The sequence below is a fragment of the Heterocephalus glaber genome, unplaced genomic scaffold, assembly GCF_053883595.1.
Source record: "Heterocephalus glaber isolate CG9 unplaced genomic scaffold, H.glaber_assembly_v1.0 deba00001451, whole genome shotgun sequence".
NCBI classification, from domain to species: domain Eukaryota; kingdom Metazoa; phylum Chordata; class Mammalia; order Rodentia; family Bathyergidae; genus Heterocephalus; species Heterocephalus glaber.
In genome coordinates, this window is record NW_028258301.1 from 4,573,318 (window position 1) to 5,107,404 (window position 534,087).

General features: G+C 46.0%; 3 protein-coding genes, 1 long non-coding RNA gene, 1 other non-coding gene and 1 pseudogene across 16 annotated transcripts; 3 read left to right on the forward strand and 3 right to left on the reverse strand.

Annotated features, from left to right (window-relative positions):
- Nucleotides 1-1,836: 1,836 nt before the first annotated feature.
- Nucleotides 1,837-60,174, reverse strand: Slc5a9 (solute carrier family 5 member 9). The gene is made up of 21 exons (XM_087214868.1): nt 59,978-60,174; nt 59,588-59,720; nt 56,470-56,604; nt 53,736-53,838; nt 40,436-40,522; nt 29,026-29,155; nt 23,014-23,234; nt 21,151-21,222; nt 17,756-17,860; nt 17,601-17,625; nt 17,302-17,525; nt 16,733-16,838; nt 15,821-15,901; nt 15,320-15,525; nt 14,993-15,128; nt 14,410-14,526; nt 13,478-13,628; nt 11,114-11,282; nt 9,517-9,732; nt 6,633-6,810; nt 1,837-3,176 (listed from the first exon to the last, which is right to left on the reverse strand). Exons 7-21 carry the CDS (start codon nt 23,173-23,175, stop codon nt 2,962-2,964), a joined length of 2,163 nt encoding a protein of 720 aa, XP_087070994.1. The 5' UTR covers nt 23,176-23,234; nt 29,026-29,155; nt 40,436-40,522; nt 53,736-53,838; nt 56,470-56,604; nt 59,588-59,720; nt 59,978-60,174; the 3' UTR covers nt 1,837-2,961.
- Nucleotides 51,593-52,842, forward strand: LOC101701490 (inositol polyphosphate multikinase pseudogene; annotated as a pseudogene).
- Nucleotides 60,175-63,458: 3,284 nt separating the features above from the next.
- Nucleotides 63,459-70,700, forward strand: LOC110346612 (NUT family member 2G-like). Its single transcript, XM_087214869.1, has 7 exons — nt 63,459-63,631; nt 65,438-66,146; nt 67,090-67,218; nt 68,146-68,285; nt 68,725-69,005; nt 69,427-69,546; nt 70,136-70,700. Exons 1-7 carry the CDS (start codon nt 63,610-63,612, stop codon nt 70,535-70,537), a joined length of 1,803 nt encoding a protein of 600 aa, XP_087070995.1. The 5' UTR covers nt 63,459-63,609; the 3' UTR covers nt 70,538-70,700.
- A 137,254-nt stretch (nt 70,701-207,954) lies between these two features.
- Trabd2b (TraB domain containing 2B) lies at nt 207,955-481,148 on the forward strand. Of its 10 annotated transcripts, none has more exons than XR_015452646.1 (10): nt 207,957-208,620; nt 210,659-211,219; nt 383,225-383,371; nt 393,530-393,595; nt 396,572-396,746; nt 411,298-411,388; nt 414,179-414,448; nt 479,502-480,233; nt 480,516-480,835; nt 481,017-481,148. XR_015452646.1 is itself a non-coding variant. In XM_021247941.2 (9 exons), exons 3-9 carry the CDS (start codon nt 210,947-210,949, stop codon nt 421,763-421,765), a joined length of 1,257 nt encoding a protein of 418 aa, XP_021103600.1. In that variant the 5' UTR covers nt 207,956-208,620; nt 210,033-210,123; nt 210,659-210,946; the 3' UTR covers nt 421,766-422,443. The 10 variants fall into 10 exon arrangements, 6 of the variants coding, with proteins under 6 accessions (XP_021103597.1, XP_021103600.1, XP_021103599.1 ...); XR_015452647.1 differs by having other exon boundaries at nt 481,020-481,148; XM_021247941.2 differs by lacking the exons at nt 479,502-480,233; nt 480,516-480,835; nt 481,017-481,148 and adding exons at nt 210,033-210,123; nt 421,531-422,443 and having other exon boundaries at nt 207,956-208,620.
- On the reverse strand, nt 361,421-370,207 carry LOC106008106 (uncharacterized). Of its 3 annotated transcripts, XR_015452649.1 has the most exons (4): nt 370,002-370,207; nt 368,057-368,206; nt 364,694-364,811; nt 361,421-362,490 (listed from the first exon to the last, which is right to left on the reverse strand). It is a non-coding gene; the product is annotated as an uncharacterized LOC106008106 (long non-coding RNA). The 3 variants fall into 3 exon arrangements; XR_015452650.1 differs by lacking the exon at nt 364,694-364,811 and having other exon boundaries at nt 370,002-370,201; XR_002390735.2 differs by lacking the exons at nt 368,057-368,206; nt 370,002-370,207 and adding an exon at nt 364,904-367,355 and having other exon boundaries at nt 361,422-362,490.
- Nucleotides 403,025-403,129, reverse strand: LOC147827308 (small nucleolar RNA U13). Its single transcript, XR_015452679.1, has one exon. It is a non-coding gene; the product is annotated as a small nucleolar RNA U13 (small nucleolar RNA).
- Nucleotides 481,149-534,087: the final 52,939 nt, after the last annotated feature.

The window sequence follows — 534,087 nt, forward strand, 5'->3', positions numbered from 1 at the left end:
CTCCATTTTGTGGGTGAGAAAACTGGGTCTGAGAAGCATCTTCCCCAAAGTCACGTATTTAGCAAATGTCAGAGCTAGAATTTGGCTCCTGAAGTTTAGTCTTAAGCCTCTGTTCTTAACTCCTGGATAGCCTCTCTTTGGCTGGAATGGAAAAAGTGGCCCAAGGCCTAAACACTGGAGATATTTCCTGCAGTTATTTATAGCAGTAGGGGTTCATGCCAAGCCAGAAAACATCGTCTGTAGAGAATCTTAAAGACAAGATTTGTATTTTAGAAAGAACACTCCTGCTATAGTGCATAGGTTGAAGTAGAAAAGGAGAGAATGGGAGCAGAGATCAGAGTCAAAGGGCTGCTACAATGATCAGGTAAGAGATGAGAAGCCCAAGTTTAGGAGAGAACTTTCTCCCTGAGCCAACACCTGCCTGCCTCATAGCCACTGCACCAGCCATTCCTCTCCGCACTGGGCTACCACTCCCACACCTGGCAGGGGGATGCGGGGGCTGCAGTGAGCCTGAGCTGGGCTGCCATCTACAGCCCTACAGCGGGAGGCCATATCTGCCAAGGAGGAAAAAGGCCTTTTGCTCACTTGTGTGAAGAAGCCATCAGGATGATCAGTGGCCCCAGCCATGTGTACTGGCCATGCTGGACATTTTAAACTATTCTCACTTCTGGTCATACTGTCACTTTTTTTACCCTTGTTTTTGAATATTTTGTTTTCTCTGGTGAAGATGCTCCTCTTTTTCTTTCTTTCCTTCTTTCCTTCTTTCTTATTTATTCATATAATATATTTTTCTAGCACCCATCGTGTGCCAGGCATCTTTCTAAGTGACGGGAGTTCAGCACGGAGCACTCAATCTAGGGAAGGAGATGCACATAAATGAAAGAGTTATATGAACACTCGGACACACATACTGGATGTAGTCAGGTGGCCATGTGTTGGGGACTCATCTATTCTGGGATACAGGAGACAGTAGTCATGGTGACTGGGACAGTATGGCTTCTCTTGGGATGTAAATTTTGAGCTGAGATGGGAGGAGCAAGTAGAAATTAACCAGGAAGGGAGGATTCTTCCCATAGCACTACTGTATTTAACAGGGTGATGTGAAGTTGGGAAAGATGGGATAAGTATGGAGCCCAGCAGAAACTCAGCATAATAAAGACGGGGAGGAGAGCCAAAGGTGATGAAGCAAGAGAAGTGAATGTAACTGCAAGGAGGGAGGAGACTCAGAGCTGCTGTAGGAGCCTGGGGTTGGAGACTGAGCCTGTGAGGAATTCTTGTACCTATCAGGGTGTTGGGGAATGTTTAAGTTTGAATGATTAAAGATGGTCACCATTCAACTTTAGATGGTACTTGTCTGGTTTAAAATTCTTCCCGTTCTAAACCTTCATTACCATCTGTTGTCTACAAATGACTTGTGTGAATGGTTTAGGGGGAAGTTCAGCTCTCAGTCTAAGTCAGTGGGGAACAAAGGAGGAACCAGGCAACTGAGATGACACTTAGTCAGGTCAAAAGGCCAGTGGTAACAAAAATCTGGAGGCAGCAGCAATGGGAGGTATTCATAGGCTCAGAGGCATCCGCACCTCAAAGAAATAGAATTTTATTTGCATCCAGTTTATGATTACACATTAGTGTAAAATGATGATCAAAGGCAGCATTAGAGAGGATCAGAGGAGAGTAGGGATGGCCCAGGCAGGGAGCCAGGGGAAGGGAAGGGAAGGATATTCTCATCTGCATCTGCCAGTGGACCAGGGTATTGGTAGTGGTCTAGACATCCAGCACTCAGGGGTTTCTTCTTCCTCAGAGACTCCTCCTCAGCAGCTGACTCTCCAGGTCTGCCCTGCCAGCCACACCACAAAGCACACCAGGACACTGAAGAATTTATTAATTCCACAAGCATTTATTGGTGCCTATCATTTTGGGGAAAAAGTCAAGTTGGACAGAGTAGTTGGTGCCCGTCCCTTGGGGTACACCATCTAAGGGGAGACAACGTCACTGGATGCTGTGAGCAGTGCCTTGACAGAAGCAGGTCCATGGGGCAGTGGGAGCAAGAGTGGGACCCTGACCCAGTTCGGGACATTGGGCAGCTTCCTGGCAGGGGATACTTAAATGAGTTATGGTGTATTCCAGGGTGGCAAATGCTTGGAAGACAAAGGGAGTGACAAAGGGCCCTGTGCTGTGGCTCCCAAGCTGTCCTTGCTGCCCCTGCCAGGCTGACCTTTAAGGCCTTGATTTCTTTTGCTTGCAGCAAGTCATGGCTCTCCAACTGGACTCTTAAGGTCCTCAAGGCCTTGGAGACTTGGTGCAGGTTTGGTTTTGAGGGTAGGAAGAAGCAGAATATGAATAGTGCCCAGGAGAGTTCCTTGTCCAAGAGCGCTCTGCCCTGAATACCATCTGCCATCATACTCGAGTTCCACTCTTGGCCCCTCCCTCTTTTTGTTCTGACAGCCACAGCTGTAGAACTGCCAATGGAAATGTAAGCCCCTCCTTGGCAGATTCACCCTACAGATAGAATGCTGGGGGTTGAAGAACAGAGAAAGACAAAGGAGGATATGAAGGAGCAAAGGTGCACTTGGAGTTTTGCAAATTTTTTCTCTTCCTTTCCTTGTCTCCTTCATTTTTCTAACCTCAAGACACATGTACAGTAAAGATTGCTAAATAAACTCAGGAAGAGGTAGAAACTGTCTCGGAAGTAGGAATGGAAGGCAGTGCCAGGGAACAGGAGCTGCAGTTGGGAGATCCGGAATGAGTGCTGCTCTGTGGCCCGGGGCAAGCCCAGCACTCTCTCCAGGCCTTGTATTCTCCACTCACCAAGTGTGTTGCATTCGATGCCCCTTAGGACCTCGTCCATGCTCAGCCTCTGTGCTTTCCAGTTTGGAGCAGGGTAGGAAGAGAGCCTGTCTCTGCACCTGGCCAGGCTTGGGCTACGTTGAATTTGTCTCGGCAGAAACCAAGTCTGTGGAGTCATGCAAAATAGCCCCACAGAAAAATGCTGATAGCCAGCAAGAGGATGGCGTTGATGTTGCAGATGCTTCTCCAGAGTGGTTCTTCCTCCATGCTGGTCAGCTTCTGCTCCAGAGCAGCCTTCTCTATTGGGCTCAGGACCTGTCCTGGGGCTCCAGACAGCCCACAGAGCCGTCCCCAGAGCAGCCTTCCCCAGGACCTGCACAGAGCTGGGGCTACAGAGCCAGAAGTGGAAGAGCAGCAGGAGAGAGGAGGCAAGGAAAGGGTGGGGAAAGAGAAGGGATGAGAGAGCCGGGAGGGAGATGGTCAGAAGCTGAAGAAAGTGGGGAGAGTGGGGGGCCCTTTGCATAAACCGCAGGCCCAGCTGAGCTCTGGCCTTGGCCAAGGCCTCTGAAGGGTCACCACACAGGAGCACCTCCTTGTTGCACAGGGTGGGGTGGGGTGTCGAGGAGAGAGGATAATGTAATTCATCTCCATTCAGAGCCTAAGTCCAGAATGGGAAGGGAGGGAAGGAGCACTCACTCAGGAAGGAGGGGCGCCTTTGAGCCAGACGGACAGTAGCCCTGCTGTAGGGCGGGGCACTTCACTAGAGACCAGGAACTTGGCTCCAGGGCCAGCTCTGCCCTTGGCTGACTGTGAGACCATCTGCAAATCTCACCAGTCCTCTGAGCAACAGGTTCTTTCTCCCTCAAGCGCTTCAGTAGCATGTGCCATGCTCTTCTCTCAAGCATCAAATGAGAATGGAGATTTGCCAGCACTTTAACAGTTGCCAGTGCTGGAGCAGAGCGGAGAGGCGCCAGCGAATGTGGTGTCAAGAAGGTGCATGAGGCTGAAAGGCTCCCCAGTGTACAGAGAGCCCACAATGAGGCTAAAGGCGGTGCGGTGCCTAAAACTTAGTTTAAAAGAAGTAATAAAGAAAGTAAATCTTTTTAAAGATTTTAAAGGGAGATAGTGTATTAAAAATAAAATTATATAAAGCATCTTCCACGGAGATGGAAAAGAATGCCCAGGTGCTTTATGTGAATAGCTTTGGGACATGGTACTTGGTGAGTTCAATGCAACCTCAGAATGTCAGAGACGCGGGAAGCCTGGGTGCCATCAGCCTGGACTTCCTCACTGTGGAGAACAAGAAAGGCTCACAAAAGAGGGCAGAGCTATTCTAGGTCAATTGGCTGCAGAGCCACACTGAGAGCCATATTCTGTGACGTCTGTGCTGGGATTTATCATTTTATATATAAGCTGGTCCAAGCCTCCTCTCTAGATTCTCACGGTGGCCCTCTGAAGTGGGCACATGTCCAGTGAGCCCATGGCACCAAGTGAGTATGAGGTGGGATCCAACAACTCAATAAACCTGAGCCTAAGACTGGGGATGTGTGTACTTCTTTCAGCTTTTAATGTTTTTAAGACTCAGAATTAGACTGCATGACCTTCATCACCCTGCAGGCCTCTTCAAGGAAGTGCTTCTTCTTCCCAGTTCCTGAATGCTACTTCCTTTGGTGAAGGGAAGAGCCTTTTCACACAGCAGGCAGCCTACCCTGCCCTTTCTTCCCTCTGCCTTGGGGGGGTTTTGATAAAAGGGAATGCAGAGTGGGTGTGGATCTCCCTCTTTGGGCTTTGTCACTGACTCAATGCCTCCTTCTTCCTTGGGAGCAGCCACCCCCAGGGAGCAGCCATCCCACTGCTCCTCTAGGGATGCTCTGCCCTAGAGTGGGGCCAGCCAGGGAGTAGACTTGTCCTGCGAGTCCTCATGAGTCTGTCTAGCTCTGGCTTCAAAGGTGGGCAGTACAAACTGTTTCCTTCTCTTTGCCTTTGGGAGACAGGTTGAAGGTCTTTCCTCCGTCTCCTGGCTGCTTCATCTATATGGAGCTCAGGGTCACAGGCTGGTCTTCCTACAATGAGCTTTAGATGGGGCCAGCACCAGGTCCTTGCAATGATGGGGGAAGGTAGTTTTGAGACTCCTCACATCTGGTGCATGGGCCACAAAGCTTGTCAAAGAGACAAAGATTTTTTTTTTGCCAAGGAAAATATGCCTGAACTATTTGGTGCCTTGATAAGACTGGGCAGGGTGAGCTGATCACTGGTGGTGCTTTGGGAAGTTAGTCTAAGTGTGTTTTAGTCACAAAAGTTTATAAGAGGTCACACTTACTATATATGGCTTTTTTTTTTTTTTTTTTTGGTACGAGGGATCAAACTCGGGTCCTTGCGCTTATGAGGCAGGTGCCTGAACCACTGAGCTAAATCCCCAGCCCTATGTACGGCTTTTTATAGTGGACCATTGGCTCTTCACTGCTGCAGTTTGGGCAAGAAGCTTTCAGCCTCAGACCCTGGTGAGGTACTGGTGCTTAAGATTTCATTAACTCTGGCCATGTGGCTGTTTCTCTAGAGTGAGGGCCCCCAAGAAGGGTGGTACCCCTTCAGGCCTTGAGGACAGCACAGGGCCCAGAATCTAGCAAAAGCATAAGAACAGAGTGGCAGAGTGCTGCCAGTGGTGCAGGCCCAGCAATGATGCTTTGACAATTCTATCTATGCTCTTAACCCACTGGAATTATGGAAAGTTGTGCACTCCAGAATAGAGCTCAGACATTTCGCCCGGTCTGATGGGAAAAAGCAGCTGCCAACAGAACCCCAATCCCACCCAGCATTGAGACACCCTCTAACTGAAGCAGGAAATAAATTTAGGGCTTAAAAATTTTTAATTCATCAGGACAAGATAAATTGATTTTGGACTTTAACCTGCAAACTATATAACTTCTTGGATTTTAAAACTTTCCTTGGGAATATTGCAAGTGAAAAATCTCTATGATGCTGTTCTATCTTTAGAGTGTCTTAATATTATCATTTAATCTCCCTACAGGAAGGTCATGGCTTCATTATGTCCAAAATAGGTACGTTACATCTTATAGTATAGTACTTCAGTTAATGTGCTGTTCTAACACACCTCTGACCCTCTGGGAGACACTGTTTATATGAACATCAGCATTTCAGGCAGACACACAGAAAAGTGGGGGCTGTCCTGGGACAGCCCCCTAAGGGCAGGCATGCTAGATGGACACATGGCTGCTCCCCTACCACAAGGGACAGCCATGCTTCTATGTGACGATAGCCAGGAGTGTTCAGCCCAATGAGAAAGAAACAAATACGTAAGTGGTGGTGGTGATGGGGTGTTTCTTTGCCATGCTGATGTTTTGTTGCACGTGAAGGAGACTCAACAGGCAAACTGCTTGTCTCAGTCCCATCCTTCCACACAGGAGGTCGACTGTGCCCTTGATCAGGTCTGCCGGTGACTGGACAGGCGCTTCTGTCTAGTGTTAGTTGACATGAAACAAATCTTCCTATTTACATTTTATCTGGCATGAGGGCAATCTGTTGGCTCGCATCCACCATCCTCATCTGTCTTAGTTTGTAAACTTTTTTTTTGTTTTGGTATAGGGATCAAACTCAGGACCTTGTGCTTGCCAGGCAGGCACAGTATCACTGAGCTAAATCCCCGGCCAGTTTGTAAATATTTCAGTAGTCACGTGGGAAAGGAGGAAAGGTGATGTTCTGGGGACTCTCTGAGACTCCTATCTCCAGTGACCTCCAAGTGGGGCCTTGGGAGACCGAGGACATGATATCCACCCCTATTGCTCCTCTGTGGCACCTGCCCCCCCCCCAGCAGCCCCTCAGCCTACCTCCAGGCTGATCCGGGCCCTGGCTGCCATTCCCTGCGGTAACTCCTCCTGAGGAGCACTCCCAGGCTGGCCTCTCTGACCTCTCTGGCACACTCTCCCTCTCCCTCTGGCTCTCCCAGGCCTCCTTCTCCAGCTCAGAGGTGAGACAGTTCCGTGTCCACCAGGTCAGGCAAGTGAGCTAGAGAGAGAGAGGAAACACCATCTGGAACCAGTGCATTTGGAGAAAGTCCTACTGTAGAAAAAGGTCCCATACATGGGAGGCTTCAGAGCCACAGCAAATAGTACGAAAAACAAGGCTAGATCTGGGGGTCAGGAACCATGTCTTAGCCCTGGCTGCCCCTTTCTTCAAGTATGAGCCCTCACTGAATGTTCACTCTCCACTGGCTGAGATATAAACACAGGCCCTGCCCTCACGAAGCTCTTGGACTGAGAGAAACGGCTGGACAGGGAGGCAGGCACCAGATCACAGGCTTTGAAGGTCAGGCTGGGGAGCTGACACTTAGAAAACCCCAGACTCCTTACAGGCCCTGGAGACACTGCAGACTTCAGACGAAGAGAAGGGAATATAAATTCTGGGATTTTTAAAGCTCTCTCCAGGCAAACTGAAGGAATCTAGGCTGGAGATTGTTGTAAAAGTGATGTGAGAATGACTGAGAGAGGAAATGAGTGGGAGGAAGAAGTCTTAAGGGATCTTAGAGCAAATCTACAGAGCTTGGTGACTGATTGAATGAACTGAGAGATGGGGAGAGGATACTATGGCTCTTGGGTTCCAGCCTTGCATGATCAGAGCATAGTAGTGTCCCTTCCAGGGACAGAGGACACAAGACAGAAGTGGGTTCTGGTGCTCATCAAAGAGGCTGAGAAGAGAGAGAACATGTACACACGGAAATGTGATGTGACAATGAGCTTGAAGAGTTTGTAGCACCTGCAGGTGGAGACATCCAGTGGGGAGAAACAAATCTGTGTCCCCCAGGTTGCCCTTTTCCCCCTTTTTGGTGACCCCAAAGACTAAAACACGCAAGGTCTCTGGCTGATATCAGTGCTGCCAGAGTCAGCCATGACCACCTGTGCTCTGAAACACCTCCCTACCTCAGGAGGCTGGGAAAGGAGGCTCTTCCCCTGGCCAGGCCTTCTTCGTTACAGGTTGAGTCAAGTTTCCCCTGTCCTGTCCCAACTTCCACCTTGCAACTGTGAGCCCAGAGGGCCCAGGGCGAAGTGTATCTCTCTGTGAGGGCCCGGGCAGCCTCCTCGTTACACACATCTCCCAATAAACCCTGCTTCATTGTCATACTGTCTCATCACTCTCACATGGACCTTGTCTCTTTGTGTCACTAAAAAGCAGATGGATTTGGGGATTGAATCTTGGGGGAGGGAATTGGGCTAGAGAGAGAGAATTGAGTGTAGCCTGATATAGAAAGTTGTTGGATTCATGGCCCAGGGACACTGGGAAGTGAGAAGGTTCATAGGCCAGGTATGGGCTCCTAAGGAAAAATAATGTTTGAGGAAGCAGAAAGAAAAGCCCATGAAGTCAGAAGAGTGATCAAAAGAGTCAGCAAAAGCAAATAGGAAGGAAATATATCATAGACTTAACTACATGAGAGGTCTTCCAGGTTCACAAGGTGGTCGGTGGTGGGTAGTTCTCTTTGGAATTCAAGGAGATAGAGGCAGGGAAGTGATCATTGATTTACCAACCCAAAGTCATGAGTGGCCTCAGTGAGGGAATTTTCAGTGGCATGCCAGGAACAACAGCCAGAGTGCAGTGGGTTGACAAGTAGGCAAGTGATGGGAAGTGGAGGCTAAGGATGGAGGCTGCTCTTCACAAAAGTTTACAGTTGATGGGAGAAGAAGGGGGGGAGCAGTAATAGAAGACAGAATCCTGGGAAGAACCCTAACCAGGAGAAGCCTCAGTGGAATGTGTGAGAAGGCAGACAGTGGAGAACCTGAGGACTCAGCAACAGGGGATCAGTTCTGAAGGCAGCTACTGTGGGAGTTTGCAAGCTTTAAGGCCTGGAAATTCATATTGAAGACTTAGCCCCTATTACTCCAGGATACAACTGCAGTTGGAGATAGAATCCTTATAAATGTACTTAAGGTAAAATGGGAAGTTATGGATGGGCACTAATCCAGTATCACTGGTGTCCTTAAAAAAGACACTAAGTCACAGACAGACACAGCAAAGACCATGTGAAGACACAAGGAGAAGACAGTCATCTAAAAGCCACCCAGAGGGGCTCCTGGAGAAGCCTGCTGGCACCCTGGACTCAGATTTACAGCCTCCAGAGCTGAAAGACAACGAATTTGTGTTACTTAAGCCACAATCTGTGGTCCTTAGTTATGGCAGCCCTAGAAAATTAGTACAGACTCTGCAGCAAAAACTTTAAAAGACTGGGTATCAGTGCTCAAAGATGGGTACATCAATCGGCTCTTAAGAGCCAGGTTGAGCTCTTAATCTAGCACACTGTTTCTTCTCTCATGTTCTTGCTTCTTGACCCTTAAAATCTCTACTCTTCCCTCCCATGGACCCCAAGTGAAGACCACCTCCCTTCTGAGTTTGGCCCCTCCCCTTGAGCCTGGGCCCCCTGCACCTTCCTTTTGTGTAGTAGCATTGGGTGTTACCATCCGTTCCTTGTGGGCAGCTGCTGGCAGAGACCATCATTTTTGTAAGCCTAGCACAGTGCCTGGCACACAGTGGGTATCCATTGAGTAATTTCTGAATTGAATGAGTTTCCTTTCACTTGGAAATTCATATCACAAAGAGCTGCTCTCAAGGATGTCTATATGGCAGCAAGAGAAAAAACCATTTTCAGGGGTAAAAGCCAGTGATGGAACTGCAGGCTCTGAGCTCGCTGGGTGGGTAGGTGCTCAGCATGAGAGCACCACTTGCCTCTTCCTCAGGGATGGGTGTAGTACAGAGGCTGATGGCGACAATGATGATAGCAGTGAGCCCAAAGAGGAGGAGGGCAAAGTACAGGTAGTGGAAGTCCTTCAGCACGGCTGGCCTCCGGTCCACCTCACCACAGGCTGGGCCCGGGTATGAGAACTCCAGGATCATATGCAGAAGGCCTACGCCCAGGCCCAACAGGAGGCCCCAGAAGGCTCCCTGTGGAGAGACAGTCACATGGCAGGGGTGAGGTTGGGGGGAGGGAACACCAGGAAGCTGAAAGCTCTCTGGCCCTGTCTCCATCCACTGGTTTATCACAGTGTTGGGCAAGTCTATCTTGGTCAGTTTCCTGTTTGTGCTGAGGCTCTGTCTTGACTTAAAAGGCTGGCAAAGCAGGGCACCGAAAAGGCTATTGGCTTCAGAGACCACGTGGGATCTGAATCTGATTCCATTCCAAATGACTCTGAACCAATGGACTGGCCTTGCTGGGTCAGAATTTTCTTTTGTGCAATGAAAAGAGAAATGGATAAGTACTAAGTAATAGATGTTCCATATTCAAATAGAATGGGATGTTTTTGTGATAAGAAAACCAGAATCCCCTTCATAGCTCTCTGTTACGATAAATCAGAAATCAGAATAGAGATTCCCTTTTTTAAAAAGAAAATCTCTGGTACCTCACATTTGTTACAGTTTCATTTGTCTCCAAACTGGGCCTGTTCCCGGTGTGCATAAGATGACCTGTATTTTGAAAATGAGGTGTTGATTCTGACTTCAGAAATCTAAAATGAGCAGAAACACCCAGGAGCAACTAGGTCCCGCCATCAGCAAGATTAGATTCTTGCCGTAGACACCTCACATTCTCAGGCTATCCAGGGTGGGGTCTCTCAGATCTCCTTTGGGAAGACCTTGAACTCTCACATTGGTTCACAGAGTACTTTGATGTCGCAAGGTGCAGCCAGCAGATTTGGTCCTGTCTTCCCTGGACTATCCTGAGGTTAGCAAGTCTCTGGTCTTCTAGCTTCCTCCCAGACTTGCCAGATTCAGTGCAGTTACATGAATGGCGAGTGTGTGGGCAACCCCTGTGAGTTCGCACTTCGTCATGAATGTTCTCATTCTGTTATTCAGCTTATGTATAGAACACTACAGTGTCAGAGACCTTCAGTGTGCCTTGCACTTTCACACGCATGCTCCTCTTGTCTGGAACATTCGCCCTCCTCCCATTAATCCTTTAGGTCTCAGCTCAGATGCCACTTCCTCCAGGAAGCCTTCCCTGATCTCATCGCAGGAAACCCCTAAGTTAGAATTTGTGCTTATCAGTCTCCCAGAAGCCGTTGTACTTTATCATTATTAATCATCTCTCCTTTCTGAGGGCCCAGCAAGACAGACCTATGTGAACATTGTAAATGTTCTCTGGAGCTGCCATAATCCAATTTTTAAGTATTTTCTGTGTGAATAAATGAATCTAGGCCTGATGCTATGGTCAGGAGGATGGCATCCTAGAGCAGGCTGTGGATTTGTCCCAGCGTCCCAGAGACCAGGTGATTGACAGAGCAGGACTCCAGACTCTCCGCTGAGGGAGAGAGGGGAAGGCTTCACTCACAGGCTCTGTGATCCTCTTGCAGAAGGTGGCCAGCAGGAAGAGGGCAGTGATGGGTGGGGCCAGGTAGCTGGTGACAGACTGGATGTAGTCGAAGAGCTGCCCACTGTTGGAGCTCTGGGTGATGGGGATCCAGAGGATGCTGATGACAACCAGAAACACCACAAACACTCTGCGAGAGAGCACAGGGTGCTGTAGGGTGCATGCATGTAGGCGTGGCAGGGGTGTCCTGAAGGTAATGCACGGGGACCAGGAAGAGAGAAGAGGGTTGCACGTTGCACGTTCTCAGGGTCATAGGTTAGAATGTCATAATGCCAAATACTAAGATGCAGAAATTTAGACTTAGCATGCCAGAAATCAGAATTTCGAATCTGAGAAATTCAGAATTCTAAAACCTTGGTATTTGCACATTGAACTCCTTGGAGATCATGTTGTCCACCCGCCCACAGTTGAAAAAATAATCCATACCTTCACCCCACCCAACCTAGGAAAAGGCCTTTGGCCTCTTCTTGCAACGTATTTCCTCCTCTCTGCCTCCAGGCTGTGCGCAGGACACAGCTGCCTGGTGGTTCCAGTCCCTTCTCCAGACTCCTTCAGCTCGAATTTTTCCTCCCTTACACTGGAACCAAGCTTATGGCGCCACCTTTCGCTCTTGAATCCACTTACACTGATCCTCACTCAGGCTTAAATCACCAAAGCACGCTGGAGGTGTGTGACTTTTGTAGATGAGCAAGTTGATAAAAAAAAAAAAACACAACAAACCTTTTCTTGGATGTGCTGGATGTAATAATGCATATGAACAGGAGATGGCGCCAAAATTCCATTGATTGATGAAGTTAAGTGGCAGCAAACCTTTTGAAGGTCTCTGCACACTTGTCCTCATCCCTTTTCTCCCATATTCCCTCTCTCTGACTGCACTAGAGCAGCAGTTACCCACGGGGCCCCACTATTGCTCTCCCTTTCCTTTTGTCCTACTCTCAGATCCCAGGAGCTCACTTCCTGTGATTAAGCAATAACGCACAACAAGGTAGCCCCACCACCACCCCCGTGTTTTTCCATCAAGTGTTCTGTTCAAGAAATGTAACCGTTTGTGCTGTAGGATGTTTCTGCCCAATGTATCAGTGTTCTATTCAAACAATCTAACTGTTTGTACCATGTTTCTACCTAAGGTTTCAAGAATGTTCTGTTAATTCTGCCCCAAGAGGTTCCTGCTCCTAGCTATGTTTAAGTCTTAAAAGGTTCCTCTCCACTTCCTTTCCTCAACAGTATATAAAATCGTAACCCAGGGTTCAGAATTGAGAGTACTTAAACTCCTGAGCCAGCTGGTCTAATACATCTCAGTTTTTCTTCACCTCTTCAAGTGGCTTTCAGATTCTTGTGTCTTCAAATGCCTATAGCTATAATGCAGAGCTGTAACACTTGGCTGTAACACCGAGCTGTCTCACTTTCCCCCAACATGGTGCCTAGGGCTGGGCTGCAGAGATGAACAGGCAGCAGGGGGCACCCAGATGGTAGGAGCTTCAAGTGCAGAGGTAGGGAGGCTTCAAGAGCAAGATAGCTAAACTCACATTCCTACCCACCAAAGGGAGAATGTATGCCCTTTAGGATAGAGGCCTGAGTTAGGGAGACTTAACTATGAAGCAGCAATTTCAGAAAGGCCCTCTTAGCTCTATGCAAACTGTAAATCCCCAGTCTATGGAGAACAAGATAAATTAACTGCCCAGTTATGATTTTAAAACCATAACTGATGCCTACAAGGTACAGTTCAAGTTCTATAGAACAATTTCAAAGCTATGCATCATTTGGGGACAACTTTTCTGTGAACTATTCCCTGAGGCAGGTGCCCTGCTAATGCAGTGTAATACACCTGTTTCTGCCCTTCTCACCAGACTGTGAACCTCCCCTGTTCTCCTGGTTGCCAGCTCAAGGGTGTGGCCCACAGTGGCTATTTGGAGTAAGCCTGACGGATTGGATTAAACACTACTATCATTCTGGGGTAGCAGGCAGGGTAGCAGGCAGAGTTGACCCGAAAGGCCTTGTGGTGAGCTGCCTGCTGCCTTTCCTCCTACTCACGTGCTTCACCTCTCATTCTCAAGTGCTTTGTCATCTCCCAGTTACCCCACTGATCCATTCCAAGGGAAAGTCCAAAGGCAGGGAAGAGATTCTTCTCCCCATTATTCTGGAGAGTGAGGAGTGGTCCAGAGGTGCAGGGACTTGCCTGAGGTCACTCCGCAGGTCTGCCCTGGCACCCAGTGCTCTGAGGGCTGGCCCAGGCCCAGCCCCAGCTGTCTCCTCAGGGTAACCTGGGGAGGGGTGGGGAAGGGAGAAGAGAGGGGGCTCTGAAAGCATGGAAGATCTGGCAGGCACCTGCCCACCACCATCAGCTCCTGCTCTGTGGCCCTCCTGCGGAAGCGCTGCCACACATCAATAGCAAACAGGGTGCTGCTGCTGTTGAAGATGGAGGTGAGTGAGCTCATGAGGGCCGCCATGATCACAGCAATCATCAGGCCCCGCAGACCTGGGGAGAGATGGGGTGTGAGAGACAGCTTGTCCCCTTGCTGAGTCCTCCAGGCAGAGTGGTTCTTCTGAAGCACAAACCTATCACCCTCGCTCTGCCTCCCTCCCCCAGTGCCCTCCATTGCTCCTGGAGGAAAGGCTCCCTTCTAGAACCAGGCTGGGCCATGGCAACCCCTCAGGAAGGTCATCTTCATTGCTCCTTGCCACTGGTTTCATACTGCGCTCCTTTCATTTAGCGCTCTCTCTCCTCAGTGTTTGCACACACAACTTCTCTTTTGAACAACATTTTCTTTTCTTTTCTTTTCTTTTTTTTTTTTGGTACCGGGGATCGAACTTGGGTCCTTGCACTTGTGCAGCAGGCTGAGAAACCACTGAGCTAAATCCCCGGCCCAGAACAACATTTTCTCTGCCCCATCAGCTCTGCCTAAAGTGTTCTTTGAGACTCTGCTCTGCTTCCTTCCTCTGCTGCCCTTTACCACCAGGTCACCTTGTACTGTATCCTTGCTGAGCCCAGGTGCCCTGGAGACTGCATAAAGCCTGAGAGCTGGGACCTGCCCTTATCTCCACATTTCCAACACCAGGCTCAGAATAGGCACCTTACAAATGCTTGGGGGAGTGTGGTTGTGTGTGTGCATGTATTAGGCAGGGGTACAGAACCGAGTCTGTACCGAGTCTGTATCTTCCCTCTTCCCACCCACTCATAGCACAATCCCTCCTCATCAGTGGGGACTGGAAGGCTGGCAGGTGGGAGTGGGAGGGTGAGTGGGCAAGATGGGACTCACTGACGGGCATGAGAGCCATGACCAGCTTGGGGTAGGCAATGTTGGAACATCCCACTCGGGCCCCACCGACTCTTTGGCAGACCTCGGGGTCCATGCAGCCCACGCAGCCCACCTCATCTGCAGAAGAAGGCATGGCAGTTGAAGCTGCGTGATCCTGTGCCTCCTCAGGATGGCCCAGGATTTGCTTTCTGGCACTGTAGGAAAATGTTCACTGGAGACTCTGAGCTTGTCTAGAAGGTCAAGGAGTGAGTAGCATTGGATTTTGGATGAATTTCTTGTCCATGATGCATACTACTCAGCAATGAGGGATAGATTCCTCTAGGATTTATGTCTTATATCTTGATAAAGGCAAATATTCTTGGAAAGAAGAAAGCCTTGCTTTTTTTAAAAAAGAGGAAGCAGAATTTTAAAACAGCATTGAGATACATATTTATTCTACTGAAATGCTTAAGTGCTTTGGCCTTTAAATTCTGAACTGCTTACAATGAGATCTTAATAGAGAAAGCTTGCCACCCTTCTCTGGTCCACCTTGCCCAGGAACAAGTCCTGAGGCCCAAGGCCCAGTAAGAAGGCTCATTCTTACCTGGGTACAGGGCCCTGCTGATCATGCCGGGCATGACGATGAAGAACATGGGGAGGATCTTCAGGTAGCCCCCCAGCACTGAGCCTCCCTTAGCATGGCACAGACTCTTGGCTGACAGAGACCTCTGCACGATGACCTGGAATGGCAATAACAATGGAGGTGTGCTGATCAGACTGGTGGGACTCAGCTCAGCCACAGGTGAGCCCTGACCCTGCTCTCTGACTGGGCCCCTACTCCAATCCTAGAATGAAGTCCAACCTTCGATGCATCCAAATGCCCAGTTTGTCTGCAGGAAGCCACCCTACTTCCAGGTGGGCCAGGCCTTACCTGGTCTGTGCACCAACACCAGGTGGCCAGTACTGTGAGTCCGAAAATGAGCCCTGGCCGTGGGATGTCCCTGCTCACAGGGTCCCGAAGCATGTGGAAGGCATCTGCTCGTGGGAGGTGACAAGTGGTGTTGGGGACTGTGGCATTAGGGAGGGCCTGGCTGTACAGCTGCTGCAGGCCTGGGTACCAGCCCACCTCCTGAAAACCTGTGAGAAGAGATGCAGTGAGAGAAAATCCCTGGGACACACCCAGCCTGTGCTCCCGGCCCCAAGTGAGGCTCTGGGTTGGAGCCGCTTGAGGGATGGGAATGGGAAGGGAGATGAGGCTCAGGTTCCAGACCCTGGGTTTGGAGTAGAGAGAATTCTGCCTGTTGGGAGCCCTGACTTGGACACAGGGCATGATTGTGATCAGGAAAGTCCTAGGTAACCCATGGAGGTGTCAAAAATAGAACAGAGGAAGAATTTAGGGGTGACAGCGAGGGCACGTAGGCCTCTTTCTTACCTAGAAACATGAGGACCAGGGCTCCCCCTACCATGATCACTGTCTGCAGAGCATCTGTGTAGATCACAGCCATGAGACCACCTGGGGACCCAAGGAGAGGGCACATCAATCAGCACCAACAGGGGTTCTTCTCTGGCCACACTGAGGAGACCAGAGGAGACACAGGCCTCTTAGCAGTGGGCTCGAGTCACCTGCCTTTCCCCACATCTAGCCTTTCCCTCTACCCCAGCCCGAGAGGACAGAGCCTGGTCATACTTGAGTGTATTCATGTGGCCCTTTCTGTCTCTGATAGCATCTTACCAAGGCCGTCACGCCATGGCTTTTTGTTGTCCTTGTCAGTGACCCAAGTCCTGACCTTTACTTGTGCTCTTAGCTCCACCAGGAATGCTCTCTCTTTTCCCTCCCAATCAGTGTCTATCTAAATGTCTCCATCTTTCAAGGCCAACATAGTCATAAGTGAGTATGTCCTGTGCTGGTGGCCCAAGGTGGCTGGCCCTGTATGAGACATTTTGGAGGAAACAGGAGAGAGTGTGTCTGTGGCATTTGCTGGGGCAGCTCACCATGATGCTGGTGCAGACAGCAGCTTCCTAATCTCTACTTGATGCAGACGATCTTTTCCAGTGCCTCTGTGTCTCTCCTGTCTGATCTCTGTCTGGTACGGTTTCTTCATTTCTGGCCCTTTCATCTCCCTTTTCCTGTCCTACTGTGTCCCACAGTTTGTCTCTCTGTGTTTTTCTATTATCATGTGTCATCGCCTTGGCCCTCTTGGACTCTGTTCCTGTCTTTCTCTTCTCTCTCTCAGGACCAATCGTCTGTTCCTCTCTCTGGTTGTCTCTGTCCTTCAGTCTTGTTCTCTGCCTCTGCCCAAAGCCTCCCTCTCCACCTCTCTCTGGGGCTCAGCCTCAGCCCTACCTGTGATGGTGTAGACGGCTGTCACCACCAGGAGGATCACTGTGGAGAGGTAGAGGTTCCAGCCCAAAGCCATCTGGATGAAGAGGGCTCCAGAGAAGATGTCAGTCTGCAGAGGGAAGGACCCAGAAGCTTTTTCTAACTCTAACACTTAACCAACAGTTGCTGATGAAGAAGCAACTAATATAAAGGCAGTTGAAAGAATGAACTCTAGATTGTGAGTTTTTTGAATAAGAGCTGTCATTCAGTTAAAACATTTATCATTCTTCTCTGATTGTCCCAGTGCTGAAGGGGGGCATACAATGAAAAGTGTGTAGATGGAGCCTTCTTTTCTTTTATCTTTCCATCTATCCAGCCATCCTTCCTTCCTCTTCTCTTCCGCTGTTCCTTCTTATTTCCCTCCCTTCCTCCCTCTTCCTTCCTTCCTGCCTTCCATTTTTCCTCCCTTTCTGCCTTCTTCCAAACTGTGAATGTGAGCTTCCTGTCAGCCTCAAGCCCCTGGCAATGCATTCAGCAGTTCCCTAATCAGCATTTGCAGAGAGACAACCCCGCCACTTTGGAGTGATACCCACCGATATCTTGGTGAAGATGTAGAGGATGAGAGACGGGACAGACATGTACACCTGGTTCCTCTGCCCCCCAAGCCGCTTCTTCAGGTACTGTGGCATAGTGACCACACCAGCTGCGATGTACACAGGGACAAAGACCCAGCCAAGGGCCAGAAGCAGGAAGACTGCCTGGGAATATAAGGAGAAGAAGTTACCAAGATCACGGACAGAGTTGAAGGGGAAGCCTCCTATCCAGAGGCAGTGTGTACTGTGGGAAATCCTTGAGCAGGGAAGTAGGCGACCCAGGACTGATCCCAACCCACCTCCTCCAGGTCTTGTTTTCCTCATCTGTATAATGAGTTCTCCATTCACCAGGCAGCCTCCCAAACTCCTCTAAGGTTTCTCTCAGCACTAAGGCTGGCAAGAGGGTGTGCCCGGTACCCTTGTTCCCCGACAGCAGCCACGTCGGCTTCCTTACATTCCACTCGAAGCCACCCACGGCAAGGCCCCCAGCAGCCCCTGTGCCAGCCAGGCCAATGAACAAGCCACTGCCCACATTGCTGGACATCAGAGATGCGCCAATCTGCAAGGCAAAAATAGGGTCAAAGGTCAGGGTTAATCTGAATTGATCTGGAGTCAGGACCATTACCATGGGAGATGGCATGGGACTCACATTTATTTGGCACTGCACCAGGCACTTTATATGCCCTAATGCATTTAATCTCCATAAATAGCCAGAGGGAGGAGCACTGGTCTTCCACATTTACAGAGGAAAAAACTAACGTTAGGACGAGTGAAGCCACAGGTCACCCAGTGAGGAAGTGGCAAAGTGGGCCAGAAAAGAAGCCAGGAGCAGCAGGTCTGGGTAGGCAGGATAGAGCCCTGCACTGGGTCATCAATCTCAGGCCCTCCAGAGAGAAGGACGCTGGAGGGGCTGGGGGCGGAGCTTGAACAGGAAGCCCTGCCTGCCCTTTTCCTGCAGGCTCCGGGGCAAGGCTGGGCAGAGGGAGGGGTCAGAGGCTGAGCACAGGCCAGGCCAGCCTCTGAGTATACTTTCTTTTTCTCCAGAGGGAGGCCAACTCTTGTAAGGTGATGGAAGGGAATGATGATGGTAATTATAATGCCAACAATCACAGCAGGTAGTACTCACACAGCACTGTCAAGCACTGTATATATAAAATCAGTTAATCCTCAAAACAATCCAATAAAAGTAGGTACTGTTATTGCTGTGTTTCAGCAGTGGGAAGTCATAGGTCCTTGGGAGTATGTCCTTGAAGGGAATTATAGGACCTGGAATCTTCTTTTTTCTTTTACTCCCTAGCCAAGAGATGAGTGGAAAGAAACCTTTTCTCTTAATGGGTTGGTCATCCTAGGAATTTGTTACAATAGCAGAAAACTAACACAATTCCTCCTGTATAGTATTTATGGAGAAACTGAGGCATAGATAAGAAACTTTCAGAAGTGAACAAATGAGGATTAAAGTCTTGGCTGTTTGGCTCCCACATCCATGATGAAAAGGTGCTTGGAACCCACTAAGCACTTACACCATGCTGTCGCTTATTATTGGATGGGATCCAACACGGGCGGGCAGGGGGCCCAGAGGGTGGGACTCAGAGCCTGGGAGGAGGCTGAGGAGACCTTGGGGACAGGTCGGGGTCAGAGGGAAGAGTTGTGCTCCAGCTTTGTACCTCGAGTCCCCGTCAGAGAGTCATTTCCTCTCACAAAGCCTCACTCTCCTCACCTACAAAGCCCGGGGACTCCCATTCTCCCAACTTCTCGTTCTTCTTAAGGATATTGGGAGATGGAAAGTGGTAAAAAGGGAAAAAGACTGAGAAATTCAGAGAAGGGCAGCAGAGCAGTGCAAAGGCACGGAAGTGAGTGACCCCACCTTACCGAGTCCCTCGTGCTGCGCGTATGCAGTTGGGCGTGCACACACACGCACACTCACTCACATGTATACTCACACTTGCACATTCAAACCCACACACATGCACACACATCCACACATACTCTCACGTATACACTCACATGCACTTCCATATTTACACACGCACTCACACACATGTTTACATGCACGTGCTCACACACGAACACCCACACGTGCATGTGCACTCACACACTCATGTACACTCTCTGACATGCTCTTACACACATAGCTTGCACTCATGCACATTCCCTATAGGAACATACACGTGCACACTCATAGGCATACATTCACACACAGGCACCTACATACGCTCACACATATACTCTTCCACACACATGCACTTATACATGCACTCTCCTGGGCGGCCCAAGCGCACTGGCAGGGATGGACTGTAGCGCTAGGCCAGAAGAGAGAGCACAGCCCCCCACTGCACGAGAAGTTTTCCCCAGGAATGAGGCGCGCCTGAGAGACATGGATGGGGCAAGGTAAGACGAGGAAGACCACGCAGGCCTCTCTCAGCAGGGATGGCTGCTGTCCTGCTGACAGCCCTGCAGGCACACATCTCCCTTGGGCACAGTGTCAGGACTGGAAGGGCACCTGGGCACACAGCTCCAGCAGCTCTGCCCTGAGCGTGGAGTTGATCATCTCAGGCGTTTGTTACAGTAACAGAAACAATCTGAGGCTGGATCTGCACCCAGCCTCAAGCTGGATCAGGTCTCGGGTGCAGAAGGCACAGCTCACAGCCCAGTCACCTGAGGAGGGTGGCAACAGCACACCGCACAGTGTGAGGCTCAGGGGAACCTGGCCTTGTCCGTCAGGACATCTTCTGCTGGAGCCCTGGCTTTCCTCGGGCCCTTAGTGGGTGGGGCCAGCACTCTGCCCTCTTCAGACCAAGTGCACAGTCAGCAGGGCCTGGGCTTTCTACACAACAGAACAGCCTGCCCAGACCAGCTTCTTCCTCCTTATCTGACTCAGCTTCAGGGCTACGCTTCTGGAGCCACCGGCTAAGCAGAACTATTTCCGTGGGTTTCCTTCTCCTGTGAGGGTGTGCTCCTAAGGGTGCGTGAGACCGGGCTCACCAGCATGGGAGTGTGAGTGTGAGTGAGAAGTGCACGAGCGACTGTGAATGGGAGTGAGAGAGGGCATGAGTGTGCGGAGTGTGAGAAAGTGTGCGAGAGTGCGTGTGAGTGTGAATGAGGGTATGAGTGGCAGAGTGTGAGTGAGAGAGTAGGCGAGTGTGCATACGGGTGAGTGTGGGCCCGTGGGAGGGTTGGTGCCTAAGCGTGTGAGTGAGTGTGCAGGGTTGGCATGCCTGGGAGCGAGCACAGCGTCAGTTCCCACGGGAATGGTGACTCCATTACTAGTTTTCCACGCAGGGCCACCCTCCCCCATCCCGTGGAGGAGGAAGTTAGTTTTGAGGACCAATAGAAATATGGGACGGTCTGATGGAAGAGATGGAGGGTCACAAAGATTTGGGGATTGATTTCTTGTGCTGGTTGGGGATTTTGCTTCTGGATCTCCTCACCTGACTGCTCTTCAGGATTCAGCTCACTCAGTGTCCTTTCCCCAAGGAAGTCTTTCTTCCCCTAAACCCCGCCCCACTGCCGGGCGCAAGGGCATCCTTGACGCTCTCGAGACTCCCAGGCTTCCCTCTAGCTCAGCTTTGACTCATGAGCAACATGAGTCTCTCCATCCAACTAAACTCTGAGCTACTCTAGGGTAGGGACACTCTAGATCTACTTCTGTAGGTCCAGAGCCGGCCTAGGACCCATGCCCAAGAGGTTCGGACCAGGCTTGTCAAGCTGTGTTAGCAAGGCCACTTCGGGTGTGTGGTGGATTGGGGTAGGAGAGCAGTCTAGACCTGGGAACCCCAATGGGAGACTGGTGCCTTGGCCCAGGCAAGAGAAGATGACAGGAGGATGTGGATGGGGGGGGGGGACACTCACCGGCCACCAGCTCATGGACCTCCCTGCCAGGAAATAGCCACCAATGGTGCCTCGGCTTGCACGGATTGATGACTGGAAAGAAAATGGCAAAAGATGAGAACTTCCGGAGGTTCTCTCCAGTCTCTGCCTTCCACCCCAGATTCCCTGTCCCTGGGTGCAGGCACTGTGGGGACACAGAGGGTGAGAATGGAGGCAGGACAGAGGAGCCCATCTGCTGCCTGCTTCACCATTTTTAATTTACAAGTCCTTGGGAGAGTTACTTCATTTTTGTGATTCTCAACATTCATCTCCCGGGGCTGAGGTGAAGAGCACAGAAGGAAAGGATGGCCAAGGTCTTTGTGAATGGCGAAGTGCTATGCAAGGGTCCCAGGTGGTCGCTGGTGTGCCCTTCCTTGTCCTTCCCTCCCTCACAGTGGCTCTCAGGAGATGATGTGGTATCTGGGCCTCAGGCACATAGTGGATGCTGCTCCTGAGCTGGCCTCTCCCCTCCTCCCAGCCAGGGTCCCACACTGCAGATGGTAGCCTTTCTGACCAGTCTGACTATGGGCCTCTGCGCCCTGGGCAGGACAAGGGGAGCTGTTTGGAGGCTTCACTTTGCCTGGCTTGAGGGTAAACCACACTACCGAGCTCTGTCCAGTATCCTGAAAGTAGCCACTAGGTGGACAGTCTGTGGCCTGTTAGGTTTATGCTCTAAAAAATGAAGGATTTGAGGAGCACAAGAGATTTCTCGGGACATGGATGAGGGCTGGCCCTGACCAGGGAAGGAGGAACTCGAAGTAGTTATCCTGGTGGGAAAGGCAGTAGGTATCTGCCTGGCTCTGAGACAGGAGAAGCCCTGGGGTGTGAGGAAGGAAAAGGAGTGATAACTCCTGCAGGGCCTGCTGCTTGTTAAGCTTGTGCTTCAACTGTCCTGGCTCACCTCTGATCTTCTTGGAGGCCACAGGAGTAGCACAAACTCATTTCACAGATGAGGAAATTCCCTCGGGCAGGAAGTGACTTGTCTAGTTCATGGCAGAGTTGGCTTTTTTCACCCAGGCTGCCTCCTGGGAGCTACTGAGCACCTGTCTGTCCACTTCTTCCAGCAGATGTGCTGGGAGGTGGGACTATGACTTCTTACTGAGGGCGGAGGGTGGAGGCTCAGAGAGGGCTCCTGGCCTCCTCACAGCTCAGGAATCAGGTTACAGTCTGCTCCGAAGCAGTCTAAAGGTGCTGGCAGCTCTGCAGAGCACTGGTGAAGATAGCAGCCCTTTATTGTCTACCACTTGTGTGCCAGGTTCTAAGCACAAGATTACATGCGTCCTGTCCTTTCCACAGCTTCAGCCTATTCCTCATGTCCATGAGAGAAAACCGAGACTCAGAAAGGAGACTTTGACTGCTGGACTTGGGACCTGTGCTCAGCTCCCTGGTTCCTGTGAACAACAGAGAGCAGTGGGACCTTGGAATGTGCCTGGCACCCTTCCTTCCCTGAGAATGCAGAGCCCCAGCTTCCTGGTCATGACACAAAGAAGACTAGGGGAAGGTCAAGGTATTTTTCTAAGTTGCAGGTCTTGAGATGGGGAAGAAGGCAGCAGTAGGGCTCAGGGATGGCTGGGGCCAAAGGCAGCAGATGTGTATACAGGGAGGCAGGAGCTGGGGCTCCTTGCTTAGTGACCTCGGACAAGCCACAGCCTTCTTTGAGTCTCAGTCTGCCCTTCTATGGAGAGAAGGGCATGGCGTGGGGAGGGGTGATTCCGGAAGTTTTTATCCTCTCTGCTCTTTTAGTTATGTGATCTGCTTTCTTTTTCCCAATCCTGCCCTCAGCTCCAGATGAGAGGCTGCTTCTGCTTTCCCTGCTCTACAGACCTGGCCTCAGGCCCCGCTCACCCAGATCCCCACAGCAATGACGAAGACAAAGTAGACAACCACCACCAAGATGTCGTAGGTGTGCAGGCTGACTTCAGAGCCCAGGGCTGAGTGCAGAGCTGCCTCTGTCTTCATCTCATCCACTGAAGCTCCAGGGCCCATTGCTGCCAGCTCCTTGCTCATCTGTTGGTGTCGGTCCTTAGCAGGCTGGACTTTGAGGTTCTCCTGGCTTCATTCTTTTCCTTTAATGATTAAACAGCCCCAAGCACTGTGAGCCCTTGACAGAGCTCAGAGCCCTGCTGGCACACGGCAGTGTCCTGCCCACTTTTCTCCTCACCACCACCCCACCAACAGCAGGACTGCCTCATACACACACGAGTGCACTCACCTGTACACACAAGTGTCCGCAGACAACATGCATGCACACACGTGTACACACACATGCAACGTGTCTTCTTCCTACCTCAGAAGTGCAGGAACAAGAGGAAGAAAAGGAAGCAAAAAGGAGAAGAGTGATAGAGCCCCAGAGCTGGGAGGGACTTCAGAAATCACTGTTCAAGCTCCTGCTGTGCAAAAGGGAAAGTGAGGCCCAGGGAAGCACAGGGGGAGCGGGGATGGAGTTCAGGTTTCTTAAACATCTGTTCAATGCCATTTTTCTTTACCCAGTAAGGAGACAAAGGAAGTGAGGAGAAGAGTGTGCCAGTATCCTTACTAAGCAGCCACCACCTCCTACACTCCCACCTCTGCTCTCCAGCTGTCATGTTCCCTTTTTACAGTGTAGGAAACCAAGGCCCAGAAAGAGACAAATGTTTATTCCAAGGAAGAGGCAGGGGCATATGTGACAAGGCAAGGCCAGAGTTCACGTCTTCTGATATTCAGCCCACACTTCCACTCCCCTTCTGTGACAGATGAAAGAGGTGGAGTCAGGAGGCCTTCCCGGAAAAGGGCAGAAATCCATGGGCTAAGGGCCTAGGGCTCAGGCAGCCTGGCTTCTATTTCCAGCTGCACCTCCACCGAAATGCAGATGGCCTTGGGCAAGTTGCTGAATATCTCTAAGACCAGGTGTCCTCATTGATGTCTTGCCTGCCTCACAGCACTAGTGAGGTTAAGGTGGCTTCTAAGACCTTTGAAAATCCTGAGTTACTACACGCTCTTGAGGTTAGCACAGAGAAACCAACACCAGCACCATGTAGCCAAGGAGCCCAGACACCTGGCATAAAGCATGCTTCTTCATGTGGTCCTCCTGAAACTGCTGCATTTGGGACATTTCAGTCTTCTGACTGACAGTCTGCAGCCACCTCTGCCACATGAGCCAGGACCTAGGATGGAGGAATAAAAGGGTTCCACTGACCCTGCACTTCCAACCACAGCATCCTATGGAAGCCCATGGCTGGATGTGGGAGCCAGATGCTTTTCTCTTCCCTTTTTGAGATAAGGGAAGTGAGAGGCAGAGTCCTGGACCTCCTCTTTGCTGCTTTCCTAGCCCAGAACATCAAGCACAGGCCATGTGATGCCCCAGCAAGTAGAGCACTGACCTGAGAGGAAGGTCAGGGTAGTTTTGGATGGACTCAGAAAGATCTTCCACTCATTAGCATTAGATGTCAGAGGGGCAGAGAGGTAGGTTTGCAAAGGCAGTGTCTTTCACATATATTTAACGGAGAATAAGAGTTCATCGGATAAATGAGAAGGGCAGGGCCAACAGGGCCAGTGTTAGCCACATCAGAAAATGTGGTTTGAACTACTTAGAAAATTACAGAACTAAATCAGGCTGATAAAATTCAAGTTTCTACCAAGGCATGCCATATATGATACAACTAAGAAAAACAAAGTTGGAGGTTTCACATCTCCTGATTTCAAAACTTACTACAAGCTGCAGTGATCAATACTGTGTAGTATTAGCATAAGATGACCTTGTAAACCAATGGAATAGAATAGAGAACCCAGAATGAAACCCTTACATGTATGGTGAAGTGATTTTTGCCAAAGGTGTCAAGAGCGTTCAATGCGGAAAGGACAATCTTTTCAACAAATGGTGCTAGGGAAACTGGATATCCACACACAAAAGAAAGAAGTTACATACTTCTTTCTAACCACATACAAAAAGTAGCTCAAAATGGATAGAGGACCTAAGTGGAAGAGTAAGATAAAACTCTTAGCAGAAGAAAGCATAGGTGAAAATCTTCATGACATTGGATTTGGTAATGATGACACCAAAAACAGTAACAAAAGAAAAAAATAGATAAATTGGACTTCATCAAAATTAAAGCCATCTGTGCATCAAAGGACACTAGCAATAGAAAGAAAAGGTAGCCCAGAAAATATATTTGTAAAATCATGTATCTAATAAGGGATTACTATCCAGAATATATAAATAATTCTGCTAAATCAACTCAAGCAAAGAAACAAGTGTATTCTAAAATGGGCAAAGGACATGAATAGACAATTTTCCAAAGAAGTTACATGAATAGCCTGTGAGCATATGAAAAGATATTCAACATCACTAATCATTAGTGCAATAAAAATCAAATCCTTAAATGGAATAACACTTGACACACAATAGATTGGTTATTATTAAAAAAACAACAACAAGAAATTAGTGTTGGCAAGGAATGTGGAGATTAGAACCCATATGTATCACTGACAGTAATATAAAATGGTGAAGTCACTATGGAAAACAGTATGGAAGTTTCTCAAAATATTAATAACAGGATTATTTTGATCAGAAGATCCACTGCTGGATATATGGGTATATACCCTCATAAAACTGAAAGCAGGGTCTTAAAGAGATATCTGTATTCTTATGTTTATACCAGCACTATTACAATAGCCAAAAATTAGAAGCAACTCAAGTGTCTATGTATGAATGAATAAACAAAATATATGCATACAAAGGAATATTATTCAGCTTTAAAAAGAAAAAAGATTCTAATATGTGCTACAGCATGGGTGGCTCTGAAGGCTATTTGCTAACCATAGTCACAAAAAGATAAATACTGTATGACTCTACTTACACAAGTTACCTAGAGTAATCAGGGACATAGAGACAAAAAGAAGAATGGTGGTTGCCAAGGGCTGGCGGAGGGAGAATTAGTGTGTTTAGTGGTTTCAGAGTTTCAGTTTGGGAAGATAAAGAAAGTTATGGAGACAGATGGTTGTAACTGTTGTGCAGTATAATCGATATTTTCAATTCCATTGAACCATATTCTTAAAAACAGTAAATTTTATATTACGTGAATTTTATTACAATAAAATAGGTAGGAAAAGAATGCAAAATTACACATAAATAAGGGGAAGATCTGTAAAGCAAATACTAAGAACTGGATATAAAATATTTCTTTGGATACATACTTGTTGTTTTCTCAATAAGAAAGAGAAGTATGTGGGGCTATTTGCCCCTTCTCAGGTGTAGTTTCAGCTCCAGAAGATTCAGCAGGGACCCATGGGAGTGTAGTAGTGTCCCTTCACTTGGGGCCACCATAGACCAGTGTCTGCCTCGATCTCCAGACATACAGCCTGTGGCTGACTAAGCGCCAGCTGTGGGGTGGTTGGGAGTTGTTGGTTTGGGGCTCGCCTGCAAAATCAGGCCAGGGTTTTTCATGTGCCTGTATATGTGGACTCGATGTGACTGCATGCATGAAAAAAGGACACCATAGATCCTGTCTAGAAGACCACTTTGAGTGGGGCTGGGCCTCATCTGCCAGAATCTGGTGGTGAACAGACTGAATTCTGGAGGCTATGAAAGATCTGAGTGGTTGAGGGATTAGGGATACAGTGCTGAGTCTGGGGTGCACGTGGCAGATCTCCCAGACTAGGTTCAGCCTTCTGCTGCTCCAAGCCAAGAGGATTTTTGAGAGATTCCTCCTCCAATCAGAACTTTACTCCTCCCTGGAACTTCTCCTCCTCACACTGCAGCTTCGATGGTCAGAAATACTGCTTCTCATGAAGGGAAGAGGAGAGGGAGAAATGTAGTAGCTGACAATGACCTCTTCACCAAGGCAGATGGGCTTTGAAGCCAGCCCTTGCTGGACGCAGGACATGCAGAGAGAAGTCTTGCCTTTGAATGCAGAAGTGTTGGATCATCTAAGGCACTTGACCTTATGATTTTCTGAATCATATCTGAATTGAGACAGTGTGTTTCAGACCTAATGTGATAGTAGAATTTCTATGTCTTAATTCTATCTAAAACACTCAGAGAACTCCCTGAGCTTGAGGGATAAAGGAAGTATAATCCATCAAACAAGTTGCTTAAGAAAATTGCTTTTAGGTTCACTCCTTGAGCCTGCTTTATTCCACTGACAGGTCACTGTACATGGAAGGCCAGGTCTCTATTTCTGGAGTCTACAGCCTGGATATCCCTTAGGCTTTCTTCTCTGCCCTCACTGAAGATTCTGAAAAACAGAGATCTTACAATCCTGGGGCCAGTGAATCCCACCAGCCTCATAGCATGTCCTCAAGGTCAGCACCTAAAATGCCAGTCCCCTGGGAGAGATCATGTCCCCCATCTTCCTACCCTCATGGTGCTGTGTGTCTCCTGCCCTCTCCCCCATGCCCATTCTCCAGGGCCCAGGAGAACAAACGCCTCTCTATGTCAAGCAATCCAGCTGTCTCTGCCAGCTGGCACAGGGGCCACTGTCCTGTGGGAACATTGCAGCTGTTATGGTTTGTGTCTAGATGTCCCCCCAAAGCCTCATGTGGTCATAGGTGGGGCTTTTTCAGAGGAAGCTGGATCTAGAATGTGTGACACTAGGATTTATTCTTGGTGCAATGCTAGGTTCAAAAACAGTAGGATTAAGGGTATGAATACTACCTGCCCTAAGTAGTCTGAATAGGATAAAAGGCACAGAAAGACACTTTTAAGAGCCTTTGCTTGCTTTGATCAGAGTCTCTCTGCAGAACGTGCATGTCTGCCACCATACGGGGATGTAAATAACCCTTTTTACACAGAACCCTGCTCAGCAGCCCTGGAATATGTAGAGAACTTTTCAGTAATTTTACTGATATGTGTCTGTGTTTGGTGATGAGGTGTTTCTCTGGCATTGCTATCTCCATAGGGTAACAGGAAGGAAAATCTTAGATGCAGAATGAAAACATTCTGGGATAATGGGGACTGAGCATTTTTACTTTTATTCTCCAAATTTCTGTCTTTGTTTCTGTCCTTAAAATTTTGTTCAATCATTTCACGTTACTATATAATTTTCTTCTAGGCAATATTTCTTTTTAGCCCAATTAGCTTTTCAAAGTTACAGATATATTGTATACTGTAACGTGGAGTCCTCAGATCTATGAAGATTTCCTATAGCTCCATAATCATCCAATTATGATACATAAATTTTCCAATATTTCAATATATTTTTTCTAATATGTTAATACAATTTTATGGAAAATGTTTCCGTGAATATAGAACTATAGATTGAAATTATACCTGGCAAATTTTTGACATTTAGTATTAAATTTGAGTGTCTAAAATTTAGAAGTATCAAAATTACAGATTTTTCTCTATTTTTTCATTACTGAATGTGATGTGTCTTTGTACCAGTTAGATCGCATTAGTAACATTGTCATGAAACATAGCCCAAGGTTTTCATCTGGGAGAAATGCAGTATCTGTTTGGTGAAGACAATAAATAAATAATCAGCCATTTAGTAGTCTAGAGATAGAGCCGTGGGCATTTATGGCCGTTTCAAGGGTTTACAGAGTAGTTATAATCATTAACTCTAAATTCTCAGAGAGTTCAAGACAGATGATTCTTTTACATGGACTATCTTTCCTCTTCTTTCCTTCTTTATGGCATTTACCTGCAAGTTCCGGACTAGTTCTTTATGCATTCTTCTTAGAAACACTCCTAGTCAACATGATCTTTCTCAAACAAGGGATTTAATTATCCATAACCTTATTAACTAAATACTGGACTTTCACCTCTAAGTTTCTCCAGCACAGAACCTGTATTCAATATTAATTAAGTTTTTCACAGCATGAAACACAAACTTAGACACACCATATATACCTGCTGATATGTTCCCTGAGGACACTCACCAGCAGCTCCCAGGAAAGCCAGAAAGATGAAGATCTTCATGGTAACTCTCTTTGTATGGACTGCACAATACGATGATGGCTTTCCATCCACAGGTATTTATATGCACAGGTTTGTTGGTGACACCCATGGCTATAGGTGCCAAAAGTGATTTCAATGGAAAAGGAAAAAAATCTAAATTTAGAATTCAATTCTGGACACATGCAACATGATTCAGCGTGAATTGTAAATATCAGCCTTATTCCATTTTTTCAGAATTTTATGTAGAAAACCCACCTGGTGGAAATTGTTCTGTATAATAGGAAAATAAATGGGATGAAGGTTGCAAGATGGGAGCGACAGGTTTCCTGATTCCCAAGCAAAAATATCAGGGACTTGGTTGACTCAACTGTAATCTTTTGCTCTTGTGAACCCTGCACCCTTAGTATTTAATTTACATTGGTGCATTCACAGTTCTCTACCTGGTCTTAGGGCAGTTCTGACCTTACATGTCCATGTTAACTTGCATTATGAGTATCAAGTTGTGCTCTTGAGTAAAGGAAATTTGTTCTCCTTTGAAATGATACAGATAGGAAGTAGAAAATAAAATAATGATATTAAATTGCATTTTTAATGTTTAGTACATTGCAGGGTATAATCTTTCTTCCTTTATATGTATTAACTTTTCACCACTTCAGTTATAGTGAAACATATACCAAAGATACTAAATGCCACATTCCAGAAATAGATAATCCATAAGTTTTCAATAATTTTTATTCTAGTTGTTCGTTTTATTTTATTTTACAGATAGTTGTTGGTTTTTCACTTGCTTAATTTACATGTCGTATTTTATGATATAAACATTAGAAAATCTGGGTATATAGGATCTGATAACACATCTAGCGTCTGGCATGATCTGGGTGTCTTGGAATGTATCTCCCATGGCTAAGGTGGGACTATCATATTCTATCTTGTTTGCTTATATTAATGTAGTAATCCTTATAAAGCCATATGAGGTACATAATACAATCTAAACTTTATAAATCCAAAAACTAAGGCACTAAATGAGGAATGGCACAGAAAGAAGCAGCAGCTGCTCATGGCAAGCCGAACTGCAGTTGGCACTGTAGGGACTTCCCAGGGGCTGTCCAGAGGGCATCTGCCTTCTTTCCTTTCTCTCCATTATCAGCAGCCTCTAAAGGCTTTGTTGGTGGAAGGAGTCTTTCTTTGGTCTTTGTGAGACTGTGACTTCACCTGGGTGTGCTTCACCAGGGTGCACACTGAAGTTCTTTTGTTTCTTACATTTGGGATTTTAATAGCAATTTGGATCTTCCTTGGGAAATTTTGCCCTACCAGTGTCTGTGAAATAAGATTCAGAGTGCTTATATTCCCAGGAAATCTGTTGGTGTGGAGAGCACTCAACTTTGTTGGTTTACCTTTTTCTTTTTCTCTTATAAGTGCTTTTATTTCTAGAATAGATAACTTGATTTCAATGTCATCTATGTCCTCTGAGTCCTTTGGTTGAAAAAGGAAGGATCCTACGGTGAAAACACATGGCCTGAGTGTGCTAGATTTGGGGGGAAAGTGGCTGGTCACCTGATCTTTACAATTGGAACTGGTTTGTCAAGGATCTGCTGAATGGGGTGAAATCACATACTGTAGACATTTATGCTTTGACACAACAAAGCTTCTAAGGAGAAGGGAATGAGGTTGACAGTTTCAAGAAGAAGGAAAGACATTATTTCTCTTCCGGTGGGGTAAAACTAGGAGGAAATAAAAATGAAGTAATTGGTCTTTTAAATGCTTTAAATCTGCTCCAGTTGCTATAGGGACTTCGGCACCAGCAGGTCCCACTAGCAGGTCCTACTCTTACTGTTTCAGGACACCTGTCTCAATTTTGGTTTGCTAACATTTGATTTTTATCCACCCCGTCACTCCTGTATTATCTAAATTTTCATTTCTCCTTTTCATCGCTTTCTCCTGATCATTGAAATTTTGAGCATAGAAGCTTTCAATTTTCAGCAGAAAGGGCAACATCTGTTATAATGAGGGAAAAAAATTAAAGAGAGTAGGAATTGTTTAGGGAGAAATTGACATTTGTTATTCCAGCTGGATTTATGTTTGATAGTTAGATGCCTTGGCTTCAAACACTTGGAAAAACAGGGACATTTAACTAAGGAGAAAGGGGATTTATATTTCCTTCAGTGGGAACATATGTCATTCCTAAATTGGTTCCTTGTATGCTAAACTAGAAGTGTAGGATAGTCTACAGGAGGATAAAAAGTTTACATATCTGTATATCTGTAATTTTGGATATGGATCTATAAAAAATATTGTATGACTTGATGGGTACAAATTGTCATGCAATGAAGACTTTTAACGTCTGGAATATTCTCTTTGCAAGATGTCAGAAGCCTCTGTTCTTCAGTTGAATGAGTATAAAAAGATTGTTCTTCGCCTCTCTTATTAAAATACTACATCTAATTCAGAAACAAATTAGGGTAGGAAGAGTTATTGATGAGCTAAACCTCTGGTAAATGAATTTCTGTCCCTCTATACGAACGTTTTAATACATTTTACAAAACAAATTTTCACTTGTATCACCATTTACTTCTGGTAATATTTAAACTTATATCTCAATGACAACTTCACTTCTTAATCTTTCTTGCCTTGACCTGGCCTTTTGTTATGACTTTGTTTTAATGATGTTTAGGTTACAATATGTATTGTTTGAAATTAACTTTATCAGTATGATTTAGATATACATAATGCACACATTCATCATAGGGAATTTGTACTTGGATTATATCTTGGATATAATATCTGGATATAATTTGTACATATTATATCTTCATTCTTCTTTTTTTCCCAATCCCCTCCCCTCTATTCAACTCCCCTTCTTCCTCATTTGCAAAAGCTTTTTTTCCAGTTTTCCTTTTCTCATTTTTTGCTTTTCCTTTCTTTCTTTTTCCCCTTCCTCCTTCCCAGTTCCCCCTTTCCTTTTGTTCAATTTCTATTTCATATTATCTATTATACATTTTGATCCTTATTTACCCTTTCAGTTTCTCACACCAGAGAGCTCATGTGTGCCCAGTTGATTTCACTTAAGAGTATAGTCTCAAGTTGCACCCATTTAGCTATAAATGTCTCAAGTTTATTTTCATTATGGCTGAGTAGTCCTCCATTGCATGAAAGAAAACCACATCTTGTTTATCCATTTATCAATTGATGGGCACTTGGGTTGTTTCCAAGATTTAGCTGTTACAAACTATGTCACTATAAACATGGATGTCCATATACCATTGTGGTATAATGGTTTTAATTCTTTTGGGAAGATACTCAGAATGGCAATAGCTGGGTCAAATGGGATCCCTAATCTTATTTTATTGAGGGTATCTCCAGACTGATTTCCTAAGTGGTTGCACCACTCTGCACTCCCACCTACAGTGGGGCAGGGTTCCTTTTCCCCCATGTCCCCACGAGCATTTGTTGTTGATTGATTTCTTGTTATTAGCCATTCTTTCTGAAGTGAGATGGAATCTTAGTGTTGTTTTCATTTGCATCTCTCGAATTACCAGTAGTGATGAACATTTTTTCATATATTTATTTTGTTGTTTGTATTTCACTGAGAAGTGTCTATTCATTTCACATGCCCAGTTTTGGATTGGGTCTCTAAATTTGAGGGGGGGGGGTCTGAGCTTTTTCAATTCTTTGCATGTTCTAGATATTAGTCCTTCATTTGAGGGATGACTGGATAAAATGTTTCCCACTCTGTGGATTGTCTCTTCACTCTGTTGGTAATTTCTTGTATTTTTGATATATATTTTCTACTCTGTTTTAGCTAAAAGTGAAGCCTTTGAAAATACAAACTGAAGACTAAAGACTGCATAGGAAGGGATTAAAGCAATATTCTGAAGGAAAAATCTTTTTTAAAAAAGCCTTGGCCAATGTCCATCCCAAATCATAGCTATAGAATCATTATTTTCTGTATCTTATTTATGGATGGTTGGGTACATGTGTGTATTGTATGATTTTCTGTGTGAATGCTGTACCTGTAAATTGGTTACATGGTACTAAAGTGATTTGAAAAGAAGTGAGTGCTCATAAAATAAAAATGTGAACCCAAGTAATAATCAAATTGTACATATCTTGAAACCCTGGAAAAAAGATAACTACTTTTTAAGATTGTTGGTTTAATAAAAAGCAACTGTATTCTGATCCACAAATATTTAACTTTATAGAACTCTAGCTTGGAAAATGGCCTCAACTTAAAAATAGTTTATGATGACCTCCTCCTTTAAGGCCTCAAAATTTCCACAGACAGTTGACACAGTTATTAAGAATGGATAAATTAGGTAAATATAAACTGCATAAGCATTCATAAATATATTTCCCCTTGCTTAAAAATGTTTCTACTGAAACATAAAATTTTAGGTTTATGTTACACTAAATTAAATAATATTCTTTATGTGTTCAGCTTATTTGTAAATAAGACAAAATACTAAATCTAGTGATTGAGCAAAAGTTTAGGGCAGTTGCTTTACATTTAGGTTATTATATGATATAATGGGAAATAATTCTTTATGTAAGAAAAATGACAATGATTTATAAAGAAAACTATAAAATGTGAAAATGTGTTCATGAACAAAGAAGGTACATTTTCTTATCCTGAGAATGACAGTGATTGCCAACTAGGGAAGTAAAATAGGATAGCAAAGTAAGAAATGGTGTGGACAAACTGTGAAAAGTTTAACAGTGTTGTAAAAGTTTTATGGAGGAATGAGAGTAGAAGATCCTATGTGTGATTGAGTGACCAAAATTATTCATGAGATTTATTGGGGCAGAGTGGATACCAAAAGTACATTGCTGCAAAATTAAATTTTGATAATTCTGTTTAAATGACAAAATTTAACATTGATATGTAAGAAAACTGTGAGACTTCATTTTCACTTTTATATATCTAATGTAATAACAAACCCTCTATTTCTTATGGTTCCAGAAAATAAGCAGAAAAAAGACGTTCTCTTTCCTTGGTTTTTTTAAAAAAACCTCATTCTGTATAACTAACGGTTTTAAATTTTTGATACACATCACAAACTCTAAAACCTAATCCATTTTAGTGTGGAACTAACTTTGGTATTTCTAGTGAGCTCTAGGGTGGTGTGGGTGAACCTTTTAGAGACTGAGTACCCAAACTGCAACCGAAACTCATTTACTGCAAAGTGCCAACGCTGCAATTAAACCTGAATACTGAGGGTTTAGTTTAGAAATAAAACTCCTAACATATTTCGTCTTAAAAGAAAAACACAATAACATGCCTGGCATTGTTTTGCCACCAGTGCCATAACTTTAAAAAGAAATCTGAAGTTTCCGCAGGTTTTCCAGGCTTATTCTGCATCTTTTTCCACCTGGAGTCATTTTCTTCTCTTAAATGTAGTCTTTCATAAAACTAGACTCATTTTACTAACATACTGTTATCTTTTTGAATACCTTTTGTGGTTTTAGTATTATAAAAAATGTGGGCTTTGCATCAAATCTACTATATAAGCTATCAGTTTGGCTTTCTCTATTCTGGTTTTGTATTTTCCTTGCAAGACTTGTAACTATTGCCTGTCAACATTGTGCAGCTCCTAACAACATAATCTGGCCCAGCACTGTGAGATGCTAACCATCACTTGTAGAACAGAGCAAAGCCTTAGTGAGAAACTCCTCCCAGAAAACTGAGCCTGGCATCTACTCATTCTAATCATCCTTGTTGCTCAGATGTGTCTAAAAGGCTTTAGATGCTAACTTCTCCTCATCTATCACAACACTTTCAGTGTGGCATCAGATCAGACCAACCATCAGGACAAGTCATTGCAGTAAAGACGGAATCTCAAAACCAAACCACAGAATGGATGACCAATGAGACTTCAGAAAAAATCATGCAAATACAAGAAGGAAATGTTGACAGAATCAAAATGGAGCCAGTCATGTCACCCTCCTAAGAAGTAAAAAGATCTGGGTGGTAGTGAAGAAAGGTTATTATGTATGGCTGCTGGACCACAGAAGTAAAAGGCCTTGTGCCAGGTATCTCCACATGGAGGCTGGAACACATAGCTTTGAAAGGGGCCCTCTGTTTCTGCAGAGACAAGACAATGTTTGTTCTCACTTACCTAAATGTGTTTTGTTCAGTAGTCTGTGGGCATGAAGCCATTTACAAAAAGAGAGGTCCCACTACATAATTTATAACTGTGTCCTCCTTTATAGTTTACAATGGTATTTCTATTTAGGCTTAAACACATGGGTCTTTTTACTTAGAGGCTTCAACCATTGTTTAAAGAACCAGTTTGTGCCCTTCTTTTGTACTAGCTTCCCATGCAGTCAGGGAACTTGCAAATAAAATGGGCCCTAAGTAGTTTCTTTCCTCTAAGCCTGCCCTATTTCTCCAGGCAGTCACACTAAGCTACATCCCCAGATCTTTTAAAACAATTTTATTGTGAAATACAGCCTCACTGAGTCACCCAGTCTGGACAGGAACATGCAATCCTCTGTTGCAGCCACACAGGGTACTGAGATTACAGGTGTTTACCACCACACCCTGCTTTTGCTTGAGCTCTAATATCTATTTCTTCTTCCCAAGGTTGCTATTGTGTCACACTTTCCTTAGCCAAAGGTTAGTGCCTTTTGGAATCCAACCAACCTCTGCTCCAAGATATCAAAAATAAGTGCATGTGTAACGAACAGGGGCCGATTTACCTTTATCGTCACATTTTCATAAAACCACACAGATTATAACAACTATTTAGATAGTTTAGTATCACATGTAATCTAGAGATGTTTAGTGTTTACACTAAATACACAGGATATATGCAAATAGTATTCTAATATATAAAAATAACTTGAATAGCTGGAGATTTTCCAAAACAATTACCCATGATAATCAAGTGATGGCACTACCAAGTACGTCATGTTTACCGCAGGATGAAAATCTACTTCTTGCTCTAATGATATGCCATGTAACTGAATCATAGACCAATTAGCCCAATTCCATTTCATTCCCAGGTGAGGGATGTGGAAGTGACTGATGTAGAAGTGACTGCACTCTGACAAAGAGACAGTAGAAGATATCTACTGGGGCACTCAGGATGGTAGATTTCCGATACATTTTCTGGAAATAAATTTCTCTCTCCCCCTACATGTGCAGAATTAGGACAGCCTATCTCCTAGATCTATCTTGCCATCTCTGTGTTAAGGCTGACAACAGTGAGAGCTGAGGGCAGAGACAGAAAGAAATTGATTACATTTTAGTGAATCTCACCATCCTTGAAAACTGCCTAGGCTCCCATTTGTGCATTTTACTGACCATGTGAGATGGTCTTTTCTCCTAAATGATATTTTCATGTTATATATTTTCCCTTTGTCTCTGTGTGCTTATTTTATTCTATCATTTATTTAGTAAAGTTTTACATATAAAGTTAAAGCAGAAGTTAATCTGGAATCTAATCATTTCCAATTACACATTTCTGATCTAATAGTATCCCCAAGAAAAAAAACCTCTAAATAGAAGTATATTCAAGTGCTGAATAAGGGACAAAGGCTCTAGCCCTTTATCGCTTCACACTAGATGGCAAACTCTGGCCACAGTCTGTTATTTTCTCATTGCAAAATCCTCAAGCACACTCACTGATGGTTCTGCCATTACCATGTCCAGCATAACCCAGACCACCTGTCCAAAGACTGACATGCTGTTCTCTGTGCACACATACAAATAAAAGGCCCTGCTGCTAAAAGACAGCACTTCAGGAAAATAATCTCTACTGTATATGTTTATAAATTGGCACAGGAGTTTTACTTAAAATGTTAAAAAAAGAAAACATACCCTTAATCACAAAATCGAACCCAGGTTAGAAACTTCTTATGGAGCTGAAAAACGCTTTTCAGAATCTATTTGCAGCAGTGGCCACTGACCACCTGTAGGCTGCTCACATGCACAAGCAGCACAGCTCAGAGCAGCCTTAGAGCAAATAGATAGTTTTCCCAGTCACTGTTAAGAAGTTGTCATCAGCCAAGGCACACAGGGCTTCTTCAAACATATCTTTGGTAATTGCTATGCCAGATTGTCCCCGAATATCTTCAAAAAGTTGCTGGTATTTTAGAGCTGGTGTTTTGCCCTTAGATAAAATAAGTTTCTTCAATGCTTCAGCTAATTCTTGTTTCCGTTTCCGAGAGGTGGCACTCATTCCTGTAATAAGAATAGATATGTCCACAATGCCAGTCCGGGGGTCAGTTGCAGATTGCTTCAGAGCCTCCCTGTGGAGGCATTTTGCCTGTTCCACATCAATTGCTTCAACTTTGTTTGAAAATCATACTTGAGCATGGGCTTCTGCTAAACGAATTAATGACTCCAGCTGTCGAGGGTACGCAGAACCATTCCTCCGCTACTACCAATCTTCCTCATGTCCACATAAGCCTCAATAAGAGCCTGGCTTGCCTGCTTGCTGAGCCTGGGCATGATGGTGCTGTGAGCGTAAGCGATGTAGTCCTTTAGCACCGCCATGTCCAAGAACTCCTCCTCCACCTGCTCCTCACTCTGGTAGTAAGCGAGACTGTGTGCTTATTTTAGAAAGATAAATTTCTAAGACATAAGTTACTATGAAAAAGAGAAAAAACAATTTCCAGTTTAATAGCTACTTACAAAATTTGATGAGGAAGAGACTGAAAATGACTAGAAGATGTATCGAAAAGAGGCTAAAGGACAACATTAAGTGCAAATGAAGTTTCCTCTTTTTTTTTTTTGGACCTGCCCTAACTTCTCATCTATTAGAAATCTCACCTTGTTCTTAGAACTTTCATTTGGGGCTGGGATTTAGCTCAGTGGCACTGTGCCTGCCTGGCAAATACAAGGTCCTGAGTTTGAGTCTTAGTACCAAAAAACACCTTTCATTTGGCAATTGTGGATTGGTGGTGGGGATGGAGTAAAGTAGGAAGAAAATAGTTTAGGGTGAAGGTGTGAAGGTAAAATCTTAAACTCATTTGTTTCTTGAGGGGATCCTCATATGTTTAGATGAATTCGTTGCAAAACTACTTATTTAAAAAGAAAATTTACGCATTAATACACATAAAAAATAAATTTTACTAGGAAATGACAGAAAAACTGGGTGTGTAAACATTTAAAGGGTTGAATGCAAGGCTAAGGACTTCTGGTTTAACCCTAAGGGGTGTGATAAAACAATATTAGGTCCTCATAGTTTCTGTCTTCTACTATGTCTCCCACAGATTCCTAATGAGGAAATTGGCTGTCAGTACGTGGATTTCTTATCATCTCTTCTCCTGAGGTACCAATCATGAACTGTATGTTTGTGTCCCCCTGCCATTCACACATTAAAACCTTAATATTAGCTGAAACATAGCAGGGAAAACGGATTTAAGGGAGGTAATAAGACTTTGAAATGATAGGGCAGAATCTCTAGCATGGTATCAGTGAAGTTTTGAGAAAAGGAGCGGACTAGAACTAAATTTTTTTGGCCATATTAGATAAACGATATGAGGCGTGAGGGTACCTCAGCCAGCCAGGACGATGACTTGCCCCACACCTAACCTGCTGGTGCCTTCACCTGAACCATGGCAGCCTCCAGAAGTATAGGAAATAAATGTGTGTTGCTTAGGCCACCGTGTCTATGGCGTCTCTGTCACAGCAGTGTGAGCTAAGTAATACAGTATCCTTTCATTCCATCACTGAGGTGGCATTTCTCCCTTTCCAACCTGCTCCAGTTATGCCAATGTGCCTGTGCCCAGAGGCTACTATTGGTCTTTCTGTGTTTTATACCACATATACACACTTAACATGGGTAAGAACTTCTACAAACAGGGCAATGAAGGGCAATGCAGGGCAATGAAGACATGAGGTGGGCCTGGTGAAAACCTCAGACAGCAGGTGTGTGTAACACTCTACCAGAAAGGCTAAAGAGGACAGATAACATATCTGGAGCTAAGACCATTACAGCCTTAGGGTAATATATCTCTGTTCTGCAAACTAATTTGCATTTGTATTGGGGGAACTGCAGTTTAAATTATTATCTCATTTGGGCTGGGAATTGAGTACCTGGAGTAGGGCACAGGTTGTCTGCAGAGCCTTTGTCTCCCCTTCCTATTTCAACTAGAAAAAAGAAACTTTGGAAAATTGAAAGTTATAGGGAGGTGAAAATTTGGGAAATGTAGGAAACGTCTGATCTTTTAAACAATTTCTAAATATAGATTTTTCTCTCACCTAGCATCACAGACCTTCAGAAGATTGATGAACAAAGGGAAAAGAGAGCAATCTGTCACAGAAGAAGCAATGCAGTGTGGATAAGGACAGCTTGGATATAACATAGATTTATGGCGATCTGTATAAGTGATGTTTGGGCAAATGATTTTAACTGTGCATTTCAGTATCATTATTTGTTATAAACTGTGACTATATGTTCTACTGCAAAAATTGTGAAAAATGAATTGTGCTCGAATCATACAACAAAATTTATCTGATACATTGTTTGAGTATCTATTATTTTGCAAATAAAAATGCTATTTAACAGTGAGCTTATTCATATTTATGTCCTTCATGCATCAGAATCTACAGTAGGCAATCACTAAGATTATGTTCATTAGAAAAATAGCATTTCAGATTCTCTCAATAATCTAGTTCTCAATAGTCAATTCCTTGTCTACCTTCTCATTTAGCACTGACATTCAAGAGAAAACATATAATTAAGAAGTAAAGATCATTCTTGTTCAGATGTGATGCAGAAAAAGTTATTTTATTTAGGTACAGATTTCAGGCACAGAGGAAGGTAAATTTGACTACTAGGGGATGGATCGTGCATGATGAGAGTATTCAGTTGGCAGCAATGGTTTCCTGAAAATTGTAAAGATTATATTAGTTTTGAGTAGAGGTCCTGTGCTTAGAACCCACTAGGATTTTGAAGAGCACTTGGAATGCTTACTCTGTCACCCCTGGGGGCTTCTAATTTACAGTCTGTTGCATAGTGACCTTTACCAAATCTGTAAGTAAATGGCTACTAAGTCTTGATAAACACCTGGTCATTTTCTTATCCACTGTATTTTTAATACAGCCTTCCTGTCTTGCATGGTGGATAGGATTTCTATTGAGAAGATGCCACAGCAGTGTTTATGAGCTTTCATTAGTGAGGAAAACTACTCAAAGAATGTGGTAAAGGAATTAATATAAATGTTCTTTGGAGGATTCCATTTGTAGGATGCTACACCAAGCATTCTTTTGTTTCCCCTTCTCCACATCTTAGTAACAGAAGAAAATAAGTTCTACAATTGTGAAAGATGTCAGTCAAAAGTAGTTTCCCCTGAAAAGTGAGATTTAAACACATACCCTCTGTTTTGCTCTACTAATTGGGAAAATGGTGATTGATTCTCATGTAAAGAAAACTTATCACTTACCTTCATGTCCTGTCTCAAATATGTGGCCTTGCTGGGTCACATGGTGACTGAAGTTTCTCAGATTTGCTCTAAATTCAAGGTAGTAGCCTAAATAAATTGGAGTCAAAGAGATGGGGTCAAGAATAGCAGCACAGTTTGTAATAGCTAAAGTTGGAAACAGCCCAATTGCCCATCAATTGGAGATTGGATAAAGAAAATCTGTTTTTTTTTTTATAAAATGGAGTACTACTTAGCCATAAAGAATGAGAAATTAGAGACATTTATAGCTAAATGAATGCACATTGAGGTCATACTGTTAAGTGAAATAAATAGGACATACATGTGTGAATACAGAATGGTTTCTCTCATGTGAGAAACTAAAAGTGTAAATAAGGATCAAAAGGCATAATAGATAATGTGAAATAGGAAGAAAAGGTCCAAAGGGGAAGGGGAAATGGGAGAGGTTGGGAAAGGAAAGAAGGGAATGGAATTCATATGAGAAAATGAAAAAATGGACACAAAGTCTTTGCAAATAGGGAGGGGTGGAGGGGGTGAAGGGAGGGCAGGGGAAGGGGGAAAATATAAGAACCAAGATATATCTTGTAAAGGTGCAAATTTCCAATGATGAATGTCATTACATTGTATACCTAAAATGTACCAAGAAAATTAATTTTAAAAGAATAAAAATCTGTTGAGATTTGTTTTCACGAACAACTTAGTCTTCTGTCTTCTTGAAGTCTCTTTTACTTTTGTAGTCCTTTGGATGGGCATCAATTGTGATTTTTGCACCCTCACAGATAAGGTTTAAAACCTTCATTTTCAGGCAATGTATGGGACTTGGGTTAGATCCTCTCCTCATTTCAACAATTCAGGTAATTACTTTTTACCTTTTTCTTTTCCTTCTACTCTAGGGCAGAAGGAGAGTTCTATCTCTACTGCATTAAACAAAGTACCAAGTCATTGAAGAGTTGAGTATAGGACATAATGTTTTCCAGGTGAGAGATGCTACAGGATGGCAATGTAAGTGATGATACTATTTTACAGCTTGATTTTCTCTGAAAAAAATCACAGAAAGTGGAGTGAAATCCCTATGATCAGACTTTGATGACTCTTCATCTCTAGCAAAGCCTAGAAACTCTGGTACATACTGTGGTCTCAAAGGAAGAAGAGGATGATATCACTGATGATCCTGCCCTCAGATTTGCATATGTCTCTTAGGGGGATATATGTCTCTCCCAACTGTTTAATAAAAATAACCACATTGTGGAGAGTCTTCAACCTTATCTTTATAATGCTCAGACTGTAAATACTAAGGACCTCCACCAGAGGTTAGCAACCCAATATTTTCAAAAGATCCTGGTAGGTTTCCAGATTGGCCCATGTCTTAGTTACTTTTCTCTTTGCTGAGACAAAATACCTGGCACCAAAAGTTCATAGAGGTTTCAGTCCATAATTGGCTGACTCTAAGGCAGGGATGACAGACAGACATGGCAGAGCAGAAACAACATGGCACACAAAAGACAGCTAAAGCAACAAGAGAGAGTTTAATAGCATCAATCCGTCCCTTCTATATTATTCAGACTACAGGATTAGGGTGGTGCCAAACTAATCACTCAGATGTAGTGGTTTAGTAATCACACAGCCTTAACCCCAGCATCATATATTCCAGGTTCAACTACTTCTGAAAAAGAAAGTTCCCACCTTATACACATGAAGCTTTTGGGGGACATCTAAACACAAACCATAACAGCCTGCAAACCTCTATGATTCAATTGATGAACATGGCCTTTTCTATGCTCAGCATTCAGAATCTAGAAGAACAGAAAATGAGAGGGGCTGAGGAAAAAAAGACAACCCAAGCTGTCATGATTGCTGAAGCTTTAAAACACCCAGGTGATATAGTGGAAAACACAAGGTCAATAGAGGAAATATTTCTTTTTAAATGCAAGAACACTTGGTACTGGGCATGCAGCTGTACCAAGTCACTGCCTGGGCCTTGTTCCATGTGTTATGTGGTTAATTTTCCTGACACAAGTCACAGGAAGTATGACTGTCTCCACTCCCAGTGAGGGACAGGCCAGCCCAAGTCCTTACCTTCTGCTTTTATATAAAGGGCTGAAGGTGTCCAGGACAACCTACAATGCCTCTGTCTACAGTCATCTAGGAACTCTGGGTAACTCTGCATCCCATGGGTAAATAAATTCAATTATTCTATTTTGGCTCTTTCAAAAATCCCTCTTCTAGAGCTCTAGTCATAGTAGGGACTGAGGGGGACAATGCTCAGGGCTTCTTTTCTCCTCCTCTGACATGTCACTTCAAAGATGTAGTGCTACATGCCAACACAACAATCTGGAAAGAAGGGCTTTTGTGATACAAGAGCAAAAGTAGTCTATCTTCCCAGACAGACTGCTGTCATTCATTGGAAGGGACACATAAGGGACATGATTAAATCAACAAATGGACTTAATATATATATACAAAGTGTTCCACCCAACCACAGAATATACATTCTTTTCAGGTGCATGAGGTACTTACTTGCTCCAAAATAGATCACATGCTAGTGAATGAAGCATGCCTAAGCAAATGTAAAACAAAATTTTACCTCCTATATCATCAGATCACACTACAATAAAACTAGAAATCAACAGCAAAAGAACTCATGCGAACATATGAAATTAAATAACAAACTCTTGAACAATCAATAGATAACAGAGGAAATTAAGGAAGAAATACATAGCTCCTAGAATTTGATGATAATGCCAGTACAACATACCAGAATTTATGGCACACAATGAAAGCCATCTTATGTGGAAAGTTTATAGCAGTGAATGCCCACATCAGAAAAATAGAATGAGCTCAAATAAATTACCTAATTGTCTTAAGTTATTTTTTCTCATTACTGGGACAAATTACCCAATACGTAAAGTTTAAAAAGGAAAGATTTGTTTTGGCTCACAGTTTGTAGAGGTTTCAGTCCATGTGGCAGACAGGCATCACAGAGAAGAAACAGTTCACAGCAGGCAGAAGGTAGCAAAGCAACAAAATAGTGAAGAAGCAAGTCTAAGCATCAAGACAAGCAACAATAGCAGCTTCTTTCTTCCCCTTTTATATTCTACCTAGGTTCTCCTGCTTAGGGCAGGTGTCAAACCAATCAGTGGACTATATTAGTGATCCTTAATCCCAAAACCCTTAATCCTAGCATCCCACCATGAATCAATCACACATTCTAGATCCAGCCACCTCTGAAAAATCCCCATTTATGACCACATGAGGCTTTGAGGAAACATTTTAACACAAGCCATAACATTAACAACGCATATCAAGGTCTTAGAAAAAGAAGAACAATCCAAACCCAAACCTTGTACAAGGAAGTTAATTATCTGATCAGAGCAGAAATTAATGAAATGGAGACTGAAAAAATCAAAAAAAAATCAATACAAAGGATCAGTGAATCAGAGATTCAACATAGCTGAACAGAGGAGAAGTCATGTTGGAGTACTCAGAGAAAATCAACTAAAAACACAGGTAATTGGAAGAAAAGGAGGGACTTACATCCGGATGTCAAAATCAATCTGAAACAAGAGACCTGTAGATCAAAGAAAAATACAGGGATGGGGCATTATAGAATAATTATCCAGGGTCTACTTCCTGTGGGTCTAGTGCACAGGCAGAATAGGAACTACAGCAGGAACTGCCATTCTCCTGGAAGTTCCCCCCCCCAAATGGAGAGACTGAAAATGTGTGGCAAACTCAGTCCAAACAGGATAGATCTGGAATAGAAGGCCCCTCATCTCTTCTGCAAACAGAGAACACTACAGCCTGGCCACAAATTTCACAAGGGCAAGAGACCAGGAAGCTGCTCCCTCCATGATGGGCTGCCAGGTTTTTTTTCTTTCTTGTGTGCCATAATGGCTAAATGGAAACTCTATTGACAACAAAGTCAGGGATAACAAGTAGCAGCTTTGATGATCGCTAGTGGAACAACACAACCCCTCCTGCTTTAAGACAGACACAAGAGAAGGAATTGGATGGCAGACTTGGCTGGAACCAACAGAGCAAGAGGCCTTGGGCAGTGGTAACAAGGAGTGGGAAGTTAGCACTCTCCTGCCCTGCAACCAGCAGGCCAAGCACCCATGGGCCAGGAAGTCACCACTCCATCTGACTTGTGACCAGCAGCACAAGCAGCCTTGGGCCACCACCAGGGGAAAGGAAGGCAGTGCATGAGAGGAGCCAGTGGTGTGGAACAGAGAAGGCTGTACAAGGCTGTACAGTTGGGAGGGGCCAACTGTACATGGGACTGGGAGCAGCCTCAGCCTCCCTCTGTCTGAAGGCACCACAGACACAGCAGAGATTAGAGTTCAGACTTGGACACTACCACAGAACTCTGGGCAGCAGAGAAATTTTTTTTCTTCTTTCTTTGTTCCTGTTTTGCTCTTTCTCAACCGTCTTTCCTGATTTTCTGCTATTTTCATGTGAATGAATATTGTCACTTGTCTTTCTGGTTTGCTTCAATATTCTTTTGCTTTCTCCTTCATCCTTTCTCTTCTGTCCTCTTCTCCAGTTTCCCAAAGCTTGAGTGATCATCCTCTGTCCTTCAGCACTGCTTCTACTATATTTCTCTTCAGTCATCATTCTATTTTGTCACCTATCCTGCTTAAATCCCCCCTCCCAGGGTAAAATCACTCTACCAAGAGGACATTAACTAATTACAAGTTCCTGGTTTATGTTGGATGTTCTTACATGACTATACATCTTGCTCTTATGGTTTAAAGTACCAAATTAGCTGTTACCACAGTTTGTCAGTTTCTAGGTTATGCTTGAAGATATTATTATTGCTAATTGTACGACTTTAGCCAGGATGCCATACCTATTGTGATCAGCCGTTTACCCTTGTCTGAAAACACTATGGTTTTCTGGGCTCATAATTATCACCATAGTCCAGTACCAAAAGACTGGGAGCTGAGCCAAATAGTAACTTCACACCCCTAACAAATTGGGAAGTTAGAATCTTGGAACAGACACAAAGACCAACAGCTAGCTACACCTAGAAGAAGACATGATGAGGAATAGACATTTCTTAGGTGAGCCTTGATGCTAGTAATAGCATAAGAAAGTTAAAAGCATCAAGATGGAAAATAAATTAAAACTTAAAAACAGAAAAGGACAAGACACAGAAGAAAAATGCAACCCCAGACATCCAGCCAACCCAGGACAAATCCAAAGAACAATGAGATAGAGGGAATCATAAGCCACCTGCTGGAATTCTATGAAATGATAGCAGCAGAAGTAAATAAACAGGCAAATGAGGCAATAGAGAAAATCAGAGAATAATCTCTGAGGAAAAAAAGAGATGATAATCATATCAAAGGACCTGCTCAGGAAATCTAGAGTAGACATAAATTTAAAAATAGAGGAGATTAGGAAAATAATGGAAGCCATGAATGCTCAACACAGGAAAGAAACGGAATACATAAAACAGACTCAAACAGATATCCAGGAAATTAAAAATTCCATTCAAAGTTTGCAAAGCGGAATGAAGTGAAGACAAAATATCAGACGTAGACATTAAGACCTAGAAGACAGGATTGTGGTTATCAATTATGAAAAGAAAGATCACTTGAAAATAGCAAGAGACCATGGAAACACAATCCAACAGCACCACAATGATGCAAACAGGAATAACATAAGATTGATTGGAGTCAAGGCAAAAGGAGGAGTCAGTGCAAAGATCAAAAAAGCCTGTCCACAGAAGTAATGACAAAACTTGTCAAGCATGGAAAAAGAAATGGACATACAGATAAGTGAACCATATAGAACTCTAATCAGCGAGGACCAAAATAAATCTACACCAAGGCATATTATACTCCAAATCTCAGAAATTCAGCACAAGAACATAATGCTAAAAGCTATTAGAGAAAAGAAACAAATCACCTATAAAGGAAAGCCCATCAGAATCAAAGGAGACTTCTCAACACAAACCCTGAAGTCAAGGAGAGCTTGGAGTGAAGTATTTCAAGTCCTGAAAGAAAACAACCTCCAACCCAGGTTGATGTACCCCACAAATCTATCCTTCAAAATTGATGGAGAAATAAGATACTTCCATGATATAGAACCACTGAAGAAATTCATGACCACCAAACCAGCTCTACAAAATGTTCTGAAAGATATTTTAGAAAGAGATAACGAAGACCAAAATTCTAAGAACACCAATAGAAAGAAGCTACCAGGCAAGGCAAGCAATTAAGCAGAGTGGAAAGACAGGGAACCAACAAAAGGAAAATAATATGACAAGGATAAACCAATACATACTAGTAATAACTATAATGTAAATGGTCTCAATTCACCAATCAAAAGAAACAGACTGCAGAATGGATCAAGAAGCAAGATCCCAAATTTGCTGCATATGGGAAACACAATTGATTCGAAAATAAATGAGACTGAAATTATACTGAAAGTCAAAGGATGGAAAACAATATCTCATGTGCCAAGAACCCACAAAAAATCAGGGGTAACTATTCTATTTGCCAATAAAGTGAACTTCAAGCCAACACTGATCAAAAGAGACAAAGAAGTTCACTACATACTTGTTAAGGGAAAACACCAAGAAGAAGTGGTAAAAATCATAAATATATATGCACCAAATATGGCATACCCAACTCTATAAAAAATATTAATGGACATGGAAAATCAAATACATGCACTCTACAATTAAATAATAATGCTTATACAATATACTGGAATTTATGGGATGCAGTGAAAGCAGTCCTACAGGGAAATTTCTAGTGGTGAATGCTCACATCAGAAAAACAGAGTAAGCTCAAATAAACAACCTAATATTGAACCTCCAACTTTCAGAAAAGGAACAAGTTAAGCCCAAACCTTGTAAAAGGGAAGAAATCATAAAGATTGTAGCAAAAATTAATGCAATCAAGACTTAGAAAACAATACAAAGAATCAATGAATGGAAGAGTTGGTTCTTTGAAAGATTACATAAAATTGATAAACTCCTAGCCAAACTTATCAAAAGAAGGAAAGAAAATACTCAAATCTTTATAATTAGCAATGAAAAGGGTGAAATCACAATGGATCCTGCAAAAATGCAGATCTTCAGCACTTATTTTAAGAACCTTTATTCTAATTAAGATAGAAAACAGAGGAAATGGATAGATTCCTAGATACCTATGAATTACCAAAGCTGAGTCAAAAAGATATAAAAATTCTAAGTAAACCAGTAACAGTTAATGAAACTGAAGAGGTAATTAAAAACCTACCAACAAAGAAAAGCTCAGGGGCTGGGGATTTAGCTCAGTGGCACTGTGCCTGCCTGAGAGCAAGGTCCTGAGATCGATCCTCAGTACAAAAAAAAAAAAACAAAGCCCAGGTCCCATGGATGAACTGCTGAATTTTACAAGAAATTTAGAGAAGATATTATGCTAATGCTTCTCAAACTATTTAATGAATTGAAAGGGAAACAATACTTCCAAAGTCATTTCTAGAAGCCAGTATTGCCCTCTACCAAAACCAGTGAAGGATCAAACCAAAAAAGAGAATTACAGGCCAATCTCCCTAATGAACATGGATGCAAAAATCCTCAATAAGATAGTGGCAAACAGAATTCAGTAAATCATTAAGAAGATTATACACCACAATTCATCCCAGGAATGCAAGGATGTTTCAACATATACAAATCAATAAATGTAATACACTATATTAACAGAGCCAAGGACAAAAAACACACAATCATCTCAATAGATGCAGGAAAAGGATTTGACAAAGCCCAACACCGATTCACGTTGAAAACCCCTACAAAAAACTGGAATAGATGGTCTTTATCTCAATCTGATAAAAGCCATCTATGACAAACCAACAGCCAACATCACACTAAATAGACAAGATCTGAAAGCTTTCACTTTAAAATCAGGAACATGACAAGGATTCCACTTTCACAACTTTATTCAATGTAGTTCTGGAAACATTAGCCAGAGCAATTAAAGAAGAGAAAGAAATAAAAGAAGCAACCATAGGAAAGGAAGAGGTTAGCTATCATTATTTGTGGATGACATGATACTCTACATAGAAGACCCCAATAACGCCATCAAAAGACTTCTAGACTTAATAATTCAGTGGTGTAGCTGGATAAAAAGTTAACACTCAAAAATCAATAGCCTTCCTGTACACAAATAACAAACTCAGAGAGAAATTAGGGAAACAACCCCTTTCACAATAGCATCCAGATAAATGAAATATCTAGGAATCAATCTACTGAAGGAAGCAAAAGACCTCTTGTTCCTAGATAGTAAGAACTAATACAGTGAAAATGGCCATACTTCCAAAATTGTTATATGCATTTAATGCAATCTCAATGAAATTCCAAAGGATATCTCACAGAATTAGAGAAAATGTTCCAAAAATTCATTTGGAACCAGAAGAGACCTAGAATAGAAAAACCAATACTGGGAAACAAAGGCAAGGCTGGATGCATCACAATCCTTGAACTGAATTACAAATCTACTGTGATAAAAACAGTGTGGTACTGGCAACACACACACACACACACACACACACACACACACACAGAAACAGACCCAAGTATCAATTAAACAGGTTGGAAGATACAGAAACAACCCCACACATACTCACTCACCTTATATTCAACAAAAGGGCCAAACAATTTCACTGGAAGAAAGATAGCCTCTTTAGTAAATGGTACAGGAATAATTGGCTTTATATATGCTGAAGTTTAAAACTAGACTCGTATTTCACCATGTACTAAACTAAAATCAAAATGGATCAAAGATCTAAATATTAAAACAGAAACAATCTGCTGGAAGATAGAATAGGTAGAACTCTCAAAGACACTGGTGTAGGTAAAAACTTTATGAACAAAACCCTAACTGCACAGGAAATATCACAAAGAATCAACAACTGGGACCTCATCTTATTAAAAAGAATTTGCACAGCAAAAGAAATCACCAATAGAGTGAAGAGACAATCAAAAGTGTAGGGAAAAATTTTTGCCAGCTGTTCCTCAAACAAAGAACTATTATCTAGAATGCTATTATCTAGAATATATAAAGGACTCAAGGGCCAAGGATTTAGCTCAGTGATGCTGTGCCTGTCTTGCAAGTGTTCAATCCCCAGTTACCACCCCCCCCAAAAAAGAACTCAAAAAAATCAGATCACCCATATTTAAAGACCCAATCCAAAAATGGGAATCTGAAATGGAAAGACATTTCTCAGAGGAAGAAGTACAAATAGCAAATAAATACATGAACAAATGTTCAACATCAGTGGTCATTCAAGAGATGCAAATTAAAACAAAGCTGAGATTCCACCTCACTCCAGAAAGAATGGTTGTTATCAAGAAATCAACTAAAAACAAATACTGATGGGGTTTTTTGGGGAAAGAAACCTTACTCCACTGTTAGTGGGAGTGTAGACTGATGCAACCACCATGGAAGTCAGTGTGGAGACTCCTCAAAAAACTAAAACTAGAAGTGCCATTTGACCCAGCCATTTCCCTTCTTGGCATCTTCCCAAAAGAATTAAAAGCATCCTATCACAGTGATATATCTGCACCCATGTTTATATTGGCATAGTTTGCAATAGCTAACTCTTGGAAACAGCCCAAATGCCCATTAACTGGTGAATGGAGAAAGTTTTTTTTTTTAATAAAATGGAGTATCACTCAGCCATAAAGAAAGATAAACTAGAGACATTTAAAGTTAAATGGATGCACCTTGAGGCCATAATCTTAAGTGAAATAAATAGGAAGCACATATGTAAATACCGACTTGTTTCTCTGGAGTGAGAAACTGAAAGTGTAAATAAGCACCAAAATGTATAATAGATATTGTGAAATGGGAAAAAAAATGATCAAGGGGAAGGGGAACTGGGAGAGGGTGGGGGAAAGAAAAAAAATAAAAAAGGAGAAAAATACGCAAACAACCTTTTGTATATTGGAGGGGATGGAGAGGGTGAAGGGAGGGAAGGGGAATGGGAAAAAATAAGAACCAAGACATATCATGTACAGGTACAATGATGAATGTGATCATAATGTATACCTGAAATGTACCAATAAACTTAATGAATAAAAAAGAGAAGTAAACACCACTCACCCTAAACATTCCCGTATGACTCCTACAACTCTATGAAGATAACATTATCACCTAAATACAGTTGTGTACAATGAATATACACAAGTGTTTGCCCCTATATACACAATGAAAACTCTATAGACACAGACTCTAGGACAGTGATGGAAAATCTTTTTGAGACCAAGTGCCTAAAGTGCAACCCAAAGCCCATTTATTTATTCCAAAGTACCAACACTGCAATTAAACCTGAACAGGAGATTTTAGTTTAGAAAAAACAACTGTTACTTCATGCCTGGTGTTTGGGGCAACTTGGCTCATGTGCCAACAGAGAGGGCTGTGTGTACTCCCTGCAGCACATGTGCCAAGGCTTCCACAACTGCTCTAAGATTACAAACTATTGTCTCACGCGCCATTCAAAAATGACCCATACGAAATACACCCACTCTAAAATGCATATACTGCACACTTCTTGACTGCACACACAATCTGCAAAACCTTTGTTTTTGAACACACATGATGAACCTCCCATACTTCCAGAATACACACTCCCTAGACCCCATAAACTCAAATACACAAATGGCTACAAAATCCCCACACTGAGCAGATCATAGACAGGAGGACCACACACAGAAGGAACATCATAAAACTCAAGGTTTACACTGCAAAATAAACAGAAAGAGGACCCCCGAGTCACTTGTATACTCACAAAAGTCCCAAATACACCTGCAGAAGTCATAAATGTGCACCAAAACATTCTGATAAATACAGACAAAGCACTAATAATGCCTGTATGCTTATTAATATTTACACACTACTGGGGAGCGCGGGGAGCCGCTGCAGGCTGGGCTTGGTCTCCTGGGCAGCACCGAGGGGGAGCTGGGAGCCACGCTCCGCCGAGAGTTGGGCAGGGAGCGCCCGCGCTTTCGAGGCGTCATGGGACCCCATCCCGGGCCCCAGAGGGTACCGGCTGAGGCAAACCCTGGGCCTCCTCGCGGCCGAGCCTGAGCGACCCTTGGCTTCCCCTCCCTTTGCCCTGTTTTTACCTGCTGTCGCCGCCGCTGCTACCCCTTTGCTCTCCGTTATGGCCACGGAGCCATCCCCGCTCCAGCGCTCAAGGCGCCCAGCACTCCAGAAATGCGGACCCCGCTGGCGAGCGGTGCCGCCCCCGAAGGCACCGCGAAGTCGGCGGGCGGCGGGCTGCATTTCCTTAACGGCTGCGTGCCCCTGTCGCATCAGGTGGCCGGCCGGGCACATGTACGGGAAGGGCAGAGTGGGAATGCTGCAACATCCAGACGGCACAGTTTTGAAACAGTTACAGCCACCTCCGAGGGGCCCCAGAGAGCTGGAATTTTATAATACGGTTCATGCTGCTGATTGTAGTGATGGTGTTCTTCTAGAGCTATGAAAATATTTGCCAAAATATTATGGTATCTGGTCACCTCCCACTGCACCAAATGATTCATATCTAAAACTGGAGGATGTGACTGATAAATTTAATAAGCCTTGTATAATGGATGTAAAGATAGGTTGAAAAAGCTATGATCCTTTTGCCTTATCTGAGAAGATTCAGCAACAGGTCAGCAACACCCATTAATGGAAGACATTGGATTCTTCGTGCTTGGCATGAGGATTTATCATGTTCATTCTGATAACTATGAGACACAAAACCAGCACTTTGGAAGAAGCTTAACCAAAGAAACTATAAGGGATGGAGTCTCTAAGTTTTTTCATAATGGGTTCAGCTTAAGAAAAGATGCAATTGCTGCCAGTATTCAGAAGATTGAGAAAATTCTGTAGTGGTTTGAAAGCCAGAAGCACCTTAGCTTTTATGCAAGTTTACTACTATTTGTTTATGAAGGTTTGTCTCAGCCAGCCACTACAGATCCAAATCACAGAACTTTGGCAGAAAAGCTCTTGTCCAAAGGACAACTGTCAGACATGGAACTACTAGAGTACAATAACTTTCATAGGTTAAATTCCACAATGAATGGAAAACTAGAGTCTTCAGTAGGCAAGAACTTATCCAAGATGTAGGCTCATCACAGAAAAATGTATTCAAGAAAGCATCACAGTCAGACTTCACTGGAAGTTAAAAATATGGAGCAAGACAATGGATGGAAAAACATGTCACAAGAACATTTAAATGGAAGTGTACTTTCCCAGCTGGAAAAAGGTTTCTACCACCTTCCCACTGGTTGCTAAGAGAGTGCAGAAGTAGAAGTGTGAATGACAGATTTTGCTCATGTATTCCCTAGCAACACAATAGATGAGGGATATGTTTATGGTTTAAAGAATTTAGTTACTATACTTCAGAGTATTTTAGACAACTGAATCTTTTTGCTGTAGTCTTTTTAAGGAGCGGGCCAGTTATACTGAAGAGCAGCAGTCTCTATCTCTGCATCTGTAATGCTATGTAAAAAATTTGTATTTTGAGTTGACACTGTATTTGTCTTTATACTTTTGGTAGAAAGGCTATCTTCTTTCTACTCTTACTTAGGAATACTAATTTGTTCATTAGAAAGCTATGAAGAATAAAGAAACAGGAATGTTAAGCAGGGACTGCGGTGGTACATGGCTTCAGCATGTTTGCTCAAGCAAAACACAAAACATTATTCAGTCATAAGAGTTTATTTAGTTTTCTGTAGCCAATTTATCATGAAATCTCTGTCCACCCAACCTTGACAATGAGCCATATCCAACCTACTACATTATTAAACACCTTCAAAAATCTAGGGGCCAGGGATTTAGCTCAGTGGTTTCACCGCCTGCTGCGCAAGCACAAGGACCCAACTTCGATCCCTGGTACCAAAAAAAAAAATCTAGAAAGCACAGGTGGATGTCATCAATATTGGCGTGTAGGAAGTTAGTAAACCTGGAGAAAATCCTACTTCAGAAATCAGTAGTTTAGATTTTATATTTAAAAGTTCAGACCAGCATATCAAAGGTGCTTCTTAGTGAAATGATTTAGAATCACTGTATTCCTAAAGCAGATTCCCCTTTAATTTCCATTTATCTATTTATTTCAAAATACTATGTGAAAAATATAATTGAAATCTACAACAACAACAAATACCCTGATATTAAGGGCACTATATGCTTAGCAGGGTCAGAAGAAGGAAGGAAATTATTTTCAAGGAACAAAATATTTTTCTTTTAAATTCTTTATTGCAGAATCAGAATTTATATTTACTATGTTGTGAAAAGTGTCATAAACCATGTAATACCTTTTTCTCAGAGGCTTCAAAAAGGTGGATGGTGGGCCGGGATGTAGCTCAGTGGCGCAGCACCTGCCTGGTAAGTGCAAGGTCCTAAATTTGATTCCTGGTACTGGGAAAGAAAAAAAAAGATGGATGGTTGTTGCTTTATTTTGCCTTTAAATAATTTTGGAGAACTTTTTCCGTTTAAAATTTGTATATCTATATGTCTCTTGTTAAGCAGTAGTATAAATGTCTGTTGTTAAGAATAGTGTTTTTCCAAATTTGGTAAATAATGAAAGATGACATCCAGTTGTGTAAATGTCAGCATGACTACGAAGGTAGTGCATCACAGAGTGTTTGGAGCATTACCTATATCCATACTTGTATTTAACACTTATTTTATATCTTATTCAACAGAGAAATTGTAACTTATTTCAGGAGGAGTAGAAGCAATAACATTTTTCCTGGAAAAATTAGAGTTGTAAGTGTTTTCTTTGTTTCACATTCATCAACTTTTAAAAAATAGTTATTTTGGGCCAGGGATTTAGCTCAGTGGTTTCGTCGCCTGCTGCGTAAGCACAAGGACTCGACTTCGATCCCCGAGACCAAAAAAAGACAAAATTATTTCTCATTGAAAAATGTTAAAAACTTTGAAACTGAATTTGCAAATGCATTTGATGTTAATGCTGTCATTACTTCCATTTTGATTTACTACTAACCACATGATTAAATAGTTGAACAATTTTGCCAGGTTCGTGTTTTAGAGTTAGGAATTGTTAAGACTTTTTTCATCTCTTTTGTGGTCTAGAGGAAATTTAAAATTTATTTTCCCTTCCCAGTCCTCTCTGAAGGTACTTTCCAAATATGAGTCCAAACAAAAACACCAAATAAATGCTCTACAAATTCTATGTTTAATAAATCTATTAAGTCAGAATAATTGTAAAATCCATAATGCATTTTCTTATTTGGAGTTAGTGTAAAGCATTTTTCATATTAACTTCATGTTTTTTCTCTGCAACCTAAGTGGGTATTGGCTATAGGGTTTTTGTTCACTTTTTGGGGTCGGAATCAAGTTTCAAGTCATAATTGACAGAAAAAATTTAAAGTTTTACTTGTTTTTTCTTAAAATATAGACCTTTGTTGTTGTTATTATTGTTGTTACTTCAATAATGGTTCAATAAATAGTAAGCTCAAAAAATAAGCACTATGTTGAATCTTAAGGCTTTTTCCTGATAAAGTTGAGTATTATCAGATCCTTTGCATATGTTAGCTCCGTAAAGTTTGCATCAGCTGTTCCAGATTTCCTTCATCTGTATTTGGAAATATAGTTTTGTAAAATCTGTGTCTTACCTTTTTGATACAATAGATCATGTTTTGTTTTAATAAAACAAGAAGTGCTTTTATCTTTTGTTTTTTAGGGAAAAAAATATTTATACACTACTCCCACACATCTATGGACACACATATACAAATGGTACCAATTCTTGAATGTATACATTTCCCCAAACACCATACAGTTTTTGTACCTCCAAAATACCACCTCCTAACCACAATACTCAAATAGTCCTAAACATACCTATAATATGTCTAAAAATCCAATACCCTATGAGCAAATTGGTGTAATTCATTCCTCCAGATGGATATACATAGAAACTACATACATGCCCAAGAAACGTAGAATAACTACCACATACCATTTATAAATGTGCATAAAACCTCTTACAAGTCCCAAATAATTCCTAATCAAAGCCTGCTTGTACATCCCCCAAATACTGACAACCATAGTTTAATACAAATAGAATTCCCATTCTCCCTTGTAAAAACATGTAACTTCAACCTTTGATTAAATAAACACATCTTTACTCCCCAAATACATGTTAAGACTAATGCTTGAGCATATGACCTTCTTTTTACTAAAATGAGACATTACATTTTATCCTGCAACCTGCTTTTTCCAGGCAAACAGCTCTACTTTTCTTTTTTTTATTTGTTTTTGTTTTTGGTTTTTTTTTGGTACCAGGGATCAAACTCAGATCCTTGCACTTGCACTAGCACAGCAGGTGGTGAAACTGCTGAGCTAAATCCCCGGCCCATCTCTACTTTTCTATGACAGTAATTATCTCATCTAATACATTCAAACAATATTCAAATTTCTCCAGTTGACCCCAAAGTCTCTTTATAACTGCTTTGTCCAGAATAGCACCAAATCTAGGATTCTCTTTTACATCTGATTACCATGGTCCTTGTGCTTCTTTTTTTTTTTTTTTTTTTTTTTTTTGCAGTGCTGGGGATTGAGCCTAGGGCCTTGTACATACTAAGCAAATGCTCTAACACTAAGCTACATCTCCAGCTGTGCCTCTGTTAGCCTAGCAAGGAAGTCATTTTTGAAGATATAATACTTGTGAGAAGGCACTACTGGCCTCTAGTTTCATTCCCAATAAAGTGCTTATTTACAGCTGAAACCTAATGAGCACAGTGTTTACTCTTCACATTGCTATCAGCATTCTGGTCTTCTGAGCTCTCACCAAGATCATCTACTCAGCCCTACTTCCTGCTTTCTAGGGTTTTTCTAGCCTAAATTTCCAAACACTTTCAAACTCTTCCTATAAACCAATTCCAAAGGTTTCTGAACCACATAAGTAGATATAGCAGCAATGATCTCATTCTCTGTACCAATTTTCTGAGCTACTTGGCCTTCTGTCATTGTGACAAAATATCTGATCAAAACAACTTTAAAGGAGAAAATTTTACTTTAGCATACCATGGCAGAGGTTGTTGTCCATAGTTACTTCCCTGTGATGGGTAAGATTCCTACAAAAGGGAATACTTGTCAGGCTTTGGCCGAGCTGTACTTCATGGCAGAGAACACATGAAAACTACTAAAACTCATAGCATCCTAGAAACAAGGAGAAATAAATCAAAGTGTTAAGGCCACAATGTTTACTTCAAGAAAATGGCCCCGAACCCTAATTCCCTTCCATTAGGCCTCATCTCCTCAAATGTTCCATCATCTGACAACAGCGCTGTGAAACAGAGACTATGTCTTTAATAGATGAATCTTCGAGTTTAAAATCCAAACCACAACATGGTATTCATAGCCCCTGACTTGTTCTCTTGACCTCTTCCTGCAAAGGCCACTCTTCCTCAGGTTTTATCCCTGAGTCCCAGTAAGCAAGATACACAGAGCCAGGGACAAAGATCTTGAGCTAGGTCTGAGGGAGGCATGAGGACCTGTGGAGTCAGTTGGTGACCACCTTGATTACATAGCTCCCTCTCATGTATCAACCAGAATAGGATAAATAAAGTAGGCAAAGGATACTTATCAGAAAATAAAATCTGAAATGAGCTTCTCAGAGGTAGAGGTATCCCGAGCCTCCAGAGGAGAGAGGAGAAAGGAGAAAAGGAGAACTTTTCCTCAAAACATAATCCATTGAAACATTACTCCCAAGCCAGAAATCAAAACATTTCATCTGTAGTGAGGGTTCAGGGAGGGTCTGTCTAGCACCAACCCTTCAGGTTTTCATGGGGATAAGTGGGCTTAGAGCTAGTGACTTGGCTGACCTGCCTGATAACCAGGGGGAAGACAGTACCAGGTACAGAAGTTCTGTAGGCTTTCAAAACTGGACCCCATGAAGGATGTCTTCACCCATCTGGTGCATCCCAGAGCAACCAGCAGTACCTGTGGCTGCCCAGCTGCTTCTCAGGGGGATTTGCATGGGAGAGGTCCTTGGGCTATCAGACCTCCTGCCCAGGAAATTACACAGTTTATGACTGCTGTCCACCACTGAGACAGAACCTATGAAAGTTCTGCTCTCCATGGCCATCTGTCCAACTAGTCAGATACATCCAGCAACCTAAATGCTAGGAGCACACATGAAGAAGGAGCAACTACCTGCCTACATATCACTCAACTCATATTCCTAAGGAGGAGCCAGAAATCAGCATTTATAAGGTTTTGGGGGGCTAAAGAATGAACTAACCTAGTTAGGACCAATGTGATGACTCAGAATTACCAGCGCACATACAAGCATCCAGAGCCACTAATGCCCAACTCAATTCCCAGAAAGTGTCAGGTACATGTACTTCCTGTTATGGAACATTCTCACTACACAATCATCTTGTCACAATACTAAACACACACACACACACACACACACACACACACACACACAAAGGTGTGCTAGTAAATACTTATTAAAGAATCCTCCAAGGAGAGGGAAGAAATTCTTAACTTTTAGGTCATGGGGTGTAACTATCCCAGCATGATTAAGTTCACCTACAAACTTGACACAAATGGACAAAAAAAACCCAAAACAAACAAACAACAAAAAACAGGAAGAAATGACCACCATTGGCAAAAAAGCCACCTGCATCCCAAGCACACAGACAGAGCCTGGTTACCACCCATACTTTTACAGAATTTAAAAATCTGAGTCACCTGTAACTTGAGGGTCCACTGTATCTTTTAAAACATGACCATAGTCCATGTCTCCAGGATAGAATCCCCCACCTCCATTCTTGAAACATTCCCATAGACTCTTACAAATACCCACAGCATTCTCCAAACAAATACACTTTGAATACTCCTAACAACCTCATTCCCTAAGAATAAATCACGTAACTCATCTGCCCACAGATGGACATGAGTAAACCAGGGCATGTTCCCAAGACTCAGAAAAGTATCTCCAGTGCACCATTTAAAAACACTCAGAAAACCTCTTACATATCCCTAATCACTCTTAGCTGGTAGAAAAAATTCATGTACCCTAAAATACTAAGAAATGGCTGTGTCACATACATACAGTACCCATAAATACCATTCCCATACTCTTCTGTGTTACTATAGACTAATAACATTTCAATTTGAAATACAGACAGCCCCAGAAAATACTTATCCAAACCTCCATACCTCTGAATACATGTACTCATTGTCACCCAAATAGATTTACTTCACATAACTCTGTGGTCATTGCTAAAAAACACAAGCACACACACACACACACACACACACACATATGGGCACACATCAGAGAGATGTACTATGCACAAATTCAATACACATGGACCTCTCCTAAGCATCAAATATCTACACAATTGACCAGCTCACTTCAAATTGCAAATATCTCCAAATACACAATCTCCTGCTACCTGCACATCCAAGACCATATATTCCAAAATAAAAATATTCCTCCATCTTGTAAAATGCAGAATCATACTAAATTTACAACACAATTGCACACATTTGTTTTACTAGTCCAAAAAATAATCATAGACCTGTCATCACACACTGAAGGACATACACACAGATCTTGGAGGTCAGAAAAAGAAGTATATAACCACACACCCCGTCCTGTACACAAAAATAATCGTCTTAGGTTTCCCAATAAAACAGAGGTATGCTAAACCTTCAGAAAAAAACACTTCTTTGAAAGATGCACACACAGACAAATATTACCACTTTCCCTAACACCACGCATCGGCCTATGCACATATGCACCCACAATTTTTATGACTCCCAAAACAAGAACTAAAATTCCTTCCCATCCTCAAGTACACACAAGGTCTCCCCAGCAAAACACACACACACACACACACACACACACACGCACAAAACAGCATTTAATGAAGTTTCTGGACATAACACATGCATACCGTAATTTAAAAATACAATAGATGAATCTGTTTAGTGCAAATTCTTTTGAGTCAACTGCTTCTCACACAACGCCATTGTTGACTTTTGCCAGCCTCCTGCACCCACAGGAACCTATATTTGCAACTCAATCACCGCATGACGTCACACTGAGCAAAAAGGCATGTTATACAATTTGGGCAGTCACTACTGAGTGTAGTTGGCACATGAATGGAGGCTGACACTTTACCTGCCTTAACAAGTTTCATACGTGAAAACAAGGAAGGTGTCGCACAGCGGGCCACTGACTTTTCAGTGACAGGAGCTACTTCTCTGAGGCGCTGGACGACGCTTTTCAGACATGAGAAGTGTTCCTCGGGCTTCTGCATCACGGCACATGGAAGGGACACAGACGTGACGCGCTGTCAAGCTCCACCACATCCCTGGGTGTCCCGCTCCCGCCCAGCCTCGGACCACAGAACAGGGACTGGAGCCCGGCCTGGGGCTTCACCCACGCCCTTGGGAAAAGACGAGGGCCAGCTAGAGAGGGGCCCGGGGCACAGGAAGGAGTGTTGCCCCCCTGGACACACACATGCCAGTACCTCAAGGGCAGGCACAAGGGGAAAGGGCAGGAACATACTGCGGAAGTGGTGGGTCAGAATACCCATCATCTCTGGTTTGAGTAAGGAACTCTGCAACCGCCCTGTTGGCCCCAACCGTCAACCAGGCCTCTGCGCTTGCGCATGCGTCTTCCCTGAGTAAATCCTCAAGAGCGGTTGAAGCTGGAGACCTGGACGGAGCGCTGAGGAGCTCCATGGACTCCTGGAGCAGTTAGAGCGCCAGGCAGGGAGCCCGGGGGTGGGCGGGCAAGGCAACTTCAGCCTAGGACAAGCGCATGCGCGGGGCGCACCAGAGAAAGCCGTGCAAGAAGCAAAGAACCTTTTTTCATGTATTTATTTGCTGTTTCTACTTCTTTGTCTGAGAAATGTCTGATCATTTCAGATGCCCATTTTCTGTTTGGGTGTTTAAATTTGGGAGGTCTGATCTTTTTTAAATTCTTTATAGATTCGAGATAGCCGACCTTTGTCTGAGGGACAGCAGGTGAAGATTTTTTCCCACATCGTGGATTGTCTCTTCACACTGCTGGTGGTTTCTCTTGCTGTGCAGAAGCTTTTTAATAAGAAGAGATCCCACTTGTTGATTGTTTGTGCTACTTCACGGGCAACTGAGGTTTTGTTCATAAAATCTTTTCCTACACCGATGTCTTCAAGAGTTCTACCTAACCTCTGTTCCAACTGGTTCAGCGTTTCTATTTTAATATTTAGATCTTTAATCCATTTTTATTTTAGTTTAGTGCATGGCGAGAGATATAGGTCTAGTCTTAATCTTTGGCAAGTTGAAACCCAGTTTTTCCAGCACCATTTATTAAAGAGGCTATCTTTCCTCCAGTGAGGGTGTTTGGCTCCTTTATTGAAGATGAGATGGCTGAGTGTGTCTGGTGTTGTTTCTGCATCTTCTAATCAGATCCACTGGTCCTCAGCACTGGTCATTCGAGAGATGCAAATGAAAACAATGCTGACATTCCATCTCACTCCAGAAAGAATGGCTGCTATTATGAAATCAACCAATGACAAATGCTGTCAGGGCTGTGGGGAAAGAGGAACCCTGCTCCACTGCTGGTGGGAGTGTAGACAGGTGCAACCACTGTGGAAATCAGTATGGAGATACCTCAAAGAACTAGGACTGGAAGTCACATTTGACCCCGCTATTCCGCTGCTGGGGTTTTTCCCCAAAGAATTAAAAGAATCATACCACAGTGATATATGTGCCCCCATGTTCATAGCAGCACAGTTTGTGATAGCTAAAACTTGGAAACACCCCAAATGCCCATCAACTGGAGACTGGATAAAGAAAATGTGGGTTTTTTTAATAAAATGGAGTACTACTCAGCCATAAAAAATGAGAAATTAGAGAAATTTATAGCTAAATGGATGCACATTGAGGCGATACTCTTAAGTGAAATAAATAGGCCCCACATGTGTAAATACCGAATAGTTTCTCTAGTGTGAGAAACTGAAAGTGTAAATAAGGACTAAAACCTATAATAGGTAATGTGACATAGGAAGAAAAGGGGCAAAGGGAAAGGAAATGGGAGGACTAGGGGAAAGGATAGAAGGGAATGGAATTAATATGAGAAAATGGAAAAATAGGAACAAAATCTTTGTAAATAGGGAGGAATGGAGGGGTTGAAGGGAGGGCTGGGCAAGGGTGAAAAGTAAGAACCAAGAGAGATTATGTAAAGGTGCAAATTTCCCATGAATAATGGCATTATATTGTATACCTAAAATGTACCAATGATTAGAATGAATAATCAATAATGCAAAATAGGAAGAAAAGGTCCAAAGGGGTAGGGGTAGAGGGAGGGGCAGGAGAAAGGAAAGAAGGGAAAGGAAAAATGATGAGAAATGGAAACAATGGAAATAAAGTCTTTGTAACTAGGGAAGGGTGGAGGGGGTGAAGGGAGGGCTAGGAATGGGGAAAAAATAGGAACCAAGATGCATCATGTAAAGGTGCAAGTTCCCAATGAGAAATGTAAATGTGTTGTATACCTAAAATGTGCCAATAAAAGAATTTAAGGAAAAAAAAAAGAAGCAAAGAACCAGCCCCAGGCCTTCCTCGGAGGCTTCTCTGCTGGTGAATCCCTTTTAAGGAAACATTGTGGTGGCCTCCAAACAACCACGCATGATTTTCAGAACTGCAAACCTGCTATCCATGCACTTTGAACCATTTTTCTCCTAAAGCAAACTGCTTATATGGGGCCCAGCGCTTTTACCTCTTTTGGAATGAATTTCTTTCCAAAAAACGAGTGTGTCCTTCTCTCCTAGCTCTTTGAAAGTTTCTATTAAAAAATAGTTCGGGCAAAGAACTTCGTACCTGGGAAGCTCTCTTAAGACAGACATGATTTGTCCTGACTGCATTCCTAGTTTTGTCTGCATTTACTGTACTGTATATTTATTTCATGTGCACAGCTCTCTCAATAAATGTTAAGTCACAAATATTTTCTTTGCAAAGCTTTTCCTTTAACCAGGAATTGACAATCATGGTCAATTTCAGCCAACATAGCAGGTAAAATGGGAATAATTTTAGTTTCTCCTGCTTGACATATATTGAAGAATTGCAGTTGCTAATGAAAAAATTTAAAACTCTCTGACTTGAATGTACAAGTTTCAGAAATCTATCAGCAGATCCTCTTTCTGTTAATTTGCAAGCTTAATAGCAAGATAACTTCAAACAGCCTTCCAATCAAACATTGCCAATTACCTCCCAGTGTACCAACTCTAGAGACACAGATAAGGGTTCTCCCCATTCCTCTAATGTTGCAGTACTGGATGAAACTGCTTAAGTCTTTAGCCAGTGATCTCACATCAGAGACGTTTTCTACCCAGCACTCAGTGATGGTCCTGGGCCTTTCTGCAGGAAGGGTCAGAGGGAGGGGTCCAAAGGGCCATGAGCTCCCCATTTCCAAGAAGGGATTTCTGTGTTGGGTCCTGTAGGCTACCTTGCATGGTTGCTTGGTGAACAAGGCTTCATAGAAAAGGAGATCCTAAGTAAGACTATTATCCCGGGTAAGACATAGGTCCCAGCAATGGACACTTGAGGAACACACAAGAACTGCTTCCTAAGGAATGATATGCATAGGGCAACCGCTGGATCCTCCTACACAATCTCAATTCAAATTATTCATCTTCTCCCTAACCTGCCGCATAGTTGCCTAAATATATGGTCTGAATTTTGTTGAGAAAGTACAATGATTTTTTTTAAATTAGTGGAGCCTATTTCAAAACAAGTTTTACTGATGAGAAATTGAAGTCAGGAGACCAATAAAACCGTACCACTGAGAGTGATAAGAAATAATTCAAAAGTTGGCTAGAGTCACACAGCAGTGATGTTTTCACAAGTTATTTGACGGGATCTTGAGGGGCTCCTCTACCCACCAGAGCTCTTCAGGGGATGTCTCTCTCCCCTCCCCCCCTCCCCCCCTCCCAGCCCCGCTCCCTCTGCCCCTCCCCCCTCCCAGCCCGGCTCCCTCTGCCCCTCCCCCACTGCAGGGCAGAATGTCAGTTCGTCAACACTCCAGTGCTGCCTATTTTCAAATTTTACCCGCTGCAGTTGGACCTGAGTGAGCCTCTGGTCACAGGTCGCTCTCTGGGTCCTGCCCTTCACTCTTCCCTTGGTGGTAGCTACTAGAAGTTGATATTTGTGCCCACGTCTATGAGGATGGCTTTAGAAGGAGGTAAGCCTGGAAGCTCAGGGACTCCCTGACCTCTCTTAAGCTGTTAGAAATTTGAATTTGTCACTTCCCTGGGTACAGGTGGTTGAGCTGATGTAAAGAAAAGATTGTCTGGGACTTCAGGAAGGACATCTCCGCTGGGATGCAGGGAAAGTCCATGTCAGGCTGTGAGCTCTCAGGGGAGGGGACTCCTTATGACACCGAGAAGGACATATTTCAAGACACCTCAGGAGACACACTGCGTTGTAGAAAGGATGGGAGGAAATCCTCTCTAGAAAGGGAGAGCTGTTACTTCAACAGGGTTGATAGACTATGGTGGGATAGTATCAAGGTGGAAACAAGGATATTTTCAAGGGGAACCGTTAGTCCTGTGTCCTTTCTTCAGGAACCTGGGACTTGTGTGTCTTACTGCTCTGAGGGGTTTGATTGGAGTTTCCTGGATCTTAGGAGGACAGTGGAGAGAATGATCTTAGATAGAAAACTGCTCAGAAAACTCCTTGGCCCAAGTGTGCAGTGAAATATCCTCTGTGTGAACAAGGATAGGTAGGGCTTACTCAACTGCCACAGCCCAGAGCCCCCAAGTACCTTCTCGCTCAGAGAGGGCTTTTCTCTCAGTCCAAGTTGCACTTGTCTTCCATCACAGCACAGAAACTTCAACCAACTTAGGGCTTGGGCCTCCCTGAGTTGTTCCGAAATGTCATCTTTTTCATCAAAACAGGTCTTCAGGGGGTTCTTAGTCTTGTCCACTGTCATTGTGGACCCTCAGCCCTTCATTTCACTGTTGGCAGGAACGCAGCCCATGTTCCTGTCTGGTGCTTCATGCACAGGGAGCACATGTGGAGTGGTGTTGGTTTTCTATAGCAGTGAAAGCTGGTTTCCATGCTAAAAGAGGATGGTGAGTAGCTCACAGGAAGATCCTTTGCTGTCTTGTTAGTACTAGGGTAGGACAGGGGTGCTGGTTACTGGGTGCAGGTGTCATGGATCTTGCTCTCTTTGACCAGGGTCTGCATAAGGTCCCACTGACCAAGGATGGGCTCCAAGTAACTTTGTCTCATGTGGCACCTGGCTCATGGAGGACCATGGGGCTCTTTCCTTTCCATTATTGAGACCCCAAGGGAAAAACTCCACAGATAGGTTCCACTTCCACAACCTAATCTGACAGCCAGTAGCTGTGACAATTTCTTGGAAACTCCACAGTCACTATCACTTGGCTCTTTCTGGTCCTCTGCAGAAACTCCTATTTCTGCAAGGACAAGTACTCAGGGAAGCCAATGTCTATCTTCCAGATCTGTTCCATAGGAACAGAGCCTCCAGTGTCATGACAGGAACCACACATTTCCAGTGACAGGACTGGTTAGGATCAGTCCCCAAATTAGTGTTTGTTGTGGGAACTGGGTGGGATCCCTCCCGGGGTCATCTCCAGGGTTCCTCAGGTGTTAGAGTGGGGAAAGATTTCATTTGGGGGCTGTGTCGTATTGCACTTGCAAGGCAAGAAAGACAGGGGTTTTGAAGGACCATCAGGAAAAGGAAGTATCCCTTAGAGGGAGGGAAAAACAGAGGAGTTGCTTTGATCAAGCAGGGGTTGGGAATCTTAGGGACCTGGAAACAAGCTCCATGCTAGAGAAATTCTGAATAGGAGGAAGAGAGCATGAAACCTCACTTGGGGGGGTTTGCTAACTGCAAAATATTCCTGTCCACACAACCCTGAACTGGAGTGATTTGTCCTCTGATTCGCAGTGACTGGGGAAGAAGAGAGCCTCCCTCCTGCCCTCTCCCCCTCTCCAATTACTCCTTTCCTTCTCTTCCCAGCATCATCAGTGCTGCAGCCAGCTACGACCCTGAAGTCTGGTGTCATCCCATCTCCTTCTGCGGTCCTGCGCCCTCTTCCACCTGCCTCAGTCCCAACACAGCAGCTATACTGGGAGCCGCCCCCACCACCCTTTGGGAATGCCCCACCTCCTCGGGGTAACCCCCTGGTGCTGTCCCCTTTCCCCATGACACCTGTGGTGGCAGGACACGGTGGCTATGGCAAGCCTGGGGCTGGGCCTTTCAACATCATGGCCCAAGCCGGGAGAGCAAGGAGGCCAGCAGGGTCCCTGCCCACTCAGAGCACTCTCCTCACTCAGGCCCCACGCATGAGGGGTGCCCCAGGGGTCCAGCATTGGGCTGTGCAGAATCCTGCTCCCCTGCAGCTGAGAGCTCCACCCATGCCCACCTTCATGCCTGCCCCAATTCGGGTGAGCAACAAAGTTGATGACAGGATGAGGCCCTGGGGCCCCTGTCCCTCAGCCGTACCACCAGTGGCCCGTGCCATGTCCAGGGTGAACACAGGGCCACCACCACACTGTAACTACACAGAGTGTGGGCTGGCCGCCTCGCAGGCCAATACCTCAACAGATCGCACCTGCAAGTCTCCAAGTGCCTATGAGAACTTCCGGCGCTGGCAGTATTTGAAGACTCTGCTCCAGGAACACTTTCCCCAAACTCCTGACATGGAAGCACTGTCCTGCTTCCTGGTGTGAGTGCCCTTGCAGGGACCCAGGAGCTCAACCTTTGGCTCCAATGAGAGGAAGGAGGAGGGGAGTCAAGGAATTTGGGATGTAGAGGAACTCACAGGAAGGGCTGAGGGTGATATAGTAAGTTTAGGAAGAGTGCCTGATCTATGGACACCATTGCCCCTCTCTGAGTGCAGCCAATGGTTCTTTTACAATAGTCCTCACCATGCTGCTCAAGACTCAAGGTCAGAGAAGATTCCTGGTGTAACACGAGCCACCATTTGAGTTTAGGTCTCTGACTTGTCATGGTCACTCCCCTTCCATTTTCACCTTCCTTCATAGACCTGTGGATTCATGGCCCTGAGGTCACCACAACCACTGGTGGTAGGAGGTACAGAAACTGAGAGGGAAAATGACACTTGTTCCCACCCCTGTTGTGGGGATCGATGGTTAGGAGAACGAGGTGGTGCAGCAGTCACATGAGTGCACACCAGGGGCCCTCATTCCGTTTGATCCGCAGTCACCATTTAAATCTTCACCCCAGGCTTTATCCCTGGCTTCAGATCACTGGTCCTGTCGCCTCAGGCTGCCAGACAGAATACCCTAGACTGGCAAGTGGAAGCCACCCACATTCATTCCTCAAAGTTCTAAGGCAGGACTCATCTGACTCTTTCTAAATACCATCACATTGAGGGTCAGTACTTCAACACATGGACTGTGGGAGACAAAACCCTCCTGTCCATAACAGACAACACCAACAACGAGGACATGAAGGAAAATCAGTCTCCAGTGCAGTACTGATGTTGATGTCTGGTGTCTGCTAGGGCATCCTGGAGGCTGTCAGACCACAAGGGAAGAGTGTTGTGCCAAGGGCAGAAGTGACAGAACCATGGGGTGTGCAAGGCTGGATCACCTGGGTATACAGGGTGAGGGTAGTGGATGGTAACTGATCCTGAGCAATTACAGGCCAGTGCTTCGGTCCCTGTCCCGCTGGCAGCCGACCATGAGTGTGGAGAAGAGCCTGCAGATAGGCATTCAGGAATGGGATCGCACCAGCAACTACAACCGCATGACATTCTACGAGGTGGCTGAAAAGTGAGTCAGGGACCCTGGGCCTGGGCCTGAGTTGCAAGAGCACATGGGCTGTGCAGCTGTGTCCAGCGGTGCTTGTCATCCACACAGTGTCAGCAGGGGTTCACAGACCCCAGCCCTGGACACCTTGGTCCTCAAGGGGCAGCTCCTTCTACCTGGAGGGCTGGCAAAGAAGACTTTGCCCAGAAGCTCGGGCCTCACTGTTCATGGGGCTTCTTCCGGCAGTGGGGGCTGTGTAAAGTGCCATTTAGTCACATGCTAGTCCCAAGTTGACAAAGAAGGGACCATCTCTGTCCATGAAAGGGACAAGAGGTTATAACCCAAGGTCCCAGAAGAGAATGGGAGAGGGGACAGCATGATTAGGGGAAGACAGCCTCTCAGGCACCCCGAGGACATGTCCTTGCCATTACTGCTTTTGCTCCATCTCATCTGTTCTATTCAAACAAACACATGAACAAACAAACAAACAGAGAAACGGGTCACAGAGGAAAGTGACCTAATCTTCCCTCCTTGGCTCCCTCTTTCTCCCAACTTCTCCAGGGCCCTTGTTTCCCAGGGCATCATTCCAGGACTCACAGTCCCAGCTCAGGATCCCTGGATGGGACGAGGACTCCCAGTGTTTTCTGCCTTAACTCACTTCCTGACCAGCTTCTGATGGTCAGTTCCTGTTTGTGGCTCTGTGCAAGGCCATGGCAGGCCTGAAAAGGCTGGAAAAGGCTCTGTGGGTCACCTAGGGCTAACGAGATTCCCTGCAGACGATGAAGGGTGTGCCCAGAACTGTGATTGTGCCCTGGGATCTGCACCCTCTGACGATGAGACCAGTCCACCCAGGGCACTGCTCCCCACACCTGACACTGGTCCAGCCCAGGGTCCTTATGGCCTGGGGCCTGGATTCCCTACCAGCTCAGCCTGTGCCTCTCCACACCCCAGGTTCATGGAGTTTGAGGCTGCTGAAAAGATGGAACATCCTGGGTTGCAGTTGACTGGAGGACTTCCAGGCCAGCCAATCCCAGCCCCACCAAGGCCCAAACCTCCAAGGCCCCCAATGCCTAAGGTTGTCCAACAACCAGGTAGGTCTTCCCATGTTCCACAGGCAGTCATGGCAGAGGCCAAAGAGGGCAGAGGGAAGCTGATGTCCCACATCTGTTGGGTTTTCAATTGGGATGAGGCATTTGGTTTTGACAGCAGAAAATACTCCAGCGCCTGGGATTCCTCAGCCCTTGGTTTTGAGCAGGGTATTGATTGGCTGGGAAATATCTGAACCCACCATCTGCCCAGGACTTGGGGGCAGGGTGGGGAGAGTATCTGGCATTTTGGTAGCTCCACATGTCCTCCCATGTGACTGTCTCCACATTCCACCTCATGCAGAGTCTCTCCTCACAGGTTCTGAGGTCAGGTTGTCCTGGACTACTCTGGATGACATTAGGTCCCCTGATCACTGCTCTCCCCACTGGGATTGGGGTGTAGCCGGAGGCCCCATCCATACACCACTCCCTCCTCCCATTCTAGTGTGCGTCCCCAGGCAGGCAGACTCGAAGGCACAGGCTGCCTGCCCCCCGGCACCCGAAAGCCAGCAGCCACCTGAGAGCAAGGCACCTGATGAGATCCCTCCTGAAGCCGTGAAGGAATACATGGAGATCATGGACTGGCTGGAAGAACATCATCTCTTGGTCACTGAGGAGCCTGAAGAAAACCAGGAAGAAAAGCAGGATCAGGAAGAGGATGACCTATACCCGGATCTCCTGAGTTACTGTGATGAGCTATGCTCCCAAGAAGACTTTGTGGACAAGGTGTGCTGGGGCTAGAGCCCTGGGGGTTCTTAAGATTCTAGGAACAGCATCCCAAGCCTTTGGAGTTCAGCCTGATTTCTTAACTACCCAGTTTCTCCCTGTCTCCCTCCCTCCCTCTCTCTCTCCCTCCCTCCCTCCCTCCCTCCCTCTCTCCCTCTCTCCCTCTCTCTCTCTCTCTCTCTCTCTCTCTCTCTCTCTCTCTCTCTCTCTCTCTCTCTCTTTCTCTCTCTCGGTGTGGGTGAGTTTTTGTCTCATTGTGAGTGTGTGTGTCTGGGTAAGTGAGTGTAGCTGGTGGTCATGATTAACAACTCCAAAGTGTGGACCAGAATGGGCTGGGCATTGATCCTGCTTCTCTTGGGCTTCCCCTTGGCTTAGAGTTGCTCCTTACCAAGGACACTCACGGTTTCTTCTTCTGATCCAGGTGGAAGCCATTATCAACCCCAAGTTCCTGGAACAAGTAGAATCTACAGATGTAGAGACAGATATCGTCTTGGCTGGAAGTGAGGTGCTAGAAGAGGAACATGCACTCACTCTTGACCAGGTAGGCCAGGTGCATGAGGGACACCAGATGGACAAGGGATGGAGGGGCACCAGAAAGACAAGGGCAGGGGCACTAGATTAACAAGACAAGGGGAGGGATCAACAGGCACAGGAGGGAGAGAGGGGCACCAAGTAGGACAGGGGAGTATGAGGGGAGAGGGAGACAAGTGATGGAAGGACACCAGGTAGATTTGAAGGAGGGACATCAGGTAGACAGGGGAGGGAAGGATACCAGGTAGATCTTCATCAAGATGAAGGGGGGACCCTGCACACCAGGTCCCTGTGACTTTGTCCAGCCCTAATCTAGCCAAGAATTGCTGTCTTCTAGAGAGAGGCTGCACCCAGAGGGTCATGAGCATGGGGACAAGGAGGGAGGAGACCCGAGAGTGAGGAGGGCTGAGGGTGGAGGGCCGAGGGTGCAGGGCTGGAAGGAGGCTCAGCAGGGTGGTCCCAGGGACTCAGCCTCAGTCTCGGAAACTAAGACAGGTGAACCTCCAGAGCCCGCCTCCTGTCCAAATGCCCTCATTCGCATGCTGTCAGCCCTCCTCATGCCTGGTGCAGACCCAGTGAGTGCCCATTTCCTCCTGCAGCTGGTGGACAAGCGCCTCCTGGACTCCAAGACCAAGGGAGGTGTGTGCAGGCCCCAGAGCCAAGGTCCATCCCAATCTGCTGTCCACCGAGGTGCAGAGCAAGATGACTGTGACCTCAAGCGAAGGGTCAACCAGGAGACCTGCCCCGCTCCAAAAGCTCCCCGGTTCTGTAAGAGACGCAGGGCCACCAATGAAGAGCTGCCCGGGCCTGAGGTCCCTGCTGTCCTGCGCAGGCAATGCTGCCTCACGGGGGATGCGGCTCCTGTGGGAAAGGTGTCCCGCCCAGGGCCTTCCTGCCAGGTCTCTGGAGGGCAAGATTTGGCTCAGGGGCTGGTTCCACGCCCGCGGCCTAAGAAGCGAAGGCGTAACAAACTAGGCTCCCAGAGGAGGAGGAAGACCTGACTCCCATAAGGCTGCTCAGCAGACTCTGGGGTGCCCGTCCCTCAGGTGGCCCTTGGCAAGATTTCACCCTGGCTGCATCTTGCACCCCACAAGCCAGAGGTCCCTCCTCCCTGAGTTCTGATCCAGCTGCTCTGGGGCATGGAGAGGTGATGGGAGGGAGGAGCTGCTGGAGTGGGGGTGGGGTGGGGCTGTTCTTTGGGGGTGTTGTTTCACAATGTAAATAAAGATGATTGGAAAATACTCTCAGGGTTGCTGCTCCGGTCTCAGCCTTTGTCTCCTCTGGGGCATGAGGACAGCAAGCAGGGAAGGACCTGATGTGCGAAGGTCCAGGGTGCACAGGAGCCTGGCCCAGGTCTTCCCTGCACAATGGGGCTGTTCTTCCCACTGCTCCTGGGTGCAGACAGGCTGAATGCTCCCTGGAGTCCCCTTCACCACCCCACTCACAAGGCCTCATTTTGTTTAGGGGGCCTTCTGTGCCCATCCGGACCTGAACTACACCCCTTTAAAGTCCCCTTCACCCCTCTGTACCATTAGCCAGTGTGCTAGCATGCAGCCTGCAGCTGGCACTTTTCTTAGGGACCTTCTTTCTCCTTCTTGGAAGAGCCCAGAAGGGAAGGCTGGACCGACGCTCAGCTCTGGCAGGGCCTTCCTGAGTGGGTGATTTGACCAGAGGACAAAGCCTGGTTACTATGGGAAGAAGCCACTGCATCTTGGGGAAACTTCAACTGATAGCACCAGCAAGGCCTAATGAAAATGCCTTCTTTTCTGACACCAGGGAGGCCTAGCTCCTGGGGACCACCTTTTGGAGGTGCGCTTTTATTCTACCTCAGAGATGCGGGAAGTCCTCCGGGTCTCTGTGCACTCAGCCGGGTTGGTGAGAGTTCCTGATCTGTGGGACCCTGGTCAGGCTGCCTTATCAAGGTGCGCAGGCAGCTGAGACACAGCCTGACCTTAAGACCTTAAATGTTTTGGCTTCAGGATATTTTTAAAGAACACTTTATAAATGTATGCACATAACATACATTCCCTTCTTTAAACATTTTAAGGGTAGTTATTTGTACAACTTGCAATCATAAGTGCAGTGAGTGTATTCATAGAATTTTCAGCTATTGGAGTATTTGTATCACCTCCCAATACAAGCATACCCAAGCTTTAACCGTTTTTTCTTTCTTTCTCTTTCCTTCCCTCTTCCTGTCTGCCTTCCTTCCCTCCTTCCTTCCCTCCTTCCCTCCTTCCCTCCTTCCCTCCTTCCCTCCTTCCCTCCTTCCCTCCTTCCTTCCTGCCTGCCTGCTGCCTGCTGCCTGCCTGCGGCCTGCTGCCTGCCTTCCAACTTCTTCCTTCCCTCCCTCCTTCTCCCTTTTGCTCTCTCACCCTTTTGGTTCTGGGGATTGACCCCAGGACCTTTGTACTGCTCCATATACCCCAGCCCCCTTTTTTTTTCTTTTTGGTACTGAGGATTGAACTTGGGACCTTCTGCTTGCAAGGCAGGCCAGTGGCACCACTGAGCTAAATCGCTGGCCCTGTTTTTCATTTTTGAAACAGAGTCTCATTAAGTTGCTAAGTGGCCCAGGCTAGGGTCAAACTTTCAAACCCCTGCTTCAACCTCCCAGAGGGCTAGGATTGTAGGTGTGAACCCCCGCACCTAGCTCACAAGCTCCATTTTGAAAAACTGAAACACCCTGTTAATACTCTCTGCTTATATATACACAACTCACAACCCCCAAATGTAGACTTTGTCACCCCATATAGGCACCTGGCCACCTCACTTTTCTCAAATTTTTCCACACCAAACAATGCATACCCACAGTCTAATGTTAGCACCTTGGGCACATGTAAAACTCAACTGTGAATACACACATGTTCCCTAGGTCACCCTATCTTCTCAAATGCATGCACAAAATTCACAGCACTTCACAATGCCCTAAAAGTACAAAGAACCACCCCCTAAATACATATGTACCATGCATATATGCACACGTAACTACTCAGCACAATGAAGTTCACAATCCCAGAATACTCCAGAATAAGCCCCAGAATACACTATACTGTAATAGAGTAAAAACTCACTTCACCGCTTCACCCCCAAAACAGACATGGAGGCAAGACACAGCCTGGAAGCAGGAGGAACTCTCTCTGAAGCCTCCCTAGGATATCTCTGACCTTAGAGCAGACAGGAGGAATGTGGTGAAGCATAACTCAAGATCTACCAGACTGTCCCAGACGTTAAACCCTCTCCCTCCACCAGGGTACCCAGCTCCTCAGCACACAGGACCCCACACTGGCACACTGGGGGCTGGCATACGGGGAAGAGTCCCGTAGCGCTAATCAGCCAAGGTCGTCCCTGTGCCCTAAAGCAAAACTCTCCAAGCCTCTGCACACCATCACCACATGCTCCACACAGCGGACTTTCTTATTTAGAAGAAGGAATCTTCTGTTTATCACTGGAGAAAAGGTAAATCAATCTCAATCACATAATCTTTTAATCCTAAATATGACCAAAGGTCAGCAATCACAAAGTATGAGTGAGAAAGAAAAAAATGAGCAGCACCACTACTCCCCAAATGATCTGAAAACCAAAATGATTATAAAGAAGCAGTGCCTTGCCTTAGTCACTTTTCCCTCACTGAGTCACAATACCTGACACCTGCAACTTAAAGTAGGAGAGGTTTATTTTGGCTTCAGTCCATTGCTGGGTGGCTCCAAGGTAGGGTGCATGGCACAGGGGCAGACAGAGGAAAAGCTGCTGACTTCATGGCAGACAGAAAGCAGAGAGTTAAGGGAGAAAGAACCTTTCGGATCAGCCCCCCCCCCCCAAATGTCCAGCATCTTCTGATCAGGCCCCATCTCCTAACAACAAGTCAGCTCTCAGGCCTCGTAATCAATTCACCTCTAAAAGCCCTGCCTATGAGCACATGAGGCTCTTGGGAGCATGTGCAGATATAAAACTTAACACATTCTTAAGGAAGTAGAAGATACCATCATCACGAGATAGAAACAAGAGGCTATGGAAAAGGCAAACAACAAGCTCTTGAAAATTAAAAACTGAATAAAGAGAATTGGCAGTTTCTGGTCTGGCATATCAAGAGCTTGAAAGTTGCTAGTCTGTCGTAATAGGCAGCAAAAAGCTGAACTAGCTAAAAAAAAAGAGAGAGAGAGAGAGAAAGGGGGAAAGAAAACACACATACAATTGTACTTAGATTGGTCAGGGAATCAAAGTCACAGGGAGAACTGCTCTCCCCAAAATTGGAGAGAAAGACAGCAAATACAGACAGTTACAACTTATTTAATCACAATTCTCCATGGGGACCAAGGCTCATTTTATCCTATTGCTTTGTTGTTGCATCTACTTTAAGATTTTTGCACCTATTTTAAGAAGTATAGTGCCCATAGGTTTGAATTTAGGCTGCCATCTCCACCTACTTTAGGTAGTCAAGTTAACTTGGCCTCATAGAACAGTGAACTTGGAATTTTCCCTCTTTGTGTAGATAATTCAGAAGAATCAGAAACCAACAGTAAAATCACCTGGACTGAATTCTTTTTTTAAAAAGCAGACTTTTAACATGACTTTCCTCTTTTTAGTTTTTCAATTTTAATAATGTTCTCTCACCTTCTGTATTTCATCAACTGATGTTATCAATTTAACTATTTTAAAGAAATAATCCATTTCATTTGAGTCTTCAAATCTCTTCACAAAAAGCTGGATATCCTTCATAGACTCCATCAATTTAATAAAATCTAAGTTGCTACTGACTGACAGTCACACCATTTTTATACAAATCATGAAGAAATAATCTAAGTTGATGGCTGACAGTTTATCTGTAGCAAATGTGCTTTCAAGTGTTCATTTTTTAAATAGCTGAAGACTTTTGTTTAAGCTTCTTGAGATATTTGTGCAATGACATGTTCACACACACATGAAACAGAAAACATACTGGCTGAGAAGTTCCTAAGATGAGTTCCCATCAGGGGCTGCTGCTCTGAGTCACTTCTGGAAACAGATCTCTTATCTCTGTGGCACTTCTCTTGGCTCCATTCCTCTTCTCCTCTGCAAATGCTCTCAGCTACTGGATTTTTCTCAGAAAGACATCTGGTCTTGGAGTCCAGAATCCCACAGGTACCATGCTCCAACACAGATATGCCGAACAACAGAAGGAAAACTCAAGCTCTTTTACTGAGTTGTCCTCCTAATGCCCAGCTTGTCTGCCAGCATTACCCCACCACATATGCCTGCTGAAGAGAGCTGTCTGTCTGTCTCACAGTGTCTTTCCAGGTTTGCTGTTTGCCAAGGGAGAGGGAGCCAGGAGTCCAGCTAGTTCACAGACACGTCACAAAGGCTCTGTTATGAGAACTTTATGTTTGATAAAAGTGACTCTAGGCCCAGGGCTCTAGTTCAGTGGCATGGAGCCTGCCTTGCAAGTGCAAGGTCCTGAGTTCGATCCTCAGTATCCCCTGAAAAGTGACTCTGAATTACAAAATGGCAGTGCTAAAATGACCAGTCACTTTAAAAGAAAATAAAATCCCCAGAAGATACCCTTAATGGAGTAGTGGGACCTAATTTCTAGGGCTACTTCTGAAGAGTTATTTTGCTCTTAACAGATGGCAACCAGGCAGCATAAGCCTTTCTTCATGTACAGGGATTTGAGTTTATTGCTAAAAAAAAAAAAAAAAAGCAACATCTGGAACACTGATGTAAAGTGTCTTATCTTACAGGGTGGAGGTCTTTGTGTTCTAGGGATCCTGTTTTATATGTAACTGCTGATGTAGCTCGAGGGGATAATGGGACTACCCTACATAAGGAGGACAGAGGCATGAGTGGAACACTTGAAAGGTCTCATACACAAGGGAGCAGCTGCTTTCTTAGAGCCCTTGCCTTGGTGGCCAGAAAAAAGGAGTTGGCAGGGATGAGCACTAATGTGAGCCATGGCAGGGATAAAAATCTGATGTCTGGCTGCTCCATGGAGATAATGGTAGTGCCAATTTTAGATGACAGAATTGAGCAATGAATTAGGTTGATGTAAAATTAGTCAGTATGCTGAATACTGATATGCTTTTCTCGTGTTTTATTTTGGTTTAATATTTTCGTGCTCTTATGGTTTGCTTTATCTTGGCCTGTGCACTGATGCCCTGGCCCAGGGTAGGGGTTAGCAGGCATACACTACCATTAGGTAATAAAGATGAAAGAAAGTCAGACCCAACCCTGCCAGCCCAATGAAACTCAAGGCTTAAGGGTTTGGGATGATGGTGCTTACAGTGGAGAGTCCCAGGCATCAGGAAACCACAGCTAATCCCTTCTCACAGTACTGTAAAGCACTTAGCTATGGATGAGACATGGGGGACCCACCTCATACACATGAGCTACTGTACTGCTGCTCTACACCTCTTGTGTTACAGCGCCTATTAAGCCTACAATCACTCAACAAGTACTCACCTGTAACTTTGGGAATAATAGTCACCACTTGGTACCAGTGTACCAAATAATATGTTTGTCGTTGGAGTCTTTATAGTCAAAGATGATCAATTTCTGGAAATTTCGTGTCCTGCAAAGTAAACTCCTTAAGCTTTCTTAATGCTAATGAGTCAAGGGCACAGTTTCATAGGGGTTTAGAAACTTGGATTTTATCTTTGCTTTTCATTAATAAGCAAAATACTTGGAAGAAATTAGTTCAGTTCTATGCCATAATAGGGTAAGTATACACTGCAATAATCTATGTTATCTTTCAAAATAACCCCAAAAGAAGAGTACATGCATACTCAACGTGTAGAAACGATTGAAGTTCGAGTAGATGGGAATGTTCATTATCCTGATATGACCATTACACACTGGCTACATGTATTGGATTATCATACTGTGACTGGTAAATATGTACAAATATTTATTAATAAAATTATACATAAAGATGAAAAATTCACCAGAGACGAAAGTAGCATAGGATGAAGTGCCAGGGAATTTTATCTAAAACATGGATGCACATAAATTAATATTCAAATCATAAAAATAAGCTTAGTCTAATAAGGTGTAGTTTATTTTAATAGTACTCTTTAGTTATGCAATTTAATTTTCTGTATGAATACATTTAAAAGCAAGAAAATTACCATACAGGTTAAATGAAGAATTTTCTTTTTCACTGGTAGCACTTATGACAATTTACATTGAAGCGGGAAACTCATGATTGCCGCAATGAGAACCTGATACAGGCTTCCCACTTACTAGGGCAGAGCACTACAGGGCTTTAGTGACCAGTATGGCTCATATCTGGGATTTGGTGGCATTTCCCAGTGAACTAGGTTCCTAGGTATGCTGTGCCAAGTTACCACAAATGGGGTGGCTTACAGCAACAGAAATGCATTGTTTCACAATTCTGGAGACATAAGGTGTTAGCAGGTCCATCCTCTCTCAAGAAAGAGACTCTGTCCTTTGCCTCTCCTATGTGTATGGTGTTTGTCAGCTTTCCTGGTTTGTGGTCATATCACTCCAATCTTTACCTCCACAGTCACATTGCCTGCTCATTTGTGGGTCTTCACATGTACCACTTACAAGAGCACCTGACATTGAAAATCAGTGTGATCTCATCTTATGATCTGAATCTTAATTATATGGGCAAAGAGCCTTTTTCCTAATAAGATCATGTTCATAGCTTTCAAGGGTTAAGAAACAGACTGATACTTTTGGAGACTACTACTCAACCCTACCCTCTACTCTGCCCACTACCCTCCCCATGAGCATCTATCCCATATGCAAAATACATTTGACTCATCCCAATATACTCACAAGTCACAATCCATTGTAGCATCAACTCTAAATCTAAGATCTCATCTAAATATCATTAGCTCAAAGGTCCCAAATCTCATATCTAAACATGTAAATTATATATGAGTGAGACTGTAAGATCCAACTTGGGGTAAATTTCACCATTCATGGACATATTAAGCTAGAAAACAAGATACAGTATTGACTTCCAAAACAATGGTGGATGACTCACAAAATAATAGTTATAGATACACCTATTCTAAAAAGATAAAATGGAAACTTGAAAGGAGTCACTGGTGCCAAGGAATATCAAATTCAGCAGTAAATGTTCCTTAGGTTTTAAGGCCTTAGGATAATCCTTTGTTGTTTGGTACTCTGTACACATAGCTCTACCCGCTGAGCCCAGGGCTCTGCCCTCAGAGTGTCACATGTTTGAAGGGTACCATGCAGATCCCAACAGAAAATTAAAAGCACATGAAGTAACAGGGAAACATGAACAAAGAAACCATATAAATCTCCAGAAGTAAATGAACTCTAAAGAAATGAAGACTTATAACTTAGTATGGTGACACACGCCTCTAATCCCAGCACTCTGGGAGAATGAGACAAGAGGATTGCAGGTTTTATAGCCCAGCTTGGGCAATTTAGCAATATAGCAAGGCCCTGTCTCAAAATGAAAAAGAGCTAGGAATGTAATGCATTTGTAGGTAAGTGTGAAGGCCATGGGTTCACTGGGTTCCCTAGGACCATGAGAAAGAAGAAGAAAAAGAAGGGGAAGGAGGAGGAGGAGTAGGAAGAGGAAGATACAAAATTGGGACACAAAAGTCAATCGTATTCCTATGCACTAAAAATTAACACACTGAGAAAGAAATCAGGAGCAATCCCATTAACAGTAGCTTCAAAACACATTAACTACCTAGGAGTTAATCTAACCAAAGAAGTAAACAATCTCTAGAATGAAAACTATGGTACTCTGAATCTACAGGGGAATAAAAACTATATGACATCAGAAAATGGAAACACCTCTCTTCTTTCTGGATAGGCAAGACAAATATTGTCAAAATGGCCATGTTACCAAAACTGATATACAGATCGAATGCAATCCCAATCAAAATGCTAACATTCTACACAGAACTGGAAAAAACAATCCTAAAATGAATATGGAAGCAGAAAACACCAGGAATGGCAAAAGCAATCTTGGACAGCAAGAGCAAAGCAGTCAGCATCACAACCCTGGATTTCAGGTTATATTGCAAAGCTACAGTAATTTTTAAAAATCACTATACATAAAACAGACACATCAATCAATGGAACAATATTGAGGATGCAGAAACAACCCCAGGTACTTTCAGCCATCTGATCTTTGACACAGAGGCAAAAAACATATGCTAGAGAAAAGACAGTCTCTTCAACAAATAATGCTGGAAAACTGGTGATCCATGCAGACAAATGAATCTAGATCTATCTCTAACCTGTGCTAAAATAAAAATCAAAATGGATCAAGAACATATACTAAAAGGAAGAAAAAAATGATAAAAGTCTTGAAGAAATAGGCATAAGGAAAGACTTTCTGAACAGAATCCCAATTACACAGGAAATAACATAATCAACAAATGGTACTATATCAAGTTAAAAAGATTCTCCACAGCAAAGGAAATAACCAACAGACTGAAGAGACAGCCTACAGAATGCAAAACAAAAACAAAAAAAGCATGCCAGCTTGTCTTCAGACAGAAGACTAATATCTAGAATATATAAAGAACTAAAAAAATTAGACCCTGCCCAAAATAAAAGACCTAATTTTAAAAAATAATCTATTGAAATGAATAGACACTTCTAAGGAGTACAAATGTCTAGTGGGTATATGAAAAATTCCTCAGCATCTTTTTTTTCCTTTAAGAAATGCAAATCAAACCACTGAGATTCCATCTTACTGCAGAAAGAATGGTTATCATCACAAACTCAAAAAAGTGCCAGTAAGGTTATAGGGGAAAAGGAAAATTTCTATACTGTTGGTAGGAATGTGTAGTACAAGGACTATGGAAATCAATATGGAGATTCCTCAGAAAACTAAAAGTGGAGATTCCATTTGATCCAGCTATACCTCTCCTGGGTATCCTTTTAAAACAGTTAAATACATATTACAGTGATACAAACATACTCATATCCATGTTTATAGCAGCACAATTTGTAATAGCTAAGTCTTTGAAGCAATCTATAAAGAAAAGGTGGTAAATATACACAGTGGAGTACTACTCAGCCATAAAGAAAGATAAATTTGAATTTTCTATAGGAAAATAGATGCACCTTGAGACTACAAAACTAAGTGAAATAAAATAGATGCAGAAGATTAAATACCACATGGTTTCTCTTATATAAGAAACCCAAAATATAAAGAAAAATATAAAATAAATTGTAGGAAATATGGAGATAAATTTTGTGTAAATAGGAAGGGGATCTGGGGATAGGAGAAGATGAGTGAGATGGGAGGGGAAGAGGAAGTAAAAACGATCAAGATCCAATATATATATACACATATATCTGTATATATACACCAATATCCCATGATGAATGTATTTCTTATTATTGCAACCATATACTAATAAAATTGGAAGGAAAAACTAAACATACATCTATGATGTTATATAGTCAATCCACTCCTAAGTTTCCAACCTGGGAAAAGAAATGTATGACAAAGACTTACATAACAAGTATTTATATTGGTTTTATTTGTTATAGTCATAAAGTGGAAATAAGAAAAATGTTCATCAATGGATGAATGGACAACCAAACTGTGGCATATCCATCCAATGTTATACTACTCAGTAATAAAAAGAAATGAACTTATGGTACAGAAAACAACTTGAATGAATTTCAAAATAAATATGCTGAGTGAAAGAAGCCAAATAAAAAAGAGTACATACTGTACAATCCTATTTACAGTACATAAAGTTTTGGAAAACTGTCATCCATTATCTGTTCACGTGATTGCTGTCCTGTAAATATAATTAGAGTATATTAGATCCTTTTCCACCAACCTTATATCTTTTACACTCTATTATGTAGCTGCAGTCTTTATCACTCTCAATCAGTTTGGAAGGTTTCCATTTGCTTGTCTTTCTGGTGTTCTCTTGAGTTCATTTGAGTGTTTTGCAAGTTTTATTTCTTTTTATTGATTCAAAATGGCGAAAAAATAAATCACACTAAAAAAGATGAAAAATGATATGTCAACAAGAAAGTTACAGAGCTGAATAATAAATATGCCTCCAATTTTGTTTGTTTCACTTTATTTTAATTGACATATAATAACTACATATATACGGAGTACAGTGTGATAATTTGATACATGTATACAATGTGTGTTGATTAAATCAGGGTGATTAACATTTCTACCTTTAAAACTAAATTATTTATCATCTCTTTAGGGATTTCAAACTTCTCTCTTCTATTTCTTTATAAAATATATAAGTTGTTGTAAACTGTAGTCACCTACTATGCTGTGGAACATATAAACTTATTCCTCTTATTTAAATATATTTTAGTACTCATTCAAACTTCCCTCTATACTTTCTCCCACTACCCATCTTAGCCTCTAACAATCACTATATTCTACTCTCTTCTATGAGATTGACTTTTTGGCCTTCATATATGTGTACACAACAATGTGAAGTATCTGTCTTTCTGTGTCTGGCTAATTTCACTTAACATCATGTCCTCCAGTTCCACTCTTGTTTCTGCAAATTACAGTATTTTATTCTTTTACAGAGGTGAATTATATCTCATTGTGCGTATGTACACTTTCTTTTTCCATTCTTCTATTGGTGGACACTTCAGTTGATTCCATAGGTTGGCTATTGTGAATAGTGCTGTAATAAACATAGGAGTACAGGTATCTCTTTGATATGATTTACTTTCCTTTGGATAGTCCTAAGTAGATTAGGGGAATCATATTGTAGTTTGTTTTTAGTGTTTTGAGGGACTTCTAAACAATTTTCCCTACTGGCTACCCTAATTTACAATGCCATCAACAGTTTATAAGAATTCTCTTTTCTCAGCATCCTCAGCAGCATTCATTATTTTTTTTTCTTTTGGTGATAGCTATCCTGATTGGAATGAGGTATTTGTAGTTTTGACTTGTATTTCCTTCATGATCGGTGAAGCTGAGTATATGTTCATGTATCTGTTGGCCATTTTTAAGTTCTTTTGAGAAATGTTTATTCACATTCTAATTCTCTTCATTTTTCCATCAACTCGTCGGTCTTAGTCTGAACTGTCATAAAAAATACCATAGACTGGGTTAATCACAAACAACAAACATTTATTTCTCAAAGTTCTGAAGGGTAGAAGTCCCAGATCAGGGAGCCATTGTAGTCAGATTCTGGCGGGGGTTCCCTTCTGACCACCTTCTTATGGTGCAGAGCACACGTTTTGATTCTTCACATTTTCCTATTAAATTTTTGATAATCCAAATTTTAATTTCCAATAATTTGTTCTAATTCTTTAATCTTTATTAGTGTTTTGCCTTTCGTGAAATTATTGGTAGAGAAAGAGGGGTTCTTTTTTGCTTTTTTTCTATTTAATTTTGGATTCATCTAATTTTATCTGTTTCTGGTTTCTGTCTTCTACTTTTGGGTTTTCTCCTTTATATTGCAGGTTTCCCCTAAGCATCTTATAATCATTTTGGCCAATATATACTTAAGACTGAAGAAAACAGTGAAATCTGATCTTTGTTAGCTGAGTGACACTTATGGGCAATCAGACCTTATCAGTGACCAAGAAACTAATCCTTTTTCTGGAGCATCCCTCCCCAAAAGATTTCCAGGATATGGAAATCTTTATGAAGCTAGACAATAGTTTCATTTGTGCTATGTTTATATCCCCAAAGCCTCATGTGTTTAAAGCGGGGCTTTCGGGAAGTGATTGGATCATAAGAATACTGTATTAATGGATAGATTAGTTCACTGATAAATTCATAGCTAAATGTGCTGTTATAAGGTGAGACTTGGTCTGAAGAAATGGATCACATGGGGGCATGGCCTGGAAGATTACATGTCCTTCCCTGGCTCCTCTCTTCTCTCGCTCTCTCTCTGCTTCCTGGCTACCATGAGGTGAGCAGCTTTTCCTCCACCAGGCCTCTCTGCCATGCTGTTTCTTCTTTGGAGCTGGCTGCCCCTGGGCTGAAACATGAGCTGAAATAAAAGATTCCTCCTTTAATATGTGGGTATTGGCTATGATGTCTAAGCAACAAGAAAGTGACTAAGACAATTTACTACCCTAGAATTCCACATATGGCTCTTGCAATGACTCTTAAAAGAAATTTTTATTTTATTTTATTTATCTGTAGTCCACCTAGTTGGTTGGTTTTTACCAAGATATATACTGGCTAAAGGCCATTTTGTTTATATAAGGATAGGGATACAAATCAATTCTTGCATGTTCAAAGCTTCAACTCATCCCTTTGTTTTTTCTCCTGCTTTAAATCTCCATTCCTAATTATGAATACAGTCTCGAGTCTTCCAGGATTTTATCAGGGAAGTCAATTGCCTTTACTTGCACTTTATTATATTAAGAAGACTAGTATTTCTCATTGTTCCAGTTTTAACTTCAGTGTTACCCCTAGAAAAGCCTATCGTGACCACCCCATCAAAAACTCAATCTCACACATGCCCTATCATTTTCCCAGGTTGTCATTCTCATAGTATTTGTCATTATCTGAAATGATTTTTATTATTATTATTATTATTATTATTTATTTCCTCTACTATAATAGAAGTTCATGGGCAGGAATCTTGTCTTATTCTAGCTATATCCTCAGCCAGTGCCTCTACCAATACCTGCAACATGAGAGGCTCTCAGATATGTGTTCAATAAAGACACAATCATAAGAGACAGAGCATGATGGGGAGGAGAGATGCTTCTGATCCAGCTCAAAACTCAACCATCTTAGGCTCAGTCCCATTCCCTTACCCAGAGCTCAAAGTTGACTCAGCAATTGACTGGCACAGCCCTGCTCTACCCAAACCTATCCAAACCTAGAAAACCCAAGATGATGTTTATCTCTCTTTCACCAAACTTGCCTCGCTTCCTATGTTCCTAGGTTGTTGATTGTGACATGTCTTTGGCATATTTCAGGTTCAGTATTGCTCAAGACCTCCCCAAACATGATGTTGATGGCTCTGACTGTGACCCTTGCCTTACCTTCATTGTGTCCACCAATCTGTGTGTCTGAAGAATACAGTAAGTAAGGGCACAAAGGAATAAATACAGAATTGAAGAAACCGGTTGTCATTTAAGACAAAACTAGTAGTTTACCCAAGGCAGGGCTGTGCCAGGATCTTGTCTATTCCAAAGCCTACCCCTCTGTGCAGGATCCAGAAAGGAGGGGCATTACTGCCTTTGCAGGACTGCTTCGAGGCTGCCTCAGGTATTCGTAATACAGGACACCAGACTGGGAGTGCAGCCTCAAATCCCTTTTAGGCTGAGAGAAGGTATACACGAATTAATTAACAGTGAAGGAGAATGTGTTTGCTCTCTGGTATTTTATTAAGCATAAGTGGACACCCTGACCTTGGGAAACAATGGAGGCAAGTTGGAGGTTGAGCAGAACCACCAGCTGTGTTCCTTTGAAATTTAAGTACTTGGGTGCCATCTAGAGGTAAAACTGGTACTGCAGCAATTTTAAAGGCCGCTCGCACAAAACAGTGGGATGAATTTTCCTACTTTGTGGGACGGAAACCTTATCATCGCAGACTGATGGATCTTGAAGTCTTAGAGTCAAGAGCTAGTAAGAAGCAAGTTGTTCTTATCCTGAGTCAAAATCTGCCTCCGCCTTCCCTGACCTCTGCAAACCGTAGAAATTGCCCTTTCTCTGATAGTGTATTGTTTTTTTTAACATTTTCTCAGTATCAAGGCAGAGAACTTTCTTTAACAAATGTTTCTCTTGATATATTCTTCATGCCAGAATCTGTGGTCAGCAGTGTGACTCTGATGCTTCACACCTTGGTCCTTGGGCTGGAAGGGTATCTCCCAGTGTCTCCCTCCCCGTGAGAGAAGCACCCTGGACATCTCCAGAATGTTTCCACTGCCCTTTTCAGATCCAGATCCTATGGAACAGCATATCTCACCCTCTTTAGAACATGTTAGCATGTGTGGGCATGGGTATGTATACTTTTAAAATATAGTTTATTAGTACATGTGTGTAGTACACGATGTTTGCATTCCTTTGAGGAAGTTGGTACATGTACATAATACACCTTAATCCCTTTTTCAATACTTTTCCCTTCCCTCCTCTCTTCAGCCCAGGGTATGTAAATGTATGCAGTGGAAATCACTTTGGAAATCAACAAGATGTGCTATTGAATCTACTGAAATTTGAGCAAATTACTTAACTTCTTTTAGTTGACTTCCCAGTTTGTTAAATGGAATGATAAAACCTACCTTATAGTCTCATGGTAAGAATTATTAATAGTGTATTATTTACTTATATGCAACCTAGTGCGATTCTTAACTGCTAAGAAAATGTTAATTTGTACTACTATCACACTATTAATAAAATCCTAGCTATGAGATTAACTTATCTACTTTGCAAGATTGTTATGAGCATTGAATTACATACACGTATATGATACACTGCCAAATGAGACCTATTTTTTTCCAAGAGAATCTGCCAGAGTCTTCTATATGGCAACCATTGTAAGTTTTATCACCTTGAAATTGATGCCTGACTTTTCACTGAACACTTTAGTTATACCTCCTAGTCATTGCAAACAAAAGGCCACAAAGTGCACTCAGATGTGCAATAACAGGATTCTTTGAAACCTGTCCCAAGATCTGACTACTCAGGAGAAGGGGCTGAACTTGCACAGGGTCAATCCAATCCCTCCCTTGTGATAACCATGAAGATCAGACTCCTTTGGACAGATTGGGTAGATTTGGGAACATTATCAAACCGCTCATGCTACACAATGTTCTTGGAAAAGTCAGGGAAGGTAGGTATCCTATGGAGGTAGGCCTTGAGCAATGAAATGAAAAGTAAAGTGATGTGACCTATTTTTATGCCCCAGGTGTATGCGGCATCACATCTGGTATATGGTAGCACTCAATCAACGGTGGTTCTTTTTACTGATGTTATTGTTCCTTGTGGTTTCTTGCTAATCCAACCCAGAACTTCTGTCATCTGGCAGCAATCTCCTCTAGGCCTGGTTAGCAGCCTTCCTGTGAATGCTCAGTGGCCAGGCCGGAGAATGGAGGGAGAGAGTGTCCAGGGCAAAGTGGTCAGTCCAGGTTGCCAGCACAACTCTAAATTCTAAAATGTCCGTCACATAAATGCTCTGCAAGAAAAAGGTTTTCCTAGTACAGAGACATTAGAAAAGCCCCTCAGAAAAATGCCTGGCCTTTGGACATTTCTAATAGGAATAACTTCCTGTGAGCGGTGTGTCCAAAGAGTAGCTGCCCAATCTAAAGAGTACATTATTTTTCCTTTTTCTTCTCCTTCACCAGTGTTACATTTCATGGACAGAAGACTGAATGAACAGAGAAGGGAATGAAGTAATCATGCTTGTGGATGTGAAAAAGTCCAGAAGCCTCGAATCATCTCCTGAGTGGGTCGCACTTTCTCTCCCAATGGATTCCCCATGTTTGTCCCATGAACAATGCACTCTTCAGCACTGAAACAACACGAGGGTCACCCCAACCAAATGGCAACTGGGAGGTAAACTGCCATCACTAATTTTCGTCTCCCTAGTACAGCTTTCTTTATAATATGTGCTTAATTACACTAGAGGCAGGGGAAATAAATCTGACTCCCTTGGCCTATTGTTTGGATCTCCTTCTGGATGCAAACATCAAGATCCATCTTTTGGTTTGTTGGTGACAAATATCAGCCCATTGTCCTAATGGTAAAATAACATCATCTACTGCCACAGGATGCACATTAAATGTAGTGAAATTCCATAAAAAGAACCTCTGAATTATAGGCAATAAGAGCAGAAAGTTTCAGAAAAATAGCCCACATCTTTCTCACCCTCAAGAATCCCACTGAAATCAACTGGGGAGTTTTTAAAATATACCATACACAAGCCCCACCTCAGACCTACTAAGTTAGAATCTCTAGAGCCCTAAGCTAGTTATCAGTATTTTTAAAAACTTCTTGGGTGATTAATAAGTGCAGCTTAGAATGAGCACAGCTGATATAAATCGGCCTTAAGATGACACAAGCAGAGGCTTTGACGCCTGCAGCATAAGATTCCCAGGTACGGCCAGGAGTGGTGGTTTAGTTCACACCCATTCTCTCTGGTTCCTTCTTCCCCCAAGAGCCACCCGTGCCTCCAGTTCTCTCCATCTACTACTCATCAAAGGTGTAAGGAGGACATTCTATGTGCCAGAAACCCCTTTCCCGGAATGCTCTCCAGACTTCTTCCATAGCAGGAATTTCCTTAGCACTCCAAAAAGGCATTGCAAGTAGAAAGCGAGAATAAGTGCTAGTATGTAAGTGCACAGAAGGGCAACTATTGTTAACAGTAATGTATTATGTATTCTAAGATGGCTGGGAGAGGCTCTTCAGTGTTCTCACCGTGTAGCAATTATAAATACATGAGTTGATGGATATGTTAATTACTCAGATTTGTACACATGTATCAAATCATCACATTGTACCACATAACTATGTACAATTATCATGTATCAATTGATTTTTTTAATTTTTAAAAGGCATTACCTCCCACAAGCCCTAGCTTCTGACCAATCTGACCACCAGAGGGAGCCAAACACACACACACACACACACACACACACACACACACACACACACCCTCTTTTTTTAACAAACCCCACAGGTTGGACAAATCAGAGGGTGACCTTTTCTTCCTATAAGCCCGAGGGGTAGGGGAAAGGAAAGAAGGGAAAGGAAAAATGCTGAGAAATGGAAACAATGGAAACAAAGTCTTTGTAAATAGGGAGGGGTGGAGGGGGTGAAGGGAGGGCAGGGGAATGGGGAAAAAATAAGAACCAAGAGAGATTATGTAAAGGTGCAAATTTCCAATGATGAATGTCAGCATATTGTATACCTAAAATGTATCAATAAACTTAATGAATTAAAAAAAAGAGGGTGAGCAGAAAGCTGAAGGCAGGCATAGGTGAGGGCCATGAGAAATGACCTCTGCCCACCCTAAAGAAGGTTGTGAAATGCTCCAAATAGAACAGGCTTGGTGGGCAGCCACACTTGGGCCTCGCTGGCTGCTAGTTCACCTCTGACCATCACTCATAGAGCACCCCAGAAAGGCTTGTGAGGGTCAAATGTGACCAAGTACGTAAGTGCCCCTGCCATAGAGCAAGGTCAGGTCAGTGGTAGGTGCCATCTTCCAATGTTCCCTCCCCTTCCTCCTCCCCCTGCTTTCTTGTATCCTCATCCTTTCTGTTTCCTTTTCCCGATTAGCTGCATAATGCAGGGCAAGTCTGAGCCCAGAGCACCCTCATCCCTACCTGGGGCAGCAATGCATATGTAGGCTCCCAGTCAGGATCGCCCTACAGACTCAACTGTTCACATGACAAGCTCCAAGGATGAGATGACAGATGCTCCAGTGGTCTTGTTGGACCCCTGCACTCCACCTCAGTGAGGGAACTGAGTTGGGAGCTCAGGCCAGCCTAGTGTCATCACTCTGCCTTCTCCACTCCTCCCTGACTGCCAGCCCTTGCTCTGCTGAACACTCCTGGGTAAGAAACTCCCTGACCCACCTGGCAGCTATTCATCTGAAAGGCGGTGCCTATGTTATGCTAAAACTTGGTTCCACATCATGCTTCTCCCTTGTCTCAGCAAAGGTGTGAAATCTTCTCAGCTTTGGACTTTAACTAACAGATCCCTCCCCATCCTGAAAAGATGTCCTCAACTTGTGACCTGAAGATAACTGGCTCAGTGTGGCATCCAGGGCTAAGGCAAGGGCTGCTCATGTGCCGAGGTCGGAAATTGCGTTCTTACCTTCAGCACACACCACAGCAGCAGGGCAGCCTGCTCTTTCCTGTGCATCCACTTGGTGGCTACCTCCAGTTGCCAGATCTTTTTCCCGGGAATGGTACAAAAGATTGAGCTCTGTAACACCAGGTATTTATAGTGGGGTGTTGGATCCACAGCCAGACCACCTCCACCAGCCTCTTCATCACCACCCCTCTCCGCATACACAGGCTGGGGCCTATCTGATGGTCCCCACCCACAGAGCTCAGCACTTTGTTGCAAAACAACAACAACAAAACAATATTCACTAAGATTCCAATAGCTAGCCTGATGTGGTAGCTCACACCTATAATCCTTGAAAAGCTGAGGCAGAAAGATCTAACTTCAAGCCCAGCCTGGGCAACTTAGCAACTTAACCAGACCTCAAAATAAAAGTGCTGGGGATGTAATTCAGTGCAGAAGTCCTGGGTTCAATCCCCGGTAATGAAACCCTAAAAATCCACCTCCTAGAGTCCTTTCCAGGAAAGTACAAACCCATTCCCACATGGACAGTCACACTCCCAATCTCAGCCCAGCACTACCAGAACCAGTCTTAACCAGCTGGGGGGACTGCTTCCTCCCCAGGCTGACAGTGAGACTCCATTCACCGGGCCATCTGTCCTTTTTTCCTTTGTGCTTCCCAGTATACACTGACAGACACACACATACACACTGAGAAATACACATGCAGACATATATGGAGGTGCAAAATATGTATGCACAGAACACAGAAAAACACAGAGATACATGCAGGCACAAACACATGAAGACACACCCAAGGAGACACAGAGATGCATGTGCAGAGACACAGACATGCAGAGAAACACAGCAGGCATACACGGAAATACACAGACACATACACAAAGACACATACATACAAAGAGACACACACAGAAACACACACAGGGGCGTGTGCAGGCACGCGCGTGCACACACACACACACTCTTCTGTACCACCCAGCTTCAAGAGCTAACAACCTCCACAGGCACGGGCACTGTCCCTGTTTCCTACCTAAGTCCCTAGCAAAGTGCATGACAGCCAGTACGTGCTCAGTAAACATTTTTGAACAGAGCTGAGGGGAGTCAGTCCAGGCAGCTGCTTGAGCATCAATGAGAAAAATGAGTCGTGTCTATATTTCCTGCTGATTAAGTCCCGCATATAATGTTCTAACTGGAAGACTTCACATTGTGGAAACATTTCTGAGACCCTCCTCCCTTTATCATCAAGACCAGACGCCATCTTGAGCCCCAGTGATGTGGCTGTGGCCCAGTGGACTTGGCAACAGGGAAGTCTCTGGAGGGTTTCTGACTCTTGCTTTGTCCTACCTGTGTGCCCCCAAGAAACTTGCGGCTCTGGAAAACCCCATCATCAGACAGTACCTGCTTCCCACAATGCTGCCATCCAGGAGTTCCCAGGCAATGCTGGAACCAAGTGTGTCCGACTCCAGAGCCTGTGCTGAAAACCACTGTGCTGGCCTACCTCAGGCACTATCAGGAGAAAGAGGCCCAGGCAGGAAAAGCACAGTGTCCCCAGCCAGGGAGGCAGCAGGGACAGGGGTTGCAGCAGGAAGGGTGCAGGAGGAACCAAGCCCACTTTCCAAAGCAGCAGGAACCAAGAACTCTGATGGGTGTTAGAAGCACCTCACAAACTAGGTGACTACGTAAGGACTTCATTCATTCCCGGAAAAGAAGCATCATGGAATACGCTGAAAGCACAATAATCAGACTGAACTGAGTTTCAGTGAACTCAGTGGCTCTGCCACCAAGAAGCTACATTACCTTGGACAAATCACCTGATAGTCTCAGTCTCACTCCACTGTAAATTTGAGAATAATTATATCCTCATTTCAAAGGTTGTTGTGAGGATTTAATGAGATAATGCATACAATATAGTTATCCAGTGCTCACAGAAGTCTTATAAGCTAGATCCCTGTTTGACAGATGAGGAAACTGAAGTAGCAGGAAGAGAAGGAAGTTTTCCAAGTTTGCAGAGCTTGTCACTGGCAGAGGTGGGACTCAGGATACAACTGTGTCTGACTTGTTAGCCTCTGACGTTTCTCAGGATGTGCTATCCCCTGCATCTTGAGGCTCACTTTTGTCGGACCCTGATCCTTTGACCCTGTGGGGTCAAACGAGCCTCCATGCCCTCAGAATCTCTGGTTCTTCCCTCTCCCAGGCCCTTTGAAGCACTAAAACCTGACTGTGTGGGCCTCTGGTCCTCTGAAACATTTGGGAGGACAAAAGCCCCACAGCCTGCTAGCAACTTGTACTTCAGTAGAGATTGCTTTGCTCCTCATCTGGCAGAAGGCGGTGTCTCCCACGCTGAGGCTCTGTGCTGGTCCAAGATATGACCTGAGGCTGGGCATGGTGATGATGCGTACTTGTTATCCCAGCAATCTGAAAGGCTGAGGCAGGAGGACTGTGAGTTCAAGTCCTGCACAAGCAACTTGGCCACTTATCAAGACTTTGTTTTAAAATACAAGAAATAGAAAGTACTGGTGATGTAGTACTTCCATGCAAAGGTATAGTACTGCAAGAAAGAAAGAAAGAAAGAAAGAAAGAAAGAAAGAAAGAAAGAAAGAAAGAAAGAAAGAAAGAAAGAAAGAAAGAGGAAGGGACCTGAGCAGGCCTCCACTGCTGCTCCAGACCTGAGTATAGGGAGTGCCCTATGCTCAGAACATAGAGCACCATTGCTCTGCCTCTAGACAGCCCAGAGTGAGCCCTTTAGGCCCCTCTCAGAGGCCTCAGCCCAAGGCATGGGCCTCCTTGGTTTCATGACCATTATTTCCCCTTATCCAGAGGGCAAGCTTTCCCTTCCCTACCTCAGGGGAAGGAGCCATCTCAGCACCAAGAGCCAAGGTTTTTATGACTCGAACAGATGGTGGGAACCCAAGAATCAGCTTCGGTAGTTGTTTAAAAGTATCTCCTTGCAAGAGATCTTGATTCGGAAGAGCCAGAGGTGAGGCCCAAGACGCTGCGATGTTAGCCCTGGGGCTGTGCTGCTCTAATGACTTTGGCTCTGGATCTTGGGGTAGAACACCAGCCATTAAACCGATCCAGATCCAGAGGTGAAATTGACAAGGCACAGGCTTCTGCCTCAGATGAACCTGGTTCCTGTCTCAACGGAATTGTCCTCTAGCCATGCACTGGTTTCTAATGACTCACCATCTGTGAGTCCTATTACATTGCTGCAGGGTCCCTTCCCTGGGGCCTATTCTTAGGCTTATCATGAGGATTAAGTGAGGTATTATTCATCCCCAGACTGATCCAGAGCATAAGAAATCAGGCTCCCTCCAGGCTCCACTTGCATCTCTACCAGGGGATCTCACACCAGTGTCTCCGATTTAGCATTCATTCCATTGTTGTAACACATAGAGAACATCCCCCACCTCCTCCCTCCTTCCTTCCTTCCCTAGTAGGCATGTGCTCCATGAACATAAGGGTCATGATTAATCTCTTTTTAACCTCTTTTTTATTTTCAGAGACTCTTACAGAGCCTGACATGGATTAGGGTCTCCATGAATTGCTAGTCTGGCAAAATAGACGACAGACCTTCACTGTGTGCCTCCACCCCGGTCCCTCAGTCAGTTCATGGGAGACTAACAAAACCTACCAGTGTTCACTGACTAACCACTCAGTACCAGGCCCTGCACCAGGGGCTTGGAATACCTCACTTCCATCCTTATTTCATTCCTGCAGATATGGATTACTAACTCTGACCCTCCACCCTGTTTTGTTGCTTTACTGGGCTGTTTGTTTTTGTTTTTATTTTGTTTATTTTAGGAGGTAACTGTGATTCAGAAAGATAAGATATTTTGTCCAGAGTCAAGCAACTAGAAAACGTCAGTGTCAGAACTGGAACTCAAGTCTATAACCTCCAAGGCTTGTGCCCTTCTCACTACAATAGCCTTTCCTCCATAGCCAAGAACCACTCCCTCCTTGTGGATCCTTTCCCCATGCCTAGGACTCCTGGAGGTCAAGGAAAAAGGCACAGGCGAAGTCAAGTGCATCTCTGGGTCCACAGCGTCCCTTCATGCCCATCTGATACATATTCAACCCAAATTCTCCAGACTAAAGACATAAAACCATAGCCTTATTTAGTGTTGCTCTCAGTCTAGCGTGGAGGCAGCTCCACTACTTTTGGCTAAGAATATTACTTCAAATAACTCATGCAGACAGCTGGGTAACCAAGAGGAGAGATAAATGCGCCCCCGAATGCCCCTTTGCTGTAGATCACAACCCCCCACTCCCTTACCCTCCCCCAAGCTGCCCTGCCAGAAAGAGGTCAATGATTAATTATGCTAAGATAAACAGAGTTAATTTTCTTCCTGGATAAAACTAATTACAACTGTGTTTGTTTTGGTAGGACCCGGAATTACTGTCCCTGGTGACAAATCTTCCTTATTAAAAAGAGTGTTTATTCTAAAGGTGTGGGGGCTGGGGTCACTAAACAATGGTTAGCTAGTGCTTCTCTCATTTTTCATTTGAAGAGAGACAGTGATTGGATGTTGCCCTCAAAGGAACACACAAAATCTCCTCAGAGTTTCCCTCCCTCAGCCTGCTGGACAACCTGGGTAACAGCGTGGGAGAGACGTGGTTGGCAGAATCTGTGCCCTGTGGCTGATCAGCCCTTAATGGCTGGTGAAGTCAGGGCAGAACCCGCTTTGATAACCCAGTGAGGAGAAAGGAGGGAGAGTTTTGAGGCCCACCACCCACAAACATCATAAACTATGGGAGAACATGTGATCAAACTCAAATAAATTCTTTCAGCATTATGCTGTGTCAGCTTTAGTGCTAAGCACTGGGGATAAAGAAAATAAGCAGAGTGCCTGCTTTCAAGGAGGCCATGGTCAAATGGCAGAGACAACTAACAGTTGTTCACTTGAAAGATTCTAGAGGAGCAGAAGGAAGAAGCTGTGGATAGAGGTGGGCAGGTGGAGAAGGGAATGAGAAACCAATGTGAACATAGGTGTTCAGAGCCTAGAATCCAGCATGGCTACTCTAGGACAGCAGGGAAACTGAATGTCTTCATTTAAAGACAAATGAAATTGGAAAGATAGTTGGTATTTATATCATGATAGGTAGTATTAATTTATTAATGTTGTCATAAAAATTACCACAAACTACCATAATAAATTACCAAATTTATTGCCCCAATTTCATTAGTACACCTTTTTGCAGGGGGGTGGGGGAGCGGTACCGGGGATTGAACTCCGAACCTTGTGTTTTTGAGGCAGGCAGAGGAACCACTGAGCTAAATCCCTGGCCCCCATTGCCCCAGTTTCTAGAGGCTGAAGTCCAAAATCAAAGTATAGGCAAGGATATGCTCTCTCCAAAGCTAGGGGGAGATTCTTCCTTGCCTTCTCTAGCTCCTGTAGCAGCCCCAGGCCTTCCTTGGATTCTGGCAACTTATCTCCAATCTGATTCCACTTCCTATGGCCAACCTCCCTCAAGGCCTATGTATGTCTGTGTCTAAATTTCTCTCTTCTTATACAGATACCTGTTATATTAGACCAAGAATCCGTCCTACTCCAGAATGGCTTCCTCTTAATTAAGTTTCAACAACTCCATTCCCAAAAATAATATCACAGTCTGATACCAGGGGTTAGAACTTCAGCATACCTTTTTTGGTATGGAGGGACATGATTGCAGAGCCCACCTTCAGGAGTATGAAGTTTACTCTATGAACAGAGGGAAGGGTTTGTTTTCTTTCATTCTTTGTTTTCTTTCATTTCATTTGTTTAAGGAGACGTATCACTTGGTCTAAAGTGGAGGGCTCATTGTTGGACATGACCCATACTAGAAAGGCCAGCTAGGTAAAATATTATTATGATAGCCCACCTGAGCCTTCTTAATACCTAAAGCTTGACAGTAGTAGAAAATGCAGGTTGGAGAGAGAGAAATCTGTGATAGTGATATTTCAAGTTCCAAAATTCTTTGATTCAAAAAACATAGCAATGACTGGCATGTTGGGGGAATAGGAAGTAGAAGGAGTTGAAAGTGACTTCCACACTTTCCAGACTTCTGACTGAGCAATTGAGCTCAAGGAGGAAAAGCAGACAGGAAGAGAAATAAGCTGGATTTGAAACAGCAACATCTGAGCTATCTGATCAGAGAGGTTCAGTAGCCAGGTAGATATAAAGGTCTAAAATTCATGAAAATCCTTCTTTCTGGACAAACAGATTCAGAACACATCAAAAAATAGATGATCATGAAAGTAGGAAAATGACTACACAAAGAGTGAGAAGGAAAGGTTTAACACAAAAGCCTGAGGGGTCTGTCATATAAAGCATCAAAAGAGAAGGCTTCTAAGCCTAAACCAAATCATTCTCCTGCCACCAATGGTACACACAGCACTGCTGTCCTCCACAGTGCCTTCTCCTGGATTCCTGGATGCTAATTATCCACTATGAGGGGTGTGTGTGTGTGTGTGTGTGTGTGTGTGTGTGCTTGCACTCTCCCCATCCCCATGCCCAATCTCAGCCAACGCCTGGAGAACACTGTTTCATGTCCCTGTCTGCTTCTCTTGAGTTCCTGGTGGGCTCCTTGAAAAGGGCTTCACACAAACCAGCTGCTTATTGCTAAATATGCGAATAAGTAAATTACCAAACATTTACTAAGTAACTATGATGGATAAGGTTTTGTAACAGCAAACTGACATCAGGCCAAAATGAAATGGGTGCTCGCTAAATGTTGGTGAAAGAAAAGGAGGAAGAGAGAAGACAGCCAGCTGGCAGTCAGGAATGTTTAAAATGACTCCAGTGAGACACAGGGTCAGCACCCTGCCTCTCCTCTCACACTCACTGTCTGTGGACATGGGTTAGCTTTCTGGGTCCAGCTTGCTCGTCTGTAAAGTTAGGGGTTTAGGCTGTAAGATTTTCTGAAGTCCTTGGCCTCTGTGAGACTAGAGCCCAGCTTTCAAGTGTGAAAGATAGAGAAGGTACACAGAACCATAAGGTCTAAGTCTTTCCACCATTATGCACAAACATGCTGTGCATTTTCTCCTGCGATTGTTATCCCTGTCTTACTGACAAAGATTCTTTGCCTGGCTAAACTTGGCCTGTGGAGACGGTCGACTTGAGTGTGAATCTTGATCAGGCAAAAACCCAGTCCACAAAGAGTGGGATTATTTGAGGTTCTAACTTGGTCTAAAATCCCTCACTGAAGTCCAGGAGCCCAGCGCAGTAATCTGTACTGCACTTGCACACCTCATGCTTCTCTGTGGCTACAGCTCTCTAGACTGCTCTAAGCAGGAATGTTCCCATGAGCAAGTTCCTGCAACAAACTGAATCATAGTTTGCTGAGGAAGACCTTAACTCTCTAGCCCCTCAGCCTCAGGGGGAGTGGCCCCAATAGTTACTGTAGAGATTTTTGGAAACCCGTATGCCTGGGGCCTACACCCGAACCAGTGGCAATAGAACCTCAGGGAATAGGCTGCACGTTTGTGCTGGGAGCCAGTGCTCAGAGCCACCGTAGAGCCTGCTGCGCCACTGCCTCACCTCATTTCAGAAGCAGCACCTGCCGCCTGGTGCACATGTAAGGTACTGCAGGAAACCTGCAGGTCCACACTACTCCCTGCAAAGGGTGGCAGAGGACTAGGGATTTCTCCAGCAGACAGGTTCAGCTGGGCTTAAATCCTCACCTCAATACCCTGCACCACTGGAACTTAGGTGCTCTTAGGAAAGCTGGGCAAAAATGCAATGCTAAATGTGGTTCTTTCCAGGAAGAGCAAAAGAAGCTTCCTGTTTTCTCTTGTGACTTGGGAAGTGGTTTTGCTCTAAGAAGATATAGTGCTTGGGGAGGTAATGGAGAGGGCAATGAAAGAGGAGCAATAAAGATATGGAGGAGAAATGAAACATGTACATTTTGGTTCATTTTGGGCTATTTCCTTCGGTCATGGTAGTAACGTAATAAAGGCTAGATGATAACATTGGCTAATTCTCAGAGTAGGTAATATGCCTAAGACCTAGCAAAAGCATTGTCTATATTAACACTTTGTTCCTCACATTGACTAATGAAATAAGCACTGCTTTTATGCCCATTTTACATGCACAAAGACCAAAATACAAATACATCAGTGGCTTATTTGATGCCTTTCACCTGGACACGGTTCTGTGCATTCCATTCTAACATTTCACCTGTATATTCAGCATTTTCCCACAGCATTCCTCCTTCTCTACTACTTCCTTACCCGCAGTTAAATTGTTCTTCTCTTACTAGGAGATGGACCCACTGCAAATACCTTAGGGAAATGAAAAGTTCTCTGAACATAAGCAAAAAACGTTGGAAAAACATGAGGAGTAAGATCAAAGGAGTTAAGGAGCATATTTTCCATGGGTTGGAGAGAAAAATGAAATTTCTATACCCCATATTTAGTCAACTCAGCTGTGCCTCAGTTTTACGCATCTGTAAAATGGGGAAAGATTAGCAAATGTTTTGTAGCTTGTAAAGCATAAATAAGTATAGCACCCAGAACAGCTCCTGTCTCTATATTTATCAACTGTTGTTAACATCACTAGTTTATTGAGAAAGCTTCATTCATTGAGGTATAAGGATACGTATCTCAGTTTATTTTTTATTTATCCACATTGGTTAACCATGATCTATCTGATTTCTTGGTTGCATCTTTACCTCCAGGAAGATACCATCATTTCTCTATCAATATCAGTTACTAAACCTCAAGTCCAGTCCAGTTTTCAACTCTAATCTTATATTTTAATTTCAATAGCATTTCCTCTCCTCTCCTCAGTTTGCCATACTTGTAATTCAAGTTGCAAGAATGGGAAAGGGCCGTGGTCTTATCTTTTACTCTTTCTTATCTGGATCTAGTTCTTTTCATGTTGGGCTAAGAAAGGAAAATAAGTAGAGGTGACTTTAAATAAAAGACTGCTTGTCATTGGTGGAAAGAGGTCCGTGCTCCACACTTTGCTTCTGTTTCTGTGGCCTCTGCCAACTTGTTGACCTTCTATTAGATACAGAGTTGTTTTTGGAGGCAGAGGTTTATCTTCATGCCAGCTCCCTTTACCATTGAGGACCCCACAGAATAGTCATGTCTCCCTTAATCTTATCAGCAGCCTGTGTCCCCAGCTTCCTCCCTGGCTGGATGTCACCTTATCTGGCCCAAAACAATCAGGGCTTTCACTTTCTCTGATTTCTGTTGTCTTCTGTCAGAGCTCTGACAGACATGGAGCTTGTTTTCTATACTCTTCAAGGGCCGAAGGAGGTTGGTGAAGTAGGCTCAGAGCAGAGCAGTTTCTTCTTCTTGGGAAAACTTCAGTAGAGTGTTTTCTCACTCGGCAGAAGTAGATTAGTCCACCAAGCTCTCAGATAGCAGAGATTTAGGATAAGAAGTGATGCCAGGAGTTTTGTACTTGTGCCCAACATGAACTGGATTTACCTGCCTGCCAGAAACAAACCGTAAACACACCAAATACCAGAAATGGTAGTTTTTAAGACATCAGACATCATACAGCAAAGGATGATGATCCTTGAAAGATAAGAAACAAACCAGGTAAGCCCTAGGATTGCCCCCAGCTTGCTGCATTCAGAGTTTCTAGGCCATGGGGCAGTGAAAAGAAATCTGAGTGGAGCCCAGCAGGCTCCTTGAATTGAGAAGAAGCTGAGAGTTGGGGGAGATCAACTAAGCTGGAGGTTGCAGGATAGAGTAATAAAGAGGGAGAGCTGCCCGGAGGAAGGTCTGTGGAGAGCCCCACCCCACACTCAGCATAGGGCCGACGGGCACATTTCTGTGTAGAGGCCCTGGAGGATGGAAAAAAGATCTGAGATTAGAAGAGGCTGTCTGATACTCACAAGGCTGGGAAAATTGCATCTTGTCCCCAGTGGGCCAGAAAGAACCATAATTCATGGGCATCGGTTAGAGTACTCAAAAGTCTTGTGCAATAGTAGGAAATAATTTCCCTTAGACTGCTCAGATATGCCAAACAAATCATAAAAGTAGGGCCCCAAAAGATCAAACTGTTTCCAAGTAACTTAATACATCTCAGAACAAAGCTCAAGAAGATTTATAGGAATTAAAAAGATCCACTACCCAATAAGGTAACTATCACAATTTCGGGCACCTAGCCAAAGATTACCGGGCAGGCAAAGAAATCAGAAAACACAGGGAAAATAATCAGTGAAAACAGTTCAGGAACTGAGGCAGATTTTAAATTAACAGGCTAGGATGTCAAATAATTGTTATAACTATAATCTATGTATTTAAAACATAAGTAGAAACATAAAAGATATCAAAAAGACTCAAGTAGAACCTAGAAATGAAAAATATGTTTGAGAAGAAAAAGACTCTGGATAGGGATTAGGGGTATATTAAACATGGCAGAAGAAAAGATTAACTAATTTAACTTGAAGGCATTATAATGAAAAGAGTAAGTTAAATACAATGTAAGGAATAAAGCTCAGTGCAGAAATCAATAAAATAGTAAAATTACTTAACATTTTTGAACTGTACACTTAAAAACTGTTCAAGAGGCAAATCTTATGTGTTTATATTATAATTTATTAAAAAATTAATACAACGGAAACAATTTAGCAACAGAAAAATCAATGAAAGCAAGAGTTGATTCCTAAGAAGATTAATAAAATTAATCAAGCAGTGGGCAAGTTGATTAGGAACAAAAGAGGAAGACACAAGTTACAATACTAGGAATAAAACAGGTAACATCACTATGAATTCCACAGAGATTAAAAATCATGAGAAATTATTATGAGCAAATTTGTACCTATGACTTTGGCACCATAACTGAAATAGACCAATTCCTGAAACAAAAAGGGCTATAAAACCACACAAAAAGAAATGAATTTACTCTCTGTGCATCTATCAAAGAAATAAAATTTGCAGTTTAATAACTTCTGCACAAAGAAAACTATAGTTTCTTTACTGAATTCTATCAAACATTAAAAAAAGAAACAATACTTTTTCTCCACAAACTCTTTCTGAAAGTTGGAGAAAGTCTTCTCAACTCATTATTTGAAGCAAGCATTACCCTGCTGCTGAACTAGATAACATTACCAGAAAACTACAAACCATTATCTTTCAAAAACAGATGCAAAATTCTAAACAAAATGTTAGCAAGTCAAATGCCTATTAAAATTTAGCAAATCACATCCAAGACATAAAAAGTATGTCAGGGCCAAGTGGAATTTTTCCAAAGAACACCAGGATGAGTTAAAAAAAAATCAATGCAAGTTCTGGAGATTTGCTGCACAATAATGTGAATATACTTAACATTTTTGAGCTGTACACTTAAAAATTATTCAAATGGCAAATCTTATGTGTTTTATACCATAATTATTTTTTCAAAAAGAAATCAATACAATTCACCATATTAACAAGCCAAAAAGTAAGAACCATATGATCATCTCAATAGATGCCAGGAAAATATTTAACAAAATCCAACATCCTTGTAAAATTCAATTACACCAGAAAAAACAAAAACAAAACAAAAAATGGGAATTGGAGAGAATAAACTCTACTAAACAAGGAACAGAACAGAACTTCTTCATGTTGAAAAGAGGTATATACAAAAAAGTGTATAGCTAACATTTTACTTAAAGGTAAAGACTAAAATGAATCTCAGAATATTTCTGCTGAGTGAAAAAGTCACGTAGAAATAGTATTTAGCACGTGATTCTATTTACATAAAACTCTAGAAAATGCAAACTAATCTATAGTAACAGAAAGCAGATAAATGGATACCTAGGAAGAATGGGTAGGGGACAGATTGGGAGAGAAATTACCAAGGCGTAAATTTCTACAAAAGAAACTTGGGGTGATGGTTCCACTCATTCTCCTCACTGTGGTGATGGCTTCAGGGGTGCAAGCAAACATCAATATTTGCAAAACTGCCAGTACTTATACACTTCACTTCTGTGTAATATGCCAATCATACTTCAATAAAGTGGATTTTTAAAAAATCAGCAAAAGTGCCAATCTCTGGTTCAGGTGTGCCTTCAAGTTCCAGGGAACAGAGGCCCAGCTCTTCCTAGAACTTCCCCTCAAGTTCAGACACGTTTTCCAGAGCCCAACAGCAGATCTGCAATGGACCAGCAGATTCAGCACATCAGCAGCATCTGGCAGGAACAGAACCTCTCCTGCCCCTCTTCTTCTTCATGTTCTTAATCTCTAAAGGGCCCTCTCTCACTCAGATCAGTAGGGGAGACCTAGAAGGGTGAGTTCCTCTGTAGGAACACTGCACTTTCCACCAAGAGGATAGCACATTTCCCTCTCTCCTGACCTGTCTTCTTATGCAGATTGGGGGTGTTGGGGATTTGGAAGCTGCAGTGAAGATTAGGTATGACTAGGGGTTTATTTCCTTCCAAAGAAAACTGACCCCAATTGCAAGAAGTTGCAGGGTAACCTCTAGCTCAGAGAGAAGAGTCAAGAGGACCAGGGAAGGGAATCTTGCTGATGGACTTAGACCTTGCAGGGAGGAGAAGGCTTCATACATGTGGAGTAGGTAGGAGCAGACGTGGACTGGGAAAGCTTCAAGCTTCATATTGAGCTAAGTCAACAAATGTTTAATGACTTCTCTCCTGGGAGAATGAGGAGTTGAGTCAGCCAGATCTTGAAGTCAAGCAGAGTTTCATCTCAGGCTCTTCCCCTATGTTCTTCCTTCCTCTTTTGTTCCTCCTTTCCACATTCAATGTTGCCAACCAAAGAGATACAGGCAACTTATCTATATTGAATATTTTTCCACTCTGAACATATTTTTTAGCACACAATTGCTTATCCTTGACTAAAACCAATTTAAATGTTTAATTCACATGCACATCATGCTAACTCAAGCAGGTTCTAACAATGCGTCCTGGATGTTGAGTTCAGTTCTGGATGTTCTGAGGGAAATGGAAGAAAGAGGAAATAATCTCAGTAAGGATTCCACAGGAAGCACTAGAAGGTCCTCTCTCTGAACCATCCAGAGTCTGTTCTTTACTTTCCATCCCCATAGACTGACCTCTCACTTCTCACCTGGAGGGAAATTCTTGGCTTTGGCTTAGAAACTCTTGAGCAAACCCCTCAAGGATATCTGAAACCCTGGCTCCCAGCCAGGCTGGGGTTGATGTGAATCTTTACAAGCAGACCTGCCAGTGAGCATTCTTCTGGGCTCCCATCGCTGCCCAAATGGGCCACATCAATCACTGCTCAGACTTCCTTCGGAGGAAGTGAGAAAAAGGGCCTACTTATATGCAACAACCTCCTGAGGGTTGTGCTCTGCCAACTGAGTTCCCGGAGGGGAGATGGTCATTAAACCAACCACCTCCACTGTACCCTCTCTTTACACACAAGACCCCATTCTTTAGGTTGATGCTAATGCCAAAAGAAGGGGTTAGCTCGGAGCAAGTGAGGGGCCAAGAGAGGGAAATAAAGCAACAGATAAGCTTGCATTGACTCTTAGAGCTAGAAGAAAAGTCACCTTGCCTGCTTTGTAACAAAGGCTCTAAGATCCAGCGAGGGAATGTTTCCAAGACTGCATGTAGCCATTGAGAGGCAGCACTGAAACTTGATGTTGAGGACCCCACCTCTCAATCAAGTCCTTTTCTGCAACCATTTTCATTTTCAGAGGAAATTTCTGAGTCACTGAAAGAGTTCTCAGACTACTGCTTACAAAGTTCTTCCTTTTCCTCTCTTAAAGAATTGAGCTCTATGATGAGGACGAAATTTCCTTTTTTTATTCTGGTTGGAAAAAGAAGGGTCACTTTTTGGAATGTAGGTAAAAGTAGAGCAGGAGAAACCTTTTCAGCTCCTGTGAGATCAACATTATTAACTCTGTATTGTACAACAGCAGAGGAACGAAAGTTAATATAGTTTGCCATATTTTGTATTTGAGTCCATGACTGATTAAACCTGAAGGATTTAAGAAACAAAAGAAAATATAGAGGCCCAGTGATTCCTTTATAGGTTCAAGCTGGAGGCAAATGGGTCTTATGGCAGAAACCGGATAGATGTTCAGCAAACCTGCTTCCTCTGTATTGCCCAGCCTCAGGCTGTGACTTAGTTCTTGCTAGGGGGATGTGGACCCAAGTACACACATCACTTCTCTGAAGACCCATAATATCCTCCCACATACAGTTCTTTATTGCCCCTCTTTTTCTTTTTTGCTTGTTGAATTACCCCCAAAAGATCCCAGAATGCAATTTTTCAATTTCAGTACAATTGACATTAGGGGACAAGTAATTCACGTTGGAGGATGTTCTGTGCATTGTAGAACATTGAGCAGCATCTCTGGTCAGTACCAAAAGCATCCTCACTTCTGACAGTAGTGATAACTAAAATGTCCTCAGGGAGACATAATGGTAGAGACTTGGGTCCTAACTGACTCTATAGAGCATAGCATCCTTCCCACATTTGCCAGCAACATTAGCAAATCAACTGTTACTGCAATTTAACTTGTACTACAACTTCCACTGGTTCTGTTTGATCAAAAGTTAAGTCTATGCTGACATAGTATGGCTAAGTCACCTAGTTAAGTAGACAGTCTTACCCAACCAGGGAGAGCAGCTGTATACTCAGAGTCATTCTTGCCTAAAAGGACAAAACCGAGGAGTGACAACAGAAAGTTTGCTTTCTGTGGACAAACAGCTCTTACGATGAAGAAGGAGGCTGTGTGTGGTTGTGTGTGTGGATTACATGTCTGTAATCACAGCACTCTGGGAGCCCAAGGCAGAAAGATCACAACTTTGAGCCCAGTCTGGCAACTTAGTTCCTTAGTGAGGCCCTATCTCAAAATAAAAAAATAAACAAGGGCTGGATACATAGCTCAGTGTGAAGACCTTGAGTTCAGTGATCAAAACCTAAAATGAAAAAGGAAAAGGAGGAGGAGGAGAAAAGGATGGAAGAAGAAAGTAGTAGAGATGAGCTCTATATGCCAAAACAGTCACCCAAATTTACCAATAAGATAAATCACCCCTAACCTACAGTGGCAGAGAAATCTTAAATGAACTGCTTCTTGAAAACAAAACCAGAAGGCTCTATGCTGGAGGTCTCCAGAGCCCATTGTCCTTTTCTGACATCAGAAGACTTAGCTCAGTACAGAAAATAGCCTGTATTCTGCTCAATACAAAGCCTGGACTATATTCTTCTTTTCTAATTAGCTGCTTTATCTTATTTCGTTACTGAAGTCTCAGATTTAGCCAAGGTCAAGGATTGATCTGCGGCTACACTGAGGTCATGCTTTGCAACCAAGGTCCAAGTTCAGACAGAAAAACAAAATTGAGCTATACATGGGTAAAACTCCTGGCTCATCATGAATTTTGTATGGAACTCTCTTCACACAATCCATTTCTTTTCCCCATTGTCTTTTATATTCCCCCTTAGTGACATACTAACTGCTTCCCATAAGGATGCCAAGAGAATGAAATGAAAGGCCTCAGTCCAGGAGAGGCAAACCAGGGAAAGGGAAACAACTGACTGGAAGTCAAGGAACATGTATCCATGTCCAGATCTGATATGATCTGTCACTAACTGATCTTTCCAAACTGGACAAATCACTTTCCTTCTGCAGACTTCCGTTTCCTCAACAAAATAATGTGCTATGGCTTCAATGTGTCTCCCAAAGTTCACGTATTGAGAACTTAATCCCCAAGGCATCAGTGTGGGAGGTGAGGCCTAATGAGAGGTTGTTAGGTCACAAAGACTCTGCCTTCCTGGGTGGATAAATGCCATTATCATGAGAGTGGGTTACGATCCTGATCCTGAGAGTGGGCTTGTTATAGAAGTGAGTGCAGCTCACGTGCCTTCTCGCTTTCACCCTCTGTGCCTTGTAGCATAGGGTGATGCAACACAAAGACCTTGGCAAAGGTCAGCACCATGTTCTTGGACTTCTCCACTTTCAGAGCTGTGAGCTAAATAAATTTTTGTTCTTTATAAATTGCACAATCTCAGGTATTCTGTTATAGCAGCAGAAAGCAGACTGAGACAACTAGGAACACTAAGCTGGGCATCTCTTTTAATATTATGTTATATTTTAACATTTCAGATTAAATTCTGAAGCCAGAGTACTGAAGTGAGGTTACATAATAGTAGTAACTCAAAATTTTACTGGCTTCTGCTGTAATGGTCTCAAATTCCTAATAAGTCTCGTTATACCCTCATGTACACACTTGGTCAGCATCTTCTCTTCCTCTCTGCTCCTCTTCCCCACCCCACTCTCCTGCTAGGTCTATCTACTGCCTGGAACTATTTGTTTTTTCTTTTTATTTTATGAAAATATAAAACAAAATTTCATAACCAAATAATAAGGGAATAACAATAGTGATTATGCTGTGCATCATTAGGTTCAAAGTAGTTACTCAGTACAAGACATAAACCAAAAAGAATCTTACAAAAAAGAAATACAGTAACACAAACTTTCTTTTCAACAAACTAAAACTATTAGTATAAATGAATTACTATTAGTATAAACAAATTAGCATATATATTGAAGATAGTTTTTCAACTATGGAATATATAATTTGGGAAAGTATTTTAATTTCTCCCTACTTTCTATTTTTCTCTCTAGGTTGTTCTTTATTTGTATATATCTATATCCATATATCTACATATTGTTTCTCTTATGAGAGGAACCTTATGATATTTGAGCTTGTGTGGGTCTAACTTCTTTCACTTAACATGTTCACAGGTTGCATCCATTTACCCATGAATACTTCAAGTTTATCTTCCTTTATGGCAGGATAGTATTCTGTTGTGTACAAATGCCATGTTTTCCTTATCCATTCATGTGTTGATGGACATACATGCTGTGTCCAAGTTCTAGCTATTATAAATTGTGGTGCTATAAACAAAGGTGTACATGTATCCCAGTAATATGATGATTTTAACTCCTTTGGGAAGATACCTATAAGGGGAATCACAAGGTCAAGTGGAATTTCTATTTTTAGTTTTTTGAGGAATCTCCACGCTGATTTCCATAGTGGTTATACTAGTTTATATTCACCAACAATATAGTAGAGTTCCTTTTTGCCACATTTTTTCATGTATTTATTGGCCATTTGCACTGGTATATTCATTTCAGTTTCTCATTTTTAATTGGGTTTTTTCATTGGGGAGATCTAATTTTTTGAATTCTTTACACTTTAAGCCCTTCTCCTGGGCATCAGTCTCTTCTTCGATCAGGTCAGTCTGTTGGTTGTCAACTTTGTTGCCCTGTTGCATGGAGAACCCAGGGACTGGAGGAGGAGTATGCTCCTCCTGGGTCATCCTGAGTGTGGTACAGGCCTCTGGCAAGTGGTAGCTGGGGGTAGGGTGTGTGTTTCTCAATCTCATGGCACCAGAATAGGGCCCAGCCTGGGTCAGCAATGGCTTACTAGGCATCATGTAGCCTTTCCCTACCTTCACACCATTTAGCTAGGTGTGTTCAGCCTTGTTTGAACCTCAGGGGCAGATGAGGCCTAGCCTCACACTGAGCTCCTCATTTCTTAATATTCTTACCATTCACTATTTTAGTAGTCCTTATTACTAAATTTCAGGTCGTTTAGGGTTCTGAGCTCCTCACTAATTTATGATATGGATATTATAATTAATAATCTAAGCTAGTAAGATATTTAAATTCTGAAATACTATGATTCCAAGACAGTGGAAGATGCCAGAGTATCTGTTACCCTTTTCAGAGGCTCTTGGACGAAGGAAGGCAGGGAGCCGAGTTATGAGTAAGCTTGCAAGAGGGAGAACAGGTCTCAGGTGTGGCTAAAACTCCATGGAAAGAGTGGTGTCCATTCAGGATAGAAAGAGGACCACCAGGCGTCCGTATAGTATGCCTGACACAGTACATCTCAGTGGGCTTCCCAGGCCCTTGGCAAGCAGTGAAGACCACTTTAACAGCTTTCAATCAAGGGTATTACTTATTTTGGGACTATAAATAGCAAAACAAAACTGAAAGTTTATGTCCATGAACACGTCCCAGCATTTTTAGGGCTGTTCGTGGCTACATATTTGAGCAGTTTTCCTCAAAGCTGAAGGGGGACCCCAGGCTCTTGCAAGGCAGGCCCTAGCCCCACATCTCCCAGGTTTAGGGTTTTAGATTTAGTCCTTCTCTTTGCTACATGCTGCTCCAGCTCTGGCTAGCAGAGAGGAGGCAGAGTAGGCTCCAGAGCAGCGGAAGTGATTTAGGCATGTGTAAGAAAACTGGGGCTTGGTCCAAATCTCAGATTTCATAAAAAGCCTAGGGGATTGGCCGAAATTTTTGGCTCAACACATCCTAGAGGCAGGAGCACCACCTGCAGCTAGAGGCAGTGAGGCTAGAGGAAATTGGGGGCAGAGAGAGAGTTTTCTCTGTTAAGTAGGGCTGTACCTTCAATGGAAAGAACTGCAGTAAACTCCTTGGTGCTATGGCAAAGTTTGAACCAAGTCCTTTGTCAGCCAATAAGATGGCTTTACTAAGCACCTACTATGCATCATTCAACATGGAGGACAGCAAGGTGTCTTCATCATGAAGACCTGACCCAGAATGGTGCTTCAAGATAAAGCCAATCATCAGCCTGATCTTCAAATATTTTACAGTTTGATCCCAAATTATTTTCCAGTCTCACACCACGTGCCTTTCATTTGTGAACTCCACCCCACCCCCCGCCAATATTCCATGTCACATCAGCACATCCTAGTCTATCTGCTCTGTTCTCTCAACTAGTATGTGTTCTCCTACTTCTGGTGGTCACTTCTGGGTGCAGCTCAAATGTGACTTGGTCCTCCAGGAATCTTGCTCCACCAACCTGAATGCTGAAGTCACATTTCTCTTTTATACTTACTACACCATCTTATAGAGTTCCATTTAAATGACAGTCTCCTCTCTAGACTGCACCTTTTCTCTTATCTGTATCCCCAGGGACAGAATTTTGTTTAGGGTATCTACAGACATGGAAGAATAGGAAGTATGTCTGACTAAAGTAGAAGGATATGTTTAGGTTGGCAAAAGCAAGGTGACATGTAAAAGAATATATTGCATGGTTTCTTTTATGTGAGAAGCCCAAAATATCAATGAAGAGAGATCTTTTTCAAATGGAAAGGGTGATAAGAGATGGAGGCAGGAGGGAAGGAAGGGGAAAGCATGAAAAAAGAGAGTGAATTGAAGAAAAATGAAAATAGAGATTTTACAAATGGGAAGGAGGAAGCAAGGAGGGATGGGTAGGAGGAGAAAGAGACAAAAAAATTGAGATGTGTTAAGTGCAAATTCCCCACAATAAATATAATCATTATGTACTGCAAACATATACTAATAAAAATACATAATTTTAAAACATTTAAAAGAATAGTGGTGCGTACCTCTTATCCAAACAGTCTGGGAGGCGGAGGCAGGGGGCTCTAAAGTTTGAGCCCAGCTTGGGCAACTTAGCAACTTACAAAGACCCTGTCTCCGATTAAAAATAAAAGCCCTGGGGGATTTAGCTCCTTGGGAACCTGTGAATTCAGTCCCTGGTACTGCAAACAAAAAAGAGTAGTGAGATATGAGAGTGGATGAGGCTGGGCTCTGGCCTCACAAACCCACAAGGCATTTTCACTTTGAACTGCTGGTTCTTCCCATCACTTGTGGGGTGATGTAATGCCCATAGGCAAATTAATTGACCTCACTTTCCTTATCTGTGAAATGAGGGCGATATTCATATATGTGCAATACTTAGCCTGGCACATTACACACATTCAGTGCATAGTAACTCTTGTAGCAGTCACAGAGATATCAGAAAGAGTAGAGGGGCTCATAGTGGCTTCACTCTGTATGTTATGAAGAAAGCAAAGTCTTGATATTCAGGTTGAGGTAGGCAACATGTGTTGGCTTTGAGTGGAGCTCAAGACTTCCTAATTCCTGCTGATGTTACTGAGACCCACACAGATACAAATCAAGTGCACTGCTGGGCCCCAGAATCAGATTAAAGTTCTTAGAATGCTGGAGTCTGTTTGGGATTGAATTCCTTGTAGGCTCCAGTCCCAAGACTCTGTCTCGACTATGTCTTTCTACCCATCTTTTTTCTATCTCTGGACTTGGACAGAAATGCTGTCATTCTTTGAGCTTTCCTCTTCTTACGTTTGTCTTTGTCTTAATTCTCCATCTCTCTCTTCTGCCTTAAAGATATGACTACCAGCATCATCCAGTATATAGACTAATGGAACATCAGAAAGCCTGGATCTAGCCTTGGCTCTGTCTATAACTTCTGGTGTAATCCCAGCTAAATTGCTTCCTCTCCTTGAATTTAAGCATCCTACTTTTAGCAATGAAGACATCAGAAGAATGTAGGAGTAGAAATACCCCTTTTGAGAAACTATTCATGTGAAAATAGAGCAGCAAAAACAAACCCACCAAAAACAAAAAACCCCACTATATTCTGAGTACAGAAAGCAAGGAAGAGCTCTAGGAATCAAGAATGTGGTGACAGGCAAACTAAAAAGCATAAAGAAGCCTAAAGGTAACACACAGAAAAAACCACAGAAAAGTTCCAACCCCAGGTCTCTGGTTGGATAGCAGGAACTGACACTGCAAGCAAAGATAAGCCGGAGAGTACAGCCACCCCAGTGCTAAGCAGAATAGTGCTGACCACAAGAATAATCCAAGATTTTTACAAGCCTAAATGCAGTATGGGGATTTGGCCTGCAAGTGATTTCTGCTGCATAACAAGTCCGCTTTAGTGAAGAAATCCATTATATTGACCACCATCGCTCAAAGTGCTATCTTGAAAAGAAATCAAGAGCTATCTTGAAAAGGAGACCATTGCTAATTGTTCAGGACTAGACTGACCTAGGGATTAGAATACACCTTGGGGATTAGAAAACACTGAATATCCCATGGCATATCATGCCAGAGTGACTGAATGGGCGACAGACATGGGAGACAGTTGAGGAAAGAGGGATGCTCAGTCACAAACCTGTTGAGAAGTTTAAGCCGCAGGAAGCACAGGCTGTGGAGAGCACATTGGTCAGTGGCCCCACCCTCTGTGGTGAAGAACCAGACTAGTCACATGTGATTTAGTGCAGGGGCTGGGTCTGATAGTGTCAACAAATGCCAGTGGATCACTTGGTTCCTGAAGCTTTCCCTCTTCAGTGCAGAGCTCAGTATGGTCTGTTTGCTTCTACCACTCTCTGACATTTGGGGGTACATTGCAGCTTAGCCACTTGCCACACTCGCTCCATATGCACAAACACATGGCTGCTGAAACAAGTGAATGCCCATCTGGCCTCCATCCTACCAAAGCTCTTTATGGTTAGCAGCTCTGAGTGCACATACAAAAAGTCTCTGGAGTGGATATAGCTATGCTGTATACAACATACCCCAAGCACTATATTTGTCATTTCCGCATTGCTGAACACATACCCCACACTGCAACTTACTGGAGGAGAGGTTTATTTTGGCTCACAGTTTACATGAGTTTGGTCCATGGTCATACAGCACCAAGATAGAACTGGCATGGTAGAATAGCATGGCAGAGAAATGCTGTTTATTTCATGGCATCCAGGAAGCAGAAAGAAAAGGGATGAGTCAGGGATGAAAATACACCTTTCCAAGTCATTTCCCCCTGATCCACCCCTTCTGACCAGGCCTTACCTCCAGACATGAGTCTTTTGGGGGACATTTTAGATTTAAACCATACCTGCCCTGGCAGGAAATGGTGGTACAGCTCAGCCTATATACTTCACCAACCTGTTCAGTGGGAAGCAGGAGGAATTATAACAGGCCTCAGCTGTAACCTATCGCCCCGCCATACCATCACTGCAGTTGACAAGTATCAATATTAGAGGACCAAGGAAAAAGCATCACCAATCCAAATACCTCAGCTTGGAAGAATTTTTACTTTTTTTTCTATTTTTTTCTTAATTTTATCTAATTTATTTACTTTTTATTTTCTAATTGAACTTTTATCTCTCTTCCTTTTCTTCTTTTGTAATCTTCCATCTTTCTGCCTTTCTCCACCTCTTTTTATTATTTTGTTATTATTAATTTTACCTGTATAGTTTTCAAACTTTTTAGTGTATTCTATATTATTTTCCCCCTTCTTTTCTATTGTTATTGGTGGTATAGTCGTTCTTTTTTTTTTTCCTTTTTTTTTGTTAAATTCTTTTATTGGTACATTGTAGGTATACAACACAATTACATTTCTCATTGGGAATTGTACCTTTACATGATGCATCTTGGTTCTTATTTTTTCCCCATTCCTAGCCCTCCCTTCACCCCCTCCACCCTTCCCTAGTTACAAAGACTTTATTTCCATTGTTTCCATTTCTCAGCATTTTTCCTTTCCCTTTTTTCCTTTCCCCTGCCCCTCCCACTACCCCTACCCCTTTGGACCTTTTCTTCCTATTTTACATCATCAATTATTCATTCTAATCATTGGTACATTTTAGGTATACAGTATAATGACATTCATCATTGGAAATTTGCACCTTTACATAATCTCTCTTGGTTCTTATTTTTCACCCTTGCCCAGCCCTCCCTTCAACCCCTCCATTCCTCCCTATTTACAAAGATTTTGTTCCTATTTTTCCATTTTCTCATATTAATCCCATTCCCTTCTATCCTTTCACCAGCCCTCCCACTTCCTTCCCCTTTGCCCCTTTTCTTCCTATTTCACATTACCTATTATACATTTTAGTCCTTATTTACACTTTCAGTTTCTCACACCAGAGAAACTATTCGGTATTTATACATGTATGTCCTATTTATTTCACTTAAGAGTTTCGCCTCAATGTACATCCACTTAGCTATAAGTGTCTCTAATTTCTCATTTTTTATGGCTGAGTAGTATTCCATTTTATTAAAAAACCACATTTTCTTTATCCACTCTCCAGTTGATGGGCATTTGGGCTGTATCCAAGTTTTAGCTATTACAAACTGTGCTGCTATGAACATGGGTGCACATATATCACTGTGTTATGATTCTTTGAATCCTTTGGGGAAGATTCCCAGCAGTGGAATAGCAGGGTCAAATGGGACTTCCAGTCCTAGTTCTTTGAGGTATCTCCATACTGATTTCCACAGCGGTTGCACCAGTTGACACTCCCTCCAGCAATGGAGCAGGGTTCCTCTTTCCCCACAGCCCCGCCAGCACTTGTTATTGGTTGATTTCATGGTAGCAGCCATTCTTTCTGGAGTGAGGTGGAATCTCAGTGTTGTTTTCATTTGCATCTCTCAAATGACCAGTGATGTTGAACATTTTTTCATGTATTTATTTGTTATTTCTACTTCTTTGTCTGAGAAATGTCTGTTCATTTCAGATGCCCATTTTTGCATTGGGTCTTTAAATTTGGAACATCTGATTTTTTTAAGTTCTTTATAAATTCTAGATAGCAGACCTTTGTCTGAAGGACAGCAGGTGAAAATTTTTTCCCACATTGTGGGTTGTCTCTTCACACTGCTGGTGGTTTCTCTTGCTGTGCAGAAGCTTTTTAATAAGAAGAGATCCCACTTGTTGACTGTTTGTGCTAGTTCATGGGCAACTGAGGTTTTGTTCATAAAATCTTTTCCTACACCGATGTCTTCAAGAGTTCTACCTAACCTCTGTTGCAACTGGTTCAGAGTTTCTATTTTAACATTTAGATCTTTAATCCATTTTGATTTTAGTTTAGTGCATGGCGAGAGATATAGGTCTAGTCTTAATCTTTGGCAAGTTGAAGCCCAATTATTCCAGCACCATTTATTAAAGAGGCTATCTTTCCTCCAGTGAGGGTGTTTGGCTCCTTTATCGAAGATGAGATGGCTGAGTGTGTCTGGCATGGTTTCTGCATCTTCCAATCTGTTCCACTGGTCCTCAAGTCTGTTTCTTTGCCAGTACCATGCTGTTTTTATCACAGTAGCTTTGTAGTAGAGTTGCAGGTTGGAGATTGTGATAGCCCCTGCCATGTCTCTGTTACCTAGAATTGCTTTTGCTATTCTGGGTCTCTTCTTGTTCCAAATGAATTTTTGGATTGTTTTCTCAAGGTCCATGAAGTATGCTGCTGGGATCTCAATTGGAATTGCATTGAATCTATATAGCAGTTTTGGAAGTATGGCCATTTTCACGATATTAATCCTTCCTACCCAGGAGCAGGGGATGTCTGTCCATTTTCTGATATCATCTTCAATCTCTCTTTTCAGAGTGCTATAGTTTTCAGAGAAGAGATCTTTGATTTCTTTCGTTGGGTTGATTCCTAGGTATTTCAGTTTTTTGGATGCTATTGTGAAAGGAATTATTTGCCCTATTTCTCTCTCAGTGACTCTGTGTTTGTGTAGACCCAAGCTATTGATTTTTGTGTGTTGACCTTGTAACCAGCTACTTGACTGAATTAGGTTATTAAGTCTAGAAGACTTTTGGTGGAGTTCTTGGGGTCTTCTATATAGAGTATCATGTCATCTGCAAATAATGACAATTTGACTTCTTCATTTCCTATCTTTATTCCTTTTATTTCTTTCTCTTGTCTAATTGCCATGGCTAATGTTTCCAGAACTATATTGAACAAGAGTGGTGAGAGTGGACATCCTTGTCTTGTTCCTGATTTGAGTGTGAAGGATTTCAGTTTTTGACCATTTAGTATGATACTGGCTATTGGTTTTTCATAGATGGTTTTTATCAGTTTGATGTAGAGACCAACTATTCCAATTTTTTGTAGGGTTTTTATTATAAATGCATGTTGGATTTTGTCAAATGCTTTTTCTGTGTCTATGGAGATAATCATATGGCTTTTGTCCTTGGCTCTATTGATATAGTGTATTACATTGATTGATTTGCGTATGTTGAACCATCCCTGCATCCCTGGGATGAATCCCACTTGATCAGGGTGTATGATCTTCTTGATGATCTTCTGCATTCTGTTTGCCATTATCTTATTAAGGATTTTTGCATCTGTGTTCAGTAATGAGATTGGACTATAGTTCTCCTTTTCAGTTGGGTCTTTCTCTGCTTTGGGGATCAAGGTGATACTTGCTTCCAGGAATGAATTTGGGAGTATTGCTTCCCTTTCAATTTCATTCAAGAGTTTAAACAGTAGTGGCAGTAGTTCCTCTCTAAATGTCTTGTAGAATTCAGCAGTGAAGCCATCAGGGCCCGGGCTTTTCTTAGTTGATAAATTTTTAATTACATTTTCAATTTCATTGGTTGATATTGGGTTGTTCAGAATTTTTAGGTCTTCTTCATTCAACTTTGGTAATTCATATGTATCTAGGATTTGTCCATTTCTTCTGTGTTTTCCATCTTATTGGCATATAGATTCTGGAAGTAGGTTCTGATGATCCTCTGGATTTCTGCTGAGTCTGTTGTAATTTCACCCTTTTCATTCTTAATTGCATGGATTTGGGCCTTTTTTTTCCTTTTTCTGATAAGGTTGGCTAAGGGTTTGTCAATTCTGTTGATTCTTTCAAAGAACCAACTCTTGGCTTCATTGATGTTTTGTATCATTCTCTTAGTCTCCATTGCATTGATTTCTCCTCTGATCTTTATAATTTTCTCCCTTGTATGAGTTCTGGGGTTGTCCTGTTCTTCTTTTTCTAGAAGCTTGAGGTGCAGCATCAGGTTGTTTAATTGGACTCGTTCTGTTTTCCTAATATGCATATTCAGTGCTATGAATTTCCCTCATAAGATTGCTTTCATTGTGTCCCATAGATTCTGATACGTTGTATTGTCATTGTCATTAATTGAAGGAACTGTCTGATTTCTTCTTTAATTTCCTCTGTGACCCATTGGTTATTCAGAAGTGTGTTGTTCAATTTCCACGTGTTTATGAAATTTTTCGAGTTTCTTTTGTTATGGATCTCCAATTTCGTTGCACTGTGGTCTGATAATATACAGGGGATAACTTCAATTCCTTTGCACTTACTTAAACATGTTCTCTGTGCGAATATGTGGTCTATTTTGGAGAATGACCCGTGTGCAGCTGAAAAGAATGTGTATTCTGATTTTGTGGGGTGGAACACTCTGTAAACATGTTAAGTTCATTTGTTCAAGAGTTTGATCAAGTTCTAGTATTTCATTGCTTATATTTTGTCTAGTTGATCTATCTATCTGTGACAGTGGGGTGTTGAGGTCCCCCACTACAATTGTATTAGTGCATATATGACTTCTCATGTCTGTTAGTATTTGTTTTATATAGTTGGGTGCACTAGTGTTTTGTGCATAGATATTCATGATTGTCATCTCTTCCTCTTGGATTGTTCCCTTTACAAGGATGTAGTGTCCTTCTTTGTCTCTCTTAATCAGTGTTGGTTTGAAATCTACTTGATCTGCAAAGAGGATAGCTACTCCTGCTTTTTTTTGGGGTTCCCATAGCATGGAGTATTGTTTTCCACCCTTTAACTTTCAATCTATGATTTTCCTTTTGAATTAAGTGTGTTTCTTGTATGCAGCATATTGTTGTATTTTGCTTCTTGCCCCATTCTGCCAGTCTATTTCTTTTGATTGGTGAATTGAGACCTTTAACATTGATGGTTATAACTGAAACGTATTGACTTGTCATTGCCATGACTTTTTCTTTTTGTTGGGTTCTGACCCTTTACATTTAATTTCTCGTCATGCCCAATGGGTTCATTCTGCTTTGCTTCCTGGGGTTGTGATCCTCAATGTCTGTTCCTAAGATATTGTGTAAAATTCTTTGGAGTGCTGGTTTGGTATTCATGAAGTTCCTAAGGTGCTCTTTGTCATGAAAGTATCTTATTTCTCCATCCATTTTGGAAGATAGTTTTGCAGGGTACATCAATCTGGGTTGGAGGCTGTTTTCTTTTAGGGTTTGGAATATGTCACTCCAAGCTCTTCTTGCCTTGATGGTTTGTGTTGAGAAGTCTGCTGTGATTCTGATGGGCTTTCCTTTGTATGTGATTTGTTTCTTTTCTTTCACTGCTTGTAGAACTTTGTTCTTCTGTTGAGTTTCTGGAACCTTAACAGTTATATGCCTATGTGTAGATTTTTTTTGATCAAGGCTATTTGGAGTCCTATATGCCTCACTTGTCTGTATGTCAAGGTCTTTTCCCCTGCTTGGGAAGTTTTCTGCCATTAGTTCTGTGAAGAGTTTTTTATGTCGACTGCACTCTCTCCTGTTTCTTCATTGACTCCAATCAGTCTTTTGTTATTCTTCTTTGCATTGTCTAGCAGCTGCTGGATTGATTTCTCGTGGTCCCATGCAATTTTGAAACAATTTTTCTTTTCCTGGTCATTAATTGCAATCTTATCTTCTATATCTGAAATTCTGTCTTCACATTGGCTCATTCTGCTGTGTAGACTTTCAATGGAGTTTTTTATCTCCTGGAATTCTATTTGCATCTGTTTTATGGATTCCATTTGTTTCCTATATTGGGATGCCATCATGTTCCTCAGCTCCTCTCTAGATTTATTAATCATGTCTTGCACTAGGAGCACAATTTCTCCTGTTATCTGAGAAATTATTTCTGATTTCTTTTTTTCCAGATCCCCTTTTCTTGCCAGTTCAGTGGGTCCAGTTGATTGAGTATCAGAATGTTCCATCTCATTTCCCTTTGGGGTTGCTGTAGGTGATCTGGAAGTCTGTTTTTGAGACTTATTTATGTGTTTTCTCATTTGACTGTGTGTGGGGGGGTGCTGTTGGCACCTGCACGGATTACCTCCTCTGAGCTGGGAGAAGTGGGACAGGGGCCAGGAGCAGCGGTAGGGATAGTGGCCCAAAAGCCCTTTCCTCTGGGCTGGGAGCAATGGGAGGGATGGTGGCTGGGAAGCCCCTTCTTCTGGGCCATTAGCAGTGGGACAGAAGGTGGCCCAAAGGCCCTTTCCTCTGGGCTGGGAGCAGCGGGAGGGATGGTGGCCAGGAAGCCCCTTCCTCTGGACCAGGAGCAGTGGGACAGTGGCTCAGCAGTCCCTACCTCTGGGCTGGGAGTGGCAGGACTCAGTACCATGGTCTGGTGGTCCGGTGTCCTCTGTGTCTTTGTAGTGTGGAACCAGGTGGCTGTATAGAGAAGCGGGGGTGGGGGGGGGTGGGGGGGGTGTCCAGTGGATTGTTGCCAAAGCACGGGCTGATTCGGCATGTTCCATGTGACTCACGACCTCACAGTGTAGTCATTCTTAATTGATTTTCATTGTATATTTATATCTGATTTGTTTTGGGGCTGTTTCTGTGGTTTGTTTCTCCTTTATGAACAGTATTGGGAACTGAGCCTTTAAAAGAAGGCTGCTTATAGAGAAGATTCTCAGTGAAAGTGGAAAAGATTTCCATCCCAACAGATTTATTTGTCTCAATATAGAAACATAAGCAATATAGAAAATAAGGAAACATGACTTTTCCAAAAATTTGTAACTCTCCAGTAACTGAATACAAATACATCAAAGAGAATGAAATATCAGACAGGGTATTCAAAAGATTAATTTTTTAAATGATCAATGAATGCAAAGAGGGTACAAGTGAACAGCTCAATGAATTAAGGAGAACAATACAGGACATGAGAGAATAATTCAATTAAGAGAGATTTTGAAAAAGAACCTAATAGAAATCTTGGAAATGAAAAGTATAATAAGTCAAATCAAAAATTTAATTTAAAGCTTTACCAATATATTACACCAAGTAAAAGAAAAATCATCAGAGCTTGAATGATGATGAATTATCATATTCAGATAATAATGAAGAAAAAAACCATAAACAGAACATATAAAACCTATAGGACACAATTAAGAGAACAAATCTATGAATAAGTAGTATAAACAAAGCAGCAGAGGTACAGGCTAAAGTTATAAGCAATCTAGTCATTAAAATAATAAAAACTTACCTAGTAATGGAAAAATTATGGAACCAATGTAAAAGAAGTATTTAGTATTTATCCCAAATAAACATTAGTGGAAAAAATGCTATACATGCCATACTAAAACTTCCCAAAGTACAGAAAAATATTGACAACTTCAAAAGAGAAGTCACTTATAAAGGCAAACCCATCAGAATAACAGATTTTTCTGTAAAAACTCTAAAACCAGAATGATGTATTTCAAGCTGTAAAAGAAAATAACTGTTAGTCTAGATTATTATATCCACCAAACTTATTCTTCAAATTGAAGATGAAATAAAGGCCTTCAGAGATTAGCAAAATCTAAGGAGCCCATGACCACTAAATCTCCATTACAGAAGATACTTAAAGAAATGGTACACAGAGAAGAGGAAGACAGATAAACACAATTATGAGAGAATGGGAAAGAAAATATTTGACCAAAAGAATAGATAAGAAAATGAGAATTAGGAAAGAATCCAACATGATCAATTCACTAAACTATCAAAACTCTTAAGATGAATGATGGAGAAAGAAACATAGATCATTCAAAAAGATCTTAAGAAAAACAATAAAATGACAGGAAGTGGTATATATCTTTCAATAGTAACCTGGAATGTAAATGGTTTTAATTTGCTAATTAAAGGTGCAGACTGTCTTATTGGATTATTAAAAGGTCCAACAGTTTGCTGCCCATAAGAAGTTCACCTCACCAGCAAACAGATACACAGACTAAAAGTAAAAGGATGGAAAATGATATTCTAAGTAAATGGAATCTGAATGCAAGCAGGAATATCTGTACTCAAATCCAACAAAACAGACTTCAGTCAAAATCAGAAGAGAGACTACATATTGATAAAGGAAACAATCAAGAAGATATAACAATTATAAATATATGTGCATGTACTATCAAAGCAACCCTTTTTATAAAACAAATATTACACGACATAAAAGGAAAGATTATACTCAATGTAGTGGGAGGCCTCAATACTCCACTCAAACCAGTAGATAGGTCATACAGACAAAATGTCAGTAAAGAAACATCACAATTCAATTACATATGAACTTGACAGACATCTACAGAATATTCCATAAAGCATCTAGAGAATAAGCATTCTTTTCATGAGCACATGGATTTTCATCATGGCTAACTAGAGGCAGAAGTATGTGAAGGAAGCTTGGGAAATGCAGGTACTCAGTAACAGGAAAGATAAGTAAATCCAGACACAGGAAAGTAACCTGAAAGAGAAACCCACCAGATAGAGCCCAATATCAATCTGGGATGCTCTGGATCATGGCATTTCTTACACTCCAGGTCTAGCAAATGCCATCTTGGAGGAGGATCTAAAGCCCCAAGAGAAGGGTCCAGCAACACATCAGCAGGCAGGTGCACAGGGATAGGTTCCTAACATTTTCACACTCCCTACTAGGGAAAGGAATCAGCAAATGAGGTATTCACAGTTCAGAGCACCAGAAAAAATAAAGCTCTGCAAGCCATAATTGAGATAACTGTGGGTAAGCTGAAAACAATGGCACAGTCCTGATTAGGGACTTGGATTTGAGCACTGAGAGAGCTGCAACCCATGGAGTTACAGGAGCAGGCAGCAGCTGCAAATGTTGAGACCCTGAGAAGGAAAGTAATTGAAGCAGCCCCCAAATAGACAATCACTTACTGTTCCTCCAAACACTGAGAGTGTTGTGCCTGTAGGATATCTTGCCCACTACCCACTTTTTGATGCCCACAAGGAAACTCAACCTCTGTTCAAAGTCTGCTGAGTACTGTGAGCTCTAAGGCATCACTGAGTTTGTGGGCTGGATAGCAATGCTTTGTGGAAAGCAGAGAAAAACACCTCAGGCTAAGAGGTGGAAAGCAATGGCTTAGCCACAGGGTGTTCCATGGCACACTTATCCTGAACTTCATAGAATAAGATCACAAAAGCAGATGCAGCTTCATGCAGGGAAGGGAGTGGAGATTGAGAAGATCCTTACCGAAATCAGCAAAAGTCTGAGTACTCCCCCAACAGAGCACACTCACCGCTCAGACTTACAGAAGGTATCTGATCATAAAGGCAAAAACCTCAAGCTAGCCACACCTACAGAAGTGAAAGTGAAATTAAGCAGAACACAACCCACAGTGAGGAGGCCAGCTTAATGGTCGAATCCAGATCCCCAATCCCTTCAATGGCAGGCAGCTGAACAAATCATAGGAGGGGGCCAACTCAGAGACCTGCAGGAGTGGACTGTGCACTGAAAATGGTAAGGAGAAAAAGCATTTTGTGGACACTGTGATGCTCAGAGGAGAGGAGAGATATAGGAAAAAGCTGCATCCAGAAATCCATCCAAGTATCCCCTAAAACTCACAACTTGTCCGTTTGTTAACATAGGGAAAAGAGCTCACTGGTTGAATTGAGACTGCAGTATAAATAAGACTGTAAGAACACTTTAATTTTGTGTTCTTGTAAGTGTTGGGGGTTTTTGACTGGTCTTTATTTTTTATTTATCTTCCTTCTTTTTCTTTCCTTCTTTCACCTAGCATATATGGAAGGCTTGAAAAGGAGAAATAAGATTTAATCAATGCTTTCATCTAAATAGTGCCTTTCAAGTAAGGGTAACTCTCACCAAAATTGCTTATAGAGAATTCAAATACAAGTTAATTATCACCATTTTAACAGGTTCCAACCTTCTCACAGTTTCTTTCAATCTCCAAATACACATCATTCTCTTTGCATCCCTTGTCCCACTCCCGTAAATATTTACTCAAACATCCTTTCTACACCGTCTACTCCAGTTATTAAAAAAAAAAATCAATGAAGTTTATCTCTTCTCTTTCATTAGTTGTTATCTCTCTTCTCCTTCTCTTCTTTCCAATATAACCCTTTCTTTTTTCTTTCCTCATCCACCATATCCCAGCCTGTCAGTAATAATATATCATAGTCTTCATGGGTCATTTTAAAAGGGTAAATTTGTTAAAACAGTTTTAATGTACACAATTGATATATATTTGGATCTGGTGATGTTTATATGAACAGTAGGGATTCTCACAGCAACAACACAGCAACCAGGTCTTATCCTAGCAAGCTGAGTGGTTTGAAGAGATATATACATACCAAAACACAACCAAAGCTAAGATTGCACAACTAGGAATCAGACACTAACTAAAGAGATCTCCATATTGTCAAAACACTCTAGAAAAAAGACTCTTTTCACTCTAATTGATCCTCAACCCTCAGCATAAAAATAATAATAATAATAATAATAGAAACATGAGAAAACAAGGGAAAAAGATGCCTCTAAAAGTTCTTAGCTCTTCCAAAGGTGATCCATGTGCATTATAAGGAAGATGTAAAAATTAAATGGCTAAAATATATGAAGGGGTAAAAGAAGAAACAATCAAACAAACAAACAAAAAAATCAATAAAATTTTCAGTGAACTCAAAGATGATGTAACTAAACAGATAAAGGGTTTAATTGATAAAAGTCATTGGCAAGCTTAAAGAAGAAACAAATTAAAAGCTGGGTTAACTAACCAATGATACAAAACATGAATGACCACTTTAGTAAAGAATTAGAGTCCATATAAAGGTACCAAATATAAATCCAGGATATAAATAATTGTACTGAAATTATGGGCAGCAAGAATGACCAATGTGAGGAGAGAGTGACAAAACTAGAAGATAGAGCTGATGCAAGAGACCATATACTCACTGCTGCCTTAAAAATAACAAGATACCATGGAAATTGGATCCAACAGCTGCTAAATAACTCAAAGAGAACTAACATAAAAATAATATGAGTTAAAGAGAAATAAGAGGATGAAGAGCCTAAAGTATTGAATACATCAAGCAGGATGAGCAGTTAATCAAAAGGGAAAAATAAATGAATCAGCAACAGAAAAGTAATGAAATGACAGAAACCAGTCAATACCTTTCAGTAATAAATCTCAATATAAATGGTATTAACTCCCCAATCAAAAGATGTAGATTAGAAAAAAGCTTGAACTAAAAACCAAAATCGAATTGTATGCTGCATACAAGAGACATTCCTAATCCATAAACTCAAACTAAAAATCAGATATAATACAATATGTCATGCAACAGGAACCCAAAAGCAAGCAGGAGTAACTATCCTATTTTCAGACAAAATGGACATTAAGCCAAAACTGAACTGGTAAAGGTAACAATTCAACAGGAAGAAATAATAATTGTAAATATATGTGAACCAAATACTGACACTCAACTTTTATAAAATAAATACTATGAACATAAAAGATTCGATAAACATCAACACAATCATAGTGGGGTACATTAATATCACATTATCACAAATATACAGGTCAACCATACAAAAAATCAAAAAGAAATATCAGAGTTAAATCACACCTTTGAACAAATGGACTTAACAGACATTTACATAGTGTCCCACCCACATTTTTCCCACATGGAACTCTCTACAAAATAGACCACATATTAGGCCATAAAGAATGCTTAAATAGGGCCGGGGATTTAGCTCAGTGGCACTGTGGCTGCCTGACAAGCTCAAGGTCCCTAGTTTGATTCCTGGTACCAAAATAAAGGATGCTTAAATGAATACAAAGGCCAAAATAATCTCACGCATATTGTCAGATCATACTGCAATGAAACTAGAAAGCAGTATCAAAAGAAATCACAGAAATTACAAAAACAAATGGATTTTAATTAATACATTCTTGAATAATCAATGGTCACAGAAGAAATCAATGAAAACATAAAAAATATTCTAGAATCAATGATAAAAGAAGTACAACATACCAGAACCTATACAACACAGTGAAAACAGTCTGAGAGGGAAGTTTATAGAAAAACACAGTGATCCCAAATAAATAGCCTAACTATGTACTTCAAAAACAAGAATAATCCAAATACAAAACAGGTATAAAGAGCAGAGCAGAAGTAATGAAATTAGGACTTCAAAGACAATACAAAGAATCAATGAATAGAAGAATTGGATCTTTGAAAGGACAAATAAAATAGAAAAATTCTTAGCCAAACTTATCATAAGAAGAAAAGAAAAGATCCAATGCAAATAGAAATGAAAAAGATGGGCCGGGGATTTAGCTCAGTGGTTCTGCTGCCTGCCTTGCAAGCACAAAGACCCGAGTTTGATCTCCAGTACCAAAAAACAAACAAACAAAAAGAAATGAAAAAGGTGTAATCACAATAGACATCAGCAGAATTCAGAGAATTACAAGTGATTACTTTGAAAATCTTTATTCCAATAAATTGGAGAATCTAGAAGGAATTGATAGATTCCTAGATACATAGGAATTACCAAAATTGAACTAAGAAAATATAAAAACCACAAAGAATCCAATAAAAAGCAACTAAACTGAGGCAGCAATAACAATAATTTTTTTAAAACTATAGCAACCAAGAATGAAAACTATAAGAATTTTCAAGAATGTCAGGGAAGAATTAATGCCAATACTGCACAAACTCTTCCACAAAAATTGAAAAGGAACACTATCAAACTCATTCCTGGAAAATAGTATTACCCTGACACCAAAAGTGGACAAGGAATGAATAAAAACAGAAAGCTACAGACCAATTTTCTTAATGAATATAGATGTCAAAATCTTCAACAGGATATTTACAAACAGACTACAACAAATCATTAAAAAGATCATACATCATGACCAAGTTGATTTCATCTCAGGGATGAAAGGATGGCTCAATACATGTAAACTGATAAATGTAATACATAATATATAAACAAAAGTAAGGATAAAAATCAAGTGATCAGGTCAATATATGCAGAAGACTGACAAAATTCAACATTCATTCATGATAAAAAGAAACCTTGACCAAAATAGAGGAATTCACCTTGAAATGATAAAAGACATTTGTGACAAACTCACTGCCAACATCATACTAAATGGGGAAAAACTTAAAGCATTCCCACTAACATTAGGAACAAGGCAAAGGTATTCACTTTAACCACTTTTGTTCAATATAGTACTTGAAACGTTAGCCAGAGCAATTGGGCATGAAAACGAAACAAAACAAAAAGGAAGAAGTCAAAATATCCTTATTTCCAGATGACGTGAGTCTTTACATAGAGGATGTGAAAAACTCCATCAGAAGTCTCTTAAAACTAATAAACTCAGCAAAGTGGCAAAATACAAAATAAACCCACAAAAATCAGTATCATTTCTATACACCAGGAATGAACCCACTGAGGAAGAAATCAGGAAAATAAACCAATTCAAAATAGCTTCAAACAGGGGCCGGGGATTTAGCTCAGTGTTTCTGTCACCTGCCTCACAAGCACAAAGTCCTGAGTTTGATCCCTGGTACCAACAACAAACAAACAAACAAAAAAATAGCTTCAAAAAGTTAAATACATTGTAATTAACCTAACCAAAAAAGTGAAAGACTTCTATAACAAAAAACTACATTTCTCTGAAAAAAGAAACTGAAATGAACATTAGAAGATGGAAAGATATCACTTGTTCTAGGCAGAACTAACATCTTCAAAATGACCCACATTACCAGAAATGACTATAGATTTAATGAAATTCTTATTAGAATACCATCAGTTCTTTTCACAGAACTAGAAAAAAAATTCAAAAATTTATATGGGACCAGAAGAGACATAAAACAACTAAAGCAATCCCGACCAAAAAGAGCAAGCAGGAAGCATTACAATCCTGGACTCTAAGTTATCCTACACAGCTACAGTAGTAAACATCTTCCTACTAGCATGAAAACAGACATATTGACCAATGGAATAGAATGTAGGATACAGAAATAACCCCAAGCACGTTCCAATATCTGACATTTTACAAAGGGTCTGATAATATATGCTCAAGAAAAAAGTAGCCTGTTTAACTAGTGGTGCTTGTAAAACTGGGTATACACATGCAGAAGAATGAATATTGATCTATATTACTCCCTACACTAAAATCAAATCAAAATGGATAAAAGACCCTGTCCATACCCTATATAAAAACCAGCTCACAATGTATCTTGTGTAAGAGTTGAAACTTTGAAAGTACTAGAGAAAAACACAGGGGAAACACTTAAGATGTTGGCACAGAAATAATTTCCTGAATAGGACTCCAATAACTCAATAAGTGAAAGAAAAAATTAACAAATGAGATTACATGATATTAAATAACTTTTGCCTAGCAAAGTAAATAACAGAATGAAGAGACAGCCTACAAAATAGGAGAGAATCTTTTGCCAAGCATTTGTCTCATAGAAGACTAATATCCAGAATATATAAAAGACTTAAAAATTTCAATTACAGAACAAATAATCCAATCAATTCCATCTCACCTCAGTATAAATGGCTATTACTGAAACAAACAAATAAACAAAAACATTCAATCTGCCAAGGTTGTGGGGAAAAGAATCTTTACAAAATATTGGTCCAAATGTAAATTAGTACAGCCATTATGGAAAACAATATAAATGCCCTCGAAAAACTAAACATAGAACTACCATATGACACAGCTATACCACTGTTTGGTATAAACCTGAGGGAATCAAGTCTGCATACTATGGAGATACCTACAAACTGTGTCTATCACGACACTATTCACAATAAACAAGGTATAGAATCAGCCTAGGTTCCCAACAACAGACAAATGGATAAGGAAATATGGCATATATGCACAATGGAGTATTAATCAGCCACAAATAAAAAACAGAATCAAATCATTTGCAGGAAAATGAATGGAATTAGAAGTTTTCATGTTGGTGAAATAAGCCAGACAAAATATTCAAGTATGGCATGTTTTCTCCACATGCAGAAACTAGAATTTTTAAAAAATGACCTGAAAGTAACAGAAGTACTAATAGGGAAGTGTAAGGGGATTGTCAGCAGCAGGGAGAAAGGGAGGGGTAAGAGAATGAAACCCATTAACATGTATAATTAATATGCATTGGTAATTATAATAAAAGGAAAGAAATAAAGAAGACATTGGGTGCACTTTGCTCTACAACCCAATTCTGTCTCTGTGTCTCTGACTATATTCTCTGATATGAAAATTCCTCTGTCTGCAGAGAACTTGGTTTCATTCATCCTGCAACCAATATTCATTGAACACAGATCATATGTCAAATATTGTATTAGTGCTGAGGATCCTGGGATGAACAAGTCATAATCCCTGCCCTCAAGGAGCTCACATCTGAGAGGGTCTTAAGGAATATTAGTGACAAATTCATGACTTCCCAATCAGGAAAGTTGAAGAGAGAAGGAAATTGTGTGCCAAAAGCCACAAAGGAGTGAGGCAGTGTGCTGAACACACTGGCCTACATTATCTTGGTTGACCCTTATAATCACTTTATGAAGTAGTTATTGTTCTCATTAAGAAGAACAACATGAAGCTAAAAGCTATTTGGCAGCCTGATCAATGTAACCCAGCTATAGGTAATGGAAATAAGTCTAATGCCAACCCTGACATGCTACTTTTTGGTCTTTCTTGATCCTGAACTCAGAGGCCAAGGCACACCAGGAAAGTAAATCCTAGGTCCCACCTTCTAGAAAGGGCCTCCTAGGAATTTCTGTAGCCCTGGCTCAGACTTTTGGGGGCATCTATGCTTCAGGCCACTGCAGCTCACTCCCTCTGTCGTACAATCTCAGTAGAGAGAGCTATGAGATTTGTAGCTGAATTCTGTCCTCTTGACCCACAGTCCTATAAAATAACAGGCAGGAAAGAAAGGGGGTTCAAAACTAAAACGTAAACACTGATGAAGATTAGAAATGACTTGGGAATCTTGGGGATTTACATCTCTTGAAATGAGATGACCACAAAGGTCAGACAAGGAGCAACAGCCCTGACGCCTCTGCCTTGTTGGATAATTTATCCCAGAAAGGAGAGGCCTCTATTTTCAACTCACACAGGGACCAGAGTGATTTTCTGGGTCCTCCCAGCCCACTGTGTAAGGATACCAGGCTGAGTCACAGACTGTTTTCTCAGACCAAACCCACACATGTGATACTTTTTCATTTCTTTCCACATCTCTGATCTCTTGGAGGCTCATTTTACACTCCCCATGAGGCTGGCAGGACGGGGACCCTTGTCCTCATTGGCCAGATGAGAAAATTGAAGCTGACAACGGGTGACTCATCCAGGATCAAGCAGAGAATTGGGAAGTATGAGGCATTGTTGCCTGATGTTACAGCCCCCACAGGTTTACATTCCCTCCTTCTTATTACTCTCCTGCAGTTCCTAACTCACCCTCACATTAACTTTGTTCAGTCAATGAATTAATTCTACTATTCTCTACTGAGTAACAATGTTTACTAAGAACTGTTACAAACAGAGAGATGAACAAGATAAAGGTAAATGCTAAAATCAAATTAACACTTTTTGAATATGTGTTGTTAGTGATAACAAAGGTCATGTTAATTGATGATCTCTATCCAATAGAATAACCAGTAGAACTTTTAAAAAGGAGACAAAAATTAAATAAAAGATTTGGAGAGCAGCTGGGAAAGGTAGTCAATGTTGAGGTTAAGCATGTGAGAAACTATTGGTTAGATTCTTTGAAAGCAATTCACTGGGTGTCAGCAAAGCTCTTGCCCCGGATGATGTACATCAAATAGGTTCCTGGATAGAAACGTGTCTTAAGATCGATAAATAGCTGATGGTCACACTGGACTTTGATATTGATACCCAGGCTCTCTCTGTGACAGGCCCTCAACTGTTATGTTATCTACCAACTTCAGAGGTAAAGTCTTAGTCTTTCTGGTAGGATGAAAAGCGTTTGGGTTATGGAATCTAATTAATCTGGTTTTCAATTCCAGCTAGCTGTATACTTAGAGTTCATTTCTTAGCCTCCCTGTACACCTCAAAGTTTTGCCTTGAAAAACAACATAAAGAGATTTTAAAATTTAACTACATTAGTCCACATTTTATGTGAGGCCTCAAGATAATGGATAACACATCTCCAACTGTAATGCAAGACCACCATGCAAAGGCTGAAAAAGGTGATGTTGCCTTTGTGGTTCTTTGTTGACCATCCACCTCTGGCATATGAAAGAGGTGGGAGAGGCCGAGAACTAAGTGGAAGATTAGATAGAGGATTGTTGGAAAGAGCTGCAAATACATTGTTCACTTCTGTCCAGTCCTTCCCTTAACTCAAGCCTGGGAAAAGTGGCTGTAATGGGGTCGCTGGAGAGCTTGATGCTTTTCCTATATTTGGGAGATACAGTGGACTGGAATCTGACTCCCACTGCTAAATATAAAGGATTAGAGGGCAACTGGCCAGCTGTTCTGAAGGAGAGAAAAGGTTGCTGCACCAGGAAACCTGCATTCTCAGGGTTTATCAAAGCAGAGAATGCAGATGTGTTTTCTCCAAATCAGATCTGGACCACACAGAGAGGGAGATGGTCTAAGTCATAGTAGACCCTATCAGAGGACCATCGGGAATGAAATTCCTCAGCACTCAATAACAAGAGGCTGGTGGTGCTGGGAGATGCCGAGGGGCTGGAAAGGAGCCTGAAGCAGCCAGCTAGAACTGAAATGCATTTACCCATCAAAGGATCACTCACATGGGATGGGGGGCCAGAGGATGCAATTCTAAAAGAAACCAAACGACTGCCAGACTCAGAAGGACCCTGGATCTTGCTAGTCTAATAAGAATGCTCCTGTTCCTCTTTTCTTCTCCTTCTCTCCCCATGTCTGACAGTGCAGAGATATTTTTAAAAATCCATAGTGGTTAGGAAATCTAAGAGAAATAGGTGCTCTTGGTAGGAAAAAAAACGGATCCCCTTTCTCACTGCAGGAGACTGGCCAGAGGAAATTCCCGGTCCAAGCAAGTACGAAAAATGCTGCTTTTAAATGAAGTTTGATTTATATTTTGGGTTTCTCATATAAAAGAAACCATGTGACATTTGGATATTTTGTCTCAGCAACAAGAAAAGTAACTAAGACAATTATGTACTGCAAACATACTAATAAATTAATTAATTAAAAATACATAAATTTTGAAGTCTACTATTACTATTATTGCTAATAGTGGTGCTATACTTTGACTGTAGCCCCCCAAAAGCACATATTGGGAACTCAATTTGCAGTGCAACGGTACTGGCAGGTGGGAGCTTAGCCATAAGGGGTCCACCTCATGAATGGATTAGTGACAATTATAAAAGCACTTGATGCTGTGCATTCAGTCTCTGGCCCTCTCTTCGCTCTTCTGCCATAGGGAGGTGTAGAAAGAAGGCCCTCATCAGAGCCATCCCCTCAGTCATGAACTTCCCAGCCACTATAACCGTAAGCAATACATTTTTGTTCTTTATAAATTACCCGATGGCAGATATTATTATATCAAGAGGAAACAAACTAAGACAAACAGCAATAGTAGTATGCTGAACCAGACATACTAATTACTGAGCAGAAATAATGTTTTATGATTTTAAATGAGTGGGGAATTTTGTTACCTAAAAAAAAGCAGAATTGTAGATTTATCAAAGAGAACAAAAGAGACCGCACCCTGAAGAATGATTGACGGAAGTTGTTTCTTGAGTACACTCTGATGTGTCTTGCTCATTCAATGTAATAGTTACACGAAATCTCATGCCATCCCTTGCATACATCTGGCTTTGAGTTCATCTGAATTAGCTTTCACCATTTTTCTGGACCTGGTTGACCAACAGTGGGAAAGACAAACCACCTAAGGTATCTTTGAGTAGCTACTGCATACCTGACCAGTCCAGGGGCAGGGACAGGAGGAGAACAGTCTTAACCATTGGCCGAAACACAGTGTAAATGGTTGGAAAGTCCCTTAGATGTATCCAGTGGTTGACAAAGGGCAAGAATTTTCTAAATCTATGTAGAGCCAGATATGGAAACTGCTTCTCTTCTTTCCCTCTCCTGTACCTATCTCATCAATCTACACAGCCTCCTCCTAGAAATCTAAGAAAGGGTAGAATCAAGTGCTAGGTTGGCTAATCTGATGGTATCTACCATTTATTGAGCCCCTACTATATTCCAGGTTCCTTGTGTATGCTATTCCTAATTCTAATGATAACTTGCCACAGTTAGGACAGAAACAGCTTTTTATCAAGTAAGAAATCTGACACCCATGAGGTTAAGTGACCTGCCTGTAGTAGTATGGCCGTCATGCGACAGAGATTCAAACCAGCCAGCCTGACTCCAAAGTCAGTGTCCTGTCTCTACTGTGCCGCCTCCCCCAGGAGCTGCAAGAGTCAGAGAGGTGCTATCAGGTCCTCAGAGCCCTGAGGGGAGCCCTCAACCTCCCACAGTGCTGTCTTTATGGAAAAGAACCAACCCAGACTGACCCACATGCTCACTAGCCATTCTAAAGTGGAGACAACCAGAATGGGCTTGCATGTTACCAGTTCCTTGCAAGGAGCAAAACATTACACAACTCTTTAAAAAAATCATAAAATAGTGTGAAAAATTTTTAATTAGTTGGTAAATTATACGGCCAGAGGGGCCTTGCTCTGTTGTCTGAAGTAGATATTAACTTTATTAACTTTTATTTTTTTCCTTTTGCAAGCTGTTAGTTCTTTGTGAAGGTGGGTGTGTGAGAGTGTGGTAAGTTCTCATTTCATTTGGCAGGAATGTCGGCTGGGGTTTACAAGGAAAAGTTACTTTTAGATTTTCCTTCTGATGGTGAACTTGGCCTCCTTCACTCCCTCCTGAAACCCTACTCTTTACAGGCGGAAACAGGGGATGAAAAAATAAGATAAAGAAAGAAATAAATTAAGGGACGAAAACAACTGAAGAATAAATAATCCTCCTAAAACAGTCACTGGGAGAAGAGATACAGAGAGTGGGGAGGGTAGACAGGGGAGGGTGGATTCTGGCTGGGTTCTTTCCTGGCTTTCTGACCTGGGCAGATGGCCTCAGCTCTCCAGATCTGTTTTTTTGGCTACAACATGGAGAGGAAAATGGCTGCTCAGAGGCGCCACTCATGTCCATTGAAAGGAGCAATTAGGGCATCATCTGGAAAGTGACTTGGTTTTTACAGAACACCGTCCAAATTCAAGGCTGTGGAATTACCCCTGACACTTGGACCAAAGTCCTTGGGTGTTTTGGAGCCAGACCTGACAACAAGAGAGCCTTCAGGATGGCACTGAGGAAAGGGCTTCCCTTTCCTCAGCTTCAGGAAAGAGACAGGAAATGTGAGGATGTGGGTAGGAAGGAGTGGCTGGGTGTATCTAATGTGTGGCAGCATGCACTCCCACCTTGAGTGTGCACACCTGTTAGCTCTATAGACTGGTATGACGTGTGTGAATGCTTGAGTCAAACTGGGGGGAGTATTCATTTATTCACTTATTCCACACATGAGTTTTGAGTTACTCTGAGCCCCAGATGCTGGAAATTCAGTGGCGAATAAAGAATAAAGTCTAGTATTTGCATATGTGAAGGCATTTATTAGAAAGCATGAGTCTTTAAGTATACGAAGCAGTATTTATTAACATGTGTACATCAGGATGTATGTGTAAAAATCCATGTCCACATATATGAGGAACTGTGTACTTGTATAAAAGTTTGCATGTGAGTGCTTGGGTGTCTCTGTGTTTGTGTATATATGTACATGTGGTAGAAGAGAAAAGGGGAGAGAGAAAGAGAGAGAGGAGGGAGGGAGGGAGGAAGGAAGGGAGGGAGGGAGGAAGGAAGGAAGGAAGGAAGGAAGGAAGGAAGGAAGGATGGAAGGAAGGAAAAGAGAGAGAGGAGAGGAGGGAGAGAGAGGAGAGGAGGGAGAGAGAGGAGAGGAGGGAGAGAGAGGAGAGGAGGGAGAGAGAGGAGAGACTCCTGGTCATCCTAGAAGACATCAAATGCTGTTAAAATGCCTTAGAGCTAGAAAGCCCTACTTAGGTCCATTCATTTGTGCAGCTGTAACACAACGCCATGGACTAGGTAATTTATAAAGAAAAGAAATGTATTTCTTACAGTTCTGGAAGCTGGGGAGTCAAACATTAAAGGACTAACATTGCTCTGCTTCCAGAATGGCTTCTTGTTGCCATGTCCTTCCATGGAGAAGAGAGTGCTCCCTTCAACCTCAAGCCCTTCTCGAAAGTTGCTAATCCATTCATGAGGACAGAGCCCTTATTACTTAATCACTTTCTTTCTCTTTTGTGACACCTCTCAGTACAGTTGCACTGGGGAGTACATCCAGTGTGAATTTTGGAGGGGTTGCCATCATTCAAGCAATAGCAGGCCCTGAAATATTATGTATTTCAACCCTTAACATCCCTGATAGAAAATATGAGGCCCAGAGAAAGATCCATAGATGAGCCAACAGACAAACAAGGGGCAGCACAATCTACACAGCAGCTGCTCTGGAGCCCAAACACCGTTTCCTAATAAAGATGTATAAGAATGTAAATTAAGGGGCTGTGGAGAAGAATCTGGGAGGCAGAGTGGAATGGTGAGCCTGGCTGAAGTATGGAGGGTTCTGGAAGCCAGGACAGCAAGAGGACTGAAGCTGGTGAGCAGAGTAGTCAGGTTTCCATTCTCCATGTGTCCTTCTGCTGTGGGGAAAATCAGCTACCAAAGGAGAAACTGAAGAGTAAAGAACGAGAAACTAGAGTCATTTATAGCTACATGGATGCATATCGAGGCCATACTCTTAAGTGAAATAAATAGGACATGCATGTGTAAATACCGAATAGTTTCTCTACTGTGAGAAACTGAAAGTGTAAATAAGGATTAAAATGATTAAAATGAATAATTGATAATTTGAAAGAGGAAGAAAGGTCCAAAGGGGTAGGGGTGGTAGGAGGGGAAGGGGAAAGGAAAGAAGGGAAAGGAAAAATTATGAGAAAAGAAAAAAAATGGAAATGAAGTCTACGTAAGTAGTGAAGGGTGGAGGGGGTGAAGGGCGCACAGGTAATGGGGAAAAAAACAAGAACCAAGATACATCATGTACAGGTACAAGCACCCAATGGTAAATGTAAATGTATTATTTACCTAAAATGTATCAATAAAAGAATGTAAGAATTTTAAAAAAGAGAGAAGCTGAAGAGGAGAGATTTGTGAGGCAGCTGAGAGAGGATGAGCCCCAAATTAGGGAGGAGTGAAGAAAGAAGGGAATGGGAGGGAATGGAGAGGGGAACGCTTAGAATCAGAGCTGTTCGCATCCATTAAGACAGGAAAGGTGAGCTCACAGTTTCATAATCTTTTACACTATGAGGCAGTTTCCCCTAAACCTGAGAGCTAGCAGAAAGCTGAGAGTTTGTAGAGAATCTCATTAGAACCTCTCAATATCCCCAAAGCAGGGATTATCTTCCCAGTGTTACTGATGAGATGGCTGTGGCTCAGCTTGGGAGGTAACTTCCCAAAGACATACAACCTGACACTGACAGGTCTAAGGCCAGATGCAGACCCCTTTTGCTTCAAACTTAATATTAAATAAGTCAATAATAGTTTGGCAGCTAGTTTTTGCCAAGAACTGTGCTTAGAATTTCATGCATGTTAGTTCATTTCAGCCTTTCAAGGACCATTTCTCCATTTGTCACATGAGGAAAAGGAGATTCAGAGGTGCTAAGTAATTGAGTCAAGGATACACAACTAGTTCAACCTATACATGAATCTGATTTCAATGACCATAGTCTTTCAACAATCTTTCATGCCCTTCCAAAATTGGGAGAAACATGCTTGCAACAGTTTAGGATTAAGTGAATTTAGATACTCCCAACCCTAGAGAATGTGTAAAGCTTAGATTATAGACTGGTTCAAAAATAAGTTTTGCAAAATACCTGAGTGACAGGCTCATGATGGGGATTAAACCAAGTAGAGTATCAAGAACCTGACTACTAGGGCTGCCATATACATCTCTAAGATTCCCGCACAGAGGCTCTGGGTGAGGTGTCATAGTGGATGGGAACTGAACACCACCTCTTCCTGAATTTTGAGCTCTAAAATTCATAACTGTGATTGCCTGAGGCCATGCCAGCTCCAATACTATTCCTCCCTCCCCCACCAGCTTATCTGCCAAGACCTCAACATGCCTTTGGTCAAGCTTACTGAATTTACCACACTTGAGCTGATTTCCTCTGATTTTTTGGTCCCAGAGTCTCTAACCTCACTCCACCCTAATCCCTGAAACTAATTCCTGGCCCCACTTGAAAGATCTTTTGGACTAAGTAAAAGTAATCTTGTGCCCCAAGTGCATTGACATCAAGACTCCATGGGTACTTCCTTCCTGACCAGAAATTGCCATCAGAGAGTCCAGTAAGGGCTTGGCTCACTGCCCTCATCAAGATCTCCCCCAAAGGCAACTCCAAAAAACACAGCAGTTAGAAAACACACCCAAGAAAGTCGTCAGGAAGCAACCAATCATTTGAATTATTTACTATCCCATGGAAGCTAGCCAGCAGATGCTGGCCATCCAGACATTGGGAAAATATTTACGTGGGTCCTGTTGGATGCTTGTCCAGGAAAGACTGCCCACTGTCATCTTTTCTTCCTGCTGATAAGGCAATTCTACACATGTCTGACAGCTCTTAGAAGAGCCCTGTGGCCAAGGCCTGGCATCTGATCAGAGTAGGCTGTGTGGCTGCAGCATTCCATTTAGTTTTGTCTCTGCTGCCAGCTGGTTAAACCCCTCCTAGGGTCTCAGCTCCTCCATTTGTACCACCACGAATAGACTACCTAACTTCCAGGTCTCTGTGATCCTATGAGGCTGTGACTCAGACAGAGTCAAATGTATTTTCCAGATCTGCCATCATGTTGCCATTGGTTCATCACAGAGCTATTTTTCTTGGCATCCTGAAAACGTTCCTGAAATTCCAGCATCCTAGGATTTCTCTTTCTACTGATCCAATTTCTATAACCAGATGGGAGGACTCCATCTGGGAGAGGAAGATTTGAGCTTAAAATAAAAGGGTGAAAGAGAAGAGGGAAAATTGAGTTCAAACAGTGTTTATTGTGCAGCCAATGTTTGCAAAGCTTGATGCTGACCCCAGGAGTTTGGGGTGAGGTGCCCATGTCCTGACCTCTAAGCCACATTGAGGCCCAGTACTGTTTTCTAATAGCCTACAATAAGGCAATGGTTGGGATGCCCACAAGGCCCATCTTATTCCCAATCACTTGTCATGTTTCTTCCTTCCTGCAAACCCAGGCACTCTGCCTACCACCTTCTCAGCTCTGGAATTCTGTCCTTAATAATCATCCCAGTCTCCTCTTTTCAGTCTCCCCAGCTTCCCATCCCCTATCAGCAAGCTGACCTCACAGGAGTTTATAGCTAGTTCCTTCAGGATTCACCTGAACAGCCACAGGTACAGGACAAAGAGAAACCCGGAGTTCCCTCAGACATTGCTCTACTCAGGAGCTTCTGATGTTTTCTCTGAAATTCTCATCATTACCTCAGAACTGCCTATCTCAGTTTTCCTGAGCAGGGAATTCCCTCAGCCTTCTTCTCTCCTCAGATCCACACTTCTCTAGGAAGTTTCCATATCCCAATCTGAAGGTGTGACCTGGTGACTATGGTGGCTACTGAGAAAATGGAATGTGGGAATCTTCTCAGCTAGATGGGTGTGCTCACTGTGCATTTCCCTAACAAAGTAAGTGGGACAGGCCTGGCTTGAGCCTGGACCCAGCTCCATTTTTCTGGTCTGAAGAACTGTTCTCCAGACGATCCTTTCTTCCGTTCAATAGATACTCAGCCCTATTCTGTGCTAAACACTGCGCAAACCATCAGTAAGGAAAAATGCAAAAATGCACAAGGTCTATCCCTCTCTACCTTCCCTGGGTCCTGGGATCCACAAACTGCAACCTAGGCCAGGCTCTCAGTGTCATCCACCTTGGCCTCTCATCACAACTCTCTCCCAGTCACCTGTCTCATCATGGAATTATCACTTCATAGGAGATGAGAGCCAGAAGAGTCCTTAGAAACAGACAAAGTATGAAACGAGTAAGAATGGATCTGTGTGATGTAGATAAAGAATGAACTCTACCAGCAGGCCTCCACCTGGAAGGCCATGCCCAGTATGGTAAAGCCCTGTGACCAAGGGTCACAGCTGGGGAACTCTAAGAGTAGAATCATGCTATCTTACAGCCAAGGGTACAGACAGGCAGCGAGGAAAGGCTAGGCACGGAGAGTAACAGTCCTGAGCCTCAGAGCAAACATTCTACCATTCAGGATAGGTCCTTCTTATAGTCCTCTTGAGAACCCCAAGAGATGAGCTTTGTTAAACTATCTATTGTTCAAATAAGGAAAAAAACTGAGAAAGACAAAATAACATGTAAGTTCTCACAGCTTTGAAATGGTTGAGTACAATTTCGTACTCAGATCATTTTGATTCTAGGGCTTTTTGCCAAAAACCCAGGTACTCTGCTTTAAAAAAAAAAGCATGCCAAAGAACAAATGACTCATTGTTGTCTTTGTGATTAGCCATGATAAGGATGTCAGTCTCCTAATGGAAATTGCAATTTAATATTCTTTATTCATTCAAGAATAAAAATAGCTAAAACCCAAACAATATGCCATGGTACCGTGGTGGTAATAACTACAGTATGACATGCCCTGAGAAGCCAGGGGAAGCAACAACTAACTTCACTGAGGTTTGTAATAGAAAATAGGGATGACTTCTGACAAGGAAGGACGTGTGAGCAGGACCTTGAAGGCAGATGGAAATTTACTTGGAGAAAAGGGGAGAAGCACCCTGATGAGTCAAGCTAACAGGCCATATAAAAGGTTTATTTGCTGTGTCTGGGAGACAGTCGATGAGTGAGGAGAAGCAGGAGATGTAGCTGAAGAAGAAAGTTACAGAGCCTTCCTTATGTGCAAGGAAGGGATTTTTACACTGTGTCTAAGGCCCAGGGATCATAAAATTTTCAACCAGAAACACAACACCTTACCAGTCAAATGGAGTACTACTCTGCCACAAAGATGGATAGTCTTGAGTCATTTGTAGGAAAATGGATGCACTATACTAAGTGAAACAAGCTGGGAATTTAGCTCAGTGGCACTGCACTTGTCTCACAAGAGTACAGTCCTGAGTTTGATCCCCATACAAAAAAAAAGTGAAACAAATCACACACACACACACACACACACACACACACACAGACCTAAATATGACATGGTTTCTCTTGTATGAGAAACCTAAAATATAAATAAAGAGCAAAATAAAAGACAGATAACAGGAATTAGGGAGATAGATCTTTTGTAAATGGGAAGGGGCCCAAGACATGTAGGGAGGGAAAAGAGAAGAGAAGGAAAGGGGATGAAAAAAGAATTAAGATGTGTTATGCGGTGTAACAGCTCTGCATGAGGAATGCGACCATTATGTACTATAAATATGTACAAATACAAAATAAAAATTAACAAAAGCAATATAAGTCTGGAATAAAGAAATTAATATATTCCAAGGTTAGAAGCTTGTAATGTTAAGAATGATAATAGCTACTCACTGGTAAGCATTGTTCTTATAAATCTCAAAATAAAAAGCATTCGAGCAAATTAATTTATTCCTAACACAGCCCTGTAAGTTAGATAACCTTATCCCACTTTTACAAAAAGGCAGGCAATGCCCAAGTCACACAGATGTGTCCCTCTAAGCCCAGGGCCACTCCTCAACTTTCCAGATACTAAGGCCTGGGCCAACACCAAGTGGATAAACCTAGCCTGGATTTCCACCCTGAGTGGGAGTCTGGACCAGCAGCTCTCTGAGACTCATCTAATTTTGAGGTTGTAAAATTCTGGGACTCAGCAGCTTTGCTGGCTTCCCGGTGGGGTTGATGGTATGAGCCATGGGTGGTCTCAGGAATGTTTGGAGACTCCCTGGGCCCAGTGTTCCAGGTCAGAGTATTTGGATTAGTGATACATCCTCATTCAGAGAGCTGTTGAGCATTGATTAGACTTTATACTCTGAGGCTGCTTTCATCTGAGACACTCCAGGTGGGCTGGGGCCTAGTAATTAACATTTTCTGAGCCCCACAACATCAGTGAGCTAGAAGAGAGGTGATAGTCTGAGCAGGACCCATTGGCGTGGGAGAGAAGCCCCCAAAGCCTCAGCATGGACACTTGACGGATGGCCATGCCCACTCAGCTAACAGCTAAAATGCCAATCCTGCCTGAAGTTTGGACAGTGAGTGCTTCTTGTGTCATCTTTGAGCTTCACAGCATTTCTAGGGGAAAGTATCACATCTTCATAAAATAGATGGAAAAAACTAGCATCTAGAGCACAGTAGATTTCCCCAGGGCAGAGGAGTCAGAATTAGAACTTAGCCTCCTGCATCTTCTCCATGCAGATGGCTGTCTCTTTCAGGAGGGTCTAGACCCTCCTTTAGGGAGAGCAGGCACGCATGTGATATGATTTTTATTTTTTGAGAGAGATCTTTACTGAGGTTCCCTGTTACACATTGGTTTAACAAATAATTCCCGAGCATGTACCAGTGTGTTCCATCTGTTGTACCAGGTGCTGGAGACAGCAAAACATCATGAGTCAGGAAGGAGGGGGAGTGGGCAGTGTGGTGGGGAGAAGTGGATATGCAAATGCTCTGTTAGGGGAGCTGTCCTGGGGCTTTAGATCAGTGGTCTCCAACCTTTTTGGCACCAAGGATGTGCTTTATGGAAGATAATTTTTCCACAGAGGAAGAAGGGGCTGGTTCTGGAATGATTCAAAGGAGTGCGTAACCTAGATTCTTTGCTTTTGCAATTCACAGTAGGTTTCCACCCCCTTTGAGAATCCAATGCCCAGCTGATCTGACAGGAGATGGAGCTCAGGTGGTAATTTGAACAATGAGCAATGGCTGTAAATACAGGTGAAGCTTTGCTGGCTTTCCCACTGCTGCTCACCTCTTGTTGTATTGCCAGGTTCTAGTCCATGCCTGGGAGTTGGGGACCTCTGCTGCTATGGCTTATATTTAGATGTCCCCCTAGAGCCTCCTTGGTTATAGGCAAGGCTTTGGGAAGGTGATTGGCATATGGCAGTTTATAGGTGACTATCTATTAGGGGTTAGAGGTCTGGTTGGAAACGACCAGTCACTGGGGGCATGGCCTGGAAGGTTTATCTCCCTTCCTGTCTCCTCCCTTGATTCTCTCTGCTTCCTGTCCACCACACTTTGAGCAGCTCTCTTCAGCCATGCTTCTCTGCTATGCCTTCCTACCTTAGAGTCAGCTGTCTAGAGGCTAAAATATGGACCAAAATAAACCTCTCCTTTCTTAAATTGTGGGTGTTGGGTATTTTGTCCCAGCAAAAAGGGAAATAACTAAGACACCTGCAGCTGGTGAACACTTTGGATGTATCTAGTAGTGAGTATATTTAATAGTACAGAGGACTTTGGGCCCAGGGTCTCAAGGAAGGAATGAGTAAGTCTACCCGGGGGAGTGAGGATATAGGGATGTGGCCAGAAAAAGGTTCAAAGGGAAGATGACCAAAAGATGGAGACTTAAAGAAGAATGGGCGTTAATCAGGCAAATGTGCAATGGAGAGCATGAGGATGGGATATTCTGTGGAGAAGGAAAGGGCTGATCTAGGCAAAGAGTCAGAGGCATGAAGCTACTGAGTAAACTGAGGGCTGTGGAGGTGGCTGCAGAGTAGGATGTGACTAAGAAGTCATGAGCTGAGGCTGGGAAAATGAGCAAGGAGCAGAACAAAAAAGTCCTCCTAGGGCCGGCGATTTAGCTCAGTGATTTCACCACCTGCTGCTCAAGCTCAAGGATCCGAGTTCAATCACTGGTACCAAAAGAAAGTCCTCCTAATCTGGGGTAGGGGACTGAACTTAATCTCGAGGGATTCAATAATAAAGGAGGAGACATGGTCAGAATTGCACTTCAGGAAGCTCCTGCTGCAGTGTTGAGGATGTATTGAAGGAAGGAAGAGAATGACGTAGAAACCATGTGGGAGGCAAAAACTTACCGTGACCTGCTTTGGTCAATTTTTAGCCACAGAACACATCAAAATTTTTCATCTAGTTTGGAAAAGCTTATGTTGTGGGAATTTCCTCATTATAAAACGTGAGTCCCTTGGTTATCAACTTACATCAAAGCCTCTGCATCTTGATCCATTCCACCCTCCTCTAGTCTGAAAAGGAACTACAATATTCTTGTCTCTCTTTATATTATGGAATTTCCCATCCTACTTTATCTACTTCTGCAGGAATGTGTTTTCCCACAGTGGATTCTCCTTGCCACCAGCACATAGTGACAAACCCTCACACCTTCAAACCCTCTACTTCTAACCTTAAATGACTCCATGCTGTGACTTCTTATTTTCATTCAAAATTAGGTACAGATTAACTGATCATCTACTACATGCCAGGCATTGCTAGGCTCTGTGGATCTGGTCTCTGCCCTCACCTTCTCAGGCCCCTATGGTTCAAGTCCAAACTCAGCCCAGAAGTTAGAAACTTACATGAACTCCATAGCTTCATATTCTCCTCTCCTGCCAATGCCCTGTACCACTTGTCAATGAGACACTTGCTGTTTCTTAAATATCCTGTATCCAAAATAGAAATATCTGTTTATCTGGGCACAATGATACATGCCTGTAATCCAGTACTCTGGGAGTCTGAGGCAGGGGTATTGCCAAATTTGAACCCAGCCTAAGCAACTTAGTGAAGCTCTGTCTTAAAAAAAAAATTTTTTTAAGCTGACAGTGAAGCTTAGTACACAGCCCTGTGTTCAATCCACAGTACCAAAAGAAAAAAACAGAAAGATCTTTTCATTAAAATGCTACACTCTAATTCAACCAATACCAAAGGTAGAAATTAGGAAGTAAACTTTCTCCTTCATCCCCTCCCTCCCACTACCCTGCAAACCCTATTCCCCAGAGATAAACACTGTTAACATTTGGGTAAACCTTCTTCCAGATTTTGTAAACCCTTTCTCTGCCTTCACATAGCTCCTTGTAAAAACTCTTACTTGTCCTTCAAAACTCATTTCAATGCCAAATCCCCTGCTTTGTGAAGTTCACTGTGATCCTGCAGAGGCTGTGCTGTGGTTTGGGTATAAAATGTTGAAGACGTGGTCCCCAGTGCAGCACTGTCCAGAGGTGATTGGCTCCTGAGGCCTCTGACCTCACCGGTGGATTAATTCATTGATGGTTTTATAATTGAATGGACTACTGGAAGGTGCTAGAAAAGGTAGGGGGTGGCTCCTAGTTGGAAGTAGGTCACTAGAGGTTTACCCTGGGAAAGGATATCATGTTTCTCATTGCCTTTTTCTTTCTCTATGTTTCCTGGGTGCCATAAGGTGAAGAGCTTTCCTGTGCCATCCCTTTCGATCATGATGCCTCTGCCTGGCTACAGCCCAAAGCAGTGCATGCAATCATGGGCTGTAACCTTGGAAACCATGAGCCAGAATACACCCTTAAGTTATTTTTCTCAGTTATTGTTATGGCTTGTGTCTAGATGTCCCCTCAAAGCCTAATGCACTCACAGGTGGGGCTTTTCAGAGGTGGCTGGATCTAGGCTGTGTGATGCTGGGACTAAGGCCCCCGCCCTGGGTGTGAGTTGGGCAGGTAACCTGGAGCAATGGAAGGGGTAGAAAGAAGGCCTGCTGCTGCCGCTCCATCTGCTGCTGTTGCTGCTGCTGCCTTCTGCCTGCCTTCCCTGGACTCCATCTCCTCTGTGACGGCCCTCTGCCATGCTACCCTGCTATGGAGCCAGCCAATTATAAACTGAACCCTCTACAAATTGTGGGCCAAAATAAACCTTTCCTCATTTAATCTTGAGTGTCAGATATTTTGTCCCAGCAACAAGAAAAGTAACCTAACACAGATATTTTATCACAGCAATGAGAAGCTAACACATTCCTGATGCTTACCTCTAACATAGGACTTGCAGTCTTATATTGAAATTATCTATTTACATGCTGCACCTCCACCAGGTTCTATGTGAGACTGTAATCTGAGATGATAATCTGCAAGAACAGAGCTGCAAGAGTCTCAGCTACTGCTATATTCATAGGGCCTAGCATGTAGTAGAGTTTCAATAAGCATCCTGGAATACATGGATGGATGGATCGATGGATGGATAGTTGGCAGACTACTATGGAATGCTCAGTAGGATACACATATGGGGATAGGATTGACCTTGATTGGTAGAAAGGATCTCAGCTGGGGGTTAAGAACCTAGACTCTTGTCCTGGGTCTCCCTTCTACTTGCCATTATGTGAGTTCCTCATTCTCTCCAACTGTCCATTTCCTTACCTGAAACTGAATAGTGGGGCTGGGTGGTTTTCCAAACCCTCCCCCAGTGGATGTTCCAGAATACTCAGCTGGCCTTGGCCCAGCAGCCCTATTTCACACCTCTGTAATTACTCACCATGCCTTTTATTGTAGAGATTGGGGTGGGGGTGGGGCTCATTAAATAAAGGGTAAAAGGAAATTGCGAGCTTGCCAAATGACATTGCTGGCATTAACTAGATTAACTTCTGAAATGAAAAGCCCACAAAAGCAAAACCAAAACAGAAAAGGAGCCATAGCTTCCGCCAGGGGCTTCATGCTCCCCTGCTTCCTCCTGCCTGACTTCTAAGCCAATCTGTTCTCACAAGAGAGGTCACAGAAGTCAGTTGCCACTGCCTTCCCAGAACTCTGGGTAGGTAGGTGGTCCCAAGAAAATGGTTCTGGACTTGGGAACCCTTCATGGAGTCCATAGTCTCTAAGAAAACAGGCAGGTAAATAAATAACATGCAGAGAGATGAATGCTGGGATGACAAAGGCAAGGGCTGAGATCTCTCCACATCTTAGCATTCAGGGCAGCAGTCCCTGAATGATAAGCTGTTCTCCACACAAAAGTCCTAGGAAGGACATTCCAAGCAGAAGGAAAAAGAAAGGGGAAGATGTGGAGACATGAAATGTGCTGGCACATCCTGACAGTTTTGGGCAACCTCACATGGCTGGAACACTATTCCATTTGGTGTTGCAGGTATAGCACGGCATCAGCTTGGACAGGGAGCTGAAACGCCACAACTCTGCACCATGCCAGATGCCAGTTGTCTAGAGCATCCATTAGCCAGCAGTTGGAGGGCATTGCTACCAGACCTACTGCTGGTGCCAGTGAAGGCCAAGACACAAAACAAGCAAGAGACTGTGACAACTTGCTCAGTTCACAATGTTTACAATCATTAGAAGAGGCAGAAAGATACTGAGGGAGATGTATCAACCTTGCTCAAGGATTCCAGCTGCCACCAGGGCCAGAAAAGAAGGGAATCCTGAGGTCTCTCACTCTGGTCTCACAGACAGAGAACCCATTCTTATAAGAATCTCAGAGTAAGGGAGAAAAATTCTTCTACCCGGATAAACCAGAAGCCTTCTCCACTTCCCTACAAAGAGTCACGTAAGGCCAATTTGAGAAGGAAGAAATGGGAGATGGGGCGCCCCACAGTTTATGTAGAGATCAGATGTTTTACATAACTTTCACTTCATCCTCAGAAGAATACAGATAGAGGTGTTAGATTCTCCATTTGATAGGCTAAGACACAAGCCCTTGTACCTAGTGATCATCAGAACTAAGTTTTATATTAAGGTCTCCAAATCTCCAAAGCTCTGTGAACTCGGCCAACACATCCCTGCCATCCAGACACTGTCTTAGCCCACAGGACACAAACCATCTGGTGGTGCCATAGATCCAATCACCAGCTTGCTAAACTTTGGCTAACAATCACGACTCCTGTAATCCCTTTGAGCTGCTTCACACCAGAGTTGTCAAATCAAGACCCCAGGAGTATTCTAAACACTACCTACATTACTAGCTCCTATGATCAGAGCTATTTATCATGTCCTCCTTCTAAAGAGTGACAAGCTAATGGTACAATTACAGGTGCAGGACAGAAGAGGTGCTTTGAGGAGGAACATCTGCCATTCCCGCACCCCTTGAGTCTGCACTTGAGCTGCACCTAGGCCTGGGAAGTCACCAACACTCTCATGGGTCAGTCCTGGTCAGGATCACTGGCATATTAATCATTGCCAAAAGAGCAGTTAAACTGAAAGCCAGTTCATTAAAGATTAAGCTTCATCTCCATAGCCCTCGGGGAAAGGGAGGTTTGTGTGGAGAACCAGGCCAGGTCCTGTTCCAGGAGATTGCCAGGTGTGAAAGTCTTCTCGGAAGCCTATGATGATGGGTTCGAGTCCTAGCTCCATTCTCAACCTTCTGGGGGAGCTTGGGCAGGGCAGTGTCCCATTCTGAGCATCCATTTCCTTCTTAGATAGGTGGAGAAACTGGCACTGGGTTTGTTGCAGTGCTCCAGCGCATGTTGCCCTGAGGATGATCTGTACACCTTTGCCATTCCCCGTTGAGATTTGCTATGAATCCCCAGGTTGTCCGGCACAAGTTTCACTTGCTGTTCACAATGTTTGGGGCCGTGGAATTTTGACAGTAAATCCCAACCCCACCCAGAGACCTAGAGTAAAGGGCCTCATATCTCTTCTCTTTCTCCCCAGTGCAGTAGTGCTTGGAGATGATTGCATCACTTACCCCAGATCATACCTTCTTTACCCTCTGGGAACTAGCCAAAGACAAATATGGAGCAAGAGCCTCTGAGCTCATTCATCCAGAAGAATAAAAATTCCCCATTTGGTCAATTCCTGGTACTATACCTTCCTTTGGATTATCCCATCCCAGTGGGATCTGTTAAACCAAAGCTTTGAAAACTCAACAGCAACGCCAGACCTTCACAAATCTCAACCAACCCAATATTAAAGCAGTGATTAAATATACAATGAACCAGTTAGTGAATGGACACCACATCATCTTGTACCCTAAGAAAAGCATTGTAGTAATGCTCCAGTGCTGGTCCCAAATGGCACCACATATGTGCTATTTGGCAACCATAAACTTCTAAGGTGGAATTTCTGAAGATAATAGTGGTAAACATGATAGACTTTTAAATATTAAGGAGGTAAGGTGAGGGAGATATTTGGGATTAGCAACTGAATCTTTTTTTTTCTGTTCCTCTTTATCCAGCTCTTCATAAAATTGCTCTAATCATTCTTTCTAAAAATAATTAATTTTATTGGTACATTTTAGATGCACATAATGATCACCTTCATTGTAGGGAATTTGTACCTGTACATGACATACCTTATTTCTTCCTTTTTTTCCCATTCCCCTCCTCTCCCTTCTAATCACTCTTTTGTCTGTAGGTGGCAGCACTGGTCCCTTTTACTCCCCAAGGGGGCTCTTGATTTTTCACTTGACAATAAGTGCTTCTCTCAAGAGGTAATGCCTTGATAGAATAAGATAAACTACCTTCAAAATACATGTCCTCACACATTCAAGACACATCTGATGAATTCACAAAACTTCTAAAGCCTCACTCCACCTGCAAAATAGCCCTTTCAAGGATTTAGCAAGATACTATAAATCACCCAATGTTTTCCAAGGAACTATTGCAAAGTGTCTATGAAACATTCAAGGTCAACAGAACCTAGTGTGGAAACACTCGAGTGGAAAAACAGACAGATAACCCTGAAGACAACAGACTTCTCCCTCAGCCTGTTATACATCAGCCTGGCACATCCCACCTTGGCATCTGCTTCTCCCAGAAACAGCCCACGACTTGTTTTTGTTAGAGCCCACTCTGTGCCAGCCATGTTGCTAAGCTGGCTAACTGCACCGTGTGATCTACTTCTCAAGATGGGTGCTCCTGCTGCCCACTTTACCAAGAGGAAACAGTGAGTGTGAAAGGTCAGCTTCTCAGAATAGGCAACCATTAATTTGTACATGAGGAGACTGAAGGAGTGAAGACTCTTGTTCAAGCGCACCTGGCAAATCACTGACAGAACATGGCGAAGAGCCTGGCCTCCTGGTGTCCACTGAATGAAGTTTGCAGAAGCAGGATAACAGTGCAAGACAGGGGAGAGGAGGACAAGAATGGGGCTCCAGGTTCACATCCAGTAGCACCCTTGAACCGTGTCCCCTCCTCTGAGCAAGCCCTGAAGAGGGAGTCAGGAAGGCCCTGCAGCTAGTGTCAGTGCTGCCCTGAACAAGTCGTGCGGTCTCAGGCATGTCCCTTCACCTTCTGTAATATCCTCACCCTCCTCCAAGTGGGGAGAGTATCTAATGAGGTACTGGCGGGAGAAAAACTTTTAAAAGTATAAAAGCTGTCTTGGAGGTATTATTAATTATTATTATTATTATCTTTCATGGTTATTAATGACCTGTTATCTGCTAGGGATCTGTCATCTAGGAATTTCTTTAAGCCCTTCTTGGACCTGTTTATATTCCCAGTTAGCAGCACCTCCCTTGCTTTTCATCCCCAGCCCCCAGCCACAGAGCTGCAAGTGAACTCCTTGGCCTAAGGGCCTGGGTTAGAACCTCTCTCTGAGTCTTTTTCCTGGGTCCATCATGGCCAAAGGAACTCAGTACCGTAGAGCCTCAGTCCCCCCACCCCCTCACCAGAGTCTTCCAAGTCTATTTTAGGGACCTCAGGAAGAAGAAGGAGAGGGGAGACACAGGCTTTGCCTTTTCAATCCATGCCCCCTAAACCCAGAGCCCCTGGGTGGAGTACAAACATAGGACCCCTGTTAATCATTTGTACTAGGGCTTCACAAAGGGCCCAGAACCACAACCCCCAAGAAAACCCAAGGCCAGGTTCACTGCCTCTTCACATCTGGAACAAAATACCAGGACCCCTTTCTCAAAGGCCCTCCACAAGCCAAAAGCATAAGCCAAATTTTGACATCTACTTTCATCTGTTCTCTAAAGATTTCAAGTTGATTTAGACATAATAATATCATTGCTTTAAGAAGTTCACTATCTTATAGATGAGACCGAGGCATTTTGCAAGGTAAGGTTAGCTAAAGATTTAAATAAAGGATTGGTGGAAAGCAAAAATTTAGAGAAAGGCCTAAAGCTATTCAGATTTGGAACAACCTGGAAAAAATTAATGAAGAAAGGACATTTAAATGGGGCACTAAAGATTGCATAAAATCCAGGTAGGCACAAAGGTGATGAGCACAGGAAAAAATTCTGAAGCAGGGAGAGAATGAACAAATATCAGTGGCCACGTAGTGATTGGAGATGAGAGATGGACCGGTCAAAGGATGGAGAGGACCAGCTGGGGTCCACCAGCAGGTGAGAACTGCTAGACACCGTTCATCCTGTCACAGAGACTGACAAATCCCCTCATTTCTTACTCTCAGAGAGGAGCCTTTCATATAACCAAAGCTTGAGCCCCACCGGAAACTCTCCGGCTTCCCTCAGGCAAGGCCTTCGGGTTTCAAAGGCTGTTGAAAAGAATCTAGGCCCCAGCATATTTCCCTCTGCAGATCAATGCTGACTGATGAATCTCAGAACATCTCAGGTGAAAAGGGCTTCTCAGCCATTTCTCCTCTCTTTTCTTAACTGTGTTCTCATTGCGGGTGAGGAAACCAGTCAGGAAGAGGGGTGGGAGTGAAACGCAGGCCTCCTGCCCTCTCCTCCCCTGTGTTCACATAATGGGGTAAAGCCCACCCAGTTCAACTGGAGGAGAGCCCCAGACAAATTCGAAGTAATTGTAACAGTAGCATTTGCACACAAATTATACTCCATGAGCTAATTAGAAAGGGATTGGAGCCCTCAGCCTTAATTAATATCTAGTCCCTAACAACTTAATCTTGGGTGAAATCATAGCAGGAATCTCACTTGAATGCCGAAATTCTTTCCTCCAACAAATCACCTATATAAATACATATATTTTAATAGCAGCAATTATAAAGTTCTCTGCCAACATATGAGGCTGTTTAACATTCCTGGATTAAGGCCACAGGTTTTTTTTTTTCTTGGTCTCCTCCCTCCCCTATCCCAGGCCTAATGAATAGTCAGTCACTCCCATGGCTCTGCACGCCGTGGAACCAATATCTCCTAGCCGACAGGTCTACATGGGGAGTTAATAAGCAGTCTGGGAGGACTGCCTGAGGAGGTCCACAAACCTAATCGTTAACTGTGTGGCCTAATCAGCATCTGCTTCCCACCCAGAGTCCTCCACAGCTACACAGCCTGATCCACCCAGTAATGGATGGAAAATCGGTGATTTCCTGACAGTTAGCAAACAATTTTCCACCAATTAGAAGAGAGATGGTGGTCTTGGAGGAAACAGGATGGTTCCACCGCAAGGAGCTGGGATTGGAAAGGAGATAATCCTAAAAGCACCAGAGAACCAAAACCTAGAGAGCAGGGAGGGGCTCTGAGGCCCCGCCCCTCCCCTACCTGCTTCTCCCTGCCTGGGCTGGTACAGGGACACTGACTGGGCTGGAACCTCCATAGGAGCTCTTCTAACTCAGCCACCTCAACAGACAGCAGACCCCATTCTTTTCTCCTCCCGGGCCAACCTGACAACACTGCTTCTGCTGGCTCTCTCCACAGTGCCCAGGACAGTCAAGAAATCCCTCCAAGGCAGTTCATACACCCCTAATTAGAGCATAAACTCTGGAGCTGGACAGTAGATGTCCCTTTAAAAAATCCTGAATTTTTCTCTTTCTTGTTATGTGGATCTTAGGCAAAACACCCAACTTCTCTGGGCTGCAGTGTCCTCATCTGAAAAATGGGGTTAAAAATAGGGGATAACTTACCTGATAGTTCTGAGAATTACGTGATATAATGTATACCACAAATTATAATGCCCAATAAATAGGCACCATTTTGAGTCTCACTATTTTTATAATGAATGCTATTAGTAATCAGTATCAGTAACAAATATGTGCCAAGCGCTTGGCACAAGTGCTTGAGAATCACTACCTTTGACCATCTTCTGGCTCCCTGGCCCTGATCCTCATCACTTCCCACCTGGATCACGGCTGTGGTCACCTCCCACCTGGCCATCCTTCCAATCCATCCACCATGCCGTTGCCTGGAGGCCTTTCTAAAGTACAGGTCTGACTATGCCCATGTTGCCACCTGCACAAAGACCCTCCTGTGCCTTTGGGTACAGGATGAATGCTTCTCCCGTGGCCTGTAAATCCTGAGCCATCTGTTCCCTGCCAACTCTGCCATCTCATCTCTCACCACTCCCTGCCCTATTTCTTATAATACTCGAACAGAGCTCTTTCATGACTGCAGTGTTTTAGCATGAGAACCACCTCTCTGGATGAGTGTGAGGACTCAATGACCACAAAACCAAGAGCTGAGCACACAGCAGGTACAGAGGAACAGCAACTCCTTTCTTGCTCACCTCTGCTGCTGGGGAAGAGCGGTGAGTCATAAAAGAGGCAGTCACTCTCAACATCATGTGGCATCTGTTAGATTGATTATATTCTACATTCTCTAACAATTGGCCATTCTTGTCTGCTGATTGCAATGGAACAAGGCACCATGTTTCCCTCCAGGACCTCAATCTGTGGGGGAAAAATAAGAGCAAATATTAACTACCACTTACTCTATGCCAGCCACTCTGCTGAGAAATTTGACATGGATTATCTCACAGGATCATCGGGCTTGATCTTCATAAGACCTTTAGGGGTAAGTGAACATACAATTTATCATACAAACTAAGAAACTTCTGGAGTGAACAGGAGGCAACATTAGTAATTACACAAGAACATCGGCATAAACCAGGACTCCCCCAGGCAAATGGAGCCCTGTCTAAAAGGTAGATGGCCTTATTTTAGAGGCAAGGAAAAGGAGGCATTGAGAGGTGAAGGACCACACTCAATTTTTCTTTAATCTGAGAGCAGGGCTTCAGACCAGGCCGACTGGTACAAATGGGCACAAGTAATGAAGATTCAAGGAGAAATAATGCTTTCCAGTTGAAAAAGGGAGAGACATGGCTCCAGGCTAGAAGTTGAAACCAGAAGAGGGCATGGGGAAGGCACAAGAGATGCTGGCCGGAGGAGGGATGCTTAAGCTACAGGCAGGTGGAACTTCCTAGGGAAGACGGTAAAAGAATGCTGGAGGGACACAGACACAGTGAGGTCTAATCACAGGGAGCCTGGAACATCAGGCTGCAGGAAACAGAGGAAAGAATAGCACTGGGCCTTGGCTCGGCCTCCTTCACCCTCTTCACTGCAGACAAATGCTTGTGCCACCCCACAGACCTCCTGGAGCTTCAGACACTCTCTTTTCCCAAACTAGCAGGCTAAAAACCCCTGGCTCTAGAGTCTTCATCAGAAAAATGAAGGAACTGCAGAGTGTCTTGCCCTCCTTCCTCAGGTCAGGAGTTCTCTTGATGTGGGTGAGCTGGGGGTGGTTACCTGGTCACAGCCACTTGGTAGAGCTCAGGGGCAAACGACAGCCTCTCCTCCCAAGCTCTCATTCTTCAGCTCCTAATATCATGTGCTGTCAATGGCACTACCATCTCGACTCTGTCCTAGGTGTCCATCCCTCCAGGTCCTTCTCCCCAGAACTGCTTTCCTGAGAGACTTTCTGAAGGAAGAGCAGAGATTAGGGCCCAGACCTGTGATGTGGCAACTCAGGCAGGACCTAGATTCCAAGATCAAGTGGTGCCCGATGCTGCTTCGGATTCCCAGGCTCAGATTCCTGGCAGGTGACACTGCCACTAGTGCAGAAGAGGCCCCAAGCCTAGGAGGGCTGCTTCTTGGATGAAGCCCCAAGGTGCATCTGCCTTATTCACTCAGCTGTCTGTGCAACAATGCCTTCTTCAGCCTTGGGCCACCTCTGCACCACACTCAGCCCAGGATTGTCACAGAGCTGTGACAACGCATGTGGCTGCGGACAATCATCTGCTCCTACCTCAGTCATCAGAGCCAGTGCACACTGTTGCCACAGGGACCTCTCCAACCACTCTGGTCAGGCACTCACAATGCCCCATTCCAATAAGAGGAGCTATTGGGCATCTTCACATATGGCCCGGGCACCCTCCAGGTCCAGGCCTCCCCACCCCCTCAACTTGACCTCCCTACAGTTCGCCCCACATTCATCACAGGTGTGAGGGAGCCTTCTCATGCTGAGCCCTGTGCACAGGAACCACTGCCTGTTCTCCAGCAACTCCATGGTACTGAGGTCACTCTCCGGCCCCAGGTGCTTCTCTTCATTCTCCATAACCCAGAGTCACTGTGTTTTCTGGAGCCCCAACTCCACCCTTTCCCTAACGCCCCTGTGTCTCATCCTTGAATGTCAGTTTCCTCCCAGGAAGAACCTGGGCCTCTCTCTGCCCTGTGGAGGCCTCAAGTCAGCAGCCTTTGGGAAAAGGTCAGTTAGCTGTCACCCTTCCTATGGGCTCCTATATCCTTGGGCCTACCTCATCCCTTATATGACCATCCACTCCACCCACCCTTGTCTGCTACTAGACTTCAAGACATTAATGTGGGCATTAGGAAATAGTGTCCCTTGCCCTGGTTGGCACAGCCTTTGTACAGAACATATCCACACAGTCATGAGCATGAGACCCAACCATGCCCAGATACCCAGCCAGCTCTAGTTGGGAGAAATGCCTTCAATTCGAACTCATGGTCCCATCCAGGGTTCAAGTCCCCCATCTACAAACTGTTCACTTCTTCCAAAAGGAAACTGTGCTGGAAAATGTTGATACTATTGGACTGCTGCAGACTTAGGTAAACTCCTTGGGAGAGGTGTAGGGCGGGCCTCGTCACCTGTTGCATGTTCTACCACCTCAGTGAGTGCCCCTCACAGCAAGGGCTGGGTCCATTTCCCATTAGAGCACTTGAGCCATCTCATTTCCTTTCTGGATCCTCTTTGGTCCTGGCATTCTCACCTTTTGAGATCCAGCCTTGAAGTCCTCTTTCCAACCTTCTGCACAAAGATGTGTGCACTCAGGCACATACACAGGCACGCAGAGAACTAGAGAATCTCTGAGTAGAGCTCCCAAAGCTAAATTATTATGGAGCCTCTGAGATCCCTGCTCAGCAGGCTCCTCTAGGGCGTCTGAGTTGCAGCCCTTAGGCCTCCCTTCCCTCTCCTACCTTTCCAGGGGGTGTTTCCACCCTAGCCTCAGGTCCCGAATTCCCCAGGCAAAGCCAGCCACACTCTTCAGGCTGGACTCCAAGTTTATTTAAAAAGAGGAAAATGTTATTATGGAGATTACAACAGCTTCATGAAACAGAGCATCACTGTATCCATGCTGGACCACAAGAATGCTCATCAACTTCAGCGCTTCCTGTTCAATCCTTTCAAGCTATGCCTGAAGCTGGCAGGCATCAGTGTGCGTGTGCGGGAGGGAGGCCAAGCAATTGTGATGCTGTCCCCACCTCTGGCCCCTGCCCTGGGAGCCCACAGAGGGGACTAGATGGGGCCCCTTCCTGCCTCCTCATGTCCTGTAATCCTGAACAAGACGGGCAGCTCAGCTTCCTGTTCTCCAAAGTGGAGCCATGGGTGGCTAGCCCCGTGTGCAAGCATCTGGAGTGGTGAGAGAGCAGAGGCTGTGTTTTCTGTTTTTTCTCCCAACCCTCATTCCACACCTGCAGAGGACAAAGGAGGCTGCACCGTCTCCCCAGACCCAATGCAGAAGATCTGGATCTAGGCCCCTGATAAGGACAGTACAGAAGGGACCCCGGAAAGGGACTGGTGTCTTTACCTCCTAAGGCTGGGGGGTGGGGCCGGGTGGGGGAGAAAGAGAGACAGAGAGAGAGAGAGAGAGAGAGAGAGAGAGAGAGAGAGAGAGAGAGAGAGAGGGAGATCCATGACCTTAACCCTTTTATCTCTTTTTCTCAGGAAGAAAAGAAAACTATTAGAGTGAAATTCCTGGGGCTAGGAGCAGCTAGGAATCTGGCTCTTATCTCCTCCTGGGCAATTATCTGGCATTTAGCACCCCTCTTCCCAGCACTTGTAATTAGCAAGGAAATTAAGAGGCTGTCATCCTACCTCCCAGCTCCTCTCTGCTGCCCAGAGGCCTTCGGAGAGGCCCTTGGAGAGGGTGGAGCTCAGTGTAGCAAGGGAATGGAGACAGAAGAAAGGATTTGCAGCCAACAGGACCCTGGACAGGAGCGCAGCAAGACTTCTCTGGGGGGTACTTCCCCTGCCTCCACCCACAGCCTTCTCTGCTCTCGGAATTCTTGGAGCCTGTGCGCCCTGGGCCACACCCTTTCTCAGGGGATGCTGTTCTCTGGGCTTTGATCAGACAGCTGTATTCCAGCCGGGCCTCATGGCCTTGGCCTACATGGTCGCACATGCCTCCTGCTTTCCTGCCTGCCTCTGGGCTGGACCTTGAGGACAGAGGGGAGACAGAACCCCCTGGGATTTCAGAGACTGAGGAAAAAGATAAGAAATCTGAGTGAACCAACATACTACACATTCAAAATTGACAGGAGCTGAGAAAGGCAGGACCAGCTGCATAATTCAGAAGGTCTATTGAAAAATAAAAATGTAGGGCCCCTTGTTCAAAAATTGTTAATAACTTTAAAACATCAAAAGCGGAGACATAAGCCAAGAGCGGGTCCCAAGCAACTAGAGGGGCTCCGTGCAGTGGGGTCTTGACAAGGAAGGAAGAATTGCTGGAGGAAGCAGCATGTGAATCCATGTGGCTCTCCTTTGCCTATGTCCCCTCCTGCAGGAAAGCTTCCCTACCCAACCCAGGCTGGGCTGGAACCCTCAGCTCTCACACCCCTCTCCCTACCTCACTGATTCTGCCCCTGGAACAGTGTTCACTCCCTTACAAAGTGCCTTGAGTCGGCCTCTCCCACTAGCCTAGGTGCTCCCTGAGGAAACGGTCTGTGCCTTGCTCCATCTGTATTCTTAGTGCCCCAGGGAATCTGGGGAAGGCAGGTGCCCAGCAGGGGCTGCTGGAATGAAGGAGCACACTCCCAGGGAGCGGAGCGGCTAGGCTAGGGCCTCCTCCGAGAGGCATTAGGGCACAGGAAAGTTACTATAAGACTGGGAAGTTGAAACTCCATCCAAAAGACCTATAAATGACAGGCTAAGGAAAGAAAGCGTTACAGCTTAGGGAGGTTTGAGCATTTTCAAGGTCAGTTTGGCTGTTATGGGGAGGGTGGGTTGCAGTAAATGGTTGGTAGGCGATAGTGGGGAAGGGGCAACCTGTCAGAGTGACAGAAAGCTGTGACCACCATCTCAGCAGAAGTTTAGGTGGTCTGGATCAGGCGGAAGTAATGAGAATGGAGACAGAGGAAGGGCTGGATATGAGCTTTCAAACCCTATCCAGCGTGGTGGCAGCAATACTGGGTCACCAGCCAGCTATTCCAATTATTTCATTGGAATCAATTTCATTCCACGGAGACTCAGATAAAACTCACGTTGCCAGCCGACAGTAATGGATGGGAAGCTTAGACTGAGGAGATAAGAAGGGGCCCAGGGTGTGGGGGGATCAGGTGGGGCTTTGCAGGCTGGGGGAGGAGTGGTAAGAGGTTATCAAAACACCCCTCCAAATAGCAAAGGCTCAGAGCTGTGACCTGCAGAGGGGTGAGTATGTTCATTCCCGGGTATGCCGCTATGAGACCCACACCGGTGGTCCTGGGGCATTATCCTCAGCAGCAAGGAGAAACTGGATCAGTCTTGCTACCCTGAGATCTATACTGAGGTCTGGTGCCTTCTTCCATGGGTGGAGACAAAGGCCAGGGACATGGAGCAAGGAAGGTGCACTCTCAGGGTGCTTTCAGCTCTGGCTTCCTGAACCCTAAACCGATGAATCCCCATAGTGACACTTTGTAGGATCGGGAAAAGAATGGACCACTCTCCAGCACTGGACAGATGGCACAGGAGACAGAGTGCTGCCTGCATGGTCTCATCCGAGCGGGAAGAGAGAGGCTGCACTCCTCTCACACATGCCTGGAAGTGGTCCATAGCACAGGACCCCCCTGAGCAGAAGAGAAGAGTGGCGAGTGGGAGAAGGTTTCCCCAGGGAAGAGAAAGAAGATGAGAGACACTGGGGTCTACCAGAGCAAGGAGGGACAGAGGAGGGAAGCCAGGGATGGCCAGGTCAGCCATCAGAGGGTGAACCAGAAACCAACCCTGATAATAAAGAACCAATTCCTGTGGTGCACTGGCCACCATGCCAGGCTCTGCTTTAAGGGCTACATAGGAATTAACCAGTGTCAGTCTCACCACAACCCTCCTTTTACAGAAGAGAAACCAAGCCACTGAACAGGCATAAACTGCCAAAGTCACACCACTGGATAAGGTGGAGATGGCCTTTGGACTCAGGCAGTCCGACTGTATGTCATCACTACACAGAGAAGTTCATCCAGCTGCAAAGGGATTCCCAGGCATCAGGCACCAGTGTAAGCACGTTCATAAGAACTGATGCACTAAGCACCCTGAACAAGAGGCTGTCAGCCCATTTTACAGATGAGAACCTGAGCCTCAAAGGAGTGATTTGCCCACAGTCACATTTCAGAGACATGGCAGAGCTGGCTGGTGGGCCCACAACTCTTCCACCTCTGCGCACACTCAACTCAGGCCCGGGCGTCCCTGCCTGTGGGCTGCGTTGACCAGCCGTACTGGGACATCCCCAGGGGAGGGCAGTTTAGAACTCCACCCCGTCCCTCCCACCTCCACCCACATCCCCCAGCTCAGACAGCTCTTCCTCACAGCTGCGGGTGGAGGCAGCCAGAGGGTGGCCCAAGAGGCCCCATCTGCGGACACTCAGGGCTGGGAGGAGATAGTGCTTTTTATCTCTGCCGAGAGTTCAAGAGTTTATTCCCACCCAAGGCAGTGGGGAGTCTGGTGCCCATTCTTGGAGGATGTCCAGAGACAGAACAGATGCCGGGCACTTCCTCCCTTCCTCTGTAGCACGTGCTCCTCTCTACACCCTACTGTCACCAGAGGCCAGCAGGAAACAACTTGGACACAGCCCTACTCCACAGACCCTGTGTCCAGTGGAAAATACCCAGCTCAGAGCTCAGGGCTCCAACAAGTAGTCAGCATAGCTGGTGAGGAGATCAGGGTTCTGGCTTGGGAACCCAAGGGGCTGCTCCACAGGTTGTAACTGTGACTTCGGCCATGGTGCTTCACCCCACCAAGCCTCAGTTTAGGCTCAATTGTTATTCCTACCCTCTAGACTTGCTGTCAGGGTTAAAACAAGCAAGATCAAGTATTTGATTACCTGGCTCACGGTGTGCCCCATAGCTGGGAGTTGAAATGATCCCTCCCATTTTGAATATACCAGGTGAATTTGACTGATGGATGAAACAAGAAGGCACTCCAGACTTGAAGCTAGTGAGAAGACCCTCCTCAGGGCCCCCAGACACTTCTCGTGCCCTGCAGAGGGTGGTAGAGTACACCCCTCAGCCTGGCTCAGAGCCTGGAGCTCTGGTCTCCTGGCCCCCAAGTGTGACTCGCTCCCCCCCACACACACACACACAGAAAGCAGGCCCTCTCTTCTTCCTCCAGTACATCCTTCAAGGCCCAGATCATCTGCTGCCTCCTCTTTGAAGCCGCCCCCACGTCCTTGAGGGAGAATGAATCACTTGCTCCACTGTGCTTCCACAGCGCTGAGCTCATTCTGCTTTGGTTATGGGTACAGGTTGGTTTATCTGCTTCGCTGGCATAACATGAGCTCCTGCCAGGCAGCAGTAGGGATCCCTGTCTTCTCATAAAATGCCTGGCACAAATCTGTAAACACTGGTTAATCAATTGATCCAACAGAATATCCTCGAATGGGAGCATCTCAGAGCTTGAAAATCCTTAATGCTCCAGTCCAAATGCCTTACTGTAGAGGCAAAGAGGCCTGAGATGAAAGAGTGTGGGTGGTGGGTCCCAGGTCATATGATGAGATAGCAGAGTGAAGGCACTAGAATGGAGGCTTCCACTGCAGAATAAACCCCAGGGTTGTCACTTTTGTTTTACAGTTGGACAGACCAAGGCCCATCATGGCTCACCATTGCCCTCTGGATGAAGTTCAGGCTTGTTACTCTAACTCCCTGGTTCCTTTGTGATGTGGTCCCAGCCAGCCCATCCACCCTTATGTCTGAGTACACAATACCTAGAGAGGCCCTTTCTCAGCTTTGGCCCCACTTGCTATTCTCTTTGCCTGGAACATCTGTTCCTTCGCACAGGAAACTCATTGTTCCTTCACTTGGTCAACACACTGGTCTTCAGGAGTAAGCTTAGGTGTCACTTCCTCTGAAAAGTTTCCCTGGTCCCCTGTTGTCCCCTCCTCTTGTTCCCATAGCCTTATGTGTTTCCATCTGTCAGCCTGCCCTCTCTGCAGAAGGACTAAGAGTTCAACCTATCAAAGACAGTTAATCTCATGTCCTTCATGCCCAGCACAAGGCCCAAATGGAATGAATATGAATGAATGAGGTGTAAGGATGGAACTCCTGACCATAGGCAGAGATACTATTGATCCCAAACTAAGCCCAAGCCCTGCACAAGGGGGAAGGCCTGAGGAGAGAGGAGGTGGAAGGAAGGGCACATGTTAGGACAACAGCAGAGAAAACGTTGGCAGGTGGGAGTGGTGTTCCACATGACCCAAGGAAACAATATCCAGCCTATTTACCTGAGCCTCCCTTCTTTTCTGGGTCCAGTAATCTTTATTATTTCTGGCAAACCTTGGATTCACAGAGGAAGCATTTGGGAAGAAGAAAACCCTTGGAAAAGTCAGCCAGCTCTGCAACCCTGACCAGCCTTCACTGAGTAGCATTCCTGGTTTCTGCCAGCCCCATGAAGCTGCTCCATAAGCTGAGCCTGAAGGGCAGTCTGGAGCTTGCCAGCTGGAGAAGCCTGAGGCCCATGGGCAGGAGCAACTGCTCGGGCAAAGTGGCTTGGTCAGGTAATAGTGAGAGTTCCTGCCATGCTGAAAACATCGTACTTACTATGAGTCCACACGTTCACTGCACTTCTACTGCATGCCAGCCGTGGAGCCCATGTCAGAGAGCTCACACCCACTCAAAATCCAGTGTAGTGAAGGCTGTGTTAACAGAGAGCAGAGGGGCCTCTGCCCACTCTGTTCAGGAGACTCCTGGGGTGGGGCAGCAGCTGGAACCTGGGTGATGCATAGGGTCTTTCTCTTTCTTTCTTTCTTTCAAAAGAACTACTATGTCAACCACTTTACATAAGGTGAATGAACCAGATGTGTGTGGCCCCTGCCTCAAATATATATACATATATACACATACATATATATATATACATATATATTGCCCACAAACCTGTGAAAGTCTTACCAAAAATATTTAAAAGAGAGAGGAACATTAAACATTAGCAGCACAAGGTGAAAAGAAGTTGGTCAAGCAGAGTGCGAAGGACACTATTCAGGGAAAAAAGAGAAATCTGTGCAAAGACCCCGAAGTGGGAGGAGGTGCAAGTGCTTGAGAAAGCAGCAAATAAGCCAACAGTCAGAGGAGGGTGCATGCAGAGAGCCCCATGGGGAATAGCTCGAGGTGATCATGGAAAGGCAAAGCTTTGGCCAGAGTTCAAGTAAAGAAACACACTGCCAGGAGTGATGGGAATAATAGTGGATTTATGACAGGGATGTGACCCTACACAGGTGTGGAAGGTGATTGAATAGGCTTTCTGAGACTGTTATCTCTGACACAAGGCCTCGCTCGAGTCACCAGGGCAGACAGTCAGAGAGGAAAGATATATGTGAAAATGGCACCCTGAAGGTCACACGCCCTTCCCAGCTCCAATGTGGGCTGCATGGGTGGCCTGAAGGAGATATGGAGCCCCTTCATCATGAAATTGAATATGCCATGGGCAAGCAGAAGCCCAAGGAGATGGCAGGAGATGGGAGAACTTCAGCCCCAACCACTGCCCTATGACAACATGCATGACTGCACCAGTGTAGAAGAACATGGCTCCTCTTTCACTTTCACCTCCCAAACCTCCTGTAAAATGTCTCTGGCACCCCTTGAACACCTGGAACTCTATAGTGAAGGGAATTCTAAAAAATATACTTCCAACATGACTAACTTGCCACACTATGAGTCCACCTAGACAGGAGCTAGATAATACAGGGCTTTGTTGGGTTTGGATGCTATTTTAAGAGCTGTGAGAAGTACTGCTTGATTTTAAGCAGGGGTGTTGTGGGGGATACCACAATGCATTTTATATTTTAAATGGTGCTTTTGGCTGTTGTATGGCAATAGTTGGAGAGAGGCAAAATTAGAAGAAGGGATTGTAGACAGGAGGCTCCTGAAGTGATCCAGGTAAGAGACATGGAGACTTACATTAATGTGTGGGTTGGGGAAACTTGGAGGTGGAAGCACAGTTAGAAAGAAGCAGGCAAATTAGAATGACTTGGTAATGAATTGAGTGTGAGGATCGGCATGAAAGGAGGTGATTACCGATGGTGGTTACCCCATGACCGGTGGGAGCATTTACTAAACAAGGAGACACCAGAAAAGGTGGGAGTCTGATGGAAGACCAAGAGTCCAATTTTGGACAAAGTAAACCTGCAGTGTTAGTGAGGCACCCAGATTGAGGCTATTGAGTGGGATTTGGGGCACAAGATTGGGATTGCCTCAATGCATACGAGAGATATGCATGTGAGACTAAATATCATGTAGATGGTATCTGTGGATGTGGAAAAGGTCTAACAAGGGAGAGAAACCCTGGAACTGCCAAAAATTTTTGAGGCATAATCCAATTCTCATTTTAGAAAGATCATTCTGACAGTAGTGTATACAGTTATCTGCAGGATAATACAGAGGTCGAGAGAGCAGAAAAGTGGGTTTGGCAGCCAACTACAACCTACAGGTAACTAAAACACCAAGTGTCTCTCCTGTAAATTGTGATTAAATTGACTAAATGGGGCAATGTGATGACACAGTGGTTCTGAGTGCTGCTACAACATGATGTGGTGGTTGGGTAAGACTCATTTCCAAAATGATGTGTTGGGCAGCTATAACGTATGAATGGAATCCATCCAATTCCATACTAGTGCCTTTATGATCATGATTCTAGTGGATGTAATAAATTTAATTGCTTAAAAATGTGGCCCATTTGAAAAACAAAACCATTCACAATGCAGGGTCCATGGACAATCAAGATCCCGCTGATTCCACCTCTTCAGAAATCCCACAAATTCATCAGTTTCATGCAAACACCCCCCCCCACTACCCCATCATTTCTCCTCTGGTCCCGTGTCAGTTTCACAACCTGGCTGTCTTCCTCCTTCCACAGAGTATCACAGCCATCTTTTTGACCCTGTTACAGCACCCCAAAACCTTCATCAGCTCCCACCACCTCCAAGACAATGTTCTACCTTCTTCATAGGGTGAGCTGTTGCTAGGGTGAGCTAAGGATCATGGGGTCTAGGGACTTCCAGTGAATGCATACAAGCGGATCTCTAAGAATAACTGTTCTGCACCTGCAAAGGTTTCACAAAGGGCAGTTTCCAGTAAGCAGGTAATCATTTCTATAACCATCTGCCACATTGACTACTTTATGTTCTACTGCCTATCTCACCTCTGTCCCTACATTAGTGCCCAGCACAGAATCTGGCACATGGTAAGTGGTCAAAAATGTTTTTGTAGAATGCTATGATTTGGATATAGTTTGAAGGTGTCCCCTAGAAGTTTGTGTGCTGGATGCTAGGTCCACAGGGTGGTAATGTGGAGTTGGTGGGACCTCTAAGAGATGGACCCTAAAGCAAGGTAAGGAGGTCATGTGAACACCACCTTGGAAGAGATTAATGTAGGTCTTCTGGGCCCTGGTTAATTCTCTTGAGGGCAGGTTGTTATAAAGCAGTCAGCCTATGCACTTGGCCCCTGTCTACTGTCTTCTGCCATTTCCTTTCCTGTCTCTCCACCGTGTCATGACATTGACAGGGAACCTTTCCAAGATGTTAGCATCGTACTGTTTGGATCATCCCACACCAGAATTATGAGCCAAATAAACCTCTTTCTTTTATAAAGTATCTAACCTAGGTATTTTGTTATAACACAAAACAGCCTAAAACAGAGACCTTAGAGAAGATTTTTGGAATATTTGGACTGGTATCAATGAGCTCTGCTTTCTTGTTCTTGCCATGAAATCTGCATTGCAAAAGGAAGGTTCCATCTATACCCCAGGCCCGTGGAAACACAGAGGTCTTCCTCACCCCTGGCTCTGAGGAGCACAGAGATACAGGAGGCTCCCCATCTCCCAGTACAGATGCTGTCTTGCTGCATGCTGCTGCCCTGTCTGCAAGGCTGGGAAGGACAGCCCTGCCTGGCTGGGCCTGCTCCATGCAGGATGCCAAGGACCCTCTCAATTTGCTCCACAGACCAGAGGAAGGTCTAGGGCCAACTGTCCTCACCCCACGGTTCCCTCCCCATCTGCTGAAGCCAGACAGAGCCCAGCCAGGCCTGGAGCCAGAGAGATAAGAAGATCCAGTCTCTCACTTTCAATTTCCCACATCCAGTTTGACATCCAGTTCCTGTGGCAGAAAAAAAAAATCACCTTTCTCTCTTGAGACACCAGAAAGTAGCAGTGTCTCAAAGCTATAGGAAACCCAGTAGATCTCCCTAGAGAGTACCCAGTCAGATCTCCTTATCCCCTGCTCCTACTCATCATGCAAATGGGGAAACTGAAACACAGTGAAAGGTGAAAACTTAACCAAGCTCACACAGAGAGCCAGAAGGAGAACTGGGGCCTTAAACTCAGTTCTCATGGTTCCAGCTTCATACACTTTCCAAGTCCCAAGGTGAACAAATACCTGAGAATTCACATATGCACACCTGGGGATTTTCTGCAACTTCCCATTACACAATCTAGACAATTCCCAGTGTTGGAGAAGGTTCTCTACCCTGAGTCTGAATCTGCCTCACTGCCCTCTGAGAATTTATCTGGGAACTCACAGGGCTATAACCCTCCTGGGGAGATTAGTGTAGAAGAGAAAAAACAAAGAATACTGTGGTCCTTGGAATTCATTGGAACTGGGAAAAGCAACCCAGCAGTCTTCTTCCTACAAAAAAAACCAGGGATTGAAGCGAGAGGGGAGCTTATATGTATCTATGGGACCATTTTCTCAGAAGGCTGTGGGACACAGGTCAGGAGCTTGGCGCTTGGGAGTCAGACAGGTCTTTCTATAGGATAAAAAGTGAAATTGGTAGAACCTATGAGCCTTCCCTGAAGTGGCAAAGCACAGAAGAATTCCCAATGCAGTTAAATTTTGAAGGATGGAAGAAGGAGACAATGCTTTGTGTCTGAGTCTAATGGTTTGACATGGCAAATGGGCTGCGAACTTTAAGAGCAGGAACAAAGATGTGTGACAAGCAACTGCAGAACAGCTGAGCAGTTTGTTGCTCAGATCAAGACCAAATTTTACCAGGACTCCAAGGGGCATGGATGTCCCAAAGTGCACACTGATAACACAAAAGTCATCTATGCAACTAATTCATCTTCTTATTCCTCTGTGGGACACAACTTTATTTAGTGCTGACTGCATTAGGTGCCAGGGGTACTACTGGTATTGTGAACAGACTGGACTTGCTATCTTGGATGCTGTGTTGTATATTTTTAGCTGATTTCTCTCACATAAGCATACCACCTCCCCAAAGAGTTAGCAAGCTCCTTGGAGGCTGGAGCTTATATCTGCTTCCTTCCTGATCCCCAATCTGCCTCACAGCAGAAACACCCTTCACACTGAGTCTCTGATGATATGTTCAGAGAAGCACTTCTAGGTACATCTTCACCAGCCACAGTCACTGCCCAGTCATTTAGTCAGTTTAGTAAAACTATGGCCTTATTCCTATGTGCCCTCAGCCCATGCAGCTGAATCAGGCAAGACCCAGAAGGGGTCACCTGAATTCATCAGGTCTGTCCCTCTGCCTCCAGACCAGACTGACACATAGATCAGTGGAAGTCTAGTACAAAACAAAAGACTGGGAGTCAGGAAACCTGGGTTTGACTAGACTCTGCCACTGGCTCACTGCATGGTGAGCAATATTGGTGACGTGTATGGGCAGCAGTCTGGGGCTCTCAACAACCTGAGAACGAGTTGGTTTCTGTTATTCCCATCTGACTGAGGAGGACACCTGAGGCTTGAAGAGCTCAAGGGGCATGTCTAAGAGCTGGACACCATTCAGAGCTGGCAAACTGTAGCTCTAGGATTTGAGCCCAGGCCTGACTGGAGCCCAAAGTCTTCTTCTCCTCCACAGTGTCCCTGAGGCACATCCTCCAGATGCCACTGTGTTGTGTCTGACTGACAGCACCAGCACAGAGCTGATTCATGAACTGATGGCCAAGCCTCCCTGCAGCCCCTGCCTGATGGATTAGCTGGCTTTTCCACCCCCAGCACCACTGGCTAGTGACCAAGAAGAGAGCAAGAAGGCTGGATGGAGGCTGGGGGTGAGCAGAAGAGACAAAGCAGAGGCAGATGAGAAGGTCTCAGAGCATCCATCACCAGGGCCAATTCACCCTAGAATCTCGGCTGTTGTCTGATCTGTGGTGAACCAAGTTCACATCCCAAAGTCAGCCCCACCTGACAACCTGTCAGTCACTCCCCAGGGTGAGCTCCTTCCCAGGCCCCCTGGGCCTGAAACCTGCTAGGCTCAGAGCAAATGGGCCCACTTTTGGCTGGGCTCCTAGGGAAGGGGAGTAGTCCCTCAGACACTGACAACAGACACCCCAACCCATGTCTGAATCGGAGGAATTGGCCACTGTGTTCCTGCTTTTTGAGCCAATTCTCTGAACTATATGCCCCAACCCTTGATTTCTGAAACTCCCCTCAAAGCCTTTCAGGATGTGACTGGAGTTAAGATGTGAAGAGTGGAGGGCATTTCTCCTGCCCCTCAGTTTGAGTCAGAAGCCACTGCCCTTGCCTGCTGGCTTGCCTGCGTGGCTGGACATGGGTGACAATCTCCTGCCCTATCACTTCCTGTTGACCCCAAGAGCACTGGGACTGGGAAGAAAGAGGCAGAGAGGGATCAGACCACCGGAGATAGAATCAGGCTGCCAAGGTTGAGCCCGAAGAGAAGGGCAACTGCTGCATTAGCATCTGCCCACCTGCTCCTCTGGGGGAGCTGGACTGAGAAGCTGTCCTGGGGGTGCTGCTGTACTGGTTTCATTTCAAAAGACTACTGGATGCCAGATGGCAGTCCTGGGCCATGGTCACAGGTGGAATAAAATATGGCCTCAGTTCCGGAAGGCTTTTAAAAGGTGGGGACACCACATCAGAAAACAATCAGGACCTAGAGTGATACATGCTCTTGAGGGTCAAGGAAAACCCCAGGAAGTCAAAAGGCCTAAGGAAGAGGTAAGCCAACCTGGCAGAAAGATCTGGGCCCTAGACCTAGAGTTGAATTTAGATCGTATCCTGCCATCACTCACTGGACCTGCAAATCAGAGTGAGGATGCTACCCACCTCTCTGTGTTGATCTGGAGACTGTAGGAAGGAGCTCATTGGGATGTCTTGCGGGGCCCTCAGTGGATGCTCCATAGAGGAGGAGGCAGCTCCTCCAGAAGGATGGCATTATCCACTGCCCAGCAGCAGGAAGCATCTCACTGGATAGGCAGAAGAGCTGAGGAGTCTTTCCTGGCAGTCTCCTGAGAAGCTGTCCCTGTCTCCACTTACCTGTGGGTTGTCCTTGTCTATCCTTCCGCCATGAGTTTGTGAGCTGCTCTATAGGGCTGGGGCCTGCCTTATTCATCACAGCATCCAGAGTGCCTGCTGCCCACGGTACTCAGTGAATACACACAGGAATAATTAACAAAGGATGAAAAAACAGTAAAAATGGACTATAAAGAGAAGAAACAGGGCCGGGGATTTAGCTCAGTGGCACTGAGCCTGCCTTGCAACTGCAAGGTCCTGAGTTCAATCCCCGGTATGAGAGAGAGAGCGGGGGCGGAGAGGAAAGAAACAAAGAGAAATAACATTTATAGTCCTACTTGCACCCAGAATTAGTCTGGTTATTTAGACAAATAATCAGGTTTAGTTCTCCACAAACACTGTTCTCTCCATTTTACAGATCAGAAAATGGAGGCTCAAAGAAGTTCAGGCAGCAGAAAGGAAGCAACCCCATGATTTCACAACTCCACAATTATGGATCTGCAAGGCCCTTTTCATCATTCTGGGCTCCTTCCAACTGACCTACGGATATTTGGCCAGAGCTCAGGACCCAGGAGGCAGCCCCTCCCTATCCACTCAGCTACCTCCAGCCCAGCTGTGCAAACAGACACCAGCTGGGTGGTTCTGAAGGAGGAGTGGGGGAGAGTCTTGCAGGTCTGGCAGGTCAGGGTGAGTTGGGCTTTCCTGAGAATGGCTCCCACCCTACGGTGGCCTAGAGTACATCTTTCTGCAGGTTCAGAAAAGGAGCTGAGAACTTAGCTGTGGTCCCATCAATAGTCTAACTCTAAAAATAATTGCACATCCCCTTCTCCCACCCCACCTCTGCTCTAAGTACAGCAGGACTTCTGCCTGGTCAGCTCTGCCCTGACCTGACTCAATGCAGGTCTTTCAGTAAGCTTCAGGTATATGCACGTGAAGTCAGAGCTCATGCTCCTCCACTGGACCACTGTGCCCCTGGATGCCACTGGCAGGACACAATGCCTGGGAACCTGGGGGCCTGCTCCCTCTGCCTGATTTCACCCTTTCTCTATCCTCTCTCTGCCCCCAGGGTCTTTCCTTCCACCCTACTGGCTTCATCCCCTCCTTCCTCCCTATAGGGCCAAATTCAAGGCCAGAGTCTCTGCAGATGTTGTTACCCTAAGGGTCCACAGAAAGGTCAAGCAGGCAGTGGGTGCTAGAGAAAAGATATCCCTGCAAAGATCGTAAGTCATTTGTCCACTGTACAGGATACCCTCTGCCCAATACCCAAAATCAGAACTGCCCAGCTTGAGTTTCCTTAGTTGAGTTTTTTGTTTTTTTTCCTGAAGGACCAGATAATCCCCATCTAGGAGGAAATAGGTATGAAGGTTGATTGCATTCACAGTAACACAAACACAGGCTGCTACCCATCCAGCCAGCAATGCGAGGCACACACGCGCCTCATCCACACTTGGCTCTCAGACAAGCCAACACAGTCTTAGTCAAACCACCCAGACAGCGGGGGATCCACCCTGCCTGAGGGCTGACACCAGAATAAAGGGAAGCAGAAACTTGTCAGAGACACCCACCCCAAGCAGCTTCCTCTGAGGCTGCTTGAAAACTTTCCAGTGGGAGATAAGGCCCCGTGAATTCGGGAAACAGGGTGTGTCCACAGGAGGAACTTCTGGCTCAGGACACCCACACCATCCCTTCTACAGGTGGAGCTAGGGGAAGCAACTAGTTCAAAGCAGACCCTGTGATTCACAACAATTTCACCAAGCACCTCACAGACATTTCCTGATCACCTACTATGTTTGAGGACAGCGGCATAAAGTATGAAGTGACAAAGGAACCAAAGCTTGGAGTCAGAAAACTTCGGATTTGTCACTTCGTTACTCACATCAGATGAAGATTCCACAAAAATTTCTGGCCCATCAACTGTTGGTAGTGTCCACATGAGCTATTTCATTTAGTTCATTGCTCTATTTTATAAATACAAAAAGTGAGTCCCAGAGATCCTATCTTATTTGTCCAAGGTGCATAACTACTGCCTTCACTTACTTATATATGTAAAATGGGTCCATGGCAGTCTCTACCTAATGGGGTTGCTTGGATAACTGAGTTAATTCATGTAAAAATTTTTAAACAATCCCTGGCTCAAAGTACATAATGAATAAATGTTAGCGACTTAAGTCCTTGCTATAACATGTTTATAGGAACAGCACAAACCAAATTAAAATCGTCCAAATCTCATTCCCTCACCTTCAAAACTAAATTTCTTTTGCATTTTGTTGGTTTATATTTCCAACAAATAGCTACTGGTGTCAACTCTATTCTAGGGAAATTGGGAAGTACAAGTAGCTTCAGATCTAGATGTTCAAAGCCCCCTGAAACCATGCCCCATCACCTTTCCTAGCTTCATCTCCCTTTCCTCTCTTAAGCAAACATTCTCCTCAGTCAGGATGAACAATAACTACCTCTTCGCCACGCTCACCCCTGGTCCTCCTGCCTCTGGGTCTTTGTTCAGACTCAAAGCTTTTAATCTCCATTTCTGTGGGCTCTGGAATTCCAACAGTAGTACCCAGGGGTCCTTTGGCTCAGACTGATCTTGAGATCTGTGTGATATAATAGAGATCAGGTGGTTTTCAAGTCAGAGTTATGGCACCAAATCCCAGCTCTGCCACTTTGGCTATGTGACCTCAAATGAGTTCTGTAACTCCCTGAACCCAAGTGTGCTTATGTGAGAAGTTTATATGATAATGCTCACATGGATTGTATTAAATGAAAAACTGTACAGAAAGTATACTTTCCCTTCAAGATTTCTTTAGAGAGAGAGGAGAGAGAGAGAGAGAGAGAGAGAGAGAGAGAGAGAGAGAGAGAGATTTCATTAAGAAGTATGATTTCTTAATCATTAATTTTCTTCCATAAGATTTTCATGAATTTTTACACTTACTATATCTTAAAAATACCCAAATCCAATTTTAAAAGGCATAAGCTTAACACCTGTCAAGATATTTGGTCACTTGAATTTCATCTCAAAATGATTCAGGAAATGTTCAGAGCATCTCAAGTCCCAGAGGAATAATCCCTGAGTTCTCCTTGAGACTTCAGCTCAATCCTGTCCTTTGTCTGTAGCCACATCCTTTCAAGGCCCATCCCCAAGCTGAATTACAACCATGGCAGCCTGCCACAGATAGGCAGCCCCCTGGTTCCACACTACAAAGGTGGAGAGGACACCGGACCACCAGACCACAATACTGGGTCCCGCCATGCCCAGCCCAGAGGTAGGGGCTTCTGAAACAGCCTCCAACCCAGATTGATGTACCCTGCAAAACTATCTTTCAAAATGGATGGAGAAATAAGATACTTTCATGACAAAGAGCACCTTAGGAACTTTGTGAATACCAAACCAGCACTCCAAAAAATTTTACACATTGAGAATCACAACCCCAGGAAGCAAAGCAGAATGAACCCATCTGGCATGACAAGAAATTAAATGTAAAGGGGCAGAACCCAACAAAAAGAAAAAGTCATGGCAATGACAAGTCAATACGTTTCCGTTATAACCATCAATGTTAGTGGTCTCAATTCACCAATCAAAAGAAATAGACTGGCAGAATGGGTCAAGAAGCAAAATCCAACAATATGCTGCATACAAGAAACACACTTAATTCAAAAGGAAACTCATAGACTGAAAGTCAAAGGGTAGAAAACAATACTGCATGCAACAGGAACCCAGAAAAAAGCAGGAGTAGGTATCCGCTTTGCAGATCAAGCAGATTTCAAACCAACTCTGATTAAGAGAGATGAAGAAGGACACTACATCCTTGTAAAGGGAAGAATCCAAGAGGAAGAGATGACAATCATAAATATCTATGCACCAAACACTAGTGCAACCAACTATATAAAACAAATACTAATGGACATGAAAAGTCATATATGCACTAATACAATTGTAGTGGGGGACCTCAACACCCCACTGTCACAATTAGATAGATCAACTAGACTAAAAATAAGTAATGAAATACTAGAACTCAATCGAACTCTTGAACAAATGAACTTAACAGATGTTTACAGAGTCTTCCACCCCACAAAATCAGAATACACATTCTTCTCAGCTGCACACTGGTCATTCTCCAAAAGAGACCACATACTCACACATAGAACATGTTTAAGTAAGTGCAAAGGAATTGAAGTTATCCCCTGTATATTATCAGACCATAGTGCAATGAAATTGGAAATCCATAGCAAAAGAAACTGGAAAAATTTCATAAACATGTGGAAATTGAACAACACACTTCTGAATAACCAATAGGTCATAAAGAAAATTAAAGAAGAAATCAGACAGTTCCTTCAATTAAATGAAAATGACAATACAACACATCGGAATCTAGGGGACACAATGAAAGAAGTCTTACGAGGGAAATTCATAGCAGTGAATATGCATATTAGGAAAACAGAATGAGCCCAATTAAACAACCTGATGCTGAACCTCAAGCTTCTAGGAAAAGAGGAGCAGGACAAACCCAAAGCTCATAAAAGGGAGGAAATTATAAAGATCAGAGGAGAAATCAATGCAATGGAGACTAAGAGAATGATACAAAAAATCAATGAAGCCAAGAGTTGGTTCTTCGAAAGAATCAACAATATTGACAAACTCTTAGCCAACCTTATAAGTAAAAGGAAAGAAAAGGCCCAAAACCATGCAATTAGGAATGAAAAAGCTGAAATGACAACAGACCCAGCAAAACTCCAGAGGATCATCAATACCTACTTCCAGAACCTATACGCCAATAAGATGGACAACACAGAAGAAATGGACAGATTCCTAGATACATATGAAATATAAAAGTTGAACGAAGAAGACCTAAAAATTCTAAACAACCCAATATCAACTAATGAAATTGAAAATATAATTAAAAACTTATCAACTAAGAAAAGCCTGGGCCCTGATGGCTTCACTGCTGAATTCTACAAGACATTTAGAGAGGAACTGATGCCACTACTGTTTAAACTCTTCAATGAAATTGAAAGAGAAGCAATACTACCAAATTCATTCCTGGAAGCAAGCATCACCTTGATCCCCAAAGAAGAGAATGACCCAATCGAAAAGGAGAACTATAGGCCAATCTCACTAATGAACAGAGATGCAAAAATCCTTAATAAGATACTGGCAAATAGAATGCAGAAGATCATCAAGAAGATCAGACATCCTGATTAAGTGGGATTCATCCCAGGGATGCAGGGATGGTTCAATATACGAAAATCAATCAATGTAATACACTATATCAATAGAGCCAAGGACAAAAACCATATGATTATCTCCATAAATGCAGAAAAAGCATTTGACAAAATCCAACATGCATTTATGATAAAAACCCTACAAAAAATTGGAATAGATGGTCTCTACATCAAACTGATAAAAGCCATCTATGAAAAACCAACAGCCAATATGATACTAAATGGTCAAAAACTAAAATCCTTCACACTAAAATCAGGAACAAGACAAGGATGTCCACTATCACCACTCTTGTTCAATATAGTTCTGGAAACATTAGCCACGGCAGTTAGCCAAGAGAAAGAAATAAAAGGAATAAAGATAGGAAATGAAGAAGTCAAATTGTCATTATTTGCAGATGACATGATACTCTATATAGAAGACCCCAAGAACTCCACCAAAAGTCTTCTAGACTTAATAACCTAATTCAGTCAAGTAGCTGGTTACAAGGTCAACACACAAAAATCAATAGCTTGGCTCTACACAAACAACAGACTCACTGAGAGAGAAATACGGCAAATAATTCCTTTCACAATAGCATCCAAAAAACTGAAATACCTAGGAATCAACCTAATGAAAGAAATCAAAGACCTCTTCTCTGAAAACTATGGCACTCTGAAAAGAGAGATTGAAGATGATATCAGAAAATGGACAGACATCCCCTGCTCCTGGATAGGAAGGGTTAATATTGTGAAAATGGCCATACTTCCAAAACTGCTATATAGATTCAATGCAATTCCAATTGAGATCCCAGGAGCATACTTCACGGACCTTGAGAAAACAATCCAAAGATTCATTTGGAACAAGAGGAATCCCAGAATAGCAAAAGCAATTCTAGATAACAGAGACATGGCAGGTGGTATTGCAATCCCCAACCTGCAACTCTACTACAAAGCTACTGTGATAAAAACAGCATGGTACTGGCAAAGAAACAGACCTGAGGACCAGTGGAACAGATTGGAAGATGCAGAAACAATGCCAGACACACTCAGCCATCTCATCTTCGATAAAGGAGCCAAACACCCTCACTGGAGGAAAGATAGCTTCTTTAATAAATGGGGCTGGAAAAAGTGGCTTTCAACTTGCCAAAGATTAAAACTAGACATATATCTCTCGCCATGCACTAAACTAAAATCTAAATGGATTAAAGATCTAAATATTAAAATAGAAACGCTGAATCGGCTGGAACAGGGGTTAGGTAGAACTCTTGAAGACATTGGTGTAGGAAAAGATTTTATGAACAAAACCTCAGTTGCCCGTGAACTAGCACAAACAATCAACAAGTGGGATCTCTTCTTATTAAAAAGCTTCTGCACAGCAAGAGAAACCACCAGCAGTGTGAAGAGACAACCCACAATGTGGGAAAAAATCTTCACCTGCTCTTCCTCAAAGGTCTACTATCTCGAATCTATAAAGAACTTAAAAAGATCAGACCTCCCAAATTGAAAGACCCAATCCAAAAATGGGCATCTGAAATGAACAGACATTTCTCACACAAAGAAGTAGAAATAGCAAATAAATACATGAAAAAATGTTCAACATCACTGGTCATTCGAGAGATGCAAATGAAAACAACACTGAGATTCCACCTCACTCCAGAAAGCATGGCTGCTATCATGAAATCAACCAATAACAAATGCTGGCGGGGCTGTGGGGAAAGAGGAACACTGCTCCACTGCTGTTGGGAGTGTCGACTGGTGCAACCACTGTGGAAATCAGTATGGAGATATCTCACAGAACTAGGACTGGAAGTCCCATTTGACCCTGCTATTCCACTGCTGGGGATCTTCCCCAAAGAATTAAAAGAATCATACCACAGTGATATATGTGCGCCCATGTTCATAGCAGCACAGTTTGTGGTAGCTAAAACTTGGAAACACCCCAAATGCCCATCAACTGAAGACTGGATAAAGAAAATGTAGGATTTTTTTTTATAAAATGGAGTACTACTCAGCCATAAAAAATGAGAAATTAGAGACATTTATAGCTAAGTGGATGTACATTGAGGCGATACTCTTAAGTGAAATAAATAGGACACACATGTATAAATACCGAATAGTTTCTCTGGTGTGAGAAACTGAAAGTGTAAATAAGGACTAAAATATATAATAGGTCATGTGAAATAGGAAGAAAAGGGGCAAAGCGGAAGGAAGTGGGAGGGCTAGGGAAAAGGATAGAAGGGAATGGGATTAATATGAGAAAATGGAAAAATAGGAACAAAATCTTTGTTAAATAGGGAGGAATGGAGGGGTTGAAGGGAGGGCTGGGCAAGGGTGAAAAATAAGAGCCAAGAGAGATTATGTAAAGGTGCAAATTTCCAATGATGAATGTCATTATACTGTATACCTAAAATGTACCAATGATTAGAATGAATAATCAATAATGCAAAATAGGAAGAAAAGGCTCAAAGGGGTAGAGGTAGTGGGAGGGGCAGGGGAAAGGAAAAAAGGGAAAGGAAAAATGCTGAGAAATGGAAACAATGGAAATAAAGTCTTTGTAAATAGGGAAGGGTGGAGGGGGTGAAGGGAGGGCTAGGAATGGGGAAAAAATAAGAACCAAGATGCATTATGTAAAGGTACAATTCCCAATGAGAAATGTAATTGTGTTGTATACCTAAAATGTACCAATAAAAGAATTTAACAACAACAACAACAACAACAAAACCCCATGTTGTCACTTCCTATTTGCTGAGAGCTCCTTGAGGACAGAGGTTGAGTCTATGAAACCAGCCACTAAGTCCCTGAATGGACCATCGTTCCAATCATCCACCCTCCTTCCATCGAACCATCCACTCATCACACATAAATTAAGGGCTCTTGTGTCCAGTATAGGGAATTCCCTCCAAAGATGAGAATCTCTGCTTTTTATTTTATCCTCTTGCATTCTTTCCTGTCTTGGGATTCTTCCAGCCAGCTCTGCTGCCCTTACTAGGATCTTCTGCCTCCCTGACTTCCAGGCAGCCTCTTCCATTCCCATCCAAGTAGGTGGAAGTTGGGGCTGGTACCTCAGAAGGAGCAATGTCCTATGGGCCACAGCTGGAGGCCTTTAATGACATCTGGATGGACCTTCAGTTCCCTCTCTCAGCCTTTCAAGCCCCAGGGTGCCAACTCTGAGCCTAGGCAGATAAAGAAGCTAGATTTTCATGTGCACATTTGGTGTAGGGGAGAGGGGAGGGTAGGATCTCACTTGGTCCCCAAAGCCCTTCTTATCTACAAGCTCTTTGGAGTGGGGAAGCTCTCAGAGACTGGCAGCCAGAAGAGAGCTTTTTCTCGACACCCAAGTCCTCACTATTCCATAGCTGGAAAGGCAAGTTACAGTCCAGGAGTCATGCTGGAATCTAAGAAGCTCATGAGACATTCGTTCACTCAGTAAGCACTTACTGAATCTAGCATGGGCTCTAGAGGTGGAATCAGTCTCACAAAACCTCTCAAATTTCTACCCCCAAGAAGGGGTACAGACACGGAAATGGAGACAGTACAACAAAGTCCTTAAAATCTTAGGTCCTGATTTGGAATTTGAAGCCTTAATACCTTCTATAATGTCCAAACAAGCAAAGTGGTCACAAGCCCTTGCTCATATGCCTTCCAAGGTGGGGAACCCACCACCACCCCCTGTCCAGTGTCCTCAAACAGCCTGTTACAGCACTGGACCCTCTCATGGGTGAATTGTCTCACCTACATCAGAGTTTAACCGGACCCCCATGTTTCTCCACTGGCCTCAACCCTGACCTCAGAGGCTGCACAGAACCTCTCTGGCTGCACACATCCCAGAATAACCCTGAAGAGAATTGGAGGCAGTGCCAGTTTCCCACAAACTCAGTTTCCCACAGACTCAGTTCCCACAGATAGCTTTGTTTTGGAAAGGGTGCTCTAGTAACCACTGGCAGGGGGCAGGAGACAGCACAGGCTGGGCATCAGGAGCCCAGTAATACACTAAGTGAAATCTGACGTGGCCTGAATCAGGTAGGAGCTGGGCTGGGACAAGCCAATAGGCCACTCAGTGTGAGGTCGTGTTGTTGGAGACAAGCGGGGAGGTCATGCAGAATGTTGGGAGAAGAGAGTCTGACACAGAGGCTCATCAGAGAGAGCTTCCAGGATAATGAAGGAGGCTGAATCCCCCTCTTGGGGTAAGAGGGGAGATAAGACCAATAAAAATGAGGAAACAGAAAATAGGAGAGCTTTCCAACTCCCAGCGCTCAGCCCCTCCGCCTTCCAGTCAGCTCTGTACTCCTCCCCCAGCTCCTGCCCTTTAAAGTGTCTATCCTCAGGCTGCCACTCCCTGCCTTAGCAGCTGGAGATCAAGGCTGGCAATTGGTTGTCTCTGTCCTCTTTGAGCCTCACTCCCCAGCTCCCCGTTGTGCTTTGTTCACAACCTGCACACAGCAACGGCTTTGTAGGAGAGCACTGCCTAAATATTTATACATTAGCTTGTTTATCACACTGGTTTATATGGGTTGGGGCTAGTGCAGAGGCTGCACGTTACAAGAATAGAGGTGAGCCTACTTTAGGATCCGGAGACCCAAGTCTTGGGCTTGGCTCTGCCATTGATTTAATTTGTTCCAGGATGATTTTGAATCCATCTTTGTGTTTCCTCCCTGGGATTCAGTTTCTCCATCCAAGCAGGCCACCTAAGACAACTCTGAGGCCTACTAAGCCATAAAATGCCCATGTTGGTCAAGGAGCCTCCCCCCACATACTTATCTGGCTCACCTTACATCCCTGGAGGAGACACAAGGAGACTCTCTCATTTCTCCATATCCCCACTGTCACCACCAGCAGTCTATTTCTGAGTCTGGGAACCACTTGAGGAATGTATTCATCTGTGAGCTTGGCCAAATTAAGCCAAGTCACTTTAGCTATTTAAAACCTCTCTGAAAAGCAATCTGTTGAAGCTGGAAGGAAGAGAAAATCCCTACTCATTTAGGAGTCCACTTCGGAGTGGCTCTAAATCCACCAGGATTAAGGGACCGCCAACACCAGCTTTCCAGCTCCCTTTTCTCTAAATTCTCCCCTGAGGCCACTTTAGGCCAACTTGGAATATCCAAGCCCTGCTTCATCTCCACTCTTCACCACCACTCTTCGTCCCCTGCTTCAACTGGCCATCCTGTTTCCCAGAACTGATCTGTGCTGACGTCCCTGGGCCGGGCATTTCCATGGGGCCTGAGTTCTGCAGCACAGAAGGTGGACATCACCCATTCTGTGGACCTGTGAGTCAGCTGGGGGTGAACTGGCCAGAGAGAGAGAACTGCCCTCAGCTAACTGAGGTTGAATGAAGGAGCTAGTGATACAGGCTTTTGAGTCCTAGCAGGTTCAAGGTGATGAGACCTTCAGGATTATTTTCTCATACACCCTAGTTGTACAACTGGGAAAGTGAGGCTCAGAGAGGACTGTAGAACTTATTCAAACATCATCTACTTGTGTTGATCAGTTGGAGGTAAAAGAAGTGAAGTCCAAGTACTATGTGATATATAGAGACAGTAAGGAATCCAGGTCCTAGAGCAGAGAGGTCTTGGGTGGGCAATGGAGTTTAGGGCATCAGGATCACACACAGTTGGGAAGACAGGCCTGCTGCCAACAGCCTCACCTTTGCCCAGTATAGTAGGGATGTGCAGCTCTGGCAAACACCATCCACTTTGCCTTTCATGTGCATTGGGTCCCATGGGGTTGTACACTGCCGCAGCCAGGTATGTGCCTCAGCCATTTAGCTGAGGCTGCTGCTCACCAAGTGGAGGACTCCTCAGCCCAGAGCAGAGGGCTTGCCAGCCCCAGAGGTAACGCGCCCCAGCTGTGGCTGCAGCCCCCACCAATTCTGCACGAGATCACGCCAAGGGCAGCCCGTGGGTCATACGTCTAGACAGTCAGACTGAGAATGGGGCTCGGCATCTTGGGAGATATTTCCTGAATTCCCCCACTTTGGGGAATGGCAACTGAGCTAACAGGGAATTTGTTCTAATTATAGGGAAATAAGAAGAATTAAATAAGAGTTCCTCAAGGCTGAGCTCTTCCATAGGTTTCTCCAGCGCTCTCCCTTTGTTCGTCTCTCCTGTGGGAAACCACAAGCAGCAACTCTGTGCCAGCTCCTGGCCGGGTACTGGGCCTTACAGAGAGCGGGGAGACTGGGGCCCTGCCCACCAGGACTGCCTGGCTACTGGGCCAATGGACGCACATGCTTGGCCATGATGTTAAAGGCTGCCTACAAGAAAGCTTGAGGCCGGAGGAGCACAAAGGGACACAGGTTCCCCTGAGCCCAGCCTGGAGGTCAGCAGGGCTTATGGACAGAGCACAGGGTGAGTTTCGCTGTCCCTCTTTTCCCCATCCTGCAGGGGCCAGCTGGAATGCCATCTCCTCCAGATATACCATCCATCATTTGGTACCCATCCATTCAATCAGTCTTGCTTGAGGCCTACACCGTAAACAAGAGAGACAAACTACCCACCCTGGAGTTATGACTGCTTCCTTCTATAAAAAGCCTTTGCACATTTTCCACCCACTAGACCACCCCCAGGCTGTGTGTGTGTGTGTGTGTGTGTGTGTGTGTGTGTGTGTGTGTGTGTGTATGTGAGCTCACGGGCACTCATGTGTATTTCTTTTCTTTCTCTTAAGCATCATTTCCTAAGTTTCTTTCAGGAAGTACTCAGGTATAGCGATTAGTACATAGCCTCTGGAGTTAGATATCCACAGTTGAATCCTGCGTCCATCTCTGCATAGCCTGAAGCAGGCCCCTTTGCCTCTCGGCTATCAGATTGGTACAATGACAGTTACTTGAGCTGCCTGTGTGGATTAAGTAATCTGTGTTAATCCCTTCAGGAGCATGTGGCTAGAGGTGCTGTTATGCACAGAGACAGCCCCTGCTGCTGCTCTGTGGCCCACAGCGTGGAAGACAGTCTGAACTCAGTAGCTACTTTGTAAATGCCTGCTACTTGGCTCAGGTTTGGCAGGATATGAAAGGGATATATGTATGCCCTTTCAAAAATTTGTTTTTACCAAGTAAATATACATAACATAAAATTAACATTTTAGCTATCTTTAAGTGTACAATTCAATGGCCTTAGTATATTCACAATGTTGTACAGCTATCACCATTATTTATCTCCAGAACTTTTTCATCATCCTAGGCAGAAACCCAACTCCTCATCAATAACTGCATATTTATCTCCCTACATGTCCAGCTGCTGGTGATCACTATTCCACTTTCTGTCTCTATAAATTTCCTTATTGTAGGTATCTCATGAAAGTGGGAGCTGGCCTTTGTGTCTGGCTTACTTCACTTCACATACTGTCTTCAAGGCTCATCCACACAGTAGCCTGTGTCAGAATGTTTTTCTCTTTTATGCCTGAATAATATTCCATTGTAGAGATATACCATGTTTATTCACTCATCCACTGATGGCCATTTAGGTTGTTTCTTTTTGCTGTTGTAAATAATGCTGCTACGAGTATTGGTAGAGAAGTGCCTGAATGCCTATTTGCAATGGGGCCACATATTGAAAAATGGAGTACCTGGGTCTGTTTAATTGTCTGAGTAGCCACCACCCTTCTTTTCCCCGGGAGTTGAACTATTTTCCATTTTCACCAGTCATGTAACTTGTGCAGTCTTGAAGCAGAACTGAAAGGGTATGCAATGGACTCTAAGGGTAGCTGGCACCCTCCTGTGGAGACATTCCCCAAAGCAACAGAGATGGAATGGGGACAAACTGGGGCAAGCCAGGAGGAGGTATATGTATGGCAATGGGTCTGGAAGTAGCACTGAGGAGAAAGGGTGGAAGAACCCAAAGAATGGGATCTGGCCGGAAGGCCCCAGAAGACCTTCCTTTTTTGTGTTCCCTATGTTGCCCAGGGGCAGATTGTGCAGTTCCAGACTAGAGTAAAGTCCAGGGAGGAGATTTCCAGGAAGACTGGGTTCATTTCAGTAAGAGGAAAGACTTTCGGAGAGGCAGAGCTGTCCAGTAACATGAGTGGCAGCTCCCTGTCACTGCAGGTGTGTGAGGAGTGACTGACATCTTCCTGAACAGAAGGGTAAAGGTCAGAGGAGGCTGAACTCCATGGCCTCTGTGATTCCACAGAGCACTGTGTTCTGAAAACCTGTGATGCAAAAGTTCAGAGGCCAGATTCTATTTAAGCCCATTTTAAGGCAAGGTTCCATAGCTTCCACCCATCTATTTACCATAGCTTCCACCCATTCTGCCAATGCTTCTCTGAAACCCAGTATTGGTACAGACATTGCTCAGTCCTAACAGGGGTAAGCTTCATTTGCATTTACTGAAGAGGATGTCATGCGACTCTGAGTTCTTGTGGCTCTGATCTCCCTTTTCAACAGGAAGTAATACCATGCACATGCCAAGGAAAGGTACAGGGAATGGATTTAGAAACTGTGCAAAGGTGGGGGCTGGGGAGCTGTCCTATTTGGCTTTCAAGGACCTCTAGAGTCTGCCTCCTCCCCTGCCCCAGGGTCCCCACCACACCCCAGGCACAGAGTTATAACATTAGCTTTGTCTCCAATTAGCACGTAGAGTTCCCTGCTCCAGCCATTCTTTCTCCTGCACTCATCTCTTTCCAACTTATGCTCCTGGCCAGGCTCATTTCCTGGGATACCTTCTTGGATTCTCTCCACCTACACAATTCCTACCCCATTACTTATGGCTCATCCAGAAGGACCACAAAGATCTCTTTCTTCTGTAGGACATTGTCTGGTAGGATGCTACTTAATGCAATCATTCACAGATATTTATTTATCAAACGCCCACTCAGGACATTTCTAGGACAGTTCTAGGCACCAAGACTCTGTCAATAAAGACAGGCAACATCTCTGCTATCGTTTTGCTTATATTGTAGCCAGAGACAAAGAAAATAAACATAAACAAAAACCTAAAATCACTTGACATAGAGATGATTGCTGCAAAAATAAGCAAGGCCTACAGCAAGGGCTACTCTGTGGAATGGTCAAGAAAGACATCTCCAAGAAGTGACATCTGAGCCAAGACCTGAATTACAAGAGCCAGCAATGGGAGAATGTAGGGGGAAAGCCTTCCAGACAAGTATAAAAGCAAAGATGCCTGAAGCTTGCTTTGTTTAAGGAAAAAAAGTGCTCACTCTAGAAAGATCATGGAGAACAAGGCAGAGAGTAGATGATGTGACATTAAGGAGACAGGCAGGGGAGGTGATATAAACCATGGTAGGAATTGCAGTGGGGGGCGTTTTGAGAGTTTTAAGTATAGAAGTGTTATAGTCTGTTCTATAATCACCCTGGCTGCTTAGAGAATGACTTGTAGTGGAGACAGGTTGCAATCAGGGAGACAAGTCAGAAGCCTACTGTAGGAGACCACACGAGAGATGACAGTGGCATTGATCTGGGAGGTAGCAATGTAGGTTGTGAAAGAGTCAGATTTGGGATATATTTTGGGGGTGCAATAGACGGGGAATTGAGAGGAGACCTGCCAGAGATGGTGATACCTCTCTGGATTATTGAATTAAAGGGAAAGTTCCAGATACAGAAAAGAACATTCTGTAGTTTTTGTTTTATTTTTTAAGATTCAGAGACAAGAAAGAAAGTAATAGATGATGCTTTGGGGATGCTGACCATTAATGACCTGATTAATGACAAATTCTTAAAGATGACAAGTGAGAGGAAGGACAGATAATTATGTAAGAGTCTTAAGTATCATAAGAAGGATTTAGCTTCTATTTCTTAGGATTATAAGGAGCCATTGAAGGTGTTGCTCAATACATGTTCACAAGAGTTGCTCAGTACATGTTCATAGCTGGGTTACCCATAAAAGCCTCAATATTGAGGGGTGGAAGAGGCCTTCACAAGTATTTCACAGATCATCTATAGAAGTTGCCTGAAGTTTAGCAACTGTGGATGCTCCACTCCTCATGTCAAAGCAACTTGGTGCCCTGCACGAGCTCTGTCCTGGGATGTGCTCTTCCTGCAAGTTCTCTGGACATCCAGATACTTGGGAAATAAAGCCAGGTGGCTAGAGGTTGGAAGACAACCAGGTGCCTTATTTACCTCATCCATAGATGGAATTATCCCAATCCTACGTGCCTGTGGTGTTCTAACCCGCCAATACAAAGAGAAGATTCTGGGCATGATTTTGCATGAACATCCATGGCTCAAGCTTCTCCGAAGCCTTACAGAGACACGGCTGTGTTCACTTCAGCCAGAGCTCAGTCTCCACGTTGTCTGACTCTTGCTCAGGCCTCAGGGGAGAAGATTAGGCTTAGTGACCAAAAGTGTCTTCCAGCTGGAGCTGTCTGGGCCGCTGACCCTGCTCTGCTTCTACTCAGAACCCCTTTGTACGTTACTCTTCATGGAGGGAACAAAGCTACAGTGTTCATATGGAGTCAGTTGTATAAGTCAGCAGCCTCAGCCATGCAGGCCAGGAGGCCAGCAGCAGAAGCCTGTGAGGGTCTGCCCTGCCCTGTGTGTTCTGGAAAGCACTTGCAAAGCCTGAATTCCCAGCCCACACACCGGAGCAAGCCGTCCTCCCTTTGAAACCTAAGAAAGTAGCAGGAACAGCTATTTACCTGTCACATGGTTTTCATAATTTCCCTGGCACCTTCAGTAATCACTGAAGCGGGTTTTGATGAGCTGTGGGGCAAGATCCAGATCTGACTCAGAGGGAGAGAATTGGAGCTGAGATTACATGGGGCTGCATCAAGTGTATCCAGCCACAGGGGTCTGCTCGTGAATATTTGGGGGCCCTAATGAAGTCCAGGAAGCAAGCTGGATCACAAGAGGATAACACAGATGATGCCTTGAAGAGTTGAGTCAGCTGTGAGACCATGCCTGGGCCGGAAACATCCCATGCGGTGTAAGGGAAGGGTAAAGAATTGTGGGGTGCCAAGAAGACCCTAAGCAACCTGGGACTAGTGGCGGGAGTAATGCACATGATGTGTTCATGTGCTCCTGAAAATTACACTTCTTGATCCTTGTTCAATGGAGACCAATGTGTGGGGTGCAGTGTCAAGCAACAGGAATACAGTGACAAGATACTGACCCTGTCCTTTCCAGGGGGTGAGCACTGGGGTCCCAATTATAGGCGCTCAGGAAAAAGGGAGATGAGCACAGTCTCTGGTGATGACTAGGAAGGCTCTCTACAGGTGCTGACCTGCGGATGAGCAAATAAAGGCACAAAGGAAAATAAATGGCTCCATAGGATTGGTGGAAAAGTCTCGGACTTTGGACCAAACAAATGTGGTTTTAAGCTATCTATCTGAGCCTTATTTTTCTCATCAGTAAATTGGGAAATACAACACTAGTTCTAAGGATTATACGGTGTTTAGATGAGTTAAAGACAAAAGCCTGGTTTTAAGCAAGTTTTCCTGGAACTGTTGATTGACGGGGAGCCAGGACGGGAAGAGATATACAGCACTGCTCACCTGCTCCCTTCTCACCCCTTGAGGCCGCGATCGGGCTAAGTAGCAACCAGCGAGTGTCCTAGACTGTATGAGCCCAGTGGTCTGTTTGTCCAATTTCCTGCGAGTAACCAGGCAGCAGGCTTCTGCAGGAAGCCAGGGAGGCTCGGCCCAGTGAGTTTCCACCAGCCAAAAGGGCCCTGCTCTGAGGCTCAAACCTAGGAGAACTTGAGATGCTGGCCAAGTTCAGCAGTGGGAGGGGAAGGCAAGTGCTGTGTCGGCTGGATTTGGTGGGGAAATGGGCCTCTAGGGTGGAAAAGAAAAATAAAGACAGAGATTCTTGCTGTAGCTTGCTCAGGGAGAGATGCAATTCCCAAAGCAAGCCTTCCTTCCCCTGCCCCCAGCATTTGCTGAGAACTAAGCTGGGCAAATCTGGTCCAGCATAGATCTGCCTCCTCCGGGAAGCCTGCTTGGATGACTCCGGTCCCTTATGACCTCTCACACCTCCAACCTCTGTGTCCTTGTTTGTGGCTTCACCCTCAAGTGCTGGGCTTGCAATGTAGCCTGTTTAGTACAATTCATTTTTTATTTACTAGATCGCAAGCTTCCACCAGGAAAGGCAAAAGGGAAGATACACATGTATGGAGCTCCTACTGTATACCTCACCTTGGGCTAAACAATTCTCATATGTCATCTCACATAAGCCTTTCAGCAGTGCATCCCCCTCTCCCCATCAAGGTAAGGACCACTGGGTTCATTTTACAGATAGCGAGAGGCTCAAAGAGGTGAAAGTTCTGGAATCAGAACACATGTCTGCCACTCCGAACTTTCCTAGTCATCTGTCTTCAAGGCCCAGGTTCTCTATATCATAGCAAGTTCCTCTGCAGGAAAGAGTACATTCTCTACACCGTAATATTTTTGGGGAATGGGCTTGTTAAGCGTCCTTCTTGATTCTCCCAATCCACAGTAGCATGCTGAAGGTTCTGAGAAGATACCTGACTGACTTTTCTTAGTTCAGCACTTTCAAGGGATGCTTCAGTCACTTGACAGTTTCTAACCTCCCCTGAGACCCCCAGGCACTCTCTTTGAGATCTGATTTGAGGCTTATAAAACAAAGATCACAAGAGTGGCTCTCTGCTGATGCTTCAGGTGGGCCATGAAGGCTGAATTAGACATGAATAGCACAGAGGAGGAAGGAGGGCATGTGAGGTGGTGGAACAGAGTAAGAAAAGACACAGAGGGGGAGTAAGCATGATGGAAGGCCTGACAAGAAGGCAACGGCCCTGGCTGAAGCCCAACATTGGAGCTACGCAAACTGTTGACATCTTTTTAACCACAAAAGCTCATCTTTAAGGCCAGAAGCACAGTGTGATTTTAAGTCAGGAGTGGCAAGAAGGAGCAGGAGCTGAAATGAGTATATGTCTCTGTGGCCTAGTGCAGCAGGCAGCCACTAGTGACCCCATCAGCAGAAGAGCCTAACCAGGACCCCATGCACCACAGGTACATTCAAATGTCCTCGTTTCTGCATATCTCCATTTTCCCCACCTCCACCAACAGCTCATTTGTCAAGAAGCCTTCTGAAGGCTCCATGCTCTCTCTGCCTTCTCTGCAATCAGGAAGTCCCCACCCACTTCCCTTCCTGAAGAAGATGTTGGAGACTGAAGACACAGACATCAGGATGTGGAATCTTACTACCAATGTTAGGCAAAGAATAGTCCTGTCAAATTCTGCCCAGGACTGAGCACAGCTGGAGTACTAGAAACTATCATATGCCACATAGTGACCAATTCTGGTGTGTCCATGTGTTAACAGCCAAGATGGAAAGCTCTGGGGAGCTTCCTGGAAACAGTCTTGTGAGACAAAGGTGAAGGAAATGGGTAGGGGGACATTAATAGGTGGGGATACAATCAAAACCTTCAAGTAACAGCTCATATTTGTACAGCCCGATATGTAACTAGGAGAAGCACTTCTCAGTATGGTCCCAGAGCCAACAGCATCAGCATCACTTAGAAGGAGATGAAATGCAGTCTTGCACACTACCCCTCCTAGAACAACTGAGTCAGAGACTCGGAGGGGAGCCCAGCCAAGAATTTTAATAAGGCCTTTGGGGCAATTCTGAAGCAAACTAATTTTGGAGAACCATGGACTTGTATTCCTGCTATAATCTTTACTCCTCTTGAGAAGCAGTGTTACTATCCCCTGATGTGGAAATGACTGAGTGGACATTTGCTCAGTCCTAGGATTCACAGCAGAATAGCTGCAGAGCTGGAGGCCAACCCAGCAGGAACACCACATCCCAGGCTCTCTGCTCCCAAGGACATCAGATTCCATTTTTGCAGGGGGAGGAGCTTCCCAGCAGCAGGACAGAGCTTCTGCCCAAGGTACTAAGAGAACTGCCTGCCTTGGCCTAGAGACAGCCTTAATTGGCTCATTAATAGCTGTGATTAGTGAGAATGGGGAAGCCTTTATCTTTGAAGTCCCTGGGCTGTGCTAGAAGCTCATGCAGGGGGCTTGCTGCGGCTAATTAAAGCTGAGTTGTGTTTCCTGTCAAGGGCTCAGAGTGTTAATGGCTCCAAGCGAGAAAAATTAAGCTTCAATTTCCATTCAGAGGTAATGGATAGAACCAGCCAAATGAAGATGAGAAGAGGCCTTTTAAAGGGCCAGAGCCCCTGGGCTGGAGGCAGAGCTCTGGGTCTTTTCTGAAGTAGCCAAGGAGATACTGCTGCCTTGGGATGGGAGATGGGCTCAGAGTCTCGCAAACGCGGTCCTCAGCCTGACATCTGCATTCTCACTGTTATCATGATTTTGAGCACTTCAGGTACTGGCCTGATTATACTCGCTCTGTTGGGCATAAATGGTAGGTAAAAGGTAGCCCTAGTGGTAACAGAATCTGAGGGGCCACAAGAATTTTGGTTCCAAAAGTCCAATACTCAGACAGGAGATTAGGGTGTGGTAAGGCTGGCTGGGGAAGTAGGTGTGACCTATTAATTACAAAATCCCAGGACATGTGCTCCGAACAGTTCCTGAAGCCGTGCACAGGGACTTCTTAGGAGACCTTGCCCAAATTTTCGATAGGATGGCCTAGACCTGACGTCAGCTTGACAAAAAGGACACTGAGGTTTTGCCACTGTGTTCTGTCTTGTATGGTGGCCCACCCTCATGCTGTAGGTGTTCTTTTTTCCTACTTTTACTTGGCCCAACCTTGCCCTGTAGAGCCTGTTTCTCTTCCTATGTTTTAATAAAGCTTTGTTACTTTTTGTGGTTGCCTTGCCCAATTCTTTGCTCAGGACACAAAGAATCTAGAAACCACTTCCTGAAGGAGACTTCAGCACCCCAAAATCCAGTAACACTATCACAGCTAATTTATCAGTCACCTTTCCTCCAGAACTTACTAAGTGCCAGATACAGGACTGAGCATCTTACTTTATCTCTTATAATGCACTCAGTAATCTACAGAAAATACAAAATACACAGGTAGGTTAATCAGTGGTCACATAGCTGAATAATGGAGTAATCACCTCTAGCACTGATCCAAACAACTTGTTATTTAGCCCCTACCATGGCCAAGCCTCCCTGATCCTTAAACTTCCTTTTTGGAGACCCAGATCATTTTAAGCTGAGAATTTCAAACCCACTCTACCTTCCTTCCCAAGTGAGAGGAACTGGAACTTCTTAAACTTTCTTATCTTTCCCCCAACCACATTGCACACAAGGGGAGGTAACTGAGGAGAAAACCTTTCCTGAGGACACACTATGGTTGGGTGAAGGGGTGAAATCAGACCCTGGTTATGTGGAGAGAAACAGGATAGAAATAAACAAATAAATTAGAAATTAAGACCTAAGATCTGAAATTGGCCTATTCTTATTTAATCAATTTCTTTGAAAAGTTTGATCAAAGCAGTCAAATCTTAGGAAGTTTGACTGAACACATATCATCTTCAGTGAAAATAATATCACACAAATCAATACAAGTCAACCAATAGTTGGTGCATCCATTCAAATAAAACCCAGATAGGTTAAATAATGACCCGAGGACACCCAGCTTGTGGTACGTGTCCTAACCTAGGAGCCCATCTTTCAGCTCCATGAAAGTTTTCCCTTTATCAAGGCCTAAGTCAATTCCCTCTCCTCCTGGGAAGGGCCCAGTGACCTACTCTAAGCCTCCTTTCCCTGGAAGTGGCCTTTACCCCCAGTTCGTCACCATTCTCTTTTTAATGGCCTATTTTAGAGTTGAACGTGGCCTGCCCATCTCCCACAGCTACTAGTTCTGAGATTTAAAACAAAAACAAAAACAGTCATCTCTGCCTCCCAGGGCCCTTGAGTGCTAGCTGAATGAACGAATGAATGACCATTCTGAATGGAAGAGAGTTTCTTGGGCTAGAACTCATCTCTGCCTTTGCCATGGCCTTGGTCTCTCTCAGTCTTTCAGCACAGTTGCTCATCAAGAATCTCCACTCTGCCTTCCAGAGGTGATGAGCACATCCAGGAGAAGGACTAGACCATAACCTGTCCCTTTTCCCAGTGTCAACCCAGGACTGGTGCCAGAGACCCATGGAGAAGCTATGGATATAACTAATGTTCAGAAGAATAAAGAACTTGCATCTAACCAAATCATATCAAAAATGTTTTTTCTTTGGCAGGGAAAGTGTTGCCCTGTACCTGAGGGGGTGGCCTGTCTCCACCCAGCTCAGCCCCCCTCCACAATGATCAAATCGTGTTAGAAGGATGTCCCCTCCAATTGGTTATTCCACACCAGGCAGAGCAGAAAAGCTGAGGTAGGGCTGGGGAGGCCACACTGGGGATGCTGGCAAGCCAGAGGGGATAGGACCAAATGACCACTGTCACCCACATCCTCTCCACACAGATGGAGTTGCAGAGCTTTCCCAGCTTAGCACTTACTCAGCAGCTCACAGATCCCTCTGTGCAAGCTTCTTCAGAGGCTCCTCTGTCCATGGTCTTGTTATGAAGGTGACATGAAGAAGAGGAAAACTCAGAGAAGCTCTGGCTTCTTCACTGACCACATGGCCCCCTCCAGGCAGCATGAAATAGGGCCGTAATAACAGCAGGGCACTAAAAATATTGGAGCAATAATAGTAATGCCACCTTGAGAATATATTTCAGCCACAGCACAATGGCCAACATGAATTGTCACAGTAGGGTGGCACCTTGCCCTAATGATTTCCATAAAGACAGAAAGAGGTATTGTCTATAGAAGGGAAAACACACCAAAACATGCTCAGGGCGATGTGGAACTCATTTGTTGTGTGCATTTCTCCATGCCCAGCTCTGGGCTGATAGACACATGCCCATTGATCACTTCATTAATTTCCACAGCCAATATGCAGAGGTTAACTCCATAAAAAAGATTGGGAAATTAAACTCAGATAGACTCAAAGAGGAAAATCCATGGGCTCCCTCTCACTGGTCTCAAATGTCAAGGCCGAGCCAGGACTAGAATCCAGGACAGTCTGACCCCATACTCATGCTGCCTCAGCCACACAGACTTCTATTTGGGTGCTTGCTCCTGTTCTTCCCATCCTTCAAGGAGCTCCTAGGTCCCAATATGCTCATCTATTTGTCCCCTCTCTCTGCACCCACTTCATGTGACACTGCCACTTCTGTTATGGTTGGAATCAGCACAGTAACGTGTATCGTAGCTGCATCCTAGGAAGGATTGCCAAAGCCTGTGCCCCTTCCTGGTGAGTGGGATTCCTAGCCAGACATCCTATGTTCTCTTGACTTCACTCTCCTCTTTCCTACCCAGATGCAGAGTCCAGTCCAGAGCAATACACAAGTGTATGAGTTGCATGAGTTGCTGTATGAGTTGGACTAAATCAGTGATTGAAAAAGGCCAGGCTCTGTGCAACCAGCCTGCTGCCATCACCTCTCTGACCTTAGCTCTTCTTTTCCAGCACTGCTGTCCTCCTTGTACTTCCTTCAGGACATCTGTCAGCCCTGCCCTAGTACCTTTGCATCTATAGTTTCCTCCACTTGCAGATACCTCCCCACAGCTCCCACCTTCACTCCTTCGGGTCTTCCTTACCTGCCCATACTGTTTTACATCAAACCAAACCACCTCTCCCCGCTGAATTCTCTGCCTCCCTCCTCGGCTTTATTTCTCTCTGTTGCATTTAGCAGCAGTATCTTTAGTTTTTTAAAGAATGCTAGGCTGCTAGTGACCTCAGAATTGCCTTGGGAGTGTGTTTTAAAGTATAGATACCCAGCCCCCACTAGACGAGCTAACTCAGGATCTCAGAGTAGACTGGCTATTTGTGTTTTATAAAAACTCTACAAGAGATTGTGTTGGACAGACGGGGCTGGGGACTGTGAAAATGCCACTGGAATAAACTACCCACACCCAGTACAGTGAGACACTGAGCTGACCAAACATCAGCCTCAACTCCGCCCCACCACACATGGTCCCTATGTTGCCCATGTAGCCACCTTTAGTCTGCATGGAAGCTTGCTCTTCTCTGATCACAGAATTTCTTTTGGATTTCTGTTCCACTTTTGCTTATATTCTCTCCTCTACTTTAACTATTGTCTCCAGTAATTATAATGTATTCTTCAAAGCACTACTAAGATGCCGCCTTCTCTGGGAGGCCAGTCTGCTTCCTTTGGTTCACCTAATTCACAGTTCCTAACTTCTTCCTCCAAACTCAGAGGGTCTCACACATGGCTTTAGTATAGGATTTATCTCGCTTTCTTATCCCTGAAAACCAAGTCAGGTTTTCAGATGCTTCACCTTTTCAGAACACAATGACTCTGAATAAGGCACTGGCTGAGTCAGATTCATTTGTATCCTCAGTGCCTAGCATAGCACTCAGCACATGGCTGGAGCTTCCTAAATGCTGTGTGTGAGTGAATGACTGTGTTAAGGAAAGCATGAGTGACTAGGTGGGTTCATTTTAGCAAAGACAGAACTTGCAGGATTGCTATAATTTTTCTTCAAATTAACCTAACATTTTGAGGGTTTCATCTGACCATTATTTGCAGCTCAAATTTGATCTTTGGACAGGACAGACCTTAATAAGCTCCCTCCTCCTCTTCCATCTATAAGTGACTCAGCCAGCAGGGAAGCACTTCTCTCCTTAAGGCCCTCGCCGTCACCAGGGGATCCCAGCCTGCTACAAAGGCTCTAGGCCTCACAGCACTTCTGGGGGAGTGCTTATTTCATGGAAAGGGCTTCTCTTACCTTCCCAAATCAGGTGACACTTAGCCCATTATGTTACAGAATACTGGAAACCTGTGCCTGATGGTGCTCCAAGCATACACACGAAAGCAACAGAGTCTGGCACAAGCCATCAAGATCTTGGGTGCAGTCTCTTCAGTCTTTAGATAGGTAGAGAGCCAGAGCAATCTGGACATTGCACAAGGTCACTGGGCTGTTGTAGAATTCGACCCCTTTGTGGGAGTCTCTTCCCTTCCCTAGCTCTCACCCTTTGCCTGCCAGGGAATGGCTGGACTTCCTCTTAATGAGAACCATGATTTACTTTGGCTGGGCCCAATTAACACCAAGTTCTCTGGGGCTGCCAAGTGCCCCGCTGGCCAGCAGCTGAGGCTTGTCTGGCAGGACATATTTGGATGATGAAGCCATGCTGCGTGCTAAACTCGGCCCAGGAAAGAGCAACTAGACTTGGATGCCCACCAAAGGCTGCCAGGCTTGGCTCCTGCCCCCAAGTTGGGCAACAAGGCCATCTGGCAGCAAATGGGGCTATGCTTCCCTGGCATGAGGGTGAGGCTAGTCCAGGAGAACAGCACCCCAGGGCAGCATGCCCTCCCTGGGCTTGGCTGGGCCCAACCAGTTTAGTCAGTGAGAGAACTCTGAGCTGAGAGAGCTGAGAGATCTGGCCCCATGCCCAGCTCCACCACCAATTCCTTCTGTGTGACCCCAGCATATCGTACATCTGTGTCTCTACTACTCAGATTTTCACCTGTAGAGTGGAAAGAATCACCTTGCTTGATCCAAGAAATTTATGAGGAACTCATAGAAAATCTTCAAAGGGCCTACTTTCCTTTGGCCTCAGTTTTCTCATCCATAAAATGAGACAAGCATAGCATTTCCTTTCTAGAGCTGCCATGAGTTTATGTGTAGATAAATACACAGGGTCTGGCAGGAATGAGGGCTAAATTGACCTTTAGCCTTCCCCTTCCTATGGCTAGCATTACTTCTGGTGGCTGTTCAACCTCTATTAATTTTCTATGATACCTTCTTCATATGCGTTGGTAAAAATCAAGTTTGAAAACAGGCTTAGAAGGTAATGTGATGTGTAAGTTGGTACAACTGAGAATTGGTAGATTTGGGTTCTAAATTTAAGCCTGTGCAACGTGAAGTCCATACTCTGTCTACAACACCAATATCCACGCATCACCCACTGGCTTTCAGACTCTTTTATTGGTGGCTGTGCAGCTCAGAGCTGGCTCAGAGAGGCCCAACACACCCACTGATACAGCCTAGCAGATGCCACTCAACATCAACTCTGGGTATTGATGGCAGCACTTTTGAAAAGCCCAACCTCCCAGGAGAAAATACTAAAACAGAAAGCAAGAAAAGACTGTCCTGAGATCCCAGGGAGCCAAGTGCAGGCACTGAAGAGAAGGCCACGGGATCCGGGCTCCACCCAGACTCTCCCAAGTACATGCTCGGCCTACCAGACCACACAGCCTCCTGGTAATCTTTCCTAGACCATCCCTGATGTACAGGGTAGAGGCTCAGAGTAGGCGAAAGACCACATGGGCTTTAAGATCAATCCTGTCACTGACTTCCTACATAAATTTGGCCAAGTACTTTCAACTTTGGGGGCCTAGTGTACCTTGAGAAAGGTGGAAGTGTCATGTATACCATCGGTGTGCATGTTTATCACATCATAGAAGTTTTGCTCCTACGCAATTTTGGGCAACTGATTCCTTTTGGTTTTGTTTCTTCTTTCGGTTTGATATCTCTCAAAAGAAAAAGCAAACAATCTCCTCTTCATTTATTAATGTCTCTGCGACACTGAGCTAGGGAATAAAGAATACAAGAATGATGACTCTGCAGCCCAGATAAATCTTCAGCTCCTCATCTCCACTTGGAAGAGGATGGACCAAAATCTGCACTGAGCCCTGTGAACATGATAGCCTGCAACTCCCAGAGAAATAAACATGCCTCAGAGTAAGCAGGGAGCCAATGGAAATCAATAAGATGGAAAGGACTTGGGAAATTTTTGGCTCTTTACAAAATAGCAGTAATTCATTTGAAGGAGTTGTGGGTTGGTAGGTCCCAAGTCTGAAGTAGATAAATAAAAATCTGCCAATGAAATGGCTTAAAGTTTGAAATGGCAAAGTTTCCACTATTCCCTGCCATCTTCTTTCCTTCTGAAGAGCTGGGACCCACTCACATACTTTATTCACCCCAGGGGTGAACATGCAGAGGGTGCTCAATGGATGTTCTATCCATGCACCTCAAGGAGATTCTGTAAAGATGTGACAACCAGTAGCCAGTGTTCTTATGAGTAGATGGCAGGTGTCCACTTTGGCTGAACTTACATATGTTGCAGCCTGTGAATTCCAGGAAGGACAGTCAGCTCAGATGTGATTCATCCCAGCCACAGAGCCTCCGGGTGTGACCTCCAATAAGTGAGTGTGTGGTGAAATGTACGAACATTCAGAACAAGAACATTGAGACACCCTGATCCAATCAACTTATTAAGGGATACATGTGTGTTTATTAATCAGCAGATGGTATCTTTCTGATCTCCCAACTGCTGGGTGGAGAATCCAGAGGAACTGGGACAGAAGGAAAAGATATGTGAGACAGAATGAGCACTAGTTTACAAAAAATGAGTTACTGGATGGGGGCAGGAGGTCAAAGACAGAACACGAATTTAATCATTGATATTATGATAAAGAATAAACCTATACTTTTCTAATTCTACAGAAATTTCTTTCCCAGAATTTAGACTCAATCTTATCACAGCTTTTAGTATTATGCCCATTTTATAAGTGGGCAAAAAGAGGGAACTAAGCAAATATTGGTGGCTTCCTCTAATAGCTTGTGAATAAAATCATTAAAAACTAATGCTACATTTTTGAAATCACAGTTGACCATCAATTTGAGCAGTTTTTTTCCAGAGGAAGGATGATATAAAAAGCATTCTAAGAGACCATGAAGTATTAATTTATCTTCCTTCCATCTAAAGTTACTTTCTAGGAAATTAAAAACTTTTCATCTAAAAAACAATACCAGTGATAGGTTTCCTCTAAAAAAAACCTTTTTCTTTCTCTTATTTTAAGATGACGCAGACTCTGGGGTTCTATTCAGAGTCATCCTCTTTTATTTTCTGTGTTCCTTCTCAGTGGTCTCACATTAAGACTTTTTGGTATCTCTCAGTTGTGCATCTTCAACATGGATTCACCTCCTAAGACACACAGCTGCATGATCTACTGCAGGCATTTTAGCTGGAGCATTCCAATGGTACTTAAAACCGGACACAGCTATTTCCCTTCCCTGGTTAATACTGTTCACTCTTTCACACTCAATTATAGGGGAAAGAAAGGAAGAAGGAAGCAGAGGATGGAAAGGAAGGAAGAGAAAGAGAAAAGGAAAGAGGGGAAAGGAGAGAAGAAAGGAAAAGGGGAAAGGGGTGGGAAGAAATGAAAAGGAGAAAGAAGGAGAGGTGAGAAAGAGAAAAAGGGAAAGAAGAAAGATGGATGGCACTGAAGGCTTTAAAATTTTTCTAACCCAATCCTTCCTTCTAAAAATGAACAAACTGGCTGGATAGAATCAAATCTGGGCCTGGAAATCCTGTCTCCTGACATCCTGACATCTGGCCGGGATCTTTATAAGAGCAGTAACACAGAGCCCTGAGAAATGACATGAGGAAGGCTGAGGGCCAGGGCGGAAAGCTGGGCCTTTGCTTCAGAGCACACATCCCAGTGTGTGGTCATGCATTTGTCTGTTTACATGTGCTTCTCTGCAGGGTCAGTTCTGTGAGCCCAGAGACCATGTCCTATTCACAACAGTATCTGTGTTACCCAATGCAGGGCTTGTGCATAAAAGTCACTCACTAAATATTCGAACCATTCATAGAAAGTGTCTAGGAATTAATTTATCTAAGAATATAATGGATCTCTATGCAGAAGAGCGTGATACTAACATAGGACATAGAAGATAATATGAATGATAGAGAGACATTCCTGCTCACAATGGGCTGACTAAATATTAAAAATGTTTCTTAAAGAAAAACAAAAAAGTTTCTTCTCCAAAACTAATATAAATATTTAGTATAAGGCCAACCAAAATTTCAGTTGATTTTTAGAGAACTCTATACATTTATTCTAAAATTTACATGGAATAATACAAATGCAGATAAGCTAGAAACTTTAAACCTTAAAAGGAGGGGGAGAAGGAGGAAGAGGAAGAACTTATAGTGGTACTGGAACAAGAACAGATGGATGCCACTGCCAGAAAACAGAGGCACAGAGACAGAAATGCTCTCACTAGCGCATGGCTTGCACTGAATATTTTGTTTGCTCTTCCAGAGTTTCTCCACCCTTCTCTATTCTCTTGCCTTCAGAGGCTGGCCTCCTTGCATTGCACTAACCATATGACCATATAAATATTTATTTGCCCTGCTGAGTCTGTGTTGAGTTTGCCATTAAGAGCCACTGGAGGTTTGGAGAGAAAAAAAAGACAGAGTAGTTATGCCTTCCCTTTCTCTCTGCCAGTTGCAAGCAGACCCAGGTTACTTCATACTCTGAAGCCAAGAATACCAGCTACAGCTTTCTCTAGGTTTTAGTAATACCTCCCTCCCCTTACCCATTCTAGCCTATGTGTTTGTGCTGGAGGGCCAGGATGAGAACTTCCCCATTTGTATCAGTTAGGGTTCACTAGAGAAATGGATTTAAAATAAAAATACATATTACATATAATATGTAAAGAGCTGGGGCCGGGGATTTAGCTCAGTGGTTCCGGCGCCTGCCTCGCAAGCGCAAGATCCCAAGTTCAATCCCTGGTACAAAAAAAAAAAAAAAGAACTTACTAAGAAGGCTTACAATGGCCACCTGTGGAATCAGGGGTGGAAGAATGCAAAATGGCCATCCGTGCACTGGAAAGTTGGAGGATCCAGTCCAAGGTCAAAGATCTGGAACTCACTGCAGAATCTGGGATAAGTCTGAGTTGGAAAGCTGAAGGGTCTGTGTTGGAAGGCTGAAGGAACTGGAGACCAATGTCCAAAGGCAATGGCAAAGACTGAAGCTCCTCCACACAAGCAGAAAGGGGAGACTTCTTTTTTCTTTCCCTTTTTATTCCATCTAGGCTACCAGCCTACTAGTTGGTGCAATCCACATCCGGAGTGAGTCCTCAGTTTGTGGCTAACATGTCAATCATCACAGGCACAACTAGAACTGTGCTCTGTTAATCTGCTAGGTGTTTCTTAATTCATTCAAGATGACATCACAATTAACCATCACACCATTGTTGCCACTGAGTGCCGGCCCCTGTTGGTGTCCCTAACCTGGTAGTCCTGCATTAGGCTTTCCCCAGTTGGTGCTATTAGTCCTCAGTTAGTCCTATTCTGTTTTCTGCTAGGACTCATATAGATGCATGCATAAAAGAAGTAATATGAGAAACCAATTTAATACCAACAATTGTTAAGTATATTGTGTTAGGGAAATCTAGTTCATTGTGTGTAGAAAGGTAAAATTTGATCCCTTAATACTACACACAAAGCTAATATTATATAGATTATAAGCACAAATGTGAAAGAAAATAATTAATAGAATATATAATAAAGTTATTAGAAGAATGGAGAAATATAAAGTCAATAGGATATGAAGAAAAATTTTTTATGAATTAGATGAGAAAGAAAAAAGCACATACGATGAGACAAAAAAGATGGATTCTATTCCACTACGTAAAAATATTTATATTCAATGAATGGCACTATGGAGAAAATAAAGATAGGATGGATGATAGCCACAATTTTCCAACTGATAGAAGATTAACTTCATCTTCTTGTTTTTTCTACATACAAAAAAATACACCTGCAAATCAGTAAGAAAAAAAAAAAACCTCATGAGAAAATAAGTAAAGGATGCATATAGGTAACTGTACCAAGAAACTAAAAAAGAGAAAAAAAATAGGGAAAGTTGTTTAAATTATTATTATTGTTGTTGTTGTTGTTGTTTTTGTACCGGGAATTGAACTCAGGACCTTGAGCTTGCAAGGCAGGCACAGTGCTGCTGAGTTAAATCCTCGGCCCAATTCCTTAATATTATTAATAATCACAGAAATGTGAATTAAACTACAATGAGATTTCACCTTATATAATTTACACACATAAAATTTAAAAAGCTGAATAATGACACAATTTGCAGGAATATGGAGAGATGGAAGCTCTCTAGTGGTGGATTATGGATTGGTGCTGCCATTCCGTAGAACATTCCTTACCATTTAGTCAAATTAAGTTTATGTAGACTCTATGATCCAGCTATTGAGCTCCTGGATACGCATCCTCTAAAGGATGCTCACTAGGTTTATAGGAGAACATGCACAAGGATGTTCATTGCAGCATTATTTGTGGGCCTGGGAAGTTCCCAGAAACCTGGAAGATCATTAATCAGAGCAGAGAGGTTAAAATGTGTGGGATATTACCATTGAATATTTGTCAAAAGACAGAAGAAATATGAATTGATTGTAATAGTACACACTCTTTGATAAAAGTAAGAACAAAGTCAGGTAAGTCATATAATACAAGTTATATAAATTAATATAAATTAAAAATATGTGTACAGTGAACAACAACAATATATATTTGCAAGAACATATACAAACAAAAGCCATATATTAAACATATTGTAATTGTTGTGTATTAGAAAGGAGAAAAATGTGAGTCATGAAAATAAAGAGATAATGATAGATAGAAATATAGACATCTACCACTAACCTGGGCATGTATATTGTAAATATTAAAGTAACAATTTATATCAAAAGAAGAGGAACAAGAGAAGGAAAGTAAGGAAAATAAAGGCTAATAAGGAGAAAGGCTAATAAGGTAATGAAATAAAATTAAATCATAAAACACAGTCACTTAATCCAAAAGAAGACAAGAACAAGCAAAACAAATGGAAACAAAATGATATCTTTAAACCCAACCAAATCCATAATTACATTAAAACAAGCAAATCCAACTATAAGATTCCTGTAAAAAATCCATGCGAAACATGAAAGCACAATAGATTACAAGCCAAGTATGGAAAAAGATATACCGTGTTAGTGCCAAAAGGAAGTATAGACATCAATATCAGACAAAGTAGATACAAGGGCAAGAAATATTATCATAGATTTTGAAAAATTTCTTTTGTAGGGGCAAAATGGCCAAAAGGACATGATCAAAATTTATCAAGAATAATGAAAAACTACAGCAAATATTTAAATTTTTAAAATTTTATTACAATAAAAGATGAATTGCCATTAGCCCCCTTCAAAATACTCCCCCTCACTTAGAAGGCATTTATCTCATTATTCTTGCCACTTTTTGAAGCACTTCTGGAAGTCCTCTTTTATGAGTGTCTTTGCTTGCATTGTCATGGCTGCCCTGATGTCCCGAATCAATTCAAAATGTTTACCTTTCATGGTCATTTTGGCTTTGCCCAAAAGTTAGAGGTCACATGGTGCCAGATCCTAGTGAATAAGGTGAATGAGGACATATGGTAATGTTTTTGTTTGACAAAAAAAGCTATTAAATGTTTGGCCAATGAGGGATAAGCATAAAATACTGTGAATGCTTAAATTAAAAAATGAATTAGAGTAAGAGATTCATTGCCATTAATTCCCCTCAAAATCCCCCTCACTTCAAACACGTTTATCCCATTGTTCTTGTCAAGGTCTTTTTCTGCAATAAATTTCTTTTAAAATTTAAACATTCACTATATCTTTCAATTATCCTTTCTATAGGCACCAATTAATAGTTTCTAAATACATGGAGCCAAAACTGGCATACGTGAATGAAAAAATAAACAAATCCAAAATTATGCTTGGAGATTTCAACATTCAAATTTCAAAGGATTGAAATTATACCAAGTTTGTTCTCTGACCATAAGAGAATTTAACTGGAAATCAGTAACAGAAAGATATCGAGGAAATAGCCAATAATTTCAAAATTAAACAACACTCCTAAACAAACCAATGGTCAAAGAACAAATAACAAGAAAAAATACAAAATAATTTTAATTGAATGGAAATGAAAATGCAACATACCCAAAATTGTGAAAAGCGGGAAAGACAATGCATGTAAAATTAAACGTGTATATTAGATATAAAGAATGGCTCAAAGTCAATGAAGACAGACGAGGAGTACCTGACTCTCCCCTCTCTCCCGTGACAGCCCAAGGGGTGCATGGTCTAGCTGACAGCTGCCATGCCCCTCCCCCTCGCTTCCCTTTGCTTCCCCTCCATCCCCTGAAGATGGTCTGGGGCAACCTGCCTCAGTGTCCTTCCATGATACTAAAGTGCCCCTTTCTCTGGGCCATTATGACAGGAAGTCCAGCTAAGATGTTTGCCTCTCCCATTCCCGTTACTCCAGAGGTCTAAGTATAAAGCCATAGTATATGGTCAATGTGGTGTTGCTATAGATATTTCTATGTATATCAGTGGGACAGAATAAAGTCTGAAAATAGATCCACACACAAATGGCCAATTGATTTTTGATAATGGTACCAAGGCAAGTCTATGTAGAAAAGAGATCTTTCAAGAGATGATATTGGAACAATGGGTATCCATTTGCCAAACAAAGGGAGAACAGGAGAAGAGAAAGAAAAGGAGACAGAGGAAGAAGAGGGAAAATGGTGGGAGGAGTGAGGAGAGAAAGAAAGAAGAGGAAGAGGAAAAGAAGCAGGAGGAGCAGGAAGTGGAGGAAGATAAAGTGGAACAGGAATAGGAGAAGCAGGAAGGAAAAAAAGAAGAGGAAAATGAGGAGGAGGAGGAAGAGGAGCCTGCTACCTTTGATTTATACCCTATAACATACAAAATGGGTCACTACACTAAGTGCAAAACCTAAAACTGTAAAACTTCCAATATAAAACAGAGGAGAAAAAAATTGGGTGACCTTCAGTCAGGCAAGTATTTCTTTAAAAGGACACAAAAAGGTACAAATTGTAAAAGAAAAATAATTGATAACCTAGATTTTAACATTAAATACTATGAAAATACAAATTGTGTACTAGGACAAATCAAGCACTAGGAGAAGACATTTATAAAAGCATACTTGAGGGCTGGAGATTTAGCTCAGTGGTTCTGCCACCTGCTTTGCAAATGCAAGGTCCTGAGTCCAATTCCAGGTAACAATCAATCAATCAATCAATCAATCAATCAATTTTAAAAACCATACTGGGCAAAGGACTTGTGAAAAGAATAAAGAACTATTACAACCCAATAGTAAAAAACCAAACAACCCCATATAAATGAGCAAAAGATTTGAACAAAAGCTGCACTAAACAAGAAATGAGAATGGCAAATGAGCACATGAAAAGATGTTCAACAGTATTAGTCATTAGATAAATGTAAATTAAAACCACAATGAGATACCACTTCACACTCACTAGGATGGCTGAGATTACAAAAATCTGACTAGACCAAAGTTTGATGAAGTGGTGAACCAGAATGCTCACACATAGTTAAATGCCTGACAGATCACAAGTGCCCCAGTATATTTTCAGTCAGTCCTAGCAGCCACCATTATGAATATGAGCTATGCAACAACACAAAATGGAAAATCTTGAAATGGCCTCTATACTCATGAAGCTTGTCTGACCACACTCTTTCCCTGTATATGTGACAATCACTTGAATTCACCATCTTAAAAGGTTCTGTGTTTCCCTGGTCCTAGGCTAATGTTTTATGTTGTAGATAAAAATGGTGATTATTCCAGTTGCAGCATTTCTGGAGGAAAAGGAAATAATTAATGCTGATAGGCCTAGAGTGTCAGCTGCTGATTTGAGAGGGGAATAAAAAAATAAGAATGTTAACTACTTTGGACAGATAAAAAGCTCAGAGGCAAACAAACACCCAAACAAAAACAGTTTTTCACAAAAGCTGGGGAGTCAGCAAAAGCTTCTACCATGGAGAGGTCACAGTGGATCCCAAAGTCACAGCTGCTTCCACATAGGCTGCTGTGGTACTGTGAAGCAGTGCAGGTCCAGTCAGAGAAGAGTCAAGGAGCTGAAGACTCTGGACAAATCATTCTTTCTCTCTTAGCCTCAGGCCTGCAAATATAGACACTGGATGAGTAAGCTGGTAAATCAATATATGAAAAATTTGCAAAATGTTGGCACAACTTCTAGACACAGGGGATTTTTATAAGTATAATCATGACAATGAGGAGCAACAAAACCTTCTCAGTGAGCAATGGAAGAAGCAGTAATAAGACCCAAGGTAATCTGGTCCTTGTACCCAAAGCTATGAATAGCAGTCATGAAGAAAATGGAAATCTACTCCACATGATCCCCAAGGCAGGAACCAGGGAATGGTGGGCACAAGCTACAGGTAGGCAGGTATAGCTTAAATATAGAAGTTTCTAAATGTTATAAGCTAATTACAAGTGGAATTGCCTACCTCAGGAGGTAGTGAGCGTCTTATCACCAAACATCTTAAGCAGTATCCTAACAACTCCTTGAGAAGGCCAATGAAAAGGGTTTTCAAACATAAAATAGAAGCCTAGAACCTGCCTCAAACTCTGAACTGAGCAAAATGGATATGATGAGTTTGATGGGAAAGTAGGGCTTTCAAGTAAGGGAGAGACCAGGCTGGAGATACAGATTGGAACATTGTCATAAAAACATCAAAAGCCGAAGAAAACAAATCACTTAATTCTCATGACTGGATTTGGTAGGTAAAGACCACATAGACATAAATATTTAAGATAGTGTGCCAGTGGTGTCACCAGAGCCACCACTGGTCAATATAATGCCTGGTGGATCCAGACATCGACATAGCCCCTTGCCAGGGCACCAGCTTAGCAAGTGGAGTGCTGGTTGCATTTGCCCACTCAGCTCCTCAGCAGAGTAACTCCAGGCAAAGTATACATCTTGCTTGGGCCCTCAGCGCCGTGGGCCTGGGTGCCACCATGACACTCAGACCAGGCACAGCACCTCTCATAAGGTTTTCATGTTGTCGATGACTCACGTCCTTCCATAACTTTTTAGAAGACTATTAAAGTATTTCTACTAGGACAGGAGCTACTTTTGAGGCCTCCTCTTCTTCTTAATATTATTAATAATTATTGCAAAAGCTGTCTTCATGGCCCTTTACAGTACACAAAGTGCTTGTATAGCTATCATCTTACTTGATCCATACCACAAACCCGAGTCCCACATTGTAATTGTTCCCTCTTCACAGCTGAAAAATGAGGATCTAGAGAGCTTAAGCTAGGGCGTTGTGAAGGCTTTTCTTACACAGTAGATATTTTACAGTTAGAAACTCTCGATCAACATATGCATGTATAAAACCACTTGTACGGACCACATTGGCTCTGCAAGGATCCATAAAATTTGGAAGAGCATTCAGCTTTCCTAGATTAGTTGAACCACCAATTACCCCACCCAACCCACTTATTCTTCATCCAGCTCTGCTTGCTTGTCCTATTGCCAGTCTCAGGGATTTCTGCATTCCTGTCCAACCTGGGGCCTTTCATTCTAATAAATCCCAATTTTTGCCCTATTTCCATAGCCTCCTATTCTTGGCTCTCTTATTTTGACAATGGCTTGCTCCCACCAATCCAATCCCTGACAAATTCTGGGCACTCCCATTCTTGACATCGTCTTGAAGGATGTGCTCAGCTGGTAACCATCCTAGTGCTGCCAAGCCTTACTTTGTTTCAAGAGCTCTTCTCTGCTAGAAAGAGGGTTTATGCGGAGTCACCCATGCTCTTTCTCAGGGTCCCCCTTAGGAACAAAGGAAGGTGGCTGGACACAACTAGACCTTCAGTCTATGAGGTAGAGCTCAGGCTGGGGCCAGGATTAAGGCTCAGTCTATATCAGTGGTCAGAGCCTGGAATTGACTAGAGGTCCAGGTCAGAGCCTAGATCCCTCTCTGTGAGGAAGCTGAGATAATTATCTACCTGCCTGACTCCTATATCATCTACAGTCTCTTCAGATGAAATGGACTGACGAGGATCAGCCTCTTCATGGTCTCTAGAAATAAAGCTCTTGCTTTCTCCAGCAAACACCCCCTTTCTCTGGGATCAGAATTTCCTCCCTCTGTGCTACAGCCTTCACATCAGCCTAGAACAGTGGTGGTGAACCTATGGTACAGAGGACACGCAGAGCCCTCTCTGTCGGCACACGAGCCAAGTTGCCCCAGCAGCTGCGCATCAGATATTCAGGTTTAATTGCAGTGTTGGCACTTTGCAATAAATATGTGGGTTTGGGTTGTAATTCAGGCACTCAGTGTCTAAGAGTTTTGCCTTCACTGGCCTAGAAACACACTACATCATTCACATTTCACAAGGCCTTTCCACTGACCCATGTTCTTAGGCCACTCTGTTTCTTTACCTTTTACCATGGATTGGCTAAAAAAAGAACCATCTTTCATAGTTGTCTCCACTTCCTCACCTCTTTCTTTGTCCTCAAACTATTTCACTTGTGCTTCTATCCAAAGAGTCCACGAAAACGTCTCCTTCAAACTCTCTGGAGTTGAGTCTAATGGCAACTGCCCTACTATATTTTATTGGGTTTCATTCCTCTCTCTCCCATAATTTTTCTCCTATTTCTGTCTCTTGATGGATGCTTCTGTTCCAACTTGAAATGAGTAAATCCTCTGGGCTTAGGCCAAGAGATTCTTCAATTCTATCTACCTATCTGTATTATCTATCTATCTATCTATCTATCTATCTATCTATCTATCTATCTTCTAGTAGACCCTTGGCTTTGCATTTCATCTGTCAAATGGATCCTTCCACTCCAACTGCTCCCCTGAGCCCTAGGCTCATTCATAAGGTGCACCCTCGACACTTCCTCTTGGATTCTACTGGGCAGCTCATGCTAACATCACCTCAGAGTGGACCCATGACACCTCCTCTATACTCCCTTAAAACTCTGCTCCTTCCTCAGCCTTGCCCAACTCTGTTAAGGGAGCCAGTTGCTCAAGGCAAAAACCTTAAGGGAATCCTTGATTCCTCCCTTCCCTCACCTCCGCATCCATCCATCACAAAATAGTAGCTACTGCTGTAAGTCCACGTGAACCAAACTTGCTCACTTCCCCAAGTTCCATTATAACCACCCTGCGTCCAGGTGCCAACATCCACATGGATTATAGCCCAGCATCCTTACAGCAGTGCCTGAATCCCTCACTTACAGCTCACCACCCTCCACACAAAGTCTGAATGATCCTTTAAAAATGTAAATCAGACAATAATACTCTTCTTTAAACCATCCTATTGCTTCTCGGTAAAGCTGGAATTCAAACTCCTTACCTTCACCTACAAAGTCTTTTTTCACCTGGCCTGTCCTAACTTTCTGTTGACTTTTAGGACATTTTCCCCCTTATGACCTAGGTCTGACTTTGCTAGACCCTTCTCTGTTTCTTGAATACACCCAGTGCCTCCCTACCTCGGGGCTTTTGCCCAAGTTGTTCCTTCCAAAGGCACATTTCCCTTGGCTTTTCTCATGGTGGACTCCTCATCACTTATCCTGTGCTCTCTGTCATTTATATCATCTCTATTTTTATTTAATTACCTGTTTATTATCTTTCTTCATCAATTAGAAAGAAAGCTGAATGTGAGCAAAGACCTTGCCTGTCTCATTCACCAGCTCTTTAGCACTGGCTAATCCCTAAATGCATATGTGTTGTATTAATGAAGCTTCTCTCTCTCTTTACAGAAGTCACTGTCACTTTTACAAGCCAGACACTGCAGCAGGCACTTGTTGAACATGAGTTTGTGCAAGAAGCATGGTTCAAACCTTGGCTCCCTCACTTACTAGTTGTGCTACTTTGGGGGAAGTTTGCTCCCTGGGCCTCAGTTTCCTCATCTGCAAGATAAGGATAGTAGTAATAGCTCCCCCATAGATTTGCTATAAACAAGTGAGATTTAATACATTTCAATAAAGTGATAGACCAGTGCTTATCATAAAGCAAACACCCAACAAAAGTTAGTAGTGATTATAACATCATGTAACAATCCTACACAGCAGTATTTCTCCATCTCAGCAAGATTGGGGTTTGGAGTGGGGTAGTCTTCATTGCAGGAGGGGCTATCCTGTACATCAGAGGATACTTAGCAGTAGCCAGGCTTCCATCCACTAGATGCCAGCAGCACCTTCCCAGTTACGGCAACCTAAAAGGTCTTAAAAATGGTCAAATGTCCCTGGGGACAGGGAGTGAGGCAAAACCACTGCTATAACACATGTATTATCACTCTTTGGACAAATATGACACTGGAAGTTTGCAGAGTTTAAATAACTTGGCCCAGGTCAAAGGGCATGAAGTAGTAGAGCAGGGATTCAAATGAACTCCTGTCTTCTCAGTTGCAAGGCATGCTCTTTCCTGCACGGTTCACAGTGCTTGTGGCCCAAGCCCCCACCCTCACCCTGGCTGCCTCGCACACTCACAGATCTGTGCTAATTACACAGCAACGTAAAACTTTATATGTGGTTTGTTATTTTATAGCCAGGAACATGGTCTACAGCCTTCATTACATAAAGCAGCTGTGTGTATACTTGGGGTCTAAGTGCCATTTAGTGGTCAGCTCGATGGGGTATATTGTTTCAAGCATCACATTTCTTTTTTCCCTTTCCATACTGTGATTGAATCCTAAGTAGAGGAATGGAGGCACGTACAGGTTGGACTAAAGTGAAAGGCAAATCCTAAATGACTATTACTCCACGCCCTAATGAGACTGAGAGATAGAGCCCAGAATTGCCCTACGTGGTATGAACATGTCCTCAGCACTGTGTGTGTGTGTGTGTGTGTGTGTATGTACATGCATATGTGTATGCCCACAAGCTGTATCCCACCTGATGTGTACTATCTATGCATGCTTCCTGTCTTGAAGGAAGCAAGTGCTTTATTGGAAAGATCCAGATAGACAGTTAAGCCTTCTAACTATCAACTGTGACTTGATTATGTCACATGTCTCCCCAGGATTCACTTTATTCTTCTTTAAAATAAAGGTAAAAATATGTGTCTCACAGTGTGGCTGAGATCCTTTAGCTAAAGGGTTCTGGCTCAGAAGTGACCACCAGTAACCCTGAGATCTTTTCCTCCTTCGTTTGTCAAATGACCCCATACCACCCTAGCCTAGCCCCCTCTCCAGCCCACTGTCTCAATACCATCCAGAACACTGTTGCTCTGCCCATCCTCAGCCCCTTCTTTTCTTCCCCTTTCCTGAGATGCACACAAGACTCTTTCTGACTGTTTAAGTCCTTTTTTCCTCCACAGACTAATTCAAATCCTGCTCTTCCAGGAAAATGCCCAACCCCTTGGCTTTCAATGGCTGTGCATGGATTACTATCATATCCCAACATTCACCTGGTCCTTACATGCATTTTTTTTTGCCATTTGTAAATTTTTTCTTTATTTAAAAATATTTAATTGACAAATAAATATTGTATGTGCTTAAGATATACATCATGACTTACTAATATGCCTATACACTGTAATTAATGATTATTATAGTCAAATTAATTGACATATACATTAGAGCTTTAGAATTTGCTCATCTTATAACTGAAACTTCATTAGTAACCAAGCTCTGCGCTCTGTTGGTGAGGATGTAAATTAATATAACCATTATGGAAAAGAGTATGGAAGTTCTTTAAAAAGACAATTCAGAAATCGTACTTTTGAGTGTACAAGGAAAGATAAAAAATACAGTGAATGTTTAAATTAAAGATATATTACAGTAAAAGATACGTTGCCATTAATCCACCTCAAAACACTCCCTCTCACTTCAAACACACTTATCCCATAGTTCTTGGCAATATTTCTTTTACTATAATAGATAAATATTTAAATTTAAACTTTCACCATAGTTTTCTATCACCCTTATATATACAAAGAAAATGATATCAGTACCTCAAATAAATATCTGTACTCCCATGTTCATTGCAGTAATATTCACGTACTGCACTTCAAACCATCATCTATATAATTTTTGTCTTGTTCAAAAGTTGCAAGTTGCCAGATGGCAAAGTCTACTATTCTGTCATGCCTAACATATTATAGTACATATGGGTGCCCAATAAATACTTGTGAGCCCGTAGGGTGGTTGTGTCATTGCTGTTATCTGTCTGAGGGCCGCACATATCTGGCTGTGTACATATCCTATCTGAAATCTGACATGTTAGCCACCCTCAAGCGGACCATGCTAAGGTTATCTCCTCTGAACAGTCAGATGAAGAGCTTTCCAAGATCACGCATAGCCCTTCCTGGTGCAGTCTGACTCCTGACCATTTCCAATGGTTTTCCCGCAGTCTAGGTGCTCCCCATTGTGGTTACTATTCCCTAAAGATGCCAAATATTTGCACTCTCCTACCTTTGCACATATTGTTCTCATTCCTTGAAACAATCTCCCTTTCCTCATCCTTCCTGTTCAACTCCTGCTCATCATTAAAGGTTAACTCCAACATCCCGTTCTTGGAAAAGACATTTGTTGATCTCTTCTTTCCTAAGGCTGACTTAGCTGCTCCTTTTTTCTCCCTCCATGTTTCCCCAAAGCCTTATGTTTATTTGCATATCTGTTTTCTCTGGTGGATTGCAAGCTCTCTGAGGACAAAATCCTGGGCTGATTCCTCTGTCTCCTCCACTCCCCCACTTGGCTGGGTCAAAGTATGGATTTTTGTTTTCAATGAATGTCTTTTTTTTTGGTACCAGGGATCGAACTCAGGACCTTGCGCTTGCAAGGCAGGTGGCAGCACCACTGAGCTAAATCCCCAGCCCTCAATGAATGTCATTTTATATGGCAACTCTAATCCTTTAGTGTACTTCTTTGACCATGTGCCCATTTCTCCACTGTTGTGAGGAGGTACCAATTTCTAAGTCATCTCAGGGTCTGTATTTTGTTTTTACTGGTGCTTTTTATCACTCTAGACTGTCTTAAGCTGACCTCCGCCTGGCCCTGGTTATCAGCTTCCCTTCTCCCTCAACCCTAGCACAATCATGTCCTTCAGTCATCAGGGATTAACTTCCAACCAATGCTGGGGGTGCAGAAGACAGAACCTGGGGGTGGGTGGAAGGAAGCATGCATGGGATAAGTGGCAAAGCTGGAAGTTGGACTGTGCCCATTTGAAAATGCCAGTGTGGCCAGTGATCCCTGCAATGGCCTGCCAAGAGGGCAGCTCTCAGGTCCAGAGCAAAGGTCCTTCTTTGGGAGTCCTTCACCTCCCCCGCTGCCCTGCCAGTGACACCCTTCAGCAGCAGCCAGGCTCCAGGATCTGCTCAGGTGGCACTTTGTTGGTTTAGTTACACTACAAGACTTCTGTTCCTGCCCCAGCTGTTACAGCCCACAGATTCCTGGTACCAACCTGATAAAACAACTTAATTAAATTGCAATAAAAGGAAAGTGGGCTGAATGTGCTTTATGGGAGAGGAGGCTAGAGTTGGAGTCCAGTGCCCCCTCTTGAGCCCAAGCCCTTTTCTGTCCCACCTGAAGGCCCTGGGCAGGCTGTAGCCGTGGAACCCAGAGCTCTGGTGTTGTGTTCTGAGCCCCTTAGAGGTTATCTATTCCACAAAGCTTGTTCATACTGGTCCCGCTCAGGGTGCTTCATACTCAAGTCCCCAAAGGATAGATGGGTGAACTGTCTAAGTCACCCAGCCTCTAGGACTCAGGGCTTAGCATTAGCCAGGGCCTGACTTACAACATCATGCAGGAGGAAGACTGGAAACACTGAGACCCACATTCTTGAGTAGCACACTCTTGGGACTCCAAACTGGTTTGTTTTTTAAAAACAAATAACAGTTACGAAATATAATTCATATAACATATAACTCACCTATTTAAAGTATTTTTAGTTTATTCACAGAGTCGTACAATCATCACCATTTTTTAATATTTTAACTACTCCAAAAAGAAAACCAATGTCCTTCAGCTATGGTCCCCAGTGGCTCCAGTAAGCAACCACTAATTCACTTGCTGTCTCTATTTGCCTTTTCTGAAAATTGGAAATGAACGGATTCATGAGATATATACTTTCTTGTGACTAGCTTCTTTTATTTAGCATACTATTCTTAAAATTGCATGTGTCAATTATATTTTAATACTATGTTGTGTGCCAATATTTCATTCCTCTCTATAGCCAAATAATATTACTTCATATGAATACATTTCATTTGAAAATTCTACCCATTTTGGGGCTGGGGATGTAGCTCATCACCACAGCACCGGCCTGCCAAGCGCAAGACTCTGAGTTCAATTCCCGGTACCAAAAAAGAAAAAAAAAAAAATCTATCCATTTAAATTGTACAACATGATGTCTTGACATACCACAGGTGGTTTATCCATTCATCAGCTGATGGACGTTTGGGCTGTTTCCACCTCTTGGCTATTGTGAATAATGCTGCTATAAACATTTATGTTTGAGTGTCTGCATGGATGTATGTTTTCAATTCTCTTGGATTGAAAAATCTATTTGTTCTTGCATCTTATTAACAATATCAGTACCAATACTGATGAAAAGCCTAAAACTTTATTGCACTCATTGACTGGTTTAAAAAAAATAGGGAGGAAGCTGCTAGCAAAAAGCACAGAGAAGCTAATTATTCTGCCCCCGGACACAGCATTGTGTAAGACTAGGGAGGAAAAAGTCACAGCTGGCACTCAAGAAAATTAGCCATCAAAACGTTTGTAATTTTCGGGAATAAAAAGGATACCAGGGCGCTTTTGTTTGAAATTCAGTAGAGAAAGATTTTTTAAATCAATGTCTATTTACATATACCATCATTTTTAACATGACCCAATTCATGACCCTGCCTTGTGTCATCTAATTCCTTGGCAAAGACCATGTCCCCCCATCTAGCGGAATTAAGTTCTCCCAATTATTTCTCCGCCTCACCAAGGGAACTCATGGCTTTGCTTTTGCAGCCTCAGACATGCGGGCTGGGTGACATTTTCAGAGACTTCTCTTTTGTCACAGCTGCAGCTCTCAGAGCTCTGTGTGGGGGAAATGCAGAGCTACACTGCACTCTGGTACCATACTGTCTGGGCATTCTGGCCCTCTCAGCATCTGTCACCATATGTGTGTGGCTAAGACTGACAGACGGAGGTTGTTATGGACACTGGTAAAATGAACCGTATGAAATTGCCAACATTCATTCATTTCTGACCTATAAAAGTGCTGATTTCTTGTGGCTCATGTGATTCAACCTGCCAATCTCTGATGTCCCCAACCTTTCCTTCTGGTGTTCTTCTCCATGGTACAGATACTATGCTCTGGGGAACTTTTTGCCCCTCCAGCCTACCCAGTCCAGATCCTGAGCTCTGGGAGGCTTGTCTGCCCTTCCAGGCTAGCTGGTCTTCCCACTTAATCTTCTAGCATGGCCATTCTGCAGCTGCTCAGCCTGGTGCCTGGAGGCATGTGTGGGAGACACTGGGAGACCATTGAGCTGAGAGTCACATCTACACCACACCCCTGGCTCCCCCACTCCCTTCCTGTCTCTCCGCTGGTCTCTGAGTCTACAACTTGCCCCTCTAATCCACACCCCATGCAAGTACAGATGTGCTCCTGCCAGCCTTGACTTCAAGTCTTGCAGTGACTTCCTATCACCTTGAACATATAAAGGTTGAATCCATTGACCCGGGCAGAAGACACAGCTTCAGCTCTGGCTGAAGACTTGCTTTCTGCTCCAGTGGTGCCTGACACTGCTTGCAGTCCTTGCTTGCAGGGTCCTGTGTTCTCACATCTCTATGCTTTGGCACCTGCTCCTCCTCCACCCGGAAGACCTCCAGCACAGCCCTCTCTCAGCTACTTCTGACTGATCTTACAAAACTATCTTCCAGGACTCTTCCCTGGGTTTCCAGTCTGTGTTAGGACTCCTTCCTCTCTGCTCCCATTTCCTTGTGCTTCTATATCTCTGGCGTCATAGTATTTTAAGTCAACTCTTTGCATATCTGTCTCTGTCTTCCTTTCCACAACTGGAGGCTCCTAACAGTATCATCTGATTCATCCTTCAACCTCAGATGCCAGGGTAGAAGAGTCACCAAACTCTAAGCAGTGATAGTGTGACTCAGTTTCCCTGTTTGGTGGAAAAAGACTAGAAGCTTAGGTCTTACTCTTCAGCCTTCTCTGAGCCTCATTTGCTCCTCGGGACAAACAGAGGTGGTTCTGAGGGATCTTCCAATTGATGCAGTCAAAGAAACCAAAATATGAATTCTCACTCTTCCAGAGCCACGCACTGGGATCCTGTGTGTGGACTCAAGAAAATAGATGGCAGGGGAAGTTTCCAAGGACTGCTGAGGATGATTATTTGCTGTTCTTCTTAAAGTTTTATTTTTAACTCAGCTAGTGTTTGCAGAACACCTACAATGCTAGTGCCAGTATTAGGCACAGGCGCCTGATGCAAAGTTGTAAATAACAGCTTCCCTGGATTCCGTGTGATTGCTGCATTACCAGCTCATCTACAAGTGCCTGCCCAACTGCTACCCCTCTTGTTGTTCATTTCCGCCAAGACTAGCGGGTGCGCTGGGCGAAGCTGGTCCAAGTCCTCAAATTTGTCGCTGCTCGCCCAGCCTGCATTCACCGCGAAGCCAGTTAGGGTCGCCGAGAGGGTCCTCGGCCGGGGCACCCTCTGGCGGCGGCGCGCGGAAGCTCTGGTCCGGCTTGGAGCTGGCCAGGGGAGGGGGAGGGAGGAGAGAGGAGGAGGCACGGGTAGGGGAGGAGAGGAAAAAGTTGCGCTGGGAAGTTTGGAAAGTTGGGAAGTGCCTGCTGCGGGCTTCGCCTCCCTCCGCGCGTGTGAGGGAGCGAACGGGGGAGCGAGAGAGGAGCGAGCGAGCGCCTGCCATGCCCATCAGACCCCGCCTCGTCGCGTCCAGGCGCAGAGCTCGCCCCGACTCCCAGCGGCCCGGCCCGGCCCGGCCCGGCGTTGCCCCGGCCCCCCGCCCCCCGCGCCGGGTCCTCCCCTCCCCCCATCCCAGCGGCCCCAGCCCCCCGCCCGGCCCGGATCCGCGCCGCTCTCCCGCCCTCCTCTACTCCCTCCCTCCCGGCCGCGGAGCAGCATGGCGGAGCCCGGGCAGCGGCCGCGCGGCCGCCCGCCGCCCCTCTGAGCCAGGCTCGGGGGCAACTGGGCGCCCCAGACCCGACCCCCGCGCCCCTGCGACCTCCACCGCACTTGTCCCACTGCGCACCCCCTGGAGCGCCGCGCACCCCTGGGACCCTTGCGCGCCCTGGGTGCCCAGCATAACCCGAGACGCCGCGCACCCCGGGATCTCGGTGCTGCCCTAGCAACCCCACGTGTCCCTGGACCCCAGCACAGCTCTGGGACCCCTGAGTGTCCCGGGACCTCCGCGCGCTCTCAGAGCCCCGACGCTCGGCCAACCGGGCTGCGAGCCCCGCCCCAGAGGGTCCCCCTCTTCAACAGACGGAGCCCCGCCCCAGAGGGACCCCCAGGTTCAACAGGGACATCCAGCCACGCCCCAGAGGGCTCCCAGCATCTCGCTGCTGGAGCCCCGCGCTCCAAAGGATCCTCCTCCGTACTAGCTGGGGGCTACCCGCCTTGCTGAGGGGGCGCCACCCAGGAGGGTCCCCCGCTCCCCGCGGGCCCCGGCAGGATGCACGCCGCCCTGGCGGGGCCACTGCTCGCCGCTCTCCTCGCCACCACCCGCGCCCGCCCACAGCCCCCGGACGGAGGACAGTGCCGGCCGCCCGGATCGGTGAGCGAGCGCCTGCCCCGCCACTCTCCCGCCCGCGGTTCTGCCTGGACACTTAAGCCCGTGGGGCGATGGTTTGGGTCCCTCTTACTCGGCGCACCCGCTACACCTCTGCCCGCCAGGCACAGCCTCGAGCGTCCTTCTATCGCTACTCTCTGCCCAGGCTCCGAGCCGAGATGGGGCGCTCCCTCTCTCGCGTTCCTTCTCCACTCGCTGACGCTGACGTTCGGGCTCTCCTCTCGCCTTTGGTCTTGCTTGGACGTTTCCGCTTGGTGTACCCTTTTTGACTAAGTTCTCTCTGACTTTTATCCTGTCGTGACCTTCTCGTCTCTGTCCAATTCTGGCTCTATCTTCCCACATTTCTTGCCCTTCTCTTCTCGCAGAAGACCCTTTTGCCCTCTCATTCACACACTCTGCCCCTTCCCAGGGTCCCCTCCCTCTCCCAGCCCTCTTGTTTCTACCCAAGGCACACTTTCTCCCCAGTGCTGGTGCTGGTTCCCCTTCCTCTCTCCCTCTGAAGCCCATGCTTTACCATGACTGTTCAAGGTGCCCCTGTTTGGATCAATAGGGGGAAGACTCTAGAGGAGAGAAAAAGGAAATGCCAAGAGATGTTGGCCTAGTATTTCCCTGGGGGTTGAGGAATCTGGTCCTCCTAATTTCCTTCCAAAGTCAGGAATCCCTTGATTTTCACCAGTATCCTTTCCCTTAAGTGTAAGTTGGCACACTGGCAGTAACCCTGAATTGGAGGTCAGGAGACCAGAAAGCTGTGTTGTGGGGTTGGGTGCATTGCCTTGTTAGCAGGGAATTAGTTGACCTCGGGCAAGGTGCAGCTCCAGCAGCTGGCCTTGTGCAGAACAGGGGGGCTTGTTAGCTATAGGCACTCTTGCACTATCTTGAGTGTGCTGGGATTCACAACTTTTGCTGGTTAGTAAAGTAAAAAACTGTTCCCCCATTGACACTCCCCAGTACATATTTTTCATTTGTGCCAGAATCTGGCAGAAAAATGTTGAATTGATCTAAAGCTTGCAAGTGGTCACTGGGATTCTGGGGGGGGGGGGGGTTCTGGATGGAAAATGGCTTTGCCTAAGAGAAATGATAGTCCCCTTTTATACTCCTTACTCCCTGGGCCTAATCTGGGTCCGGAGACATGGCCCTGATCTGCATGCCCCTACACACACACACACACACACACACACACACACACTCCTACCTAGTGAGAGCTTAGGAGATAGAAAATGACAGAAATGGGGGTGGAGACCAGGTATACATTATTTGATGGAAGAGCTTGGAAAGCACCCACAATAATGTACATTTCTTGGGATTCCCTTCTGTGGAATCCTCGCCTCCCATACCAGAAATTAAGACTTTACTTGGCTTTGCAGGATTTTAAAGCACTTTCTCGTCTATGGTTTCAGCTGGTGGAGCAAAGTAGCTAACACCCCAGACCTGCCCTCCAAGAAGAAAACCGTATCCACCCTGATGAATGGGAAGTAGCTGTTGAAATAGGTGTGCTATTTTTAATAGGTGTTCTGCTTTCAAAGTACTCTTGGCATGTATCTTCTAATGGTTGGATTTTAAAGTTATATGACTTCCTTGCCAGAGCAGGACTCTCGGTCCCCTCTCCACACCCTGCACACAAAACACCACTGGTGAAGGTTTGGCTTGGCCAAGTCTGAATGTTCTCAGGTGGTGGGGTGCAGTGCTTGGCTCTCACAGTGAAAGCTGGTCATAATGAGAGCTTTTCTTCATTGCCCACTTCCTCTGTGTCTGGCACTGCCCTCAGGGCTCAGTATATATGCATCATGTCTTTTATTGCTCCCCACCAGCCACCCCTGCTCCCACTTCCATTTGAGGAAACTGAGTCTGTGGGAAGTGAAATGATTCAGACCAGATCTTTCATCTAAAACATGGCAAAGCCAAGCTTTGAGTGTGGGTTTTTCAGCTTCCTTCCCCACTCCCCCCTGTTCCTGTCTGTGCCACCTCTGGCTCTCCTCTGCTGCCTTCAGCCTCACTGCATGGCCTGTCTTCTCTCCCCCTGCAGCAGAGGGACCTGAACTCCTTCCTGTGGACAATACGGCGCCATCCCCCGGCCTACCTGTTTGGCACCATCCACGTCCCTTATACCCGCGTCTGGGACTTCATCCCCGACAACTCCAAGGCAGCCTTCCAGGCCAGTGCCCGTGTCTACTTCGAGCTGGACCTGACAGACCCCTACACTGTCTCGGCGCTGGCCAGCTGCCAACTACTGCCACCTGGGGAGAACCTGCAGGATGTGCTGCCCCAGGAACTCTACTGGCGCCTGAAGCGCCACCTAGACTATGTGAAGTTGATGATGCCTTCCTGGATGACGCCCGCACAGCGGGGAAAAGGGCTCTATGCTGACTACCTGTTCAACGCTATCGCAGGCAACTGGGAGCGCAAGAGGCCTGTGTGGGTGATGCTCATGGTAAACTCACTCACAGAGACGGACGTGCGCTCCCGCGGCGTGCCTGTGCTGGACCTCTACCTGGCCCAGCAGGCTGAGAAGATGAAGAAGAGCACTGGTGCTGTGGAGCGAGTGGAGGAGCAGTGCCATCCACTCAATGGGCTCAACTTCTCTCAGGTAGGCCGCATGTGCCAACCTGGAGCTGGCAGCCTGGAAAGCCTGGCACCTTGCTCCTCTTCTCTGATTATTGTTTTCTTCCTCCAGTAGGCAGCCAGAGCCAGGTCCCTTCTCCAAAGGGAGAGGTCCTTTCGGGCCCAGGGCACCAGCTGGGGTGTTTTGGTAGGATGAAGGGAAACCGGTATGTGCTAGGATTTGATGTAAGAGTTTAGATGTTTGCTTCTATTTCAGTGGTTTCCTGTTGGGATATTCACTTTCCACCTGCTGTGCTTGCCTGAGCAGAAAGAATTTCCTTGGGAGCATCAGAGTGATCCAAAACTAAAAGGGAGTTGCCAGTCTGTGTCAGGCCTTGCAGGGCTCTGTTGTCTTGGGAGCAGGAGGCTCTTGTGAGGCTGTTGTGTGGACACGCTGGGTTGTGGGTCTGTAGGAAAGAGGGCCCAGGGTGGGGGGGAGATGTGGTGCCTGGGCTAGGCTGGCAGAGGAGGTGTCGTGAATCTGGTCTCTAGAAGCACTGGTTTGCTGTTTCAGATTAAGAGCTGCAGAGTTCTCTGGGCTTTGCTAAGCTCTGCAACCCTCGGACTGCCTCCCTACGACTGGGAGAAAGTTAGCAAGGAGACGTTGGGGGTTAATAATTTCAGAGAAATGTGTTTGCTTAAAGGTTGACAGTTCTGATTTCTGAACCTCAGAAGTGGGGGCAGGGAAAAGGGAGGGGCTTAAGAGGTTTAAAGTCTCCAGCTGCCAGAGACCTGAACCAGCAAAATGTCATTAAAGGCCTGTCTCCATGGGCAGAGGTCACTCCCAACTCACTGGCCCCAAACTCAACTCTGAGGCCCTGGGAACAATGAGTTCACATCTGTGCCTTGAGAACAGGACTGTCAATCCCTGGTGGGGGCTCCCAGGCCTCTGAGTGAGGCAAAGTCCTGAGACATGCCTGATCCCCATTAAGAAGACAACCCCACCAAATGACCAGGCCAGAAGCCCTACCAACAGAATCAGACCTGCCTGGTGCTCCTGAGATGTTGCAACCTCTTCACCAGGGAAACCGTGGCAGAAACTGATCTCCTTTCCGAGATCTCTGGCCTTTGTTTTTCCAGGGGAAATGCAATATTGTCCCCAGGGAGGTAAGAAGGCAGATTGACTTGCCGGCCAAATGAAAGGCGGGTTTGTCGGGTTTGTCGGTTCTCCTGCTGGCTCTCCCATAATTGTGGAGTCCTTACCCAGAGGGCCCCAGGGGCAGGAATATTGGGGCAGTTAGTCACGCCCTGCAGGGTTCTGACTATGCCTGACTCCTTCTCCACGGGGGAAAATCCCGCGTATTCTCTGGCCTGGTGCTGATTCCTCTGAACATAGCGGCTCTCTCCCTCTGAAGTGACTTTTCCCTTGCCAGGCTTGGGAGCTGATATCATCTGGGGTGGGGGGAGTGCTCACCGCCCATCTCATTTTGGAGGCAGGTTTGTGGGGGGCCTCTCTGCTCAGAGGCCTCACGTCGGGCCTCGATATCTTTTTTAGGTTGGAGAGGTGGGGGATCCAGCGTCACTCTCAACGCCCTCTTTGTACCAACCACAGAGGAATCCAACAAGGGCTGAAGGGAGCACTCGAGCTCTCTGGTTAAACAGCCCCTGGCTTTAATCTGTCTCTCTTAAAACAACAAAACTATCTTTCTTCGGAGTCTGGAAATGCTGCTGTTCAACCAAATGAGGGCTCTGGTAGGGTGAAAACATTTGCTGGAAAGTGTGTGAGGTTATGCTTTAGGAAAAGTTCCTGAGAGCCATTCATCGGCCAGCAAGGAGCCTGCTGACAGTCTCCAAAGCCCATGCTTGAAGATCAAATAGACCCTGATTTGTTTTTAAAATGCACCCACCCCATCACCACCCTGGGCCAGCTCCTCAAATTGTTCTTGGGTCTAACTCTTTGAAAGGGCCGCAGAAAGCAAGTCCCGAACGAAAGAAAAACAGGACTCCTCTTGGTTTGCCTTAATCTACAGACCCTTCACCACCTGCCGGAACGTCCAACTGCACCAATTTGTCCTGTTATCATTTTGGAGGGAGGTGATGAAATACCTCTTCCAAGCCCTTGGGCAGCCTTGAACTAACTGAAAAGGGTGGAATTCCAGAACCTGGGTAGATGGGTTGTTAAGGATCCCAAAACCCAAAGTCAGAAATGCAACAGCCCTCTCAGTAAAATTGCATGCGCATATGCACTGTTTGATATGAACATCTGTGATACATTATTGTACTAAAATATCTGCTAAGTGCATCAGATTTTTATTTTTTCTTTCCTCGAAGCATTACTATTATTGCAAAATATTTGGGTCGGGGGGTAGTGAAAGAGGAAGGCAAAAGAAGAAGGCTTAAAATAGTGCCTTTCTGTTAAGGCCTAGGAGCTTAGTTTTAATTTTGGTGTTTTAAAATTTATATGTATATATATTTTTTTCTGGACAGAAGTACCACATTTTTACTTGTTCAGGAGTGAGAGAGAATTTAAGTTTAGGACTTCAGAGGCTGGAGGAGCCACTGAAGAGCTTGGAAGACTGATAACTGCACAGCTTTCACAACTTGTGAGATCAGATCTATTGATAAGTTGTGATCTTTGATTTCAGTTTATTTTAACTGAAGGTGCTAGACCTAGCATCACCATGACTTTACCTTATGACCTTGGGCAAGTCAATTCCTCTCTCTAGGCCCTGTTTTCTCTGTTTGTGAAATGAGACACCAGGATTAGGTCATCTTTCAAGCCTCTTCCAGCCCTGACATTCCATAGGATGATTCTAATCAATTCCACGTGCAGAGCACCCTGTAGGAAGCTCTTCATACATTTCCATTTCATTGAATTCTCACAGCAACCTTATGGCTTTCTAAAGTGGGCATGCGGAAAGGTTGGATGACTTGCCCAAGATCACATGGCTAATAAGGAACAGAGCCATCTGCTGGACTCCAAATGTAGGCTGTACTCTTCCTGCCATCTTATGTTTTCTCTAGACTTCCTCCTATCTAGTATCTTCCTGCAATTCTCCCTTTACTTCTTTCTTCTGTTTTCTGTCTCCTTCTAGGGTTGAAGACTTAATGTTTTATTTCTTGGCAAATTTGTACTTGTAGAGAAATTATTTCCTTTAACTGAGGCTGGAGTGGGGATGGTAAACGGGGGTCTCTAAAGTTCTTCCTGATGTGTAGTAGACAGCTCAGGATGGTGGGCTGGAGATAGGAGACTTGTCTATAGTCTTGGGCAAGACTTGGTGTCCCTACCTATTCAGTGGAGCAGTAGTTAGCAGCTTTCAAAGCTGAGCTAATATTGGAAGGACATGGAGTACCTAGGGCACATGATGTATCTTGGTCCTTATTTTTTTCCCCATTCCCTTGCCCTCCCTTCACCCGCTCCACCCTTCTGATTTTGGTTTTTAAGACTCAGATGTCATTATTTGATCAGTTGTGGGAGGGGAGTTGGAGCTGGGAGGTGTCTTCATTTATTGCTAAAAAAAGGCATAATAGAGAAAGATAATTTAAAAGTGCTAAACCTGACTTTTTCCCTGGCTTATAAATTGGATCTGAAGGTAATCCTAAAATGAGAGTTTCCAAAGACATTCTGGGCACCAGCTACCTCCCTAGAATGTACCCAGCTTTCCAGGGGACCACTGTGAAGATCCCCCACCCCAGATAGGCTAAGCTTACACAGTCAAATAAAGAAAGGCCTCCTCAGTTTATAACCAGAGCTTCTATATCTATACAACAGAGGCTCAGCAAGTATTAGTAAGTGTACAAGAAATATTTACAGAATGAATGAATGAATGAATGAACATTTGTTAGAAACCATGATATGACCATCTAGCACTGTTGTATGCTACAATGAGGAGCCCCCTTCTTGAACTTAAATAGCTCCCTGCCTTTGTACAAGGACACAAAATATCAAAATCATAAATAGATTGTCTTAGTTCACCTGGGATGCTATAACAAAATACCTTATACTAGGTCATTTATAAACAGTAGTCATTTATTGCTCACCGTTCTGGAGACTGAGAAGTCCAAGATGAAGGTGCCAGCAGATGTAATCTCTGGAGAGGGCCCGTTCTTCATAGGTGGGCCTTGTCTGTATCCTCACATGGCAGAAGGAGAAAAGGATTAACTAAGCACTAATTCATGAGGACTCTGCTTCCAGAGGTCCCCCATCTCTTAATACCATCACCTTGACATGTCAGCCTGTGAACTCTGGAGGGACATTCACATTTACACCACAGTATGAAGTTCACATTCAAGGCAGACGTCAATCCTTACCCCACCACTACCTCGTCTGTGACTATGGGCTGCTCCTTTTCTCTCTCTGGACCTAAATTGCCCCTTTGTCCCATGAGAACACTAGGCTAGGTGATTTCCAGTGCTAGCCCAGTTTTGCTTCTCTGATGTTCTTCTGTTGTCCTGCACATCTTGGAGGGTTTCGGCCAACCTACCCTGAGACTTTGAGCCTGAGTTATCTGTCCTTGACAGGATTGTCTTTGGCGGACTGCTGCTGATACCTACTTGTCCAGAAGCCTGTTGGTTCCGGTGGGTGATCCTGCTGCCAGTCTGCAGAACAGAGAGCCCCAGCTTGTTGCAGCACAGTCTACTGGCCACCTGCCCAGGCTTGATCCTCTCCTTCATTACAGTTCCTGTCCCTCCTTCACTTCCTCATGCACTCAACCAGAGCCCCTCATCGCCTTGTGCCAGTGCAGGATCTGAGAAACAACACCTGGGTATAGTTTTTGCCTGTAGCTCATTACATGAGAGTGTGCATTACTTTTATACCCTGAGAGGTACATATTACTAGTCCTGTTTTACAGCTGTGGAAACTGAGGCACAGAACACCTGATTATTAGTTTGTCCCATGTCCTGGTTCCTTATCTTCATATAGAGTCCCTGTTCTTCATCTTCCTGCCATATACTCCCGTCTTTGAGAGCCATTCTCTAATTTCCTGTCCTCCAAGCATGACTACTCCTGAGTGCTTCAGCACTGTTTGAGCCTCCATGGCAGCGTTAGCCCCTCCCATGGGGCCTCCTGTGAGATCCAAGTGTTCTCCTCAGAGAGAAGGGAGCAAGTCCCCTTCCCAGACAGCTGGGCACCACTGAAGGACCTCAGTCCATGCTAAGCCCTCTTCTCCCCAGAAGTCACCCAGAGTGAGAGCCCTCAGTCAGGACTGAATTAGCACAGGCTGGCCTCGGCTCCAGCATGCAAGTCCAGAACTTGGACTGGAAGGCACACTTCCTCTGGTCCCAGCTGTGCTTCTGCTGCCCATCACTCCCAGCACACCTCCCACACAGAGCCCTGTGGCTGGGAGCTGTCACCCAAGTGTCTGTCATAAGGTGTGGAAGCCCCTCTGGTGGCCCCTGGGCAGGTGTATACTCAGATTCCTTCTGAACCTGAAGGCTGTTTGCACAGATGTCCTCCTGGCATGGCAGTCTCTATCTGTCCCTCTGTGTGACCTGGTTGATTTGGGTCTTAACATCTGAACAGAGTGGGGAAACTCCAAAGCAAGAGTAGAGGATGGTTTGGCCTCCTCCAGAGGAGGTGGGAGGAGAGTGAGGCCCTAAAGCCAGACATGATAAAGAAATCGTAAAATCTCTAGGCTCAAATCAGAAGTTCACAGCAAGGAGACTTCCAGGCTTAGAGACTCTCTATCCATAAGCCCAAACCCTGAGGCTTAAGGAATCCAAAAATGGTGAAATCTTAGAACATTGGGCTCAAAGGCATTTTTGAACTAGAAGGATCCTCACGTCATGAAATTCTAGCTTCTAATTTTCAGCTCGTAGACACAGACTTCTAAAATCTTAGAGTTGGAAGGGACTGATGCTTAAGAATTCCAAGAAGCCCCATCTGCAAACATGTTGTCTGATCTCCTTCCCCCAGCTCGCTCTCCGATCCCTGGCCAGAGAGAAAAAGCTATACAGGCAGCAAAGCACTTTCTGATGGAGATAAAAATGGGAGCATGCCTTTGTTAATAGTTCCCATTTGGATGTCTTTCAAAGCCAGGAAGAGGTCGCATGGTACAGCAGCTTTCCTAGGGAGGAAACAAGAATGCCGGCAAGCGCCAAAGTCTGCCAGCCGGACTGCTGACGTTCTTTTCCCCTTGAGTTTGCTTCTAAATATTATCCACTTCACTCCCTTTTATCTCCCATCACTGGCTCTCTGTCCACCCACTTAATCCACAGCCAGCTAGTGGCCCAGTCTGCAGTTTTGCGTAGCGGCTGCCAAGCTGTCTCGCTGGGCCCCTCCTCCAGGATCCACAGGCTTTTAAATCTGTGCAGTGTATCCGCTGCCACACGGGACTGTTGCCCCAAGCTTGCAAATGCCATTGCTTGGGCTAGGACCCCTCCCTCTCCAGGAATTTCCTCCTTTTCTCTCTTCTGAATCCTGAGATTTTCAAGGCTCAGTTTAAGGTTGTACCTCCTCCAGGAAGGCTTCCTAGGATGTTCCCAGTTCTAATCTGCTCAGGAGGACTTGGTCCAGAGCTTTCCTTAGTGACCCAGCCACATGTATTTCCACCCCCTGTGGATTTCTCTCTAGCATTTTATGACATTCTTTCAGCAGTTATATATTTTACTTTATTATTATTACTTAAGCAGTCTTTCTTGATTCTAACCTAGCTTCATATGTGCTCACCATTTATTACTAAATTGGGCTGAATGTGCTCCAGCTCTGAAGGGGGGATTTGTGGTGTGTTCTATGGTTGGGGTGTTGGCAGCTGTGGATGCTAAAGAGGAAGGATCTCTTGGCCTATGTGTCGCAGAAACCCCTCCAACTTCCCACCTGAGACAAATTCAGTCCTTTCAGTACAGACTCCAGTGCACTTGATCAGGCCTTTGTAGCATTCATGAGTCTCGGTTGGACTTGTCACTCTGTGCCATCCTGTGATATTTTGTTGTTCTCTCTTGTTCACTTCTGAACAAAGCCCCCCGCCCCCTTCCCCTCCTCTTTACTACCTGGAGCTCACAAACCTGCCAAGGCTCACTGTATTTTAAAATGTCTACCTTTAGCACTTGGTTACTTGGTCTATTAGTCAACTTTTCAGATGCTGGATAAAATACCTGGCACCTGCAACGTAGGGGAAGGGAGGTTTATTTGGCTCATAGTTTCATAGAATTCAGCACTTGGCTGGTTGGTTTCAAGGTAGCAACATCATGGAGCAAAGCTGCTTAGTTCATGGTGACCAGGAAGCAGAGCAGGGAACTAATTCCAGGGAGAAAGCAGGGATCAGACATAAACCCCAAGGTCATGCCTCCAGGACCCACCTAGACACGCCCAGGACTGGGCCTTACTAATCCCCAAGTGGCTCCCAAGGCAATCAGGTTGTCAGGTAAATTTAGCTGTCACATTTGGTTTGGGAGCTTCTGTGATGCTGAGCTATGCAGCTTCTCTCTCCCTTGCTCTCTCTCACATACAATCTTTGGTTGAACCTCCATGAGTTCCTTCATGCTGTTTCCTCTACCCAAGAGGTCTCTTTCAGGTTTTATTGTCCGTCTAACTTCTCCTTTGATTTTCTAAGAGCCCCTAGGAGTGTTCTTGTTAAGAGTCTGGCTCTTTTAAAACAAATCCCACTTTATAGTAAGAATTTTATCCCAGGTCACCAGATCAGCTTTTCCCCTATGGGTGCAACATTGTGGTTAGCTTGTGGTTCCATGTTTTGAAAAGACGGGTGAGTTGTTCTCAGAGCACACTGATTGCCTGGCTACCCTCCAGAAGAGCCCAAAGGTCACCACTAGGCTCATAAAAGTCAGGGTTCCTGGGACCATCTCTGAGGAACAGCCAGGGACCTTGGGACGTGTGGTCACTGCCTTTGCACCTTGCTGTTGAACTCTGTGGCCTTTCCTGACTGACCCAGGGGAAACGGCCTCTTGAGGGAAACTGCCAGCTTCAGATCAGCACTTGGTCCCATCCAGTCCGCTGCTCAGTATGCCTAGCCCTTATCGCCTTTTCTTCCTGGGATTCTCCCTCTTCATCCCATTTGGGTCAAGAAGGGCAGGAGGGAACATTAACGTTTACTTTTCATTTCTTCTGACTGTGTGATCCTGTATTCACTGCATACAGCTCCCTCTGTATTTCCTTTATTCACGACAACATCCTGGTTTCATTCTACCTTTAAAATGACAACAAAAAATTCAGTCTTTAAACCCACATGCCATGGTGTAGATCCGGCTTAAGGGTCTTCTCTGCAGCAAAACTGTCAGGCAGTGGCCTACAATGGCCCAATGTCTCTTCGGTGCCTTGAAGAGTCAAATTCACTTATTAGGAGTATAAATAACCTTGGGAGAGTTACATAACTTATCTGTGCCTCAGTTTCCTCATCTGTCAACTTCATGGGGATTGCTGTGAGGATTGCATAGTGTAAAACAGTGCCAGACACACAGGTAATCTGTAGTAGATTGCCACCTCATAGTAATTTTTTTTTATTTTTAAATTACTATCATTATATTTTTTTAGTTTTGGCAGAAAGGCTTTTAGTTCCCACTGCATGCCAGACGTGAGATATGTACCACAGATAATAAAGTGAGCAAGAGCCACCACACTGACGCCCAGGTGCTTCCTTTCTGGGCAGGGAAAGGAAAGAACAGAACAGCCTTGGGAAGACATGTTGGGCTTCCTGAGGCCAGGAAAAGTTAGCCAGGCAAAGGCAGAGGGATTCCAGGCTTAGGAGACTGGAGGTGCCCATGGTGGTGAAGAATCTGGAGCTGGGGGGGCCTAAGCAAATCAGCTTGGCTTCTCCCTGCATGGGCTGAGGCTAGAGACCAGGCTGGGTGATGCTGCATGCCTGGTGTCTGCCCTGGTCAACTCAGTGTGACTCCAGCATGCCTGGCAATGTCCACTTAGATCAGAGGCCTCCGTGCCCTCTGAGGCCATGGAGACAGCGCTCGAGCGCCTTGCCCCCGGCCATAGTCTGCCTCTCTTTGAGTCTGCTCTAGTCTCCTCAGAGAGCAGCCGCAGGTGGCACTGTCCAGAGGCGCAAGCCGGGTACCCCAGCCCCTGGGCCAAGCACATGACCCCACCAGACACCCCAGGGCTAGCCGCAGCCCTGTTCGCAAGAGAGAGGTAGCTGGCAGGGACCGGCCCTGTCCCGAGAAGCCACTAAGGGAAGATAAAGGCCAGGCCTCTACCCTACCCTACTCCAGCCCCCTCCCTCTTTGTCCTCTCGGGTTTAAAAGATTATTTACCTCCTTTGACTCTATTAGGCTATTTTAGGTTTCCTGGGTAGCGTTATCTCCCGTGGACTTAATGAGCCTGGGAGGCCCTTTAGTAATTTAAGCCTTGGGTCCCATTTGAAAGCCCCCTTTTAGAAAAAGACAGCCTTTTGGAAATCTCTTGCTCATCTTGTAGCTCTAGTTCACAGGGTTTCCCTTTCTGGAGTCACTTGACCTTGAGTTTGACAAGACAAAAGGCTCATTGGCAATGAGAATTCCACTCGTTTGCATCTTGGTTGCAATCTCCAGAGTCCTTTACTTGTGCTACCTAGAGAAGGGGGCTGGACCTTCCTTCTTACTCTTTTTCTTATGTATTATTTTATTTTTTGCCAATGTGGTTACTGACCTCAAAAAAGGGTCTGGATTTGCATCTGCTAACTCAGAGTCCCTGGTATTCAAATCTCAGTGGCCCCCCATACCTCCAGGTGGGTGGCTTTGACATCCACTTTTTAGGGACACTTTTGAGCACCTGGCTCCCTAATGGGGCTAAGATACAGCTGGAGGAGCTGTGGTTTGGTCATGGATGGGTAAACTGAAGTGCTCCGTGGTATCTATGCTCTGTCATTGTGCTTGATCTTGATTGGGATATGTAGCTGACCTAGCACCACAGAGTCCCATGCGGAGGCCTGCTGGTAGTCTTGCAGATAGTTATATGTTCTTCTGCTTATACCAGTCTAATTTTCCCAGGATGGTGAAGAGAAAGAAAAGCAGTTTTTGTTTTTTCTTTTCTTTTTTTTCGGTACCAGGGCTCCAACTCAGGACCTTGCACTTGGGAGGCAGGTGCAGTGCCACTGAGCTACATCCCTGGCCCTCTGGCATTTGTTTGTTCATGTTTATGTTTTGCAGTAACTGGCCTTGAACCCAGGGTTTTCACACTGAGCTACATTCCCAGGTCTCTACAGTATTAGTATTATTTCTTTTATTCTGAGATAAGGTCTTGCTAAATTACCTAGGCTGAGTTTAAACTTGCGTCCTCGTGCCTCAGCCTCCTGGAATGCTGGGATTATAGGCCTGTGCCCTCATGCTTGGTGAAAAGCAGGCTTTTTGATGGAAGTAGCTTTGAGAGGGGCTTTTCAGGTGGAGTGGTATGAGCAGCCAGTGCCATTCTCAGAGGAAGGAGCCTGTTAAGCAGAGGTGATAGGATGGGAAAATGTAGAGGGTAGGGGGAAAAAGAGGCTTTTTCTCTTCCTCCATTGTTTTTATTCTTTTCCTTTCCTATCCAGTTGTTATTTGATGCCTATTGTGCACTAGGCCTTGGGTTTATTACAGTAAATCCCTAAAATAAACCTAAATGGTGAATATTATCTTCCCCATTTTAGGAAAATCAAGGGTCCCTGCTTTGTGTACAAGGACAGAGCTGAGATTTCTGCTTAGATTTTTTGATGCCTTAGGAAAGAAATTGTATTGGGGTTGGAATTCCAGCTCTCCTGCTTTGGCTGAATGGCTAAGATCTCTTTCCACATCTGAAAAAAAGTAGGGCTCACAATAGCATTTACTCTCTGAGGGTGTACGAGGCCTAAATGAGATGATGCCTATAAGCCACATAACTGAATATGGACACACAGTAAGAGGTAATGAATGGTAACTGTGGTGGTTTAAGTAGCGGTCATTTTAATTATTATTATTGGCCTGTTTTCACGCTGTCTGTGTGTTGAGGTGAAGTCCATCCCCCACAAAATATAGTTCTCAGTCCCTGGGTCTCCTACACCAGGCATCTTCCAGAGCAGAGATGGAGGTGGCTTGGCCTGGTGAGAACTGTGTGGTCTGGCCACCCAAAGCATGGCCATTTTTTCCTGACCATCCTTGGTATGTAATGTCTGATCATGTTTGTTCTGGCTGGGCTCCCCTGTGGTCTGCTCTGCTCTGGGAGTGAAGGCACACTGAAAGGAGGGAGTAAAGAATTTAGCATGGAGACCCCAGTTGGAAGCCCCGGTCTGTCATGGGTTAGACCCTTCTCTCTTTTCCTCTACTGCTCAGACAGGTGAACATGAATAACAACTCAGTGTCACTGGGAGAATCCAGCAGGATAAAGCCCAGGGAGGACTTTATCAGCTAGTGCTATGTGAACATGTATTTTTCCTCTCCTTCTCCCAGAGAGCAATACCCTGTAAGTATTTAGTAAACAGAGTGAGTTATTATTAAACTGTTCATCTGCTCACTTATTCTCTCATTCATTTGACAAGCTCTGCTGGGAACAGCACTGTGTCAGGCTTGGCTCCAGGTCTGGGGGATTCAGAGCTGAATGTGGGGCTGACAGGGGAAGGAGAAGTTGAAAGACCAGAGGGAGTGGTGCCTCACAACAGAGTGCCAATGATGATTCTGACTCTTTTACTTGGTTTGCCCCTTTCATCCTCAAAACAGGCTCTGAGGTAGATTCAGTCCCCTTTCACAGGTGAGGAAACTGAGGCCTGGAAATGTGATTCACTTGCCTAGAGTTATACACTCCATTCGTGGAGGATCTGGAATTTGTAGCAAGCAAGTCTGGCAGCAGAGCCTGTGCTCTCAGCCCCTCTGCATCTAATGAAATGAGAGTGTGAACTGGTGGGGTGGGGGGGCAGGAACTGGAAGCTGAGAACAAGGAAGCAGCCCTTCTGAGACTAAGGTATGGAAGGTAAATGGAGACAGAGCAGGGAGTGAGATGAGGAAGTCTAAGGACAGCAGCCATGGTGGGGTCAGCAGAGGCTGACCATGGCAGGTGAAGGGAGGACAGGAGAGGTGAGGGCCCCATGGGCATGGAGGCTGCAGACTCGCAACAGCACCAGTATGGGTACAAGAGCGGGAAAATGGACAGAGAGCTACCCCAGCCCTGAGGAATTCCTATTAAATTTGCCGCAGTAGCTGGACATAGTGTCACATCCCACCTGTCATGCAGTTGACAGCATCACTGTTGAGTACCATCCTGGTACTCAAAGCTGGGGCTTTGCTGGGGCTGGGGTCATCTGGAGGTCCTGTGGGTGTGAACCAGGAGGAGCCACTGCCCTTGCTCTCTAGGAGTTCTCTTGGGGTTGCTGCTGCTGTACTGTATACAACAGACAGCCTCCCCTTCAGAGTGCTGGTCTTGGCTTTGCTGTGGTACTACCTGACCTCAGTACTGAAGGACCTGTTGTGGTCCCTGGCTTCAGGAGGAGCAGTAGGTACGAGGCAGGGAGCTGGCGGTGATTTAGGTCCAGAGTGAGAGATTAGCATTACTCACTGGAGAAGAGCACTAGTGGGAGTCATGGAAAATGGAGAGAATTGGCTGCAGAGGCACAGGACCTCACCATGGAAGTCTCATAACCATATTAAGAAGTATTGGTTGATCCTGGGTGCATCGTGGGGTGGAGGGACCTATCCCCATTCCTGTGTTTTGCAATTCAGAATTTCTTCTGGTTAATAATTGGCCCACTGGCTCATTTATCTGTTGGTCAAACTGGCACTCCTCATTTAAGCTTTTCTGGATGTTCTTAAGCCTTTTGGCCTCAGAAGGCAGCTGCCCTGCGAGAGCCTTTTTCTTCATTCATCTGATGCAGGATGCACCCACTGCTGGCCCAGGAAAGAAGGGTTCCCTGCTTCTGAACAGGAGCTTAGGGGGCGGTTTGCTCTTAGAAACTAGATAGTAAAGTGGTCAGGTAGCTGAATGAGCCCAGCTCATATATTACAAGGCCTTTGGAGAGGGGCCTGAGAGCATGACCACCATTTCTAATGTTCCTGCTGTAGTATTACAGGTCCCTGCATTGTATATTTCATGGGGGCTTTTTGTTTGACTAGTTGGTTTTGTTTTGGGCCCCGGCCCCCAATACCGGGGATTGAATTCAAGACCTTTGCACTGAGCTATAATCCCAGTCCATTTATTTATTCATTATTTATTTATTTATTTATCTATTTATTTATTTATTTATTTATTATCTTGAGACAGGATTCCACTCAGTCGTTAAGTTGCCCAGGCTGGGCTTGCACTTGTGATCCTCCTGCCTTAGACTCCCAGAGTGCTGGGATTAAAGGCATGTGCCACTAAGCCTGCCCAGGGACCTGTTTGATGGCAGATTTGGGGAATTCCACCTGTTCACAGTGGGAGTGGGCAGAAGCAGGTGGCTCCTGAATGCTCCCTGAGCAAAAGTGGGAGATGGGAGGGTTTGCAGTCCTTAAACAGCGTACTGGCTCGAGAGTCCAGCAGCATGCACCAGGGCAGGGCAGGGCAGGGCAGGGCCTCCCCTCAGCCCTCACCAAGCCCCTTCATGGTGTGAGATTGTTTGGTAAACCAGAAACCACACTCCTGCTGTTGCAAAGCCACTTTTTAAGCTGGCTCTAATCTCATTGGAAAATGGCATTTTATATTTTATTGTCTGTTATGTATTTATGTTCTGTCTCCCCCATTACGCTGAAGTTCTTTGAGCACAGGAACCTCATCTAATGATTCTGTGTTCCCCCAGGGCCCAGCTCTAAATACACTTTCACGAATTCTCTGCATATCTGTAAAATTATCAGCCACATCTATGTATCACCTGCTGAGAATATGGATGGAAAACAGAGAGGCCCCCGATTGTACCCAGATGTTTGGTTCAAGCATCTCAGTAGCCACCCGCTTGTCCTGCTATAACACGCAAGTGTGTTGGCTTCAGGTGACTTTGACCACTGAAAGCCTCACTCGCTCTGCTTCTCCTGGTGGCCCATGGCCCTTTCTAGTCCACTGATCTTTCTTCCCCCACGTGGCTGTAAGGCTGTGACTGGGCCACCCCATGGGTAGGAGCCGCCTGTCCTTGGATTGGAAGGATCTTCTCAGCCCTCCCCCACAGCCTTCTTCCTCATGCTTCTGTGTTTTTTCCAGGGCACAGATCAGAGCTTCTGTTTGCTGGTCATTCCATGATCCTCACACAATATAAATGAAAGCTGCTAAAACCAATAAATTCAAACCATGTGTGGGACATGGGGAGGGCCCTGGATGTCAGAGGGCCGCAGTGCGAGGTGGCGTCAGCTCTGACGGCACCCGAGCTGATTTGTATACAAGAAAAGTAAATATCCGAAGCCATAAACAGCCCTGGGTCTCCCATCCTTGCTGGATTCAAAGGCATTTAATAGGAACACACACTCTCTGTTTCTTGTAAACAGAGCAAGGTCTCTCTCTCTCTCTCTCTCTCTCTCTCTCTCTCTCTCTCTCTCTCTCTCTCTCTCTTTCTGTGCTAACCCAAATTCTGCATTACGGAGATTGCAGACTATCTGGGTGGGCTCCTTGTCTCTGGCTTTGCCAGTTGGTCCAGCACTTTTGCTTTGCAAAAGGCTACTTCTCTACTTCTCCCTGGCCTTAGAACAGTCCTGGTGGTTGTTTCTGCTGCTATAACAAAATACCATAGACTGGGTAACTTATAAACAACAGAAATTTGTTTTTTACAGTTCTGGAAGCTGGGAAGTCCAAAATGAAAGTGTCAGCACTCAGTGCCTGGTGAGGACTGACTTTCTGGTTCATAGATGGCATCTTTCACTGTGTGCTCACATGGTAGAAGGGGAAGCTCTGGTCTCCTTAGTCCCTTGTAGGGGCACTAATCCCATTCCTGAGAACTAATGTCATGGCCTACTTATCTCTTAACAGCTCTACCTCCAGGGCGGGGATTTAGCTCAGTGGTTCCTTCTCCTGCTTGGAAGTGCAAGGTCCCGAGTTCAATCCCCAATACCAAAAAAAAAAAAAAAAAAAAAAAAAAGCTCTACCTCTTAATATCATCACATTGGACATTAGGTTTCAACATAGGGATTTGGGGAGGACACAAGCATTCAGGTGACAGCAGTAAGTAGGATGGGGTAGCCATTCCTACCCTTGTACAATGAGGAACATGAAACCCAAGCTTATCAATTGGCTTGTCCAAGATCACATACAAAATCAGGGTTGAACTAGAATATCTCCCTTCCCTTCTCTTTTAGATGTCTGTGACTTTCCTTTTCCCATGGATAGTATTTCTGTTTTACCTGATTCAGAATCCCAGAAGCATCTTACAATTTCCTGCCTAATTTCTTTGCCCCTCAGATATCTCCTGGACATTGTCCTTCCTCTTGATCCCTGATTTCTGTTTGTTTGGGTTTTTTTTCCCAATCCATGCCATTTTTTTCTTTGGGAAAGAGCCCCAGAAAAGGGACTTGACAATTCTTGGTTTGGGGTTTGGTTTCTCTGCCTGCCAACTGTGAGACTCCCAACAACTTCCTTCCCTGTGTTTTCAAATAGGTAAAATGGAGATAGGAATATCTATCCTCTAGGATGCTTGTGTGGGTAAGTGGAGCTCAGGCATATTGTATGACTGGTGGTTTGCTTTACTCCCACTTTTCTCAGCTCTAGACTCTTGCAGAACCCTCCTAACTTGCACATTAAAAATGAATGAGCCCTTAAAATTGCATAGAACTGAATACTCCCAATGCATTATGCACACATACATATAACTAAATGTGTGCAGAACTGTAACCTGAATCACATCAGTGAATTTAATCAATGCCAGTTTCCTTGTTTTGATATTGTACTATAGTCGGCATAAGATGTTACCACTGGAGGAAAGGTTATGATTTCTTATAACTCCATGTGAATCTATAGGTATCTCAAAATAAATTTTCAATTAAAAGAAATGAATTAACCTTTCCTTCACCCTCACTCACCCATTCATTCATGCTTCTGTGCCTACCACATGCCAGGTATTATGTCAGTGAACACAAAAGAAAAATGCTCCTTCTCCTTTACAGGTACCCAAAGGTAGTTTTCCCTGGCAATTTTGAACTTAGATATATTGTCATTCCCTGTCTTTTTCCTCCACAGTACCTGCCACCAGTTGCTAATCTATGTATTTTTTTTTTACTGCTCTTCACCCATCACTAGAATGCCAGCTCCATAAAAGTAGAGATTTTTGTCCGTGTTGTCTGTATCTGTAGCATTTAAAACATTTTTGGCACATAGTAGGTAATCAGTCAATATTTGCTGAGTGACTGAGAGGTGACAGACAGGAAATGAGTACACAGATGATCAGTTAGTGGGGGTATAGCTCAGGGGTAGAGCATTTGACTGCAAATGATCAGTTAGAACCCTGGGACAGGTAAATGCAGAAGGAAAACAAAGCAGGGGAGGGGATAGTAGATGAAATGTTTATGTAGTAGGTTTGTCGGCACACCTGGTAGGCCTCCCTGTTGTGTAAGGGGTAAAGTCCCAGCTTTTTAGATTATAATCTGTTCATTAATTCCCTCTCTTATTCATTCACCAGAAGTTTCTTTGAGCCATTACTGAGTGTGGGAACCTATCCGGAAGGCAGACAACGGGCTTAGGCCCCAGTAGGCTTACAGGTGATAGGAGAAGGGACAAGAATACAAATGATAGATGGAAAAAAGAATGAAACAGAAGCACTGAAAGGTCTGAAAGGCCTTCCATTACCACTCTAGGGCACCCCACAGCTCTAATTAGGACACTTGTTGCAGTTGGTTCTGGACTTTTTGGGCCCACTGGGCACCCCCTCCTCCTCCTTTTAGTCTCTCCTAATCCTGTTTCCTATTTCATGTTCAGCTTCTACTTGCTGTCAGAAGCATTTCTTGCCTGTGCCAGCTGCCGTGTTGGGTGTCTGTGAACATCTGTGCCATATGCAGTCCATACTGCACCATTAGACCCCTTGGAAGAAAATATTGACCATCTTTCTGTTTGCTTGTTTAGAATGGGAGTTGGCTAAAAAGCCCAACTGGGCTTGGACACACAGTAGGCCAACCCAACCTTGGCACACAGTAGGCCTTCCACGGTCCTTGCAGCTGGAGGGACTTGAGACCAGTGGGAAATCATGATTCATCCTCAAAGAGGGCAAGCTTTGTTATTTTTGTCATTGGCCCAAACTTCATTTAGAGCCACTGGAAGTTCATTTAGGGTGGGATGATGTCTGCCTTCACAGTGTTGCAAGTGTGTTCTTGACAAAGGAAACAGTCTGTCCCAGAAAATGCTTAATAGACTTCAGAAACTGGACTGTTTTCTAACATCACACTGGAGCCTGTGCTCAGTAAATTCTTATAAAATACACAAAAATGTCTGTGCAGTGTTTATTGCCATACAGTCATTCATGGAACAAATGTGTTTTTGAAATACACTTTTATTTTAGAACAGCTTTGAATTAGAATATTAAGAGGATAGTGCGGACGGTTCCCCACACCCAGTTCCTCCATTATTAGCATCTTATGTTAATAGGGTACATTTGTCACAATTAATAAACCAATTTTGATACACCACGATAAATGAAGGGCCATACTTTATTCTTATTTCCTCATTTTCTCCCTGAGGCCCTTTTTCTGTTCCAGGATCTCATTCGGACTCATTAACACATACAATTGTCATTTCTCTTGGCTGTACCCTTTCTCCATCTTTCCTCAGCAGTCTGAGACAGCTTTGATAGTATTTTTTCCTATTCTAAGGATTGAACCTAGGGCCTTGTGTTTACTATGAAAGTGCTGTACCTCTGAGCTATGTACTTTCCCAGCTGACTTTTTGACAATTTTGAGTACTGGTCAGATATTTATCCCTCACCTGGGATTTGTCTGATGCTTGATGATTAGACTGGAATGACATGCTTTGGGGAAGAAGACCACAGAGATAAAATGCTATTCTCATCACATCATAGCAAGGATACATACAACCAATCAACATGACCATAATTTATGATATTGACCTTGATTAGATGAGTTAGAGTGTGTCAGGTTCTCCACTATCAAGTTTCTCCCTCCCCTCATCTTTCCATACTATGCACTTCGGAAAGAAGTTGCTAAGGGCTGGGGAGTAATGCTCCCCGTTAACAAATGTGCTTTGATAAATAGGACACACATGTGTAAATACCAAATACTTTCTCTAGTGTGAGAAACTGAAAGTGTAAATAAGGACTAAAAGGTATAATAGATAATGTGAAATAGAAAGAAAAGGGGCAAAGGGGAACGGGAAGTGGAAGGGGTAGGGGAAAGGAAAGAAAGGAATGGAATTAATATGAGAAAATAAAAAAAAGGAAACAAAGTCTTTGTAAATAGGGAGGGATGGAGGGGTTGAAGGGAGGGCAGGGGAAGGGGGAAAAGTAAGAACCAAGAGTAAAGGTGCATCTCTCCAATGTCATTATATTGTACACCTAAAATGTACCAATAAAAGGATATACCAAAAAAAATGTGCTTTGAATGTTCACTCTCTTTCAGGCACTGTGACAGATGCTGAAAATAGAGATGGGACAAAACAAAAGATTCTTTTCCTGCATAGAGCTTTCATTCTAGTGAGGGGTTTCACAGTAAATAACTAAATAATAATCGGGTGTGAATAGCAAATGGTAAGGCCCTGTGGCCTATTTAAGGGACAGAAAGGATGTGACTGGAGCCATATATTCATAAGAGGACTGTGTCAGGACATGGAGCAGAGAGGAGGTGGGGTAAGACCTCACTGGACCTGCACATCACTGGAAGGAGTTTGGATTTTATTCCAACAGGAGACCATTGATTTGAAGCAAGGAGTGATCTGATTTTTTTTAGGTAAAAAATTGCTTTGGCTGTGGTACACTGAATGGGCTCTTCGTGGACTCCGAGTGGAGGAAGCTGGAGACCAGTGGGGACACTGTTGGGATAGTCTGGGTTGGGGACGATGGTGGCTTGGACCTGGGGGAACAGGTGAGGTGGGTTTGGTTCCACTTGGAGGTAGAGCTGATAGTACACCTGATGAGTGGCTTGTGGAGAGATAGCGAAACTGGCGCTCCGCTTTGTGCATTTTGTGGTGCTGTTAACTGAAATTATGGGAGCTGGGTGAGAGTAAGTTTAGAAGGTACAAGTACAAATCCTGCATGGTTCCTCAGAGAAATGCCACTGAATCCTGTCAGCAGCATCGTCATCAACACTTGTGCACAACGTCACCTGCCTGGAGGATTAGAATAGTCTCTATTTGTTCATTCAGTGACTTCTTTTTCCTCAGTAGTTCACAGGACTGAAATATGAGATGCAGCTGTCAAATATCAATGGCAGGTGATCCTGGGTTCTGGTAAAAACATACCATTTACCAAGGGGCATGGCTGCTGGGACTGCTCCTTGCTGGGCTCAGATCCTGTGCCTGGCACTAGGCAGGACACTTTTCAGCCTCTCCCAGTGGCCAGCCCACAGGAATTTATTTTCAGTAAGCACATACTGGTTTGCATTGAGAAATGTCCACAGTAAGTTCTGTCAACAAGTCTTTATTGACCACTGGCTGCTGTGCAGTGTGATCTCTTAGGCATGAGCCCTGATCCCTGTCTCGAGTGGTCAGATAAGTTGTAAATGAGGTGAAGTTAACAGAAAAGTGTGTGTGGTATCCAGTGAAGAGTACACAGTCATGCATGTACAGTTGGCCGTCAGAGAGGGTTAGGATTTCAACATATGAATTTGAGGGCGATACAAACATCCAGTCCATAACAGTGCTGAGAAACTACTTGCTGAATGAGTGAGTGATTGGAAAGTAGATTATTACCAGTGCCTGGAGGGCCTGTGGTGGCAGGATTGGAATTCAGAGGACCCCATGGGCAGGGGAACTCACCCACTGGATATAACCAGTATGCAAAAAAACGGGGAAACCAGATCCCAGAGAAAGACTTTTGAATTTCCAGCCAGTATTTACTTTATTATAATAATAATAATGATACTGCTAATAATAACAATAATTTTTGTAACTACTTAATTAGCGTTATTTTTACCGGAAAGGCCTAGTTAGTTGCATGCTTGGCTCCGTCTGTGTGTGATTAGATATTATTGACTTATCTTGAGGTTTTGTTGTTTTCTTTCCTCATTGGTCTCTACTGATAGTCCATCTCACTGTTGGCTCTTGAATCCATTTGTGCTCCATGAGATACCACAAAAGCACAATCTTTGACAAGGTAAATATGCCAAATCCTTATTATAACATTTAATCACTTAGGGAGGTTTAGCTCATGGGTGGGGTGGGAGGGGTGGTGGGAATGGAAAGAAAGTCCAGATTGCTTTGATTAGCTGCATTTTTCTCTCTGGGTGAATGGGAAGGCTTTTGTGGAAATCTCAGTGTTTGAGGTGGTTTCCAGGAAAGAGTGAGGAAAATGATGGCTTGTGCAGGCTCTGGAGTCTGGATCTGATGTGCATGTTTTGAGCACCTATTGTGGCATGTCCCTGAGGTGGGTGCCATCAGGGAAGTCAGAAAGAGACTCCTCCTGCCCCTGTCTGCCCATTAGCATGTCTGTGGGCAGGAAGCTTGGGCTGGGTAGGCCTACCTGGCACAAGCTAGACTTCCGTATGTTCTGATTGGTTGGATGAGCCTTGAACTATGTGGAATTCATTGTTTTGATTCAATTTGGTGAGAATTCACTTCCAAGGAGACATTGTGACTGTATGTACCCAAGGCCAGCCCCGCACAGGCTTTTCCATGTACTGCTAGATTGTTTCTCCACTTTGTGGATGAGCAAACTGACATTCAGAAGGTTAAGAGTTGTATTTGTACAGCCAGGAAATCAGGCAGACATCTGCCTTGTTCACCAGTCTGGCTCAGGGCTGTCCAGGATATTTCTAAACATAGTAGATTGTTAGTGCATGTGTATTGAGCGCATGCAGTATTTTAGGAGTACACTGTATCTGAGACTCTCAGAAGGTAAGATGTATAGGATGATACAAACCCAGCCCTTCCATTTCCACAACTAATGACTTCTTTTACCATACTATCCAAATTCATTAGGAATAAATGGTGTGTTAGATTAGGTTATAGTTCATTGCCTGCCTCTCCTTTTGCCTAGCCTCCAGTGATGCAATGCTTGACCATGATTTCTTCTGGCTTCATAGTGGGCAAATGTATTCTTTGTTTCTTGACTTTGGGCACTGTCATGTGACTTGCTCATAGACTGAGCAGGGCCTTAGATGTGCATGCTCAGTTGCACTCACAATGTCATCCCTCTGCTACTGCCATGAGAAGAGACTGCCTTGGCCCCAGAATGCATACAGTAGCCCTGAGCTCAACATCCACAGAAGAGCCAAAGCCAGGTAGACATAAAGCTTGAATCGGGCCAAGTCCCAGTTGACCCACAGATGTACAACTGAGAATCAATGGTTATTGCTTTAAGCTGCAGAGTCTTGACGTGGTTAGGAACCATACTTGAGCAGTGCAGATGAGGAGGGCATCTCAGGCAGTGTCTGGACCGTAAAATATGTAATGGAGAGAAAGAAGGAGTGAGGACTAGATGATGAGGCTGGAAGTATAGGTTTCAGCTTGATCTTAGGAGGTCTTCAATGACACTGTACAGAATTTGGCCACTTGTCAATAGGTACTGGGAGAGATTGAGAGTTGTTGGGTACCAGAAGGATGAGATCCCAACCCAGCCACAGAGGTCTAAAAGTAAATATAGAGTGGTTAAATAGTTAAATAGAGAGCTCTTCAAAGGATCTGTTAAGAATTGCCCTCTCTAAAAGAAATCTTCTAAGAAAAGAGGTTAGGGCCCTATAGTCAGGAAGTAACTTGTATAAAACTTACCCAACCTGAGGGGAATATTAATGTCATCTTTATGAGTTCAAAGAAAATAATATTAAGAATGGAATGAAAAATACGTGAGACGAACGGCTAGTAAGTACCCTTCACAAAAAACTGCCAACAACAAAAATCAGTAAGAGGGAATACAATCTCAGAAAGAAATAGGCAAGAGAAAATAGTAGTGAGCAAAGAGTTGAGAAAGGACCTAGATGCATTTAAATAAGAAAAGCAAAACTAATACTAAAACTAATACTAAGAAAACAAAGCTAATACTATTTTGTAATGGGATAAAATCATGAATAAATTTATGAAACAACTAATATCAAATACATTAGAAGAGTAAGGATTATTGCAGTGTCTTTTTTCCCCTTAGACTCTTTTATTGTTACCTTTTAGGTATACGATACATTTGCATTTATCACTGGGTACTTGTACCTTTACATGATGTATCTTGGTTCTTATTTTTTCCCCATTTCCTGTCCTACCTTCACCCCCTCCACCCCTTTCTATTTACAAAGACTTTGTTTCCATTTCTTCCTTTTCTCATATATTTTGTCTGCCCCATTGAGATGCAAGTCTTTTCCCAGCCTTTTGCCTATGAGAGCCCAGGAGTGTTTTCCCAAAGGCCTGAGAGATATTCCTTTGAAAAATAATCATCCAGAAAGATAGTTTCCCTCCTTCTAACCTCAGTGAGTCAGACAGAATCCTGATTTCAGTAAGTTATAAATAGCACAAATAACCTGATTGTGTCCACCCACCTAACTCTTGAATCCTCCAGGAGGTCACCCTGATCATCAGAGATCTCCTGCCTTTTGTTTCAGTTGAGTTCATTCTCGAGTGCTATAAACTTGGTTCTTCAATAAAGTGTTTCTTGTCTAATTCATGTAGTGTAATTTTTACTTTACAGAATTTGTTACACTGTAGTTTTTGTTCTTGTATTTAACTGTAAATCGTACTTCTTCAATATGAGAAGTCATATATTTAATAATTCTGAAAAATTACTAGCAATACTTCCTTCAATAATAGACTTTCATCCTCTTTTTCTGTTTTTTCACTTTCCTATCTGATATGATTTGCCCTTTCTCATCAAGCTTCTGAGGATTATCATTTATTTTTCAAACATGTCATACTTCATTCAAAATATTCATCAGACCTTAAAGTAAATACATTCATGTACTAATTGTGAAAATAAAAAAGAATTGCCCTCTCTCCTGTCCCAGAGTCCAGCACCCTGCCCTTAGGTTGTAAGTACTTGAGGAACGTTTGTTGAAAGGGGAGGAGAGGGGAGGGGAGCAAAATTTTTCAGGTATTTGAATATGAGGACTCAGACCAAAGAAGTCTCTAATAATTCACCTTGTAATGCATTCATTCACTTGCCATTGTTCACTAAGGTCTTATAATTCATACCCTAAGTGCTTGAATCTGAGGTCTGGACTGCCCAAAACTTAAGGAGAAATCCATAGCACCCTTCTCTACACAGTTTAGAAAAGGGCTCAGGTCAGCAAGGAGGAGAGGCTGGGACGTGAATGTGAGGAGCCATGAGAGAAGTGCAGTTGTCGTGAGGAAGGGGGCCTCCAGGGAGGGCAGGCTTCCTTCTCTTGGTCATGAGGACGAGTCCAAGAAATACCATTTTTGCTGACAGTGTCACTTGTCCTCCCTTTGAATCTTGAAGCTGGTTCTGCAGAGGTCACTAAGCTTGTCAGTGATTATGATTATAACTGATCTTTCAGGCCAAATTCCTAATGCCAAGCTGTCCAGTCTCTTTAGGTTGTATGTCCATGCCTTCATTCCTTCATCTGCTCTGGATCAGGTCCTGGGGAAACATGGATGTGAGGGGAAATGGATGTCTAAGAGTTGGCCCTTGGCCTAAAGCAGTACACAGCCCATTGGTTCTAAATCCTGGAAGTATGACTTTTGACACATCAGGGACCACTCCCAGCCTGTGTCCTTATCTGCAAAATGACCACGGAAGTGCCTGGGTTCAAATCCTAACTCTACCCCTTGCTGGCTGTGTAACTTTGATCAAGCCACTACTTAACTGTGCCCCTGAGAGAGGTGGTCTAATCCTTCCTGCAAAACGTGACAGTGACATGTGGGAGAGAGGCAAAGTGCAACCTTAGAGAATGTCAGCTTGTTAAAAAGTATCCACGGCTGGTTGAGATGAGAATAAAACCCCAAATCTAGGCTCTGCCTGGTAGGGCCATCCCAGAGTCCCTGCATGGGTGACACGCTCTTTGGGAATTTCTTTGCTCCAGCCCCAGCTCAGGAAACATTAAATTCCTGCCTGTGGATCACTTGGGAAAGCAAAACAAGAAGGTGAACAAAATGTCCAGGCTTCAGTGATGATGGCCTGGCCAGGATGGTCAGTAGAGTTCATGTGCCATGTTAATTGAAGATCTAATGGTGGCAGCTGTCTGAGATCTTGGGTTTACGATGATTCTGGGGCCCCATTTGCCTTATTCTAGGACATAAGGCTTCTGAGATCATGAACAGACACAGAAGAAATCATGGGCTGGTGTCTAGGATACCACCATGGGGTGCCAGGGCTGACATCTTTCTTTATATCACTGGAATGCTAGGGATGTGGCTCAGTGCTATAGCATAAGCCTAGCCTAGCATGCTTGAGTCCCTGGGTTCATTGCCCAATGCTCAAAAAAAGGCTACAGAATCAGCCACCCATTCATTCATTTAGTACCTGCTCTGTGTTGGAGAAGTATCCTGGGTTTCCAAAGCACAACATACACATGCCCCGTGAGTGTGACGCTATGTTCCCGAACCCAATATGAATGATTGAATTAATTATTGATTGGCATTAACTTCCTGTAGCTGCCTGGACAACTAAGAGTTATTGTTCCTTCAAGGTCACTCATGCCCAAGGTTCTGGCTTCTGGCAGCAGTTTTGGAACTTGGCAACTTGGGTTATAGAGGGAATAAAACTGCAACAATTTCCACAGAGGCAGCCTGCAGTTTACCTTCTTGGGCTCTCTAGGAAAGGAATTGCTGAGAAAATTAGAATGGTAAATATATATTCATGAAGAAATGTTCATCTGGGTCATGAACACGGAATTATCACAAAGCAGCGATGTTTTGAATCAAATATTAATATGCTAATTCCAGCAGTTCTTATCTCTATAAAGCAGGTAAAGAAGTGTCTCCAGAAGGTGATACTTTCTTGCCTAGCTCCTGTTACCATGGGAATCAGTCAACCAGGGTGGTGCCCACCACATGCCCATCACTGCAATGTGCATTGTAATCATCAGTACCATTTAGCCTTGAACATCGTGCTGTACCCTGTGAGATAACACCCATGACACCTCATTTAGGCACCATCAGTGTAGAATGAACTCTTCATCTGAAAATGAATTAGGTAGAAAATAAATCATAACTCTTAGGTATCATGATGTTAACTGACATAATTACATTGGACAGGTTTTCTTAAAAAGTATATTTGTAACATATAATAGCTGGCTCTTTTTCTTGGAGACTCATGGCCATTGACATTGCCATGGACACCGCATGATGAGGTGTAGTACAGTTGCCAGTTCTTTGGATGACCCAAGGTGCCTGTTATTCTCTAGTTCCTGGAGGTCTTTCTTACCATTTGCCTATCTTCCTCATCAGAGGCTGGACATTTTTGACTTCTTAGTGGAGCCAACATCCTTTGCAACTTGTTGTTTGGCTTTAATTTGGGGGGAAGTAGGAAACCAGAGAACCAGATTTATTAAAAGCAACTCTAAAATTAAACTAAATAATTTCATATGAAGATGCTGAAGCATTATTCTGGGAGTCAAGTACATGAGTACAGTATGGTATTCATTTTGTTATTTGAACTTGTGTTCTAGATACAGGAAGTTTCTAGATATGGGACTTCTGCATAAGTGAAGTGTTGTGTGTGTTTGTCCATGTTTATTTTCATGGATGTTCATGATTTATGGGGAGAGTGCTTTAGTTAGTTCAGTTCATGAAGGGCTTTCTTTTGGCACAAAGACTCAACACATACTTTTTTGGTTCCACTTAGTGGATGAAAATTTCCAGGAGGCCAATTTGAGCTCACTAAAGGAAGAATTGGTAATAGAGAAGTGCAGTCTTAGAACCTCTGCCCTAGGGCTCTTAGTGCTTTTCAAAAGAGCAGTGCCAGCAAAGGGCAGGTAACTACTCATCCAAGCACCAGTTGAGAAGACTGAAACGTTTGTCAAGGGAATGACCTGGTATTATAATTCTTAAGATTTAAAAAATGTTATTGAAATATAATCAGAGCACACTAAACTATATATTTGAATGGTTGGCCTGATTTTTAAAATGCCTTCTTGAGATTGGACAACGCTATTTTATCCAAACATAAACCTGTACATCTTTGGTGTCCATGTGGTCCAGGTCAGCAAACTCCTTGGTGGGTGGGAGGGCTCTACAGCTGAGGTCTCTGTCACCATTCACCAGGCTCATTGGTAAACACCTCCCTTTGTCATTCTCATTGTAGGCTGAGTGAAGATTTGTCCCTTCTCACTTTAGCTTCATTGTGTACAACTAGACATAAGTGATGTTTCCCTTGGTGTTGACCAGCAGCTGGACAATTTGAGAGCCCAGGTGTGCAGCTGTAAATATGACAAACCTGCTGGGCTGCCTTTCGCAGGTATGTGGAGGGAGTTGGACTACGTGTGTTAGCCCTGGGCAGCAGCCACCAGGCTCCCATGTCCATGACCCTCTGTCTAGTGCTTTCGGGTGTCCTAACACACAGCCTTGCCACCTCTCCACTCTTTCTGCCTGAGGTGCTACTTGGGGCTGAAACTCAGATCCTGTGCTTACAGTCAAAGGACTTCATAGGCTTCTTTGCAATCAGCCCCAGACAGTGCAAGTAGCATGGAAAGCTTCACATGGTCACAATGCTGGATGTAACTGAGCTTTTTGTTTGTTTGGGTTCTTTTCCCTTCACATCAATGAGGATGCCTGCTGCAAGATATTCTCCTTGATGGGGAAGAGAAGTGAGAAAAAGAGAGAGAGGGCATTTTTCATTCTTTGTTGTGTACCTCATGGCTTTGGGGCAGCCTTGAATTCCCAAAAACCTGTTTTGAGCAGCACCACTCTTCATGACCTCAAAACCTGAATGTTTAGAAGTGGGGAGACTTTATTGACATGGGTCACATTAAGTATGAGGTAGGAAGGCGTAACCCCATTTCCCCATCCACCAGAATGAGAAGAGAGGTATGAGGTCATACTTATATTTTAGGCACCTTTCAGAGACCAGGCAGAAGTGGACTATGCCAGTTGGGGTTGCTGCTGTCCACTGGGGTTGCGGTTGCAGGGTGGGGTGGGTTGTCATCCAAGGAGTCATCCTCAGGACAGAGGAAGGAGGGTTAGTCAGGTGTTGCTGACGCCGGCCAAGGAACACCAGGCTTGCCCTTTTTTCTGCCCAAACTGTCCACAGGAGTTCACTAGAATCTGTGGCTCCAGAGGGGATTTTTATAGGGAAGGTGGAGAGGATGCTTAATGGCAAGTCCTGATCTATAACTTGGCCTTGGATCTTGCCTCACACTCCATTGCTTTTTAATGCAGAAATGTAGCTCCAGATCCCCAGAAAAATCAGGCTTCTGATGATGTTGAAATCCCTTCCATCCTCCCCTCTGATAGGATATGCCCTCTTCCCCAGGGTCTTTGGGTTGAAACCACAGCATGGTCTTGATGCTTGAGTCAAACCTACTTGATCAAGTCCTGGAAGAAAAATCAAAGGCTTTTGAGGAAGAATCATATGCAATGCTGAAAGTCCCTGAATACATCTTTAAACAAAAAAGACTTACTCTTTGAAGATCAGGTCAGATGGCTCAGTGCCCTGAATGGAAAGAAAAGGACTCCAGAGAGTTAGGTTAAACCCGGGGATGAGGAGAAATGGTGTCCCCTGGGGTGTGGGGAGCACTGTCCTGAGCAAAGATTCCAAGGGGCTGCTGACCCATGCAGTGCCGGATGGGTGCATTGTCACCCCACCCCCGGCCTCCACTGCCTCATCTGCAACATGAGAGAAGCTGAGCAAAGTGATGGCTCCCAGCTTGGGCCCCTAGGCTCCCTCGCCATGGAGGAAGGTAAGAAGGCTGTTTAACATTTAAAAAATAAAAAAAAACTATCAAAAACAGTTGGAAGCAAAACTGCAAAGATAACTCAGATTTCCAGTTTTAGCACACCCCACACCCCCCACCCCCTGTATATCAATATCTATGGAGCAAACTGTTATCTTTTTCCTGATCAGAAGCCTGGACTGGCATTTTGACAAAATCATCTGGGACAGGGATGCGGTTTGTTTAAATATTTCAAAACATGACATTCAATAGACTAAGAATGGGGAGATCTTTTTTCAGTAAAATATTTGGAAATCATATTTTCAGCATTGCAGAATTCTCAATGAAGATCATATACCCTTCCTTCAACAAGTCTATGGGTGATCTTTTCGGACTCTCAGCCCTAAAATTGCGGACTGATGAGGGTTTTGGGTCTGGAACATGCTAAACCTGCTCACGAGATGCTCTAAGAGACCTCTTCAGCCCCCTGCATCCAACTCAGGTAGTGATTCTGTGTGTAATGTGACCATAAGGCTCCCTTTTCATCTCTGTTAATTTCCAAATTTGCTCATTAAATCTATACATTCCAGAGACACAGTCCAACATTCCAGGGAACCTTTCCATGGACAATCAGAGCAGGAGTTCTTTTCACCAGGGTTTGTTTAAGCAGAGGGAATGTGAAGAAAAAAGTCCTCAGAACAAATTATCTTCATTTTTGCAAAGGGGACCTCAGATTTCAGCCTCATGGTTACTGAGGCCCGTGTTTCCCTTCTGCCTTGTGAAGTGTCGCAGGCAGCCAACCTTTGGGCCTGGCCCAAATTCACTTCCTCACGTTTGTTGAGCTCCTATTCCAGACAAGATATTGTTAACTCACAGTCCTGCCAGAGACTCAGTGCAATAAATTCTGGGTGTTCTTTTTCTGTTTCCTCTCTGTCTTGTTGGGATACAAACATGTAAGTGTGTTTGAAACTGCAGAGGGCAGTTGCCAAGGGAGGTGTCAGCCTTGCTGCCAGATGGGTACATAATGTACTACACATGTAAGCCCAGAACTGGGGAATTTTAGCTGGAACTAACAACTACACAAGAACTAGGAGCAAATAAATAAATAACTTAAGTGTTCTATGGTTCTTATCATCTCAGTTTATCTGCACTGCTAAATGCTAGCTTTCTTTTGACTTACCTTTTCCATTCCTCTGACCTTCAGTATTCTTCCTACATTTGGGATTAATAGATGTTGCTCTCACGTTTCTTCATGCTCTGTGACAAGTAATGGCCTGCTCTGTTTCTCTGGCATGCATTGGTCCCTAAGAGGCAGTTCCAGGCAGTGTGTAAATGTTCTGGCCTACAAGTCAGGAGGAATGGGTTGTGGCTCCCAGACTTTCTGTTCTCTGTGTACCACCTGTAACCCAGTGCTGGAAAGCATACAGTATGTTCAAGCCTCACCCAAATGTCACCTACCATCTGCCACTGTCTTCAACAGGCATGTCTTGGACACCAAGAAAATGCATATAGCAAGAAACCTACATATGAGATGGTCTCTGCTCTCAGGAACCTATTTATTTCCCTTTGGGAGAGGACTCACCAGACAATTGCATATGTGTGTTTAAGTCAGTTTGTGCTTACTCTTCTGGGACAGACACAGCAAGCAACAATCCACATATAGTGAATGAATGAATGAATGAATGAACGTGTGAATGAATACCAGAATTCTAGAAAGTCAGTCCCAAAGGTCATCCAGGCTTACCTTATTTCATAGGTGGGCAACGAGACTACCTGCATGATATATTTGTGTGACGTACAAGTAGATGCCTCTTCCTATGAGTAGGTGTATCCCCAGCCCAGGCTCCTAAGCTATAATTATGGAGGAAGGTAATAGCTAAAATCCCAAGACTTTCCAATATTTAAAAAATAAAACCACCAAAACGAGTTAGAAGTAAAACTGAAAAGAAAACTCATAGTGGATATGTGGCTTGTCCTCCCCAGGAGCCTTGGACAGGGTTGCAGCTGTCTGGCACTTGGGTCTTAGGGAGTGGGCTCTGGGCTGGAGATGAAGACTGGGAAGACCTCTGAAGCCATGAGCCATGAGGAAGGAGGCATGGAAAAGAGAGGAAGAAGAGACTAATTAATGGTAGAAGTTGGGACAGCAACAACTATCCTCAGGCCAAGAGGAGAGAGAACACATCTTGCTGCCTCACAAGCCACAGTGTCAGTGGCCAGAGACTAGGAGGCAAAAGGAGTGAGCAGCTTCCTGCTGTGCCTGGCCTCTGAGAGCTTCTGCTGCTTTGCCCAGGCTGGGCCTTCTGCTAGACGTCCCCCCCCCACACACACACACCACAGTTCTACCCTGTGACCTTACTAAAGTGTCAGCTTAAGTGTTATCTTCACTGGCAGACTCTCAGTGGCTCCCTGCCCCAAGGACATTTTAATTGCCCCCCACTGTGTGGTGCCACAGCTGTAGATAGACCCAATGTATGGAGGGAATGGGTATTAGTTGATTGAGGAGACAGTTTCTAGAAGGGAGATGGAGTAAAGAGAGTCCTGGAAAAGTGACAGTTCAACTGTGCCCTTTAGCCTGTATTTGAAGTGGGAGCTAAAGGAAGAAGTCCAACTGGGAGAACGGGCCAGGAATCACTCACTCATCTCCCACGTGCCTGTCCCCTCTTGTCCATCTATGCCATGGTTTGAATCTGTTGTGACCTTTCCTGGCCTTTCCGTGGCATTTTTTTCTCTCCAAAAAGAAGGTGTAACTTGAACTTGTCCTGCAATGGGGCATGTGGTAGGACTTTGGAAAATGCTTGTTTGAATGGAAGTGTTTGAATGGGAACTATCAAGAAAAGAGAAACTGACCATTACTCACAGGGAGATTGGAGCTCATAGTGTCTGGGTTTTCAGAAGTCACTTGGACACCCAGGAGGAAGCCATAGCATTTCTTGGAAAGAAAAGTGGAGTAAGAGCAGGATCCCCACATACTCAACCCCTCCGCAGGCACTAGCTCCCAGCCTAGAAACTCACATTTTCTAAGTATCTTCTGGAGCCAAGTACAAGGCTCTGTACTATTTTATTTCATTAATACACATAGCAATCTTGGGATACAGGTTCATGTGAGATTCATTATGTTCAGTTTATTTCAGGACATAAGGAAGAGCTAAAGATGCAACTCAGTGGTAGAGAGCTTGCCTAGCATGCCGGGGGTTCCAGGTTCAATCCCTGTTGGAAAAGAGAGAGGGAGAGAGGAAAGAGAGAGAAAGGGTGAGGGGGAAAAAAGAAAAAAGGAAGAGAGAGAGAGAGAGAGAGAGAGAGAGAAAGAGTGAGAGTCATAGGGAGACTCAAAGAGGCAAAGTGGTAGGACACAGGGCTTTTGTTCATCTCTTGTGTATCAAGGTCTGATTGTCTCCTGAGTCCAGAGCTGTGTTGGACATCACATGCCTGGCCATACCCAATGTCATGCAGGCCTTAACAAACAGGCAAGGCATCTGTCTGAGAAGGGGCAAGAGTGAGCCTTCAAGAAAATATAGAGTCAAGAGAGCTTCCTGTTTCCACTTGAGACCTGTGACTCTAAGAGTGAAGGACCTTGTAACTTGAATATGCAGTATTTAGGGCCAAATTCTGTATGGATGCCTGGAAATATTCGACATGATGTCATGAAAAGCTATGAAAGTGTCTTTCCAAAACTCCAAGAAAGGAATTAGGTTTTTACGTGTATGTATGTATGTTTTCAATTTTCAGCTGTCCTCATTTCTTTCAGAAAGCTTCTGGTTCTTCTACAGAGCTAATCAGGGCTCCTCTGTGCTGTGCAACAAGTCCTGTGTACCTGGCTCTTCTTACTCCAGTTTTCTGAGGTGGCTAGGCAGCACTCTGTGGACTCTTCAGTCACACACTGACCGGAGCTAAGAAAACTAAAACAGGGCCAATGTTTCCTGAACCTCAAGCAATACCAGAGGTAGCCTATGGATTGAGCTGGAACCTGAGGCTGGAGTAGGGCCAGGAAGATTCCCTCTTCTGTCACAGCAGAACAAAGCTACCAGGTTTTCCTCATGGGAGCTAATGTCAAGAAGCCCCAGAGAAAATAGAACAGACCTGGCCTTGGATAGGTCAGTGTCCCCCAGGAGATAGGTCATGTGGTAGGGCAGTTCTGTAAAAGTAGGGGTACTTAGTCTTGCTCATTTGGTGATCAGCAAGTAAGTGTGGAATGAGTGGAAGAGGCACAGGTCATGGGTGGTCTAGCTGGCTCTGCTCTCTGCATTAGTGTTCTCCCTGGCAGAACTGTCTACTGGGAAAGTCCAGGGATGGTAGTGTGTGCTAAGATAGAGTAGTATGCTTGAGGCCTTGGGTATTGGGGAAGGAGTCTTAGAGGCAGAGGAGAGGAGGAGAAAGAGCATCCTAAAGATGGGGCGCAGCCAGTGGATAGGACCAGAGGCCTGGAACAGCCTGGGATGTTCCTGGTTTGGGGCTAGTGAGGACCCTGGGGCCCCTCTGCACCCTGGGGACCCTCATGTCTTTGCCCAGGTCTCAGTGGAGTCCATCTGGATGCAGCAGAGCCTGTGAGGTGGACCAGAGAGTGGAGGCAGGAGGGAGCAGGGGAAGCTACTTGGAGGAGGAGGTGGGCCCAGAACCTCAGTGAAGGAAAGCAATAGACAAGTAGGAAGGAAAGCAGAATAGGAGTCCAGTAGGAGCACAGAACCAGCAGTGGGATAGCAGCACCACATCGGGGGCTACTGACTGTAGGGTGCCTTGCAGAGGCACATGGTCCAATGCCTGGCACCTTCCAGTGAGGTTGTCACTCACAGCTCCCCCCTCTCCCACCCCAGTGGCATTAAAATCCAGGAGGAATCTTTGAGTCAGGAGAGGCTCTCTAGTTTAAGCACTGAGGATGCTGGGAGATTCAGGCATCAGAATACTTGGGTCCTGGGAATTGGGAAGTATCTTTTATTATTCTATGCCTCAGTTGGATCATTTAGGAAACAAGAACAGTAGAGAATACCTCTGGTAGTCTGTGCACAATTCATTTGTAGTCTTGAGCAAGGCACATAAGTCCTGGGACATTTATAACATGGGGAAAGGATGTGCCATTACCCTGTCACCTCACTGAGCATTCAGGAGGGCCAGGTAGATGGTGCCAGTCTCAGGACAAGGTGAAGAGTCAAGGGACACCAGCCCTAGCAGGCACTGCTCAGCCAGGCCCTGTCTCCTCTACTGAGACTCTGCCCACTTCACCACTTGGTCCTTGGATTTAAGGATGGCAGAGCCCAGCCCGCCACACCCCATGTCTGGAAAGGCTTCCTGAGGCCACCAGCCAGAGGCTGCTCATTCTTCAGACTCACCCCCATGCCCAGCAGCAGGAATGCAGGCAGCCCCACCTGGCACTGGGACCCAACTCATCCAGGAGGATGGCGTCCAGTCTGGGCCCACGGTCCTGGCTCTGGTACTCAGAGCTCACCAAGGTTTATTTATTTATCATTTGTTTGGGGTGAAATGGGAGAGAATCAAATCCAATGGACTGTTTAGCAGCAGTTGGCGAAAAGAAAGGCATGTCTGTTTCTCCTGAAAGAATCCCCTGCATTGTGACCTTGGCCCCTTGGTTGAGTTTTGGCAGACAATGCCCTTCTTTCTCCCTGTGCCCGATGCCTTGCCCCCGCCTGCCTGCCCGCCTGCCTGTCTGCCCTTGGTCCAGTGGGCCTGCTGCTGCCCACTTAGCATGGCTGCTGGGGAGGGAGGGAGAAGAGAGGCCTGAGGCCTGGCCATCAATCCAGCCCCACCTAGTGGCCCCACAGGACTTCTGAGGCCATCCCACCTAGGGGACTCCTCGACCTCTGTGTTTGGAGCCCTTAGTCCACAAAGGTACCAAGCACTATGCCCACAGACATGAGGCCCTCCTCCCTCCTGGAGCAAGAGCCAAGGGTCTGGTCTCGGGAGAGCAAATGCCCCTCCCACCATTGCCAGCTGAATTTCCATTGCCATTTTGCAGTTGGAGAAATGGAGACTCGAAGGAGTGAGTGACTCACTACGTTCACATTGTGGGAATTTTTCCACTCCTCTGGGTACAGGCAAAGATGAGTCGATAAGCAGAAGCTATGGGTGACCTCACTGTTCCTTGTCTGCTCATCTGCAGCCTTCTCTTGTGCTTCCCCAAATCTGGCAGTACTCATGATGCACAGACTAGAACCCAGAGCCATGCCCTGGCCCCACCATGATCTGCTGCCTCTTTTACTTTTGCTTTTGCTTCCTCACTCAAGCCTCATACCATCTGTGCTCATTTCTGCTCATTTCTGTCTCGAAGGGGCTTTGTATATGAGCTCATCTGCCTGCAGCTTTCTTCTGCTTGATAGTTAAGGGGCCCATTTGGTATAAATAGTCCACCAATGCCTTAACTCCTTACTTCACTCTCCTTTATTTCATTTGTCACTTCCTGAACTCATAGTGCCTGCTACTTGTCATGCTACTTGTTATATTTCTCCCCCTCTAGAACATGGACTCCATCCCTGGCATATTCTAGGAGCTTGGTAAATATCTGGTTTTCTGTTTTTTTCAAATGAATGCATAAAATCTGGACTGTTACATCTTGATTTTCAGGGACTTTTCCCTTAGAATATTTTATTGTTTCCTCTAGAAATTTATTGTTTCCTCTAGAAATTTTGGGAACCTTGGGGACAAGTCTGAAAAGCAGTGGCCTACAAAATGTACTCACAAGACAGATTGGTAGGGAGAGGCCAGCAGAGTTGGGTAGGGAAGGAAATGACCAGGCTTCAGAGTCAGAGGCTGCTGTGGGGCCTTCAGATAGTTTCCTGAGCTCTCTGTTTCCTCATTGGTAAAATGCAAAGAGTAATGATAGCTGTTCCTCAAGGTTTGCTGTAACAAAGGTAAACAAGTTACTATTCAAAAGGTGTTTGGAACAGTGGCCTATAGTGAGTATAAAACCAACAGCATTTACAATTACACTTATTATTATGTATTATCAATTTTTCTAGTAGTAGTAATGAAATTACTTTTCACACTCAGCTCTGACATTTATAGCCCATGTATCCTCATGTTAGTCATATAATTTCAGTGGACCTCACTTTCTTCATTTATAACAAATAGTTAATGATGGTGTTCTAGCCTTATAGATTTGTCATGAGGATGCAGTGAAAAAATACACATGAAATGCTTTGCAAAGTCATGAGAGCTGAAGTCCTCTGTGCCCTATGAAGGAATGAGACTGTGAGAGATGAGGTGTGGCTGGAGGGAGTGAGGATGAACTGAGATTTGGTAACTAAGAAGCAGAGAAATGGGGAGAAGGAATAAGTGAGACGGAAGGAAACATCTTGGCACTTTGATGGAGGAATACAGAGGTTAAGGAGAGAGAAAGGCCATCTTGTTTTGTCACCTGGGAAGATCTTGGAAGCTTACAGAGAGTTAAGGAATTTGGGGTGAGGTCTTGGACCTGGATTTTCTCTCCATTACTCTCTGGACAATGAAAATATGATGTTTTTAAAATCCAAGGGGTGGAAAGTGGCATGGAGGTCTAGACTTTGGGGGCCTAAATGTGAAGGTTGTACTCTACCTTCGGCTCCTGTCTTCTGATCTTCTGGCCAGGGGATCCAGAGATAAAAAGTTAATGGCCCAAATGAGGTGTATTTACCAGGTACATGGCTTGGCTGGTGTGACAGTTCTGGCCTGACTGGAAAGTTTAATGTTTGACTAGATCTCTTGTACTAACTCATTTTGTTTACTGGCCTTTAGCTGGTCTGTCTGCTCCCCCTAACGGATATCTGTGGTGAACCATCACCCAGGAAATGGCCCTAGAATGACCATGTGCCATCTTTGTCTCCACTGCCTCAGAGCCCTTCACCACGGTCATGGTCTCTGACTCCAAGATTTTATAACCTGTGTCATCAGGGTTTCAGAACTTTCAACCTCAACATGCCAAACCCCATGACACCCAAATTCCATGATTTTTGCTGACACGATTTTAGGACCACATGTCACAAAACCACAGAGCCTTTTGGGGTGCTGACCTGACTTCAGACCCATGACAGGAGTGCCACAGTCATACCTGTGCCTGGGGCTTCTGGTCTGTTATATGTAGTCACCAGCAAACTCCCCCATACCTTGAACTTGGTTTCCTCACCTATAAAATGTGTCTACAAATACCCTGACAGGGTGGTTCTGAGGATGGATGGAGAAGACAGCGTGTTAGAGAGGAAGGTGCTCTGCAGATGTAAACTGTTTCTGTTCCAATGCCTGTCAGCCTTGCTCAGCATCAGCATCGTGACGCTGGAAAATCCTGCTATGTGTTCTGCTTGTTTTGGCTTTCGTTTGCTCTATGGGCTATGCCTGCCCTTTGCTGTTTACCAAGGCTATTCACTCAGTCCCTTCCCTGACACCTGCAGCCCTCTCCTCTGGTCTCACCACTTACCCCTTCCCAGTGCATTTTCCAGGAGTGCTCACATGGTAACTATTGACCTCTCTGCCTATGCCTCACTGACAGCACTGTGCAGAGTAACTGGAGTAGAAGTTATATAAGTATGAGTTGAATATGCCATGCTAATATGTCACCTACCTCTGTCACTACTAGGTGTTTGATGTCTCTTAGCATTGACTACACCTTGAATAAGGCCTTTGACTTTTCTGAATCTTCATTTTCTCACTTTTAAAGTGGAGATAGCAGCACATGTCTCCTACTGTTGCAATGATGAACAGTGACAAGAGGTAAAGCATTTAATAGAGCTGGCACATAGTAGGTACTCTTCAATATTAGTAAAGATGGTGACATAGGAGCAACCCGAGCGGAAACTCCCTGTGAGAGTTAGATGATTTAGACAGGTTTGTTACTTCTTCAAGCCTCAGTTTTCTCCTTGAATCGCTTAAAAAAGACATGGCAGGGTTGCATTAGGGTTCGGTGGGAATATTATACATACATGGAAAAGATCAGGTGCCCACTCAGGGGTACCTATTGTGATTGTTTCTCTTTACTTCATTGTGGAAAAAATCCTGTCTTGGCTTATGTTTTTACATTTCCTCAGGCTGTTGTGTATAGTACAGTTTAGTTTCTGAAGTGAACTGAATTAGCAAGACTGATAACCCAGATGAAAAAGACTACAAACACTCTTGTTACCTTTGCTACCTTGTGCGTTCCATGTTGTTTCTCTTCTGCAATGCCTGTTTGCCATCCCTGTCTTGGAGCCAGCAGACTATGGACTGAAACTTGTACAACTTGCATAGGAGGTGAACTTTCTGGGCTGTCGTACCACTGCCCTGAGTGCCAAGGAGCAGAGCTGCCCCGAGCACAGAAGAGGTAAACCTTCTGGGCCACCATACCACTGCCCCCAGTGCCAAGGTGAGCCACACAAGTGCCTACAGCACACATCCCTCCCAGCCACCCCAGTGAAATGAGAAGACATGTAAATAAGTCTCAAAACCAGACTCCCAGATCACCTAAAGCAACCCCAAAAGGGAAATGAGATGAAACAATCTGATTCTCAAACACCTGGACTCCCTGAACTGGCAACAAAAGACGATATGGAAAAAATGAAATCAGAAATAATTTCTCAGATAACAGCAGAGATTATGCCCATAGTGCAAGACATGATTAATAAATCTAGAGAGGACACAGATAAAAAATAGAGGAGCTGAGGAACATGATGGAATCCCAACATAGGATGCAAATGGAATCCATAAAGCAGATCCAAACAGATGTCAAAGGGATTAAAAACTCCACTGAAAGTTTATGCAGCAGAATGAGCCAATGTGAGGACAGAATGTCAAATATAGAAGATAAGATTGCAATTAGTGACCAGGAAAAGAAAAATTTCTTTAAAATAGTAAGGGACCACAAGATATCAATCCAGCAGCTGCTAGACGATGTGAAGAAGAATAATATCAGACAGATTGGAGTCAATGAAGAAAGAGGAGAGAGTGTAGGTGACATAAAAAAACTGTTCACAGAAGTGATGGCAGAAAACTTCCCGAGCAGGGGAAAAGAACTTGACATATGAATAAGTGAGGCATATAGGACTCCAACTAGCCTTGATCAAAAAAAATCTACACACAGGCATATAATAGTTAAGATGCCAGAAACCCAACAGAAGAACAAAATTCTACAAGCAGTTAGAGAAAAGGAACAAACCACATACAAAGGAGAGTCCATCAAAATCACAGCAGACTTCTCAATGCAAACCCTCAAGGCAAGAAGAGCCTGGAGTGAAGAATTCCAACCCCTAAAGGAAAACAGCCTCCAACCCAGATTGATGTACCCTGCAAAACTATCTTACAAAATTGATGGAAAAATAAGATACTTTCATGACAAAGAGCACCTTAGGAACTTCATGAATACCAAACCAGCACTCCAAAAAATTTTAGACAATGTCCTACGAAAAGACAACAAGGATCACAATGCCAGGAAGCCAGCAGAATGAATCCATCTGGCATGGCAAGATATTAAACACAGAGGGAGAGAATCCAACATAAATAAAAAGCCATGACAATGATAAGTCAATATGTATCAATTATAACCATCAATGTTAATGGTCCCAATTCACCAGTCAAAAGAAATAGACTGGCAGAATGGGTCAAGAAGCAAAATCCAACAATATGCTGCATACAAGAAACACTTAATTCAAAAAGAAACTCATAGACTGAAAGTTAAAGGGAGGAAAACAATACTCCATGTGACAGGAACCCCCAAAAAAGTAGGCATAGCTATCCTCTTTGCAGATCAAGTGGATTTCAAACTAACACTAAGAGGGACAAAGAAGGACACTACATCCTTGTAAAGGGAACAATCCAAGAGGAAGAGATGACAATCATAAACATATGCACCAAACACTAGTGTGCCCAACTATATAAAACAAATACTAACGGACATGAAAAATCAAATAAGCACTAATACAATAGTAGCAGGTGAACTCAATACCCCACTGTCACAAATAGATAGATCAACTAGACAAAAAACAACCAATGAAATACTAGAACTCAATCAAACTGTTGAAGAAACGAAATTAACAGATGTTTGCAGAGTGTTCCAACCCACAAAATCAGAATATATATTCTTTTCAGCTTGAACACAGGTCGTTCCCTAAAATAGAACATATACTCACTCATAAAACATGTTTAATTAAGTGCAAAGGAATTGAAGTTATACCCTGTGTATTATCAGACCATAGTGTGATGAAATTGGAGATCAATAGCAAAAGAAACCACAATAATTTCATAAACACATGGAAATTGAACAACACACTTCTGAATAACCAATGGGTCACAGAGGAAATTAAAGAAGAAATCAAACAGTTCCTACAATTAAATGACAATACCAATACAACATGTCAATCTATGGGACACAATGAAAGCAGTCTTATGAGGGAAATTCATAGCAGTGAATACTCATATTAGGAAAACAGAGTGACCCCAATTAAACAACCTGATGCTGAACCTCAAGCTTCTAGAAAAAGAAGAGCAGGACAAACCCAAAGCTCATATACAAGGGAGGAAATTATAAAGATCAGAGCAGAAATCAATTCAATGGAGACTAAGAGAATGATACGAAAAAAAATCAATGAAGGCAAGAGTTGGTTCTTCAAAAGAATAAACAAAATTGACAAACCTTTAGCCAACCTTATCAGAAAAAAGAAATAAAAGGCCCAAATCCATGCAATTAAGAGTGAAAAGGATGAAATTAAAATGGACCCATTAGAAATCCAGAGGATCATCAATAACTACTTCGAGAGCCTATATGCCAATAAGATGGAAAACACAGAAGAAATGGACAGATTTCTAGATACATATGAATTAGCAAAGTTGAATGAAAAGGACCTGAAAATTCTAAACAACCCCACATCAATCAATGAAATTGAAAACTTAGTTAAAAACTTACCAACTAAGAAAAGCCCAGGTCCTGATGGCTTCACCACTGAATTCCACAGACATTTAGAGAGGAACTATTGCCACTATTGTTTAAACTCTTCAATGAAATTGAAAGGGAAGCAATACTCCCAAATTCATTCCTGTAAGCAAGCATCACTTTGATCCCCAAAGCAGAGAAAGACCTAACCAAAAAGGAGAACTATGGGCCAACCTCACTAGTGAACATAGATGCAATAATCCTTAATAAGATACTGGCAAATAGAATGCAGAAGATCATCAAGAAGATCATACACCGTGAACAAGTAGAATTCATCCCAGGGATGCAGGGATGGTTCAGCATCCACAAATCAATAAATGTAATACACTATATCAATAGAGCCAAGGAGAAAAACCATATGATCATCTCAATAGACGGAGAAAAAGCTTTTGACAAAATCCAACACACATTTATGATAAAAACTCTCCAAAAATTGAAATGGATGGTCTCTACCTCAATCTGATAAAAGCCATCTATGAAAAACCAACAGCCAATATCATACTAAATAGTTAAAAACTGAAATCCTTCACACTAAAATCAGGAACAAGGCAAGGATGTCCACTATCATCACTCTTGTTCAATATAGTTTTGGAAACACTAGCCACAGCAGTTAGACAAGAGAAAGAAATAAAAGGAGTAAAGATAGGAAATGAAGAAGTCAAATTGTCATTATTTTCAGATGACATGATATTCTATATAGAAGGCCCTAGGAACTCCACCAAAAGTCTTTTAGACTTAATAACCAAATTCAGTAAAGTAGCTGGATACAAGGTCAACACACAAAAATCAATAGCTTTCTCAACAGACTCACTGAGAGAAAAATAGTGCAAACAATTTCTTTCTCAATAGCATCCAAAAAATTGAAATACCTTGAAATCAACCTAACAAAAGAAATCAAAGACCTCTTCCTTGAAAACTATAGCACTCTGAAAAGAGAGATTGAAGATGATATCAGAGAATGGAAAGACATCCCTTGCTCCTGGGTAAGAAGAATCAACATAGTGAAAATGGCCATACTTCCAAAACTGCTATATAGATTCAGTGCAATCCCAAATGAAATCCCAGCAGCATACTTCACGGACCTTGAGAAAACAATCCAAAAATTCATTTGGAACAAGAAGAGACCTAGAATAGCAAAAGCAATTCTAGATAACAAAGACATGGCAGGGGGTATCACAACCCCCAACTTGAAACTATCCTACAAAGCTACTGTGATAAAAACGTCATGGTACTGGCAAAGAAACAGACCTGAGGACCAGTGGAACAGATTAGAAGATGCAGAAACAACTCCAGACACACTCAACCACCTCATCTTTCACAAAGGAGCCAAATACCCTCACTGGAGGGAAGATAGCCTCTTTAATAAATGGTGCTTGAAAAATTGGGTTTCAACTTGCCAAAGATTAAAACTAGACCTATATCTCTCACCATGGACTAAACTAAAATCAAAATGGATTAAAGATCCAAATATTAAAACAGAAATGCTGAACCAGCTGGAACAGAGGTTAGGTAGAACTCTTGAAGATATTGGTGTAGGAAAAGATTTTATGAACAAAACCTCAGTTGCCCGTGAACTAGCACAAACAATCAACAAGTAGGATCTCTTCTTGCTAAAAAGCTTCTGCACAGCAAGAGAAACCACCAGCAGTGTGAAGAGACAACCCACGATGTGGGGGAAAACATTTCACCAGCTGTCCCTCAGACAAAGATCTACTATCTAGAATCTATAAAGAACTTTTAAAACTCAGACCTCCCAAATTTAAAGACCCAATCCAAAAATGGGCATCTGAAATGAACACACATTTCTCGGAGAAAGAAGCAGAAATAGCAAATAAACATAAGAAAAATGTTCATCATCACTGGTCATTTGAGAGATGCAAATGAAAACAATGCTGCGATTCCACCTCACCCCAGAAAGAATGGAGGCTATCATGAAATCAACCAATAACAAATGCTGGCGGAGCTGTGGTGAAAGAGGAACACTGCTCCACTGCTGGTTGGAGTGTAGACTGGTGCAACCACAGTGGAAATCAGTATGGAAATACCTCAAGGAACTAGGATTGGAAGTCCCATTCGACCCAGCTATTCCCCTGCTGGGTATCTTCCCCCAAAGAATTAAAAGAATCATACCACAGTGATATATGTGCAGCCATGTTCATAGCAGCACAATTTTTAACAGCTAAAACTTGGAAGCAGCCCATTTGTCCATCAACTGGAGACTGGATAAATAAAATGTGTTTTTAAAAAATAAAATGGAGTACTACTCAGCCATAAAAAATGAGAAGTTAGAGGCATTTATAGCTAAGTGGATGCACATTGAGGCGATACCCTTAAGTGAAATAAATAGGACATGTGTGTAAATACCAAATAGTTTCTCTAGTGTGAGAAACTGAAAGTTTAAATAAGGACTAAAAGGTATAATAGTGTGAAATAGGAAGAAAAGGGGCAAATGGGAAAGGGAAGTGGGAGGGATAGGGGAAAGGAAAGAAAAGAATGGAATTAATATGAGAAAATGGAAACAAAGTCTTTGTAAATAGGGAGGGATGGAGGGGTTGAAGGGAGGACAGGGGAATGGGGAAAAAATAAGAACCAAGAGAGATTATGTAAAGGTGCAAATTTCCAATGATGAATGTCATTATATTGTATACCTAAAATGTACCAATAAAATTAATTAAAAGAAGAAACGAAAAGAAAAAGACTACAAAAAGTAGTGAAAGGAAAGTCTGAATCTTTGAAATTATAGAAGAGGGGAAATTTCCCTACTTTATAAAGCTGGCACTACCGTGGTACCTAAACCATACAAAGACATCACAAGAAAACTATCTGCCAGGACCTCTTGTGTCATGAACATGGATTCCGAAACTCTCAACAAAATATTAGCCTATTAAATTCAGCATAATATAAAAAATAATACATCATGACCAAATAAGTATTATTCTGGGAATACAAGGCTGGTTTAATGTTCAAAATTGAATCAATATAATTCATTATATAAATAGACTTAGTGAAATAAACCCTTATGATCATCTCGGTAGATGCAGAATAAGTGTTTGGAAAAAGTTTGAAACCATTCTTTATAAAAACTATCTTTTTCTTATAGGAGAAACCCAAAATACAAAAAAAATTAAAGAGTAAAATAACGGAGAGAGGAAACAGTGGGCAGACTTTTTGGAGAAAAGAAAGGGGACTGGAGAAGTGAGAAAAGAAGAAACTAAAGGGGAAAAGGGACCCAAAATTATATATATTATGTAACAATTCCCCCAGATATGATATATGTGTGTGTGTATATGTATATATATAAGTTCATCAAGATATTATGTATATATATATATGCCAGTTCCTCGAAATGAATGTAATTATTTTCTCACAAATATATCAATAAAAATAAGTGAAAAATAATAACTCACAAGGAACTTGAAAGTTACCTAATAAAGAACATTTACAAAAAACCCCCATAATAGACATCATAGATAGTGGTGAAAATTGAGCACTTTCCCCTAAGGTCAAGAGCAAGGCAAATTGCATATCTGCTAAAGAACTTGTATCCACAATATATAAAGGACACTTAAGCTAAATAATAAGAAAAAATATGATTAAAAAGTGGGCAAACGTTTTGACTACTTCTCAAAAGATGGTACATAAGCATATAAAAGATCCTTGACATCTTTATTGGGAAAATGCAAATTGAAATTAAAGTGGACTACTACTACCTACTTATTTGAATTGCTACAGTTAAAACTGATCATACCAAGTGTTTGGTGAGATTACAGAGAAACTACAAATCTTTTACATTGGACCTCATAATACAAAATGGTACAACCACTGCAAAACACTTTTATAGTTTGTAATGAAGTTGAACATAGACCTACCACATCCAGAAGTCTTAACTCCTAGGTATCGAAATCAAAACCTACACTGATATAGTAAGCTGCACACAAATGAAAACATAAACTGTGGCACCTCTGTGTAATGGGATGCTGCTCAGCAATAAAGAAGAAAGAATGCCTGACACGAGGGCATTGTGGTTGAATCTCAAATACATAGTGCTAAGTGCAGGAAGTCAGATGTAAAGGCAGCACACTGTATGATTCATTTATGTGACATTCTGGGAAAGGCAAAATCATATAGAAAGACAGAAAACATTAGTGGTTATCAGAGGGTGGGATGGAGGGTAGGGTTTATACAAAGGGACACAGGGGAATTCTTTGGGGTGTTGGAATTCTTTTATATCTTAATTTGGGTGGTTACTTGACTGTATGTATTTGTCATAACTAACAGAACTATTCACTGAAAAGGACGCATTTACTGTATGTAAATTATGTCTTGAAGATGAAAAAAGTGCAAGCTCTAACAGTAGGTTAGTAAATTGGTTTGTTTTTCTTTTGGTACCGGGGATTGAACTCAGGACACTGTACTTGCAAGGCAGGTGCAGCACCACTGAGCTAAATCCCCGGCCCAGGTTAGTAAAATTTTAAAGCAAAGAGCATGCACATGTTTGTTAGGGCTGGTAAAATCCTTCCCAAGGATCTTTGTCCAACTCAAGATGTACTCTGGAGACACATCTTCATCCTAGAACATGACCACAGCCTTCCCCTTCCTCTACATAGCTTCCTGGCCCTCCATCCATCTCCTGTCCTGCCCCAGGGATCCAAAACAGAAATGTACGTACAGACTCTCCTTCCAAAATTCCCACCTGCCTGTGTTGTGAAGTTTGACCCCATCCCATAGTATACATGGCCCTTCATGACTTAGCCCCACCTCCACCTAGCTCCAACTTCCCCAGCCCTTCTAGGGCCCAGGAGCATGGACTGACTTTGAATTGTTGTGTGAGACAGACATCCTACCGTGGGGCCTTGGTGAGGAGGGTTCCTTAATCGAAGAATTCCAGCCCTCTTTTCTATCTGCTGCGTTTCTATCTATGAGTTCTCATCTGCCAGGGCTCCCTTGAGAGGTTACCTCCTGGGAGGTCCCCACAGGACAGAGCTGGATTCTTCCTCGCTGGTGTTCCTGAGCTTGCCTGCTGGTCACATCTGTGCCAGCCAGAGCCCTGCATTTCTCACAGCTCCCTTCTGGGAGAGCCTACTGCCAGGGAGTCAAGAAAATTGGCACCTCCCAGCCAACAGCTGAGGGCAGCATTTGTGGGGCCTGGCCCTTTCTGCCCAGAACTCTTTGGGTGGTCTTTGTACTGGGCCAGCTTGGACTTTCTCAGTGGGGCTTCAGCATGTGTGCTTCTGACTCTGTCCTCCTCCCTTCCACTGTCCTCTCTCCTCACTGTAATGGGCCTGCATCATAGTCTAGAGGCCTTCCCTGTCCGTTGCTGCTGCTTCTCCCCTTTACTACACACAGGTATTACCCCCAGCAAGTCAGCTCTAACTCTGTCTTCTGCTTCCTAAAAGGTTTCCCATTGGCTATTCACTCTCCCCCCCCCCACCATTGGTCTTCTTCTTCCATTGGCTCTTTATTCTTTCACTTACTCATGCATTCAACAAATATTTCTCAGTGACCTACAATAGAAAGTGCCACCATCTGCAGCTCAATGCCAAATTTGCTCTCTTTCCATGGGACTAAGCTGAATCGAACTTATGTGCTGACCCTAACCCCCACACTCACCTTGAAATTCCATCCCCTGTGGACCCTCCTTTCTTGGGCTTACATATCCCTATGTCCTGCCATTCCATTCCTTAGGTGGCTTTCTCTACACATCTCAGTTCTCGAAGCCTGCTTTGATGCACCTGGCCTTGGTGATTGCTCATGACAGTGCACAGCGTGCATTAGGTTGCAGACATTATTAATTGAGGGTCTGACTGGATGTCACTTGCCTGTTGTCAGGATTGATTTGAAGAGATGATGTGTGTAAAGCAACAAGCATAACATCTCATGTATTGTTGGAAGAGAGACAGTGAAATCTGCATTGCATGATTTCTTCTTGAGACAGAGGATGCAAATGTGCATGTCTCATAGGTGGCAACACACCAAGTTGGAGTCAGGAAGCCTTAGTTCTAGCCTGAGAGTCTCTGCCAATAACTTACTATGTGATCCTGTCCTTCTCTCGGCCTCAGCTCCCCTTCTGCAGTAAAAATTTGGCTCTGATTTCCATGAACTTTACAGAAGCAAGACCCTTCAGTATGGATGGATCCTTCTCCTTGAAGCTTCAGAATTCATTATATTGAATTGTAATACCAGAAAGTAGAAGCTTAATATGCACTTTATAACTTGATATTACTTACCTCTTACAATTCACCTGTAGGGGAGCATAAGTATATTCCACTCACAGGTGAAATTTCTTGCCAAAAGTGAGGGAAAATTATATTAGTTCTGCTCATTCATGGGAGATTGTGTGTGCAGGTCACTAAGTCCTCAGAACCACATTCTGCTAGTCCCATTTTTTAAATTAGGAAACAGGCTGAGAGAGAAAAAGCAAGTTCAAAGAAAATCGAATTACAGTTGAGCCCACTGCTCCTGGGCTCCAAAGCCTGTGTTCTTTTGGGGTCAGGTGCCTTTGGCATCAGTCTTTCAAAAAGAAAGTTGAAATCCAATAATAACTCTAAAACACTATAAATGATAAGGCTCATGTCAGTACAATGCTTAGTATGAAGCATGTGTCATCAAGTAGCCAGTCTTGGCTACATGTAGCCCAAGCCCTGGCTGGGGTCTTGGGGAAGTGCACCCACGTCCTCTGCATTGGTAGGATGAATGTAGTGGTGTGTGTGTGCCTCCACATTTACCATCATAACCACTGAATAACTTAACAGGCAGAGCACTTATGGAAGTGTTTACCAGGCACCTAGGAAATAAGTAGTAAGTGTAGCAGTTATTGTTGCTGTTGTCATCATCATCATTATTTTGAACCAAACCTGAGATGAGCACTGAGTGGGTGGCAAGGGATGTCATCCTGGAGAGTGTCCTATTGGCTGCAGCCCCAGCCCACTGAACTCCTACAGAGGAACAACACAGTGCCTGAACCCAACTTGGCCTGAAAAATAATAGTTCACTGGAGCAGCGCCTGCTGGTTGCTAGAGCAGGATCCTGGCAATGTATAAACAGCACAACTGTGGTGACATTGCCTCCCTTGGTCAGACCCTTTACCCCACCCCATGCCTCCCATCCCCAATGAGTTAAGGAGCTGCCCTAAGTATTCTCCAAAGAGCTCAAGAAGCTTTTGCTCATCCCTAGTGGAAATGTGACAAACTGAATGGAATACGAGGGGCTCTTGGCATCGCAGGTGAATCAGGGACTGTGAGAAAAGGGACAGAAGTCTCTTCAGACCAGTTCTCCCAGTTAGGAGTAAATCAAGTTGTCATTCTCCTCCCTTGATGGCATTTGTTCATTCATGGGACAAACACTTACTAAGCACTGGTCTTGTACCATGCAAAACAAAACTATTCAATGTTAATTTGAAAATGGAATTCTATCAATTAATATTTATCAGGCATTGTTCTAAAAACTTCATAACTACTAATTCATTTAATCCTCACCCTAAACCCTGGTGGGTAAATTCTAGGATTATTCCTATTTTACAGATGAAGAAACTAAGTCATGGAGAGGTGAAATTACTTGCTCTCAGTCACACAAATGGTGTGTGGCAGAAAAGGACTCAAATCCAAGCAGCAGGCCTTTAGAGCTGCCAAGCCATCAACCTCTGGGGAGATGGAGGCAGATCAGCACAGTTCAGGGCACCTTCTTGTGCCTTCTCTCCTTTCAGCCTCAGGACAGCACAGGGAGGTAAGCAAGGATTGTCAGCCTGGTTTATAAGTGGGAGGCCTGGAGCTGTGAGGTGACTTGGCCAGGCTTGCACAGCCACTCAATGGCCAGTCACCTTACCTGGCTCGGGATGTAGTTCAGTTTTTCTTGCACCAGCCTACATTTGTATACAAATGTGTACACCTGTTTTTATGTGTGTGCACGTGTCTCCAAGTGTGCCTCTGTTTAGAGACCTTAGACATTCGTCCTGGCTTTGCCACCTTGAACAGTCCCCTCTCCATTCCTCAGTCTCTCTGAGTCAGGACGAAGGGAGGCAAGGTGAACATCTCAGAGGTCCCGCCTTGCTCATGTCCTCTGCCTGTAAGGGCCACAGTGAGCACCAAGGAGAGTGGCTCTTGGAAGACTGCATGAGGCACATGATCTTTGGGATGGAGACAGCCAGCCGAGAGTGGGTACTTGTGGGCAGAGAGTGTCATTCATATGCCCTGGCTGCTCTTCTGGGCTGGAGTCCAGGAATAGCTGTGGTGAGAACTACATTTTTAAAGTGGGTCTTAATGTTTTTCACTGCTGGAAAATATGCCATTATGGGCATTTTTTCCCCTGCAGATTCCTGGATTGCCATGCCCCCAGTTCCCTCCCACATTGCTTGCTTCAGTTTCTCTCTGACTGAAGCCTATCTGTTTTCAGTTCTGCATCTGTCTCTGCCCCTGGATCATGTACAGAAGAGCTAGGCTCTGGTATTGCCATCTGTGTTGGGCCTTTGGAGATGTGACTTTGGTCACAGCTGGGCAGAAAGGACCTACCCACAAAGCCAGCCTGGAAGATGAGGACAGAGCCCTGAAGCAGGGCTCAGGAGGCCTGCTGTTCAGTTCACTAATGGGAACATGCAGCAACTGTCTGCCATGTATAAATTCTCTTGGAGACGGCACTGGCACCATGAATAGTCATGTGCCAGTCTCAGCATGTTCCATTCCAAGGTTTAAAAACCTGGGTAGGCTCCTGTATCTCTCCATGCCTGTCTTCTCAAGTATAAAATGAAGTCATAGTAGTACCTATCCATAATGTACCTCCATCCTCCAAATCCCATCATTCCATTCCATTCCAGAGGATAGGAACAGGGCAGGACCATTGGGCAGTTTCTTGTTTCTGAAATACTCACAATGTAATGGTGGAATTAGATAAACACAGAGATCCCCATGAGACAAGCAGCATGTGATCCTGATGCACTAGAGTCCTACCAGGAGCCAGTTTCTGGCAGGCATTATCTATTGGACCTGGGAGCCAGGGAAGAGCTGACAGTGTTGTATCTTGAGGACTCAGAGTCATAGGGCAGAGCAGAGTTGTTAAGGGCATTGTAAACCATGAAGGAGCCAGCAGAGCGAGCAGAGTCCTCTGTGAGACACTGCACAGAAACTGGTGCCGGGGAGATGGTGTGGGACAAGAGGCTGGAACATCGGGTTGGGTCAGATTGGGACAGGCTCTCAATGACAATTTTTCCTGGGGATGAGAAGCCCTCAAAGGTTTCTAACTTTGACTCTCAGAAGGACCATTCTGGGAGAAGTGTGGCAGCTGGACTAGAGAGGAAAGACTACAGGCAGAAAGGCCAGTGAGGAGGATGTGGACTAGTCCAGAAGGCAGGACTGAAGGTCTAGTGTATAGGGTCCCTGAGTAGATGTCTGAGTAAATGACATGGAAAGGAGGATACAGACTTATGCGTGTCCTCCTTCATTATTTCTAGCTATGATACTGAAATAATCTCTTGGTTAGTATCACAGTTAGATTCCTAATCCAGCCTCACTACCTGGGTGAGTTTGGGTGAAGAATTTAACCTCTCAAGGCCACTGTAGAGGGTGTAACAGGAGCCCCTGTTTCATAAGGCTGTTGGAGAGGGTTAAAAAAGAGAACCCAGACAGAACTTAGGGCATAGAACCTTGCAAATAGCAATTCTGTGTGACTGTAAGTGGTCATCATTGTTATTTATTCCTAGCTTATTTTGTGATTACTGTTACTGTCAATTAAAATCTTCCCTTACTGTTCCATGATAATGAAATAAATAGAATCCCTCTATGCTAAATCACAGCATCCACCTTTGTGCCCTTATCTGCATGCACTTGCTACTGACTGAGTGTGTCCTCTTCATGGTCATATTGGCTTTAGTTGGACCATGACTCCAAAACCTTTTAAAACGTGCTGCCTGCTCTTCTATTTCCATCCTGTGACACCAATCCCTGCCCAAAGTGGAACTGATTAATTGATGGTAATTGGAGAATCCTGGGGGACATTAGAATTCAAGGCGTCTCTCCTGTGGTCTCAGAGCTCCTCTTTCTTTTCCTCAACCCTGTTATTCCAGGCATCTAAGGCTGAAAAGCTCTGTCCTGACCCCCATATCTTCTTCCTCCTAACATCCTGTATCTGTCTGTCTCTTTCACACACACACACACACACACACACACACACAGTCACATACTGTTAGTTTTCTATCTGTGGATTCTGAACCCATTTAACCATTTAAATTAATCTCTTCTCCCACTTCTCCTAAGAAGCCACCTTGGATCTCTGTTTCCAGAAAGAACAAATCCCTGTTGCTCAGCCAGGACCTTCACCCTAGGTATGTGCATGACTTTCACTCCACGGATCTCACATGCTGCGTGCTTCATACTCGAGATGCACTGAATCCAGTCCAACTCCATCATTTCATAGATCGGCACCCAGGATTCCAGGGGAAGCAAAGTGAGAGAACCCCTCTGCTGCCCTCCCTGACCTCAGTTCCAGAGAGCAGACTTCCTCTGAGGTTCCCAGCTGTGTTTTTAAGCTAAAGTTATGGAATGCACACTACTTCTGGAAGCAGGAGAGAAAAATGTCTTTTCCTAGTGCCCAGTGGTTCCCAAAAGAAAGCAGACTGAAGCATGTTCCTTTTGCCACTCCCCCTATACTTCCACCCACCACTGTGTTTAGTCCAAGGGTTAGGATAAGAAGGGACCATAGTTTTCAGATGAAAATGTCTAGTGCAAAGGTTTGTAGAAGACTGTCTTCCAGAGAAAGAGCAATGATTAAAACAACCAGAGATATTTTTTTGACTCTTCAGTCCTGAATTTGGTCTTCCTAGGCCCCTCTTCTCTCTCCGCACCTGCTCTGTCCTCTCTGTAGCTGCAGTCTTGAACCAGATTTATTTACACAATGCCCCAAAGAGACACTGACCCTGCAAAGAGACTGAACATGCATTTCTATTTGTTTTCTAGTGTCTTCTGGGCCTCAGTTCCCTTTGGCCTCACATAATTTCCTCAAGCCTTGCTCTATGGACCTGTACCAAAGGCTTGGTGGCTACAACATATAAATTAGGCATCATTTGTAGCTGGCAGAATATATAATGGTAGTAGAACTGAAGAAGGGTAATATTGTTGGTGACAACTATGGGATTGGGATGGAGTGATGGGGTTTTCCTTTTTCCTCTTAGAACAAGGAAGTCATGATAGATGTCCCCCCACCAATATTTCACTGTGTCCGGGCATTGGATTCCTCTCCCCAGGTATCTGGGATCGGAGTGTTGCTTTGTCATCAACGGCAGATGGTATAAGCCTAGCTATCGGGCAGTTGGACCAGAAGGGCAGAAAAAAATGATCTTGAGAGAATATACCTTTGTGTTAACACTGGGTAACCCAGTTCCCATGACCCCTGTTTCCTTATCAGAAAGTTCTGGGGTCTTACTCATGACAGGAAACTTGGGCTTTTTTTGGTTTTTGGTTTTTTTGGTACCAGGGATCAAACTCAGGTCCTCGCACTTGTGCAGCAGGCAGTGAAACCACTAAGCTAAATCCGCGGCCCAGGAAACTTGGGTTTAAAGCATCACATGCAGTTAGAAAAGTGAAAGTGTTGGGACCTGCCTGTAACTCTTTCGATCACCCTGGACAAATTTCTTTCCTCTTCAGGACCTCAGAATTCTCACCAGTAATGATAATAGTAGTGATAGCAACAATGGTGGTAGCAATGGTGCAAGTGGTGGTGGTGGTCGTGATGGTGATGATAATCTCTATTTGTTGAGTGATATGTTGGAAATGGTTTCCAAATGCTTATTCCCTATACCTTTCCGGGCGGCTAGGTGCTATTATCACCCTTGTTCTACAGATGAGAAAACTGAAGCATTGCGTGATTAGCTTGTCACAGATCATACAACTCAGAACCAGGAGAAGTAGGAAATCTTTTGACAAGGAAAGTGCAGTAGGATTTTTTGTTGTTGTTGTTGTTGTTTTAGGTACCTGGGATCGAACTCAGGTCCTTGTGCTTGCACAGCAAGAGACGAAACCACTGAGTTAAATCCCCGGCCTGAGTAGGCTTTTGAATCTCCCTTTCAAGTCTAAAATAAAATGACACTTTAATTTTTAAAAATTTCTTACCTTTTTCTGTGTGTTCTCCTTGTCCATATGGCATCCTTCTGTAACTGTAGATTCCCTTTCTTACAAGCTTATCTATTCCCTATTACTGGCTCCTCCACAGGCCTCCCCGATTCCTCCCAGCCTAGTGGAGCTCCTTATTGTCTTTGTGTCCTTAGCCTGGACACTTGCTGGATCTTTTCTTCTTTCCTGTTGCTTGTGTATTCAAGTCAGGAGTCCCTAATGGGGAGAGGAGCAGGATTTTACCCATCTCTTTGTCTCTCTGCCTAGTGTAGGGCTGCTCTTGGGGTAGCCTATTATTTGACCCATTGTTTTTGCGAGTTCATATATGATGAAGTATCCAATCCATAATGTCACCCCAGATAAGCTTATCTTTTCTTTTTGATCATTGGTCTACCAGACCATTGCAAATCTGCATCGACTCCATTGCTACGAATGGCTCTCTTCCTTGACCTCATCTGAGGAAGAAGGAGAGAACTCCTGGCTCCTGAGCCCCTCCTGTGTGCCAGGTGTCATCTTGAGTGTATTTCCATTTGTTCTCCTGTTCATTACTCTTTGCAGCCCTGAATGGCAGCAGGGCCTCATTTTTACAGTCGAGGCTCAGAGAAGGAAAATAATTTGTCCAAGACTGCACAGCTGATGAGAAGAATTGGAATTTGAGCGTGTGTCTGCCTGCCTCTAAAGTCACTGCCCTTTTTCTCCCCTGTGGCTTTATTTCCTGAATCCCAAATCATAAGACATAGTGAGGCCCTTGAGCAGCTTCCTTTGGGACATTCAGTTTAAATATCTAAATATTAGGATTTCTAGGCCATTCCAGTGACATAAGAGGCTAGTGAGATAGGATATTTAAAATTAGGACTAACCCCAGAAAATTCAGGTCTTTCAGTCCCTGTTGAGACATGACTTCTGTTTCTGCAGACATATACCCTGCCCATTCAAGCCTTTGCTCATGCTTTTTTTTTTTTTAATCTTCCTGGTAATAAGTGATTGTCCTAATTGTATTACCTACTTAGTGCAGCAGGACTTTCTTCACATGCAGTTCACTCAGCAGTCATTTCCTGAGCCCCCACCTTGTTGGGGGTCAGATCTGTTTCCTACCCCTGAAAGCTCTTTTCCAGTGAAGCGAGAGATGAAATGGCCCGTTGCAGTGCAGCAACAACAGGTGCGAACACAGGATGTGAGGCTTAAGTTTTGAATTGGAGTCTTCTGAATTCAAGTTCAACTCCATTCTCTGACTGCTGTTTGATGTTAGATAAATCACGTAACCTCTCTGAGCTTTTGTTCCCTCATTTGTAAAATGTGAGTAATGGTAGTGCTTCAGTGGGGTGAACATAGGATGACTTAAGGTATATGGTATCTGGCAAAGAGGAGACCCTAAATAAGTAGCAGAAGTAGTTGTTGTATGCAGTGCTAGGAGAGATTTACAGGGAGCAGAGACTCCCTACCTGCCTGCACGGGCTGGGGATCAGAGCAGGGGGCTTGCAGGAGCTACATCACAGTGCTCTGAAGAGTGGGCAGAGATTTGTCAGGTGGATTAAGGGAGGAATATGGGCAGGGTTGAGCTGTGCTTTGGAGGCCCCCCTTTCACTGTGCTGCATCCAAGCTGGGCTCTGCATTGGATTTTGAGATATGGAGAAGGCTCATCCAAGTTGCCCCCCAAAGGTGATTCAAGACTCGAGAGATGCCTTTTGGGGACTCTCACAGGAATTCTCTTACATCCTCCCTCTGGGCCCTGCGTCTGGTCCTAGATTCTCCTCCCTTGGAAATGTGGTTGATGACAAAACAGAGACATGAGTCCCATTTGTGCCTCCATAGACTTTGGAAGCAGATCATGGGAATTTTGAGTCTGGGCCCCCAGCCAGAGGCATTTATAATCAGACATGGAGCAATCATTAGAGCAGAAACAATAAATTACAGCAGCGCCGAGAGAACTCCCCAGAGCTAAGCACGCGAGGGGACCCAAAGTGATGAGCATGAGCAGGCCCAGCCACCCGCCCTCCTAATGGAATCAAGGGCCTCCTACCCCACCACACCCAGGCTGGAAGCCCAGAGCCCTGTGAGCAGCTGCTGCAGAGGTGCCTGAAAAATGCACTTCCCAACATGGGACAACAGGGCCTGTGGGAGGGGAGAGCGTCCTCCACCAGAGCACCTCCAAAACCAAGCCTCGAGCACTGAGTGTTGATGGGAGGAGCAGAGATTCTGGGATCAGAGACCTGCTGTGCAGTCTTCAAGCTGAGAGACCATGGAAAGCCACTGCCTCTCTCTGAGACTCCATTTCCTTGTTGGTAAAATAAGAATAATATTTCCCATCTTACGAGGTCATTGGAAAGATTAATATGCCAACCTATGTCAAAAGCCTGACACATTCTAAATGTTTACGAACACCAATTCTTTTCAACTTTTTCTTTCTACCCCCTACCCATGTATCCAATATAATAGTCGTTAGCCATCTATGACTTTTTAAACTCAATTTAAACTAAATTGAGTTTAAAAATTCAGTTTCTCAGTTGCACCAATAACCAAACACGTATGTTGAGTGGTCACTATATTGGACAGTTCAGGCACAGAACATTCTAGCCATGGCAGAAGTTCTATTGGACAGTGTTTCCTAGTTCCCCAACTCATCTGCTGCCAGGGAAAAGTTTGGTTCAACCAACACTCACTGAGCCAGGCCCTGGAGTTACAAAGATGCTTGGAACTCTGCTCCAGTCTTCAAGGAACACATGGTGGGCCAACAGAGAGCTGGGTACAGGATGCTGGGCCCAGATGAGGAGCATCCAAATGGGATAAGCAAGACCCAGAGAAGGCTCTCTGGAGCGAGGAATGCCAGAACTGATATTTAAAAGATATCAGATAGAGGATACCATTCCAGGCAGAGTGACAAGGATGATAGTATTTCCAAAGATACCAAGCTGAGTGGCAGCAGTGTGTGTGTTTGTGCATTATGAGGCTGCCAGAAGCTCAGTGTCACTGAAGTGTGAGGTGGATAATGGCAGGGACCACCACGAGGAGGGCCCCAGACCCCCAGGAGGTGGGAGATGGGGCTTAGCATTCCTGATCTGCTAATTTCCACCTGTCCCCCACCCCCAACACTGGTGCTGGAAGCACAAAGCTCAGACCTGAGAGAGGATTACAGCACAAGGAAGATCACAGGCCCCAAGCCTGAAATCTGGGATCATGGACCCTGGTATTATCTGCTGCTAGAGTCACCAATCCTCTGGCCACTTGGCAGCCGTTAGCCAGTACAATGCTCCCAGCAGCCCCAAGAAAAATCTCCATGTTAAGATGAGGATGCAGTGACTTGTCCAGAGTTAACCAACCTTAAGCAATGGGGCTGGACTTGTTATCACTCATCTGTGAGTGTCCAGGGCTCTGCTATGTCATGGCTGTGGGAAAACTACACATGCTAGGTCGCTCCCTGCCTCATTCACAGGTTCCTTCCGTTGTATGCATTTTTGTTCCTGTGCTTATCCCTCTCTGTCCCTGTCTCCATTCCTCCTCTCTGCTGGTCATTCAGCACATACATGTGCTGCATATTCTGTCTTCTAGAAATAACTCCCTTGTCTCAGTCCCCCTCCCCAGCTTCTGCCTTCTGGCTCCCTCCTCTTCCCTTTATAGCTCAGCTCCTCTTGTGACTTGTCTGTCACTCTCCCCCTTTTACTCCCTTCCAGTTCTCTTCTCAGCCCAATCCTACCACTATTTCATCCTCACTGCTGCTCTGAGACTACTTCTCTTAAATCCAGCCACCAGTCATTTAGTGTGATGCTTGATGACCTTATCTGTCTACACTCCAGGGACTCCTGACCAACTCTATGGCTTTGAATACATGTTGACATTTTACATGTGTCAGCCTCTGATATCATGGACACACGTAGGGGTCTCAGAATTCTCCAGGATTTGCAAGGACTCAGTGAGTACGCACTACTGACTGCATGTTAATCACTCATACATTTATCTCCCTAGCCTTAGAATGTCCATAAGGCATCTTTCATGTAACATGTTCATTAATGAACTCTTGATTTTAAGCGCCCTTCAAAAACCTCCCAGCCTACTCTTCCCCAAGGCTTCATCTCAATTAATAGCTCAGGCTGAAAGCCCAGGAACCATCTCTGATCCCCTCTTTTTCTTTCCAGCACCAGACTTGGCCCATTAGAAAGTCCTGGCAGACCCTTTCATGCTGCTCTCAGACCTGCCCCTTGCCGCCCCCTCATCCAGGCCACCTGTGTTTGTTGCCATAGCCTCCCAGTGAGGAGCCTTGCTGTGGCACTTGTTCTGCCACTGGTGTCCTCCTGCAGACACCACAGGGGTCCTAGGGGTCCTTGTTAGTCCAGATCATAAGGTCCCCTTCCATGGCTTCCTCCCTTCCCACTTAGAAGCAAGCCCCAAGCTATAGTGGGCCTCCAAGGCTGCCTGCAGTCTGGGCCTACTGGGTCTCTCTGGCACTCCCCACCCTGTCTGCCTTCCTTGGCTCTGGCTGCTCTGCTGCTCCGCTGCTCCTTGCGGGAACCAGCCTCCTCCCAGTCCGGATCTCCTGCCTGGCATGCTTTTCTCTAGATCATCCCATGGCTGACTCCCTTCATTAAGGCCTTTAATCAGAGATCAGGTCTTCAGAGAGGACCTTCTCAGGAAGTAGCATTCCTGCCTCTCTGTGTCCCCTTATTCTGTTTCATTGTCCCTCATGGGAAAATGAATGGGTCTTGCCACTACTTGGCTGTCAGAGTTACCTTTTGTCACATAACAAAGCATCACAAACTTAGTGGCTTAACAGTCCTTGTACCATTCTCCTGATCTGTGGGCCAGGGATTGAGACAGGGAGTATTCAGGCCCTTCTGCTCCATCCTGTGAGATAAGCCGGCAGCTGTGCTCATGTGCTCAGGAAGGCTTCCGGATATCCAGCAGGCAGGTACAGCTGAGATGCTAGGCTCTCCGTGTAGTCTCAGGGCCTCTCCACATGGTGTCTCCAGAAGCATGGACAGACTCCTTACATGGCAGCTTAGGGATCCAAGAGTGAGAATTCTGCCAGTCAGAAAGTATAAACTGAAAGAGTTCTTGAGTCCTGGGCCAAAAGGCTGGCACTGTGTACCTTCTGCCTCACGTCTTAGTCAAAATAATCACAGAGACCCCCCTCCCCAGAGTTCAAGGAGTGGGGACAGAGAAGCCACCTCTTGATGGAAGCAAAGGCGATGACTAGATGGTATGGCCACCTTCAGTTTGCTACTGTGACATTCCATTGTGATCGTCTGCTACTTTTGTACGTCTGTGTCATTCACCAGCATATAGGCTCTGTGAGACCTCCACCCTTTTTCTGTCTTGTTTATTTTTATCCCCAGCACATAAAATAGTGCCTGGCACATAGGATAGACCAGAACAAATTTATGAATACATGAATGAATGAATGAAAGAATGAATGAATATGTGGAGAACAAACTGGCTTGTGCAGGCTTTAGATTCTTTTGAAAAAACTTGATGGCAAAATGGAGATTAATCTTGTTTTGCCTCATTTTGTGAAATCCCAGAATGTGCCGGAAGAGGGTGAACTTTAGAGCTTCTAAGGCAGTCCTAAGAAGTGCTTGCCAGCTCTTTCTTCTCCACCAGCAGCCACACCTTGTTTCCTCACCTGGACAGTTGTGCTGAGAGGACCCATGGAGTATGGTTTTTGGAGCATGGCAGTGAGAATCCACCCTATGGCATCTGGGGCCAGCTCCTCTGTGAGCTGCTGGTGAAACCTGACTTCATCTCTTTCCTTCTCTGCGCTACAGCTCTTCTGTCTATAGAGTGAGGGACTCGCCCATATCTCACCACCTACGACCCTGGAGGTGAAGGCTGCCAGGAGAAACAGAAGACTCCTATAGCTTGAAGCTTTAAAATGCCCTTCTTCAGGACAAAGTTGTATGGAGGACAAAAGGGGAGTTAGGATCCTTCTGTCTTTTTCTAATATCGAAGCCAAGCTGATTCTTAGTCTTTTGCTATCCTCAGAAGGGCAGCAGAGAGGTGACAGATGGGAGTAGCGAAAGGTAAACCCATGGCGGGATTAGAATGCCTTGTTTGAGGAGATCAGACCCCAACAAGTCAGTTTGTTGCAAAGTCAGGTTGCTAGAGACAGTTGCTTGTTTCTAACAGGCCTGCCTGACTGGGGAAGAGCTCACCAGAGGGGCTGCTAGGCATAGATGCCATTGGGGTTATCCAGGCTGAGTCCAGGCCCAGTGCACACAGGCCCTTCCAGGGGCCCAGCCCCATCCTGCAAACATGTATGAACCCTGCTCTCTGGTCCTCCATAGCTGGGCACCAACACAGCATGCAGAGGGGGATACTGACCCCAGAGAATCCAGTGCAGCCCCTGAGAACAGCTGTGTGGAGAGGATGGCAGGGAACACTGGTACTCCCATGGGACAGCATGGAAGGCAGGGAACGAATCTCAAGCTGCAGCCAACAGGCTGCAGTCTGATGCCTGCTCTGTTCCAGGCTCTGAGAATGCAGTGGAGAGACAGCAGTGGTTGTGGTTCTGGAATTCACAGTGCAGAAGGGGGGACCAGAATGCCAGACGGTCACAGTGCTCTTCAGGAAGGTGTGATTCGGAGATGGAATTGAGGCACAGCAGGTGCCTAGAACTCTGAACTTAAGATCTCTGTCTCTCCCTCTCCCTCCGTCATTATGCAAGAGCAGAATTGGCACCCAAGAGCCAGGACTTCCATACATTTTGTGCTGTGGGTGCCTCACTTATCTTACCTCAGTCCTGGCTCTGCAGGAAAAATATATGTCCAAAGGAAAGTGCAGGCTGAGGAGGGGGATTTGTGAGAAAAGCATTGCAGACAAAGTGCAGAGACCTTCAGGCAAGAGGCACCTGTGCGCAGGAATGTGCAGGCCTTCCGGTTTACCCAAAGAGAGTTGCAATGTGAGGTGAGAGAACTGAGTCTGTGAGTCCTGTTCAAGCAGCTGGGATTTACCTGGAGATCAGTTCCAACAGGAAACTTTCTGGAGGAGATAGGGCTTGGCTTGGACCTTGAAGAGTGAACAGAATCCAGACAGATGAAAATAGAGACATAGGACTGTGTAAGCTCTGTGTGAGGGCCTGAGGAGCCTCCTCATCATGCATTCAGCAGGCTGCCTGAGTGTGGGCTATGGGCAGCACAGAGGCACCATACTGACCAATGACATTTGCAGACTGACTTTCTGCTAGAGCATTTGGTGAGAAACTTCAGAATGTAGAGGATAATACTGTCTAGACATTGAGACCTGTCTGTCCCCTGCCTGTCCTTTCCTCTTCCCTGCTCAGCAACTGTGTCTGCATTATTGGAGGCAGAAAAGCAATCTTCATAGATTCTCAGGCCCTGTCATGATGGGGTGCGGGACTGAGAGGCTGGAGGGCATATTTGGAGGCAGACCTGTAAACACTAAGTATGAGGCCTGTGCTGTACAGGACATCGGACACGCACATCCCATTTGATCCATCCTTCCTGTAATCCTAACAGCTAGCTGTTGTTTTCCCAAATTTTACAGATCCCAAAGCCAAAGCTCAGAGAAACATAACAGCAGAGGCAGGATTTGAACCTAGGTTCCTCTACTAGCATGGCTTGCGATATTTCTTTTGCACTGCACTACAGCTTGGGCTCATGTCTGTCATCTATTAACTGTGTGGCCTGCTGTGAGTCACTTATTCCCACTGGGCCTCAGTTTCTACACTGGTAACATGAAGGGACTAGTCTATTTAATGCACTAGGACAACACTGTGCCTATGAATCACCTGGGGTCGTGTTGAAACACAGTGTCCAGTTCACAAGGTGGAGTATGGGGACAAGGGCTGGCATTTCTGACAAATTTCAAGGTGGTGTTGATGTTTCTGGTGGAAAGACCACACTTTGAGTGTCAAGGGCTGGGCCATCTCCAAAGGCCCACCTATCCACAAAGACTCACTCTTGTTGCTCAGAACAGTATGGCTCCTGCAATTCACTTTTCTTCCTTTCAGCTTCTGGGTAGAGGTCAGGGCAAGGAGGTTATTTCCCTACGTTGCAGATGAGAAGCCAGGCTCAGAGGAGCAGGGCTTGACTAGTCCTGGTGCTACCTGGTCCAGCATTCTTCCCTGCAGCTCCCGCTATCCATCCTTCTCTGGTTGCCTTGCCCCATTAATCAGCCTCCTTTCTTGTCACCCTAGCATCAGCATCTTCACCATCCCATCACAGATGGCCCCACATTTCTTCTCATGTGGAGGTCCCTCCTATCAGGATAAAGCATCCTTTGTGGCTTTGGTGGCTTTCTGCTGCAGGTGACCACAGGAGCACCTGTCTGGTTCTCTCTGCATTCTGTTTTGACCAAGAAGGGAATAAGCTTCCTGGAGGGAGGTGTCCTGGGGCAGGAACCACCCTTAGCCTAGGAAGCCTCCCCTCCTGCCTGCAGTCGGCTCCACAGGGCTTGGCACTGCCAGCTCAGATGCATGGAATGGCTTTAGGCTTGTTGATTTGGAAAGAAACAGGTGCTGGAAGAGTGGGTGTTTGCAGATGGATTTATAAGACCCATATTTACTGTATTGTCAGGGAAACAGGGCTCCAGAGCTGAGTTACTCAGAGCAGGAAGACTTTCTGGCGCCTCTGGCGGTCTCAGCCCATCTAGCTTTTGGGGCTACCATTTCCATGTGCTAGACTAAAAGGCCGACTCAACCTCTGTCCCCCAGCTCAGGCTGCTCCCCCTTCAAGAATACCCTCATCCTCCTGCCATTCTTCATTTTAGTTCTTCCAAGTCCTCCAAGACCCTCCAAGGGGCTTCCCACCCACTGCCATCAGTCCTTGCTGTGAATTCAGTCTGCATCCCATGCTATAAAATCCAGCACTTGCCTGCCAGGGTGTCTGTGTATATGTGTATGCTGTATGGACTTGTCCTTGGGTGGATCTTGTTCTGTATCGACTTCTTGAACCTACGAACCAGGATTGATAGTGTGGCTGCACCCCTCATAGGAATAACACACAGCCAGCCCTTGGCAATGGCTTTGGAATGAGCTCTCTAGTGCTGGAGAAAGGAGGCGACAGGCTGAGAGGTGGCACCAGCCTGTGGGGCTGCACGCCCAGGGAAGGCACCCTGGCTTCCTTCCTCTATAAAAACGGCTGGAAGCTGTGTCACACCCTCACATCTCCCATCCTCACCAACCCACTGTACCCACAGCCACTGGGTCGCTGGCTGTCCTGCCCAATAGGAAAGGGACCTGTCACCCTTCTCTGGCACAGGGGCAGTAGCCTCCTGGCAGGATCTAGGGTGGTCCTCTGAGTAGCATGCCAGGGTAAGGCTGTAGAAAGAGAGCCTTGGCATGGGGCTGCTTGCACCAGTGGTTCCACTGCATCAGGTCCAGGCATAAGCTTTCCTAACGGGGAGCCAAAACCTCCAGGTAGAAGCCTTGAGCCCTCTCCAGATGCCGAGAACCCTTCAACCTGGTTCCCACAGCCTCAAGGAGCCATGACTTGGCCAGGGAACATTTGTAGAGAAAAGAAGCAGATGCACTCTTAGAGCTGGGCTGTTCCATGTGTGGCTGAGATTTTCCTTTCACAGTCTTATTCTCAGGCTGAGTGCCTTTTCTTCAGTAATGTGGTAAGAAGCTGAGAGGGCATGAACCCAACTCCTTCTTTTGCTTTTTGTTTTTTTGAGAGGGGATAGTTCCACTTTTATTATATGCATGTTGTCTAAAACATTGCCTAAAATATCCAAAATAATGTACAGACAAATCACAAGAATAAACAAGTGAATTTAGCAGTCACTGCCATTATGTCCACACATAAAAGTCAATTATGTTTCTTGTGTCAGAAATAAGTGGAGCATAAAATTTAAATGATTGTAACATTCATAATATTACATTTGTGTGAACTACACAGAGACGAGTTGAACAAAAGATGTGTTATTTTTCCACCCTAAAACTAGCAAATGGTATTAAAATAAATGAAGATATAAATAAATAGTTATATATGCCAGCTTCTTCTTCAGTCTCTCTTCTGCTAAAGCATAGTGGGCCCAGACTTAAGGATCATCTCTTCTCTTTCGATGTCACTCGACCACAGCTCCTCTTGTGCTTAGAGAAAGCCAGTTGCATGAGTTCTCTCACGGAAACATTCCAGGGCCACGTCTGCTGTTCTGTGCATTGGTATCAGCTGGAGGAGGGGCTCTCCAGCCCGAAGCTGGGCTTTCAATTCACAGCACTCTGCTGGGTCATCTTTGCTGAGCTGCCTGTGACCTTGTGTCACTCCTCACAGGATCTGAAGGGTCCTAGCAAGTAGTTAAGACTCTTGAACAAGACAGGCTTCACTGGGACCCATTTCTTCTTAGAGGAGTCTTGATGGAGATGTGGGGTAGGGGAGGCCACCCATGTATTCAGTGGCAAAATCAAGACTCCTCTGAATCCTCAGACCCCGGGCTCTGCAGCTGCCCCTCTGAGAGGGAGCCAAAGACTGGGGGCCAGGAACATTCTAGATTATAGGTTCCAGGCACCACTTGTGTAAGTCAAGATTCTCCAACTAATAGTGTGTGTGTGTACACATGCACATGTGTGTGTATGAGAGAAAGAGAGAAATTTTTAAAAGTCACACACAGAGGAGGAAGGGAAAGAAGGAAGGAGAGAGAGAGAGAGAGATTGTAAGGAATTGGTTCACCAGGTTACAGAGGTACCCACCTAAAATCTGCAGGGTAGGCTGGCCGACCAGTGACCCAGGGAGAGCCCAAGGCCATCTGTTGGCAGAAGTCCCCCTCCCTTCTGTGAGGTCAGACCTTTTTCTCTTTAGGCCTTCAGCTGATTGAATGAGGCCAATCTGCTGTATTCAGAGTCTACTGTTTTAAATATTAACTTTATCTAAAAAGATTCCCTTACAGGAGCATCTAGAATAATGTTGACCAGGTACTTGGATAAGTAGACACATAAAGTTTACCATCACAACACTTTACACCTAAAGAGCCAATTATAATGATAAAACCCTTTCCATCCATCCTTCTCCATGATCCTCCAACAGCCTGTTGAGGTAGTGGGGAATGTCCAGGATTCGTTGACTCATCCTGTTAACTCTTTGCATTGAACTCTGACTTTGCACCAGGCACTGAGGTTAGGCATTGAAGATAAGGTGTCTATTTCTTTCCTTCTTGAGTATCTAGTTGCAAAAATGGGCCTCAAAGAAGTAATGGCCCAAATGTGTGGTTATTGAATTACCAGAGTGAAAAAGTAGAACAGAGGTATGCAGAGACTGACCCGAGGCCTGGACCAGGTTCGGAAGGGTACCTCTTAGGAGCTGGTGCTCAAGCTGAGACCTGAAGGTGAAACATGGGCAGGAGCAGGCATCGGAGAAGGGGCTTCTGACCAAGGAACCATGCATGTAAAGAGAGGGGGTGGTACCTTAGAGACTTGAAGGAAAGCTGGTGGAGTACACAGGTTGAACAGAATATAAGGTAGAGAGGTTCTTCTAAGGCTGAGAGAAAGGCCAGGCCCAGCGCTTAGGCCTTAATAAGCCCACACAGGATTTTTAGAGTTAGCTTCCACTCACTGGGGAGCCCCTTAAGGCCTTTGAACCCGGCGTCTTATGAGCAGATTGGTCCTTTTGATAAAGTCGATATCTGTAGACTGCAGGGAACAGATCAGAAGGAGGTCAGAGTAGATGTGGAAGACCTAGGGAAGGGATTAGAGATCTCCAGGGGAGAGACCATGGTGGTTATAGCCAAGGAGATCTGAGAGAAACAGACAGAAGAAATCAGATCTAAGGCACATTCAATGGATAGAATAGTAGAATGTCATGGCTGGTTGGATCTGGGAGGGAAGGGGAAGGGAGGTGTCCTAGTTTATGAATGGGATATAGATGGGATATAGATGAGGCTCAGACAAGCTCACAAGCTTATAACATGCAAAGCCAGGATGCAGCCCCACCCACTGGATCCCACCCCTGGCACACTCCTGGCTGGTTCTCCTCACTTCAGCTGTATTCTGTCTGGTGCTGATAAAGCCAAGTGGTCAGACCTGATTGGAGATCTACCTTGTCCACTCTGAGTTCCTGACCTTGGGATTAAGCCCTGGAGCAGGTCTAGGACTGTTTCCCCACCTGGCCTCAGACCTTACCTAACCCTGGATACCCCCTCAATCATGTTCTTGATCTCTAGTAGAGCCCTGACTAAGGCCTGTTATTCTATCATCCCCCATTAACTCTGTCCCAGGCACTATGCTGGACACACACTAGCCATACCCTGGGCCCAGGGCCCCAGCCCACTGCCCCCTATGCTGCTGTTTATCCAGTGAACCAGATGAGAGTATGTGGATGTGAATCATCCCACTGGCTAGACAGTGACCTGAAGGACTGTGGCAGCCCAGGCGGCGGAAAGGGTGTGGGATTGCCAGTAAGTAGCTCTGATTCGGCAGCCCAGCTCTGCTCCTTATTAGCTGTGTGGCTATAGGCAGATTACCTCTCTGAACATGTTGCCTTACCTGTCAGCTGAGATCATAGGACCTACCTTTCTAGTTGAGATAAAGATTAGCAATAGTATTTGTCCAGATTCTAGCACATGTTAGGTACTCAATACATATTAGCCCCCTTAATTCTCTTTACGGTCATGTATTAGTCAACTACTGTATGTATGGATGTGGTTCCTTTCCCCGCCACTGGGAATGCAAGGGTGGCAGCCAAAGTCTCCTGGCACTGCATCAGAATTTGTAACACACACTTTGCTGCACATAGTTGGTGCTTTTCAAATAAAAGATCATGGAGCAAAAGGATTCAGAGATAGCTGGCTTCACTCACTCTTACATTATCAGGTTCTCAGAAGGATCTTTGCAGCATGCAACAAAAATCCCAATTAGTTTTAAAAGAGAGCAGAGACGCTGCCATACAGATAAGTGGGAAGAGAGAGATGGCTGGGATGCCTCGAGGGAGATGAGGACTTCGTGTTTTTTCTCTTGTCCTGAGTGATGTGTGTATTACTGTCAGGAGATCCTTTGGAGGTCTAGGGAGCTTTGGGAAGAGTCCAGGAAGGGTGCAGGGAGCCTCTGCTCAGCCCACAAGCCCATGGGGAGACTTGTCTTTCCAGATTGCTGGCCCTTGTGGCACAAAGAACTTGCTTATTTGTGTCTTTGGAGAGCACCATCTCTGGCCGGGAAATGCCTCCACTGCTAGAAATTCATAGGTCATCCTGACCCAGTAGTCACTCCACCCTGACTTGTCCTTCCTGAGGAGTCTGAAGATGGGAGAGAGACCACCACGGGTGCAGCCCTGCCAGGGACAGGTTTCATCAAGCTCCAAGCACAGATGAAGTTTTGTGGTCCAGTTCAGCAAACACTTAGTCAGTGTGTATTTGGGCCAAGTGTGGTGCAGTGTGCTGAGAAAGAAAACCTCAAAGGTGTTTCTGAATTCCTTTAATAAAATGGTCAAGCAGATGCTGTGGAAGGAGTACATGGAATGTGAAAGGATGGGTTACAGGTCTGGATGCACCACTGATTCTGTGTGATCTTGGAGGGAAAGCCTCATTCCCTTGCCAAGCTATCTATAAAATATAAAAGAGAGATCGATCAAGTATGGTCCAGTGGGTTCTCCAGTTCTCTCACAGTGTCATTCATTCATGCAGAAACACCTGTTACATGCAGCCCTCTTCTCAGTACTGCAGACATACAGACAAGAAAGACCTAGCCCCTGTCCTGCATGGAGGTGGGCACTGCCAGTGACCTCTGTAAAGTGGCTAACTGCTATTGATGTCTCAGTTTTGTCTACGTGAGTCTTAGTTGCTTCTAGGAACCGTGGTTTCCTTCTTCAGAGCCATCCTGAAGAAAACTTCTTAACCTCCATCCAGGGTGGCTTCCAAAGAGGCAGCAGGCCCCAGAGCAGGGCAGTGTAGCAGTCCCCTGGAGGGAGACACCCACCTCCCCAGGGGTTGCCTTGAAAGGGAAAACACTCTTTTGGGTGAAAATACTCTGACTCAGAGTTCCCGAAGTCTAGGAGACTTCATCTCAGAACAGGCAGGCTGTAGTATCCCGACCTCTGATTTGCTGCAGATTGGGGCTGAGGGCAGGAAGTCCAGAAGCCGAGGGTTGGCTTGCTATGTGACCTCGGGCCCATCACTTTCCCTAGCTGAATTTCACTGTCCTCAGGGTACAAAAAGGATAACACTTGGTTCTGGGCTTCCTGGAGACATTGAGATCCTGCTTAGATCAGCTAGCCCTCAGGGAAATCCTATGATCCAGGCTCCAAGATTTGTCCTTGTAAAAATGCTAGAGTCTCGGGCTGGGGATTTAGCTCAGTGGTTCTGCCACCTGCCTCCCAAGCGCAAGGACCCAAGTTCAGTCTCTGGTACCAAAAAAATAAATAAATAAATAAAAAATACTGGAGTCTCACACACAACTAGAAAGTAGAGTATCAGTGTCTCAAAGCTGTTTGAGTTTCTATGAAAAGGCTGCACGTGAAGCGAAGGCCAGTCTGTTCCTAACTTCCTCTCTGCCCCGTGCCATGCCCAGAAGCCCTTGCAGTGTTCTCTACCTGCTCACTTGCCCTGTGCCAGTTTCCCTTCCTGCAGGAAGCCCTCCCCACATGCCTCTTGAGCAGAGGACTGATGACAGGAGCTGCTTTAGTAGCCTCCTAGCCTAGCACAGGGACTGATACAGGAATGAGATCTCTTCCCTTGGGAGCTCTCGCCCTGTCACTGTTCCACTGGTAGGTCCTTATGAACTGTCCAGTCCATCCTCCTCCTCTCATTTTGCATTGAAACCCATAGAAAAGTCACCGGGTGGTAAGGAACGGTGGTACTGCTTTCCCCAGCTTCCTTGAAGAGACTTAAGGGCCAGCAGGAGACTCCTTGCCTCCTGCATTCCTACCAAGCCAGGACTGCAGCCTCAGGCAGCCCTTGAGGTGGATTTGGCTGTTTGGTGTACCTTACAGTCCTGGCAAAGAGATTATTCAGGCTCCTCGGGTGGGCAGCTGGTATGGGGAGACTGAGCCAAGCAGTCCATTCACTGTCCAGCCAGCGAGCCTGCCCACCAGCCATGGACAGACTCCATTCACTCACTCTTTCATCTTCTCATTCACCTAGTATAAATTTACTTCCCTTTCTCTTTGTTCATTTGGCTGTTTATTTATTCACTTATTCACAGACCCACTTGTTTGTTTACTGACCCATTCATTTAACAGGCAGACACAGAGCACCATGCCTGTGCTAATTGGGGAGACCCATAATAAGCAGAGAGTTACAGCACAAAATGACGGCATGGCAGGTAGCCTGGACTCCACAGAGGAAATTATGGCTTAGGGAGAATGGGCTCTAGAGAGACCCTCCCAGGTAAGTGGCCTCCAAGGATGAGTTAAGAGAGGAGAACGAATGTCCTCAGCCCCTGATGAGATTTTCTGGGACCACTCGGACCTGATCAGCCCACCTCCCTCTGCCCCCATCAGCCCGGGCAAAAGGATCCACAGCCCAAACTGTGACTCAGCTCAAGACCCTGGATTTGTGTGTCTCTAGGTCTAACTCTGTGGCCTTGGTCACTGATTTCCCCAGTCTGCAGGGGAAGCCAAGGGGGATCTGGTTGGGTGTGAAGAGCTTGGTCTACTTTCCTTTCAGCTCATCTTGGCTCCTGGCCAGCCGTGCAGATTATTATCTGGGTGCGTACTTCCACATGGCCTTTTCCGCCACTGCCTGCCTCAGAGGAAAGGAAGGGAAGGAGGGGGGGAGGATTAGTAAAGTCAACAGGAATTTCTTTATGCAAAGGACAGCAGTTAAGGCCATTGAGTTTGGAATCAGACAGACCTGGGTTCAGATTCTGCTTTTCTGGTTATCAGCTCTGCAACATGGAGAGGCCCCTCACAGGCTGTTTCTTCTCTGTAAAATGTGGCTAAGAGCATCTAACATTCTTTATGTCCCATTGTTCACAGGTGGTTCTCCAAATGTGATGGCCAGTGTTTTATTATTCACTGACTTGCTATGCAATCACCAAGTACTTACTAGTGCAAGACTGCCTGAGAGGTGCTGGGGATCTAGACAGACAAAGCATGCAAGATGGCAGCACCATCTCCTAGTCTATAAAATGAGAAAAGTAATTTCCTTTGTAGCACAGAGTTGGGTGCACAGTGCCTCAGCTGGTGCCAGAGAGAGGAGGAGTTTTCTAGATTGTGCCCCTTATGGCCACAGCTGGGACAGAGATTGAGAGGATGTTGAACAGGGGGAATGAGAAGAAAAACAAGAGGCAAGAAAAGAAAAAACAAGTGGATTTGAACAGAAGAAAAGAGGCCAGGTGGGAGGCCATCAAAAGGGAGTGAAGAGCCCCCCACTTGACCCTGCCTTCCCCACACACTCTTGTCCAGCCACATGGAATTCTTTTTTTTTTTTTCTGGTACTGGGGATCGAACTCAGCTCCTTGCACTTGCAAGGCAGGCAGCGGAACCACTGAGCTAAATCCCGGGCCCTAGCCACATAGAATTCTTTCTTGCCTTTCAGCCCGAGTGTAAAGTTTGCTCCTTCCTTTCCCTCGCCCTATGGGAGTGGCATTTCCTCCTCTTCCACCTGCACTTGACCTCCAAGACCCCACAGAGTGCCCCCTCCTCCTTGGCTGACCTGGTCCCCAGCAATCAGTGGGTAGTTAGCCCCTCCCCGTCGGGGACCTGTGCTGTGTACCTCTCCCAGCCCCCTGCTGCGCTCCTTCACAGCACTCATCACTCACTGGTCTGTCCTCCCCTCTTGCCCCTCCAAGACTGCCCAGAGGGCATGTTTGGCCCACCTCTGTGACTCCAGGGCTCCTAGTAGTAGGGAACTTTACAGTTGAAATGTGCAGTGAACGATGAAGGAATGACCACAAAGGGGAGGCAGTGAGACAGGGTGGAAAAGGCTTTTTCAAGGGCCTGCCCCCAGGAGTTTCCTTCTCCCACTGCCACTTAGGCATTTCCCCCACAGTCTGCAGTCCCTCTGCTAGTTGGGGGTGGGGACCAGTGACCAGCCCAGCATCTGCTGCTGTAAGGCGCCTGCCTTGCCAGCTGGGGTTTTCCTTCAGGGCCAGCTTCAGCTTCCTCAGCAACCTGAGGTTCTTGCAGACCCGCAGAAATGGCTTTCCCCTCCTGCTCTGCACCCTCCAGAAAACAAACAGAACCGCTGCCAGAGAGCCGCAGGGACCCGCAATGAAAAACAGGTGACTCCATGGCTGCTGGGCAGCGTGGGGTCACTGCCTGGAGGGCAGGGGAGAGGTGGGAGCAGCAGGGCTCACCCTGCAAGTTCAGCTCCCTGGGTCCAACCCAGGCACAGCGGCCACCTCGTGTTATCACAGGAGCCTGACTGCACCCCTCGAGCCAGAGCAGCTGGGCTGCTCTGATTCTATTTGGGCAGCTGGACCTAGACAGAGACCTGGCCCCTGTTCCCGTCCCACGGTTTCGGGCCTCAGCTCAGCTCCAGGGAGTGAAAGCATTGAGTATCCTCAGTTGCTTCACTCTTCACAAGCTGGGTGAGCTCCAGCACCTTATTTTTCCCCTTAGAATCTCACTCTGTTCATCTGCAGGATTGCTCAGTGCTGACTGTCTGAACGGGCTGTGAGGTGAAAGGTGAGGCAGCTTACACCTGCGTGAGTGGAGTGGGCGCGTGCAAGGCCTGCATTTACCACGCACGTGTTCAGTGTAAGCCCCCAGACCCCAGTGTCAGAACCACCCCTGCCACCGGGTGAGCTTGGCAAGGTATTTCCGGTTTTCAGGGACCTTCAAGAGGAGTATGGCTCCACACGCCTTCCTTGACCTCTTAAGGCTAAATTCCAAGGGGTCACTTCTGGTCTTTGCCTATGTCACGCCCTCTTTTGTATCTTTCACATTTTGTGCACAATGTTCCGTCTGCCTGCAGTGCCTGTCCCCAGTTATCTCACTCCAGTTACTGTCACTCCTGGTAGTGACAAGATGTGCTTACTGAGAATCTGCTACACAAACCAGGCACTGTTCTAAGTACTTGGAAAACACCGGTGAAGAAACCCTGTCTGTCCTTCACGCCCCAGTGTTCCTGTTCCCCGCTATGTACATCTGCCTTGTGGCGTTTATCTCACAGTCCCGGAGTGGCTGTTTGTGTGTCTGTTTGAACTGTGTATCATGCCTGAACTGCTGGAGATAGGAGCCATGTCTGGTCAGGTCTACACCAGGGCACTGGACACAGAGGACCAGGCCTGTCTGGTTCACCCCAACCTCCAGCATCCAGCCAAGATCATAGCAAGGTCTGTGCCCTGCCGATGGGGCCCAGAAATTTAGGCAAGTTCTGCCAGCATCATAGCCCTTACCAGAAGGGCAGCTCCATTTCCATGCCTCTACCCAGGGCCCAGTCCCATTCTGCTGACTCAAGCCTTCTTAACAGTGCTGGTGGATTGGCTGTTTCTAACTATGGAGAGGCAAGGTCAGACACCCTGGAAGGTTTGGCCTTGGAGGGACACAGCCTGGTGGGTGCCAGAGCAGTCTTCTCTATTTCCATTGGATTTGGCTCCTTGCATGCCAACACTTACTCCTGATTTCAATTATCCAGTTGCACCCTGCTGCTAAAACTGCCGCGGGCACATGAACTGGCTCTAGCCCTGTCTTCATTAATTCCAACATTCCTCCACCTTGAACCTGGCTCCCTGGCCAGTCCGGCCAGTCTCCTCTGCTCCCCAAGCAGCCATAGCAAGTGTGTCCCGGTCACTAGGACAGGAGCCTGAGAAAGAGCCGAGGTGTATGTGAGAATGGGGAGAGGAGTCCCTAACAAAAACATTTGTGTTTGGGAGAGGTTTTAGGTCAGCACCCCATCACCTGCCTCTTGCTTGCTTTTGTGGGGCTAGTTCTGGCCTTGGGACCACTGGGCTCAGGTCCTTTTACCAAGGCCACTGCTGAGGAAGGAAGTTGTGAAGTTTGGCCTAGCTGTTAGGGATATAGGCTGGGGTCAGGCTCACGGCCTCATCTGCCAGGTACCAGAATTCCTTTCAGAGCAGGATGTTTTGTCCCCGTTTCCAGTTATCCAGGCCCTGCCATATGGTGTGTTTGGGATCACTGGAAGGCTACAAAAAATCAGAAAGCTGCAAAAGAGTCAGCGGTTTCACTGTTTTCTGAAAGCAGGTGACCACATGGCAGAAATTACACAGAGTGTAGAGTCAGGCTGGGCTGGGTTCCAGTTTGACTCTGTCTTTTACTCAGTCACTAAACTTGGGCAAATTAACTTACCATCCTTAGTTTCCTCATCTGTAAAAGGGTAGCAACAGTTACAGCTGCGATGATGACTAGAAGAGATATTTGCCTCTGTTAGGTGTGTAGACCCTTCCCCTTCTTTCCCTCAGTCCCTTTGTTTCGCAGTCTACTGCTGCTTTCCCAGGGTTTGCAGTGAGAAAGGACACGCCCCCTCTTCTGGAGCCAGGTGACGGGCAGCATGAGCAGGTAGGGACGGAAGGGAGGGGAGAATACGAACTCCGAACTGTCCCCCAACGACTTTGACAGGGCTTCACGTTCATGGGGCGCTGACCACCCCATGGGTTCCTGTGCTGGGTCAGTGCCAGGACCTCAAAGAGAAGCCAGAGGACCATCTCTAGATGTCGAGGGTGGGGGACAAATAGACACCTAGTCTGGGGACAGAGGGCAGAACAGATGCTAGGTGAGTGATCAGCTGGATTTTGCCAGAACTAGATGGATGTCTCTTCATCATTAGAAATGGCAACATTAGACACATAATATCATTCCTAATGGTGGCTGAGCATACTTTGATCGCCTCCAAGTACCCCACTTCCAGCAGTATAATACCTGCAAGTCATAGGGGTGACTATTCCCAGCCCCAGGACAGACTGCAAAAGAGGCTGAGCCCTCTGCAGTACCACACTAGTCAGGAGAGAGAGGCTCCAGTCCTGGGGAGGGTGGTAGGAGTGAAGGGAACAAGGGCTCCATAAAGAGAGGAGAAGCTTGAGGAGAACACAGTCATTCCCCAATCATCTGCAGGGCTTCGCTGGAGCAGAAGGGAAAGAAAGGGTCAGAGGAGGTAGAGCTGGGCCTGTGGGGAAACAGACATGGTGAAGTAAAGAAGAGCTTTCTCACGATCAGGAGCTGCCCACTCAGAACCGGTCAGTAGCCTGCCACAGGAGGTGTGTGAGTGGAGGGCGGTCTGGCCGTGCACACCATGGGATCCCATTCACTCCAGCAAACATGTGCCCAATGAATGTCTACTCTGTGCCACCAGAGCTTGGGCCATGCCAGGGGGAGGGATGTGGGATTCTGGGATTAGGAATGCTGGGGGCTCCTAGGCTGCCTCCTAGCCTCAAGACCACAGACCCATCATTTTGTCCTTCTGAGATTCAGTTTCCCCCCTTGTCCCATAGGGACAAAAATGTCTAGGAAGTGTGAGCAGGCCTTGGGATATGGTGGGCCTTGGAAAGCAGAACAGCATTTCCATTTTTATGCAAGGCTGGGCACACACATGGGCCACCTTGGAAGCCCTCAGCCTACAGCGAGCAACACGAGGCTCAGGGTTGCCCCAGCCCTTGGGCTGCCCTCACTTTGCTCTATGGTAAATACCCACCCCCCAATGAGCTGGTGCTCCACCACTCCAGGAAATGTTGTTTCAAATTGTTTTTCCACCAGAGTGCATACTGCATTTTCCATGCCACCCCCAGCACATTTTCGGGAAGTCCCAGGGGCAGTGATAGAGGCTGAGACCCTCCAGCAAGGCCAAGGCCCCGGAAAGCCAGAAGACGGCTGGGTTTTATTTAAATCATAAGTACATATATATCTTAACCTTTGAATGCTGGGAAGGGGGGAAAAAGAAAAGAAAAAAGCTCAACAAACCAAAAAAACACACACATCGCTTTGCTTTGGAGGGTAATTACTCTGAATTCAGTTAAACCAACTTGCTCTAGCTAACTAGATTAGTTTACATCTTGTGGTAGAAAAAGAAATACAAATTACTTAGATTGCAATAAACCATGTTTTTCTAACTAAATAGATTAGTTTGTATCTTGTGGCAAGAAACAGGGCAAATGGCTCAGCAAGGCCTGGTGCTTGCTCCTGCCCACTTGTTCACTCAGAGAAGCCTGTTTTCTGGGTGACCTCTAGCCTTTGAGTCCCATGCCTCTCTTGGGGGTCCCTCCTCCAAGAGATGTTAAGAAGTGGGCCTGGTAAAGAGAAAAAGAAAACCACATCCAGCTCAGCTGCTTTGATGGTGAAGCCAAAGCACCTGGGGGTCATGTGCGCCATGGGATCCCATTCACTCTAGCAAACACTTGCCCCATGAATGGCTACTGTGTGCCACCAAAGCTCAGGCCATGCCGCAGGCAGGGTTGGCTTCCCCTGCATGAGACCCAAGCATCATATAGAGCCCTGGGCTTATTTTTATGTGTGTTGTTGCCATTTTGAAATTTTTTATAATTTATGAACAAGAGGCTCCTCTTCGCCATGTTTCTCAGGATCTTGCAGATTATGTAGCTGTTCCTGTTGGACAGAGGACAGAGACAAGCCAGAGATAAGAGGGTGTAAAGCCTCTCCTCAAGGGCTGTGGTTTTGTGTCCAGGACACAAGGCACTCACAAGAGTCCGTGGTCTCCTCCTGGGACAGGGATCGGGTGGGACCTCGTCCACTTGTGGGCAGTGTTTGCAAAATGGTTTGCTCAGATAATGGACAAGGCATTGTCCTGAGTGAGGCCAACAGCTTTGGTGATTCCGGAATTCTTCGGTTTGTATTTTTCCTAAGAAGAAAAGATACTTGGTGCCTCAGGTTTGTGTCTTTCTGTCACATGTGACTCATTCTATCATAGGAAAGGTGAAGGGGTGTGTGTGGTAACTGGTACTTAGCTGGCAGTTTCTGAGGAAACTCATTTTGGTGGCTATGGTGTCTCCCCAGGCTTGTGTGAAGGGGGATCCAACGATAACTTTGGTTACAAAAAAACACCCTGAATTATCACAAAAAACTTTTAAGACTGTTAAAAGGAATATAGATTCAACCTAATAGTAGAGGGGCTTTAACGGGGGATCACAATATACAGTGAATTTAAAATTTAAAAATTTATCACAGTAAAAGACACATTGCCATTAATCCCTTTCAAGGTACTTCCCCCTTGCTTTGAATACACTTATCCCATTGTTCTTGCCACTTTCTGAAGCAGTTCTTAAAGTCATTTTTCATGTCTGTCTTTACAAGGTGTGACCAGAAATATGGTAAATCCTGCTGCTGAGTGCCATCCAACGGAGAGGCAGGCTGGTAAAAACATTATGATGTGTCTTCACCCACCTTATTCATTAGATCTGGCGCTGTGCAACTTCTGGCTCTTCCCGAAAGTCAAAATGACCACGAAAGGTAAAAGTTTCAAGACCCTGAGGCAGGCAGGACAGCACAACTAGACACAAAAAAGAGGACTTCCAGAACTGCTTCAGAAAGTAGCAAGAATGATGGGACAGATGTGTTTGAAGCAAAGGGGAGTAATTTGATTAATAGCAGATGTCTTTTACTGTAAAAAAAAATATCTTAAATTAACAATTCACTGTATTTTTCTATCACACCTTGTTTGTCCCTCTCCTGTAAAATTCCTGCCTGGGGCAGACACTCTGCTCCAGGGAGCTGTGAAGGGCTGGGGTCCTCTCCCTTCTTCTCCACTGTTGTTAGGCCTGGTCTGCAGTCCAGCGTGGGTCAGCACTACAGCAATCAGAATCTCAGAACTGGGCAAGGAGAAAAAGCACAGAAGTAGACCTTTCAGTTGTGCCCACTTCCCTCTGAGGACAGCTCAGTCACTTGACCACATTTCCCTGCCAGGGACACTGGAACATGTAATCTCTTCCAGGTGTCCACGTGTCTGGCTAAAAATGAGGAGGGGGTATGAAAAGGAGAGAATGGATGTTAAGGTGAAAGATCAGTCTGTGCCATATGTATTAGGTGATTTATCTCTATTTTATGGATGAGGATCCAGGATCAGAGAGAGGAAAGACGTAGCACAGCATGTGGAGCTATGCTTTGCCACATACCACACTGTTTTACTGCTCAGGGTTCGGAGCTTCAGGAAGGCTCTTGGATTCTGGAGGGAGGGAGTGCACCCACCTGTGTGCAGTCTCATCACAAGGCTCTGCATCTGAGGATCACCAACTCGTTCTTGTTTTCTTTGATGGACAGGATACTCATTACTTCCCATGCTGCTCTACAGCTTATTAATTACTACTGTCTGTTCTGTAAATAAAGGCCAGACCAGCCCGGACAGACAGAGCTGTGGGGCTGAGAGGAGGGGACCCTAACCCTGGCTGGAGAGTCAGGTCAGGAAAGGACTTCGAGAGAAGTCTTGTTTCCAGGAAGACGGCCCTAGGGGATGGGTTAGAGCTATTTCATAGCCTTTGACCATGGAGAGGTTATTTAACTTCTCCGTACCTCGGTTTCTTCACCGTCACACAGTTAAAGTGGCAGTTATAACAGGCACAGCAGGTGTGTAGTAGACATCCATCGTCGGGGAGACACATCCAGTAGGAAGGCAGGGGCAAAGATGGAGTGATGGGGGCCCCTCATGAGGAGGCTGGAAAGTGGGGGCTGGTGAGGCTGGAGATAAAGCGAAAGAGCTTCCTGGGTCCAGCCTTTCTCTCCCTGTCTGGATTTGGGCACTGTAGCTCAATCAAGGACGTCTGGCCCGTCTTCTGAAGGCTGAAGTTCAGACAGCTACCCAAAGGGTGGCCACCCTGCAGAGTGAGGCCTTCAAGAGGGCCCCAAGAGGCAGCTGCTCTAGAATGCTGGAACCGCCCTCTCCCCAAACCACTTGAAGTAGTGAAGCTACGATCCTGGGGTCTCTAAGGGCCTGCTGCTGTCCCACTGGAACTGACGTGTCTGCGAGGAGCTGGCTCCTTGGTCATTATGGGTTGAAGACAGATCTAGAGAAGACTGGAGCAGAAAGAGCTGCAGAATGGGCAAGGAAGGAAAGAAGATGGAGGAGGTGGGACAGACAGGAAAGGAGAGGAAGGCCGAGACACAAGAGACTGAGTCGCAGCTGCCCTGTACACCTGGCTCTTCTGTGTGATCTGTCCAAGCCTCCCACCAACTCTGGAGGTGGGGTGGGACCCCTACCTTACAGATGAGCCAGAGGTTCAGAGAAGTCCATGATTTGCATAAGTTCACCAAATCAGTGATTTGATTAAAAAATTGTTCTTTTTCCTCTCTTCAAAAACAAACCATACTAGTGTGTTTTATTATAGTGTGTAATCATTATAAAAGGCATAAACAAAAGATTATAAAATTCCCCCATCTGGTGGGATAACCACTATTAACGTTTGATGTAATGTTTCTAGACATTTCCCCATGCAAATCTGTGTCTCCCTGTATGTGTGCTTATAGATGAATACATATTCATAAAACTGGAACCTGAATACTATTCAGAAACCTGTATTCAATTCACCGTATGTCATGAACATCTTTCCACTCCAGCAAATACATATCCATGGTATCATTTCTAGTGGTCACAGAGCACATTTAGATCACTCCCCAGTTTCCACAGTCTCATGGGAGAGAACACTTATCAGATTACTTTCTAATGAGAGAGGAAGAGAAATCCAAAAAACGTGGCGGGAGAGAAGAATCAAAACCTCTAACTTAGTCCCTCTTTCCCCATCCCCCCAAAGTTACCCTGATTTGTCTGTCAGGTGGGGGCTAAGACCTTATGCCTCTACTGAACCCTGCTCCTTTTTTGTTTGGTACCGGGGATCTAACTTGGGACCTTGCGCTTGCGAGGCAGGAGCCAGAACCACTGAGCTAAATCCCTGGCCCCCTGATCCTTTTGTAGAAGGATCACAGAAGCACACTTCTCTGGATCAGTAATTCTACAGAAAGGAAGCGGGTGAAATGAAATATCATAGAGAGCTTTCCTATCAGTTTGGTTTCCAGAACAAAACTCCTTCCTCTCTGCTATTCTCATGGTCACTGGGGCCTAGGATCCTCCTCTGTTAGCTAAATAAAGAGTGAGAACAAGCATGAATCACCAGGGAACTGGCTTCCCTCTCATTTATAGTGTAACAGAGAAAGCACCATGCCCAAAAGTCAGATAAACCAGGTTCAAATCCCAGCTGTCCTCCACATCTACAGAGTAATCTGCAGCCCTGACTCATGTGTGAGCTTCAGTTTCTCCATCTCTTATATGAAAGGAAAATAGGAAATATGAAATATTTCTGTTGGGTGCATATCAATGGTTGGAAACTCAGCAAATACCTTTTAATATGAATTGAGTATCCCGACCCCCATACTGGCGCTTGAGCCCAAGGAGCACTGAGTTACTCTCCCAATGTTTTGGTTTTTTTTTTCTTGAGACAGGGTCTCACTAACTCTCCCAGGTTGGACTTGAACTTGTGATTCTGCTGCCTCAGCCTCTAGAGCAGCTTGGTTTACAGGCATGCACCACTAGGTTTGACTGGGTTGAGTAATCCTAATATGAAAATCTGAAATACTCCAAATCTGAAACTTTTGATCACTGACATCAGGCCACAAAGTGGAAACTTCCACACCATGACACTTTGTTTCATATACAAAATTATTTAAAATATATAAAACGTCCATCAGAGTATGCATATAATAAGGTAGATATGAAATAAGTACATTTCATTTTTTGACTTGGGTTTTATCTCCAAGGTACCTCATTGTGCATAGGCACATATTCCAAAATCTCAAAAAGTCAAAATCCCAAACACATCTGTTCCCAAGCATCTCAAATAAGAGATACTTAACCTGTATATTTCCTGTTCTGAGTTTAACATCTCCTCTATTCAGTGACTCAGAGAACTAGAAAATCAATCTAGTGACCATAAGACTCCCTTGAAAAAAGCCCCGTTAGTAGCCCCACCCAACTAATGAACAAATCCCTGGTCGTGAGATAAAGTGTGTCTAGTAAGCACAAAAGTATATTTGCCAAAGCACTCCAGCCCGCAGCCCTAGCTGCTGGAGGTGGGAGCACCCTTGCCCAAACAACCACACTTTTGTGCCTGGAACATGTGTATTATTGGAGCCAGACTCCCCCAGACCCCACCAGCACCCCACTGGTGTTCACATGGGCTTCCCATCTTGAGCAGGCGGGAGACTTGCAGGGGCTGGGCCATAATTGTCCGTGGAAGGACCTGAAGGTGGGCAAGGACTGTGCTTTCCTAGGGCGCATCATGCCTGTTGCCAGAGGGGGACCGACGGCACAAGGGATTGGCATTGGCAGGTCCCCCCACTAAGCTCTTGGCTGCCCTCAACAGCCAGGCCAAGGGATTTGTGTTTTCTTTGCCGCATTATTAAGCTGTCTTTTGCTTTTAAGGTTCCTGGACCTGTCATAATACAGGCCATCCTAGCCAAGATTCTGGGCCCCTGTTCCTTTGAACTGCTGGGGCAGCTGTGGAGAAATCCCACTTTTCCTGCGGTGTGGCTGACAGCTGGCTGACAGCTCCCGGCGAGGCTGCTACCAAGTGGGGCTACAGCATAGCCAGTCAGAGTGTAGGGGATCTGTCTGACCCCATGGGGAGGTTTGATAGAGCCCCACCACACTCAGACCCTATCAAGAGAGATGAGAGGTAGGGAAGAAGGACAAGCTCTGCGGATCAGAATTCCTGGCTTCTCAGAAAGGCAGTACCTCACCACGGAGCTCGTGCTGGATACCTTGCATTGAATCCAGCTATAATATGTATTTGCTATTGACCATTAATGAATTCCTTAACCTCTCTGAGACTGTTTCCTCATCTGTAAAATGGGGGAAAAGATAGTACCTGTCACAGAGGGTTGTTATCAAGACTCAGTGGGTTGTGCATTTCTTTGATGGGTCTTGCGGAGCACCCACCACACAATGTAGCCGTTTCTGTTTTCCTTTCATGAGGCCTTCATCAGTGCCACAGGTGGGGCATGGAAGTGGGAGCACTCAGTGCTGGCGGTCAGGAAACCAGCCTTGCCATGGGCCAGTGGTATGATGTTGAGCAAGTTTATGCCACTCTGAGCCATCGTCTGTTTCTGAACACAGAAAACTGAGACGTAGCTGTAGTGTTGGGGTGACCTCTAAGCCCAGCATTGCCTCCGACTGACTGCATCTAATAGCAGCAGGTGCATGGGAGTGGGGCAGCTGGTAAAATTCAAAGTAGTGTTTGATACCCAGCAGGTATCAAACCTGCTGGAGATGACAGGTGAGGGGGACATACATAGAGAAACGTGCAGAGGGGAAAAAAGAAAAGCAAGAGGGTTTACACAGGGCAGCAGGGCCAGAGGCCTGGGGCTGGGCATAAGGCTGTGCGATGTGGCTTTCCCATCTAAAGCAGAGGCACAGCCAGAAGAAGCTGAGGCAAGGTGGCTGAGGACACCCTGTTGATGCAGGGCCCTGATGCATTTCTGCTGCCTGGCATGGGATAGGTTGTCACATTCCCCCAGACCCCAGCCAAAATAGGTCCAAAGACACCCAGCCGGACCCCAAGAGGCAGACAGATCCTGTAGCCTGGGCTGGCAGAGTCTGCAGTGCTCTGGGGGTTAATCAGGGTTACACACGATCAATAAATGTTTACTGGGTGTTAAGTTTTTAGCCTAATGCAGGACTTAGCAGCCATTATCATTTATGGTAATGAGAGGCATGTGCGGCCCTGGGGGATTTGGGGCGGGAACTCCCTGGACCTGCCTAAAGACCATTCAGAGCTCCATCTCATGTCAAACGCTAACTGCCCCTGGCCAGGACACCCCAGGTAACTCTATGTGGAGGGGCGCTTCACAGCTGGATTCTCTGCCCATTATTGAAGTCCGGACTTCACTCCAGGCAGTTTCTGGTGCTTCCTTCTTTCCTCCTCATAAAATCCTCACCCCATCTCTGTGCCTGGCCCTGTGCTGGACACTAAGAACACAGATGCAGACACAACCCCTCCCCCCGCAAAGAAAAATGATTCCCTGTCTGGAAAAATGATTCCTAATCCTTTCACCTGCCCACCTTGTCACAGCGGAGTCACCAAGACCCCAGGGCTTAGCCAGGGATGAGGAGAGGCACAGCTGGATCTCTAGAGAAGCAGGTGAAGAGGAGTACAGAAACTGCCAGATATGGGGATGTGCAGGAGCTCCAGGCACTGTGATGCACCCCATCTGAGGTGTCCTCCTACAGACATCACCTATCTCAAAGCTGTGAGGGACACACATAGGCTGTACTTCACACAGTGGTTCTGTGACCAGAGGAAGCCCAAGGGCAGTGAGACACAGGAAGGACATTGCACGCAGCCCAGGACAGGCTCCTGCAAGGAGGTGAATCATGAGCTGCAGAGTGAAACCAGACACAAGAGAGGGGAGTGGCAGTTGAAGCCGAGGGAATGGTATATAACAACGCCAGAGGCATAAAACAATCTGACAGTTTTCAGAGACCAGGATGAATTTATGCATAGGCCTGTGCTATCCAATGTAGTAGCCACCAGCCCATATGGCCTTTTAAATTCAAAGTTAAACAAAATTAACCTTCTATCCTCCAGTCTCACTAGCCACCTTCTAGATACACTACACCACACGTGGCAGTTGTACTCTAGAATTTCCCTCATCAAACGAAGTAGAATTGTCCAGCCCTGGCTTTCAAGTACAGAGTGCTGATGACAAGGAAGGCCTCCAGGAACCAGGGGCACCTTGCTCACGAGGGAGGGGTCTACCTCTCCCCTAGCTCTCTGTTTGCCCTCTGTGCAGTAGCAGACAGCAGGAGGGCAACAGGCTGTCCCTCCTCCTTCCGCTCCTGTTCTGTAGCCTGGCTTAGAGGGCAGGCACCTACCTGAGGGCCTGGCTTCTGGACGGGGAGTGGAAGCTCCCTCAGTTATCCCCTGGCTGTAAGATTCCAAATGTCCTAAGAGACAGCCATAAGCATAGCACCTGTCCCCCAGTCCACTCCCCAAGAAGGCGGCTCGGGACCAATACTGGAAGGTGCTGCTGTGGGAAGCTTGATGGAAGTTGTCAGCAGCTGATGAACAGCAAGCATCAGGGCAGCCTGGGAGAACTTGCCAGGTGACAGCAGGCTGGGCAGTGGGTAGATGGATCTTGGTGCAGAGGCCTAGTGGAGCAGAGTGGCTGCCTCTTCCTAGAGTGTCCTATTCCTTGCTCCACAGATTGTTCCTTTCCCCTCTCAGCTCAGTTCCAGAGAACTCTCATCTCTGAAGCCTTCATAAATTGGCCAAGGAGCCCCACCTGCTTCTTACCCTGGATAGTCACAAAGATACTTGTCCCACAGGCTGCTGCCATGTCTCTCTCACCCCCACTAGCCCTGAGTTTCTCTGGGCACTTAAACCTATCTGGTTCGGTTGGCCAGAGCCTCTCTTCCCAAAGAGTTGTCCTCCAGAGCTGTTATGGATTCGAGCCATCTCTATGTGTCCATCTCTGCCATTAGACTATGAGCTTGAGCACAGGGCCATTTCTTGTTCAGCTCTCAAAGCATTAAAATGAATGTGTGAAGTCAGAAAGATGGAGAATATTCTATGGCAGCCATGCCTGAAGGCTGAAAACTTGGGGCAGACAGACCAGGGAAAGGGCCTGGGCGGGGCTGGGAGGTAAGACTCCTCTCCGGGTGGCACTGCCCATCCTCCCTGCTACTGAGGCACACGAAGCAAGACCTTCTCTCCCACCGTACATGAGTGGATGCCTTGCGAGAGACCCTGTCCTCGTGGGCTCCTCACTTCCTCCGTGAGATGGACTCTTTCCCCCTGCTGATTGCTGCGGAGATGATAATGACAGGTCCCTTTATTTCTTGGGCTGGCCCCCAGGCAGAAAGATTTGTTCAAAGTGCTACTTGGTGACTCTTGCAGATTGCTCCTGACAGCCCTGTGGAAGGCCAGGCCATCTGCCTTGCCCTTTCTCAGGGTGGAAGGGGCTGGGAGCAGAGGTATTAGGTTTCCACTCCAGTCAACACTTTGATGTTCAAAGCTGTTTAATATTCATTAAACCAGCCCTTCAGTTGTAATTGCAGTCATTACCCTCCCTTTTCTGATTGTCTGTAAATGTTATGGGACAGACAGGCACAGCTATCCCAGTGACAGAGGGGTTGATGACTGATAAAAGGTTGAATAAAACCCCCTCAATCCATCTCCTAGCTCCTTGGCACCCGCACCCACCCCTTTCTCTCTGAAAAGATGGTGCTCAGATTCAGAAAGCAGAATGACTCTAGTGGGGTCGTGATTGGTTAATTTTAGCCAGACAAAAATTCCTTTCTGTCATTGCACACAGAACCCAAACTCCCGTACACACCTGGGCCTCAAGCTCAGGGCGGGAATGGAATGCCACTTCTGGATATGGGCTGTCCTCTGATCTGGCCTTGATCTGCATGCTCAGCTAGCAACAAGAGAAAGAAACAGGTTTTTATTTCCTTCATTTAGAGAGCCCCTTGGGATCACAGGGCTTTTTTTCTATGGAGAGATGGGGGCCACCTTAGGGGGGTACAAGGCTACACGCTGGAATCAGACTCACATCAATTTCAGGCTCCGCCACTTTCTAACTGCATGATCTGGCAATACCTGAACTTCTTCAGTGTTCCATTTCTTCACCTAGGAAAAATAGGGAGGTGTAATACCCGCAAGTAGTCATGAAGATTCCTCTAAGTAGCAAGTGAGCAGGGGCATAGCATGTGCACGGCTCCTGCCATTCCCAGCTTCATCTCCTCCCCTGACCCCCTGTGCCAGTGGGCTGCCCTGTGCTAGGAACCTGCAGCCTGAATGGGGAAGGAACCATTTTGGACAGACAGGTCCTGTAATTTGAAGGGCGGGGAATCTCTTCATGAACACTCTTTGTGTCACAGGTGAATTTGAGGGGAAGCAGGCACGGCTGTTGCAGTATGTTTCTTAAGGAGGTCCTTGGGGTCTGCAGAGGAAGCAAATTGGAGAGAACACAGGGAGAAGTCAAGCTGAAGGGTAGGGCTGGGTGCTTTCCCTTGGGAAGTAGCCATGTTACAGTTTATATCTAAAATTCCTCCAAAAGTGTCATGTATTAAGAGGTAGAGATTTCAGAAGATAATTGGATCATGGGGTTCTATGTTCATTAATGGAGTGATCCACTGATGAGTCCCCAGTTGAATGTGCCATTAGGAAGTAGGGCCTGGTTGGAAGAGGACCCACTTGGGGGAGGGTGTCTGCAGGGTATATCTCATACTCTAGCTCTTTGCGTTCCCTCTGCTTCCTGGCTGCCATGCCATGGGGTGAGCAGCTTTCTTCCACCAAGCCCTTACACCATCCCTTTCCTGCCTTGGAGCCAGAAAACTATGGACTGGACCCCCTGAAACCATGAGGCAAAATAAACCTCTCCTCCTCTAAGTTGGAAGTGTCAGATATTTTGTCCCAGTGACAGGAAAACTGACCGATGCAAGCTATTTTTACATGTGCCTTGATTTCAGCTGGATGTGGATCTCACTGGATGTGGGTCACTCCTGGCAAAGCCAAGTCTTTTGAGTGAAGGAACTCTGTGGCTGAGGCAGTAGTAGTACCTGTGTGGGGCTCAGAGACTAGGGGAAACCACCTGAAGGCTGCATTCATACTGCACGATCCGCAGCCAGGACCATGGTCCTCCACTGCTATAATAAGATAAAGAAGCTGTGCCACTCCATCTGCCATAGTCAGGACTCATCATTCTGCCCACAGGCTTTCCTAGGAATACTGTATCTATCCACCATGTACACACAAACTCATATACACACCATGACTTACACACAAGACTTACCAAATTATTTTCTTTCTTCAAAATGCCCTAATATTACCTCCTCTGGGAAGCCTCCTCTAGTCTCCCCCTGTTATCACAAATTGCATCTCTCACATCTCCAAGAGGCATGGGTGGAGACCAGGAAGTCAGATACCCTCTTACTAGACAGTAGTTTTCTCTAACTGGCATTGTGTGTAATAGAGAGGTCTCAGTAAGTCTCAAGGCCTTCTTGCTCTTCTGCTCTGTGATTTCCCCCACATCCCACTCAGGGTGATCTGCTGCTCTTGGCAGGCATGAGCCCCTCAAAGCAGGATCTGGGCCTTCTTCATGTCTGTAGGAGGTCCTTGAGGACGTGACTTGCTGCGACCCACTGCGGGAAGCAAAAGATTCTTCCCTGGCCTCAGCTCCCAGGGTCTCTCCTGACCAGGAGTGAAGTCAAACCGAAACAGAGGAGCATGGATGAGTGCAGTGACTAAGGGGTGTACAAGGTAAGCCCATCCATAAGACTGAGAACCTCTGGGAAAAGATCTGCTATCCTGAGGCCAGTCAAGTTTCACTGAATAAGCACAAGGAGAAATGTAGATGGTGAAGGCAGGGGTGACTTTTAAAATGAGTGAACAAGTGGTCAAGTGAAGGAAAGAACAATTTTTAAAAATTTGCAACTGAATAGATGTCCACTTCTTTATCAAAAATCACTGAAACTATATATTAGAATTCAAAATGTTTTGGATGTTAGAGAGTAAAATACGATGCCTGTTTGTGTATCATTTACAACCCCAAGGGAGCCTGGAGCAGCACTCATAATCATTAATATTTGTGCAATGAAAATGAATATTTAAACAAATGGGGATTAATGGAGACTACATAGAGCATTATGTAAGTTCAGATCAAGTTCTCCTTGACCTGAGGTTCTTCAGAGCTTCTGGATTTCAGAATTGTGGATAAAGGGTTGAGAGCCTAGGTTACCAGCAAGGTTCTTTCTAGCTACAGAGCTACCTTAAAGAGCACTTAAACTACTCCTGACCATGATGTCCCTCCCTGACCTTCTTTCTGACCCTAAGCTGGGCCTCAGCTCCCAAGATATCTCCTTTTTCTGTGTTTTTCTTTCTCTACCTCCAGGGAATACCTACCTCTGCCATCCTGAGGTCGGTCAAATGGGAGTCTCAGAGACAGACTAATCATACCTCATAAATGTCCTAATGGCATCTAAGAGAGGGTGGTGACTTATCAAAGGGAGGGCCAGAGCACACGGGGCTCCGAGACTGGGGGGAACCACTTGGGGAGTAAGGAGACTATGCTTTTGTTCTAGTCATTGTTAGTGTTCAGGGCTCTGGCACTATCATAAACCCCACTGGTCAGTGCCTCCTCCACATTTGTCACCATGACACCTGTCTGAGGTGGGAGACTGTGTATGCTTTTATACATGATCCCTTCTTTCCATTGTTTGCTCTTTCATACTTTCCTCCAAAAAAATATTCTGGACATATGATATGTGCCACCCCTATTGTGTGTTATTGGGTTGATAATCCAGTCAACTTGGACAATGTAGGTACTGAAGGAAAGCTTCTAGGGTAGAGGTAAATTTCAGTGATTTTTTCTTGTAGCAGGTATAGGATGCCATGGTTTGCAAGTGTTATGTCAATTCTTACCAAGAGTCACAGCTATGAAGAATATATAGTCAGTCTCATGTTAAGAAGAGTTAAGTAGTCAGCTGGCTGCAGTAGGGGGGAGAGAGAGAGAGGGAGAAGACTGAGATGGGGTGAGGAGGAGGGTGAGTGCACTTGTGAAGAAATGTGATACATGATACATACAGAATCAGACCTGGTGGGTTCACCTGGCCTCTAAGAAGAGCTCTTTTCTTCCTCAGATGCACTCACTTTGTACCAGTTTACATCAAAAACTTCGCATCTTGCCAGCCATTTCAGGCCTCTATGAAGAGCCTATTTTCAAGACATACCTCTGAGCTTCCCTGCTCTTGGCTCTGAACTCCTTCTTCACCACCAAGGGCCTTTCTGCAGATTTCTCCTTCCATGTTACCATGGAAGTAACTGCACAGTGACCAGTGAGGCCCCAAATGAGCAACTGACCCCGCTCTTCTCTCTGATCATCTCCTACCTCCCTCCAGCCATCCTGGCTTCCTTACTGGAGATCGTCCTCAAGACCTTTTTTCTGGCTGCTCCCTATGAATTGAACATACTTCCCTCAGAAGGTGACAGGGCCAACTCCCTTATCTGCATGTCTTTATTCAAATGTCACATATTCAATGACCACACTGTGTAAAACTGCAGTCCCAGCCTCCAGTCCCTTGTTCCTGCTCCACTTTTTCCTTTCCCATAACACTTCTCACCGTGTTATATAACTCACTGGTTATGTCCTCTGCCTATTGCCTTTCCTACCCCCAGCACATATGATGTACTGTGCAATCTGGGAGAGCAGGGCTTTTGGTCTGCTATGTACTGAATACCCCAGTGACCTAGAATAGTGCCCAGAACATGGTGACTCCATTCTGGTTTTGTTCTGGTGCCTCAGAAACTTTACTTAGTGCTTTTCTCCTCTGAGTTTGTAGTGTTATATATCTTTTCAAATGTTCTTTTCAACTTTGCTGATTAGACTGGGAGCTCTGGGAGCTGAGTTAAATATCTAAACTTATTTTAAAAGCCCAATACATGGTAGACTGTAAGGAAATAAAGCTGGCATTGAGTGCCTACTATGTGCAGCTACTGTTACTGGGGCTGTTTCCTCTAACCTTGAAGACAAAGCTTTGAAATCAATTGCTATGATCCTTGCTTTTCAGTTTAGAGAGGAAAGTGCCTCAGGGGAACTCAGCCAATAGGTGGGACATGAACAGCTGGCAAGCTCAGGTCCCCCAAGCCTGCTGGAGATCAGTCACCCCACAGACTATGGCATCTTTTGGAAGCAGGTCTTGGCCCCTGAGACCTCCTCCACCCCTCCCAATCCCCAAGGCCCCTGCCTTTACTCTAGAGTGAGGTTGGACAGCACAGGCCATGCCAGAGGGGACCAGGCCAAAAAGCACCCTGCCTAGGGTTACAGTCAGACAGGGCCCTGACCTGCCCCATTGGTGTGGAATGGGCCACATGGCTTCATTGAACCCAGAATTTCTTTGTTAGCCTGGGGCCTCCACAGTCCCCATCATTCCTCCTTTAACTCACCCTGCTGTCTGTACCCTGAGCTCCCCATCCTCTCTTCTCTCTGGGCCTCAGGCCAAGCCTCCACCGGTTTCCCCCTTCCAGGCTGTGAATGTTTCTTTGTGCGGGAGCCCTGACGTGAGGTCCTTCCTGGGGAGGTGTTATTTTAATATATGAAGGGCAGTCGTTGCATTTCATAAAGATAGCTTGTTTGGAGGGGCTGGTGGGAGCCCGGAAGAGACTGTCCTTGACAGATGCAGGGACAGCCTGTGGTTTGGGGACGAGAGATCACCGTGTGTGCCCGTAGAGCCCAGTGCTGGGCACTGTGTCCCCAACAGCTATCACTGGAACGAGGCCTGTCATGTGCGCCCAAGTCACACAGGAGCCTCGCCGCCTCATGGGTGGGCACTTCCCAATGATGGGAATATGCGGGGCCCTGGGAGAAAGGCAAATGTTGGCTGAGGAGGCAGGCCGAGAGGCTTGTGGGGTGGGGCACAGGACCTGCACCAGCTGCATCTCTGTCCCTCCTTCCTTAGCGGTGAGACCTGAAGGAATCTCTGCCCTGTGGCTCTCCAGAATCCTACAAAGTCACTCAAGGGCTTTCTGGCTCTGTCATTCCAAGAGTCTTAATCCAACCTCCCCAGAGGGGCACGTTGAAAATAAATGAGGAGTGAACTCCGTCTTCTGCCACCTCAGATCCAGCAGCCAAGCCAGGGTGATGGACTGGGTGACGAAGTCTGAGCAGTGTTGGTTCCAGGATGGCTCTGGTTGCTGCTGAGCAGAACACCTGGTCCTTGGGGGAAGCAAGAAGTGGAGGTTGCCTTACTAACTCCTCTCCCCAACAAGGAGCCTTTCTCTAAGTGTGATGGGAGTGGGGGGCAGGTCCAGGGCTGGGCAGTCCCAGAGCAACCACTGCCAGGCAACAACGTTGTTGAACTTGGAAATGTGTGTGCTTCCCTTTGCTCAGTAGAGCAGCCCACAGTGTGCTCAGCAGTCACCTGGAGGGCCCAGTACAGGCTGTGCTTCTGAGAACTACAGTGAGCAAGCAGCCAGTGGTGGGCTGTGCTTCCAAATTGGTGGGGTGGGGCAAATGGACTGGAGAGATCATCTGCACTCCCTAGTTCATCCTCCACTCTGGGAAACTCAAGTTGGCCTTCTTGGTAGACCTCTCCTGGGACACTCCCTTGGCAAGTGTCAAATTTCCATCCGCATTAGTCAGTTTTCCCGTTGCTAGGCACAATACCTGACACCCACAACTTAAAGAGAAGAGTTTTAACTTAGTTAATCTTTTAAGGAGATCCAGCTGATGGCTGGCAAGTTCTATGCCAGGAACAACATGGCAGAAGGGTGTAGGAGTGAAAAGCTTTCAGTTCATGGTGTCCCAGTAAAAGGGCAGAGGAATAGCACCAGAGAGGAAGGTGCCAGGGACCAGAAGTAGACCCCAAGTTCGTGCCTCCCCAGCCCACCCAGCCACACCCAGAAGTGTACTCCACCAATCCCCCATGGTGGATCCCAAAGCCAACTGAGTTGACACTCCCCACCAACCACCACACTATCTTGAGGCCAAAAGGGCTGCAGGAGCTGGTTTCTATCCTGAGGCCTCTGAGTATCACCCAGTTGTTTTGCGATCCATCTTGAGATGCCTCATAATACAGCAACCAGAGCTAGACCAAGGTGGTGGGTGGGCAGGCAGGAGACTAACGGCCACATTCCTGTCCTGCATTTACTGAGCTCTTTCTCCTGAGCTCCTCCTACCTGGTATCCTGGTTGTTTGTGGTCATGTCAGACCATTCCCTTGAGGGCAGGAGTGTCATCAGAACCATGCCTGTATCCTTAGCACATGTGGCAGGGCACACATCCACAAGATGTTCCAAATGCTTTGGGAATGAGTGACGCACCAGGTCCACTCCCACACCCACGAACCTTGCTCCTAGCTTATTCATCCTCCTACTCGAAATGCCCTCCTTCACAGAGTTTTCCATGCCTGGGACTCTCACATGCTGTCTGTGGGGTGCAAATGGCCACATCTGCTTTAGAAAACACAAGATTTGCCTAGCCAAGCATAAGTATACCCTCCAACCTGGGATTTCCAGTCCTGAGTGTCAAAAAACCTTGCATATACTTACCAAAGAACATACAAGAATATTCTTAACACCACTGTTCATAATGGCCAAAAATCTGAATTACTATACCCGCCAATAGCATAATGGATAAATAAGTTATGGTACATCCTCACAACAGAATGTAGAAATGAACCACAGTTCCAGGCAATACTGTGCATGAATTGCTAACAGAATGTTGCAGGTTTTTGTTAAAGAGACCAAATACAAAAGAATACGCATTGCACAATTTCCCTCACGCAATGTTTAAAAAACAGGAAAAACTGATTGAGGGCTTTAGATGTCAGGATAGTGGTTGTGCCTAGGGAAGGAGGCTTACCTTGGGTAACTGATAATGCTCCATTTCTCTAGCTTCCTACTGGTTTAATATCATCATCCAGCTCTAACTTATGGCTTCTTTACATTCCCTATGAAAGTTATATATCAATAAAACGTTTCTTAAAGGGACAGATTTAAGAGAGGGGAAGCCACAAATAATAAAATAAATGGAAGCTCAAATTGTCTTCACCCTAAACAATGCTGGACTGCCAAGGCTCTGTTGGTCCAACAATCTTCCAGCCCTACCTTTGTTTCCTTATGTTACAAAAGTTGTCTCAGTGGTTCACTGGTAGAAGACCTTTGCGGGGCACTGCTCCTGTTCTCTCACCTTCATCCCTTGATGTGTTCTGCCCTGAAATGCGGCTGCACTTTGTGCTTGAGAGCTGTCTCTGTCTGGCGGAGGCAGGTTTGCTGGATGCTGCCTTGGGCTGCAGGTGTCAGGAGAATTAAGGCCTTGAGGCACAGTCCTCAAAGCAGTGACTGAGGGACTGGGTGAGCGTGTAACTCAGCTGTCTTCCCCTGGAGCATGAAAAGGCTCCAAAGCTCACCTGCTCTGAGGGCTCCAGGAGTTCCCAGGGGAGCCACACTCCTGCTCTCCATCCAGGCCACTTGCTTCCTAACAGACTCCTTACCATCTCTCTTCCTTTCTTGTCTGAGTTCTTCATCTGTCTTCCCACTCTTCTCCCAAATTAGCTCCATGAGCTTGAATCCTTATCTCGGGGTCTGCTCCAGGAACCCACAGACAGACAAGACTTTGTGTTCACAGTGGTCTCCTAGCAGGTGCCAAGAATTTGCTGACTAACTAGAAGAACACGCCCCTTCTGTAACTCCACATGTCTTCCCTTCCTGCAGAAGCTGCTCATCTGCAAAGGTAGCCTGCATGCCTTGGTGCTCCGTCTGCGTGCACATGGCCTCCTCGTCTGCAGGGGCAAAGTGCTTACCTGTCTCGTGTGAGCCAGTTGTATGTCAGAGCCATCTGGAGTCTAGTTCCTAAACAGGAGAATGAATTTCCCACCTACCACAGGCGTTATACTGTGTTGGTAGCACTGCTGGACCCCGGCATCCCATGGGAGAGAACAGTCCCTTTAACTCTGAGGTTGCCAATTGTCATTAAATAACAAACTGCTACTGCAGTCACAACAGCCACTCACTCATGTGAGGTTCTTGGTAGCTCCCAGAGGAACCCCTTCCAACACATTTCTCCATTAATCTTTATGACAGCCCCAAAAGCCCACGTTACAGCTTCTGGAATTCAGGCTCAGAGATAAGGTATGACCTCCCCAACAGCACACAGCTAGCAGATGGGAGGGCTGGATTTAGATCTGGGGTCTTTGAGCCCGAAGTGTTTTTATGCAGTAATAATCATCTGGTCCAGATGGCTTTTGAAGTTTGCACAAGTCTGTCACACTTGCAGCAGATGTGAGCATTGTTACTCTTGTTATTATTAGTCAGCCCTCCACTCCTTGAGGCAGGAAGCACAGAGACTTTTTTTGCACCCAGTTTTCAGATGCGGACATTGAGGCCTGAAGTGCGGAAGTACGGCTCTGGTGGCTCACACTGAGGGAGTGGGGGACCAGGGACTCAAATTAAGACAGTGGAATCTTACTACCCTTTCTGGAGATATGACAGAGGCTCCTCTTCTCTTGCTCCTCTGAGGCCCTGCAGACCCCTGGCCCTCTTAGCAGACACAGTCAGCTGCTAGAAAAGTACCTGTAACAAACCGTAGAAACCAACCAGCCTGCTCTCGAGCTGGTTGTCTGTGAGCTCATGCAGAGGTTTCTCTCCATCTGAGCTTGACAGATGATGTGGGTGGTGACAAGGATCCTGGAGAGCCCTTCCCCATCGTTTTGTCCTGTCCCCAGGGCCAAGTGGAAGGAGAAGTACAAGTGGCTCGCCATCTGAGGAACCCATAATTATGCTTGAGTCACTCCTCACCTGCTGCCGGACCACCCCAGAGATCACAGAAGTGTGAGTCTGCACACTGCCTGGTCACGACCCCCTCACTCCACAGATGGAAAAGCAAGGCCAAGCAGAAGCCCCGGCACCCAGACTCTTGGCGCTCCACACTGCTCTTCCTGCCCAGCCCAAGACAGATCCTCTCAAAGTTCGGGGAAGGATGGAGGCATTCGCACCTGTGCCCTGTGGAGTTTGTGAAAGAGGGTGTAGAGGAAGTGAAGGAAGACGTGCTTCCTATGGGGACTCTGCACCTGCTCTTCCCTCCAACTGGGCCACTTGTTCCCCTGACAGCCATACAACTCAGTCCTATGTGTGCAGAGATTCACTCTATCCTCTGCTCAAATCTCAGCTCCTCCGAAAAGCCTTCCTGGCTGCCTTGTCTCATCCTGGGCACATTCTATTCTCCATCCTTCTCCATGGTTCTTTGTGGCACTTACTGTTGGATGTAGCTGCAATTCAGACAGGGATTTTACCATGTTCACTGCTGTAAGAATAACCAGAGCTTATTGTGCCTACCCTGTGTGTTAGGCACTGTTCAAGGCACTTTCTGTGATTGACTTGTTTAAACCCAGTGACCAAGTACTATTCTATCTCCATATAAAGATATCGAACCTGAGGCACAGAGAAGCTCTGTATCTTGTCCAGGGTTACACAAATAAGTGTCAGAGCCAGAACGAGAGCTAAGGCAGCTCAGCTCTCAGTTTTAGAGTCCCAGGCATTCTTGCTGTGTGTCCACAGCACTTCCACCCAATACTGCTTACCACCGTACAGATCAGTGCCCCACTGCATTCTAAGTGCTCAGTAATACTATTTGAATTTGAGAAAGAATGAAAGAATGAAGGCCAAGAGTATAAGCAGGTTGAAGGAGGAGCACAATTCATTCTCAGGGCAGATACACAACAGGTTATTTGGGAAGGTTGGGGTTCAAGACCTTTCTCAGATGATGCCAGGACGGGGAGACCAGTGATTGACAAGATCACTTTTTAGAGGCCCCATCACCTAAAGTGGGATCCTGGGACAGCCAGAGAAGTGGGAGCCTCACAGAACCCAGGCAGTCCACACACATGGCTGAGCCCGTGTGGAGCTGTGGATGGGAACCAAGCAGTGTGGAGTGGGTGGAGATGAGCAGGAACTGAAGCTCAGGGAGGCCGAGTCATTTGTCAGCATCCCCCAGCATGCGAGTGATAGACAGAGGCTTTGTCCTCAGATGTGACGTCAAAAAGTATTCTTTCAACATCCTGGCCTCCCCTTCTGTCACCATGTCTCCCCCAAATGTCCTACTAAAGTTCTCTGTCTCATGGAAAACTAGAGTCAAGGTGAGGACTGTTGTCCATCCAGGTTCTAGAAAGCAAGTTATTGTTTTCAGATATTTGCAGATTGTACAGTGGTACCTCAGTACTCATCCTTAACTGGCTCTGGGAAGCACAGTGAGTACCAAACAGATTATTTTGGCTGGAAAGAATAGAGAGTCACAAGGCAATCAAGATTGACAAGTTCTAGCTTGCACATTGAATACCAAACAGACAACGAGTACAGAGACAAAATTTCACTTCAAAATGCATTGAGTACCAAATTTGGTGAGTTTCAAAGCAGTTGAGTACCAAGGTGTGGCTGTACATATAGTCAAATGACTTGAAATGTGGAAGAGAAAACAAAGAACTCAGTAACTTTACCTACCCTTCTTGGTAGCCCAGGGGAGATGAGACATGCCCACCAGCTGAGGACCCATCTGGCCAGACGATGTTACATCTGACAGTGGAACTGTCTCTCTGCTGCAGGGTGCTGAAACCCCTTGGCCCTGTCAGTGTACTTGGAGGCGCATATAAATCTGTCCCTACTAACGTACCTCTTTCCCTTCTTTTGCCTCTGGATGGCCCTCCTTTAAAAGCTTTGAATATCAGACTGCACTTCCCAAGGCGCTACACTGGAGACTTGGTTCGTGCCTGCTGGCTCATTGTGCTGGCTCCCAGGAGCCACAGAGAGATCACTTACGTTGTGATGAGGGCTTCCCAGTGCCCTCCAGTTATGGGGCACTTCCTTGCCATGCAGCCACATGGACAAAGCCAGCATCATTTCCAGCCCTTTTCTTCCTTAACCTGGCAACGCTCTGTCTTAAAAGACTTCCTTCCCTTACTCTTCAGAAAGGTTGCCCTCTTTGCTGTCCTCCACTTCAGCAGCCTCCCTTCTCAGTCTCCTTGCCAGTTCAGTCTCCTCTCCATGACCTGTGAACTTTGGAGGGTTCTTTCTGCAATCCTGATCTCTACACCGAGAACATCTCTGTCATCAGCCTGCATTCTCCCTTTCCATGAGCCCCTGGACTCATTTATCCAAGTGTGATAGAAGCTCCACTTGGGTGGCAGATACCCATCTCAAACATAATGACTTCTGAACAAAAGGGCTCATCCTTCCCCTCACTGCTCCCCAGTCCTGAGTCCCACCCAGGCCTCTTCAGCTCAGCAAATAGCAGCTCTTTTCTCCCAGATATCCAGGACAGAGATCTTACATCATCCTTCGATCCTGCCTTTCATTCACACCCAGCACCAAACCAACCACCTCTACATTCTGCATGCCTTTGGGATGGCACTGCTCTCACCATCTCTCCCACTAGTCCCATGTCACTGGTTGCACACAGGAAGTAGCCTCCTAACCAGTCTCCTATTGCTGCCCTTCCCATTCCCAGAGCCTCCGCTTCACATCTTTTGCAGTATTACATCTAATGGACCCACAATTCTTTGTTCAAAATCTGATTTCGCTTCTAGTAAAATCTAAATCCTTACTGTGGCCTGAAAGCCTCTGGGTAACCTGGCCCCAGCTTCCTCACAGACCTCACCTCTCATTACTCAGCCCTCACCCTGTTCCACCCACACTGGCCCTTGGGTCCTCCTTAAACACACAAACCATATGGCTTCCTCTGTCTGGAACCCTTCTGAGCAAGGTGGTCACTTCACTCAAACATGTGATCAAAGGTCACATGGTCTGGAAATCCTACCCTTTCTCAGAGTAGCCTTTGTCATTTTCTGTCTCTGCATCCTGCTTTATTGCTCACAGCACTTTTCCCTACCTGACATATATTTATTATTTGTTCTCCTGCTAAAATATAAGTTCCACAAGAGCTGGAACATTGGCTCATTGCTATGTGCTCAATGTTTAACGTGCTCCCTGGCACATTCTTACAGCTAACACTTCTATAGCATTACTCTGTTCACTAAGTACTATTCTGAGCACTTCACTTAGAGTAATAATCCACTTAATTCTCATGACAGACCTGCAAAATATGTGTCATCATTATTACTATCATTTTGTAGCTGAAGAAACCCAGGCAGAGATTAAGCAATTTCCCCAGGGTCATACAAAGAAAGGTTAGAATTCATCAGGTGGCTCTTTACCACTGTAACCTATGCCTGTCATGAGAAGTTCTAAAAATATCTATGAGATATAGAAGAACAAGCCACTTTATAGCTAATGCATATCACCAGACTCCTCTCTGGACCAGATAAGGACAGAACCAGCTCTGGTGCAGCATATGGCCATGTAAACATCCCTCATACAACATCCTACCTCCTGTCACAAAGGTGCACGTAGGATTCCTCCTAAAGTGGTAGCCTTTTTGAGATTAGGCACCATTTTGTTTTTCTCCAGGACCCATTAGCAGAGTCTCAGTGAATATTTATTGAATGAGTGATAAGGGGCAGTGGAGGAAAGAACACCTAAATTTTCTAAGGAGATTCTTAAAAGGGTTCTAGAGAAGGTTCTGTTTGGGTGACCATTTGCAGAAACATTTGGCAGAACAGAACCCTAGAGCAGAGCCCTGGTTGACCTTTGGCCTGTGGACTTCTGGACTCCCCTCAAGGGTGGGATCCTGAAGGAATGGCCTCTCACTGCCTGCACACACAGAACACCATGGATGGTTGGCCAGAACTGGAGACAGGGGACCAATGTGGCTTGAGCAGAGTGACTCTCAATTACCTCACCAGCCTGTTACGGCTGCCACCCCTACTGTAGCTGCCACCTTCATGACCACACCAGCCATTGCCACTGCCTCATCTGGAGTAATGTTAGGCATTGGTCACCTTCATTGCTACTCTGCCCATCACAATGCTGCTGCCATTGCTACTCTACTTCTGAGCTGGTAATCCAACTCTGATATAATTGCTTCTATTTATTTTCTACCACAGCTACTGATACTATCATTACAACTACCAATAGTTATTATTATTAACAACATACACATGTAACCTATTCTGCAGTATAAAACAGAGTAATATCCATGCTAGCTTTGACGGTCACAGCAGGCTAGTGAGTCAGGCAGGATGTATTATATAGATAGAGAAAAAGAGGCTCAGCCAGAGACATTCAGCACGGTAAAGTCATTCAGGGAATAGAAAGTTCAGAAAACAAAGGGAGCTAACAATTTAATATGTGGTGACTCATAAAACAAGTTGAGATATGCATCTTCTTCCTCTGGTTTTGAAGATTAGTTTTTGACTAAGATTGCCAAGTTTCTTCTTTTTTTCTATATTTTTTTAATTTTAGTTTATTAGTACGTGTGTGTAGTACATAATGTTTACATTCCCTGTGGGAAGCTGATACATGTACTTATATAATTTAAAAAATAAGGACGTCTTCTTGGCAAAAAATTTTAGTATGTGGGCAACTCCTCTAGATCAAATACTCTACTGGAAACATTCCTAAATTTTAGCCCATCTAACCTACATGGCAACTTTAAGATGTGAATACTGTCTTCGTCCTTTAGAAAATGAGGAAGCTGAGAAGGTAAAGGTCATGCTGGAGACTGCCCAGCTTGTGAGTAGCAGGGTACCACTTGGCCACATAGCTCATGTGTCAGGACAGGGAAGGTATTTCCATAGGAAATGCCCACTGCAGGATTCCAGAAACCTAGGGAGTGGTCCTCCCACTGTGTCTCAGCAGCTGTGGATGTCTGAACTCAGAGCTAACCCTCTCTGAGTCTCATTTTGATCATCTCCTGATATTACTGACTTTACCTCCATGACAGTTTGTTTTGGGGAGAATCAGCACTTGACCTTGGCACCTGACACTGACATGATGGAAGCACCCATAATCCACGCACTGTTCTTGGCAATCCCACTGACTCTGTTCTTTCTTTTCCCCAAACCCCTGAAAGGTGAGAATATTATCTATCCTAGTTGACAAATGATGAAACTTGAGGCTTGGAGAAGTGGCTTGAAATGACCACAGATATTTGGCTTCTGTGTGGCATGGCAGAGCCAGGATCCACACTTCCCACCTGGGAAGCTGCCATGACACTAAAGAGTATGGCTGGTCTCAGGAGGATTTGCCGCTGCTGGCCAGTCGGTCACCCCATACCTGTTTACCGGTTCCTTCTGTAAGCAGGGTTCTGCGTCAGTCCCATGTCTTCAGTGAGGAAGGAGAGAGCCAGCCTTGGAGGGGACTCTGTCTGGTGCAGAGACAGCTGTTATACAGATTACTCTAGAGGATGGAGTGACATCAGGGGTGCTGAGTATAACCAGGAAGTACAGTCACATGCTTCAGATGACACCAACTTGTGACAGCAAATGCCTATATTTCACTGGCTTCACAGACCCACTGTGGGTATTCCTAGTGCACCAAGGAAAACTCAGGGACCCAGGAAGACCAAGGCCTTTTCCTGGGAAGAAACATAGCCACCCACTGTGGGAAGAGACCCCGAGGAGGATTTTAGGGGTCAGACTTGGAAGTGGCCTCTTATTCCATTGGTCAGCATCACTCATGTGGCCTTGTCTACCTGCCAGGAACGCTGAAAAGGCCATCAAGTTGTGTGCCTGGGAGGAACAGAACATGGGTTCGGGGAGCAGGTTGCAGTCACTATCCTGTCCAGTTTGGATATAGTCAAGAGCAATTTCCCTAAAGAAGTGACATCACTGGGGAGACCTGAAGAATGGACAGGAAGGAAGAATGGCGGGTGATTTGATCAGAGGGTCACAGACCTAAGCACTCTCCAGGTAGCACACAGCCCCAAAAGGAAAGAATAGCTTGAGCCCCTACTCACTGCCCTCCAGGCCCCCAGGGCACTGCAGATGAGCTCTGAGCCTGTAGAAGGGAACCCTGTGGGCTCTCTCTGGAGAAACAGATGGTCCTCTCTGGGGCTAGCTTCTTGGCTGCTTGAAACTTCCTTGCAGGCCAGTCAGTCTAAGACTTTAACCCAAGATTTAAAAGACCAGAGATCAAAAGCAGATGCTCCTGGAAGACACTTCGGTCTTCCCAGCCGTCTGGGGACAGGGCTACAGAGAAGGCAATTTATCATGGAAGTATGCAAGCCCCTGTTCAATAATAAACAGATGTATTATGGGGAAAGGAAGGGCTGGGCGTCAGCCCCTTGATTCATTTGTCTCCCTCTCGAAGTCACCTTCATCCTGGGCTCCAGAGGGCAGACGCGGGCGCTTTGAAGCAGAGACATCATGTCAGGGAAATGGAAACATTTCACGCTGTAAATCCTCAGGTTGTCAGAGAAACCCTAATGAGAGAGAAGGGTGGTGGGGAGCACTCAGGACTGCTCAGAGGGAGCAGGGAAGAAGCCTAAAGGCACTTCTGGGAGACAGGAACCTGGCCTGGCCCCTCCCCATGTAATCCCTTTCTTCACTGGTCCCTTGTGTTGCCTGGAAGCCAGCCTGTCTCCCCAAAGCCCCTACCTGCAGTTATGATGTTTGTGATTCAGTGCCCTAGGCACAATTCATGATTTACATGCTTTGGTCAAGTAAAGGCCCCAGAGACATTCATATCCTTCACTTATGGTAAGGAACCTGAAAATATTTTGACAAATCAGAGACATGAGCATGATTACCTTCCTAGACAGGATGTTTCTTGTTCCCTACTTAGGGGAGACAGTAGTGATTCCCAGGCCCCTTTCCACTCAAAGACACAGATAGAGTTATGAGAAATAAATGTAACAACCCCACCTACACACATAGGGCTGGTAGAGTGTCAGGGTTAAGATCAGGAGCTCCAGGGTCAATCGGTCCTGTGGATGGAATTCCAGCCCTACATTTACAGGTGTATGACCTTGGGCAAGCCACTTAACCTCTCCGAGCCCCAGTTTCTGTATTGCAGAGTGGAAATAGTAGTAATAGAATCTACTGCCTGCCTAATTTGGGGGTGTAGTGAGTTAAAATATATAATGTGCTCAGCCTGTCTAGAAATGCTTCCTATTATTACTTTCAGATCTCCCTCCAAGGTAGATCTACCCTTGACCTGCAGATTATTAGCCCACTTTACTTCTGAAAAATGTTGAGGCTTGGAGAGAAAAAAAGGTCATCCAAATTCTCACAGATCCAGAACCCAGCTCTTCTGATCCCTAGTACAGAGCCCTCTCTGCGCTGCTCCACCCCCATTCCCACATTCCCAAAACCATTAACCAGACATGACGATGATGGTGTGAAGGTAAGGGGGTTGGAGGCAGGACACAGAGAACCAAGTAGGAGCCTGCGAGAGATGAAGTGGTTCCAGATTGAGGACAGGGTCTTCCTTGTAGATTACAGGAGAAAAATAAATTTGAGCAACTTTTTAGGAGGTAAAACTCTACTAGCACAACCTGTCTTATTAGCCTTTGTTTGTCCCCAATTTCCAGCATAGGACCTAGCAGAGGGTAAGCACTCATACTGTACAGGTTGTTGTTATCATTGTCAATAAATGAATGAATGAATGAATGAATGAACAAGGAAAAGAGGCAGAGGGAGGACTCCTGGACACTTTCAGTGTTTGGCTTGGGTGTTCACTGAGATACGGAGCAAAAGGACAAGAGCTGAATTCAGAGAATGATTTACAGGAGACTCAGATGCTCTGAACTTCCTCTGTGTGCAAGATCCAAAGGCTATAAATTCAGTGCTTTCATTAACACCAATCAAATGGGCTTTCACTAACACCAGCTCATTACCACCAAAGAGTGGTAGGGAGGAAAAGAAGCAAACTCTGCCTGCCACAATGGAGACCACCGTCCACTGGAATGGGGGTAAAGTTCATTCCCAGGGCAGAGCAGCACATGTGCATCTGCCCTGTGTGGTGGCAGAGAGCAAGGAAAGCTTAGACGAGAGGAGATCCCAGGAGCATGGGTTTGTCCGAGGGCTCCCTGGAGGAGTTGGGTGAGATGGTGAATTGGGTTTGACCTAATGGGTTGGATGATGAGTCAGGTTGAGTGAGAATGAAAGTACTTAGGGCAAAGGCTTGGACATGAGGATGGACCTGGATGTGAAGGAGCTAATTTCTATTTACCCTGGCATCTTTGATCCAAGACAGGACCTGACTTTGAGCAGGCAACAGCACACTCTGAAGTTTCTTTATCTCACCATCAATATTCTTGTCCAGTAGCCACAAAACAAAGATTCTCTTCGGCCGTATGCCCGAGGTTGAAGGCATTCCAGACCCATAAATATTATTTCCAAAACCAACTGATGCGTAAAACTAGACTTTGATTAAATATTACAACCAAAATTTGGTAATGGAGCATGAGACTGTCATTTATCAGTAAGAAATGTGGACATAATAATTCATTAAGCGCCTTTGAGCTCTATCTCGGCTCAGCCCTCAGGACAGAGGGGGCCTGGCGAGGTTATGTTTTGTTTCGGCTGTTTGCAAGACTCCTTTCCAAACTGCTCCTGAAAACCATTAGCTCCCCAGGAGGCCCCAGGCTGCTGCCCTCCAAGTGTCCCGGCCACTGAGCCACTTGAAAAGCCTCCATTTATCACCAACTCCCTCCTTTCCCCCTTCAAGCCAGGGACCTGGGGGCAGGGCACAGATAAAGCTGCCCTGCCTCATTAAACTGCCGGCCCTCCCACCATCGGAGGACCTGTGTGTACAGGAACTCACCATCCATTCATTCAGCAGTGCTCCACAGTTACCATGAAGCGGATGATGTGTTGGGCACTGGAGATGCTGGGGGGACAAAACAGACACAGCTCTGGCTCTCAAAGTGACCACAGCCTGAAAGGGGGACTGCAAGTCAATAGACACCATTCAGCGATGCAGACTGAAAGAATGGAGGCACCAAGTGGGCACCTTCACCTGTGAGTCAGGGAGGGCTTCCTGGAGGAGGCAGGGTAAGCTGAGAACCAAAGGATATATAGGAGTTGCTAAAGTAAGGACAGATAAAGTGTTTTAGGTACATGGAACAGCATGTACAAAGTTGCGGGCGAGAGAAAGCATGGAACCTTTAAATGACTGAAATAATTTTGGTCTGAATGGGTCTTAGAATATGAAGCGAGTGGCAGCAAGAGCTAAGGGTAGGGAGATGAGCTGGGTTGGTCCATTGCATTCCTGAACCTTATCTTTCATGGTTTTGAGTGGCTGGAAGGGGGTTGCCATGACCAAGTTTTTGACTTAGAAAGATGATGTGGCTGCTGTGTGGAGGATGGACTGCAGGGACTGAGGCTAGACATCCTCAGAAGGATTGAGATGAGCCAGATGTCATCTACACTGTGCCTCTGGGGACCAGAAGCAAGTTGTGAGCTGTGGGAGGTGACTGGTAGAACAGCTTGGATGTGCTGCTGCTACGGGCCACCCTACAGTAGCTTCACACAACAGATGTCTACTTCTCGCCTCTACTGCGCGGATGTCATGACTCAGCTGGAAACCTCGGAGCAGTCACTACTCACAACATGGAGAGGTAAAGAGGACAGCACATTGCTCAAGGGTTTCTAACGGTGCTGTCCAGAAATGACTGGGGCCATTTCCATTCACATTTTATTGGCCAAAGAAAATCCCATGGCCTGTTCCATTTTCAAACATGGTAAAAAACAAAAAAGAGAACCACACTGTCGACTCTGGGAAGATGGGAGGACCAGTGCACTACCATAGCAACTAACTGGAGGTGCTGCAGCTTGCCCATTCCAGGACATCACAAGCATTGGTCGAACGCTTTCCGAGTTATGTCCATGCACCTGGTCACATTTCATGCTCACACCAACCCTGCTGGGCAGGCACAATCATCCCTTCCAAGTTGTCAAGCTCAGCTTCCTGAAATAATCCCTGTGGAGAGAAAGCTAATAGCTCAGGGACTGCAGAATTTCTGGGAGAGTTGAGTGGGTGTGGACCTCCCAAATGTTCAGTGCAGATTTTTTTACTTTCACTAAAATGAGTAATAAGAACAACTTGCTAAATAAAGATGAAGTTCATGGCACTTACACATCTGAGTGAGACATCCTGGAGAGATTGAGTGGTGGGTTTGCGTTTGCCATCCCTCTGAGCATCTGCCTCCCTGTAGTTGGACCAAGAAAATGGGAAATGTGTTTTGCTTTGGTGCAGACACTGCATGTGCCCCCGGGGCATTTATTTACTCTAGGTCTGATTAGCCATCTGGATGTCCGGATTATGTGACACAGCTGAGGGCTTCAGCCTCCTGATCGCTCATAATTTCAGAGAAGCACCCGCAAGAGGCAACCTCCTCTGCTCTGCAGCTCCCAGATCTAGGGCCACACTTACTCTCACCTCTGAGTCCCTTGCAGCCTTCTCTCTGCCTTCCTTTTTGACTCCACCCCTTGATACGTTACTAGCACCAGTAGGAATGAGTTTCAGTGGAACTAAAATTGTCAGGATGACTGAAGATGAACTTGAACACCGAGCCTAGAAGACCTGTACTTTAAGCTAGAGAACCAAGACACGGTCGAGAGCAAGGGCTCTGGGAGAACCCCACTTCAGGTCAAATGCCAGCCCTACCCTACTTGCTTCATAAAGTGCAGCCTTGGAACAGACACTCCTCATCTCTGGACCTCATTTTCTTAACCACAGCCTGGGGCTGTTGGGGATGCCAAGAGGAGAGAGCGAGGGAATTCATACCAAGCCCTAGCGCTGTGTCTTAAGTGGTGAGCGCTACCTAGAGTGATGGGCACCATTTGTACATTTTTAAAGGAAAGCTCGCACCTGGGCAAAGTGTGCTGTGCTGTCAGGTGACTTGCCCAAGCTCACACTGTTGGCACACAGAGCAGTAGTTGCTGTCCCAGACTCCTCCCTCAACCTGATCCCTGGCTCCCTCTGGGAGTTACCTGCCTCATTCGGATGGACACCTTCTGCTGTTCCCCCAGGGGCCCTTTTCCTCTCTCATCTCATTGCTCAAAAGAAAATATTCTCTGCCCACTACCCACTTATGGCCATTTCCCAATGACCTGATTTGGAGGCCTGTGTGACCCCTGCTGCCCTTTACAACTGTGTGCTATGTCTGTAGCCACACAGCTCACCATCTGGCACCCGCACTGGAGCCCAGGCCTCAGAGCTCAGGAGGCTTGGCTGCTTCTGCGCCTGTAGGAGCTCTCTCTGTGTTATACCCCAGGTGACTGACACACAGGCCAACACACCCGTTTGCATAGCAAAGTAAGCAGGCTCAAGGGCAGGACCTGTATTTAGGCAGCTTCTCCTCCACCCTGTGAGGAGGGCCGACCAAAGGAGGGAGTGGAGGAACAGAGTTTGGCGGGGGTCTGGGCTCCAGCCGTTGAGACCTGAGCCAGGGAGATGCCGTTGGGTGGAGAAGAGAGGATGAGGAGAGAGCCTAGGGGGGCATATCCTGGGGCAGTGGACAAGGTCATGGTGGCAGGCACTCAGGCACATGTGTGGTTACCACTGTGAAGTCCCCATGTAGTGGCAGTGCGGGGGGCACGCGGCGGGACGTGCTTCTGCCTTTGAGCCCCATGATTGCTTGTGTTTACATAGAGAGTGGAATTAATTAAATGCTGCAGGGCCTCCTCTGTTGCTGAAAATAAATCCAGCCAGCCCCCAGCAGTGTGGCCTGCCTGCCTGCCTGCTGCGAGGCGGGTGTCTATTGGACTTCTGCAGGCGGCAGAGGGCGGGAGGCACACAGGGCTCCCCCAGCAGGGATTAGTGTGGCAGCCACCTTCTCCCTACAGGCAGCATGTCAGAGCCAGATGTGGACTGTGCAGATGCATGGCCCCAAGCAGGGAGCCAGAGACAGACACACAGCACATAAATGGGCACGGGTCACCTGGGCACATGGCTACCCATGGACATGTGGATGCAAAGGCAGATGCCATGGGTGCATGCAGATCAGGAATGCTGTTGAGCCTGTAGTGAAACAGGGATGGCCCAGTCACACACATTCAGATAAACCTAGCCCATGTGCCACTCAGGACCCAGAAGAACACGGTAACCCGGGAACATGGCCACACACCCACAGACTCACAGGACAAACAAGAACACAACTTGAGAATCAGAAAGCCTCAATGTGCTCTTCAGTGTACCTTTTGGTAAAAGCGTGACCTTAGGTTTGTTTTTTCACCTCTTTGCTTCTCAGTTTCTTCAAGTGTAAAGTGGAATATCAGCCTACCATTCTCATGGTGTCGTGATTACAAAAATGAGAAAATGAATACAAAGTTCTTAGCATGGCTCCTGGGGCATACTAAGCACTCTACAGACAATAACAGCATGATTCGCTCCTCAGTGATCATGGGAACACTCAAGCATGTTAACACATGTGTGGACCACATGACCCACGGGAGCCTGGGCAGAAGATGTGTGTGCAGGCTTGTAGATAAGCCTGCATAGACCTGCTCCCTGTAGGCCTGTGCTCACACATGCTCCCTGCTCTACTGCCACCACCACTGCCACCGCCAACCCACGTTGTCACAGGCACATGACCAAACCATGCAGAGTGGAGGAAAACCAAAGGCATTCTTGGCCAAGGAGGTACATGCCATGTGGCCTGGTTTCTAGCCACTAAAACACACAGACTCTTCTGTGGGTCCCCATGGCCTGCAGGCTAAGATCCAAGCTTCCAAGCCTGAATGATGGACATCTATGCTGTGTGTCTGTCTCTCGCTCTCCTCTTCTCATCTAACTTGTTCCCACTAGGGGTCCCCAATAAACAGTGACCCTCTCGTTCTGAGCAATTGAGAAATAAAAGGAAATGACAGCAAATGGGGGTCAAATACCATGTTTATCATTAAGTTGGCTCTCGTAACTTACTGTGAGAAGCAGAGAGACCAGCTAATTTGATCCCAGAATTGGGCAAACTTAACTCAGTTCATGTCTCAGACAGTGCTGGAATGGTCAGGCCTCCCTAAAGGGTTCCTCCCCAGGTAAGGCTTGACTGGGCTTTCACATCCTTTCCCCAGGGCGCCTCCCCCTCAAAGCTTTCTTGATGTTCAAAGCTGCTCCTTCTTCTGTCCTCCCATAGTTTCTAGTCTCCTCTTGAATTGGTGTGTTATAAGCCCACGAACTTGGTTGCTTAAGACTACATCAGTTGTCACAATCTCTATGTAACCATTGTTTCTCAATTAAAAAAATAAAAACCTTAAGCCAAGAGGAATTTACTGATTCATTGATTGGTTGATTGGTTTATTCATTTCTTTCACCTATAAGAAGCCTTCTTTGTCCTAGATGCTGAGGGTGGTGCTCTAGTTTGGATGTTGAATGTCCCTCAAAGGTCCCATGTTGAAGGCTTGGTCCCCAGGGTAACAATGTTGAAGGTGGGGCCTCATGGGAGGTCCTAGGTCACTGCGGACCCTTGAGGAAGACTGTGGGGCCCCAGCCCCTTCCTTTCTCTCTTTGCTTCCTGCCACAGGGGCCCCACACCATCTTTGACTAGAACTTCAAAATATGCTCACTTATAAAATAGCTTTTCATTATAGTGACAGAAAGCTGACCAACACGGTGGGAAGAAGGGTGCAACAGCTGTCATCCTGGGGAAGGACTTGTCCCCAGACCACTGAAATAGGAGGTGTGGGCATGACAGCAGAGCCAGCCTCAAGTTGGGGTGCTCCTAGTTCTTCCTGGTCTCAGCACAGCAGTGCAGCCCCTACCCCTACATCTACCCGCTGGGTTGTATGTGTTCCCACCCCCTTCTCCCCACCATATATATTTATATGTATGTGGGTTTTTAATAAAATTGAGATTGAGCCACATGCTATTAAATTTTTATCACAATACTTACTAGAAATGGTCATGGTAGCTAGCTCACACCTACAATCCCAGCACTCTGGAAGGCTGAGTCAGAAGTATGCCAAGTTTGAGCCCAGCATGGGCAACTTATTGACTTAACCAGATCCTATCTCAAAATAAAAATAAAGAAGGGCCCCAGATGTAGCTCAGTGTTAAGGCCCTGAGTTCAATTCCCAGTACCACCCAACCCCCAAAAAAGCTTGCTACATGCCATACTATCATCATTTTTCTACACATAACTAATTTTGTCTTTGTTTTCTTGTTTATTTTAAATAAAATAATAACTACAAACCCGTTGTTCAACCTGTAAGCTAAAATCTTCCTAGTAACTCACAGCTACTCGTATGTCCCCCTCTGTCCTAGCTTCTGCCTGTCCTGAAATAACTCCATCCTAAATTTTATATATCTCATGTCTTTAGTTTTTAAAACCATAGCTGTAGCATTTCAATTGCTTCACTGCACTGTGTGAGTCCGTGACCATCCAATCCCTTCGGTCTACGTGCCTGGTGTTGTTCCTCTATAGCCTCCACACTGAGAACATTTTGCAAACACATTCTTAATAGCTGCATAATATTCTATTTATAGAATATTATATATTTGTATTGCTTCTCTACTGTTAACATTTGTTATAATTTTATAAATAGTACCAGCACAGACACAAAAAGGGTGCATGTTTCTAAGGTTTGTGCTAGGAATGGCAATGTACCCTCTCGGAAATTCCCATAGATTACTTTTTGCACAACACCTGCCAATAGAGGAATCCATCTCCCATGAAAGGGAGAGGGGAGGGGAGAGGGAAGGAGAAAAGGAAGGAAGGAGAGAGTGGAAGGAAAGGAGACACTAATGGATCTATTTCTTTTTTTTTCCGTTAAGTTTATTGGTACATTTTAGGTATACAATACAGTTACATTCATCATTGGGATCCTGTACCTTTGCATAATGTATCTTTGTTATTTTTTCCCCATTCCCCTGCCCTCTCTTCACCCCCTCCACCCTTCCCTATTTACAAAGACTTGGTTTCCATTTTTTCCTTTTCTCATATTTCTTCTTTTCCTTTCTTTCCTTTCCCCTACCCCTCCCACTTCCCCTACTCCTTTAGCCCTTTTCTTCCTATTTCACAATATCAATTTATTTCAAAGGGTCCCGCACCTCTGTCTTGGGGCCAGAGTAGTACACTGACCTGACCCCCAGCCCTTCCCTCTCGGTGTCAGCCATGCTGGCCCCCGTGAGCTCTCTGACAGCACCAGGCTCTGCCTTGCCACCCTGTTTTCTCTCCTAGAAACACTCACATCCACTCACCAGCCATGCAGCTGAGTCCTTCTGGTCTTTTGAGCCTTCCTTTATATTTCACTATTTCCAAGGGTCCTTTTCAGTTGTCCCTGACAATTTGGGGCCTCTTGCTTATCCCCTGCATTGTTCTCCATCTCTACTCTGGTCCCTTCACTCTGGTCTCATCACAATTTGCAACATGCATTTCTATGTCTGTTCCCCACCCAACTGTAAGCTGAGTGTGAACAGAGCCACACATGCCTTGTTCATGACCAAATCTGTAGTGCCCAGTGGTGCTTGGTACAGAAGAACTCAGTAAATACTAGGTATTGCAGGAATGTGGGGTGAATGGACAAAGGCAGAATAACCAAGGCTCAACATGGGTCCTTCCCAGCCCTGTGGGCCAGTGCCGAGCAGGCATGTTTCTGGAATGTTGCAAGTGGACTTCTACATGTGTCTGTGTCTTCTCCTTAAGAGAGCTCTGGGGGCACAGAGATATTCTAGCCTCTCCCCATTACTACACACACGCACCACTTCTGTGCACATAGTTTAGCTCGCAGAATGAGTCCTCTTGGCCTCTGACTTAATGATTCACTATTCCAAGAGTAGACCAGCTGGGTAAACCAATCTGTGCCCTTTGTCTTACAGTTTCAAGGTTCCCAGGGCTCACGTGTCTCTCTCACTGGATCTCTTCTTCACTCTCTCCTAAGCATGGTGACAATGACATCACATTGTTCTGGGTAGACTTTATGTGGCTCCTTTCCATGAGTCATTTTATTTGACCCTTGCTAGCAGCTCTATAATCTGAGGATTTTTCTCCCTTCCTCCCTTGACAGAACTGAGGCTTAGAGAGAGGGCAGGGACCTGCTTGGACAAGGTTATGCAGCTACTCATGACAAACCAAGCTTGTCTAACTCTAGACTCCTTTCATTACTGTCACTGCAGGAATGGTGAAGTGGAACTGCAGAGAGGCTGGGGCCATAGAGGACCAGAGGCAGCACCGTTTCCATGTAGTTTTGCATCAGCCTTGGTTCTCAGTTGTGAAAAGGCATGCCCATCTGGCTTGCATTTGTTTGTGACATTGTTCTTTTACATTTTTGCTCTGCAAATTCACATCAAGTACAGCATCCGTGCAGAATGAGATTGGGTGAAGGGCTCAGTGGGATCCACTAGGCCTGAGAGATATGAGTCCACCAGAGGCTGGGCCAGTGCCGGGGTCAGCACTAGTCTGTGACAGGGGTCAGAGTCAGAATGCTCCAGGTTGGGGCGGGGGGGCATTGAAGACATGTAGTGACCTCCCCAGAGACAGAATGAGTCACTGTGACTCCTAAGCTCAAGAGAAAGCTTATTGGTCTCTAGCTTTATAGGCAAAATATTCACAGCCTTCATGTACATTTGTGTGTGTAAGAGAGGGAGAAAAAGAAAAGAAGGGCAAGAGGAAGAGGAGGAAGAGAAGAATAGAAAAAGGAAAAGAGAGAGAAAAATACTGACAACCTCAGCCCCTGTTACAGTAGGAAGTTTCCAGACGTGCACTGGACTCAGGAGGAAGCCTCTATGGAGCGCTAACATTCTTTTAACAACTCAGAGCACAGACTGTTTCCTATCTGAGAGGCTGATCTCCTTTTAACACCTCAGGCTCAGCCTGCCCTAGAGACAGTCCAGACTCTGTCTGAACCTAAGCCCTACAGCACAGATCCTGCCTCAGAGCCCTGGGTGAAAGTGCTGAAGCCCTTGCCAAACCCCGCCAGGCCGGGACTCCTTTGGAGTGAACATGGGAAGAGCTCCCAGGTCAGAAGCAGAGTGAGGACAAGAGAATAATGCACTTCTCCCTCTGGGCCTTTGTCTCCTCGTTTCTCAAATGGAAAAGCAAGGAAGAGGACCTCTCAGGTCTCTTCCAGTTTTGGTTTTCAATTACTCCCCAACTTACTAGACTCAGACTAGCCAAGTGAGTCTATGATGGGCTTGTCTGCCATTTCTTCCTGGGGGTTTATACCTGCTCCCTCCTTATTCCTGTGACAAGCCCTACAAGCTGTTTACCACGTGGGGGTGAGGAGTGTAAGGGACAGAACTTTTATTCCCGTCTGATAGTTGTGAACACTAAGGCTGGCTCTGCACTCGCCCTCAGGCTCTGCGGGCAGCAGCTGGGCATGGTGCCAGACTCCTGCCCTCCACACTCAGCCACATTGCCTGGTGCCCATCTGAAGCATTCAGCAGGCCAGCACCTGATGAGAAAGCGTGTGGCTTTGTCTCATCTAGCCAAGCAAGCAGCTCCAGAGGATTCTCATTCAAATGCACACCCATTTGCAAATGGCCAGAAGGTCCAGGCTTCTACTAGGCCCACATTGCCCCAGAACTGAAGTCAAATTGGGCCCCTAGGCTGTCTCTAGTTTCCCTGCTCTTCATGTGGACACACCAGCCACCCATGAGTAAAACCTCTTTCCTGAGAACATTGGCACAGTTGCTCTTGTGGCCCTTGGTTTTTCTGTCCCCTCTCAGAGGACCCTTTCCACTCATGTCTGCTGGCAAATTCCTGCTGTCTTTGAAAGTCCAGTTTGAGAGCTTTCTTGCTTTGAGCTTCTTTGGCCGAATGAGTTGCTGAGTGGCTCCCTATTAGCCACTCTGCCACTGAAATTCAGCCCTGCTTGGCTCTAAACAAGGACTCTCTGCCAGTTCCCAGTTTAAAAATTACGCACTATGTCCTGGCCTTGGTAGGCAAGCAGTCTTCTTTCTCAAAGACCAAATAACAGCCTGGCCATGGCGTGCTCAGAGGCACATGGCAGCAAGCTCTCTGGTCACACTTCACCTCTAGCATCAACATCCTCTCATAGGCTGTGTTACTATGCAGAAATCCAGCGTTTTATCTTTAAAAGAAAAAACCTACTGTTCTCAGTGTTAGAGTGGTTCCCAGGCCCACTGCTCATGTTTTACTTTAACATTAATTCCAACAGGTTCTGCACTAGTAAAATAACATTCTGGGAAATGTTCTAATCCCTAGGGTCTGGCCCACAGTAAATTGTCAGTGTGCCACTCTGTCAGGCTCCACAGGGCCACCAAGGCTGTACCTTATTTAAAAAAATATATTCAGACCTTCTATGGGAGTGGGAAATCTGTTGTGTGGTCTAGAAAATGTGGAAGATGATGCCATGTGTTGAAGCACAGCGGATAGCCCCCTTCCCTCTGTCCCCTAGCCCTGTGGGCTTGCCGTGTCACACAATCCCTCCCCTGCCACATGCCTCCTGCCACCCCTGCTGCTTTGGGTTGTAATGGGTGTGTTTGGAGCTATCCTTTGAACGTTTGTGTCCCTCCAAATTCCTATGTTGAAATCCCAACCCCAATGTGATGCTAGGAAGTGGGGCCTTTGGAAGGTGATTAGGTCATGAGAGTTCAGCTCTCCCGAATGGGTTTAGTTATAAGAGATCCCAGAGAGCAAGCTGTCCATGTCAGGACACAGTTTGGAGAGATCCTCTCTAAACCAGGAAATAGCCCCTCACCAGATACTGGATCTGCTGACACCTTGATCTGAACTTCCAGCCTCTGGAACCATGGAAATAATTTCTGTGGTTGGTAAGGCACCCAGTTTCTTGTATTTTATTATAGCAGCCTGAAGGGACCAAGATAGGAAGCACCAGTATTTGGCAGTCCCAGGAACCCCAAGGGTCTCCCACTGCCTGTTGGATGCCTGCAGGTTGGACGCCTTGAACCCTTCACCCCCCTCTCACCCCCAGGCCTTCCTTCATCCAGGATTCAGACTGCTTGAGGTTTCCCTGTCCTCTAGGCAAGACAGATGCTCCCTAAACCTCAGTTTTTCCTTTGAGATAAGGCAAATATGAGGATCTGCTCATATGGAACAGCTTCTGTGAAACCTTCCTAGATCCTTCAAACCCGCTATAACATCTTCACTCTCCAGTGGGCTTTGGCAGGTTGTTCCCCCTGAACAAGTCATCTTACCTTTCACAACCTCAGTCCCTTCTTGTGTAAAATGACCTTATGTCCTACCTACCTCATGGAGCCATTGGACAGCAAATGGAACAAAATGCCTGCGGTGTTGCAGGGCAAGCACTGCTGGAGAATAGAAGAAATAGGCAGCCAGTAAGGGGCCTCCGAGAGCTACCAGAAGGGAGGGCTCCTGGGGAAGGCAAGGCTGGAGAAGGGTGGGTGTGACCTGCTCAGCACACAGGTTAACAGCTGTGGGTGGAGATAGTCTCATCCAATTTAGTGATATGATTTGATGCTCAGATTTTTATAATTGATGATGAAAACTAATGCTTCTATGCCACCATGTTCCAGCTGTCTTAAGCACTTTAACTACACACACACACACAGACACACACATACACACACACACACACACACGCCATATAGAAGGCAATGATACCACCCCCCAATTTACAGATGGAGAAACAGAGCCACAAAGAGATCAAGTAACTTGCTGGCCACCAGCTGGGGAGTGAAACTGGGTGGTTTGGCTGCTGAGATGCATGTTAACAGCCAGTCTGCACGGCTCTGCTGAGACTGTGCTAGCAGACACCACAGTGCTCAGGCTCTCTCAGCTTCTCCCTCGGCCTTGCCCCACCCTCAACCCTCAGCCAGGTCTCATTCTTTCACCCCATCCACATCTCATGATCAGCTGCTTCCTGCAGCATACACAGGGTGTTGCAGCAAAACATGAACAAGCATAGAACCTGGGCTGGGAGTTAAGACCCTCGGGCACTAGCTCTGCTGCTGCTGTCTCTGCTGCTGTGGGGCCCTGGGCCTCATCTCTCCATCCATTCATCCATTCATCCATCCATCCATCCATCCATCTCTCGATCCCTCCATCCATTTATTCTTTCCAAATTTCCCCAGGGTGGCAAGGAGGGTGACCATCAGTGGGGTCTATAAGGCCAAATGATACAGCAGCCTGGTCAAGGTTATCTGAAATCACAACAGCCTGAGCCATGTCTGAGAAAGGATGGGAAGTCATCCTGGGAGGCAGAATGCAGGTCCACAGGGACAGGAGCAAGTTAGACAGTAGATGACAAGGTAGACATGAGTGGATTGCAGGGAGGCTGGGAATAGCTCTGCCATGGCCCCTGTGGACCGATGCTCTCCTAGTGGTGGCTATAGCTCTGGGTTCACCTGACTGGCACACCACACACCTGCACCATCCTGAACATGGAGCTGCCCCGCCTTCCAGCAGCCCATAGTCCAGGCAGCTGCAAATTCATTCAGGGATGCTAGTTTTCTATTCAGCACCCATCCTGTGTGTGCAGAGGTGGATGGGGGTGGTATTTTCCTTTTTTAAAACAACAACGTAATTTTCCTGGAAGTGAGTAAATTCCCTTGCTGGTTGTGAGCCACCTTGCTTCTTATTAGATTTCAATCCCTGATACAGATCTGGTCCTGGTTAGTGTAGGGAGAGGACAGAGGTAGGCATGTGGAAACACTCTGGGTAGCAGATATGTTGGTGTTTCCTGGACCTCAGCTTCCCCCTGCCCACTCCCCTGTTCCTGCCCAGTTCTTTAGCTTCTGCCTGGGTAACTCTCAACCTCTTTCTACTTGTGAGTCCTTGAATAAACAACTATGCCTCAGTTCCCTTAACTATAAAAATGAGAATAACAGCACCTACTTCATATGGTTGTCTAAGAGAATTAAGAAGAGCTAGCATATTGCAACATACAGAATATCCATCTAGTGTGCAGAAAGCATCATGCAAAGTAAGTGTAGCTATCATTACTACTATGATTGTGATTATTTTTATGCTGTATGCCCTAATCCTAAGGCATGTATTCTTAAAGCACAACAATTTCTGAAATTAAGTTCCCCCACATTTTTTATGCCCTCTCTGCCTGAATGCCATTCCTTGTCTGGTTGAGCTACAAAATCCTTACTTGTATTTCAAATCCAGTCCTAGCTGGCCCATTCTGGATACACCAAGTGAAAGAGTCTATTAGATCCCATGGTACTTCCTGCTGCTCTTTGACTACATTTAGGGTATATTATCCTACATTGTCATTTATCTCCTTGCATGGCTGTCTCCATACTAGACTCTGAGTTACTTGAGAGCAGGGTTCATTGATTCATCTCTGTCTCTGACATAAGTATTGGGACTGAGGCATGCCATAAATGCAGCTAGAAGACAGAAGAGACATGTTCATAGTTGCAATGCATGGTAATTAGTACCACAGTGGGAAGGCAGACAGAAGTAGGTGCACAGGAGAGGGATTCATTCACACTAAGTTGGGGAGGGACCCTGAGAATTGAGGCAAGGTTTTGGGACTTTGGGCTAGCTATAAAAGTGCTTCATAAATAGACATTGTCCTACAGACACCAGTATGAAGCCCCAGTGGTTTTCTCCATGCAACTCAAGAACCTTATCATACTGTGTAGTTTGTTATCAAAGCTGTCTCAGATCTGCACATCTACTGGGGAAATGCTCCCACCTACTGGTCCCTAAACGCCTATCCTAACCCTACCTCTACCTCCACCCTGAGAGACAGGCCTGCTTCTCCCTTACAATGACAGGTGGGTTGAAATATGAGAGACACCAGCTAGCACACTGGGTAGTGGAAAATTACACATTCACTGCAAGTTTTCTAAGCAGTGGGCGAAGGAAATCATTATTCAAGGAGAGTAAAGGGGACTGTGGTCCAGCTCTTGGGTGTGCCAGTTACCACCTGTTTGAATCACTGCATGGTTTCTGTCTCCTGACTGGGCCTGACTGATCCCCAAAGCCCTTGCTCTCTTGTTGACCTGATGGGTTAGGTCTGCAGAGCATCTGCCCCTTCGTGTCTCTGTACCCCTTCCCCAGAGTAGCTGCTGGGATTCAGTTCCAGTGACTCTGTGGCCTCCAAGTGTTCTTTGGATGTGCTTTGCCTTGATTTCTCAAACTGTATGTGATTGAGAGGGAATGTGTACCATATGTTTTTGATTCAGCTCTCTTATGCTTCAAGGCAATGTGATTTTGAGTGATATCTGATGGCCTTTGAGCCTCAGAAATATGTTCTTCAATCCTTCTTTCCCTGCCCTTTCTCTGCCCTCTCCCTTGATGAGGAAGCAGCTGTGGCCAAGAATTGGTCAACTCCACAGCCCTGAGACTTGGCCAGCCAGGCCTTGCCTTTTCTTGATGGTTCTCTGAGCCTAGGAAGCAGTAGACAACCAAGATGGAGACCAGGTACTCTTTGAGGAAGGTGCACACCATCACAGCATGACCTTTTCTTGGGGGCCAAGGGGCGCACACACACATGTGCTCAGATGACACATCTGTCTCGGCTGATTGGCAATTATGAAGAGTCTACCTCCCTATGCATGATGGCAACAACTCAGAATCAGTAAACATTCTGATGTATGCTCACCAATTCTTGAGACTTTTCCTTTTCTTTCTCCTGCTAATCACAACCAAATCTCTACATTCGTTTAGCAAAATTTTATTGAAAACCAACTCAATCTGATTAGAAGTGAGTATGTATAAGGTAATTCCTCTTCTCAAGATGGGAGAAATAGACATTTGAAGAGACTCATCGTGATGCAGAATTCTTATAGCGGAAGCACAGGTAGAGTATGATTCTAATTCATTTGAGGGGAGAGAGAAGAGGGCTAGTGAAGGGCTCTCCCCAGAGGCATCAGACTGTTCTCTGACCACTGTGTGATGTTCATGGCCAAGGTCGAGAGCAAAGGCCCAAGAAGAAGGGATGATTGGGCTAAAAGCCTCTACTTTACCAATAAATAAGGAAAGACATCTCATTGTTTTTCCAAAATGACCATGGATATCTGCTAGGCTGGGAAATCTAAGGTCTGACAGGTCAAAATCCCATCTGTTTCTTGGCTCATTCCACCTGAGCAGAGTAATTTCCCCATCTGGACCAAGTTTAGAGTTCACAGAGTCCCACTCAGGATCTCAGTTGGTTGACCTTCCTTCTGTCCTTTCTCCCTGCCTCCCTCCCTCCCTTCATTTCCTCTTTACTTTCTCTTTTTCTCCCTTTCTTTTTTCCATCCATCCTTCCTTCCTTCAGAATTGTTTACCGAGCTGCAGTCATATGTCGGGTGCTAGGCTAGATTTTCGGAGCAGTGGATGTTCGAGGCAAACCACACAGGCCTTGGGTTCAGAAAATGTCTTCAGAAATTGAAGTTACTTTTAATTAAAGAATAATATTGTCCTCTGGACTCCAAATATCAACAATGCTGGGGGATGGCTGAGTTTCTCCACGTTGATGTTTTCTATAAAATCATTTCCTTTTCCCCATTGGAAAGGATTCAAAAGAAAAGAACAAGGAGCTGGTGTTTTCTCAGGAACCTGGCTCACCTCCGACCACTTTTCAACAAAAGTGCCCCCTCTTCCTGCCCTGGAGATAGGAAAGGAAGTCCAATGCCCATTTCAGGTCTCCAAAGTTGGAGCTTCCCAAGCATTTTACCTTTGGTACAGCAACAGTTTCAATAGTTCATCTCCAGACGTTTTGTTACTGATTCCAACCACATTTTGCAACACTCTGTTGGTTGCTAGTGTTTAAAAACAGCACACTGCACATTTGCTTTTTGGAGCCCATTTCTCATTGTTTCCCACATATTTCCAGTGAATGAAGAGATTAGTGAGTACATCTTTTTTCATAAAGGACAAAAGTTAAACATCCTGTTCTGACTGCAGAGAAACTTTTAAGATTTCTGGAATCCATTAAAAACCAAAATGTCACAAGAAAGTTATTCTGGGCCCTGCAAAAATACAATTTTACACTTCTGATGTCCATTGGGCATGTTTGCCTGTCCTTGGAAGAGATCACCATTTCTTTCTTCACTCCCTTTGTCTTACTTTCCTTCCTTCCACAAAAATGGAAAGAAGCCAGTGTATGTAATGCTAAGTACTTGACAAACATTATCTTATTTAATCCTCCCAACAGCCCCGTCTGAAGTTTCGGCAAGCTAACTAACTTGACCCAGGTCATCCAGCCAATGAGCTGTACTTGCAGCCTTGATCCTATTGCATCTTTATCACTTTGCTCCTTTCTGCCACCAGCAACTCCTAGTTGTACATCCTAAGGTCCAGAGCATTTCCTCCACTTTAGAGGAAAAGGTTACCTTTGAAAGTCCAGGTGCAAGCCAGAAAAAGGACCAACACTGTTGCCTCCCCTCCCAGCTGAAGACTGTGTTTTCCCATTTGCCAGTGGATGCACTACTGCAAACATTACAGCCAAGAATGATTTCAGAGCATCTGGGTCCACAGTCCAGAGCAGCTCAGTAAACGTACTTTTCTGTACACGTTTTACTTCTTTGCAGGAGACAGGCAGGTGGCTCTGAAGCCTGCTAGTGTGGCTGAGTGTAGGGAAATCGCAGCTTACCAGCTGATGAGGGCCAGATTGGCTGTGACGGGGCCAAAGAATAAAGTTTAGCCGGCTGCAGTTTTGCAGTCAAATCTAGGCTTTTGAAATCCACTAATAACCCATTCCTGGACATCAAGGCCCCTAAGGCTTTTCAGCCTGCCTTCATTTGGGTGCATGTTAAGAAGAAAGGGAGTAACAGACTTGGACGGGACAGATGAGGAGGAGAAGTGTTCCAGGGGGAGCGCAGCCATTGAACTGCATCACACACACAGCCAAGTTCTAAAACGTAGGAACACAGCCAGGGGCCTCCTCTGGCTTATTCTTCACCCTAACTCCACTGTGTGCCTGGGGAACTTTCCAGAACTCTTCTGGATTGGGAAAGATGTGGGAGGTCTGGGCTGGTGATAGTAAGGTTGGTGAACAAGGAGCGCTGTCTGGCTGGACACTGGTCTGAAAGTATCAAAGGAGCTTCTCTCTCAGATCATCAGGCCTCGTCCTGTGGAAGCAAATGGGATGGGCTTCTTGGCCTCACACGTCCCCCTGAAGGAGAGGAGGATGGAGAGGAACCGTCAGCACACCCCAAATCCAAGCATGTTTCTTGAGCCTTCTCCCATCTCCTAGGAATTAAAGGCTCCTGTTTGGGACTTACACAGAAATGTGTTCTCTTTGCTCTTGGCAATCTTAGCCCTAAGTTGAGGTGACTGGTCTGCTCCTGCCTCCCTGAGACTGTCATCCCTTGTCACCTTCTGGAGATAGAGCACCTCAGACACTGCTGGTAGAACTTGGGGCTGCACAGCCCTGCTGTGTGGTGAATCTTACGAACTTGTGAGATGAATCTCCTGCTAGACTGAAGTGGTCAAGAAGGTGGACAGGGCCCACCTTCCTGCTTGGCCCCAAGGCAGAGTACAGGGTCAGTGCAAATGAGTTCTTTAGTGATGATGATTAACAGTTGTCATCAAAAATACTTATTCATGTACTCTTTGTGTTCACACCTCACTCAGCATTTCACCCTTGGAGGAATCTCAGTGGCTGCGGCTTCCTTTACAGATGAGGCAACCGAAGTGCAGAGGAGTGAGGAGATCTGCTTCAGTAACTGAATAAGTGGGAGTTGCCTGATTCCAAACCTGCCATGTGCACTGTAATATACTTCTCATCCCCAAGACCTCTACCTCTCTCTCTAGTCTATCTTCTGCCTCAGAGCAGTGTCTGGCCTGAATTGTCACCACCTTTTGAAGGAAGTGATAAGCACCCAGGATGCAAGGCTGGAAGGCCGTTAGAAACCAGCAAGTCCAGACTCTTATTTTTTCAGTGAAGAAACAGGGCTCAAAGAGAGAAGTGAGAACCAGAGCTGAGCAGAGAACCCAACTGATTTCTGAGTTTCAAAACCCTGTTTCCTGAACCCTTTGGGACACCCACCCATGCCATGAAATTTTATTCTTTTGCATAAAGGAAAACTATCAAATGTCTAACAAAATTCCACGTAGGTGTTAAACTTTCTGTGGACTCTTGTAATGAGCATTAGTTGGCCAAGTAAATCAAGAGTGCATTCACAGGCCCTGCATCCCAGTGTTTGGATGGAAATTCAGTCCTGTACATCTGTACCCCAAGGAGAGAGGGCTTTGGGTCAGCTTGTAGGAAATGAGGGCACCAGCAAAGGTAGGGTTTGCACAGTGGAAAGACCACCAGCGAAGAGGAAACTAGGACTCATCTCTCCCTGGCTTGTCAGTCCCAGCTGCAGGCCAAGGGGGGTGACCACCCGCAATGATGCTGAGGGCAGAAATGGACAGTGACCTCATAGGAGTGCTGCTTAAGAGAGGGGGCAGATTCCTAGGCCTTGTACCGGTTCTAGGGTGGCCCCTCTTGCAACCTCTTCTCCTACCATCTGTCAGGTCTTCCTGTAGACTCTCACTTGCCTCCCAGAAAAATTCCCTATTCCCCCCAGGATCGGGGTGCAACAGAGACCAAGGCCAGGCCTCCAGCCCAAGTGGTCTTCCCAGGGCAGAGGGCAGCAGGGACTTGACACACTCAAGGCAGGTTCAGGAATGGCTATTGGATGGGAAACTGGCAACCTAGAGGTTGTCAGGGTAACTGAGCCTTGATTGTCCACCCAGCCCATGGAGACAGAGGAGAAGGCAGGGCTCCGAGCAGATGGCACGGACACATTCCTCCTACAGCATCATGCCCCACTCTGACAAAGGCCAAGTCTATGACATCCTTGACCCTGGAGTTAACAGACCTGCCACTCTGGGGACAATGAGGGAGAAGGGCAGCTTCCCTTGAATTCTAACTCTATTTGCTCTCCTGGGCACATCTCTTTACTCTCTAAGCCTCGGTTATCCTATTTGCGAAATGGAGACAAAATACCCGCCTTCCAGGACCATTATTACTCACACTGATAATGAAATAAGGCAATGCCTGGCTCACACAGAGCAAGCACTCTCGCTGACTGGCCTTGGCATTAGCTAGATGATGCCTGACCTTGGTTCCTGCCTTGGCCTCCTGGGTAGCTTTGTTTGAGAGCTGTTTTTGATGTGAAAAGAGACCTTCACTTCTGATTGCTGGGAAGGATTCCTGGCTCTTCCCATTGGTGCCTTTCCTCTAGCAAAGGCCACTTCCAGGATTGTGTGAGGGTCAAAAGGGAAGCCTGTGTCTCTTCACTTGTGCCTTCCATGGGCATTTATCAGCCTGCACTGCGCCATGTCCTAGATGGTTATGGAGGATACACAAGATACAGTGCCTGCTCTGGAGAAGCTCACACCCAGCTCACACACAGAGTGGCCATCGTGACGATGCTGTCCCCTGCAGCAGGGAGGATGGCTAGGGAGGCCCAACAGCAACCATAACACTGGGGCCAGAAGCTGCAAGAGGAACAGGAGCCTGTTTCAAGGGCACGGAGACGGGGTCCAGCATGTGCGGAACTGTCAGGACCTGCAGGGTGGCTGAATTCATGGTTGTCTAGCTCAGGATGGTGAGACCAGCATGGGAAGGGCACGGCGGTCTATCCAAGCTCACCACGCAGACTTCTTTCTGTAGGCACTAAAGGATAAGTCATATCCCTGAGCTTCATTTTATACCTGTCGACAGGATTAGATAGGTTGCGGTGAGTGCTAAGTGAGCTCATGAATGTCTGAGGGTTTGGTTAACCATCAAGAGTTGCCCAACATGAGAAACAATCATCATCATACCCAGTGGAATGAGATCAGCACCAATAGAGGTGCCACACCTAGAAGGTGCTGAGGACTTCATCCCGGGAGGCAGCTGGGGGGAGCCTTGTCAGATTGGTCCCATTTGGGCTGGTAGAGCCCATAGGCAATGGGGCCATTCTGGGCCAGAGGCTGTGACCCATGGTGACCAGCAGCCAAGGCAGGGTCCCCTTTAGTCTCTGCCTACAGCAGCCTGCTGGCACATGCAGATGCCTCTCCCAGAGCTAGGCCAGGAAGCGGCAGCTGCAGGAAGACTTCTGAAATCCATGTCCAGGGCTTTACAAGTCAAAATGAAGCAGGTAGTGTCAGGGAGTACATGAGCCTGTTCTCAGACACAGCTGGTAAGAGGAGGTACCAATGTGCAGTGCAGATGGAGAAAGTTGCGGGCCTGATTCTGGATGCATAGTTGGCATCCGACTGGAACGCAGATGGGACAGCTGGGCTTCTGGGCCTGTGGCATTTCCTGGCAGGGGTACGGCTTGCTCTGGGTACCCACCAGGGCTACAGCATTGGCAGTGGGCAGGGTGCCAGCAGGTAGATGGGTTAGAGAAGGCAAGAGGAAGTGAGAGAAAGGGAGGTTGAGGATACACAAGGATCAAGCCTGCACAGCTGGGACTGCTAGAATGAAGCACTAGTTTCAGGGGAGCAGCTTGGTGTCTGGAAAAAATGGTGACTTCCCGTCAGAAGCCCCTCAGCTCTTTGCCAGCTGAGCAGAAATCTCAGCTTGCTCGGCTGCAGAAATCACCTCCCAGTGGACTCAGACAAGCGTGTGAGTGGCTATATGGATGTGGAGTGGGTGGGCGGGGATTGTGGCTGGATTTGGTTTAGGATCATAACTCTGACTGAGCTGCCATGGTCCCCATGCCAAGACAGCAGCTCCCTGCTGTGCCTGAACACCCCACTTGTCCCCACCAGGACCCTGGCTAGGGTCCCTCCTTGATGTGTCTGTGGGCTCAGACAGTCTGTGGACCTCCTCACAGGCTCCTTAAGAGCCTCACTGCTTGCTGTCCACCACTGCCCATCCAAGACTGAGGGGATGAACCAGGGCTGAATCCTGACTCACCAGCTGAGTGAACTATGGACTCTGTGTCCCTCTGCGGAGGCTGACCTTCAGCATCTGACAAGGGCAGCCATAAAGCCTTCTGAGCAGGGTTATTCAGAGCATTAACTGAGGTATCAACCAGCCTGGGTACCTTCTGTCACAAAATAAATAAAATAAAAAAGGGCTGGGGATGTGGCTGAGTGAGAAGGCTTTTCATTTACTCTCTGGTACCACAAAAGAAAAAGATATCAAGGGTTTCGCGTGATGCAGTGCAAATGCACTGAATTCATAGGTAGGCAGAAAAATGAGATTGGGCAAAAACACTTCACCTCAGCGCTCTGACCACCACCCACTCCATCTCGTCATCTGCAGAAAGGAGGTAGCAGCAGTGCTTCCAGCCTCAGAGATCCAGGGAAGGCTGCTATGAGTTACTACTCTCTGAGCATTTACTGCAGGGCACAGTGATGCTAAAAGAAGTAAACAGAAGTGAGGAACAGTTTCCTGGTAGGATCCCAGGGAAAGTTTGCTCCTTCCTTCACTCTTTCATTGCTCCTGGAGGCCTTCTCTGTGTTTGGCCTAGGGATATTGACGTGGCTCAGAGTAATTGCCCAGCGGTCACCTGGAGGGGCAAAAAGTTGAAAGTCAAACCTTGACAGAGTGGCCAAGGGGAATGCAGAGGGACATCCAGAGCTAGAGCTAGTCATTGGTTCATGGGCTCTGGAAAAACTTCCCTGAGGAGAGAGGTCTTTGACCCTGTGCCTAAAAAGATGAGTAGGAAGTTGTCAGGTGGCACACAGTAGGGCAGAACCAAAGAAGCACCCATGGCCTGGCCCTGAGGTCATTGTGCCTGGGCAGCAGCACCTGCTCAGTCTGCAGACTGCAAGCTCAGAGAGGGGCTTCAGGGAGGAGGGCTCGAGACACAACCACCCAGGACTGAGGGAAGAGAGGCCAGGTCAGCAAAATCCTTCCTGTGCTCCAAGGCCGCCCACGTAAATGCAGAAAGTATTTGCATGATGACCAAGTCCCATGCACAAAGCCAAGTAGAAGCCATGGTTTTTGGACTGCAGCAGCCACTTCCCAGCAGGTGCAAGGAGCAGTGGGTCAGGAAGGCAATCCTGCTGCCATCACCCAGAAGTCTCCTGCTCAGGCAGATCTTCCAGACACTGAGGAGCTCTGAGTGACAGCCCCACCTGCACATCAGTGGCCCCGAGGCTCTGGTCCTTTCTGTTTTTCCTTCTCCCTTCCAGGCTCACACTCTGCCCCCCACAGGGGCCCCAACCTCATCATTTATCAAGATAAAATCTTTCAAAGTCTCTGGGCAGGAGTAGGATGAAAAGAGCTTGTGAGAGTAATAAATCTCCTTTGTCATAGGTGGTGAGCAAGGAATTCATCCCAGACTGTGCTCCTGAAAAATGAGAGTCTATGTATGGACAGTGTGTTGCCAGGGGTGGGGGTGGGGTGCAGTCTGCTCAGACCCTCCAGACATCACAGCTGGAAAGACTCAGAGCCTCTCCAAGTGCCATGCCATAACACACAGCAGCAGAGCTGGGCCTAGAACCAAGTATTGAGACTCTCACTCACCCTACACTGCCTTTGGCAGGTAGAGGGAGTTAGTTCTGTAAACCTGAACTTATTCTAAAACCAAGAACCAACTGCATTCATGCACCTAGTCCTTTCCTGATCCACATGGTCATTTTCCACTCACTCACCTTTGTTTACTTACTACTATTTCCTGAGCACCTACTACCTTCCAGGCTCTGTGCCCACAGCAAGGCCCCAGCGGGCGGAGCAGGGTCCATGACTGAAAGCAGGCGAAAGGTCTGCCCTGTGTCCTCCCTCCTCCAGCAGAGAATACCATAGTCTTGCACACAGGGCAAGGAGAAGCCAGGTGGTCTCAGTCTGTGGCACGGCTGCACCTTGTTTTGAGCCCACCCTATGCTCAGAAAGAGGCTTGACTCCCAGGGAAAGTGGCTTCTCTCCCCACCTCCTGTTTCCATGGTAGCACTATGAAACAACCAGGGGTAGAGGTGGGAGACCAGAATGCTATCCCTCAGTGGGTGTCATTGTCTAGTCTGCTATCACAGAGTGCTGTAGACCAAATGCCCTAAACAACAGATCCTGTCTTCTCTCAGTTCTGGAAGCTGGGATGTTCAAGATCAGGGTGCCAGCATGGTCATGTCCTCAAGGGCCACTTCCTGGCATGCACATGGCTATCTTCTTGCTGCGTCCTCATGTGGCAGAAAGAGAGGAGGAAGCAAGCTCAGAGAGTGGACCGCACTTGCAAGCGCAAGGTCCTGAGTTTGATCCACAGTACCAGAAAAAAAAAATATATATATATATGTATATATATTTATCTCATAAAGACATTAATCCTATTATGAGGGCTCCACCCTCGTAGCCTAATTAGCTTCCAAAGGCTCAACCTCCAGATACCATCACGTTGGGAATTAGAGTTTCTATGTAGGAGTTTGAGGGGAACCCAGAAATGTAGTCCATAGCAATAGACAAATGGATACATAAATCATACTACAGTCAGGTAATGGAACACTGGAGACCAGTTAGCATCAACAACCTGTGATTTTCCTTGTTAGCTTTAGATAATATCAGACTAAAAAGCATAGAACAATATATGCAATCTACTTCTGCAAATTTAAAAACACAATATTCCATATTGTTTATCCACACACATGCATAACAAAAGGAATAAAATGCAGACAAAAAGGAAGCTCTCTACGCTCAGAAATGATGACTTCCAGAGAGGAAGAAAGGTAAATAGGATTAAGGATGAACAAAGGGCTTCTGATTTTATATATCGTATTACTTTTTTAAAGTATCTGAAATAAATATAGTAGCTCCGTGAGTATTAAAGCCCAGGAGTAAAGGAGTAGATATGTGTTGTACTTCTCAGTACTTTTCTTTTGTTTAAAATATTTTGTTTTAAGTAAAAATGTTTAAACAAAATCCAGACAGTCTGACTCCAAAATCCGCATGAACCCCAGTGAAAGGTGTGAAGTTCCAGCATTGTGCGAAGTACTCTACTGAGTCTCTCCATGTTCAGTCTTCTAATCATCCCAAGAAGTAGGCTAGTTACCCTCATTTCACAAATGAGGAACAGACTCAGAGGGGCCCAGCATTCTGCAGCTATTAAATGGATGATATGAGCTTCAGAGCCCAGTGCAGGTGCCCGCAAAGCCACACTATACCCCATCCTTCTCACCTAAATAAGCTGCCTTTCTCATTAACATATAAACCCCCGCAAACACCAGACAAGATGCAAACCAGCGCAGCGACAAGAGGGCAGAGTCTAACCTTGAATTCTACCTCTCCTGCCACCTCTCTGTGACCTTTAAACAAGCTACATTTGCCGTAACCCCGAGTACAAACTGAAGCTGCCTCCCTAGGCCTAAAACGTTTGCCAGGGTCTTTACTATTTGCTAATTAGCTTGTGGCATCCTACCCTCAGATTGAGACCTTCCTCACCACCGCTTCATAGAGGATGACCACTTGTTCTAGGCAGTTAGCAAAGTGTTTCGGTTTCACGGACTGGAAAAAACACAGTTGCATCTGGACTATACAGCCTCAAAGGAAGGATATCTTAGTTCACATGCCCAAAACATCATCCCCAAGTCTTTCGTTTCCTGATAGAAACAGAACAGAATCTCTGAAGTGGAGAGGGCAGAGGAAGGAAGAGAAGAGGCTCTGGGAAAGTCTAAGAGAGACTGAGGATGTGCCATTCAGACATCTTCTAAGTCCCTCCTTCCCAGTTCTCTGGGTTGTTTTGTGACTGATCTTGCCGACTCATTAGGCAGTAGGCATTGTACTTAGATTTTGACATCCATTTTCTAGCTTCGTGGCCCAAAGCCTGCTTCATTTTACAAAGGCTCAGAAATTTGACTTGCCTGAGATGACATAGCTAGTAAGTTCGGCGTTGAAATCTACTCTTTGTGACTCCAATGTCTTGTACGTAGCTGTCCTATCGTATGGAATGTGGGGGAGAAATCAGGATGAGGCTAGAGGGGAAAGGAAGATGTCACAAAACCATGAAGTTCTCTCTGTAAGCCGCCTAAGGAGACAGGCTTGATTCTGCTGGCAGTGGGAGCACTTGAGGGTTTAAACAGAGAGAGACATGATTAGATTTGTGCTTCAGAAAGTCCACTGTCACTATAGCCTGGAAAATAAATTGCAGGGTGAGGGGCAGGAAATCCGGGTAGGAGGCTGTTATTGTTGTCCAGGTAAGAGAGGGTTGGACTTGGGCAGGGCCAGTCACAAAGAAGAACAATACAGACTTACAGAGCTATTTAAATAGAGTAAATACTGGATAGATGGAGGGGTGGATGGATGGATGGATGGTGGGGACTTGAAGGAGAGAAGAGGAATCAAAGATGGTCCAGCCACGATGGCATGTATTAATTAAAATGGGTTCTAAGCAGCCCTGGGGTGGCTCCCAAAGATCCTTTTAAACTCCTCCCTGTGTGCTTTCCTGGTTCTGAAATATGTGGAAAGGTGTAATGAAATCCCACCAGAGTTATCCCCAATCCCCTGCCTACATGTCCAGTGAGCGCCAGCCCTCTGGCCCCAAGGAGACCTGTTGGACCCTGAGAGCCTCTGGCAAGAGATGCAGGGCAGTGGGAGGCAGGGTGTCCAAACACAGATGCTGCTGGGGATAGGACCCAGTGTGTACTGGCAAATATTGATCCTGCCCCTTGGCCAGCCCAGGCCACTGCCACACAATGCTGGGCCCTGTTGTGGGCTTTGGGCCACAGGCTGCAAACCGAGGAATGTAGAGGCCCAGGGATCTGTGTTTGCTTATCCCCCAGAGCTTGACATTCCCCAGTGTGACCACTCTCCAGAGAGTGGCCCTCAGCCCCAGCACCATCCAAGTGTCCATTTGGGATATTTGCACAGTGGCCCGCTGTGCTTAGACAACATTCATTAGAAAAGGCTTTTCTCCAAGCATGTTTCCAGGGTGTGAGAGAGGCTTCCCACCCACCCCCTTTACCTGCCCCACCAGTTCTGGCTGTCTTGGTAGCAAAACTCTTAAAACAACAAGAAAAACATGAAAACTCAATCTGTCCTTCATTAGATATTGTGGCCACTGTTTTAAAGATGACCAGGAAAAATACACTTTGGGATGCTCAGTTTTAGAGCAAATGTCATGGTTAAGAGCTATTGAGCCCAAGACACTTGAGAAAATGAGATTGGGCAAAACATTTAACCTCAACACTACCACCACCACCACCCACCCCATCTTGTCGTCTGCAGATTGGGGATAGCAATGGTGCCTCCAGACTCAGAGATCCAAGGAAATACTTTGTAACCATGCCTGAAGCAGAACTAGATAGGCTCTGGGGAGCTGGGGCCTTCACAGCAGGCTGTGCATCTGTGGAGACTGCTGAGAGCTGACGTTCCCGGAGAGCTCTGGCCAGACACGACCAGCAAGGGTGGCCTTAGCGGGCTGCAGGGAGGCTCATATTCTTGGCGCTGTGTGACCACATGGGACCCATTTTCAGCTCTCTGAAACAGGCTCACACCATTCAAAGGAGATCATGAAAATGAATCTCATAGTGAGTTGGGAGGTGGGGGAGGCAAAACTCAATTCTGTTCATGCTTGGTTAGATTACTTTGGCCTAGAATTCCTAGTCTCTGACAGCAACAAAGGCAGCCTTAGAGCCCTTATGAGTGTGGCTCCCTGGGGCAGGGAGCCCCTCCGGCCTCACCAAGCAACCCTGTGCTGAACCCCCTCCTGGCCTCTTCTGTCTGGGCCCTGCTGGAGCTGGAACCCCCCCACCTGAGGTTTCTTGGAAGTGCAGCCCACCAGGGGCCACAGCTGTGGCTTGTGGGTGTTTGGGTTGGGGGTTATACTTTGGACAGTTTCTATCTTTATGTTTTGCTTTTCCAGCTTAGCCCTGAGCACAGAGCGCTGAAATGTCTCTTGACAGTTTCCTCTGCTTTTGCTTGCACTGCCTTCTGGTTGCTCTTTTGTCATTTCTAAGACACTTGTCAAGGGCCTGCTATATTAATCACGCTGATTAAGTGCATAGACTCCAGAGCCAGATGGCATAGGTTCAAGTCCCACCTCTGGCACATAGTAACTGAGCTGTCCTGGACTATTCCCTCGCCTTCTCTTAGCCTTGGCTTCCTTATCCACAGCCCCTGCCTCCCAGGGCTAAAGGGAAGGACCAAGAGAGTGATGCAGGGCCAGAGTTTTCCTAGGGTCCAGCACAGTCACCCTTCGTATCCACAGGGTACTGGTTCCAGGACCCAGTGGACCAAAGCCCTGGGAGGTTCAAGTTCCTTATATAAAATGGCACGGTGTTTGCATATAAACTATGCACATCTTCCTGAGTACTGTGCTTTATCTCCAGATTCCTTACACCTCATATAATATAAATGCTATGTAAGTAGTTGTTGCACTGTATGGTTTAAGGAATAATGACAAGGAAAAAGTCTGCACGTGTGCAGTGCAGATGCAATATTTTTCTTTAAGTATTGTCAACCCTTGGTTAGTTGATTCTGTGGATGCAGAGCCAGTGGATAGAGAGGGCCGAGCATATGTCAGCACCTGTAAGGCCTATATGCATACGCACCCACCTCACCAAATCTCATAGTGGCCCTGTGAATTTGAGGTTGTCACTCCTGTGTAGTTTGGGACACCAAGCAAGTGACCGAGAAGGACTTAAACAGAAGCCCATGCCTCTAGAGAGCCATCCAACATGGCTTTGCTCAAGTGTAGTACCAAGAAGCTCTACATTCCTTGCTGAGCATGGTCTCAGTAATTATTCTGCCTCTTTTTGTCTCTCTTCCTCCTTGCTCCCCGCTCATGGCCCACTCTGACTATGCTCTGAACTTAGCTCTGCAGGGTTAAAGACATTCTTCTGAGTCTCCATAGACCCGTGCCCCTGATCTTTTTAGCACCAAGAAACAGTTTTGTGGAAGATGATTCTTCCACAGACAGGAAGGTTTAGGATGTGGGTAGGGAGGGATACTGAGCACATGGCCTAGATCCCTCGCATGCACAGTTCACAATAGGGTTCATGCTCCTACGAGAATCTAATGTGGTGGCTGATCTGACAGGAGGTGGAGCTCAGGCAGTAGTTCGGGCAGTGGGGAGCAGCTACAAATGCAAATGAAGTTTTGCTTGCTTGCCTGCCACTCACCTCCTGCTGTGCAGCCTGGTTCCTAACAGGCCATGGGAGTTGGGGGACCCCTGCCGTAGACCCCCAGAAGCTTGATATTTCAGAAGCCAGCTTCCCATTTTGATGATTTATTCATTCATTACTTTTAGGTGCTGACAAGTCTTGAGATCTTGAGTGCTGGGGTGGGTGATGGAGCATGGGGTGGGAAGGGGAACGCATGTACAGAAGAACCCAAGGCAGCCGCAGACAGCCAGCTGGCCAGGGAAGACTCCCAGAGGAGGGGAGGGAAGCAGGGGGCTGAGATTAGGATCCATCTGGACCAGGAGTGCACGGAACAGAGCAGTAAGGGAAGGGGGCACTTGGGCAGTAAGAGGGTGGGTCCTGTGGGAAACATGTAGCCTCCCTCCTCATGGTCTGGCCCTTCAGGTTTAGTTCCCTCCCCCAAATGTCATCTGTGTGCTGCCCTTGTCCGCCTGAAAACACCCCCTCTTCCTGGAAGAGCTAGTAAAAGAATCCTTGTGGGAAGCTGACCCTGCCCACAACCTCCCACTCCACTTCATGGAGGAGGACTAGGGATATCCCATTGTCTTAGATTGTGTGGCTCAGAGGTAGATCTGGAGTGAAGGATTTGAATACTATACAAATTGTTGTTTGGGTGAACTTGAACCCATGGAAGTGGGGAAGCAAGCCAATGGAGGGTGTTATCACTTGGGCAAGTTATCCCTTAGGCAAAAGAACTCAACTTGCTGGGATAGTCTAGAAACAGTAAAGAACACAGGTCTCCAAACTGTCATATCCAAGGCTGGGACCCAGGGCCCTTACACTCCACCTTTGGTCAGGGGCTGGTCCAGAGGGCCACATTCAGGCCCCAGCACTGGCCTGGGGTGGAATCGCCTGGCTGGAGAAAGCCTTGGGCAAGAAATGTGGGTGCCAGCAATTGGGAGTTGGCTAGGAGGATTCCAGGGTGAGTCAGTGCTGCATGGCATGGATAGTACATCCTGTGCCCCTCCTGTCACTACACAGGATGCTGGAGTATTATCATCCTCTCTCTCCCATCTCTCTTTAAACCCCTCCAGGCTCACTCATCACAACATAGGCCTTTTAGGAACTCAGAGACTGTTCATTGAATGGAAGAATCTAGATTCTTAGTCTTTTGCTATTTCAAGCTAGAAGAGATCATTAGGGTCATTTTGGCTAGCGTTCCATATGATGTTTGGCTCCTTTCCTTAACTTCCAGCTGGAGCTTATGTACCACCTTTGACAGTAAGCTCTACACTGCCAGGCACAGTGAGTCCCTCACCTGACAGCACTGACAATGAGAAATCATCTTAGTTGCTGACTCTGTATCCAGGCCTTTGTCCTTGCCCCTGGCCGAGGAGGTGGACCAACTCCTGTGGATCTGCAGCATCCTCTGAGGACCTGGGACTAGAGGAAGGGTCCCCTGGAAGCCACACTTTCTGTGTTGTGCCCCAGTGACACAATTGCCTGTGGGCCACCCCTCTCCCAGATGAGGGTGGGAAATCGATTTTCTTCTGTTTAATCAGGTACCTTTAAAGCCTAAGGCAGGGGAATTCGGTCTGAGTGAGTGCCTCAGCTTTTGCAGTTCTCCTGTGAGTCTGTGGGCCAGAGCTGGCTGAGCCTGCAGCTTCTTCTGGAAGGAACAGGCTGTGAAACCCCAAGTTGAGCCAAATGGCCCATCGGGGGATTCTACTTTTGGCTGTAGGGGAGGGGCCTGAGCAAGAAGGCAGTTGTGTAAGGCCGGGTGCTGACCACAACTATAACAAATAGGAATAGGAACTAAATTTGTGTTCAGGGGCCAGGCCTGCCCTGCCCATCCCCACCCAGGCTTCCAGAGCTGCTACTTCATCCCATCTCCCAGTGAAACAGGAAAGATCACTGGTGCTTGGTGTAAAATTGAGATGTAGAGCTTGCAACTCCTGTCATCCTAGAACTTACACACTAGCTACGGGGGGCTTTGAGAGGTACCTGCAGCTCAGTGAGGAAGAACTCAGAACTGCACATCAGAAAGCTCAGGTTCAGGTCTCATCTTGGTAAGTCTTGGGTAAGCCACTGGATTGACTGCTCATACTTCTGTACCTGAATGCCATGGACAGGGTGACTTAATCAAGAGAATGTTTATTCTCTCATTGTTCTGGAAGTGGAGTCCAAGATCAAGGTGCTGATAGGGCTGGTGTCTCCTGTGGCCTCCCCTCTTGGCTCTCAGAGGGTAGCCTTGTGATTGCTTCTGCACATGGTCGTCCTGTTGTTCACACTCCTAGAGCCTGTGTATACTAATCTCAGGACACCAATCAGATTGGATAGGGCCCACCCTAAGGGCCTCATATTAGTTACCGCTCTAAAGGCCCCATCTCCAAATGCAATTGTCCTGAAATACCGGGAGGTAGGATTTCAACATATCAGTTGGGATAGGAGGGGACACAACTCAGCTTGCAACAACCACTTAACTACTCAGGTCCTCAATTATTTACTTGTCTGCATCCAGAACTAAGAGGCTGCTGTAGAAGTCAAATAGAGCAATACGCATGAAATTTACAAAGGTGGTACATAGCTGGGAAGAATGGCTCATTGGGAACCTAAAGAAATAAAGGTCATTCCGGCATTTCAGGAAGCCATGTCCATAGGGGAGATATTCAGGGCCATGAGCATATTTGAGAAGACAGACAAACCCTCACTTTCCTTTTCTCATGGGGACACATGGTCAAGAAGAGCCAGGAATTAGGACCATGGAGCCTCATTGTTTTTCAGGGGAGGAAGTGAGGGCAGCTCTGTGAGGCTAAGGGTCAGTTAATCTGAATATACTTTCCGTGCTCTTCCAGGTCACTCCTCATTTGTACCATGGCCAAGGAGAGAATTTAAACTAGAAGATTTCTGAGCTTATGTAACTCTAGGTGCTTATCATAGCTTTAAAAAGGGAAAATGTTGGGGAAGAAGCCACGTTTAGTTCAGGAGTCAGCCTCTGTTGATTGTTGTTAGGTCTGTGACCCTATGCTCTTGAATCCCCTATAAGCCTGTGACCTGGATCTAGTTCTGCCCACTTACTGTAGCCTGAGCCTTACCCTGGTCACAGCCTGAATCTTGACCTCAGCCATAGACTGAGCCCTGTTGCTAGGCACAGGCTAAGCCTTAATCCTGGTCACAGCCTTAGCCCAGATTCTGGTCACAGACTGGCTATAAGAGAGGTGGACAGTATAGTACATGCCGCTCTCATTATAGGAACCGCACCTAAAACTGAAGCAGTAATTTGTGGATCCCTTTCTCCTTGCCACTCAACTGCCTATTAAACTGACTTATAGTGACTGTTTCAGATCTTGCCTTCATCAGAGAAACAGTTGCCTCGACCCCCTCCCCATCCTTTGTGTTTTTGTCCTCTGAAGGCTGGGCCTGGGCAGGAGGAGGCCAACTTCTTTTTTTCTTCTTCCCTCAGGGACAGCAGAGTACAACAGGGGTGAGACACCACAGCCTTGAGAGATACTTCTCTCAAAAGCATCTGTCCCAAGCTGCAGGCCCTCAGGTAGCTGGAATTTATGGCATCAGCCCCACCCTGTGTCATTATTAAAGGAAAATTAGCCCTTTCTGGGTGAGGACATTTTTCACTGGAGTCTAAAGGCTGTAATGAGGGACTATCAAAGCCCCAACGTGCCTTATGAATTTTATATGCCCTGTTTCATACAAGTTTTGAACAGCTTGGCCGATTTATAAGGTAATGATTTTTCCATCCATAATTTCTTTCACATGATTTTCGTAATGTGGACATTTCCCCTCCTGACGGGGCTGTGCACAGTCTAGTTGAGTGGATTAAGGCAGGGTGGGGGAGAACATTTTCCTGAAGCTGAGAGCAGTGTGCAGGAGCTGCAGGGCACTGGTGTGGGTGTGAGGGAGTATCATTCACTCCCACATCTGCTACCAACTCCTGCAGCTGCTTCTTCATCCAAGCCACTACCTGGCTCTGGGCTTGGTTTCCCCATCTATCCAATGAGAAGGTACTACTTAGAATCAGTCTACATAAGAATGTCAGAAAGTCTTTAATTCATTGCAACCCTACCCCTTATCTAAAGCATATCTACCAAGCCAGGCTTGTGCTGGGCATTGTAAGCACAAGGGTAAAGTCATTATGGGCGACCTCTCTTCAAGACGGAAGAGCTCTAACTGCTGAGTTTAGAACACAGAGGTAACCAGTCCCAGTGTCAGGGTTGCTTGCAAAGAGCACAACAAAGGATGAATCCAGTTTTCCTGGCTAGGAAGGACTTCTTAGTTGAGGTGTGTCCCTTTTCCCCAGCTGGGGGCCTGGCAGCGGGCCCAGCTGTCCTGAATGCAGGACCATCTCCAAGGTCCCCCAGAACACTCCCAAGAGGACGTTCATTTCAGGAGAAGCCCTTATTCTCTTTCCCTTCCCAAAGCCAATGCCTCTTCTCCAGATGTTCCGGGGGAGGGGGTGGGAGCAGAAACACCTGGGAGAAGCCCCTGCTCACCCATGAATCTCCCCCTCCCTCCTTTCATCTGGACATGCCTCTTTCCCCAGGGAGGCAGCTAGAGCTGAGAGTCAGAGGGCACCCAGCCCTCACTTTTGAGTGTGTGTTTGTGCATGCACTTTAACTTAACCTGGACTGCACTAGGTTAAGCCAGAATGTCTTATAGGATGTGAATCGTCCCCAATCTGATTGGGCATTGGAGCCCCATATAGTTGGTCACCCATTATGCATGTACCTCTTCAACAGGGAAGGTTCAAACTGTTAGAAACCAGAGTTCCCAGATATTTAGTCTAAGGGATCCAATAAGCTCCTGCAGGGAATGTTTCTTTTTGTCTCCCAATATGACCAGATGGATGGAGTCCCTGAGACTTGGCCTCCATATTTCCTGCACCTTGGGGATGGGCACGGCTATGAGCCCCTTCAACAGTGGGGAATGACAACAGTGCTCACCCAACAAGTTGCAGGAACAGGATGAGAACTCATGCCTTCTGATTCCTAGCACATTCTTCCTCCTCTTGGCTTACTCTCACTGTCCAGGGGCAGTGGGAGCTAGATGGGCCATGGGGCACACATGTCAGCACAGCAGGCCTGGAGCAAAGCAAGGTAGAAATGACCATGAAGCAGCTTTTGGCATCCCTCTTTCCCACTTCTCAGAAGTTGGTACATTTCCCTTGGAAAGAAAAGCAGCTTTGACTTTCCTGTAATAAAGTTTTCTAATTAACTGAAGGGGGGAGCATACTGAATGTATTAACCACATCTTACCTATATATTGGTTCTTTTTTTTTTAAGTTCCTGCACTGAGGGGCTTTAAGAACCTTTGCACAGCAGCTGTTAAAGTACTGCTTTAAAGCCAGACACTGGCCATTCCGAGTCCTGGCCAGGCACTCAGATCCCCTGAGCAAATGCCCAATCACCTTTGACTGGCAGGGTGTGCAAGTCAGCCCTGGTGAGAAGAAGCCCACTGTGTGAGTCCAGGCAAAAGCCCAGCCCATCCAGTAGGCCCTCACTGAGCACCAACCACATACCAGGCATTGTTCCTGGGGCTCCACAGTGAACTCAAACATGTTCATTTTCCTTAAGAAGCTTATAGTTTAATGAAGATTAAACACATTAAGAGGCAAAATTTACTCAGACTACAAAACTGTATTCCTCTTTACACAGAAATAACAATTTTTCAATCATACTGCCTCTGGCATGTAGTCACACGCCTTGTATCTAAAGTCCCTAAAAACAGACTTTGAAACACCCACTTGTATAATGAATTTGCTGTACATGTACCCGGGAAAGGATAGTCTACATTATTATTATTCTCATTGTTGTTAACAGCAGGCTCTGGAATCAGATTTCCTAGGGCTAGCTCCCAGTGCCACCATTTACAGCCGAGTGGCCATGGGCAAATTATCTTACCTCCCTAAAATGTGAAGAGAATAATGGTGCCTGTGTCATGAGCCTTAGCAGAGATCATCCCAGTAAAAGGCTCTTTTTGTTTGCTTGTTTTGTCTTTTTGAGACAGGGTCTCACTATGTAGTTCAGGCTGGTCTTAAACTCACTGTGTAAGCTGGCCTCGAACTCACAGTGATGTTCCTGCCTCAGCCTTCTGAGTGCTGGGATTACAGGTATGCATCACCACACCTGGCCATGCCGGTAATGCTCTTAACTGAGTGCCAGACACTTAGTAAGAGCAAAACAATTGCTTACTATTGCTGTTTTCATTATTATCCTATTATTAAAGAAAAGGAAATTACGGGTTATGGAAGTAAAACATGGCCGGTAGGGTTAGACCCAGGACCAAGTTCCTAAATGAGATCCTAGCTGGTTATCAATCACTACCACACTAGTGGACCCACCACTTTCCCTGACACACAACCCAAAGGCCAGCCCAGGCAGGAAAGTGAAATTTGCTCATAGATTGGAAGGGGCAGAGTTCTTGGAACATGATGGAGCAAGGCCAGTCATGAGCATGCACCTGGCCATCATCTAGAGATTGATGGATGGGGACAAATATGCTGAGCAGATAGGTGTCTGTGCAGAATGGAGTCCTCAGCAATGTCCCCACCCACCTTGAAGGTGCAGCCTGTTGGCAAACAGTGAAAGGATCTCCTACCCTGGGGGAGAGATCTAATCGGGTATTCCTCTGTCTTTCACAAAGAGCCTCAATTCTTACATTTCAGGGTCCCATTAGTCTGTGCCTCAAGCAACCTGAGAGTCATAGGTTCTGAGCCTCTAAGTCAAGGGGGTCTTAAACTTCTGTGACTGTCTGACTGGAGTTACTCTCAGCCCCCAGGCCTTTGCTCCTTGTGCCTCCACTGCCTGGAATTCCTTTATCCCCAGTCCAGGCTATGGAAACCTTATCCTTGTGCCCCAGCTGATGCGGGTGAATCCATCATCCCTTCCTCAGTGACCCCACCACAGTATGTGTTTGCCCCTTGTGAAGCACTTAGTTCATCCTGCCTTGGGCTTGGAGCGGAGCTTCTGCTGATCCTTACTTAACATGTTCTGGAGAGTGAATGCCTTAGAATGCTGGAATTCTAAGCACTCAGATCGAGCCTGGCCTATTAGACATTGGTGAAACCGATCCAGTTGGAGGACTGGATGGTTTCAGGGCAGTGGGCAAAACACAGTGCAATAACGTGAGTAGAGGACACAGAAAAGATGGACCTCTCCCACCTCCCAGCTGGGCTGTCAGCCAGCCCTGGCCTGGTCCCAAGTCCTATGGACCTTGTCTAAGAAGGGGGCCCCCAAGAGCCGCCCTCCCTCCCCATCGCTGAGCGGGCACAGACACACACGACTCTTGTGGGCTTCTGCAGAAAGAGGCCCATTCAAAGGGTGCCCTATAAAACCTCTTAGCTCGCTCTCAGAGGCTTATATCACTCTTAAAAGTGTGGTCAGCGTGGTGTTATTGCACCGGGGCTGAAGGGGACGGTGACATGATTTACTTGAGTAATTACCTGGTTGCTGCACCCAAACTCTAAGCAAACAGTGCACTTGGCTGAAATTACCTGCTTCCGAGATCTAGCTTTTTCTTGTGGGGTTCAAAGACGTTCCAGGAGTTTGGACTAAAGGCAGCTTCTATGGGGGCTTTCTTCCCCAAATTAGGGCCTGAGGCTGGGTGCCCATCTAAAGAGATCCAACAGCCCTGGCCATTCCATTTCCAAAAAGACCCCTTCTGAACTGGCATCGTGGGAAAGAAGTAAATTACCTTGTGTTTGGTTCCTTCTTTGCAGGGTCTACACACATCTCATCTCCCTTCTCCTGCAAGGGAGCCTGCTTGTCAGCAGCCCTTGCCTGGGTTAGCACCTTCTCCTGGTGGATTTCTCCTCTAACCCTCACCTCTAAATGCTGAATGCTCCAGGGTTGCCTCTTCAGACTTCTCTCCTCTGTCTTTGTTCATCCTTAAAGTTATCTCCTAAATTCACATCATCATCCTGGACTTTCCTCCTGAACACCAGACTCTTATGTCCTGTGGCCTCTTCCACAGCAAATAAGCACCTCAAGCACTGACTGTTCCCTGCCTCCACCCCAATCTGCTCCTCCCACTTTTTCTCCATCCCAGGAAATGGGGCTCCCTTCCCCATAACTGCTCAGGCCAACACAACCAGACTCAGTCCTCGACTCCTGTTTCTTTCTCACCTTGCACCCAGTTCATCCATAAATTCTACCAGTAAAGCTCGATCTTCCAGGTGTATCCAGAACATGCACTGCCCATGCCCACCCTCCACATCCCAGCCCGAGGCCTGCTGTTCCCCTGGGACCATTACAGTTGCTTCTTGCCTGGGCTCCCCACTTCTACCCTTGTCCCTGTATTCTGTCCTCCAAACAGTAGGCAGAGGTAGTTTTTTAAATGCAAGAGTGGGGATGTGACCCAGTGGTAGTGTTTACCTGCACGTGTGATTCCTTGGGTTAGGTCCTCAGCACCAAATAATAACAGCAGCAATAATAATATTAAAAATAACAAAATGTAAATGAGATCTTATCACCCCTGGCTGAAACCCCCTCCAACAGCTCCCTCCTTGTTCTAAGGAAAGCTTGTGTCTTCAGAATGACTTGGGCCCTACATGACTCCCAGGCTTGCATGCACTGTCCTCAGAGTATTCCCTCTGTCTAGAGCGTTCTTCAGATTCCCCTAATGCTTTTCACCCAGCCCCTGCACACCATGCTCCATTTTCCCCTTGTCAGTAAAGCCTCCTCTGCCCACACTGACTAGAACAGCGCCCACCTGCCCTCTGGACTGCCCATCCCCTAAAGTGCGTTTCCCCATAGTGGCTCTCCCCACCCAACATGCAGTGCATTTACTGGTTTGATAATTTCTATCTCTTCTACAACAATGAAATCTTAACAAATTGAAGAGTTCATTTTGTTCATTGCCATATGCACAGAATCTAAAACAGTTTCTGGAGTGAACATCTTCCCATGAATGAATCATCCAAGCAATGATTTAGTGAACCTTGTAGAGGAAGAAGATGGATCTTAGAGAAGTACATCACTTGCCCAGGTTGCACGTCAGCACGTGGCCACCCTGTGGACTAACTGTAACTCTGGCTACATAATTGCCCTGCCTTAGAACATGTCTTTTCTTTCTCAGAGTGTGGACTTCCTAACCATGTCACCTGGAAGCTTCCTCCATTGCGGAACCAGCCAGAGGGAGAAAAGCAAGGCAGGAAGTGGATGGGCGGGACTTTTAGAGGCAGCCTAGGATCAGTGGAGTCTCCTGCCCTGAGGCAGAGCTTCCCAATAGGAAGTGGAGATGTGAGCCCCTGAGTCCTGGAGGTGGCCAAGCAAAGTCTGAGGTGACCAGAGACTACACCAGTGACCTCCAACCTTGGGCAACCTCTGCGTTTGATTCCATTTTACCCTGCCAATGTTCATTCTCCGTGTGAGTCTAGATGGGAAAGCTTGGAAAGGGAACCTTATATCGGACAGCTGCATTGTGCCAGTGCCTTTCTGCAAGCTTCTTGTTTAAGTGTGCATAGTGGCCAGCCTTATTATCAAGCAAGGCAGAGCAGAAGATTGGAAGGCCCTGCAGGATCTGTCCAGGGAAACTGGCTTCAGCTTATGCTCACTGGCTCTGGGAATTTCCCTCCATCTGCTCCTTCCTGAGCTGAGTCCACTACCTCTGGCTTGTGCATGACTCAGCACCTGTGTCCTCACTTTCTCACTGGGTTGTGGGCTTCTCTAGACAGGAAGTTCTTCAGGAGGGACAGCTCCCCAGCCTATGCTGCTACCTGACTCTCAGAGAGCCTGAAAAGCAGTGAGTGGTCAATGACAGTGACAGTCTCAGGGTTCATACTCTGGCCTGGATGCCCCTGCAGGCTAAGGAAGAGATGAAGATCTTGTACAAAGAGAAGCAGGAAGTCTTCTCTCGTTGCTAGCGCATCTGGTATATGTGTTATTTGAGGACGGGGTTGGTCTATCTTAGGAGATGATCTGGGTAAGTTAGACTGGGTATGAGATGCCAGCAATAAAGTACAGAAGCCATGTGTCAAACTCAGTAGGGATTCTGAGAACAGTTCTATGGTCATGTGAGTCCAGCAGCCCAGCATTCCAAGAAGGCTTTGTGGAGGGTGGGGAGATGGAATTGGGAAGTAATCCACAGTCACAGAGCCTAAGGACCATCCCATCCTCACACTTAAGCAGTGAATTTTTGTCTGCTTTATAATCCCTGAGAAATGTCATCACACCCCAAATGGATTCTTCCTCCCTGGGCCCCAATTCAGGCAGAAGCTCAGTTCTGCCAACAGAGAGTTTGGAGCTCATAACTCAGCTATGGGCAGGGCCTGGGGGGTCTGATTCCAATTAAAGATGTCAAATGTATTTATGGATTATGTAATCAACAGGTATGCAGCAGCCTCGATAGCTGACGGGGCCACCCCGAAGATAGGCCTAAAATTAATTAATCCCCGTGGATCTGCCAGATTCTGTTTCCAGCATGCGGAATACCACCTCAGACCCTGTCTTGCTTTGGGAAGGGACAAGAAGCTAGGCCTAGAAACTCTGCACAGAGAAAAATGAATGTCGGTTGCAGATTCAGGGTCGGAATCATGACTGTGCCACTTACCAGCTTGACTGGTATGTCCTTAAATAAGTTTCAGAAGCTTTTAGAGACTCCATCTCTGCTTCTGAAAATGAACAGGGGCCTTGTTGAAGACGCTGGAGGCGAGAGCAGTGAAAGGGCTCTGCACATAGTGGATGGCCATTAAGTGTGGACTGAATGTAGCTCAGTCCCAGAGTGGGCTTGGGCACCTCCTTGTTCTCACATGTCAGCAGCCATGTATAGCATATAAAGCAACTCCCCATTTCCCCACCACCACGCACACATACAAGGCAAGGACTGCTGCGGGAAGCACATGCTCTTCATAAAATAACTTGGTGCCTCACTTCCTTTATCTGTGAAGTGAGCTTGCCAGCCCTGCCCTCTGGTCTCCTTCTGCCACTTGAGCTCTTATGACCTGATGGAAACTTAAACAAGATCCCCAGATTATTTGCTCAGCAAATTGGGACACTGGCCAGGTCCTGACCTTCACCCAGAGTCCAGAACTGAAGCTGAGGAGGTTCAGACTTCCTAGGAACTCTACTGGGGAGATGTCCACTCCGACCTGGCCTTACGGACAGGGTGACAACAGGGTCAGCAACAAGCTTGGTTGCCACATTGCCACACACCGCCCATGTCCTGGCTTCTCATCCTCACCTTTTTGCTGCCAGGAAAACAGGGCCTCTGCTTCCTGGCTGGGGAGCTGCAGGGGGAAAAGTGGTATGGAAGATGCTGAGCACATGGCTCACCATTGCTGGTGGCTGCAGTAGCGGTGGTGGTGGTGGCAGAAGCACTGTGGATTGCCCAAGTCACCACATATCCCAAAAAGGGATGTGCCTGCTCCAGAGCCACTGGGTTTGAATGTCCTCACTTTGTGCACTCTCTCCTTCCTCCTCATCAGAGGTATGATTTGCATTTTGTAAAGTTCCCTCAGGTGGCAGTGAAAAGCCCCATCCACCAGCCCATGTAGAGGGCCACAAGGTCTGAGATCAGACAGTGTCAGTATGGAAAGAGAAAGCTGCAGCATCAGAGACATTCAAGAGGTCGCCTTAGTCAGCTGGGAGACTGGTTAGAGTGTGTGTGTGTGTGTGTGTGTGTGTGTGTGTGTGCGTGTTGCACATTGTGTAGTGGGAAGCAAGGGGGATGAGACTGAAGGAGAGGCCAAGCTCCTGGAACATGCAGCAGAGGCAAAGAACAGAGCATGTCAGCTGCCCACCCCTCCACTTGATCACCATTGTGTCTGTCAGGGCCTGTCCTTTACACAGTGATCTCTTCTTTGAGAAGACCCTGCCATGGGGTTGTAGCCTCCCAGCTGACACTTTCCGCCTGTGTAGCAGGTCCTGTTGTCACAGTGCTCTGCATCCATGATCTCACTGAACTCCATGTGGCCTGTCCCATAGGCCTTGAATTGGAGTAGTGGCTTACTCCAGGGGGACAGTGAAATAGGACTGATGGTCTCCGTGCCTACCCAGTGCCCACTTAGCACATACAGTTCTCAGGGAGTAGCAAGGGCAGGAACTTGACTCAGGCAGCAGCCAACTGGGGTGCAGCCTTTTGCTTCAGCATCTCTCCTTTTCCTCTCGGAACTCAGGGATCAACCTTGACCCATCTTCCAAGCAAATCAATTAACATTTGCTTTCTTTCTAGGGTCCCTCCAGGTCCATGAGTGAATGGAAAGGTTAGCCTGGCTCAGATGCTGGCCACAGATATGTCTGACAAGAGAATCCAGTGTCCCTGGAAGTGGGCAACGGGAGAAGGGAGGGCAACGGGAGAAGGGAGGACAATGGCAGAGTCAGACAACAAATTGTACTCTTGCCTCCTTGGTCTCCCTGTTTCCTCCTGATGCTGCATGAATGAGCCCTAACTTGTACCAGGCATGGCCTGCTGGCCCCCTAAGCCTGCACAGGCTGTAGCTTCCCATGCGCAGCTGCATGGATTGTGATGGAGCGTGTGGGCTTTTCCTTGAGAAGACTTGGATGCCAGTCCTGGCCCAGGCCTCTTACTCTGGACTTCAGCACATTATTTAGTCTCTTGGTGCTTCTGTTTCCTCATAGAATTTACCAGGGGTTGTGACAGTAGCTGTCCTCTAGGGTTGCTGTGAGTTTCATATAGGAGAGCCTCAAGAAATCTCCCTACAGTCAGCACTGGGAGTCCCTTGCCGCTCATTTGCTGCCCTGTGCCAACTGGGTACAATAAGAGCCCTTTAGGATGATTTTTCACCCACCAGACTTAGTGTTTGTAGGGAGGCCATGGAAGATGCCTTCTCTAAGAGCTAGGTTCACCTGTTGCTGAATTCCAAAGAGATCTGAAGGGACAGGTGTCATTGCCATTGAGGAGGTAACTAACCCCAGACTTAGTACCAAGGAGGATTCAGTAGCATGAAGGCTTTTGGAGACCTTGGCAAGAACGGAAACGGGGAGAGTCTGGATGGGAATGAGTGAGAGATGGGAGGTAAGATTGCTGTGAAGGAGAGAACGATGGTGCAGGACCAAGGGAGGATGAAGTGGTCTGGTCTCTTTAAGAGATTTTAAACCAACCTGGTCACCCTTGAATCCCAAATATCTTTCAGGGCCAGACCCATTCTTAGCAAGATGTCCTAATGTGGGAAAAATGCACATCTGATCCCTCTGGGGACCAAGGTTAGGACATTTCCTGCTGAGGAGTCCACTGTGCTGCAGAGTCTGGCCATGAACTCCAGAGCCCAGCAAGGAAGAGAGATGGATCCCATCAGCCACTTTTTTCCTCAGTCCAGCTCTAGCTTCTGAGCCCCAGCCCATTCCGCTGTTATGTGAACTTTCACAGGCTCTTAGACTTCTGTTTGATTGACAGAAGGGATAACAAATTTCAGTTCACTTGAACAAATACCCCATCTACTAAGGAACTACTCTATGCTAGGCTCTGGGGGCCCTGAGATGAGGAAGAGGGTGCTTGAGTTAGTTCAGGATTTTGTAACTATCACAGGTTAGGTGGCTTATAAACAATAGAAGTTTACAGCTCATGGTTCTGGAGTCTGGGAAACCCAAGGTCAAAGTACCGGCAGATTGGTTATCTGGTGAGAGTTTGTTTCCTGGTTCAGAGAAGACTTTTTGGCTGTGTCCTTTCTTGACAGAAGGGGCAAAGGAGCTCTCGGGAGTATCTTTTATAAGGGTACTAATCTCATTTTAGCGACTTCATCCTCATGATTTAATCACCTCCCAAACCTCACCCCTCATATATCACACTGGAGATTAGATTTCCACATCCAGACTTTGAAGGGACACAAATATCAGTCTATAGCAGAGGGTAGCCCTGCCCTTGGATTGCTCATGATTAAAGTAATCACCAACATTTATTGGATACCTACCATGCCAAGCCCTTTGCTGATCATCTCCACATTAGGGACTACGGTTGCCTCGGTATATGAAAGGAACTGAGTCTCTGAGAGGTTGAATGACTTGCCCAAGACTATACAGCTAAGAAGGCTGAGGAGCAGGATTCATAGGCAGGCCACCAGAATGTCCTCCCACAGTCCAGTACCGATCAGTGTAATATGCATAGCACATGTGCTACATTATGGAGAGAGGGATAAACCTATGGATAATGCACAATTGCAGCCCTTTGACAGATGAGGACACTAAGACTCAAAAATGGAAAGTGATTTGCCCAAGTGCATCTGAATGAAATGACAGCTCTGTCATGTGAACCCAGGCCCATGTGTACTTGCATTTTGATTTATTACCTTAGTCGTTCCCCTGGAAATTATAAATTCAGATAGTATCATCTTAATTATAATAGCACACAAAAACTTTATTTCTGTATTGTTCTTTTCCCTCCCCACTCCTTTGTGCTGCTATTGTCATACAAATTACATCCTTATACATTATAACACCCATCAACATAGATCTATAAGAGTTTTATGCAGTTGCCTTTTAAATTAGGTAGTAGAAAAAAGAGTTACAATTTTATAAGTTCATTTATACTATCTTTTATATTTACCTATATAGCTACTTTTGCTTTTTATTTCTTCTTGTGGACTTTAGTCACTGTCCAGTGTCTTTTCATTTTGGTCTGAAGGATTCCTAATCTTTTACTAGTTCTTGTAGGACAAATATGCTGGTGAGAATCCTGTTTTTGTTTATCTGGGAATGTCTCGATTCCTTCTCTATTTCTGAAGGATAGTTTTGCTGGATATAGAATTCCTCATTGACATTCTTTTCCTTTTAGCACGTTAGCTAGAATATGCTATATTTTGGCCTCCATAATTGGGCTGCATGATGAGTCACTTTTCTTTTGCTCCTTTCCTGGTTCTCTCTTTGCCTTTGGACAGTTTAATTATGATGCCTGGGTGTAGGTATCTTAAAGTTATTCTATTTGGAAGTAATTGAGTTTTTTGAGTGTGTAGATTGTTTTTCTTCCAATTTGAGAAATTTCCTTCTTTGTATCTTCAGTAGTCTTTCAGCTTATTTCCTCTCCTTCCTAAATTATCATTATACATATGTTGATACACTTGATGGTGTCTCTTCTTCATTCTCTGAACTTTCAGTTCCTCAGACTGAATAATCTCAATAGAACCATCTTCTCTGGTGAAGTTTTCATTTCAGTATTGTACTTTTCAACTCTGTAATATGTGGATGTTATTTGGTTCATAATATATATGTATATGTGTTGGCTATCTCTTTATTGATACTCAATATTTGGTGAGGCATCACTCTCATACTTTAGTTATTTTGACAAATTTCTTTAATATTTTGATCATATTCCAAATAGCTGATTTAAAATCTAAATAGTAAGTCCAACTTCTGGACTTTCTCAAGGATATTCTCTATTAACTATATTTTTCCTCCTATTTATGAGTCATATTTTCTTGTTTCTGTGTATGCCTAGTAATTTTTTGTTGAAAACTGGATATTTAAAATAATACAGTATAATGCAGAAAACCTGGAAATTACATTCTCCCCTTCCTTAGGAGTTGTTGTTCCTGCTGTTTGTTATTGATACTGTTTAATTGGTGACTTTTATAAACAAGTTTTGCAAAGCCTCTAGTCTTTATCATGCAGGGCATTGACGTCTCTTTTCAGTTGGGCTAATGATCACCAAATGATTAATTGTACAGAAATTTCCTTAAGTGTTTGGACCTAATAAGTCTCCCAGTGTTTGCTGAAGATCTCTCTGTATGCTAGAGCATGCCATCAACACCCATCCATACAGTCTGTAACTCTTCTTTGACCTTCACATCTTGTTTTCAGAGCCTCCTGCCTGGCCAGAGGTGAGATCTTGGGGACATTTCAGGTCTTTTCTGAGTATGTCCATAGCTGTAGGCAGCCACACTACCCTATTCATGCAAGCTGATTTCAAGATTCCCAGGAATATGTTGGTGCTCTCCCACCCTCTATGGGCAACTCATTTCTCAAGTTTTCTTTTAAGCTTTTTGATTGATCTATTGTATCCCATGCCTTGGGCTGCTGTGATATTAAACAATTGCCTCTGGTTGTTTTCAACAAACACCTCTGGGGAAAAGGCTGTTAGTACTAAGCAAGTTCTGAGTCTGAGTCAGATCAAATACAGACAACCTGCAGAGTGGAATCTTCCAGAGAATCACCACCAGGTCAAATAGTGGCAGTTCTCTGGAAACAAGGCTTCAAAGAGGTTCCCTCCTATTTGGCTCCCTGCAGTGACTGCCAGGCTGTGATTTTCACTTTGATAGCAGGGATTGGTTTTCAAGGCAGCTGATGATAAGATGTGAGGAATGGGGAAGGCTGACATACCACAAAGCTTGCTGTTCTTACCAAGGTCTGGGTCTAGATACTTTTCTTGATTAAACACAACCTGGAATGCTGCAAGCCTTTGGCTAATTCCCAGAGTTCTGGAAAGTTGGTTCTGACCATGTTTGCCAGTACTCTTGTGGCTTTTGTGAAGAAGGTAATTTTCAGAGGCCTTTATCCATGAAATGGTTTACTGGTGTCGAACTTCTTCTTTTCTCCTGGTAGCAGGATATACGGACATGAAAGGGAAAGTTGGGTCGAGAAGAACACAAAAGCCAACACTTTGAAGATCTACTAAGGGCCCAAAGTCATGGCTATGATAATAAGAATTATAAGAGACTTCCGAAAGACATGATCAGTTTACACTAAAGTAAATATAATTAGAAAAATAAAATCCTGGATTACTATGGCTGACAAGAGAGAAGGACTGAAGGGCCCTCCACTCATCCAGCATCTTCTATCACTTCACAACCTCTTCTGCAAGTGGTCATTCCCTGGCCAGACCTTTGACCATGATCTCGGTTATCTCCATTCAACTAAAAGTCATTGCTCCATTTGAGGACTTGTTTTTCAGGTTTTAAATTTTAGCTTACCTTCAAAACTATACCTTTGGTTGTGCTCAGCCAAATATGACCTGAGACTTTATCTTAAACCCAGACTATCTTGTTCTCACTTGTAGGATGTCTTTTTCTCTGCTAACCTGAGCTCAAGACCAAGTAAACTGGGACTTGGAATCCCTTGGAGAATCAAAACTCAGATCAGGACTCCCTGGTTCCTTCCTGGTTCCAGGATTTACTGTCACCCGCCCTCAACAAACACATGCCTGCAATTCTGCCATCAACAATAAGTCATTGCCTTGTCCAGGCATCTCTACTTAGATAAGTTCAGGTATTCTGAAAAGTAAGTTCCAAGGAGTTCCTAGTCTGGGAGTCAAATTTGGTGGGTTCTACTACTTAATCATAAGTGTGCCTTGTGACACAAGTTACATGGTGCTACTTTCTATATTTGTAATAGAAGAAAGTGGTTCTTATTAAATAAAATACGGGCCTTCTTGGGGCTAGGAACTTGTGATGGTTAATCTTGATTGTCAATTGATTGGATTGAGAGATGCCTAGGAAATTAGTTAAGTACACTTCTGGGTGTGGCTATAAAGGCTCTACCTTAGTAAATTAATCCACTAATGAGACCATAACTTGATGGATTAACGTGAGGTTATGGAAACAAAAGTTAAAGAAAGTAGATCATGAGGGCATGACTTGGAGACAATATCTTCCCCCACCCCTTCCTCTCTGGCTCTCGTGCTCTCTTGATGTTTCCTGGCTGTCTTGATGAGCAGCTTTCCTCTATCATGCTCTTCTGCCATGATCTTTCTTCCTTACAGTCATCCAACTATGGACTGAAACCTCGGAAACTGTAAGCCAAAATAGATCTTTCCTTGAATTGTTGTCAGGTATTTTGGCATATGATGGAAACCTAGCACAGATCCTATGACTATGGCAGCTGGGAGGAGGTCCCTTTTTCAAGGAGTCACAAAATCTTCCCAACTCCTCAAAGTGGACTCAGATGCCTCCAGGGCATCCCACAAGCTGCAGTGTCTCCTTCTGTCTCACACTGATAACCCCAAGTAGTTAGTGACAGTCGGTAGACAGCTGTGTCTCCCCAAACAAACTGAATGTATAAAGGACAAGCAAATTGCCAGATTCATCACCATGCATCAGGACTTGGATATAGTAGGTGTTAAAGTAATGCCAAGTCCCAACTATAGAGTTCTTGGGACTTTCTAGGGTTTCCAAAGAGTCCCACTGCAGCCCTTTAACATAAATTCTTAATATATGGTGCAGAAGAGTATGGAAGGGAGAGAGAAAAGGAAGAATTGTAGCCCCTTAAAGTTAACAAATGTCTTTGCACCTATTAGTTCTTCACAAAGAAGCATTTATTAAGCCTTTACAAGTTCCATACATTTAATCTTCCAGAAAGAGAGGATTGCTATTGCCATCCCCATTCTGTTGATTAGGAAACCAAGGTCCTGAGAGATGGTTTAGCTCATCCATCATCAATGTCAGTGTCAGTCTGACTGGATCCAAGACTAGGGCTGGTACCAATCTCCCATATCTGTCCTCTTTGTGTCTGACCCACTTGACCCCGGGACAGGTAGACCCAACTATTAGGTCTAAAACATGACCGCCAGAGGGCTGGAGTTTGGGGCTATATCCCAGTGCCTAGAACAGTGCTTGGCACAGTTGATAGTCAACAAATACTTGTTTAATAGTTGAATGAATGAATGAATGAATTAATTAATTAATTAATGAACCTTCTAAAGTACAGGTACAAGATGGGTGATGACTGACTTTGGAAAGGAGACCTGGCATAAGGAGAAAGAACCTTGTTCATTCAGTGTGCCAGGCATGTCCCAGGATCCACTCACCACAACCTCAAAGCTCCCTTAGGGGTGGGAACTATAACACGAAGCCCAAGAGCTTGCACCAGCTCACCCAGCCAGTGCATAGCCAGCTTGGGTTCAGACCTGCTTCCCTGTGGGGCAGGGGCCAGGTTCTCCCCAGCCTCTGCTGCTTTGACTTCCAAGTTGCAGTGGTCCTTAGGATCCACTCCTCTTTTCAGAGAGAGAGAGAGAGAGAGAGAGAGAGAGAGAGAGAGAGAACCCAGAGCACAGCAGCTCAGTCACCTGCCATTCTTGGCACTTGGATGTTGCCCAGAGCACACACCCTGTGAGGGTGAGGTCTGCTGCACGCTCTCTGAGAGCTAACAAATGTCCCCAGAGCCCAGAGATACACACACATGCCCGGGAACACACAAAGACTGTCATGCTGCGCACACCATGGCAAAGGAACCCCAGGCTCCTTGGAGTGTATTTTAAATCCATTCTGACTCCCCAGAAAGTCTGGTTTTGTTATTCACACTGACCTTTTAAACTCCATGCATTTTTCCTGAGGCCTAGGTAGGACCTATTAATAATTCAGCTCTCCTGCCGAGGAGGCTCGGGCTGCAGCCGGCTTGCTCACGTGCTGTAAAAGCCAGTCCTCCAACTGCTGGAGAGCTTCCTCCTCTCCAGATGATGAGAGGGAAGCCCCAGTGCCTCCCCCACTTCAACAGTGGGGAGAAGAGGCTGCCTGTGCTCTTCAAAGGTGAGAACAGGTAGTCCGGCAGCGGCCAGGGCCACAAGCAGGGCACACGGGGCCTGGGGGCATGTGGCTGAGTCGGGGGGGGGGGGGGGGGGCCCTGCCTCATGCCACTTTCCCCTCTCTTTGAGCAAACATCTCTGCAAATAAATCTCCCTTTCTTTCTTTCTCCCTCTCTGCTGGGTTATTGCTTCAGTTTCATTAGAGACGCTGGAAACATTCTTTGGGTTCGGCTGAGATATATAATACGGAGAACAGAGATTTACTTCATAACCCACAAACTATTAAAAATATTAGTGTCCCCCAGAGAGTCTCTCTTAAAGATTCCTTCTCCCTCTCTGCCTCCCTCTCCCCTGGCTCACAGTGCCAACAATAATGCAGGCGGGCTGGTTGGAGCCATTTCCTTGAGAGAAAATAAAGAAGAGATAACAGGCCTTGGAGAAACCTCCTTTGTGCCTGAATAATATTCATCATCCTATATGTCTGGTAAAAGCTTTGTACCTCTCCAACCCCCTTTCTCCACTATTATCTTGTCTGATCCTCAAAGGCCCACACAGCAGGGTCACGTCCCTTTCATTAAGAGAGGAACCCCAGGCCCTGGAGAAGGGAGGTGATATGGCTTCAAAGCAGAACCAGAGCTAGAACCCAGGTCCTCTTCTGATTCTCAGCTAAAAGATTTCCTTTCTTTTCTTCTCTCTTTTTCATTTATAATAAATTTGTGTTGTTATTACTATTATCACTTAGGCAAAAGCTGACTCAAGATTAAAAATGATAGGCTAATCACTAAGGTATTATTTTAATTTACAATTGACAAATAGATTGCACGTTTATAATTAGCAAATGCCCGGGGTACTATGACATTTTAATACATGTATACAATGTGTAATGATCAGATCGTGGTCACGGCCAAATCTATCACCTCAGACGTATGTCATTTCTTTGTATTGGGAACATTGAAAATATTCTTTACTACCTATTCTGAGCTATGAAATTAATTCTTGCCAATTAACTGTAGTCGTCTTGCTCTGCTGTGTAACATTACTCTTACACCCATGGACCCATCTTGCTCCACCCTTCCCTTCCCCACTCCTTTCCCAGTCTCTGCTGACCACTCTTCTCTGCTATTCTCTAGTTCTATGAGATAAACTTTTAGGCATATACAAGCAGGAACATGTGCTACCTGAAGGGGCCATCCTGAGATGGGGCAGAGAGGCTTCAGAGAGAGCAATGTGAGCACAGAATTCCTAACCAGACAGGACAGGGCCTCAGGAGTGATGAAATTTCCAAAGATGGACAGAAATAAATCAAGAAGAGAGGCATGGAAGAGGCTGGCTGGAGTGGAGGACAGAAGCAAATTTAAGGCTCAGAGGCCAGAGAGGGCTTGACATTTTTGAAGATCTTTCAAGAAGTCCAGTACAGTTTGAGCATAACCACGGGTAAGAAGGAAAAGCCTATGAAGGCCTTTCCCTGATGCTCAGTGACAAAGTTGACTTTATCCTGAGAACAGTGGGATGTGGCAAAGGACTGTGCGGTTGATAGCAGTTTTCAGAGTGTCTTAAATGTCACGCATGAATTTATTCATGGAATGTTTGCTGACTCTGCCTGGTGTTTGTGTTCCAACTTGGATCTTAGAACTGATGGAGCATGAAAGGAAGGAGACAAGGATGGGGAGGGGCTCAGCTGTGGCTTGAAGAGTTAAGAGGTAGACTTGGGAGTCTCTTGGGGGCTGGTCACTGAGAGGGTAAATCTGAATTACAAATTTGGAATTTGGATGCTAGAATTTGGAACTTGAATGTTTCCCTAAAGGCCCATGTGTTAAAAGCTTGGTCCCCAGGGTAGCACTGCTAGGAGGCAGTGGAACTTTTAGGCGACGGGGCCTGGTGGCCATGAGGTGAGCAGTTTGCTCCACCATGTGCGCCCCACCATTGCCATCCAGCACCCCCTCCAGAGGCCCAAAAGCAGTGGGTCCACCAGTTGTGGACTGCGACCCCTAAAACCATGGTCCAAATGGAACTTTTCAGCGAGAGACAAGGCAAGGGATAGGACCCTTCTGAGTCATTTCCCCCTCCAAGCCCCGGTTTCCTCGGCTGCCATGACCTGCTCCTTCCTGCCCACATCACAGGCATCAAACAAGAGCATTGTCTTTCAGTGACAATCTCCATCATCACTGTCATAGCCTCCATGATGATGGTCACAGACAGAAAGGCCCAGAAGGCACATACAGGACAGAGGCAGCCTGCTGTGGCCAAGGGACCAGCGAGCATGGGGCTTGGCCTGATGCCTCTGCTGCCTGTTTGCTATGAGACCACTCTGGGCTTCACCGGTCATGTGAGAGCTGAACTTGTTGATCTTTTAAGGGCCACCTTTGAGGTTGTAGATGCCTGATGTCGGGGCTCTTTTTGTCACTGGGTAAAATCCAGTCCATCTAGAATAGTAAAGACTTTCAAGAAAGGCTGAGGATGGGAGCCCATATCCGAGCCAGAGGCCATTTAGAAAGAGTCACTGAATAAGGGGGCTCACACCTCTGGCCTCTGCCTTCAAGGCCCAAAAAGGAACCACTTGCTGAGGGCCTGTTCTGTGTTCCTCAAAGGCTGCAAGTTCTAAAGAATAGCTGTCATGTGCCATCCACTCATGGTGGATGGCACAGTGAAAGAGGGCAGAGGGGCAAGAGTTCGGGGTGCCTGCATTGTCCCCCACGCTATGGGGCTGAATGACAGATTAAACTACTTCCATGGGCTTCCAGGTAGAGGTGGCGCATGGCAGGTGTGGAGCAGATTTTCAGTTCCGGGGCCTTGTTTGTGATGATGGAGGAAATTTGGCAGGACTTCGGAACTTCAGGGACAGCCAGAACAGGAACAGTGTTATCCCATGGGGTAACAGGAAACAGAAGCTGAACCTTGGGGTTCCGGAGAGAAAGAGGGACATCTCCCATTAGGTTACATCTTTGTGTGTGTGGCCTGTGCTGAGTGTTTAAGCACCTATTTGGCTTAATACCTCAGTCAAGCCTATGAGGAAGTTTGGATTGTTCCCTACTCCCCCACTTATGGGGGGAAACTGAGGCTCCCAGCCCAAGGTCACCAAGCTGGACCATAGCAAAGCTCACCTGGACTTGCGGGGACTGCTGCCTCCTGGAGGCCCAGCATCCCGGTTCACCTGCCTGGGCTTTGAGGGGCACCTTTGAAGGGGCAGTCTCGGGGGGGGGGGGTGGCTGAATCTTTACTGAAATACCTCCTATTAGAAAGGTCAGGAAGTGGGCCTCAGTGTGAGCCAAAGTGCTAGTGGCTGGCTGTTGCCCACTTCTGCTCCCCGTCTCAGAGTAGTGACAAGTGGCTGTGCCCATGATTCCTTTCTGATAGACCCTTTCTGGAGTTGCTCTAGAAGCCTGAGAGAAGAGAAGACTTCTTGCAAGCACTGGGCCATCAGGACCTCCTTTGTGTGTCTCCTTTGCCCCATCTCCACCTCCAAATGTTTTATGTTGTGGCAATTTAAGGGCCTGAAGGCAGAGCACAGAGACTGAGGGACTTGCCACAGGCCTCACAGACAGAGAGGGTGACGGGCGTTTGAATCCAGGTGGTCCCTTTGCAGAGCACATGCGGGTGCTGAAAATGTACTTCTTGTTGGAGCGATCAAGCATTTTCAGTGCTCCCTTCAGATTTCCCTGATCCACTTGTGTTTCTGGAGGGCTGAGCCAGTGGCTTGGGGAACTCAGGGGCAGCCTCCATAGTCACACAGCCCAGCAGCTGGAGTCTGCTTGGCTGGATGGTGGTAAAGGCACCAGAGGAGCCTGGGTAGCATTCTGAGCAGTCCTCATCAGGGGCCCCAGGAGTGTCCTCCACCTCCTCACCCAGCCTCAGATGGAGCTCGGACCCATTGACTGACCGGGTAGGATGATGAGGCCCCAGATGCGGCAGCACATGACTGTGATGGTCAGTGCAGGAGCAGGCTGGCACATTCCAGTGGCTCCTAAGCATCACCTGCAAGGCTGGCTCTCTGGAAGTATCTCTTCTCCCAGGACAACATTTCTCAATTCTTTCTCTTTGTATTTTGGACACTATGGCTGCTTCTAACTCATCGTGAACATCTCAGGGTCTCTTTTGTTCATGTTAAATAAATATATATACATAAATAAAATGCATTACGCATCATGAATTAAATATATTTTGAAGAAATTATATTCCATGAATGAAACTACAGCCAAACTCAGTGGTAAAATTAGAACTCTCCTTTTATCTAGACAGGTACTTCCTCACTCTCGGTTAAGTCTGTTATCTTAGCTTCAGCCCAGCCTTTCTTGCCCTGCCCTGTGTGTGATGAATGGAGACACCACAGGCCATTTCAAGGCAGCTGAGCTGCTTAACTTTCAGACTACACATGACCTTGTCACCCAAGCCCAGCCCAGTCTGACACCTCACTCACCCCACTGAGAATCACTGCTGGTGGGCTAAGAAATGTTTACTGAGCATCTACCATCTGGGAGCATGGGGGCATATGCAGAGTAGGAACTTGCCCAATGCCACACAGCAAGTTAGCAGTGGAGACAGAACCTGAACTCAGGCCCCTGACCCCCCTAGTCCAAGGCTTCACATGATGTTACAACTTCAGAGGATCCGTTTCCCTTAAAGGGGAAGTGCTACATTTGGAGAACTCAGCATCTTCCTCGTCTCTTCCCTGAAGGTGGGGTGGGGTCCTTCTTGTGTGTATAGACAGTGATCCCTGAAGTGAGAGTCTTTCTGGGCAGGCTGGGTGTTGGGAGCTATGCCCAGGACCCCTGTGTTCCTGTCCTTGTGGGGCCCAGAATCCAATCCCAGAGATCCATGAAAACCCATAGAGGAAGGATGCTCAGTCCAGGTGCTGACCAGGTGAAGGTGTGGCAGAAGAATCATCCAGACAGAAGCCCAGTGGGTTCAACTTTTATTCTTGTTCCTACTCTGTGCAACAACCATTTCACCAGCAGCTTGCTCACTCTGTGGCCTTGCTGAAGACCCCCCTCTCTGAGCCTGCAATCCCCCAGGAGTAAAATGGCCCTTCAATCTTCCCGGGAAGGGTCTGTGACCAGGATGAAGACACAGCCGGATAGGCCCTGGACGGGCTGGCTGTGGCTGGGCTGGCTGTGGCCACGCTGGCCTCCTCCACTGGGCAGCCATGTGTATGCAGATGTGCTGGGGAGTCTGTGGCTCTGGGAGGGTGTGAGCGGAGCTCCTGGGCCTTTTACAGTCTGTTTATGATGTGCCACTGTGGTAACTGCCCACGATTAGCTGCTCTGCAGGAAGCTCAGGGTCTGGGAACAATGGAATAAAGCAGAAGGAAAGAAACTATTAAAGGATCAGGGGCCTCAAACATCACCCTTAGTAATTCGTCCCACTTGTGTAGCCTCTTGGTTGCAAGAACTTCTCTCCCACATCGTCCTCTGCCTGTGTCCTCTATTTGAGTTTGAGATGTGGCGTGGACAGGACATGGCCTTTGGAGTCAGGCAGACATGGGATTGAGTGCCATTTCCTCTGCCTACCCGTGAGCTGTGTGCCTGGGCCTCAGCTTCCCGTCTGTGACATGGGCATAGTGACCCTAGCCACCCATTGGACTTCGTAATGGCCAGCGAGCCTGCAGGGTGCAGAGCTCCTAAGAGATGAAGTTCATGGTCAGTAGGTGGTCACTGGAGCTCTGCACAAGAGGTTTGCCAGCTTCAGACTTGAGTCTTGGTCTCACTATGTCACGTGTGCCCTCTTAACAATCAGAGGTAGATATGCACGCACACAGGCATGGGTGCACTTTCACTCACACTCAGACTTCAGAACTCCCCACTGAGACCCTACACATGGCTCCCTGGAACAAGGACCTGTACAGCCTCTGCAGCTTTGGTGCTGCTCCTCTGCCATGGTCTCTGCTTTCCTGTCCTGCTTAACTGAAAGCTCCCGTCTGGTGCAAGGCTGTCCTGTCCTCCTCCAGAACACCAGGGCCTCCTGCTCCATCTGTCCCAGCAAATGGGTATATCTAGTCTCTAGAACCAGGCATGCCTGTTAAGAAAGGACTTTTCTCAAAGCCTGGGGCTCTAGTGAGCTTCCCATTACCAGAGAATGCAAGCAAGGGCCAGTGCTCTGGGGAGGAGAGGTCAGGAAGGGCAGAAGCCTGCCTCGGCAGGATGGTGCTGGCAGAGCTTGGAGGCCTCCCAGTATCACCTGAAGCCTGTGCACCAGTCATTGACCCTGGCATGACCCTACTGGGGCAGTGAGGCCCTTGTTCTCACTTGGAAGTGAAGCCGAGGATGGGCTTTTCAGTGCATTGTCTAGAATGTGCTGACACTGCAGCAACTTGGCAGACTTTCTGTTGTCTGTTTCCCCTGTGCAACTACAGATTGCCCATCTGCCTTCCCAGCCTGTACCAGGTCTCCCCAGATGAAAACCTACTGTGTCCCAGGAAACATGTGAGCAACAGCAGGACCTTCTCACACCATGGCCCTTCGGGGCTGGCCTCTGTGTGCTCACTAATGGCCTCGCCAGCATCAGGTCTCATCACTCCTCCCTCCAGGTAGAGGAGTGTAGCTCTGGGATGATGGGCCTTCAGGGCAGCTGATAGGATGGAGATTCTCTGGGCTCAGCAATCCAAGGGTGAGGCCTGGGTGACACTCTCAGAATGTGGTTTCCTGCATGGGGCCTCAGCTTTCCCTTGCAAGACCACCTGCCTCAGGGGATCCATGGTGCCCCCAGGTCTTACCACTGACTCTTGGCTGCCAGAAGCAGAATGGAAAGACATCTTAGGGGAGGGTAATGCTGCTAAGGATAATCCCAGCCGAGTATTGCCACTCTATGTGCAACTCTATGTGCCTGCTTCCTTTAAAATGGGGATCACAATAGCACCTGTCCTGAAGGATTAAAAGGGTTAAAAAAAAAAGAAAAGAAAAGCATAGTATGTACACGATCACCTTCATAGCCCAAAAGAAAGATATCTCCATTTTACAGGTGTCCTCAGAGAGGCCCAGAAGCTAGCCCAAGGCCACTGAGTGAGCCAGGATTCAATTCCACAGCACAATCTGTCCCCAGCTCACCACTGCCTAAGAGGAGAAAGGATGGCTCAGTTGGCGGTGGACTGGAAGGGGCCGGTCTGAGCCCAAGATAGAAGAGAAGTGACTTCACATCACATCAGAATCCAGAAACCAAGCAATGACCTCACTTCTGGGTCGCAAATACCCAGCACAGATGTGGGCTTTCCCGGGAGCAGCCCATGGGTGTGCAGGAGGGAGGAGAGCTCCGAGGTGACCAGTGGCAGACTAGGGAGGCCTGTGGGTGTGTGTGTCGGGAGCTGGGGAGAGTGGCAAAGTGTGAGCACACTCCTGGAGCCTGTATGCAGGTACTTGGGGCAAGGAGCTCTGCAGGGAGATTTGGAGTCTGGATTGAGACTGGGAGTGCACACATGCATGGCAACGTGTGAGTGTTAGCAGGGAGCACACACATGACACAGTGCTCTGGGTGGGCCGTGAGGTTAATTACATTTTCTGGTTGGCTGAGAGTTACTCAGCGGCGCCTCATTGTTCCTTCCAACCCTTGTTGAATATTTTGCTTCCTCAGATGTCTGCATCCGTTGCTTTTGAAGAGGGATGAGGACAGCCTGAAGGGCATACAGAAAGGGTGACAAGGGTTGGGGGGTGGTCTGGAGAAAGGCTGGCTTCCCCTAAGCTCTGCAGGTCTTTCTAGACTCACAGGGTACAATAGAGTTCCAGGGGCGGTGGGCTGGCCGGAGACAGGCTGGCAGGCTCCCACTCCTTGGGAAAAGCACTGTGTAGAAGTTAGAGCAGTCTGGGGATGTGGCAGCCGCTATGAGGTCATAGAGGTGTCACACGACCCTGGCATGCCTGGCAGGGACATCACCGTGGTAACTCCTATCCTGGGTACACAGGCAGCTTCCCTCTAGTGCCAAGCTCGAGAGTCTTGATTTCTGCTCCCCCAGCCCAGTCCCTGAGCTGAGTCGAGCTCCTGCAGTCCCCACCATCTCTCAAGTAGCCCTGGGCTTTCTTATTTCAGATGAAGATACTGAGGAAGTGAACTGATCTGCCAGAGCAGGGCACAGTGGACTCAGCCACAGAGCCCCTGATTGCTCCCTGACTGTCTCCTTCTCAAGACTCTATAGCACTAAGCCTTATGCAGCACAGCTACCCAATGCCTGCTGCCTGCTTGCACCATAGAGTGAAAATGACATCTGAAGCTTCAGCAGCCCTCCTGGGACAGCCGGGAACACATTTCTTCCCAGAGCTTACGGACCTGTGCACTTGGGGTAGGACTGGCTGAGGGACTTTCTACATGACTGAAGTAGTGAGCAGGGGGACAAACATCAGATAGGGCAGCCTCCCAGCACACATCCCCAGAGGAAGGAAGGACAGGGCACGTCAAAAGATCCAGGAGGAAAGAAAGGCCTGAAATCAAAACTTACCACTACCTGTGTGACCTTGACAAGTTGCTCAGTTTCTCTGAGCCTTAGTTTTGTTATTTTTAAAACTGGAATATTAATAATTGTTTCACAGGATTTGGGTAGATGAAATGAGATTGTGTATGTGAGTCTCAGTACTTACTAAGTAATATCTGTGAACTTAACATTACTGTTTACGTATACAGTAATATTATTGTTTTTCCTGCCTGTTGAGGGAAGGTGGGACCTGAGACCAGGAGTGTGGGATGGGCACTGGAATTGAGCCCCAAGTCTCTGGCCTACCTTCCAAGGTCAGCAGCTGCATTGGATTCCAACTCTGCCTCCCCAGATGGCAGTGCAGGGCTCAGCCCTCAGAGGCCCTCAGACTGCCATATCTAAAAAGGGTCCATCCACCCCCATCTGGGGCAGCAGCCTTGAACCTGGGATGGGAGTCCTTGTTCTCCCCAAGTGGGAAATCCTTCCTGGCACTACCCACCCTCAGAGGGAGTATCGACCCATATAGCCCAGGCTCTGCATGAGCATGAGCAAACCAATAGGCCACAGACCCTGCTGTGTTCACCGAAGAGCACCGTGTCCACACCAGGCCCAGAATTCCAACTGAGGCCAAATTCCAGGGCTGGAAATAATGAGGCAAATTGTCCCTCACCACTGATTAACTTTCAAGTTTCTCCACTAAACTGGGTGCAATTGAAGTTTTAGCAAGTCTCCAGAGGACCCCAGGCAGCTTCGGTTTCAGCCTTGTAAAGAACTGTTAAGATCCAATCAAAATAAATAAAATCAGATCCAGGAAAGCGATGTGTTTGTGACTGCAGACCAAACACTCAGGATATTCATGCAGGGTCCCGGCACCCCGCTTTTTGCAGAGACTCCTCCCACTAGACCGGCATGGGCCCATGATCTCACTGGCCTCTCTGCTCAAAGATCTGGAGCCATCCTCATGAGCCTCCCACCCCTGACCAACTGGAAGGGAAGCCAGGGCTGAGTGCCGGGCTCAGGTAGGGACTGGAAAGTCCCATCCCCAGGGCCACAGACAGCAGGAGTCCCATCCATGCACCTAGCCCGGCCACTATACCAAGAATGGGAAACATAGTCTCTAAAAACATGCAGTCTGACCGTGGACTCAGAAATCTCACAACAAGAGATGCTAAAGCCACCAAATGTGAGTGACGGGCTTATGAACCCTTGCACACAGAGCCTTATGGGGGTCAAGCCAGGCAATGTTAAATCCCACCTCATCGCCAACATGAGAAGCCAAGAGTGTCTTTCCGGTTGCTCTCATCCCATGCCCCCTGTGATTCTGAATACTGGGTGAGGCCAGGACAAGACCGCAGAGGGACTCGGCCTTCCCCCTCCCTGCAGAGGACCTCCTTCCTACCCAGCGCGCACCCACCCCTGGCCTTTGTGACCACCTGGTGCTTGGGCTAATCAAAGGTAATTGAGAGAAAGCCACATCCCCTGTCTTGAGGCTCAGAGCACCCATCAGGGAAGCCACGGAGGTTTCTGCAACATAGGCATCTGTGCCTTGAGCACGTCAGGCCAGCCCTCCCAGATAGTAGTCATGGTGGGGAAGAAAGGTTAGGGTGAACAGGGGAGCTGTTGGGGCAGGCTGGGAAATGGGGCCCACTCTTCTGAAAGCCATCTTGGTCCCCACCAGCTGGCACCACATTTGCCTGCACGGCTGCCCTGAGCCAGCAGCCACCGCACACTGTTGATGGGTCCTGAGCTTGGCTCCCCACAGCCCCCCACGCAGAGCTGAAAGGCCCCTTGTGCCACCCCACCCACCACTTCTGCGTTCCTCTTACCTCATAAACGGCTAATTTGTTACATATTTTCTGACACTGTAAATGGGAGAACAAAGACCTTTTCTCTCTCATATTTTCATTCAATTATGTTTGTGGGGGAACCTGATCCTCTTCAAAGGGGGCCCAGGGAGCTGGGGTGGAAGCCTCCCAGGCTTGCTGACCTCCCAGGCCCTGAGAATGGCTGAGGCTGCTGGGGTCTGGGTGTGGCAGGGTAGAGGACCCTGCCTCGTCTGCACCCCAGCATACGTGGTCTTCGAAACAGTTCGGAGAGGAGTAGGCTCCTTCCGCAGAGAGGGCCTCCTAGAGGCAGAGGCCGAGGACACCATGAAAAGGGTCCTCTCCACAGTCATTCCACTCCCACCACCAGCATGGGCCGGGCAGGAGACAGTGTCCCCGTCCATCCGTAGACTGATAACCCCTGCCCGTAACTGAGGCTCAACGCCCCTGCCCAAGGAGGTGGGGAAAGGGCTGTGATTTGGTAAAACATGGCTGAGAAGCCCTGGACTGCGCCATTCCTGGGCCCTCTAATCCCGAGGCACTGGTCTGTGTTGGCCTTTTGCCCAGCTCTCCTGAGCATCTGGGTTCCCATGTGGCCCCTTCTACCCCCTGTTGAAAAATCACACTTACTGGTGTTGGTGAGACAAGACGACATGGCCTCTAGGGGCTGCTCCTCTGGACCCCTGGCACAGCGTCCCCTCCTGCTTCCCTTCCCGCCATGTCCTCTTCCATCTCTTCCCTCAACTGAGTGGCTACACGTGTCAGGCCCTGCACCAGGTCCTGGGGGATGTGAGGAAGAGCAAAGCAGAAGATGACAGGAGACGGTTTTAGCCATTGGATGTAACTAAAATTGACAAGTTATCCTTGTCCATCTACCACCTAATTGCTGTGTGACCTGAGGCAAGTCCCTTAATCACTCTGTGCCTCATCTATAAAATGGGTATAAAAATTAGAACTAATTCACAGAGTTGTGGGACTTAAATGAAATAATACTTGTGGTGGACTTTGCACGATCCCTGGCATAGAACAAATGATCAGTGGTAGTTAGCATCATTATTAAACTAAGCAGGCATTAGATAAAAACTAACCACATACATGTATGAAGACAAACTACTATGAGTATCTGGAAGAAAGGGAACAAGACGTAGGAGAGCTTTGAAGGGAACTCCTGAGCTAATAGGGGCACCGGGGAAGGAGTTTTCAAGAGTTATGCTTGAACCTACACACTAATTAAATAGAAGTAGAAGTTTCTGCGGCAAACGGGGGATGGTGGGAAGGCCATACCTGGCCAATGGATCAGCACATGCAAAGGCCCTGAGTGGGAGAGAAATAGCACATTTTAAAACTGCAGCATCACGTAACAGTGATAAAAACTGAGTGGGGAGCAAGGTGAGGCTCGAGAGGCAGGGCCCTACCAAATACTGCGGGGGGCCACTTTGAAGAAACCTATTGTTCTTCCTAAAGCAGAGGGGAGCCATGAAGGATTTAAGCCTGGGAATGCCATGGCCTTGTTTATGATTTTTAAAGATTAACACATGGCATCCTCTTTCCTTGTTAGAGCCAGAACTAGTAGGCCCTGCATCAGGTCAGGGATGCTCAGATGCAAGATGTAGCTGTCCTCTGGGGTTCAGGGTGTGAGATCATGGGGTGCAGAGTGTCCAGGGAAGCCCTAGTCAAAGGGGCAGAGAGGAGGGGGAGGAGCTTGAAGACACAAACCCAGCAGGGGTCAGTTCAAGATTGCAATGGAGGTGGATAGATGGGGCCTGAGTCACATTAATCTCAGTACCTTCGGCCCCTCCACATCTGTGGCCAGGAACAAACACACACGTCAGCTGCTTGTGAGAATGTAGGTCTGCGCTTAGTCCTCTTAGTGTCTGGGACAGCACCCAGCACAGTCCACATTCCTCTCATGCCTCTCTCTCTCTCTCTTGCACAAGCACATTCTTACACAAGCACATTCCCTCTAGTCACTCAGAGCCCGAGATGTCCCAGGGCAGGCAGAGACTCTGGCCTTTGGTTGTGCTTCCTGGATGCAGGAGCCCACGGAAAAAGAGAGAAACAGACCAGAGCCAGGAGAACAGATGAGACTTCACGAGGAGCCGGGTTGTGGACAAGTGGGGGCCAGCAAGGTCTCCTCTTGCACTGGCAGGAGCCGGTGGCAGGTTCAGGCAAAATAATTCCAGGCAGACCTAAGGACTGAGGCAGGTGATCCTCCCCCACCCCACCCACCCCCGGCTCCTGTGGGTCCTGGAAGCAGATTGGCCCTTTAATTGGCTCTCTCGGGAGTCCTCTGCTGCCCCCACTCAGCCTGTCCTCCCAGGTCAGACCTGCGCGGCAATGAGCCTTGCATGGAGCTTCCCATCTGCAGTGTAAGCAGATCTTTGCTTGTCCAGAGTGTCTGGCTTCTCTGTGTTCTTCTCCCAAGACAAAGGCTCAGATTTCACTTTCACATTCTTTGGCCTTGGGTCTACAAACACTTTCCCTTTCTGCGGTGGGGGTGGGAGGACTACGACTATGGAGCATAGGAGACCTGAGCTGACCAAGGGAAGCAGACAGATGCCCACTCCCACCTTACCTCACCTCTGCATCCTCTGGTTGGCTGTGTGACCTTGGGCACCTTCTTGCCCCCTCTGAGGCTGTGTTCCCCATGCATCACAAGGAGCCCCATGCAGGATGTGAAGACACTACGTCATCTGAGTGTCCCTTGGCAGTGCCAGTCTCCAGGGTTCCCATCTGTTGCCAGGAAGTGTTTCCTGTGAGTTCAAACAGTCAGAAACAGAAGCTGTGTTCCAACCTTGTCACATGTTTCGTGAGGCCAAGTTTGATGCAGCTGCCTCCCTCAGTGCACCTGGGAAAGCTGTTTACTCCCTGGACTGCCAGCGCACAGGGTCCCGTGCTGTTCCACTAAGCTTTCTTTCCTTGCTGCCATTCTGGGCATGCCCCTCCTCATCCAGCTCTTCCTCTGAGGGGGACTGGGATTTCAAAAGTAGAGGAGGAGGGAGTGAGGGCCCATGTCCAACTCGGGGCCTAAGCGAGGGCGCAGTGGAGGGGTTCAGGGAAGCCTCAGAGGCCCGAGTTGGAGAACTGTAGCTGCCCAAGCCAGGAGATTGCCCAACGCTCCAACTTCATCCTGCATCCCCGGGGCCAAGGCAGGGCCTCCTACCCTATCCTGGCCCAAGACTGAGGCTGTCTCTTGCCCATCCTCTATGCTGCAAATCCTTTCTCAATGCAGTAGCCAGAGGGCAGCTTCTAAACCCAAAACCTGACTGTTAACACCCTGCTTACTAACTTCCGGTTCCATCCTACACCCTCTTCCACTTGCCCACCAGCCTCAGTCCAGCAGGTGGGAATCTGACAGCCCAGAGCCTGCCAGCCTCATCCAGCCCCAGTCCCTTTGACACAGGCTGCTGACACCTGGAATTCCTCTCCTTTCTCTTCTGTGTGTCAGATGCATGCTCCCGAAGGGTATCCTGGTAGTCACCTCCTTTAAGAGTCCCCTGTTTGTGATCCCCACTCCTTCTGCTGAGCTCCCATAGCACCTTTTCCACCCTTAGCCACAGCTTTGGCAAGTGTTGCATTAACCTGTGGCAAGTTCTCCTAGGGTGCCTCCTCCCTTGCTCCACCCAGTGCCTGGCTGTGTGTCCACAACGACAAGGATGGAAAGGGTGCTGATTCCAGTCGTGGCCCTGGAAGTCAGCACAGGGTCTGAACGTGAGGAATCAGTAGGAATTCAGCCCACTCACACTGGCCTCTGGCTCCTCCTCAATACACCTGCAGCAAAGTCTCTCAGGACCCACCCTAGCTCATAGGAAACAGAAGCATGTGTGTGTGTGTGTGTGTGTGTGTGTGTGTGTGTGTGTGTGTGTTCTAATGAAGGGTAATAAATACTCCAAGATTTTAAGAATGTTAGTCTCAAGCAAGCAGGACAAATATTCTCTCCATTTGATGGATGGATAAACTGAGGGCCACATCCTCGAAGCACATCTCTGAAGGAACCAGAGCACTGAAATAGCCTGCACATAGCAGGTGCCAGGTTTGAAGCTGGTCTGAGCCCTGCCCTGTCTGCAGCTACCTGGTAACGGTGGCTTAGCCGTCCACAGCAGAGGCGTCTTCTCATGTCTGTCATCCAGACTGAGTGCTCACACAGCCAACGCCACCCCGCTCTGTCCCCTGAAGGTGCCCACTGTAATCCGTCCCTCCCTGGTGGCTGCCCAACACCAAAGCAGAGCAAAGGTCCTCCCACCCAGGGAGAGCCTGCTCAACCCCCACCACCACCACCCTGCCACAAATTGGTAATTGCTGTGTGGTCAAACCAAAGGAATTAGACGGGCCCTCTAGGAATTTCATACTGATTTTGCAAATGAAAATGGAGACTTGTCTTTTGAAGTCTAGGCAGCTGTGTCAGCAGGGCAGGTCTGAGACATTAGGAAAAATAAAAATGGCATACTTCTAGCCCGTAGAAGCAGCTGCTCACTAACAATCCCAATGATGGTGCCCAGGACCGCCACTGGCTGACCACCTCCCATGTGGAGCTTTATTCCTTCCTCTGCCTCCGTTAGCTTGCTCTAGTTCCCCACCCGTTTCCAGTGAAGATCCGGAAGAGAAGGGCTGTACATGCTGCTCAGGCAGAGACCTGTGCTCAGGCATGAGACTAAAGACCCTTCCCAACCCGTTTTTACACACACTTTGCACTTCCCAGGAACACATTTTCATTCCCTCTCCGCCCTGTGCATCCTTCTCAGCTCAGCCTGACCCCTTGATTCGTGCACTGAAACCCGCCCTGGGAGGTCCCAAACCTCCTCTGTTTTTCTTTTATCATTAGCTTATCACTTGGCTTTACAATTACCTCTCTCTCTCTCCATCTCCTCCATCACTCTGAAGTTGCTCCAAGTTTACGACTGAAAATAGATTGGTATAGAAATGCTTTACTGGGACTTCCCACTCTTACGTTGCTCTCTTCTCCTCATGGGCAGTGTATTCAGTTTAGATCAGCAGTGGTTCCTAGAGAAGCAGGAGGAGACACAGCAGGAGGGGAAGAAGGGAGAGCGTGGTGGGTGACAGTGGCAGAGCACGCCCCTCCCCACACAGACCCCAGCACTGGGGGAGTGTGACTGGCACTTACTTCTCTGAGCCCTGGGCTCCCTGTCTATAAAGTGGGCTCACTTATGCTGTTGGTATAAATAATATAAATATGCACAGTGCCTGGAACCACAGACTGGTTAGTTTAAGTCATGAGGCAGTGGGCTGCCCTGTCCTAAGATTGGCCCCATGAGTAGGACTTCCAGGGCTGAGTAAGACAGTTTCTCCTACACCTCATGTCTCAGAAGGATCCGGTGGCCCATCAGGGTGGCCCAGCTGGTCTGGGCTAGGAACCTACAGCATAAAGATCTAGGTCTCTGGTCTCTCTTGAGTCTTATCTGTACCAAAAAACTGAAAATCAACGGACCCCTTCTCCCTCCCAAAGGCAGACCCCACATGAACACCTTTCCTGGAGACCTCCAGTCTGGGACAGCCCCACAGCCTTTAGCCTCCCTGCCTGGCAGAATGTTGCTGTCATCATGTGGGTGGCTCAGGATTTATGAGCATTTCCTGGCATGACTTGAAGGACAGAGGAGAAACACTGAGATCTTTAAGGGTGGTCTCTGGGTGGAGCAGCCAGGCATTGAGAGATGAGAAGGAAAGGAAGCTCGGTGAGTCAGGCCTCCCAGTGCCCGCCCAGGAAAGCACTGAGAAACCAGCCCCCACCTCAGGCAGGAGGAGGGTGTGACCGCCATTGCTAGGTCCACCCAGTAGCATCCTGGAGCAGGCCCATCTGTACTCAAGTCTGAGTCTGTGGTTCTTGGGGTGGTGGCTGGGGTTGGCAGAAGAGGATGGTGGGGGGAAGGGAGACAGGCAGAGCTGTGCTCACCTTCAGCTGACCTCCCCACTCCACCCCTGCCTCCATGGAGCCCAGCACCAGCATAGCTCCCCAGCATTCCTCTACTCAGGCTCCCTGTGAATTCATGTGGCAGGGAGAGCCACAGGGCCAGAGAGAGCTGCCCCTACCACCCACCTCACCAACGCCCCTCAGCCTTGTGCTGGAACTTCTCCCTCTGTCTGTGGATTCACCCTGGCTCTCACTGACCTGGGCAGACCACCTGGGCTCCCTGTTGCCAGATTTCAGTGGGATATACTGGCAGATAGATGGGCACCACAGGGGGAAGGAAGTTGGAATATTTCTTGCCTCCACCCACCTTCTTCCTCCTTCTTGGACAGGTGCTATGGTCCAAACCATGGCCAGTGGTAGCTGGACTCCCTCTCCAAAGCCTGTGGTTCTGCCTGTGTTCAGATTCCCATTTCCTCCCTTTCCCCTAAATGTTCCCACTGCTCCTACTCCTCTGTCCACACCTTTGTGAATATTTCCACCTATCAGTGCTCTCTAGTCACTCCAGATTTCCTGCTCCTCTAGCTTGTAAGGCCTGCTTCTGCTTCAGGGCCTTTGTACTTGCCCTTCGCTCTGCCCACATGCTCGGATCTCCACATAGCTCCTCCTGCATCTCCTCTGGTCCTTTTCTCACTGACACTCTGTGGTAGCCTTACTCGGACATCTAATCTAAAATGTTGTCTTTTATTGCACGCACACACACACACACTCCTGTGCCATACTTTTTCCTTACCGACACTCTGACCTACTAGATAGTTTGCTTGTCACTTTGCTTATTATCAAGTTTGTCCTAATGGAATGAAATCTCCCTTAGAGCAGGAAGCTTTATTTGTTGTATTTCTCACAAGTCTTGGGTTCCCTCTGCCCTCACTGAGCCCAACCTGCCAAGCTCCTCTACCCAGTCATTGGTAGGAAGGGCAGACATAAATAGACCAATGGGGCAGATCCTGAGTGACCTGCTGGAAGAAGGGGGGTGCTGAACGTAAGCCAAAGGGTGCCAGGCCTGGCATAGCACCTAGTATGCGCAGTAATTATTATATATTATCTCAAATGCTCAATAATTATTTGTTCAATGGATGTTTAAGTTGGTCCATTTCACAGGTGAGTAAATCGAGCCCTAAGGAAGGAAAATGACTTGCCTATGACTTCACAGTGAAGAGTCAAATGGTAGCTAGATCTCTGCCCCTCTCCCAGCCCAAAGCCAGGCTCTGGCTCCAGGAAACCTCGTGTTTATTTGGCTGCCTGCTGCTCAGTAGCCTCATATCCGGAGACAGGATTCTGTGCCGGAAGCCATGGAGACTCAGAAGAACACTGAGCAGGAAGCCAGGAAGTAGTCGGCACTGCTTTGGTGCTGTCAATGGGGCAAAGAGAATGAATAAATAAATAAATAGCATTTGGAGCCTGTCAGGCTCTAACTTTTAAGTAAATGTCCCCAAGCCAGAGAAAGCTCCCTGTGAAGCAGAGCTGCTCTCCACCCCTCCCCAGGGTGCTGACAGATGAGTCTAGCCAAGGTCCAGAGCACTCAACCCCACTCAGCTCCATGCCATGGCACATACTGGGTCCCAGTGGGGAGCTGTTCTAGAAGAGCAGGGGGTCTGGAAGAGAGACGGTCCTGGGACAGACGATGCACTGGACTTTCCATTCATTTATTCATTCATTCATTCTACAAGTATTTCTGCAGCATGGACTGTCTGTGTCTGGCACTGGGCTCGCTATAGGGAAATAGTGAAGACTAAGACAGTGTCTTTGTAGGATCCACTGTCCAGCAGAAAGGGCAGGCACTGCATTGTAAAACAATGGGGAGTGTCATGGCCTGGGAAATGTCAGGTGCTTTGGGGGCACTTCAGGAGTGACCTGCCCAGTTCATGGCTCAGGGAGACCCTCCTGAGAAGGAGCTTCTGCAGCCAGGTGCCACGGGAGTGTGTATGGATAAAGGAAGAGAGGGTTCCAGGCAGAGGGCCACATAGGTGAAGGACCTGGGGCCAGCACAGTTTCCCTCAGTTGGGCAGAGTGAACACAGCATGAAAGGTTACTTCATTGGGCTCCAACAGCAACCTTTGGCTTAGGTTCCTTCACCCCTTCTCCTTCCAAGTGATGGCTCAGGACTTGGCCCCACCAGTATCTTTATGTCTGCCTTTCCTACCAGTGGTTGTGTGGAGATGGCTTTTCAGTAAGGACCCTGAGAGGGCAGAGGGAACCCAGGACCTGTCAACTATGCCCAGGTTTGAATACCAGTTCTGGTTCTCTAGCATGGGGCCCTGAGCAAGTGACTTCACCATCTCCAAGGCCTCAGTTTCCTGCTTTGTCATGGGAATAGTAACCCTTATCTAGAAGGATTATGGCGAGATTTAGTTTCCGATGTCTCCACAGTGGTCCCTGTAATCTGGCCTGCTCATCAATTCTAATCTCATTCTCCATCCTTCTTGTCTGCTCAGCTCTGGCCACCTGGCCTCTGCTTCTCCTCAGATGCACACAGGGCCTTTGCTACTCCTCCTTCCCCAACTACTCCATGACCCCTGTCCTGCTTGATTTTCTTTTTGTAACACCTACTATGTTAGTTCTCCAGAGAAGTGGGAACTGATATAAGGTATGCATGTATACATATCTGTATCTATCGCTGACTATACAGTCTTGTGAGTGTGTGTGTGTGTGACTTAATGAAAGAATGTAACAGATGCATCATTAGGCAGTTTTCACCACAGCATGGACCTGCACAAACCTGGAATGCAAAGCCTGCTATGCACTGGGTTATACACATAGCCTGTTACTCCCAGGCTGCAAACCTGTGCTACCTGCTACTGTACCAAATGAAGTGGGTAGTTGTAACACATTTGCTACCTAAACATAAAAAAGACACAATAAAAACAATAGACCAGAGAAATTTTTGACTCCATTATAATTTTATGAGATTGTCCTCACCCTATGCTAAATCCGTCCTTGGCCAACATGTGGTCATACAGCTCATGACTGTGTGTGTGTGTGTGTGTCTGTGTGTGTGTGTGTGTGTGTGTGTAGAAAGACAGAGAGAAAGCCTGAGAGAGAAAAGGGCTGGGGACAAGACAAGATCTAGTTTTCAAGCCCACACCCTAACCACCCCCCTCCCTTCAACCAGGCCCTACCTCCTGTTTCCATCACCTCCCAATAATGCCACCAAATGGTGATGATCCATTAATGAATTAAGCTACTGATGAAGTTAGAGTCCTCATGATCCAGTCACCTTCCAAAGGCCCATTAGCTAACAATGAAGCCTCTGGCACATGATCTTTGAGAAACATTGTAGAACCAACCATCACATAAGTCCACAATCTGCAGGGTGGACTGGCAGTGGGAAATCCAGAAAGATTTGATGATGATGCTCAAGCCCCAGGACAGTCTGCTGCAGAATTCCCCCTTTTTTGAGAGGGTACCTACTTTTTCTCTTAAAACCATCAACTGATTGGATGAGTCCCAACCACATTGTGGGGAGTCATCTTCCCCTCCGCAAAGTCTATCGATTTAAATCTCAACCTCATCTGAAAAATTTCTCCACCAAAACATTGAGAAAAATGTTTGACTAAATCTGGGACTGTGTCCCGGCCAAGGTGACACACAAAATTTACCATCATAAGTCTACCCCTTGTCAACTCTGGCCCATGGGCATCACCTTAAACCATACTTAATCTCTGAATCAATACAGTGACAAGGTTGAAGTTTGGCCTCATGTGATGCAGCGCTTTGTGTACAATCAAAAATGTACTAATCCTTCCCCAGAAGAAGATACAAAGTGCTTGTACTCACTTATTCTTCCCCTTGATATCCTGTAACTTAAACGCTACGATGTAAAGCTAATAAGACTTAAATCCTGTGATGTAAAATCAATATATCTATGTTACCTGATAAGGAAACGAGAGGGAAGAAAGGGAAGATATTTGAGATATACACACACTCACACACATACACAAACATCTTTATAACAAAATAAGGAAGAAACCTCATGACAGTTACAATCCTGGTTCCCATAACTGGTCCCACGTGGTGGTATCTGGTATTTATAACCGTCTTTGTCCTCTACTACCTTTCTGTGGTCCCTTTGTCCTCAGCAAGGACCTCAGCTGGCTGTGGTTCTGAACCTGGCTGGTGACCTAAATAAGCTTCCATTCCTGAGGGGTCTGGGCCACTTGTAGATCTGCCTGGATTGCAATATAGCTTTCAGTTTACTTTATCACATAGCAGTACTGAGCTGCCCTAGATCTCTTGTATTCTACAGACTCTCCCTGCCTCCACTGTGGAGGAGCAGCCCAGTCCCCCTCAGTATTCGGGACCCACACCCCAGCCTCCCTGCCACACCACTCTTGTCTCTGGACTTGGGCCTGAGGATCCAGTATGGCAGAAGGCAGTCTTAGCTCCCAGGTCAGCAGAATCATTGCTGTGTCTCCAACTGCTATATATTGAGATTTTTCTAATGACATTGTTTGTAACAGTGTCAATAATGACATTGCATATAGCAAGAGGCCCCTTCTAAATCTCCTTCCTGACAAAGTGGGTCCTGCTGCCTTCAGCTCACCGTGTCGTTGCTGGGCTATCAAGTGAGCATGGGCCTCAGAGTCTACCGTTCCAGCCCATCCAGAACTGTTTACTGGACTGACTGCTCTGGAACAATAAACCTGTCCCCACTCTCCTGGCGCCAGCCTAACTCCATCCTGAGGCCACAGTCGCAGATATATTTAAATTCCTGGCCCACACTCGCCAGACGCCATGGGCCACCTTGTGCCTGGCTAGCCTTGGCCAAGGGGGTTGTTAAGATGCACAGGAGCTCTTGATGGCCAGGCCTCCGCACAAGGGGGGATAGGCAGCTCAAGTCTTGGCCTGGTATTTGTTATTACATGTCAAAGCCTTATCATAAACATTATCCTACAATGGGCCACCGAGGCTCTGAGGCTCCGTGTGAGAAAGGTTTGTTATTCTAAGGTGGCTTGGGAGTCTGAGCAGCATCAGACTGGGGAATTCAGGGTGACTGAGAAGGAGGCAGAAGTCAGGGCTGGCACTTCATTTAAAGTCTGTGCATTTGTAACCCTTACAGTGATGGCCAGGGACACTTCTTCTCTTAAAATGAGTCCATGTAGTTGGAAACCACATCCAAAAATCCACACACTCAGATCCCTGCTGAGAGGTAGCTGAAAGTCAGTTTTCTGAATGAATGGATGAATGAATGAGCATAGCTTCCCTCTGGTTGAGAGCACCAAGAATGCTCATGAAGGAGAACATAATGTTTTGAAGTCCTGGTGTGGGAACCTGGTGTGGAACCAAATAGGTGAATTTCAAGCCCCAGCTCTGGCCTTCACCAGCTGTGTGGCCTTAGACCTGACTCCCCTTGGCTTCCCATCTGAAAATGAGGGCACTATCACTGCTGGTTGTCTCCTGAGGGAGCAAAGGGAGGCCCTAGTGGGCAGCTGTAACTAAGAGGTAACTCTCCAGATGGGGCACACTGATGACCCTTTAAATGGCCTAGTCATAATTTCCTACCTGCAGCACACCAATACTAAACATTCCTGGCTATTTCACAGAGGTCTAGAAAGAAAATGTGTGTGACAGTGGATGTGGAGAAACATGGATCGTGCCAGTGGACATCTGGAGATCCTACCACAACCTTCAGTTTGGGGCCCTGCAGAGGGCTGAGCTGGGAATCAGAGCACTCAGACTGAACCCCCCTCTGCTTCCATTCACAGTGTCACCTTGGGCAAGCCTACCTGCTCTGGGACCTCTATCTCCTCTCTTCTTTCATATAATGAGGCCATAGGGGAGATCAGTGATTCTCAAGGTGGACACCAGGGTACCCAAGCATGGAGCTCCTGATACAGGGGGCACTGACCTGGCCTGTCTCCCTTACATCAATCAGCCAAGTTACCATTTTTATCTGCTCCACATTAGAGTTCCGAGTAAAGTTCCTTTGGAAAACAACAACAAAAAAGGATTCCATGGCTAAAAATGGTTTGAACTCCTCTGGAGATGACCTCTAGGGCCCCTCCGTGCTCTGAGCTCTAAGCCGGGAATGTTTGGGTCTATTTTCTACTAAGTTTTATTAAACCAACACATATTCAGCACTTACTACCTGCCAAGACTGTTCTTAACACCCTACAGATTGTAATATACTTAATCCTCTAGAACACCTCCCAGCAGTGTGAGGGCCACATAACTGCAGAAGTGACTCCATGAGTTAAGAAGGGTCCAGGGGAGCCATTTCCCCTCCAGCCAGGTCTTCTGACACCTAGGCCAATGACCTCACTGCAGGTCAGACAGTGCTTTGGCCAAGCTGATCCAAGAAGTAGCCAGGCAGGTGTGTGCAGAGGCCTGGTGTGGTCACAGGAAGTCTGTGTCCAAGGCCCTCAGAGGAAGAGACGGGATCAGTTTGACACGGTCACTTTCGTACAAGGCATGGGTGTGTGGGAGGAAGTGCCTGTTGCCATAGCAATGTCCACAGTAACAGGGCCACTGCCTCCTGTAATCCATCCCCAGCCACCATGCTGCCATCGACACCTTGTACCAGATGGCTGCAGATCAGATTTCAGTGGTGGTGGCCAGAGCCCAAAGGCCTGGAGAAGGCCCTGAGATGGGGTGGGGGTGGAGGTCTGACCTCATCTCCAGCCAGCTCATTAGGGAGAGAAGCCTGGGCTTCTGCATCCCATACATCCAGCTCTCCTGCCTAGCTGCTAACAAACTGGGAGGGGATGAGTGGAGTGGCTCTCACAAGCACAAGCTTGGCCCCGATGCCTATGTCAGCAATTTGGCCAGGGCATGCATACCTATTTTAGGAGCTTTTTAAATTCAGATTATGTGTCTTGGTTGGAAGTTCTGCCACATGGTAGTATCCTGCCTCAAAACACAGATAAAAATGCCGAGTTCTAGGGGTTATTCTTAAGGGATTAGCAAGCATCCTTGAACTATAAAGTGGCCACAGCAGATGTCCAGACACTGAAGGAAAGAAGTGACATCTTCTTTACCTGGCACAATCCTGAATGCACAGATTCAAGAATAAGCTGCAGTTACTGACTTCAAGAAGCTGATAGCCTACTGAGGGGCTGGAGCTAAACAGCAATGATAAGGTAATATTCACACCATGGTGGAAGAAAGTATAACACATCAATCACTTGTCACCATAATTATGCTGTGTAACAACAGTGGGGTTTACTGCTCACTCAGCTAGGGCCAGTTGTGGATAGGTTCTATTGATCTTCCTGGGCTCACACGTCTGGGAGTCACCACCTATTTATTAGCTAGGCTAGGTCTCATCCTACAGTAGGCTGACCTGTGCTGTTCTCAAGGCCATGGCAGACATATGTGAAGAAGCAGTAGCACACAAGCGTTTGCCCTATGTTGTAGCTTATGTCTAGATGTCCCTCCAAAGTTTCATGTAGTCACAGATGGGGCTTTTGCAGAGGTGGCTGGATCCAGCTACAATTAAGAGTATGTGATTACTAAATTAGTGTACTGCTGGGTTTGGCATAGTTCTGAGTATGGATAATGGGAAGGTCCACCCTGGGTGTGAGTACTAATGCTCCAAAGCCATGTAGCCTAGATACAATGTAAGGGACAGAAAGTAGACTGCTATGGCCACTTGCTGCTTGCTTTCTCACTACTTCACTGCTTTGCTGCCTTCCTGCCTTCTGCCTGCCATGAACTGTTTCTCCTCTGCAATGCCCCTCTGCCATGCTATCTTGCCTTGGAGCCAGCCTACTATGAATTGAAACCTCCACAAACTGTGAGCTAAATAAACCTTTTCTCCTTAACTTCTGGGCATTGGATATTTTGACTCAGCAGTGTGAAAAGTAACTGAGACACCCTACTTTGTAAAGATTCCTGCCATGCCGTTGCCTGAAGAGAGTCCAAAGTTAAAATGAGAGGGAGCTACAAAATCCCATGGCAAGGAGCATGAGTGCAAGGAGAGGTAAAGATTGGAGGCTATTAATCTTTCAGCTACTTCCCATGGAGACCCAGGGAGCCAAAGGGAGGAGCCTAACCCAGCCATCAGGTGGGCAGAGAACGTCCCTGGAGAAGAAGTCTGGGTGAACCCCAGGTAGCCAAGTGGAGTTTGCAAGTGGGAAATAGAGAATGGAAGGGCAGGATCTTCCCAGCAGACAGAAGGGGGCATATAGAGGGACCAAGGCAGGACATTGTTTTGTTTAAACAACGTGGAGTGGTTTAGTACTGGGAGATATCTTAGTCAGTTTCTCTTTGCTGGGACAAAATACTCAACACTCATAAATTAAAGGAGGTTTCTTTTGGCTCACTTTTACAGTCCCTGGTTGGCTGGCTCCAAGCAGAAATGGCAAGGTAGAAGGGGCTGGGTGAAGGAAAGCTGCTCACATCACAATGGTCAGGAAGAAGAGAAAAAAGGGAGGCTCCAGGAGGGCAATATACCTGTCCAGGTCATGCCCCTAGTGAACTGCCTCTTTCCACCAGACTCCACCTCTTAATAACACATTTAGCAAATCAGTATAGTGCCCTGTGCTCCAATCACCTTTAAACAATGAGGCTTTGGGTGCCATTTTACTTCTAAACCATAACAAGAGGCATGAAGGCCATGTAAGACATGTGGTTATTGACCACGGTGGGGTCCAGGTGCCTACCTTGGAGCTCTACTGAAAGCTAGTCCTATGACCTGAGGACAGGAGAGATGCTGAACATTTTGGACAAAAAAGAAAAAGAAGGAAGCTATCTGGTTTGTCCTTTCAAAAGATGACTGTAACAGAAGAGAATGGATGCTGGGAGGGGCTGTTGTAACGGATCCAGTGGGAGATGCTTGGGCCTGAAAAGGCATGAGCCGAGAGCTTGGGGCCTTTTCATCCATGGCACTGTGCAAACAGAATGAGCAGAGCCTGAGCACTGAGGGAACCAGCTGCAGCTGGGACGTAGATGGAACAGAAGGCCTAAGATCACCTTCTATCATTCTGCATGAGAATCACAAGTTTTTCCGCACACTGGTGGAAATAACCATTAATGATCTGGTTTCCCCTTCCCCTTGACCAACGGCTTTTGGGATACTTATTCCCATGAATCTGGCTCCAGCTCCAGCCTCGTGGATTGAACATGCCTTCCTCTTCCTGGGCCTCAGTTTCCTCATCTAAAATGAGAATACAGGACTAGGCAATCTTCCAGGGCCTTTGTACCCTAGGCACCATGAGAGTCATGACCCTCAAATATCACAGCCAGTTGGGCTGCTCAGGAAATGCCCAGGCAGCCTATGGAAAACAGAGATTCTGATTTTAGAGGGTGGAGCTTGAGCACCTGACTTTTGCATAGCACTGCAGGTGACCCTGACCCCTGACAGCTCTAACTGTGGACAGCTGCATCCCCAGGGCCAGGCACAGTGGCCATAAGACAGAAGAGTTGAGGACACACATGCCTGATGAATGAGAGTGTGGATTAGGCTCTCAGGACCCAGCCCCTCAGGCCTTCCTTGGGTGAAGAGGGCCCTTAGGGTGAGCCTTGGTGCCTAACTGGACTTCTGTTTATGTTTATTCCTGTCTTTGTTTTGCCTTGTTGACATGTGCTTTTAATGAATGACCCTGCTTATCCCAGAATCCTTCTAAGCACACAAAACAAAGGAACCAAGAGAAAAACTCACCCAAAACTTCAGACCCAGTCACAGCAGGGTCCTTGCTTTGCCCGTCATTAGTTAGGCTCTTGAGACCAGGAGCAGGAGGGGGCCTGTGTGCACAAGGGCTGGAGATCAGAGCAAGAGCCAGTGCCCAGAGTGGAGGGTAGAGGAGAAAGTGTGGATGTGTTTGCTGAGCCAACTCATGGTGGGTCCTGCATCCAAGTCTAGAGGGAGGAGGGCCAGTCCGGGAGGACAGCCAGCCCTGAGCACCACCCTGACTGCCCTCTTTTCCCTTGGACAGGTGCTGTTTGCCCTGAACCAGACCCTGCTGCAGCACGAGAGTGTGCGGGCCGGGAGCCTGCAGGCGCCCTACACCACGGAGGACCTCATCAAGCACTACAACTGTGGAGACCTCAATGCTGTCATCTTCAACCATGACACATCCCAGGTGAGGCTCCTCCACTCCACAGCCCGATAGCCTCTGGGCCACCAGCTACAAAGACTCCAAGCCGGGCCCACAGGAACCTACCTATCCTCTCCAGCCATGAGAAGCAGGGGCTACTGTTACCCCCATTTACAGATGGGGAAACTGAGGCTCAGAGAAGGGAAGAGATTGCTCAAGGCCACACAGTTTATTAGCTATTGGATTACCAAGCAATCAATTGCAGCAGCTTGAGCCAGTCTGTGTGACTCCAGGATCTGAGACGCTGGATGCTTAGCCTGTGAAGCCAGGGAGCCCTCTAAAAGGTTCAGTTCAACATCTGGGGAAACTAAGGCCTAGGGAAATGAAAGCCCTTAGTTATTCTGAGGTTGGACTTGAGTCCAGCCCAGGGCTTTCTGCCCAGATCTAAGTCCTAGAGGAAACATTACCACTAAACCAGTAGGGGTCCAGGGTAAATTCCAAAACCCTTCACCTAGCATTGAAGGCCCTCTGGGACCTACCTTGGCCGGCCTTGTCCCAGCCCAGGCCTCCCGCCTTGCTTGTTTTGGGAACCTGTGGAGGATCAGCTCTTCTCCTGATGTAGCTGCTCCTTTCTTGCCTCTGTGCCTCTCCATAGGCTCCTCCCTCCCCTGGGGTCCTCCACTTGGCCAAGGTCAAATGATACCTGCTCTGAGACACCTTCCTGGTCCCTGGATGGAGTTAGTATCCCCAGGCACCTGTGGTCCCAGCTTCCTGAGAAGTGGTGCTTCACTAGCCATTCATTCAAGAAGCATTTGAATTAGGCTGAAGAGGCCACTCCCCTCCTCAGGACAATTACCTGAGCTCCTCATTTCCCTCAGGGTAAAAGCTAGAGATTCTGCAATGGCCCGTGTGCCTGGAGCTCTGTCCCTGCTCCCTGTGCCTGCTCTTCCAGGTTTCTCTTCCCACACACCCCGCAGCGGCACAGGACTCCTCCCTGTTCCTGGAACCCGCCTCACTTGCTTCCACTTTCACACTGACAGCTCCCTCTGTACCCAGTGCCCTTCCCAGGGCCACTCCCGCTCCCCAGCCCCCAGTTTACTCAAAAAACCTCAGTTCAGTGAGGCTGCCCTGTCCACCCTGTTCGAACTGCACCCTGACCCCCAGTCTCACCCTCTCATTTCCTTCTTGTCCTCTACTTTTGCCCTGACCTGGAAGATCCACCCACAGGACATATCCCGACATGTCCACTAGAGACTACTTATGGGACTCCTTCCCACTGGAATGAGAGCTCCATAAGGGTAGGATTCGAGTCTGTTCATTGATATTCATTGATATCTGCCAGCTGGCTGGTCACAGGCCCAGGCTAGGACTGGGTTAATACTGGCTGGATGAATGGGTGAAATCAGCTGTCAATCCCAGGCCCAGTGCTATGCAAAGGAATGTGGTGGGGAACCAGACAGAATGGCCCTGGTGGGGCTCACCCTGTCCCGGGGAGCCAGAGGAGTCCAGAAGTCCTGGCAGCTCACTTTAAGTCTTGATCGAGGGAGCAGCAGTGCTACTAGGGCCTGTGGTAGGGGCAGCTAATTCAGACGAGGTTGGACCAAAAGGAAAGATTTCTGCCAGGTGAGAGGCCATAGAAGACCTGAAGTTGACCATTGACAGGAGAAGGGACGTCCCAGCAGAGAAAGCCGTGTGCAAGCAAGCCAGAGACAGGTAGCAGGGGAGGGCCGAGAGCTCATTCAGGCTGCAGGCATGGAGGGCCAGGACCAGGATGTTCTGTCTGTGCCTGCCACCCTTACCTCTAGGACATGCTCTCCTGAGCACAAGGGTGTGCTGCTCATTTCTGGTTCCCCACTGCCAAGGGCCCCTGAGGACCTGGCACAGAGACTGTCAGTGAGCCGTCATGGTCTGAGCCACTATAGGTTCCATGTGCTTGGAGCAGCTTAGGGGGTGAAAGAGGAAGGAGCTGGAGGCCTAGCTGCAGGAGCTCAGGATTCCCAGGGCTCTGACTCCATAGTGAGGAAGTGAGGGAGGACAGAAGAACCCTCCTGGCACCACAAAGGTTGCGGGATTCTCACTAGTAACTCATGTTGTGGGAAGTCTGCCCTGCGTCATCCACTGGGGGAGAGGCCAGGGGAGCTCTGTGGCAGAGCGGCATGACCCCAGCTCAGAATGAGCTGGCTGTGATGGGGCCAGCCACAGGGAGGCCCTGTCCAGGCTGCAGTTGACCCTAAGCAAAGAAAGGGAGGCATAGGGTGGGGGTGGCAAGCTCAGATGTTCTTTCAGCTGGACTGAAGCACAGATTTGTCCCTGGCAGTCAGGAACTCCATCAGTTACTGTACCTAAAGTGGGAGAGAAGATGCATGGCTCGGCCCACCCAGGTTAGACTAGCAACCCAGCTCCACACAGGAAGCACAGGCAGGACTGGGCCCCTAGCTAAGGGGAAGCCCTGATCCCAGATGTAGGAAAGAGGAAAGCTCAGAGTCAGGGTATCAGGGCTGAAACCAGGGTCTATGTGGGTCCAGCTGTAGTAGTGCTGCATCTGCAGCTGGAGGCCTTGAAGTCTGTGAAGAGCTGAGTATATGAAGGATACAGGGCTAGTCACACTGCTTGCAATCAGGAGGGCTTTGGAGAATGGAAGCTACCTGCTGAGGATGCAGGCATGGGGTGCCAAGCCAACAAACTAGAGCACTTCTGAAAATGTGATTTGCAGGTAGAAACAGGCTGCGCAGGGGTGAAAAAGTCTGGGGAGGATACAGGTCCTGGAGAGTCAAGCCAGGGAGTGATGTAGTCAGAGAAATGCCTCAGGCTCTACCATAAAGGATGATGAAGTGGCTTTTGGAGGCCATGGTAAGACAGATGCAGGGCCCAGGTTGATAACACTGGTGACACCTCACACTTGGCCTGCCTGTCTTCCTGCCCCACTCTTCTTACCTTCAGAAGTGCCTGTGCCCTGGCCTCACAGCCCCAGGTCATGGTACTGCCCAGCACAGGCAGCCCATTCAGAAGCCCTCTTGGGAAGACTGGCTTGGGCCCCCAGACAACCTGAGGTATACAGCAGCCACAGATATGTCTTGTCCAAATTCAGATACTTCTGATAGTGAAATGTAGTTCGGGATCGAAGTAATTGGCAGATGTGGAGCCATCTCCATCTATGAAGCTGGACTGTCTTGGATAAGCCAAGACGTGTGGCATACTATCAACTTTCCTGCCCCTGGGTGTCCCCGTTCCTCATTGCACCCCACAGTGTTCTTGTAGGCATCTCTGACTCTCACTCTGGGCTGTGAGCCTCATCGAGGGCAACAGACCCAGTCTGAGGATGCCCTTTGGGCCTTGGCATGACACAGGGCTAGATCCATGGACGTTCTTAGTAGGTCTCAGCTGAATGAATGGATGTGTAAAGGAAAGGGTTTGTTGAGATTAGTGTCATGAGCAGACTTGAGCACTTGATCATCAGTCCTGGCTGAGCCCTGCCCCTTGTCTCACTCCATCCCAGACCTCACTCTCTAGGACCCTGGGGACCTTACATGTCCTCTTTTAAAATGTTATCATGCATCCTGCACTTAAACTTGTCAAGGGTAATTTAAGCCCCCTGCCAAGCCTAATGATATCATTAATTTGCATCCATCCCAACCCTGGCCCAAACCCAGGCCCCATCCTTGGCACAGAGCCACGACCTATCAACATCAAACCTGCAGAGGGACAAACTGAGGAACCTGAGTGTCTAGCCCAACTCTTTCATGCCTTTGAAATTTAACATTTTGGTTCTTGTCCTTTTCAATTTTTCAGTTCCCTAAGGAATTAGTGGAGATACATCTTTGTGCCAGAGCACATTTTGGTCATAAAGTTCAGGAAGGAGGATTGAGTGTGTCTACAGATCTTAGGGACCCTTGGGAGAGGGCAAGGGGAAGCAAAAAGCTGCCTGCCTGGCTCTCTGATGGTTCTGATGATCATCTACTTGTTATCTTCATCTCCACCCCTTGCCCAAGTCCACCCTTCACTAGCAGCCTGTGACATTTCAGGGGAAGGTGATGAAGCCAGCTCCATCCATTAGGCCAGTGGTGGTGAACCTATGGCAGGTTATTCTTTTTCTTGTAGACAAAAGATGTTAATGTATGAGATGTTTTTTCTAAACTATAACCTCAAAATTCAGATTTAATTGCAGTATTGGCACTTTGCAATAAGTAAGTGGGTTTTGTGGTTTGCAGTTTGGGCACTCTTCTCTAAAATGTTAGTCATCATTGCCCTAGGCTAAGTGTGTAATTGCTGACAATTTATTCAAGACTTCTTTTGTGATATGCACTGTGCTAAGCAGTTTCCAAAGCTCATTTAGACCCAGCTATTCTCCTTTTAGATATCTTCCCAAAAGAGTAAAAATCACATTGCCTTAGTTACTTTTACTATTGCTGGAACAAAATACCCAAGACCCACAAGTTAAAGGAAAAAAGGTTTATTTTAGCTCACAGTTTGTAGAGGTTTCAGTCCAGTTGAGTGGCTCCAAGGCAGGGTGGCATGGCAGTGGGGCATAGCAGAGAAGAAATAGTGTATGGCAGGGCAGGTAGAAAGAAGCAGTGAGCCTTCTTTTTCCTTTTTATTCTATCTAGGCTACAAGCTTATTTACTGGTGCCACCCACACCCAGGGTGGGTCTCCCTATTATCCATACCCAGAACTATGCTAAAACAATCAGCAGACTAAATTACCTATTGCATACTCTTATTCCTTATTCACATATCCTAGATCTAGCCCTGACTATGAGCACAAGAGGCTTTGGGGAGATATCTAGATAAAAGTCATAACAATCATATTATAGGGATACATGTATACCCATGTTTATAGAAGTACAATATGTAATATTTTACAAAGAGCATATATGTCCATCAGTAGATGAATGGATAAGGAAAATATGCTCTTTATATACACTGGAGTATTATACTTCCATAAGAAAAATAAACTTGGCAGAGGTGGTGAACTTTCCGGGCTGCAGTACCACTGCCCGAGTGCTGAGGTGAGCTGAGCAGGCACCAGTAGCACACCACCACCCCCCTCCCACAAATGAGAAGACATATAAGTCTCAAAACCAGATTTCCAGATCACCTAAGGCAACCCCAAAGGGAAACAAGATGGAACAATCTGATACTCAACCACCTGGACTCCCTGAACTGGCAACGAAAGAGGATCTGGAAAAAATGAAATCAAAAATAATTTCTCAAATAACAGCAGAGATTGTGCACATAGTGCAAGATATGATTAATAAAACTAGAGAGGACACAGATAAAAAAAATACAGGAGCTGAGGAACATGATGGAATCCCAACATAGGAAAAAAATGGAATCCATAAAACAGATGCAAACAGATGTCAGGGAGATTAAAAACTCCATTGAAAGTTTACTCAGCAGAATGAGCCAATGTGAGGACAGAATTTCAGATATAGAAGATGAGATTGCCATTACTGCCAGAAAAGAAAAATTTCTTTAAAGTAGTAAGGGACCACAAGAAATCAATCCAGCAGCTGCTAGATGATGCAAAGAAGAATAACATAAGACTGATTGGAGTCAATGAAGAAACAGGAGAGAGTTCAGACCACAAAAAAAAACTGCTCACAGAAGGGATGGCAGAAAACTTCCCAAGCAGGGGGAAAGAACTTGACATACAGATAAGTGAGGCATATAGGACTCCATTTAGCTTTGATCAAAAAAATCTACACATATGCATATAATAGTTAAGATTCCAGAAACTCAACAGAAGAACGAAATTCTACAAGTAGTTAGATAAAAGAAACAAATCACATACAAAAGAAAGCACATCAGAATCACAGCAGACTTCTCAATGCAAACCCTCAGGGCAAGAAGAGCTTGGACTGATGTATTTCAGCCCTAAAGGAAAACAACCTCCAAGCCAGATTGATGTATCCTGCAAAACTATCTTTCAAAATTGATGGAGAAATAAGATACTTTCATGACAAAGAGTACCTTAGGAACTTCATGAATACCAAACCAGCACTCCAAAAAATTTTGCACAATATCCTAGCAAAAGACAATGAGGATCACAACCCCAGAGCCCAGCAGAATGAATCAATCAGGCACAACAAGAAATAAAACCAAAAGAGGGAGAATCCAACAAGAAGAAAAAGTCATGAAGATGATAAGTTAATACATATCACTTATAACCATCAATGTTAATGGTCTCAATTCACCAATCAAAAGAAATAGACTGGCAGAATGGGTCAAGAAGCAAGATCCAACACTATGCTGCATACAAGAAACACACTTAGTTCAAAAAGAAACTCATAGACTGAAAGTGAAAAGGTGGAAAAAAAAATACTCCATGCAAGGGGAGCCCGAAAAAAAGCAATAGTAGCCATGGTCTTTGCAGATCAAGTGGATTTCAAATGAACACTGATTAAGAGAGACAACGAAGGACACTATGTCCTTGTAAAGGGAACAATCCAAGAGGAAGAGATGACAATCATAAATATATATGCACCAAACACTAGTGCACCCAACTATATAAAACAAATACTAATGGACATGAAAAATCAAATAAGCACTAATGCAACAGTAGTGGGGGAGCACAATACCACACTGTCACAAAGAGATAGATCAACTAGACAGAAAACAACCAATGAAATACTAGAACTCAATTAAACTCTTGAACAAATGAACTTAACATATGTTTACAGAATATTCCACCTCACAGAATGAAAATACACATTATTTTCAGCTACACATGGTTTGTTCTCCAAAATAGACCATATACTCACTCATAGAACATGTTTAAGTAAGTGCAAAGGAATTGAAGTTATCCCCTGTATATCATCAGACCACAGTGCAATGAAATTGGAGACCAATAGCAAAAGAAACCACAAGAAATTCATAAACACATGGAAATTGAACAACACACTTCTGAATAACCAATGGGTCACAGAGGAAAATAAGAAGAAATCAGACAGCTCCTACAATTAAATGACAATGCCAATAAAAGATATCAGAATCTATGGGACACAATGAAAGCAGTCTTAAGAGGGAAATTCATAGCAGTGAATACCCAAATTAGGAAAACAGAGCAAGCCCAATTAAACAAGTTGATGCTGAACCTCAAGCTTCTAGAAAAAGAAGAGCAGGACAAACCCACAGCCCATACAAGGGAGGAAATTATAAAGATCAGAGCAGAAATCAATGCAATGGAGACTAAGAGAATGATACAAAATATTAATGAAGCCAACAGTTGGTTCTTTGAAAGAATCAACAAAATTGACAAACCCTTAGCCAATCTTATCAGAAAAAGGAAAGAAGAGGCCCAAATCCATGCAATTAGGAATGAAAAGGATGAAATTACAACAGACCCAGCAAAAATCCAGAGGATCATCAATACCTACTTCCAAAACCTATACGCCAATAGGATGGAAAACACAGAAGAAATGGACAGATTCCTAGATATGTATGAATTAACAAAGCTCAACCAAGAAGACCTAAATATTCTAAACAACCCAATATCAACCAATGAAATTGAAAATGTAATTAAAAACTTATCAACTAAGAAAATCCTGGGCCCTGATGGCTTCACCATTAAATTCTAGAAGACATTTAGAGAGGAACTACTGCCACTATTGTTTAAACTCTTCAATGAAATTGAAAGGGAAGCAATACTCCCAAATTCATTCCTGGAAGCAAGCATCACCTTGATCCCCAAAGCAGAGAAAGACCCAACTGAAAAACAGAACTATAGGCCAATCTCTCTAATGAACATAGATGCAAAAATCCTTAATAAGATACTGGAAAATAGAATGCAGAAGATCATCAAGAAGATCATACACCCTGATCAAGTGGGATTCATCCCAGAGATGCAGGGATGGTTCAACATAAGCAAATCAATCAATGTAATACACTATATCAATAGAGCCAAGGACAAAAACCATATGATCATTTTCATAGATGCAGAAAAAACATTTGACAAAATCCAACATGCATTTATGATAAAAACCCTATAAAAATTGGAATACATGGTCTCTACCTCAAACTGATAAAAGTCATCTATGAAAAACCAACAGCCAGTATCATAATAAATGGTCAAAAACTGAAATCCTTCACACTAAAATCAGAAGCAAGACAAGGATGTCCACTATCACCACTCCTGTTCAATATAGTTTTGGAAACATTAGCTACAGCAATTAGACAAGGGAAAGAAATAAGAGGAATAAAGATAAGAAATGAAGTCAAACTGTCATCATTTGCAGATGACATGATACTCTATATAGAAGACCCCAAGAACTCCACCAAAAGTCTTCTAAACTTAATAACCGAGAAATAGGACAAACAATTCCTTTCACAATAGCATCCAAAAAACTGAAATACCTAGGAATCAACCTAACAAAAGAAATCAAAGACCTCTTTCCTGAAAACTATAGTACTTTGAAAAAAAAGATTGAAGGGGATATCAGAAAATGGAAAGACATCCCTTGCTCCTGGGTAGGAAGAATCAACATACTGAAAATGGCCATACTTCCAAAACTGCTATATAGATTCAGTGCAATCCCAATTGAAATTCCAGGAGCATGCTTCACAGACTTTGAGAAAACAATCCAAAAATTCATTTGGAACAAGAAGAGACCCAGAATAGCAAAAGCAATTCTAGGTAACAGAGACATGGCAGGAGGTATCACAACCCCCAACTTGAAACTATACTACAGAGCTACTGTGATAAAAACAGCATGGTATTGGCAAAGAAACAGACCTGAGGACCAGTGGAGCAGATTAGAAGATGCAGAAAAACTCCAGGCACACTCAGCCACCTCATCTTTGACAAAGGAGCCAAACACCTGCACTGGAGGAAAGATAGCCTCTTTAATAAATGATGCTGGAAAAATTGGGTTTCAACTTGCCAAAGATTAAAACTAGACCTATATCTCTCACCGTGGATTAAACTAAAATCAAAATGGATTAAAGATCTAAATATTAAAATAGAAACACTAAACTGGCTGGAAGAGAGTTTAGGAAGAACTCTTGAAGACATTGGTGCAGGAAAAGATTTTATGAACAAAACCTCAGTTGCCTGTGAACTAGCACAAACAATCAATAAGTGGGATCTCTTCTTACTAAAAAGCTTTTGCACAGCAAGAGAAACCACCAGCAGTGTGAACAGACAACCCACAATGTGGGAAAAATTTTCACCAGCTGTCCCTCAGATAAAGGTTTACTATCTCGAATCTATAAAAAACTTTAAAAAATCAGATGTTCCAAATTTAAAGACCCAATGCAAAAATGGGCATCTGAAATGAACAAACATTTCTCAAAGAAGTAGAAATAGCAAATAAACATATGAAAAAATGTTCAACATCGCTGGTCATTCGAGATATGCAAATGAAAACAATGCTGAGATTCCACCTCACCCCAGAAAGAATGGCTACTATCAAGAAATCAACCAATAACAAATTCTGGCAGGGCTGTGTGGAATGAGGAACACTGCTCCACTGCTGGTGGGAGTGTAGACTGTTGCAACCACAGTGGAAATCAGTATGGAAATACCTCAAGGAACTAGGATTGGAAGTCCCATTTGACCCAGCTATTCCCCTGCTGGGTATCTTCCCCAAAGAATTAAAAGAATCATACCACAGTGATATATGTGTACCCATGTTCATAGCAGCACAATTTGCAATAACTAAAACTTGGAAGCAGCCCAAGTGCCCATCAACTGGAGACTGGATAAAGAAAATGTGGGGTTTCTATGAATGGAGTACTACTCAGCCATAAAAATCGAGAAATTAGAGACATTTATAGCTAAATGGATGCACCTTGAGGCAATACTCTTAAGTGAAATAAATAGGACACACGTGTAAATACCGAATAGTTTCTCTAGTATGAGAAACTGAAAGTGTAAATAAAGACTAAAAGGTATAATAGGTAATGTGAAATAGGAAGAAAAGGGGCAAAGGGGAAGGGAAAGTAGAAGGGTTAGGGGAATGGATAGAAGGGAATAGAATTAATATGAGAAAATTAAAAAATGGAAACAAAGTCTTTGAAATAGTCTTTGTAAGTGATGGAGGGGTTGAAGGGAGGGCAGGGGAAGGGAGAAAAATAAGAACCAAGAGAGATTATGCAAAGGTGCAAATTTCCAGTGATGAATGTCATTATATTGTATACCTAAAATGTACCAATAAAATAACATTTTTAAAAAAGTTTAATTTAACTTTCTGTTCCTTTCTCCAGACAATTGTGCTGCTTCTGTTCTTCTATTTTGCTGCCAAATCCGACCCCATACCCCAGCCCAAAAAAGTGAGTTGGCATCAGGGAAATGTGTGCCTTGAGGCACATTGACAATTAATAAGAGCTTGGTAAATCCTGTAAAGAGAGAGATTTTGCTTTCAGTTGGGTGGCTCATGTTAGAAGTCAGTTGTAGAGTTTGTATATAATCATTTTCCCTTTCTCTTTAACCCCACGTATCCCTTCCTCAGCATTATCTTTATCAGACCCTGTTGCCTTCATAAACAAAACAAGGAGGAAATCCAAAATGCTGAAATAGGATAGATGCTAAGCCATTGTAATAAAAGTGTGAGAGGTAAAAAGGGATATGATACGTGGTTTTCTGTTAAAAAATAAAAAGAAAGAAAAAAAAAGAAAGAAAGATAAACTTGAGGCATTCATAGGTAAATGGATGCATCTTGAGAACATAATGATAAATTAAATAGGTCAGACACACAAGCTCAAATATCAGATAGTTTATCCCATATGAGAAAGATATATATATATATATATATAGAGAGAGAGAGAGAGAGAGAGAAAGAGAGAGTATAATAGAAGAGAGATAAATACAAATTAAGAGTTCAACTATTTTCTCAAAATACAAATTCCATTGTTTAAAAAATATTTCAACATATATGCTAATTGTTTCATTTATAATACTAGTTTATTTTAGTTTATTGAAAAGAAAGTTTGTGTTATCTGTTTTTTGTAAGAATATTTTTGCTTTATGTCTTGTACTCTGAGTACCGAGTTTGAAGATAACAATTCACAGTATATTAACTATTGTTATCCATTTATTATTTGATTATGAAATTTTGTTTTATTGTTTCATAAAATAAAAAAAATTGAGCCCAACTTGGGCAATTTAAAAACAAACTTATTTAATTCCTATAAAAGTGTATATTTCCCTGATATTACCAATTTGGAACCTGAGTCTCCGAGCAGCCAAGTAACTCTCTAGTAAGATTAGCTAGTAAGCAGCAAAAGAGCGATTCCAACCTAAGTCATCCCCACCATCGGACTTTGAGGACTTGCCTAATCTTTCTGTTGCTACCGCCTCTCCACTCATTCACTCAGCCACTCGTCCACTGAACTAGTATTTCTTTGCGGTACAACATGGTCTCGAACTGTCACCCCCACACATGAAATGGAGAGTGGCCTTCAAGAGTCATGTTTCTACAAATAACGTTGCGCGTCATGGCCTCTCTGTTTCCTCTCCCACACAGACGCCTTTGGGGTTTTCTATAGCTGGATCAAGTCAAGCATGACCTGTTTTGTCAGGGTGGCCTGTCGCCCCTTCCTTAGTAGGGAATTCACAAGGATGGTAATAACTCCATGCCGCATTTATCCACTGGCCAAACAAAAAGTCCCTGGGCACCAGCTCTCTGCTGGCCCATTGGGAACTAAGTGTTCCTACATACAGCTATGCAAGTCATACGTTATATAAGTCAGGAGACACCAGTCAAATCATTGTTTTATTCATCCAGACAGTGAATCCTACTTTTCTAACAGGAGCCCAAAGTGCACTTCTCACTCAGAAACCCACTGATCCTCAGCCAGCACACAGCAGATGTCTCAGCCTCCTCAGTCCCTTAGGGTTCAGTCTTTGTTACCTCCTCCATTTCCTCTGAAAGAGTGTCAGCAGCTCAGTGGTGACTCTAGAAGCCATGTGATTGGGCTGCTTGACCTTTCTAGCAGCTAAAACCTGCAGGAAATTAGTCGACACCATCCAACAACCTTGTCCATCAGCCAGTTAGCCCTGGTGTCTTCTGCTGTGTGCCTGGGTGAGGGGAGTTGGAGAAATAGAAGAGAGAATGAAAGGTGGAAGACATCACGTGAGCAAGAGCTTGAAAGTTGTAATGATACTGACAGGTTGTGATGAGAGAGAAGATACATTATGACTCAGTCCTGTGGTTTCTTTAATGGCCTCACATGTGTTTTAGAGGAGATGATGCTGGAACATCTCGACCTGCCATCCAGGTTGCAAGGGTGAAATGTTGGCAGGGAAGAACACGAGAAGGGCAGCTGAGGTCAGGAAGGGGCAACATGACCTCATGTTCAAGTTCCAAGGGCACCTGATAGCCCCAGCCAAGCACTTGTGACCCAGAATGAGGAAGGTCCCATCCCTGAACTCTGGAAGCCCTCTGCCTAAGTCAACAGCACATCCATGAGGTGGTTGCCAGTCCATGGGGCTGGGTGTGCAAGGGAGGTGATGGTGCAGGGCCCAGAGCTAGGAAAGTTGCTCAGTTCCAAGGCAAGATGTTGAATAAGCATCATCTTGGGGGCTGCCGTGGTCCTGGAGTTAGTTTTTAGGAAGAGACTGTGGGGTTGGGTTGTTTCTTGGCAGGTAGAGGAGCCAGGGGTGGGTAGATGTTAACTTTGACATGGGAAAAACCACAGGTGATGGATGACTCCTCCCATCTCTATAGTGTGGCACCCTCTGAAGCACACATTATCTTCACAAAAATCTCAGTGCCATCTTATAAATGAGAAAATTAGTACTCAGGAAAGTGAATAACTGACCCAGCACCACATAGCATCAGAATAGGGGCTGAAGCTCAGGTCAGCCTAAGCCCACCCCATGGCCTTCCTGCTACACCGGACAGTTTGGCTGACTCTCCATACCCTCTTGCTGATCTGAATTCCTGGCATATGCCAGTGCTGGGCTCAGGGCTGAAATGAGAACTGTTGAGTCCCAGTCTCCCCGGACCTCAGCCTCTGGGAGCTGAAGCTAAACCAGACAGACACATGGGAGTTGTCCGTGGGAGTCCAGCTGCTGGGGCATTCAGCCACTCTACTTGCATGTCCTGGGATCTTCTCCACTCTTTCTGGCTTCACCTGTAAAGCAGGAGCAGCAGTGCTGTTCCCAGTGGGTTTGGGGATAGATGAGAAACACATATACAACACGATGTCCCGTCAGCCCAGGAAAGGTAAATCGCCAACCCTGCCCAGCGTGCACTTTGCCCCACCCATCAAGAACTGAAGGCAGCCTCTGTCTTGCCTTTGCAGCTGCCCAACTTTATCAACACCACCCTCCCACCACATGAGCAGGTGACAGCCCAGGAGATCGACAGCTACTTCCGCCAGGAGCTCATCTACAAGAGGAACGAGCGCATGGGGAAGAGGGTCATGGCCTTGCTGCAGGAGAACGAGGACAAGATCTGCTTCTTCGCTTTTGGAGCAGGTTTGGCCCCCTGACCTCCACTCCATCAAGGAAAAGCCAAGTCCCAGGAGGGTGCAGGACAGCTGCATAGTGCTGGGTGGCAGCTCTGGGACCCAAGCAGCTCCCCGATATGGTCAAGGTTCTTTACTAACTGTTCCTGTAGGCCAGGGAAGTGACCTGTGCCTAGTCCAGGAGGATTTCCATGGCTCCTTCAAACCCCAGGTGGCCACACTCAGCAGAGACATGACCAAGGCCACTGGAGCCCTGGCCAGGGAGGAGGGTACTCAGCCCATCTTGGCCCTTGCTCTTGTTGCCTGCCATTTGGGCTGAAAGGATTCACCTCCTATCTTGTGAGAATTAAGAGATGGCATATAGCTGTGCTCACCATGCCTGTGCCACACTCGTTGCTGCTGTCCCCTGCCTCTCTTTTCTTGGTCTGTCAGGCGCACACACCCTCCACATCCAGCAGTCAGCCTAATCCACTGGACCCTCGTGGACATGCTGATTTCTTAATGAGATGTGTCCACTATTTGATGTCTGTGGCCCCCTTTAAGCTCAAGTACTCCAAGGGCAGGAGCCAGAGGCACATCCACCTAGGCCACCGTTCCCTCCTCTACAGACCCCAGCACGGTAGAGGCACATAAGAGGGGCTCAGGCATGCATACCAGCCCTGTGGGGCAGCCTCCTCAGGGCCACCTCAGCTGGACAGAAAGAGCTCTGGGCTCACACTGGAGCTCACACGGCCCATGGCGGCCTCTGCCAAGTCCCTTCCCCTCTCATAGCCTCAGTCTGCTCATCTGAACAGGACGAGCAAGGACTCGCTTGGATTTTCTAGGATTCCAGGGGTTTTCCACATGCAGATGTCAGAGAAGGGGGCTCTGGAAGAGCCAGTGGGAGCAGGACCTTGACTGAAAACCTGGAGAGAATCGGGCCACCCTTTTGCAGTGGGACACCTGCCATAGGCCTGGCATGAGGCAGGACCGCTCTGAGGATCTGTTCAGGGAAGTGTCCCCAGCACCTGCCTTCCCTCCTCCTCCGGCTCACCCTGCACTAGAACAGCCTCAGCTGGCCTCACAGGGGAGCCACCCTGAGTCAGCCTTCTTAGGCCTAGGAGGAGCCCCCAGCGGGTACAGCCACTGTGAGAAGCGGCTGCCTCACCTGACTGGGTGGACCCCCCACCCTACCTGCCCCAGGGCCCAGGACGGAGTCACCCAGGCCCAGAGAGCCCCAGAACCAGCTCCCTTCTACAGTTAGGGAAGCTGAGACTAGAAAAATGAAAATCAGCAGCACGGACAGCCCTGGAAACTGACTTGTTTTTCCTGAAACTTCAAGTCCATGGGGCATCAATGCCCACTCAAGCACCAGGTGAGCCTGAAAGCACCATCCTTAACCCCAGGGTCTTCCTTCTCCAAAATTCAGTCAATTGCTGATTGGTCCTATTGATGGGCACCAGAAAGACCACCATTCACTCTGTCTGCCCACCCTGCTGCTGTCTCGGTCCAAGCTTCCATCACCTCCAGCCCCAGACTGCTCCCCACACTGACTGGCGAATGGTGCTGTCTTTCTCCCCTTGGGCAGTGGGAGGGCAGGCTCCACTTAGTCATCACCGTGCCTTTGGAAGTGTGCCCCGGGTTTTGACCTGGTGCGTGGCTAAGAGTGAAGGAGTGAAAGAATCAACAGATGAATGAATGCTGAGCACAGCCTCCCATCCTGGCCTCCTCTGGGCCTAGTGTGCTCATTAGGCTAGAGCAGTAGAAAAGTCAGGGCACAGAGAGCCCAGCCAGGGCCCTTCGGGACCCCGCCATCCATCCATAAACAACAGCTCTGAAGCCATGTGCAGATCGGGCCTGCTGGTGGTTGCTGCTTCTCCAAGCTCAGCCACACCTGGAACAAATGGCCCACTCTGTGCAGCAAATCTTTCAACCCAGGACTTGACAGCCTGCCCACCTCCTTATAGCCATGGGCAAACTGAGGCCCACTGGAGCAGGAGCGTGGCAAAGTTCACTGTGAGATGGAGACAGATCCAGGACCAACCGACAGGCCCCAGACCATGTGTTACCATGCGCAGGGCACCAAGCCAGCAGAGCAGAACTGTTAGAGTCAGTAAACTGTGGCACATTCATGTCCACAAGCAATCTGAGTGAGAGGAGCCCGCCTGCCTCATTTGCTCTGATGGGCATGTCACTCCCGAGTCCCCACCCGAAGACAGCTGCAGGATTTATGTGCAGGGCCACATACTCCCTCTGTGCACTACCACTTGCAATCACCCCATCCTTTCCTCTCGCTCCGGTCTGCTGCCTCTTCAGGTCCATCTCCGAGCCTTTCCGGACTGCTAAGCAGAGACCCTGAGGGCTCAGTGGGCCACTTGTGGCTCCTTCCCTGCTGAGTCCTCTGAGAAAGCAGAGGACTCCCAAGGCTGTGGAAGAGAGGCAGGGTCTATGCTGCTAGGAAGACATCTAGCCAGTTCTAGGTGTGTTCAGCTCTCTCTCAGTTTCTCAGAGCCAGACTCCATGGGTGTCTCATAGGAAACAGCAATGTACTCGCGGGCATCCCAACCGCAGCAGGTGTCCAAGCCAGGCCCTACACAGTTCTGCCCTCTCACCACAGTCCCAGTTTGGGGGGTCAAGCTGAAGCCCTGAAGGCTCTGTAGCCCATAGTTCTGAGAGGAACCCAGCAAGCAAAAGTAAAAGCTTGAGCCTTCACCTGGCTCCTCCAGGGCTTCTTAAGACTCACCCCTACCCACCCAAGGTCCAGAATCCCCTGAGAGCCTGTGAGGACAGCCCAGCCCGCCTCAGTGCTGCTCTCCCGGGACGTCAGTACATAGAGAAAGAGTCTTAGAGACAAGCGAGCTGGCTGCAAAGCATGGCACTATAGCTATCAGCCGGGGTACCCAGGAAAGCCATTCGCCTTAAGGCCCTGCTCTGTCATCCATAAAATGGGGATAATGGCTGCCTCTTTGCATTATGCTGGACTCACTCATTTTAGATCATAGGATTAAAACTGTCTATCATGATGGAGTGATTCTTAGAATAAAATCCTTCCTAAGTGCCATTCTAAGCTCTTCAACAACACCACTAGATGGTTTTATTACAGTATCTCCATTTCTCAGATGAAAGCTAAGGTGGAGAGGGTATGAATGCAGGCAGAACTTTTATTTGAACCCTGGCCTCTTGGCCAGGCCATTTCTCCTGCATAAGGCATCCTTGCTGTATACATCTAGAAATGCTGGCAGTTGTGTGCAAAAGAGTATCTATTTAGCTGACACTTCTCACAGAAAAACACTCTTCTCGGTGTCTGTGATGTTTTGGCAGTGTGGCACTGTGACCTCTTCTAGAGATGACTCAGCAGGCTCGGAGGCAGTTGGGGTGTAAGTGTGAAATTCAGAGCAGGCTAGATAGCATTTGGGGCTCAGATGGAAGCCCCACCTCTCAGGGAGTTGGCTGTAGCTCGTGTGCTAGCCCAGGTGCTCTGGGACATGCAGGTTGCTCTGTGGATGGGCTATGCTGGCCTGTGGGGAGAGAAGCCCATTCCCAGCTGGCACATGCATTGAGCTGAGCCCGAGGCCCTGCCCCACAGGATCGGTTCAGTCACTTGGAGATGGGAGGGGGTGTCCTTGGATTTCTTCTAATCTACCAGTAACTGTGAAAAATAAGTATATGATGGTAAATTTTTAACAATATACAGGTTTATCTTACATTCTGAAATTATCTACAGAAATGATGGTCATAGAAGGCAGAAAGTTGTCTCAAAGTCCTGACTTGGCAAAATAAAAATCTAGTAACTATATTTATCTCCACTATTCTTCTCTTTTGTTTTTTTGTGTTTTGGAGAACTGAGGATGAACCTAGGGGCTTTGGACTGAACTACAACCACAGCCCTTTTGATTTTATTTTGAGATAGGGTCTCACTAAGTCACTTAGTTGTCCAAGCTAGGCTCAAATTTGTGATCCTTCTGCCTCAGCCTCCCAGAAGGCTGGGATTATTGGAATGCAACACTGTGCACCATTTTTTTAAATATGAAAAATAATTAACACGCTTAAAACATGATGGAAGAATCCAATAGAATGGCTGAGTTTGCTTCATAGGAAGAGAGATGTTCCAAGAAGGCAGGAAAGGAGGGACTAGAGCTCAGGTAGTTTGTCCTTGGGTAGCAGGCAGCACTTCCTCACCTGAAACTGAAGGGAAGGAGGAAGTAGGCCAGCAGGCAGGTATCTTGGAGGTGGAAAGGTGAGCAGGTTCCCAGCTGATGGTTTCTAATCACAGCGCCACTCTTTAAAGTGGGAGATGCAGCCACCTGCCCTGAAAAGGGAAGAGGATAAGAAGGTTCTTGGTTTTAAGAAAGGAGAACATTTGATATAAATGCAAAAGATTGGCCGCAAGACCTGACCAGGACAGAAAGTTAAATAGACTTTAACTCAGGGGCCAGCTGTCATTGATTAGTAGGGGCTGCTTGGAGTGTGGTGCTGTAAAGAATGATTAGACCATATCAGACCCCAGCGAGAAGAGTCCAGATTGATCCAATGGCTGCTGTGGATCAGGCTTCGGGCACATACCTGCCACACCCCTGCCAGGAAGGAGGGCCCATGACCCTGCCAAGTTTCAGGTCATAAGATCTTCTCCCGAAGCACCGAACAGCCGAGGTGTAAAGGCAGATGTTGTCCCCCAGGCCTGTCTCCTGATTCATCCCAGCACCCACTGCTCAGTGACCCCCCATTGTGTGCACAGAGCCCACATGCCTCAAGGTTTCCAGCACCTGGAGGGTGTTCTAGAAAGACACCTGAACCATCGCCTTCCTTCTGTTCAGTCACATGGTGTCTCCTGGGCCACAGCCCTTGTGAAGGTGGACAGGAGTGTTTGTCTTCAACACTAGAAAAAAATGACAGTTTTATCCCTAGTTTCAAGGAAATGGGTTTTCTCGGGATCTTTACTTGTTCAGCCATCCAGGAATCCTCCAGTTTTTAGTTTAGTTTTTTTTTTTTCCTGAGAATAGAATGAGTAGTATAGGAATTCAAGGATCTAGAGTAAAGACATGAGCCAGACAAACTCAGGGCTAGGCCAGGGAAACTCTAATATCCAAACTTGACTGTGGGGAGAGATAGAACCCCAACCTTCCAAACACCATTAACATCTTTTTAATTAATACCAATTGCACTGCTCCCTGGAGAAGTGACACCAGCCCCCTCGAAGAACGCCCATAGTCATCAGCTCATCTGACCCCCACATCCTCAGTTCCTCCTGGAGGGAGACAGGCTGGTACCTCTTATTCCATTTGGCAGGCACGTGTGTGGAGGGGCAGCTTGGAAGCCAGAGCCTCAGAACTGGAGAGAAATGACGGTGGTTCTCTAGGCCATTCTTCCTGATGGAAGCCTCCCTAAAAATCTGTCCAGCTGCTGCTTGGGCCCTTTGTTCTGCTGAGAAGGCCCTTGTCCTCTGCCGCTGGGCTCCCACAGTGGTCCAAGATTCCCCTCTTAGTGCTCTACTCGTGCACTGAGAAGGTACTCACTACTCACTTGCTGAAGGAATGAATGCACCGACCCGGAAGCTTGTAAGCAGACTTGTCCTCTGCCCCTGCATCACTCCACAGCAGAAGCAGGCTTATGACCCACATCTGCTGTGTATGACGGGACTCGCAAAGTATCAGATCCGCCCTTTGGAAAATAAGGCTGGATGGCAAATGAAAAGATCTGGAACCCACTACAGGGAGAGTCCCAGGTCGTGTTGAGTAAGCCGTAGAGACAGAGGCTGGAGCAGGAGGGATTTAATGCTAAGCAGGAGAGGTTTTAGGGAGAGGAAGCAGCAAGATTTTTAGGGAGAGAATCATAGAGAAGGGAAAGAAAGAAGGGCAGGAGAGAGTGAAGTCAAGGACATGAGGCCTGAAAGGGGAAGCTGCTGGTATCCTGCATACTTTGTGCTTTCAGAGACCTTCCCTGTGGCCCTCTCAGAGCCTTCCTCTGGCCCCATCTGCACAGTGAGCGGTTTAGAGGAAGCAGTGCTGGAGGCCCCTCCCAGCCCAGCCCCAGCGGTGCCCTGCCCGCTAGAAAAGACAGAAGGAAGCAGGTGAGGTCAGAGAATGCTTCCTGGAGAAGGAGAGCACTGTGAAATCTCCTTTTTGTGGGTCAACCATACTTCTAGTTCCTCTCATCGTCCCCCCAGTCCTCAGAATAAGACTTACAACCACCTCCTTCTCCCCCTGGTTCTCTACTCAGTAGCTCAGGAATGGGAGTGCCTCAGAGCTCGTGGCTGGTCCCAGAAGAACAGCCGTGGTCCACTCAGGACCTTTTATTTTATTTTATATTTGACCTCAAGCAGGTAATGTGCTGATGATGTAACAAGGTATAGAGGGAGGTACATTTCATGTGATGACACAAACACCCAAGCATCATATTTATGAATCATTAAAGGGTCCCGTAGGGCCTTTTAAGGAGTAAGGATGAGAGGCAGCACACATCATCTGCTTTCTCCTCTCCTGGGCACCCACTGTCTGCCACACTCCCCAAGCTGGAGCTCAAGGCCACAGCCTTCAGAAGTGTTTCAGAGTTTCCAAGGACAAGGCTTCAAAAGCCCCACCCCAGCACATAGACATCTGGCAGCTGGCACTCGTGCTATGAACTACTATCCTTGGCCAAAGACACTGCCCTTTTTTAGCCCAGAGCATCCAGCCAGACAGAGGAACGTCTCCTCTGAGTTTGTCCCCATGACCCCTCTGTGGAACAGGGAGAGTGGAGGGGAACAGAATGCCCCCTGTCCTGGCTGCATCTTGGGGCTGTGCTGTCAGTGGAGAAGGGCTTGTGAATCATGGCTCTGGGCTCAACATTCTTGCTGGACAGCATGGGGAAGGCAAGAAAAGACGAGGTCATGGATTAAAAGCATGGGCTTCAAAGCTAGACTGAGGCCAGGTCAGTTACTTTTTGTCTCCTAGCCCTCGGATCCCTTCTGAGACAAGCCTGGGAGTCAGAGGCTAGCACTGAATGGTTTTTGCCTGGCATGACACCATCACTCTTTTTCTTTCCTTTTTTTTTTCTTTTGTGTGTGTGTGTTACAGGAATTGAACCCAGAGCCTTTTCACTAAGAAATATCCCCAACCATTTTTTTTTCTTTTGAGACATGGTCATGCTAAGTTGCCCAAGCTGGGCTTGAACTTGTGATCCTCCCGCATCAGCCTCCCAGAGTGCTAGGACTACATGCATGGCCAGCATCCTCACTCCATCTTTGTGACCTCTGGTACTGCCATTGTTGTTTCAGGAGCCCCTGTCCCAAGAGCCTACAGTCCTCCTAGGACAGGACTCCTGCTCAGGAAAGAGAAGGACCCCCAAGTTGGAGGGGGGCAGAAGTGGGAAATCCCAACAGCCAGCATCAGCTCCCAGCAAGCATGAGGCTCAGGAGTGGCAGGCCTGTCCCTGCCCTGTCACTTGCCCCAGGGAGTCCTGAGGTGCTGTATTTTGAGGAAAGGAGTCTCCAGATGTCATAAAGAGTGATCCCCATAGCCACAGTGAAGCCTACACTGGGCACTGAACCCTGCAATCACAGAACCCATGACAAGCTCTGTCTTGTGCAAAGCCATTGCCTATTTTGAGAGAAGTCTTGCCCAAGAGGAAAGGGGGCCACCTTGACTTATCTTGGGGTCCCAGGGCCTGGCACAGTCTGACATGGAATAGATCCCAGGCAAGTTTGGGGGGGGCTAGTCCCTCAGGGCCCAGGCTGTTCATAACCTCCAGGACTGATATGTCATCACCCTGGGATGGGACACTCACAGGCAGGCCGCTGCCTGGCCTCTAAACAAACAAAATGCGATGAAAGATTCAAACCCTGAGGATTTTAGAAGAGCCAAGAAGAATGCTTCTAAGAGGAAGTCCACACCTACAGGAGGTCCTGAGGAAGAACCCCAGCCTGGGCAAGCATCAGTCAGGTGACAGGGGTCCCAGGGCAGACGCTGCTCCAGAAGGAGCCTCCCTAGGCCCAGAGCCCCTGCCTCTGCAAGCAGCTCCCTCTACAAAGTGCCATGACACAGACACACCCTGTGCCATTCCTGGGCCGAAGCCCAGTTTTGCCCCTTTCTGCCTGTGTGACATGAGGCAAATTCCATTGCCCTGAGCAGGATTGTTGGGAGGTTGAATGAGAAATGAATCGAGGCATTTGGCATATTCTGAGTGCTGAACAAGTGGGAGGCGGGGCTGCTGCCCTGGGATTCACATCCACCTTTGCAGTGTTGGCGGGGACTTCTTAGGGCTCTTTGATTCTGACATTTTCCATTCCAGCAGCCTCCAAGAGGAACAGGAAGTAAAGGCTGCTGGGGAGGTGGGTCTCCAGTTCCACCCAGACATCACAGTCCCTATAGGATGTCTGAGTATGCCCTGCCCGGCGCATGCTGACAAGCACTGATCAGCCTTACATCCCTCCGGGGCTGGAGCCCTCCCTCCCTTCCAACTGCACTCTTAAGTCCCACCTGACAGGTGTCCCTTCACCTTGTCCTACAGCACTCAGAATCCCAGGGCTCGTCCCCCGTGCCCCAGCCATCCATCTCAGAAGCCCACCTCACTTTGTAGTCCAACTGCAGAACCCCTCTTGGTGCCAGCAGACACCACACAGTCTCTCTCTGCTCTGTGCCTGGCCTGCCTCCTGTGCCTTCCTCTCCTCCTTTGGTTCCACCCCATTCTCTTCAGCCTCGTGGTCCCTGGCTCCCCTCCATCACTGCACAGCGTAGTCCTGTAAGTGTTTCCTTTGGGGCCTGCCCTTCCACGTGGTCATCTCTTTGGGGGATGCACAGCTCCCGGCACCAGCTGGGTAGAGAGACGGAGTCATCTTAGTCCTCAGTGAGCTCAGAAGCCCCAGCTCTGCCCTAGGCCAGCAGGAGAACAGGATGGAAGCACGGGTCAGGTCTGCCACTTCCCTGCAACACACTCCTTGGGAGACCAGAGCCCTGGATGCCTCCAATTGTCCAGCCCTCCGCTGGCCCACCATCCAACCCTCCTGTCACACTTCCTTGGGAAAACAAACCCTACCGTTGCTTGATATCCGGTAGGCTGCTCTGGCAGTGAGATTCACATTTAGAAGTTTCCCTTGCATTAATTTCAGACGGAACATAAATACGGGCTTGGGATGCCTCTTCCAGGAGGAGAAAACTGGAAACCCATCATTCTCACTGGAGAGAAAACATGTGTGTTGGCCCAGGCAAGCCTGCAGTTCTTTGGAGCCTGTGTAGGAACATCTGGTTCTCCCTCCTTCTCCACCCAGCTCCCAAAACGGTCCTGAAATTGCCCTGTTAATCGGTGTATTGTTCTTGCTGAGCACTAGAAAACTTTTCTCTCCAATCTGCTGAACCTTGGAAGGTACACGGGTTTCTGACAGTTTCCTGCCCCCAGACATGAACTCAGGATCTCTTGCAGCTGCCAATAGTTCACAGTGGATGTCTTGGAGCTGGGAGTGAACTGAGACATCGCTGGGTTGGTCCTCAGTTGTGTCTCTTACCAGCTGTATGACCTTGGGCAAGTCCCATCCCCTGGGCGAGCCTCAGTTTCCTCATTTGTAGACTAAGGGCACCTCCAAGGGTGGCTACAAAGATGAGATGAAATATCACTTGAAAAGCACCTTGCACCAGTGGTCACCACATGAGGGAACACAGAGGTTCGAAGACCGAGGAGACCAGGAGGCCCAGGACCCTGTGGAGAAAGTGAAACACGGAGAAGGAAGGAATCTGCCCAGGCCACCCAGTCAGCTAAAGAGCCAGGTGTCTGTCCCCACTCTGTCCTACCTGCCTTCTCCAGTAGAGGATCACTGAGGGGCGTCAGGGTGTCCCCAGCAGATGTTCAGGGCTAGGTCTGGCCTGCACTCTACTCCCCCGATACTGTCCCCCAGCACAGGCCTGCTTGCACCCGGTAAAAGTGAACTTTGCTGTCTGCTCTGAAACACACAGGGCCTATAACCGCTGAGCAGGGCAGCTTTTCCTGTTTGTAAGTAAATGCCCTTGAAGTGGGACCCTGGCTTGTCTGAGAGGAGATAGGCACCAACCCAGCCTCACCATTTTGAAGACTGTGGAGCCCTTTGGACACATCTTCCTCCTTCCATCCTGTTCCCCCATATGTCTCCATCCATGTCCACCCATCCTGCAGCCCCGCCAAACTTGCCCCTCCTCCAGGAAGCCTTCCCTGATGCCTCAATGACTTGTCTGTCCTCCACCATGCCCTTGGCTCTAGCTTCTGGGTTCTCTTTATCCTCGGGTTCTCTTTATCCTCCCTGTCCTCTTCCTTTTTCCTTTTCCCTCTCCTTCTCTATACCTTTGCATCTTGTTGCCCTGTCCTTGTCTCTGCCTCTATCTCTGTCTTTCCTTTCCCCTTTATCGCTCTTTCCCCTCTCTCCCTACACCCTGTCTCTTGCCGTCCATCTCTAGCCCACCTCCCCTTCTCCTCTTTGTCCACCTGTTGCCCAGAGCTCCCTTCTTCTTCCATGCTCCTCTGCGATCTCTCTACTCTCTCCTGACCTCCCTCTTTGTCTCCAGGGTTCCATGCGCCCCGGCCCACCGCCCATGATCCTTTCTCTCCCTCTCCTCCTTCTGCTGTCTGTGGAGCCTCAGCAGATGAAATGGAACATGTCTTCCTGCAGAGTGCTGGCCAGAAAACAGCTGGAAGTCAGTGCTGGAGAGAGCTGCTGAGCAGTGGCCAGGAGACCCAGGGAGCCTGGACAAGCCAGGCTGGATGAGCCCCAGCACCATGGGGCCCTTTGGAAACTTTCCACAACCTTTCTGCAGGTTCTGGGATGGGTGTGGTCCTTTTTCAGGATTTCTGACCTTGGAGGCAAGCCTAAGCACTGTCTACCAGCCCCTGAGGACAGCATGAGCTGCACCCTGGCTCAGGGGCTGCTGCCAGGGCCAGGCATCTGGGATTGGCGGAATCTAAAGGAGCATCACCAGTGAGTAGGGCAGGGCTTTGCTATGAAAGGAGGGGACTTGGGTCTCCTGGGCATAAGATGAGATCATGGAAAGGATATGGAGTAAGAGGTTGAGTCTCTCCTTCATTCAACAATCACTGCAGGGTACCGAAGTGTGCCTGATTCAGGCTTAGCTCTTGGACAAGGATGGATCAGGCCTAGCCCAGCCCTTGAAGAGCTCCCAGTCCTCCCTCAGGTGGGTCCTTGGGAGCAGGTTCCAGCTGTCAGCCCTGGGGTGTGGGCACGTCACTTTAGCTGCAGTGAGAAGAAAGGAGCAAGAACACAGTGGTCTCTGCTGGCACAGGTGTGAGTGTCCAGGAGGTGACATCAGGGTCTCTATAGAGACTGTAGGAGGATGAGGAGGAAGAAGAGTTCACACAGGGTGATTTGGCTGGGCCAGCAGGGCCAGTGGGAGCCCAGGACAGACGCAGAGAGAGGGCGAGCTGCATTGGTGGGTTCTGTGGAGGGTTAGGTGGAGCTGCCATAGGTGGATGGACAAAGGGAGCTGAGCTAAGGTGACAATTCCAAAGGCATCGGCATGGGGATGGGAACTGAACATGGGGTGGGGGTGGGGTGTTTGTGCTTGAGGTGTGAGTAAAGACAAAGAGACCCAGCCCCACCCCTCCATTTATTAGGCAGGAAGAAGGAGCCCACCGAGGGCACAAATGGAGTGGGGAGGGCATGTGAGAAGCGGGCAGAGCAGAGCAGAGCAGGGAGGGCACTGGGAAGATGCAGCTGTCACCAACCCACTGGGAGGTCCCCAGAGACCAAGCCACAGAGAGGGTGGGTGGTGGGCACGTGGGCTGGGCGTGCACAGCCTGCACCAGCGTAGTCCCAGGGCATAATTGCTTGGAATGTTGCCTCCCAGAGTTGTGTGAAGTGCAGTAGGGCCACCATTCTTCCCAATGTAGGGGAGAAAGAGGACAGCATGGTTTGGAGAAGGAGAAAGAAAGGATGGAAATTCAAAATGATTGCTTCCATTTTTGCCACAACCTCAAGTATTCTGTTTGGGGCCTTCAGAAAATCAGTAATATCTGAAAGCCTTGAGGTTGAGTGAATGGCTCGGAGCACTGAGTAGATGTGGGAAACACTGCCTCAGGCTGCTCAGGATCCAGCAGCCATCCTGAAAGGCCCTCAAGGTCAGAGCCATTTCAGGGTTGTGCCATGGCATGGGACCCTCTCAGTGTCCCTAGGCTGGTCCCGGGCATACAGCAGTCAATAGACTGCTGCTGCTCCTGGGCACCTGAGGCTCTCTGTCTTCCCTGGTGGCTCTTAAGATCCTCTGGGTAGAGGCCATTGAGCCATAAGGCCCAGGTCTTTAAAAACAGGTTTTGGTGGAAGCTGCTAGAGCAGAGGCCAGGTGTTGCCTGGAGACAATCTTCGTCCTGGGGGCTACCACTCCCTGTACCCTTCCTGGCCAACTAAGCCACGGGGCATGCCAGAGTGGGGAGGCTCTGTCCAAGCCAAGGATATCTTCAGTTCATCACTCAGGATGGCACTCTGGCCTTTCCAAAGGACATTCACTCCTCTGCCTCAGGATGGCTTCACAGCTGCTCAAAGAGCCAGTCAAAGGGCCACTGGCCTGTCTGACACATGGGGAAGCAGAGACTAGTGGCAGGGAAGGATCGCAGGCTGAGGGGAAGGCTCAGAGCTTGGCAGGAGCCTGTGTCTTCTGTCCTCAGTGGCATAAGGTCAGGGCCCGAGCCTGGAAGGGCCTGGTCATGCCTGGATTGTGCGTGTCTCCTCTGCAGCCAGCGTCCCACACGTGCCTCCTCCTCCCTCAGCTTCACGCATGCTGCGCCACCTGCCTAGAGCATCCTGCCCAGTGCTACCCCCTCCATCCTCACCTGACTACCAGTGCTCACTCCAGAAAGTCTGCCCTTCCCCAGGCTGGCTCGGTGCCTCCTCCCTAGGCGCCCTCACAGCCTCTGTGTTTTCCCCTGCTTTGTTCTTATCACCTCATTGCTGTTCATACCATTCACTACTGACCGGCACTCGCTATGTATGCAGTCAGAGCAGGAAAGAAGGGTGAAATATCTTTTCATAAAGGTCTAGAGTCAGACAAGCACCTCCCCCATAAACTGAGCTAGAGGGGCCTCTGAACACTCTTCCTCTTACATAGAGGAAACTGAGGGCACTGGAGGTACTGGGTGAGCAGATGCTGGGCTAGAACCCTTTGCCATTCCCAATCCAGGGATCTCTCCCATGACACCCATGTGTGACTGCAGGGACTATGGCAGGCCAGAAGAGAAAGATGGCTAGGCTGGGGGAGGTGTGCAAGGTGGCAGCCACTGTGCAGGCCCCCTGGCCCCTCTGTGCTGGAATCCTGCAGCCCCCACCAGCCAGCTTGTCCGCTCTGCCCCCGCCCCCCGCTCCCTGGGGCTGTCAGTATGCTGACCTCCCTACTTCCCACCTGTCACCACCTGTCATAGGCAATCAGAGTCAGGGGGCAGGATTTACCCCCAGGTTCAGCAATGAATGGTGAGCAGGAGGAGAGAGTGCCACCCGGGCAAGTGGGGCTGCAGGGCAGACTCACAGTGGGGAGGGCCCCGCCACCTGGACAGGTACCCTTCCAAACTGACACTGCTCACATTGGAAAGGTGGGAAGACCTGGGAGGCAGAGGGGCACCTGTGTCCACAGTCATTGGCCTCCCAAGCAGTCTTCCTAGCCAGAACCCCCAAAAGGCTTCTCCTGAGTTCCCAGACTGGCGCTTGCATCCTGGTGAAGGAAGGCCGGTTCCCCTGTCTCTTGGGGCTTTGGATTAAATTATCCTTTTCACTGTTCACAGTATTTAGCACAGAGCTGGCCACACAGAGAGTATGTCCTAAATGTGGAATAAATAGTGAGTGGGGTGCTGAAGGAGATCAGCCCCACTCCCTGCACACACTTCTGGAGGCCATGTCTGAAGAGATGGTTTTCTTTTGTACCTACTCTAGGCTGCTGGTAGTGTGTGCTGTCTCCCACTAGGACCTTACACCTCAGTGAGTTCTCAGTGGCCATGCCGGCACCTGGGCCATGTGTGCTCCACATAAGCTGGGGAGATAGGTGGTGAACAGATGAACGTGTTACTGCTTGGACCTAGCTGACTGCGCTGAGCATTTGCAAGGCAGTGGCTGTGTGAGCTCTGCCCATGAGGCCTGTCAAACGGACCCATGTGAACACACAGAACCCCACTCCACGCTAACAGAGAGAGGTGCAATTTGCCAGTGTGGCTTATGAAGATGAGCTATGGACGTGCTGGGGCTGGAGGGTTTCTTGGAGTTGGACCTTGTGAGACTGGAAAGAAGGGGCAGGGTCGACGTGGTCCAGGAGACAGACACACTGATGCAGCAGGAAGCCACTTGGAGGCCTCAGCTCCAGCCAGCTATTGTCCTTAGAGCAACCCTGGGGAAGGACATTACAATCATCTCACTCTGCAGATGAGGCAACTGAGGCACGGGGAGCTTGTGAGCAGCACAGCCAGGACATGGACCCAGGCATGGTAGCACCAGGACCATATCCTACCCACTGGGCCATACTACCTCTCAGCGAGTCTGGGGCCTTGACTGGTAGAGCTTACTGGCCCAAACCAAAGCCAGGGGGTGGCCCAAGGTGTCCCCACTGACTGGAAGCCTGGCATGTGGCTGAGCTTACTCTGTGTCTGTGTTCCAGGTCACTTTCTGGGGAACAACACTGTCATTGACGTCCTTCGGCAAGCAGGGCTGGAGGTGGACCACACACCTGCTGGGCAGGCCATTGACAGGTAAGCAGCAGGGCACCTGAGGGCATCTTAGGACTGGGCCGGCTGACCTCCTGCTGCCTGGCCATGGTTCAGATGGAACCATGCACCACATGGCTGGCTGCCCCTGCCTTCCTTCCTGCTCAGGACTGCAGGTAGAGTGGTGAAGAAGCTTGTTGTGAGATGAGACCTCATAGGGACATGCCAGACCAGGCACCACAACCAGAGGGGAGCTGGAGGTGGGAGAACAGGGAGAAGCTGTGTGTACTCTCTTGGGGTCTCGGCAGGGTCAGGATGACAGTGGAAATCTGCAAATCCCTCAAGAGAATCCTGGTGAGCAGCACTAGGATTCACAAGAAGCTTGGGATTTAACACTGGTGGATTAGGGAGATGGGGTACAAGTGACCCCTGGGTTGCTGCCTGGAGGACTCAGTGGATGCCCCAGCCAGAATCCAGACAGTGCCACAAGAGGGTGTGCTGGATCCCGACCTCTTCCCTCTGCTGCCACACTCAGTGTCCTCATCTTCTTCATTGCCAATTCTATCTGTGTCCCTAGCTCCCGACTTTCCCACCAAGGCACCCCTACTCTGCTCACAGAGCCACTGTCCCCCATCCTGTCCTCCTGTGGGAGTTCATGCCCAGAGGGGTGAAGGCACCTTCAGGAGCACACACAGCTTATGTAAGAGACAAGTCTGGCTCCTGGTCCTCCTAAGCTCCTGATCACTCCTGTACCCACCCTAGTGATGGGCATGGGGGCTCAGGGATGACTGTGACCTTGATCTTCAGAGATGAGGCTTGCTGGGGTCACACAGAACACAAGTCACTGGTCTCCTAGCCCCAGACCAAAGCTCCCCGGCTGCATGGTCCTTCCAGAAGAACTTATACACCCTAGTGTGTGACTCCATCCCAGCCTCCTGTCACTTCTCATCTTCTGCATTAACCTAAGAGACTGCTCCTTGTGCTGGAATCACTTGAGCCCAGTACATAGCAGTGTGTATTGAGTGTCAGGGGTGTTTGAGTGATCCAAGGTAGCTGCAGGGTCAAGGTGTTCCTCAAGTTCCCTCTGCTCCCCTCGTCCCATCCCTGCCCTCGCGTCCCCTCATTTCCTCTTGAAGCTCATCATGTGTGGCCAGCCAAGGCACAGGAGGAAGGCAGCCCACAAAGCTTGAGGCTGGAGAACCTCCTATTCATTTCAGAGCCCAGGCACTGGAGGCGGGGCCCCCCACTACACACCCCCATCCCTGCTCTGAGGGTTCTTGGGCTTAGCCTCCTACACAGGGGAGCAGGCAGCTGGCAGGGCAGAGGGGGGAAGGGATGGTGAGGAGGCTCCAGCAATAAAAGCCATCCACGGCCACAGGTGCTTCCTGGATCTATCTTTTGGTCTGGCTGTTTCAAATTATCTCCCCAACAGCTGCAGCATCTCCAGCAGCCTGGAGCCTGGGAATCCAGGATCACCATGGGGGCTGGGAGAGGATAGGCTGAGCTGATGGCCTTTTTTGCCTTCAAAGAGGAAGAAACCCCTCAGTCATTGTGCAGTGTGAGTGCACTGGGAGGACAGGCTGCTTGTGGCCTTGGGTACCACCTTTCCTTTCCTTGCAAGCACCCCACTCACAAGACAGTTCTTGAAAACACTCTCAGCCTTCCTCCCAGAGGAATTCCACTGGGATCATGGAGAGGAAAGAAGAAAGGGCAGAAGACCAGAGGATGTTCCCCAACTGAGAGGCGCACGTGCACACCCTCACATGGGACATGAACCCCACGAGCACGCCCATGTGACACTTCCTTGCCTGCCAACACCCAGGTCCTTTTGCTTGTTGGCTGAATCAGAAAGAGGCTTGGGAGTACTGGGCAATATGTTGAGCTTTCACCTCATCTAACCCTATGACACCCCATGGAGGAGGTACCAGCAGTGTCACGCCCCTTTTACAGCCAACTCCTTGAGGTCATGGCATAGCCAGCCTTCAGCCCCATAGCCTGCAAGTTACAGAGCCAGATGTGAGCCTCTCATCCATCTGCCTCCAGCTCCAGGGCTAAGGACCTGGCTCTGTCCTGCCTCTACTGAAAAGGTACACAGTAGATGTATGGTGAACACATGCATGGACGGTGGGATGAATTAAAGTAACATGAGAGATACAAATAGTGTTGACTGCCAAGCTGGTTGCCAGGCAGTGTGAGAAGCACTTTGCTTGTGTTTGTCTACATCATCCTCATGAAGCCCATTTGAGATACACGCTGTCATGTCCCCATTTTACAGAACAGGAGACCAAAACATGGTGAGATTACATAATTTGCCTACAGTCCCTCAGCCAGAGTTGTTGATGAGTGAGCTCCTGACCAAGATCAGATAGATACACCCCAGAGAAAGGTCCCGGGCTCCTCCCTCACCTCCCCCTAGCCTGGGGCTCACATCTCACCGGTGGTGAGAGATCACCTTCCCGGATCAGCGCCCTCCTCCACCCCTCATGTTCTTGTGCCTTCCTGTTGTGGGTGTCTGCCCTCCTGTGTGGCTTCCTCCGTCTTTAACTTGGGAATGTGAGCTTTAAGATGCCAGGGGTGGCATCTGTTTGAGTCACTGCTGATATTCAGTTCCTAGGCCAGTGTCTCCTGCAGGATGGGAGCTCAATAAAGATTTATTGGCCAAATAAGAATGAATGAATGCTCTGTCTCTCATCCCAGATGATGGTTTTCCTGGAGTGCTCTTGCTGGGCCCAGCAGGTGCACCCTGGCATTGACTCCTGCTATGTCCACTTTCCCACCAAATTACAGTCCCTACTGTGCACACATGACACATTCATGAGCTCTTCTCCTCTCCAGCCCTCCTGCCAGGAGTTCAGCTCCCCCTCCTGAGGAGACTTCAGCCAGCCCAGCCCCAGCAACCCCAGCAGCTGCCATCCCTGAAGCACCCTCAGTGACACCCACTGCCACACCTGAAGAAGAGGATCCAGCACTGTCCCCACACCTCCTGCTCCCCGACAGCCTTAGCCAGCTGGAGGAGTTTGGGCGACAGAAGAAGTGGCACAAGAGGCAGAACAAGCACCAGCGGCCAAGGCAGTTCAACGACCTCTGGGTCCGCATCGAGGACAGGTGAGTCAGGGCAAGGGGGTGGCCCGGAGCTAGGTGTCAGCATCTAGGCCAGAGCACTGTCACCAGGTGAGCCCTGCTCTGAGCAAGCATGCCAGGGCATATCTGAGTGGAAACTTCTGGGCTGGCTCTTCCTCATTCATAGAGGATCCCCAGGGTTGTCTTTCAAGGCCCACAAAAGAACGTTCACATCTGACCATGCAGTTTTATTCTCGATATAAGAGCAAGTATAATTCTCTGCATTTTAAAGGTGAAAAAATAGAAACTTATTCAGGTGCAGTAGATAAGCCTGCTTTGCACTTGGCCTCCCTTGGCTGCATCCAGGATGCCAGGGGGCTTTATTTATCCTGTGGCCTGGAGGCAAAACTAGGAGCAAACGGCACCTCTCAGTTACACCATAGGCCCTAAGCTCCCTGTGCCTGGAAGGTCTGAACAAGGACATCCTGGCAAAGAGGCTGCAGAGGGGACTCACTCTGTATGAGAGAGGAGACGGGGGGGACTGACACTCAAATGCTGAGGCTCTGTCACAGGGACATTGTGGCAAAATTCACTGTAAATGGGTCGGTGCAGAAATCATCTAATGTACTGAGATCCTCCATATTCTTTCTGTATGCTCCTCCTGCCTGCCTCCTTGGGGCGTCTTTCACCAAAGCTCCTGCTGTCACCAAGATGATGTCTGACATCCTCCACCTGCAGCTTCTATACAGTGCCATCTCCCTAAATTCCCCTGTGTGGTTGGAATCTGGATACGTAGTAAATAATGTTACCAGAGCATCGGGAATGTCCCAAAGAAGGACTATCTGAAAGGGCAGAGCCCCATCCAGTACAATAGCCCAGCCCTGGACCTCATGCCTCAGCAGCAGACCTTTGGAATCCAGAGTCCCTATCTGGACTCCACAGATATCATCCAAAATTTTCCTCAACAATCTGGACCGAATCACGTCAGTACTTTTAAATAAACAAATGCCGAGGTCCCAGTGCAGACTTCATGAATCAGAATCCATAGGCCAGGAGCCCAGGAAGCCTTGTGAATGTGCACCTGGAGGTTCCCCTGAGGAGCCTGGGGATGCACTGGCCCAATTGTACTTATGGATGAAGCAAGGCCTGGAGCTGGAGAGCCTGGCCAGGGCCATCCAGGGAAACAGGGCTGCCTTCCACTTTCCAATTTCTGGTTCTCCAGCAGCCAGATAACTTGGCCACTAATAAAAGATCAATATAGTCCACCCCATCATAAAGAACAGGGTGTGCACTATTTTAAAGCGATTTCCAGAAAATCAGTATCAAGCCCACTGAGCCTTTGGACATTCAAAGCACCTGACTTGGGTTGTTGGAAATATATTTCTTCAGAGCTCTCCTGGGCCCTGCATGCCCAAGGCAGAGGCGTTGTTATAGCTATATTGGTGAGGACACATTTGCGTCAGGTACCCAGCAGCACGGCCCTCCCACTTCTAACTAGGAGCAGGGGCATAGAGTTACAGAGAACCGCTTCCTTCGGCAGGGTGCCGGGCTTGCAGGCTGCCAGCAAGGTCCAGGCAGGAGAAGGAGCTGGCAGCTAATTATGAGCTGGAATGAGTTTGCTCACTTGCAAACCTGATCAACTTGTCAGGGTGACCAGGAGGCCCAGCCAGCAGAGGGTGACAGGAGACTGGGCTGTCAGCTCCAGCCAGAGGTTCCCAGGTCCTAACCATATCTGAAAGGTAAATGTGGGAAAATGACTCCGAACAGTTTTCTATGTACAACATTGGAAACGCAGAGCCGAGTTTCAGGAGAAGAAAACGGCTTTTCTTAGGTGGAGGATTCCAACAGAATCCTCCTGTATCCCAACAAGCAAATGGCGGTTGGTTAACTCCCCTCCATCTGCCCAGTGTGGAGAAGGAAGTTTCCATCAAAGGGCGGCCTATTGATTAAAAGTCTCTCTCTGCTTCTTAGGGAAGCAGGCTCTGGGCTCCCCAAGAGGCCCAGGTGCAGGGCACAGGCTCTCTGGCTCTTGGGGAATTCACTTCACCTTCTTGGGTGCCCCAACTTTCCAAGAGGGCAGAAGAGATCTGTCTGGGGGCAACCTGAAACACGTTTGTAGACTCTCGAACACAACTTTTCCTTGGAGCATTCATTCAGAGTTCTCTCATTTTCTTCCCTCTAAGTCCCCAGGAGCCATCCCTCCTCTCTGTCCTCTCCCTCTTCTGCCTACAGCCCTGCAGCAGGGCCCTAACAGGTCTCCTGGTCTTTCCCTTGACCATCGTCCCTGCTCAGTTTGTGATCCTGCACTTCCCCACAGCCACCAGGGAAACTGCCCAGAGGCAGAACACTCACCCCCTTCCCCAATTCCCCTACTGCTCCTCCTGTCCCAGATCTTGCAGGGTCTGTTCCCCTCCACACCTGTGAGCTTGCTGCTCTCTGCTCCAGGATGGGTGAAACAAACGAGTTTGCTCGGCTCCACTCTGTGCCAGGTGCTCACACATATGGTGTCCCAGTTCTGCCAAGAGACACGGAAGGCCAACCCGTTTTATGAGCAAGGAACTAGACTTAGCCAGGTCAGGGAACTTGCCTAAGAACACATAGAAACCTGGAGTGTTCAGGGCTAACACTAATGATCACCCCTGTCACTTACCATCATGTAATTGTGCCCTTCCCACCTTCACCTGCCTGGACTCTCCCTTCCTCCCCCACCCCAAGGGAGTCCCTGCCCTGGCACCAGCATCCACACCACAACTCTTCCCTGGGTTTCTGGGCTGCGTTTGCGATGGACTGCACTGGGTACCTGAGGCCTTGCTGGGGTTTAGGAGCTGAAGAGTGGAACATGAGGAAGAGGCGTGAGGTGGAGATGTGGGTTGCAAGTGCCTGCCTGGGACACCACCTGGAGCAGGCTGGCCTCCCCTCGGCCCTCATTACCCATTACTCGAAATGTAAACACAGCAGAGGAAGTTTAGAGAAGCAGCAGCCCATGGCAGCATGATTTATGGCACCCATGGAAAGGGCTGAGTGTGTGTCCACAGATGGCTGCACGGCAGCAGAGCATTCTCCAGGATCGCCCATCTCTGAGAGCCAGAGGCAGGCAGCAGGGAGGAGTGTGACCCAGGCAAGGCAGGGCAGAAGCCCTTCCCATGCTACAGGGGACCTGTGGTGATCCTTCTGTGTCTCCTTCGGCAGGGTTAGGGCCTTGGCTGGTGTCTGGAGGTCATGCTAGCTCTTGGCCTCCAGGACCAAAAATCTTCAAGAGCACAGGTGTGTGTCTGTGTGTGTGTGTGTGTGTGTGTGTGTGTGTGTGTGTGTGTGTGTGTGTGCTCTGAGGATGGAGAGTTGCATAAACAAGCGAGCAGAGTGGCTGGTCCATCAGGATTAAAAGGACAGCAATAATACACAGGTGTAGGGAAGAGTAGCTTCTGAGTGCTGGGCGTGGCCCAAAGCAAAGCCCAGAGGCGGGCATCAGTATGTGACAGATGCAAAGCTTTGGTGAGTGCCGCCAGGCAGGTTCTGTGGGTACAGGACACACTGCACCAGGGCTCATTGCCCTCTGGGTCTGTTTCCCCTGAGGTTTGAGCAGAGGGGAGGAGTCACAGTGTTTCTCACCCCATCCTGTTGAGGGGTGCTGTACACCTCCTGCTGGCCCACCCTTTATGCCCAAATTCTCCAGCTCTGGTTCCCCTAACACAACCAGGACTTCTCCTGGGATGCTGTAGGTTGGCCTGAGTGGTAGAAGATGCCCCCGTTGGAGAATGCCCCCATAGGAAACAGAATCATCCAAGGAATATAAGCACAAACAAATTCAGGCAGAACACTTCAAATCCCAGACCCTCCTTGAATGTGCTTTGGGGAAAACAGATTTAGTGCCTGTAAAGCACTAAGCTGGTGTCAGATCAGCAGTAACATTGTAACAGCTACCACTAATGTTGATGCCTTTGGCTCTCAGGGTCTGGTTTGGTCTGCCCACTTCCCCATTCCCCAGCAGAAAGCTACTCAAGACCCTTTAGTGGACCGTAGGAGAAGGCTGTGAACGCCCCCTAGCCTAAGAGAGGTGAGCATCTGTGTGTGGTGGGTATAGCTGCACATACCAGTTACCCAGTCCTGTGGTTGGTGCAGGCTGGGGACAGGGACAAATGGCTCCTCAGTATGGTACCACTGGAAAAGCTCTAGAACCTCAGATCCTGGGTGACCCCAGCAATTCCCATCTCCTCTCTGAGTCTCAGTTTTGCATCTCAGGGATAGACAGGCCCCTCCAGCTCTGGCCTGCTATGAAACTTTTAGGAATCAGGCCAGATAGCTGTCTGTGGTCTGTGAGCCAAGAGAAGGGTGAAGACATTCCCAGCACAGGAGACCTGGGGACGAGGGGTAGAGGCTGCTGAGGCATAGATTGCAGGAGATCAGGCTTTAGGCAAAGTGGCTACGTTGGATCTCTGCTTCCGCCTGACCTGCTGGACCCAGAGAGTCTGAGGCCCAGACAGTAATCACATGGAGTCTCCTCCAGCCAGGTCACATGGAGGGCTCTATCCCTGCAGCAAGGCTCCTACGACCCCTGAAGCTGAGAAGGTGCCTCAGACACCAGAATATTGCATTGGCAAGAAAGTCAACGCTGCAATGTCCAGTGCTAACCTTGGACCATTCTTGTTGACCTCCAGGGCAAGGGCCGAGATTCGCCCCTGCTCCAGGTGGCCCTCTGCAGGGACCCTGGGGGCAAACGGTCAACACGGTCTCAGCACCACCCTTGCTTTCCTGTGTTTTCTCCCTTGGGCTTCTGCCTGGGTCTGTTCCTGCTCCTTCACTGTATATGTGGGGAAACTGAGGCCTGGAAGACAGCTCTCACCCAGTTTCACAGCAGGCCAGGAGCATAACCCAGGCTGGCGTGGAGCTTCCGCCCTCCACACAGGCCCAGGGGCCCTGTCGGCTCAGAGCAGACTTGGCTCCACAGTGCCAGTCCTCTGCAGAGCCTGGGAATGCTCCAGGTGTTTGGTTTGGCCTCAAGGCTGCTTTGCCATGAGACAGTTTTCCCCTAGCATGAGCCTGGGAGGGGGCAGGGATCTGGACAGGGGCGCTGAGCTTTGTGAGCAGAATGGGACAGGGAGGTGAGGCAGGGGCATTTGGGGGTCTCTTCCCCCTCCCCAGTCCCACCTCATTTCCCTGGGATTCCTTCCAAGCAATAAAAACCCCACTTATGCTCCAAGGGGGAGTTTTCATCCTCAGTTTTCAAAGGGTAAAAGAAAATGCCTTCAGGCGCCTTATGAGACAAAGTTTTCACAGCTCCTGCTTGGTCTCACCTTTCCAGGCCCGGCCACCTCTCAGGGCTTGCCAGCCTGCTCCCCTGAACCACCCTCAAGCCTCCAGCTGCTTGGGCCAAAGCATCAGGCAGCAGCAGGGAAGAGATATTTATGGACTTTTTGGTGTTGTGTGTGTTTTGTTAGTTTTTCATTTCATTAGAAAGGAAAGGCAGGGTAGAGACTGAGGTAAGGACCCCTGCCAGGCACAGGGGCTGAGGTCTGCTGCAGGGTCCCCTCCTTCCCCACAGTCCTTACCTGCACCCCACCCCAACCCCACATCTCCATCTCGAGCTTCCTCATGGCTCAGGAGGGGAGGCAGGTGGGCCCTGGACATCCCATCTCTTGCAAGAAACCTCACCTACTTCAAGCTCAGTTTGCCCATCATGGAAATGGGAATAATAAGAAAATGGTACAGGTGTAGTGCTGAGCCCAGTGTCTCCCAGCACATACTAAATGGTCCATAAAGAGGGGACATAAGTGGGAGAGACACAGACACAGAAATAATAATGATGCTAAAAATCGGTGACGTCATCTCACACCTCCTAGGGACCAGGCAGTATTCCAGTACTTTCCACACTGAAACCTCGTGTGATACACGTCTGCCACACAATGAGGTCAGCGAGAAATGTGCAAGATTTGGTGGGAGCCTTAACTCTGCCAGATGGCATGGAGGGCTGCAGGACAGATAAAGGCCCCCAGGGAAGAGGCAAGGAGGCAGGCCTTTGAAGGAGAGTGGGACAAAGGCAGCAAGACTCTGGGTGTAGGGTATGTGTTGGGGAACCATGAAAGGTGTGGTCAGTGCATTGGAGCAAGATCGTGACGGGACAGCTTGCAGGTGTGAAGGCTACAGAGCTGGAAGGCACAGTACACTGGATGCTGTGAGGTCAAAGGGCCAATAGGAGCCACCTGGCCCACCCCACCCTCCATGCACGTGCTGTTCAGGAACACCATGTTGTGTCCTCTTGGTGGGACAAGTGCTGCTGACTTCTCCTCTCCTGTGGCTGCTTTGAGACTTTCTAAAGACAGGATCATGATACATCACACCTGTGGACACCAGGTTGGAAAGAATCTTGTGAGAGGTGCAATGAGTTCTAGCAGTCAGAGCACTCCCAAAGTGGGTGGAAAGAGAGCCACAGGCAAGGACCCCTTCCTCTCCTGGCTTCCATTGAACCAGGAGATGGTAGCCAAGACCACTTGGGTGCCCACTCCCAAGCCGAGGTCCCAGCCTGAATCTGGCAGAGGAGGGTGCTCTTGGTGACCTCCAGATTCCCCTGCCCAACCACTGAGGTGGAAGCTGAGCCTGAGCTGTGTGAGGGGTGTCCCACCAGGACACCAGGGTGGTGGGATGGGATGGCTGTGGTAGAGAAAGTTCCAGGACTCACCCAGTGATTAGGGCCAGCTGTTTTGACCTCATAGCGCAGCACAAAAGGGGTAAGCCAAGGGCACCTCCACATGATCTAGGGAGTCAACAGCTGGTTAGGAATGGAGCCAAGCACCAGGAAGCAGGAGGGCACCCATGCTGTAGACCCCCTGGAGACTGCTCCACCCACCTCTCATCTACCAGCCTGTCTCATAGACCCAAGCCCTGCCATCTGTTCTGGGACAAGTTAACCCCTGTGCCTCAGCTTCTTCCTAAGAATGTGGGGTAACAGCAGGCCCCACCTCCTCGTGTTGCCATCTTCCTGGCCCTCCGTGAGACTGGCACCCCCCACACTGTGTACCTGCTGACCATGCCGCCCCACCTGAGCCTGATGGGGCTCTCTGTGGGCAGGCTTGGCCATGGCTTGGGGTCCTGGCTCCCTTCTTCATCTCAGAGTTTGTCCCTCTTATCCACAGGTCTGTCAGACGGCTCCCCTTATGGCTTCTCTTCATCACGCCTGTCCTTGTCCTCTTTCTCGTTTGTTCCCTGGTCCCTGCTGCCTCCAGTCTCTTTGTACATTTTCTAAGTCTCTTTCCTGCTCCTCAGCCCTTCCCATCCAACTGTCCAATGTCCCCTGGGCTCACCCTGTCCTTCCTGTCATGTCGCCTCTTGTTTCCCTCTGGCTCCCTCCCTCCCCTCTCTGTTATGTAAACTTCCTTGAGCCAAAAATCTCACCTGTTACCTTGGACCTGGATTCTGTATTTGTGATTTGTGAATGACTGTACATTTCACTAACACTCCCAGTGCGGTGCCATGAGAGGCCCCCGCCCCACACATGTACCACCCCACCTTTCCCTGTGGCCTGGGCACCAGGTGGCCTCACTAAGCCCCGGTTTTCTTATCTGCTGAAAGGGGGTGATGAGACTCATTGTGAAGATTTATTGTGAGGACCAGAAACACTGTTTGTAAAGTTCTGGACTTGGGGATCCTCAGCAAATCATGGTTGTAATGATGAGCATGGTGAAGGCAGCGGCTCTCTGGGAAGAGAAACAACGGCAGGGGTCAGGGGCACCTATGGACAGGTGTGGAAGCTTAGACCTCAGAGCTACGTCCTCCCTAACACCATGATTTCTTTCTGCCTGAGACCCATGCTCATGATCGATCACAGGTGGGCCTGGCCCATCCCTGAATCCTGGCACAGGAGGACGAACACAGCTTCCGTGGGTTAGCCAAGGTGGCTGTGTGGCTCTGGATGGCTCATCTTCCGTGTACAAGCCCCTTATCTCATTTTTATGAGAAAACACAAATATGATAAAGTCGGATCCGAGCCCCAGAGGCCTCTGCCCGGGCTGAAGCTCCTGACGGTCGCTCTGCCCTGTGCTTCCTCCCTTCCAGCACCACTGCGTCACCACCTCCACTGGCCCTCCAGCCCACCCCCAGCTCTGGGACCGCCAAGCCCCCCTTGCAGCTCTCCGACCAGCTCCAACAGCAGGACCCTCCAGGGCCCGCCAGCAGCTCAGCACCGACCCTGGGCCTCCTCGCTGCCGTGGCTGCCACCATTGCCGCCCCCTTCCTGCTACACACTCTCGGGCCCTCCTGACCTTGGTCACCTCATGCAGAGAAGCTAGAGAGTCCAAGTGAGAGCCTGCGGTCACCCCCACGGCCCACACCGCCACGTCCGGGAGCGCCACCACCTCAAGGGCAGTCCAGATAGGACCCTTTAGAACAGTAGAGCTTTATTGTACCCAAGTTACATCTTCTTTTTTGTAGAAGGTCTTAATTTCCCATAGTGCTATGGGGCTCTTTTGTAAAATATGTGTCCATATTAAAAGAGAAAAAATGTATTTATTCTACCGATAAAACTATTTTTATGTGGCCTATGTTATAACCCCTGAATTAGCCCTAACATCAACCCAAAGAGGAATCCAGGTTGCCAAGCCACTTGTGACCCGTGCTGAGCCTGGCTCTGAACTGGCTTGCTCCTGGATCTCCAAACCTCCTGGGTCAGGCTTGGCTCCCCACCACGGGGACTGCCAAGGGTGGGACAGGCAGACGTGCTTAGCTTTTGTGAAGCTGGATTTAGGAGGCAGAGGTGTGAATGCTGCCTGTCTCCCCCTCCCTGGGATGTATCCCAGGCCTGGGAAGTTACATTAGGAAAGAGAATGCTGCTATTATCAACCCCTGCGCGTCTGTGAACTGGCCCTCCAGAGCGCTAGGTGAGTGTTTCAACCAAAGCGCAGGGGTGGGATGGGAGAGGCGGTGCTGGGTGTCAAGAGAGGCAGCTCCCAGTCCCACAGAACGAATAGTTACACTGAGATTCAGAGAGAGCAAGGTGGGGCTGCCCCAGGTCACAGAGCAAGTGAGCAGGTAGCTCTAGGCCTCTGTTCCACTGCTGTCTCCAGCTGGGGTCAGAGGGGCTATTGACGTCAGGCTGAGTGGAATAAGCTGAGCCGAAGGACAGGAGTGGGCACAGAGGGCAGTTCTAGGGAGAGGGGCTGTAAGGGTCATTGGTTACAGTGATGACAATGGCGATGAGAACTGCTGCTTGTCCAGAGCCTGCAGTACTGGTGGGTACTTTGCACACTCGCTTCCTCATGGCTCCTCACACCAGTGCTGTGAAGTATAATGATCTCCATTTCCCAGATGGGGCAACTGAACCCCCCGAGGAGGCAAAGGGACTTGCCCAAGGTCACATAGCTTCAGATCAGTGTGACACCGAGTGCCTCTTGTGTTAGGGACCGTGTTCTGGCATATTTGCTCTGCCCAGGGAAGCTCCACGCACCCTGGGACCAGCTCCCCAGGCCAGCCAAAGGCACTGTTTGACCAGTGCTCCTGATGGTCCCTGTAACCAAAGGGCTCTGGCAATAGCATGTACTATTTGTCCAGTGCCCCAATTTGTCCCAGTTGGATCCAGAAGAGGTTTTCTTGCCAAATCAGAGGGTAAGGTGGGGCACAGCCTTGGAGTCCCTAAGAGACAGCTACCAGCGCCAGGAGACGTGCAGCCAAGACTCAGCATGACTTACCTGACCCCTCCCCTCCCTAGGGTGTTGGCTAAAGACCCAGGTGGGCCAGCCCAGCCCTGAACCTCAGCTGGGCTGTTGGCTCTGTAATTACATACAGAGCCCTAGATCCTGAAAGCAGCAAAGACCTCTCACTTATCAGATCACAGAAACAGTAAGAGTAATACTCAGGCTCAGAAAGGGAAACACTTCCCCAAGGCAGCACAGCTGGGCATGCCAGCTGACCCCAGCCCAGTGCTTCTCTGCCTCACTGTACATAGGTTTCCCTGGCAAGCTTGATGGCACCTGAATGGCCCAAGTGCCATTATGCCTAGCATGGCATCTGCCTCTCCTGAAATAGTAAAATTCTGGGCAGCTTGTTGGATGGTCAGAGGTCCACGGGAATCCTGGCAGGCAGCTGAATTCTTTCCAGCTCAGCCCCAATGGACAAATTTGAACGTAAGACCTGGCAGAAGCCTAAATCTCTGCTTCAGAGGGTCCAGCCAGCCCCATGGGCATCAAATTCTAAACTGAACTTGACCTCAGCCAGGGCTATAGTCAGTTTATCATTGGCAAAATGAAAGAAAGAGAAAGAAAGAAAGAAAGAAAGAAAGAAAGAAAGAAAGAAAGAAAGAAAGAAAGAAAGAAAGAAAGAAAGAAAGAAAGAAATGACTTCCTATTTCTGAGCAGGACAGGGCTTAGCTGGACTTACAAAGCAGGCTCAGAAGTTGGACATCAAACAAATCGTGCAGAGCACTCTTGGGATGAGATAAGTGTAAAAGAATTAGAAACACACAGGCCAAATTCCCCTCTGTTTGGGCAAAGTATGGCCTGAGACGTATGGAGAGCAAGCTCGAGGTTAATTAAAGATGAAGTATTCAGGGAAACAGGCCAGGCACCTGATCGTGTGCCCAGATCTGTGCCAGGCACAGGGCCAAAAAGATGAATTAACGCAGCATGTAATTACTGTGCACATGCAGTGCCAGGCTTGCTGCACGTGGAGTGAGTGTAACCACCCGGTTTGGCTGAGAGAAACTCACTCACAAGATGGGACAAGCAGCCTCATGTCCTAGGTTACACTGTCATGGCCCCAGACTTCAGGCTGATTCAGTCTTCATCTTTCCCGATTCCTCCTTTAGGCAGACTGAGTATTCTAAAGTCTCCCTCACCCAAACATTCAAGTAAGAAAAGATGGATGGACCATTCGATTAGATAGACGTGTGCCAAGCAGAGAACCAGAGCCAATGTGGGTTAGACATATGGAGCCAAAGTTCACTGATCCCAAGGACAACCAGCTAGCCAGAGTCTGAGAGGAACTCAGCTTGCTGACTTTTGTCACAGGAGACCTGAGGCACGTAAGAGGAATCTGCAGGGGGGCACTAGAATTCTCTCCTCCTGTTTCAGAGCCCCCCCCATTCCATAAGCACCCACTCAAACCTTTGGAATGTTCTACCTGTCTAGGCTCATAAAATGCCCCTGTCTCTTTGAGAGCAGCATGTGCATTTCTTAACAGTTCCATATTTGACCTTGAGGCAGGCAGGAAAGACAGGAAGCCCAAGACCCAGTTTATTAAGTGGCCTGCCTAAAAGTGGGCACCATATGTTCCAGGTGGCCGCAGGCACCCTGTCTCTCAGGAAAGCTGACAGTAGGGCCAAACAGCTCTCCAGGGCCGGTCACAGTGGCCGTGTCTCCAGCAACTGGTCTAACATACCAGCAGCCATGAAGGCAGGGAAAGCCTCTTTATCTGCAGCACAGGCATAAGAACCAGGCTTCCTGGGAGCCACAAAGAGCAGCTAAGTACCCTTCTGATGCTGAGGGTCAAAGATCTAGAGTCCCTCTGCTGTCCTTATTCTGAAAGACCCAGACTACACTTCCTTCATGAAGATGGCGTCCCAGCTTCATTTAGACTAGGCAAAGCTGAGGAACTCAGGCCACTCACCCTACCAGCCCAGCCTCCAGCCCAGAGCCATTGAGGTCTCAGAGATGAGCAAAAAGCCCCTCTACCAAGAGGAAGCACCATGAAGGACAAGAAAAGTTTTACCCAGAAGTTGTAGCTTTGAAGGTATCCTGTGTAGCACAGAACGGAATTGGGGCTAGTGGGCCGGGGATGTAGTTCAGTGGCACTGTGCCTGCCTGGCAAGCACAAGGTCCTGAGTTCTATCCCTGGTACTGGAAAAAAAATTTTAAATGTTACATTTTTTTAAAAAAATGGGGGCTGGTGATAATTTTTCAGCGATGGTGACATAAGAACCCGAACCCTTCACTGGCTGTTCTAGACCTTCGTGACCTGGCCCTACTAAGCTTGCCAGCCACATCTCATCTGTCCCACCCTGTGCCTGACCAAAAGGAATTATAGTTGTCATTTCTAGAGTAGACAGGATGTTTCATACATGCTTCTTCCTAGACCAGTGCTGCCTTAGTCCCCCTAACATCTTATCATGTAAAGATCACCTCAGCACCTCCTCCAGGAAGCATCCTGTGATTCCGCTGTGCTTTTTCAGCATCTCATAATACCCACTGCCCACTGTTATAACTATCTGCTTGCGAATCTGCTCCCCTGTGGGACTGCAGGTAACGTCATGGCAGAGGTCATGTGAAATTGTCTTTGTATTCTCATCCCACACAACGGTGGTGCTCAATAAATGTGTAGAGCTGGAAAGAGGGGGAGAAGGGAGAAAGGCATGATGGTAGGAAAGAAGAGAGACAGATTTAGCTCTGCTAATGGAATAGCTTTCACCAAGCCCGAGCTGGTGGAGGGCAGTGCCCGCAAGTGGGGAGCTGCCTGCTGTGGAGGGGAACAAGCAGGGCCAGGGACCTGGAGATGCGGTAGCAAGTTGAAGTCTTGGCAAGGAGCTGGTGTAGGTGACATTGAGGGCGCCTCCTGGCTCTGTAATGCTCAGGTTCTTTGAACATTGTTATTTTTCCAAAAATTCATCTAGGCAGCCAAAACTATCACCCCAGCTGGCTGTCTAAACCAATAGGGCTCAGGAATCAGTCCCTCCTCCCCCGCACCCCACCCTCATCCTTCAAGAGCCCAGCCAGGCCAGCTGCAAGCTGGCAGAGTCGCCTGCCGGCCCAGGAGCACCAGGAGGGGGGAGAGCGCTGCTTGGAACCCAGACCCCTCCACACCCCGAGGCTCCTTCTTTCTCTGTCACCTGACCTGGGGGAGAGAGGAGAAGGTTCACAAAAACCTGATTGGGTCCTACCTGGCCCCTCCCAGGAGTGTCCCCTGTCCACACCCTTTCTTCAAAGGTAAGCTGGCCTATTGCTCTCCAGAGCTACTCTGGATACTTCACTGTGATAGGTGACCTTGGGCAAGTGCCTGCCCCCCCAGAGCCTCCATTTCCTTATCTGGTACACGGAGACCTTGATTCTTGGTGATAGGAAGGAGGGTGCCAGGGACATCTGGAGGATCTGTGAAGGTGAGGTTCACTTCCTCCTCGGGCTCAGGGTTAGGCTTCCCCCCAGGCTGCATGTGATGGGAGAAGTTGGCAGGCAGGAAGGATGACATGGCTTGCAGGCCCCTCCATCCCAAGTCCTGCTGTGGGGAAAGTGAACTTTGAATGGACTCAAGTCTAAGACATCTCCCATAAGCTGCCCAGACAAAGGGCTCTCAGAACTTTTGGGTGTCTGCTGACTGGGATGGGTAGGTCAGCTCTTGGTCAAAGGAGGCTGCAGCCCTTTCTGAGGCTCACAGAGATTGCTGGTGGTCCCCAGCATGCCCCACTGCACCACGCACGCTTCTGCTCTCAGTGTATTGGGAAGGTACTCCTGGTGTTGTTCTTTAATCACTCTTTCCTCACCGCTGTGAATTGTCATGAAGAGTTCTCTAAGAGTATAATAGAAGACAAAGAAAGATGCTATTAATGTTATTTTGCCAAAAATATTTTTGTAGCATAATATATTAATAAAAGCCATTACAAACTGGACAGCGTGGTGTTTCTGTGTGCTGCGGGCTCCTTCCTCCTCTCACTGGGGTGCTTGGGGGAATTGTCCTGCTGCAAGGCCTGTGATGTCCTGGTTCCCAGGCCCGTAATGGGCTCATTTCCCATGCACAGACTCGAGCAGGGCCAGGAGGGTGGTTTGAGGAGAGCCCTGATGGCTCAAGCTGTGGCTACCCTGCCAGCCAGTGGGAGCTGTGTGGGTGCATTAAAGCATGGCTAGGACTTGGGGTTCGTTGTGGGAGCCACTTTCACTCACCAGGGCCTGTGAGTGTTTCCATATCAACTCTACCCACCTGTCTTCACCCCATCCCAGACCATCATCAGACCACTGCCACCTACCTCTGGGCCCCTTCCAGTCCCCTTTCCCCCCAGTTAAAAGGAGCTCTACAATCCACAAAGCTGTTCACAACTCTCCCTGCTTTGAGAATTCCTCCATGTCTCCCAGTAATATTGACAAAGGTCACACGAAACCCTCTAGGACCTGGCCCCTGCCCGTGTCTCCAGCATCAAAGTCACCTCTCGCCTCTTCCTCTACCAGAATCTAATGCTCCAGAGCTTCTTCCAGGACTTTCTAAGTGCACCCAACCCTCCCACCCCGTTCCTTGGCAGGTGCTGCTCCCTGGACCTTCGAGGCTTCTCCTTTCTGTGCCGATCGTATGGCTCTGCCAAGCTGTTACATATCCTGCATGACCTAGCTCCACGAAGCCTCCCACCTCCCCAGGCCCAGGTAGTCACTCCTACGTGTCCCCACAGCCCCTGCCTTTTGCAGACCACCTGGCTAAGATGATATGCATGGACCTGCCTTTCCCCTTGGCTTCCCTGGCCAGGACCATAGCTGTGTGTTTCTGTACTGTCAGCCAAAGCACAGGGGTTGGTATCTACCACACAGACACTGTATAGGCTGGGCACTTGTGGAAGAATGACAAGTAAGTGAAGAAGGAGAGAAAGAGAAGGGAAGGCTTCAGACAAAAGACAGTCTACCTTTTATATCATGTCACAGCACCTCATACTTCAACTGTTAGCCCCTGGGATCTACACAAGGTGCCCAAGTGCAAGTACTACTAGGAACAATCCCTACATCTTGGGGGCAAGGGAGATTGATCGGGTCACTGAAAAGTTCAGAGTGGGAGAGGTCTCTGGGTTTATAAAGCCCCAGAAGCTTTTGCCAGCACAATTCATTGGCCATGGTTAGTAAGTTCTACAGAGTCCCACTACAGAGTCCCACTAAGAGGAATAAGGACTGCACATGGTGGCCTCATTTCCAGACAAAGGGTATTAATAATGCAACTGAAAGCTAATATTTGCTGAGCATGTGTTATTTATCAGGCAATGTTCTAGCCATTTAATTCTAGAGTCATTTAGTTCTCATAACTGCTAATCCTTATCTCCATGGTACAGTTGAAATATTGGAGATATAGAGAAGTTAAGTAACTTGACTATGATCACACAGCTTGTAAATCCTGGAACCAGGATAGTACCCAAGTGCTGAGCTGATTCCCTTTTCTCACCTGCTATCTGTGCTGCCATGTGCAAACCGTGGCCTGTGACATGGGGAAGGAAGGCAGGGGTACCCGAATTTCACAGGCCAGGCAGGCAAAGGTAGGACCCAACTGAGGTCCAGCATGGAGAGCCACGCCCAGAGCTTTGTCCCACCCAGGAGCCAGATGTAGCTCCCCATCGCAAGAGGGAGAAGAAGCCCTGCCCTGCTCCCCACCTCATGAAGGTTTTCCAGGGTGATGTCAATGGTGTGATGTTCCTGCAGTGGCCCAGCACTGCCTCTCCTCACCCCCTGGTAAAAGGTCCCTGGCACCTACCCATCCAGAACTCAGGGGAGAGTGACACCCAACCTTCCTCGGAGGCCATAGTCCTCGCCTCTCGGACTCTCTGGAGAAGAAGCCATAGCTCAGGGAGGGGATCTCAGACAGAATGGGATGGGTGACTGAGGGGACAAGGGACGTCTCTGAGCCCATAACTGCTCTCCACAATAGGGGAACCACAGTGTCTCTGGCGAATATCCCAGAGGGCTTGCACCCCGGCAGTGGAGCCTGTGTGTGGAGCCTGCCCAGCCTCTCAGCCCTGCTCCCAGCCAGTGCCTCCTGAAATAAGCAGAGGTCATTAGATTTGGGCCCATGTCAGCTCTGTAAATGGCTCCCAGCCCAGAGCTGGACCCTGGGGAAGGTATGGGGAAGTCCACTCAGTGAGGAGAGCTGCCCATGGGGGAACCTCACTCCAGGCTGACACTCTCTCTCTCCCCCCCCCACCCCCAGTTCTCATTCCTTCTGTCTTTACCCCTTCTCCTTCACCCATACATCTAGGGATCTACAGCCTGTCCCTGCAAGGGCACTGCCAGTATCCTACAGCAGAAAGATTCCCAGAATGTGGACTGCAAGCCTTGATCTCCAGTCCTAGCTGGACCTTGGCCTTCTGTGTGGCCAAGCTCTTGGGGAAGCTCTGTCCCTCTTGGGACTCAGGCTCCTTACTGGCATGAAAGAAAGTAGGGCACATTGAAGTCACTAAATTTTCTTTCAGAAAGAGCAACATCTTTGTTTGGAAAGCTGCCTCTAGGGCTTGAGATCAGAAGGCAATCCAGCTTCTTCCATCTCCAAGGAGGTGGAAGGAAGATATTCTGTATGACCAATGAGAGAAATTCTACCTTTTGTTCCTGGAAAGGAGAGCAAGTAAAAGGTGTGATCATTAGTCATGATGTCAGCTTGACTGGCTTACGAAACTCCCAGGGGATTGGTAAGGCACACTTGTGGGTGAGCCTGAGTGGCTCATGGAGATGTCATCCTGGGTACCGTGATCCAATAATGATGGGACAGTGCCTAATACACAGATGGAATCGAGAGGTAAAAGGAAGAGCCAGCTTTCTGTCACTATCACAAATACTTGAGATAAATCAGCTTATAAAGAGCAAAGGTTAATATGGCTCAGTTTGGGAGGTTTTCACCTATTACTGATTTAAGACCTTGGACCTATGCATTCAGTCCATCTCACTGCTTTGGGGCTATGTCACACAGCAGGGTGGAAGTGTGTGGCAGAGCAGAGCTGTTCATTCACAGCTGGGAAGCAAGAGAGAAAGGGGAAGCCCAGATCCCACAATCCCCTTTGAGGGCACACCCCAGTGACCTCCCTTCAGGCCTGTCTCTTAAAGTTTCCACCACCTCCAAACAGCACCATGCTGAGGATCAAGTTTCTAACACATGGGCCTTTAGGGTGACACTTAAGATCCAAACTGTAGGCCAGGCTCAGTGGTGCATGCCTGTGACCCCAGTACTCTGGAAGGCTGAGGCAGGAGGGTTGCAAGTTTGGGCCCACCTTGGGCAATTTAACAACTTAATGATACCCTGTCTCAAAATTAAAAAGGACTGAAGATGTAGCTCAGTGTGAAGGCCCTGGGTTCAACCCCCAGTACTGAAAAAAATAAACAAAATCCAAACTGTAGCAAGAAGTAAGGAGCTGGGAAGATGGAATGAAACTGAGAGAGGTGGAACAACCTCTCCTCCGGGGGAGAAAACCTGCAAACAGTCATTTCCACAAGTCAGTCATAAAAACCCTAAGGCCACCTGCCCTGCCAGTCTCCTGCAGTCTCTCTGCTGGTAAAGATCTGGAAGCAGGGACTACAGAAGGGGGCTGATTTTCATGTCTAAGTGGGCACAGGCAAGCAGAGGCTGCAAACTCCGTGATGGAGCTGGAGGCCAGGGTCATGGTACATGAGCCCCCGGTGACTCACAAACCTGGGGAGGGCTTTGAGTCCCAGGCAACAGGTTGGTGTCCAAGTCAACCTTACCCAGGTACTTTGGAGTGGGAAGCCCTGGCCACATCTGGGAAATGGATAGATGGGAATAATAAGTTCAGACCTTCCAACTGGACTAGGGAGATGGAAGCTTCAGGGCTCTCTGAGCCACGCAGGAAACCCTCCCACCTCGCCACCTTCCAAGGCCACCACAGCAGGATAGAAATGAGACCAGGCTGGGCCTGGCCTAATGGGCAGGCATGGGTGAGAGCTCCAGCTGCTGCTCACTCAGCCAGTGAGCCAAAGGAGAGGGGCTGGCCACCGTTATGGCATCATAAAATAAAATTATTTTCAGAGAATTTTCATAAAATCCCTTTTATGTCAGTTGGTTCTGGGCTTGCAGAAACATTTCCTCTGTTTCCTTTTTTTTATTTTCCATTTTCTTTCTCCCTGATGAGTCATAAAGAAAAGGATAAAATTTTGAACCTGAAGACCCACATTCAAGGCACGGAAGGGCTGGAGGCTTGCAGGCTTCTCAGAGGTTTTTATTCACCTCTTCTCAAGGGCCTTGGGGGCCAGGGACTTAGGGATTTGGGAAGGGTGGGAGAGGTCAGCAGGATGGTGACTAGGGTGTGCAAAAAGAGGAACACAGGGGCCAGGGATTTAGCTCAGTGGTTTCGCTGCCTGCTGTGCAAGCGGAAGGACCCGAGTTCGATCCCCGGTACCAAAAAAAAAAAAAAAAAAGAGGAACACAGGAAGAGATAAGGAAAGAGGAAGACAACTGCATGGTAAGATGGGTGGAGAAGTGTCAGGACACAGGGAAAGGGACCAAAAGACAGAGACAGAGGGGAATGGAAGGAGGCAGTCAGAATGGGCCTGGGGGTGGATGAGAGACAGAAAAACACAAATGAGGGAGGGTTGAGCAGAGAGAGAAGACTCAGTCAAAACACAGGATGGTCTCCATGGGAGTAGGGAGGCCTCACCTCGAATTCCTAGGGCATCTTGGGCCAGGTTGACATAAGCTGCCTCCTCCTGCAGGGATACTTGGAAACAAGTAGCTTCCAGGACTGCCAGGCTTTCCAAATTCAATAGGGCAGCCCCTACCGAAGGGCCCCCTCCCAAAGGTTCTCCAGGCTCAGTTGGGTGCTTGGGCTGTTCATAAGAGGCCCTGGGGCCCTCCCCCGGGGTTCCCCGAAATGGTCCCTTCCCCTCTCAACTTCATTTCTCTCTTCTCTATAGTGGGGATAATACACGACTTCTGGCACAGGTTGCACAGAGATTTTAATGACATAATGGGTTAAAAAAAGGCCTTGGAAACCCAGGCCCACCACCCTTGTTTACTTAGTGCTGCCCCTGCTGGTGACAGAGAGCAGAGCAACAGCACCTGGAGGGAGTGAAGCAGTCAAGGCCACAAGCGTTTCAGCTGCACAGTGCAGGGCCCAGTGGTAGAAAGGGACATGCCACAGTGGGGCTGGGGCCAGGGGCCAGGGGCTCCAGACTGCAGGCTGAGCCCTGGGACACTGCCCTGTGGGGAGTGGGGGGCCACAAACACCTTCAGAACAGAGGACTGGTGTGACACAGAATAAGACAGGATGCTCTAGAGCCAATCTTCCACCAAGCCTCAGTTTCTCCATTAATAAAGTGAAAATGGGCCAGGGGTTTACCTCAGTGGTTCCACTGCCTGCCTTGTAAGAGCAAGGACCTGAGTTCGATACCCCGTACCAAAACAAACAAAAAAAGAAAGTGAGAAAAGAGGACCTGAGCCAACAGCAAATAGCATTATGGTGAGGACTTAGAATATTGTGGATGAGCCTGTGCTCTGCAGGGCCTGAGTACTTGGGATGTTTCTCTGCTGCTGGTGGTGATGAAGAGGAAGTAGGAGAGTACTTACTAAGCCTCACCTACTCCCTCCCATCCTAGGCCTCGCCCCAGGGACAAATACTTTGCATTTATGTAAAATGATAGTTCAGTTTCTATCTTCCTGGTCTCTCCAACCTCACTTTGCATCTCTCCTGAAGTCCCAGGTTTTATATGTACCCAGTCTTAGATTATAGTCTCCGCATGTCTCATTGTTCTTAAAATGTTTTTAGTGCTTGGATGGGAGGCCTTGTTCTTAAAATTTTTTAAACCAAAGCCCATCCATGTTCAGAGCTTGGGTCTTAGTCATTTTTGCATTCTCTGAGTGAATAGTCTTTAGAACAGAGTACATGGATTAGTATTTATGTCATTAACTTTAGGTCTGAAGACAAAGTGTCATCTAAGATTAGTGTTACATTGTGTTCACCAAAAGTAAAACTTAAAGAAATGCAAACATCTAGGTACAACACAAGTCAGAGCCTTACCTCCTCTGCATAAGGCCTCTATGTGAAAACTTCCAAAACAGTGTCTTTCTGCAAGAGCAGCAGCAGGCAGAGGGGATTTAGGGCTTTTACACAGTCATTGAGGAACAGAAGTTTTGGCCAGGGGTCTGAGATATTTGGCAACCTGCAAAAAGCCCCACAGAATTTCCTCCTACCTTGCACAACTTGTGCTTAGGGGAGGAATTCCTTAGGGAAGGAAACTTCATTTATAATTGTCTGAGACTAGAGCCTAAGTCCATTTTATATAAACGCAAAGTATTTGTTTGCAAAATTTTAATACACACTGACTCTTGCAGGAATGCAATTGCCATGCACATTGAGAGAAGACTGTATATACTTTGTCTTGAACTTTACCGAGAGTGCTCCACCATTCCTGAATGCCACCTTAGTCACAGTACTGTCTGCACTGAGGTGGGAGAGTTCCCTGTATTTTAACTGTTATTTTCACAGATAAGAGAGAGCTTTTGATTACTGCATGATGTCTGCAAATGGTATTGGACAGAAGCACTGACATACCAAATTACACATTGTTTTATCTTAAGCTACTTTCCTTCTATTTCTTTCTCCTTATAGTTAGGGCAATAAATTAATTCTGTAAAATCACTGTATTATATCTTATATTATCCATAAATTTCATTCCCACGTAGAAAAGGGCACTCTAAAATGTCTACACTAAGACGGGACACGGTGGTGCGGGTGGAGAGCCTCTGCTCTGTGTATTTCTTTCAACACCAAGACATGCGAAGTCCTGAGCTGCTGTCCAGTCCCTGGGGCCTGGCACTAACACACATTTATCCTGTCTCTACCCCAGCCTTTGCTCTGCAGTTTTCCTAAAGAGTGTTTTCTGAAGGCAAGGGAAGAAATATGATGCATTGCAAAGGGCAGCAGGCCTGGGCCCAAGACCCACTTTGGCTACTTGCTAGTGATTTTTCCTGGAGTGTGTCCCTTAGCCCTCAGTCCTAGTGGTCTCACCTGGGAACTGAGGATAAGGATGATTTCCTTTACAGGGTTGGAATGATGATTACCTCAGAGAGCAGACCTGGAGGGGTTCGCGTCTGTAAGATGAACATCAGGCACGTTATGACAGTACTTGAAGGAGGGGAGAAGCCTGTGCCTTGAGTCACCACAATTCCCCAACTTTCACTCAGGGAAGCCAAGTGGTGTATGTGGAAGGTTATGGCTACTTCAGGCTCCAAATGGGGTTCCAGTCCTCTTTTGTTTTGTTCTGTCTGAATTTTAAAATTTCTATTAATACATGTTTGCAGTACGTAGTGATTACATTCATTATGGGGACTGTAGGGATTTGGTACATGTACATAATGCATCTTAATTTTCTTTCACTTCCCCTTTCCCTACTCTCCAACCCACTCTCCCTCCATCTCTTCCTTCCTATAACTAACATCAGGCCAATGGCATTTACTCACTGAGACTCAGTTTCCCTACTGGAAAAATGCGAGAATCTGAGTAGATGATCTCTAAAGAGCCTTCTAGTTTTGATTGGCTGGAATTTTAAGATCTTTCTTGGCTCTCCAACCTCTAATTCAACTCCCAGGCTTTAAAGCCATCTCCTCTAAAAAACTGATTTGCACTGAATGCTAATGCCCACAACGCAGATTCCAGTCTAGCAGTGTAACTCTGTTACAGGGGCTGCTTCCCTTCTCCTCTGGGGCATGATGAGAAGACTCCGTGCATGTTAGAGATGCACAAAAAAGGGAGGCAGGAGAAGCTGCCACTGGCCTGTGAGGTATGGGCAGGATGGAAAGAGGGAGCCACACAGGAGGGCTTCACATAGGTGGGTTGCAGCCTCAGGGAGCCATGTAAATGAGAGAGGAGGGGTGGAGAGCTGTGATGGAGGAAGAGCCTGGAATCTGAAAGTATGTTAGCTGAGAAGGCACCTTGGGGGCCCATGCTGCTGAAGGAAGTGAGGGTCTAGAGCAGGTCTTGCAGCTCTAGATTGCAGTCCTTGGATTTGGTCCATGATTGATTCAGAGGATGAATGATTCAGAGGATGGAAAAGTCCTGTGTCTCTGGGACACTGAGGCTCCTAAGAAATGTAGGTGGCACGCGAGCCAGGAAATGCAGGAGGCATGGAGGACTGAGCCAGTTCTCCCAGCAGGCCCAAGCCATCTGCCAGATGAGGGAACAGAAGCAAACACGTCCTGGATGAAGCTGCTTCAGGCTTTAAGGCCCCCGAAGGACACATGGATCTCCACGCTTGGCCACACATCCTCATGGGCTGCCCACTGGCAGACACAAGGGCTGCCAGCTCAGACCCATGATAGAAGTTCCTCCCCTGGCTAATCATCCACCACCTCCTGCCTGCACTCATGGTCCCACCCTTCACAGGGACTCGGCCAGCAAGAAAAGGTACTCTGCCTGCAGTGGTTTATGCTCCATTAGGCCACTCCCTCCTTCCCAGAGAAAGCTGCCCAGCCTGCTGCTCTGGCTCTAATATCACACTTCCCTTTCAGCTTTTGAATTTCAAAGCAAACCTGAGGCTGACTGCAAACAGATGGATGGGGTCATAAAAGTCCCCAAACAAGGAGCAAAGAGACTCATGGCTATAAAAGAGAGGCTCCTTGGAAGAATGCATCCATGTGCCCAGGCTGGGCTCCTGCCTCTCTGGGCCCTGCTAGCTCTTTATAGCAAATACATCACACATGTCTTTCTTACCTTTCCCTCTCCAAATTCTACTGGGTTTTCAAGGCTCAGCCCCAGCTCATATTTTCCAGGAAGTTTTTTGTAACTTTCTGTCCCATAGCATAACCTTCCCCGCCCACCCAGCCACCAGACTCTGTCTTTAGAATTGCTGTGGCGTTAACTTTCTGTACCTCTTCATGGGCACTGACCACAAATATCTTGCTATTGCTGGCAAGTTTTTTACGTTTCTTACCTCTCAAAATAGATGCCAGGCTTCAGATCAGAAAATGCCTTTCCCGTTTCAGTTAACCCGGTGTCAGACACCACGTACAGGCAGAATCAATGCTAACTAGATGTTTTTTTTATGAAAAATTCAACTTAGTTAAGTAACTATAGATGGGAAGGGGATGGAACCAGCATTATCTCTACCAAACTGATGTGGAGATCTGTTGAGATGAAACACAATAAGTGTCACTCACTGGGCAGTGGGAAAAGGGGTCTATTTCTGGAGTGCTTGAGTGCTGCCAGGCAAGAAATTACTTCATTGAAAAGGGCTTCCTAACCCTTCTCCATTGTTGGTGGCAGTGCAGACTGGTGCAACCACTGTGAAAATCCGTATGGAGATACCTCAAACGACTAGGACCAGAAGTCCTATTTGACCCACCTATTCCCCTGCTGGATATTTTCCAAAAAGAATTAAAAGAATCATACCACAGCGATATATGTGCACCCATGTTTATAGCAACACAGTTTGTAATAGCTAAAGCTTGGAAACAGCCCAAGTGCCAATCAACTGGAAATTGGATAAAGATGTGGGTTTTTTTATAAAATGGAGTACTACTCAGCCATAAAGAAACACTAACTAGGCTGCCATCCCAAGCTCCTAGGGCAGAGAAGCTGAGCTGGTCCCAGAACCCAGAAGGAAGCTCCCCCACTGCCATCCCAAGCTCCTGGGGCAGAGAAGGTGAGCCGCGTGGGCGCCAGAAGCACACACACACCCCCACCATGGAAATGAGAAGGCACGTAAACAAGCCTCAAAAACAGACTTCCAGATCACCTACAGCAACCCCAAAGGGAAAGGAGATGGAACAATCTGATACTCAACCACCTGGACTCTCTGAACTGGCAACAAAAGAGGATCTGGGAAAAATGAAATCAGAAAAAATTACTCGGATAACAGCAAAGATTTTTCTCATGGTGCAAGACATGATTAATAAATCTAGAGAGGACACAGATTAAAAAAAAATAGAGGATCTGAGGAACATGATGGAATCCCAACATAGGAAACAAATGGAATCCATAAAACAGATGCAAACAGATTTCCAGGAGATTAAAAACTCCATTGAAAGTCTGCCCAGCAGAATGAACCAATGTGAGGATAGAATTTCAGATATAGAAGAAAAGATTGCAATTAGTGACCAGGAAAAGAAAAATTGCTTTAAAATTGTAAAGGAACATGAGAAATCAATCCAGCAGCTGCTGGACGATGCAAAGAAGAATAACTTAAGACTGATTGGAGTCAATGAAGAAACAGGAGAGAGTGCAGATGACATAAAAAAAACTGTTCACAGGAGTGATGGCAGAAAATTTCCCAAGGAGGGGAAAAGAACTTGACATACAGATAAGTGAGGCATATAGGACTCCAGCTAGCCTTGATCAAAAAAAATCTACACATAGGTATATAATAGGATTCCAGAAATCCAACAGAAGAACAAAATTCTAAAAGCAATGAGAGAAAAGAAACAAATCACATACAATGGAAAGCCCATCAGAATCACAGCAGACTTCTCAGTGCAAACCCTCAAGGCAAGAAGAGCTTGGAGTGATGCATTTCAAGCCCTGAAGGAAAACAGCCTCCAACCCAGATTGATGTACCCTGCAAAACTATCTTTCAAAATTGATAGAGAAATAAGATACTTTCATGATAAAGAGCACCTCAGGAACTTCATGAATATCAAACCGGCACTCCAAAAACTTTTAGACAATGCCTAGGAAAAAACAATGAGGATCACAACCCCAGGAAATCCAGCAGAATGAATCCACTGGACGTGACAAATTAAACACAAATGGGGAGAATCCAACAAAAAGAAAAAGTCATGACAAGGCTTTTAAAACTTTTAACTTCATCTCCCTAATGAGTGTATAATTCAATCTTGTTATTGTACTGATTAGTATTTTTCTGATTCTAGAGTTGCACACCTTTCCTTGTGCTGTACTGTCTATTTATCATCTTCTTATGTCTACTTTTTAATTGGGTTGTCTATTAAAGAACTCTAAGAATTCTTTATATATTCTGCTCATAGGTTATATGCATTGTAAATATGGTCTGTTTAAGGACTACTGTTCATTTTAATGAAGTCATTTAAAGTTCTAAATTTTGATGGAATCTCATTTATCAATTTTTTTCTTTTATACATCATGTCTTTTGTATCCTAGGTAGTTCTCTCCTACCCTGAATTCATAAACATTTTCCCTTATAATTTCTTCTTAAAGTTTTATACTTTTAGGCTTTCTTATTTAGGTTCATAGATTCCTTCAAGTTATTTTCATGTAGAGAAATAAAGGGTTGAGGTTAATTTTTTATATATGGATACCAGGTGTTCTAGTGCTGTTTGCTGAAAACACTATCTCTTCCTCAACTCTTGAATTGAGTTTATATTCTATAAAATGCTAATGTTAAATAATCTTTCAAAACTCAGTGGACCATATATGTGAGGTTCTATTTCTAGATTCTCTGTTTTATTCAAATGATCTATATGTCTTTCCTTACACCAACACTGCCTTGATTACTGTAGCTTTAGAAGAAGTCTTAAAATTAGGTACTAAACATTTTCCCACACTGTTTTTGTTGAGTTTTTTTTAACTTTTCTAGGTCCTTTGTACTCCTACACAACTTTTAAATTTCAATATCCAATTCTTCATTTATAACAAGTATGCACAGACCTGAATTTTTATATATACCTTGTGTTTTCTAATCCTGCTAAATTCAAGTACAAGTTCTAGGGGCTCCTAGAGATTTCTTAGTATTTTCTTTGTAGATGATCATCTCATCTACATATAAAGATTTTGCTTCTACCTTGCCAATCCTATCCTAATTGTGTCATTTTATTGCCAGACTATTTTGGCAGGGACCAGGTTTCAAAGTTTAATGGACAGATAAAGAATAAGCATATCTGCCCTTGTTCCCCACCTTAAGGAGAAAGCATTGTATCTTCTCCATTCATATAAGGCATTCTCACTGGAAGTATGGGGTACATGTCTTTAATTTGTTGAGAAGTTTCTGTTCTACTTCTAGTCTCCTGATAGCTTTTACCATGAACAGCTGTAGAATTTAGTCCAATACTTTTTTTCCAACTAGTGACAGGATCATATGGCTTTTTCCTGTCCTCTGTTAAAATGATGACTTTTGGGAGTGGATCTTCCAATGCTGAACCAACACTGCCATCCCTATAACAAAACCACTTTCTACATACTGCCAGATCTGACTTCTAAGAGTTTGTTTTGTTCAACAAATTTCTATCTATGTTCATACTTTTTTCTTCTATTATCTTTATCCAGTTTTAAGATTAGCACAATGTTGAGTTCCTAAAATGAGGGGAGAAGTGTTCCTTCTTTTTTCTGCTTTAATTGTTTGATATAATTTATCAGTTAAAATGTTTATGAGCCTGCTGTTGTCATATAGGTAGGTTTTCAAGCTAGGAATATACTTTCATTAATAGGTGCTACTCAAATTTTATATTTCCTCCAGAGTTAGTTTCATTAATTTGTCTTCCAAGGTACTTCTTAGAAATTGTCAAATTTATTTCAAAACAGATTTTTGTAATATGCTTTCTATATCCTTTTAAATTCTGTAAAATCTGTGATAATGTCTCCTAGATCTTGATATTGTGATTTTTAAAGTATATAATTGATATTGTGTAACAGGAAGAAAAGGTCTAAAGGTGCAGGGGAAGTGGGAGGGGTGGGGGAAAGGAAAAAAGGGAAAAGAAAAAATATGAGAAAAGGAAAAAAATGGAAACAAAGTCTTTGCAAATAGGGAAGGGTGGAGGGGGTGACGGGGTGGGGCAAGGGAAGGGGAAAAAAAAGAACCAAGATACTCATGTAATGGTACAAGGTCCCAATGATGAATGTAACTGTATTTTATACCTAAAATGTACCAATAAAAAAAAGAAAGACAAACTAGAGACATTTACAGCTAAATGGATGCATATTGAGGCCATACTCTTAAGTGAAATAAATAGGACACATATGTGTAAATACTGAATAGTTTCTCTAATGTGAGAAACTGGAAGTGCAAATAAGGATTAAAACAATTAAAATGAATAATTGACAATCTGAAATAGGAAGAAAGATCCAAAGGGGTAGGGGAAGTGGAAGGGGAAGGGGAAAGGAAAGAAGGAAAAGGAAAAATTATGAAAAAAGAAAATAATGGAAACAAAGTCTATGTAAATAGGGAAGGGTGGATGGGGTGAAGGGAGGACAGGTAATGGGGAAAAAATAAGAACCAAGATACATCATGTACAGGTACAAGCACCCAGTAATGAATGTAAACGTATTGTATACCTAAAATGTACCAATAAAAGAATTTAAGCAGAAAGAAAGAAAGAAAGAAAGAAAGAAAGAAAGAAAGAAAGAAAGAAAGAAAGAAAGAAAGAAAGAAGAAGAAAGAAAGGAAGGAAGGAAGGAAGGAAGGAAGGAAGGAAGGAAGGAAGAAAGAAGGAAGGAAAGAAAGGGGCTTCCTATTATGTCCTCAGAGTGCAGAAGAGTTGCCCTTGGCAAACGGTACAGAAAGATAGGAAAAAGAGCAAGCTAGTTAAGGAGGTAAAGTGAGCGGTTGAACACACATAGACTTTGGAATCAGACAGGTCTGGGGTCAAATCCTAGTTCTCCTATTTGTGAGTTATTTTCCCTGTGCAAGTGAGTCTCAATTTTGTTATCCGTAATGGGAATGACGATAACATCTATCCTGAAGTACTGTTATGATGTGCAGATAAGATAGTCAATAAACAGGAAATGTTACCATCACAGAAAGACCTGAGCCCAGGCAAACAGCTAGAGGGAGCCCGGCCTGGATTAGCGAGAAGTGACTCCCAGTCTGAGTCAGAGGAAATGGGGGCTCCTCAGTAATGCACAAATAAGGACTTCCATCTACTGAGGGCTTGTTGTGTGCCACCAGCTGCCTAAAGAGCAAGTCAATCTTCACAGCATCCTTGAAAGTGAAGCCTATCATCCTACTTCACAGATGAAGAAGCCGAGGTTCTAAGAAGTCAAACGATTTGCCTGTGGTCACTCCACCAATGTCAAATCCAGGACCTGCAGGCTTTACTACCCTTCTATATTAAGATAACAGTTATGCATTTAGGATGAAGGAACTAATGTCTTACATAACAAGATGTCACGTGGAACTTCTCCTGGTATCCTGCAAGTCACAGCTCAGGCTCCAAAGCTAAAGGCAGTGCATCCCCATTTGGAAGAAGAGGGCCAGTCCACCCCTGCAGGACTTGCTGGAGGTGGCAAAACTGCTTTGGAACCTCAAACACCACTCCCACTGCCCACCACAACCAAGTGATGAGTAGGACTGGGGCAAGGGATACTCAGAGAGATGAGGCAATGAGGAATGGACCGTCAGACCCGCAGAAGGGGTAGAGATAGCTGAGCCCATGGAGGACACGGATGTCCTTTCCCTTCCATCTCACCTCTCCACCCATCCCTGTAGGAGCCAGAACCAGCCTCCAGTCAGTGCAAAAGGTTTGGACTTACCCTGAACTGGAGGAAGGAGGGAACAAACACTTCGAATTTGGAAAAAAATTTAGATGGATTGTGATCAGATGAGAAATTTTGAATAGCTCATAGTGATGGAGAAAGCTATTGGATGTACACATGAGGTCCTCCAGAGAAAGTCCTCCCCATTGAAGGGGAGTTGGGAAAAAATTAGTCATTCTTCTTGGTACCCCACCACATCCAACCAGATCAATAAGCAGGTTGCATTCAGAAATGAGGCCACTAGAGCAGGCCACATACACACAGCACCAGGGAGGGCAAGGACAAAGGGACCCAAACCAGACTGCAGCTGGGCTTTTCTCTCATCTTCCCTTGGAAATCATTCTTTTCAGTTTATTTGGAAAGGGACAGGGGAGACCCATCTCAGAATGCACTGATATGGCACTTCAGAACAATTAGATATAATTACCATTGTATTAGCTACATAGTAAGCTGTGCATAATTTTCATTTCAAGGCATGGTTCAAACACTACTCAAAAGTCTGAGTTTTTTTTAAAACAACAAAAACAAAATATCCACATATTTTGTTGTGTAGACATATTTTTATTGGGTAGGCCATAACAGACCAGATTCTGGACTCTGGAAAAAACCCAGTCAGCACCAGCAGCTGTCACCATACAGTGGTTCATTTTATCAAAGGACTCTAAATAAGAGACACTTAAACATGACTTCTCTCCACCTTGAAGTGAAATCTTCACACTCAAGCTCCTGTCTCACATGGAAAATGCCAGTATCAAACATCCACTGACACCCACTCTCCCCTGACATCCTGCTACATTTGGAGGGTCAGAAAGCATCTGCAAGTTAACACATTAGAAAGCAAATTTGTGATGTCTGTCCCCGGATCTCTGCATGCTGCAGAGATGCCACCTGGTGCCACCTGGTCCCAAAGACTGCTCTTCCCTCATCCCTTCCCTCCTTTCCATGCTGTTGTTTGCGATGTCCAAATACTTACAGGAGTGGTAACAATGCCCATCAGTATGACCTGGGCCAGCCACCCTCAGCTCTCCAGCTTCCCAGCTGCTCTCCCTGTACCAACTGTTGCCACCAACCCCAGTCTACTCCATGAGGTCACATGGTCCTAGAGAGTGTAAATTCGATCATGCCCTCCCTCTGCTCAGAGTACACCCACCCTCCTCCATACTTTCCCATCAGGCTTAGAGGGAAACCAACATTGCTTCCCATGGCCTGCTGTGTCCTCCCTGACCTGGCCAGCTCTCTGCCACTACCTATCCCCTTCTCCTTGCTTACTCTGGGCCACCACATTGGCCTTCCCTGCATATCTGGTGCCTTTCAGTGCTGGGGTTTTGTACTTACTCTTTCTTCCCAGCATGCTCTTTCCCCGCATGTTCTCTGCCATCCTCCCCACCTCGCACGTCTCTGCTGAAAAGTCACCTTCTCAGAGAGGCCTTTGCCACCATCTCACATAGAACAAAGCCCCCGGCGACCCTCCTTTCTCCTGTAGTTTTCTTCACAGCACTGGTCACCGCCTGACATTATCATGGAAATCTCCTTCTTTCTGCATCATCACCTCCCGCCACCACTAGAACATTCACAAGCTCCCTGTTTCACAAGCTCACAGTTTCTGCATCTCCATCACTCCATCTCCACAGCCAGGCTTCAAGCCAGCTCTCAAAATATATGTCTGTGGTGTGTGAAAGCGGAAAGGTTCTGTTTGTGGTAAAATGAGGGCTTCCTATTTTAATGAGGTGTGTGTGACTACAGGTAAATTGGAGTCCTGGTCTCAGATCTCCATTCAGGGACTGACTGACCCACTGGCCAGATCTCAGTGGCTGGGTCCTGAGGACCCACAGACAAATGGATATAAGTAGAATCTGAAGTCAAGAACTTTCTTTCTGGCTTCATGTGAGTGATTCAGCAGAGAACAACAAGCTTTCTTAACTATAAACTGACCCACCCTTGTATCATTCTGGTTACAGGCACAGAAACCACTACCAAAACAGTAACAGCCATGAAAAGTAATAAGACTGAGGCCTGCTTCATGTTTAGCCTCCTTCTTCAGTTGCTTCCTTGATGTGAAAGCAGGCTTGCATGCCTTCCACCCTTGAATGCTGAGGGTGGAACAAAACAACTCAGCCCTAAGAAGGGAAACTGACAAGCATCTTTTGAGTTCTCCAAAGGGCATCTGTACTTCCAAAGTCAATTCAGACTTCCGTACTGTAAGAGATGAATAAAAATGCAAGCCACTATTTTGTATCCAATAGAAAATTTTTACTTTATTTGTACTTTTAAACATTTATTTATGTTTTCAGTTTTTACTGTTTATTAGTACATTTGCATTATATAACAATTACATTCCTTGTGGGGAGTTGGTCCATGTATCTAACACATCTTCATTCTTTTTTCATCCCCTTTCCTTCCTTTCCCTTCCTCCTCCATCTCTTGATCCCCTTCCCATTTGAAAAAGATCTGTCTTCCTAGTTCCTTTTATCTATCATTGATTTTGCTCTTTATTTATATTTTGGGATTCTCATATAAAAGAAACTACATGACATTTAAGCTTGGGTGTCTGCTTTATTTCACTAAAATTATGATCTCAAAGTGTATCCATTTCCCTACATATGTCTCAAATCTATCCTTCTTTATGGCAAAATAGTACTCCACTGTGTATAAATACCATGTTTTCTTTATCCATTCAGCTATGATGGACATATGGGCCACTTCCAAGATTTAGCTATGATGAATTGTGCTGCTATAAACATGGGTATACATATAGTATTGTAACATGATGTCTTTAACTCTTTCAGGAAATTATCTAAAGGGGAATAGCTGGGTCAAATGGAATTTCTAGATTTAGTTTTTTGAGGGATCTCCATACTAATTTCCACAGTAGTTGTACTAGTTTACATTCCCACCAAAGGTGTATAAGGGTTCCTTTTTCCCCATAGCATTGCCAGCATTTATTTGATTTCTTCATGACAGCCATTCTTTCTGGGGGTAAAATGGAACCTCAGTGTTGTTTTAATTTGCATTTCTCCAATGGCCAGAGATGTTGAACACTTTTTCATATATATACTGGCCATTTGTACTTCTTTTGAGAAATTCAATTCAATTCAGTTGCCCAGTTTTTTACTGGATCTTTCACTTTGGGAAGTCTAATTTTTTTTGAGTTCCTTATATATTCTAGATACTACTCCTCTATTTAATAAATAGCTGACAAAAGTTTTTCTCATTCTGTAAGTTGTCTCTTCACTCTGCTGGTTATTTCCTTCTCAGTACAGAAGTTTTTTATTTGATATGAGCCCATCTGTTGATTCTTGGTACTATTTCTTGTGCAACTAGGCTTCTGTTCAGAAAGTCCTTGACTACACCTATGTCTTCAAGAGTTTTATCTATTTTACATTCCTGCAGATTGTTTCTGTTTTAAGATTTAGATCTATGATCTATTTTTATTTTAGTTTAGTATATGGTGAAATGTATGGGTCTAGATTCAATCTTCTGTATATGAATAGCCAATTTTTCCAGCACTATTTATTAAAGATTTTTCCTCCAGTGAATGTTTCTGGCCCCTTTGTCAAAGATCACATGGCTGAGTGTGTCTAGAGTTGTTTCTCTATTTTGTTCCACTGATCCACATGTTTGTTTTTCTGCCAGTACCATGCTGTGTTTATCACTGTAGCTTTGTAACATAACTTCAAATCTGGGACTATTATGCCTTCTGCTTTGCTCTTGTTACTCAAGGTTGCTTTTGCTATTGTGAGTCTCTTCTGATCCCATGTGAATTTTAGGATTGTTTTCTCTGTTCTGTGAAGATTGCTGTTGATATTTTACTTGGGATGGAGTTAAATCTATATCAGTTTTGGAAGTATGGCCATTTTGATAATATTGGCTCTGCCTATCCAGGAACAGAGAATATTTTTCCATTTTCTGATGTTCTCTTCAATCTCGTTTTTCAAAGTACTGTAGTTTTCATTGTAGAGGTCTTTCAGTTCCTTGATTAGGTTAATTCATAGGTATTTACTTTTTCTGGATGCTATTGCAAAAAGTAGTGTTTCTCTAATTTCTCAGTGGGTTTATTACACTCAGTGAGTATACAGGAATGCTACTGATTTTTGTATGTTGACTTTATATCCTGCTACATACTAAATTTTGTTGTTAATTTTAGTAGTCTATTGGTTCTACTATGTAAAGCATCATGTCATCTGTAAATAATGATAATTGGACTTTTTTCTTTCCTATACATACTTCTTTTATTTCTTTCTCTTGCCTTATTGCTCTGACTAATGTTTCAACTACTATCTTGAACAGGAGTGGTGATAGTGTAATCCTTGTCTTATTCCTGATTTTGGAGGGAAAGATTTCAGTTTTTCCCCATTTGATGTGATGTTGCCCACTGGCTTGTCATAAATGGCTTTTATCAGATTGAGATAAGGTCTTTTATCCCTGTTTTCTTCTTCAGGGTTTTTATCATGAATGTTGAATTTTTTCAAAGGCTTTTCTGCATCTACTGAGATGATCATGTGGTTTTTGTTCTTGCTTCTGTTTATGTGATGAATTACATTTATTGATTTGTATATGTTAAATTTTCCTTGTGTCCCTGGAATGTAGCCTACTTGACTGTGATGCATGATCTTTTTTGATGATTTCTTGAATTCTGTTTGCCAATGTCTTGTTGAAGATTTTTATGTCTATGCTCATTGAAGATTGAAAGCCATTATCTTTGTATTTAAATAAAATCAGTCACCAGGGCGGCCCCACTGAAAGTGCACTAGGAGTAGGGAGCAGAGCCTGGAGATAAGACGTTCTTGACAGCCAATGACCTCTGGCTGCAGGTAAGCACTCACAGGGTACGTGCAGATACCAGCTCAGCCATAGATCCAACCACTGCATTCAGCCTGCACCAGAAACTCATACTTTGTTGAAATCTGCACCAAGCACTTCACAAACTAACATGTTTTCACAGACATTATTATACATCCAGGAGGGAAATAATAAAATCCTCAAACTATTAACATGTATGTTTTTATACAATGTTAAAATAGAGAATCAGGTTGAACTCATTCTTTAAAACAGTTGCTGATATGTGTCTTGAGTCCATTTAATGCACCGTTTGGTGACATCATTCAGTAAAAGCACCTTCCCAGATTCACTGCCTCTTTTATCACAAATTAGTTTCTACCGTGTGTGCACTGCCCGAGAGATTTAACCATCTTTTTCTCATTTGTCAGTTTCATCTTCCAGGAACAAGCTAAGGCTGCTTTTAAAAGAAGCACTGAGAAAATGTATATTTGCCTTTTAGATTTAGATGTGAATTTTAGAAATTAGAGCTTGATTTTTAAAAAAAGAAGAAAGGAAAAAAAACCTCCCTGGTGATGCCACTGCCCCCACCAGGCAGCACTTAGCAGAGGAGCTGTCCTGTGCCAGTCAGTAATTGCCACAACTACATTGCATGACAAGCCACCTGAAACTTAGCAGCTTCCAACAACAGCCACTTGCTCTGCTCATGTGTTGCCTATGGGTTAGCTTCAGCATGGCCCTTCTGATCTGCAGAAACACTGGGTCCAATCTGTGTTTCTTCTGAGGTGGGCTGAAAGGACAGAGACTTTGTAGGGCATGCAGTTCATGGGGCAATCACCAAAACATAAGCTCTTTGAAGCCCTCTAACTCTCTACTGGCCAAACCAAGTCGTAGGGTTGAGCCAACTTCATGGAAAGAGGCAGAGCGCCTTCCCCTTACTGAAGAAGCATATGGCAGAGTGTGGGTGCATAATCTTGTTAAGAAAGAGTGAAGAATGAGATCATAAATTGAAATTACTCCAGTCCCCAGTGAATCCTGGTGTCATGTGGGAGTGTGAGAGATCCCTGCTCCACCTCTGTAGAATGGAGAAGACAATGCTTTCCAGAACTGACATGACTTGCCCAGAGTCTCATGGTGAACCAGCAGTGGAGACAGAGTACCAGGCTTCAGATCGGACAGCCCTGAAGGCTGCCAAGGGCTTGGCCAAGTCGCTTCCCCTCAGAGTACTTCAAGTGCTTCCTGTACACCATGCATGGGATGTTGTACCATACCAGAGCTGAGCTCTAACGTCTCATGCCCTCTGAACTCACTCATCCATTCAACAAATGTTTAACCTGCCACATGCAGGGCTCTGTATTAGATTTCCAGGGCAGCAACTTAACTGCTGGAAAAATCTTCCCTTTATTCAGCCCCTCTGTAAGTCTGCCTCTGAGCTCTGCCCTGGGAGAGTCCACAGGAGGGCCTTGGAGACTCCCCTCTGTCACAGTCACTTGCTTCTGCTGGCTGAGCTCTCAGTGCCACCCACCACTCCCCCTTCATTCATATAGTCACTGCTTTCTTGCTCTTCCAGCATACTTTCCCTGTTCCCAAACCACTGACTCCCTGCCTCCTCCCTCAGTCTCAGCATGTAACCTTGCCTTCTACACCATGGTAAAAGTCAAAGCCCTCAGACAAGCAATCCCTGTCTTCTTGCTCTCCTGCCTACACATCCATCTTCCCTGTCCCCTCCCAACTCCCCTGGCTCCTCTCAAGACTCAGCCTCTGTACCCCTCTGTTCCCCTGCCTCTGTACCCCTCCCAGGATACTCCTGCCACCTGGACATCAGACCTCTCCCCTCCCACCTTCTCCAGAGTTCACATCATTGCTTTCTCTTTTTCTCCACTGCTCCCTGTCAATTAGATCATGACCGTCAGTATTTAAGTATGTTCACATTTTTTACAACTTAAAAATAAAATCCTCTCCTCGATCTAACAACCCCTTCCAGCTGCCAGTGAATTTTCCTTCTCTCCTTGCCATGATATTGCTAAAGTCACCCCTGGCCTCCTGTCACTTAATCCAACAGACATATGCTCCTGCTGGCCCTCCTCCTGGACCACCCTCTCCTATTGGGCTTTAGAGAGGCCACCTCATCCTAAATTTCCTTCTGGCTTTCCTGCTTGGTCCATTTCAGAAGATCTTCTTCTTCACAACCCCTAAACACCATGGTTCCAGAGAGCCCAGTGCAAGGGCTTCTCCTCTTCTCCCCAACCCATCTCATCTCTGATGACTCTCATTCATTATTTTGACCCAGCCCTTCCTGCCACACCTCAGACCTGCTTGACATCTGCTTTTACATATCTCTAAGTTAATACGCTACTCCTCTCTTCTAATCTGAACCAACTGAGAGAAAGGTACAGGAATCCCATAAGAGGAAAGAAAACTGTTGGCTTATCACTGGTGAATCAGAACTGAAAAAGCAGCTTGGATAGATAGCCACAATTCTGCCTACTAAGATTTACTCCAGTGCAAGTCCTTGGAGTGATCCATCCAGGTGAGCACTTGGGAGAGTTGGTCAAACAATCCTGCAGAACCACATCTGTATGCCTTTGAGCCACAGCCACGAGAATAAAGAGTCCAAGCTCTGGAGAGGCTCTCAGGCTGGGCCTGAACTCAGCATACTTTCCACATGGAAGAGGGAGCAGAGCAGAACCCATCATGTTACAGACATGCAGAGCCTGGTGAGAATGACAAGATGCCAGGGCTGCCCTTGCCCGTGGGAGGGAGTTCCCTTTCCTTACATCAGCATGGAAGGAACAAAAAGGTGTGCAAAATCCAATGCATGATCTTTCCTAAACCTGGTCATCTTCCGAGGTTCCCTATCTAGGGTGGCACCAGCATCCCCACGTGGCACTATCAGGAGTCAGTCCATGGGGGCAGGCCTCACTCACCAACTATGCTTTACCAACTTCATCCTCAGTATTTCGATCTCCTTCATTCCCACCCTTTCCCATTCTCTTAACTGACACAATTCCATAGCCCACTGCATGGCCTTATAACCACCCAGTCCCTAAGCTGTCACCACATTTGGACCAAAATGACCTTCTCCCAAACGATTCTGTACTTGCCACCATCTGGCTTAAAACCTTCAGCCTTTTCCATGTTCCTAGGATAAACACCCAAATCTCTGGTGCAAGTAAGGCAGGGTATGGGTTGCCCCATGCCTCTGCCCAGCTGCAGTCAATTCCCCATATCCTGCTGTGACCTCAGATCTCCTGTCCCTTCCCCCACATCTGACCCCTCTTGGCACAGGCCTTCATATGTGCACTCTCTCCGCCCAAAGTCTCCTCTATCGTCTTTCCCCCTCGTTCACTCTTGGCTACCTTCAAATCTCACCTCGAGTATCATCCACTGGGCAGCGTTCTCTGGAAGTCCTGTCATCTCCAAATCCAGATATTATAATGCAGTAGACATGTCCTTAACCCTAGTCCCTAGGAGTCCACCTCAACTATGTCACTATTTACCCATATGGGGGTTCATTGGCGTTGGCCACTCTCACTTTCCATAAGCCACATGACCTCAAGGGTGTGGCTGCCAAATCCAACTTTTTATTCTATCATTCACCACACCAAAAGGCACAGAGTGGACCTCAGTAAATGCTTGAATGAATCTCTTCTGGACCAAGCACACACTCTCTCTCTCTCTCTCTCTCTCTCTCTCTCTCTCTCTCTCTCTCTCTCTCTCCCCTCTCTCTCTCTCTCCTCTCTCCTCTCTCGTCCTTTAACTTTCTTTTCTTCCTCTCACCCTCCCAAAGATTCCTATTTTGCCCAAATTCCTCGATCCAAAACTTTTGCGGCCACAGCGCCACCTAGAGTCCACCGGTGAGATGGGCCGACGCCAGAGCAGTTAACTGCTGTCCAGCCCAGCCCAGCCCAGTTCTGCCTCTGGCTCTGCCAGCTCTGCCCCGTATTCTGGACTCCCTTCTGGATCTTCACACCTCAGTTTCTCGCTTTCGAGACATCAGCACGTACAAGGCGTCAACAAAGACTTGTAGCTTTGAGGAACCCATGTGAGGAAATACGTATTTCTCTTGTCCAAAACTACCAGTGCACCTTTAGAAATCACAAGCTTTATTCTGCAGTTTGAAACCTGCCCTAAAGATCTCAGAATCTCTGTCACCTCGTTATGGGTGGAGCTTCGTGCATAGGGATGCTCAGAGAGTCGCTGCAAGTACATAGAAACAACCTACCTGCCTCACCATAGAAGGCTGGCACACAAATACTATGCAGCCACTAAAAATAATTCATGTAAACATTTTACATGTGATGATTCACTGGTAAGCCAATTTGTCTAAATTGTTATCTCAGCTATGTGAAATATCAATACATGTGTGGAAAAATTATAAGATAATACCTTCAAATACTCTTAGTGGTTGTTCTAGGGGATTTCTTCTTTATCAAAACTTCTTCAATGATCATATTTCTCCTTTATAATAAGATGCTAGTATGTCTGAAAATTACTAGAATAATCTAAAAGAAAAGAAATATGGAAATGTAGAATAAATCTGAATTAAAATGGTTCTCTGAATATTGTATAAAACTTCTCACACCCTTGATCCCAGCATCACACACTTAATCTCAACATCACACGCTCTAGATCCTGCCACTTCTGAAAGGTCCCACCTATGACCATGTGAGCCTTTGAAAAGACATCTAGATACAACCCCTAACACAAGGGAACATACTTTTTAATTGATGGGAAGGAGCCAGTGAAGGTGTTGAAGATACACGAGGGAGAGTAGATGATGAATGGCATTTGGACTCGGAGCAGGCTTGAAGGGAGGAGAAACAGAGGACAAGGGGAAGGTGGGATTATACAGGGAAGGATGCCCCTTGCAGTGTCAGAGAAAGGAGGAAATATAAAGGCAGATTTGATGGCTGGAAACCACCCTCTAACCCCCTGCCAAGCCAAAAGCTGAGCATCTAGACTTTAGACAAGTCCTAGAACAAGGAAGATTTCAATAAATGCTGTATATGCACTTACCTCCACGCTTCTGTCTCATAACTTGGCATATCACATTCAAATCATTTATTTCTATAGTGATCTCTCCACTAGACTATCATCCCTTGGGAGCAGAAATAATATGTGATTTATCTCTGTTTCCCCACCATCCAATATAAAGCCAAAAAATACATTAGCATCATGGATTCCTTGGAGGATGCTGATAGACGAGATTTTAAAGAATCTAATGGATAATGCTTACCTGTTGTCTAAAAGCTATACTGAAATAAAATGTCAAAAACAGACACCTGACTTCCCATCCCCTCTCTCTTTCTCTCTTTTTCTCTCTCCCTCCCTCTTTCCTTCCCCCTTGCCCTTCCTTGAATATATACAGCCACAGAAGTAGTCACTCTAATATTATTTGACTTATTCAAGAGCATAGAAAAAAATGAGAGCTTCAAAAAATTTTTAAAGGAAACCATAACATTTTTAGAAACTCTAATGATCATTGCACAAAAGAAAGAAAAGACAGTTTAAGGAAATCTCACTTTGAGATTCAGATGCAAAATTCTTAGTAAAATATTAACAAACAGGATCCAGAAGAATATTCACAGGATCAACTATTTCCAAGTGGCATTTCTTCCAGGATGCAAGGATAAATTAATATTAAGCATCCTACTAAGCCAGGCACAATGGGACATGACTGTAGTCCCATCTACTTGGGAAGCTGAGGCAGGAGGATCACTTGAGCCCAAAATTTGAAGTCAGCCTGGGAATATAATGAAACCTGGTCTCAAAAAATAAAATCCTATTATTCTTCATCATATAAAGAGACAAGAAGAAAAATAGTATAATGGTCCCCATGGACAGTTATAAAACATTTGATAGAATTCAACCACTATTCTTGATTTAAAAATAAAAATAAAACAAAACAGAATGGAAATTTATGGATGTTCCTGAACATATCTTTGGAAAAAGGAAAAGCAGTATCATTTTCTCGGAAGTATTAGGAAGAAGATAAAAAGGCCTACTACTACACTGTTGTCTACTCTTATTCTGGAGATACCTTTTGCTTATTCCTCGTGCAGGAAGCCCAATTAGAGTGACATGCTGGCCTCCCTCACACTCCACTCCAGGAAAACTGGGTTTGAGATCCTTCTTGGGAAGAACTCACACACAGAGTGCACACATTCCCCTCTGTACTCATCCCATACATACCTCAGTCTTAAGGAAGCAGCTGTAGACTACATCACTACCCAGGAGTGTCCACCCCTCTCATGGTGCCATGATTGGGTAAGTCAGCATGAGAAACCCCGCTGATTCCACAGATGCAAGCCACCTTCTCTGATAACTAGTCCTCATCACTGCAACTATTGATAGCTGATCATTTTAGCTTTGTTACCTCATCTCCACTGGTTTGGAACTTGAGCAGGGAGGAAGGGAGTTGTTATTAGATCCCAGCAAGGGCCCACCAGTACTATCCAATGCAGTAAGACAAGACAATAAAGGAAAAAAAAACAAGAAATATAAGATATAAAAAAAATAAAAAGGAGGAATAAATAAAACCCAAGAGTAAATCAACCAGAGAGCTCAGGGAGTTCAGTAATTCAGCTGGGTACTAAATAAGTAGCTCCAATATATACAAATAGCATTCAATTAGAAGACACATTATAATAATAAGAGGGCTTATAGTAAAACAATAAAGATGAAATACCTAGGAATAAACTCAACTAGAAACGTGCGTGATCTATGTGAAGAAAACTTTAAAATGCTCCTGATAGACACAAAAACAGACTTGAACAAAGGGAAGGGCAGACGGTGCTCCTGGGTGGGAAGACATGGCAGCATAAAGATGTCAGTTCTCCCCTGGTTAATGTAAAATTGGACCCAATCCCAATGGAAGGAGCAACTGTCTTGTCTTGAACTAAGTCAAGTCTAAAGTTTATGTGGTAAGTGTGCAATGGTACTCCAGGAAAGTCGAAAAAGAAAGCATAATGAGAATTGACAAATCCTACAGTTGAAATAATATTTATAAAGTCACACTTATTAAAACAATGTGGCACTGCCACACAGACAGATGAACAGAATAAGAAGTCCAGAAAAAGACCAAAACACATACTAGAATTTACTGTATTGTGAAGCTGGCATCTCTAATCAGCAAGGGAGAGGTGAGTTATTCAATAAGTGATATGGAAATAACTGGGTAGTCTTTTGGGGAAAACTAAGATTGACTTTATCCTCAGACCTTACCCTAGGATAATTCCAAATGGATCAAAGATTTGAATGTAAAAATGCAGAGGAAGCATAGGAGGATGGTTGCATGATTTCGCAGCAAGGATGACCCTTCTAAATATGACAAAACAAGAAGTCACAAGTAAAAAAATTGATAAATTTGCCAACAAAAACTATACATTTTCTTCAATAATAAACATACTCAATAAAAGCATCAACAGAATTCTTTTGGAGCTTCACAAACTCTAAAGTTCGTATGGGAATTTTATCACATAAAAACTATTTCTAAGGAAACTACAGGCTAAATAATGAACCAGAAAAAAATACTTTGAATTCAGAATCCAGGCCAAAAGTCAATTTCCTTTAAAATGTAAGCTCTGAAAATCAATTAAAAAGATCAACACACATATCACTGTGGTATGTTTCTTTTAATTCTTTGGGGAAGATCCTCAGCAGTGGAATCGCGGGATCAAGTGGGACTTCCAGTCCTATTTCTTTGAGGTATCTCCATACTGATTTCCACAGTGGTTGCACCAGTCGACACTCCCACCAGCAGTGGAGCAGGGTTCCTCTTTCCCCACAGCCCCGCCAGCATTTGTTATTGGTTGAGTTCATGATAGCAGCCATTCTTTCTGGGGTGAGGTGGAATCTCAGTGTTGTTTTCATTTGCATCTCTCGAATGACCAGTGATGTTGAACATTTTTTCATATGTTTATTTGCTATTTCTACTTCTTTGTCTGAGAAATGTCTGTTCATTTCAGATGCCCATTTTTGCATTGGGTCTTTAAATTTGGAACATCTGATATTTTAAGTTCTTTATAAATTCTAGATAGCAGATCTTTGTCTGAGGGACAGCAGGTGAAAATTTTTTCCCACATTGTGGGTTGTATCTTCACACTGTTGATAGTTTCTCTTGCTGTCCAAAAGCTTTTTAGTAAGAAGAGATCCTACTTGTTGATTGTTTGTGCTAGTTCACGGGCAACTGAGGTTTTGTTCATAAAATCTTTTCCTACACCAATGTCTTCAACAATTCTACTTAACCTCTGTTCCAGCCGGTTCAGAATTTCTGTTTTAATATGTAGATCTTTAATCCATTTCAATTTTGGTTTAGTGCATGATGAGAGATATAGGTCTAGTTTTAATCTTTGGCAAGTTGAAACCCAATTTTTCTAGCACCATTTATTAAAGAGGCTATCTTTCCTTTAGTAAGAGTGTTTGGCTTCTTCATCGAAGACGAGATGGCTGAGTGTGTCTGGCGTTGTTTCTGCATCTTCTAATCTGTTCCACTGGTCCTCAGATCTGTTTCTTTGCCAGTACCATGCTGTTTTTATCACAGTAGATGTGCAGCATAGTTTCAACCTGGGGGTTGTAATGCTCCCTGCCATGTCTCTGTTACCTAGAATTGCTTTTGCTATTCTGGCTCTCTTCTTGTTCCAAATGAATTTTTGGATTGTTTTCTCAAGGTCCGTGAAGTATGCTGCTGGGATCTCAATTGGGATTCCATTGAATCTATATAGCAGTTTTGGGGGTATGGCCATTTTCACTATATTAATCTTTCCTACCCAGGAGCAGGGGATGTCTGTCCATTTTCTGATATCATCTTCAATCTCTCTTTTCAGAGTGCTATAGTTTTCAGAGAAGAGGTCTTTGATTTCTTTTGTTAGGTTGATTCCTAGGTATTTCAGTTTTTTGGATGCTATTGTGAAATGAATTGTTTGCCCTATTTCTCTCTCAGTGAGTCTGTTTTTCGTGTAGAGGAAAGCTATTGATTTTTGTGTATTGAACTTGTATCCAGGCACTTTACTGAATTTGATTATTAAGTCTAGAAGACTTTTGGTGGGGTTTTTGGGGTCTTCTGTATAGAGTATCATGTCATCTGCAAATAATGACAATTTGACTTGTTCATTTCCTATCTTTATTCCTTTTATTTCTTTCTCTTGTCTAATTGCTGTGGCTAATGTTTTCCAAGACTATATAGAACAGGAGTGGTGATAGTGGACATCCTTGTCTTGTTCCTGATTTTAGTGTGAAGGATTTCAGATTTTGACCATTTAGTATGATATTGGCTGCTGGTTTTTTATAGATGGCTTTTATCAGGTTGAGGTAGAGACCATCTATTCCAATTTTTGTAGGGTTTTTATCATAAATGCATGTTGGATTTTGTCAAATGCTTTTTCTGCATCTATGAAGATGATCATATGTTTTTTTATCCCTGGCTCTATTGATATAGTGTGTTACATTGATTGAATTGCCTATGTTGAACCATCCCTACATCCCTGGGATAAATCCCACTTGATCAGGGTGTATGATCTTCTTGATGATCTTCTGCATTCTGTTTGCCAGTATCTTATTAAGGATTTTTGCATCTATGTTCATTAGTGAGATTGGCCTATAGTTCTCCTTTTTGTTTGGGTCTTTCTCTGCTTTGGGGATCAAGGTGATGCTTGCTTCCGGGAATAAATTTGGGAATATTGCTTCCCTTTCAATTTCATTGACGAGTTTAAACAATAGTGGCAGTAGTTCCTCTCTAAATATCTTGTAGAATTCGGCAGTGAAGCCATCAGGACCCGGGCTTTTCTTAGTTGGTAAGTTTTTAACTACGTTTTCAATTTCATTGATTGATATTGGGTTGTTTAGAATTTTTAGGTCTTCTTGGTTAAACTTTGGTAATTCATACATATCTAGGAATCTGTCCATTTCTTCTGAGTTTCCATCTTATTGGTATATAGGTTCTCAAAGTAGGTTTTTTTTTTTTCAAAAAGTTCCCTTTATTATCTTCTATGATACAACTAACATTTCAAAAAAAATTTCTGTTTGTACATGTTTGCAGTGTATGTTTACATTCATCTTAGAGTTAGTACATGTACCCAAAATATCTTAATTTTTATTCCCCTTCCACCTGTCTAGATCCCTTTCCCACTTGCAATCAATTTATCTCCTTGTTTTCTGTGGTATTTCTTTTTTTAAATTTATACTTTGGCAGGCCGGGGATTTAGCTCTGTGCTTCCTCCGCCTGCCTCACAACCGCGAGGTCCCAAGTTTGATCCAATTAAATGATAAGATTAAAAATTTTCTCCAAAGATGGGCGACAAGAAAAAGATGTCCATTTTCATTACTTCTTTTCAAATAGTACTGGAAGCTACAACAACTGAGAGCCCAGACAGACATCATAACCCTCATGTTCAATTTTCAACAAGGGTGCCAAAACCATTCAATGGGGGAAAGGACATTCTTCAACAAATCGTGCGGCAAGTGAGGGCGGTGAGTCCCGGTTGCTCCCGGGCCGCTGGGCCGCGCGCTCTGGAGGAGGCGGGCGCGGGCCTTGAAGCAGGTATTGATGATCCTCTGGAGATCTGCTGAGTCCCTTGTGATGTCATCCTTTTCATTCCTAATTGCATGGATTTGGGCCTTTTCTTTCCTTTTCCTAGCAAAGTTGCCTAAGGGTTTGTCAGTTTTGATTATTCTTTCAAAGAACCAACTCTTGGCTTCACTGATTTTTTTGTATCATTCTCTTAGTCTCCATTGCATTGATTTCTTCTGTGATCTTTGTAATTTTCTCCCTTGTATGAGCTTTAGGTTTGTCCTGCTTTTCTTTTTCTGGAAGATTGAGGTTCAGCATCAGGTTGTTTATTTGGGCTCTCTCTGTTTTCCTAATATGAGTATTCAGTGCTATGAATTTCCCTCATAAGACTGCTTTCATTGTGTCCCGTAGAGTCTAGTATGGTGTATTGGTATTGTCATTTAACTGTAGGAACTGTCTGATTTCTTCTTTAATTTCCTCTGTGACCCATGGGTTATTCAGAAGTGTGTTGTTCAATTTCCATGTGTTAATGAAATTATTGTGGTTTCTTTTGTTATTGATCTCTAATTTCATCGCACTATGGTCCGATAATATACAGGGGATATCTTCAATTCCATTGTACTTACTTAAATATGTTCTATGAGTAAGTATGTGGTCTACTTTGGAGAATGACCTGTGTGTAGCCGAAAAGAATGTGTGTTCTGATTTTGGAGGTGGAACACTCTATAAACATCTGTTAAGTTCATTTGTTCAAGAGCTTGATTGAGTTCTAGTACTTGGTTGCTTATTTTTTGTCTAGTTGATCTGTCTATTTGTGACAGTGGGGTATTGAGGTCCCCCACTACTATTGTATTAGTGCTTACATGATTTTTCAAGTCCGTTAGTATTTGTTTTATATAGTTGGGTGCACTAGTGTTTGGTGCATAGATATTTACGATTGTCATCTCTTCCTGTTGGATTGTTCCCTTTACAAGGATGTAGTGTTTGGGGATTTAGCTCAGTTATTTCGTCTCCTGCTGCGCAAGCGCAAGGACCCGAGTTCAATCCCCGGTACCAAAAGAAAGAAAGAAAACAAGGACGTAGTGTCCTTCTTTGTCTCTCTTAATCAGTGTTGGTTTGAAATCCACTTGATCTGCAAAGAGGATAGCTACTACTGCTTTTTTTCCCCTCGCATAGAGTATTTTTTTCCACCTTTTAACTTTCAGTCTATGAGTTTCTTTTTGAACTAAGTGTGTTTCTTGTATGCAGCATACTGATGGATCTTGCTTCTTGACCCATTCTGCCAGTCTATTTCTTTTGGTTGGTGAATTGAGACCATTAACATTGATGGTTATAACTGATATGTATTGACTTAAATTGTCATGACTTTTTCTTTTGGTTGGATTCTCCCCATTTGGATTTTATTTCTTGTTGTCCCCAGTGGATTCATTCTGCTGGGCTTCCTGGGGTTTTCATCCTTGTTGTCTTTTCCTAAGATATTGTCTAAAATTTTATGGAGGGCTGGTTTGGTATTCATGAAGTTCCTGAGGTGCTCTTTGTCATGAAAGTATCTTATTTCTCCATCAATTCTGAAAGATAGTTTTGCAGGGTGCATCAATCTGGGTTGGAGGCTGTTTTCTTTTAGGGCTTGGAATTCTTCACTCCAGGCTCTTCTTGCCTTGAGGGTTTGCACTGAGAAGTCTGCTGTGATTCTAATGTGCTTTCCTTTGTATGTGATTTGTTTCTTTTCTCTCACTGCTTGTAGAATTTTGTTCTTCTGCTGAGTTTCTGGAATCTTAACTATCCTATGCCTATGTGTAGATTTTTTTTTTATTAAGGCTAGCTGGAGTCCTATATGCCTCACTTATCTGTATGTCAGGTTCTTTTCACCTCCTTGGGAAGTTTTCTGCCATCACTTCTGTGAACAGATTTTTTATGTCATCTGCACTCTCTCCTCTTTCTTCATTGACTCCAATCAGTTATGTTATTCTTATTTGCATCGTCTAGCAGCTGGTAGATTGATTTCTCATAGTCCTTTACAATTTTAAAGCAATTTTTCTTTTCCTGGTCACTAATTGCAATCTTATCTTCTATATCTGAAATTCTGTCCTCACATTGGCTCATTCTGCTGTGTAGACTTTCAACGGAGTTTTTAGTCTTCTGGAAATCTGTTTGCATTTGTTTTATGGATTCCATTTATTTCCTATGTTGGGATTCCATCATGTTCCTGAGCTCCTCTCTAGATTTATTAATCATGTCTTGCTCTATGGGCACAATCTCTGCTGTTATCTGAGAAATTATTTCTGATTTCATTTTTTCCAGATTGTCTTTTGTTGACAGTTCAGGGAGTTCAGTTGGTTGAGTATCAGAGTGTTCCATCTCTTTTCTTTTTGGGGTTTCTGTAGGTGATCTGGAAGTCTGGTTTTGAGGCTTATTTACATGTCTTCTCATTTTGATGGGGGGTGGGGGGGCTGCTTGTGCCCATGTGGCTCACCTCCTCTGCACTGGGAGCTGTGCTACCGTGCCCCAGAAGTCTCCCCCTCTGAGCTGGGAGCAGTGGTATGTTGGCCTGGAAGCCGCCTCCTCCTCTGCACCCAGGTGTATTTTTTTAAAGGAGTGGAAGAAAACCATATATGCACATTTGTTTGCAAATTCATTTCAGTATGTTAGGAAATATTTACACATGGATTTTTTTCCCCACTAAATGTTTGTCTTTTTGAAGAACTGCCATGTATCTATTTCTAGCTATGGAAAAGGAAAGAGAAATCACAGGGAATCATAAGTAAGCCAGGAAGTCGTGGAATAGCTAAAAACCATGTTGGGAACTAAAGAGATTGGGCAGGACCACTGGTCTTGTAGGTGTCAAGTGGCAGATGAACCCCTGGCAAGCCAGTCTTGCTAGCACATGGATCCAACAGCTAAGCAGAATGAGCCCTGGCCCAGGTGGTTTCCAGTGATGGATTAACTGGATCTCTTGGGGAGGAGAAATCATACAGACCCAACCCCTCATCTCCTATGAAACCTCCAGATGATCCCACTAATTATAAGATAATGAAAGTATCCAGCAGTCTTAAATAATGCCCACATACCAGATCCATATGTCACAATGACAGGACAACGGGTTATGTAACACGGGCCACATGAGCCTTTCAATGTTAAAATTTTGGACAGAAACAATACCAGGTTGCAATAAAACTCAAGACTGTATGAAAAGCTCAGACTTACAAATTTTATTGAAGTAACAAGTGACAATAAGGCAAAAACGTGGCCCTTCGGAGATGAACCCACATTCCATGTCATCAAGAATCAGATGGCTGGTATTCCAGATTTTAATCTTAATCAGCATTACTTTTCAATGTAGAAACTTATTCACCCTAGCTAGATATCAAAATAAATATCTAAGAAGGTTCAACATTAGGGATAGAAATAATAAAGAATAAATTATCCCATGAACTATGCTTTTAGGATAAATATAATTGTTGACATAGTGATGGGTTTTATTAATTGTTTTCTGTATGTTTTATCTGTTTGCTTCATGAGTTTGAAAAAGTCACAAATACATTATAAAATTTCTACTCACGGTTTAAACTACAAAAAACAATGTGCTTGTTCAAGTTTGTAACATGTTAAAATGTTTTTAAAATTTTGTTTCAATATCTTGTTATTAGGTATATAATAATGTGTTTTAAATACTTTAAAAATAGCCAATATAATGCATCTTTCTCTGCAAGCCCAGACGTCCTTCCTTGTTTATTGTTCCAGTCATCTACTGCTGTATACAAACTATCCCAAACCTCAGTACAGTAACTGAAAGTGCAGATTTTATTGTATCTTTTGATTTCATAGGTCTGAAATAGGCAGGGCTTGGCTGGGAGATTCCTCTGCTCCCCACAGAGGATTGTCTGGGACCACTCCGTAGTTTTCAGGAAGCAGTAGGGATGGGGACCACAGCAGATGCACTCCGATGCCTGGTTCCTTACAGGCTGAAGTCGCCATGGCTCCTTGTCTCTGGGCTTCCTGCGTGCTCTCCGCTGCAGGACAGGCAGATTTCCCACGGGGAGGTCAAGCCTCCCAGAGACCCACATGGAGCCTGCCTGTCCTTTCAAAGGTAGGCCCAGTACTGGCACAGTGTCACTTCTGCCACACTCAATTGGCCAAAGCAGTCACAGCCCAGAATGCATTTGAGGGAACATAACACAGATCTTGAACCTTTCTCAGTCATTAAACATTCTTTCCCAGGAAACCATAACACCGTATGGTGAGCTGGTGAGTTAGAGCTGAGTGTGGTTTCATACAGGTGGACTATGCAGTAGTTAGAAGGTGATAATAGTTAACTCTGAGAATTTTATTACAAGTTTACTAGGTGCTAGACAATGTTATAAGTGTTTTATATGTTTTTGTTACTGAGTCCTTGCAGCACCTCTAAAGGCCCTATTATTGTCTCCAGGGTAGAGATTTACAGGGTGACTAACTTGACCATGATCACACACCTACCCACAGCAGTCAGGCTAGGATTCAAATCCAGGAGCACAAAGGAGACAAAAAGGAGGAAAGACTGAAGCTGCCAGCAGATGCAGACGAGGAGGAGCCTTTAAACCCTGAAACCAGGCCTGTCCTGATGGCACTGGGAGGGCCATCATTTGGGCAGTGCCCACATTTGTAGGTGGGAGTAAGATGGAAGGAAAGGCTAAGAGACCAACAAGGAGATGTGTGCTCTATTCTAGGTGTCAGAAATGAGGCCTGAGACTTTGGGCATTAGATGAGGGAAGGGGAGGAGCAACAAAGGAGCAAGAGGGCAGGCCCTGGGGACCGGTGGAGGTGAGGGAGAGTAGAGGCAGGAACAGGGAGGAGTCCCAGAAACTGCATGGGGACCTTGTACAGATACTGTTGGAGTCATGGTGACAGAACCTCCTTGCACATCCCCCTCCCCATGGGAAGGACAGCAAGGCCCTTCCCTGGGCTCTCATATACTTGTTGGCTTTGGGGGAGATGTGGGAGACAACCATGATCCCCTGGTAAGGTTCGGAAGGGCGCATTCACCTGAGCAAGGAGCCTGAGCTTATTCCTAGACCCATCTTCTTGACTGGGAAGCACTGAGGCTCAGACTGAGGTTGGAGCCAGAAGAGTGAGCCAGCATGGAGGAGGTACACTCTTGGCAGAAGTTGCTGTCCTGCTGCCCTCCAGCCCTGCACACCACACATGCACAAACTCCAGTCTGAAGCCACTGTGGTCATTTAAGGCCTGACTACAAAGCACGGTGACACAGTGGCCGAAGGCAAAGACTTCAAAATCAGATAGAACTGGATCCAAATCATAGCTCTGGAATTACTGGTTGTGCAACTGGGTAAACCACTAACCTCCCTGAGCATAGTTCGCCTATCCAACTGTGCAGAATTATTGTGAGAATGTCGTGTGACAAAGTGCATCACATGTTTGGCACAAGATCTAAGGCACAGGCAATTCTTAACTCTTTGATTGCCAAAATAAATAAGCCCACCCCTGCTGCTTTCAGAGCCCACACTGGCCCCTCCCACCCCACCACCATGTGTAGCTGACCATGAATGACACCTCCTGCAACATTTCCATCTCTTGGATCAACTCCCCATCTCTACCCTGCTTCCCAAGAGAGTTAAGCTCAGACTTGAACCGAGGTTTATGCCCCTTCCCTCTCCACGGGGCCCAGGCTTATACTGGTCTGGTACCTGGTAAGAGCACAATAAAGGCTGATTGGGCTAAATGGCCAATTTATGACTTCTCTTTGAACAGGCCTTAGATGATTACCTTTTATGAGCCTTACACTTTAGACTTCAGATGTAAAACAGAAGCTCAGGTTAAGAGGCAAATAATAGGATATTTTATTTGCTGTTCTGGAGCAAAAGTCCACAACTTTATTGCGGTGGCTATAAAAGAGCATGATTGGTGAACCCTTGATTGAGAAACCCACAGTGGAAAGAACTGTGGCTCAAGAGACAGGAGGTCCGGATTTCCTACCCAGTGCTGCACCAGCCAGCCAGACGCCTTCGCTGTCTGACCTTGAGTACAAGACCAGGACCCCAAGGACTCCCCAGTCCAAACTGTCGTGATTCCTGAGTATGGGCGCCTGAGACACCCTTTTCCTAGGGGACCATAATTCCAAAATCTTAAGCTTCTCCAGTTCAATAACTTTTTTACTAGGCTTCTACGATGCTGAACTTCAGCAGATGCGACTGTACTATCTTCAGTGTTTGATGTAAAGTCTGTGCCAACACAAGCCAGGGGTTGAAAGAGCTGGGTCCACATTTTCACCCCTGCTTACCATAGTTTGATATGGGACAAATTGTTTAATGAGAATCTCAGTTTTATCATCTATATAATTGGGATAAAAGCAATGACTATGGAACAAGTTTTCAGAAGGGATTAAAAAAAAAAACCAAACAAACAGCTGCCACAACATTCTGACATTTGGCACAAAGAAACTCACCGGAATTGGTAGGTATTGTTCTAAGGTTCTGTGAGCACCACGTCTCAAGCATCTACAATTCTCTCACCAAAAAAGAGTTCTAGCCTGTGATTTGTGACTCACATGTTGCCCTGGGTCTAAATTTCCAGGGACTAGGACTAGACCACGTATTTCGGAGAGCAGGGCCGTCAAAATAGCCATGACCACCAGATGGCAGCCTCGCGTTGCTGGTCTCTCTCCCTGGCCAGGTGGGCCAAGATGCATGCTGTGTTACCAGCCCCCAGGTCTTCCCTCCTGCTCTCCCTTAAGTCATTTCCTCTGATGGGAACAGAGAGTGGAGGCAGAGGAAGGGGATGTTGCAGTTGCCATGCTTTTCTTATCAGTCCAAAGATCCCACAATGCAAGACTGAAATGGGACCCAAGAAAGGGGGTGGTTTGATTATGAAATGAGCTCCATATGAGCCGTTTCAACACGGGGCTACTGGCCTACACTGTGGGGGCAGCTTCTCAAGGAGGTCACTCAGTACCACACTCGGCGGGGGGGGGGGGCGCGGGTTCTTGTGCTAACAGATAAATCAAGGGTTCAAAGGGTGGAGGATCTGCCTCTGGCTCTTCCTGGGTGAGGCCAGCGTTTAGGCAGAAAACCTTCCAAAGTTGGTGCTGTGTTCTTAATAAGATGATGCCGACAACAGATGACTTGGCAGAGCCATGAAGAAGGGAACCAGGTAGGAGACAGGGAAGAATCACACAACCAGGGGCACTGCCCCAAACGCCTGGTGTGTCAGGCTCCATGGCACCTGACCACACACTCTCACGCCATCCTTTCAACAACCCTTTGGGGAAGGCTTTTAAAATGACAACTCTGAGGGGACTGAGAAACAGGGACCTGCCCAAAGTTATACAGCGATGGGGCCTGGAGCCAAGCCTACACCTGTCACAGGCCAAACTTCTGTCTTCCCAGGAGCTGCAGGGGTACTGCACCTAGGCAGAAAGGAGGCCTCTGAAACTCCAGTCCTCTGGGATCTTGGCCCAAACCTTCCAGGGTCTGGCCCTCAGCCTCCTCTTCAGAGCAAGGCCCCGTCAGGACCTCAGGATGAGGCCCTGGTGGCCCAGATCCGGCCCTGGGCTAGGGAGGCCAGCGGGGCTCCCGCTTGACTGGGCGGCACCACTGCCAATATTGACTTTGGTAAACACTATTTTGCACGGAGCGCAGGGCGAGGGCGGGGGCGCCTTGACCCGGGAAGCGGAGGCAGCGGCTCCGCATTTAGACGAGGCCATTAGCGGCGATCGATGGCTGCGCTGCGCGCTCCGGCCGCTGGGCGCTCCCAAATGAAGGTTAAGTTTGCTCTGCGCCCCTGCGCGGCCGGCCATGCGGCCGCATAATGGACCGGGCCCAGCCGGCGCACGCTCAGGTTAAGCACAGGCCGAGGGATTGCACTGGCCGGCTGCGGAGCTGGGCGGCTAGGCCTGCAGATGGCAGGGGTGTGTGTTTGGGTCCCAACGTGCATGCGCCGGTCTGTCTTCCTCTGGGTCACTTCCTGGTTCCCGGAAGGGTTGGGTGGTGTGTGCTGTGCCTTTGCCTTGGACCCCTGGCTCGGGTCTAAATGTGTGGTCTGCACACAGTGTGATTGTGAGTTCCTGCCCTGCCGGGGTGTGGACCCCCGCCCCGTGCATCTGAAGTGGCTGCGGTCTCATCCCTTGAAACAGGTGAGGCAGGGACCTGACCCTGGAGAGGCAGGGATGTGGTTTGTGTTTGTGGGCCACTATTTTGTGTGATTGCACAGGTGGGCTGTGGGCATGGACAAAGGTGCAGCTGGCGTGTGCTCAGGTGCGACTGTGGCTACCTGAGTAGAAATGAGTAGTCCTCGGTGAAAATTCCCCTGGGGGCCTGCTGAGAGCCCTGCAGCCCAGGTGGCCTCGTGCCAGCTGCCATAGCCATTGGGCCACATCTCCTGGCTGGCACGTGTCAGGTCCTCTCACAATGAGCTCAGCTGCGGCACTACATACTTAATACAGCCCGGGAAGTGCCCAGCACTTCCTTCGTGTTCATTCTCCACTCCTTACAAATGAGGAAACTGAGCCTCGGAGAGGGGAAACAGCTTGCCAGGATGGCAAACGTCATAAAATGAAGAAAGTGGGATTCAAACCATGCTCTTCAAACCATGCTCTGCCTCCTGCACCTTTCTGTGCTGCTGGTGGTATCTCTGGGGACAGGTGGCTTGAAATGCCAGCTCCTTGTCAGGGAAGGGGGTGAGGAAAAAGCCCTATGATGCACCCACCTGGGTGGCAAGATAACATCTTCTAGTCTCTTTCAAGATCCCTTTATCCTTATGAGCAAACCAGGGCCCAGAGAGGGAAAGGGAATTGCCTCAGCTCACACAGCAAGTTAGGAGCAGAGCAGATATTAAACCTCTGATAGGATGGGTCCCAGCTGCCTGTGGTGTGTGCAACAGAAGGGGCTCGGGTTCTAGAAGATAGTCCTCAGGGTGCTGGGAAACAAGAGCCTTGCTTGCTGATTGGACAAGACCCTGGTGCTCCTATGGCCCAGTCCCAATCAGTAGATGAGATAGATGAATTCATGAGCTCCGAGCAAAAGAGAGATAGGGTGGGCTAGAGGGGTTTGTGTACTATCTCTAAGGGGTGTTAGGGAATGTATGGGGACATTGTGTCACAATGCCAAGCCCGGAGTTGCTAATGCCCTGCACGAATGATGTTCTGAGGGCCAGGGGCACCAGTGGCCTCATGCTGGGAGTGTCCTCCTTCCTTCTCCTCTTCCCGTCAGCTCCCAGAAGTCAGTTCCTCCCTCAGGTCTGATGATTAGATAAGATCTCCGCTCTGGTAAATGAGTGACCTGCAGAAGAAGGGCCTGGTGCTGAGCCCCATGAAGTTATCTGTGTCAAGGCCATGCTATCAGAGGGTCCACCACCAACGTTCTCCCACCTGAAGTGCCGTCTCAGCCTGATCTGTGCTCTTCTGCCATGGAGTAGGGCAGACCTTGGGACTCAGACGCTGGCTGATTTTCCCAGGTAGCCACACTGTCAGTGGATCTGGACCCCAGGATTCCCGATTCCTTGCTCAGGGCTCTGGCCTGCGCACCTGCCGCTGGCCACATGCAGCCCTGCTTCCCACAGCAACTCCTGAGCCTCCACCAGAGCTGGCTGGCTCCCATGCTAGTTCTGCCAACCATCACCTGGTTGTGTGGCTCCAGGGGTACAGCTCCTTCTTTCCAGACCTCAGTGTACCCACCTGTAAAATAAAGACAATAATCGATGTCCCCAAAATAAAGAATAAAGTCACATCCTTGGCTGTGTGCACCTCTCTAGGACACCAAGGGCTCCTTCCAATGCTGCCACTCCTCCCTTATGAGCACAAGATGCCCTTTGGCAGCTCCCTGGCCAATCTCAGCCTCAGCCCACAGCAGGACTACCACCAACAAACAACACCTGATCCTGGGGATCTGCTATAGAAGACATTGCTTGAGGGCCTGGCTGAGCTGAGCACTGTGCTGAGCACTGCAAAAGCACGAATATGCACCAGCCCCGGAGAAGCTCCTAGTCTGATGAGCAAAAGAACATGGCCCAAGAGGAAAGGCAGCATCCCGACAGAAATCCTGAGTGCTGAGCACCAGGGATAGGTGCAGTGATGAAAAGTATACACAATCCTGCTTCATGGAGAACAGATCATTGTTAATTTAATATATAGTTACAAATGAGCAAGTGTTACCTTATGATGGAAGAGCTCAGGAGACAATGAGCATACCTAACAGAAAAGGGCCAGGGGAACCTTGCCTGAGAAGCTACCGGTTAAGATGAAATCTAACCAGCACCAGAGAATTAACTAGGCCTGGGTGGGAAGTGACAAACGTGACCATGGAACCTGTTCATTTGAAGGCTCTTGGGTAGGAGGCAGTCAGGACATTCAAATAACTAGAAAAAGTCCAGTGTGACTTGTGTCATGATTCCACAGGTTCCTGCAGAACCCTGGAGAAGTAAATGGACAGGTTCAGGTCACACAGGTCCCTGGGAACCACAAGAAGGAATTAGCACTAGTCCTAAAAGCAATAGCAAGCCATGAATAGCAGCAGCAGAATGCAATGTACTTCAAGAGATCCTGTTGGCAAAGCAAGAGATCATGTTGACCATGGACGGGGTGGAAAGGGGGTTACTGAGGAGGCTGCTGTGCCATGCAGGCATAGGGTGACTGCTGGGACACAGTGGCGGGGGTGGGTGGTGTGGACAGATAGCATCGCCAAGCTTTGGTGATGGCTCGGCTGGGGACAGGAAGGAGGAGGAAGTGTCAGGTTGGCTGTCCTGGGGATGGGCTGCAGGCTGGGTGCTGGTACCAGACACAGAGCCTGCAGGGGTTCTGTCCGGGACCTGCTGCCGTGTCAAGTCCCTCTAAGACATGGAGCTGGAGAGGTCAGTAGGTAGTGGGGCATACAGTGCTTAGCTTAGAGGGCAGTGACATTATGTCACTGGCAGAGACATGGCAGCTGAAGCCAAGGGCATGGAGGGGCTCACACAGTGAAAGAGGAGCCACAGAGTAGATGAAGAATAAAAGGGAAAGGCCTGGAGGACAGGGTGAGCCAGCAGAGAACCTGAAAGGACACAGACAGAACCACGAAGCAAGGCCACAAAGACAAGGTTGGTGTTAAGCCCCAGGACTCTGCACAAACACTTCTCTACCCAAAGCCACTTCTCCGCCATGCCACCTGGCCCATGCCTGCTCCTGCACAATGCAAGCATGGTCTGCTCTCAGAAGCATCCCCACCATTATTCCCTACCTCTCCTTCCCACAGCATCCAGACTTCCCAGAACCCCCAGGGTAGGACAGATGGTGGAGACAGCAAAGGGGCTCATAAGCAGCCTTCTTGCCCTGTGATGTGGGCAGCCTGCCTTCAAAAGCCTCACTGTCCTCAGCTGTCAGATGGAATAATAGCTACTGTGAACACCCCAAAGTTCTTGTGAAGATCAAATGATACATGCATCTAAACCCTATGTAATCATGAAAATAACTCACTGTTATCCTGGCTCTTATCATATTGCCCTGACATGATCTGTTTTTGTTTCTTTCTCTCACTCAGCCCCTAAACTCTTCCACTGGACAGGGTTTTATCCCCTCAGCATCATCAGGGTCTGATACACAGTAGATGTTTAGTGGGTGGAATAAGGAGTTTCATGAGGGCAAAAATGTCCAATGAACCTCCTACAGGAGCAAGGCTGGACCCAGGCTCAGTGGATCCCGGGGTAACCCCCTCCAACCAGGCAGCACAAGCAGAGGGGACAGGGAGCACCCCAGGAGAAGAACAGCTTGAACACATTTTTCCCAGCTGAGGGGGCTAGGAGGTGACTTCTCTGCTGAACTTTGACCTCCAGGCCACATATCTTCTTTGAACTGTCAGGCAGCCCCCAGTCTTGTCACTCTCCATCTGAGGGGGTGAAAAGTGAAACTCCAGCCCTGCCCTGGAGCAGCCTCCGGTGAGGCCCAGACGTGCCCCATGCCTGGGTTTATTTGTGTGGGACTAGCTGGATCTCCTAGCTGAGACTTACTGAGCACCCCTGGCCTAGGCCTTCATCCCTTCCCCACCACCTGCCTGGGTCTCCTGCCTCCCGGGGTCCCCCCCATGGCCTCTCTCTAGCCTGGACAGGGACCCCACACAGTGGTCCAAGTCACGCTGTAGAGCTGGACTGGAGTCCCACTGTCTTACCACATACAGTGGCAGGTTCAGGGAGCTTAGATTTCTTCACAGAACTTTCTGGGCCTCATTTTATCTGAAAAATGGAGTATCTGTCAGGTAAATCACTGTGCAAATTTAAAAGTCTTACCTAATTAAAGCATGTAGCTTAAGGAGCATTAGCTTCATTCCCTTACCTCACATATGGCCCAGAGGAAAGGAAAAGTATATGTTAATTGTACTCCTATGTGCCAGGGGCCAGTTCAACCCTCTGGCCCTCACCAACAGAGGCTCAAGCATTGAAGCAACACAGGTATTTTACCTCTATTTTACTTATGAAGAGGGAACCTGTCCAAGAACATGTAACATGGCTTAAAAGTGGTGGAGCCAGGGTTCAAATGCAGATTATCTGACTCAGAGCTCTGGTGGAAGGTTGTATAGGCAACAGAACCTAGCCAGGAGTTTGGCATCCCAGCTTCCCAGCCCTTCCACCAGTAAGCACAAAGCTCACAGCTGCTCTGAGCCGGTGTCCCAGGAGACAGGAGGACTCCTGACTTCACACCAGCTAAACCCAGAACACATTCCTGATGTAAGTGTCCTCAACATCTAGCCAGGGCCTGACACCAGGATGTGCTAGGTGAATATATATTGAGCATGTAAATGAAGGGATCCCCCACCGGGAGGAAGGAAGCTGGGGACAAAGCCTGAGGGTAGCATTTGCTAGAGTCTGTAGGGTCATCTCACCATGACAGTTCCACACTGCCAAGGTGAGGCTACTGAAGTGATGGTGAGCCGAAATTCCCAGCTGAATCTAGCACACCGCTAGCTGACAAGAACCCAGGCATTCTGAAAAGCCTGGAGACCCTCACATGAGCCCACTAACCCAAACGGCACCATTGTACAGCAGGAAGTTCAGGTGGGCTGTGGGTTCAGGAAGAAGGGAGGAAGGGCATGACACTGAGCCCTCCAGGGCCCCAGAGACTGAACAGGGCTCTGTGCCACTCCACACATGCCCAGGCAATCAACCCTCTGCCAGCTCAGCAGCGCTGCAGCCTCGGCCTACAGTCTTCTCTGGAGCAAAAATTGCTCATTCTATGCATCATCCCATGACCTGTAAAGTTTAGACATGGAGAGAGGCAAAGGGAACCTTCCTGAGAAGCTCCTGGATGACTCGCAAGCCACAAAGTGTGCCACAGTCAGCTTGGTTTGCAGTTCCCAAGGGAAGCTGCCAAGGCTGGGCTTGGCCCGTGCCTCAGTCCAGACAGGAAGATCAGGTGGGTTCATCTCCAGCAGACTGCATTCATATATCTGTCCAGCACCAGGTCATTTTTGTTGCTTGTTTCCTCTCTCCTGTGGCCTGGATTCTTAGTGTTTCCAGCTAGGAAATCCAAGACCTTGACCCAGCCCAGGCAGGTTAGTGATCGCTGCCCTGGGTCAAGGATGGGGGTGGGGATCTGCAGAGCACCCCTCCCCCACAGCGTCCCCAGGAGCTCTTCTGCATTAAGTCAGTAATATGCTACTAAAATTGTCTTAGGATTAGATTAGAATCATGGTTTCAGAGTCTGGGAAGGGGGTGGAGGATGGGGGTGCATAGAGGATGATTAATAGTTACAGGGGGCAGTGAAATGGGAGAAATGGCTTCCAGTGCTCCAATAGGATGACTGTTGTTGGCAACCATTAATTAAATATTTCAAAATAGCTAACAGAGAAGATTTTGAATGTTCCTGGTACAAAGAAATGATGAGTCACGACAGATATGCCAGTTACTGTGATTTGATCATTATGCAATGCATGCATGTATTAAGTGCCACATTGTACCCCATAAATATGTACAATTGCTATGCACCTATTAAAATATACATTAATTTTAAAATAGCCCTACTGTTAATGATGGTAATAAAAATAGCTAATTCCAACATCTTTGAGCAGATGACTTGATTAGTTGGCTAACTGCTATCTCAAACAAATAAAATAAATATTTAAGTTTTTACTATGTGTCAGGCACGTAAGGTGTTGTATTTAATCTTCTAAGCAAACAGCCCAGGAAAATTATTATCTTTATATTGTACTGATGCAGAAAGCTCTGCTGAGAAAGATTATATAATTTGGCTGAGGTCACAGGGCTAGCAGGTGACAGTTGTACCAGTGTCCAGTACTCTCTTCTAGCAATTGAACAATAACTAATCTTTCAGGTTGACTAGGAAAAAAGTCAAGATAATTCCTAGAATAGACATAGCCTGGACATTTTAACTTTCTATTGCTATATTTCAAATTACCATGAATGTAGTAGCTTATAACAACATTCATTTATTATCTCATAGTTCTGTAGCCCAAAATTTAGGTAGGCTGTGTCTTCTGCTCAGGGTCTTCGGCCAAAATCAAGGCGTCAGCTGGCTGGTGTCTTATGGGGAAACTCCAGGAAGGATGCGTTTCCCATCTCCCTGAGGTTTACAGCACTTTACAGCAGTAGAGTGCGGCCCCTGGCTCTCGCTGACTGTCAGTTCCTTGAGGTCGCACACTCTCCTTGTCACATGGTCACCTTTGTTTTCAAAGCCAGCGAGTCCTTCTCATACTTCAAATATTTCCAAATTCTTCTTTTGTATGTCTGTGGCTTCCTCCACCACTGGTGGCTGCAGAAAGCTTGCTGCTATAAGGGCCCAAGTGATTCTGTTGGGACCACCCAGACGATCCAGGTTCATATCCTGGTCTTAAGGTCGAGTGTACCATATAACATAATCACAGGAGTGAGGTCCCATCATTATTCCCTGTTTCCAGAGACCAAGGAAGGAGAACTTTGCCGGCCCATTTTGGGAATCCTGCCTGCTGTAGTGGGTAGACATTAGCAGCAGAAGTTCTGGGGTGTTCTCCAGGTATGTAGGACTGGGATGGAGTAGGCCTTGCTGTTGGGGTGTCAAACATTCAGAAAGCATCATGGGGACACTGGGTAGTCAAAAGGAAAGGACACTGATAAAGAGACAGGATCTGTGGTAGAGAGAGAAATGGAAAAGGAGACAGAAAAGAAAAACGCACACCTAAGAATGCAGCCTTACATCTGTAGAGAAGTTCAAGTTCTGTTTGTTCCCTCTCAGTGGCTGCCAAAAGATGTTCAGTAAAAATGGGTGAAATTAAATTGGCCATGTTGTTCAGTTCCCATAGAATGGCTTGAGTTGAGGTTCATTCTGTAGGTTGGGATTGGGACTGACTTGGCAGAGTTGGGTGGCTGAAGGTTAGCTTTAATTGTGCCAACTTGATTGGCTTAAGAAATGCCTAGTGGATTAGTAAAGCTCATTTCTTGTGCCCGGTGGATCATGGAGGCATGACTTTGGGTACCATATGTGGCCGCAAGCCCCTTCCTCTCTGGCACTGTTCCCCTGCTCTGCTTCCCAGCCATCATAAACTAAGCATCTTTCTTTGCCCCACCATCCCCTTCAGCCATGATATTTTGAGTCATTTCCCTATGGACTGAACCCCCTGAAACTGTGAGCCAAATTAAATCACTCCTCCTTTAAGTTATGAGTTTCCAGTATTGGGCCCAGCAACAAGAATGCGAACACAGTTGGGATTATGAAGACTTGTTTAGAAATAAAATGTCTTGTTTAGATTAAGGGAGTTAGTATAGGCTGATTTGGGATAGGTTGAGTATTTCTTTACATGGGTCAATGTGGAAAGATATTATCTGGGGTAGACTGGTTGCACTGGGTTGGGCAGAGCTGTATTGATTTGAATCAGGCTGTGTTGAACATGCCTGGATGGATTAGATGGTTTCAGGCTGGATTGGTTTGGGGCAGGGTTAGACTGAGTGGAGGACAGCGTGGGTTGGAAATTCTCTAGCTTCTAACTACAGAGACAGAATTCACTCTGAATAGTTTATGCAGAAATAAATGTATTCATGGTATTGAGTGGCTTACAGAAATATTTGGAAAGCTGAAGAAACAGATTGTAGGCTGCATCTTTGGGACCAAGTCCCAAAGCTGGGCTGCAGAACTGGACCACCAAGGCAGCTGCTCCTTTTGCAACGGTCGGAAAGCCACCTGCCAAATCAGGAAGCCGCCAGCCCAGCTTCTGGCTCCAGAAACATGCTCATTGGCATGTCCACACCAGCTGAATGCACACCTCATCAGGAAGGCACTGACAGGCTTCATCTCCAGAAAACAAAGCTGCAGCAAGGACATTCTTTTTTGGATAGATAACCTAAAATTGGGGAACCGTGCACAGCTGCTGTAGCTGGGAGACAGAGGCACCCCACACTTTTCTGTTAGCTATGTTCATTTCTACAAATATTGTTGGAACAGATTCCACTTTCTCTGCCTCTCTGCCCACTTGATTCACTTCTGAATTCCGGCCTTGCATGAATAGATGGCATTTGATGAAACCCACATCACATCCATAGCTCTAACTCTAAGGCAGTCTGGGAAGTACAGTTTTAGCCTTTCAGCCTCAGTGGGACACAAAAGCGCTCTGGAAGGAGGGAGGGAGAGAGGCCAAAGGAGCCAGTGTAAGCATCTGCCCCCATTAGCTAGGTGGGGTGAGGATGGGCTGAACCAGCCAGGAGGGATGAGGTCGTCCTGGGTCGGTCTGGCTGACACGGGTAGAGCTAGGCTAGGTTGGCAGACTTGGGTGTATGGTTGAGTGTGCTCAGCGGGGCCTGGTAGCATTGGCAGGAGTAGATTGGCATGGGTGATGTGTGCCCAGAGCCACTGGGAAGCCAATGCTGGGCACCAAGTGGAGCCCTGTGAGTGTCATAGAGTGGTTTTACCTGGTCAGAGCAAGGAAGGCAACACCTGGGAGATGACATGTTGATGACAGAAGCATGCTTATCAGCCCTCCTCCTCCGGCTTTCTCTCCACCACTGGGCCAGTCCCATCTCTGCCCACTCAAGACAGCCCTAACCCCAGGCTTAGAGCATTTCCAGTGTTCAGCTCATCCTCCTCTGCCCTCCTTAAAATGAAATTTATTCTAGCAAGAATCTTGGAAAATAAGTTCCAAGGAGAGAAACTTGCAGAATGCATTGTCTCAAGACAAAACCAAATCCAGCCAGGCTGTCAGAGCCATATGGTTCCATCCCTCCACTTCTGGTGGGAGGAGCTGTGGATGGGATGGAATCTAAGGCCAACTGCAGAGTGCCACAGGTGCTGTGTTCATGAAGCCAAGGAAAACAGGTGCTGGCAACCACACTTGTTTACACACCAAGGTAATGCCTATGAGCACAGGGCTTTCCAGTTGGCAATACATCTTCAGTGTGTGGACATTCTCTCAGAGTAGCACTGTAAGGGAGAAGCTGCTCTGTAACATTTCAAAGAGAACCACTCATGTCCAGAGAGGCCAAGTGGCTTTTCCAAAGCCACACAGCAGAGCTTGAGTTCCTTTCTTGTTACTGTTGCTTACACAACATTATCTGCCTCCTTGATCAAAATTCAGTTTCCATGGGGTATGCAACTTTGCCCATCTTGTTCATAGTGGTAGTCCAAGCATAGAATATAGTAAGTATGCAATGTACATTTACTCAATATACATTTACTAAATAAAAGAGGAAAGAATTTCAAGCCTCAAAAATCCGCATTCTTTCAATGATCACACACACACACACACACACACACACACACACACGTCACTTGTCCCAAGTCCTTGAAGTCTTCTCCCATCTCTGCATCTCTGCATGCTGGTGTTGCCTGGACCAGGTCATGGATTCTTGCTCTTCCTGACGCACTGGCTCAAGACTAAAGGAAGAAGCCTCTGGACTCAGAACTCTGAGCAAACCCACCACAGCCCTGGTACAGTAGGTGGACAACAAATGTGTCTCCCCTTCACCATCTACCTTCACATAGACCCTTTGGGGACATCTAGCAGAAATGCCTAACAACTCCTTTTGGAAACCAGGCCTGCTCTTCCAAGAGAGGACAGTAGCCGGCCCAGGCTGGGGTCCAAGACCATGTCTTGACATAGGTCAACCAACCTACAACCCTCTACTGCTCAGAACATGGTCTCATGCAGTGCATAGAAAATCAGAGAGGCGGGGGTCATTATACCCATTTTGTATGTAAGGTAATTCAGGTTCCTAGAGAAGACAGTGAAATGCCCGCAGCTGCACAGCCAAAGAGCACAAGCCCTGGGTCAGAGTCAAATCTGGGTGACTTCAGTGTCCCCCAAGAGAGCACATCTCTTCTCCACCCCTGGGCTCTGTGAAGGGCAGGATCACACCCTCTCTTCTCTCCATCCTGCCTCTCTCTCAGCCTGGGTCAGCACAGGGTGGGGGAGGAGGACTATTTCTTGCTGCCTCCGACTGATATTGATGGATGGAGTGGCTATTGTAAATGCTACCGTGTTGTGTAATCAGTAGGAAAATGTGACTCCGTCCCCAGAGAAACCAATGGTATTTTGGAGAAAATCCTGTCCTTAATTTTCTGGGCCTGTTGAGTTAAAATGTCTAGGTGACAGGGACAGGCTGGGGACTCTGACACACAGGGGCTGGGAGGGCCACTTGCTGTTCTAGCTCCTGCCTAAGAGAGTAGGGGTTGGAAGAGTCCCTACAGGCAGTGCTCAGACAGAGGTGTGTGTGTGTGTGTGTGTGTGTGTGTGTGTAATACTGGGTGTGTGTGTATGTGGAAGAAGGATAGCAGAGTGGCCAGTCTAAGGGGGCTCAATCTCAAACCTCACACTCTCTGCCTCATTTCTTTTTCTTTACAAAGAAGGAAAGGAAAAAAGCACCCAGCTCATTAGGAGGGTAGGTGAAACGTGCAGTAATACCATGAGCACACACAATGTCCGATGCCCAGTAAACAGCAAGGGAATGAAGAAATGAAAGATCAAATTACGGAGAATGTGCCAGTGCCAAGAGGATAGCATCTGGAGTAGGAGACCCAAGCTGAAGCTATTTCTATCACCTACTAGCTGAGTGGCCTTAGGCAAGTCACTTAACCTTGCTGAGCCTCAGTTAATAATAGCTATAATCCCTGCCTCTGCGGTGTTGTGAGGATTAAAGGAAAGTGCCAGGTGGAACCACCTGGTTAATGGTGGGGCTCTGTGCAAATGTTAGTTGTAATTATCCCCTGCAATTATGACTGCTCAGTAGGAGGCCCATGTACTAGTGGGGGTCTTGGAGAGGCTGTGAGTGAGGGTGGGTTGTGACCAGGCTGTGTGTGCGTGTGTACTGTGTGTGGGTGTGTTTGGAGAACTGGGGCCATTAGAAAAACCATCATTCCTCTAAGTTGTTCTTTCTTTTGCTAAACTCAACCTGCCAGGCTGACATCGGAAACAGGAATTAGTGGCAAGTCTGGGGGGACAGGATTAGCAGCTGAACTTTCTATTCCTGGAGACCCTCTTTTCTCAGGAGGTCAAAGCAATTTCCATATATTATCCTGCTGGCAGCTTGGGAAGGTCAGGGAAACAGCAAATGCATTCCAGTTCCTCAGATGGAGAAATCAAGGCAGGAAGGGCAGCTGCCAGGGCTGCCCTGCAGTGCCCATTTGAACCACCATCCAAAGGACGCTGCAGTCATGGGGCTTGTCCTGGTAGGCAGAAGCTCATTGCTTTGAGTACTCACAGTAACCCCTTTCCTCCCGGCCCAGCTCTGCTGTGTGTTTCAGGAGAGGATTAGAGCAGGACCCAAAGTCCCTGACATGTGGGCATGCAACCCTCAGAGGGCCTTACTGTATCTCAGTCCCCACCTTTCAGCACCAAGCCAGGCCTCACTCGCTCTAATAGTCCTTCAAGTTCAGGTTGCCTCCAGCAGGAAGTCTGCCTGACTGCCCCTACTGCAGATGGAGCAGTTCTTCCCTGCACCATTGAAGAGAAACGACCAGGGGCAGGGGGTCTGAAGTCCAACCCCATGGCACCTACCAAGGCAGAAGGCAAGGCCAGAAGGTGTTCTGTGAAAATGATCAGAACGGGAGCTGAGGCACCTGGGTGGGGAGTTCTCCGAGGGGTCAGAGCAGCAATTCTCCAAGTGGGGTCCCCAGGCCAGTAGTGCCAGCGGCTCCTGGGAACTTGTAAGAAATGCCAGTTCTCCCACCCCACCCCTGATCTCCTGGGTCAGAAGACTGAGGGGCTCAGCTAGTGTTTAGCAAGCCATGCAGGTGATTGGGATGCTCCAGAAGTTTAGGGGCCTCAGGTTCACACTGCACCCCCGCCTGTACCTGCAGCCATCACCTGCCTTCCCAGCAGGTCTCAGGAGCTGCCTTTGCCACACTGGCTTTGGTTTACCAAGGCAGGCTCTTACCAAGACTCCTGGCCTTGCAGAGTGGCAGGAGTTACAGCTCCAGACAGTTTCCATTATCATTCAGTGACACCATAGAGACCCCCGTGCCCCCAGCAAGCCTCTTGGGTCTCCCCTGTATAGAACAAGGAACCTACAGGCCACATCCTCATTTGCCAGTGTCCCCACTAACCCTGGCCCTCCTTCCCAGGATGTCTTTGCCCTCCATGTCTATGGAGATCCGAGTGTTTCTCTGGGGCTCCTGCAAAGTGGCTGCTGTCTCCAGGCCTGTCTGTCCCCTCCTGGAGGGAGGCAGTCCCAGAAGGTGCCCGAGGGCCTCCAGGGGTGACTGGATGGAGAGATCCAAACCAGCAGGGCTGCTCTGTCGCAGTAACTGCCCCGCCCCTGGGGTCCTGGTCAATGGTTGGCCCGGAGGGGTGTGATCCTCCACCTGCTGCCCCACAGCCGTGTTGCCGAGAACACATCTGCGTCTCAGGTGCAGTGTCCGCGCTGACCTCCGAGCCCGGAAGGCCCACCCAGGCTCCGTAACCACCCCGCCCCAGCGATCCTACTTTACAGATTCAGAACCGAAGCCCAAAGAGGTTCTGTGGTTTGCCTGGGATCTCACAGGCAGTACTAGACTGGGGTGCGCCCCCAAGTCTGACTTCACAACCCTTTTCGCGAACCCGGTCAGGAGCCAGAAGCCAGAACTCCAGCTCCAGCAGGTGAGCCATGGGGAGGGACAGGGGCCCAGCCACCCTCACCGGACACCTGGAACAATCAAGGACAGAGGTGGGAGTGGGGACTGGGAACTGCAGTGTTCAAACGCTGTGGCCGTGTGCGCACCGCGCTTTACAGTATACAAAGTGCGTCTTCGTGCCACCATTTCTGCGGCTATCAAACTCCCCAGAACAACCAACCACAAACCAAGGTAGCAGAGTCAGATGACTCATCCAGGTCTGGCTGGACCGCGGGGACCTAGACAAACTGGGAGCCCAGTGCGCCTCCCACCATGTGCACAAGAGGGCGCCATGGGCCCGCAGGGAGACCAGGCTTCCAGATCTACCCACCTCGGCAGCTCTCCAGGCTCTGCTCCAACCTGAAGCTTCCGAGCTCCGCAGAGCTCAGAGAGGTGCGGGGCCCGAGGGTGTCTGGGAGGAGTGGCGGAAAGGTGTGCAGGATCTGAACTCAAGATTTCAGTTCCTAAAATCCAGCTGTCTCTCCTTGCTGTGTGACCTCTAATGCGATGTTTGACCTCTCTGAGCTTCATCTGTAGTTATGGAAATAAAATCCCCACCCCCGCCAGCACTTCAACACAGCCCGCCAAAGACACCTAAACCCACAGATGAGATCGTTGAGTCAGACTGTCTGTGAAAACGCTGAAGCCCCATTCACGGGTCAGTAATTAGTGTAACGCTTTTTCTCCTCTGATGCAGAGTTTGAAGCCCCCTCGGACGACACCGGCGTGACCTCCGGTTCCCATTTTATGGACGCGCAACCTAAGGCTCAAAGAAGAAATGGCTCTTTCGTGTGGCTCACTCGGGCAGAGACAGGCTGGACCCAGGCAACAGCCCCAGACTAGTACCTCACTGTCCCGCAGCCTCCGCCCCAGCCGGCGGGGTGCTGAAAGTTGCCCCCAAGTCTTCTGCAGACTCGGGGAGCTCGGGAGGCAAAACCAGCTCGAGGAGCCAAAGAACCGGAATGCTCGGGCCGACCCCAGCCCGCTCCCGCCTGGTGCGAAGGGCAGGGGTTGCTCCGCCCCGGTCCGGTCCCGGGCTCTGGTCCTAAGGCGCGCGGCCCTGCCGGGTCCCCGGCCGCGGCGCGCGCGTGTGGTTCGGGCCGCGCTCTGGAAGCGGCGGCGCAGCGAGACTCGCTCGGGTCCCTGGGCTCCCGCACCTTCCCCGGCCCTCGGCGGGAGCAGCGCCCGCCAAGTGGCCCGGCCCGCGCCCGGGCGAAGGCTGTGTGCACGCGGGTCACGGCTGTAATTAGCCCGCCCTTTCGGCTCGGCGACCCCGGCCTCGAGCGAGTCCCTCTGCCCCGCCGGGCGGCCTCAGTCCCAGGGCCCGGACCGCGCTCGTCTGCGTGGCCCGAGCGACTTCGCGACTCCGCCTGCGGACTAAGGGCGGCTTTGCGCGTCCGCCGGGCGCGCGTGGAGACGGCGAGGACAGGTTCGCTGAGCCGGGCGCGGACGCGGGAGGAGGGGCGCGGGCAGGGGGTGTGGGCGAAATGGTTCTCAGCTGCGGAGGAAGGAAGCGCTAGCGCCCCTCGCTCGCCTCCGCCGCGAATTTACATAAACATGAGCCCCTCGGGGCAGCGACTCGGGCGAGGAGTCCGGGGATTTCTGCGGCCACCGCCAGCCAAGCCGAGGTGTCCGGGACCGGCTCCTTTGCCCTGGCGCCCGAGCCGTTTCGCCCCTGATTGAACAGGCCACCCTCGTTCCTCTCCTACAGGTGGCATAGCCAAGGCTCAGAGAGGTTAGGAAGCGGTCCCCAGGCGGCACAGCAAGCCAGGAACGCCACTCGAGACAGCTTCAGCACGGGATCCAGGCTCGAGTGGAGGGGAGGGTCTGCCGGGGCGGAGGGGCCTCGTCCCCCGCCCTCCCTCTCCGATCTCCATCGCTGGCCCCCACCGACTCTGGTCCTGCAAACTGAGTTCTTTGCCCACCTCCTCCTTCCAGCCCTCGCCCTGCAGAGTTCAGCCTGATCTACACCGGCCGGCCGGAGAGCCGAGCCGGAGGAAAGCAAGCTCAGCCCCAGGGACCTCAGTCGAGGTGGGGGAGGCCCTCCTGACCCGCTCCGACCCTGCCCCAGGCCTTCATCTTCCAGACTTCTCCGATCTCTGTCCTGGCTTCTGCGCCTCGCTGTCCCTGGCTCTTTCCTACTCCCCGACCCTGATTACCTCGATTACCCGTTTCCCACTGCCTCACTGAGCCATTTTCTCTGTCTCTACAGCAGAACTCTGTCTCTTGCCATGAAGCTGCCCCTCCCATCCCCGCAAAGGAACACACACCGGCAGAATCCGCCTTTTCAATAAAAAACTACGACTGGGAAACAGTGAATTAAAAAGCATTAACTTAAAAACAATCCATGTGTTTGTAAATGCGTTCCAAATGGCAGCCTTCGGTGGAGGAGGGTGGGGGCGGTACGTGTTCTGGAGCCTCAGACACAAAGTGTAGGGGCTCAGGGCCGAGTGGAACCGGGACAGTTACCTGGGGTGGGGTCTCAGGTAACAGGGTTTCCTCTCCACCCTCCCTGTAGTGGGCCCCTATCCAGCTCCCTGGGTCCTCCCTGAGTCCTGGCATCTGCTAGTCCCTCCTACTCCGCCAATGTCCCCAAACCTTCCCAACACTGACCCCCAGCTCTCCCTGTGCACCAGCCTTCCCCACCCCTCACCCACACAGCTCCACGCGCCCCCCCCCCATCCTTCCAATACCCAGACCTGCCCTGCCCTGCCCTACCACCACCCCTTCCCCTGGACCACCCAGCAACCCAGTGCAGGGAGAAGTGGTTAGAACGAAGCTGCCTCCTTGGCCTGAAGAGACTCCCTGGGGAACTTCACACAGATGGGGCCCTGCCAGTCCCATTTCCTGCAACCTCAGGGTCCTGCCCCTGCTCATCCACAGCTCTGTCTGGAGGCGGCCTCTCCAGGTTTGAAGGAGGCAGCTGTCCTCCCCAGCCTCCTGTCAGAGTGCACCTCTCCTCAGAGTTCCCCATGCTGCTGCTCTTACCATGCCTAAGAACCCTCCTACCTTTTCCCAGAATGGGAGAATTAGAGCACATCAATTAGATCTCCAACAGAGAAGGCAGGGCTGGGGGATCCCAGACTCCTATGGCCCCTCAATGTCTTCTGGACCAGAAGGAAAATCTGAGTCCATAAACCAAGTGTGGAAGAGCATTTGGGATTCTTAGCCTGGCTCTACTGATGAGAATGATTTACAATTAGGACAACAATAATAATAGAGCTGCTAACCCTTATTGAGCACTCACTGTGTGTTCTGCATGGATTAAAGCACAGACGTCGCAAATGGCAATAGGACATCCTGAAGTAACTTGCTCTGTCTGGGCCTCAGTTTCCTTATATGTAGCAGGAAGGGACAGGACCAGAGATTCTCCTGGTTTAGAAACATCTGCGGTTGAATCAAAATTTTCTAGGCAAGTTGTATTTGTTGTCACTCTTCCTATCTGTTTACAAAAAGAAAAGGGAGGGCCAGGGATTTAGCTCAGTGGTTCCACAGCCTGCCTCACAAGCACAAGGACCGGAGTTCGATCCCCAGTACCAAAAAAACCCCCAAAAAAACAAAAAGCAAAAGACAAGGGAGCCAACCAGGAAAATCTTGGTTCCAGTTGATGCCATTTTCAAAACAACAAAACAAAAAGTCATTGTTTAGAAAAATCCTAACAGTTTTCACCAAATCAAAGTTTTCATACTCTTAATAGCTGGATACTTAATTTAATTTTTAATGATAAAGATGCTTTTTGTAGCCTGGTGTGGTGGTGCATGCCTGTAATCCCAGCACTCTGGGAACCTGAGTCAGGAAGATCACCAGTTTGAGGCCAACCTGAGCAACTTAACAACTGAGAGCCTATCTCAAAATTAAAAATAGGAAAGGGCTGGGGACAGAGCTCAACGTGAAGGCCCTGGGTTCAATCCACAGTACCACCCGCCAAAAATGCTTTGTGTTCATTATACAAGGGAGCCTTTCAAAATTCGCCATATTTCACTCAGCAACTTATCAGATTCTGGAGGAGCCCAATAGGAATATTTATACAAAGCTCTCCACTGATTCTGCCAGGAAAATCCTGCTTCTCATATAATTTCTGACTCCCGTATCAGATATCTGATATGTCATTCTTATCTAATCTCGTTTCTGATGTTGACATGAGATTCTGGTCAAGAATCACTAATATAGGTTCCTGAGAATTTTTGTTTTATAAGTTCATTTAAGCAGTTTCTCGTATGAAGATGCATCTGCTACATGCACATAGGTCTGCATGGGAGCAAGTGCCAGTGTGTGACTCTTTGAGGTGTGGGTGTCCATTATGTCTGAGTGTTTGTGGTGGGTGCGCTGATTGAGGACTGGACCGGACTGCATGTGTTTATGGCTAGGTGTCTGTGGGTGGGTGCCTCTGCTTGTGGGCAAATCTGTGTATGTGAAGCCATATCTGGGCCTATGCGTAGACATGTTCTGTGCAACTGTTGTGATAGACTTGCCACTGTCTCAATGGAGTAAGGGTCTGTTGGAGGGAGGCCTGGCCAGGCCCCTGGAATGGACTTGAGAAGTCTAAGGCTCCAGAGCTCACAGAGCTCCTCTGCTAGAAGGACGCTGGATTTCAAGCATAAACACAGACTTCTGTGCTGAGCATTCTAATTCTGCAAGTCAAGTAGAGAGCCCAGGCAGCTGACTGCTAATTAGCTACCCTGGGGGAAAAATTGTTGGTGCTGGAGTGGATAATGTGTTTGCCTGTTTCTGTGGGATTCTTGACCAACTGAATGCCCTCCTCTCCCTCCTTCCGATCCTCTCCCTGGGCCTGGCCCTGCACCCTGGCTCAGAAGGATGGTGCTGCATTTGCATGCCTGGGCTCTATCTAACACATCAGCTTTTCAAACCGGCCAATTGCTAAGCAAATGTCACTTGAGCTACAGCTTGGAAGGCGATCAGTGAGACAAATGATCCATCTGAATAGAAGAAGATGCATCCCTTGCCAGATGGAGATGAGCTAATAAAGTCCCTATAACATCAAGGACAGTCTCCATGATCCCTCCTCAGGCAAACTGTGCTCTCAGGGATAGGGACTCTTCTGCAATAGTACAAATCCTCTGGCGCCTGTAGCCAGGATCTCAGGCTTAATGAGTCTCCAGTTCCAGGGAACTCCTGGCCCCTCTGCCCAGATCCCTGTAGCAGCTGTCAGAACCTGGTAGGAGCAGGTGACTGGCTATACTGAACTGATGGCCTTCCATGATCCAAGTCATGTCCTTCATGTGCTCACATACATACATGTGTGCACATGTGATCCACAGACACACACATGCAGTCTGAGCCTCTAAATTTAACCTTTCCTACTCAATCATGTACATAAGCCCACATACAGAAGTGCACCCAAATCTTTACAAGCCCCATGCCATCGTTGTTCTCTTCTTGAATTTATAATACATCCATAAATGTTAATGCCTATCCTTGTGAACACACAAGTTCACAAACAGATATAGATATGAACTATACAGATACCACACAGAGATATCATGGATTAAACGAATTCCCCTAAAATTCTTATCAAACCCTTCATCCCCAGTGTGAGGGTATTTGGAGGAAGAGTCCTTGGGAGGCCATTAGATTTACATCAGGTCTTGAGAGCAGGGCCCTCACTGTAGGGTTAGTGTTCTTATAAAAAGAGGAAGGGAAACCAGGGCTCAGGCTGTCTCTGCCATATGCAGAGCGGAAGTCAGAGGGCCCTCACCAGGACCTGAACTTCCAGCACCCTGACCTTGGACGTCTTAGCCTCCAGAGCAGTGAGGAAGAGATCTCTATTCCTCTCCCAGGACATTTGTTACAGCAGTCTGGGAAGACTAGCAGATATGAGCTAGGAATTACACTGGTACACATTTGTACACATTCCTTTACATACAAATAAAAGCCATAGATACAGCTCCAGTGAGACACTGCTGTGCCCCGTGTGCTGCTTCTCCTGTGACCACTTCCCCAACACTCATTGCACTAAATGTTTCACATGCTTACTTACTTTACTTTCAAGACAGCCCCAGCCAGAAGACCTTTTGCTAGCTCCATCTGATCAAGGGATTAAGGCTCAGGATTGGCTGCACAACTGGTAAGTGACAGAGTTGGCATTTGAAGTCTTCTGACTCCAGTGTGCATGCTTATAGGGAAGATGAGTGATGTAGCATTTGGGGCTGGGGGTGGTGGTAGGGACTCCAGTAGGGTCTGAAGAGAGCAATCGTGCCACCCCTACAAGGCTAAAACCTAGGTTTCCCGGGGGCCACCTGACTGATTCAGTCTAGCACCTTGTAACACAGCTACAGTAATTGGGTACAGCTGTCTTCCAGGGCAGCACAGCAAGGCCTTCCCAGGAGGCAGATGCACAGGCATCCCTGAAACTGCTAAAGAATCGGCTTTTGAGTTTTATTCAAAATAAAGATCATGATAAAAGTAATATAAACTGATTTTAATATATGCCCAATTTAAATGACAGGCTCAGGTTCAGTGTTGACATTTTCAGACAATGCAAAGTTCTCTTCCTCTCACTCAGGGCCACTAAGTTGCTTCTCTGAATAATGGAACTACATGTTTTTCAGTTCATGGAAAGATTGTTGAATGTGCATGAGCACCGATCTCTGACTGCAGCTCCTGCTCTCCCAAAGCCCCCCTTCATCCCTTCCCAGAGCTGTCCTGGAGATATTTGGGAGTCTTCATCAACCCCGAGCTGCAGCCAGGCCTGGAGCAGATGCACAGACATGTCACACCCCTTCAGCCCTGAACTAGCACCATAGCTGGCTCCCCCTGAAGAAAAGTGAAGGTCCTTCTGACAAGCAAGCATAAATATTTTCTTTCCCAGCCTGACTCAGATGGGGATATTCGCTGTTAATAAAGTGGCAGCTGGCTATCTGGGAGTGTCTGAATGTGGCCTTCTCTGGCAGGGAGCATGTCATCCATCTCTGTCCGCACCTTGTCAGATGACAGGACTTTGCTGGCCTGCTCCTTTTCAGAATGTGTCTCAGATAGCAAAAAGCGGGAGCATTTGTAAAACACTAGTTTCATCTTGTCTCTCTGGAGGGCAGGGCAGAGTAGCCTAGAGTTTGGTGCCCTTAGCAAGCTGGCCTATCAGGAGTGTGGCCATCAGTGCCTACCAAGCCTGTTTATTTAAACTCCACATCAGACCATGAGACTGTATTTACGGGGACAGATGGGAGAGTGCTGAAGCAGGCTAGGTCTTCCCACTTTGAAAAGTGCTCAGAGTAGAAAGGGCAACACGATGTAATGGGAATCCTGCTTTGCTTTGAGGCATGTGGGCTGGAAATGGAGCGCAAGGCCCGGAAAGGGTTTGAAATAACATTTCAGATTGGAGTCCTCCCTGCCCCCACCTGGAAATAGGTGTCAGGATGGAAAACAGGGCACCTCTCCTCACCACTCGTCACCAGGCAGGGCTGTTTGAAATGAAAACAAAAAATTCGTCCTTCAAAGAACATGTGTTTCCGAAAGTACCATGAATTCTCTTCTTTACTTCCAAGTCTAGGCTTCATGAAGGCCCCATTCACAGCCTGCAGAGGACCAGGAAGGAGCTTCTGCCATGAGGCGAAATACCAGCAGCCTCTGGGTCGCTGGGGTTGCTCATCAGTAACCATCTGATGAGCGGTAGGCCTCGGGAGGACAAAAAGAGATAAAGATTTAGGATGACCTGAGCCTGGGTTCAGATCCCTGCTGTATCAGTTTACCCTGTGAAAGGTATTCAAACTTTCTGTGTTTTTGTACAGAATGGGGACAATAATACTGATTTCTAAGGACAGTTATAGGATCCTGCTGAAGCCTGCAAATGGAAGTGCCCACCCATAGCACTTGTCCTCCAACAGTGATGGCAATGTGCACGTTTCGTTACTGGAGCTCACAGAAGTTGCCCGCTGCTGCAGAGCAGGGCAGAACACCTAGACTTTGCAGTCATTGCCTCCTGAGATCTGATCCCAACCACTTCGCTCACGCAGGGTTCCAGGGTTCTCCTACTGAAATCAGTGAGGAAGCAACCCCAGTCTGCCCAAGACCCTGGAATTCACACCACCATAGGCTTGTGGGTGCTCTTCTATACCCCCAGCCCACACAGCCCCATTCCTCCTCACTGTGCCCCCAGCCAGGTGCCTGTGTCTTTAGGGAGAAAGTCACACCAACTTACAGTGTGTGTGTTGCGCGTTCTAGGCACTTCCGGTCTCAAACATTTCAGATAAGGGATACTCACACTGTATTATTTTATATCTACATTTCATAGGTCAAGAGAGATAGAATTAAAAGAGAAGAGGGAGATGGTAAAGAGTTTCCAAAAGGAAAATGACTCTGGGCCAAAGAAGAGGCTAGGGGGTCAAGGAGGAGGCTGGGGATCAGAAAAAGGGGCTGGGGATGAGGGAGGAGGCTGCTTTCAACATCCAGGAGGACAATGGCCCTGGGTTTTACATGGAAAGGAGAAGCTGGGCTTGAGACTGCTTCATTTATTCACTTAATACATATTTAGGCGCACATACCAGGTGGCAGGCTCTAGTCTAGCTGCTGGCAAACAGTAGTGAACAAAGCAGTACAAAATCCCTGACCCCCGCCCCGCCCCACCCAGAGTTTAGCTCCGAGTAGGAGAAAAAGATAATATCCTAAAAAGAAAAATGTGCTGCATGTTACCTAAGAATGAAGAAAATCATGTAAAGAAAATCATGTAAAGAAAATCAAAGCCAGGGAGGGGAATATAAGAAGGGGTGAGTGATAAAATATGCAGTAGCCACAGAGGGTTTCACTAATACACTGTCTTTGAGGAAGAGACCTAAAGGAAATGAGAAGGTGAGCTTTCAAATGAGGGAGGGGAGGGGTTCTCAGACAGAAGACCGGGAGCACAGAGGCCCCGAGGTAGGCGCACACCTGGTCAGTGTGTGCCATGGGAGGAGGAAGCTGCAGGAGTGCCTGGGTACAAGGGGAGATGATCTGGAGAGGAGCTCGGCCAGAGGGCTGGGTCACAAAGGGCCTTGATGTCCCATGCAAGAGGCCTTAAGGCACCTTGCTGACAAGCCCCTTCCCCCTCCCAAGCCAGATGGCTCCATATGGAGGGTATGTGTAGTACTGAGTGGAGCTGTGAAAGCTTTAAGGCTGTCCCATAAACAAAGCAAAACCCAATCCTCCAGTTCCCAAGAGTTGGCACATTAAAGTCTCAGCACAAATGCCCATACTTTCTGAGAGTGAACTTTAGGTCTGCAGATGCTGAGCCTAGGGTGGTATCTGGAGGGGGGAGAAGTTTCTAGGGCCTGGATGCCAGCTGCCCTGGACATCCTGTGGAGCTGGTTAATGGCAGGTACCTCAGTTCCTGCTAGCAGGCTCAGTCTTTAATAAGGACAAAGGGGTCTCAGCCATCTAACTTAGTGGCTCCTCAAGTCCTCCAGGACCTGGGGGTCCTGACTGAGTTCCTGGGGCTCCTCTTGGCCTCTTTGGCCCAGAAGAATTTGCTTCTGAATCCTCGGTCTCCAGAGGACAGCAGATCCTTCTGGCTACCAGAAAGGAGCACAAACATCAATTAATAAAAATAATAGGCACAACTTGAATACAATTGTTCACATTTAAATGTGTCCAACTAACAAAGATCCTTCATAGAATTTCATTTGACCCAGGAAGCCAAGGGGATTGGCTGGGCAAAGGGTGGAAGCTGGATTATAATCTCCACTTTACAGATGAGAAAACTCAATCCCAGAGAGGTAAAGTGACTTTCCTGAAAGTTGTACCTCTGCTAAAGTGTTCTGATGGGCCTGTTGCAGCAAACTTCCAGACTAGTCAGGGCACAGTGCCCTTTCTCAGTGAAGATGGTTTCCTGAAGACAAACAGCTGAGATGGGCAGCAAGAAGTCACGATTGTACCCATCTCCATATTGATCTGTGGCTAGCAGGTAGGCTACGGTCTAAAGCTGGAATCAGGGCTTAGGGTGTGACCAGGGCCTCCTGACTGCAGCCCAGTGCCATTTCTCCACTGCCTGCCTTGACACTGATCTTGGGCAAGTCCTTCCCCATCTGTAGTGAGAGGATGTGGGAGAAAAGGTTTCTAAGGCCCCCTCCCAGGGTCCAGGCTGTTGCTGGGATCCGACCTGAGCTCAAGAAGTGAAGGTGAAGAGAACAGGAAGTCCTGAGGCTCCAGGGCATGGGTCAAGCCCCAAAGAGGGAGGGGTGGGAGGCAGAGGGTGCCAAAGCTGCGGTCCACCCTCACCAACCCTCTTCCTCCTCTCCAGCCCGAGGGTCTCCTCTCTGCCACATCTTGTTGACTTTTGAATTTATAAGGTGTGCAGGTTGCCAAGGCCCCAGGATGATTGCACCCTGGACCCGCCTTGGGAAAGCAGCCTCCTCACCCAGGCTCTTCTGCAGCTGGGAGGAGGGAGGGAACGAATGGCAGGGTCTCCCCGACGCTGAGAAGAAATGAAAGAGGAGGATCATCAAAAAGAAGACAGAGAACCTCCCTTTCCTGGAAAGGAAAAGGAGAGGAGCTGCAGGAAGGTTCTCACTGTGTTCTGAAACCCTTCATTCTTGACCAGGTCTGACTCTGACGGCCGGAAAAGCTCAGGTGGGGTGAGGAGCTTTATGGTGTTTGCTTGGTTTATTGGTTCTGGGGAAGAGGATATGAGGGCCCAAGCAGTTCTCAGGAGATAGGACCCCTCGAGGGAAAGTCAAGATTTATGGTTTCCGGAAATGCTCAAGGTTACTGGGCTGGGCAGAGTCAGCTTTCCTTGGCTGTGGGGATTGAAAGGACTGAGGATCTGAAGGTAAGGAAATCCCAGAATCCATTCCCCCACACCCTCTACTTCCATCATCTTCCATACCTCTTAGTAGCAACTCCATGATGTTGAGGGTCCTGAGTCCCCCCATCCCACCATTTTAACAGTGGGAGGATTGAGGCTGGGAGAACCGTGGGTCACAGGCAACTCCCTGCTCAGGCCCTTTCTCTCCAAGTGGCCACTGCAGCCAAGTCAAGAAATACTTGAGTAACTCTGACTAAAGGAAAACCAGTCTTGCTAGGGCTGTGTCCTGCAGTCACCTCTGTTCTACCCCAGGCCAGTGTGGAAGAACAGCCAGCCACCACTGCTCAGTGAGATGGCCCAGACGGCACTTCGGCCAGCATGTAACCCCACCAAGGGTGCTTGACCTCCAGGGAAATGCCCACCCCACCACTCTTGCAGACGCTGGCCCTGACCAAGTGGCTCTGGAAACAAATGTTTCATTGACAACCCTACTTACAGGCACAAGAGGCTGGTTCCTGACACGGCTGTCCAGTCTTCCGTGGCCCGTTAGCAGGATAGATTTTATTTCTGGGCTTAATTAGGGGACATGCCATAAATATTCATGCCACGAAATGAGCCCTGGCTCACAAGTGCAGCTGCTTCCCGCTTAGGGGAAATTAACATTGTTTTCCAGCAAAGAGTAATGGAGGCTGTGCTGTTGGAGAGAGGAGCATTTTCAACAGCCTCTCTAGGACGGAAAGGGACAGACACACTCAGAGCTCCCACCCCCCACACCCTGGTGCGTCACCCTCTACATCTCCAAATAAGGAGACTGGATCTTGTCAGTCCCGAAGGAAGGCCCCACCTAGGCGCACCCCCGAGTGGGAGATCACCAGCCGTCTTGAGAACAGGGCTCAGCAAACTGCAGCTCAAGAGCCAAATCCACTTGCTGCCCACTTTCGTAAATAAAGTTTGATTGGAACCCAGCAACTATTATTTGTTTAGTTATTGACTACAGTAGCAATGTTGAAGAGTTGTGAGGAGGAAATTTCTGGCCTGTCATGCCTGAAATATTTACCTCCTGGCCTTTTACAGAAGAAAAGCTTGCTAACTTCTGTTCTAGAATTGTCTCATCCTGGATGTTTATTATTATTAATAAAACTCCCATAACCTCAAACTCTCTGGAATGTTAGGGATATAGAGTAGTTTTTAAATCTCACCCTCTTAGAATCTTATGTGCACAAACTCAGGAACCAGAGTCCAGCCTCAGCTCTACCACTTCCTTAACCATGTGACTGGGGAAGTCACTTTTTTTCTGCCTCAGTTTCTTCATCTGTAAACTGGGGACAATAATAGCACCTATGTCACAGGACTGCCATAAAGATCAAGTGGGTGAATTTTTATAAAGTCCCTAGAAAGTATCTGGCACAGGATAAGCATTAAACAAGTGTTTGTTAAATAAATGATTCAATCTTCTGTAACCTCAGACTCCCCAAAGCATAGAATCTTAACCTCCTACAAATTTCAGCCTGACCCATCTTAGAGTCTCAGCTGTGACAACTTTCCTTCCCCAAAAAGCTAAATGCATTATGTGTATTATCTCACTTAATCCCTAAAGCAAGTCTTTGAAGTGGGGATTACTGGCAATACACACAGAGGAAAGTGAGGCTTTACCAAGGCTAGGAGACTAACTCAAGGTCACTGGGGGGGCAGGGGTGAGTTGCAAATTCAGAACAGGAGGCCAGGGTACCTGACTACAAAGTCTGTCTCTTAGATAGTCGCACACCCCCTCAGTGCCCTCTCCCTCTTATACTTGTCACAGGTCTTCAGCCTCTGCTGGACAGCTGCTGGAGTGAGGCGCTCACTACCTCTGGGGATCCCTGGCTCTGCTCCTGGAGTATTCAGATAGGGATCTGCTCTCACATTCCTCACCCTCTGGGTCCTTGTCTTCCCCATCTCTTCCAGCCCTGAAAAGCCCTGGCAGGAGAACATGTTCATCCTGGGGCTGTCCTCGGCTTGCTTCGTGGGAGCCAGCAGCAGTCTAAGCCTCAAAGCATTTACAGCCAAATGGCCCTGGGTGAAAACCGAGCTCCCAGCTTTGGACAGACACCTCCTCAGAGAAACCCTCCCTGATGCCTGCAGGCAGCAGGAACCCCATCTCCTGAAGGCTCCCAAGGCTTTCCTTTTAGCCATTACCCAATGAGATAAGACTTGTATAAAAACCCTAGGACTCTCTAACCCTTGTATCTTTTCTGCTTGCTTCCACAGTGTCTTGATGTCTAGTCTCTCTGACAGTTCTGTGGCTTAATGAGGCTCATCAAAGGCGGGTGACATTGAGTTTGTCCTAAGCCTTTCCTGACACAGTAGGTCAAGAATCAATTACCATCCCCATTTGTAAGGAGATGTGCCTGGGGCCCAGGGAAGAGATCAGGACAGGCTTCTGTGTGCCTCCCTGGGCCCAGGCTTTGTCTCATTCCCCCTTGACCCATGCAGGTGCTTAGCCACTTTCGTATGCACAAATGCCCTGATCAACCACCAAACACACACCCAGTCAAAGCCTAAGGCAGGTATTTTTATCCCTGGCCACCAGATGTGCAAGCCAGGGCCCAGAGCCCAGGTAGATGTCCCCCGGGGGGCAGCCTGCCCCCACCCTGCCCTGCCACCCTCACTGGCCATGGCTAAAGCCCTCTCACCCACCCCAGAAGTCCTGCGAGGCTCAGCATGCATCCTTTCAGGGAGTGGAAAAGGAAACACTGAGCCCTTTTACAGGCTTTCTGAGCGCATGACAAGCAGCCCCCGAGGATGGTCGATCTGCCATGGATGAGAGGAATGGTTTATTTTTCCTGTGGGCCGCTCTGGAGCCTTTCAAAGGTGTGAAGTTCCACGGCCTGCAAACGCTGACTCCACTGGCCGACCAGAGCGGGCCTTGCCCCCCATCCTGCCCCACCTCTTCATGTGCTGCCCACCCACACATGGGGCCTCCCTCAGCCCACCTGGCCTCTCCTGCACTGAAGGTCTGCAGAGTGACAGCTCTGAAACTCGACTCTGATGTTTATTCATCAAACACTAAGAGGCCCTCCGTGTTGTCCTCTGTCATCCAGACCCTCTGCTTCCCCAGGAGAAGAGGGTCCCTGGTCCACTGCAGGCTCTGGTGTACTCACCCTGGACACTGACCACAAGGAGGAGCATCCAGACTGGTCCTGCAGCAAGAGAAAGTCTGGTGAGACACAAGGAAGAACCTCTGCCTGACAGGGACAGTTGGCTCAGAGACAGGGGACCGGATGACTTGTGGCAACTTGGTAAGGACATTGGGCTCCTGGTTCCGAGCGTTCTTCCTCACACCCATGACAAGGGAAGAGTGAGACCACGTGATTCCCAAGCCCCATTCCCTACTGGCTGTAAGTGTTGCAATTCTGACATTCCACAGCAGAACACCGGGTGTTCGGGGACAGGGGGCATTTCTGAATGTTCCTGCCTCTAGGTCTGTCATGTGGTTACATGCTTGGGTGAGACTGGGCAACAGTGTCCATGAACTGATTGGTTGTTTTCTTATAAATGTCTGCAGAAATTGCATGGTTATTTTTTAAAACTGAACTGCTATTGTCGTTGGTCTTCTGTTGCCCTTTTCCCCCTGCCATTTCTATAACTGAACGGACTGCCTTTGTTGGACTGACATCTTGTTATCTAAGCTGTCCCCTTGTTGGACCAAACTGACGGGCCATTTGTCTACACTGACCAGCTGCGGGGCCAAGGTGGCTGGATTAAGACTGTCCTGACTGAACATTCTGGCAGAGCAGACTACCCTGTGGCCTGAGGTCACGCCAGCCCCACATCCCGAACTCACCACCACGTGGTGCTTCCTGAAAGGTCCAGACCTGAATGTTTCAGACATAAACCCATCCTGATCATCATGAGAGGATGTACAGTATTGTCACCGGTTTAAAACGGGGCTTCAGACCGAGGACCTGGACCAGCACCTGTCATCCCCCAGCCCTGCCAGGCAGCCCTGGTTGCCTGGTTGCCCACACAGGCTTTGCTGAGCCTCCAGTCCTGCCCCTTGTCTGTGTGAGGGCACTGCTGAGCCCCCAGCACAGCCCTTCCTTTGTCCCACCTCACTTCCTTTCACTGCGGACAGATCCACCCACATTCAATGGAGCAGTGAGAAGAGGGTCCCCAGCCCACTCCCCCTCTTTCACCCTGCTCACCCCCTCCGTGGCCTTTCAGGCTCTCGGTGAAAGGGACTTATCCAGAAACAGGGGATTTGCCATTATCCCTTTGTAATGGCTCTCACTTCCTTGGCACCCACCCCTGCCATTTCCAGCATCTATAGATGCAAAGGAGCACAATGTCCCCAGCAACCTGGTTCAGAATCAGGGCTGGGACTTTGTTTTGGAGCTGGAAGACAATGTGGAGATTTTTTCCTACCTTCATCCCCTCCCCATTTTACAGATAAGGAAATTGACAGTCAAGCAGTGAGGCCTCTTGACACCCAGTCTGCTGTGCTGTTAGTTCATTTCCACTCTCCTTCTCTTTCCTTGCTTCTTTCAGAATTAAAGAGGCAATGACATTTGTCATTTGTGCTAACACAATCCACTGCACCACTGAAAAATGTGAACAATAGGTCCGGCCATAGTCTAGGAAGCCTGGGGTCATGGTTTCGTTGTTTAGCATCAGAAATCAAAAGCTAGAGCAGTGCAAACTGCAGTCTGTGGTTGAACTGTCTCTAAAATAAATAGAAACACTGGCCTGACTAATTTGAAATTCAATTCACAAAAAGGAAACAAAGCCAAATTGTTCTTTTCCTGTTTCTAATATTTTTTGCTCCCACATTTAGATTATTTAATCCAACTTCCTATTTGTGGGTGGGCCTACCGGGGACCAGAGAGGAGTTCTGACTGGCTGAAAGGGCCACAGCATGCAGGCAAGCTGTGCTATGGACCCAGAGCCCTGTATATTCTCCCTATCAAGCAGGCACTTCAGTTTTGTAACAATCCCGGCTCCATCAAAATGGTATTCTTAGAACCGCTCCCGTTTGGTTTGCTGTGGGGATTTGGAGTTTCTAAATTAGATAGCTTTTTAAAGAAAAATATTTAAAAGTGGCAAAAAGCATTGCTTTCAGTGTCTTATCTGCCTGAAAGTTGCCCCGATGGCTGCTCAGGATTTCTAACCCAAGCTGCTCCCTCCCTAAAGTGCTTAGGTGAACCCAAGGCAAGGAGATTCTGCTGGAAACTGAGCTGGAGAAAAGATCTTAGGGGGAAGACAGACTTATCTTTGAGCAGCCACTACACAGACCCTGTCTTTCTGACGCTTGAATTAAAAAGCAGGAGGTTCCATATTTAAACTGTTTATCTTAGGCTACTCCTTTTGCAGAGTTTGGGATTAATTCCCTAGGAAGTCAATGTTTCATAAAGTACCAGCGTGGCTCTGAAGCTGGCTTTGTTTTGCTTTTGGTTTATTCCTCAGTGAAACAGAATCCTGAGTGTTACTCTCCTGCTGATGTCTGACCACCCTTTGCACTATGCTGTCCCCTGTGGGAATTTATGGCTGGGTGATGAACTGCCGTATCTCTCTGAACACGATGAGGATGTGGATAACATCATCAACTCGCTGTTGAATGATTCTCATCAACCGGCTTTAATCACTCCCAAGACTGATAACCATCAGAGGTTGTTAATTCCCGGCAAATTATCTAATCCACATGTTGTCCAATTCATGTAAACTCCAGCCTACGAGGATCATAAAATAAATAAGCATGAAATGGTTTATAGTATCAATCTCCTCTCACCTCGACAGATCAGCTCCTCATCTCAGCCTCTGCAGCAACTCCAGCCTCCTCCAGAGAAGGAATGGGTTGTGGGGCTTCCTATGGGGACCTCATTGCTGCTGCTTTGGGGACAGAGGCCACATATACTTCAGCAGGCATCATCCCTTCTGTTAACTCTCCCATAGTCCAAAGAAGCCAAAGCTTCATTTCACTAATATGTTAATCATTGAAATAGTCCTGACCTGCAAGACACAGGCATGGTGAATTATGATGCTGGATGATTTGCAAAAAATAAGTTGTTCCTTGAAAAACAGAGGACTGGGAGGCATTTGTAGTGATGAGAGGCAGGGCAGAGAGGGGAGGCAGAAAAGGAAGTTGGCAGCTCTAGAGGCCGGAGAAATGACAGATTAGACTGTGCGGTGTAGACATAAGCACAGGGCAGCCAGGGGTGTGCTTGCCTGTGTACACACGCGGGCACACACACGACCAGTCCGGGGCAGAGCTGATCACCCCCAAATCCCTTTCTGTCCCTGAAATTCTTTAAAATTATGTCTAAAATCCTGTAATTCAAAAATTCTGTCATTTATATGTCTTGTATTTCCCTAACAGAACAGACACTCTGATTCTAATGTTCGGCAATTCTGAGAGTTTATAATCCAAGGAGTCCACTGTTATAAACTCTAGTTCTAAACTGGGTGGTTCTCTAATTCTGCCAGTCTGTGATGCTGATATTCAGTGACTCTAAGTTTCTACTGTTCAATCTTTTTTCAAATTTAATAGTCTGATATTCCACTGTGCTCAAGTTTTGTGATTGTAAGAGACCATGGTTCTATATTTCTATAAATTTGTCCTTCCATATTTCTAATGTTCTACAATTCTAGTATTCTAAACTTCCAATACTATAATTCTAAAATTCTTTAACTCTAATGTTTTAGGCTATGAAGATTTAAACCATTTATGTGATTCTATAAATTAATTTTGCAAGAACTCTAACAGTATGAGCCCAAGATTCTCGGTTTCTCAGACCCCACAATGCAAAAAAAATATTTTTAATTCCATGCTCTATATTTTGAAGATTCTATAACTCTAAGATTCTTAACTCTGTGATTTTAATATGATATGTTATCATAAGTCCAACATTTCTTATATATTATGCTTTGTTACTACAAATATAAAATCAGTTTATCTGCAAAGCATAGGAATTAAGTTACAAATGACAAAGGATCAAGGGACCACCACAGCTGTCCCCAGAGTTAGGTTATGGGTGTCCCTGAGCTGGGATCTCTCAGCAGGTACCTGAGGAGGGCTATGTAAGCACCCTGGACTCCAGGAGCTGTAGGAGAAACAAAGACATGGAGACATAGGACCAAGCCCAGGGTCAAGGAAGGAGTCAGTCCCCATTCCTCCCCACAGTGTGGGGTCCTCAACAGCCAGGTCTCCAAACATCTGCCAGCATTTGGGTCCCGATTATTGTCCTTTAAAAGTATCCTTCTGTCATTTTATTCTCAACCAAGCACTCCCATGACAATCATTTTAAGCAGCTAATGAGTTTCAGATGGGCTTCATGAGTCAGGGACCAAGGGATGCTTCGGAGGAAGGTTCTTTGGCCCAGTTTTGATGGGGGAGGAAAGGATTAGAAAGAGGAATCTTTTTAGCTGAAATGTTATGGGGTCCACCCACCCCTTCCTCCAGGCCGGGGCTGGAACCGGGAAAGGAGCCAGGAGCCCCATGGTCACTCTATTTGCTCCTTGAATGTGCCCCATGTTTGCTCACTCTTCCTTTCTCTTCCTCCTTGTTGCTGTTTACAACTCAGACAAAAGGAAGACCCAGAACTACTCTAGGAAAGCATCAAGACTATTTTGAACCCAAGATGCTGTTACTTACCTGCTCATAGAAGCATCTTTGCAAAAGACAAAAATAACCTTTTGTTGATCTTCTGTGAACCTATCACTTGCAAGAAGCACAAGAATAAAGCCTGGAGCCTGGCTGCCTGGCCTGGAGTAGAGTTTGCTGTGGCATCCCAGAAACACCAACACTCAGGCCCCCTGGCACAGTGGGGCCACCCAGCCACCTTGTAGCTTCCTTCTGCTGGCTGTTCACTCCTTTCGGAGCCCTCCTTCTGCCCTACAGTCGGTCTGGGACTCTGGGCATGCTGACCCCAAAAGGCCTTCTCCCTCTTGCACCAGGGGGGCACAGGGAAGGGAAAGGCTCTGGAGGGGGGGTCTCAGCCTTCATTTCCACAGCAGTAGGAGAACCTGGACCTGGCTGGGATTACACAGTGGTTCTGTGGTGATCTCACCCTCTGGCTGCCCAGCAACTTCCATGGGTTTCAAAGTCTAATTTTGGCAGCCATGTAAATGAGCAGAACATTGACAAAGACACACCAGTGCATTTCAGAGGAGCTCGAAGCCCACTGAGGCCACTCCCAGGCAGGGGGGAAATTCTGCAACAGGATGTGTATAGTTTAGGGTTCAGAGGGGGTCTCTCCTGGCAAGAGAGACCAAACCTTATAATTAAGTAACTCTCCGTTTCCTTTAAGATATCAACAACAAGAGCCGTGTTCTCCCCATTGCTTAAACAGGACAAATCCCCTGTTAGCAGTTCCTGGTGGTCTGCACTCACATATGTGCACACAGAGAAAACCCTCCTAGAAGCTGGCCTCCCTGTTTCCCAGCAGCCACTGCCGCCTCCCTGCCCACCACGGCCCCCCTCCCCATTTGCAATTAGGGATAATCTTTTGTTGCCTGGAAAGTGTAAAAATCACCAGCTTTTCTTTTTGCATGCATAATATCCATTTCCCCTCCAAGTGCGTTATTTGGTTTGGGAATTACATCTATTTACAAGAGTAGATGTTGCACAAAGGTTGTGTTTATGTGGAAAATTATATCGGTGACACAGGCTGATTGGCATGTGGAGGCTGGGAGAGCAGGCCGAAGAGGCCTTCTCATCAGCTTGGAATAACAAAATGATTGTATTTTCAGCAAAGCTAATTGATCACATACCTCGCTAGGCTATCTGTTTACTCAAAGGCCATCCAGGCCCTGGGAAGGTAGACAGGAGAGAGCTGTGGGCCGTGGTCACCACCAGGCCGAGTTAACCAAGGTGCGGAGGTGTGAGGTAGAGACAAAATGATGAGATTGGTTGTGGGGTTGTGCAGTTGTGCAGATTCTGCTCTCCTTGGAAATCAGTCCTAGACCCAGTACCGGCAATAGCATCCTTTCTGGAGGTGTGGAAAGGAGCAAGTGGGAGGAGGACCAGCGGCCACTACAAAGAAAAGATAAGTTCGTTCCCTTTGTTTCTTCTGTCAGCTTAGCTGACCCAGCAGCAAGCTCTTGACTTGGTACTGAGCAACCTCTGGCAGGCTCTAGGGGAGCTAGGGCTTGGAAACCCAGCTACATGCGTCTCTGTTAACTACTGGCTCAGAGACTATCTTTGCCCTCCTCTGGGGCATTAGAGACCAGGCCAGGACCAGGAGGCTGGAGAGGCAATCTGGCTGTGGTGGGTAGGGTGGGAAGATAGAGTGCATTCAGCTTCCATACCTGCAAAAGCTTAAACCCATGCCCAGCCCACTCTTACACCCACCCTGCAGAAACAAAACCTCATTTCTGGTCTTTGGGGACGCAGGTGCTTATTCCCAGGTTTATGACCAGCATTCCTGGGTCATCCAGTGACTAAATGTGGAAGGAAAGGTGAAGTCCCCCAAAGTGACCCTCAGGCCAAACAGCTCAAACCACTTAAAAAAGCAGCCAGTTAGACTTGTGTTTCCTCCCTGAAGCTAAAACTCCAGTTGTGAGGGGGCAAAAAACAAAACAGCTGGATATAGTTAAGCAAGTACTTGAATTGGAAATTACTAGCTATTCTAAAAATAACTTGTTGGGAATTATTTGAGGAACTGATTAATTTGCCAGTTACTTGACAAAGACTGGTTAAAAATAATCTGATAATGCTTAGCCCCCATATTATGATACTGGCTGATTATTCTGCAAACTTCATTTGGAGCTAGTCATACTACTAGTTGTGTTTTAAAAACAACTAGACCCAAGTGTCAGCTCCTGGACCCACTATGGCTTTGTTTCTTCCCACTCCTCATTCATTTCAGATTTAATTAGTGTTTCCTAAAATAAAGATTTAAAAACACTTCCAAAAAATCAGTAAGTGTCTTTATTGTTTTCCTAGAGAAATTCTGAAGTCCTCAAAGACCAATGAAACCAACAGCCTTGTTTTACAACTGGGGAAATGGGGGCCTAACATATTCTGGCCTTTGCTGATCCCTGCTGGTGACATCTAAGCCAAGCTTGTGTATTCTGTGGTGTCCTTGGATCAAGTGACACTGAATAAACTGCAGGTGCTTTTTCTCCAAACCTAGCCATGAGGTTTTCGTCCTCTACCCAGCTCTGAGCCATACATCAGTATCTAAATTTAAAGGTTAGAATATTCTTAGTGTTGTAACAACCTCCTGGTGGTAGGGCAGGCACGCATGTGCGTGCATGTGTGTGTGCGTGTGTGCTCACCACAGCATTTCCAAATCTCTGACCCATCAGAAAGATAAGCCATTTATTAATGTGGCGCTCTACAAATTGTTTTTTTTGTTTGTTTGTTTGTTTGTTTGGTACCGGGGATCGAACTCTGGTCGTTGCGCTTGCACAGCATCCAAATTGTTTTTTAATCGGAAACATTTTGCAATAAAAGAACATTAATAAAACCTGAATCCAAATCAAACTCCTCCGTGTATGTTATTTTTACTCTGCAGTCAAATGCTTTTATTAGATTTAAAACTTTCACCGTGCTTTTTATCTCTAGCTGTATAAAGTTCTACAATAAAAGAAAAGACCAATGACTCCAAAGTCTGGCAAAATAATACACTTTCTTGGATGTCTCTGTGTGTTGCCAATTAGCTTTGCCGTGAATGCAGGCCCCATCCATCACCCGCCTCTGGGTGGCTGTAATGGAGACCTAATTTGTTTCATATGCCCCGTGCTCTGAGCCATTCACCAGCCCCTCCAACCTGCTGAGGAGTGGCCTGGCCAGACGAGATGAATGACAAGAAAAACCCAAGAGAGCCAGCGGGACTCCTTATCAGAAACGGCCGCTCTACTGCCCCAGTGGGAAGACCCCAGGCTCTGTACCTCCACAGTCTTCCCCTGCCCCGCCCCAGCCCACCCCTCTCTCTTCCACCTCTTCTCTCCTTTTAAGACCCAAAAGACCCAGCACTCCTAGGGGGCGAGGCCTTCAGGGGAGAATGGAAAACTTCGCCTTCTCTTCCAGCTTCCCAGGACTGGCTGCTGTCCTCGCCCTTCTCTGCCTGGTTCCCACCCCCACCCACCTACTCCTTTTACAAGCCTGACTTTTAAACCTCCAGTTCCTTCGGAATTTTATGAATGCTCAGCACAAGCCAAAATAAACTCGTAAAGAAAAAGTTTCTAAAGAAGGTCAGAGACCCGAACAGCAAGTGCTAAGCGGTAAATACAAAAGTTCTTCGGGACGCTGGGAGCTGTGCTCTGGGTGGTGGAAGATTGGGGTCAACAGAGAGGAAGAAGGGATAAAGAGTGAAGATTTCCTTTTCTCTCCTTAAAGGAGAGGAAGAGAAATCTCCAAATGCTAGACCCACTGTCTTTATTTTAAAACAATTTTATGAAGACCTTATAGTTTGAGTCCTCATTTTACTGGTGGTACAGCCCAGAAAGGCAGAGGGATTTATCAGAGGTCCCACAGCAAGCTGGTCTGTCTGGTCTGAAGCCTTCCCTCTCTGCAGGATTGACACCATGAGGGAAAGAAAGGAAGGGCCTTCAGGGTCATCAAGCTGCCTGTGAAAACTCAAGCAGGGTTGTCCAACAGCACTTTTTGCAGCCATGGAAATGCCCCACATCCGTGCGGCCCAATGCATGGGGCACTCCCCACATGGAGCTACTAAATTACATGAAAAACTCAGTCACACAAGCCATTCTAAACCAACACACTGAACAGTGCCGCTATAACACATTTCTATGGCTCAAGAAAGTTCTACCAGGCAGAACTGCTCTGAGAGACCACAGCAGCGGCCCTTCCAGATGTGCTTGTGAACAAGATGCAAGGTGGCTCCCGGTTCTGGGTCCCGTAGCCCTGAGGACCAACATGCTCCATGGTGACACGCACCACCAAGTTCTAAGCTGCAGTGCCCTATCTGCTTGCCCACCTGAGTACAGACACTTGAGGCCTGGGGCTGGCTCTTCTCACCTCCATGGTATCCAGGATAAGACAGATTCTCTAGGAAAACTTAGTCTCAGACTCTTAGAATCTGAAAACACTGTAAAGGGTGCTTAGCTGAACTACTCCCAGGACAAGAATGTGCCCTGTAGCCTCCCAGAAGATGGCCCAAACCTCTAGGTTTGTCCAGAGACAGAGACTTCACTATCTACGCAGGCAACTGAGTCCATTTCTAAATAGCTGGGATTATTAGAATAAATTTGCTAAAATCTACCTAAAAATCTCCCCATTCGTATGTCTCTATTCTGCTCTTTGGAGTCTCAAAATATTAATTTTCCTTTTCTATGTAACAACCCACTTAAGAGCTAAATATAGTCCATTTCCTCCTTGTTCCTCTTCAGATATGGAGCTCATCACTCAATGCTTAATTCTGCATGTAGACTGGTCAGCAAAAAATGGCAGATACTGATTTCCCTTGATCTAGAAATTGTTAGTCCATTAATGCCACCCACACTTTTACTCCGTGGCTCATATTGGGCTTGAGTTGTTTAAACCACCCAGGCCACGTCTATAGCCTATGACTAAGGGCCCCAGTGGTGAATAGCACAGGTATGGCCTCTGCCACTGCTACTGCTACTGCCTTTGACCTGGACAAGCAGAGCCCATGTTCTTGTGCCACTTTTCAGACAGCCCCACACTTCCGAGTGCCTCCCTCTAAGATGTCTAAGTCCCTCCCAGTGCTTGGGGCTGCCTGAGGCTGCAGTGCCATATGGGTGAGAAAGTCTAGCCCAGCCTGAGACCTGCATAGGCCCTAGTCTCTTTCTCCAAACTCGGGTCTCTTTCCAACCCTCTACTTCATGCATGGAGTCCACCAGATGCTGCCAGGGGCTCAGGATTCACTCCTATGGATTTATTTTAGGGATAGATGGACAGGCCTTGGTCCCAGTATAGCATCTTGGCAAATAGATCACTTCCACTGGCCAATGTGGAATTTCTTTTGTAAGTACTCACGAAACTGAATCTCAAGAATGGTGCTGACAATGCTGATTTTAGGGGTCACGTTGTTTCTAAGCAGGCCTGGTCCTCAAAGTCCCTTGGAGGAGACATGCTCTCCTGCAGGGTTGGGGGAAGCCAGCACTGATGTCTGATCTGGGTCTCAGGAGTGGGCCAGGATGGGGAGCAGAGACTATCACAGACAGAGAACTGTGTAGAAAGAAGTCTGAGTGTGAGGCAGCTAATCAGGTCAGCTTGGGCAGATCGTGCCCTTTGGTGAACTGGTTTGCTCATAGATAAGACTGAGAATACCATCAGCCTTGCACGGTTGGGACAACACATAGCTACCAGAGCATGTGCAAAAGAATGAGCTAATCTGTGTGGGAGAGAGCAACACAATTGTTCCTAAAGAGCTCAGGTGGGCAAAGAAACCTAAGGAGACTGTCCCAGGGAGTGGCCTGACTCTGCAGGGGCCCCATGGAGGGTTCAGTTGACTCAGTTAACTTGACCCAGGGAATGAGGGCTGCTTCATTGATTCCTTGGCCCTTGTGCTCAATCTGGAAGGAAGCATTAGTCTGAGAAGTCAGGTCTGAGGAAATGGAAGGCCTTCCAGTAGAGGGCCCTGTGGGCACTAAGGCACCCAGGTCTGAGTCAGCCTGAGAGCGCTGTATCCTGTGGAATCTGTGTGTGCTAACGATGGCTGGAGGTGAGGCTGAAATTCAAGGCCAGAACCTGGTGTACCCTTTGTCACATGGGCGGTGTTGTGCTCTGAATAATTTTAAGCCAAGAGTCACCCATCTAACACTAACTGGAAGCCGGTGTACAGAGAGGCTAGGCTGATGATGGGAGGGAAATCCAGGAGAAGCTGATGGGGTTGTTATCTGCTAGGGGTCTCAGGGGCCAGGCTTTTGGTATTCCAAACAAAGAATTGGGCAAGACACTCAGAAGGAGGAACAAGAGTAAGATTTATAAGAAGCGAAAGTTTGCTCCACTGGGTGGAGACAGACCAATGAGACAAGAGCTCATGGCCCTGATAGGAGCAGGTACTGGGTATCTTAGGGTCCTTGGCTTTTGGGAGGATCTTAGATGGGAACTGACAGGAGTCCTGGCCTAATGGGGTACCTGACTTGACGCATCTGTCAGAAGGGAGGGCTTTGACCATGCAATGTGTTTAGAGGAAGTGTCATGGCATCCAAAGAAGGGGGTAATATTGAAACCACAGTGCAAATAAGGTTGGAGGCAGGCCAAGGTCATGCGCTTCTGGGTTGGGGCATGCCTGGGGGTCTTGAGGGGACAGGACAGAGTGACCTTTTTCTATTAGGTTTCTGATATTTTAACATAGTTGCCCTTGCTACTTGTTTTTTTCAATTATTGATCCCATGGCTTTCTGTTATTTGCTTGTCATTGCTCTACTTCCAGGGGGAGAAGAAGTGCCCTCATGGCAAGGGGGTGGGGTGTGGTCAGGCCCAAGCAGGTGGGGAAGGCAGAAGTTAGGGGCCAGGGATTTAGCTCAGTGGTTCTGCTGCCTGCCTCACAAGCGCAGGGTCTTGAGTTTGATCCCCGATACAAAAAAAAAAAAAAAAAAGAAGGCAGAAGATACAGGGACTTGGGGATTGGTAAAGGTGTGTGGTAAGGGAGAAGTGGAGCCCAAATTGATTCAGGTATGCGGTGTGCTTGTTTTCCAGAAGGAATACCAATAATCATGAGGATATTAGCTAGTGTTGACTGAGCACTTGTTGTGTGGTAGGCAATATTCTCAGCACTTTACAAACAGGGCCTCATTTATTCCTCACAGGAATTCTGAGAAGTAGCTCCCCACTTTATCTGCCATTTACAAACGAGGAAACTGGCTCAGAAAGGTTAGTAACTTGCCCAGAGTCACACAGCAGGCCCAGGGCTGACATTCAGGGCAGATTTCAGCCCCTCTGTCCTCCTACTTTTCTCCCTAGTCAGCCCCAAGCCCTGGGCTCCTGTTAGGCCATCTGCATCCTGCCTGACCACTCAGGCTCTCAGGCATGGCCTTGCCTCACCCTGCTGTATTCCAGGGCTTTCCTACATAAGAGCTCAGCCTCCTCAGCCACAGGGAGCCCTACCCTCACTCATCTATGCCTGATTCATCCACCAGCAGCACACTCGCTGAGCCATACATGGGGCCAGACCTGTGTGGACCCTGAAGATGTGGAGGGAACAGACTTGGTCCATGCCTGTGCATTCAGCCAGGACAGACCTCGGCAGTTACTCCCATCCAACCACCCTTCCTGAGGCACCACTCCAATCTTTCCCCTTCCCTCTCAGCCTCTTTCTCCTTATTCATAGCCCTATCATAGTCGAACCACTTTCTGCTTCCGTTGGTTGTGACTATCTGCCTGATAGGAGGCAAGTTTCCTGTCACAGGTTGAATTGTGTCCCCCTCAAATTCATATGTGGATGCCCTAAACCCCAGTAGTGTGACTGTATTTGGAGATGGGGTCTTTAAAGAAGTAGCTAAGGTTAGTGAAGTCATTAGTCTGGGCCTTAATCCAATATGACTGACGTCCAAAAGAGGAGGAGGTTAAGGCACAGACAGGGATAGAGGGAGGACTCTGGGAAGACCTAGGGAGAAAATGGCCAGTAAGAGGTCAAAGTGAGAAGATACAGGAAAAAAAATCTGCTAACACCTTCACCTCAGACTTCTGGCCTCCAGAACTATGAGATAATAAGCTTCTGTCTCTGGCTGACTAACGCACTAGCTGAAGGACACTCTGTCTTATTGACTGCTTCCTCTCCAGGGTCTAGCATCATGCCTCCCCCATAATCAGGCTCTCGGTACATGTTGATTCCATGTGTGTGAGTGTGTGATGCTTGTATACAACCTGCGTGCAAAGATCTGAGGCACGGTGTGATGTGTGTGCTTAAGTGCATTGCTTGGGAGGGAGCAGGTGTGCGTGCCAGTGTCCACACGCTCAGTGTCTCCCAAGAGGTGCTGTGTGTGTCTGAGCTTCCTTGCAAGTATGCATCTGGGTGTATCGATAGGAGTGTGTTCTTGTCCTCACGCATCTGTGTCAGGGACCTGAGTCTGGGCCTCTGTATGGCACTCACATGTGTCCATCCCATTTTTCCAGGCTGGGGAAGTGAGGGGGTCTCTTCCTCAGCTAAGCTGGGGGGAGGCAGTAGCTGTTGGCTCCTCAATAACACAGAGAGCTTCTGATGCAAGATGGGCAGGAGGGGCGCTGCCAGCCCAGCTAACGTGGGGCCACAGCATGGTAGGGCCATGGAGGGGAAACTGAGCCAGTGCTGTCCTCTCACCCTAGCAGGGGCTGTTTCTCCAATACCTTTCCCTTACAGACCACTCCATTCAATTGTCAGGCCTCTGCCTAGGTGAGTGCTCCTCCTCCAGAGGGCTTGTCCCCTGCACCTTTAGTTTCTCTTCTTGAGATGATGACAATGATGATATTGGATAGTAGAGATCATGATAATGTTTTATTCCTCCACTTGTGGTTTCTTCATGCAGTCCTCTTCAGTCCAGCAGGGACCTATGCTGTGGTCATTGTTCCAGGAGAGGTATGTGGCAGGATAGAAAAAATGTGACCAGCAAATGTTCTTAGCTTATCTTTTCAAAAGCCTAAGCCCAGGGGCTGAGAGGCCCTGCAGAGGAGAGGGAAGAGAAGCAGGCTGTGTGGAGAAGCTGAAATGCAGACGAGACAGAGCCTTTTCTACTCAATAGCCGGATGCCTGCTCTGGCACAACAGGGACTGGCCGTGTCATGCCTCTGATCTATGCACTGAGAGCCCACCTGTGTTAGTATGAATTGTCCCCAGCAGGATCTTGTTGAATCTCGGGGAGGGCTCACAGAAGAAGCTACTGTCATTATTCCCCTTTTAAACATTAAGCAACTGAAGCCCAGAGAAGCTAACTTGTCCCACAGCTTCTCTGAGGCCAATGTAGGATTCCAGGCATCTTAATCCCACCATGTCACAAGATCTTCCTCACCACCCTCCCTTCCAACCTTGCCCATAGATTCCAGACCTAAAATGCAAATCTAAGGTCACATCTCCCCTCTGTGCTTCAGCTCTCTCATGCCACCCTTGTCCTAGGGATTGAGTCCAGCCTCCAGCCTCAGGGTCTCCTGGGACCTGCACCCTCCCACCCTCCCCTTCCCTTCCCTCCCCTTCCTTCTTCTTTCCTTCCCTTCCCTTCCTTTTTCTTTCTGTTTCTTTCTTTTACTCTCTCTCCTTTTTCTCCTCTCCTCTCCTTTGCTTTCTTCTGCTGCTCATAGCCCCCGCCCTCTTGGCCTTCTGGACATGCCTTGCTTTCCTGCCACTGCACCTTCAGGCCACCCTGCCTGGGCATCTCGGAGACTGTCTTCTGCAGGAAGTCTTCCTAACTTCCTGGGACTCCAGATGCTTCAGATTTTCCTTTAGATTCTTATAATTCCCACCAGCCTTCCCTATACAAGCCCACTTACTTTTTAACTCCAGTGTGTCCACTGCAGACTGTGAACTGCTTGAAGGTAGAAAATCCTTGTAGGGCATCCCTGGGGCCTGAGCGCCTCGTGACTTTGGGGGAGTAAATGAACAAGTTGTGGTGCTCACTGTTCAGGCCAAGCAAACATCTTTCTCCTCCAGTAATCTTCTCTGACCATAAAGAGCATGAGGCAGAGGGTAGGGGAAGGCTTTTGAGCCAGACAATTTCAGTTTTGTCTTTAATTTGCATGGTTTTTTCACCCATGCCCCCTCTCTGAATCTTAATACTGCTCTCACAAAAATGGCACTAAGAAGGTCCCTGGACTTGGGATCAGAAGAGATCCTGGCTGTGAACGCATCATAGGCTACAAAGCCCTCTGCACCCTTGAGCCTGGCCCAGCTCCCCAGGCCTCACCCACTTTAGCTGCTGCCCTGCTGGGAGTGGCTGGCTGTGGCTGTCCTCCTGCTGCCCTGCACTCCAGCTTCCCCTATTTGCACTCCAAGTCCAGCTGTGCCGACCCCCACTTAGCCCATGAAGGACCTCAATCTGGTGATCATGGGGCCCTGCAGGAGGTCAGACTGGCAATTTATGGTGTGTGGAACCCACTCCCTCCGACACATGATCTGTCAAGGCTGTGTTTTCCTTGGAAAGCTGCTCCTGGTGGAACCCTCTTCCCGGCAAGGAGCACTCCCTCAGGTGCAACAGGGTTCATCGGCAGGCAACCGGGAAGCAGGGGCCTCCTGAGAAGGGTTGTTTCCACCCAAAATGACAAATGGATTTCCTCAGCTCCAAGCCTCAGCCCAAGCGCATTCCAATGGGCAGAATAGTGCAAGCAGACTTCAGCACAGGGAACCCTGCACCAGAGGGGCAGGGTGCCTGGCCTGCTGCCTCTGCTCCCCCAGTATCAGGGGCTGCAGTAAAGCTGGCTGAGGGGGCCACAGAGACAGAGGGAGAGAGGCAGCCATGTGTAGGCAGAGACACAGAGCAATGAAGACTCAGAGAAGCAGACAGAAGGATGGAGAAAACCACACAGAGATAAAAACTGTGACAAAGGGATAGAGAGAGAGCTCGACAGCAAAAACAGGGACAAGAAAAGGCAGAGGGGGCAGGGGGAGAAAAGAGATAAACCAACTGCTATACATACCCCAGAGTAGGGATGAGGGATAGAGGAGAAGCTGAAAGTCAAAAAGGGAATGAGAGGGAGCTTGAAGTGGGATCAGAAGCAGAAAGGCAGAGAGGGTTGGGAATGAAGCTCAGCAGCTCAGAGCCTGCCTGGCAAGCAAGAGCCCCTGAGTGCAATTCCCAGTACCAAAAAAAAAAAAAAGAAAGAAAGAAAGAAAGCCTCCATACCACCACCACCCCCAGCATGGAGGAAGTGAGCCTTATGGGCTGCCATACCACTGCCCCCAGCACAAAGGAGCAGAGCTGTTCCCACCATGAGGAGGGAAGTTGCGCAAGTACCAGCAGCACACCCCCCATTGAAATGAAAAGACACGTAAACAAGTCTCAAAACCAGATTTCCAGATCAACTAAAGCAATCCCGAAGGGAAAAGAGATGGAACACTCTGATACTCCACCACCTGTATTCCTGAACTGGCAACAAAAGACTATCTGGAAAAAATGAAATCAAGAATAATTTCTCAGATAATAGCAGAGATTGTGCTCATAATGCAAGACATGATTAATAAATCTAGAGAAGACACAGATAAAAAAATACAGGAGCTGAGGAACACAATGGGATCCCAACATAGGAAATAAATGGAATCCATAAAACAGATGCAAACAGATTTCCAGGAGACTAAAAATTCCATTGAAAGTCTACACAGCAGAATGAGCTAATGTGAGCACAGAAGTTCAGATATAGAAGATAAGATTGCAATTAGTGACCAGGAAAAGAAAAATTGCTTTAAAATTGTAAAGGAACATGAGAAATCAATCCAGCAGCTGCTAGATGATGCAAAGAAGAATAACGTAAGACTGATTGGAGTCAATGAAGAAACAGGAGAGAGTGCAGATGATATAAAAAAACTGTTCACAGAAGTGATGGCAGAAAACTTCCCAAGCAGGGGAAAAGAACTTGACATACAGATAAGTGAGGCATATAGGACTCCAACTAGCCTTGATCAAAAAAAAAATCTACACATATCCATATAATAGTTAAGATTCCAGAAACCCAACAGAAGAACAAAATTCTACAAGCACTTAGAGAAAAGAAACAAATCACATACAAAGGAAAGCCCATCAGAATCACAGCAGACTTCTTAACACAAACAATCAAGGCAAGAAGAGCTTGGAGTGACATACTCCAAAAGGAAGACAGCCTCCAACCCAGATTGATGTACCCTGCAAAACTATCTTTCAAAATTGATGGAGAAATAAGATACATTCATGACAAAGAGCACCTTGGGAACTTCATGAATATCAAGCCAGCACTCCAAAACATTTTAGACAATATCCTAGGAAAAAACAGTGAGGATGAAAACCCCAGGCAGCCCAGCAGAATGAATACATTGGGCACAACAAGAAATAAAACACAAAGGGGGAAAATCCAACAAAAAGAAAAAGTCATGACAGTGATGTCAATATATATCAGTTATAATCATCAATGTTAATGGTCTCAATTCACCAATCAAAAGAAATAGACTGGCAGAATGAGTCAAGAAGCAAAATCCAACAATGTGCTGCATACAAGAAACACAATTAATTCAAAAAAGACCTCATAGACTTCAAGTTAAAGGGTGGAAAACAATACTCCGTGTGGCAGGAACCCCCCTAAAAACAGGAGCAGCTATCCTCCTTGCAGATCAAGTGGATTTCAAACCAACACTGATTAAGAGAAACAAAGAAGGACACTACATCCTTGTAAAGGGAACAATCCAAGAGGAAGAGATGACAATCATAAATATCTATGCACCAAACACTAGTGCACCCAACTGTATAAAACAAATACTAATGGACATGAAACAATCATATAAGCACTAATACAATAGTAGTGGGGGACCTCAATACCCCACTGTCACAAATAGATAGATCAACTAGACAAAAAATAAGCAACGAAATACTAGAACTCAATCATACTCTTGAAGAAATGAATTTAACAGATGTTTACAGAGTGTTTCACCCCACAAAATTAGAATACACATTCTTTTCAGCTGCACATGGTCGTTCTCAAAAATAGACCACAAACTCACTCATAGAACATATTTAAGTAAGTGCAAAGGAATTGAAGTTATCCCCTGTATATTATCAGACCATAGTGCAATGAAATTGGAGATCAGTAGCAAAAGAAACCACAATAATTTCATAAACACATGGAAATTGAACAACACACTTCTAAATAACCAATGGGTCATAGAGGAAATTAAAGAAGAAATCAGACAGTTCCTACAATTAAATGACAATGACAATACAACCTATCATAATCTATGGGATACAATGAAAGGAGTCTTACGAGGGAAATTCATAGCACTGAATACTCATATTAGGAAAACACAGCAAACCCAATTAAACAACCTGATGCTGACCCTCAAGCTTCTAGAAAAAGAATAGCAGGACAAACCCAAAGTTCATACAAGGGAGGAAATTATAAAGATCAGAGCAGAAATCAATGCAATGGAGACCAAGAGAACAATACAAAAAAGTCAATGAGTTGGTTTTTGGAAAGAATCAACAAAATTGACAAACCCTTAGCCAACCTTGCCAGGAAAAGGGAAGAAAAGGCCCAAATCTATGCAATTATGAATGAAAAGGATGACATTACAATGGACCCAGCAGAACTCCAGAGGATCATCAATACCTGCTTCGAGAGCCTATACTCCACTAAGATGGAAAAAACAGAAGAGATGGACAGATTCCTAGATATGTATGAATTAACAAAGTTGAACGAAGAAGACCTAAAAATTTTAAATGACCCAATATCAATCAATGAAATTGAAAACATAGTTAAAAACTTACCAACTAAGAAAAGCCCCGGTCCTGATGGCTTTATTGCTGAATTCTACAAGACATTTGGAGAGAAACTACTGCCACTACTGTTAAAACTCTTCAATGAAATTGAAAAGGAAGCAATACTCCCACATTCTTTGCTGGAAGCAAGCATCACCTTGATCCCCAAAGCAGAGAAAGACCCAACCAGAAAATAGAACTATAGGCCAATCTCACTAATGAATATAGATGCAAAAGTCCTTAACAAGATACTGGCAAATAGAATGCAGATCATCAAGATGATCATATACTCTGATCAAGTGGGATTCATCCCAGGGATGCAGGGAGAGCTCAATATAGGCAAATCAATCAATGTAATACACTATATCAATACAGCCAAGGACAAAAACCATATGATCATCTTCATAGATGCAGAAAAAGAATTTGACAAAATCCAACACACATTTGTGATAAAAACCCTACAAAAAATTGGAATAGATGGTCTCTACCTCAATCTGATAAAAGCCATCTATGAAAAACCAACAGCCAATATCATACTAAATTGTCAAAAACTGAAATCCTTCACACTCAAATCAGGAACAAGACAAGGATGTCCACTATCACCACTCCTGTTCTATATAGTTTTGGAAACATTAGCCACAGCAATTAGACAAGAGAAAGAAATAAAAGGAATAAAGATAGGAAATGAAGAAGTCAAATTGTCATTATTTACAGATGACATGATACTCTATATAGAAGACTGCAAGAACTCCACCAAAAGTCTTCTAGACTTAATAATCAAATTCAGTAAAGTACCTGGATACAAGGTCAACACACAAAAATCAATTGCTTTCCGGTGCACAGCAACAGACTCACTGAGAGAGAAATAGGGTAAACAATTTTTTTCACAATAGCATCCAAAAACTGAAATACCTAGGAATCAACCTAACAAAAGAAATCAAAGTCCTCTTTTCTGAAAACTATAGCACTCTGAAAAGAGAGATTAAAGATGGTATGCAAAAATGGAAAGACATCCCTTGCTCCTGGGTAGGAAGAATCAACATAGTGAAAATTTCAAAACTGCTATATAGATTCAGTGCAATCCCAATTGAAATTCCCACAGCATACTTCACAGACCTTGAGAAAACAATCCAAAAATTCATTTGGAGCAAGAAGAGACCCAGAATAGCAAAAGAAATTCTAGGTAATAGAGACATGGCAGGGGGTATCACAACCCCCAACCTGCAACTATACTATAAAGCTACTGTGATAAAAACAGCATGGTACTGGCAAAGAAACAGACCTGTGGACCAGTGGAACAGATTAGAAGATACAGAAAATACTCCAGACACTCACAGCCACCTCATCTTTGACAACAGAGCCAAATACCCTCACTGGAGGAAAGATAGCCTCTTTAATAAATGGTGCTGGAAAAATTGGGTTTCAGCTTGCCAAAGATTAAAACTAGACCTATATATTTCACCATGCACTAAACTAAAATTGGAGTGCATTAAAGATCTAAATATTAAAACAGAAACGCTGAACTGGCTGGAACAGAGGTTAGGTAGAACTCTTGAATATATCGGTGTAGGAAAAGATTTTATGAACAAAACCTCAGTTGCCCGTGAACTAGCACAAACAATCAACAAGTGCAATCTCTTCTTACTAAGAAGCTTCTGTACAGCAATAGAAACCACCAACAGTGTGAAGAGACAACCCGCAATGTGGGAAAAAAGTTTCACCAGCAGTCCCTCAGACAAAGGTCTACTATCTAGAATCTATAAAGAACTTCAATAAATCAGACCCTTCAAATTTAAAGACCCAATCCAAAAATGGGCATCTGAAATGAACAGACATTTCTCAGACAAAGAAGTAGAAATAGCAAATAAACATATGAAAAAATGTTCAACATCACTGGCCGTTCGAGAGGCGCAGAAGAATACAACACTGAGATTCCACCTCACCCCAGAAAGAATGGCTGCTATCAAGAAATCAACCAATAACAAATGCTGGCAGGGCTGTGTGGAAAGAGAAACACTGCTCCACTGCTGGTGGGAGTGTAGACTGGTGCAACCACCATGGAAATCAGTATGGAGATACCTCAAAGAACTAGGACTGGAAGTCCCATTTGACCCATCTATTCCCCTGCTGGGTGTCTTCCCTAAAGAATTAAAAGAATCATACCACAGTGATATATGTGCACCTATGTTCATAGCAGCACAATTTGTAATAGCCAAAACTTGGAAGCACCCCAATTATCCATCAACTGGAGAGTGGATAAAGAAAATGTGGTTTTTTAAAAATAAAATGGAGCACTACTCAGCCATAAAAAATGACAAATTAGAGACATTTATTGCTAAATGGATGCACATTGAGGCGATACTCTTAAGTGAAATAAATAGGACACACATGTGTAAATACCGCATAGTTTCTCTAGTGTGAGAAACTGAAAGTGCAAATAAGAACTAAAAGGTATAATAGATAATGTGAAATCAGAAGAAAAGTGGCAAAGGGGAAGGGGAAGTGGGAGGGGTAGCAGAAAGGAAAGAAGGGAATGGGATTGATATGAGAAAATGAAGAAATGGAAACAAAGTCTTTGTAAATAGAGAAGAATGTATGGGTTGAAGGGTTGGCAGGGCAATGGGGCAAAAATAAGAACCAAGAGAGATTATGTAAAGGTGCAAAGTTCCAATGATGAATGTCATTATATTGTATACCTACAATGTGCCAATAAAATTAATTTAAACAAAGAAAGAAAGACAATTAGAGATGGCGAGGAAGGGAGAGCCTGCAAAGTAGAGGAAAGGGGAGGCTAGGGAGAGAAAAGAGGGGAAGGAGGGGGAAACCAGTCAGTTCACACAAGGGAGGAAACCATATCCCTGTGACTCCCACATGAAAAGCGTGGGCCGGTTCCATGCTGCTTTAGAACAAATGTATGGACCACTGAGACCCCAGGGCCTGTCACACAAACTTTTCTCTCGCACCCCTGCCAGGACTGCAGCAGTTGGCAGTGGTCAACCCTGAAGGTCAAAGGGACTCCACTGGCTGGGGCTGTGGAGAAGGCTTGCGGTACAGCAGGCATGAGGACGGGAGGAAAGAGCCCTTGGGAGCAATGTAGGAACAATGAGGAGACAGAGAATCAGGACCCTGGGTGGGATGGGGAGGCAGGTCACCGCATTTTTCATAGACGTGGACTTGAGTTGGAAAGTCCAACTAGCCAGACTCCAGTAGGGCAGGAATTCAGTCACTTGGTAACTATTTATTGAGCCTCTACTAAATGTTAGGAAGTCCTCCTGTCCTGGGCATATCAAAGGGAATAAAAACGACAAGAAGAGTGCCCTGCTGGGCTTACTTTCTAGTGGGAAGAGCAAGAGGAAACACAGAGTAGTGTGTAGTGTTCAGCTTAGCAGGAGGGAGTGAGAGCTATGACTGACAATGGCAGAGAGGAATCAGAATGATTTAAATGGGATGCTTGGGACATCAGAAACAGGCAGAGGGGTTAGGTGGGAGAGCGTCTGCGGAGCACCCAGGACAGCCGCAGAGGGGAGGACACAGGGCCAGGCCAGGGACGGGCTGGGCAGGAGGAGGCTCCACAGGCAGGCCTGTGTATGTGCTGCCCTGACTCGAGGGGTTAGGCACCAGGGGAGGCTTTGAACAGTGACAGGGAATGACAGTTGTCTCCTAAGTATTTTGTCAATGTCTGAGTCCCAAGACTCAGGTGCTAGCCGCAGAGGTGGTAAGAAGCAGCCGGTTTTAGATGTCTTGAAGATAGGGTGAGCAGGATTTGCAGATGGCTCGGTGTACAGTGGGTGAGAAGGAAGGCAGAAGGCTCAGCTTCCCTGCCTGGGCTTCCACCTCTCCTCTGCCCTCTTTCTGCTCTCGGCCTCTTGGGCAACACTTGCGACTATCCCAGCTGTTCACTCCTCTTTTAAGAATTCAGAAGGGAAGATGGTGGTTCCCCTGCTACCCAGAAGGCCCCACTGGTCCCTTTCAGTAGCCTGCAGATGGAGAGGTGACCATAAGACAGCTTCCCAGACCCCTGTGGGGCATCCAGAGAGGTCCAAGTTGTTGAAACTGTGCAAGGGAGACCAACCTTGCCCAGCCAACTGACTGCTATTGATCGCTCTGTCCTTTGGAGTGCTGCTTCCAGTAAGAGAATTTCATTCTTATTTCCCTGAAATATTGACAAAAATATTTTTGTCAAAACTATGCTCATTCACTGCGCAAGTGCAAGGACCCGAGTTCGATCCCCGGTACCAAAAACAAAACTATGCTCATTCATCAGTTGCAATCATAAGTTGGCTATGGATACAAAAATTGACAAAAATATTCTGTAAAAATTAATTGGTTATATGGAATTAACAATAAAATAAATATACTGTATATATTTAAAATTGTGTGCTGCCCATTTTATGTCAGGACATTTATAATAAACATATATATTATATATACATTTTTGAGAGATAGTTTTAAATATTTATCAGCACAACACTGTGGTTATAAATTTTATTATTATTGTTATTACACATAATTCAATACATCTTCAGGTAATGGTAGGGTAATTAATTCAGACCAAATTTCCCTGTTAAGCACAACTAGAAAGGTTAACAACAATAGCATTGTGATTTAGGTCTAAAAAAAGTCTCATGTATTTAGAGGCAGGGCTTTTGAAAGGTGATTGGGTCACTGGATTCCATGGATTAATCCACTAATGAGTCTATAGCTGAATGAGCTATTAGGAAGTGAGGCTTAATCACAAGAGGCAGTAGATCATGGGAGTCATGCCGTGAAAGGGTATATTCTTGTCCCCCACTCTTCTTCTTTTGTCTTTCTGTGTGTCATGGCACACAGTTTTCCTCCATCATGTTCTTCCACTGTGTGCCTTGGAACCAGGTGAGCATAGACTGGACCCCCTGAACTGTGAATGAAAATAAACTTCTCTTCTTTTAAGTCACAGATGTCAAGTATTTTGTTCCAGCAATGGAAAAGTGACTAATACAAATAATTAAGAAATACATGTTTGAAGGCATTGGAATGCTAACAAGGCAGTGAAGAACTATAGGAACAAAACTGAGAGAAGCAGGAAACTCAGACAAATAAACTTACTATTTGAGGTTACTTTTCCCCAAGTGTGTCTGCAGATTCCAAAAGAGACAGTTGAGAGGTTGAAACACTTAATGGAGCTTTCAACAACTCACAAGAGTAGGGGCAAAAATTGGAGTCTAGGATCTGGCAAGGAGGGATTTAGTAACTCCCAGGCTTTTGGTGGAAACACTGATAAGCTACATCCTAAGAGAAAGAGTGAGCAGGGGAATAAACCCTTAAAAGGACTGTGGACTTATATTAAAAGGTCTTAATCACTATTTGAATGAGAGAAATCCAGGATAGAAAATACTCATAACCACCTGTATGAAGCAAATTTAAATTCTCTCTGCACAAAGGTAGTATCAGTCCAAGCCTCAAATTCTCTCTACAATTTTTCATGTGCACTGTTGAGAACATAATTTAAAGTGTCTGGGCCTATGATTCAACAGAGATAGGCCACAGGGGATCCAGACAATTTAGTTATCAGGCATAGATTTGTTAATAGTCATGATTAAGATGTTTAGAGAATTAAATAACAATTGGAGAATTTCCAAGAGAAAATAAAACAAGAAAAATATTCATTTAAAACTTTAGACTGAAAATTTAAATTTCTGAGATTAAGAATTTACCAGATCGGGCTGGGGATTAAGCTCAGTGGTTCCACCGCCTGCCCTGCAAGTGCAAGGACTGGAGTTCAATCCCCGGCACCAAAAAAAAAAAAAAAAAAAAAAGGAATTTACCAGATCAATGGCGAATTAGATGCAGTTGAGGGTAGAGTTCTTGAGTTAGATATGTTAGAAGGAAATAGCCAAAATGACATACACAGAGAAAAGAGATGCAAAACACAAAAGATAATATAAGACCGACCTGAGAGGCCTAACACATCTATAATTAAAATCTTGGATAGAGAAAACTAAGAGACTAGAATAAAAACAATATATAAAGAGGTAATAGACAAATTTCCAGAATTTTTAAAAGACATCAAATCACAGAATCAATACACTTTGCAAAACTCAAGCACAATTTATTCAAAGCAAGGCACAATTTATTAAGATTAAACTACTAAAGACCAATAACCAAAAAAATGTTTAAAACAACTAAAAAGTTTTAAAAGTACATATTTCCCTCAAAGGAGCAACAGATAGTCAGATAGTTCACTTCTCAATAAAAACAGTGGAAACCACAAGACAATAGAATAACATCAAACAGCTGAAAGAATATAATCAAATCTAAAATTCTATTCCTATGGGAAATATTCTTCAAAAAATGAAAGTAAAAACATTTTGTACAAATCCTTTTAAAGAATTTATGTCTAGCAAATATAAACTATAGAAGATATTAAGGGACTTCTAGAAGTAAAAATAATCCAGATAAGTTTGGAGAGTCTGAAAGAAATGAAAAGCAACAGAAAGGGTGAGTATCTGTGTGAGTATCAAAGGAATATCAATGGTAAAAATAACAATAGTAATGTCTTATGTGGGTTGGAAATATAAATAATTTTAAAATATGAAAATATCATTAAATTTGGAGAGATAAATGTGAAGTGCTCTAAAATGTTTGTATTTTCAGAAAGAAGTAAAATGTACACATTACATAATGTTTGCTAAGTCAAGTATGTATTTCTTAATCTCTAGATAAATAACTAAGAGAACAGTAAAAGAAAACAATCAAGGTAGTAGAGAAGACAAATTAAGCAATAAAAATATCAAAAAATGCAAAAGATAGCAAGCAAAGAGAAAAAGAGGAACACAGGACAAAAGACATAACACATAGAAAGTAAATGATAGGATGCAGATTTAAACCCAAATATTCAGTAATTACATTAAAATATTAATGACCTAAAGGCTTCCAATTAAAACACAAAGATTGTCATCCTGTATTTGAAATGAAATAAACTACATGGTGCTTATAAGAAATAGATCTAAAATATAAATATATAGAAATATTGAAAATAAAAGGATGGAAAAATATGTAAAATGGAATATATATATCAGACCATGTAGGCATTGAGGCATAATTTCACAAGGCTGATCGATATAAGATCAGTAATCTAAAATTCAATATTACTTCTATGTATCTTCACAGAACAATTAAGATAGTAGCATCATAGCACCAAAGCATTTTAAATATGTAGGAATAAATCTAATTAAAGGTATATACAATCACTACATCAAAAATTATAAAACATTGCTGAAGGAAATTAAGGAAAGCCTAAATAAATGGAAGGAAATTCCAAACTGATTGACAAACTCAGTTTCATGGAGACATCAGATGGCCTCAACTTTATCTATAGATTCAATGCAATTCTAAGAAAAATTCCTACAAGCAGTGTATGGAAACTGATATCCTAGAAAGAGCAAAGAATAGCTAAGACATACCTGAAGAAGAGGAATAAGATCAGAACATTTATTCTATCAGGTACAAAAACTTACTATAAAGTTACAGTAAGCTACAATAATTACAATTTTGTTATTTTCTATGAAAAGAGGTAATATATCAATGGATCAGAATTCCTAAATAAAATAATGTTTATATGGATGCTTAATTAAAGATAAAGATGACATCATGGAGCACTGCAGGAAGAAAAGGCTTTGCACAAATCATGCTCAATCAAATGTTTCTAATGTGGGGAATTAAAACTAACTCCTTTCTCACACCACACAAAACCAATTCAAAATGAATTGTATATTTAAAGTATAACAGGAAAGAATAAAGGTAAGATAGGAGAATAATACCATGAGTTACGAGTCGCCAAGGATTTCTTAAACAGAACACAAAAGTGCTATTCATCAAGGAAAAGCTTGATGAATTGGAATGCATTGAAATCAAGAACACGAATTCATTATGAGATTCGTGAAGAGATAAAAAAAAGTGACAAGCTACAGAGTGGGGAAAGATATCTCCAACACATGTAACTTAAAAAGAATTCGAGTTCAAACTATTTAAAGAAGCACTGCTAATTGGTAAGAAAAGAATAAGCCATTAGAAAATTAGGAAAGAGGTTGATTTCAATAAGCATTTCCTAAAAGAGGAACTCTAAATGATTAATAAACATATACAGAGGTGTCCAGCCTCACTGGTCCTCAGGAAAGCACAAAATAAAAGCACAATGAGAGAATACTACACACATGTCAAAATGGCCAAAATAAATAATAATTTAAAAACCCAAACCTTACACCACAATCAAACCTCCTTTCCCACATTCTCAAGCTCATTCTTCAATCAAAACTCTCTTCGGCTCCCTCTCCTGCCAGGCAGTTGAGGTGATGGGTAGCATAGTCCTTGTCCTCAAGGAGTTTAGCCTAAAGGGAGAGCAAGTGAAAAACAAACTGATACCCTCAGTGCAACAGCCAGGGTGTGACAGTCAGGGGGTCCTGGCTACCACTGAGTTAGGCATAGAGGAGAGTGAGGGTTGGCATCCACAGACGTGGGTGTGTGTCCCAGCACTGCCACATTCTAGCTGTGATCTTGGGCAGGTTCATGAACTCTCTGTCCTCAGACTGTTCTTCAATAAAATGCGGATTCTGCCAAAGGGTCGTTTGAGGCCCAAGTGAGGAAACAGGTAAATGCCTTGACATGTAGTAGGTATTTGACACTACTCAGCTCCTTTCCTTTCTCTCCCTAGCAAAAGATGCTGAGCGGTGGGTCTCTGCCGAGCTTTGAAGGATAAGGAGATGTCCCCAACTGAGGTCCACCTCCAGGGACTGCTTTCACTACCCTCTTCTCTTGTCTCCTGCCCACCCCCAACCCAGCACCAGGCTGGGCACCTGGGTCTTCAGGTCTTTCTAAAAACCTTAATGATTCAGCAGTGCTTTCAGATGTGATCTGCTTGTACAGCTTGACAGATGTAATCTGCTCAGAGCAGAAATCTGGGACAACCAAATGTTGGTTAGAGCTGTACTGCTGTGACATGCCCTTGGCTGGGGCTCTGCGCTATGCCACTCGCCCCTTTTGTAACCTTGGGTGAATCCCTTGTGTCTCCAAATCTCAGTATCAAAACCTCACACTTTAAATCCTCTCTCACATGGATAAGGTTTAAATTAACTAAAATTATGGATGTACAAGCCCTTTGAGGAAATACAAATTACTGTGTAAATGTCAATCATTTTGATAGTAGAAAACATTTACTGAGTGCTTCCCATGTGTCAGAACACCTTATAGGCATTATCTCAGTAATTCCTTGCAGAATTAGGAAGTAGTTGTGATTATCAGCTCCATTTTACACGTGATAGAATTGAAGCTTGCAGAAGGGCAGCAGTGTGCCCAGGGCCATTCAGTTAAAAAAATGTTGGGGTCTAGACCCCAAATGCTCCATGCTTGGTGCCACATTCCTTATCCTGCAGAACCGAACCTGAGGATTTTGAAGTCTTCTCCCCCAGGTAGGTGTGGAGTAGATACCTTCCTCCAAGAGAGAAGCAGGGAGCATTAGAATGAAGAGCAGGACTCCAAGGTTATTGCCACGGATGCCACAGAACTCACTGTTCATCTCCTCTCAGGACACTCTCAGGCCAGCTGTGTAGTAACTATGTGGCAGCTGGGAAGTTGGGCTACACACAGAGCCACCCCTCCAGGGCCCTTGGCCAGCCAGGTCCAAGCCTGCAGATCAGGCCTCTGATCACCATTCAGGGCTCCTTCGCAGATTCATCAACAGCAGCCCAGGAGCCAGGAGAGGCCACCTACTGAGTTTTATTGCTGTGGCTATGTTTGGATCAGAGTCTATTGGGTTGAATTGTGCTGGTTTAGTTCCATTTGGTTGGTTTCACTGGGTTGAATTTCCTTGGTTGATTTTCTCCCAACTGGCCTTGGGCATTCCATAGGGCACTCTCAGTTGTAATTGACAATAACTCAATTTAAACTGGTTAACCCAAAAAGAGAATTATTGACTTGCTTTATTAGAAAGTCCAGAAGGGCCATTAGCATCAGGATCTTCAAGGTTAGCTCTCTCATGTGCATATTTCCCCTCCCATTCTCCCTCTCTTTATTCTCTCTTCTGTCTTTATTTCCTGCTCTAGGTGGGGGTTCCTTCTCTGAACAGCAGTCTTCAGTGACTTGGGTACAACAGAGGGCTGGGGAAGGATGACCCCAGACAAGTCCACTCTTGCTTTACCCCAGATTGGTAGCACAGACTTTCTCTTTTCTTTTCTTTTTTTGGTACTGGGGATCGAACTCGGGTCCTTGCACTTTCGAGGCAGGCGGCAGAACCACTGAGCTACATCCCTGGCCCATCTCTTTTCTAATGTCCATGTATTATACCCCAGGGAAGGATTCAGTATATGAAATAGCTTGGGTCATGTGCCTATCCCCAAGCCAATCACAGCTTAAGAGGTGGAGTATTATAAGGAACCTTGTGAAGAGAGTGCTTTCTCAGTAAGTGGGAAAAGAGCAATCTCCCCAGGGAAAGGGAGTGTCTTTCACAGTAGGAGAGAAGGGATGTCAGGCAGATGCAGACACAGTCTTTATTTCTAGAAAATGGTGTTGCTGGTCTGCTCTATCTGGCAGCATTTTTTCTGTTTCCCTACCCTGAGCAGTAGGAGAGCAGTGGATCAGGCAGGGAGGTCAGGAATGCCTTCATCACCCCAGAACAGACCCCCAATAGAGGCGATCTATTGAAGTCACTTTATGACCATGGAAAAACACCCATCTCTCACTGGGCCTCAGTTTCTGCCCCTGGACAATGGGAGTGATGACTACCACCAGGAGGGAGGTCGTGAGGTTAAAAGAGAATCCAGGCTTGGACCTTGGGCAAGCCAAGAGGGCAGTTCTTAATGTAAGCATGGTACACTGGCTATAGAAATGAGCTGCAAATGTGGGATGGGGAGTTGCTAGCCTAGAGACCGGTTAATTCCTTCAACATATTTGCTCTATTTACTGGTGTGCCAGGCACTAATATACATGTATCAGCCAATGAAATAAAGACCTGGGCCAGTGGCACTTGTGTGTGAGGGGACAGAGGCATACAATAAACAAAAACCATCGCCCATGAGTAAATGATGGGATGTATTGGATCATAAGCATGATGCCAAAGATGGAGAAGTCAGGCAGGATGAGGGAAATAGGAGTGAGAAGGCGCGGATTACAGTCTTGAACAGGACGTGCAGGGTAAGCATCCTGAGTAGGTGACATTTGAGCGGATGCAAAGAGATGGAGGGAGGGGATATAAACAAATTAAAATATGTTTGTACATGTATCACCTCCCCATGATGAATCTAATCATTATGTACTACAAACATGTAGTAATAATTAAAAAATTTTTGAAAAAGAAAAATACCAAGTGCATTAGTGAGAAACAGATCATGGAAGTGGGTGGGAAGGCCTGAAAGAGAATGGGGATTCTCACCTGACATCTGTGAACAGAGTTCTACCTCCCGCAAACTTCCTGAAATTGTGAGTACATGCACATGCCTAAGTAGAAAAGTCCTTCCAGTTTCACCCTTGTAGGGCACTTGGAGAAGGTCTCCTCCCATCCCAGTCTCCCGTGTTGCTGCTGGAGTCTGAGGTCAGGGAAGGAGAGCAAGCTACCAGCTGGGCTGGGATAAGAACTTGTGTCTCCCACTTCCTGGCTGAGGACTCAATAGCTGGCTGCCTCCCACATCCCCAGCCTGGAGCCACTCTGTCATCACCCATCCCTCTGTCTCCAGCTCTGCCTCAGGGGTGACTGTGGCCTGAGGTGTGGCCATGGGCCATGGCAGAGCAAGGGCAGATCGGGGCAGGCACAGCCCTATGAGAAAGAGGATTCAGCGATCTGCTCACCCAGATCAAAGATCATCTTTGGACATGTCAGGGGCTTCTTGCCACAACTTCAAAATCATAGGGGATCAGTCCAACAAACTAGCACTTTAACTGTGGCTCCATTGGCATTTCTAAGAGTGACCACAGACCCTACAGCATCTCCCTCCAGACAACCCAGCCGGGGACGGTGCCTCATCCCACAGTGTGCCCTAGCCAGGGCTTTTGTTCTCAGGGTCCTGAGAAGTTCGATCCTCCCTGCTTCTACTCAGCACCAAGGGCTTTTGAAGAGGCAAGGTATGCTAAGGAAGGCTTGGCAAAGCAGAGATGTTAAAGCCAGAGGTGGACAGGTTCATTTGCATTCATTTACATTTAATTAAGCAAACAGCTACTGATTATCTCCCATGGGTCAGGCCCTGCCTTTAGCCAGCAGTCACACTGATGAATAAGACAAGGTCCCTGCCTGCTTATAAATCACAAAAATAACTACAAATTCTCATCTTCGCACTGTCACTTTTTGGATCCTCCCATCAAGGAACAGGATTTATTTCTCAACCCCTGGACTCTGGAGCTCCCCACAGCTTGCCTTGACCAGAGAGCATCAGTACATGGGACTTGGAAGGAGGAATCTGGAAACAAGTGTCTCACTTGACCCTGAGATCTGCCCTCTTGCTGCCTTTGAGAGCCCTACATCCACTGCCATGTTGCATCAGTTAGTGTTCTCTAGAGGAACAGATTAAATATAAGATATATATTTAATATATATAAGATATATAGATTTACAAGGTAGGCTTACAACGGCAGCCTGCAGAGTTAGGTGTGGAAGAGGGCAAAAGAGCTGTTGCATGCTGGAGATCCCAAGAATTGATCAAAGGTCAAAGGCTGGAGCTCACTGTAGCGTTCCATGCAAATCCATGTCAGGAAGCCAAAGGGTATGTGCTGAAAGTCTGAAGAGTCTGCAGTGGACGCCTGGTTGACAGACGTCCAAGGTGATGGTGAAGACTGGAGCTCCTCCAAAGGAACAGGAGCAAGACTTCCTTCTTCTTTCCCTTTTTAGTCTATCCAGGCTGCAAGCCAATTGGTTGGTACCACTGCACCCAAGGTTGGTCTTCTGTCTTTAGTAAGTCAATAATTCACATACACCCAGAACTGTACTAAACCAATCAGCTAGGGACTTCTTATTCAAGTTGACACCCTAATCAACTGTTGCACACTTGAGGAAGCCCGGGCCAGCTGCTGAATGATGAGAATCATGCCACCAAATTACTCCCCAGCCAACAGTTAGCACCACAGACCCCTGAGGGAGGCCAGATGACGCCACCAGAGCAGAGGGGCTGTTCAGATGAGCCCAGATCCAATCACTGACTCTCAAAACTATGAGCTAGATAAAGGGTCATTTTAAGATATTAAGGTTTTGGAGGTTTTTTATTATGATGATTAATCTTGATTATCAACTTGATTAGCTTGAGAGACACCTAGGAAATTAGTAAAGCACACTTTTGGGTATGTCTGGGTGGGTCACAGGGGCATGACCTCAGGGTCTACATCTGGTCTCTGGCCACTGTCTTGGATTCTTCCACTTTTCTTTCTGCTTCAGCTGCCGTGTCATAAAGCAGCTTTTTTTGTTGTGCCCTTCTGCCTTGTTTCTGCTTTGGAGAGAGCTAACTATGGACTGAAGCTTCTGAAACCATGAGCCAAAATAAACCTCTCTTCCTTTAAGCTGTGGATGTCAGGTATTTTGTCTCAGCAATGGAAAGCTGACTAATACAGTTATGTGGCAAAAGGTAACAAAAGTGCCGCTCACAGAGACCTCTATACCCCAAAAACCCACAAGTAAGTGAAACTACCTTGGCATAAGACAACAGGGAATACTACTTGGCTATAAAGAAGGATAAATTTGAGGCATTTGTAGAAAAATGGACACACCTGGAAAATATAATGTTAAGTGAAATAAATCAACCACACAAGCTTAAATACCATATGGTATCTCATTTGAATAAAGCAAAGAACAATTAAAGAGCAAAATAAAGGATCCGTAGAAGGAAACAAGCAGATAGACCTTTTGCAAATGGGAAGAGGTCCAGAAGAATGAAGATGAGAATGGGGAAGGGAAAGGGAAGTAAAAAGATTTAAGATATGACACTTACATTACATGTAACAAATACCCACAATGAGTGTAAATATTTCATGTCATAAACATGTACTAAAAATAATAATGAGGAGGAGAAGGAGGGGGAGAAGGAGAAGGAGAAGGAGACAGAAAAGAAGAATGAAAAAGGGGAAAGGGCAATTAGGGATGGAGGGAGGGAGGTGGATGGGAAGGGGAAGGGGATTAAAGAAGGATCAAGGTGTGCTGTGTACATACACCTGCTCCCTAAGATGAATGTAAACATTGTGAACTGCAAATATGTACTAATAAAAATAAAATTTTTAAAAGATGATAGGGAGGAGAAGAGATGATAGCAAACTGCCCTCGCCTACAGGGAACAGCCTCTACTTGGATCCTTCTAGCTGCTGCCAACAGGAATTCTCAGTGTTGCAGACTATTCTAAAGAATCAGGAATGCACCAAGAATCAGGATGCACACACTAGATCTGCCAGTGTTTGAACACTGGTAACATTTTAATGTTGGTAGCAATTTAATCATCTTTAACTAGCACAGTCTAGGCATCTGCAGGCCAATCTAGCCCAAAGGGATTTAGCTTGCAACTCTAGTCCAATAGAAGAAGAAAGAGAATGCTTTAAAAACAAAAACAACACCACTTAATAACAATAACATGATGTCTTTAACTCTTTCAGGAAGATACCTAGAAGGAGAAGACCTTGATCAAATGAAATTTTTAGTTTCAGTTTTTTGAGGAATCTCCATACTGCTTTCCTACATGACTATGCTAGTTTATGTTCCCACGAAAAAAGTAGATGTACTCCGCCCGCCCCAGCCTCTCTATCCTTTATTATTATTTGATTTGTTGTTGAAGGCCATTCTTTCTTGAGTAAGTTGGAATCTTGGGGTTGTTTTAATTTGCTTTTCTGTAATGACCAGCTACATCATAATACAGTGATACATGCGTATTCATGTCAATACCAGCACAATTCATAATATCAAAATCTTGAAAGTGGTCTATATGTCTTTTAACAGATAAATGGATAAAAAAATTGTGTACACAATGGAGTATTACTCTGCCATAATGAAAGGTAAACTTGAGTCATTTGTAGAAAAATGGATGCACCTTGAGACTATAATGTTAAGTGAAATATATCAGACCGACACCCAAGCTTAAATATCACGTGGTTTCTCTTATGTAACAGACCCAAAGTATAAATAAAGAGCAAAATAAAAGATAGATAACAAAGAGTAGGGAGGTAGATCTTTCTAAAAAGGGAAGGGATTAAGTGGTGGAGGGAGATGGCAGGGAGGAAGGGAAAGGGGATGAAAAACGGAATTAAGATGTATGATATACCTGTACCAATTCTCCACAATGAATGTAAGTATCATATATTGCAAACTCCTATGAAAGATGAGAAAGGAATGAAGAGATGGATGGAGAGAGGAGGGAGAGGAGGGAAAGGAGATTTTTTACAAAGGAATTAAGATGTATTAAGTACATGTACCAGTTCTCCACAAGGACCGTAAACATTATGTACCACAAACATGTACTTATAAAAGATGAAAAAAAAAATATTCTGAAAGGTGGGAGTTAAGCTCAGGGACAGGTAAGCATCAGGGCATGCAGAGCTCAGGAAAGCCACCTAGCTTGGCCAAAGGACATCCGGGAGAGCTCCACAGCAGGTGATGTGAGCATGGGTTCCAAAGAATGGGGCCACAGCAGCCCAATAACCAAGTGAGCGTCCCGTCCAGAGGTACCGAGTGATGGTGCTGGCACCTAGGAGGGTGTGGCATAGGAAGACAAGGTGAAGCAGCAGCGAGCCAGAGAGGCTGGAGTGCAAACAGCAGCAGGGAGGATATGAACTCTGTGGCCCGAGGAGGCCGTTTTCTCATGTCATCAAAATTCTTCAAAGACATAACTTTTTTAAACTATTGTGAAAATAATATATATAGTAAGATGTTTTCTACTTTCCATGTTTCTAGTCTGTGTTTCTTTGATGCAAAGAAAATAATACTGCTACTAGAGGTTATTACCATTTATCATACATTCACTCTGTCGATACTGTTCTGGAAGGTTCTACGTGAACTCATTCCGTTCTCACGGCAGAGGAGGCCTGTCAGTCCTAGCACCCTAAGTACTGGGGCACCCTCTTCCTCTTTTTTCCTTGCCTTAAAAGTCCCAATGTGGATGAACTATATCCACCAGCTTCTTTGCCCTTGGGCAGCTGGTTAGGGGTCGCCAGTGGGAGGGATGGCAAATCAGAAGGGAAGAGAGAAAGGGAGGAGTTTTTGTTCCCAGGGCTTCCTCCTCTCTAGGCCCACTGCTGCAGGCTGCCTCCCCCGCCCAAAGCCACAGCCTCCATCAGAAGGTCCTCTCTGCACAGACTGTCAGTCCCCAGCCTCAAACAGCACATCCTCCCATCAGCCCTGCAGGCTGAGAGGCACTGACTGCTCCCTACAGTTGCTACTCTTAAGAGTGCTGGCTGTGACCTCTGCCCACACTTTACTGAAAAGTCCTTTTGTCAAATTACCCAGATCAATGGTGCCTTCTGTTTCCTGCTGGGACCCTGACTGATGCCACATGAGCAAGGATAAAAGTGCATATGCACTGATCATTAGCTATTTCAAAAGTCATATGGTGAAAGTTAGGCTTCTTCCTTTTCTAGGTTGCCAAGTTCTCTGCCCAAAGATGGTCATTCTTAAAATAACAATAATAAGTGACACATATAGTATTTTATTGGTGAAGAAACTGAAGCACAGAAAAGTTAAGTGACTTCCGGTGGTCTCACAGCTCCTATGTAGCAGAACTGGGATTTAAAGGCAAATAATCCGGCTACAGAGCCTGTGCACTTAAACACACACATGCTGCCTTTCAGAAAACTGCTCATTAACATTTATGTCTACACCCTTTGTCTAATACTTTCTGCTGCTTTTGCACCAATCGAGGCATGTTGTATATACTGGGCATGACTGCTCACTCATTAATCTTGCACTTCTTTCCCACACCTGGCTTTGTTTTCCGCTTACCTTTGACATGCTTTCCTTACCTGCCACTAAGATCTACCTCAAGCTTTCTTTAGTCCTTCACTGATTTGCATTTCAGTTATTTTTTATTTTTTGGTACTATAAGTAATGCTACAATAATAACATTGTACAGACATGTGTGTATAAAAATAGAGTTGTATCTATGGATTATATTTTTGATGGCACAATTTCTAGATCAAAACATGTGAGAGTTTTTTAAATTGCTAATTGTCATTGATGATGACAATCTCAACAGCATGTTTTTCCAGGCTGTATTTCATTAAATTTTTCATTTTTTTAGTTGAAATAATGTCAACTTTTCTTTCTTTCATTACGAAAGGAGTCGTGAATCTTTTAAAATAAAAAAATCATGTACTGGCTCGTAACACTCCATCCTGTGCTGTAATTTACTCAGTCCATCTTTCAAATTCACTTTTAAAAATAATGGTGTGGGGCCGGGGATTTAGCTCAGTGGTGCAGCCTCCTGCCTCGCAAGCGCAAGGTTCTAAGTTTGATCCCTGGTATTAATAATAATAATAATAATAATAATAATAATAAATAATGGTGTGGTGGCCATCTTTGTACATAATATTTGTCCATATCTCTTAATATTTTCTGGCAAGGATTTCTAGAAGTGAAATCACTGAATCCAGTGGTTCAGGCCTGGTTAGTCTCTTGCTATATGCTTCAGACTGTCAGAAAAATAATTACATTACCCTCCCACCAGCAGTGTTTGAGAGCCCCCTCGCTACCTCCCAACACTTGTGGTTTTAAATTAGTGCCTATTGCTAAGGAAAATGGGGGTCTCAATTTAACTTACATTTCTTTGATTTCTAAAAAGCCATATTAAACTTTTTTTCTATTTCTTGACCATTTATATTGTCATTTCTTTAAATTTTCTTCTTTCTCTCTCCCTCTTTCTTTCTTTCTTTCCTTCTTTCTTACTTTCTTTCTTTCCAGTAATGGGAATTGAACCCATGGCCTTTGGACCAAGCTACATCCCATTTTTTATTTTCATTTTTTATTTTGATACAGGGTCTCACTAAATTGCTAAGTTACCCAGGCTGGTCTTGAACTGAAACCTTCCTGCCTCAGCCTCCCAGAGTGCTAGGATTACAGGCGTGTGCCATCACACCCATCTTCTCACCCATATTTCAATTGGGGCCCTAGTGTTCATCTCATGACAGACTTTTAAGTAGGTCAAATCCACACATTATTCTTCAATTCCCACTCTGGAGATACTACCACTAAGCATTTGGAGAGACCCAAATCCTAGGCGATCCTAATCTAAGCCCATGCACAGAGAAGGCAATTAGAGTGCAAGCCAGGCAGGCTGCAATTAATGCTAAATGCTCAGCAATGGGGCTACCGGCTATGCGAGTGCGGGAGGAGGAGAAATAGTGAGCTGATGTAATCAGGGAAAGCTTTTCGTAGGAGGAGCCCCCAGCAGGAGCTGTGACGTTTAATGTGTGACTTTTATACAAAGACATACATTTCTCTTTTCTCTAACAAGAAGGAGGATGCCTCAAAGTCTCCCATAACATTTTTTTTTGCGGAAATAAGTCTTGAAGAGATAAATTTGTTGATGACCACACTGCTGAAATTGGCCAGCACTGGTTGGCCATTGTCATCATTGCCACGATAATGACAATGACATTTATCAGACTCCAACAACATGCCAGCCATAGTGTGCTGAATGCCTTATATTTGTCTTCTTATTTAGGGTCCTGTCAAGTCTAGCAAGTAAATACTCTTGTTCCCCTCTTACTGGTGTGGAAACGGACTCCTAAGTCATGGAAGAGCATTGAGAGTGTTAGGCTTGGCCTCTGACCCTTGTTTGTCCAAGTTCAATCCAAGCACCTCATCGGATGCCCAGAATCACTGCAACAGCTGTGACCAAAGCCTTTCCCACCCACGCAACTCGCCCCTTCTTCCTCCAACTAGAGCCTAACAGAACACTGTTGTGGTGGTTCCTTTGGTGTGGTTGACAAAGAGCCATTCCCATTCTTGAAGGGCAGAAGTGAATCATAGAAGTTCTGCAAAGGCTCCCCCAGCATGTTCTGTATGCAGTGCATGGCACTGGAGTCCCTTTCCTTGGAGAAATGAGGAGCAAACAGTACAGGATTGAGTGGCGATTCCAACTGGCAGGGAGTATGGTGAGGGGCAGGGATGGTCCCAGAACCAGGTGGGGTGTGGGCACCAGGAAGATCATGGCTGGGGAGCTGGTACCTGCGTCAGTGCCAGAGGATAGAGGGATTCACCATGCTTCAAGGAGCAGAGGACCACCCTAGGAAGAGAAGCCAACCTAGCCAAGGGCCCAAAGAGGAGCCCAGTGGGGAGAGGAGGACCCTAGCATGCCTTTCATCACAGCACTGGCCACACTGTGCTGTCCTCTTCTGTTGACCCATCTGTTCTCCCCAAGAAGCTGGTGCTCCCTGCGCCAATCAAGTACATCCAACTCTTCCCTGGAGGCCCCACCATGGCATAAGTTCTGGAATACACTGGGTGGACATTGGGCACTTGTGAATGAAGAGAGAATAACCAAATGGGTGGGGCCTGCGTGTGCCACTAGAACATACATGCGAACAGAGATTGTCTCCTCCTCCTTCCTCTGTCCCTCAGTCCCAGTGGACAAGCACAAGCCTTTGTATGGAGTCTAATAATTACTCTCATTTTAGTAAACACCACCACAGCAATGACTTGCAGGCCCTGTTCTCCCTCTACCTTCTCACTGACTCCTCAAAAACTCCATTATTGCCATTTTAAAGATCAGAAAACTGAGCCATAGAAAGTTCAAAGTCACTTGCCCGAGGTCATTTGAGAGACACTAAATAACACAGAACTTCAAAGTAAAGGTGTAGGAATCAGATTAGACCTGGATTCAAGTCCCAGCTATCCCACTTAGTTACTGTGAGGATCGTCACCTATATTTCCTAACCCACTTTCCACTTGAAAGATAAGTAATAATGATACCAACTGGATAGGTTTCTGGTGAGAAGAAAATGCCTTCAGTGTAAAGCCCAGCTCAGTGTGTGGCACTGAGGATGTGCTCAGGACCAGTAGCCGTCATCTGGCCCCAATTCTGGAAAGCTCTCTTTCCAGTGAAGGAGGGACACATGGCTGCCCTCATCCTCCCCCTGCGTCCCCTGCCTCTCAGACATGCTCTCCTCCCACCGCCTCGAAGCCACTCACAGGAGGATGTGTGAATCAGACCCATTCTGCTTGGGCCTGCCATTTCCCAATCAGCAAGCTTCTTCCACGTAGAGCAATCTTTTCCACTGCCCCAGCTGCCAGCAGAGACCGGCATTAGAGAGCGTCTTGGCTCCCACTGGAAGAAAAACAAACTGCAGAAAAATAAACACTTTTTTCAAAAGGACTGTGGTTTTACATTCAAGACCTGATAGTTTTTCCTTTCTTTTTTCTTTTTCTTTTTTCCCAGATACCACAAATCTTCCACTGGAAGGAGAGAAAAGGAAAAGTGAGGAGGAAGAGACTTCTAGATGGTTCTACCATACACACACCACCCAAGATGGCCACTGCAGCACAGCCTGTGGACACCAGGGTTCTCTTTCCCCACTCTCAGAGCTGTGCCTGCTCCAGCTGCCTGCTCCAGCAGGCTGAGTCTCAGTGCTCTTGCACCCCTCCTGCTGTTCCAGCACCCTAAGGGGCTTGTTAGGGCACCCCAGGCCTGGGACATTTTCATTCCCAAATGCAGTTGCCTCACACAATGAGCCTGGCTGGCCAGAGGCCATCCTGCTCCAGTGACAAGGCTAAAATAGGAAAGTGTTTCCTAGAGAAACACAAAACCATCGCCTTTGAGAACATGGAGTAGCTCAGCAAGCTGCACCAGCCCCCAGGTCTGGAGGGCAATTTCCTGGCAGCCTCCACTGCAGCTGTCCCTCAGCCAAGAAGGGAAGAGAAGCCCGAGTGACCAGAGCAGCAGCCAAGCTTGGGGAGAGGGGAACATCCCTTGTATGCCTGTCTGTGTGAGCCTGCGGTGCAAGTGGGGAGCCTGCTGGGGCAATGATTTAGAGGCAATAAGGTAATGTGCCTTGGGCAGGAGCTGGCATGTAGTAGGTACTTTGTTTGTTCATCTCCATCACCTTAGATCTGGGGATCTCAGACCCTGTGCCCATGGCTTCCAGAGGTCTGAAAACATCCTGAGTGGTGGAGCATATTTTGCATTTATACCCTCAATGGTGAAATAATCACTAACATCACTGTGGGGTCAAAGATTCCCAAAGGCTGAGAACTACTGGCTTAAATTTAACTTTTTAATTAACAGTTCATCTCCACGGAAACATGAACTTGTCTTACTTGCCTTGATATCATCATAGCATAGAAAAAGACCTGGCATTTTGGACATTCAATAGAATGAATGAGGGAAGGAAGGAAGGAATGTCAAATGGTGTATTCCCTCAAGGACTCCAGAGCTAGACAAACAAGAATTATAATACAAGGCAGAAAATGATAAAAGTCCAAAGAAATGGAAAAATAAAAAGCCACAGAATCTCTGAGCTGATGTGTTTCTCTGGCAGGGCAGAGAGATGGCAAAGTTGGCAAAGCTGAGCCCCGACTACAGGAGAGAGTGAGGTCATGGGTTCCACAGGTAAAGTGGGGAGAGAGCTGGAAAGTCACTCAGGAAGCATGGGGGAAAAAGAACCATGCACTTTATAGAGACATGAACTTTAAAAAAAAAACAAAAAAAACAAAAACTGTGGTTTTGCATCCAGAGCCTAATGGTTTTTCCTTTCTCTTCCCATACAAGCTGTCCAGTTTGGCTAGAAGAGAGAATGTGTTTGAGGAAGGGGTAGGAAAGAGGTTTGGAAACAGAGCTGGAGCCTCATCCTGGGGGGCCTCAGATGCCTGTTGTCATGACCCCTGCCCCAAAGCCACAGAGACAGAATATCTCATAGGAAGAGAGGTTGCAGGGACCATGGACCCACCTGCCCCAGCCAGGGAATTGCTGCCAGCTCCAGGTAAAGAAGGCTGAGGCAGATAAGGCCAGGCAGTCTGGATAGGGAAAGGGAACAGATGGAGGGAAAGAGCTCAAACATCTGGCAGCTGACTTTGTGTGAGGATGGCAAGGAAGAAGCAGTCCTTAAAGAACCCTCTGATTTCCCAGCCTCATAGATGGGCCATTTTTAAGTTCAAATAACAGCAAACTTTAAAAAGATTCAATTAAACTCAGTTACAAGAACATACAAAGCAAGTTGTTTTAAATGAACAAGATTAAAATAAATACATAGAATAGGCACAGAATGATTTGTTTTGGGGTTTTTTTCTCCTAGTCTCTACTATGTTCAGTAATCATTTTCTCCCAGACCTAAGCACCCCACCCTGCTCCCCTAAGGCATCTGTTCTTGTTCATAAAGTGTCTGCTTGAAAATCCCATCTCTTTGCTCTTTCTCATTAACCCCCTGGAGCAGAAAGCAGCCTTCGCATGCAACACCAGAGACACTGACATGACACTGGGTTCTGCTGGAGATCAAAAGCCAAAAGTTATCACTGTCACGCATAACATATTCCAAACCTGAACCTCCCAGGCCTGTTCTCTTCCCCTCCATGCATGAAGCTCTACACAATGCAGTGAGGATGACAGCGGCTCCTTCGCCCACCTCGGCCTCCTCTGTGGCAGGCTGTGCTCAGAGAGCATCACATCTGTTACCATGTCTAATTCCCACAGAATCCCCATCAGGCATCTTACCAGTGAAAGGGAGGCCCAGACCCTACCTAGGAGATGTAGAGACTGAAATGCACAGCAATGCGGTCTGTCTCTACCCCAACAATGCCAACAGCTTCTCTCCACCCTGTCCTCTGAGACCTGACCCTTTTCCTCACACACTCCCGCAGTCATGGTTTGTCAGTGGAGTCAATCACTTGAAAGACTGCAGAGAAAGAGGTTAATGGTGGTTGCTCCATGCCTGCCATATTTCGGTGAATCTGTGCTTTTTAAAACGCTGGAGGAAGGGTCAAAAGTGAAGCACCCAGGGGGAAGAGGTGAGTAGCATCTCTGTACAGCCCATTCGGTTCCCTTCTCCTCAGTGATCCAGAGGCACCAGCCCCTGAAGTGCTCTGTGCCTCCACCAGACAGTCTGCAAAGGAGCAGTGAACAGTGGGACTTTGCCTCGGTCCATAACCCACAACAGGAACATCTCTAAGGGCAGCATGGGCAGCCTGCCAATTTGAGGCAAGCAGGATCTTCTCAAGAGGAGCCCAAGGCTTTGCAGGAGCACAGCGGGACTTGATTTTTAGCACAAGCAATGGAGAAAACCTGACTGGAAAGAGTGACACGGTCTCCATGTTCATTCAACCCAAGAGTA

Excerpts from the sequence above, each read along its gene's own strand:
- Slc5a9 (XM_087214868.1), bottom strand. The coding sequence starts at position 23,175 with ATGAGCAAGGAGCTGGCAGCAATGGGCCCTGGAGCTTCAGTGGATGAG. Across the intron at positions 14,527-14,992 it reads CAGCAGGGCCCTGTACCCAG|ATGAGGTGGGCTGCGTGGGC; the intron begins GTAAGAATGAGC and ends CTTCTTCTGCAG. Across the intron at positions 6,811-9,516 it reads CACCCATCCCTGAGGAAGAG|CTCACTTGCCTGACCTGGTG; the intron begins GCAAGTGGTGCT and ends CTCTCTCTCTAG.
- LOC110346612 (XM_087214869.1), top strand. The coding sequence starts at position 63,610 with ATGAGGATGGCTTTAGAAGGAG. Across the intron at positions 66,147-67,089 it reads GCACTGTCCTGCTTCCTGGT|GCCAGTGCTTCGGTCCCTGT; the intron begins GTGAGTGCCCTT and ends GAGCAATTACAG. Across the intron at positions 67,219-68,145 it reads TTCTACGAGGTGGCTGAAAA|GTTCATGGAGTTTGAGGCTG; the intron begins GTGAGTCAGGGA and ends TCCACACCCCAG.
- Trabd2b (XM_021247938.2), top strand. The coding sequence starts at position 208,519 with ATGCACGCCGCCCTGGCGGGGCCACTGCTCGCCGCTCTCCTCGCCACC. Across the intron at positions 211,220-383,224 it reads ATGGGCTCAACTTCTCTCAG|GTGCTGTTTGCCCTGAACCA; the intron begins GTAGGCCGCATG and ends TCCCTTGGACAG. Across the intron at positions 383,372-393,529 it reads TCAACCATGACACATCCCAG|ACAATTGTGCTGCTTCTGTT; the intron begins GTGAGGCTCCTC and ends TCCTTTCTCCAG.